The 567,148-nt window shown below is 49.2% G+C and overlaps 11 protein-coding genes, 1 long non-coding RNA gene, 1 other non-coding gene and 2 pseudogenes across 42 annotated transcripts; 9 read left to right on the top strand and 6 right to left on the bottom strand.

The window, feature by feature from the left end:
• Positions 1–13,559: 13,559 nt before the first annotated feature.
• LOC103246830 (speedy protein E16-like) lies at positions 13,560–31,523 on the bottom strand. The gene is made up of 9 exons (XM_073012622.1): positions 30,842–31,523; positions 30,635–30,683; positions 21,571–21,740; positions 20,345–20,563; positions 18,512–18,730; positions 17,390–17,448; positions 16,067–16,152; positions 13,763–14,006; positions 13,560–13,643 (listed from the first exon to the last, which is right to left on the bottom strand). Exons 1-9 carry the CDS (start codon positions 31,521–31,523, stop codon positions 13,560–13,562), a joined length of 1,812 nt encoding a protein of 603 aa, XP_072868723.1.
• On the top strand, positions 30,488–55,320 carry LOC103246829 (protein PMS2CL-like). 16 transcript variants are annotated; one of them, XM_073012820.1, is made up of 10 exons: positions 31,374–31,469; positions 33,054–33,112; positions 34,576–34,702; positions 36,296–36,393; positions 36,519–36,642; positions 38,325–38,424; positions 41,201–41,285; positions 43,282–44,777; positions 48,349–48,518; positions 52,183–55,320. In XM_073012820.1, exons 4-8 carry the CDS (start codon positions 36,372–36,374, stop codon positions 44,082–44,084), a joined length of 1,134 nt encoding a protein of 377 aa, XP_072868921.1. In that variant the 5' UTR covers positions 31,374–31,469; positions 33,054–33,112; positions 34,576–34,702; positions 36,296–36,371; the 3' UTR covers positions 44,085–44,777; positions 48,349–48,518; positions 52,183–55,320. The 16 variants fall into 16 exon arrangements, with proteins under 16 accessions (XP_072868930.1, XP_072868934.1, XP_072868923.1 ...); XM_073012821.1 differs by having other exon boundaries at positions 36,323–36,393; XM_073012826.1 differs by lacking the exons at positions 36,296–36,393; positions 36,519–36,642 and adding an exon at positions 36,053–36,121 and having other exon boundaries at positions 37,742–38,424.
• A 4,129-nt stretch (positions 55,321–59,449) lies between these two features.
• On the top strand, positions 59,450–62,750 carry LOC140710622 (radial spoke head 10 homolog B-like). 2 transcript variants are annotated; one of them, XR_012091726.1, is made up of 3 exons: positions 59,450–59,782; positions 60,930–61,159; positions 62,413–62,750. XR_012091726.1 is itself a non-coding variant. In XM_073012835.1 (2 exons), exons 1-2 carry the CDS (start codon positions 59,529–59,531, stop codon positions 61,054–61,056), a joined length of 381 nt encoding a protein of 126 aa, XP_072868936.1. In that variant the 5' UTR covers positions 59,450–59,528; the 3' UTR covers positions 61,057–61,230. The 2 variants fall into 2 exon arrangements, 1 of the variants encoding a protein (XP_072868936.1); XM_073012835.1 differs by lacking the exon at positions 62,413–62,750 and having other exon boundaries at positions 60,930–61,230.
• Positions 62,751–68,610: 5,860 nt separating this feature from the next.
• Positions 68,611–94,703, top strand: LOC119622781 (radial spoke head 10 homolog B2-like). The gene is given in 11 exon segments (XM_073012818.1): positions 68,611–68,747; positions 73,490–73,604; positions 74,828–74,907; positions 75,345–75,493; positions 80,694–80,703; positions 80,706–80,794; positions 81,608–81,751; positions 84,797–84,925; positions 87,031–87,124; positions 92,437–92,635; positions 94,238–94,703. Coding segments are annotated over 11 exon segments (1,218 nt in total). The 5' UTR covers positions 68,611–68,719; the 3' UTR covers positions 94,419–94,703.
• Positions 94,704–94,805: 102 nt separating this feature from the next.
• CCZ1 (CCZ1 homolog, vacuolar protein trafficking and biogenesis associated) lies at positions 94,806–122,979 on the bottom strand. Of its 2 annotated transcripts, XR_012091725.1 has the most exons (16): positions 122,768–122,979; positions 121,438–121,535; positions 121,252–121,345; positions 120,887–120,964; positions 120,132–120,179; positions 119,106–119,189; positions 116,253–116,428; positions 111,339–111,420; positions 109,372–109,433; positions 108,333–108,444; positions 101,810–101,843; positions 100,761–100,878; positions 97,219–97,377; positions 96,787–96,914; positions 95,939–96,170; positions 94,806–95,150 (listed from the first exon to the last, which is right to left on the bottom strand). XR_012091725.1 is itself a non-coding variant. In XM_073012817.1 (15 exons), the coding sequence occupies exons 1-15, from the start codon at positions 122,885–122,887 to the stop codon at positions 95,095–95,097; spliced, it is 1,449 nt and encodes a 482-aa protein (XP_072868918.1). In that variant the 5' UTR covers positions 122,888–122,979; the 3' UTR covers positions 94,806–95,094. The 2 variants fall into 2 exon arrangements, 1 of the variants encoding a protein (XP_072868918.1); XM_073012817.1 differs by lacking the exon at positions 95,939–96,170.
• A 14,503-nt stretch (positions 122,980–137,482) lies between these two features.
• On the bottom strand, positions 137,483–177,099 carry LOC140710623 (putative oncomodulin-2). Of its 3 annotated transcripts, XM_073012836.1 has the most exons (6): positions 176,941–177,099; positions 166,165–166,236; positions 143,267–143,334; positions 141,562–141,694; positions 139,852–139,961; positions 137,483–137,777 (listed from the first exon to the last, which is right to left on the bottom strand). In XM_073012836.1, the coding sequence occupies exons 3-6, from the start codon at positions 143,325–143,327 to the stop codon at positions 137,752–137,754; spliced, it is 330 nt and encodes a 109-aa protein (XP_072868937.1). In that variant the 5' UTR covers positions 143,328–143,334; positions 166,165–166,236; positions 176,941–177,099; the 3' UTR covers positions 137,483–137,751. The 3 variants fall into 3 exon arrangements, with proteins under 3 accessions (XP_072868937.1, XP_072868938.1, XP_072868939.1); XM_073012837.1 differs by lacking the exons at positions 166,165–166,236; positions 176,941–177,099 and adding an exon at positions 143,481–144,402; XM_073012838.1 differs by lacking the exons at positions 166,165–166,236; positions 176,941–177,099 and having other exon boundaries at positions 141,562–141,659; positions 143,267–144,402.
• On the top strand, positions 165,947–171,711 carry LOC140710591 (uncharacterized; annotated as a pseudogene).
• Positions 177,100–182,466: 5,367 nt separating the features above from the next.
• Positions 182,467–248,409, bottom strand: LOC119622700 (uncharacterized). Of its 7 annotated transcripts, XM_073012812.1 has the most exons (7): positions 248,302–248,409; positions 235,401–235,505; positions 201,363–201,468; positions 190,760–190,901; positions 190,305–190,430; positions 189,526–189,621; positions 182,467–183,996 (listed from the first exon to the last, which is right to left on the bottom strand). In XM_073012812.1, exons 4-7 carry the CDS (start codon positions 190,899–190,901, stop codon positions 182,879–182,881), a joined length of 1,482 nt encoding a protein of 493 aa, XP_072868913.1. In that variant the 5' UTR covers positions 201,363–201,468; positions 235,401–235,505; positions 248,302–248,409; the 3' UTR covers positions 182,467–182,878. The 7 variants fall into 7 exon arrangements, with proteins under 7 accessions (XP_072868913.1, XP_072868914.1, XP_072868915.1 ...); XM_073012813.1 differs by lacking the exons at positions 235,401–235,505; positions 248,302–248,409 and adding an exon at positions 228,121–228,257; XM_073012814.1 differs by lacking the exons at positions 235,401–235,505; positions 248,302–248,409 and adding an exon at positions 203,531–203,776.
• Positions 248,410–248,578: 169 nt separating this feature from the next.
• On the top strand, positions 248,579–410,627 carry RNF216 (ring finger protein 216). Of its 4 annotated transcripts, none has more exons than XM_073012807.1 (18): positions 248,579–248,688; positions 264,455–264,594; positions 265,453–265,588; positions 274,236–274,369; positions 286,703–287,545; positions 289,142–289,218; positions 296,562–296,664; positions 297,792–297,956; positions 301,914–302,028; positions 305,856–305,995; positions 310,140–310,190; positions 311,873–312,010; positions 313,914–314,062; positions 314,954–315,032; positions 376,274–376,371; positions 385,967–386,189; positions 406,266–406,335; positions 407,279–410,627. In XM_073012807.1, the coding sequence occupies exons 3-18, from the start codon at positions 265,522–265,524 to the stop codon at positions 407,596–407,598; spliced, it is 2,772 nt and encodes a 923-aa protein (XP_072868908.1). In that variant the 5' UTR covers positions 248,579–248,688; positions 264,455–264,594; positions 265,453–265,521; the 3' UTR covers positions 407,599–410,627. The 4 variants fall into 4 exon arrangements, with proteins under 4 accessions (XP_072868908.1, XP_008016954.1, XP_008016957.1 ...); XM_073012808.1 differs by having other exon boundaries at positions 248,585–248,688; positions 264,477–264,594; XM_008018763.3 differs by lacking the exon at positions 264,455–264,594 and having other exon boundaries at positions 248,580–248,688.
• Positions 354,199–364,688, top strand: LOC140710624 (uncharacterized). The gene is made up of 2 exons (XR_012091727.1): positions 354,199–356,224; positions 356,365–364,688. It is a non-coding gene; the product is annotated as an uncharacterized lncRNA (long non-coding RNA).
• A 15,985-nt stretch (positions 410,628–426,612) lies between the features above and the next one.
• FSCN1 (fascin actin-bundling protein 1) lies at positions 426,613–440,837 on the bottom strand. The gene is made up of 5 exons (XM_008018773.3): positions 439,875–440,837; positions 430,206–430,362; positions 430,001–430,122; positions 429,589–429,756; positions 426,613–427,973 (listed from the first exon to the last, which is right to left on the bottom strand). The coding sequence occupies exons 1-5, from the start codon at positions 440,704–440,706 to the stop codon at positions 427,771–427,773; spliced, it is 1,482 nt and encodes a 493-aa protein (XP_008016964.1). The 5' UTR covers positions 440,707–440,837; the 3' UTR covers positions 426,613–427,770.
• Positions 440,838–510,304: 69,467 nt separating this feature from the next.
• On the top strand, positions 510,305–513,789 carry ACTB (actin beta). Of its 2 annotated transcripts, none has more exons than XM_037995165.2 (6): positions 510,305–510,421; positions 511,279–511,407; positions 511,542–511,781; positions 512,227–512,665; positions 512,761–512,942; positions 513,059–513,789. In XM_037995165.2, exons 2-6 carry the CDS (start codon positions 511,285–511,287, stop codon positions 513,200–513,202), a joined length of 1,128 nt encoding a protein of 375 aa, XP_037851093.1. In that variant the 5' UTR covers positions 510,305–510,421; positions 511,279–511,284; the 3' UTR covers positions 513,203–513,789.
• An 11,945-nt stretch (positions 513,790–525,734) lies between these two features.
• Positions 525,735–559,496, top strand: FBXL18 (F-box and leucine rich repeat protein 18). Its single transcript, XM_008018774.3, has 5 exons — positions 525,735–525,901; positions 537,225–537,443; positions 539,370–540,913; positions 548,932–549,150; positions 558,075–559,496. The coding sequence occupies exons 1-5, from the start codon at positions 525,884–525,886 to the stop codon at positions 558,229–558,231; spliced, it is 2,157 nt and encodes a 718-aa protein (XP_008016965.1). The 5' UTR covers positions 525,735–525,883; the 3' UTR covers positions 558,232–559,496.
• LOC119622716 (small nucleolar RNA U13) lies at positions 554,782–554,888 on the bottom strand. The gene has a single exon (XR_005239296.1). It is a non-coding gene; the product is annotated as a small nucleolar RNA U13 (small nucleolar RNA).
• A 106-nt stretch (positions 559,497–559,602) lies between the features above and the next one.
• LOC103246834 (uncharacterized) lies at positions 559,603–563,971 on the top strand (annotated as a pseudogene).
• Positions 563,972–567,148: the final 3,177 nt, after the last annotated feature.

Genomic DNA, 567,148 nt, shown 5'->3' on the forward strand with positions numbered 1-567,148 from the left:
ATCCCCACTAGAGAAAATCCAGTTTTGACTGCATTTCTCCATTTACATAATCATTTCAATATTCCTGATCTGCAAGTATGTCTGTTTCTCAGATTCTCTCTCTCTCTCTCTCTCTTTTTTTTTTTTTTTTTTAATTTTGAGACAGGGTCTCACTCCGTTGTGCATGCTGGAGTTTAGTGGTGAGATCTTGGCTCAGCGGTTCAAGCAATTCTCCTGCCTCAGCTTCCCAAGTAACTGGGATTACAGGTGCACACCACCACGCCCGACTAATTTTTGAATTTTTGGTATAGATGAGGGTTTCACCATGTTGGCCAGGCTGGTCTCAAACTCCTGACCTCAAGTGATCCACCCGCCTCAGCCTCTCAAAGTGCTGGGATTACAGGCATGAGCCACCATGTCCAGTCCTCAGATTCTCTTTTGAACCAGTTGTAATATCTGCCGGTTTCCTCTTGAATTAAATAAAATCTTTAGCATGTGTTCATTTCTTTTTTTTTTTTTTTTTTTTTTTTTTTTTTGAGACGGAGTCTCGCTCTGTCGCCCAGGCTGGAGTGCAATGGCGCAATCTCGGCTCACTGCAAGCTCCGCCTCCCGGGTTCACGCCATTCTCCTGCCTCAGCCTCCCGAGTAGCTGGGACTACAGGCGCCCGCCACTGCGCCCGGCTAATTTTTTCTATTTTTAGTAGAGACGGGGTTTCACCATGGTCTCGATCTCCTGACCTTGTGATCCGCCCGCCTCGGCCTCCCAAAGTGCTGGGATTACAGGCATGAGCCACCGCGCCCGGCCGCATGTGTTCATTTCTATATATCTGTATGAGAGTCATGATTTTACTTTCATGTTTTAAGGTTTTCCAGGTCTTCAGAGAAGTCGCCGATGGAATCACATGACTGAGCCAGGAAAACCTCAGGATTGGAGTGCCTCATGAACGGTTGAAGCCCAGGTGAATCTTTTCTTGGCTCCCAGGAATGAGTCCAAAGTGCCAATAGAAATTTGCTGGCTTCTCATTTTTCAGTAATTTCCCCAGTTACCAATTCTGTGTTTTACTTTGGTTTGGATTTGTTTACAGTGCTAGTATCACTGATTGGTAAATTGTTTTTGTTGTTTCAAGGCAAAGTCTTGCTCTGCCACCCAGGCTGTAGTGCAGGGGTACAATCTCGGCTCACTGCAACCTCTGCCTCCCAGGTTCAAGTGATTCTCCTGCCTCAACCTCCTGAGTAGCTGGGACTATAGGTGCATGCCACCATGCCCAGCTAATTTTTATATTTTTAGTAGAGACAGGGTGTTTCCATATTGGCCAGACTGGTCTCGAACTCCTGACCTCAGGTGACAGACCCGCCTTAGCCTCCCAAAGTGCTAGGATTACAGGCGTGAACCACGGCGCTGGGCTAGGAATTTGGTTTTATGGTCTGAACACATGGTGATCTCTGTAATGAGATCAATGTTTGCAGAGATTTAGTCTCTATTGGATGAGAGACCACAGAGTTTGATTTGTTATTCTATTTGTCTGTTTACTTTGAGCTGAAATCAATTAAGAATTTCATGCCCACTGGGAGGAGAAGAGCTCTTTGATATCTGGAAGGGTGAGTTTTTTGCATTTTTGTGTTTACTCTTTGAAGGGGTGGCCTGCCCCTCCACACCTGTGGGCGTTTCTCGTTAGGTGGAACGAGAGACTTGAGAAAAGAAATGAGACACAGAGACAAAGTATAGAGAAAGAAAAAGTGGGCCCAGGGGACCGGCACTCAGCACACAGAGGACCCACGCCGGCACCGGTCTCTGAGTTCCCTTAGTATTTATTGATAATTATCTTTACCATCTTAAAGTTGGCCGGGCGCGGTGGCTCATGCCTGTAATCCCAGCACTTAGGGAGGCCGAAACGGGTGGATCACGAGGTCAGGAGATCGAGACCATCCTGGCTAACACGGTGAAACCCTGTCTCTACTAAAAAATACAAAAAATTAGCCGGGTGTGGTGGTGGGCACCTGTAGTCCCAGCTACTCGGGAGGCTGAGGCGGGAGAATGGCGTGAACCCGGGAGGCGGAGCTTGCAGTGAGCCGAGACTGCGCCACTGCACTCCAGCCTAGGTGACAGAGCGAGACTCCATCTCCAAAAAAAAAAAAAAAAAAAAGATAAGGGAGTGGCAGGACAATAGGATCATTGTAGGGAGAAAATCAGCAGTAAGACATATGAATAAAGATCTCTGTGACATGAACAAGTTTAAAGGAAAATGCTGTGCCTGGATATGCATATGCAAATATCTCCATAAACCTTTTAGCAGCATTGCGCCAGCAAGTCCCACCTCTTGACGTAAGACGGTTTTCTCTTATCTCAGTAAACAGAGCATACAATCTGGTTTTACATCGAGATGTTCCATTGCCCAGGGACGGGCAGGAGACAGATGCTTTTCTCTATCCCAACTGCCAACAACCGCCAAAAGGCCTTCTTTCCTCTTGTGCTAGTCCTCCTCAGCACAGACCCTTCACGGGTGTCAGGCTGGGGGACGATCAGGTCTTTCCCTTCCCACAAGGCCATATTTCAGACTATCACATGGGGAGAAACCTTGGACAATACCTAGCTTTCCTAGGCAGAGGTCCCTGCGACCTTTGGCCGTGTACCTGTCTCTGGGTACTTGAGATTAAGAGAATGGTGATGACTTTTAACTAGCAAGCTGCCTTCAGGCACTTGTTTAACAAAGGCACATCCTGCACAGCCCAAAAACCTTGAGTCACCACAGCACATATCTCTTGCAAGGACAAGGTTGGGGGTAGGGTCACAGATTAACAGCATCTCAAATACAGAACAAAATGGAGTCTCTTATGTCTACTTCTTTCTATATAGACACAGTAACAGTCTAATCTTTCTTTCTTTTCCCCACACTCTTGACCCATGTGTGAAATTTTAGAACTGAAGCTCTAAGCTCTATTTCTTTGTATGTCTATGTGTCTGTAATTTCGAAAGGTCTTTACCTCTGATTGCATGACTGTCTAATGTTTTTCCGCCTCTAAATGGTATTAAAGTAGATACAGAGTTAGTTTGTTTGCTTTTAGACAGGGTCTCACTCTGTCACCCAGGCTGAAGTGCAGTGTGTGCGATCACAGACCACTGCAGCCTCAACCTACCTGGGCTCAGGTGTTCCTCCCACCTCAGCCTCCCAATTAGCTGGGACTACAGGTGTGCACCACCATACCCAACTAATTTTTGTATTCTTTATAGAGATGGGGTTTTGCCATGTTGCCCAGGATGGTCTCGAACTCCTGGGCTCAAGCAATCCTTTCACCTCAGCCTCCCAAAGTGCTGGGATTACAGGCATGAGTCACGATATGGAGTTTTTAAAAGTTCGCTGTTCTGATTGGCTTGTAGAGGTGTGTATGTATTTATATAAATTGAATTTACCCAAATTCTTTTTTTTTTTTTTTTTTTTTGAGACGGAGTCTCGCTCTGTCGCCCAGGCTGGAGTGCAGTGGCCGGATCTCAGCTCACTGCAAGCTCCGCCTCCCGGGTTCCCGCCATTCTCCTGCCTCAGCCTCCCGAGTAGCTGGGACTACAGGCGCCCACCATCTCGCCCGGCTAGTTTTTGTATTTTTTAGTAGAGACGGGGTTTCACCGTGTTAGCCAGGATGGTCTCGATCTCTTGACCTCGTGATCCGCCCACCTCGGCCTCCCAAAGTGCTGGGATTACAGGCTTGAGCCACCGCGCCCGGCCGAATTTACCCAAATTCTTAGAAAAAAGAGAAATGGAACTTCTATTGCTTTAATGTGCTAGAAAAGTATTTTTTACTGAAACCAAATCAAATGTTTTGGAAATTCAAGTTCACACATAGTTCACATATATGTTACTGAGCAGTCAATGCACTCGCTGCCCAGTGTGTACAGAGGCCAATACCATGGCTCCAGTTTTTGAGAAATAAAGCTTTTTTGTAAGTCAACCAGCAAGGACACAGGAGGAAATGCTCAAATCTCCCTTTCCCAGCTGGGGGCTGTGTCAGGTTTTATAGGCACAGGGTAAAGAGGTGTGATTTGATTGGATCTTACAATGAAGTAATGCTGGGAGCTGTGATCTGACTGGATCCTGCCACGGGCATGACACCACAACTCAATCTGATTGGTTCCTGGCTTCTGCCACAGGGTGTCTGGTTCTTAAATGGGTCCCAGCTCCTCAGTCTGAGCACTTAGGTTCCACTTCGTGGTTGCATGCTTGGTTAATCTGGGCATGCTCAGAGTATATGACTTTCAACCTGTGGATCCATGGCAATTGAAAAACAACTGCCAACTACGTTACATAAAAGTTGAAATGAGGGTGGGGCTCACGCCTGTAATCCCAGCACTTTGGGAGGGTGAGGCGGGCAGATCAAGAGGTCAGGAGTTCCAGCCCAGCCTGGCCAATATGGTGAAACCCCGTCTCTACTAAAAATACAAAAAATATCCAAGGGTAGTGGTGTGCTGAAGCAGGAGAATCCCTTGAACCCAGGAGGCAGAGGTTCCAGTGAGCCGAGATTGCGCCATTGCACTCCAGCCTGGGTGACAAGAGCAAAACTCCGTCAAAAAAAAAAAAAAAAAAAAAAAAGTTGAACTAGATTTAGTCTGATACAGTTACAGATTTACAGACCGCACCCCCACCCGCCTGCTGACACCTTCCACCCCTCGTTCTTGAGGGATTAGGGATGGAGGTCATGCTTCTGTATCTCCTTCATGCTGACCAGGGGCACTGAGTCCCCTAAAGTTAGAGGAATTGAAACTCATGGGCTGCTGAGTTCAAATGAGTTTTGGGGTTACCCAGAGTTGCTTGAAAGGCTCGTATTGTTGTCGTAACACAAGTTGAAGGTGGAGGACAGACAACTTACCATCAATTTAAATATATGGGACTGAAAAGTACCAGGAGAACAGTGACTGCGAGGGGCCCTGACAAAGGAAGAAACCAGGTGAGGTGCGGTATAGTGGACTCGACTGCTTTCTTTTTTTTTTTTTTTTTTTTGAGATGAAGTCTCGCTCTGTCGCCCAGGCTGGAGTGCAGGGGCGCGATCTTGGCTCACTGCAAGCTCCGCCTCCTGGGTTCATGCCATTCTCCTGCCTCAGCCTCCTGAGTAGCTGGGACTACAGGCACCTGCAACCACACCCAGCTAACTTTTTGTATTTTTAGTAGAGACGGGGTTTCACTGTGTTAGCCAGGATGGTCTCGATTTCGTGACCTTGTGATCCGCCTGCCTTGGCCTCCCAAAGTGCTGGGATTACAGGCGTGAGCCACCGTGCCCAGCCTGGACTCGAATGCTTTCTAAATCTCAGTGGTTGGTCAGGCACCATGGCTCACACCTGTAATCTTAGCAAAAGTGAGGCCGAGGCAGGCAGATCACCTGAGCTCAGGAGTTGGAGACCAGCCTAGCCGACATGGTGAAGTCCCATCTCTACTAAAAATACAAAAATTAGCCAGGCATGGTGGCGTGTGCTGTAGTACCAGCTAATTGGGAGGCTGAGGCAAGAGAATCACTTGAACCCAGGAGGCGGAGGTTGCAGTGAGCCGAGATTGTGCCACTGCACTCCAGCCTGGGAAACAGGGCAAGACTCCATCTCTAAATAAATAAACAATAAATCTCAGTGGTTGAACTACCCTTGATATAGTTTGGCTCTGTGTTCCCACCCAAATCTCATGTCAAATTGTAATTCCCAGTGTTGAGGGAGGGACCTGATGGGAGGTGATTGGCTCATGGGTGCCGACTCCCCCTTGCTGTTCTCGTGATAGTGAATGAGCCCTAGTGGGATCTGGTTGTTGAAAAGCATGTAGCTCCTCCCCCTTCACTCTCTCTGTCTCTCCTGCTCTACCATAGCCAGACGTGCCTGCTTCCCCTTTGCCTTCTGCCATGATTGTCAGTTTCCTGAGGCCTCCCCAGCTATGCTTCCTGTACAGCCTGCAGAACTATGAGTCAATTAAACCTCTTTTCTTCATAAATTACCTAGTTTCCGGTAGTTTTTTATAGCAGTATGAAAACACACGAATGGACCCTTCTGGTTGAAGGAATGCAGCCATTCTGCTTGTTTGACTGTTTCCTTTCTCTTAACTTCTATTTCCTGGGAGGTGTTTATCCAAGTGCAATAGGAGGTATTGGTGACCGCACAGTCCCCTCCATGTTCTGCTAGTAAATAGCTGAAAGTTGATCAGTGATCTCCTGCATTTTCAGTCTGGCATGGAAAAGCCCCCGTGTAACTGGTAAAGGTATTAATGAGCACCAGGAGGTATCTAAATCCTCCAGGAGCCATAGGCATCACGTTGACGTCCATTTGCCAGTCTTCCCTGGCAAGATTCTTCTGAATTGTACTGCCTTGGCCAAAACAGGTATGGGAGGGGCTGGGCGCAGTGGCTCACACCTGTAATCCCAGCGTTTTGGGAGACCAGTTCGGGTGGATCATTAGAGGTCAGGGGTTTGAGACCATCCTGACCAACATGATGACATCCCATTTCTACTAAAAATACCAAAAGTTAGCTGGGTTTGGCAGTGGGTGCCTGTAATCCCAGCTACTCAGGAGTCTGAGGCAGGATAATAACTTGAACCTGGGAGGAGGAGGTGGAAGTGAGCCGAGATTGTGTCATTGCACTCCAGCCTGGGCAACAAGAGCGAAATTTCATCCCAAAAACATGAAAAAATAAGTCCGGGCGCAGTGGCTCACACCAGCATTTTTGGGACGCCAAGGTGGGTGGATCTCAAGGTCAGGAGTTCAAGACCAGCCTGGCCTAGATGGTGAAACCCTGTCTCTAATGAAAATACAAATATTAGCCAGGCATGGTGGCACGCACGTGTAATCTCAGCTACTCAGAAGTCTGATGCAGGAGAATTGCTAAAACTCGGGAGGGAGAGGTTGCAGTGAGCCGAGATCGCGCCACTGCGCTCTAGTCTGGGTGACAGAGCAAGACTCTGTCTCAAAAAAAAAAAAAAAAAAAAAAAAATTAAAAGAGAAGAAAAGAGGAAATTTCCCAGGGAAGTGCCTCGGCTTATTTCATAAAGAGGTACTGAAGGAAGCAGAGGCATGTGGAGGACTTCCCCACCCCGTGCAGCTATTTGGGGCATGGCGTCTGAAATTTATTATTTCAGAGTCATCCCTTTGATGACCTTGGAAATGGACTGATTACAGTCATATGCTTAGGCCTCTCCATGGCCCACATCAATGTCAGTATTTCTGTTTGTTGCATATTTGATTTCCTTGTTGTTGGCAGTTAGAAGGCCCCGTTTTCCAGATCGCACCATGGGCATGGACCACAGAGATTGCGTCTTGCGAGTCTGTAGAAACAGTCAAGGCCTTGTCCTCTCTTAGGCCCAGGGCTCAGGTTAATGCAGATTTTCCCGGCTGCCTGTGCTGAAGTCCCTGTGGGAGGCTCCTGGCTGGTTTCCTAGGAGTAGGTAGACAGCTACACGTCCTGCCCTTCATTGGCCTCTTTTCATGAAGTTCCTATCATCTACAAACCATGTCTTCCTTTTCTTCTTGAACCACATCTGTGTTATTGAAACTCTAGAATTCAGCCGGGTGTGGTGGCTATGCCTGTAATCCCAGCACTTTGGGAGGCCAAGGTGGGCAGATCACCTGAGGTCAGGAATTCAAGACCAGCCTGGCCAACATGGCAAAAATCACGTCTCTACTAAAAATATAAAAATTAGCCAGGCGTGATGGTAGACACCTGTAATCCCAGTTTCTGGGGAGGCTGAGGCAGAAGAATTGCTCGAACCCAGAAGGCAGAGGTTGCAGTGAGCTGAGATTGAGCCACTGAACTCCAGCCTGGGCGACAGCAAACTTCATATCAAAAAAAAAAAAAAAAAAAATCTGGATGTCTGCCTCTATTAACTGGGAGGGGTTAATATCAGAGCCTACAGCCCTTTGTGGAGTTTTCTGGAGCTATCTGGGGATACTCTGAGATATGAAGTCGGTGCTGAGGACCACGTGACACCTTTTGCCTTGGGGTCCCAGGACATCAAGTCCTGGAGAGGTTTTTTTTTTTTTGAGAGGAGTCTCCCTGTGTCGCCCAGGCTGGAGTGCAGTGGCGCAATCTTGGCTCACTGGAAGCTCCGCCTCCCGGGTTCACGCCATTCTCCTGCCTCAGCCTCCCGAGTAGCTGGGACTACAGGCGCCTGCCACCACGCCCGGCTAATTTTTTGTATTTTTTAGTAGAGACGGGGTTTCACCGTGTTAGCCAGGATGGTCTCAATCTCCTGACCTTGTGATCCGCCCATCTCGGCCTCCCAAAGTGCTGGGATTACAGGCATGAGACACCACGCCCGACCAAGTCCTGGAGGCACTTTCTCAGTCATTCTAGAAATGCTGACATGGTCTCATCAGTTGAACCTCCCCCTTAGCGTACTCCCGTTAAAAGGGGGTTTGTTCATTTCTTTCATTTCTCTCAACAACATATCCTAGCAGTGTTCTAAAGATTCCCTTGCTGTTCTGACATTGGGTCGACACTCGAGAAGGATCGCACTGCTTTTCTCTAGACTGGGGATGTCTCTCAACCTCCCAGAGCCGAAGACAGACATTGCTGTTTGCCCAGCCACCTGCAATCCAGGAAGAGAGGCCTCCACAGACACCAATTCTGATGGTGCCTGGGTCTTAGACTTCTAGCCTCCAGAACTGTGAGAAAATGAATTTCTGCTATTTAAGCCGCCTAGTCATGATATTTTGTTATGGTAGCCCAAGACCCCCCTCCCCAGCACCACCACAAGCACATGTGTTTCCTTTATAAATATAAATATAGACAGGAATTTGACCAGGCACATTGGCCCACGCTTGTAATCCCAGCACGTTGGGAGGCCTAGGCAGGTGGATCACATGAGGTCAGCAGTTCAAGACCAGCCTGGCCATAATAGTAAAACCCCATCTCTGCTAAAAATACAACAATTCGCCGGTCGTGGTGGTGGGTGCCTGTATTTCAACCTACTCGGGAGGCTGAGGCAGGAGAATCGCTTGACCCTGGGAGGTGGAGGTTGCAGTGAGCCGAGATCGAGCCACTGGCATCAGAGCAGCCTGGTCATCAGAGCGAGACTCCAACTCAAAACTAAACAAATAAAGAGGGATATTTATATATTTCTACTTATATTTACAATATTTATATATATAAGTTATATATAAATATGTCATATTTATATGTATAAAGCAATCTCTATATTTGATACGTTAATACATTAAATATCTATTTTACATACATTATCTATGTGGACATATAAAAAGGAATTTATATGTCTCTTTGCTGTTCAGACACTTCCCTGCTCTTCTTTTCCCAGTGGTTTCTGGCCTTTGTCTCTGATTCCTGGAGACAGCCTCTAAATCCTTGGAATTTCCTGGCTGATGGGCATGTCTGTTACTCATGGTGACCCCCCCGCAGGGTCACACCTGAGTTCACGCCAACCAGAGGACCTGTGGTTGATTCTGGTCACCCACACCAGAACGACCAATCATGTGATTTGAAGGTGGGGACTTTGAGCCACATGGTATCAGTCCGACGTCCCGAAAGGAACTGGGGAGGCTGGAGGATGACTCCACTGCCTGGCCAATGATTGAGTCAACCAGGCCGTTGTAATCAAACCCCTGGACGTGGAGGCCCAGGCAAACTTCCCTGGTCAGTGATACACATCAATGTGCTGAGAGGGTGATGCATCCTGAGGACGCAGAAATGTCATCTTTGGGATCCTCTCAGAGTTTCCACTATGTGTCTCTGCTTTTGTCCGGTCTTGACTTTTGTCAGTGTTCCTCTTATATGAAACTGTAATGAAAGTATCATGCTTGGTTGAGAACAGTGGCTCACGCCGGTAATCCCAGCACTTTGGGAGAACGAGGTGGGCAGATCACCTGAGGTCAGGAGTTCGAGACCAACCTGGCCAACATGGTGAAACCCCGTCTCTACTAAAAATACAAAATTTAGCCGGATGTGATGGCATACACCTGTAATCCCAGCTACTCGGGAGGCAGAGGCAAGAGAATCGCTTGAATCTGGGAGGCGGAGGGTGCAGTGAGCCAAGATCGCACCACTGCGCTCCAGCCTGGGTGACAGAGCGAGACTCCATCTCAAAAAAAAAAAAAAGAAAAAGAGAAAGTATCATGCTTTTCTGAGTTCTGCGAGTTGTTATAATTATCAAATCTGAGGCCACTGTGGGAATCTCCAAATTTGTAGCCAGTTGGTGAGAAGTACATGTGGTCTGAGGACACCCAAGCTTGCAGCTTGCGTCTAAAGCAAGGGCAGCCTAGTGGGGGCTTATGGCCTTAACCTGTGGCCTTCGATGTGACATCAGGGAGTTGACATCAGAATTGCGTCACACAGGCCAGGTGCAGTGGCTCATGCTTGTCATCCCAGCACTTTGGGAGGCAAGGTAAGAGGATCGCTTGAGCTTGAGTCTGAGGCCGCAGTGAGCTATGACTGCACCACTGCACCCCAGTCTGGATGACAGGACAAGACCCCGACTCCAAAAATAGAAAAGAAACATCACAAAGAATTGCATGGCAGACTGCCTGTCTTTAACAGCTTTAACTGTTGCAGGAACTGCTTTTTGTTTTGTTTTGTTTTGTTTTGTTTTCGTGGGGTGAGACGGAGTCTTGCTCTGTTGCCCAGGCTGGAGTGCAGTGGTGCAATCTCTGCTCACTACAACCTCCACTTCCCGGGTTCAAGTGGTTCTGCCGCCTTAGCCTCCCAAATAGCTGGGATTACAGGTGTGCACCACCACGCCTGGCTAATTTTTGTATTTTTACTAGAGACAGGGTTTCGCCAGTTAGCCAGGCTGGTCTCGAACTCCTGCTGGGATCACAGGCGTGAGCCACCCCATCCTGCCACCTTTAGAGTTTTCTTACCGCCTGGTTTTCCTCTCTCAATATCTTTCCCTCATTTCCTGCTTTAAAACTCTAGCTTGGGGTCTGGACGCAGTAGCTCATGCCTGTAATCCCAGCACTTGCCTGAGACGGGCGAATCACTTGAGGTCAGGAGTTGGAGACCAGCCTGGCCAACATGCTGAAACCCCGTCTCTACTATTTTTACAAAAGTTAGTCGGATGTACGGTTGGGTGCCTGTAGTCCCAGCTACTTGGGAGGCTGAGGCAGGAGAATTCGCTTGAATCCAGAGGTGAAAGTTGCAAGGAGCCGAGGTTGTGCCACTGCACTCCAGCCTGGAGTGAGCACGGCACCCAGCCTTGTTTTTTTCTACAAAAAAAAAAAAAAAAAAAAATGCAGGATTATCTTCCAGAGCTAATTAATATGTTCAAATAACCACAATCCCATTAAGGAAAAATGTCACTCGACAGTAAATAATCAATGCAGACCAATATGATCACACTTGCTGTGAAGGTGAGAAAAGTTCATCTTTATTACGTTTCCCCAAGAGACGCACTGCACGGTTCTCTTGAAAACGCACGGCTCATGTCCTCCTTTAGAACACACATCCTCTTTAAAGTAACATACAAACATGCCAATACAAGGTAAAAAATTACATCTGAATTCTCACATTTCAAACGTACACTAAATATCAAATAAAAATTTACTTCTACAAGAATTTAGGGGAACTATCATGTAGCTATAAGTGTAATACATATATTAAGTATCATAGATAAAAAGAATGCTCCATTCAGCAGCACAAGTAATAATAGATACAAAGACTTAAAGATAAAAGATTTAGCATAAAAAGAATTCTCTCTTAAAAAGGAAAACAAAATTGTATTTATGTATATATAGCAGCTATAACACCCATCTCACAACTTTATAGGAACAATGTCTATTCAAAAATACCAGTATTTTCAAAATATTTTAAACAAATATAGTAATAATTCTATGCCCATCTTTATCAAAATAAACCAATAAAATATATAGTCTATATTAGACATGTTAATATATATATCTAAGACATGTTAAAAATCACAACTGAATTCTGACAATTCAGTCACAAGTCTAAACAGCAAATAAAAAATTCTGTTATGAGAACTTAGGGGAACTACCAATAGCTATAAATAGAAGAGATTATTATGTAAGTATCATAGATAAAAAGTGTACTTGCCCCAGAAGTACATGTAATAATACAGAAAACAATTTAAAGATAATAAACGATTTAGGATAAAAAGGATTCTCTCTTAAAATGAAAATAAAGTTATCTTTTTGTATATATAACAGCTATAACTCATCAAAAAATCTACAGGAACTGCATGTTTTCAAAAGTACAACAATTTCCAAACTATTTGAAGTAAACCTATTAATAATTCAATGGCCCACATTTTCCAAACAAACCAATAAAATGCATAGTGTGCATGAAGCTATCTGTTACGGTCTATGGCACTCATATTTCACAAAGAATTCCGTGCCAATCTGAGTGTCTGCCGTGTGCCTTCAAATGCTCCAGGACTGCGGCAGCCAAGTCCGTAGGAAACAGGACCTCCAGGTTCGGCCCCAGGGAGATTGGAATTCAGCAATATCAAAAGGGAGGTGGTGCCGCAGGAAGGGGTGGAACCAGAAACACCCCTGGTTTCTCACTGTTCTCTATGGATTCCTAGAAGTAGCCCCCCCATCCCCCCCGCCCCCCCCCCCAGTCCTAAGAGGACAACGTGATCACTGTATTCAGCTCCTTCTAGAACAGTCCAGGTTCTTCTAGATGATCTGCACAAATGGCTGCTGTCCTCCTTCGTGGTGTCTCCCATTAGCATTGGAATAAAGTTCTTGCTGAAAATCCGCATCTCCCTGGGCCCGGTGTTCTGGAAGTGAGAGAGAGGATGTCACACTTCAGGGAGGCAGCTCTCTAGACAGGAAGGTTATTCATGTCCCACGTCAAGGCTAACTAGAGTTCAGAGCAATTGAGAAATGCAATTTTATCTCCTACCTTTCATTCTATACCCTGCTTCTGAACCATTGTGTTCAACTGTGATACTTACACTTTGGTGACCCTGACTCCAAAACTCACTCAGTACACCCAAGGTCAGCCCCAGTGATCTTCATAGCAAGGACTTTGGGTGGGTCTGCCCAGGGAGTAGGGCATCCTCAGAGAATGTGGCTTTGGACCTCATCACAGCTGGGGCTTTTGTGTCACTTCAGAGCTAAACTTGTAACCATGCTAGATCCGTTTCTAATGTGACAGCATCACGAACCACGAGTCCAGAAGCCTAATCCATCATCCTACCTCCTCATGATGAAGTCTCATGCTCTGCTCAACGTGGTCAGCTGCACAAGATGTAAACCAAAACTCCACTGAACCCTCAACCCAAATCGGTAACTCAAGTGCATCAATCATCATGAAGCTCCCCAAACTCAGTATTTGTGATTATTTTTGAGTCAGGGTCTCACTCTGTCGCCCAGGCTGGAGTGCTGTGGCAGGATCAGGGCTCCCTGCAGCCCCAACCTCCCAGGCTCCAGTGATCCTCCTGCCTCAGCCTCCTGAGTAATTGGGAGTAGAGATGCCTCCCACATCGCGTAGCTAATTTTTGTTATTTTTGTGGAGAGGGGATCTCGCCACGTTGCCCAGGCTTGAAGCTGGATCAAGCAATTGGGTTCCTCAGATTTCTGAAATAGACCCCAGTAGTCTTCCTTTGCCCCAGAGGAAGCAGATGTACCTTCTCTCAGGCCGATGACTTCAGGCCTTCATGGTCCATGGAGCTCCAGGAAAGGTGGCTCGATCTCGCGCCCACACCCAGTGCTCTGGGTCATAAGCCTGGATCTGGAAAAACAAACATCCTTTGAGAAGATGGGGACTCGCCAGGATACCCCTCCCTGCCCTCCTCCAGCCTCCAGCCCACCCGATTCCTCCCCATCTCCACCTCCCCATGCCCCACCCACCTCTTCCAACTCCTCCAGGGAAACCCAGGCCCTGAAGCGCATGGAACGGAAGAACCGGAACCGAAGCTTATGGAACAAGGCTTTCTGAGAGCGGGTCTTCCTGGCCCTCCAGCGTATGGAATGGAAGAACTGGAACCGACGCTTACGGAACCAGGGTATCTGAGAGCGGTTCTTCCTGTACAGGAAGTAGATGATGTTTTGTTTGGGGATCTCGCTGTCCTCCTCCATGTCATTGGCCAGGTAGCTGGGGACAGAAATCAGGTTACTGCTTAGGGGCACCACCAGGAGAGACCTCCGGCTGAGGTCAGCTTCCCAGAGGAGGGCAGGGGACCGTCCTCCGCTCAGGACTGACACCCACCCTGCAGAGAGTCACGCCTTCCTCAGAGGGCTCTGGTGGACAGAGACCTGCTGAAGGGCGTCTCCCACTCCTTCAGGATAGAGACAAAAACCCAACTGGTGACCAAGAGTGATGGCTTATGCTTGGAATCCCAGCACACTGGGAGGCCGAAGCAGGAGGATCACTTGAGGCCAGGAGTTTGAGATGGGGCTGGGCAACATAGCAAGACCCTCGTCTCTATTAAAAATATAAAATATATGCTGGACATGGTGGCTCATGCCTGTAATCCCAGCACTTTGGAAGGCTGAAGCAGGTGGATCACTTGAGACCAGGAGTTCGAGACCAGCCTGGTCAACATGGAGAAACCCCATCTCTACTAAAAATACAAAGATCAGACTGGTGCAATGGCACGCCCATTAGTCCTAGCTACTCAAGAGGCTGAAGCGCAAGAATTGTGTGAACCCAGTAGGCAGAGGTTGCAGTGAGCCGAGATTGGGCCACTCCATTCCAGCCTGAGGGGCACAGCAACACTCTGTCTCAATAAGTAAATAAATAAATAAATAAGCTGTCTAGGTGTGGTGGCACAGCCTTGTAGTCGGAGCTAATCAAGAGGCTAAGGTGGGAGGATCCCTTGAGCCCAGGATATGGAGGCTGCACTGAGCTATGATCTCAACACTGCACTCCAGCTTGTGGGACAGGGCAAGTCTGTCTCAAAAAAATAAAAGAAATTGAATACATTGATATTTTGCCAGGACCCTGCCTTCTACATTCATCTAGTCTAATGAGACTGGGAGTAATCAGGGCGGATGACCTAATCCCAATGTCACATTATCATAGGATGTAACTGGAGAGCTACGGGCATGCCGAAGTTGGAAGATGAGGGAAGGCACAACAGAGGCTGTGGGGTGAACTGACTTCAAGGACTGTCCTTCCCTTCAGAACCACATGTGTGCGGGACACCCAGACAGAAAACACAAACGCAAAGTCAGTGGAGGGCATTTGGAAGGAGCAGTGAAGCCAAGCCAGGAAACACCAAGATGGCGAGCCAGTGTGGTTGTAGAGATTGTAGAGAGGGTGAAACTGGCAGTGTGGACCCTGGCCTCGATTTAGAAAGACGTCTGCTAAGGAAGTTGTTCAGGTGGGCAGTGAGGGCGTTGTGCTTTGGAAAGATGCTCAGGCTGCACTAGGAAGCCCCCTGGCTTGGGGAGAGACTCCAGGAGACCCCGTCAGGGAGCATTTGACAGTGGATTCGAGTGATGCAGGGGGGACCTGAACTGTGATCTCCATCATGGGAACCCGGAGGAGGTCGATGGCGTTTGCGGTTGATGTGGGAAGGAGAGAGAGAAGAACCAGAAAGGCTGCTTGCTGGGGGAAGTGTCGTGTCCGCTCCTCTGCTCCTTTTCCCTTTTCTTCTCCCCTTAGGAGTGGTTTATGGTTCCTTTTGTTTTATTCTTTTATTTGTTCACCAGCGTTGGAGTTTGTTTTTTTGGCTTTATTTATTTATTTTTTTTTGGGAAAAAGTCTCGCTCTGTCACCCAGGCTGGAGTGCAGTGGCTCAACCTTAGCTCACTGCAACCTCCCCCTCCTGGGTTCAAGAGGTTCTCTTGCCTCAGCCTCCCGAGTAGCTGGGATTACAGGTGCACACCACCGTGCCCGGCTAATTTTTCTATTTTTAGTAGAGACAGGGTTTGGCATGTTGGCCAGGCTGGTCTCGAACTCCTGACCTCAGGTGACCCGCCTACCTCGGCCTCCCAAAGTGCTAGGATTACAGGCATGAACCACCGCGCCCAGCCTGAGTTTCTTTTTAGAAACAACAGTCTAAGAACAAGATAGTATAATCCTGTCTTTTTTGTACACAGAGTAAAGAGGACAAACAGGTGAAAGGATAAATGAAAGGCTGGAATCCCACTTCCCCCACTGTCCCAGGGCATTGGATATTGACGGATAGGAGGAAGCAAACCACTCACAGAGCCAGGAAGAAATGAATGCGTTGGTATTGCCAGGAGAAGAGGCCGGCCCGGCTAAAATATGCTATGACCATAGCCAGGAGATACTGATGGAGAGAAAGGAACACAGAGAGGGAGAGGTCACATCTTGGAAGAGGAAGATTGTGGAGAGGGGGAATGAGGGTCTGGGGAAGGGCTGCACCTCAGAGAAGGGACCTCAGTGTTGGGGTAGCTGTACTTATTTGGAAATGGCGGGGTGGAGGGATATTCGAAGGTTGGATGCAAATCTGAGAAGCCGGAGGAAGGGTTTTCGGTGATGCTCCCAGGATGGTGGACTCCAGATGGGATCTTTGGAGGGGGTGTGTCTAGGTGGGCTGGTGTCAGGAGGGTCTTTTGTGTGCCAGGCAGAGAAGTGTCCCAAAGAGCTGAGAGTAGAGGGGCCAGGAGCTCCAGGACTGCGGCCAGACTGTGGCCCAGGGCTCAGATCCCAGAGGACCCGTAGGAGAGATGGGCTATTCATTCACTCGGCAAGAGACCCGCAGAGTCCTGAGAGATGCTGACAAATCATAAAAAGACCAAGAACAGCTGGGAGTGGCGGCTCAAGCCTGTGATGCCGGTACTTTGAGAGGTGGAGACAGGAGGATCATGTGAGCCCAACAGTTCGAGAACAACCTGGGCAACAGAGAGAGACCCTGTTTCTACAAAGATTTCAAAAATTCGTTGAGCATGGTGGCATGTGCTAGTCCCAGCTCCTCAGGAGACTGAGGAAAGAGGATTGCTTGAGCCCAGGAATTAGAGGCTTCAGTGTGCTGTGATCATGTCACTGCATTCCATCCTGGGGAGCAGAGCTAGACTCTCAGAAAAAAAAAATATTTGAGTGCCAAGACTCAAGACTGTGGGAGCTGGTCGGGCACAGTGGCTGACGTCTGTAATCTCAGCACTTTGGGAGGCCAAGGCGGGTGGATCACCTGAGGTCAGGCGTTCAGGACCAACCTGGCCAACATGGCAAAACCCCGTCTCTACTAAAAACACAAAAATTAGCCAGGCGTGGTGGTTCACGTCTGTAATCCCAGCTGCTTGGAGGCTGAGGCAGGACAATCACTTGAACCTGGGAGGCGTCGGCTGCAGTGAGTCAAGATCAAGACACTGCCCTCCAGCCTGGGAAACAGAGCAAGACTCTGTCTCTCTCTCTCTCTCACACACACACACACACACACACACACACACAAAGACTAGGAGTATCTGGTGGGAGGTGGTGGAGGGAGAACTGTGGGTTTGGAAGCGGTGCCCTCCCCCGGGCCGTGCATTAGAACAGGAGCACAGTTACGTGGAGAACAACCTTACCTTGTCCGACACCCTCAGATCTTTGTCCCAGGCCAGGAATCTTTTAATGACAGGATCCTCTGTGATTAGAGAGCAGATGTCAGTGTGAGAAGCAGGGCAGGGTTTCCGTGGGGGCAGCAGGGCAGCGAGGAGAAGTGTGCCTCCCAGGGGGAAGTCTCAGGATTGTGGCCCCGGGTGAGGGGGATGGGAGAGGGGAGAATGACTTTCACTGGGCAAGGGGGAGAGGCTCCTGCTCTGAGACCCCCCTGGGAAGAGGCCGAAGGAGGCCCTGGGTGTGAGAATCTGCAGGATGTAGGGCTGAGAAGAAGCCAGGACACCCTCCCAGCAGACCCGGGGGGACCGCTGCAGAGTCATAAAGGAATTCCCAGCATTTCCTCATGAGACGGTCACATCAGGGTGTGACCATGGCCTTGGTATCCCCCACTATGGATGGAGACACTTAGGTTTAGAAAAGTTAGTAAGAGACATTAAGTTTCAGAGGGCACAGCTGAAACCGCTGTCTTTGTTTATTGATTTTGTTTTTCTTTATTAGATTGTTATTTATTTATTAATTTATTAATAAATAATTTTAATCTCAAATAATAAATAATTTGAGAAAGAGTCTCACTCTGTGGGCCAGGCTGGAGTGCAGTGGCACGATCTCGGCTCACTGCAACCTCTGCCTCCCGGGTTTAAGCGATTCTCCTGTCTCAGCGTCCCGAGTAGCTGGGATTACAGGCATGAGCTACCATGCCCAGCCTTGGTTTTTCTTTTGAGACAGGGTTTTGCTCTGTCACCCAGGCTGGAGTGCAGTGGTGCAGTCATAGCTCATTACATCCTCAAAGTCCTGAGTTCAAGCAGTCCTCTTGCCTCAGCCTCCCAACGTGCTGGGATCTCAGGCATGAGCCGCCGCGCCTGACCCGAAACCAAAGTTTCTTATCCCAAGCGCCGACCTTTATCAAGTCTAGCCTAATCCTCTATCGTCTCCTAAGCGTCCCTCATTAGTGATCACTTCAGAGTCCTCCCGCATGGAGAGCTCACCCACTGGGGGCATATTTTTCCCATTGGAAAAGTGTGGTTATTGGAAGTTTCCTCTTTTTAGAAAGAACAGGATTGGAGGTGCTCTCTGGGGTATCCTCCTACCAAGCAGCCTGTTGAAGGCTTCATGGTGTTCGGGGAGCACGCGCGACACTCGCCGTCGTTTCAGCTTCATCTTGAGGCCACACAGCGTCTCCGCCACCCAGATCTCCTCAGGTTCAGGGGAGAGCTCCTTCTCTGGCTCCTCCTCAGACTGGTCCGACCACTCCCTCTTCCTTTTCCAGCAAAGGGACCTACATGAGGGGCGAGGATCTACCCCAAAGACTGAGTAAAGAAACCAGACCACCGTGTAATGCTTCTGCAACTGATCACCTTAGATCCCGACCCGGAACCCCAAAGCACTCTCCATCCTCCCCAGCCTTGCAGACTGTTGGCTTCTCCATGCCATCTTTCCTTCTGTCAGTCTCCTCTCCTGAGCCCCATGTGCCGCTCCATCTCCTCCCCTTTCTCCCATTTCTCTGTCCTCAGAAGACTTTGTCCTTCCCTGGTCCCTGGCTCTCTGAGTCCCTTCTTTTTTTTTTTTTTTTTTTTTTTTTTTTTTTTTTTTTGAGACACAGTCTTGCTTTGTGGCCTAGGCTGGAGTGTAGTGGTGCGATCTCGGCTCACTGCAACCTCTGTCTCCCCAGTTCCAGTGATTCTCCTGCCTAAGCCTCCCAAGTAGCTGGGATTACAAGTGCCCGCCCAGCTCATTTTTGTACTTCTAGAGGAGACAAGGTTTCAACACGTTGGCCAGGCTAGTCTCAAACTCCTGGCCTCAAGTGATCCACCTGCCTTGGCCTCCCAGAGTGCTGGGATTACAGGTGTGAGCCACTACACCCTGCCTCAGTACCTCCATTCCTCCCACACACCCTCCTCACATGCTCCTTCTGGGCCCTTCCTTCTTCTTCTTCTTTTTTTTTTAAGACAGGTTCTCACTCTATCACCCAGACTGGAGTTCAGGGATGCTATCTTGGCTCAAAGCAACCTCCACCTCCCGGGTTCAAGCGATTCTCCTGTCTCAGCCTCCCGAGTAGCTGGGATTACAGGCGTGCACCACCACGCTTGGCTAAGTTTTGTATTGTTAGTATAAATGAGGTTTCGCTATATTGGTCTGGTTGGTCTCGAACAACTGACCTCAAGTGATCCACCCATCTCGGCCTCCCAAAGTACTGGGATTACAGGCATGAGCTACCATACCCGGGCTTTGTTTTTCTTTTGACACAAGGTTTTGCTCGGTCACCCAGGCTGGAGTGCAGTGGTGCAGTCATAGCTCACTGCAGCCTCAAAGTCCTGAGTTCAAGGAGTCCCCTTGCCTCAGCCTCCCAATGTGCTGGGATCTCAGGCGTGAGCCATCGCGGCTGGCCTGAAACCAAGCTTTCTTTTTTTTTTTTTTTTTTTGAGACGGAGTCTCACTCTGTCGCCCAGGCTGGAGTGCAGTGGTGCGATCTCGGCTCACTGCAACCTCCGCCTCCCATGTTCACGCCATTCTCTTGCCTCAGCCTCCTGAGTAGCTGGGACTACAGGCGCCCGCCACCACGCCTGGCTAAGTTTTTGTATTTTTAGTAGAGACGGGGTTTCACCATGTTAGCCACGATGGTCTCGATCTCCTGACCTCGTGATCCGCCCGTCTCGGCCTCCCAAAGTGCTGGGATTACAGGCATGAGCCACTGTGCCCGGCCGAAACCAAGCTTTCTTATCCCAAGCGCCCACCTTTATCAAGTCTAGCTAATCCTCTATCGTCTCCTAAGCGTCCCTCATGAGTGATCACTTCTGAGTCCTCCCGCATGGAGAGCTCACCCACTAGGGGCATATTTTTCCCATTGGAAAAGCGTGGTTATTGGAAATTTCCTCTTTTTTAGAAGAACAGGATTGGAGGTGCTCTCTGGGGTGTCCTCCTACCAAGCTGGCTACTGAAGGCCTTGTGGTGCTCGGGGAGCACGGGCGACACTCGCCGTTGCTTCAGCTTCATCTTGAGACCACACAGGGTCTCCACCACCCAGGTCTTCTCAGGCTCAGGGGAGAGCTCCTTCTCTGGCGCCTCCTCAGATTGGTCCGACCACTCCCTCTTCCTTTTGCAGCAAAGGGACCTACATGAGGGGCTGGGATCTACCCCAGGGGCTGAGTAAAGAAACCAGACCACCGTGTAATGCTTCTGCAATTGATCACCTTAGACCCTGACCCCAAACCCCAAACCACTCTCCATCCTCCCCTGATCACCTTAGACCCCGACCCCAAATCCCAAAGCACTCTCCATCCTCCCCAGCCTTGTAGACTGCTGGCTTCTCCAAGCCATCTTTCTTTCTCCTCTGTTCAACCCCATGTGCCACTCCTTCTCCTCCCCATTCTTCCATCTCTCTGTCCTCGGAACACGTCCTCATGTTCTTCCCTAGTCCCTGGCTCTCTGAGTCCCTCCTTTTTTTTTTGTTTCGAGACAGAATCTTGCTTTGTTGCCCAGGCTGGAGTGTAGTGGTGCAATCTCAGCTCACTGCAACATCTGTCTCGCAGATTCCAGTTATTCTCCTGCCTCAGCCTCTCTGGTAGCTGGGATTACAGGTGCCTGCCACAATGCCCAGCTCAGTTTTGTATTTTTAGTAGATACAGGGTTTCACCATCTTGGCCAGGCTGATCTCAAACTCCTGGCCTCAAGTGATCCTCCTGCCTTGGCCTCCCAAAGTGCTGGGATTACAGGTGTTAGCCACTGCATCTGGCCTGAGTTTCTCCATTCTTCCCACACACCCTCCTCAGATTCTCCTTCCTGACCTCTGACCTTTTTTTTTTTTTTCTTTGAGACAGTGTCTCACTCTTTCACACAAACTGGAGCGCAGTAGCGCGATCTCGGCTCACTACAACCTCTTCCTCCCAGGCTCAAGCGATTCTCTTGTCTCAACCTTCCAAGTAGCTGGGATTACAGGCACGCACCATTACCGCCTGGCTATTTTTTCTACTTTTAGTAGAGATGGGGTTTCACCATGTTGGCCAGGCTGGTCTTGAACTCCTGACCTCAGGTGATCTGCCCGCTTTGGCCTCCCAAAGTGTTGGGGTTACAGGCGTGAGCCACCGCACCCAGCTCCCTTCCTTCGAGTTAGTCAATCCTATCCCACCTCTTCTTCCTCCAGTCCCCTCACCTGATGGTCCCGACACTTCATCATCCACCACTTCCTGGAGGGAGAACCCCGAGATGTTCGGCTGGGGGCTCTCCTCCTTATCCTCGGGGAGCAGGGTTGTGATCTTCCCCAAAATCTGTTCCATCCCACGGAACCTAGTCTCTGTTCTGTCCAAGGCCTTTTTCTGGACTCTGCTAGGAGCCAGAAGTGTGTTATGAATTCTCGAGGCTGGGAGAAGTCAGGAGTGGCGAACAGCTCTGAGAAGATGCTGTTGTCCACCTCAGTTTCCAGGCGCCCACGGAGTCCGGTCCTCCAATCAGGAAGGTTGGAATCTCTGATGTCATTGGCCATTCCAACCTGGCAACCAGTTTGAAGAAAAACACATGTAACTGTCAGGCTGATCTCTTGTCCTGGAGATGCTGGGTGAATGGTATCTCCTGCCACTGTCCCGACCTCAGACCACTGTCCACAAGCATCTTCAGGGTCTCCGCATCCCTCTGTTCCCTGTCCCAGCAGAGGCTGTGTCCTCTCCACTGAAAGCCTGAGGCATGGTGGGGTCTCCTCTTCTCTGTACATGCCCATTTCAGAGTCCAGTGTGGTGGGAGAGGGAACAGGGTGGGAAAGAACTAGGGTAAGCAGAAACGATGAAACCTGACAAGAGTGAGATGATCATGTACAAGAGATCCCAGGAACCTTGACTTGATGAAAAAGTCACATCAGAACACTCAATTTGGCAGAGCTTTTCTGCCGAATGTCCACTGACATTCACTGTCCGAGATTCTGTACTGGGGGCACACGCGTCCTCTGCCCTAAGAGGAGACATTTTGAGGCCTGAAAATCATAGGAATCTGCCCATGAGCTCACACGTTTCCACTGGTGTCCCCAGTTTCAGGGAGTCCGTGGATTACTTAAAGCCAGCCCCTCCAGTTCGGCTAAGAAACTCTAGTTTATATATCAAGTTTTGTATCATATGTATTGCTCTGAACTCAGAAATTTCCCTGCCGTTTATGGATTCTATGAATAAAAGATCGCATGTACAAAAAGACTAAATCGAAAAATCTCAGCTCTGTGCAGTGGCTCGTGCTTGTAATCCCAGCACTTTGGGTGGCCAAGGGAGGAAGATTGCCTGAGGCCAGCAGTTCAAGACCAGTGTAGGCAATATAGCAAGACCCCATCTCTAAAAAAACAAAACCAAACCAAATTAGCCAGGTGTGGTGGCTGGCACCTGTGTTCCAGCTACTTGGGAGACTCGCGACAGGAAGACGGCTTGAGCCCAGGAGTTGGAAGCTGCAGTAAGCTATGATCTGGCCTCCACACTCCAGTCTGGGCAACACAGCAAGACGTTGTGTCAAAAAAATTTTTTTTGATAAAAAATAAAAGAGTTGCATGACATTCAGAGACCATCCGGAAAACCTGTGGGTTCCTGGCCAGCCTCAGTGGCTCACGCCTGTAATCCCAGCACTTTGGGAAGCCAAAGTGGGTGGATCACTTGAGGTCAGGAGTTTGAGACCAGCCTGGCCAACATGGTGAAACCCCATCTCTACTAAAAATACAAAAACTTAGCCAGGCATGGTGGCGGGTGCCTGTATCCCAGCTACTCGGGAGTGGTGGGCTGGAGAATCACTTGAACTCGGGGTGCAGAGGTTGCAGCGAGTCAAGATCGCACCATTGCACTGCGGCCTGGGCAACAAGAGCAAAACTCCGTCTGAAAAAAAAGAACCTGTGAGTGAGTCCCACACGGCTTCCTAGCGGGCTGCGGCTCTCCTGGGAGTCTCTCGCTCATGGCAAAGGCACAAACGGAACGAGGAAGCAGATCCCAGTGCTGTGGAAGTCCCATTGTTAGGAAGCTCTGCTTTTCTAGAGTTCAAATTTGCATTCATGACCCTTTAAACCGTCAGAGCTGGGTGGGTCTTTCTACAACAAAACAGTTTGCTGTCTCTCTCCTAGTTAAAAGGCTTTCAAAGATTAGAAGATCAATGTTCTGACGCCATTAAAATTTCTCTTTTGTGGAATGAAACGCTCTGATTTAACTCATCTTCAAGCCTGGTTTGCATATTCCTCTCTCTTCTGGCCACCTTGTCTAGACCCACTACACTGAGGCAGTGCCCATCTTACATGATGTTGACACATTGTCAAAAAATGGGCAAACCAGGCACAGTGGCTCATGCCTGTAATCCTACCACTTTAAGAAGCCAAGGCAGACAGATCACCAGAGGTCAGAAGTTCGAGACCAGCCTGGCCAACATGTTGAAATGCATCTCTACTAAAAATACAGAAAATATTGGCTGGGCATGGGGGTGCACATCTGTAATCTCAGCTACTTGTGAGGCTGAGGCAGGAGAATCACTTGAACCTGGAAGGTAGAGGTTGTAGTGAGCCGAGATCGTGCCACTGCACTCCAGCCTGGGTGACAGAGCGAGACACCATCTCAAAAAAAAAAAAGGCTAGCCCAGATTTGGTCTGATACGTTCAGAAGAAAGCAAAACAGCCACCTCTGACCTTTTCTTTTCCTGCAATGATGCAGTTTCATACAACAATGGCTGTAGGTATGCTGCCGAAGTATCATTCAAGTGAAACAGAAGGGCTTTCCTGGCCGGACACAGTGGACACAGTGGTCTCAACACTTTGGTTGGCCAAGGTGGGAGGATTTGTTGCGGCCAGGAGTTCAAGGCTGCAGTGAGCTCTGATCCCACCACTGCATTCCAGGCTGGGCATCAGAGTGAGGCCTGTCTCTAAAAAACCCTTCGCTCCCCAAAAGGATTTGCAAATACCAGCCTTTCGGGATGACACGGAGGGACATTAAGATGCAGATGCTGGGACCCAGCCCTGTTGATTGTAGTTCAGAAACTGAGGTGGGGCCTGATTTAACTCCATCACTGGAATCCATTCAGGTTTGGAACTTTCTGGGTTGGACAGTGCAAGAGAGATCAAAAAGAAAGCAAAGTCACTGTGGACTGAAATGAGCAGACAAGGTTTTCTGAGCGTGGTGAAATATGATTTGGGCCTCACTTGGGAGGGCTGTGGCCAGGCCTTGAGTCCTCGGTTCAGTGGGACCTTCTGAAACAGCCTCCAAACCGCGCCCCCGCTTCCTTTGCTGTTGGATGACCCCCTCCAGCGGCTTTGGTGCCGATGGGAATAAGTCGACCTGCAGCAGAAGTTCAGCCCGAGTCTCAGCCCAGCAGCCTCTGGTCATGCTGCCGTCTCTGCGGTTCTCTGCGGAGTCATGGTTTCTGTACCTTGAAGAGAACTTCCCCTTCTGGGACCCAGAAACCCTGGAAACCCTGAGGAAAAAAGCGAATGAAATTACTGAAGACAACTCCGTGGCGGGGAGATGGAAAAGAGGCTCTTTGTGTTTTTTTGTTTTTTTTGTTTTTTAATTTTTTTGAGACAGAGTCTCACTCTTGTTGTCCAGAGTGGATTGTAATGGCTCAATCTCAGCTCACTGCAACCTCTGCCTCCCACGTTCAAGCGGTTCTCGTGCCTCAGCCTCCAGAGCAGCTGGGACAATAGGCGCAAATCACCATGCCCAGCTAATTTTTGTACTTGTAGTACAGATGGGGTTTCGCCATGTTGCCTGGGCTGGTCTCGAACTCCTGGTCTCAAGCAATCCACCTGCCTTGGCCTCCCAAAGTGCTAGGACTATAGGTATGAGCCACCGTGCCCAGCCCTCACTGTATGGATTTTCTAAAAAAAAAAAAAAAAAAAAAAAAGATTAAATTTATCTTATTTGGCCAAAAGGTAAATTAACCTTTTCTCCTCTCCTTTTTTTTTTTTTCTTTTTTTGAGATGGAGTCTTGCTCAGTCACCCAGGTTGGAGTGCAGTGGTGTGATCTTGGTTCACTGCAACCTCTGCCTCCTGGGTTCACACTGTTCTCCTGCTTCAGCCTCCTGAGTACCTGGGACTACAGGTGCCCGCCACCATGCCCCGCTAATTTTTTTTTTTTTTTTTGGTATTTTTGTTTTGTTTTGTTTTGTTTTGCTTGAGACGGAGTCTCGCTCTGTCGCCCGGGCTGGAGTGCAGTGGCCGGATCTCAGCTCACTGCAAGCTCGACCTCCTGGGTTTACGCCATTCTCCTGCCTCAGCCTCCCGAGTAGCTGGGACTACAGGCGCCCGCCACCTCACCCGGCTAGTTTTTTGTATTTTTTAGTAGAGACGGGGTTCACCGTGTTAGCCAGGATGGTCTCGATCTCCTGACCTCGTGATCCACCCGTTTCGGCCTCCCAAAGTGCTGGGATTACAGGCTTGAGCCACCGCGCCCAGCCTTTTTTTTTGTATTTTTAGTAAAGATGCGGTTTCACTGTGTTAGTCAGGATGGTCTCCATCTCCTGACTTCATGATCCACCCGCCTCGGCCTCCCAAAGTGCTGGAAATACAGGCGTAAGCCACCATGCCTGGCCTCTCCTCTCCTTTTTAAAGAGTATTTCCTTGATAAACCTTGTAATATAAATAACTTTTGTGCCTTTGATATGTATCTAAATCTTTTAAAAAGGTAAATGAACTTCTTGCCAACATTGCAACCCAGTTACAACCCAGGAATTTTTTTTTTTTTTTTTTTTTTGAGTCATAATCTCGCCTGTCACCCAGGCTGGAGTGCAGTTGTAGGATCTTGGCTCACTGCAACCTCCACTTCCGGGGTTCAAGCAATTCTCCCATCTCAACTTCCTGAGTAGCTGAGACTACAGGCACCTGCCACCATGCCTGGCTAATTTTTGTATTTTTATTAGAGACAGGGTTTTACCTTGTTCGTCTGGCTGATCTTGAACTCTTGACCTCAGGTGATCTACCTGCCTTGGCCTCTCAAAGTGCTGGGATTACAGGCCTGAGCCATGGCGCCCGGCCACAACCCAGGAATTTTTTTTCTTAAGAGCCTGTGAGTCGGCCGGGCCCGGTGGCTCAAGCCTGTAATCCCAGCACTTTGGGAGGCCGAGACGGGCGGATCACAAGGTCAGGAGATCAAGACCATCCTGGCTAACACGGCGAAACCCCGTCTCTACTAAAAACACAAAAAATTAGCCAGGCGAGGTGGCGGCGCCTGTGGTCCCAGCTACTCGGGAGGCTGAGGCAGGAGAATGGCGGGAACCCGGGAGGCGGAGCTTGCAGTGAGCTGAGATCCGGCCACTGCACTCCAGCCTGGGCAACAAAGCGAGACTGCATCTCAAAAAAAAAAAAAAAAAAAAAAAAAGAGCCTGAGAGTTTTGTCTTTGAAATGTAAACCTCGAGGAAGATAGTGTCCGTATCCTCCTGTTGCCTAGGGAGTTTAGCCTAGGCACCCTGAGCTGTTACTACCTGCTCGTCAAGGAGATATAAGTTTTATTTTTTCATCAGATACAGGTAATTAACTAGCATGGATGGCCACCTTGATTTCCAGGTGAATTTAGAATGAGCGTTTAAGAATGCATAGCAGGCCAGGCACAGTGGCTCACACCTGTAATCCCAGCACATTGTGAGAGGCTGAGACGGGCGAATCACTTGAAACCACACAGAAATCGAAAGAAGGAGTTTGAGTCCAGCCTAGCCAATATGGTGAAACTCTGTCTCTACTAAAATACCAATATTAGCTGGGCATGATGGCACATGTCTGTAATTCCAGCTACTTGGGAGGCGTAGGCATGAGAATCACCTGAACCCAGGAGATGGAGGTTACAGTGAGCCAAGATCATACCACTACACTCCAGCCTGGATGACAGAATGAGACCCTGTCTCAAAAAGAAAAAAAAAAAAAATGCATAGCAAGTCCTTTTACATGAGGATGAGTTACTGTTTATCTTGAGAGCGTGTATGCAATGGATTGTATCTGCCAGGCTATATAAAATGGAGGCTTTGGCCAGGTGCCATGGCTCACGCCTATAATTCCAGCACTTTGGGAAGCCTATGCGAGCGAATTAGGAGGTCAGGATTTCAAGACCATCCTAGCTAACATGACGAGACCCTGTCTCTACTAAAAATACAAAAAATTAGCCAGGCATTGTGGTACGCGCCTGTAGTCCCAGTTACTTGGGAGGCTGAGGCAGGAGAATCACTTAAACGGGGGAGGCAGAGGTTGCAGTGAGCTGAGATTGTACCACTGCACTCCAGCCTGGGTGACAGAGTGAGACTCTGTCTAAAAAAAAAAAAAAAAGGAGGCTTTATTTCTCTTTGCATCTCATTAATGGATCACCTGTGATGGGCATCACAGTCTGGTTTAATGTTTATTCAACAATAAAATTGTTTTCTTTATTTTCTTAATTTGTGGAGAGAATATTCTAGGTTAACAGAAGAATTGATTGATTGATTGATTGATTGATGGAGTCTAGCTCTGTTGCCAGGCTGGAGTGTAGTGGCGTGATCTCGGCTCACTGCAATCTCTGCCTCTCTGGTTCAGGTGATTCCCCTGCCTCAGCCTCCCAAGTAGCTGGGACTACAGGGGCACACTAACATACCCAGCTAATTTTTTGTGTTTTAGTAGAGACGGGGTTTCACCATGTTGGCCAGGATGGTCTTGATCTCCTGACCTCATGATCCGCCCGCCTTGGCCTCCCAAAGTGCTGGGATTACAGGTGTGAGCCACTGTGCCTGGCCTCAGAAGAATTTATTTTTAGTCTTTTCCTTACCAGTTTTTATGAAACAACTGGGCAAGAACACTTTTAGATTTCACCAAAAAATTGTGATGAATCATTGTCCTTATGATCCCATGTTTGAAAATTGACATTTTAATTGTAAACCAAAAATAAAATTCTAACCCCCACAACTGACTGACTGGACTCCGCTGTTCGCCAACAGGATTCAAAATAAACATGAAAAACTGGCCGGGCGCGGTGGCTCAAGCCTGTAATCCCAGCACTTTGGGAGGCCGAGACGGGCGGATCACGAGGTCAGGAGATCGAGACCATCCTGGCTAACACAGTGAAACCCCGTCTCTACTAAAAAAATACAAAAAACTAGCTGGGCAAGGTGGCGGGCGCCTGTAGTCCCAGCTACTCGGGAGGCTGAGGCAGGAGAATGGCGTAAAATCCGGGAGGCGGAGCTTGCAGTGAGCTGAGATCTGGCCACTGCACTCCAGCCTGGGCCACAGAGCGAGACTCTGCCTCAAAAAAAAAAAATAAATAAACATGAAAAACTAATTCAGGTCATGACGGGAAGGAGGGGATCGGACATACCTTGTCATACTCTCCTCCCGTCAGAGTTTAGACACAGCTGACTGACATTAACATTAGAATACAGATCATAAGACTGACAAAACAGGGTTTTTGTATCAGTAAGATACCCAACTCCAACAGACTCTGATACAGCATCACGTGACAGATAGCAGTCCCTGAAGGGAATCATAGTATTTTACCCCATAATATATTTTCTTTGACACACTTTAAAATAGTCCTGCAAAGTCATCTCTTTGGGGGATATTTGCATTCTGTAGAGAATCTCCTTCCCTTACAGAAAAGACTCCAGGTCTCTTCTGGAGAGTCTGACACCTTTTAAGATCCAATAAGAGATATTTATCATCTATTCTCTCTGAAGCCTGTTCTGAGGCTTCACCTACATAACAAGAACCTTGGTTTCCACAATCCTGATTATCTTAACTCACGCTTTTCTTTTCTCTTTTCTTTTCCTCCTTCTTTTCTCTTCCTTCCTTCCTTCCTTCCTTCCTTCCTCTCTCTCTTTCTTTCTTTTCTTCTCTGTTGCCCAAGCTGGAGTGCAGTGGCACCATCATTGCTCACTGTAGCCTCAACTTCCCAGGCTCAAGCGATCCTCCCATCTCAGCCTCCTGAGTAGCTGGGGCTACAGGCAGGCACCACCACACCTGGATAACTTTCTTTTGGTAGAGGTGGGGGTCTCGCTGTGTTGCCCAGGCTGTTCTTGAACTCCTGGCCTCAAGGGATCCTCCCAGCTCCCCCTCCCAAAATGCTGGGATTACAGGTATGAGCCACCGCAATGGCCCATTTCTTTATGTAGTCTTCCAACTCTTCAGCCAACGCTTAACTCTGAACCAACTGCCAATCTTTGAATCTACTAGTGACCTGAAACCTTTTCCTGGCTGACCCAGTGTATACCTCCCATGTATTGATTGATGTTTTTGCCTGTAACTGCTGTCTCCCTGAGATGTATAAAACCAAGCTGTAACCCAACCACTTTGGGCTCACGTTCTCCGGACCCCCTGAGGCTGTGTCACCAGCCATGGTCACTCAAACAGGCCCAGAATAAAACTCTTTACAGACTTTGACCCTTTTTAGTCAACATAACCTAACCCTAAACATAATCCTCCTGGGGAAGGTAAGATCACAGGTATCTCTTTTCTTCGTTCGATTTGTGTGTGTATTTCCTGATTTCTCTACAGTTTTTAGGCATTCGCTGTGTGATCTAGAAAAGCTACGTTGTCTCGCTCCATCACCAGGCTGGAGTGCAGTGGCGTGATCTCGGCTCACTGCAACCTCTGCCTCCCGGGTTCAAGCGATTCTTCTGCCTCAGCCTCCCCGAGTAGCTGGGATTACAGGCACGCGCCACCATGCCCAGCTAATTTTTGTATTTTTAGTAGAGACGGGGTTTCACCATATTGGCCAGGCTGGTGTCTATCTCTTCACCTCGCGATCCGCCCTCCTTAGCCTCCAAAGTGCTGAGATTACAGGCGTGAGTCATCGCGCCCGTCCACCAATTCTATTTTCTTTTTTTTTTTTTTGGAGACGGAGTCTCTGTCGCCCAGGCTGGAGTGCAGTGGCCAGATCTCAGCTCACTGCAAACTCCGCCTCCCGGGTTTACGCCATTCTCCTGCATCAGCCTCCCGAGTAGCTGGGACTACAGGCGCCCGCCACCTCGCCCGGCTAGTTTTTGTATTTTTTTTTTTTTTTTTAGTAGAGACGGGGTTTCACCGTGTTAGCCAGGATGGTCTGGATCTCCTGACCTCGTGATCCGCCCGTCTCGGCCTCCCAAAGTGCTGGGATTACAGGCTTGAGCCACCGCGCCCGGCCATCTATTTTCTTTTTCTTCCTTGGAAAGCATCGCTGGGCATTTATCCTGTCCTAGTATTTGAGTGAAACTTCTCTTAGCATTTCAGCGCAGTGACCATGATACTCCCTTTCCTTTCCTTCTCGTTATGGGAAACTCGGTTCTAACCCAGAGGCCTTGGGCTCCAGGATCCAGTCAGGCAGCCCTGGACTTGACCCTAAAAGGGAGTAAAGACAAATGCGAAATTCAGTCCAGAGTTCAGGGATTCCAAAGCTCATAGCCTAGAGCTTCTTAACCTTTAGTCGAGGTAGAGACATTTAAAACAGCCCCTAAACTTGAGGAGCGCGTAGGCTCACGGGAAATAGAGTCCGGTACTTGTCCTGCGACCAGCGGCTGGCCCTGGGAGGCGGACTTCCGGTGCACTCCTGTGCGTGTGCACCTTTCTCTGTGTGCAGGTTCGCGCATGCGCGCCGCCGCCACACTGCCCTCGCTTCCTGTGCGTCCTCAGGTCACCGCCTCTGGTTCCCAGGCTTTGGCCTCCAGTGGACGGGAATCGCGGAGCTTGCGGGGCTGAACGCTGACCGCCAGGGCCAGCACCTAGGCGGGCGCGGAGCTGTGCGGGGCAGGGTTCGCGCGGGCCGGAGGGAGGCTCGAGCGGGGATCCCGGAGCGTGAGCCCCGGAGCCGGCGGCGCTGGGGCCACAGAGGCCGGGCGGGAGGTGGCGGAGGTGGCGGAGGCGAAGGGGCGGCAGGACCCGGGCCTGGCCCGTGTGTGTCCTCGGCGGCTTGGACCAGGCCGCTGCTGTACGGTGAGCCCCAGGGAGGCGGATCTGGGCCGCGGGAAGGACACTCCTGGATTTGCCCCTAGGCCCGGCCCGGGCCCGTCGGGAGCAGAACAGCCTTGGTGAGGTGGAGAGGAGGGGACCTCGCGAGCAGACGCGCGACAGCAGGCCCGCCCCGGCCTCTCGGGAGCCGTGGGGCAGAGGCTGCGGAGCCCCAGGCGGGTAGGTCTTGGGTTTTCGGGCCTGGAGCGAGAAGGGCCTGGGTAAAGTCACCATGCGTTGGGGACCTTAGAGTATGGGGCAGGGGGAGGGTCCAGATCGCTTGCAGGAGAGACGCGTGTTTCGGTTTGAAGGCAGGGTCCGGCTGCACCGAACAGGCGCTGCATGGGAAGATCTGGGAGGACGAGGCTTACGGGGACGTGCAGGGTGTCACCAGCCTCAGCTGCGGACGTCGTCTCCACTCCCCACTAACCCCTAACAGCCCTTCCTCCTCCTCTCCGTGCTCCAGATTTCTACCGCCTCTAAACGTCTGTCAGCACCTCTGTTCTCTCATTTAAGTGTCTGCCAATTCCCCCCTTAGATCTGCCCTGGAGAATGGTAGTAATGCAGGAACAGTCTGCAGGGATTCTCTCTTGCTGCCTCAGTTGCTACGGGAAGAGGCTGGGCCTTAGCAGGTGGACGACTTGACCAGGTCACCGGCTTTGTGGGTAGAGGTGCTCATAGTAGAACTCAGGAGTCTTATCTCCCAGGCCAGTGTTCTTTCTCCCGTATCCTAGTTTTCTTAATAGAAGATTGTTAGGTGCAGCAATAACCAAATTCAGTTAGATAATTTAGAAACAAAGCCATATTTTATACACATTCCTTTCTGAGAGCTCACATACTCAATTCGTATGGCTTTTTTGATTTTAAGCAGTTTAAAGAGACAATAAGGAAATGCGGGCGGATACAGTGGCTCACACCTGTAATCCCAGCACTTTGCGGGACTAGGGCAAGAGTATCCCTTGAGACCAGGAGTTAGAGACCAGCCTAGGCAACATAGGGAGACCCTGACTCTCCAAAAAATACAAAAGTAGCCACACGTGCTGGGATGCACCTGTGGTCCCAACTACTCAGGAGGCTGAGGTGGGAGGAGATGGAGCCCAAGAGGTCGAGGCTGCAGTGAGCTGTGAATGCAGCACTGCACTCCAGCCTAGGTGGTAGATTGAGACCCTGTCTCAACAAACCACAAAAAACACTAGCCGTATGATGGGATTTCTTTTTTCTTTTTGCACGTTGTATTTGATGATGGCAGACTGTTTGTAAAAGGAGTCATGTTACTCATGAGAGTCTAACTCATCTAATTACTACCTGATTATCTTAGAGTTACAAAGTTATAAGTGCATGCTTCCCCATCACTCTCTCACCCAGTTTGGAGTGGAGCAGTGTGGTCTCGGCTCACTGCAACCTCTACCTCCCAGGTTCAAAGGATTCTAGTGCCTCTGCCTCCTGAGTAGCTGGGACTACAGGCATGTGATACTACGCCTGGCTAATTATTTTGTTATTTTTAAGTAGAGAGGGGGTTTCACCATGTTGGCCGAGGCATGCGGATCACTTGAGGCCGGAATTCGAGACCAGCCTGGCCAACATGGCGAAACCCTGTATCACTCTTTTAGGCCCTTCTGAGTGTTTGCAGGCTGAGTGTTCACAGGCTGAGTGTTCACAGGGTGTTAGCCTATTGAGCTTTCTTTCGTGGTTCTTACACAGGAGATTCCTGCCTTTGCAAGCCAGAGCACTTATGACTTCAATGACCTGCTTCTCCCCCTCTAGGTCTACCAGCCACAGTCTCTGCACGTTTCCAAGAGCAGCAGAAAATGAACACATTGCAGGTGAGTTTTTCCTGCTTGTGTATATGTTCCACTACTTTATTTTATGATGCATTTTCAGAGGTTTGTAAGAATTCATTCTTTTGTTTTTCTTTTTTTTTGAGATGGGGTCTTGCTGTGTTGCCCAGGCTGCAGTGCAGTGGCATGACCTGGCTTCACTGCAACCTCCACCTCCTGGGGTCAAGTGATTCTCCTGCCTCAGCCTCCCAAGTAGCTGGGATTACAGGCGTGCGCCACCATGCCCAGCTAATTTTTTGTATTTTTAGAAGAAACAGGGTTTCACCATGTTGGCCAGGCTGGTCTCAAACTCCTGACCTCAGGTGACCCCGCCTCAGCCTTCCAAAGTGCTGGGATTACAGGCATGAGCCACCGCGCCCAGCTAGGATTCATACTTTAAAATGGGAATGTGGAACTAGACATTACCCTGTAAAATGTAGTGAGTGTGGCAGATCAGCACCAAAAGTGATTTGTGAAGCTTGTATGTATGGGTAGTATATTTTAAGGCTGTTGAAATTGAGCCGCACCCAGGGCTGATATTCTTTGCAGTCATCACAAAAGGAAAATGCCATTTGTATTAGTCCATTCTCACACTGCTATAGAGAAATAACCGAGACTGGGTAATTTATAAAGAAAAGAGGTTGAATTGGCTCCCACCTGCAGGCTCTGTCATAGGAAGCGGGGCTGGGCAGGCCTCAGGACACTTAGAGTCATGGAGAAGGCGAAGGGAAAGCAGGTACATCTTCCATCACCAGCACAGGAGGAAGAGGGAGGGGGAGGTGCTACACATTTTTAAACAACCACATGTTGTGATAACTCACTCAGTATCAGGAGAACAGCACCAAGAGGGAAATTGCCCCCATGATCCAGTCACCTCCCACCAGGCCCCACCTCCAACATTGGGGAATACGATTGAACGTGAGATTTGGGTGGCGACACAAACCAAAACCCTATCACCATCCGTGACATCGTTTGCATTGTCACCATCCGTGACATTGTTTGCACTGATTATAAGGAGAAACCGATTTTGTTACTTGTGGATTTAAAAGATTTTCTAGGACTTGGAAAAATTTCTTCATTCAAGTTGATATAATTATGGATAGCTTTCCTGATAACAACCATTAAATTACCGTAACTTATGGCTTATTCTTGGTGCTTAGGTAAGCAGAGGGCCTGCTGCCCAAGGAGAACTTGGTGCATATCATTTTTCCAGGGACGGAAATTCTGTGGTCCAAGTAGACAGAATTCTGTTTTTACTCTTGAGTCCTAGATCATGGGGGGAATGAATGACGGGATCATCCTTCAAATATTTGTTCTTCTTTTTGTTTGGGTTGCACAGCAAGCAATATAGTTACTCTCTTGTGAAGATTTCCTCATTTCTGTTTCTCATTTCCGTTCTCAGTGTTTTAGTTTTGTCCTTTTCACGTTGCTGAGTCAGTCAGTAAACATTACCCGTGATTTAATTGCAGTCAAATCCAGCGGGCATTTCCTAGCCCTACCTCACAGGACCCTTTGTCTGCCTTTGACATCTGTTACTTCCAAACTGATATTTCTCCATGGAGGCTCTCTTTTCTTGGCTTTTAAAGAGATTCATCTGTAAGTATTTCTGTTTGTCTTTAAATGATGAAGTCTGTTTTGTTTTGTTTCTTTTTTTCTTTTTTTGAGATAGGGTCTTGCTCTGTCACCCAGGCTGGAGTGTAGATATGTGATCACAACTCACTGCAGCCTCAATCTCCTGGGCTCACACGATCCTCCTGCCTCAGCCTCCCACGTAGCTGGGACTACAGGCACACGCTGCCATACTCGGCTAATTTTTTTTGTATATTAGTAGAGACTGCGTTTCACCGTGTCACCCAGGCTGGTCTTGAACTCCTGAGCTCAGGCAATCTGCCCGCCTTGGCCTCCCAAAGTGCTAGGATTACAGGCGTAAGCCACTGCCCCCGGCCTAGAGATGTATTCTCAGTGTATTGCTTAGGCTAGTCTCAAACTCCTGGCCTCAAGCGATCCCTCTGCCTCAGCTTTCCAGAGTGCTAGGATTACAGGCTCATGCCTGGCCTGGACCCAGTTTTTTTTTTTTTTTTTTTTTTTTTGAGACGGAGTCTTGGTCTGTCACCCAGGCTGGAGTGCCTGGCTCACTGCAAGCTCCACCTCCTGGGTTTACACCATTCTCCTGCCTTAGCCTCTGGAGTAGCTGGGACTACAGGCTCCCGCCACCACTCCTGGCTAATTTTTGTATTTTGTTTAGTAGAGATGGGGTTTCACCGGGTTAGCCAGGATGGTCTCGAGGCCTAGATCCGCTTTTATCCATGTCCAAATGGTGTTTTTCCCTGAGCTGTTTTTGATTTTCTTCCACCTCATGTGAACTGTAGTGTCAGCTTATCTAGTTCCAGGAAAAAGCTTTTTGGTATTTTTATTGAGATTGCATGTTTATAAAGTAATTTAGGGTAACTGATATCTTTGTATTATTAAGTTGACCTTACAACTAATTTTTTTTTTTTTTTTTTAAATAGAGATGGGGTTTCACCATGTTGTCCAGGCTGGTCTCGAACTCCTGACCTCAGGTGATCTGCCCGCCTCGGCCTCCCAAAGTGTTGGGATTACAGGTGTGAGCCACCGTGCCCGAGCACTTTTACTTTTTCTTATATTCCTCTAATTGTTTTCTCTAATTGTAGATAATGAGCATTTTATTAATATCTTGTTCTTGATCTTAGTGGGAGGTATGTAGTTTTTCCATGTTAAGTAAAATCCTGACTTTTGGACCAAGAAGACTGAGGCATAAATGTGTGTGTGTGTGTACACGCAAACTGTATCTATGTGCTTGTGTGTACTTGAAATACATATGTCACACATATATCATGCGTACTATTGCATATTGGGTGTCATATTTGTATTTGTGTATAATTGAAGTTAATGAATGTTAATGAATGTTAATGAATGTTAATGTAGTCCCAGATGCTCACTCGGGAGGCTGGACAGGAGGATGGCTTGAACCCACGAGTGTGACGCTGCAGTGAGGTATGACTGAGCCATTGCATTCCAGCCTGGGCAATAGAGGGAGACCCTGTCTCAAAAACCAAAACAAAAAAAAGATTCTTTTAATTTTTTTGTGCTCGTAATGTGGATAGCTTGACTAGGAAAGAAAACAAGTCTGTCTTTATTAGGAAGTAAATGTGAATTTGTTTGTTTTAGTTGCAAAGCCTCATTCCTTTTGTTCAGCTGCCCCCTAGTGACTCCGTGTGTGAAGAGTATGGTCTGAGCTGTTCGGATGCTCTGCATAATCTTTTTTAGTAAGTATTGCTGGCAAGAGAACTACAATTGAAGATTTTATCCTGAAAGTTTTTTTTTTTTTTTTAAAGATAGTGATTTTAAGGCTAATCGTTTCATGTCTTTTTTTTTTTGGCTTTTTTTTAAGAGACGGAGTCTCACTCTGTTGCCCAGGCTGGAGTGCAATGGCGCTGTCTCCGCTCACTGCAACCTCTGCCTCCTGAGTTGAAGCAGTTCTCCTGCCTCAGCCCCCTGAGTAGCTGGGACTACAGGCATGTACCACCACGCCTGGCTAATTTTGTATTTTTAGTAGAGACGAGGTTTCACCATGTTGACCAGGCTGGTCTCGAACTCCTGACCTGACATGATCCACCCACCTTGGCATCCCAAAGTGCTGGGATTACAGGCATGAGCCACCGCGCCTGGCTAATTTTGTATTTTTAGTAGAGACGAGGTTTCACCATGTTGACCAGGCTGGTCTCGAACTCCTGACCTGACATGATCCACCCACCTTGGCATCCCAAAGTGCTGGGATTACAGGCATGAGCCACCGCGCCTGGCTAGGGATAATAGTCTTTTATGTCCTTTATAAAACTGTGAGCAGTGCTATTGCTAAGAGAGATGATTTATACAAAGGACTCAGTTACTTAATTCAAACCATGTTCCCAGTAACTGGTACATTTCAGGTGGTTTTCCGTTGAGTTAGTCTTCTTTAAGGCTCTGTTTAGTTAGACTAACTTTTAAATTATTGTATCATTTTAAATGGTTTTGACTTTTCTAGCCAGTGATGAAGGCAGTTTAGTGTCATTAGTTTTAGTATAAGAAAATAGACACTTCCATAAATAGGATTGGTCCTGTAAAAAGAGAAATCTCTCTATATATATTTTACATATATATCTCTCTACCTATAGATATATATATAAATATATATCGACATATAGATATATATAAATATATAGAGATGGATATATAGCTATATACAATATCTATATATAAAAATACATATCTGTGTGTGTGTGTACATATATATACATATATATATATTTTTTGAGATGGAGTCTCGCTCTGTTGCCTAGGCTGGAGGTCAGTGCTGTGATCTTGGCTCACTGCAACCTCCACCTGCCAGGTTTAAGCGATACTCCTGCCTCAGCCTCCCAAGAAGCTGCGACTACAGGTGTGCACCACCAGGCCCGGCTGATTTTTTGTATTTTTAGTGGAGATGAGGTTTCACCTTGTTGCGCAGGCTGGTCTTGAACTCCTGACCTCAGGTGATCTGCCCCCCTTGGCCTCCCACGGCTCTGGGATTTCAGGCATGAGCCACCGCACCCAGCCTAATATCTGTATTTCTTTTTGTTTGTTTTTTGCGTTTAGATCTATATTTCTTATTCTTCCTTCACTTGCCTTTGGCCTGTGCCTGAGCTTGTAAACACGGAGCTTCGTGTCTTCGTGTGAAGGTGGTGTTCTTCCGGAAACGCCAGTGTCCCCGGGGTGGGTCTCATGTGAAGCAAGCGCTTTACCAAGACGTGAGATACAAGCTTCCTAACCGGGAGACTGTGAAAGCGGAGGGAATGTGGGCAGAATCCTGAGCACAAGTGGTGACATTGACAAACCAGGGGCGGCAGTACGGAGGTTCTGAGAATGCATGTGAAGTGAGACCCACTCCTCTTACGGAGGATTTATCAGGAAGGATAAGGAGAGCTCCAGCACATCAGTGTTGGACCCACTGCATCGCGTGTGGTGCATTGCTTGACTGTAGGAGCTTCAGAGCATTCCAGGAGGTCTGGTTCTTTGATGACTCATCAAGATTTGGAGCACAGATACCCATGCACTGCAATAGTGACGCTTTCGTCCCCTGGGGTTTTATTTTCATTTCACTTTAAGAATGTACCATGTGATCGTATTTCTAATCCTTTTCACTCTGGAATCCTGTCCTCACCATATTAATGTTGAATAGCATCTCAGGTTTCATTTCACAATGCGCGCATGGAGTTGGAAGGAGTTCAACAGACAGACAGTTTTTCTTTATCAACCGGCGGCCTTGTGACCCAGCAAAGGTATTTACAAGTTTTTTGTATTAGTTTATCCTTTATGCCTTTGACTTTTAATGGATAACTTTTTTTCTGATAATAGGCAGAAAACATGGAACTCGGGACTTTGAGAAACATGGCTTTAATGTTATCTCGTTTTGGGCATTTACAGAAGTCTACTGCAGATGGCCCCCAACTTAAGATGTCTCAACTGAAGATTTTTCTGGCTGGGCACAGTGGCTCCTGCCTGCCATCCCGTCACTTTGGGAGGCCAAGGCGGGTGGATTGCTTAAGACCAGGAGTTCGAGACCAGCCTGGCCAACATAACAAAACCTCCTCTCTACTAAAATACAAAAAATAGCCAGGCGTGGTGGCCCATGCCTGTAATCCCAGCTACGTGGGAGGCTGAGGCAGGAGAATCGCTTGAACCTGGGAAATGGAGGTTGCAGTGAGCCGAGATTGTGCCACTGCACTGCAGCCTGGGTGACAGAGTGAGACTGTGTTTCAAAAAAATCTGTATTTTTCTACTACTTTACCTTGTTGCAAAAGTTATTTTTGCCTTAGATACCATCCTTCAAATACCTATGTAACCATTTTTTTTTTTTTGGTATAGTATTCAATAAATTACAGAAGATATTCAACATTTTATTATAAAATAGGTGTTGTGTTATTTTGCCTATAGAGTAATGTAAGTATTCTGAGGTAAGGTTGAGATAGGTTATCACAAAGGCATTTTTGGCATACAATATTTTCAACTTATGGGTTTATCAGGGCATAACCCTATCATAAGTCAAGGAGCGTATCTATCTGTGTACAGTTTTTTTTTGTTTGTTTGTTTGTTTTGAGACAGAGTCTTGCTCTGTTGCCCAGGGTGGAGTGCAATGGCGGGATCTTGGCCCACTGCAACCTCCACCTCCTGAGTTCAAGTGATTCTCCTGCCTCAGCCTCCCAAGTAGCTGGGATTACAGGTGCACACCACCACACCTGGCTAATTTTTTGTACCTTTAGTAGAGATGGGATTTCACCATGTGGCCAGGATGATCTTGATCTCCTGACGTTGTGATCTGCCTGCCTTGGCCTCCCAAAGTGCTGGGATTACAAGCATGAACCACCGCGCCTGACCTCTGTGTATAGTTTTTTAAATTGCATATACATGAGTGTGTTTGTATGTGAATATATACATTATATATGTTGTATGTATATATACATAAATATATAAACACTTGTTAATTACTAGTATGTTTATTATTGTGAAAACTAAAACTATTTGAAGAAACTAAACATTTTATAACATTCTGTGTCACCTTTCAGTATAGACTGATTACATGGTTTCTATATTTTCTATAGATTTCTATATTTTCTCTTCTTTCTATTTTCCTAGGAAAATAAGGGTTCAGATTGCTTCTGCCTCAAATGTAAACCGATCATCTTGATATGATTACAACACAACATTGTACCTCAGTAATATTTTCTGTTTTTCTTTTTTTTTTTTTTTTTTGAGACGCAGTCTCGCTCTGTTGCCCAGGCTGGAGTGCAGTGACGTGATCTCAGCTCACTGCAACCTCCACCTCCCAGGTTCAAGCAATTCCCCTGGCTCAGCCTCCTGAGTAGCTGGGATTACAGGCGCATGCTGCCATGCCCGGCTAATTTTTTGTATTTGAGTAGAGATGGGGTTTCACTGTTCGAGAACTCCTGAGCTTAGGCAATCCACCTGCCTCGGCCTCCCAAAGTGCTGGGATTACAGGCACGAGCCACCGCTCCCGGTCCCTGTTTTTTAATGATGCTTTAGAGTTCGCGTGTAATCTGCCAGATGTGGTTGATCTTTTAAATTTTTTAACCTATAGTGTGATGGATTCATAATTATTCATTATAACTATTAATAATTAATGTGATATTTTGGTTTATTTCTAATGACATTTTAATGTCATAAATATGTTTCTATGTACATTGATTGTGTTTTATAAATATGTAAGCTGTGCCCGCATTTCACTAGAATTTCTCATAGAGCAACTTTAGGTTGGAAAAAGATTCAGTTTTAGGAATCTATGATTAGCGAAATACCACTTTATGAGTTGTGAGGAAACTTTTGGTGATGGATATATTCATTATCTTGATTGTGGGGATAGTTTCACAGGTGTTTGTGTATATGTCAAAATTTGTGAAATTGCAGACTTTAAATATGTGTAGTTTATTCCATGTTAGTCATATCTCAGTAAAGCTGTTAAAAGATGTATCCTTAGGCCAGGGGTAGTGACTCATGCCTATAATCCTAACACTTTGAGAGGCCAAGGCGGGCCAATCAACTGAGATCAGGAGTTCGAGACCAGCCTGACCAACGTGGTGAAACCCTGTCTGTACTAAAAATACGAGAATTATCTGGTTGTGGTGGCGTGTGCCTGTAATCCCAGCTACTCTGGAGGCTGAGTCAGGATAATCACTTGAGCCCTGGAGGTGAAGGTTGCAGTGAGCCAAGGTCGTGCCATTACACTCCAGTCTGGGTAACAAGAGTGAGACCCCATCTCAAAAAAAAAAAGAAAAAAGAAATCCTGCCTGTAGTCCAAGCTACATGGCAGGCTGAGGCGGGAAGATGACTTGAGCCTGGGAGGTTGAGGCTGCAGTGAGCCATGATTGCTCCACTGCACTCCAGCCTGTGACAAGCCGATACCTTGTCTCATTAAAATAAAAAAAATTCCCTTCTAAGAACATGCTGGTTGCTGGTTGGTTAGAATAGTATGTTCTTAGAATGTGGGGGGGCCGGGAACATTCGTCATTTATTCTTTCCTCCTCCTTGTATTTTGTGAAGGTCTCCAGACTTGTGAACGAGGTCTACCACATGTATAATCGACATCAGTATCCATTTGTTGTTCTTAACATTTCTGTTGATTCAGGTGAGTTCCACTGGCATTTCAGTACAACTAGTGACTAATGCCTCGAAGAATAAAATGAGGCCGGGCGCGGTGGCTCACGCCTGTAATCCCAGCACTTTGGGAGGCCAAGGTGGGCAGATCACAAAGTCAGGAGATCGAGACCATCCTGGCTAACACAGTGAAACCCCGTCTCTACTAAACAAAATACAAAAAATTAGCTGGGCGTGGTGGCAGGTGCCTGTAGTCCCAGCTACTCAGGGAGGCTGAGGCAGGAGAATGGCGTGAACCCAGGAGGCAGAGCTTGCAGTGAGCCAAGATTGCGCCACTGCACTCCAGCCTGGGCAACAGAGCGAGACTCTGTCTCAAAAAAAAAAAAAAAAGAATAAAATGAAATTATACAGCTCTGCTCTGACCGGAATGAGATAACAATTTATGGTCATGTAAGTTTGTTTGTGTTTTTTTTTGAGACAGGGTCTTGCTCAGGGTTTCACCATCCATGTCCTGTAATCCCAGCACTTTGGGAGGCTGAAGTGAACGGATAAGTTAAGGTCAGGAGTTCAAGACCATCCTGGCTAACACGGTGAAACCCCGTCTCTACTAAAAAGACAAAAAATTAGCCGGGCGTGGTGGCGGACGCCTGTAGTCCCAGCTACTTGGGAGGCTGAGGCAGGAGAATGGCGTGAACCCGGGAGGCGGAGCTTGCAGTGAGCCAAGATCACGCAACCGCACTCAAGCCTCGGAGACAGAGCGAGAGTCCGTCTCAAAACAAACAAACAAAAAAACCGTAACAATATAGTTTAATCTGTTTTTAATTTGAAGTTATTCAGTCTGTCCTTTTCTGTGATTTGTTGCTTTCTCTCATTATTTTGTTTGTGAGATTCACCCAAGTCATGTGGCAAAATTCGTTTTTTCGTTCGCTATACTGTGTTCCATTATAGTCAGATACCATAATTTGTGAATATTGGAATTGTTTCCAGTTTGGGGCTATAATGGAGAATGCTGTCATGAACATCCTTATCCATGTCTTTTAACGAGCATGCATAGGTAGTTCTTCTTTTTTTTTTTGCGAGGGAGTCTCACTCTGTCGCCCAGGCTGGAGTGCAGTGGAGTGATCTTGGCTCACTGCAACCCCCGTCTTCCAGGTTCAAGTGATTCTCCTGCCTCATTCTCATCCTCCGTAGTAGCTGGGATAGTGTATTCCACTATGCCCTGCTAATTTTTTTTTGTATTTTTAGTAAAGACGAGGTTTCACCATGTTGGTCAGGTTGGTCTTGAACTCCTGACCTCAAAGGGCTAGGATTATAGGCGTGAGCCACTGTGCCTGGCCGATAGGCACTTCTGATAGTAGTGGCTATGCTGGGTTGCAGGTGTGCATCCATTCAGATTTAGGAGGTATTCCCAGAGAGCTTTTCAAAGCAGCTGTACCAGGTTCATTCCTACCAGAGGTATTCAGTCATTCCCCTCGATCCTGATCTTTGTGAGAATTTGTTGTTTTTTAATTTTGCCCATTCTGGTGAGTATATGGCCACATCGTATTGTGTTGGGTTTTTTTGTTTTGTTTTGTTTTTTGTTTTTTGTTTTTTTTTGAGACAGTCTTAATCTGTCACCGAGTCTGGAGAGCAGTGGCGGCATCTGGCTCGCTGCAACCTCTGCGTCCCGGGCTAAAGGGATTCTCGTGCCTCAGCTTCCCAGGTAGCTGGGATTACAGATGTGCCCCACCTCACTCGGCTAATTTTTGTATTTTTAGTAGAAACAGGGTTTCGCCGTGTTGTCCAGACTGGTCTCGAACTCCTAGCCTCATGTGATCCACCTGCCTTGGCCTCCCAAAGTGCTGGGATAACAGGCGTGAGCCACCACACCTGGCCCATATTATAGTTTTATTTTGAACATTGAACCATGTTTGTCTGTGTAATTAGCATGTGGATCTCCTCTTTTGTGAAGTATCTGTTCACATAAGCACGTCCTCTCACCATTTCAGGATAGTCCCTGACCCTCTTCTCCGTTCACCTTTGCTTAGGTAACTTAGTAAAAATGCATGCAGTGGATTTGGAGAAGCCCCTGGGAGAAAAGCAGGATCATTCCCCTTCATTAAGGACTCGAGCAGAAAAAAGGGATGTGTCCATTTCCAGACTGCGAGAGGCCTTTTCTCTTCATCACACAACAGAGAACAAGCCTCACAGCCCAAAGACTCCAGAAGCAAGAAGGAGCCCTCCAGGACAGAAAAGGGGTATGCCATCTTCTAGCACTTCAGATGCCGTCTCTGACAGAGGCTTCCTGAGACCTCAGAAAGAGGCAACAAGTTCCGGTCAGGGACCCAGGGACCCTACGGACGGAGCGGAGGTGGAGAAGGACTCGGGGCACGGCAGCACTTCCGTGGATTCTGAGGGGTTCAGCATCCCAGACACCGGCAGTCACTGCAGCAGCGAGTGTGCGGCCAGCTCCCCAGAGGACAGGGGCTCACAGGAACACGCGGACTCTCATGGGAAAGCGCCTGAAACTGACGACTCTTTTTCAGATGTGGACTGCCATCCAAACCAGGAAGACACAGGGTGTAAATTTCGAGTTTCGCCTCAGCCAACTAATCTCGCATCCCCAAACACAAAGCGTTTTAAAAAAGAAGAAATTCTTTCCAATTCTGACATTCATCAAAAGTTAGTAAATACTCAGAACGTGTCAGCCTCTCAGGTTGATGTAGCCGTTAAAATTAATAAGAAGGGGCCAGATGCGGTGGCTGACGCCTTTAAATCCCAGTACTTTGGGAGGCCGAGGCGGGTGGATCATGAGGTCAGAAGATCGAGACCTTCCTGGCTAACACGGTGAAACCCCATCTCTACTAAAAATACAAAAAAATTAGCGGGGCGTGGTGGTGGGCGCCTGTAGTCGACTCCAGCTACTCAGGAGGCTAAGGCAGGAGAATGGTGTGAACCCAGGAGGCAGAGCTTGCAGTGAGCTGAGATCGAGTCACTGCACTCAGCCTGGGTGACAGAGCAAGCCTCCATCTCAAAAAAAAAAAAAAATGAATAAGAATGTTGCGGCCCTGGACTTTTCTATGAGTTCTTTAGCTAAACGAATAAAGCAGTTACATCGTGAAACACAGCAAAGTGAAGGTAAACAGAATTATAGGAAGTTTAGGGCAAAGATTTGCCCTGGAGAAAATCAAGCAGCTGGCCGGGCGCGGTGGCTCAAGCCTGTAATCCTAGCACTTTGGGAGGCCGAGTCGGGCGGATCACGAGGTCAGGAGATCGAGACCATCCTGGCTAACCCGGTGAAACCCCGTCTCTACTAAAAAATACAAAAAAAACTAGCCGGGCGAGGTGGCGGGTGCCTGTAGTCCCAGCTACTCGGGAGGCTGAGGCAGGAGAATGGCGTAAACCCGGGAGGCGGAGCTTGCAGTGAGCTGAGATCCGGCCACTGCACTCCAGCCTGGGCGACAGAGCGAGACTCCGTCTCAAAAAAAAAAAAAAAAAAAAAAGAAAATCAAGCAACTGAAGATGAACTAAGAAAAGAGATAAGGTAACGTTTTAATTTTTTACTTTTTTACTTTTGTTTTAAATTTTTATTTATTTTATTTTTTTGAGACAGAGTCTCGCTCTGTCACCCAGGCTGGAATGCAGTGGTGCGATCTTGGCTCACTGCAGCCTCCACCTCACGGATTCAAGCAATTCTCTTGCCTCAGCCTCCTGAGTAGCTGGGATTACAGGTGCGCATCACCATGCCTGGTTAATTTTTTGTATTTTTAGTAGAGATGGAGTTTCACCATGTTGGCCAGGCTGGTCTCGAACTCCTGACTTCAGGTGATCCACCCACTTCGGCCTCTGAAAGTGCTAGGATTACAGACGTGAGCCACTGCCCCCGGCCAGGTGAAGTTTTTTCTTAAGAGTATTTTGAAGCTGGGTGCGGTGGCTCTCGCCTGTAATCCCTGCACTTTGGGAAACCAAGCCGAGAAGGGAGGATCACTTGAGCCCCAGAGTTCAAGACCAGCCTGGGCAACATAGGGAGACCCTGTCTCTACAATAAAATTGGCCGGGCGCGGTAGTGCACAGTTGTAATTCCAGCATCTGCGCCTGGCCAGATACTGTTCTCTGTGGCAGGACATAGACTCCAAGGACATGGAAGACTTGGGTCTTTTAGGCCAGCACCAACTTTTGAGCAGATTATCTGTGTACTGGGAACCAGGGCACATTCAGACAATTCCCGGGAGAGCCTGGGATCGGCACCAGGGGAGGTGGTATTTGTGCTGGTATCTGGGATGCTTCTGGGATGTCCTTTCCCTTCCCTCCTGCGGTGCAGGAGTTCCTGCATCATCACTCACTCTGGCAGCTTCTCTTCATCCAGCAGGCTGCAGCCACTCCTGCTCCAAGGAGATCTGAAACTCAGCCTGAGTGGGGAGGGGCCTTTTACAAGAGTTCCTTTTCTGCCGGGCCTGGTGGCTCATGCCTGTAATCCCAGCACTTTGGGAGGCGGAGGCAGGCGGATCACCTGAGGTCGGGAGTTCGAGACCAGCCTGACCAACATGGAGAAACCTTGTCTCTACTAAAAATGCAAAATTAGCGGGATGTGGTGGTGCACGCCTGTAATCCCACCCTCTAGGGAGGCTGAGGCAGGAGAATCACTTGAACCTGGGAGGCGGAGGTTGTGGCAAGCCGAGATTGTACCACTGCATTCCAGCCTGGGCAACAAGAAGCGAACTCCATCTCAAAAAAAAAAAAGAAAAAGAAAAGAAAAAAAAAAAGAGTTCCTTTTCTGAGGACTCTCCCTCTTCCCTAGAGGTAGTAGCATTTTCCATTCCTGTATTTATTAGCATAGTAGTTAACCACCTTTTACTAGTTTGTGTAATGCTTTATTATACATTTTTCCTCCTCAGGCCTGGCATGGTGGTGCACACCTTGTAATTCCAACACTTTGGGAGGCTGAGGCAGGAGAATCACTTGAGGCTAGGAGTTTGAGACCAGCCTGGGCAATATAATGAGACCCCATCTCTAAAAAAAAAAAAAAAAGCCAAGTACACTGCTGCACGTCTGTAGTCCCAGGTACTCAGGAGGCTGAGCCAGGAGGCTCACTTGAGCCCAGAAGTATGATCATGCCATTGTACTCTAGCCTGGGCGACAGAGCAAGATCCTGTCTTTTTTAAAAAAAGAAAAAGAATCCCTGTTAAAATCGCTGGTGTGGTTTTTGTCTCTTGATTGTACTCTGACTCATCTGGAATTGGTACCAGGAGACAGACCCTCGAAGATAAGATTTGGGGATTGGTTTGGTTATGACTTGGATTTGAGCTCTGTGTGGAGCCCCCCACAATAGGAAACGTGGGCTCAGTAATCCATGCCATGTGGAGGTCTCACAGTTCACCAGACTGTCCCCTGTGGTTGATTGTGATGGTGACAAGCATGGTGGCATGGGACCGGGTCTTCCTGGAGCGCTTACAGAAAGAAACAACAATATCAGCTCCTTTATTTATTTTTTTTTTTTGAGACAGAGTCTCGCTCTTACCCAGGTTGGAGTGCACTGGTACGATCTTAGCTCACTGCAACCTCTGCCTCCTGGGTTCAAGCGATTCTTCTGCCTTAGTTTCCCAAGTAGCTGGGAGTACAGGTGCCCACCACCGTGCCTGGCTAATTTTTTTATTTTTAGTAGAGATGGGGTTTCACCATGTTGGCCAGGCTGGTCTTGAACTCCCAACCTCAAATGATCTGCCCACCTTGGCCTCCCAAAGTGCTGGGATTACAGGCGTGAGCCCCTGTGCCTGGCCTAATCTCAGGTCCTTTCATCCTCAGCTCAGGCCACCAGGTGAGAACCAGAAAACATCCATGGCTGCTTTAACAGAGTCATTTCTTATAGTCACAGCACCGATACTGCGGAAAATCCATTTTCACCGCGTTTACTTGTGTGGGACTGAGAGTGACAGTGTCAGTTTCTCGTGTGAAGGTTGGGGGCGGTGTCTGTCTTTTGTCTGGATTGACTAAGATAGTATCTATGACATTAGATGTTGAAGCCACCCAGCAAAGGACCCAGGGGTCGGCCTGGCAGAGGTTAGAAGGATTGATATCCAGTATTGGCAAAAGGTACCCTTAGACACCATTGGCGGGAGTGTGCATTTTCTCAGATTTCCCATCAAAAAGTACATATGTGATTCTCCCTCTAGCGTCTGTCTCCCGGAAATGCACCCACAGATGAGCAGGTTTATGCACAGAAGTCTTTGCTGCAGCTTTGAGCGCACGATTGAAATTGGAAACAACCGAAATGTGCTTTAGTCGGGAATTTGACAGACAAATTACCGTACATCCGTGCAGTGACTTCCTATGCGGCCATTAAAAAGAATGAAGTAGGCCGGGTGCGGTGGCTCACGCCTGTATTCCCGGCACTTTGGGAGGCTGAGGCAGGTGGATCACTTGAGGTCAGGAGTTCAAGACCAGCCTGGCCAACATGGTGAAACCTCGTCTCTACTAAAAATAAAAAAATTAGCCGGGTTTGACGGTGCATGCCTGTAGTCCTAGCTACTCAGGAGGCTGAGGTAGAAGAATCGCTTGAACCTGGGAGACAGAGGTTGCAGTGAGCTGAGATCGCACCACTGCACTCCAGTCTGGGCAACAGAGCGACACTCCATCTCAAAAAAGAGATTTAATAGTTTATATTAAACTATTAAATAGTGTGTCTATATGTGTATATGATGTATGTATTTTTCCATAAGTATTCATAGAGCAGATTTTTTTTTTTTTTTGAGACGGAGTCGCTCTCTATCACTAGGCTGGAGTGCAGTGTCGCGATCCTGGCTCACTGCAACCTCTGACTCCCTGGTTCAAGTGATGCTCCTGCCTCAGCCTCCCGAGTAGCTAGAATTACCAGCATACGCCACCACGTCCAGCTAATTTTTTTTTTTTTTTGTATTTTAATTGGAGCCAGGGTTTTACCGTGTTAGCCAGGATGGTCTCCATCTCCTGACCTCATGATTCGCCCGCCTCGGCCTCCCAAAGTGCTGGGATTACAGGCGTGAGCCACCGCGCCCGGCCTCAGATGTTCACTCTAAGTAGCTTTCAAGTGAAACGTGTCTCTCAAGTCATGGGTTTTTCTCAAAATTGTATTCTTTTAGCTCCAGTCACTGAAAGGGCTAAATTGATTTCCTTGTCAACTAGTAAAAACTGGACCTTCGGACCCCAGGACATTGATGAACTGATCTTTTTGCTAAGTGACAGCCCTGGGGTCATGTGCCGGCCGTCCCGAGTCAAGCAGATGTTTGCCTCCAGAGCCTGTCGGAAGTCGGTGAGTAAAGAAAGCCCGGCTGTCAGCTCAGCCGCTCCAGCTTGCAGTCTGAGGCGGGTCTCAGCCCAGCTCCTGAGTTGGTCAAGGCTGTTAAACACCCTTGTGATTGCCAGGGGTCGTTTTACACAGAGCTACGTGGAACATCGTGGCCGAGCATCTATGTAGCTGCATTCTTTGGGACCTTGAACTCATAATTATTGCTCTTTTGTTACCTCAGTTAAACAGTATTCCTGGCTGGGCACAGTGGCTCATGCCTCTAATCCCAGCACTTTGGGAGGCCGAGGCAGGAGGATCACAAGTTCAGGAGATCGAGACCATCCTGGCTAATATGTTGAAATGCCATCTCTACCAAAAAATGCAAAAAAATGAGCCGGGCGTGGTGGTGGCCACCTGTAGTCCCAGCTATTTGGGAGGCTGAGGCAGGAGAATGGCAAGAACCCAGGGGGTGGAGCTTGCAGTGAGCCGAGTTCACACCACTGCACTCCAGCCTGGGCAGCAGAGCGAGACTCCATCTCAAAGAAAACAAAAAAACAGTATTTTTTTTTTTTTAAGACGGGATCTCCCTCTGTCGCCCAGGCTGGAGTGTAGTGGCGCAATCACAGCTCACTGTAGCCTTGACCTCCCAGGCTGAAGCGATCCTCCTGCCTCTGTCTTCTGAGTAGCTGTGACTACAGGCATGTACCACCATGCCCAGCTAATGTTTAAATTGTCTGTAGAAACATGGACTCCTTTTGCCCCTTGCCTCAGCCTCCCAAAGTGCTGGAATTACAGGCATGAGCCACCGTGCCCGGCCAGTATTCTATCTCAGAGCTTTCATTGACTCCAACGCAGTTAGTGGTTGAGGCACCTTGTTCGTCTATGGACCTCATGGGTCCTAACAACACTGGTAGATAGAGATTTGCTGCTGCCAGGACTTGGCGACATTAGACAAGGTTCTGCAGAGTCATCGAGGCAGCGGGTGCTTCACGGGGTGCTGTGGTTGTCGTTGCACGTGGCACCACTGCTGCTGCTCTGGTTGGTGTTGGAAGGTGGTAGCAGGGGCTACGCCTGCAGTGGGGATTAGCCTGATGTCCAAGAAAAGTGACTCTGTATCAGCTGGCCATTGGTAAAGGCCAGGATGCCATTCCTTTACTTATTCAGCAGATGCTCCTTGAGCCCCTGCTGTGGGGCCGCCCTGCTCCAGGTGCTGGGGACACAGAGGTAACAAGGCGGCTGCGGCCCCTGCCCCTGTGGAGCGGACAGTGGGGAGAAACAGACATCACCACAAATAAACGACACCCATTAGATGCCAGTGAGCACAGCCAAGAGATTCAAACAGCGCTTTTGTTTGTTTTTGAGACGGAGTCTTGCTCTGCTACCAGGCTGGAGTGCGGTGGCATGATCTCAGCTCACTGCAACCTCCGCTTCCCGGGTTCAAGCGATTCGCCTGCCTCAGCCTCCCGAGTAGCTGGGACTACAGGTGTGCACCACCACACCTGGCTAATTTTTATATTTTTAATAGAGACGGGGTTTCACCATGTTGGTCAGGCTGGTCTCGATCTCCTGACCTCGTGATCCACCCGCCTAGGCCTCCCAAAGTGCTGGGATTACAGGCGTGAGCCACCACGCCTGGCCTAAAACAGCGTCTTGGGACAGGAAATGACTACAAAAAAACATGGTGACCAGGTGAGATGGTGGTCAGGGAACAGCATCTGGGCAGGTGGCATCTCAGCTGCCATCTAAAAGGTGGGGAAATTGAAAGATTAACCAGGCGTGGTGGCAGGTTCCTGCAGTCAGCAGCTACTCAGGAGGCTGAGGTGGGAGGATCACTTGAGCTGGGGAGGTCGAGGTTGCAATAAGCGAAGATCACGCAACTGCACTCCAGCCTGGGTGACAAAGTAAGACCTTGTCTCAAAAAAAAAAAAGTAGGCTGGAGCCCTCTTGGGTAAGAACTTTCCAAGTGGAGGAAGTAGCAAGACTGAAGCCAGAGGCCGATTGTGTCCCTGGAGAGGGGAAGGGAGTGAGCAGAGCGGCGTCCAGAGGCGTCCAGAGTATTGCCGGTCATGCCTAGACCCTGGGGGTCTGTGCTGTGTGTGGCTGGAGCCACTGGAGAGAACAGACTCGGAGTCCCATGATTGCAGCTGCTGGAGAGAGAACAGACTGGAAGGGGTGCCATGACTGGGGCAGCTGGGGAGAGCAGCAGCTGGGGGCCACGTGGGGAGTGGGTGGGAGGGAGGGAGCCTGCTGTGGGAGCATCAGGTGTAACTTACAGCCCTGAGATTAGATGAAATGACCAAAGGCAGAGTTTAATTAGAAGAGGGCCCAGAGTCTGCGTTCTAGCCATAGTGTTCCAGTCTGGGAGACAGAGTCCCACCACCAGCCCCTGCCTCGCAAAAAAAACAACAAGACCTAATATGGACCTTCCAGTCTTGGCATCTGTGAGTGAGAGTGTGGAGCTGAGCTCACAGCTGGTCAGTTTTGACGTCCTGAGTCTTTAGTGTGACTCAGGGGCTCGGGGAACCACAGGCTGCTCCTTCCCTCCCGCCCTGGCCTACTCCTCCGTCTCCGGTGTTATCACTGCCTGCCCACCCTTCCAGCCCCATCTCCTCCCTACCACGCTTCCAGCCCCACCTCCTCCCCACCATGCTTCCAGCCATGTGGCCACCTTCCAGTTCCACACTTGCCCAGTCTCCTCCCCGCCTTACACCCGTTCTCCCTACGCTCCTCTCTACCTGGGTTTGCCACCTTCACCCTTCACCCCCTCCCCACACCTGAGCAGGCCTCCTCTCCTGGGCGCCATCTGTCTTGGTTCTCTGTTGACTTGTTGATTATCTGTCCTCCTCCGACCTGGTGGAACCCTGCCGTCACTGCTGTTGCCGCTTTCCGACTGTGCTTGGCACATGGCGAGCCCTCAGTGCTGCAGGAAGAAGGGAGGTGACAGAGCGCTTCAGGCTTGTCTCCTCTCTTCCTGTCAGAGGACCCATGGCAGGGAGGCAGCAGGGCCAGGGCTGGAGTGCCCTGCCAGGGCAGCAGGGTGGAGCTCAACAGAGGGGGAGTGACGCCTGCACCCACTGGGGGAGAGGGTCCCGGGAGTGCCACAGCCCCGAGGCAGGTGTTTGCTTGATGGAACTGTGCAAGAGGAAGGGAGTAGCAGTGCAGCTGAGGTGAGGAAGGGAGGCATTCGTGCTTGGAGGTGGGGGTGCAGGCACAGCCCAGTGAGGGCCAAGTCAGGGACAGACGGGGGCTTTTGTTCAGGTGAGGGGGAAGCCGTGGAGCGGAACGACATGACCTGACAGCGCTTTAGACGTAATCACTGGCTGCTGAGTGGAGAGCGGCTCGGAGGGCTCGCAGTGGGGCGGGGAGCCCAGCTGGGAGGCTGCTGCACCTGCCAGGGCGAGAGGGCAGGGTGGCCGCTGAGAGTGGCTGCATTCGGGACAGGTGTGGTCGCGTCTGGAGTGGAGGCGGTGCCACCTTGAAGCAGCCACAAGAGGCCTGATGTCACAGAAAGGTGGAGGGCTGAGATCTAGAACCTAGGCTTCTCTGGGGGAAGGTTTTTCAGGGAAGGTGGTTTTTGAGCTGTAATCTTGTCCAGTCTCATTTTAGAGAACAGTACTTCTGAAGAGCTGCCATTCTGATGTCAAAAAAAAACCGATTAAAACGTTGAACCATTGTGTCTCGTCCTCAGGTGATGATTGGGACTGCTCTCAACACAAGCGAGATGAAGAAACTGATCACCCACATGGGGGAGATGGACCACCCCTGGAACTGTCCCCATGGAAGGCCAACCATGAGACACATGGCCAACCTGGGCGTCATTTCGCAGAACTGACAGGAGTCACTGTATGGAATCATCGGTTTTATTGCAGATTTTTATGTTTTGAAAGACAGGGTCTTCACTAACCTTTTTTGTTTTCAAATGAACCTGCTACTTAAAAAAAATACACATCAGACCCATTTAAAAATGATCTTGAGAACCTTTTCAAACCAGATGGAGCTACTTGCAAAATTTTTTTTTCTGTTTGCATGTGCTCGTGTGTGTGTGTGTCCAGGCAGGAACATATTTTATAAAAACAAGAACACGGCCGGGCACGGTGACTCAAGCCTGTAATCCCAGCACTTTGGGAGGCCGAAGCGGGTGGATCACGAGGTCAGGAGATTGAGACCATCCTGGCTAACATGGTGAAACCCCGTCTCTACTAAAAAATACAAAAAACTAGTCGGGCGAGGTGGCGGGCGCCTGTAGTCCCAGCTACTCGGAGGCTGAGGCAGGAGAATGGCGTGAACCCGGAAGGCGGAGCTTACAGTGAGCCGAGATCGCGCCACTGCACTCCAGCCTGGGTGACACAGCGAGACTCCGTCTCAAAAAAAAAAAAAAAAAACAAGAACACTTGGGCCGGGCGTGGTGGCTCATGCCTGTGATCCCAGCACTTTGGGAGGCTGAGGCAGGAGGATCATCTGAGGTCGGGAGTTCGAGACCAGACTGACCAACACGGAGAAACCCCGCCTCTACTAAAAATGCAAAATTAGCCAGGCGTGGTGGCGCATGCCTGTAATCGCAGCTACTCGGGAGGCTGAGGCAGGAGAATCTCTTGAACCAGGGAGATGGAGGTTGTAGTGAGTCGACATCGCGCCATTGTACTCCACCCTGGGGGATAGAACAAGACTCCGTCTCAAAACAAAACAAAACAAACCGCTGTGGAAGTCACTCAGCCCTCTGCTCTGGCTGGACATAGTTTAGTGTATAACTTTCAACCCTTAATAATTAAATTCATCTTTAATTTCATAAATTTAAAATTAGGGTCCTTTTGGGTTAGTGATTCTCAGTCCTGATTGACATTAAATTTTTAAACAAGGGGGACTGTCTGCCCGGCTGGAAGAAAATGACTGGATGGGACAGGGTCACTATTTTTAAACGTTCCTGTGTGCGGCCAAGGTAGCAAAGTACCGTCCTCGCAGGGGAACAAAAAGAGTTTGATTTTCCCATAATTTGATGCTGTGATTTGGTTTCCTCAGGGTGTGAGCTATAGAACATTCCAGTTACTGGCCTTGAGTGGTTCTGGGAATATAAGGATCCTTGTCTGTCTTTTCAAGTAGTTTTCATGGAACCTTGTCCTGTTTGAACTGGGCTGAAAATGGAAGTAAAGATGTCCTCTTGGGGGCCCAGAGAGGACGGATGTGACTCCCCCTGCTGCCCACCCCTTCCCCAGATTGGGCTTCAAGGAAGAGAAGTCTCCCCTTCCTGCTTCAGAATCCCTTGGAGGAGGCAGTACAGTAGTAACTGTGCCATCGTGTCTGGCACTGTGCTGGCATCTGCAGGATCCCACTTACGAACGCTGCAGACTGGCAGCTGTGGCAGGATAACAGCCCCCAAGACAGCTGTGTCCTAATCCCCAGAACCGTGACCACGCTGCCTCACATGGCAGAAGGGACTCGGCAGGTGTGATTGAGTGAAGAATTTTTTTTTTTTTTTAAAGTTTCGCTCCTGTTGCCCAGGCTGGAGTACAATAGCGTGATCTGGGCTCACTGCAGCCTCTGCCTCCCAGGTTGAAGTGATTCTCCCATCTCAGCCTCCAGAGTAGCTGGGATTACAGGTGCCCACAACCACAACTGGCTAATTTTTGTATTTTTAGTAGAGACAGGGTTTCAACATGTTGCATGCTGGCCAGGCTGGTCTCGAACTCCTGACCACCTGCCCCGGCCCCCCAACGTGCTGAGATTACAGGTGTGAGCCATATTGCCTGGCCGAGTTAAGGATCTTGCAGTAGAGAGATTATCCTGGATTGTCTGGGTGGGCCCAGTCCATTGGGTGAGTCCTTCGAAGGTGGAGACCTTTCCCTGCTGGCCAGAGAGCGGCGGCCATGCTGGTTTTGGAGATGGAAGGACGTACCACTAGTCAAGGATTGCAAGCAGCCTCTGGAACAGGGATTCCAGCACTCCAGCCACAGACCAGTAGTGGTCTATGGCCTGTTAGGAACCAGGGTGGGGCGCGGTGGCTCAAGCCTGTAATCCCAGCACTTTGGGAGGCCGAGACGGGCGGATCACGAGGTCAGGAGATCGAGACCATCCTGGCTAACACGGTGAAACCCCGTCTCTACTAAAAAATACAAAAAAAAACTAGCCGGGCGTGGTGGCGGCGCCTGTAGTCCCAGCTACTTGGGAGGCTGAGGCAGGAGAATGGCGTAAACCCGGGAGGCGGAGCTTGCAATGAGCTGAGATCCGGCCACTGCACTCCAGCCTGGGCGACAGAGCCAGATTCCGTCTCAAAAAAAAAAAAAAAAAAAAAAGAAGAAGTCAGTGGAAGGCCCAAGGTCTCTCTGACTGTGGTCTAAAAGGTTATTTATCACTTCCCAGATTCCACAAGGACCAAGGGCCAAAATTGCTTTTAGTGATGTCACTATTGGGAAAATGTGTCCTTTCTTAGGTTAAAAAAAAAAAAAAAAAAAAACAATTTCAAGGAACCAGGGTGCACAGCAGGTTGGGGCGGGCAAGCCAGCGAAACTTCATCTGTATTTAGATCCACTCCCCATGGCTGGTGTTACCACCTGAGCACCGCCTCCTGTCATATCAGCGGTGGGCATTAGATTCTCATAGGAGCACAGACCCTATTGTGAACTGCACACGCGGGGGATGGAGGTTGCACACTCCTTAAGAGAATCCGATGTCTGATGATCTGTCGCTGTCTCCCGTCACCCCCAGATGGGACCGTCTAGTTGCAGGAAAACAAGCTCAGGCTCCTACTGAGTCTATGGTGGTGAGTTGTATAATTATTTAATTATATGTTACAATGTAAAAATAATAGAAATAAAGTGCACAGTAAATGCAACGCGCTTGAATCATCCTGAAACCATCCCCTACCCCCATCCGTGGAAAAATTGTCTTTTGCGAAACCGGTCTCTGGTGCCAGAAAGGTTGGGGACCGCTTCTGGAAAAGCTGGAAAAGGCAAGGAAACGGATGCTTCACCGGAGCCTCTGGAAGGAACCAGCACTGTGGGCCTAATTTACAGACTGTAGGATAATAAATTTGTGTTGCTTCAAGCCACTAAATTCATGGTAATTTGTTTGCAACAGCAGTGGGAAAACTAATGCCTGCGTTATTCCTATTTTATGATGAAGCAGTTAGCAGAGCTGGGAAACCCCTGGCCTGCTGCCTCCAGCGCCCAGCCTTTCCCCCTGGCCTTCAGGACCAGCAAGGGCGGGACACTTGCTTGGCGCTGGCGCGCGGCCCCTTTAAGAGCACAGGGCGGGCCAGGCGGCGTCCGCGGTTGCCTGGAGACCAGAGCGGGATCTGGGACGCGGAGAGCCCTGCAACACCTAGCCCGAGCCCGGCGAGGTCTCTGGGCTCCTGGAGCGAGGTGAGCGCCCCAGGCCGCGGTCATGCGTAGCCAGGACAGCGGTGGCGACCGAGTCCTGCTCCTTCCCGGCCGGCCGGACTGACGCGGCCTCCCAGGACCCGAGCACGTGCGTGATGGGCGAGGAGGGCCTAGGCCGGGCCGACCAGTGCAGGGAGCCCATTCTTCCCGCCTCACCGTAGACACCGGAGAGAGATGGCCTCTCCTTAAGCCCCGGAGAACAGAGAGGAAACATTAGGAAACACGCACTGAGAAACGAAAATTGGCTTGATTTGTAGTTCACTTATTTGTAGGTCACTGACAGGACCGTAAACCTCGTAGTAAAGGTCCCTCTAGATTTAGAGGTGAGAGTAGCTTGGGCTAGGTGACCCAGGGGCGGCTTCGCTGAGACAGTGGTCGGGCGTGTGAAGGAGCAAGGTAGTGTTTGAAGGAAGAGAGAAAGCTTGGCCGGGCGCGGTGGCTCAGGCCTGTAATCCCAGCACTTTTGGGAGGCCGAGGTGGGAGGATCACCTGAGGTTAGGAGTTCGAGATTAGCCTGACCAACATGGTGAAACCCCGTCTCTACTGAAAATACAAAAATTAGCCAGGAGTGCTGGCGGGCGCCTGTAATCCCAGCTACTTGGGAGGCTAATGCAGAAGAATAACTTGAACCTGGGAGGCAGAGGTGGCAGTGAGTGGAGATCGCACCACTGCACTCCAGCCTGGGTGACAGAGCGAGACCCTGTCTCAATAAATAAACAATGGAGGAAGAGAGAAGGCTGGAGGTGGGTTCAGCTGGAGGCTGGGGTGGCCAGAGGATGGCATCCAGGAAGAAGAGGGCAAGAAGGGCTCACTGCACCCCTTGGGCCTATGAAAAGGGACCAGACCTGGCCTTCACCACATGGCTCACCTATGCATCCTGCCTGATGGACCAGGGTGCTTTCGGTGGGGCCAGATTAGGAAAGTCGTGAACTATGGCTTTGAAACCCTGCACCGCAGCTCATATGCCAGACAAGCAAAGATATGAGCTGGAAACGGAGCTCGAGCAACGACGCGCTGGAAATACAGCTCAAGCAATGATGTGCTGGAAACGCCACTCCAGCACACTGTTCCTTGCTTGTCTCGCATATGAGAGGGGCTCAATCGATGGCAGTGCTAGAGGGAGTAGGAAACCAATGATTTCAAGTTTGAAAACAGGAAAGGGACGAGATAATCACTCAATTTATTGCCTTTGCTCTGTACCCTGTACTTAGGGATTTTTCTGTGTGTCATCGATTTAATTCTTATGATACAAGGTACTGTTATTTCTATTTGTGAGGCAGAGGAGATTAAGCAACTTGCTTTAGAACACAGCACTTGACCATGCTCTGTGGCTCATGCCTGCAATCCTAGCACTTTGGGAGAAGGTGGGAAGATTGCTTGAGGCCAGGAGTTCAAAATCAGCCTGGGAAAAACGTAGCAAGACCCACGTCTCAAAAAAAAAAAAAGGAAAACCGGCGGGGTGTGGTGGCTCACACTTGTAACCCCAGCACTTTGGGAGGCCAAGGTGGGCAGATCACAAGGTTGGGAGTTCGAGACCAGCCTGGCCAATGCAGTGAAACCCCATCTCTACTAAAAATACAAAAATTAGCTGAGTGTGGTGGCAGGCGCCTGTAATCCCAGCTACTTGGGAGGTGGAAGCAGGAGAATCGCTTGAATCCGGGAGGCGGAGGTTGCAGTGAACTGAGATCCTGCCACTGCACTCCAGCCTGGATGACAGGGCTAGACTCCATCTCAAAACAACAACAACAACAACAACAAAAAACCCAAAAACACAGAACTGGGCCAGGCACCCACGCCCAGTGGCTCACGCCTATGATCCCAGCACTTTGGGAGGCCGAGGCAGGCGGATCACCAGGTCAGGAGATAGAGGCCATCCTGGCTAACACGGTGAAACCCTGTCTCTACTAAAAATATGAAAGAAATTAGCCGGACTTGGTGGCAGGTGTCTGTAGTCCCAGCTACTCTGGAGGCTGAGGCAGGAGAATGGCGTGAACCCAGGAGGCAGAGGTTGCAGTGAGCTGAGATCGCGCCACTGCACTCCAGCCTGGATGACAGGGCTAGACTCCATCTCAAAACAACAACAACAACACAAAACCCACAGAACTGGTAATGGACAGTGCAGGACCCTGAATCCAGCTCTTGCACACTTTACAATGCTGACCTATAAGGAGAGGGTTTTTTTTTAAGACAGAGTCTCGCTCTGTTGCCCAGGCTGGAGTGCAGTGGTGCAATCCCAGCTCACTGTAACCTCTGCCTCCTGGGTTCAAGTGATTCTCCTGCCTCAGCCTCCTGAGTAGCTGGGATTACAGGCATGTGCCACCATGCCTGGGTAATTTTTTGTATTTTTAGTAGAGATGGGGTTTCACCGTGTTAGCCAGGGTGGTCTTGATCTCCTGACCTCATGATCTGCCCGCTTCCTAGAGGTTAAGTAGCCTTTTTCATGTGTAGGGATACCTTTCAAGAAACCATGCTAGACAATGGTTCCAACTTAAATAATTTTTAGGGCCAGGTGCAGTGGCTCACACCTATAATCCCAGCACTTTGGGAGGCTGAGACAGGCGGATTGCTTGAGCTGAGTTCCAGACCAGCCGGGGCAACATAGCAAGACCCTGTCTCTACAAAAAATTAGCCAGGTGTGGTGATGCATGCCTGTGGTCCCAGCTACTTGGGAGGCTGAGGTGGAAGGATCGCCTGAGCCTGGGAGGTGGAGGCTGCAGTGAGCCGTGATTGTGCCACTGCACTCCAACCTGGGTGACTGAGTGAGACTCTGTCTCAAAAATAAAAAAATTTTGGGAACAACCAATGCAGTGTTGAGGTTGTATATTTATAAACTGATGGTGCTTGAAACTTGTAATTATTATTATTTTTGAGACAGAGTCCTGCTCTGTTAGACTGGAGTGCAGTGGTGTGATCTCCCGACCTCCCAGGCTCAAGCAGTCCTCCCACCTGAGCCTCCCTCGTAGCTGGGACTACAGGCATGTGCCACCACGCCTGGCTAATTTATTTGTATTTTTTTAGAGAGGGGGGTCTCACTACGTTGCCTGGGCTGATCTCGACCTCCTGGACTCACATGATCTCCCGCCTCGGCCTCCCCAAAGTGCTGAGATGGCAGGTGTGAGCCACCACACCCCCCCGGTAACTAATTTTTCAGACTTTGGCAGGAGAATGATAATGACATTGTGTTGTAAAACTGAAATTTTAACTACAAATGAAAACCCCGGCCGGGTGCGGTGGCTCAAGCCTGTAATCCCAGCACTTTGGGAGGCCGAGGCGGGCGGATCACAAGGTCAGGAGATCGAGACCATCCTGGCTAACACCGTGAAACCCCGTCTCTACTAAAAAAATACAAAAAAAAAAACTAGCCGGGCGTGGTGGTGGGTGCCTGTAGTCCCAGCTACTTGGGAGGCTGAGGCAGGAGAATGGCGTGAACCCGGGGGGCGGAGCTTGCAGTGAGCCGAGATCGCGCCACTGCACTCCAGCCTGGGGCACAGAGCAAGACTCCGTCTCAAAAAAAAAAAAAAAAAAAAAAAAAAAAGAAAACCCCAAGTGTTTGGAGACGTAATTTTTATTTTTCAGATAAAACTCATCAGTGCTTTGAAACAACCAGCTCTGAACCAAAGGAATCATTTGATTCAAGTAACCATTGGATCTTCCCAAGGCAATGGTGAAAGAAAAGAAAAAAGCAGACAAAAGAGGGGACAAGTCGGCCCGCTCTCCCTCATCTCTCTCTGATAATCTAGACTTTTCCAAACAAGATGGCAACACCACTAGGCAAGAGATGTCCCCAGCTGCCGTCCCATTGCTGGGAATGCAGCTTAACGAAGCGAAACCCAAAAAAGACCCCCGAAACGTTCAGCAGAATGAAGACGCCACCCAATACGAAGAGTCCATTCTGACCAAACTCATCGTGGAAAGGTGATTTTAATGGGGGTGCCATAGGGTATCACACTGCCAGTCAGGCGGTGTATTTTATTTGAGATGGAGTTTCACTCTGTCGTTCAGGCTGGAGTGCAGTGGTGCGATCTTGGGTCACCGCAACCTCCGCCTCCCGTGTTCAAACAATTCTCCTGCCTCAGCCTCCTGAGTAGCTGAGATTACAGGCGCCCGCCACCACACCCAGCTAATTTTTGTACTTTTAGTAGAGACGGGGTTTTACCATGTTGGCCAGGCTGGTCTCGAACTCCTGACCTCAGGTAAGCCACCTGCCTCAGCCTCCCAAAGTGCTGGGATTACAGACATAATGTGTGCCTGACCTGAAGGTAATTTTATGTATTTTAAAAAATTATTGTATTTTAGATTTAGGGGGTTACATGTGCAGGTTACAAGGGCATGTTGTGTGATGCTAAGATTTGCGCTTCTAGTAAGCCCATCACTCAAGTGGCAAACGTAGAGCCCCATGGTGTATATATAGAGAGAGAGTTTATTGTGGTAAAACATATAACAAAATGTACTATCTTAATTATTTTAAGTGTGCAATTCAATGGCATTAAGTACATTCACAGTGTTGTACAACCATCTATTAAATAGTAACTCCAGGCCAGGTCCAGTGGTTCAAGCCTGTAATCCAAGCACTTTGGGAGGCTGAGGCAGGTCAGGAGGTTGAGACCAGCCTGGCCAACATGGTGAAACCCCCTCTCTACTGAAAACACAATAATTAGCTGGGCATGGTGAGATGCGCCTGTCATCCCAGCTACTCAGGAGACCGAGGCAGGAGAATCACTTGAACCCGGGAGGCGGAGGTTGCAGTGAGCCAAGATCACGCCACTGCACTCCAGCCTGAATGACAGAGTGAAACTCCATCTCGAAATAAAACCCAAAAAAACAAAACAAAAAACCCCAAACTCCTTCATTCCTCATCCCACCTTCAAACCCCTGGTGACCTATTCCACTTTCTAGCTATGTGTGTGTGGTGTGTGTGTGTGTGTGTGTGTGTGTATATATATATATATATTTTTTTTTTCCGACTTCATTCTTCCCATTACGTAGTTATATATTTTAACCCACTGTCACCTGGTTGTATTCACATTGTTCATTACCTTGAATTCCCTTTATTTCTCTGTAGCTATGAAGGGGAGAAAGTTCGTGGACTGTATGAGGGAAAAGGCTTCACAGTCTTTCGAGGCGGTTGTACCTATCGTGTGAGTTGCGCATTTGAGAACCTGCAGGAGGGGGAGGAAGGTGTGGGGTGATGGTCGGAGATTTGCGAATCTTCAGTAAAATCCACTGATGCTTCAAAAGAAATTGGAAGCTCTTCATGCTGATTTTATTCTGAACCCTGATTACCTATTTAAGGTAAAAATAATGCTCAGTATAATACAAGTTATTTTAGATTTGTTTCTTTTCCTGATTATTTTATTTTATTATTTCTTGAGACACGGTCTCACTGTCACCCAAGCTGGAGTGCAGTGGCACAGTCATAGCTCACTGTGGCCTTGACCTCCTGGAGTCAAACGATCCTCCCTCCTCAGCCTCTTGAATAGCTGGGACTACAGGTGTGTGCTACCACGCCTGGCTAATTTTTTTTTTTTTTTTGGTAGAGACAAGGACTTGCTGTGTTGCCAGGGCTGGTCTTGAACTCCTGGGCACAAGTGATCCTCCTGCCTCAGACTCCTAAAGTGCTGGGATTGCAGGTGTGAGCCCCCACACCCAGTTGAGAACACATTTTTGTAGCTGAGGTCATCCTTAGGTCATGAAGATGAGGACCTCTTAGATCCTTTTTCCAGAAGGATGGATCCCAGCGTGGAGCCAGCTCAAAGTAGGACTCAGTAGGACGCAGCTGCTGCTGAGTGCGCAGACAACCATCTTCACACACGGGAAACTGGGATAAGGCAGCTGTGGGAGACCGTCAGCAGCGGCCGGCCAGGCGCCGTGGCTCCTGCCTATAATCCCAGCGCTTTGGGAGGCCAAGGTGGGCGTGTTGCTTGAGCTCAGGATTTCAAGACCAGCCTGGCCAACACGGTGAAATCCCGTCTCTACAAAAAATACAAAAACTAGCTGGGCATGGTGGTGGATGCCTGTAGTCCCAGCTACTCGGGAGGCTGAAATGGGAGGATTGCTGGAGCCTGGGAGGTCGAGGCTGCAGTGAGCTATGATCACACCACTGCACTCCAGCCTGGTGACGAACCAGACCCTATCTCAAATATATATATATGTATATGTGTGTGTGTGTGTGTGTGTGTGTATATATGTATATGTGTGTGTGTGTATATATATATGTATATGTGTGTGTGTGTGTATATATATGTATATGTGTGTGTGTGTATATATATATATGTATATGTGTGTGTGTGTATATATGTGTGTGTGTGTGTATATATATGTGTGTGTGTGTATATATATGTGTGTGGGTGTGTGTGTGTATATATATGTGTGTGGGTGTGTGTGTGTATATATGTGTGTGTGTATATATATGTGTGTGGGTGTGTGTATATATATGTATATATGTGTGTGGGTGTGTGTGTGTATATATATGTGTGTGGGTGTGTGTGTGTATATATATGTGTGTCAGCTGCATTCTAAGCATTTGTCATTGCTTTGTTTTGAAGGGTATGTTTTCAGAAGGACTCATGCATGGACAAGGGACGTATATTTGGGCCGATGGATTAAAATACGAGGTGAGGCCTGTGACCAGCTATAGTTCTAAACTGAGACTGTTGGATGGAACAATCAGTTTCCCACAATTGAACAGCCTGTTTTCATGGATGTAATTCAGCAGATGGGTTAAGAGAAATTCACAAAACCAGAGGATCTAGTAACTCATGACTGCACCGGACCCAGGAGAAATTGTTACTGGTTTCATTGTGTGTTCTAGAGGTATTCCACGCCTTCTCAGCACAGAGAGCACACAAACATGTATGCAGCTTGTCCTACTTTTTTTTTTTTTTTTTTTGGAGACAGGGTCTTGCTCTGTTGCCCAGGCTGGAATACAGTGGTGCAATCATGACTCACGGCAGCCTGGACCTTCTGTAGCCTGTCTTGCTTTTCACAAACACACAGTTTATTACACACTCTCTTTGGCACATTTACTTAGTTCGTTAGTCTGACATGGGGTCTTGCTCTGTCACCCAGGCTGAAGTACAGTGGTGAGATCATGACTCACAGCAGCCTCAAACTCCCAGGCTCAAGCGATCCTCTCGGCTCAGCCTGCTGAGTAGCTGAGACTACAGGTGTGCTCCACGGCGCCCGGGTAATTTATTTTTACTTTTTTTTTTTTTTTTTTTTTAGAGACAGGGTCTTGCTGTGTTGCCCAGGCTGGTCTCGAACTCCTGGGCTTAAGCAATCCTCCCACCTCAGCCTCCCAAACTGTTGGGGATTATAGGCGTGAGCCACCGCACCTGGCCTGTACCTTTAATTTTGAGATGAAACCATATCCATGGATGCAGATCTGTTTTTCCTGGCTGCGTGTATTCCATTATGTGGCTTTCATTTCACCTGTCTTGCGGGGTTGAGGAGAATGTGTATTTTTAAATTGATTGCAAGGACCAAATTGTTCTCCACGGGATTGTACCAGGCTCAATTCCCACCCACAAAGTGAGTGAGCGCCTGAAATGCTATTCTAAAATTCCCAAATGCAGAGCTTCTAACAGATGGTGTTTATAAATGGTAATGATGACATTTAAAACACATGCGCATAATGCACTTATTCAAATAACACCCAGGCAGTGATGGAAACGGAGTCAAGTTTGGGCCGGGAAGCCAACTGCAGCTGGGCGGTGAGAGGAGACGGAGGGACTGACCCTCACTGGCCGGGCGAGGAGGATCTCCAAGTTTCAGGTGAGCCTGAGGATTGGGCCCCCTCCTTGGATTCATGCCAGCTCCCTTCCCATGCGACAGCGACTGACATGCAAGGTTTCTGGTCCTTATTTTATTCTATTTATTTTATTTCATTTTTGAGACAGAGTCTTGCTCTGTCGCTCAGGCTGGAGTGCAGTGGTGGGATCTCGGCTCACTGCAACCTCCACCTCCTGGGTTCAAGCAATTCTCCTGCCAGAGTAGCTGGGATTACAGGCGCCCACTACCACGCCCGGCGTGGCGGGCGCCTGTAATCCCAGCTACTTAAGAGGCTGAGGCAGGAGAATTGCTTGAACCTGGGAGGCAGAGGATGCAGTGAGCCAAGATGGCGCCCTTGCACTCCAGCCTGGGCAACAGAGTGAGACTCTGTCTCAAAAACAAAAACAAATTAAATAAATATTTTTCTAGAGACAGGGTCTCCCTAGGTTGCCCAGGCTGGCCTCAAATTCCTGGCCTCAAGCAATCCTCCCACCTCGGTCTCCCAAAGTGCTGTGATTACAGGCGTGACCACTGCGCCCTGAATCTGAAGTTCTAAGAATCTGAAGTTCCCCGGGTCAGGATTGGAAGCCAGCACTTTCCAACGTCACCTGCTCGCTCCTTCGAGCTCGGTCGACCTGCAGCCTCCCAGATATTTCCTCCTGCCTGAGCTTCCGCCCAGTGGTCGGGTGGGATGAGAGGATGGGAAATGCAGACAAGGAAGAGAGAGAATGTGAGGGGGATGTTCAGTGCGTGACCACAGCTCGAGAGGCAAGAACAGAGTCAGAGGTCAGGCAGCTCCTGGAACCGTCCACAGGACCAGGGATTCCCGACACCACCCCCAGCGCTTCCTTCTGTCACCCCATGGCCGTTCTGCTTCAGGGCGACTTTGTGAAGAATGTCCCGATGAACCACGGCGTGTACACGTGGCCGGACGGCAGCATGTACGAAGGCGAAGTGGTCAACGGCATGAGGAACGGGTTCGGGATGTTCAAGTGCAGCACCCAGCCCGTGTCCTACATCGGCCACTGGTGCAATGGCAGGCGGCACGGGAAGGTGGGCGGGGCGGCCCCGTGGAGGGCGGGGGAGATGGGCGGGGGAGATGGGCGGGGGAGATGGGCGGGGGAGATGGGCGGGGGAGATGGGCGGGGGAGATGGGCGGGGGAGATGGGCGGGGGAGATGGGCGGGGGAGATGGGCGGGCGGTGGGGGGCCGGCCGTGTGGAGGGCAGTGGAGGGTCTGGGGGGCCACATGGAGAGAGAAGCGGGTAGGGGCTAGCGGCGCTGTCCAGGGCATATTCACTTTTTGTTTATTGAGGTGAAATTCACATCGTGTACATTAAGCATTTTATTATTATTATTTTTTTTTTTTTTTTTTGAGACGGAGTCTGTGGCCCAGGCTGGAGTGAAGTGGCGCCATCTCGGCTCACTGCAACCTCCGTCTCCTGGGTTCAAGCAATTCTGCTGCCTCAGCCTCCCGAGTTGCGGGGACTGCAGGTGTGCACCACCACACCCAGCTAGTTTTTGTATTTTTAGTAGAGACGGGGTTTTGCCATGTTGGCCAGGATGGTCTCCAACTCCTGACCTCAAGTGATCCACCCGCCTCGGCCTCCCAAAGTGCTGGGATTACAGGTGTGCGCCACGGTGCCTGGACATATGCAGGCTTTAACAGGCTGTTTATTGAGTTGTTGTTGTTGTTGTTGTGTGTGTGTGTGTGTGTGTGTGTGTGTGTGTGTGTTTTAGCTTACACAGATTGCTTGAGACATATTGGAGGGACTGGGCACTGCTTCCAGACAGCAGCATCTGAATGGCTGCAGGAAGGAATGAGTTTGCCTGATCATGAGAGAGAAGATAGAAACATTCGCTCTCTCTTTCTGTCTCTCACACACACAGATAAACCTGTGAAAAAGCCTTTTGAGGCTTTTCAGTGTAGATCAAAGGGCACACTATGCTCACTTATACTCAGAGGCAGTAAAATGCGTAGGATGTCCAAATGGGTAAAACAATAATGGTTCTGGTGCCTAAGAGAGAGTGACCTTCCGTTACATGGAAGGCTCAACTGTTCACTCCAAGTGGCAACAGACAGGATTTCTTTAGGTACTTAATTGACTAATAGTTACTAGATATAATGAATAGACTTGAATGTGATGAGTGCAGTCATTCTGTGCCTTAATATGACACTTTTTATTTTATTTTATTTTATTTTATTTTATTTTATTTTATTGTGAGGTGGAGTCTCGCTATATTGCCCAGGCTAGAGTGCAGTGGCACGATCTGGGCTCACTGCAACCTCTGTCTCCCAGGTTCAAGCGATTCTCTTGCCTCAGCCTCCCAAGTAGCTGGATTACAGGCGCATGCCACCACATCCGGCTAATTTTTGTATTTTTAGTAGAGACGGGGTTTTACCCTGTTGGCCAGGCAGATCTTGAACTCCTTACCTTGTGATCTGCCCACCTTGGCCTCCCAAAGTGCTGGGATTACAGACGTGAGCCACTGTGCCTGGCCAATAAGGCGCTTTATTAAGGAGAAATTGATTTGTGACATTATCTCATTTCCCCTTGTGCAGCAGTTTTACCATTTTCTTAACAGCAAAATGGAAAAATAACAGGTTATATGTCTTGCTTACATATGGCATTGACCTCTGTGTAGGTTCTAGTTTTTAAGTTGATATCCTTCCATTTGACAAAGCGTTTGTGTCGTGAGGTTTGATGGTTATAAAGATGCTATTATTTGTTTCAGGGCTGCATTTATTACAATCAAGAGGGTACGTGTTGGTACGAGGGAGACTGGGTGCAAAATATCAAAAAGGGCTGGGGAATAAGATGGTAGGTATGACCACGGCTGCGCTTGGGGTGTGGGCAAAGAAGTGTCTGTGGGCCCAAATAATGTTCACTTCGGATATTTAAAAGTAAGGTGCAAAAGTGGCACAGAACATTTTCTCTCTAAGCAGAGTGAATTTTTTTTTTTTTTTTTTTTGAGATGCAGTCTCACTCTGTCACCCAGGCTGGAGTGCAGTGGTGCCATCTCAGCTCACTGCAACCTCCACCTTGTGGGTTTAAGCAATTCTCCTGCCATGATCGCACCACCGCACTCCAGCCTGAGTGACACAGTGAGATCCCATCTCAAAAACTGGCCAAATACTAACTAATCATGATACGATAGGGAATTATTAAAAGATTTTAAAAACCTGGCTCTTACCCACTTTGTCACCTTATTAAATAGTCAGAAGGTTTAATAAAGTGACTCATTCTGCTCCCTTAGGACCTCATGCCTGCCTATCAATCGATCGATCGATCGATCTATCTGCCTACCTACCTATCTATTTATTTGACAGTCTCACTCTGTTTCCCAGGCTCGAGTGCAGTGGCATGATCTTGGCTCATTGCAACCTCCACCTTCTGAGTTTAAGCAATTCTCCTGCCTCAGCCTCCCGAGTAGCTGGGATTACAGGTGCCCACCACCAAGCCTGGCTAATTTTTGGTTTTTGTTTTTGTTTTCGAGATGGAGTTTCACTCTTTTTGCCCAGGCTGGAGTGCAAGGGTGCAATCTCAGCTCACCACAACCTCCACCTCCTGGGTTCAAGTGATTCTCCTGCCTTAGCCTCCCGAGTAGCTGGGATTACAAGCATGCGCCACCACGCCTGGCTAATTTTGTATTTTTAGTAGAGAGGGGCTTTCTCCTTATTGGTCAGGCTGGTCTCGAACTCCTGACCTCAGGTGATCCTCCAGCCTCACCCTCCCAAAGTGCTGGGATTCCAGGCGTGAGCCACCGCTCCCGGCCTCAATTTAAATACAGAGAAGATTGCATAGGTACAAGGGGTGGATTTCTTCAAAGGAGCTCAAGGGGAGTGTTTAAAAGAATGTCTTAAAGGTAAACGTTGTGTAGGAGGTAACTGATAGCTTTTCTTCAGTTTCTTTCATCCTAGTTATAAATCTGGAAATATATACGAAGGCCAGTGGGAAGACAACATGTGCCACGGGGAGGGGAGGATGAGGTGGCTGACCGCCAACGAAGAGTACACCGGACGGTGGGAGAGGGGCCTCCAGGTACGCCCGGGCGAGGGAGCAGTTTATACCCAGCGGCGGACGCTCCACTGATTCTCAACACATGCATTATGTCTTTTTGGGTTTTTTTTTTTTTGAGACGGAGTCTCTCTCTCTGTCGCCCAGGCTGGAGTGCAGTGATGCAATCTCGGCTCACTGCAGCTTCCACCTCCCAGGTTCAAGCAGTTCTCCTGCCTCAGCCTCTGGAGTAGCTGAGATTACTGGCACCCGCCACCATGACCTGGCTAATTGTTGTTTTTGTATTTTTAGTAGGGACGGGGTTTCACCATGTTGACCAGGTTGGATTCGAACTCCTGACCTCAAGTGATCTGCATGCCTCAGCCTCCTAAGGTGCTAGGATTACATGAGCCACCACACCCAGCCTGTTTGTTTGTTTTTAGAGACAGAGTCTTGCTCTGTTGCCCAGGCTGGAGTACAGTGGCGTGATCTCAGCTCACTGCAGCCTCCACTTCCTGTGTTCAAGCAATTCTCCTGCCTCAGCCTCTGGAGTAGCTGAGATTACAGGCACCCACCACCAAGGCCCGGCTAATTTGTTTGTTTGGTTTTTTTTTTTTTTTTTTTTGTATTTTTAGTAGAGACGGGGTTTCACCATGTTGGCCAGACTGGTCTCGAACTCCTTTGTATCTAAGCTGAGGGGCAGGTGTTATTTCTGTTTTACGGATGAGGAACTTACAGGGCTTAAATCATCTGCCTTAGTTCAAAAGACTTGTTAATAAGCAGCTGAGCTGAAATTGAACCCAAGTCTGTGCAGCTCCAGAGTCCAAGTTCTTTGCCCTTTCCAGTTTTCATTGCATTTATCCTAATTTTGAGGGGATTCGGGTAAAGAGAGAAACTGCTTTGCTCATTTCTGACGGCCGTCTGCTTTCTTTCCAGAATGGCTTTGGAACACACACGTGGTTTCTAAAGAGAATCCCCAGTTCCCATTATCCTTTGAGAAACGAATACATAGGGGAGTTTGTAAATGGACATCGTCACGGGCGTGGCAAGTTTTATTACGCCAGTGGAGCCGTGTATGACGGAGAATGGGTTTCCAACAAGAAACATGGCACGGTGAGTACAGACCTGGAAAGATCACATTTCAAACAATGATGTAAAGCCGTTGAAATGATGTAAAGCCATTGACATGTCCCAGTATAATTCCAGATTTGTCTATTTCTGCTTTCAGTTCTGTCAGTTTCGCTTCATATATTTGAAGTTTGTTGTTCGGGGCGCACACGTGGAGGGTCATTATGCATTGGTGCTCTGGCTTTTTTGATCATCAAGTAATTTCCTATTAACCCTGCTAATTTTCTTTCTTTCTGAGACGCAGTCTTGCTCTGTTGCCCAGGCTGGAGTACAGTGGTGCGATCTCAGCTCACTACAACCTCCGCTTCCCGTATTCAAGTGATTCTCCTTCCTCAGCCTTATGAGTAGCTGAGATTACAGGTGTGGGCCACCATGCCTGGCTAATTTTTGTATTTTTAGTAGAGACCAGGTTTCGTCATGTTGTCCAGGCTGGTCTCGAACTCCTGGCCTCAAGTGATCTGCCCACCTCAGCCTCCCAGAGTGCTGGGATTACAGGTGTGAGCCACCACACCTGGCCAACCCTGGTGATTTTTATTTCTATTTTTATTTCTATTTTGTCTGTGGTAAATATAGGCACTCTAGATACCTTTTAAATTTTAATTGTAGTAAAGTACACATAAGATTTACCATCTTAATCATTTCTAAGTGCTCAGTCCAGTGGCATGAGGTACATTCGCATTGTTGTGCAGCCATCACCATCCGTCTACAGAACTCTTTTAGACAAAAGGCATGTCATTCTCTATTAAATTGCATTATCTATTTTGTATAGGATAACTTACTGTTTTGCTAAGGTGATTACATGACTTTTTTTCTTTTTCTTTTTTTTTTTTTTGAGACAGAGTTTCACTCTGTCACCCAGGCTGGAGTGCAGTGGCGCGATCTCGGCTCACTGCAACCTCTGCCTCCCGGTTCAAGTGATTCTTGTGCCTCAGCCACTAGAGTGGCTGGGATTACACGTGTGCGCCACCACGCCCGGCTCTTTTTTTTTTTTTAAAGTAGTTTCAGGGGTTTTGCCACGTTTGCCAAGCTGGTCTCCTGGTCTCAAGTGATCCTCCCGCCTTTGCCTCCCAAAGTGCTGGGATTACAGGCATGAGCCACTGTGCCCAGCAAATATTTTCAGTGGTCACTGATTTCCTGTATATTTAGTGGTTATTTAATCAGTTTTCGGTGTGTGTGTGTGTGAGCGCACGTAAGAGGGTGGTTTTAGTTTGCCAGTAACAGACAATCTACTGTTGTCTGCCATGTGTAATACAGAATACTGGAGGCTTCAAGGTTGGTTTAATTCAGTGTCTCAGAGCTGTTGGGATTTGTCTTTCATCTATCCACGATACCTCCCACCATGTCACTTTCACCCTCGTGTTTTTCTTCCCTCGTGATTGCAAGTCGGCTGCTGTGGTTCCAGCCTTCACATCCGCATACCATACTAACTAGAAGAAAAGGAGGAACTTTTGATAGAAGCTCTCTAAAAAGGTCTTTCATTTCACAGAGCCAAATAGGGTCATTTGCCCACTTCTGAATCAGTAACTGACTATTGGCCTGGGTTTGACAAATCTCAGGGAGTCTTGGCCAGGCATGGTGGCTCAGGCCTGTAATCCCAGCCCTTTGGGAGGCTGAGGTGGACGGATCACTTGAGGTCAGGAGTTTGAGACCAGCCTGGCCAACATGATGAAACCCCGTCTCTACTAAAACGACAAAAATTAGCTGGGCGTGGTGGTGCACGCACGTAATCCCAGCCACTCAGGAGGCTGAGGAAGGAAAATTGCTTGAACCCAGGAAGCGGAGGTTGCAGTGAGTCAAGATTGTGCTACTCACTCCAGCCTGAGTGACACCAAGGCTCCGTCTCAAAAAAAAAAAAAAAAAAAAAAAAAGGAGTCTCTATTGTGTGATGCGTGTTCTGCTGGTCACTAGCCTAGTTTAATAAGACACATTCTGTGGCCTAAAGGTGCTTAAAGTTGGGGAAAGATTGTGGGGGAGATAGAGGGGAGGAGGAGAAATAGGAGAAGGAGGAAGAGAGAGAGAACTTACACAGTGCGTGAGACCCAGGAGTCTGACTGTATGTGGAGTAAGTGCGTATTTTCACAACAAAAAGCTCCAAACCCTTGAAAAAACTATCAATGTACATATACCCATGTTTTTCTTTCTTTTTTTTTTTTTTTGAGACAGAGTCTCACACTGTTACCCATGCTGGAGTGCAGTGGCGCAATCTCGGCTCACTGCAACTTCTGCCTCCCAGGTTCAAGCAATTCTCCTGCCTCAGCCTCCCGAGTAGCTAGGATGACAGGTGCCTGCCACCATGCCCGGCTAATTTTTGTATTTTTAATAGCGATGGGGTTTCACCATGTTGGCCAGTCTGATCTTGAACTCCTGACCTTGTGATCCGCCCGCCTCAGCCTCCCGAAGTGCTGGGATTACAGGTGTGAGCCACTGCACCCGGCCTACCTTCATCTGATTTTACAGCCATTCCCCATCGCTGGCGTTACTGCCTGTAGATCAGCAGGGCATTAGATTCTCACAGGAGCGCAAATCCTCCTGTGAACTGGCACGCGAGGGATGGAGGTTCACGCTCCTTAGGAGAATCTAATGCCTGATGATCTGTCACTATCTCCTGTCACCCCCAGATGGGACCGTCTAGTTGTAGGAAAACAAGCTCAGGCTCCCACTGAGTGTATATGATGGTGAGTTGTAGAATTGTTTCATTATGTATTACAGCGTCATCGTAATCGAAATAAAATGTGCAGTAATTCGAATGTGCTTGAATCATCCTGAAACCAACAGTCCCCTCACCCCTTCCCACCATTCATGGAAACATTGTCTTCCATGAAATCGGTCCCTGGTGCCAAAAAGGTTGGGGACCGCTGGTTTAAAGGACAGTATCACAGTGTCACCTGGAAAGCAGTTAGGAAATGCGGAGGGAGTGGTGAAGGCCCAGGTTGGGAGAAGAGTGTTCCAGAAATCAGCACGTGGTCTTGTTCCCCCCGTGATTACGATGTACTTGAAGAGACAGTCTCGTGACGTAACAGCAACAGTACGAGGTCACCTACAAAAACAGGGCCAGCCATGCATGGTCCCAGGGTGAAATCCAGTCCGCCCTGGTTCCCCTACATCATGCTTTACTGGAACACAGACATGCCCATTTGCTCACATGTTTGTGGCTGCTTTACCCCAAAGCACCACCGCGGAGGGGTTGTGGTGTAGACTGTCTGGTCCCCCAAGCCTAAAATACTTACTCTCTGGCCCTTTACAGAAAGTTTGCCTCCCTCTCTCCCCCCGACCACCGATCTACAGTGAAAAAGCACTGACTTGTCAGGTCAGAGATGGGGAGGCGGCCAGGCCTCGCGGCGCACACCTGTAATCCCAGCTCTTTGGAAGGCCGAGGTGGATCACTTGAGTCCAGGAGTTTGAGACCAGCCTGGCCAATGTGGTGAAACTCCGTCTCTACTAAAAACACAAAAATTAGCCAGGCGTTGTGGTTCATGCCTGTATTCCCAGCTACTTAGTGGGAGGCTGAGGCAGGAGTAGAATCGCTTGAGCCTAGGAGGTGGAGGTTGCAGTGAGCCAAGATTTCCATCCTGGGTGACAGAGTGAGACTGTCTCAACAACCAAAAAAAAAAAAAAAAAAAAAAAAAAAAGGCTGGATGCAATGGTTCACACCTGTAATCAGCCCTTTGGGAGGCTGAAGTGGGCAGATCATGAGGTCAGGAGTTCGAGACCATCCTGGCTAACACGGTGAAACCCCGTCTCTACTAAAAATACAAAAAATTAGCTGGGTGCGGTGGTACATGCCTGTAGTCCCAGCTACTCGGGAGGCTGAGGCAGAAGAATCGCTTGAACTCGCAAGGTGGAGGTTGCAGTGAGCCGAGATCACGCCACTGCACTCAGGCCTGGGCAACAGAGTGAGACACTGTTCTCAAAAAAAAAAAAAAAAGAAATGGGGAGAATCAGCACTGGCTTGGAAGAGTCTAGAAAAGGCCCTAAGTAGTCTTAGGATTGGTCTTGATTTCAAATTAGGAAGTTGAAGTGATAAATTTTAACAACTTTGGAAGTTTGACTTCTTTCAGCCAAATTCTGGGAGGCAGAGCTGCAAGCTTCAAATTATCCACTTGAAAAATAAAGTATTAGAAAAAATGCCCATTTACGTCAAAGTTTAGTGTTTGAAACATACTTAAAATCCATTCAGAATTAGCAGCATTCATCAGATTGTGTCTCAGACTACTCTGGAAAACACTGGGACAAGATACCTCGTCTTGTAAAGGAACAAGGTTGACTTTTTTTTTTTTTTTTTTTTAGACGAAGTCTCGCTCTGTTGCTCAGGCTGGAGTGCAGTGACTCAATCTTGGCTCACTGCAAGTCCTGCCTCCTGGGTTCTGGCAATTCTCCTGCCTCAGTCTCCCGAGTAGCTGGGATTACAGGTGCGCACCACCACACCTGGCTAACTTTTTGTATTTTTGGTAGAGACAGGGTTTCACCATGTTGCCCAGGCTGGTCTCCAACTCCTGACCTCAGGCAATTTGCCTGCTTCAGCTTCCCAAAGTGCTGGGATTACAGGCGTGAGCCACTGTGCCTGGCTTTCACGGAGTTTTAAAATTTTAGTTGGATGCTTATACATGTTCAGAGCATTTTGAAATAAGTACGCTCTCATATTCAGTTCCTCAAATTGTATACCAGGAACAAATAAAATGGAAGGTTCTAGCAAATATCAGACATCCTCTCCAATTTTCTTATTTTAGCCAATAATGACATACCAGTTGAAGAAATTCATTCTCCATTTTCAACACTACTTCTGAGAACATTTTTGAATTACCTCCTGCGTTTGGCGTACCACATTTATCACGAAGAATTCCAGTAAGTACTATTTCTGGACCCTCACTGGGGGACGGAGCACGGCTAAGTTGTACTATTGTCATAATGCCTTCTTTTCTTCAGCAGTCATTTTTATTTTTTTGGAGACAGAGTCTTGCTTTGTTGCCCAGGCTGGAGTGCAATGGCACAATCATGGCTCACTGCAACCTCTGCCTCCCAGGTTCAAGCAATTCTTCTGCCTTAGGCTCCTGGGTAGCTGGGATGACAGGCGTATGCCACCATGCCTGGCTAATGTTTTTGTTGTTGTATTTTTAGTAGAGATGGGGTTTTACCATGTCGGCCAGGCTGGTTTCGAACTTCTGACCTCAGGCAATCCACCTGCCTCAGCCTCTCAAAGTGCTGGGATTACAGACGTGAGCCACTGTGCCCAGCCTCAGCAGTCTCTTTTTTTTTTAACATACCCTTGAAATGAAGGACTCAGAACACAACCTTTCCACAAATATTAACCACAAAGCCATGAGACACTTGATCAAAACTTTGAAAACCCTCATATTTGAATCTGTTCAATACTGCAAATGTCTCTTGGGGTTTTTAATGCAGAAACAAATAGTCACAACCAACTCTTCTTTCTTATGTCAGAATTTCTTGTCTTTCTTACAGCAAAAAGGGTTTTATATCTTTTTTCAAAAAACTTTTATTTATGTATTTATTTTTTTGAGATGGAGTCTTGCTCTGTCACCCAGGCTGGAGTGCAGTGGCACAATCTCGGCTCACTGCAACCTCCACCTCCCGGGTTCCAGTGATTCTCCTGCCTCAGCCTCCCAAATAGCTGGGATTACAGGTGTCCACCACCAAGCCCAGCTAATTTTTTGTATTTTTAGTAGAGATGGGGTTTCACCATGTTGTCCAGGCTGGTCTTGAACTCCTGACCTCAAGTGATTCTCCTGCCTCAGCCTCAGCCTCAGCCTCTCAAATAGCTGGGATTACAGGTGTCCACCACCAAGCCCAGCTAATTTTTTGTATTTTTAGTAGAGATGGGGTTTCACCATGTTGTCCAGGCTGGTCTTGAACTCCTGACCTCAAGTGATTCGCCTGCCTTGGCCTCCCAAAATGCTGGGATTATAGGTGTGAGCCACTGACTCCAGCCTTCCCTTTCTATACTCTATACATTAGAAGCAAATTATTAAGTCTAGCCTGTGCTCAAGGAGAAGGGAATTTCCCTCTTTTGGAGAAGTAATTATTGTATCTTTTGATCATTATCACAGAAGGAGAAGCCCATTGCTTTTCTTGTGTTTTACAAAACTGATGATCGAGAACATTCATCCAAATGCCTGCCAGATAAAAGGTAAATACAAAACCAACAGGATTCTATTTACCGCCCCATTTTTTTTCCTCAAAATATAAATCTGGGCTGGGCGCAGTGGCTCACTCCTGCAATCCCAGCAGTTTGGGAGGCCGAGGCGGGCGGACCACCTGAGGTCAAGGAGCTCAAGACCAGCCTGGCCAACATGGCAAAACCCTGTCTCTACTAAAAACACAAAAAATTAGCCGGGCGTGGTGGTGCATGCCTGTCATCCCAGCTACTCGGGAGGCTGAGGCAGGAGAATCGCTTGAGCCTGGCGGGCGGAGGTTGCAGTGAGCCAAGATCGTGCCATAGCACTGCAGCCTGAGCAACAGCAAGACTGTCTCGGAAAAAAACAAAAAAAATAGGAGTGTATTTACCACTATTCTTTTTTCTCAAAATATAAATCTGTAATCATTTTCCGAACATTGTATTTTTAGGCAATTTATTCCGTGAGCAACAGCGGACGCTCTACTCTATGAATTACATGAATAAATGCTGGGAGATTTATCTAGCTTACTGCAGACCCCACGCAGCGCCTCCCCACGAGCCTACGATGAAGATGAGGCACTTCCTCTGGATGCTGAAAGTAACCACCTAAGTTCAATACTGGCTTTCTATTTACAGGCACTTTGATTTTAAGTAAAGAGAGGCAAGATATTCCAGCTATGATATGCAAATAATCAGGTGAAGATCTGGGCTGGATTTTCAGAACCACTGAATGTTTACGGAGTCTCTTGGCAGCACAGTGGTCTGTGGTCGTGGAAGGAACAGAAACAGCCGTCACCTGCCCAAGGTGCTCACAGGTTAGGGCACGACAATGGCCTATGGCCTATAACAATGGCCCATGGCGCATACACACACACACACACACACACACACACAGACACACACACACACAGACACAGACACACACACACAGACACACACACACACACAGACACACACACACACACACACACACACATACATACATATATTTATGCTGCAATCCCAGCCTTTGAGAGGCCGAGGCAGGTGGATCACCTGCAGTCAAGGAGTTCAAGACCAGCTTGGCCATATATATATATATATATATATATTTTTTTTTTTTTTTTTTTTTTGAGACGGAGTCTCGCTCTGTCGCCCAGGCTGGAGTGCAGTGGCGCGATCTCGGCTCACTGCAAGCTCTGCCTCCTGGGTTCACGCCATTCTCCTGCCTCAGCCTCCTGAGTAGCTGGGACTACAGGCGCCCGCCACTGTGCCCGGCTAATTTTTTGTATTTTTAGTAGAGACGGGGTGTCACCGTGGTCTCGATCTCCTGACCTTGTGATCCACCCATGTCGGCCTCCCAAAGTGCTGGGATTACAGGCGTGAGCCACCGCGCCCGGCCGGCCATATATATTTATATATACCATTGACCATTGTCTTAAAATAAATATATATATTTTTATATATATACACTGGCCATTGTCTTAAAATAAATATGTATATATTTTATATATATACACTAATATATTTTATATATATATATAATTTTATTTTTTTTGAGACGGAGTTTTGCTCTTGTCGCCCAGGCTGGAGTGCAATGAGGCGATCTTGGATCACTGCAACCTCCACTTCCTGGGTTCAAGCAATTCTCCTGCCTCAGCCTCCTAAGAAGCTGGGATTACAGGTGCCTACCATCATGGCCGGCTAATTTTTGTATTTTTTATAGAGTTAGGGGCTTGCCAGGTTGCCCAGGCTGGTCTCAAACTCCTGACCTCAGGTGATGCACCTGCCTCGGCCTCCCTACGTGCCAGGATTGCAGGCGTGAGCCACCGCGCCTGACTGGCCTACGGTATGTTTATTCACGCAGATCCGGTCATTTAAAGGAAGATGGGGCCGAGCGCGGTGCTGCATGCCTGTAATTCCAGCACTTCGGGAGACCGAGGCAGGAGGGTGACCTGAGCTTAGGAATTCAAGACCAGCCTGGGCAACACAGTGAGATCCCCCTCTCTACAAAAAATAAAAAAAACATAGCCGGGCGTGGTAGTGCACACTTCTAGTCCCAGCTACTTGGGAGGCTGTAGTAAGCTGTGATCATGCCACTGTATTCCAGCCTGGTTGACAGAGGGAGGCCCTGTCCCCAGAAAATCCCCCAAAAAACAAAAAAGGAAAACGGAGGAACACCTTACTCTGTTTGATGGACCAACGTGTTGCCTGATCCTAGAATAGCAATAAAGCCAACTGAAATCTTTTTACAAAGGAAGGACTTTGGAAGGCTGAGGCGGGTGGATCACCTGAGGTCAGCAGTTTGAGACCAGCCTGGCCAACACTGTGAAACCCCGTTTGTACTAAAAATACAAAAAAAATTAGCCAGGTGTGGTGGTGGGAGCCTGTAGTCCCAGCTACTTGGGAGGCTGAGGCAGGAGAACTGCTTGAACCCGGGAGGCAGAGGTTGCAATGAGCTGAAATCGTGCCACTGCACTCCAGTCTAGGCAACAAGAGCAAAACTCTGTCTCAAAAAAAAAAAAAAAAAAAAAAAAAGGAAGTGGGGAGGATGAATGTCATTTAAAACAATTACAGTTTATTGAAAATGGAATTTTCAAAAGTTATTACTTGGGAAAATAGTGACAACATCTTATTTATACAATGTTCTCATACTATTGGTTGTTTTTGTTCCATGATATATATATATTTTTTAAGACAGAGTCTCACTCTTTCGCCGGGCTGGAGTGCAGTGGTGCGATCTCGGCTCACTACAACGTCTGCCTCCTGGGTTCAAGCAATTCTCCTGCCTTAGCCTCCCGAGTAGCTGGGACTACAGGCATGTATGACCATATTAAGCTGATTTTTGTATTTTTAGTAGAGACGGGGTTTCACTGTGTTAGCAAGGATGGTCTCGATCTCTTGACCTCGTGATCCGCCCGCGTTGATCTCCCAAAGTGCTGGGATTACAGGTGTGAGCCACTGTGCCTGGCCTGTTCCATGATACTTTTAATTTGTACTTGTGGGAATACAAATGATTAAACAGAATCAAATACTAATGCTAAGGAGTTTTTACAAATTTCGTAACGTCGTATACATAAGAAAAATGGATGGTAATCTAGTGTGTAACTGTGGAAAAATAGTTTGTTGTTTTGAGCGAGGGTCTCGCTCTGTCACCCAGGCTGGAGTGCAGTGGTGCGATCTTGGCTCCCGGCAGCCTCGACCTCCTGGGTTCAAGTGATCCTCCCACCTCAGCCTCCTCAGTAGCTGGGACTACATGTGTGCCAACATACCCAGCTAATTTTTCTATTTTTTGTACAGACGTGTTATTGCCATGTTGCCCAGGCTGATCTTGAACTCTTGGGCTCAAGCAGTCCTGTTGCCTCGGCCTCCTGAAGTGCTGGGATTACGGGAGTGACACCTGGCCCTTTTCAGTTTTTCGTTTGTTTCAAGCATGTTTGCAATTGCCCATTGAAGTTTTTATTTTATTTTTATTTTTGACAGAGTCTTGCTCTGTCGCTCAGGCTGGAGTGCAGTGACATGATCTTGGCTCACTGCAACCTCCGCCTCCTGGGTTGAAGTGATTCTTCTGCGTCAGCCTCCCGAGTACCTAGGATTACAGGTGCACGCCACCACGCCCGGCTAATAGAGACAGAATTTCACCATGTTGCCCAGGCTGGTCTCAAACTCCTGAGCTCAGGTGATCCACCCATCTCGGCCTCCCACAGTGCTAGGATTAGAGGCATGAGCCGCCACACCCAGCCTCATTGAAGCGTTTTTGTGATGACTGTCTTATGGTCTCTGTCCGTCAATTGTAACATCTCTGTTGTCTTAGTGATGGCATCTGTGGACTCTCTTTTTTCATTCAGTTTCAGATCTTCCTGGTTCTTAGTATGAGTGTGTTTTTGTGTTTTTTGTTTTTTTGCTTTTTTTTTTTTTGGAGGCGGAGTCTTGCTCTGTCTCCCAGACTGGACTGCAGTGGCATGATCTCGGCTCACTGCAACCTCTTCCTCCTGGTTCAAGGGATTTTCCTGCCTCAGCCTCCCAGGTAGCTGGGATTACAGGCGCCTGCCACCATGCCAGGCTACTTTTTATATTTTTAGTAGAGATGGGGTTTCACCATGTTGCCCAGGCTGGTCAGTATGAGTGATTTTTAAAAAAATATTGAAACTTGAACATTTGAGTACAGCAAGTCCTCACTTAACGTTTTTGTTTTTTACTTTTTTTTTTTTTTTTTTTTTTTTGAGACAGAGTCTTACTCTGTCGCCAGGCTGGAGTGCAGTGGTGCAATCTCAACTCACCGCAACCTCTCCCTCCCGGGCTCATGTGCTTCTCCTGCGTTAGCCTCCCAACTAGCTGGGATTATAGGTGCCTGCCACTACGCCCGGCTAATTTTTGTATTTTTAGTAGAGACGGGGTTTCGCCGTGTTACCAAGGCTGATCGATATGAGTGATTTTTTAAAAATAATATTGAACTGAACATTTGGGTACAGTAACTCCTCACTTAACATTATTATTATCGAGATGGAGTCTTGCTCTATCACCCAGGCTGGAGTACAGTGGCGCGATCTGAGCTCACTGCAACCTCTGCCTCCTGGGCTCAAGTGATTCCCCTGCCTCAGCCTCCCGAGTAGCTGGGATTACAGGCACCCACCATGCCCAGCTAATTATTTTGTATTTTTAGTAGAGCTGGGGTTTCCGCATGTTGGCCAGGATGGTCTCGATCTCTTGACCTCATGATCCGCCTGCCTCGGCCTCCCAAAGTGCTGGGATTACAGGTGTGAGCCCGGTCCCACTTAACATTATTGATAGGTTCTTGGAAACTGTGACTTTAACCAATGCGAAGAGCGTAACTCTTCATGTCAATTACTCTGTGGTAAAACCGGTTTCGTTGTGCAGTACGTTGTTTCCCCAGGTGCTTTTCAGCCTACAGCGTTGTGTTCATATTTCACACCTGGACCGTGTTCTGTTCTCCCATGTTCTATGTCCTGTTCTGATGCCAAAAAATACTTTACTGTTATTTTGGAGGTGCTAGAGAAGGGATAGAGAGGTAAACTGTGTGTGTGTGTGTGTGTGTGTGTGAGAGAGACAGTTTGCTCTGTCACCCTGGCTGGAGTGCAGTGTTGTGATCACAGTTCACTGTGGCCTCAAAGTCCTGGATTTCAGTGATCCTCCCACCTCAGCCTCCTGAGTGGCTGGGACTGCAGACATGCACCGCCATGCTTGGCCTACATTTTTAATTTTTGTAGAGACAGGGTCTTGCTCTGTTGCCCAGGCTGATCCCCAACGCCTGGGCTCAAGTGATCCTCCCACCTCAGCCTCACGAGGTTCTGGGATTACAGGTGTGAGCCACCAGGCCTGGCCGTACATACCAATGTTAATCCAGAATGCTTTTCAAAATTATCAGTCTTTAAGATATTAATTTATGGCTGGGCGCAATGTCTCACGCCTGTAATCCCAGCCCTTTGGGAGGCCGAGGGAGGTGGATCACTTGAGGTCAGGAGTTTGAGACCAGCCTGGCCAACATATAGTGAAATCCCATCTCTACTAAAAAATAAAAAAATTAGCTGGATGTGGTGGTGTGCACCTGTAGTCCCAGCTACTTGGGAGGCTGAGGCAGGAGAATCACTTGAACCCAGGAGGTGGAGGTTGCAGTGAGCTGAGATTGCACCACTGCACAGCAGCCTGGGCGACAGAGCGAGATTCCATCTTTCAAAAAAAAGAAAAAAGATATTAATTTCTGGTACACTTTCTTAATTATTGTATTGATATAAATTGACATTAAAGTATGTAGCTGTTTACAATTATAGGCAGTTATGGTTTGATTTTCTTTTTTATAGGACTTTAAAATGATAAAGAATTAGCAGCTATATTTATGGAGGTCATAGCAGAGGATAATCCTTTCATATATGATGGAACTGACAGCAGCTTTGAACCTGAGGTTTGTAAAGAGCCGTCGTCACAAACGGTACAGATCCAATTCAGGCTGTTGGTTTTGCCATGGATACCAAGAACAAAGAACCAAGATTTTTTTTCTTTTTTTCATTAGCCTTTTCGTTGACACTTTTTTTTTTTTTTTTTTTTTGAGACGGAGTCTTGCTCTGTCGCCCAGGCTGGAGTGCAGTGGCACAATCTCGGCTCACTGCAAGCTCTGCCTCCCGGGTTCACGCCATTCTCCTGCCTCAGCCTCCCGAGTAGCTGGGACTACAGGTGCCACCACCACTCCTGGCTAATTTTTTCTTTTTTTTGGTATTTTTTTTAGTAGAGATGGAGTTTTACCATGTTAGCCAGGGTGGTCTCGATTTCCCGACCTCGTGATCTGCCTGCCTTGGCCTCCCAAAGTGCTGGGATTACAGGTGTAAGCCACCACACCGGGCCTTCAGCTGATTTTTTAAAAACAATTTTTTGTACAGAACGGGTCTCACTGTGTTGCCCAGGCTGGTCTCAAACTACTGGGCTCAAACGATCCTCCTGCCTCAGCCTCCTAAAGTGCTGCGATTACAGATGTGAGCCACTGTGACCAGTCTAAGAACCAAGATTTGATTGAAAGCAGTCTGAACACAAGTACAGAATATATGTGTGTGTGTGTCTGTGTGCGTGTCTGTGCATGTGTGTGTCTGTGTGCACGTGTCTGCATGTCTGTGTGCAAACGTGTGCATATTCAGATGTCAGGAAATAATGAACGCCAATCCATCAATGCTCTGTCTCCAGGTGTGTCCGAATGATGGAAACTCTGTGTTTTCTTTTATTTCAGCTGGTTTTCCTGGAATTCTTTGAAGCTCTCTTAAGCTTTGCATTCATCTGTGTTACTGACCAAATGACTAAATCCTATGCGAATGTTCCAACTGATGATGTGTCTGGAAATAAACAGGAAACTATTTATACAATACTAAATCAGGTAACACAATGTCTTAGAATTAGGTAATCTTAGAAGTACAGAGCAAGGAGGGCCGGGTGCGGTGGCTCACGCCTGTAATCCCAGCACTTTGGGAGGCCGAGGCGGGCAGATCACGAGGTCAGGAGATCGAGACCATCCTGGCTAACATGGTGAAACCCCATCTCTACTAAAAATACAAAAAAATTAGCCAGGCGTGGTGGTGGGCACCTGTAGTCCTAGCTACTCGGGAGGCTGAGGCAGAAGAATGGCGTGAACCTGGGAGGCGGAGCTTGCAGTGAGCTGAGATCGCACCACTGTACTCCAGCCTGGGCGACAGAGCGAAACTCCATCTCAAAAAAAAGAGCAAGGAATGACTTTATTCTGGAATGGTTAAACCATCATCAAAACTATCTTGGTTTTACTAACCCTTCCAGAAAGTAATTTAAGAAGTCTTTCCTTTTTCCTTTTGAAATTTTGTTTTATGTATTTTGAGACAGGGATTCACTCTGTCATCCAGGCTTGAGTGCAGTGGTGCAGTCACGGCTCACCGCAGCCTTGACCCCCTGAGCTCACGCGCTCCTCCCACCTTAGCCTTCTGAGTAGCCAGGACTACAGGCTTGTGCCACCACACCCAGCTAATTTTTTTTTTTTTTTTTTTTTTTGAGATAGAGTCTCACTCTGTTGCCCAGGCTGGAGTGCAATGGCACAATCTCAGGTCACTGCCACCTCTGCCTCCTGGATTCAAATGATTCTCATGTCTCAGCCTCCCAAGTAGCTGGGATTACAGGCATGTGCCACCACACCTGGCTAATTTTTTGCATTTTAGTAGAGACGGGGTTTCACCATGTTGACCAGGCTGGTCTTGAACTCCTGACCTCAGTTGATCCACCCGCCTCGGCCTCCCAAAGTGCTAGGATTACAGGCCTGAGCCACTGTGCCCGGCCTTTTTGTATTTTTTTGTAGAGATGGGGTTTTGCCATGCTGCCCAGGCTGGTCTCAAACTCCTGAGCTCAAGTGATCCTCCTGCCTCAGCGTCCCAAAGTGCTGGGATTATAGGTATGAGCCACCGTGCCCGGCCAACATGTCCTTTTCACATTTTGGAAGTGTGTACAGATTTTTTTTAAGTTTGGGAAAATGAGTTTCCTGGCCGTGACCCAGAAAGTGGACTCCTAGCCACAGCAGATTTCATAATGAAGGTCACAGTGCTACCGACATGCTGGGGGGGCCACTAGACCACACATGAGAAAATCAGAGGTATTGGCTGGGCGTGGTGGCTCACGCCTGTAATCCCAGCACTTTGGGACGCTGAGGCCAGCAGATCATGAGGTCAGGAGATCGAGACCATCCTGGCTAACATGGTGAAACCCGGTCTCTAATTAAAAAAAAAAAAAAAATATATATATATATATATACACACACACACACACACACACATACACACACACACACACACACACAAAATTAGCCGGGCATTGTGGCAGGTGACTGTAGTCCCAGCTACTTGGGAGGCCGAGGCAGAATGGCATGAACCTGAGAGGTGGAGCTTGCAGTGAGCCAAGACGGCGCCACTGCACTCCAGCCTGGGCGACAGAGCGAGACTCCGTCTCAGAAGGAAATCAGAGGTATCTTACTAGGAGATGTTGTGTTACATGGATCCAGTGTTTCTAACAGTGGACGGCCTGCTCAAGAGCAGATCCGTCGGGGAACAGTTCCTGAGTGTGCGTGGGATGCTAAACAGGTCCCCAGGGCTTGCTCACAAGGATGGACACCCCGGCCAGGCACAGTGGCTCACGCCTGTAATCTCAGCACTTTGGGAGGCCAAGGTGGGCGGATCACTTGAGGTCAGGAATTCGAGACCAGCCTGGCCAACCGTGGTGAAACCCCGTCTCTACTCCAAGTACACTGGAACCTGAATGTTCATGTCATGCTCCAAGGCAATCACTGCTCCCTTTTGACCAACAGTTCGGGAGTGTGATTTAGAGATCACAGAGGCTCAGCTTCAAACTTACTAAAGCTGATCCTTCTTGTTCAGCTCACGGTAGCTTCGCACACTCCGGTCATGTGGGGAGGCAAAGGTAGAATTTTGTTCCACGGAGGAAAGTGTGCTGTGAAGAGGGACAGCAAGCTCCAGAGACGGGCAGAAGGCTGTCCTTGAGCCCTCAGCTGAGTGCGCCCGCGTGTGAGGGAACAGCTGGGACCTAAAGGAAGGGCTGCTTCGAAGAAGGGGAGGAAGCTCAAGGACTCACTCAGGGCTGGGAGTAGTTTGCATTCCCGGTCGCCAGCGTGGAGGAGCCTTCATATCCATGACGGGCGTCGGGCTGGGTTCCTAAAAGTTCACTGTGTGGGTGTGTGTGGGTGTGAGTAGGGGTGTGTGTGAGTGTGAGGTGTGTGGGGTGTGCGTTTGTGGGTGTGGATGTGTGTGTGGGTGTGTGGGGGTGTGTGGGGGTGTGTGTGGTTTTGAGACAAAAAATCTTGCTCTGTTGCCCAGGCTCGAGTGCAGTGGCACTATCTTGACTCACTGAAGGCTCTGCCTCCTGGGTTCAAGTGATTCTCCTGCCTCAGCCTCCCAAGCAGCTGGGATTATAGGTACGCACTGCCAAACCCGGCCAATCTTTGTATTTGTAGTAGAGACAGGGTTTCACCGTGTTGGCCAGCCTGGTCTCGCACTCCTGGCCTCAAGTGATCCACCCGCCTCATTCTCTGAAACTTCTGGGATTACAGACATGAGCCAACGCGCCTGGCCTGTTATTTATTTTTTTAGAGATGGGGTCTCACTGTGTTGCCCAGGCTGGTCTCAAACTCCTGGGCTCAGGTGATCCGCCCACCTTGGCCTCCCAAAGAGCTGAGATTACAGGTGTGAGCCACTGTGCCTGATTCTGTTCACTGTCTTGACTGAGGCGATGGTTTCACAGGTATAGACATGTGAAAACACATTACACTTCGTGTGTAGTTCATTGTAAATCAGTTACACCCCATTAACATAATGTGTGTGCGCGCGTGTGTGTGGCTGTGTGGATCTCTGTGGAAACCAGAAGCCCTCTGACTCGTGTGTTTGTTCTTGCTTAGGACGCCCAGAGCAAGAGTCCCAGCGCGGTCCTGAGCCACGAATCGGATGCTGCTCACTCTGACAGTGCCAGGTCATCTTCCAGCAAGTTAGAGCTCTGGCCTGATGTTAACAAAATAAGGAAATCGGAGGTTTGTCTTGGCAACTAACCGTGTAGAGACCTGGTACCGAGTGCCCGCTCTGTGAAGAGCTCTTTACCATGCGCTGGGGGCCTGGCACCGAACAGAAACCCACGCCCTCATGGACACTACGTTCCAGTGCGGAGGGGACACGGCAGGGAGGAGGGGACACGGCAGGGGGAGGGGACACGGCAGTGAGGAGGGGCACGGCAGGGGGGAGGGGACACGGCGGGGGGAGGGGACACGGCGGGGGGAGGGGACACGGCGGGGGGAGGGGACACGGCGGGGGGAGGGACACAGCAGGGGGGAGGGGACACGGCGGGGGAGGGGACACGGCGGGGGGAGGGGGCACGGCGGGGGGAGGGGACACAGCGGGGGGGAGGGGACACGGCAGCAGGTGAACAGCACTAATAGCGTTTTTGGGTGTTTACCTGGCGCCCAGCCGTCCCCAGGGACCAGCTCAGCGTCCCGATGACCTTCAGGTACTGCGATTCTCTCTAGGAGGGAAGCCAGGCCCAGGAAGGTGAAATAACTTGGCCACGGCTGCATTAGCAGTAAGTCGTGGAGCGGGGGTTTGTGCCCGGGCAGTTTGACTCCAGAATCAGCACCGGTTGCCGCAAGCGCTGCTTCTTCTCACACACGAGGTCTCAGTGACAGGAAGGGCGTCTGGCCGGGGTGGGGCCCTGGCGTTTATTCTGGGTGAGGTGGGATGGGATGGGACAGTGTCTGAGCAGAGGCGTCAGGAGGCTCTGTGGCTTCACTGTTGAGAAACCAGCGAGGAAGCTCTTGGAACCATGCCGGGGGGAGGTGATGGTGACTGGGACTAAGGTGGGCTGAGGTCTGAGGTGTTTTGAAGGCTGTGGGGGTTGAGAGGGGAAGAGAAGGCAAAGATGAGTCCAGGATGTTTTGGCTGAGCCTTGGAAGAACAGAGTGGCCATTTAAGATGATGTGGAAGAGGGAGGCAGGGGGCTGAGTTTGGGGAGCAAAATTAAGTGGTTGATTTTGGACAAGTTAAGCTTAAGGTGCCTGAATTGAGGCCCAAGTAGCACGGCCAGAGGCAAGACTGGAGTTCAAGGACTGCTGGAGGTGGAAATGTGGGCGTTAGGGCATACACATAATTAGAGCCATTAGGTCGGGCGCGGTGGCTCATGCCTGTAATCCCAGCACCTTGGGAGAGGTGGGTGGGTCACTTGAGGTCAGGAGTTCGAGACCAGCCCGGCCAACATGGTGAAACCCTGTCTCTACTAAAAATTACAAAAAATTTTAAAAAACACAAAAAATTAAAAAATAAAAAATAAAAATAGCCAGGCCTGGTGGCAGGTGCTGTAATCCCAGCTATTCAGGAGGGTGAGGCAGGAGAATTGCTTGAACCCGGGAGGCAGAGGTGGCAGTGAGCTGAGATCCTGCCAGTGCACTCCAGCCTGGGCAACGGAGCGAGATTCTGTCTCAAGAAATGTAATAATTAAAGCCATTAATACATGAATCTATGGTTAACTTCATACAATAAGTACTGTGCCAACAGACCCGGGAACATTTTCAAGTCTTTGGGTTTTTTATTTTATTTTATTTTGTTTTTTTTGAGAGCCTTTCAGTAAATACAATAATTCTGTTATTCATTTCCTTAATAGTATAAATGTTAATATTTTATTCAGGTTAAAAATAGTCAAATTGGCTGGGTGCGTGGCTCACACCTGTAATCCCAGCACTTTGGGAGGCCGAGTTGGGCAGATCACCTGAGGTCAGGGGTTTAAGACCATCCTGGCCAACGTGGTAGAACCCCGTCTCTCCTAAAAATACAAAAATTAGCCAGGTGTGGTGGCACATGCCTGTAGTCCCAGCTACCCGAGGAAGTTGAAGCAGGAGAATCGCTGGAACCCGAGAGGTGGAGGCTGCAGTGAGCCAAGATCGCTCCATTGCGCTCCAGCCTGGGCAACAGAGTGGGACACTGTCTCCAAAAAAAAAAAAAAAAAAAAAAAAATCAAATGAAAGGCAAATTAGCTCAAGGAGAACAGCCTCATTAATAATTTTCTAATTAATTAGAGTGTAAACAAGTAGTTATAAGCCCACAATGATGTAAAAGTAACATTTTGCTTCATGATTTTTTTTAAATGTAAAAGCCCAAGATCAAGAAGTCTCTAAGTGATGAAAGAGTCTCCAAAATGAATTTTCAATCTACTGGAAAAGGGGTCACCTTTTTTTCATCTGAGAGTGGTGAGTGTTTTAATGATAGAACCTTAATATTTACAAACTGTTGCTTATGAATGACATAATGTCTAGACAGTTTTACAACCATCTTTTTAAAATTTTTATTTTCTTAGAGGCAGAGTCTCGCTATGTTGTCCAGGCTGGTCTTGAACTCCTGGGCTCAAGCGATCCTCCCACCTCGGCCTCCCGAGTTGCTGGGATTACAAGTAGGCGTCACCACACCCAGCACAACTGTCTTTTTAAACAATGAGGCTGGTCTAGCTGCTTCCATTTCTCCTCCCTGGTTTGGAGTTCAAGTTCAAGGCGTGACCTTGCTGCGCTGACTCAAGTCTGTGAGGGCAGAGGCGGGGATGGGACAGCTGGGCCTCCCCTGGGCCCCGCACGGCCATCTCAGAGTCTGCTGCTGTTGACTGTATTGTTTTCCTCCAGGCGACTTTTCTCTCTCCAGGGTCTCATTCTCTCTGAGTTTTAAAGGTGCTCCAATTAAAACCAACAAACAATCCTTATTCACTTCCTCATCCTCCTCTTTCATTATGTTTTCCTTTATCCTGGGAAGATGGCTCTTGAGGCCTCTCTGCTGACTGCACTTCCTCCCTTCTGGTTTCATTCCTCAGCCCTGTCCGCATGAACTTCCAACCTCACGCCTCTCCTTTCCTCAGGGTCATCCAATGATGATCAGTGTCATGGGAATTTTCCGCTGTCACTTTGCTGGCCTTGCCAGTTGCATGTGGCCTTGTTTCCATGATTAAACAAGCCCTGGTGTTTCCCCTTTTCTTTTTCTTTCTTTCTTTTGGAGACAAGGTCTTACTTTGTCAACAGGATGGGAGTGCAGTGGTGCCATCACAGCTCTGCAACCTCCGCCTCCTCAGTTCAAGCAATTCTCCTGCCTCAGCCTCGATAGTAGCTGGGATGACAGGCACCCGTCACTGCGCCTTGTATTTTTAGTAGAGAAGGGGTTTCGTCATGCTGGCCAGGGTGGTCTCCAACTCCTAACCTCAGGTGATCTGCCCACCTCGGCCTCAAAGTGCTGAGATTACAGGTGTGAGACCAACCACGCCTGGCTTTTTTTTTTTTTTTTTTAAAGAAGTGAGGTCTTGCTATGTTGCCCAGGCTGGTCTTGAACTCCTGGATCCAAGAACTCCTGGGTCTGAACGCCTCGGCCTCCCAAAGTGCTGAGGTTACAGGTAGGAACCCAACCACGCCTGGCTTTTTTTTTTTTTTTTTTAAAGACAGAGTCTCGCTCTGTCGCCCAGGCTGGAGTGCAGTGGTACAATCTCGGCTCACTGCAAGCTCCGCTTCCCAGGTTCCCGCCATTCTCCTGCCTCAGCCTCCCGAGTAGCTGGGACTACAGGCGCCCGCCACCGCGCCCGGCTAGTTTTTTGTATTTTTTAGTAGAGACGGGGTTTCACCGTGTTAGCCAGGATGGTCTCGATCTCCTGACCTCGTGATCCGCCCGCCTCGGCCTCCCAAAGTGCTGGGATTACAGGCGTGAGCCACCGCGCCCGGCCTTTTTTTTTTTTTTTTTTTTTAAAGAGGTGGGGTCTTGCTGTGTTGCCCAGGCTGGTCTTGAACTCCTGGGCCCAAGTGATCCTCCCGCCTTGGTGTCCCAAAGCCCTGGGCTTACAGGTGTGAGCCACCGTGCCTGGCCTTCCCCCTTTTCTGACGGTGTCTCTCTCTGGCCGGCCACCCACTCAGTGGTGAACTTTTTTTTTTTTTTTTTTTGAGACAGTCTTGCTCTGTCTCCCAGGCTGGAGTGCAGTGGCGCGATCTCGGCTCACTGCAAGCTCCGCCTCCCGGGTTCATGCCATTCTCCTGCCTCAGCCTCCCGAGTAGCTGGGACTACAGGCGCCCACCGCCTCGCCCGGCTAATTTTTTTGCATTTTTAGTAGAGACGGGGTTCCACCGTGTTAGCCACGATGGTCTCGATCTCCTGACCTCTATGATCCGCCCGCCTCGGCCTCCCAAAGTGCTGGGATTACAGGCGTGAGCCACCGCGCCCGGCCTCAGTGGTGAACTTTTAAAGGCTCCATCCCAGGCCCTTGTCCTCTCTGAGGCCTCCCCCGTGTATCAGTTCTACAGTGCCTGTCATTTCCCATCACTCCTCCTCTAATGGATCGTTCCCGTCGGCACACATGTGCTCCATATGCCCAGTGAGGAAAATCTCTTCTCTCGGCCGGGCGCCTTCTCATGCCGCTGCCCTCCAGCCTGGGCGACAGACTGAGCTGAGACCACGCCACTGCACTGCAGCCTGGGCGACAGCGTGAGCTGAGACCACGCCACTCCCCTCCAGCCTGGGTGACAGAGTGAGCTGAGACCATGCCACTCCCCTCCAGCCTGGGTGACAGAGTGACCTGAGACCATGCCACTCCCCTCCAGCCTGGGTGACAGAGTGAGCTGAGACCATGCCACTGCACTGCAGCCTGGGCGACGGAGTGAGCTGAGACCACGCCACTGCACTCCAGCCTGGGCGACAGACTGAGCTGAGACCACGCCACTGCACTGCAGTCTGGGCGACAGACTGAGCTGAGACCACGCCACTCCCCTCCAGCCTGGGTGACAGAGTGAGCTGAGACCATGCCACTGCACTGCAGCCTGGGCGACAGACTGAGCTGAGACCACGCCACTGCACTGCAGCCTGGGCGACGGAGTGAGCTGAGACCACACCACTCCCCTCCAGCCTGGGCCACTCCCCTCCAGCCTGGGCGACGGAGTGAGCTGAGACCACGCCACTCCCCTCCAGCCTGGGCGACGGAGTGAACTGAGACCACGCCACTCCCCTCCAGCCTGGGCGACGGAGTGAACTGAGACCACGCCACTGCCCTCCAGCCTGGGCGACAGAGTGAGCTGAGACCACGCCACTGCCCTCCAGCCTGGGCGACAGACTGAGCCGAGACCACGCCACTCCCCTCCAGCCTGGGCGACAGAGTGAGCTGAGACCATGCCACTGCACTCCAGCCTGGGTGACAGAGTGAGACTCCATCTCAAAAAAAAAAAAAAGAAAGAAAAGGAAAATCTCTTCCCTCACCTTCCCCTCTAGATCCCACTTTCCTTCCCTGCTCCCTTTGCTGATGCATCTTAGGGAGCTGTATACATGCAACGCCTTCTCCAGGTCCTCTCCTGTGTCTTCTTAGCTTGCTCCACGTGGCACTGCCCTCCCCAGGCCACTGAAGGCCCCTCTTCATCAGCAGTGCCTCCATGTTGCCACCCCCAGGAATCCTGCCGTCTCTTGAACCGATCTCTCCATAGTTAGGAAAACCGTCAGCTTCTTGAAACACTCTTCGCGTTCGGCCTCTGCGACCCCTTGACGTCCTTGGTTTCTTCTCCCTCTGGTGCGAGTCTGGGTTGTGTCATTTTCTCCCGCAGAGCTCGGCATCCCAGCAGAGACAGGGCGTTCCTGCAGTGCTGTAACAAGATGCACAGTTCCTGGAACAGAAATAGAACTGGAAGTGGAACCCCAGCTAATGTGCTTTCCTGTTGATCTGATTATCTCTAGTCCCAGCTCCAGCTGGATTTTGCCCTGGATCTCTCTGGTCATTCCTTAAGTCCGGTGTGCCATTCACCAGACCTGTGGCTCCTGCCCTGTCTCCTGTCAAGGGCCCCTTTGACCCACGTGGCATCTCTTCCAGTACCATTTCATCTGATTGTTGCATGTGGCAGCCGTGACCGACTGTCCTCCAGCTTGTAGGTGTCTAGTTGAGAGTTCATGAATGAACATAAGACAATGTTGCCGCCAGGTGCAGTGGCTCACAGCTGTAAGCCCAGAACTCTGGGAGGCCACGGCAGGAGGATCACTTGTGCCCAAGAGTCTGAGACCAGCCTGGGCAACAGAGCAAGCCCCTGTCTCTACAAAAAAAATATCAATTCACCGGGCATGGTGGCACGCTCCGGTACTCCCAGCACCTTGGGAGGCCGAGGCAGGATATTCTGTCTCATTCCGACCTTAGAGTCCTGGATTGCGTATAATGTGATTTCTGAATTTTAAAACCTTCCAAGTGACTGGATAACCAAAATTGCTTAAAAAGATGGAAAAAATTGTGGTAGTTTAAGATTTAGAGATTCTTTAGCCTAGACAAGAAAGAGAGAGAGAGGGATAACTCTAACTACTAGGAAATTCCTTTTGTGAGAGTGACCGGTTGTCTAGTTCTCCGGGAGAGAGGATCCACTCAGGTACATAGCTATCCTTGTCTTAAAGGGGTTTCAAACTCTGAATAAATACAAGATGTAGAATATTTTGTCCCCAAGACCTAGGCCAGGTGCAGTGTGGCTCACGCCAGTAATCCCAGCACTTTGGGAGGCCCAGATGGGAGGATCACTAGAGTTCAGGAGTTTGAGGTCATGGGCAACATAGCAAAACCTTGTCTCTACAACAAAAACAATGATTAGCTGGGCGTGGTGGCATCCGCCTGTGGTCCCAGCTACTTGGGAGGCTGAGGTGGGAGGATCATCTGAGCCCAGGAGATGGAGGCTGCAGTGAGCCATGATGGTGCCACTGCACTGCAGCCTGGATGACAGAGCGAGATCTTGTCTCAAAACTAAAAAATTAGCCTTGTGTGGTGGTGCATTGCTCTATTCTCAGCTATCAGGGAGGATAAGATGGGAGGATCACTTGAGCCCAGGAGTTCCTCCAGGCTTCGGTGAGCCATGGTCATGCCACTGTACTCCAGCCTGGGCAAGAGAGTGAGACCTTTTCTCAAAAAAAAAAAAAAGCAAGAAACAAGGATTTATTATTCTTGAAAACATGGAAAATTAAAATATCAGAAAACCCACATTCTTAAGATATTTAGAAACAAAAAGAGGTGGCCAGGCGCAGTGGCTCATGCCTGTAATCCCAGCACTTTGGGAGGCTGAGGTGGGTGGATCACCTGAGGTTAAGAGTTCCAGACCAGCCAGGCCAACATGGTGAAACCCCATCTCTGCTAAAAATACAAATATTAGCCGAGTGTGATGGCGCATGCCTGAAGCTACTGGGGAGCTCGGGAGGCTGAGGCATGAGAATCACTTGAACCCAAGAGGTGGAGGTTGCAGTGAGCTGAAATCATGCCACTGCACTCCAGCCTGGGCGACAGAGTGAGACTCTGTCTCCAAAAAAAACCAAGGCAGCAGGAAACTCAAAGGGAAGGTTGATAATCCCAGCCAGGGTCTGCTGAGCCCCTGCCTTGTTCCAGGCAGTCATGGGAGCAGCGTCCTTTCTCCTCTCCCCTCTCCTGGCCGAGGAGCAGGGGGCCCACCGCAGGGAGGCCAGAACGAGAAAAAGCACGCAGACTCCCAGTTTACAGCAGGATTGTATTCATGTTCAGCTTCATGAAACTCTATTCCAGAGAAATACGAGAGACCCAAGGATGATCAAAAGGAAGAGTTCATCACGTGGGTGAATAGTATGTACGTCTTCCTTGTGAACACGCTCTTTTACGCGTATAAACGTGAAGAAGTTATCAAGGAGAAAATAAGGGAAGAGAGGTTACGCAGCACAGCACGGGCCCAGCAGCGGAAGATGGAAGATGACGAACTGGAAGCAAGGTAACTTACGAGGTCCCTCCGCTCCTTCCCGAGCTGCTCTCTCTCCATCCTGTGTTCTGTAGCTGCCACAGTGCATCAGGACCCAGGCTTTCCGGACAGGCCTATCATTTCCTAAGGGCATCTTTGACATAAAAAGGAATGAGTATTTGGTCTCTGTTCCTGGCAGAGCACCTGAAGCCTTTGTAACTTCCTGAGTAATGGGGTAATGGGAGCATCTTTGGTTCTAATATTTGGTCTTAGTTTCTAGTTTTTTATTTTTTTTAGACAGGGTCTCACTGTCGCCCAGGCTGGAGTGGAGTGGTATGATCTCAGCGCACTACAACCTCTGCCTCCTGGATTCAAGTGATTCTCTTGCCTCAGCCTCCCGAGTAGCTGGGATTACAAGCGTGCACCACCACGCCTGGCTAATTTTTGTATTTTTAGTAGAGACAGGGTTTCACCAGGTTGTCCAGGCTGGTCTCGAACTCCTGACCTCAAGTGATCCGCCCGCCTTGGCCCCCCAAAGTGCTGGGATCACAGGGGTGAGTCACTGCACACAGCCATTTTCTAGTTCTTGCCCCAAGAGCTTCAAAAGCTGTGGACTCTCGGGGTAATGACTGGCTTTTGTATGATGAGATGACTGGGGGCCAGGGAAGGGGCCCTCGATAGCTTCTTGCTGGAGCTGTTTGCCAGGGAATCAACCAGGAGATTAGAGGATTGGGACTTTCAGCTCCAGCCCAACCTCCCAGGAAGGAAGAGGGGCTGGAGCTTGAGTTCAATAACTGATAGCCAGTGACTTAATCGGGTCTACATATTGGACCCTCCATAAAATCCCCAAACGAGCTGGGCATCATGGCGCATGCCTGTAACCCCAGCACTTTGGGGGACCAAGGCAGGGGAATCACTTGAGTTTGAGACCAGCCTGGGTGATACAGCAAGACCTCAGCTCTACAAAAAATACAGAAATTAGCCAGCTGTGGTGGCAGGCGCCTATAGTCCCAGCTACTCTGGATGCTGAGGCAGGAGGATTGCTTAAGCCTGGGAGTTGAGGCTGCAGTGATGTGTTTGTGCCACTGCACTCCAGCCTGGGCAACACAGCAAGACCCTATCTCAAAATTATGTATATTATATGTATATACACACACGCACACATACGTAACTTCAGGAGGCCGAGGCAGGTGGATCATCTGAGGTCAGGAGTTTGAGACCAGCCTGGCCAACCTGGTGAAACCCATCTCTACTAAAAATACAAGATATTAGCTGGGCGTGGTGGTGGAAGCCTGTAATCCCACTACTCAGGGGGCTGAGGCAGGAGAATCACTTGAACTGGGGAGGTAGAGGTTGCAGTGAGCCAAGATTGCACCACTGCACTCCAGCCTGGGCAACAAGAGTGAAACTCTGTCTCAAAAAAAAATTTTTCTTTTCATAGATACATGAAAAGTTTACTTTGGACTATGTGGACATGGCATCAGTTATTTCAGGCAAAGCGTAGCAGCTTAGTTCTGTTTAACACGCTGCTGAAATGGAGGTCTGAAGGGCCGTATACTACAAATAGCATCAAACTGTTTTTGCCGTTTTGAGGGGGACTGAAAAAAGCTCCCACCTTCTCATGTTTGCTTTCAGGCTGAAGATGTTTATCTTCAGAGAGGAAGAAGCCAAGAGACAAGACTGTGAGGTGGACATCATGGTGATCAAGGAGCCAGTGGACGTGTCATCCTCTCACCTCACACGGGACCCTCCCAAGGAGGACGTGAACGTGTCCCCATCCAGCAAGACCATCACCAGCAAGAAGAAGAAAAAGTAGCGAGCCACGAAGACACACACAGAGGCTTAGGACGGCACATGCTGTAAGATTTCCTGAGCATTACAGTTCTTAGCACTGTACTCGTTGCAGTGTTTTAAAATACCGCCTGGCCCACTGCATCTCAGGTTTCCTACATGGCTAGATTATGGGAGTTTGAGACCAGCCTGGGCAACACAGTGAGACCCCATCTCTGCAACATTAAAAAATTAGCCGAGCGTGGTGGTGTGTACCTGCGGTTCTAGCTTCTTGGGAGGCTGAGGCGGGAGGATTGCAGTGAGCCCAGGAGATTGAGGGTGCCGTGAGCCACTGCATTCCAGCCTGGGTCACGGACCTGGTGGCTGGTGTAATCTACAAATAGGCAGCAGGAGACTCAACATAAAACCAGAATTTTAAAAACTTTAACAATTTATTAATCTTATTTTCTAGTAAAATATTCACATAATGTCAAAAGAATGGAATGATAGAGATAGAGTCAACTACCTTTAATTAATTCCACATAAATATTTAAAATCTAAAAACCTCAGGAGAGCAGGAGACCGAGTAGAAATGTGAGTCTTCCAAGCAGGTATTGCTTTTCCCTTGTCCTGAATGTAGTCCGTCATATGACCAGTAACTTGCATATGACCAAATGTTTGCCGAATGTCTTTTAAATACGCTTTCGGTGAGCCATCATCAGTCAATCCAAGAAGAAGATGTTGTTGAACTGCGTTGCACAGAGTTTCTTGACCTCTTCTGCAAAAAGGACAGACAACAGTGAGGAAGGAAGAGGCGCTCACTTAAAAGGTTATGTGACATATAATTAAATTCTTCTTGGGTAAAATTAGGAATAGATATTTGCATTGATTTTGACCTTACATCCCAGAAGACTAGGCAAGAACCTTTTTTTTTTGAGACAGAGTTTTACTCTGTCACCCAGGCTGGAGTGTAGTGGTGTGATCTGGTGTGATCTTGGCTCCCTGCAGCCTCCACCTCCCAAGTAGCTGGGACGACAGGTGCACACCACCACACCCGGCTAATTTTTGTATTTTTGGGTAGAGAGAGGGTTTCGCCAGGCTGGTCTTGAACTCTTAACCTCAGGTGATCCGCCCACCTTGGCCTCCCAAAGTGCTGGACTGCAGGCATGAACCACTGTGCCCAGCCAAGAAATGTTAACAAGAGGGGAGAAAACCACCTAAGAAACCGACCAGGCCTCAGTAGTTCTGAGCATGTAATACTGCTGCCCGGGGCCTGAGGAACTGCAAGCAAAGTGCCCAGGACACCCGGGGAGGGGGTTAGAAGCACGAGGCTGGCACTGTTGTCATCCTGGGAGAACTGATGGAACAACAGAGAAACTGACAGTGACCCTGAGCTGCAGACCCAGCGCCCCGCAGACGTGTCAGGATTTTGATCTTATCGAATTCAGTTTAGATCAGGCTTGTATTAACTGATGTTTCTATTGCACACAATTACTAATACAAGTGTTAATAATAGAAAAATTTAGTATGCCCGAGAAGATACAAGGGGGAAAAAAAGACGCTTACACTGAATTTCCACACAGTGTACATTTGTATGGGGCATCGCCCAAGGGGGCAGCTCTGCCAAGGCGAGGTCCCCTCTCTCCAGGGCAGCCGAGCTGTCAGCAGAGCAGCTGCCGGGTCACCCTGTACGGTGGGCATGGCTGGCCGCTTGGCGGGAGGGCAGGAGAAAATGCCTTATTCTGCCGGTGTTCAGAGGGATCGTTGTAAACGGCCACATGAACCTGGCAGCTTCTCCCTACAAAAGATACGTTTATATCACAGGATATTAAAAAAGGACATTTGGGGCTGGGCAAGGTGGCTCCTGCCTGTAATCCCAGCTCTTTGGGAGGCCAGAGGATCGCTTGAGGCCTGGAGTTTGAGCCCAGCCTGGGCAACAGAGCAAGACTCTGTTGTTATCCAGGTATGGTGATACATGCCTGTGGGCTCAGCTACTCGAGAGGCTGAGGTGGGAGGACTGCTTGAGCCTAGGAGTTGGAGGCTGTGGTGAGCTATGATTGCACCACTGCACTCTAGCCTGTGTGACAAAGTGAGACCCTGTCTCGAAAAAGGGGACATTTCTTAATACACAGTAAAGTTTTTTTTTTTTTTTTTTAGCATTGTAGAAAATAATTTTCTTTGGGCCATTGTCAAGTTTCCTGTGCTACAGGAAAGTCTTGTCACAGTTTTCCAAGGAAGAGAAAAGGGACCAAATGTTGAAAATGTTGAGTAGAGGCACCTGCTTACAATCTCAGCAGACATGATTTGTTCTATTTCTCATGTTTCTATTTTTTAACCAGGTTTAATACAGTGAAAAAACAACTTTTCCATATCAGCAGCATTAAAATTCTCCTGAAATACCAAATCCTACTTACCGTTTACTTCAATCAGGTTTGCATTTTTTTGATTCAAAATTACATAGAGCTCCCGCCGATCAGACTTCTTTCCAACAACCCAGTAATCACTCATGGCCTTCACGATGATCTCCTCATCCTCATCCACTCTGCAAGAGGAGAGTTCAGAACGCGCCATTCGTTATTCACATGGCTAGACGGGGAAAGCAAGCATTCCAAAACGAGAACAGGAAATGGAACGGGCGCACATGGCATTTAAAAGGCTCAGGAAGTCCTGGGCGAGGGAACCAGTGACTTAGGGGCTCCCAAGTGTGTGTCTGGAAGTAGCGCCCATGAAGGTGGTTCAAGCTTGAACCCCATGGAAAGGGCTCTGGGTCATTTGGCTTTGAAGGGACTTTCCGTGTCTTTTTTCTTAGAAAGGGGACACCTGATTGGAGAAGTGGCTGGAATCACCTGGTGAAGTCACTGTTGATGTCACCAAGAATCTTCATTAAATCCGGGTGCACGGAAGTGAGTGACACACTGGGCGTTTTCCTCATGTGAACTGTGCTCTTCTCGGCCAGATTCATGTGGTTGAAGTAAATAAACTTAAACTGGGGTTCTTTCTCAGACCTGTACAAACATGTCACAAAGACGGTAATACCCTGGATGGATATAACCAAACAATACAACTAGATTCTTTTTTAAAATTTTTTTGAGATGGAATCTCACTGTCACCCAGGCTGGAGTGCAGTGATGCAATCTCGGCTCACTGCAATCTCCACCTCCTGGGTTCAAGCGATTCTCCTGCCTCAGCCTCCTGAGTAGCTGGGATTACAGGTGCCTCCCACCATGCCCGGGTAAGTTTTGTATTTTTAGTAGAGACGGGGTTTCACCATGTTGGCCAGGATGGTCTTGATCTCCTGACCTTGTGATCCACCCGTCCCGGCCTCCCAAAGTGCAGGGATTACAGGCTTGAGTGCCCACGCCCGGCCCAGCCCTCTTTTTCTAAACAAAGTTTCACGGGAGTATCGCCATCGCCACACGTTCATGTGTTGTCTGCTTTCCTGCCAAAATGACAGTTGAGTAGTTGTAACACATATATCTACATACAGCCTGAGACGTCTGAAATGCTTCTTATTTGGTCCTTTACCGAAAAAGGCTGCCGACCCCTGCGTTAGGAGAGTAACATCTCATTCCTCCCCCAGTGCAGGGAAGGAGCGTCCTGTGGAAATGAACCTGCCTCGTGACCGAAGCCCACGACAATATGTATGTAACAAAGCTTTTCCTTCTATCATCCCCAGTGGAAATCACTGTAAAACGCAGTTGACTTTTCCACTGCAGTCTAATGAACATTTTAAATGGGATACACCTTTTTATTTCTTGAACTGACTAGGCAGTGCTGTGACACTGCCTCCCAGGTCAGCGTCTGTGACCTCCTCGGGGACCTAGTGGGAAAAGCTAGCCTCACCCCTCCCAAGGGCCCTCCCTCCCCTCACTGCACTCCCTGGGGCCTGGGATGGAGCCTGAGCACAGCCCCGCCCCTGGGCTCAGAAGCCACCTCTGCTTGCTTCGGGGTTAGCAGCCATGTTCTGGAGGGCTGGGGGTGCCGGAAATCCGACCTCCGGACAAGTGGGGTACTACTGAAATACTCTACATCTAGGCAAAGAAAGAACGTGGAGGATTTAGTTTCCAGGAACGTGAAAAGAAACTTCTTATAAAACCAGAATTTGTTTTCAGTAGCTCCCTAAGGCTAAGGAAAGTATAATGACAAGAAAAACTGGAAAGAGTTACAAATTTAGTCGTCTGCATAGACAAGGAACTTAAATTGGTGTAAGCTTCTATCCTCAAAACCCTCTCTGGGGCCAGGAGCGGTGGCTCACGCCCGTAATCCCAGCACTTTGGGAGGCCAAGGAGGGAGGATTGCTTGAGCCCAGTAGTTCAAGACCAGCCTGGGCAACATGGCGAAACCCTGCCTCTACCAAAAAATACAAAAATTAGCCAGGCGTGGTGGCGCACACCTGTAGTCCTAGCTCTATAGCCGGGAGGCTGAGGTGGGAGGATCACTTAGAGCCTGGGAGGTCAAGGCTGCAGTGAGCCATGATTGCGCCACTGCACTCCAGCCTGGGCAACAGCAGGAGACCCTGTCTCCAAAAACCCACACACAAAAAAACAGGTGATACGTTCTCTATGGTCACTACACTTTGTCACTTTCCATCTGTTAGTTGATAACCTGCATGATCCAAATCGATTTAACTCACTTATGCCTCCTTCACAAAGGAAAACCTGGTATTTTTATGGTCAAAGAATTTAATGATTCAGCAGCACTGTCAACATGTAAGCTACTGGCCAGGCGCGGTGGCTCATGCCTGTAATCCCAGCACTTTGGAAGGTCGAGGTGGGTGGATCACCTGAGGTCAGGAGTTCAAGACCAGCCTGGTCAACATGGCAAAACCCCATCTCTACTAAAAAATACAAAAATGAGCTGGGCATGGTGGCACCTGCCTGTAGTCCCAGCTACTTGGGAGGCTGAGGCAGGAGAATTGCTTGAACTCAGGGGCTGGAGGTTGCGGTGAGCTGAGATCGTGCCACCACACTCTAGCCTGGGTGAAAGAGTGAAAGAAACTCTGTCTCAAAAAACAAAAACAACCAAAAACCAATGAAGATGTAAGCTGTTGACAGCAGTAATCCACACACCAAAATCTACATGTGCTTTCACCTTCGCTCGCTTCTGCACTCTCAGAGGCCCACGCTTATACAAGACCACACAGAAATAACATATGGGCCGGGCGCGGTGGCTCACACCTATAATCTCAGCACTTCGGGAGGCTGAGGCGGGCGGATCACAAGATCAGGAGTTCGAGACCAGCCTGACCAACGGTAAAACCCCATCTCTACAAAAATACAAAAATTAGCCACGCATGATGGCATCCAGCTACTCAGGAGGCTGAGGCAGGAGAATCGCTTGAACCTGGGAGGGCGGAAGTTGCAGTGAGCTGAGATCATGCCATTGCACTCCAGCCTGGGTGACCGAGCGAGACTCCGTCTCAAAGAAAACCCAAAAAAACAACGTATGAACACTAAGAACATGAGCTTATGCCGAAATACACAACATTTTAGTAACTTTTCCAATGTGTAGAGAGCCCATTTAAAAGCAGGACTCAACTTCGCAAAGGGCTTTCCATGACCTCACTTTTTACTTTATAGTAACTATTTTATATTGAGAAAAGATAGGGAAGGCTGGGTGCGGTGGCTCACACCTGTAATCCCAGCACTTTGGGAGGCTGAGGCGGGTGGATCACTTGAGGTCAAGACCAACCTGGCCAACACAGTGAAACCCCGTCTCTACTAAAAATATAAAAATTAGCCCGGCATGGTGGTACACGCCTATAATCCCAGCTACTCGAGGGGCTGAGGCATGAGAATCGCTTGAACCTGGGAGGCGGAGGCTGCAGTGAGCTGAGATCAGGCCACTGCATACTCCAGCCTGGGTGACAGAGTGAGACTTTGTCTCAAAAGCTAGGGAGGAAGAATTCAAGGATGTTTCAGTGTCTAGAGAGTTGGAGGAGCAAATCCTGCCTCTCCCACTCAGTGTAGACCCTTCAGGCCGCCACATTGAGTACCCAGGCCCAATGCCCCACATCCCAGCCGGTTTCCCCTACACATTTTCACACAACGAGAGGCAAATTGCTTTCAGTCTGTGCACACCAAAACCATGCTGAATACTGCACATGTGAACGTAACCATCTGGGCCAGTGAAATGGGATGTTCCAATCAGCGGGGAGCTGAGGGAAGGTATTTAACAGAAGACCCAGCCCCAGCTGCCATTATGGGGCAGAAAAACTCAGGTCGGCTTCCCCAGGACCCTTTCCGACAGGCCTGAATGGCACGTATCACCATTCTCTAGATTCCACAAGAGCACAGGACTGTTACCACCACCCACATCTGTAAGGAAAACTACGCGTGTTTTAAAAGCCGCTCAATGCGTGAACGTGAACAGAAAGCAAAGTACAAACCCAGACATCCTCTTGTTGATGTTAAACTGCTCGCAGATGTCAGAGGCCAGCACCGTGAGCTGGGGCCCGACGACGCTGTCCAGTCTTCGGCAAAAATCCAGTGTTGGCTGGATAGAGGCTGGCAAGTCATGACAAAACAAACCGGTAAGATTCACGTGACTGTCCGATGCTGAACAACTGTATTCAAACGAAAACGTCACTGATCTGGGAAAGCAAACGATGAAACACTCAGGCCCCTCCTGCTCCTCAAATACAAGAGAAACAAGATGGAAAACAGGTTACGTTTCAGATGGAAAAAGGCAAAGACCTCTCACTGTGCAAAGGTGACTGAGGTGCACCCTGTGGGGTGGTAAACGGCTGCCGACCCCAGAAATGCCTCAGAAGGTCGTGTGTTTATTTAACAAACATTACACAGCACTCACGGGCCAGGTGCTGTTTGGTGCTTCACACACATGACCTCATTCAATCCTCAGAGCCCCCCGGGAGAGGTGCCACTGCTGTCTCCAGCTCGCGTGGCGGGGCACAGAAAGATGCCCACATTCTGCTGACAAGTGGGACGACTAGGACTTAAAAAATACGAGCAATGGCTAGTTCAGGAGCCAGGGGGGTCCCAGATGGGGAACAGGCTCCTCTCTGTGCCTCTACATTGCTGACGACAACACATGTATCATTTAATGGGCTGGGTGTGGGGGTTCCCGCCCGAAATCCCAGCACTTTGGGAGGCTAAGGTAGGGGGATCACTTGAGCCCAGGAGTTTGACACTAGCCTGGGCAACACAGCGAGACCCTGTCTAAACAACAACAACATTAGCTGGGTGCAGCCGTGTGGGCTGGCAGGTCCCAGTGACCTGGGGGGCTCAGATGGGAAGATCACTTGAACGCAGGAGGTCGAGGCTACAGTGAGCTACGATCGTGCCATTGCGCTCCAAGAGTGAAACCCCGTCTCAAACAGAAAACCCCCAAACAACTGAAACCCCCAAAACATATAAGAATAGGATGCAGCAAAGTACAAAAAGCTTAGGCTGAAATGAGACGAAGGCGCGTACCCACCGTCGATCATAAAGCACACAGCCGCACTCATGGCCTGGGAAGAGAACAAACCTAAGGTTATGAAACGGTAGAAAAAAGGAGACTTTCATATAATCACAATCTGTTCAAAGTCGACGGGGACAAATCAATGGTAAAAAGATGTTTTTCAGTCAACCAGAGCCATCTGGACACAGGCTGCCCATTCCGTGATGCGAGGGGAGCGCTGTGCACCTTGTCAGGTGTGACAGTGCCTGTGGGGAGGTGACCACAGACGTCCTCCTCAGAGAGCACAGGGAAGTGTCCGTGACTGACGTGAGGACTTAAAATGCTCTTGCAAACCCAACAACACAACACGGAGAGGCAACAAAATCAGAATCTTATTCACTTGTGTGATGGGGACTTAGGGGCTCACGGTTTTCGTCTCTCTGTGTATATTCCAGAGAGAGAATTGGCAGAAAGTGTCAATTATTCTGTGACGATTTCCACTGACACAAGTTTACAAAGACAATAAATGGATATCACCTTGTCTCACTTTATTATAGCAAATAATTGCAGTGATGACATAGACATAGCAACCTACAACAACCAGGACCACAGATAAGCAAAAATGTGTAACATTCATCCAAGCCATTGTGGTTAAAAAAGGCTCAGCAGGCCGGGCGCGGCGGCTCACGCCTGCAATCCCAGCACTTTCGGAGGCCGAGACGGGCGGATCACGAGGTCAGGAGATCGAGACCATCCTGGCTAACACAGTGAAACCCCGTCTCTACTAAAAATACAAAAAACTAGCCGGGCGTGGTGGCGGGTGCCTGTAGTCCCAGCTACTCAGGAGGCTGAGGCAGGAGAATGGCATGAACCCGGGAGGCAGAGCTTGCAGTGAGCCAAGATCCCGCCACTGCACTCCAGCCTGGGGGACAGAGCGAGACTCTGTCTCCAAAAAAAAAAAAAGGCTCAAAAGAACATCAAGCCTATCAAGCCTGACGATGAAAGCCACAGACTTCCTTCTCTGAGCTCTCCTCCCCGGCAACCACTTTAAACTGTTTTTTTTTTTTTTTTTTTTTTTTTTTTTGAGACGGAGTCTCGCTCTGTCGCCCAGGCTGGAGTGCAGTGGCCGGATCTCAGCTCACTGCAAGCTCCGCCTCCCGGGTTTACGCCATTCTCCTGCCTCAGCCTCCCGAGTAGCTGGGACTACAGGCGCCCACCACCTCGCCCGGCTAGTTTTTTTGTAGTTTTAGTAGAGACGGGGTTTCACCGTGTTAGCCAGGATGGTCTCGATCTTCTGACCTCGTGATCCGCCCGTCTCGGCCTCCCAAAGTGCTGGGATTACAGGCTTGAGCCACCGCGCCCGGCCTTAAACTGTTATTAGACAACAGGCTTATCCTAACTCTTTAGGTATCCTCTTTAGACATCGTATTTCCTGCTCATGTCATGACGTGTGTGACCCCTCATCTGCCTTCCCCCCTCCTCCTCTATGGTTTACAGCCATTCTATTTCCTCCGCTGGCCGCCTTCCACCAGCCACAGGCCTCCGCTCCTGAAATCACATTCCCACCTGCCCCAGTACCTCTTCCCACTTCCGAGAGCGAGATCCTGTCTCAGAGATGAAAGATCTCAAATCAGTGACCTGACCTTTCGTCTTAAGATCCTGGACAAAGGAGTCAACTAAACCTAAAGCAAGTGGGGCTGGGTGCGGTGGCTCACACCTGTAATCCCAGCACTTTGGGAGGCGGAGGCTTGTGGATCACCTGAGGTCAGGAGTTTGAGACCAGCCTAACATGGTGAAACCCCGTCTCTACTAAAAGTACAAAAAAATTAGCCGGGCGTGTTGGTGTGCACCTATAATCCCAGCTACTCAGGAGGCTGAGGCAAGAGAATCGTGTGAACCTAGGAGGCAGAGGTTGCAGTGAGCCGAGACTGTGCCAGTGCACTCCAGCCTGGGTGACAGAGTGGGACTGTCTCAAAAAAAAAAAAAAAAAAAAAAAAACCCTAAAGCAAATGGAAGGAAATACTAAAAGGTGAGAGCAGAAACAAACTCGACAGAGAAAAATCATAGAGAAAATAAATGAAACCAAAAGTGAGTTCTGTGAAAAGACCAACATTGAAAACCTTTTCCTTTTTTCTTGTGAAGATTCCAGAAATATGAAGAACCTTCAGCTAGACTGTAGAACAAGAAACAAACAGAGAAGACTCAAATTACTAAAACCAGGAATGAAAGAGGAGACATCACTACTGACTTTACAGGAAAAATGAAGGAATATCTGGCTTTACCTGTAATACCATGAAAACTCACATGCCGACAAATCAAATCAAACTGAAGCAGACAAATTCCTAGAAAGACACAAACTACCAAAGCTGACTCAAGAAGAAACAAAATCAAAATAAACCTCTAACAAGTAAAGAGATTAACCCATTTATGCTGGAGGTTGTAAATCTTTTCTGTGAAAAATGAGACCTTGGCGATGACCTTCAGCAGGATATAAATAACTCCCACAAGCTTAGTGTTCCAATAATGGAACGCTACGCACAATTAATTAACTTTAAAACTTCCCACAAAGAAAAGCCCAGATGCAGAGAGCTTGACTGTGAATTCTATGAAACATGTAAAGAGGAATTAACACCAGTGCTTCACTGTCTTCCAAAAAAATAGGAGGGAACACTTCCCAACACATTCTATTGGGCCAGCATTGCCCAAAGATATCACAAGAAAACAAAACTGCAGGCCAATATCCCTTACAGCCCAAGCCCGTACAGCACCCACTCCACCTCTGGAGGGCTGGAGACTAAGGCCGGCCACACGGGGCCAGCTGTGTCTCTGTGGCCAATCCCCAGTAAAAACTCTGGATCTCGAGGCTCAGGTGAGCTTCCCTGGATGGCAGCACTCCATAGAGACTGCCATACATCCTCGATGGGGAAACAGGCACTGTGCTGTCCGCATGACCCCAGCGGGAGAGGACAGCCGGAAGCTCACACCGGAGCGGGACTCCATCTCAAAACCAAAAACCAAAAACCAAAAACCCAGAAACCCAAAAAACCAAACAAACCTAAAGCAAATGGAAGGACTCCTGGTCCTTCCATTGGTGGCTCCTGGGCCCTGCCCCATGTGCCTCTTCCCCGGGCTGATTTTAACCTGTATTCTTCTTTCACCGTAATAAACCACAGCTGTGCGTACATTCTTCCTTATCCCTGCTTTTGCTTCCCATGGTTTCGGTCACGTGAGGGACAGTGTAATAAAATACTGCGGTAAGGGGGAAGCAAACCACATTCTCATTACTTTTATTGCAGTGTATTGTTATTGTCCAATCATGATTACTATCACTTTTTGTGAGATGGGGTCTCACTCTGTTGTCCAGGCTGAAGTACAATGGCACTATCTTGGCTCACTGCAACCTCCACCTCCCAGGTTCAGGCGATTCTCCTGACTCAGCCTCCTGAGTAACTCGGATTACATGTGCATGCCATCATGCCTGGCTGAGTTTTATATTTGTAGTAGAGGCAGGGTTTCACCATGCTGGCCAGGCTGGTCTCAAGTGATCCACCTGCCTCAGCCTAAGTGCTGGGATTACAGGTGTGAGCACTGTGCCCAGCCTTATTATTGCTATTCATCTCTTACTGTACTGAATGTATAAATTAAACATTATCGCAGGCATGTATGTACAGGAAAAACACAGTATGTACAGGGTTTGGTACTGTCCCTGGTTTCAGGCACCCCCGGGGGTTCTGGAACACATGGCCTTTGGCTCGCGCGTACTGCTGTAGAAAGCCTTTTCTGAGTCCTGAGGTACTTCTAGTGAACTCTTACCCTAAAGGTGGTCATGGGGACTCCCAAACTCGCAGCTGGTGTCAGAAGTGAGGATGGTCTTGGAGACTCATGAACTTTGCAACTAGAAATCACTAAATTGTACATTTTAAATGTACAAGGGTGAGTTGTATGGTACGTGCATTGTATCTCAAAGTCATTAAGAAAAAGATTAAGGACCCTTTAACACAGCCACAATCCCATTATCACACCCCAAATTATGTCTATAGATTGACTTTAAAAACAGAAATGCCATGAACAGCATATTACACACCAGGCTTATGGAGATTTCAGAGTCATTACCTGGGTCATTCAAAGGGGAATGATTTTTTTCTTGAGATGGGGTCTCAAATTTTTGCCTGATCCACAAATGGACATTCTTCCTACTCCAATTCCTGCTCTAAATTACACCTCCAACATTTTGGGTTTGCTTTTTCGACCACATCTTTCTGTAGGCTCTTCCTGGAATCTCCCCTTCCCTGCCTCTGTCACAGCCCAACTTTGACTCTCTCAAGCACACCACGTGATGAACGAAACATCTTTTTATTTTGGCGGCTTGAACCCTGGAGCCCTCCCTCCTCCTGCTTGGTCACGGAGCTGCTGGAGGTGGGGTGTCGCCAGCAGACCTTAAGAGCCTGATCACCCCAAGATTTCCTTGTACCGTCTCATGCGTGAGAACTACTGCTCTGGATTCCCAACTGTTCTTTCCTGGTTTGTTCACTTATTCTGCTGACGCATGACCCTGTGTGACACCCTGAGGAAGGGTGCATGAGGGTAAACTTTTTGAGGCTTTTCATATTTAACGTTTTTTTTTTTGTTTTTTTTTTTTGAGACAGAGTCCTGCTCTGTTGCCCAGACTAGAGTGCAGTGGCGTAATCTCAGCTCACTGCAACCTCCACCTCCCGGGTACAAGTGATTCTCCTGCCTCAGCTCCAGAGTAGCTGGGATTACAGGCATGTGCCACCATGCCCGGCTAATTTTTTGTATTTTTAGTAGAGACAGGGTTTCCCCATGTTGGCCAGGCTGGTCTCGAACTCCAGACCTCAGGTGATCCGCCCACCTCGGCCTCCCAAAGTGTTGGGATTACAGGCGTGAGCCACCGTGCCTGGGATAATGTCTTCCTTTTGTCTCATCTGTGGTTGACAGCTTGGCGTGGCAAAGAACTCTATGCTCAAATTCATCTTCTCCCAGAACTCTGAAAGTCTCTCTTCCACTGTCACATAATGTCTGGTGTTAGATATGAAACTGTTGATGCCAGTTTCATTATTTTTGAGACAGGGTTTCACTCTGTCACCCAGGCTAGAATGCAGTGGTGTGATCATAGCTCACTACAGCCTCCAACTCTTGGGCTCAAGTGGTTCTCCTGCCTCAGCCTCCTGAGCAGCTGGGACTACAGACGAGCACCACCACGCCTGGCTAATTTTTAAACATTTTTCTGTCGACACAGGGTCTACTATGTTGCCCAGGCTGGCCTCCCAACTCCTGGCCTCAAGTGATCCTCCCACCTTGGCCTCCCAAAGTGCTGGCACTGCACCTGGCCCATTTCAATTTTTTATTAATAGATACAACTCTTCTAATTAGTGGATACTAATTTTTTAAAGTTCTTGTCTGTCCTGGGAATCATTTTTGTTTCTTTTGAGACCTCTAGTTTTGGTTTTGCAGCCATATTTAACAATGAGGGAACGAGAAGGCTCACCAGGCTTCACTCTGAGTGGAGGATGAAGGTCTCAGTTCCGTCTGGGAGACAGAAATGCCAGAATGAGCAGGGCCTCATTCTCAGGGGCAGACATCCACGTTAGCCACTCGGGGTCTCTTCAGACTGTTTCCTTTCTTTAAACAGACCCTCACTTGTCACCCAGGGATGGATGCTCAGCCGCGGGACTGTATGTGCAAGGATGGGGGAAGGGGAGGCTGACTGGCCTCTCTGCCATACTTTACTTCACTTCCCCACCTTTCCAGGCCCAGTCCCCACTCTGACAACTCAGGTGACCCCTCCTCCAAGTCAGGAGCTTCTCTGGGCTTCCACAGGGCTGTGGGTCCTTTGCCTTAGCACAGGGTTGCCACTCGTATTCCAGGCCTGTTCCGGCACCGCCCTCCATCAGGCGTGGCTGACAAGTCCCGTCTACCTTCCAGAGAGGGACAGGACTCCCTCATCCTGACACACCCCGCTCCTTCCTATTCCCCAACAGCATCATTTCTGAGCCTTTATGAATGAAAACTTCTCCGCAGCCTCAGGCAGGAAAGAAGAGAAGCACATATGCATGCTCGACTTCTTTCTTGAACCAAAAACTGCCTTTAATTAGAAACACAACCTGAGTATATATCCTTACAAGATGATGTCCTGACAGAAACAAATACGATCCTTATGGAATTAGCAAGCCTATAGCCTTAAAATCAGAGCAAAAGCAACATGCACAGACACGTGGCCACGGCCCCCATCTGGAGCCATTTCGAGAACAGGCAGCACCAACCTCTGACAGCCTTTGGTTTGAGAGCACGTGGGACTTCACACGTTTATGAATCACCATCTTAAACAGTTCCTCTTTCACTAATAACAAAACTGTTTAAAAGGAGCTGAAAATAAACTTATTATTCTAGAAGAACACCCATTTTGACTTTTACCATAATCAGAACTTCCAACATCTTTTCCAAGAAACATTTAAGAGGTTTGCATATGCACTCGTGTACACGTACAAGAAAGATCGACTTCAGTAATAATCAGTAACGCTGGAGGGAAAAAAGTTGTTACCTTATAAACAATTAAATGGAGCTCTTCATAAGCGTCATCTGTATTTACAAAAATTTTGGGGAATCTGCATTTTGCATCTGGATCATTAAGGTTCAAGGGTCCGGTAAGAAATCTTAAAAGCAAGAACAGACATGACTTGATTCAATGAGGTGAATTAGAATCAGGAATCTAGAAACAGAACACATTCCTACTTAATATTCACCAGTTGCTTTTGATGCCAGGTGCTATTTGGATAACACCGTATCAGAATATGCTGGCCGGGCATGGTGGCTCACGCCTATAATCCCAGCACTTTGGGAGGCCGAGGTGGGTGGATCACCTGAAGTCAGGAGTTCAAGAGCAGCCTGGCCAACATGGCAAAACCTCGTCTCTACTAAAAACACAAAAATTAGCTCGGCGTGGTGGTGGGTACCTGCAATCCCAGCCACTCGAGAGGCTGAGGCAGGGGAATTGCTTGAACCCGGGAGGCGGAGTCTACAGTGAGCTGAGGTCGTGCCACTGTACTCCACACTCCAGCCTGGGCGACAGACACTCCATCTCAAAAAAAAAAAAAAAAAAAAAGGAAGGCGGGGTATGCTAAAGTAAGTTTTAACTCATTGGAAACATAAACTTTCCTTGTTGGTTACTGTCAATCAGATGGCACAAAGATATTTCGATGTCCATATTATCTTTACCAAAAAGATAACAGGCCAGGCATGGTAGCTCACACCTGTAATCCCAGCACTTTGGGAGACCAAGGTAGGTAGATCACTTGAAGTCAGGAGTTCAAGACCAGCCAGGCCAACATGATGAAACCATGTCTCTACTAAAAACACAAAATGAATTAGCCAGGCATAGTGGCTTGTGCCTGTAGTTCCAGCTACTGGGGAGGCTGAGGCATGAGAATCGCTTGAGCCTGGGAGGCAGAGGTTGCAGTGAGCCGAGATCTTGCCACTGCACTCCAGGCTGGGTAACACAGCCAGACTCTGAGTCAAGAAAAAAAGAAAGGAAAAGGAAGAAAGAAAAGCCAGTATCATAAATCAAAGAACAGAAGTCCTACCTTCCATAGTGCTGAAGATTTCCTGGCATTTCTGCTCTGATTGGAGAATCCCTTCCTGCTAACTGCAAATAAATTTAAGGTTGAGAATGACTTATCAGACTTTTTATTTATTTTCCAAGCTTTGAAAAACAGCATTCATTATCTACTAGTTGGTTCCATGCCATTTGTCTTTTTCTTTTAGAGACAGGATCTTGTTCTGTTGCCCAGGCTGGAATGCAGTGCGGCATGATAATGACTCACTGTAGCCTTGAACTCCTGAGCTCAAGCAATCCTCCCACCTCAGCCTCAAGATACAGGCATGTGTGATCACACCCGGCTAGGTTTTCAATTTTTGGCCAGGTGAGGTGGCTCACGCCTATAATCCCGGCACTTTGGGAGGCCGAGGCAGGCAGATTACTTGAGCCCAGGAGTTTGAGACCAGACGAGTCAACGCAGTGAGACCTTGTCTCTAAAAAAAAAAAAAAAAAAAAAAAAATAGGAGGAGGACAAGAGGGAGGGAACGAACAAGCAGAGTTCAGCTGAGCCAAATGATTTTGGTGTGTTAAGCTCTGAAAATACTTTCGGGATAACACAGCGGTATCATTTACAAGTTCTCTGGGAAAACCGGGAAATTCAGTACTAGAGTGGAAAGCCAGGTCGGCAGTAAAACATCTACTGAAAATTAGGTCTCATGTTGATAGAGGGGAAGACGACACAGGTCGACTATTTTAAAGATCACTGGCATTTTAACCTGATCTAAACCTGATTTTAGAACCTGATCCAATATCCAATTTTTCAGCCAGGAGCGGCAGCTCACGCCTGTAATCACAGCACTTTGGGAGGCTGAGGAGGGTGAATCACCTGAGATCAGGAATTCAAGACCAGCCTGGCCAACATGGTAAAACGCCGTCTCTACTAAAAATACAAAAATTAGCTGGGCGTGGTGGCAGACGCCTGTAATCTCAGCTACTCGGAAGCCTAAGGCAGGAGAATTGTTTGAATCCAGGAGGTGGAGTTGCAGTGAGCGGAGATTGCACCATTGCACTCCAGCCTGGGCAACAAGAACAAAACTCTGTCTCAATAAATAAATAAAATATATAAATTAAAAGTAAAATAAAATCCAATTTTTCCTCTACTCAATGACTCACTCCTCTTAAAAACATGCTTTCTGGACTGGGGGCGGTGCCTAATGCCTGTAATCCCAGCACTTTGGGAGGCCAAGGTGGGCAGATCAAGAGGTCAGGAGTTCGAGACCAGCCTGGCCAACATAGTGAAACCCGTCTCTACTAAAAATACAAAAAAATTAGCTGGGCGTGGTGGCGGGCACCTGTAAATCCCAGCTACTTGTGAGGCCGACGCAAGGAGAGTTGCTTGAACCTCTCCACCCCCGGCAAAAGTTCGAGACTCCTCTCAAAAAAAACCCAAAAACACGGGCCGGGCGCGGTGGCTCAAGCCTGTAATCCCAGCACTTTGGGAGGCCGAGACGGGCGGATCACGAGGTCAGGAGATCGAGACCATCCTGGCTAACATGGTGAAACCCCGTCTCTACTAAAAAATAAAAAAAAACTAGCCGGGCGAGGTGGCGGGCGCCTGTAGTCCCAGCTACTCGGGAGGCTGAGGCAGGAGAATGGCATGAACCCGGGAGGCGGAGCTTGCAGTGAGCTGAGATCCGGCCACTGCACTCCAGCCTGGGCGACAGAGCGAGACTCTGCCTCAAAAAAAAAAAAAAAAAAAACCCAAAAACACACAAAACCAACACACACACACGAAACGATGCTTTTTGCGTCACATCGGAATGTCACACACTGGAGGAGAGCTGCATGTGGTTTTCTGTGCTAACTGATACACAATGACATAAATATTACACTAAGTCAAAATATACATCAGCAATGATCAGAAACGCTGTCACGCACCACCATCGCACTCCACCCGCCCCCCCCGTGTCCCTGGATGTGAGTAAGTGTGTGCAGCTACGGTCCCCATCGTACCTCAGGCTCCATGTGCCTTGGAAAAAGGGAGGTGGTAAGGTATTTGTATAAAATTCTCATGTCGTCTTGTTCTAATCCACTCCTGGAACATCAGAAAAGCACTGGGTTAAACGTTTTGGAATTGTCTTCCGTCTTTCCACTGCTGTGATAAAGCTCATTTAAAAAAAATTTTTTTTCAAGTCATTTTTAGTGACACAGAATAAATTCTAACTTTTTAAAGTCTAAAGCTACATAAAACTCAAAACAATCTATTTTTCTACCTGAGATCAAAATGAGTTTCCTTTTCCCTAATTCTTAGCACTGAGGTAAATTTGAATTTACGTGGTATACTTTGTCAAACTTCTCCAAAAAATTTTAAGCTCTGGATAAAGCTCATTTTTTATTTAAAAAAAAAAAAAAAATTTTTTTTTTGAGACATCTTTGCTTTGTCACCCAGGCCGGGTGCAGTGGTGCGATCACAGCTCACTGCAGCCTCGGACTCCAGGGCTCCAGTGGTCCTCCCATCTCAGCCTCCAGACTAGCTGGGACTACAGGCGTGCACCACCATGCCCAGCTAATTTTTCTACTTTATGTAGAGATGGGCGTCTTGCTATGTTGCCAGGTTGGTTTTGAACTCCTGGACTCAAGCAGTGCTCCTGCCTCAGCCTCCTAAAGTGCTGGGATTACATATGTCAGCCACTGTGCCTGGCCTCACCTTTTTTCACTTTTCAAGAGATGAGTCTCGTCTGTTGCCCAGGCTGGATTACAGTGGGGTGACCACAGCTCGCTGCAGCCTCAGATTCCTAGGCTCAAGCGAACCTCCCACCTCAGCGTCCTGAGTAGCTGCGACTACCGGTGCTTTTTTCTTTAACATTATATCAAGAGGCTTACCTCCTGACTGCGAAGTTCAGGAAGGCAAAGAGTTAAACTGGAGTCCAGGCACTGGAACTTCATCCTGACCTGCAAAAGGCTACTCCTACGTAGTCTTGTATTTTACAAGCCATTTGAGATAAAAAGTCACAAGGGATCGGACTGCTTGAATTCCATGTAGGATTATGCAGGAAACCTCCAAAGCCACACTGTTTCACTTTAGGAGCAGATGTCTCTTAGCTTCCTGGGTTATACAGTAACCCCACATTCTCTCCCCTAGTCCCCCGGGAAAATATGGGTGTGCTGTAGACAGGGAACGTGATCCTAGGTCTCAGAAATGTACGTGGATTTTAATTCTCTGGATCTCGGTGTAGAAAAAGGAGAGGAGGAGAAAAACAAGCTTTCAGGCAAACCATCTGATCTGAAATGAGGCAGGAAGGAGCAGCACGTGGAGAAAGCAGAGAAACTAGCCGGCATCAGACTCTGGAATCAGTTTTTTAAAAGGAGAGACAGACAGACAGTGAGGCTGGATCTGGGGGTTTTCTATTCAAGATCACTGAAATATCCTGAAGGTGCCCAGGCGCAGTGGCTCACACCTGTAATCCCAGCAGGTTTTGGGAGGCCAAGGTGGGCAGATCACCTGAGGTCAGGAGATCAACACCAGCCTGGCCAACATGGCGAAACACCGGCTCTACTAAAAAATACAAAATTTTGCTAGGACTGATAGCACACGCCTCTAATCCCAGCTATTTGGAAGACTGAGGCATGAGAACCGCTTGAACCTGGGAGGCGGAGGTTGAAGTGAGCTGAGATCACGCCATGACACTGTAGCCTGGGCGACCGAGCAAGTGAGACTCTGTCTCAAAAAAAAAAAAATCAAAACAATATACTAAGTAAATACATAAGGATAATATTTACTCTGCTTGTGACAAATTCTTTTATTTCCCCTTTTGGTGGAGACAGAGCCTCATTATATTGTCCAGGCTGAGACAACATAATGACAATATAATGTCCAGGCTGAGACAACAGAGCCTCATTATATTGTCCAGGCTGGTCTCCAAGTAACTCCTGGCTCAAGCGATCCTTCTGCCTCCTCCTCCCCAGTAGCTGGGACTATAGGTATGCGCCACGGCACCTGGTTTAAAAGTCTTTCTTGGCATTTAAATATAACAGCTTCAGAATGAGCAATTCCGTCAAAACGTGCTGTTTTTTTATTCGACAGGGTCTTGCTCTGTCACCCTGGCTGGAGTACAGTGGTACTATCATAGCTCACTGCAACCTCAAACTTCCGGGCTCAAGTGATTCTCCGGCCTCAACCTCTGTAGTCTCTGTAGCTGGGACTGTCAAGTGCGCACCACAGTGCCCAGCTGATTTTTTTTTGCATTTTTTATAGAGATACAGTCTATGTTGCCCAGGCTGGTCTTGAACTCCTGGTCTCAGGTGATCCTCCTGCCTCAGCCTCCCAGAGTGCTGGGATGACAGGTGGAAGCGATCGCAACTGGAGTAACATGCTGTTTTTCTTGAAGGTTCTTTTTGTTGCTACTTCCTGGGACTGACCTTTCCCCCACGAGCACACTGGAGGTGACAACAGAACAGTTCTGTGCAGCCACCAGAGCTGTGCCCTGCTCTACCCCTCGGATGCTATTCCAAGATGACGATGCCAGCGGGATCCCCAGAGCTGGGCACCAGATTGTCCTGTGACTCCAGGCTTCCACGGGCCAACGCTGCTGGTCACTCTGGCTCCAGGGTCTCCCAGAATGAGCTCCTGGAGGACCTTCTGCTCTTTCATTCTTCCTCAGTCTCAGGAGTTTGCACCCACAGCAGGGCTTGTGTTCCGTCCCAGAGATCAGAATCTCAGCTGCTCTTCTCTTTTCGGTGGAGACAAGGCCATGGGCCACTGCTGCTGGATTCCGGCTTGTCACACTACATCTCCCTATCACCGTGGATGCATGTCACTTGCAAGCACCTCCTGTCATTTTCATCTTGGGAGGAGCCACTCCCTCTACAGACCTGATGCTACAGGAGCACAACTATCCTCCCATCTCCTACATTCCACGGCAGTATTTCACTTTACTAACATCGTGTGCGTATCACAGAAAGCAACTACAGCAGAGTCAGTACAGTGGAAGGTTGCCTCATAAACAATTTGTCAAATTAAAAAATAGGTGGAGGCCGGGCACGGTGGCTCACGCCTGTAATCCCAGCACTTTGGGAGGCTGAGGCAGGCGGATCACTTGAGGTCAGGAGTTCGAGACCAGCCTGGCCAACATGGTGAAACTCCATCTCCACAAAAAAATTAGCTGGGTGTTGTGGTACGCACCTGTAATCCCACCTGCTCAGGAGGCTGAGGCAGAATCGCTTGAACCCAGGAGGCAGGGGTTGCAGCAAGCCAAGATCGATCATGCCACTGCACTCCAGCCTGGGCAACAGAAAGTGACTCCATCTCAAAAAAAAAAAAAAAAAAAAAAAGTAGGTGGGTTTTCACCAGAAATTTGTGTTGTCTTCCTAGGAGATAACAAAGTTCATGTGGAAACCCACCAAGTTGTTTATTAACTGGATTCAAATTTCTTTACAGTAACTTGTTTCTCTCCTTAAAATGGAGCTACAAGATTTTGGCAGGGAAGGTAAATTTCAGGGGAACTAGTTTGGCCTTTTCTATTAGCTGACCTCACGTTATAGTAGTAAAATATGGCCACACCCCTAACTAAGAAACGGGGCTAGGCCAGGTGCGGAGGTTCACACCTGTAATCACAGCACTTTGGGTGGCCAATCCAGGCAAATCACCTGAAGTCAGGAGTTTAAGACCAGCCTGGCCAACATGGTGAAACCCCGTCTCCACTAAAAATACAAAACAGCTGGGCATGGTGGCACGTGCCTGTTATCCCAGCTACTCAGGAGGCTGAGGCAGGAGAATTGCTTGAACCCAGGAGGTGGAGGTTGCAGTGAGCCAAGCAAGATTGTGCCATTGTACTCCGGCCTGGGCAAGAGAGTGAGACTCTGTCTCAAAAAAAGAAAAAAAAAAAGAAAGAAAGAAAGTGGGCTATAGTCAATGGGAACATAAAACCTGAGGGTCCTGGAACAGCTGCGGGAGGGCCGGCCACTCCCTGCTATGCCTCCACCGCTTCTGTCCATCTAACTCTAGGCCAAAAGTGTGCGGCCTCGGTTGCCATCCAGCTCTCAGTGGTCACGTATGCTGGGCAGTCTTGTGACCACCTTGTTCTTACTGCAGGACACAAACAGTTTGACGATAGCAGGTAATTTCCTGGTTTATATAACACTTTGGATTTCTTGGATTAAAAAAAAGAACAGTAGCTTCTTTAAAAGAAGGCAGGTGCAGTGGCTCATGCCTGTAATCCCAGCGCTTTGGGAGGCCGAGGCGGGTGGATCACTGAGGCCAGGAGCTTGAGACCAGCCTGACCAACACAATAAACCCCGTCTCTAAGAAAAAAAAAAAAAGCTATAAAAATTCCGCTTCTCACATTTGTCATTTTGGAAAAAACTCCAAAAGAAAAATAGGATTCCTAAACCTTACTTGATAGGAACTTTTTTTTTTTGGAGACTGAGTCTCTCTCTGTCGCCAGGCTGGAGTAGTGGTGCCATCTTGGCTCACTGCAACCTCCGCCTCCCGGGTTCAAGCGATTCTCCTGCCTCAGCCTCCCGAGTAGCTGGCATTACAGGCATGAGCCACCACGCCCGGCTAATTTTTGTATTTTGAGTAAAGACGGGGTTTCCCCATGTTGGCCAGGCTAGTCTCAAACTCCTGACCTCAAGTGATCTGCCCGACTCAGCCTCCCAAAGTGCTAAGATTACAGGCGTGAGCTACTGCGCCCAGCCTTTCATCTTTCATGCAACCAGTTTTAAACTCCTCTGCTTGGAAATTTTAACCCAAATCACCCTAGTTCTGCTTTAAATAATCACTGCTTTATTTTGACAATATCTATGAAGATGCTTCCTACCCAGCCTCCCCCTACAAGTTCCTGTTTGACAACCTGCCATCAATCCAGTCACTGCTGTTTTTATTATCTCAATTTCTTCTTTTAATACCATGCCTCGGGGTGTACCTACCAGATGAGCTGATCGTTATAGAGAAACGCAGTGTATTTGACTATATTCAGGCTTTCCTCCATTCTATTAATAAAGGACTGGATTTTCAAATAAGTCATTTTATCCAACGGGAAGAAGCTGATTCCACCAAAAATGTCAAGTAGGTCACATGACTGCAAATGTAGCGTTTGCAAATACTGTGGAAAAAAATGCATAAAATTTACTAATAGTACACTGAATATAATGCTCCTTGATAACTGAAAATAATCTTATGTCAGACTCGTATTTATGGTACAATTACACACTAGCAAACAGCACAACAATGAGGCCATGGCGAAAACATGGGTAACCGAGTGTGAACTCAGTACCAATTCCAAGATACAAAGTTCAAACATATCTAGTTAATGTTTATTCAGTATTGTGTTTTACCTCTTTTTAAAGTTAAATTTTTTTTTTTTTTTTTTTTGAGACGGAGTCTCGCTCTGTCGCCCAGGCTGGAGTGCAGTGGCCGGATCTCAGCTCACTGCAAGCTCCGCCTCCCGGGTTCACGCCATTCTCCTGCCTCAGCCTCCCGAGTAGCTGGGACTACAGGCGCCCGCCACCTCGCCCGGCTAGTTTTTTGTATTTCTTAATAGAGACGGGGTTTCACCGTGTTAGCCAGGATGGTCTCGATCTCCTGACCTCGTGATCCGCCCGTCTCAGCCTCCCAAAGTGCTGGGATTACAGGCTTGAGCCACCGCGCCCGGCCAAAGTTAATTTTTTTTTTGAGACGGAGTCTCACTCTGTCACCCAGGCTGGAGCGCAGTGGCGCAATCTCGGCTCACTGTCGGCTCACTGCAAGCTCCGCCTCCCAGGTTCACGACATTCTCCTGCCTCAGCCTCCCGAGTAGCTGGGACTACAGGCAGCTGCCACCATGCCCAGCTTTTTTGTATTTTTTAGTAGAGACAGGGTTTCACCATATTGGCCAGGATGGTCTCGATCTCCTGACTTTGTGATCCACCCACCTCGGCCTCCCAAAGTGCTGGGATTACAGGCATGAGCCACCGCGCCCAGCCCAAAATTTTTGTTTTTTTGGGTATAGATAGGGTCTTGCTATGTTGCCCAGGCTGGTCTTGAACTTCCAGCCTCTGTGATTCTCATGTCTAGGTGTCCCAAAGCGCTAGGAATACAGGCATGAGCCACTGTGCCCAGCTAGCACTTTAAAGTATTTCATTCTTTGCCGGGGGTGGTGGCTCACGCCTGTAATCCCAGCACTTTCAGCACTTTGGGAGGCCAAGGCAGGCAGATCATTCAAGGTCAGGAGTTTGAGAACAGCCTGGCCAACACGGCGAATCCCTGTCTCTACTAAAAATACAAAATTAGCCGGGCGTGGTAGCCTATAATCCCAACTACTTGGCAGGCTGAGACAGGAGACTCACTTGAACTTGGGAGATGAAGGTTGCAGTGAGCCAAGATCACACACTGCACTCCAGCCTGGGTGACAAGAGACAGACTGTCTCAAAAAAACCAAAAAACCAAAAAAAAAACAAAAAAAAGGTATTTAATTTCTTATAGTAGTGCCCTTCAAATTAGATTAACCTAATGAGGGATCTATCCATTAATACTACAGACAGTGCCATCTTTCTTTCCCCCGGAGATGGAGCCTGCTCTGTCGCCCAGGATGGAGTACAGTGGTGCAATCTTGGCTCACTGCAACCTCTGCCTCCTGGGTTCAAGCGATTCTCCTGCCTCAGCCTCCAGAACAGCTAGGATTACAGGCATGCGCCACCACACCCAGCTAGTTTTTTTGTATTTTTAGTAGAGGCGAGGTTTCACCATGTTGGCCAGACTGGTCTTGAACTCATGACCTCATGATCTGCCTGCCTTGGCCACCCAAAGTGCTGGGATTACAGGCGTGAGCCACCACGCCCAGCCGAGAGTGCCATCTTATACTAAAATCAGGTCTAAATGATACGTAGTCAGGACAACAGTTGTATCCATATATTTATGGGTAAGAGAGAAATGAGGACAAGAACAGAAATCAGGAGATAATATGCGAGTGGATAATTGTGGTCATTAAAATGACAAAACAACAAAGAAGTAATTCAGAGAAACAAAAAATTCGAAAATAGTTATGAAAGCTGTTTTAGAGAGAAAAGTTGAACTCAACAATAGACAGAGAAGGTATTTTCAGAAGAAAATAAATTGAGAATTGTTTCAAGGGAAACTGGGCTGGGCGAGTTGGCTCATGCCTTTAACCCCAGCACTTTGGGAGGCCGAGGAGGGAAGATCGCTTGAGACCAGCCTGGGCAAAACAGCCAGGATAAGATCCTCTTTTTTTTGTTTCCTTTTAAAAAAAGATAAACTGAGCTTGACAAGGTCGGGTGAAATACGCACAGTTCCATTACAATGGAAGAACAGCACTTGGGACAAATGTCCCTAATGGCTCACCTGACCGAGTCCCACAGCCAGTAACTCAGTAACTCCTCCTGCATCGACACAGCTTATGCCTGTTCAGTGAACAGAGCCCATCCCTAAGAATGTGCGACTCCAATAATCACGTTTTCCTTATCAACTCATCCATCACACAAAAGACGGCTGTTGAGTAAGCCCAGGACAGATGCAGGTAAAACACAAGGAGGCCAAACGATGACTCCAGGACTCTTTAAGAGCCCCGGGCGAACGCAGGAAGCTCTGCCTTACAGCTGGAGGGAGGGTCCAGAGCGCCCGCCTCACGCGTTTCCTCGCTGCTCCAGTTTTACGAGGGTCCGTCTCAGGCTCTTTGCCACTTTCAAGTTCTGGGTTTTTTGTACATAAGAAACTTGTCTGTCGATATTTCTCTAAAAATCTGCTGAATGCTCACTGAAGTTATAAACGAAATTCAAAGTACTTACCCGATGGAAGAATTTCTCTAATCTTTCTTTCAGAAGCTCGACGCCTCCGTCTTCCATGGCTTTCAGAAATGTTCCATTAAAAAGCTATGAGGTAAAGGACGGCAGAAAAAAAAATCAATTTCCCATGCTCACATTTTCAGTAGAACAAGTTTTTTTTTTCCTTTAGATTATTAATTCAGCTCATTAAATCTCCCAGTTCTTTTCAACAGAAAAAATATTTACATGAGAAAAGTTGAGTTAAAAATAAATATAAGTTACAAAAAAATACTGTTAAGTGATGCTGTCTTATTTATGAAACCACCTAATTGCTCTAGGCATCTTTCAAAAATTTCAACTCACCCTGAAGTTTCAATTTACATAAATAATATCACCCAAATTTTTATTTTTCAGTTTTCTTTCAATGAATGGAATCACCATTTTTATCCTTTTTTTTTTTTTTTGAGACGGAATCTCGTTCTGTCACTCAGGCTGGAGTGCAGTGGTGCAATCACAGTTCACTGCAGCCTCGACCTCCCTGGCTCAAGCAATCCTCCCACCTCAGCCTCCCAAGTAGCTGGGACTACAGGCATGCACCATGACACCTAACTTTTACAGAAATTTTTTGTAGAGATGGGGTCTTGCTATATTGCCCAGACTGGTTCTGAACTCCTGGGCTCAAGCAATCCTCCCGCCTCAGCCTCCCAGAATGCTGAAATTACAGGTGAGATACACTATGCCCTGCCTCACTGAAATGTTTAAATCATAAAATTATCTGCATTCTGTACGTTCCTTGAGGACAGAGACACACTTTTTCATCAGTGGGGACATATTCCCACTATGAGGCTGAGAGAGAAAAGGGAGTTCAATACTTGCTGAATAAATGCGGGCATAAATCTCACTACCTGTTTCCAAGGGCTCATTATTTTCTTCTCTAAGACAAATACACAGTCACTTTAGTCATTTAAAGATTTCTCTTTAAACAACCCTGGAGCCTATAAATAGGGGTAACTGGTCGGACTCTCAGTTCGAAATGAATGCCAGGCTTACCTTGTACATGCTGTAGCACTGCTGTAGCACTGAACTATAAACCTTGTCCTGCAAACACAAAAACACAGCACAGATCTCAATTCAAGGGAAAACAATGTCTATCGGATAGATGGCAAAGCTACACTGACTCTTGGCCAAACGGTATAATGTTTATAAACTTGGTCCCCCCAATAGTTGTGTGCTGAAAAAAAGTGTTTACTTTTTTTTCTTTTGTGAGATGGAGTCTCTGTTGCCTAGGCTGGAGCGCAGTGGTGCAGTCTCAGCTCACTGTAACCTTTGCTTCCCTGGTTCAAGCAATTCTCCTGCCTCAGCCTCCTGAGTAGCCGGGATGACAGGTGTGCGCCACCATTCCTGGCCAATTTTTATAGTTTTAGTAGAGACAGGGTTCCGCCATATTGGCCAGGCTTGTCTTGAACCCCTGACCTCAAGTGATCTGCCCGCCTCGGCTTCCCAAAGTACTAGGATTACAGGGGTGAGCCACTGTTCCCAGCCAGAAGTGTTTAAATTCTAATTTGTGAATCAGTAAGCCTTACTTTAGGAGGGCTTTCAATGTAGATGAAGAGCAGAAGGTATTAGTGAGACAAGGTGCATATACATTTTAAAAAGACTGTGCTCATGTAAACGATAAACATAAACCTTTGCTATATACCCTGAGAAACTTCCACAAAAGCCACCGAGTTTAAATCCGACCAATTGAGGGATTCAACATACTCAGTAATATATCTAAAATAAATAAATAAATAGTGACACATTACCAACAACTCCTCCTCTTGATATTCGATAACTGGTTTTCCATCTTTACTCTGTTTTTCAATTATAGGATTCCGAACAACCTGCCAAGTTTGATAAACTGAAATTATACAATGAATTCATTATACCATGCTTTTAATTTTGCCTTAATTTAAAAACTTTGAACGTGCTATAGCACCAGAAACACAACTTCTTAAAACGGCCCCAAGAACAAATAAAGCAAATACGAAGAACTTGATTTCAAAATTCCAACTAATTTTATTTTAATGTTACTTGGACGCAATAGAGAACTTTCCCAAACTCTGAATAGTAAAGATCACCCATAACTTCACCGTACAATTTCAGAAAGATACACCGTGTATGTAAATACCATGACCATCCAGAAATGTTCTTCTGGTTCATTGAAGAACTGTCTATTCTTCTGGGTATGTAAAGATTTTGCAGGTTTTGATGGGCTAAAGGTCCTACAAAGGTTAAAAAAATACGTTTGGGACAATTCTCCAGCAGAAGTTTTAAGAATTCACTGAATTCTAAAAGGCACACTTAGAGGTATTACCTTGTAAACTGTACAATAGCTTCACACAATCCGACATTTCTAATCTTTTCATTCTTTTCTACCTCATTTGGATGATAAAATAAAATCTTATTTTCCTCCTGAAACATGAAGAAACAGAAGCACATTAATATAAACATTTCATCTTAGCTACTGAAAACGCTAAGTTCAATGTCCACCTCTTGTGTCACACATGCTAATGACAAAACAAAACAAAGACCAGTTTTAGAAACACAGGGATTGTAATCCTAGCACTCTGAGAGGTCAAGGCGGAAGGATCACTTGAGCTCAGGAGTTTCAGACCAGCCTGGGCAACACAGTGAGATCTCGTCTCTATTACTAAAAATAATAAGAAAAACAGGAATTATCTCGTCATGTGCAAATACTGCCCACTAGCCAGAAAGGCAGTTTCGATATTCAATAAGTCACGTTATATCTGAAGCAGCACCAGGTAATTTCTATGAAAACTCAGTCTCTAGATTTCTTTCCTAGTGCTAACTTGTAATACACCAATGCTTGTAAGAAATAAAGGTGTGCACATCTGCAGACACACAGCTCCCTGAAAATTAAATCTAGCCAGGTCCCAGGCATTTGAACTGACAAGTTTTTTTTTTTTCTTTTTCTGGAGATGTGATCTCTGTGGCCCAGGCTGTAGTGCAGTGGCACAATTACAGCTTCCCTGCAGCCTCAACCACTCGGGCTCAAGCGATCCTCTGGCCTCAGCCTCCTGAGTAGCTGGAACTACAGGTGCGTTCCACCACTCCAGGATCATTTTTCGATTTTTTTTTTTTCGGGGGTGAGTAAGAGATGGGGATCTTGCTAAGTTGCCCAGGCTGGTCTGGAACTCCTGGTCTCAAGCAATCGTCCCATCTCGGTCTCCTGAAGTGCTGGGATTACAGTCTGTCTCTCTCTGTCTCTCTGTCTCTGTCTCTCTCTCTCTCTCTCATTTGGCCGAAAACTTTTACAGGGTCCTCCAGGCTTGCATCGCTTGAGGGCTAGCGTCTGCCACTCTGCTTCCACGCTTCTAGCTGGAGACTACCCACTTAACAAAGCCAAGTCCAATGTTTATTTCCCAGAAGTGAGGCAAAGCAAAGCGCAAAGAGCCTCAACCTGGGGTGTGGAGAGACAGACCGGACAGGGCTTTATTCCATAGACAGGCATCGACCCAGGACCTGAAGCGGTCCCTGCCTGCTGTCTGGTCCCCGCCGCAGTCCCTGGCTCAGACTCGCACCTGGCGCAACGCAGGCTAGGTCAGTGCCACTCGAGGTGAGCAGAACCACAGGACCGTCTCCCTGGGGGGGTACCGACCCCGCGCGCCGCCCCCTCCGCATACCTCTCCTTCGCGCGGCCCGAAGCGCGGGTTGTAGATGAAGAAACTCAGCAGCGCGGGCGGGAACTGCTTCTCCTGGGCAGCCCAGGGCCCGCTCCCGGCCCCGGCCGCCGCTGCAGCCATCCCGACCCGGCCCCCACCTCGGGAGCCTCCCACGGTCGGCCCACAGACAACAGCCACCTGCCAGGACACCGCACTTCCGCCTCCCTCGCCGCCGCCCCGGAAGCGCTCGCCGCCGGCCCGGAAGAAGAACCTGCAACGCGGTGTCCTCTTCTGGCACCCCTGGGTGGGCTTGTCCGTTTCCTGGCGGAGTATGTGTTTTGCTGGCCCGCGGCGTTCTCTCCTGGCTACAGGCGAGGGCTGCGCGTTTCTGGAAAAAGTGAGCGGGGCACTTTTTTTTTTTTTTTTTTTTTTCCTAATAGGGTCTCAGTTTGTCATCCAGGCTGGAGTGTAGTGGCGCGATCTCAGCTCACTGCAGCCTCAACCTACGGGACTCAAGCGATGCCCCTGCCTCAGCCTCACAAGTAGCTAGGATTACAGGCGCGCGCCACCAAGGCCAGTTTTATTTTTTGTAGAGGTGGAGTCTCACTATGTTGCCCAGGCTGCCCTCGAACTCCTGACCTCAAATGTTCTCCCACTTCGGTCTCCCAAAGTCCTCCGATTACAGGCGTGAGACAGCACCGCCCAACCTGTTGTTGTTTTGGTGATATTGTTTTTAATTTAATTTAGAGACAGGATCTCGTTTTGGCACCCAGGTTGGAATGCAGCGGTGCCATCATAGCTCACTGCAGCCTCCAACTTCTAGGCTCAAGCGATCTTCCCACCTCAGCCCGAGGAGTAACTGAGACCACAAGCATGCACCACCATGCCCAGATAGTTATAATACACACACACACACACACACACATACATATATATACACACATACAAATAATAGAGACAGGGTCTCACTTTGTTGCCCAGGCTGGCCTCGAACTCTTGGCATCAAGGGATCCTCCTGCCTCTGTTACTGGATGGAAGGTCTTGACCATGGATTGTCTAGGTTCTTGGCGTGTTGAACAAAGAATTGAACGAAATGCACAAATAAAGTAACAAAAAAACAAAGCAACGAAAGACAAAAAACAAACCCGAGTAAGGAGGAGACAGATGTATTAAAGCGAAAGTACAATTTACAGAGCAGGAGCGGGATAGAGCAAACGGCTCAATAGCCCCCATTAGGATTTTTATTAAGCTAGAAGAATTAGGTAACGCCCCTAGGTGCCCGTTAGAGGCCTCCAATTGGTTACACCCTCTGAAGGATTGGCCTGTGACCAATTAGAGGTTGCAGTGGAGACTTGCGGCACACACCCCCCCGCCCCCCTCGTCAATCAGAGTCTGACACCCCACCCGACTCTGATTCCCTGACTGAATCAGCGTCTGATTGACGGAATGAGCACGTGGCCTCTACGCTGCCTAATCCTGCCTAGAACTGGCTGCACCTGCTGCTCTTTTGTTTATGCCTTAACCCTTGGTTAAGGTTAACCTTACCCTCATTCCCTATTCTGCCTCACCTGGCCTCCCAAAGTGCTGGGATTACAGATGTGAGCCACCCACATCTGGCCCATTGAATTTTTAGTTTATTTAAAAAGTATTTTATTCTGAGACAGCACTTTGCTCTGTTGCCCAGGCTGGAGTGCAGTGGCCAGATCGTACCTCACTGCAGCCTGGAACTCCTGGCCTCAAGTGATCCTCCCACCTCAGCTTCCCAAATAGCTGGGACCACAGGTGCGTGCCACCATGGCTGGCTAATTTTTAAATTTTTCATAGAGCTGGGGTCTCACTATGTTAACTCAGGCTGGTCTCCTGGGCTCAAGTGATCCACTGGCCTTGGGCTCTCCAAGTGCTAGGATTATAGGCATAAGCTCCTGTGCCCACATGGCATAGTTTTTTTGTAGAAGGAAATGTTAAAGACACAAAGGAAGTCTCATTTAGAAAGAAACAAGGCTGGGCACGGTGGCTCATGCCTGTAATCCCAGCACTTTGGGAGGCCAAAGTGGGTGAATCACTTGAGGCCAGGAGTTCGAGACCAGCCCTGTCTCTACTAAAATACAGAAAATTAGCCAGGCGTGGTGGCACATGCCTGTGGTTCCAGCTCCTTGGGAGGCTTGAGGCAGGAGAATTACTTGAACCCAGCAGGTGGAGGTTACGGTGAGCCAAGATCGCACCACTACACTCCAGCCTGGGCAACAGAGCAAGACCCTGTCTCAAAAAAAAAAAAAAAAAGAAAAGAAAAGAAAACAAACACATTTAGGAGTAGATGTGCATTCCGTTTGGCCCATTAACATCATCTACAGAGTCCCTGCTTGAGAGGCCTCAAGTGACCATTGGATCACCTACGTTTACAAAGTTTGCCCCTTCCCCCCATTCCTTCAGCACAGGTCTGGAGGCAGATGGGGCACTGTGTGTGCCACGGGAGCAGGATCAGAGGCGGCAGACTCCCCAGAGTGCCTGTTCCTGGACTTTGTCGCCTGGGATTCCCTTGCCTTTGAGTCATGTGGGTTGTGGCATAGTTGGGATGGCCTGTTACGGTTATTTGGATTTGAGCCGTGGCAGCATATGGTTTGGCCAAACTCAAGAAGACTTTGGTTTAGGTTGCCTCATCTGTCACATATTAAGTTTGGAAGCAGAACCACTTCCCTTATCCAGCCTGGCAGAATAGACCACATTTAGGGAAGTGATGAGTTGGAGTTTGGACTTGAGACAGATCTGGGTGCATATCCACTTCTGCCATTCACCGACTGCACCAATCTCCTTGCACCGAAGAAGAGGTAGAGACCCTCTTGTCTCTATCTCTTATTTGGAAAATGGCTCAGAGTAAATTCCTCCCAAGTGGGAATTTCACTTGAAGAATTAAGTGGGACTGTGAGTGTGCATCAGCTGCCACCACCTCATCGTGATTTCATGAACGCTTGCTACTGCTCCTTGCCATTGACGCTCCCAATTAGCTTGCTCTGGTGCTTGAAATTATCCCATTAGATGGCTGGGCGCGGTGGCTCACGCCTGTAATCCCAGCACTTTGGGAGGCCGAGGCGGGCGGATCACAAGGTCAGGAGATCGAGACCATGGTGAAACCCCGTCTCTACTAAAAAATAGAAAAAAATTAGCCGGGCGCAGTGGCGGGCGCCTGTAGTCCCAGCTACTGGGGAGGCTGAGGTAGGAGAATGGCGTGAACCCGGGAGGCGGAGCTTGCAGTGAGCCGAGATTGCGCCACTGCACTCCAGCCTGGGCGACAGAGCGAGACTCCGTCTCAAAAAAAAAAAAAAAAAAAGAAATTATCCCATTAGAAATCCATGTTTTGGCTGGGTGTGGTGGCTCACGCCTATAATCCCAGCACTTTGGGAGGCCGAGGCTGGCAGATCACTTGAGGTCAGGAGTTTGAGGCCCACCATGGTGAAACACTGTCTCTACTAAATAAATAAATAAATAAAATAGCCGTGCGTGGTGGCAGGCACCTGTAGTCCCAGCTGCTCAGGAGGCCGAGACAGGATAATTGCTTGAACCCGGGAGGCAGAGGTCGCAGTGAGCGGAGGTTGCACCACTGCACTCCAGCCTGGGTGACAGAGTGAGACTCTGCCTCAAAATAAATAAATAAAATAAAGTACAAGGTGCTATACAAGTGAGTGAGATTCATATTTTATAGTAAGAGTCACAGTTTCTCCAGGATACCTCTGTGTCCTTGTACACGTTTGCCTCTCCCTTCCTCCTACACACAATTCATTGCACGAGGCATCGAAAGATGGAGCTGACAAAAAAACAAAATGAAACATCCAGAGATCAAAGAAAAGAACACGCTTTTCCGGTTTTCAAGTTAAGGATGCAAGAACGCTTAGACATCAACGCATCCGACTCTCCTGACACAGTCCTCGGGTGTGCACGGGTACGAGGCAGGAGTGGTAGTGATGACAGACACCCACACAGGTTTGGAGGTCTCAGAGGGGAGGGTACGTGTCTTTCTCCCTTGGGAAGCTGGCGGAGGTGGTGAGCTTCGCAGAGTTCCTCTCGGGGTCAAGCATGGTGCAGTCACAGTCGAGTAACCATGGAACAGGAGTATCTGGGTGAGAAATCCTTACTGGTTCAGGAAGAAGCTGAATGATTTACTTGTGCACAGAAGGAATTCAGAGAAAGTCAGTGCTGAGACGCCTCAAGGTCAGGACCAGGAGGAGGTAGCAGTGGCCCCTCAAGACCACGAGAGTAGAGAGGATTGAGGGTGACTCTGTGTTCCGTGTTCGGACTGAGAATACTGCAGTCCCATCTGGGGCCTCGACTCTCTCCCCCAGTCTATGGTAAGAAGGGAGAAGAGGTTGCTTAATTACCTGATGTAATTAGGATTCTGACACCCAGCACAATGGGAATTGAAATCAAGTTCAGTTATAGAAATAGAAGTTAGATGTTTTGCACAAAGAATTTGCGAACGCGAAGTTCCAACGGAATGAGCTGTGAGAGACACATTTTGGTTTTGGAAAGGGAGCTCAGTTTCAAGGAGAAAGTCACAGTTCCGGCCGGGCGCAGTGGCTCATGTCTGTAATCCTAGCACTTTAGGAGGCCGAGCTGGGTAGATCACTTGAGGTCAGGAGATTGAGACCAGCCTGGCCAACATGGTGAAACCCCATCTCTACTAAAAAAAAAACAAAACAAAAATTAGCCGAGTATGGTGGCAAGCGCCTGTAATCCCAGCTTCTTGGGAGGCAGAGGCACGAGAATCACTTGAACCTGGGAGTTGGAATTTGCAGTGAGCCGAGCTTGTGCCACTGCACTCCAGCCTGGGCTACAAAGTGAGACTTTGTCTACAAAAACAAAAAAGAAAGTCACAGTTCCAGGCTAGGTGGTTCTGGACATAGGTTGTCACATATGTCTGTCTCCTCCCTATCAAGAGTGTGTGTGTGTGTGTGTATATATACACACACACACATATATACGCACATATACATATACATTATATACACACACACATATATACACACATACATATACATTGCATATACACACACATATATACACACATATATACACACATATACATATACATTATATACACACACATATATACACACACACATATATACACATATATATACACACACATATATACGCACATATACATATACATTGTATATACACACACACATATACACACACACACATATCTATACACATATATATATAGGTTTGAGACAGGGTCTTGCTTCGTTGCCCAGGTTGTAGTGCAGTGGTATGATCATAGCTCACTGCAGCCTCTAACTCTTGGGCTCAAGCGATCCTCCTGCCTCTGCCTCCTATATAGCTGGGACTACAGGTGCGGGCCGCCATGCCCTCTTTGCTATCAAGGAAAGTGAACTTCTTGAGGCCAGGACTCTGTTGGAGTCATCTTCTGGTTCCCGTTGTCTAACACAGTGCCTGTGTTACAGGACACAGTAAATGTGTGTTGAATGAATGAATGGAGGAGGCAGGGGATGGGGAGGAGGGGGCAACAGACGTCAGAGATGGGCTTTCATCCTTCAGAGCTCAGCTACTGCATATCCTATGAATGGAGCTCAGTCCACAGGCTGATCTGACATTCAAGTGAGTTCTCTACTCCGCTCAGCATTGAGCTCTAAGAAGCAGCTGCGGGGTAAAGGTTTGGGTGCAATGTACAGCTCTGAGACAAAGGGCCTCTTCATCCTATTCTGTTGGCAGAAATACCAGACCAGTGAGTCGAGTGACCAATCTTTTCTCTGTTGATTTAGAGCCCAGAGACACTGTGTCAGTCAGAGGTGACCTCTACTGTGAGGGTACATCTTTCTCCTGCAGTTAAAATTGTCCTTGACTTCCATCTCCTCCTCAGATCACTTGTGAAGGAGCTTCAAAAAACCTGTTTTTTTTTTGTTGTTTTTTTTGAGACAGGTTCTCACTCTATCGCCCAGGCTGGAGTGCAGTGGCGTGATCTTGGCTCACTGCAACCTCTGCCTCCCAGGCTCAAGTGATCCTCCTGCCTCAGCCTCCTAAGAAGCGGAGACCACAGGTGTGCGTCACCATGCCCACATTCTTTGCATTTTTGGTAGAGATAGGGTTTATCCATGTTGGCCAGACTGGTCTCAAACTCCTGGGCTCAAGTGATCCTTCCTGGGCCTCCCAAAATGCTGAGATTACAGGTGCGAGCCACCACGCCCGGCCTTGTGACTTTTTTTTTTTTTTTTTGAGACAGAGTCTCACTCTGTGGCCAGGCTGGAGTGCGCAGTGGCACGATCTTGGTTCACTGCAACCTCCGCCTCCCAGGTTCAAGCGATTCCCCTGCCTCAGCCTCCCAAGTAGCTGGGACTACAGGGGTGCACCACTTCGCCCAGCTAATTTTTGTATTTTTAGTAGAGACAGGGTTTCATCATATTGGCCGGGATGGTCTCAATCTCTTGACTTCATGATCCACCTGCCTTGGCCTCCCAATTGTGACCCTTTTTATTCAAAAATTTCAAATGGGCACAATTTCTATCAGTCATGGTTTAATTGGAGAAGCAGAACCACTAGAAAATATATATTTATATATGTATATTATATATGAGAATGTAATTTTAGATGTTAATGTCAGATATTGTGCAATTATGTAATCCTGTAATACATGTCAAGAATTGCAGGTCTTGGCTGGGCATGGTGGCTCATTCCTGTAATCCCAGCACTTTGGGAGGTCAAGGTGGGTGGATCACCTGAGGTCAGGAGTTCGAGACCAGCCTGGCCAGATGAATGGCCACCCAGCACTGGCCTCCCAAGAGTAAAGTACTATGGCTACTGCTTCGTGCCACCCTTCAAGTCCCAGGCCAACTGGCTCATGGCCCATCCTAACTACATATCTAAAACCTAAGCAAGTTGACATATGAAAAAGCCATCACACAAGTAATACCACGGCTTGATAAAGTGAGGTGGCAGGTGCACAGGTATTAAGTTGCTCAATATTCTCCTTATGTTTGAAATACTTTATGATTTAAAAATAATTTAAGAGCCAATTGCAGTGACTCACACCGCTAATCTTAGCACTTTGGGAGGCTGAGGCAGGCAAATGGCTTGGGCTCAGGAGTTGGAAACCAGCCTGGACGACATAGTGAGACCTCATCTCTACAAAAAAAGAAAGAAAGAAAGGAAGACAGAAATGTAAAAACCTCAGCTGGGCATGGTGGCATGCACCTCTAGTCCAAGCTATTCAGGAGGCTGAGGTGGGAGGATCACCTGAGCCTTGGAAGGTCAAGGCTGCAGTGAGCCGTGATCACTCCCCTGTAGGCCAGCCTGGGCAACAGAGCAAGACCTTGTCTCAAAAACATGATAATTTAAGGTGAATAGATTTACATTCATTGTAGAGCCCCTAGGAAAACAATGTCAAAATCTATCCCCCCACCACCAAAAAAAAAGTTGACTTTGAAACCCGTGAAAACATATGCAAATGAAGAGTCTTTCCTGTGAATAAATTAACAGGCCAGGTGGAAACCATCCTGGTGATTCCAATTTCATCTGTCTTCTTAGTGTTTGCAAAGTAATCCCATACCTTAACATGAGCAGAAGATATAAGATAGGTTTTTGCTTGCAATTGGATTCCTGAGTGCTCATCACATAAAATTAAACTAAAGTCACGGCACAGAATTAACTATGTAGCCTGTAAACCTGTACAAATAGACAAGTATTTCCTGTCTTCACTGTTTTGCTACCCTTTGCTTATGAGCTAGAAAGAATGACTTTGTAAATACCGCTAAGTCTTTACTAATTACTACTACTTAGTAAATAACTACTTACAAAATACTAAAGCATTTAACTGAGTATCAGTACTTAGCAAATGACTACCTGCAAAATACTAAAACATTTACTGAATAGCTGTACTTAGCAAATGACTACTTACAAAATATGGAAGTGTTTACTGTGTAGCAGTACTTAGCAAATGACTACTTACAAAATATGGAAGTGTTTACTGTGTAGCAGTACTTAGCAAATGACTACTTACAAAATAGGAAAGTGTTTACTGTGTAGCAGTACTTAGCAAATGACTACTTATAAAATGCTAACATATTTACTGAGTAGCAGTACTTAGTAAATAACTATTACAAAATACGAATTAATTACAGACTTGTGCAATTATGTAGTAGTGCTAAATATTAAAATACTTAGTATTTATAAAATACTAAAGTATTTACAAATTACTGAAGTATTTACTAATTAGTAGTACTTACAAAATAGTATTTACAAAAAAGTACTTACATAATCCTACTTTATAGGATTATGTAAATACAAAATCTTATAAATACTTCATAATGTACAGATGCTGAAGCAAAATACTAGATAATGTTTGAAGTATTTTAATAATTCTTTTGTTGTTGCTGTTGTTGAGACAGAATCTCCCTCTGTTGCCCAGGCTGGAGTGCAGTGGCCGGATCTCAGCTCACTGCAAGCTCCGCCTCCCGGGTTTACACCATTCTCCTGCCTCAGCCTCCCAAGTAGCTGGGACTACAGGCGCCTGCCACTTCACCCGACTAGTTTTTTGTATTTTTTTAGTAGAGACGGGGTTTCACTGTGTTCGCCAGGATGGTCTCGATCTCCTGACCTCGTGATCCGCCCGTCTCGGCCTCCCAAAGTGCTGGGATTACAGGCTTGAGCCACCGCGCCCGGCCGTATTTTAATAATTCTTATTAGTCTCAACCACTAAACATTCACAAAGCTGGTTTTTAAATTTTTATTTTTTTATGCTAATCTCTGAATTGTTCCAATTTTAGTATACGTGCTGCCAAAACAAACACACAAAGCTGGTTTTAAGATCATGTTCTGGACGGGCGCGGTGGCTCACGCCTGTAATCCCAGCACTTTGGGAGGCCAAGGTGGGTGGATCACCTGAGATCAGGGGTTCAAGACTAGTCTGGCCAACATGGTGAAACCCATCTCTACTAAAAATACAAAGATTACCCGGGTGTGGTGGCAGACACCTGTAATCCCAGCTACTTGGGAGGGTGAGGCAGGAGAATTGCCAACCCGGGAGGCGGAGGTTGCAGTGAGCCAAAATCGTGCCACCACACTCCAGCCTGGTGACAGAGTAAGACTCCATCTCAAAACAAAAACAGAAACAAAAACAAAAAAAATCGTGTTCTACCAAAATATGAACTACTCTCCCAAACTATAAGCCAAAATTATAATTAAGTAAAAATAGTCAAAATAAAAGCCACAGTTCCAGCCCTGTTTTATAAGCAATTAGGGAAAATAACAGGATGCTTGTTTTTTCAGCTCTGTGACCTATGTTGCAATCTAGACCTTCATTTCTTTCTTTTTTCTTTCTTTCTTTTTTTTTTTTTTTTTGAGATAGGGTCTTGGTCTGTCATCCAGACTGGAGTGCAGTGGTGCGATCACAATTCACTGCAGCCTCCACCTCCATGGGCCAAGGCGTCCTCCTGAATGGCTGGGACTACAGCTGTGTCACCACACCCAGCTAACTTTTACATTTTTTGTAGAGACAGGATCTTGTTATGTTGCCCAAGCTAGTCTCAAACTCCTGGGCTTAAGTGATCCTTGAATCTTGGCCTTCCAAAGTGTTGGGATTACAAGTGTGAGGCACCACACCTGGCCATAGACTTTCATTTCAAAGTCAGCATATGCCAGGGCGCGGTGGCTGGCTCCTGTAATCCCAGCGCTTTGGGAGGCCAAGGTGGGCGGATCACCTGAGGTCGGGAGATGGGGACCAGCCTGACCAACATGGAGAAACCCCGTCTCTACTAAAAATACAAAATTAGCCAGGCGTGGTGGCGCATGCCTGTAATCCCAGCTACTCGGGAGGCTGAGGCAGGAGAATCGCTTGAACCCGGGAGGCGGCGGTTGCAGTGAGCAGAGATTGCACCACTGCACTCCAGCCTGGGTGACAAGAGCGAAACTCTGTCTCAGCAACAGCAAAGTCAACATGCGTCGTTTGGGTGCTGAGAACAAGCTCTCTTGAGGTAGACCTGTGGTCATCTGCAAATTAGGTAAAAATAGAGACGGCAAGCACAAAGATAAAGTTGGCTGTATGTTTGTCAATCCCTTTTCTGGACTGTTACAATTTTCTCTAGAGTTTTGATTTCATTTGGGGTATGTTATATTTAACATTTTCCTTCAGTACATAAAAAGACATACAAACGAGTCAAACAATGAATAGAAATCTTGGGAACAGAACGGCGTGCCAAGCTTTCATTAATTTGCGTGTGGGACACACTCTTGGCATGACAGATTTTTTTGAGATCAGAATTTATTACTACTTTGGGCCAGGTGCAGTGGCTGCCTGTAATCCCAGCACTTTGGGAGGCTGAGGCGGGTGCATCACCTGAGATTGGGAGTTTGAGACCAGCCTGGCCAATATGGTGAAACTCCAACTCAAGTAACAATACAAAAATCAGCTGGGCATGGTGGCGGGCGCTTATAATCCCAGCTACTTGGGAAAGTGAGGTGGGAAGATCACTTTAACCTGGGAGGTGGAGGTTGCAGTGAACCGAGATCATGCCACTGCACTCCAGCCTGGGGGCAACAGACCGAGACTCTGTCTCAAAAAAAAAAAAAAAAAGAATTTATTACTACTTTGGTTTAGTGATAATAATTGGGCAAACACTGCATCTCTTTTCATTTTATTTATTTTATTTTATTAATTTATTTTTGAGACAGGGTCTCACTCCGTCACCCAGACTGGAATGTAGTGGAGTGATCATGGCTCACTGTGGCCTCAACTTTCAGGCTCAAGAGATCCTCCCACCTCAGCCTCCCGAGTAGCTGGGACCACAGGTGCATGCTACCACACCCAGCTAATTTTTAAGGTTTTTTTTTGTAGAGACAGGGTCTCCCTATGTTGTCCAGACTGGTCTTTTTAAAATTTTAAATTTAACTTTTTTCCTTCATTTTCTGTAGTTACCATGCTGCCTTTTTTTTTTTTTTTTGAGATGGAGTCTCTCTCTGTCACCCAGGCTGGAGTGGCAGTGGTGTGATCTCAGCTTGCTGCAACCACCACCTCCTGGGTTCAAGCAATTCTCCTGCCTCAGCCTCCCAAGTAGCTGGAATTACAGGTGCTTGCCACCACACCTGGCTAATTTTTGTACTTTTAGTAGAGACGCGGTTTCACCATGTTGGCCAGGCTGGTCTCGAACTCCTGACCTCAGGTGATCCGGCCGCCTCAGCCCCCAGCACTTTGGGAGGCCGAGGCGTGAGCCAATGCACCTGGCCCAGGCTGCACTTTTATAAAGGCTCCAGTCTTCTCTCACTGTTCTGTACTCCTTCCAGCCAGCGATAACTAGTATTACCATTTTACTACATCTCCTTTTATTCTTTTCATTGTGAGATACACGTTGAATAGGAAATTTGTATGAAATTTATGTAATGACTCAACTCGGGTAACTTAAAAAAATTATTTTCAAATTATACTTCCCATCAAAGACTTGGAAATGCTAATTTTTTAAAACAAAATGCAAACTTAGAAAAATAACAACTAAATAAAAAAGTGCTAATTAATGAATATGCTCAGATGTGCAAAGAGGCCGGCCATGGTGGTTCATGCCTGTGAACCCTGCACTTTGGGAGGCTCAGGTGGGAGGATCACTTGAGGCTAGGAGTTCCAGACCACCCCTGGCAACATAGCAAGACCCTGTCTCTACAAAAAATACAAAGATTAGCTAGGTGCAGTGGCGACCACCTGTAGTCCCAGCTACTTGAGAGGCTAAGGCAGGAGAATCACTTGAGCTCAGGAGTTGGAGGCTGCAGTGACCTATGGTTGCATCACCACACTCCAGCCTGGGCAACATAGCAAGACCCCATCTCTAACAAATTTTTTTCTAATCCCCAAAGTTTTACTTGTAGGCACACATGGAGTAAATCCCCCCTCAACCCCAGCAGAGCATACTCAGAATCCAAATAACATAATTAAAATTCAGTACGAGTATAGATGAAATTATCAGGTTTCATGTAAGTGTACCACCTGACACTTCTTGGGTGTTAGAGATAGTGCTTCATTATTGCTACTTATTAGCTGTTGAGAGAGACTCTGAAATGACTCCCTAAGATCAAGTTGGAAGAATGAAAAAGTAGTATAATGTTATTTGAAATGGACAAAAATAATTATCCATTTACATTGTACTTTTGAAACAGTAGAAGGAATAAAATTTATGAGTAACCAACTATAATTCTACCTATTGAAAATCCAGCCAGGTGCAGTGGTTCACGCCTGTAATCCCAGCACTTTGGGAGGCCAAGGCAGGTGGATCACTTGAGGCCAGGAGTTTGAGACCAGCCTGGCCAACATGGCAAAACCCCGTGTCTACAAAAAATACAAAAATTAGCTAGGTGTGGTGGCGCGCGCCTGTAATCCTAGCTCTCGGGAAGCTGAGGCAAGAGAATTGCTTGAACCTGGGAGGTGGAGGTTGCATGAGCTGAGATCGCACCACTGCTCTCCAGTCTGGGCTACAGAGCGAGACTCCGTCTCAAAAAAATAAATAAATAAATAAATAAAAAATAAATAAAGTTTGTCCCTGTCCCCCTAAAGTCATCCTGAGGCCCCCTATTAGTATGTGCCCCATACTTTGAGGAACTACATTTAACATGACCCTCCGGAAAACAGAGTTCAAAAGCCACTAAGCTGGTTAGTGTGCCAGAAGCCATCTGGAAGAGCCCCAGACCTCTTGTGAGGTGGAGGGTTTAGTAAAAAGTGTGAGCTTTTACACAAGCGCTCCAGAAAATGCCTCAATTGCTCCCAGGAGTCCTCCACTTGCAGGGTTAGCCAGCGAGAAGAGCTTTAATGTGCCATCTGGAAACCAGCCTGGTGAGAATTTCCTGGCTTGAGGCTGCCCAGCCCTCATGACAGCCCACGTCACAGAACCCCGGAGGCTATAGCCTCAAATGCGAAGGCGAGTCTAGGTGTGCTGGGCTCAGGTGAATCGCCTTAGAGCCAGGAAACCAGTGGCTGAGAAAGAGAAGGGGGAGCTGTCAGAGGATGGGCGAGAGCAGGTGAGCCTCTCTGAGAGCTTTTTCTCTCTCTCGCTCGCTGTTTTTGTTTTTGTTTTTGTTTTTTGTTTTTTGTTTTTTGAGAGCTTGTTTCTCAAAGAAGAAGAAGATGGCCAGGTATGGTGGTCATGCCTAAGACGCCTTTGGGAGACCTAGGCGGGCGGATCACCTGTGATCAGGAGTTCAAGACCAGCCTGGCCAACATGGTGAAACCCTGTCTTTAAAAATACAAAATTAGCCACACGTGGTGGCAGGCACCTGTAATCCCAGCTACTCGGGAGGATGAGGCAGGAGAATCGCTTGAACCTGGGAGGCAGAGGTTGTAGTGAGCCAAGATCATGTCACCGCACTCCAACCTGGGTGACAGAGTGAGACTGTCTCAAAAAAAAGAAGAAAAAAGACTTGAAAATAGGTCTGTGGTGGCTCACACCTGCAATCCCAGCACTTTGGGAGGCTGAAGTGGGAGGATGGCTTGAGACCAGCAGTTCCAAACCAACCTGAGCAACATAGCGAGACCCTCCCCCACCATCTCTAATAAATAAACAATAAAAAGTAAGGCTGGGTGCGGTGGCTCATGCCTGTTATCCCAACACTTTGGGAAGCTGAGGTGGGAGGATGGCTTGAGCCCAGTAGTTTGAGATCAGCCTGAGCAATATAGCAAGACCCGCCCCCACCATCACTAATAAATAAACAATGAAAAGTAAGGCCAGGTGCGGTGGCTCATGCCCGTTATCCCAACACTTTGGGAGGCTGAGGTGGGAGGATCGCTTTAGCCCAGCAGTTCGAGATCAGCCTCAGCAACATAGCAAGACCTCACCTCTACCAAAAGTATAAAAGTTAGCCGGGTATGGTGGTGCATGCCTGTAGTCCCAGCTACTCAGGAAGCTGAGGTGGGAGGATGGTTTGAGTCCAGGAGGCAGAGGTTGCAGTGAGCTGAGATCATGCCACTGCACTCCATCCTGGGCGACAGAGCCGGACCTTGTCTCAAAATAAATAAATAAATAATAAAGAGGAAATGGGTCCATTTCTACTAACCTGGAAACGCAAGTCTCTCCTGAGCTTTACAGACCGCTACAGACACGTGTTCTGTTTTATCTTAATTAAAAGCAAAGTGGCTTTCTAACTAACACATGGCAGAAAACACACTGGTAAGAGTGATTGGCTGGGCGCAGTGACTCGCCTGTAATCCCAGCACTTTGGGAGGCCAAGGTGGGCGGATCACTTGAGGTCAGGAGTTTGAGACCAGCATGGCCAACATGGTGAAACCCCATCTCTACTAAAAATACAAAAATTAGCCAGGCGTGGTGGTGTGCGCCTGTAATCCCAGCTACTTGGGAGGCTGAGGCAGGACAACAGCTTGAACTCGGAAGGCAGAGGTTGCAGTGAGCCAAGATTGAGCCACTGCACTCCAGCCTGGGTGACAGAGTGAGACTCTGTCTCAAAAAAGAAAAAAAAAAAAAAAAGAGTGATTTTATGCTGGCTAAAATCCCTTTTTTTAAATTTCAGTGTCAGAAGATTTGCTGAGAAAAATCCTAGCATGACAATGGCATTTATTTGTAACTTTGAAGAAACAACCAAAAAAATCCTCCAAAACCTGATTTCCTCGTTTGCTCAAGCGTAACACCAGCGTGGCCCGCTTCAGGCTTGATGGGACCAGAAATCTGACGAAAAGCCCTTGGTCCCAGCTTGCTTGAGTGTCGTGCTGAGAAAAAAACACGCCCACACATCGGCAGATGATGAGAAGCCTGTCTTTATTGGGTGATTTTTAGAGGCATTGCCTGTTGGGGGAAGGGGGCTTACAGCAGTCGTCAGGGCATATCCACCACCGAGAACGTCGTGAGCGACTCTCTCATGACCTGGCTGAAACAATGAGCAAACTGCAGAAGGTTTCCGGGAAATTAACAAATTAGGTAGGGGTAGGATGTGGGGTTCCCCATTCCCAGGGCTTTGGAATCCTTCCAGGTGATCATTCCTTTCTCTCTTTTCTCCAGACACTGGGGCTTTTAAGAGTGCACCATTTCCTGGAATTCTAGAACAGAAGAGGTGAGAACAGGGTCAGTGGAGGTGGCTTGGTTCTTTACAGACATGCCGTGGCCAATGAGAATTCCAAAGAGGGAAGGAAGTGAAGAAAATTGTCAGATGATGGGCATGGCCCCCTTGGAGGAGACAAAAGAAAGAAAAACCGGCCGGGTACAGTGGCTCACGCCTGTAATCCCAGCACTTTGGGAGGCCGAGGCAGGTGGATCATGAGGTCATGAGATTGAAACCATCCTGGCCAAGATGGTGAAACCCTGTCTCTTCTAAAAATACAAAACTTAGCTGGGTGTGGTGGCGCGCGCCTGTAATCCGAGCTGCTCGGGAGGCTGAGACAGGATAATCGCTTGAACCCGGGAGACGGAGGTTGCAGTGAGCTGAGATCATGCCATTGCACTCCAGCCTGGACGACAGAGCCAGACTCCATCTCAAAAAAAGGAGAGGGGAGGGGAGGGAAGGGGAGGAGAGGAGACCTGGGTATCAATGACTATATCTCGAGGGAGTCCACAGGGTTCCATTTCTCCGAATAATGTTATTTAACAAACATCTTCAGCTTTGCAATAGAGGCCTTTGAATTAGAACTTGTCAAGCCCATGACTTCTATTCGTTCATTTTGAATGAATGAATGGATTCAGTGTAATTACCTGTGGCCATCTGTGAACATTTAACTTATTGTCTGGTCAATTTCAGACAGCAAGGGGAGGTTTCCTTTCTCTATTCTGTAGTTGGGTATTGCATTTTTAGGATATATTTGATAGGGTGGGACTTTGAACTGACTCTCCTCCATTGAACCTACCTCCAAAAGTTTCTGTTACTAAAAGAAGGATAATAGTAATAATAACAAGGTATGCATGTTACAGATTGATATAAAAAACTGGGCATTTGCTTTATATTTATTGGTAAGCTTTGTTTATTTGGAAATCTTTCATGGTTATGTTTATCTTTTCTTTTTGAGACAGAGTTTCGCTCTTGTTGCCCAGGCTAGAGTGCAATGGTATGATCTTAGCTCACTGCAACCTCCGTCTCTTGGGTTCAAGCGATTCTCCTGCCTCAGCCTCCCGAGTAGCTAGGATTACAGGTGCCCACCACCATGCACGGCTAATTTTTTATATTTTTAATAGAGACGGAGTTTCACCATGTTGGTCCGTCTGGTCTTGAACTCCTGACTTCAGGGGATCTGCCCGCCTTGGCCTCCCAAAGTGCTGGGATTACAGGCTTGAGCCACCAAGTCCAGCCCGTGGTTATGTTTAAATAAGTCAATCCCCCCTTACCTAATCTGTTTTTATGAGCTATCTATCTGCATTAACTCCCATGTAGTAGGCAATAGTGGTGTAATTTTGAACAGGTTTTTTTTTTTAAATAAGCATCTAATGTAGCAGTTTTAAACTTCAAATTGGCACCACCAGAAGGACCACCATACGTTCTGCTGAGTTGGCAGGCACAAAGTAGCTCAAAAGCACGCTAGCAACATGACAAAAGCAAGTGAAAATAGTCCTACAGCTGTGCTAGTATATACTAAAGCTCAAACCTAGGATTCTGCCTATGGAAGATGCAGTAAATGAGGTTGGCTTATTTGTTCTCAGTTTAATATTATCCACTTGGCGGGCTAATGTCCAATAAAACATATTTGTCTAAACGCTTGAAAATGAAGAGCCCTTCCTACGCACGCCAATGGACTCTGGTCTGAGGATGTAAATCTTCCCCTTATTTTGAGGGGTTCAAACCCACTGGTGGAAATTCCTTATGCTATATGCAGGTGCATTACGGCATCTTGCAAATAACTGGCCAGGTGGCTAGCTAGTCCTCTAGTCAGGTGAAGGATATTTTGCAGCTCCTAGACAATGACCAGTGTGACCAGCTTCTATAGCACCTGCCGAGCATTATGCCAGGGTTTTTATACACATCATTTGCATCCTTACTTTAGCCCCATTTTACAGATGAGAAGACTGAGGCTCGGTAAGGTTAAGAAAGGGAGATTTTAAGCCACATCGGTTGGATCTCACAGCCCAAGCTCTCACAGATGCTTCCTGAGCTAGAGTGTTTTATGCTACGTACAGGCGCAGACGTACCCTCTGCTCCAATTTTTCCATCTCCATCGTTATCCGCAGCAGCCATCAAGGACTTGGTTTCTGACTCGGTCAGTTCTCTGGCACCACTCTCAAACTTCTGGAGGAAAAACCTACAGGAGAATAAAGATCCATGGGGATTTTCTGAAAGATCATGCATCTCTGTGTTTACACTTTTGTTCTTCCTTTAAGCAAATCATCTGTTTCCAGCACTTGCAATAATTAGCCAAGGTCTTAGCAAGCAGAGGTTTCCTTAAGCTGTAGAAACCAATGGTGGGCATTTCATTTTTAAGGGTTTTTTTTTTTTGTTTTGGTTTGGTTTTTGGGTTTTTCTTGAGACAGGGTCTTGCTCTGTCACCCAGGCTGGAAGGCAGTGACACCATCATGGCTCACTGCAGCCTCCACTTCCTGGGCTCAATCAATCCTTCTGCCTCAACCTCCCAAGGAGCTGGGACGACAGGTGCTCCCCAGCATGCCCCCACTAACATTGTTTTTTTTGTTTGTTTCTGAGACGGAGTCTTGCTCTGTCACCCAGGCTGGAGTGCAGTGGCCGGATCTCAGCTCACTGCAAGCTCCGCCTCCCGGGTTTACGCCATTCTCCTGCCTCAGCCTCCCAAGTAGCTGGGACTACAGGTGCCCGCCACCATGCCCGGCTAGTTTTTTGGTTTTTGTTTTTGTTGTATTTTTTAGTAGAGACGGGATTTCACCATGTTAGCCAGGATGGTCTCAATCTCCTGACCTCGTGATCTGCCCATCTCGGCCTCCCAAAGTGCTGGGATTACAGGCTTGAGCCACCACGCCCGGCCAACATTTGTATTTTTTTGTAGAGACAAGGTTTTGTCATGTTGCCCAGACTGGTCTTGAACTCCTGGGCTCACGCAAGCAATCCGCCCACCTCAGCCTCCCAAAGGGCTGGGATTGTAAGTGTGAGCCACAGTGCCTGGCCCATTTTTAAGCTTTTAGTGTTTTAAATTTTTATTTATTTATTTATTTGAGATAGAGTCTCTCTCTGTCACCCAGGCTGGAGTGCAGCTGCACGATCTTGGCTCTGCCTCCTGATTTCAAGCGATTCTCGTGCTTCAGTCTTCTGAGTAGCTGGAATTACAGGCGTGAGCCACCACATTTAGCCAAAGTTTTAGTTTTTTAAAGTCCATTTGCCAAAGGAAATCCCTTACACCAAAGAATCTTTGCGGCGGGGTGTGGTGGCTCACACCTGTAATCCCAGCACTTTGGGAGGCCAAGGCAGGAGGATCACCTGAAGCCAGGAGTTTGAGACCAGCCTGGGCAACATGGTGAAACCCTGTCTCTACTCAGAATACGAAAATTAGCTGGACATGGTGGCATGCACCTGTAATCCCAGCTACTTGGGAGACTGAGGCATGAGAATCACTTGAACTTGGAAGGCGGAGGCTGCAGGGAGCTGAGATCATCCCACTGCACTCCAGCCTGGGTGACAGAGCAAGACTCTGTCTCAAAAAAAAAAAAAAAAAAAAAAAAAAAATCTTTGCACCTGCAGTCTTCACTGCCCATGTTGAGGGCTTTGCCTGGGTAGATGTGTGGTCAACTGACTCATGTCCTTTGCTTTAATGATGCTTGGCTGAATGACCAACACTGAGGCTGGCCATTGAAGAAATACCGAGCATCCTGGCCCCCATTGCACCCCAGGGCCACCCAGCAGTGCCGGGTACCAGACAGACTCAGGACAAAGCTTACTTAAGCTCTTCTTCATCCAGGTACCCGCTCTGGTCGTTGTCTATGAACCGGAAAACGTCCTTCACCTGACTGGCTGACATCTTGGAGAGGCCTGACGTCTGGAAGAATTTTTGGGGTTCAAAAGTGTCTGGGTCTGAAGAACAGAGAATGAGTTATTCTGACACTCATTGGATCACATTCTATATTGGGGCCAAGGTACTGAAAACACAGATGATTAAAAATACTTCAACAATATCCCTGAGCTACGGGGATGCTCAACTGGTCCAAGATTTTGGGACAGCCGAGACTTGATGGCTCTGTGATGGCATCCTATGTCCCCTCTGCCCCAGCCTTCCCTCCTCCACTTGGTTTTGTCCATTTCCCTTTTCCCTTCTCCTCTCCTCTGCGCCTCCCCCTCCCCCTGGCCCACTTCACAGGCTGTGTAGCCGAGCCCACAACATCCCTGGTCTAATTGGTAGGGGGAAATGCAATCACTGGATTTCAACAGGCTAAACGGCCTTTGGCGATTTCTTTCTCTTTTTTTTTCTTTTCTTTCTTTCTTTTTTTTTTTTTTTTTTTTTTTTTTTTTGAGACAGTCTCACTCTGTCACCTAGGCTGGAGTGCAGTGGCATGATCTCGGGTCACTGCAATCTCTGCCTCCCGAGTTCAAGTGATTCTCCTGCCTCAGCCTCCCGAGTTGCTGGGGTTTACAGGTGTACACCCCCATGCCCAGCTCATTTTTGTATTTTTAATAGAGACAGGGTTTTGCCATGCTGGCCAGGTTGGTCTTGAACTCCTGACCTCAAGTGATCCACTGGCCTCAGCCTCCCGAAGTGCTGGGATTACAGGCGTGAGCACCACACCTGGCCCTTCAGTGATTTCTTGCTTTCATGTGTTTTGTAGGTTTCTTTTGTCTTACAGAAGTGTACTTGTGTGCTCAGATCCCAGATCTCTATAATTTTAGTTATCTAATAAATAGTAGTTTTCTTCTCCAATTCCACGAAATTTCCAGCCAAGCTCTTATTTATTTATTTATTTATTTAGAGACAGAGTTTCACTCTGTCGTCCAGGCTAGAGTGCAGTGTAGTGATCATAGCTCACCACAGCCTAAACCTCCTGGGCTTGAGTGATCCTCCTACCTCAGTCTCCCTAGCAGCTGGGACCACGGGCGCATGCCACAATGCCATGCTAGTTTTTGTTTTTATTTTTATTTTGTAGAGATGGAGCCTTGCTATGTTGCCCAGGCTGATCTCAAACTCCTGGGCTCAAACAGTCCTCTCACCTTAGCCTCCAAAAAGTGTTGGGATTACAGATGTGAGCCACCATGCCTGGTCTACATTTGTTTTTTTTTTTTTTTGGCAGGACAGAGTCTCGCTCTGTCTCCCAGGCTGGAGGGCAGTGGTGCGATCTCACCTCACCGCAACCTCCGCCTCCCAGGTTCAAGCAATTCTCTGCCTCAGCCTTCTGAGTAGCTGGGATTACAGGCGCCCGCCACCACGCCCGGCTAATTGTTTTGTATTTTTAGTAGAGATGGGGTTTCACCATCTTGGCCAGGCTGGTCTCAAACTCCTGACTTTGTGATCCACCCGCCTCGGCATCCCAAAGTGCTGGGATTACAGGTGTGAACCACTGCATCTGGCTGCGTGGCCTACATTTTGATTTTGTGTTGCTTCGCTGAAGGTGCAAAGCTGTGAGGAAATCCCATCCCGCCCCACGTCCCCTCTACCTTGGCATTCCTGGAGGGCTGCTGCAATGTCGTCAGCACTGAGCACGTCCGTGATGCTCATTTTCTACCTACTCACACAGAACAAACGAGATGCGATAAGCCACAAGCAGGAATGTGCACATCCAGGAGAAACATATGTTCTCAGGCCCACTGAAACGGCCTGTGTGTCTAGATTTTTTTTTTTTTTTTTTTTTCAATTGAGATGGAGTCTCACTCTGTTACCCAGGCTGGAGTGCAGTGGCACCATCTCGGCTCACTGCAACCTCCGCCTCCTGGGCTCAAGTGATTCTCCTGCCTCAGCCTTCCGAGTAGCTGGGATGACAGGTGCCCACTATCACGCCTGGCTAATTTTTGTGTTTTTAGTAGAGACGGGGTTTCGCCATGTCAGCCAGGCTGGTCTTGAGCTCCTGACCTCAGCTGATCTGCCTACCTTGGCCTCACAAGTTGCTGGGATTACAGGCATAAGCCACCGAGCCAGGCCTGTCTAGAATTTTAAAAATGTGATAAGCATGGTTTTGTATTAAGTGACGGGACAGAATATCCAAATTAAAACCAGATATCAAAAAGACCCCAGCCCTTTTTATCTCAGAACCTTCTTTTGAATATATGCCAGAAATGAAAAAAAAAAAAAAAATACATGACCTAAAGAAGGATTCAGTTGTTTTGTTATAAAAATTATACTGACATAATCAGTCATTTCCACAGGCAGCTACAAACCATGCTACAAATGCACTGGCATTTTCCTACACCAGCCCAAGAGATGCAATGTTGCAATTTCCACGCGGGAAGGGATACAGTTTGGCCGATTCTGCGGAAGAAGGCCTGCTATCTGACCTGAAAAGCGGAAGCAGATGGAGGAAAAGCCCATCTCCCAGAGACTAAAATCCTTCCAGGTGTCAAAGCCATGGGAAAAGAGGAGTCTAAGCACCTAAGCCTAATACGAATGCACGCAGTGAAGAAGAGTCTGGGGTCTGGTGAGTCCACCAGTTACTTACCGCACGCAGTGAAGAAGAGTCTGGGGTCTCGTGGGCCCACCGGTTACTCACCGCATGCAGTGAAGAAGAGTCTGGGGTCTGGTGGGCCCACCAGTTACTCACCGCACGCAGTGAAGAAGAGTCTGGGGTCTCGTGGGCCCACCGGTTACTCACCGTTTTAGGTTCCCCCCAGGAAGAATCAGGAAAAAGAGCTGAAGGAGCAAAACAACAGATGGGCTTTTGCTACCTTGCTGACCTACCTTATATAGGCTAGAAAAAGTGATAGTTACAACCTCTTAGATTTCCTTTTCAAGGATCAAGTGGATGTAGCTCAAATGTCTTACTCATGAAACCTCTTTTTTTTTTTTTCTATTTATATCTCAAGGGAATGTGGGTGGGAACAGCCGATTATAAAAACAAAAAACAAAAAACAAAAAAAAGCCCTCAATGAACCTTAACTAAGGTTTCAATTCTGCAAACGAACTCTGTTGGCAAAGTGTGAAGAAGGTTCTGGATGCCTGGTAAGGTGGAGATGGTGGCCTGAACTAAGACAAACACATACAGGGGTGCTCCGTAAGCTGAAAGGGCTCCCCAGATGTTAGCAGGTACCGTTTGAGGCAGGCCTGTTTTCAGGTTTGGGATCTATGGGTGTGTAACGCTGACCTCAGTCTGGAGTTGACAGACTCAAAGCCATTGTCACCAAGCGCACACACAGGACTCGTCCGGCACAGGAGATGGGGCTAAGTGATGTGATTTTCCTACAAATGTCTTGACTTGGACATTTCCCAGCTATACCATAAATTGCACACACTCAAAAGGCAAAAAGGAGGAAATCAAGCCAGCATTCCCAACCCACAAAACTAACATGTTCGGAAAAGAAAATTCTGAGGCTGAGGCCAGGACTAGACAACTCAAGATTTTGTTTCTGTTGTGACAGGGTCTTTCTCTTTTGCCCAGGCTGGAGTGCAGTGGCACGATCTCAGCTCACTGCAGCCTTGACCTCCCAGGCTCAAGTGATCCTCCCACCTCAGTCTCCCTAGTAGCTGGTACTACAGGCACACACCACCATGCCTGGCTAATTTTTTAAATATACATTTTTTTTGAGAGACAGGGTTTTGCCACGTTGCCCAGGTTGGTCTCAAACTCCTGGGCTCAAGTAATTCTCCCACCTCAGCCTCCCAAAGTGCTGGGATTACAGGGGTGAACCACCATGCCCGGCCTTTTTTTTTTTTAATTTTCAGCAAACATTTATTGAGCCTTTATATGGCCAGCACTGTGCCAGGCTCTTCTTTTTAATTATTGTGGTAAAAAATTCCATAAAATATATAATCTTAACCATTTGTAAGTGTATGTATAGTACAATAGTGTTAACTCTTGGTGCATTATTGAACGAGAGATCACTATAATTTATTCAGCCAGAAAAACGGAAACTCTGTATCCACTGAGCTTCCACCACTCCCCTGTTCCCCCACCTCCCAGCTCCTGGTAAGCATTGTACTTCCTGCTTCTAAGAGTTTGACTACTGGCTCACACCTGTAATCCTAGCACTTTGGGAGGCTGAGGCAGGCAGATCACGAGGTCAGGAGTTCAAGACCAGCCTGACCAACATGGTGAAACCACATCTCTACTAAAAATACAAAAATTAGCTGGGCGTGGTAGCCTGTAAACCCAGCTACTCAGGAGGCTGAGGCAGGAGAATCGCTTGAATCCAGGAGGTGGAGGTTGCGGTGAGCTGGGATTGCGCCATTGCACTCCAGCCTGGGTGACACAGAAGTCTTTGTTGCAGCTTTGAGTGCACTATTGAAATTGGAAACAACTAAAATGGGCTTTAGTCAGGAATCTGTCAGACAAATTATGGTACATCCATGCAATGACTTCCTATGTGGACATTAGAAAGAATGAAGTAGGCTGGGTGCAGTGGTTCACGCCTGTAATCCCAGCACTTTGGGAGGCCAAGACAGACAGATCACCTGAGGTCAGGAGTTGGAGACCAGCCTGGCCAACATGGTGAAACCCTGTCTCTACTAAAAATACAAAATTAGCCAGGCGTGGTGGTGTGCACCTGTAATCCCAGCTACTCTGGAGGTTGAGGCAGGAGGATCGCTTAGAATCCGGGAGGCGGAGGTTGCAGTGAGCTGAGATCGTGCCATTGCCCTCCAGCCTGGATGACAGAGCGAGACTCTGTCTCGAAAAAAAAAAAAAAAAATCAGCTAGGCATGGTGGCGCATGCCTGTGGTGCCGGCTGCTCAGGAGGCTGAGGTGGGAAGATTGATTGAGGCCGGGAAGTAAAGGCTGCTGCAAGTTACAATTGCACCACTGCACGCCAGCCTGGGCGACATAGCAAGAACTTGTCTCAAAAATAAATAAATAAATAAAAAGAAAGTTTCTGAAAATAAGTCTTAAGAGTTTTGAAGGCCGGGCGTGGTGGCTCAAGCCTGTAATCCCAGCACTTTGGGAGGCCGAGACGGGTGGATCACGAGGTCAGGAGATCGAGACCATCCTGGTGAACACGGTGAAACCTCGTCTCTACTAAAAATACAAAAAAAAACTAGCCGGGCGAGGTGGCGGGCGCCTGTAGTCCCAGCTACTCGGGAGGCTGAGGCAGGAGAATGGCGTGAACCCGGGAGGCGGAGCTTGCAGTGAGCTGAGATCCGGCCACTGCACTCCAGCCTGGGCGACAGAGCGAGACTCCGTCTCAAAAAAAAAAAAAAAAAGAGTTTTGAATTAGGTTTCTGACATTAAGTTGCCATAGAAACTAGCTAAGCCGTTTCTTTTTCTTGGGAGTGTTTACAATTGTCCACAGAGATACAACATTTTTTTAAAATCTCCTCGTTTAAATCAAAGTAGCATAGGGGTTAAAACAAGATACTTTTTATGTTCATGCTATTTTTCTGATAGAAAATAAAGATACTAGAGACCAGGCCAGGAGTGGTGGCTCACGCCTGTAATCCCAGCACTCTGGGAGGCTGAGGTGGGCGGATCACCTGAGGTCAGGAGTCCGAGATCAGTCTGGCCAACATGGCGAAACCCTGTCTCTACTAAAAATACAAAAACATTATCTGGGCATGGTGGTGGGCTCCTGTAATCCTAGCTACTTGGGAGGCTGGGGCAGGAGAATCGCTTGAACCTGGGAGGTGGAGGTTGCAGTGAGCCGAGACTGTGCCACTACATTCCAGCCTGAGTGACAGATCAAGACTCTGTCTCAAAAAAAAAAAAACTATATATATATATATATAGAGAGAGAGAGAGAGAGAGAAAGATTCACACAAACAGACAATATTGTATAATTCCACTAATACAAGGCACCTAGAATATTCAAATCGACACAGACAGACAGAATGGTGGTTAGCAGGGCTGGGGGGAGGGGTAATGGGAGTAAGTGTTTAATGGGGACAGAGTCTCAGACTTGGAAGATGAGAAAGTTCTGGAGATGGATGGGGTGACGGTTGCACAATGTGAATATATTTAATGCCACAGAACTTCAAAAGGGTTAAGATGGGTCGGGTGCGGTGGCGCACGTCTGCAATCCCAGCGCTTTGGAAGGCCGAGGCGGGAGAATTGCTTGAAGCCAGGAGTTTGAAACCAGCCTGGGTTACAAAGCAAGACCCCATCTCTACAAAAAAATAATAAAAAAGTTAGCCAGGCACTGTTGTGTGCACCTATGGTCCCAGCTACTTGGGAGGCTGAGGTGGGAGGATTGCTTAAGCCCAGGAGTTTGAGGCTGCAGTGAGCTGTGATCACACCACTGCACTCCAGCCTGGTTAACAGAGTAAGACCCTGTCTCTCCAAAGAGAAAAAAGGAAAATGATTAAGAAGGTAAATTTCATATTATGTATTTTATGTTGCATATCATGTTATACATATGACATACGTTGCATATGCATAATATGTTGTTTATCATATTTGCATATTTATGTAATGTGATGTATATGTATATCGTGTGTGTGTGTGTGTGTGTGTATATATATAAAAACAATTTGTAAACGTTGATTCCGTAGTCTTCATTATTTTGGCCACCAATTCCTAATTGCTCCCAGGAAAGAATAGGAGGAAGATGTGGAAGTAGATCGGTTTGGTTTTTTTTTTTTTTTTTTTTTTTTTTTTTTTTTTTTTTTTTGAGACGGAGTCTTTGCTCTGTCGCCCAGGCTGGAGTGCAGTGGCACGAACTCGGCTCACTACAAGCTCCGCCTCCCGGGTTTACGCCATTCTCCTGCCTCAGCCTCCCGAGTAGCTGGGACTACAGGCGCCCGCCACCTCGCCCGGCTAGTTTTTTTTTTTTGTATTTTTTAGTAGAGACGGGGTTTCACCGTGTTCGCCAGGATGGTCTCGATCTCCTGACCTTGTGATCCGCCCGTCTCGGCCTCCCAAAGTGCTGGGATTACAGGCGTGAGCCACCGCGCCCGGCCGGTTTTTTTTTTTGAGACAAGGTCTCACTCTGTCACCCAGGCTGGAATGCAGTAACATGATCTCAGCTCACTGCAACCTCCACCTCCCAGGTTCAAGCGATTCTCCTGCCTTAGCCTCCTGAGTAGCTGGGATTACAGGTGCCTGCCACCATGCCCAGCTAATTTTTTTTTTTTTTTAGTAGAGACGGGGTTTCGCCATGTTGACCAGGCTGGTCTCCAACTGCTGACCTCAAGTAATCTGCCCCCCTCAGCCTCGCAAAGTGCTGTGATTACAGACGTGAATCACCGTGCCCAGCCTGGCTGCCATTGTGGGGATGAAACTGTTGAATGCATGGGAGACCCTCCTTCCATCATGTATGATGGGCTGGTTGAGAGCACAGTGGACCCACTTCCATGTTCTCCCAACAGATGTCACTTCCTAAATATCTCTCAACTTCATCTTCTCTTCACGGACCACTGTCACTACCTGAGCCCAAGCTGCCAGCATCTCTTTTGGGAAAGGAAACAACAATGGTGGACTCCTAACCTTTATCCACTCGGGGTCACCTCCAACCTAGCCAGGTGGGTTTTCAAAAAACCCAAGCATGGCTGGACTCGGTGGCTCATGCCTGAAATCCCAACATTTTGGGAGGCCGAGGCAGGAGCATTGCTTGAGCCCAGAAGTTTGAGACCAGCCTGGGTCACACAGCAAGAACCCATCTCTACAAAAAATGGAAATAACTAAATAATTATCCAGGCTCCTGGGCTTGAGCGGTCCTCCTGCCTCAATCTCCTGAGTAGCTGGGACTAGAGGCACCTGCCACCACCCCAGGCTAATTTCTAAATTAAATTAAATTAAATTAAATTAAAATTTTCTTTTTTTGAGATGGAGTTTTGCTCTTGTTGCCCAGGCTGGAGTGCAATGGCAAGATCTGGGCTCACTGAGACCTCTACCTCCCAGATTCAAGCAATTCTCCTGCCTCATCCTCCCAAGTAGCTGGGATTACAAGTGTGCACCACCACGCCCAGCAAATTTTTTGTAGTTTTAGTAGAGACAGGGTTTCACCATGTTGGCCAAGCTGGTCTTCAACTCCTGACCTCAAGTGATCCACCTGCCTCGGCCTCCCAAAGTGCTGGGATTACAGATACGAGCCACTGCGTCCAGCCTTCATTTTTTAATTTAATTTTTGTAGATTCAGGGTCTGGCTCTGTCATGCAGGCTACAGTGCAATGATGCGATTGTGGTTCATTGCAGCCTTGACCTCTTGGGCTCAAGCCATCCTCCCTTCTTGGCCTCCCAAAGTGCTGGGATTACAGGTGTGAGCCACCGCGCCCAGTTCCATCGTCCATTTTTATCTTTGGTCTTTCATTGGCACATTTCTTGTCACAGGGTAACTATCCAATGAACACATTTGTGCAATGAATGAACTAGCTCTGAATCTGAATGTCTGCATCCAGCTGTCTCTGCACGGTGACATGGGGGATGGGGTGGGATCTAGAGTTACGGGCGTGTTTATTTATGAATGAGACACTTCTCTAGGACTGGATTTCCTTTCCCACTCACAGACTGAGCAATCATTTGTTAAATAAGTTTACAATGGGGGGTTGGGACAAGCTCCTTTGTGAGTCGAAGTGACTGCTGTTTACAAACGAAGACGGTAAAGTGTCTTAGGGCTGCCTGAAAAGGACAGCTTGTGTGTTTACCAATGGAATGAATGAATAACAAGGATGGGGGATCCCCAGGAGCACACAGCCCCTGTCTACAAGAGCTGACCTCTCCTGGGTTTACAGTTTTGATTACCCATGGGGCAGGGCGAAATGCATCCCTTGTGACCTACTATGGGTGTGGAAATGGCACAAGTCCCCTAATTACTGTTGGCTCTGTAATCTGTGGGCTCCGGTGCACAGGGAAAATGCGAGTCCTGACGGGCGCCGTGGCTGGTGTCTGTAGTTCCAGCTACTCTGGAGGCTGAGGCAGGAGGATTGCTTGAGCTGGGAGTTCTGGGCTGCAGTGCACTCTGCCAACTGGGTGTCTTCACTAAGTTTGACATCAATATGGTGACCTCCTGGGTGCAGGGGACCATCAGGTTGCCTAAGGAGGGGTGAACCAGCCCAGGTTGGAAACGGAGCAAGTCAGAACTCCTGTGCTGATCAGTAGTGGGACTGTGCCTGTGAATTGCCACTGTATTCCAGCCTGGGCAACATAGCAAGACCCCATCTCTAAAAAAAGAAAAGAAAAGAAAAAAGAAATGCAAGTCCTCTTGTTCAAAGAATTTCCATGTGAGTGCCTCAGCAGATTAAATCAAGTGTGCAGGCTAAGTGCAGGACCCTGAAGACTAGAGGTCTCACACCCATGAAGCCTGCCCTGTTCACATCAGGTTTGTACAACACTGCCCAATTCACCAATATGATGTCGTGTCATTTAACCGTGGTAACAACTCTGTGCATTTTTTTTTTTTTTTTGAGACGGAGTCTTGCTCTGTTGCCCAGGCGGGAGTGCAGTGGCTAGATCTCAGCTCACTGCAAGCTCCGCCTCCCGGGTTCACGGCATTCTCCTACCTCAGCCTCCCGAGTAGCTGGGACTACAGGCGCCCGCCACCTCGCCCGGCTAGGTTTTTTTTTTTTTTTTTGTATTTTTTAGTAGAGACGGCGTTTCACCGTGTTAGCCACGTGTTAGTCGATCTCCTGACCTCATGATCCGCCCGTCTCGGCCTCCCAATGTGCTGGGATTACAGGCTTGAGCCACCGCGCCCGGCCCTCTGTGAAATATTATTATCCCCATGACGAAAAAGGGAGAGATATCCCAGGTCAGGCAGGGTGCGGTGGCTCAAGCCTATAATCTCAGCACTTTGGGAGGTTTGCTTGAAGCCAGGAGTTTAAGACCAGCCTAGGCAACAGCGTGAGACCCCTATTGTCAGGTGTCTGAGCCCAAGCCAAGCCATCGCATCCCCTGTGACCTGCACGTACACACCCAGATGGCCTGAAGTAACTGAAGAATCACAAAAGAAGTGCAAATGCCCTGCCTCGCCTTAACCGATGACATTCCACCATAAAAGAAGTGAAAATGACTGGTCCTTGCCTTCAGCGATGATATTATCTTGTGAAATTCCTTTTCCTGGCTCATCCTGGCTCAAAAAGCTCCCCCACTGAGCACCTTGTGACCCCCACTCCTGCCTGCCAGAGAACAACCCCCCTTTGACTGTAATTTTCCTTTACCTACCCAAATCCTATAAAACAGTCCCACCCTTACCTCCCTTCGCTGACTCTCTTTTCAGACTCAGCCCGCCTGCACCCAGGTGAAAGAAACAGCCATGTGGCTCACACAAAGCCTGTTGGCCTCTTCACATGGACGCACAAGACACCTATCTCTTTACTTTTTTTTTTTTTTGAGACAAAAAGAAAAAGCGGGAGGAGGAGGAGACAAAGCCAACACATATAAAGGGCACATTATTATAAAATTGTTTAAAACCAGTGATAAAGAGAAGATGAAGATCATAAAGGCAGCCAGAAAAAAGAGACACAATATGTTCAGAGGAACAAAGATAAGATTGATATCAGACTTCTCTCTCTCTCTCTTTTTTTGAGATGGGGTCTTGCTATGTTGCCCAGGCTTGTCTTAAACTCCTGGGCCCTGAGTAGCTGGGATTACAGGTGCACAGCACTGCGCCCAGTGACATCAGACTTCTGGTCAGAAACAATACAGGCCAGAAGGCAGAGGAGGGATTTTTTTTTAAAAGAACTGCAAGAAAAACAAACTAACTAACTATTGTGGATGGACACAAAGATTTTGTTTCTCTTCACAATTGGAAATCACCTCAACGTCCGATGTGCGGGGATTTGTTAATTGATGGGCCATAAAAAATAAAAGGGTAGTCTAGAAGTCTGTTTAATGATATGGAAAAATATCCACCATATATAGTAAAGTGAAACAGGCACTATGCTCAATGTATTTTGTAAATTGGAAAATATATATTTATAGACACAGGACGGCAGTTAGAGTGACTGGACCTTACACAGTTGTGGGAGCGGGTTACATGGTAACCAGTGCCAACCTCCACCCTCCACAGATATGTCTTCTTACCCACAATAAACTGGAACTAGGCAGGGAGGGGAATTTTAAGAAATGCAGTCCCAGTTTTGCTAAATTGACACAATACAAATTCACCATGTATCAGTAAAAGGCTACAGAGAAATTCACCCAGATGGTTTTAGCAGTAATTACTGGGAGTTGAGTGGGTTTAAATTCTCAGTACACAGGTCAGATGTGAGAAAATCAAACAATACATTTGGTTTTTTAATATGATAAATCTACCTAATTTTCACTCCAACCCCTTCCATCCTGTCAAGGAGGAAGGAAATCCACCTTCCTCCTTCCCTCCCTCTCTCCCTTCCTTCCTTCCTTCTTTCCCTCCTTCCTTCCTTTCTTCCTTCCCTCCCTCCCTCCCTCTCTCCCTTCCTTCCTTCCTTCTTTCCCTCCTTCCTTCCTTTCTTCCTTCCCTCCCTCCCTCCCTCTCTCCCTTCCTTCCTTCCTTCTTTCCCTCCTTCCTTCCTTTCTTCCTTCCCTCCCTCCCTCCCTCTCTCCCTTCCTTCCTTCCTTCTTTCCCTCCCTCCCTCCTTCCCTCCCTCCCTTCTTTCCCTCCCTCCCTCCCTCTCTCCCTTCCTTCCTTCCTTCTTTCCCTCCTTCCTTCCTTTCTTCCTTCCCTCCCTCCCTCCTTCCCTCCCTCCCTTCGTTCCCGCCTTTCGTCTTCCCTCCCTCCCTTCCTCCCTCTCTCCCTCCCTTCCATCCTTCTTTCCTCCCTCCCTTCCTCCTTTCCTCTCTCCCTCCCTCCCTGCTCCTCTTTCCTTCTGTCATTCATCTCATTCTGTTGCCCAGGCTGGAGTGTCGTGGCACAATCATAGCTCACTGTCACCTTGAACTATGATTTGGGCTCAATGTTAGCCCTGGGCTAACATTGGCTCCTTCTCACCTCAGCCTCTCAAGGACCTGGGACTACAGGCGCACACCACAACACACAGCTAATTAAATTTTTTTTTTTTGTAGAGATGGGGGTCTTGCTATGTTGCCCAGGCTGGTGTTCAACTCCTAGCCTCAAGTAATCCTCCTTCTTCAGCCTCCCCAAACAGTAGGATTGCAGGCATGAGCCTCTGCACCTGGCAGAAAAATACTGGATTTTTGTACAAATACCTATATTATTCATGAATAAACTTTAAACTGCCCTGAAATTATGGGACTGAAGTGATTAAAATCTTTATCCAAATGAAGACAACTACACTATTATCAAGAGTGTGGGCCGGGCGCGGTGGCTCAAACCTGTAATCCCAGCACTTTGGGAGGCCGACACGGGCGGATCACGAGGTCAGGAGATCGAGACCATCCTGGCTGACACAGTGAAACCCCGTCTGTACTAAAAAATACAAAAAAAAAAAAACTAGCCGGGCGAGGTGGCGGGCGCCTGTAGTCCCAGCTACTTGGGAGGCTGAGGCAGAAGAATGGCGTGAACCTGGGAGGCGGAGCTTGCAGTGAGCTGAGATCCAGCCACTGCACTCCAGCCTGGGCAACAGAGCGAGACTTTGCCTCAAAAAAAAAAAAAAAAAAAAAAAAAAGAGTGTGGCATATTTGACCTACATCTAGATGTGTATATGCATTTTCTTTTCCAAAAATGAATAAAATAACAAAAGATTTCAGTGTTGTTATTTATCTATTAAATACCCAGTTAAACTCACTGTTTCTAAATGCACAGGGTGTGTGTTGCCCAAGTCCAGAACAGTCCAGAACAGTACAGAATAGTCCAGAACAGCCCAGAACAGTTCTCTGGAACTTCTAGGTCACAGCTGAGCATGTTTTATTTCCTGAATTTAGTGTTCTCCCATCGCTAGAGGTGATTCATGTTTATTAATTAGGTTTGTGCAAAAATTATTGTGGTTTTTGCAATTATTGCAATTATAATATAATTTTGCAATTATAACTTTTGCACCAGCCTAATAAAAAAACACCTTGGCTGACAAGCTATGGGAATGGTATGGCCGCCAGAAATGACCTTCACAGTGTTCTAAAAAGCAGTGGCTTCCAGTTCAGAAGGGGTTTGCTGCTCTCCGTCTAATGAGTTGGGGTTCTCTTTTCTCCTCCACGTTCTGGGTTTTGATGCCTCTTAGCAGCACCAGCTCTCATTTGGGAAGCAATTATGAATCGTTAGTAAAAGCTCAACTTTTTTAAGAAGCAAAACCAGCAAGAAAATTCAGCACGTCCCGGTTTTCTAGACAGCATGCTCGAAGACCACACCCAGGCACTTAATAATTTAGCCTTTTGGGCAAATTTCTCATTAGAGTAGATCGAAAACATGAATAATGCAGGCATTTGTGAATCACACTGCTCGGCGGTGCCCGCACTGGCTAGGAAACACCTGAAGCAGTTGCAGAGGGGCTCAGGGTGACCAGATCCGGTGACTGGGTCATGATGACACCAAATTTGGTTAATGGGAATCCCAGGTCATGTCCGATGGTATCAAACCACAGCTGCTGCCTGCTGCCTTCTGCAGGTCTTTCAAGTCAAATGTCTCATGCCAGTCAAAATGCCTGCCAGGAAATCAGACTCTATTTCCCTAGTTCTTTTTTTTTTTTGAGAGGGAGTTTCACTCTAGTTGCCCAGGCTGGAATGCAACGGCACGATGTAGGCTCACCGCAACCTCCGCCTCCCGGGTTCAAGCGATTCTCCTGCCTCAGCCTCTCGAGTAGCTGGGATCACAGGCATGCACCACCACGCCTGGCTAATTTTGTATTTTTAGTAGAGATGGGGTTTCTCCATGTTGGTCACGCTGGTCTCAAACTCCCGACCTCAGGTGATCCGCCTGGCTCGGCCTCCCAAAGTGCTGGGATTACAGGCGTGAGCCACCGTGTCCAGCCTATTTCCTTAGTTCATTTTTCTTCCTTTTTTCTTTTTTTTTTTCTTTTTTTTCTTTTCTTTTTTGTTGAGACAAGGTCTCCCTCTGTCACCCAGGCTGGAGTGCAGTGGTGCAATCACAGCTTACTGCAGCCTCAGCCTCCTGGGCTCAAGTGATTTCCCCCACCATAGCATCCCCCGTCACCAGTAGTTGGGACCGCAGGCGCGCACCACCATGCCTGGCTAATGCTTTATTTTTTGTAGAGACGGGGGTCTCATCAAGTTGCCCAGGCTGGTCTCGAACTCACCAGCTCAAGCGACCCTCCTGCCTCGGCCTCCCAAAGTGCTGGGATTTCAGGCGTAAGCCACAGCACCTGGCCTCCTCTTTTCCCCCCTTGTTCCCCAGATCATTCTTGCATTCCTAATCTCCTCAAACCCCAACACGTCTTCATCCTCAGCCAATGACCTTGCCTTCTTCTTAAGAAACTAGTAATGACCGGAGGAGAGTGTCCCCAAGTTCCCTAGATGACATCGTCCCTCTCCCAGCCTCTGCATCCACTCACTCTGCCTTCCTGCCTTAGCTATAAAATGAATCAGCAGGTCGGGTGCGGTGGCTTATGCCTGTAATTCCAGCACTTTGGGAGGCCAAGGCGGGCGGATGATGAGGTCAGGAGTTTGAGACCAGCATGGCCAACATGGTGAAACCCCGTCTCACTAAAAATACAAAAAATTAGCTGGGCGTGGTGGTGCATGTCTGTAGTCTCAGCTACTCAGAAGGCTGATGCAGGAGAATAGCTTGAACCCAGGAGGTGGAGTTTGCAGTGAGCTGAGATCATGCCATTGCACTCCAGCCTGGGCGACAGAGTGAGACTCCGTCACGAGGAAAAAAAAAAAAAAGAAGCATCCACAGAACCATCCACAGCCTATCTAAAGCCAGCCCCTCCACCATCTAAACTGGATGCCGTTCCTGCCACCCTCTCAACACATCACTCCACGTACTCTCCCCTCCCTCTCCCGTGCCATCAATTTCTCTCTCCCTAATAGATCTTTCCATTAACATAATATAACCGAAAAAGGGACTGAGGCAGGAGTCCCCATTGACTGAGGCTGATGCAGCAGTTTGAGGACACGCCAGGGAGGAACACCAGCCACGGGAGCATCTGTGACCTGTGCGTTTCCAGAGAGGGTTTGGGAACTTCACTCTTTTTTTTTTTTTTTTTTTTTTTTTTTTGAGACGGAGTCTCGATCTGTCGCCCAGGCTGGAGTGCAGTGGCCGGATCTCAGCTCACTGCAAGCTCTGCCTCCCGGGTTCACGCCATTCTCCTGCCTCAGCCTCCCGAGTAGCTGGCACTACAGGCGCCCGCCACCTCGCTCGGCTAGTTTTTTGTATTTTTTAGTAGAGATGGGGTTTCACCGTGTTAGCCAGGATGGTCTCGATCTCCTGACCTCGTGATCCGCCCGTCTCGGCCTCCCAAAGTGCTGGGATTACAGGCTTGAGCCACCGCGCCCGGCCGGGAACTTCACTCTTTAAAGGGGAAAGAGTAAGCAGGAGGGATAAAGGAAGGGAGGGTAGGCAGAGAGGCAAATGGTCACATTCTCTCAAGGCTCTGATTAGCGATTAATAAATCTACATTTTACATGCCAATGAGGCATTCGTCTCCAGCTCAGGAAATCTACATTTTACATAAGGTAAACATGTGAAAAAAGGAGTAAAAACTAAACGATGCATTCATCCTGAGCTCAGTAAATCTACATTTTACACAAGATAAACATGTGAAAAGAGGGAGTGAGGAGTCCATGGTGCATTCATCTCAAGCCCAGAGAATCTACATTTTATATAAGATTAAACGTGTGAAAAGAGGGAGTAAAGACTCCGTGATGTGTTGATCTGAAGCCCAGTGAATTTACATTTTACATAAGATAAAGGTGAAAAGAAGGAGTAGAGGAAAGACTCCATGACGCATTCATCTCAAGCCCAGTGAATCTACATTTTACATAAGATAAACCTGTGAAAAGAAGGAGTAGAGGAAAGAGTCCATGATACATTCATCCTGAGCTCAGTAAATCTACATTTTACGTAAAAGACAGTAAACTTGAAAAGTAGTAGTAAAGACTCTGTAATGCTTTCATCGTAAGCCCAGTGAATCTACATTTTATATAAGATAAACATGTGAAAAGAAGGAGTAGAGGAGTCCATGGTGTGCTCATCTCAAGCCCAGTGAATCTACATTTTACATAAGATAAACATGTGAAAAGAAGGAGTAAAGGGTTTATTCTGCATTCATCTTGAGCTCAGTAAATCTGCATTTTACGTAAGATAAACATGTGAAAAGAGGGAGTAAAGAGTTTATGCTGCATTCATCTTCAGCTCAGTAAATGTACATTTTACATAAGATAAAGTAAACATGTGCAAAGGGGGAGTAGGGGAAAGGGGCCATGCTGCATTTATCTCAGGGTAGGTGGAAGGATGATTTATGGTCTTGTGCTTGTCCTATCCATGTGAAAATAAGCTGGTAATCGACATTGTCAGTGTGAGATTTAGCAGAACTTGCTTTTAGGGCTAGTTTATAGGGGGAGATGTATCCTGAAAGAATTAGGGGCTCACTTTGTGAGCAACTTGTGAGGGAGACCATCTGGGAAAATATGTAAACTTCTATCATGATGGGCACCTGGCTTATGCATGAGGCTAGAACACAGGGTTATGAAAATATAGATCTCCGTGGCCGGGTGTGGTGGTTCACGCCTATAATCCCAGCACTTTGGGAGGCGAGGGTGGGAGGATCACGAGGTCAGGAGATCAAGACCATCCTGGCTCACATTGCGAAACCCCATCTCTACTAAAAATACAAAAAATTAGCCGGGCATGGTGGCGTGCACCAGTACTCCCAGCTACTCGGGAGGCTGAGGCAGGAGAATGGTGTGAACCTGGGAGGCAGAGCTTGCAGTGAGCCGAGATTGAGCCACTGCACTCCGGCCTGGGTGACAGAACGAGACTCTGTCTCCAGAAAAAAAAAAAAAAAAGAAAGAAAATATAGCTCTCTGCTTGGGAACAAAAGGGAAGGCAGTATTGCATGACTGTTTCCAAGCTTGACTTTCTCTTTGGCAGAGTGAGTTTGGGGTCCTGAGACTTTATCTTCTTTCACAATACAAACATGCTGGCGTATGGATCCTATCTTTTAAACAAATTTTCAATATGGGTGGCAAACACAGGAAAAGATGCTTAACATTATTCATCATTAGAGAACACAGATTCAAGCCACCGTGAGGGCCCAGTGGCACACGCCTGTAGTTCCACCCACTCAGGATACTGAGGCAGGAGGATCACATGAGCTCAGGAGTTTGAGGCTATAGTGTGCAATGTTCGTGCTTGTGAATAGCCACTGTACTCTAGCCTGGGCAACATAGCAAGACCCTGTCTCTAAAATTTTCTTTTAATTAAAAAAATAGGCCGAGTGTGGTGGCTGACGCTTGCAATTTCAATGCTTTGGGAGGCCGAGGCAGGACGATCACTTGAGCCCAGGAGTTTGAGACCAGCCTGGGCAACATAGTGAGACCCCGCCTCTAACAACAACAATAAATTACAAATAAATAAACAAAACCACAATGAGATGCCAATACCCATTAATGAAAATGCCCAGAATGAGGAAGGCTGACCCATGCCAGGCATTGGCGAGGGCATGGGAGGAACTGGAACCCTCCTTCCCCGCTAAACTCACTTTCCTCGGAATAACAAATGCATTGCTCAAGTACTGAGCAACTCTCTTGGCTCTCCTTCCACTCTTCAACGTGTTTTCCTTCCTGAATGTACATTTCCTTTGGAAAACACAGTGGAAGTGTCGATCACATGACCCAGATGGTTCTATGCCAACTTCCTCCCCAAGAACTGGGATTCTTTTTTTTTTTTTTTTTTGAGATAGAGTTTCGTTCTTGTTGCCTAGGCTAGAGGGCAATGGCGCGATCTCGGCTCACCGCAACCTCCACCTCCTGGGTTCAAGCCATTCTCCCACCTCAGCCTCCCGAGTAGCTGGGATTACAGGCATGCAGCACCAAGCCTGGCTAATTTTGTATTTTCAGTAGAGATGGGGTTTCACCATGTTGGTCAGGCTGGTCTCGAACTCCTGACCTCAGGTGATCCACCCGCCTCGGCCTCCCAAAGTGCTGGGATTACAGGCGTGAGCCACCGCCCTCGGCCAGAACTGGGATTCTTAAAGGACACCTCCGTCCCATCCTGCTAAAAACCAGCCACAACTATAACCACCACCACCTGTGGCGCACACATTTGGTGTCAGCATTAGTGAAGCACCTCCAGGCTACTACATTTGAGGACTTCTTGCCAAGAAGTTCTCCAGCAGTTTTCACCCAAAACCTATTCTTGCTGTTTTTGCTATCTGGCCAACCCTGTGGTCACTAAATCAATGTTTCAGTTTTTGAGCAGGGGCAAAAATATATATAGATATATAGATAGATATAGATACAGATATAGATACATATTGGGAGAGCCCCAAACTGCTTAGGCACGTGTGAAATGCTATAGCAGAAAAGAAACAAAACGCTATAGGACGCTGATTTTTTCATGAACAAGAAATGTGAGCGGCTCCGTCTCAACTTACGGATGAGCTGGAGGCAACATTTAATGAAGACTTAAGTGAGTTAATTAAGGAGAAACTGCAACTAAACCGCACATAATAGGAGAACCAGCATCTCTGGCTCCAGAGCCCCGTATTTTTCTCTGTCTGCACTTGTCCATGATGTGGGTTCCCTGGCGGGGCGGGGGTCTCCCTGTATTGGTCAGACGGCCCCATGAGATTCAGATCCCAGGAAAAACCATCCAATAAAAAAAACATTGGCCGGGCGCTGAGGCTCAGACTGTAATCCCAGCACTTTGGGAGGCCGAGGCGGGCGGATCACGAGGTCAGGAGATCGAGACCATCCTGGCTAACATGGTGAAACCCCATCTCTACTAAAAAATACAAAAAATTAGCCGGGTGTGGTGGTGGGCGCCTGTAGTCCCAGCTGCTCGGGAGGGTGAGGCAGGAGAATGGCGTGAATCCGGGAGGCAGAGCTTGCAGTGAGCTAAGATTGCGCCACTGCACTCCAGACTGGATGACAGAGCCAGATTATGTCTCAAAAAAAAAAAAAAAAAAAAAAAAAAAGCTTCAAGACCTGGGACAGATGTCGGAGTTGAATTCAGAGGATTGTTCCAAAGCCTCAAGAACTCTCATGCTGGCCGGGTGCAGTGGCTCACGATTGGAATCCCAGCACTTTGGGAGACCGAGGTAGAAGGATTGCTGCAGGCCAGGAGTTTGAGACCAGCCTGAGCAGCATAGTGAGACCCCATGTCTACAAACATTTAAAAAGTTAGCTAGGCCTGGTAGTGCGTGCCTGTAGTTCCAGCTACTTGGGAGGCTGGGGTGGGAGGATTCCTTGAGCCCAGGAATTCACGACTGCAGTGAGCTACTATTGTGCCACTGCACTCCAGCCTGGGTGACAGAGCGAGAACCTGTCTCAAAAAAATAATAATTTCAAAAAACCCTCATGTTCTTATCTAGATATGACCTTGAATTGACAGAAAGAAGCTCAGGAGACAGGAGATCCCATCCTGCCTTTGGCTTTTCTAGCTGTCTGACCTGGGGAAATTGACTTAATCTCTTAAACATCAGTTTTCTTATTTTTATTTTATTTATTTATTTTTTGAGAGACAGAGAGTCTGGCTCTGTGCCCCAGGCTGGAGTACAGTGGTGTGATCTTGGCTCACCGCAACCGCCACCTCCTGGGTTCAAGCAATTCTCATGCCTCAGCCCCCCGAGTAGGTGGGATTACAGGCCCATACCACCATGCCCAGCTAATTTTTATATTTTTAGTAGTGATGGGGTTACACCATTGCTACATTTCACCTGGCCATCGTTAGCCAGGCTGGTTTTGAACTGCTGACCTCAAGGGATCCACCCACCTTGGCCTTTCCAAGTGCTGGGATTACAGACGTGAGCCACTATGCCCAGCCTGATGTCAGTAAATTCTTTTTACCAACCCTGCAATCGACCACTTCCTGGTGCTGGGGCTCTGAGACCTTGCTCACCTCAAGTGATCCACCTGCCTCGGCCTCATGAAGTGCTGAGATTACAGGTGTGAGCCACCACGCCCAGTGAGTTTTCTTTTTTCTTTCTTTTTTTCTCTTTTGAGACGGAGTTTCACTCTTGTTGCCCAGGCTGGAGTGTAATGAGGCGATACTGGCTCACTGCAACCTCCGCCCTCCAGGTTCAAGCAATTCTCCTGCCTCAGCCTCCTGAGTAGCTGGGATTACAGGCATGTGCCACCATGCCTGGCTAATTTTTGTATTTTAACTAGATACAGGGTTTCATCTTGTTGGACAGGATGGTCTCAAACTCCTGACCTCGTGATTCGCCCGTCTCAGCCTCCCAAAGTGCTGGGATGACAGGTGTGAGCCATCATACTTACCCATAACATGCTCACATTTTCATTTACCTTCTTGAACATATCAAACAGTTACAGTAGCTGTTTTAATCTCTTTATTAATTCTATCTTTGTCATTTCATTTCATTGGTTTTTCTCCTCTTCCTGGGGTATAATCCTTGCTTCTTGGCATACCTGGTGATTATTATTTTTTAGAGACAGGATCTTGCTGCGTGGCCCAGGCTGGAGTACAGTGGTGCCACCATAGCTCCCTGCAGTCTCAACCTCCCGGGCTTCAGCGATCCTCCCACCTCAGCCTCTCAACTGGCTGGGTCTACACGTGTGCACCACCACCCCTGGCTAATTTTTTAGTTTTACTTTTGTAGAGATGATGTTTTCCAGTCTGGTCTTGAACTCCTGGCCTCACTATGTTGCCCAGTCGGGTCTTGAACTCCTGGCCTCCAGCTGTCCTCCTGCCTCAGCCTCCCAAAGTGCTGGGATTATAAGTGTGAGCCAACACTTCCTTCCATCTGGTATTTACTGGATACCAGGTATTGTGAATTTTACCTGGTTGGGCGCTGAATATTCTTCTGTTTAAAAAATATATTCTTGAGCTTTGTTCTGGGACATGGTTAAGTGACTTGGAAATAGCATAATCCTTTTTCTTTCCTTTTTTTTTTTTTGAGAGGAAGTCTCAGTCTGTCACCCAGGCTGGACTGCAGTGGCACAATGTCAACTCACTGCAACCTCTGCCTCCTGGCTTCAAGTGATGCACCCACCTCAGCCTCCCGAGTAGCTGGGACTACAGGTGCGCACAACCACGCCTGGCTAATTTCTGTATTTATAGTAGAGAGGGGGTTTCACCATGTTGGCCAGGCTGGTCTCAAACTCCTGACCTCAGGTGATCCGCCCACCTCGGCCTCCCAAAGTGCTGGGATTCCAGGTGTGAGCCGCCACGCGCAGATGCGTGATCCTTTTGAGACTTGCAAAACTAGAGCAACCCTTAGTCTGGGGCCAATTCCGCCGCCCCACGAAGGCAATGCCCCTCTGAACGCGTGACTCAATGCCCCAGGTATTAAGAGGCTTTTCACTTTGTCTGCTGGGAACATGAACGGTTCTCAGCCTTTTGTGGGCTTTGGAATTATTCTGCCTGTTTCTATTGTGTGATTCTTTCCCCTGACCTTGCTTGGGTAATTTCCTCCTGTGCGTGAGCTGATCCAACTCAGCTCCAGAGTCAAGAGGTATCCTTCGCAAAGCGCCAGAGTTTGTTTTTTTGCACATCTCTCCCGTGGGATTCCATCCTGCAAATTCCAGCTGCTTTGGCCTGCTCAAACTTTTTTTCTTTTTTTTTTGGAGACGGAGTCTCGCTTTGTGGCCCAGGCTGGAGGGCCATGGTGTGATCTTAGCTCACTGCAACCTCCACCTCCCAGGTTCAAGTGATTCTCGTGCTTCAGCCTCCTGAGTATCTGGGATTACAGGCATGCACTACCATGCCCAGCTAAATTTTTTGTATTTTTAGTAGAGACAGGTTTTCAACATGTTGGCCAGGCTGGTCTCGAACTCCTGACCTCAAATGATCCACCCACCTCAGCCTCCCAAAGTGCTGGGATGACAGGTGTGAGCCACCGTACCTGGCCAGGCCTGCTCACACTTTCAGCTCTGTCTCCTGCACTCAGGGAGACCACTGGGCTCTGCCCGGCTGCCCTCCTCCCGTGGCACCTGGAAAATTTGCCTCATTGGTTTCTCCTGTGCCAGAGATCACGGTCTTTAGTGCTGTCTATTGACTGGTGTCTAAAAACTCCTTTTCGTATGTATTGTACAGTTTTGTAGGTATTTAAAGCCAGAGGGTTAATCCATCTTGGCCATAAGTTGGGGAAGTCTCCACAATTTTTAAAACAGTTTGGGAGGCTGTGGTGGGAAGATTGCTTGAGGCAGGAATTCGAGACCAGCTTGAGCAACTCAGCAAGAACCCCCATCTCTACAAGAAAATAAAAATACTAAAATTAGCCGGGCGTGACAATGTACGCCTATAGTCTCAGCTACTCGGGAGGCTGAGGTGGGAGGATTATAGTCTCAGCTTCTCGGGAGGCTGAGGTGGGAGGATCGCTTGAGCCCAGGAGATCAAGGCTGCAGTGAGCCATGTTCACACCACTGCACTCCAGCCTGGGTGACAGAGTGAGACCTTGTCTAAAGAAAAAAATAAAACATTTTAAGTTCCTGGAAGGGTGAGTTAAAGGCTATATAAAGAATTAAAGCTTTTTTAAAATCACATTCCCAAATTATTGGTCAAAAGGGAGCAGTTGGCAAGGTGTGGTGGCTCATGCCTGTAATCCCAGCACTTTGGGAGGCCGAGGCGGGTGGATCACCTGAGGTCAGGAGTCTGAGACCAGTCTGGCCAACATGGCAAAACCCCATCTCTACTGAAAATACAAAAATTAGCCAGGCATGGTGGTGCACACCCGCAATCCCAGCTACTCAGGAGGCTGAAGCAGGAGACTCACTTGAACTGGGGAGGCAGAGGTTGCAGTGAGCTGAGTCAGCGCCTCTGCACTCCAGTCTAGGTGACAGAGCAAGACTCCATCTCAAAAAAAAAAAAAAAAAAAAAAAAAAGAATTAAAGCTTTTGGTGGCTCACGCCTGTAATCTCAGAACTTTGGGAGGCTGAGGTAGGCAGATCGCTCAAGCTCAGGAGTCCAAGACCAGCCTGGGCAATGTGGTAAAACCCCATCTCTACAAAAAAATTAAAAACTTAGCCAGCCTTGGTGGCTCACACCTGTAATCCCAGCTACTCAGGAGGCCGAGGTGGGAGGATCACTTGAGCCTGGAAGGTTGAGGCTGTAATGAGCCCTGATTGTGCCACAGTACTCCAGCCTATACAGCAGAGCAAGACCCTTCCCAAAAACAAAAACAAACTGCTGTTTCACGTGTTTTGTACAGTTGTAGGTATTTAAGGCAAGAAGGGGAGATGTCCACAATTTCTGTAAACGTTTCAAGTTCCTGGAAGGGGAGGTGTGGGTTAGAGGCTATAATAAGTATTAGGGTTTTTGATAATAAGAAAATATGGGCTAAGCATCGTGGCTGTAATCCCAGCACTTTGGGAGGCCGAGGTGGGTGCATCACTTGAGGTCAGAAGTTCGAGACCAGCCTGGCCAACATGGCGAAACCCCATCTCTACTAAAAATACAAAAAAAAATTAGCCAGGTGTGGTGATGGGTGCCTGTAATCCTAGCTACTCAGGAGACTGAGGCAGGAGAATCGCTTGAACCCAGGAGGAGGAGGTTACAGTGAGCCGAGATCATGCCATTGCACTCCAGCCTGGGCAACAAGAGCAAAACTCCATCTCAAAAAAAAAAAAAAAGAAAAGAAAAGAAAAAAAAAGGGCATATATGTGTGCGTGCAACAGAATACAGAATATTTATTTCCAGAGGAACCCTGACTTCTCCAGGCTCCTCGGTTTATCCTTCCTTGTGGGCATGAATTACGCAGCTGCCTATAGATGTCACCAGAGGAAGGCACGTTGGAGGGAATAAAAATCCCAGAACGAGAACCACAGCACCACGGCAGAGGGCCAGAGCATGAGTGGAAAGGCCGGTGTCAAACGCAGAAGCGGGTTTTGTTTTAAATCACGACATCTAATGGCTCACACCCGCAATCCCAGCATTTTGGGAGTCTAAGGTGGGAAGATGGCTTGAGCCCAGGAGTTGGAGACCAGCCTAGGCAACATAGCGAGACCCTGTCTCTACCAAAAATAAAAAAAAAAGTCGGGTGTGTGGCATGCATCCACGGTTCCAGCTACTCGGGAGGCTGAGGCAGGAGGATCGCTTGATCCCAGGAGTTTGAGGCTGCAGTGAGCTCTGATCACACCACTGCACTCCAGCCTGGGTAACAGAGACCCTGTCTCAAGTAAAAAATAAAATAAAATGAAAAATAAAATTAAAATAAATAAATAAAATGAAATAATAAAATAAAATGACATCAACCCACAGAACCCAAATCTTTCCCCAGGGTAGAGTGATGCCGTCACTGAAACAAACATGACCATCAGCAGCCAAATTAAACGTGGGCCAAGGGGAGAGTGCGTGAGGAAAGATTCGGTTATGCTTGGGGATTTGGACCAGTTTAGTTGAGGTCAATTTTTTCAGATTTTTCTTTTCCAAAGCTGGTTCTGGAGCGGAGTTCAGGAGCACGCTCTTCACAAAGAGGCTCTCTGTGGGTCGGCCCTGCTCGGTGGGATTTCATTAACGTCACCAACTTCATTCTCCAAGATGCTGAATGTGCAGCGTCCATCAGTGAACGAGATCCGAGGTCTCATGAAGTCAGCTTTCTGGTGAAGGAGAAAAGAAACACAAATAAACAAGCAAATAAACGCCCGAGGCGGAAACAAGATGGCGTGAGGGTCAGGTTCCTTGAACTCATGTTCTTTTTTTTTCTTTTATTTTCCTTTTATTTTCTGAGACAGAGTGTCATGCTGTCACCCAGACTGGAGTACAATGGCACGATCTCAGCTCACTGCAAGCTCCGCCCCCCAGGTTCAAGCGATTCTCCTGCCTCAGCCTCCTTAGTAGCTGGGATTAGAGGCACCTGCCACCATGCCGGGCTAATTTTTGTATTTTTAGTAGAGATGGGGTTTTACCATGTTGGTCAGGCTGGTTTCGAACTCCTGACCTCAAGTGACCCACCCACCTTGGCCTCTCAAAGTGCTGAGATTAGAGGCGTGAGCCACCGCACTCGGCCAAGCTCATGTTCTTGAGTCACCGTCTGTCCTTTATAGAGAAGCAGTTTGGAGATTTCATCATATGTGTCTGAGGCCGGGTGCTATGGCTCACGCCTGTAATCCCAGTAATCCCAGTACTTTGGGAGGCTGAGACTGGAGCATTGCTTGAGCCCAATAGTTCGAGACCAGCCTGGGCAACATAGTGAGGCTCTATCTTCTCAAAAAATAAAAATTAGCCAGGTGTGGTGGTGCATGCCTGTGGTCCCAGCTACTTGGGAGTCTGAGGCAGGAGGATCACTTGAGCCCAGGAGGTCGAGGCTGCAGTGAGCCATGATTGCATTGCTGCATTCAGCCTGGGTGACAGAGCAAGACCTTGTCTCAAAATAAAATAAAATAAAATAAATTGTCTGAATCTCTTTTTGGCAAAGCAATCTGACAATGTTTCTTGTTTCAGAGAATCAAGAATATTCTCTGAAAGAATCAAGCTTATTTTCAACCTAAAAGCCAACTAACTCTCTCTCACAGGGGAATACTGTGCGTGGTGATTACTGCAGTGTGTGTGTGTGTGTATGTGTGTGTATGTGTGTATGTGTGTGTATGTGTGTGTATGTATGTGCATGTATGTGTGTGTGTATGTGTGTGTGTGTGTGTGTGTGTGTGTTAAAGACTGCTTTGTCATGCAGACTACAGCTCCAGCCTCACCTCACTGTAATTTACTGTGGATATTTTGCATTATGTAGGCAGCACCTTGTACAAAACAGGAGATTTGCGGGGGGCAAAAAAAAATCCAGTCCCAACTCAGGTGTGCTATAAACTGGCTGACCTCAGATGAACCTTGTTATCTTGCTGAGCCCAGGTTTTCTCAACTACAACCATAATAATAAGACTTTGCCTCTAAGTTCAGCATGGGGAATAATGACCGTATGAAAATACAGACTCAGCCTGGGCAACATCGTGCGACACCTGTCTCTGCCACAAATTTAAAAATTAGCCAGGCACAGCGGCTCACGCCTGTAATCCCACTGCTTTGGGAGGCAAGGAGTTTGAGACCAGCCTGGGTAACACAGCGAGACCCCATCTCTGCGAAAAAGTCAAAAAGTTAGTGGGGCATGATAGCGTGCGCCCGTAGTCCCAGCTACTTGGGAGGCTAAGGCAGGAGGATCGCTGGAGCCCAGAAGTTCGAGACTGCAGTGAGCTATAATTGCACCACTGCACTCCAGCCTGGGTGACACAGCAAGACTATGTTGCCTCTGCTGGTCTCGAGACACCCTTGTAGTCTGCTGTCCCCTCCATGTAGGATGCAGTTACATTGATAATCTTCATCGTTTTACAGATGGGGAAATTGAGGCTTGAATGATTTACCCAAAGTTAGCAAATGGTAGAGCTGAGACTTGAAGCAAGCTGACTCTGGCATGTTCATCTTAACTCCCTGGAGACAAGGAGCTCAGAACCCAGTGGCCTGGCTGCCGCCAGGAGTGAGGAAAGGGAAAAAAAAAATTGCAACCTGGCTTACTCTTTTGTCTCCAGTGGAAAGAAAGAGGCAGAAGTGGATATTTCAAGATGTTGTTGTTGTTATTATTATTACTGAGGCAGCGTCTCACTCTGTCTCCCAGGCTGGAGTGCTGTGGTGCAATCTTGGCTCACTGCAACCCCCACTTCCCAGGCTCAAGCAATCCTGGCACCTCAGCCTCCCGAGTAGCTGGGACTGCAGGCACGTGCCACCATGTCCGGCTAATTTGTTTTGTAGAGACGGGGTTTCACCATGTTGCCCAGGCTGGTCTCGAACTCCTGAGGTCAAGTGATCTGCCTGTCTCGGCCTCCCAAAGTGCTGGGATTATAGGCATGAACCACCATGCCCAGCCAAGACATTATTCTTTTGTAAACATAGTTGCTCTTAGCATATGGTTCTCAACTGATGGGCGTGTGTGTGTGTGTGTGTGTGAAGTTCTCTCTGGAAAACTTTTCTCTGGGAGAAAATTCTAGATTTCACTGTTTTACATTTCAAAGTTGCCAGTTTGTTAAAAAATCAGGCTGAGAAGGAACACATTAGGACAAAAATGTGACAGACTGTCATTAAAGCAAGCAAGACTAAGGATGGAATTTTACAGACTTTGCAGAGAATTCTCGGATCAACCTATGGACGCGGCGGCTGATTTTAACAGGAGCTGCAAGAAGAGTCTAATCCCTTTTGTCACAAATGTATCTGGGGCCAGAGCCCGATTTCCTGCTGCCCTTGGGGGACTTTTTAATCATTTTTTTCCTCCAAGCTTAGAGTATACATCAAATCCCAGGTCCACACTGACCCCCACTCTGGGCTGGAAGGGCCTGAACTCTCCCAAGAGAGTGGGGGTGGAAGAGAAGCTGGGAAATGCAAAGTCATTTGATGGGTGTGACACCGGGCACAGGTTGACCATCAAGCCAGGGAGGAGGCCTTTATGCCCGAAAGTCCCTGAGCCTGTTCCAGGGATGGGGTGAACCACTCCTGTACCCACCCAGGCTAGCCTAGGTGTGCTGTGTGCCGAGGAAGCTTCAGGGAAGAGAGAGGGAGGACAGAGGGAGCTTGGATGCCCAGGAGTTGTTCAGTAAAGCGAACGGAAAGCGAATATTCCAGTCTGGGACAGTCAAATCACATGAGAGAGGAAAGCCGATTGTCACGGAAGGTTGAGGGCCAGGGCTAGGGAACGGAAAACCACACGCTCAAAATCCTGGTCAGTGCGTGTCCACCTTAATGGGTGCGTGTCCACCTTCCTCCACTGTGGGGCCAGCGCGGGGCCAGAGCCCCGGCTGGGAGGGGATCCTACACTTATTTTTTTTTTTTTAATTGTGGTAAAATATGCGTAACATGAAATTTGCCATTTTAGGCCGGGCGCGGTGGCTCAAGCCTGTAATCCCAGCACTTTGGGAGGCCGAGACGGGCGGATCACGAGGTCAGGAGATCGAGACCATCCTGGCAACATGGTGAAACCCCGTCTCTACTAAAAAAAAATACAAAAAACTAGCTGGGCGAGGTGGCGGGCGCCTGTAGTCCCAGCTACTCGGGAGGCTGAGGCAGGAGAATGGCGTAAACCCGGGAGGCGGAGCTTGCAGTGAGTTGAGATCCGGCCACTGCACTCCAACCCGGGCGACAGAGCGAGACTCTGTCTCAAAAAAAAAAAAAAAAAAAAAAAAAAAAAAAGAAATTTGCCATTTTAGCTATTTTTGAGGGTACAATTCAGTGGCATTTGCTACATCAAAAATATTGTGCAACCGGGCTGGGCATGGTGGCTCACGCCTGTAACACCAGCACTTTGGGAGGCCGAGGCAGGCAGGAGGTCAGGAGTTCAAGACCAACCTGGCCAACGTGGCAAATGTCTGTCTCTACTGAAAATACAAAAATTATCTGGGCATGGTGACGGGCACCTATAATCTCAGCTACTCAGGAGGCTGAGGCAGGAGAATTGCTTGAACCTGGGAAGCAGAGGTTGCGGTGAGCCGAGATCATACCACTACACTCCAGTTTGGGTGACAGAGCGAGACTCTCAAAAAAGAAAAAGAGAGAGAGAGAGAGAAAAAAAATATTGTGTAACCGTCACCACCACCCATCTCCAGAACTCTTCCATCTTCCCAAACTGAAACTGTCCCCATTAAACCCTCACGCTCCATCCCCCTGACCCCCAGGCTCTGATAACCAATATTTCACTTTTTTACTGTCTCTATCAGTTTGACTATTCTAGGTACCTTATATAAGTGGAATCATGCTGTATTTGCCTTTGTTTTTTATTTTTTTATTATTTTTTTTTAACGGAGTTTTGCTCTTGTTGTCCAAGCTGGAGTGCAGTGGCGTGATCTCAGCTCACTGGAACCTCCACCTCCCATGTTCAAGCGATTCTCCTGCCTCAGCCTCCTGAGTAGCTGGGATCACAGGCACACACCACCACGCCCGGCTAATTTTTTTGTATTTTTAGTAGAAACGGGGTTTTGCCATGTTAGCCAGGCTGGTCTCGAACTCCTGACCTCAGGTGATCTGCCCGCCTTGGCCTTCCAAAGCGCATGAGCCACTGTGCCCGGCCTTTTTGTTGTTTTTCTGAGACAGAGTCTCACTCTGTCACCCAGGCTGGAGTGCAGTGGCACAACGTTGGGTCACTGCAACCTCTGCCTCCTGCGTTCAAGCAGTTCTCACGATTCAGCCTCCCAAGTAGCTGGGATTACAGGCGTGTGCCACCACACCCAGCTAATTTTTTGTATTTTATCAGAGATGGGGTTTCACCATGTTGGCCAGGCTGGTCTCAAACTTCTGACCTCAAGTGATCCACTTACCTTGGCCTCCAAAGTTCTGGGATTACGGTGTGAGCCACCACACCCGGCCATATTTGCCTCTTTGTGACTGACTTATTTCCTCCCCTCCCCCTACTCCCTTCCTTCCCTTACTTTCTTTTCTTCTTTTTCTTTTTTTTTTTTTTTTTTGAGACAGGGTTTGCTTTGTCCCCCAGGCTGAAGTGCAGTGGCATGATCTCTGCTCACTGCAACCTCTGCCTCCCTGGCTCAAGCAGTCCTCCCACCTCTGCCTCTCTAGTAGCTGGGACTACAGGAACACACCACCACACTTGGCTTTTAAATTTTTTGGTAGAGACGAGGTCTCACTTTATTGCTCAGGCTGGTCTTGAATTCTTGGGCTCAAATGATCCTCCTACCTCAGCCTCCCAAAGTGCTGGGATTATAGGTGTGAGTCACTGCGCCCAGCTGTGACTGTCTGATTTCACTGAGCATGATGTCCTCAAGGTTCATCCACACAGCAGCAGGTGTCAGCATTTATTTCCTTTTTAGGGCTGCATAATATTTCATTGTGTGGATAGACCACATTTTGTTTATCTATTCATTGGTAGGTGGACTCCCGGGTTACTTCTACCTCTTGGCTATTGTGAATAATGCTGCTATGAACATGGGTGTACAAATATCTGTTAAGGACGGGTACAGTGGCTCATGCCTGTAATCCCAGCACTTTAGGAGGCTGAGGTAGGAGGATTGCTGGAAGCCAGGAGTTTGAGACCAGCCTGGCCAACATAGCAAGACCCTATCTCTACAAAAAAACAAAAAACTTAGCTGCACATGGTGCGGAATGCCTGTAGTTCCAGCTACTTGAGAGGCTGAGGCAAGAGAATTGCTTTAGCCTGGGAGGTTGAGGCTGTAGTGAGCTATGATCTAGCCACTGCACTCCAGCCTAGGGGACAGAGTGAGACCCCATCTCAAAAAAAAAAGGTTAAAAAAATCTCACAAATATCAGCTGGAATTCCTGCTTTCAATTCTTTGGAGCATCTACCCAGAAGTGGAATTGCTGGATCTACTTTTTTTTTTTTTTTTTTGAGACAGAGTCTTGCTCTGTCACCCAGGTTAGAGTGCAATGCCAGGATCTCAGCTCACTGCAACCTCTGTCTCCCAGGTTCAAGAAGCAATTCTTACGCCTCAACCTCCCGAGTAGCTGGGGCTACAGGCGCCCACCACCACGCTTGGCTCATTTTTGTATTTTTAGTAGAGACAGGGTTTCACCATGTTGGCCAGGCTGGTCTCGAACTCCTCACCTCAAGTGATCCACCCGGTTCGGCCTCCCACAGTGCTGGGATTACAGGCATGAGCCACTGTGCCCGGCCTACTTTTGTTTTTGAAGTGGGTTGGGCTGGGCCTGGGTTGCTCAAATCCCAGTATAGCACTGGCATAGGATGTATCACTGTCCTCAGTTCCCAGCACTTGGGTCTCCTCAGCTGTGAAAAGGGATAGTGATAATAGTGGCAATCACAGGGTTGTTGTGAGAGATACTTAAGATTTTGTAGAAACACCCACACAGGCTGGGCGTGGCGGCTCACATCTGTAATCCCAGCACTTTGGGAGGCCAAGGTGGGAGGATCACTTGAGTGCAGGAGTTCAAAACCAGCCAGGGCAACACAGTGAGATCTCGTCACTACAAAAAAGTATAAATTGGGCGGGCGTGGTGGTGTGCACCTGTAGTCCAAGCTACTTGGGAGGCTGAGGTGGGAGGATTGCTTGAGCCTGGGAGGCAGGAGGCCGAGGCTGCAGTGAGCTGTGATTGCGCCACTGCCTTCTATCCTGGGCAACAGAATGAGACCCTGTCTCAGAAAACCAGAAAAAAAAAAAAAAAAGAAAGAAATTATGATTTCAAGACCCAAGGAAATTGCTTGTTAATTTTTTAAAATAATCTTTTAAATAAATAATTTAAAAACGAAACACCCACATATTGTGCACATTGAACGGTGCCTGGCACCCGCTCAGCTTTGAATCATTTCTGCCATGATGGTGCCATCAAATCCCCAGGGAAGGGGAAGCAGGCGCCCTCACGGCCACCAGGGGGCGCCGCTGCACAGCTCTGAGTCCTGGCTGGGCCAGGCTGGCATCTCCACTGCCCATCACCTCCCACCATTGTCCCCCTCCGTCTTCAGGCCGGGCCTCCACTTTCTCCTCTCACCCATTCTGCTATTACTTCACACTCTCATCCCTCCTACGTCCTTACTTTCACCCAGGATCAGAAAGTGCCCCACAGTGTCCAGGCCACATCATCTTGTCCCATGCCCTATGTCCCTTCCCTCCCAAGGGAAGCTTTAGCCCATACCTTGCACCATTTATCCGGCCAAGGGCTCTCCCTCCGCAGGTAATGACCTTGTCCCTTCTATCTCTGGATGGTTTCTCTGAGGGTCAGGTGAAGTCATGTGTGGGGAAGTCGCTCATAGAGACACACCAGGGTCTGGTGCAACGGCTCACACCTGTAATCCCAACACTTTAGGAGGCCAAGGCAGGAGGATCGTTGGAGGCCAGGAGTTCCCACCCTGGGAACAATGGCAAGATCCCATCTCTACAAATAACTTAAAAATGAGCCAGGTGTTGAGGCATGAACTTGTAATCCCAGCTACTCAGGAGGCTGAAGTGAGAGGGTCGTTCGAGGCCAGGAGTTTGAGGCTGCAGTGAACTATGATCACGCCACTGCACTCCAGCCCAGGTGACAGAATGAGACCCTGTCTCAAAAATAAATAAATAAATAGGTAAATAAAAATTAGCCAGGTGGGGTGACACAAGCCTATAATTCCAGCACTTTGGGAGGCTGAGGCAGGAGGATTGCTCGGGGTCAGGGGATCGAGACCAGCCTGGGCAATATCTCTATAAAAAAATTTAAAACTGAACCAGATGTGGTGGTGGGCATCTATAGTCCCAGCTACTCAGGAGGCTGAAGCGGGAGGATCACTTGAGGCCAGGAGTTCAAGGCTGCAGTGAGCTATGATTGCACCACTGCATTCCAGCCTGGGTCACAGAGTGTAACTGTGTCTCTAAAACAAAACAAAACCAAACCAAACCACAGCCCGGAGGTGGTGGCAGCATTGGGGCAGCTGCAGTGAGCCTCAGGCCAGAGGCCCATGCCTTCCTCAGGAGCTCTGAGGAGTCCTTCCCGGTCAGAACGCACTCCAGGAATTGCACTTTTCCAGCAGGGCTGGTGAGGTGTCCACAGACCTGAGCAGACCTGGCCCCTGGGAGAGAGGCCTGTGGGCATCGAGGCCAACTCTAAAGGGGTAGCTGCATTTGTAGCCCAGCTCCTGGGCACTTACTAGGCCCGAATGTGGGCTCCGCGTGGCCAGAGAACAGGAAAATGCAGATTGTTTTTTCACAGGAAATCTCCAAATGTTTGAGTATTGGCAGTTAGTTACAATTATTTTCAAACTCTTCATGGGCCAATCAAGGCAATCTACAGCCAGGCTTGGCCTGTGGGTACCATTTTGCAGCCTCTGATGGAAGCTTTTTTGTTTTGTTTTTGAGACAGAGTCTCGCTCTGTCGCCCAGGCTGGAGTGCAGTGGTGCAATCTCGGCTCACTGTAAACTCCGCCTCCCAGGTTCATGCCATTCTCCTGCCTCAGCCTCCTGAGTAGCTGGGACTTCACGCACCCATCACCATGCCCGGCTCATTTTTTGCGTTTTTGGTAGAGACGGGGTTACACCGTGTTAGCCAGGATGGTCTTATCTCCTGACCTCGTGATCCGCCTGCCTAGGCCTCTCAAAGTGCTGGGATAACAGGCGTGAGCCACTGCGCCCGGTTGACGGAAGCTTCTTGAAGACACTGGTCAGTGCTAATGGTCAATGCCTTGTAGCACTGACTACAGGGATAACCTGAGTTTTAAGCTGCCTGGGTGATCTTTATTTTATTTTTATTGTTAATGTTTTAATTTTTTTTTAGGGGCAGGGTCTTGCTGTGTTGCCCAGGCTGCAGTGCAGTGATGTTATCATAGCTCACTGCAGCCTTGACCTCCTGGGCTCATGCAATCCTCCCGACTCAGCCTCCTGAGTAGCTGGGACCACAGGAACTTGCAAACATGCTAGGCTAATTTTTTAATTTTTGGGGGGTGTGTGGGAGGGGTTGGTTCTCACTGTGTTGCCCAGGCTAGCCTCAAACTCCTGGCCTCAAGCAATCCTCCCTCCTCTGCCTCCCAAAGTGCTGGGATTATAGAGCTGAGCCACTGTGCCCGGCTGAGCCTCACTCCTTCTCATGGAAGACTTTTTGCCCGAGCACTGATAGACACTTGGTAACCCCACTATAGCGTGGGCACTGGGCTCTTATAAACAGGGGGCATCACATTCTCCCCTTGGTCACCAGGATGACATTTCTGGGTGCACACAAGAAATGTCAACTGTGCTGGGTGTGGTGGCTCATGCCTGTAGTCCCAGCTCCTTGGGAGGTTGAGGTGAGGGGACCGCTCGATCCCAGGAGTTTGGCATTCATTGGTGACCTCCCAGGAGCAGGGGACCACCAGGTTGCCTAAGGAGAGGTGAACCGGCCCAGGCCAGACACGGAGCAGGTCAAAGCTCTCGAGCTGATCAGCAGTGGGATGACACCTGTGAAGAGCCTCCGCCCTCCAGCCTGAGCCACACAGTCTCTACTGAAATTCAATTAATACAATTATGCTTTAATATAATCTAATAATGTCAACTCGCACACAGATTCTTCAACCACCCAGGAAAGGCTGACCTCACACTGCACATGGATGGCGTGACATCTCCTGAATGCGGGGAGAGCGAGCTTGTCCTCGCAGCCACATCAACAGAAGCCAGAGACTGGGGCCAAGAAGAAAGACCCTGCGGGGCTGGGCTGGAAAGCCCTGGACGCCCAGCTCTTCACACCCACTCAGTGCGTGTGATCACAGCTGTAGGATCTCGAACAGATGCGCTTGGCAGATGGCCTCTGAAGGTGGTGAAATGGGGCTTCACGTGGCCAGCTGGTATCTGCATGCAATAAGAAGCCGGGTGCTGCCACCGCCCTCCCCCTGTTTGTATCCAGGGGACGGGACTTCTTGTGGAGGTCCCGGTTAGTCTTTTCTTCTGACCCCAAGCAGGCAGCTGGATCAAGTTGTCCTGAGAAGGTGATCCATTTCCCTAGTTGGGGGTGTGCAGTGCTGAATGCAGCTCTCCCAGACACATTTATTCCATATACACCCCCTTCCCAAATTCCATGGAATGAACGAAGTCAGATTTCAACAAGGATGACTACAGCCCAGGGCGAAATAACTCTGGTCTTCCCTCTCTGTAGCACCCCAAACTGTTTATGTTTTATTTTTTATTTCTTCCTTTTTGAGACGGAGTCTTGCTCTGTTGCCCAGGCTGGAGTGCAGTGGTGTGATCTCGGCTCACTGCAACCTCCGCCTCCCAGGTTCAAGCGATTCTCCTGTCTCAGCCTCCCGGGTAGCTGGGATTACAGGCGTGCACCACCACGCCTGGCTGATTTTTGTATTGTTAGTATAAATGAGGTTTCGCTATATTGGTCTGGTTGGTCTCGAACAACTGACCTCAAGTGATCCACCCGTCTCAGCCTCCCAAAGTACTGGGATTACAGGCATGAGCTACCACACCCAGGCTTCGTTTTTCTTTTGAGACAGGGTTTTGCTCGGTCACCCAGGCTGGAGTGCAGTGGTGCAGTCATAGCTCACTGCAGCCTCAAAGTCCTGAGTTTAAGCAGTTCCCTTGCCTCAGCCTCCCAATGTGCTGGGAGCTCAGGCATGAGCCACCACACTTGGCCCAAAACCAAGCTTTCATATCCCAAGCGCTGACCTTTATTAAGTCTAGCCTAATCCTCTATCGTCTCCTAAGCGTCCCTCATGAGTGATCACTTCTGAGTCCTCCCACATGGAGAGCTCACCCACTAGGGGCATATTTTTCTCATTGGAAAAGCATGGTTATTGGAAATTTCCTCTTTTTTAGAAGAACAGGATTGGAGGTGCTCTCTGGGGTGTCCTCCTACCAAGCTGGCTATTGAAGGCCTCGTGGTGCTCGGGGAGCACGGACGACACTCACCGTTGCTTCAGCTTCATCTTGAGCCCAAACAGCGTCTCCACCACCCAGGTCTCCTCAGGCTCAGGGGCGAGCTCCTTCTCTGGCTCCTCCTCAGATTGGTCCGACCACTCCCTCTTCCTTTTCCAGCAAAGGGACCTACATGAGGGGCTGGGATCTACCCCAGGGGCTGAGTAAAGAAACCAGACCACCGTGTAATGCTTCTGCAACTGATCACCTTAGACCCCGACCCCAAACCTCAAAGCACTCTCTATCCTCCCCAGCCTTGCAGACTGCTGGCTTCTCCAAGCCATCTTTCTGACTTTCTCCTCTGTCAACCCCACGTGCTTCTCCTTCTCCTTCCCATTCTTCCATTTCTCTGTCCTCAGAACATTTCCTCATGTCCTTCCCTGGTCCCTGGCTCTCTGAGTCCCTCTTTTTGTTTGTTTGTTTGTTTCGAGACAGAATCTTGCTTTGTCTCCCAGGATGGAGTGTAGTGGTGCAATCTCAGCTCACTGCAACATCTGTCTCGCGGATTCCAGTTATTCTCCTGCCACTCTGGTAGCTGGGATTACAGGTGCCTGCCACAATGCCCAGCTCAATTTTGTACTTTTAGTAGAGACAGGGTTTTACCTTGTTGGCTAGGCTGGTCTCAAACTCCTGGCCTCAAGTGATCCTCCTGCCTTGGCCTCCCAAAGTGCTGGGATTACAGGTGTGAGCCACAGAACCCAGCCTGAATTACTCCAGACTGGAGTGCAGTAGCGCAATCTGGGCTCACTGCAACCTCTTCCTCCCAGATTCAAGCGATTCTCCTGTCTTAGCCTCCCGAGTAGCTGGGATTACAGGCACGCACCATTACCGCCCAGCTAATTTTTGTACTTTTAGTAGAGATGGGGTTTCACCATGTTGGCCAGGCTGGTCTTGAACTCCTGACCTCAGGTGATCTGCCTACCTCGGCCTCCCAAAGTGTTGGGGTTACAAGCGTGAGCCACCGTGCCTGGCCCCCTTCCTTCGTCTTAGTCAATCCTATCCCACCTCTTCTTCCTCCAGTCACCTCACCTGATGGTCCCAACACTTCATCATCCACCACCTCCCGGAGGGGGTACCCTGAGGTGCTCACCTGGGGGCTCTCCTCCTCATCCTCGGTGAGCAGGATGGTCATGATTTTTCCCAAAATCTGTCCCATCCCATGGACTGAGTCTCTGTTCTGTCCAAGGCCTTTTTCTGGACTCTGTTAGGAGCCAGAAGAGTGTGTTATGAATTCTCGAGGCTGGGAGAAGTCAGGAGTGGAGAACAGCTCTGAGAAGATGCTGTTGTCCACCTCAGCTCCCAGGCACCCACGGAGTCCGGTCCTTCCAGTTAGGAAGGTTGGAATCTCTGATGTCATTGGCCATTCCAACCTGGCAACCAGTTTGAAGAAAAACACATGTAACTGCCAGGCTGATCTCTTGTCCCGGAGATGCTGGGTGAATGGTAGCTCCTGCCACTGTCCGGACCTCAGACCACTGTCCACAAGCATCTTCAGGGTCTCCGCATCCCTCTGTTCCCTGTCCCAGCAGAGGCTGTGTCCTCTCCACTCAAAGCCTGAAGCATGGTGGGGTCTCCTCTTCTCTGTACATGCCCATTTCAGAGTCCAATCTGGTGGGAGAGGGAACAGGGTGGGAGAGAAAACTAGGGTAAGCAGAAACGATGAAACCTGACAAGAGTGAGATGATCATGTACAAGAGATCCCAGGAACTTTGACTTGATGAAAAAGTCACATCAGAACACTCAATTTGGCAGAGCTTTTCTGCCGAATGTCCACTGACATTCACTGTCCGAGATTCTGTACTGGGGGCACACGCGTCCTCTGCCCTAAGAGGAGACATTTTGAGGCCTGAAAATCATAGGAAACTGCCCATGAGCTCACACATATTTCTACTGGTGTCCCCAATTTCAGGGAGTCCGTGGATTACCTAAAGCCAGCCCCTCTAGTATGGCTAAGAAACTCTAGTCTATATATCACGTTTTATATCACATGTATTGCTCTGCACTCAGAAATTTCCCTACCATTTATGGATTCTATGAATAAAATATCACATGTACAAAAAGACTAAGTCGAAAAATCTCAGCTGTGTGCAGTGGCTCATGCTTGTAATCCCAGCACTTTGGGTGGCCAAGGGAGGAAGATTGCCTGAGGCCAGCAGTTCAAGACCAGTGTAGGCAACATAGCAAGACCCCATCTCTAAAAAAACAAAACCAAACTAAATTAGCCAGGTGTGGTGGCTGGCACCTGTGTTCCAACAACTTGGGAGACTGAGGTGGCAGGAGGATTGCTTGAGCCCCGGAGTTAGAAGCTGCAGTGAGCTATGATCTTATCACCGCACTGCAGTCTGGGCAACACAGCATGACTTTGTGTCAAAAAAATTTTTTAATAAAATATATGAGTTGTATGACATTCAGAGACCACCCAAAGAACCTGTGGGGTCTTGCTCTGTCGCCCAGGCTGGAGTGTAGGGGTGCAATCTCAGCTCACTGCAACCTCTACCTCTCAGGTTTGAGCCATTCTCCTGCCTCCGCCTCCCAAGTGGCTGGGACTACAGGCATGCGCCACCACATCTGGCTAATTTTTAGATTTTTAGTAGAGATGGGTTTCACCATGTTGGCCAGGCTGTTCTCGAACTCCTAACCTCAAGTGATCTGACCACTTCAGCCTCCCAGAGTGCTGGAATTACAGATGTGAGCCATCACACCTGGCCAAGGTCTTATTAAAACAATTTTTGCCAAGACCAGTGTCCTGAAGTGTTTTCCCTGTGTTTTCTTCTAGTAATGTCATAGCTTTGGGTCTTACATTTAAGACTTAAATTCATTTCGAGTTTATTTTTGTACATGATGAGAAATAGGGATCAAGTTTCATCCTTCTGTTTATGGATACCCAGTTTTCCTACCATTTATTGAAGAGACTGTCCTTTCCCCAATGAATGTTCTTGGTACCTTTGTCAAAAATGCATCCACCATCCTGGCTAACACGGTGAAACCCCGTCTCTACTAAAAAAAATACAAAAAACTAGCCGGGCGAGGTGGCGAGCGCCTGTAGTCCCAGCTACTCAGGAGGCTGAGGCAGAAGAATGGCATGAACCTGGGAGGCGGAGCTTGCAGTAAGCTGAGATCCGGCCACTGCACTCCAGCCCGGGTGACAGAGTGAGACTCCGTCTCAAAAAAAAAAAAAAAGGCATCTACTGGCCAGGCACAGTGGCTCACGCCTATAATCTTATCACTTTGGGATGGTGAAGTAGGTGGACTGCTGGAGCCAGGAGTTTGAGACCAGGCTGGGCTCCGAGGTGAAACTGTGTTTCTACAAAAAAATACAGACACACACGTGTGCGCGCACACACACACACACACAAACATAGCTTGGTGTGATGGTACACGCCCGTGGTCCTGGCTACTTGGGAGGCTGAGGTGGGAGAATCACCTGAGCCTGAGGAGGTCAAGGCTACAGAGAGCTGAGATTGTACCACCGCACTCCAGCCTGGATAACAGAGTGAGATCCCATCTCAAAAAAAAAAAAGACTTCACTGTAGATGTATGGATTTACTTCTGGGTTCTCTGTTCTGTTCCATTGGTCTTTGTATCTGTTTTTATGACAGTGCCATGAGGCTTTAATTCCTGTAGCTTTGTAGTATATTTTGAAGTCATTTAGTGTGACGCCTTCAGCTTCGTTCTTGCTCAGGACTGCTTTGGCTATTTGGGGTTTTTTGTGGTTCTATACGAATTGTAGGATTGTTTTTGCTATTTCTGTGAAGAATTGGTATTTTGATAGGGATTGCATTGAATCTGTAGATTGCTTTTGGTAGTCTGATCATTTTCACAGTATGAATTCTTGCAATCCATCAGCATAAGGTATCTTTCCGTTTTTCTGTGTGTCCTCTTCAATTTATTTCACCAGTGTTTTATAGTTTCCCTTACAGAGACCTTCTCCTCCTTGGTTAAATTTACTCCTAGGTATTTTTTTATAGCTACTGTAAATGTGATTGCTTTCTCAATTTATTTTTCAGCTAGTTCACAGTCAATATACAGAAGTAGTGTTGATTTTTGTCTGTTGATTTTTATATCCTGCAACTGTACTAAATGTATCAGTTCTAAAAGTTTTTTTAGATCCAGGCCTGATGGCTCACACCTGCAATCCCAGCACTTTGGGAGGCCGAGGTGGACAGATCACAAGGTCAGGAGTTCGAGACCATCCTTGCCAACATGGTAAAACCTCATCTCTACTAAAAATACAATAATTAGCTGGGCATGGTGGCACGTGCTTGTAATCCCAGCTACTCAGGAGGCTGAGGCAGGAGAATCGCTTGAACCCAGGAGTCACAGGTTGCAGTGAACTGAGACTGCGCCATTGCACTCCAGCCTGGGTGACAGAGGGAGACTCCATCTCAAAAAAAAAAAATTTTTAGTAGAGTTTTTAGGATTTTCTATATATAAGACCATGTTGTCTTAAAACAGGGATGATTTGACGGCTCTTCTCTAGTTTGAATTCCCTTTCTTTCTTTCTCTTGACTAACTGCTCCGTCTAGGACTACAGACCTCCGTCTAGTACTATTGAATAAGAGTGGTGAGGGTGGGCATTTATACCTTGTCCCAGTTCCAAGAGAAGAAACTTTAAGCTTTTCCCGATTCAGTGTGATGTTAGCTGTGGATTTGTTACATGTGGCCTTTATTGAGTTGACATACATTCCTTCTCTGCCTACTTTTTTCAGAGTTTTGTCATAAAGCAATGTTGAATTTCATCAAATGCTTTCTCCTCATCTCTTGAGATGATTACATGGTTTTTGTCCTTTGTTCAGTTGATGGGATGCATCACATTTATTGATTTGCAAATGTTGAACCATCCTTGTATCTCTGGGATAAATCCCACTTGATCATGGTGAAGGATCTTTTTAATGTGCTGCTGGATTTGGTTTGCTAGCATTTTGTTAAGGATCTTTGCATCTATGTTCATCAGGGATACTGGTCTGTAGTTTTCTTTCTGTGTTGTGTTCTTGTCTGGTTTTCATATTAGGGTAATGCTGGCCTTGTAGAAAGACTTTGGAGGAATCCCTTCCCCTTTAATTTTCTGGAAGAGTCTGAGAAGAATTTGCATTGGTGCTTCTTTAAATATCTGGTAGAATTCAGCGGTGAATCTGTGGTTTTTCTTTGACAGACTTTTTTTTTTTTAGTTTCTCTCTTTCTGCACAGGCTGGAGTGCATTTGCATGATCTTGGCTCACTGCAAGCTCCACCTCCCAGGTTCAAGTGATTCTCCTACCTCAGCCTCCCGAATAGCTGGGATTATAGGTGCGTGCCACCACGTCTAATTTTGTCTTTTGTTGTTTTTTGTTTGTTTGTTTGTTTTTTGAGACAGAGTCTTGCTCTGTCGCCCGGACTGGAGTGCAGTGGTGCTACTTCAGTGGTGATTTCCGAGATTTTGGTGCACCTGTCAACCAAGCAGCCTACACTGTACCCAATGTGTAGTCTTTTATCCACTCTCATCCCAACCTTGCCTCTGAGTCCCCAAAGTCCATTTTTTTTTTTTTTTTTTTTTTTTTTTGAGACAGAGTCTCGCTCTGTCGCCAGGCTGGAGTGCAGTGGCGCGAACTCAGCTCACTGTAACCTCCACCTCCAGGGTTCAAGTGATTCTCCTGCCTCAGCCTCCAGAGTAGCTGGGATTACAGGCGCCTGCCACACTGCCCGGCTAATTTTTTGTACTTTTAGTACAGCTGAGCTTTCACCATCTTGGCCAGGCTGGTCTTGAACTCCTGACCTCAGGTGATCCACCCGCCTCAGTGTCCCAAAGTGGTGGGATTACAGGCATGAGCCACCACGCCAGGTTGACTATGCTTTTCTTAAGCCACCAAAGTGGTAGAATGTCATCCCGATATGGGACCTCTGCCTAGGGGGGCGTCGGGTTTCGATTGAGGGCTGTCTCCCTGGGGATGTCCTTCCTAGAGGCTCGGCGACCTCGTGCTGTGACTCTGTGATGACCCCGCGGCCTCTTCACCCGTGCAGCTTCTCCCTCGTGTGGATCCGGTGATGGCGGATGAGGTTCGCCTTCTGGGAGAAGGTCTTCCCGCAGTCGGAGCACTGGTACGGTTTCCCCCCAGTGTGGGTCCGCCTGTGCGGCAGGAGGCAGGAGTTCTGGGAGGACGCGTTCCCGCACTCCGCGCGGCCGTGGCGCTTCTCCCCGGTGTGAGTCCTCCGATGCAGGATGAGGTGGAACTTCTGGAAAAAGGCCTCTCCGCAGTCGCCGCAGCCGTACGGCTTCTCCCCCGCGTGGATTCGGAGACACGATTTCCGGGAGAAGGACGGCCCGCATTCCCTGCAGCCGTACGGCTTCTCCCCCGCGTGGGAGCGATGGTGCTCGATGAGGCGCGACTTGTGGGAGGTTTTCTCACACTCGGAACACCTGTAAGGCTTTGCTCCCGCGTGAACTGTCCCGGGGACACAGAGGCCTGTCTTCTGGAAGATCGTTTTACCCCTTCTGCCGTCTCTACCGGGTTTCTCCTTTGTGTGAGTTCCCCGTTTGTCGGGCAAACCTTCTCCCTGGAACCACGCCCCCGTTCACTGCACGCAAAGGATTTCTCCGCGGTGTGGACCCCGTGATGCACCATGAGGGCCGATCTGCAGGAGAAGGCTTTCCCACGCTTGGTGCATGCGTGGGGTTTCTCACTACTGGCTCCTTGATCTGCAGGAAATCCCTCGTCACAGCTTAAAACACTTCTACACTGGTGACATCCGCGTGCATTCGCTCCTGAAGGTGGAGTTTCAAGTTTCGAATAGAGGAACAAGTTTCCACCGCCGTCGCACTCAAATCTCCTCCTTGCCAGGTAGGCGTTAGGAGTGAAGTCCAGGTTACACATCAGACTCTTTCCGCACAAGTCACCTGTGTGGACCTGCTGTTTTGATGGAACGAGGTTTGGGCTCTGATGGAGTTTTTTTCCTAGTTGATTACATTCATGAAGCTCATTTCGGGTCCAGTCTTTCTTGTCTATGAATGTATCACTCAAACGTTGGTCTTGGTGTTGCTGTTGGCTACCTGGCTGGGTAACAACTTGCCAAACTTCTAGAAAAAGATAACACAAACTTTTTGTTTTGTTTTGTTTTAGATGGAGTCTCACTCGGTTGCCCAGGCTGGAGTGTACTGGCGTGATCTTGGCTCACTGCAATTTCTGCCTCCCAGGTTCAAGTGATTCTCCTGCCTCAGCTTCCAGAGTAGCTGGGATTACAGGTGTTGGTCACCATGCCCAGTTAATTTTTGTATTTTTAGTGGAGGCCGGGTTTCACCATGTTGGCCAGGCTGGTCTTGAACTCCTGACCTCAGGTGATCTGCTGGCTTCGGCCTCCCAAAATGCAGGGATTACAGGCATGAGCCACAATGCCTGGCCATAAATTTGTTAATCTTGGAGTATTGTATCACAAAACTACTGCAGAAAAGCTTGAAGGGAGGATTCATTTTGTGGTTTCAAGTCTTAATTGCCTGTAATCCGAGCTGCTCAGGAGGCTGAGGTGGGAAGATCGTTTGAGCCTGGGAGGTTGAAGCTGTAGTAAGCCATGATCACACCACTGCACTCCAGCCTAGGTGATGGAGTGAAACTCTGTCCCAGAAAGTAGCAAAACCAAGTGCCCGGTACCTCCCTTGAGGCCCAGGTTACACGAGGCCTTCGCTCTCCACACTTCCTACGTTCTCCTGACCTATGCTCCCTTTCATTCCGTATACCAAATGGATTTTCTCAAAGCATGAGGCCCTTTTTGTTGTTGTTGAGATGGAGCCTCACTCTGTCGCCAGGCTGGAGTGCAGTGGTGCAATCTCAGCTCACTGCAACCTCAGCCTCCTGGGTTCAAGTGATTCTCCTGCCTCAGCCTCCCGAGTAGCTGGGATTACAGGCACCCACCACCATGCCCAGCTAATTTTTTGTATTTTTAGTAGAGACAGGGTTTCACTGTGTTGGTTAGGCTGGTCTCGAACTCCTGGCCTCAGGTGATCCACCCACCTCGACATTCCAAAGTGCTGGGATCACAGGCGTGAGCCACTGTGCCCGGCCATGAGATCTTTATTATTAAAGGAATTATCTTGGAGCTAGAGGCATTTTCTGCAGTGACTTATCCTCACATGGACCTATGGATCTTTAAGATGTCCAACAGAAGAATACTAGAGTCCACACAAGCCATCCTGTCCTCAGAGTCAGACTCCCTGCTGTCTCCTGATGCCTGTATTACCACTTTGTTTTTGTTTTGGGGACACGGTCTCACTCCGTTATGCAGGCTGGAGAATGGGGGTATAATCATGGCTCACTGCGGCCTCAAACTCCCTTGCTCCAGCGATCCTCCCACCTCAACCTCCCAAGTAGCTGGGACTACAGGTGCATGCCACCACATCCAGCTAGTTTTTAAAATTGTTTTTGTAGATATGGGGGTCTTACTATGTTGCCCAGGCTTGTCTTGAGCTTCTGGCCTAAGGCGATCCTTCTGTCTTGGCCTCCCAATTAGCTGGGATTATAAAAATTAGCCAGGCACAGTGGCTCATGCCTAGTTTCTTTTTTTGTAGAGATGGAGTTTTGCTATGTTACCCAGGCTAGTCTCGAACTCCTGGCCTCAAGCGATTCTTTTGCCTCCGCCTCTCTAAATGCTGAGATTACAGGCATGAGCCACCACACCTGGTGTATCTTCATTTACATTTTAAACCAAAGACGCTACCTGCTGCCTCACCTCTGAGGCTCATGTCCAACTCAAGGGAGTCACTCCTCTGTTTAGAAGTTCCCGGCTGTGTGCAGGGGCTCACGCCTGTAATCCCAACACTTTGGGAAGCCAAGGTGGGCAGATCACCTGGGGTCAGGAGTCTGAGACCAACCTGGTCAACATGGTGAAACCCCATCTCTACCAAAAATACAAAAATTAGCCAGGCATGGTGGTGCATGCCTATAATCCCAGTTACTTGGGAGACTAAGGCAGAACTGCTTGATCCCGGGAGGCGGAAGTTGCAGTGACCCAAGACTGTGCCACTGCACTCCAGCCTGGGTGACAGAGAAAGACTCGCTCTCAAAAAAAAAAAAAGTTCATGGCCAGGTGCAGTGGCTCACGCCTGTAATCCCAGCACTTTGGGAGGCCGAGGCAGGCAGATCATCTGAGGTCAGGAGTTCAAGACCAGCCTGACCAACATGGAGAAACCCCATCTCTACTAAAAATAAAAAAAAATTAGCCAGGCATTGTGGCACATGCCTGTAATGCCAGCTACTATGGAGGCTGAGGCAGGAGAATCACTTGAACCTGGGAGGCGGAGGTTGTGGTGAGCTGAGATTGTACCATTGCACTCCAGCCTGGGCAACAAGAGCAAAATTCCGTCTCAGAGAAAAAAAAAGAAAAAAGTTCCAGAGTCGAACTGCTGAATTTCTGAGGTGAAGACCACCTGTTCATTTCCATCAGATTTCTAGGGTGAGACCCAGCCAGGGCTATTTTTAAAGTTCCCCAAGTAATTTCAGTGTGGATCATCAATTAATTAGCAATGTCCTTAACAAATGCTTGACAAAGAATCCTTGTCCTGATCCAAAGAGGGTTTAAAGGAGTGTCCCCCAGAGCTTCTTGAAGAAACATGGACAAATGAAATAACAGCTCTTCTCCCCGTGGGGTTATACTGAGTACAGCCCATTAGGCAGAATGGAGCCGTATTACACCGTCTTAAAAGAAGAATGTAAAAGTCATATAAAAGGTCATACACCAGGCTGGATAGTAGAGTAACCAGATGCATGAAGTAGACAAAGCTGACACTAACCTCTAAGATCGGCCAGGCACAGTGACTCACACTTGTAATCCCAGCACTTTAAGAGGCCAGGGTGGGACGATCGCTTGAGCCCAGGAGTTCAACACAATCCCGGGCAACATTGTGAGACCCCATCTCTACTAAAAAACCTGGAAGATAAGCCAAGTCTCTTTTTTTTTTTTTTTTTTTTTTTGAGAGATGGGATCTCGCCCAGGCTGGAGTGCAGTGGTGTGATCATAGTTCACTGCAACATCGACCTCCTAGACTCAAGCAATCCTCCAGCCTCAGCTTCCCAAAGTGCTGGGACTACAGGTGACAGCTGCCATGCCTGGAGGGTTTAATTACTTCTGATTCCATTACTGGTGCTAGCTGATCTTTCATTGTTGTTTTTCTGAGATGGGGTCACGCTCTGTTGCCCAGGCTGGAGGATCCACAGCTCACTGTAGCCTCAACCTCCTGGGCTCAAGTGAACCTCCCTCCTCAGCCCCCTGATTAGATGAGACTACAGGCGCATGCCATCATACCTGGCTAATTTTGTGTTTTTAGTAGAAACGGGATTTCACCATGTTGGCCAGGCTGGTCTTGAAGTCCTAACCTCATGTGATCTGCCTGCCTTAGCCTCTCCAAGTGCTGGGATTACAGGCGTGAACCACCATGCCTGGCCCCTGAATGAGCGTTTAATAGAAAAGATGCTGCCAACTCCAAATAACCCAGCCCCTTCATTTTCGACAGCAGAAACTTGGTGATCAGCATGAACCAATGCCACGCGAAGGTGAGCTGGGAGGGAGACAGCAGTGATTTAAAGCTGTCAAGTTGGCCAGGTGCAGGGGCTCACGCCTGTCATCCCAGCACTTTAGGAGGCCAGGGTGGGCGGATCACGAGGTCAGGAGATCGAGACCATCCTGGCCAACATGGTGAAATGGCACCTCTACTAAAATTACAAAACTTAGCCAGGTGTGGTGGCGCGCACCTGTAGTCCCAGCTACTTGGGAGGCGGAGGTTGCAATGAGCTGAGATTGCGCCACTACACTCCAGTCTGGGTAACAGAGTGAGAGTCCATCTCAAAAATAAATAAAGTCATTAAGTACACTAAAGGACAGGAATGGCTTTCACCAGTTTGTGGGTGTGAAGAAGACAATGGGGACTAAATTATACATGTAGCAAATATGTTTTTGAGGCATTTCACAGTGAAAGAAAAAGATGAAAAGAACAACAAATGGTACAAAATAACAGCTGTTTTAACAAAGGGCAGATGAATGAATCTCTGAACAGAGGAGAAAGCCTGTTTTATAACCACAGGGAAAATACTGAAAATTCTACCTGAAGACTTAGCAATCGAGGTCTTAGTGGGGACAGCAGAGCAGAATCAAAGGACAAAGGAAAATAGACGGTCAGGCATATGGCTCATGCCTGTAGTTCCACCTACTTGGGAGGCTAAGGCAGGAGGATCACTTGAGCCCAGGAGTTTGAGACCATCCTGGACAACATAGGAAGACCCCATCTCTACAAAAATGAAAAAAAAAAAAGAGCTCAGTGTGATGGCATGTGTCTGAAGTAGCAGCTACTCAAGAGGCTGAAGTAAGAGGATCACTTGAGCTCGGGAGTTGGAGGCTGCAGTGAGCTACGATCACTCCATTGCATTCCAGTCTGGGTGACAAAGCAAGACCCTCTCTCAAAACAAGAAAAAAGAAGGCCAGGTGCGGTGGCTCATGCCTGTAATCCCAGCACCTTGGGAGACAGAGGTGGGAGGGTCATCTGAGGTCAGAGGTTCAAGACCAGCTTGGCTAACATAGTGAAACCCCATCTACACTTTAAAAAAAAAAAAAATTAGCTGAGCATGATGGTGGCATGTGCTTGTAATCCCAGCTACTCAGGAGGCTGAAGCAGAACAGCTTGAACCTGGGAGGCAGAGGTTGCAGTGAGCCGAGATCGTACCACTGTACTCCAGCCTGGGCAACAGCCAGACTGTCTCAAAAAAAAGAAAAAAAAAAATAGAATATGCCTTTCTCTAAAATCCAGGGACAGAAAAGGAATCGTGTAGTGATGTGTGCAGGTGGCAGGATCACTGAGGCATCTCAGGGTTCAGGGCCAAATGTCCACACCTGCTTGCAAAGATGCCAGGCTTTTTTTTTTTTTTTTTTTTTTGAGATGAGTCTCGCTCTGTCACCAGGCTGGAGCACAGTGGCGCAATCTCGGCTCACTGCAACCTCTGCTGCTTCCCAGGTTCAAGCGATTCTCCTGTCTCAGCCTCCCGAGTAGCTGGGACTACAGATGCGCGCCACCACACCAGGCTAATTTTTAGTAGAGACGGGGTTTCACTGTGTTAGCCAGAATGGTCTCGATCTCCTAACCTCATGATCCGCCCGCCTTGGCCTCCCAAAGTGCTGGGATTACAGGTGCGAGCCACTGCGCCCAGCCAAGATCCCAGGCTTTTAAGCCCAGTTGCCTGAAACAAGAGGACATCCGGCAGGGTGTCATGGCTCACACCAGTAATCCCAGCACTTTGGGAGGCCAAGGCGGGTGGATCACCTGAGGTCAGGAGTTTGAAACCAGCCTGACCAACATGGTGAAACCCCGTCTCTACCAAAAATACAAAATTAATCAGGCATGGTGGCACGCGGCTGTAATCCCTGCTACACAGGAGGCTGAAGCAGGAGAATGGTTTGAACCTGGAAGGCAGAGGTTGCAGTGAGCTGAGATTGCACCACTGCACTCCAGCCTGGGCGACTAAGACTCCATCTCAAAAAAAACCAAAAACAAACCAAGAACATCCATGGGTTCTCCTTTGTAGACTTCCAGGAGCCTCATCCCGCAGCCCCCTGCAGGCCACTCACTCACCTGGGAAGCTCCACGTCCTTATCTCTTCCTCCTCCATCCATGGCTCCTTCCCCTGCTCCAAACTGGAGATCACAGCTGGTTTGCTGACTTGACACCCTGTTCAGGAGAAACAGTTAAAGGATTTGTGCTGAGCCAGCTGGGCCTTCCAAGCAAGCAGACAGTTCAGCCTGCAAAACAAACGGTGGACGTCTCAGCCACAGAAGAGCTGTTTCGCTTGGCCGGTAACTTCACAAGGACCCCAGGTGGGATCGAGACTCTTTGACCACTGAAACCCAAGGCCAAGCACTTTTATTTTTGACACAGGGTCTTGCTCTGTTGCCCAGGCTGGAGTGCAATGGCACAATCACAGTTCACTGCAGCCTCAACCTCCTGCACTCAAATGATCCTCCCGTCTCAGCCTCCCAAGTAGCTGGGATTACAGGCATGCATCACCACCCTCAACTAATTTAATTTTTTTTTTTTGTAGAGATGGGGTTTTACTCTGTTGCCCAGCTAGTCTTGAACTCAGGCCTCAAGTGATCCTTCCATTTGAGACTCACAAGTATCTGGGACTGCAGGCACATGCCACCATGCCTGGCTCATTTTTTAATTTGTATAGATCAGGTCTTGCACCTGTGGCTCAAGCAATCCTCCCACCTCGGCCTCCTGAAATGCTGGGATCACAGGCATGAGCCACCATGCCCAGCCTAGCACTTTTAGTGTGTGAGCAGTTCCCCAGTTTTACACAACTAAGGAAAAGAGCTCATGTAACCCGAGGACCACAGGGAAGTCTTCCTCACCCAGAGAGAGCAGGTGGCTGTAGTTCTCCAGCATCACATCCGGTACAGGGTCCTCTGCTCCAGGTCCAGCTGCTGCCACTCTTTCTGGGTGAAGCCCACAGCCACGTCCCCGAATGACAGTGACCCCTGGAACAGCACGTGGCTGATGAATGTGGAGTGGCTGGCACTGGGTACGACGGCAAAGGCGTAGAGGAGATTGCTCTTACCACCTTCTGAGGTCAGCTCTCCCCCTGTTAGGTTAGGTAGGAAGCTGAGCACACCCCTAACTTTGTACTACACTTTGTGGAAGAGAAAACAAAAAAATCTTTAGAAAAAATATCTCGACCGGGTGCAGTGGCTCACGCCTGTACTCCTAGCACTTTGCGGGGCTGAGACGGGCGGATTGCTTGAGGTTAGGAATTTGAGACCAGCCTGGCCAACATGGTGAAACCCCGTCTCTACAAAAAGCAGATTACCTGGACGTGCTGGTGGGTGCCTGTAATCCCAGCTACTAGGGAAGCTCAGGCAGGAGAATCGCTTCAACCCAGGAGGCGTAGGTTGCAGTGAGCTGAGATCCTGCCCTTGCACTCCAGGCTGTACAACAGAGTAAGACTCCATCTCAAAAACAAACAAACAAACAAACAAAATCTCACTACTGGATCTCTTCATTCCTACTGGATCTCTTCATTCCTTCAACAATCAAGCACCTTTCAAGGACCTGGCACGCTGCTGGTGTTCTACCAGGTGCGTGGGGTCAAGGGCTGAACACAAAATCGTTCCTGTTCTAAAGGTGCTTAGAAGTGTTGCTGCAGATGAACACATGAAGAGAGCTGTACCGTAAGACTACACTGTAGGCGGTGGTAGACATGTGGTTACATACAGAATGGGCACGAGGAAGACAGCAGCCAGATCCAACGTACTGTCAAGTGAAGCTTCCTAGGAGGTCACGGGCGAGCAGAATCACGAAAGATAAACAGAGTGATCTGATGTCTGAAGGATATTCCTAGCAGGAGGCCTGGCATGGGCAAAGGAGGCACGGAAAAGTCTGGTAGGAGCCACAAAGAGAATGAAAATGCAGGGTGTAAGGTGTGTGCGGGAGAGGGAGAGAGTGTGCGTAGAAGTGACTGTTTTTTTTCCCTGTAGGAAATGGGGACTCCCACCTCACGGTATTTAAGGAGGGGAACTACAGATGATCTGATGTGGAAGAAAGGTGGGAGGCGCCAGACGAGAGGATAGCAGGAGCTAAATTAGCGCAGGATTCTAATCCTCAATGTAAGCTATGCTCAACATTAAAACAGCAAGAGAAATGCAGAGAAGGGATTCCACAGATGCAGCACAGGGCTTGGCCTCCTTCACCCCTCCCATCCCCTCTCTCCGTGAATTAAAGACCCCCATTTAAACATTTTTAATTTATGCCTTTTAGAAGAAAATATGAGGGTATATATATATATAAAATACATATATATTATCTATTATATCTATATATTATATATAGACATATAGAGACAGAAAGAGAGTTTTTTTTTTTTTTTTTTTTGGAGTGTGTTTTGCTCTTGTCACCCAGGCTGGAGTGCAGTGGCGCAATCTTGGCTCACCGCAACCTCTGTCTCCCGGGTTCAAGCGATTCTCCTGCCTCAGCCTCCTGAGTAGCTGGGATTACAGGCATGCACCACTACGCCTGGCTAATTTTGTATTTTTAGTAGAGACAGGGTTTCTCCACGTTGGTCAGGCTGGTCTCGAACTCCTGACCTCAGGTGATCCGCCTGCCTCAGCCTCCCAAAGTGCTGGGATTAGAGGTGTGAGCCACTGCCCCTGGCCTTAGATCTTTTTGAGACAGAGTCTCTCTCTGTCCAGGCTGGAGTGCAGTGGCGCAATCTTGGCTCACCGCAACCTCTGTCTCCCGGGTTCAAGCGATTCTCCTGCCTTAGCCTCCTGAGTAGCTGGGATTACAGGCATGCACCACTACGCCTGGCTAATTTTGTATTTTTAGTAGAGACAGGGTTTCTCCACGTTGGTCAGGCTGGTCTCGAACTCCTGACCTCAGGTGATCCGCCTGCCTCAGCCTCCCAAAGTGCTGGGATTAGAGGTGTGAGCCACTGCCCCTGGCCTTAGATCTTTTTGAGACAGAGTCTCTCTCTGTCCAGGCTGGGGTGCAGTGGCGCAATCTTGGCTCACCGCAACCTCTGTCTCCCGGGTTCAAGCGATTCTCCTGCCTTAGCCTCCTGAGTAGCTGGGATTACAGGCATGTGCCACCACACCCAGCTAATTTTATTTAAATTTTTTGTAGAGGTGGGGTCTCACTATGTTGTTTAATGAATTTTAGTTTAGATAATTTGAGGCCGGGCAGGTTGGCTCACGTCTGTAACCCCGGCACTTTGGGAAGCCGAGGCAGGTGGATCACTTGAGGGCAAGAGTTCAAGACCAGCCTGGCCAACATGGTAAAACCCCATCTCTACTAAAAATACAAAAGAATTAGCTGGGCATGGTGCCGGGCACCTGTAATCCCAGCTAGTCAGGAGGCAGGAGAAACACTTGAACCCGGGAGGCGGAGCTTGCAGTGAGCCGAGATCGCGCCACCGCACTCCAGCCTGGACCACAGAGCAAGAGTCTGCCTCAAAAAAAAAAAAAAAGTGAGGGTTGGGGGCGCTTTTGTCACCGCGGTGGAGCTCAAGGGGGGATGCTGGGTAGAAAGGGCTGCAGTGGGCGCCCCGGACACAGGCTGCTGGGGTGGTGAGGGATGCTCACAGGCAAATGGGTGACCCAAAGTGTCCCCAACGGTGGGACAAGCATGTGCAGAGGAGGGGCAGGAAGCAGGGCACAACCCGGGGGCAGCAGCAGGGACCGGGAGCTATGTGGGAGGGGGAGAGGCAATCCACAAAGAAGCCCAGATCTCCAATCACCCTGAGGAGCCTGGGTTCTCTTCCAAACTCCGATCTCTAGAAAACTTATCACCAAGAGCTAAAGGCTGCTGAAGCCAGTGACTTTTTTTTGTGGGGGGGATGGGGTCTCACTGTGTTGCCCAGGCTGGAGTGCAGTGGTGCAGTATCGGCTCACTGCAACCTCTGCCTCCTGGGTTCAAGTGATTCTCCTGCCTCAGTCGCCCAAGTAGCTGGGATTACAGGCACACACCCAGCTAATTTATGCATTTTTAGTAGAGACAGGGTTTCGCCATGAGGCCAGGCTAGTCTTGAACTCCTGACCTCAGGTGGTCTGCCCACCTCAGCCTCCCAAAGTGCTGGGATTACAGGCATGAGCTATCATGCCTGGCATCTATGTAGTATATGTACATGTACATACATATAAATATATAATGTAGTTTACATACACGTCTAGTATATATAGACACAATGTCTAGTTTTATACATATACAATGTCTACATAGTTAATACGTGTCTTTGTAATTTCTATGTAATTTATTCATATATAATTTCTATATAAATATATAATGCCATGTAAATATATAATTTATATAGATATGCCTCTCATGGGTGTATACATGAAATAACATATGAAAAGCACAGAGACTACAAAAGTGCTGGACAGACAGCGCTGAAACGGGTCATTGTCATCTTCAGTGCACAGATTGTCCTAACAGGGAGTCATTCCCAGTGGCACTTGGCTTCCTACAAAACAGTGGCTTCTGTCCGGGCGTGGTGGCTCCCTCCTGTAATCCCAGCACTTTGGGAGGCCGAGGCGGGCAGATCACAAGGTCAGGAGATCGAGACCAGCCTGGCTAACATGGTGAAATTCCGTCTCTACTAAAAATACAAAAAAATTAGCTGGGCGTGGTGGCGGGTACCTGTAGTCCCACCTACTCAGGAGGCTGAAGTAGGAGAATGGCGTGAACCCAGGAGGTGGAGGTTGCAGTGAGCTGAGATTGTGCCACTGCACTCCAGCCTGAGTGACAGAGTGAGACTCCACCTAGAAAAAAAAAAAAAAAAAATAGTGCTTCCAAGGAACACAGCAAGTGAAATGTCCAGCTTCACAGACAGGGCAGGTGTGGCTCGCCACCTTGTTCTAGCCTCTTCCACTGCTCTGAGATATTTCTGGTGTGAAACACCCAGACATCCCTGGCTTCACAAAGCACAAAGAAACCCAGGTTCTGTGAGCGTTTTCCTTCCTGGAGTGGACAGTGGTAAAGTTCACGAGGCCTCGTCTTCCTCTGGGACCAACCCCTTCCTGCCCTGTACACAGCTGCCCGGACAGAGGGCCTAATACACCTGAGCCAGGCTGGACCAATGGAATCCTCCCCAGAGAGCTTTCAAACTGGATCAGCGAAAGGAGGTTCAGTCCCTCACCACGGCAGAACTTGCAGCTGTCAGGAGACGAGCTGTGGCTACACTATTTCTGGCCACATAGACAAAGTCAGCCTGAGAAGAAAGTTACAGAAGCAGAGAACAGGGAACAAGAAAGATTCCTGGCGATACCTGGGTTGCCAGATGCCTCTGGAGCCCGACTGCACACCTGCTCTTCCCAAGGCTTGCGTGCTGCCTTATAGAATTTTTTTTTTTTTTTGAGACAGGCTCTCCATCTGTCGCCCAGGCTGGAGTCCAAAGGCATGATCACAGCTCATTGCAGCCTCGACCTCCTAAGCTCAAGTGATCCTCCCACCTTAGCCTCCCGTGCAGCTGCGAATACAGGCATGTGCCACCACGCCTGGCTAATTTTTGTATTTTTTGTAGAGACGGGGTCTTGCCACATTACCCAGGCTGGTCTTAAACTCCTGGCCTCAAGCAATCCTCCTGCCTCCGCTTCCCAAAGTTCTAGAATTACTTTTTGTTTTTTAAATCCTAACCTACTTCTAGTTGGATTTCTGGCTCTTACAACTTCAAGATTAGAACTTGAATTAGAACTTCTGACCAGTGCACTCCACACTCACACATTCCTAGAACCCAGGGTGAAGAGCGGAAGAAGGAGAAAGCTTCCAGACTGATGGAAAACACTGATGTCACCCACATGCAAAGAGAGCTAGCAGCCAAGGGGGGCGGATCACCTGAGGTCAGGAGTTTGAGACCAGCCTGGCTAATACGATGAAACTCCATCTCTAAAAATACAAAAATTAGCCGGGCGTGGTGGTCCATGCCTATATTCCCAGCTACTCGGGAGGCTGAGGCAGGAGAATCACTTGAACCCAGGAAGTGGAGGTTGCAGTGAGCCAAGATCGTGCCACTGCACTCCAGCCTGGGCGACAGAGCAAGACTCCGAATCTCAAAAAAACATTTTTTTAATTTAAAAAATAAAAACCATCATGGCAAGCAATTTCAGACAAGATCAGGCACGTTCCGGGGGGTGTGGCGGTAGACAGGGCAGGCCATTTCAAGAACACGCAGTTCATTCATTCGTTCCTCTAGGTAATGCAGTGTTACATCCAGGTCACTTGGCGCCACACAAGGCTGTCTCTGTAGGCCTGAGTGTTCTGCATCCTCAAACCAAACAAGCAGAACCACAGACGGCAGCTTTGGCATAATACCTGCTGTTTACACAGAGGGGAAGAAAACTCGCAGGAGATTTGCTGTGGTGTTTCTTTCAAGGTGGTTGTTATTGCGGATGGGTCTGCTACATCTCGCATACAAGGATCAAATATATCTTTAAATGCCTGAAAGAGCTGTATTTCCTCTGAGAAGTAGACACAGTTGTCCAAAACAGACAAGACAACACAAGTCGTATATTAGATGTAATCTGTCTGCTTTTTTTTTTTTTTTTTTTTGAGACAGAGTCTCGCTGTCGCCCAGGCTGGAGTGCAGTGGCGCAATCTCGACTCACTGCAACCTCTGCCTCCCAGGTTCACGCCATTCTCCTGCCTCAGCCTCCTGAGTAGCTGGGACTACAGGTGCCTGCGACGCCCGGCTAATTTTTTGTATTTTTAGTAGAGATGGGGTTTTGCAGTGTTAACCAGGATGGTCTTGATCTCCTGACCTCGTGATCTGCCTGCCTTGGCCCCCCAAAGTGCTGGGATTACAGGCGTGAGCCACTGCACCCGGCCCTCTGCCTGCCTTTTTAAAGTGACAGGAATGTCAGATATAAATTTACAAGCATCAGGCTGGGCGCGATTGCGCAATGGTGCAATCTCAGCTCACTGCAACCTCTACCTCCTGGGTTCAAGTGATTCCCCTGCCTCAGCCTCCCCAGTAGCTGGGATTACAGGCACCTGCCACCACACCTGTCTAATTGTGTGTTTTTATTTTATTTGTTTTTATTTATTTATTTTTTTTGAGACAGAGTCTCACTCTGTTGCCCAGGCTGGAGTGCAGTGGCGTGACCTTGGCTCACTGCAAGCTCTGCCTCCTGGGTTCATGCCATTCTCCTGCCTCAGCCTCCCAAGTAGCTGGGACTACAGGCGCCCGCCACCACGCCCAGCTAGCTTTTTGTATTTTTAGTAGAAACGGGGTTTCACCATAGCCAGGATGGTCTCCATCTCCTGACCTCATCATCCGCCCGCCTCGGCCTCCCAAAGTGCTGGGATTACAGGTGTGAGTCACCGCACCGGGCCATAGTTTTGTGTATTTAGTAGAGACAGGGTTTCACCACGTTGGCCAGGCTAGTCTCGAACTCCTGACCTCAGGTGATCTGCTCACTTTGGCCTCTCACAGTGCTGGGATTGCCAGTGTGAGCCACCACGCCCAGCCTTTATTAGTCACGTTCTTATGAGCATCCGAAATCCCTGCTGAAAAAGCGCAGTAGAAAGAAATGCCACACTCACCTGGGCCATGGTTATTCTTTGCTGTTGTGGGAAAGCAGACACCTGTGAAGGCAGACGTCGGGGTGGGGAGAGAGGATGTGAGAGGCCACGCTTGTCCAGGAGCTCCTGATCAACTTCTGGGACCACCCCACACCCCACCCCTCATGGGCACAGGTGGGAGAAAACCTTCTCTGAAGGGTCCCCATTATCAGAGCAAAGCCCTTACCTTGGAAATGTCATAGGGACTCACTCTTGTGAGGCCTGACTTGGATTTTTGTTTTGTTTTTTGAGACGGGGTTTTACTCTGTTGCCCAGGCTGGAATGCAGCGATACAATCATGACTCAATGCAGCCTTAGACTCCCAGGCTCCAGCGATCCTCCCACCTCAGCCTCCTGAGACACTAGGACTATAGGTGTGTCACATGCCCAGCTAATATATATATATATATATATATATATTTTTTTTTTTTTTTTGAGACAGAGTCTCGCTCTGTCGCCCAGGCTGGAGTACAGTGGTGTGATCTCTGCTCACTGCAAGCTCTGCCTCTTGGGTTCACGCCATTCTCCTGCCTCAGCCTCCCAAGTAGCTGGGACTACAGGTGCACGCACCACACCCGACTAATTTTCTGTATTTTTAGTAGAGAAGGGGTTTCACTGTGTTAGCCAGGATGGTCTCGATCTCCTGACCTCGTGATCCACCCACCTCGCCCTCCCAAAGTACTGGGATTACAGGCGTGAGCCACTGCGCCCAGCCATGCCCAGCTGATTTTTAAATTTTTTGGTAGGGACAGGGTCTCACTGTATTACCCAGGCTGGTCTCAAACTCCTGGGTTCAAGCAATCTGCCTGCCTCAGCCTCCCAAAACCTTGGGATTACAGGGGTGAACCACCACGACTGACTGTTTTTCTTAATGAGTATGTGTATCTGTGTCTCAGTAATCAATGTGCAATTTTCTACAACCCCCATCCATTACCCAAAAATGTAATTATTAGAAATTTATTCTGAAGAAACAGGCTGGACACAGACGCTCACGCCTGTAATCACCACACTTTGGGAGGCTGAGGCAGGTGCATCACCTGAGGTCAGGAGTTCAAGATCAGCTTGGCCAATATGGTAAAACCCCGTCTCTATTAAAAATACAAAACTCAGCCAGATGTGGTGGCACGTGCCTGTAATCCCAGCTACTCAAGAGACTGAGGCAGGAGAATCTCTTGAACTTGGGAGGCAGAGGTCACAGGGAGCCGAGATTGCGCCGTACCACTGCACTCCAGCCTGGGCAACAGAGTGAGACTCCATCCCCCCAAAAAAATTGTAAGAAAACTTTTTCAAGGGGATGGGGTCTTGCTCTGTCGCCCGGGCTGGAGTGCCGTGGTATGGCGCAATCTTGGCTTCCTGCAACCTGTTCCTCCTGGGTTCAAGTGATTCTCACATGCCTCAGCCTCCCATGTAGCTGGGATTACAGGCACACGCTAGCACGCCTAGCTAAATTTTTGTATTTTTACTAGAGATAGGGTTTCGCCATGTTGGCCAGGCTGGTCTCCAACTCCTGACCTCAGATGATCCACCCATCTTGGCCTCCCAAAGTGCTGGGATTACAGGCATGAGCCACCATGCCTGGCCTGTTTTTATTTTTTGTAGAGGCCAGGCACGGTGGTTCACCCCTGCAGTCCCAGCTACTTGGGAGGCTGAGACAGGAGAATCACTTGAGCCTCGGAGGTGGAGGTGACAGTGAGCTGTGATTGCACCACTATACTCCAGCCTGAGCAACACAGTGAGATTCCATCTAAAAAACTTTACATATATATACACACACAAATACACACACACACACACACATATACATATATGTTTTCTGTAGAGTCAGGGTCCCACTATGTTGCCCAGGCTGGTCTCGAACTCCTGGCCTCAAGTGATCCTCCCGCCTTGGCCTCCCAAAGTGCTAGGAAGACAAGCATGCACCACTGTGCCCGGTCTGTTTCTTGTTTGTATACATCCACTACAAACTACAGCACATGTAATAAGTTTGTAAACATACATCTATAAAGAAAAAATTCTGGGCCAGGCACAGTGGCTCAAGCTTGTAATCCCAGCACTTTGGGGGGCCAAGGTGGGTGGATCACTTGAGGTCAGGAGTTTGAGACCAGCCTGACCAACATGGTGAAACCCCATCTCTACTGAAAATACAAAATTATCCGGGCATGGTGGCTCACGCCTGCAATCCCAGCTGCTTGGGAGGCTGAGGCAGGAGAATCACTTGAACCAGGGAGGCGAAAGTTGCGGTGAGCCGAGATCGCGCCATTGTACTCCAGCCTGGGCAACAAAGCAAAACTCCGTCTCAAAAAATAAAATAAAAAAATTTCTGAAGAAAACACAGGGAATATTAACAATGATTATCTTTGCATGGTAGGATTTTGGTTTGGTTGGTTTTGTTTCTTCAGATAGGGTCTCACTCTGTCACCCAGGCTGGAGTGCAGTGGCACGTTCACAGCTTGCTGCAACCTCTGCCTCCTGGGCTCAAGTGATTCTCCAGCCTCAGCCTCCCAAGTAGCTGGGACTACAGACACATACTACCATGCCCAGCTAATTTTTGTATTTTTTCTGGAGACAGGGTTTCACCATGTTGCCCAGGCTGGTCTCAAACTCCTAGGGGCTCAAGTGATCCTCCTGCCTCAGCCTCCCAAAGTGCTGGGATTACAGGCATGAGCCACCTCACTGGGAGGATTTTTTTCTTAACATATTTTTTCTAATTTCTTCAACGATAAACTGGTGCTGTTTCATATGCAAATATTTCATAAGAATATACATGCATTTTACTGGGTTTTCTCCTCATGGGCTCCTATCAATGTCCTTCCCCTGGCGACAGGAAAGCCATGGGGAGGGCTAAAGGTGGAGAAGGTGGGACAGGGCAAGTCTTAGCCATGATTGTGGAACAGTGCAAGAAGCCCCTGACTGGTGCTCCGGAGCCCTGGGCATGAGTGCCGGCTCGCCCTCTACTGAGCCTGGCGGTTCTGAATGTCTCTCTCACACCCATTTTGTTTAGTCTTTGACATGAGAAGGAGAAGCAAAAAACTCAGGTTAAGAAAGCAAATTCTGGCCAGGTGTGGTGGCTCACGCCTGTAATCCCAACACTTTGGGAGGCCAAGGCAGGTGGATTACCTGAGGTCAGGAGTTTGAGGCCAGCCTGGCAAACAGGGCGAAACCCCATCTTTACCAAAAATACAAAAATTAGCCAGGTGTGATAGTGGGCGCCTGTAACCCAGCTACTCGGGAGGCAGAGGCAGGAGAATTGCTTGAACCCAGGAGGCGGAGGTTGCAGAAAGCCGAAATCGGTCGCTAAAAAAAAAAGGAAGCAAATTCTATGGCTTATCATAGTGTAAGAGTTTATTTACTCAAGCTTGTTCAACCCACCTTATTTTGTTGTTGTTTTGGTTTTGTTTAGCAGCCTGAGGCCATGGCTTTTAGTTTCTGTCTCTACTGCTAAGTAGAAAAGAGGGATGAGGAAGGGGCTTTACTGGCCCAATCAGAAACACAAACTAAGAAGCTATGACTGTGTTCTCTCCCTTGCACACCCCTGGTTCCATCGTGGTATAAGCCAGGTCCGGAGGTGCCAGTGGGATGGGCAGAGCGGACGCTTGGGCTGCGCAGGCAGGAGAGGATGATGGGAATTGCAAATGATCCAGAGACAGTGTGGGCCGGGCTTGTCCTCTGAGCACCAGGGACATGCTCTGGCCCTGAGTCCGCAAACTTGCGCTCCCTAAAGCAAGATCCTCTTTCTCTTCCTAGCAAGGCTTCCACTCAATTGAAACCTAGATGATCCCTTGACGTGACCACCCAGGTTTACTCTGTCCCCAAGCAGGCTGGGGCCATTTCAGGTACATGGACCTTGGGTTTTTTATGGAGTTTCGCTCTTGTTGCCTAGGCTGGAGTGCAGTGGTGTCATCTTGGCTCACTGCAACCTCCGCTTCCCGGGTTCAAGCGATTCTCCTGCCTCAGCCTCCCGAGTAACTGAGACTACAGGCAGCCGCTACCACACTCAGCTAATTTTAGTATTTTTAGTAGAGACAGGGTTTTGCCATGTCAGGCTGATCTCGAACTCCTGACCTCAGGTGATCCGCCCACCTCGGCCTCCCAGATTGCTGGGATTACAGGCATGAGCCACCGTGCCTGGCCCCAGGTACACGGACGTTGGGAGCTGCCACCCTCCACGTGGCCCTCTGGCTTCAGCCCTAAGCTATGTGAAGAGGTCTCAGAACTGGGGTCTCGCTTTCCAAAGCAGATTCCTGCTCCCCGCTGCCAAGTTCTTCTTCACAGGAATGTTTTACTCCCGGCATGCCTGGGCCTCGAACACTTGGGCAAATGCACTTGGCTGCCAAGGCTCCGCTCCCCTACTGAGAACTTACCTTCAGGTGGGGACTCCAGCTCCAGCCTCTGCAGACCGGGGTAGAAACAAGCTTGAGGTGCTGAGAGGAGGGACCCACCTTCCTGACAAAGTTCAGTCCTGAGCTTCTGCAAAGACACGAGGAAAACCCGAAATTACAATGACGCAGTGAGGCTCACAAGAAAACATTAGCACACCTGTCACCTCAGCACTTTGGGAGCCTGAGGCAGGAGAATCGCTTGAGGCCAAGGAGTTTGAGACCAGCCTGGTCAACAAACACCCCGCCTCTACAGGGGGAAGAGAAGACATTAGCAGGGTACCTTTACCCCGATAGAGAGAAACCAATCGGTGGCAGAAGGGAAAGTCAGAAAGCCTGGAACATAAGACGGAGTCCATGCGGTTTCCGACTTTGAAAATGGAGGGACCAGCTGGGCACGGTGGTTCATGCCTCTAATTCCAGCACTTTGGAAGATTGAGACGGGTGGATCGCCTGAGGTCAGGAGTTTGAGACCAGCCTGGCCAACATGGTGAAACTCCGTCTCTACTGAAAATACAAAAATTAGCCAGGTGTGGGGGCGCCCACCTATAATCCCAGTTACCAGGGAGGCTGAGGCAGGAGAATCACTGCAACCCGGTAGGCAGAGGTTACAGTGAGCCGAGCTCACACCACTGCACTCCAGCCTGAGTGACAGAGCGAGACTCTGTCTCAAAAAAAAAAACAAAACAAACAAACAACAAAAAAAACCATGGGGGACCCCGTTGGAAAGCAAGCTGGTGGGCTTAGGGAGCTGAGTGTGGCCCCCAGCTGACAGCCAGCAAGGAATCAGGGACCTGAGTCTTAAAACAGAATTCTGCAAACCACCTTAAATGCACTTGGAAGCAGATTCTTCCCAGAGCCTTCAGCTAAAAGCCCAGCCCCAGCCTACACGTTCCTTTGATCCGGAGGCTACCTGGAGCGTGGAACCCATAGGCGAGGCCTCCAGGATTTCTGACCTCCCAAACTCTGTGTTATTAAGTGGGTGTGGTTTTAGTCACCAAATGAGTGGCAATCTATCATACAACAATAGAAAATTACTACAGGCCAGGTGTAGTGGCTCACGCCTATAATCCTAGCACCCGAGGCAAGTGGATCACTTGAGGTCAGGAGTTTGAGTCCAGCCTGGTTAACATGGCGAAACCCTGTCTCTACTAAAAATACAAAAATTAGCCAGGCATGGTGGTGCATGCCTGTAATCCCAGCTACTTGGGAGGCTGAGGCATGAGAATCGCTTGAACCCAGGAGGCAGAGGTTGCAGTGAGCCAGGACTGCACTGCTGCACTCCAGCCTGGGTGACAGAGTAAAACTCCATCTCAAAAAAAAAAAAAAAAAAGCAAGCATAAAAGCAAACCTGAATACCAAAACAAAAATATATACATTGCATAGATCCCACTAACTCAAAAAACAATAATATTAGAAAATAAAAAGAATGCAAAAAAATATTTAAACCCCTAAATATGAAATGAATCCATACTTGAAAATATTCCCAAAGAAATACCAGGCCTATATGTTTTTTAGGAATTTTATCAAACTCTCTTCAAGACTTTTGTAATGTGTAGAAGTGGTTTATTCTGGTTTTCTATGTCAGTCAATTTTAGCAATTTACAATTTTCTGCAAATGTGTCTTACTTAATTTCAGATTTATGCCATTAAATGATTTATAGTAACATCTCATTTTTAAAAAATCTACTGGCCAGGCGTGGTGGCTCACGCCTGTAATCCCAGCACTTTGGGAGCCCGAGGCGGGTGGATCACCTCAGGTCAAGAGTTCAAGACCAGCCTGGTCAACATGGTAAAACCTTTTCTCTACTAAAACTGCAAAGAAAAAAAATTAGCTGGACATGGTGGCACATGCCTGTAGTCCCATCTACTCGGGGAGGCTGAGGCAGGAGAACTGCTTCAACCCAGGAGGTGGAGGTTGCAGTGAGCCAAGATCATGCCACTGCACTCCAGCCTGGGCAACAGAGCGAGACTCCATCTCAAAAAAAAAAAAAGCCCAGGCACGGTGGCTCACGCCTGTAATCCCAGCACTTTGGGAGGCTGAGGCGGACAGATTGCCTGAGGTCAGGAGTTCGAGACCAGTCTGGCCAACACAGTGAAACCTCATCTCTACTAAAAATACAAAAAAATTAGCCGGGCGTGGTGGCGTGTACCTGTAATCCCAGCTACTCCAGAGGCTGAGGCAGGGGAGTTGCTTGAACCAGGGAGATGGAGGTTGCGGTGGAGCCAAGATCGTGCCACTGCACTCCAGCCTGGGCAACAGAGCAAGACTCTGTCTCAAAAAAGAAAAGAAAAGAAAAGAAAATCTACTGTATCTGAAATCATCTTGTCTTCCATTCTAAAAATAGCTTATTTCTATTCTCCCTTGATCAGTGCAGACTGAAGTTTGTCTAATTTATTAGTTTTAAATACAAACCAAATGTTTTTGGGGAGGTAGTTTAAACAAATCCTTTCCAATAAGTGATTTTAGCTTTTTAACTTTTTACTTGAGTGACTTGAGACTCAAAGGAAAGTCTCAAGAATAGTACAAAGAATTTCCAAATACCCTTCTCATCTAGATCTTCCAAATACTAACATTTTACCACATTTGTGCAGGCGGCTGGAGGGACTTCAGGGCTGATGAAAAACGTCCCACCACAAGGTGGCAGAGCACACACGAGCGGCACCTGGGCGAGGCTTTGTGCGGGCAGGAAGCCCCTCGTGCTAGAGTCCATCCCAGGGCTGTGGCATGGCTGGCGTTCATGACCCAGAAGGAGAGGGGGCAGGGCCAGCTCCTGGGTATCTCTGAGAGCTTTAGGGTCTTTTTTTTTTTTTTTTTTTTTTTTTGATATGGAATCTCACTCTGTCACCCAGTGTAGAGTGCAGTGGCACGATCTCCAACCTCTGTCTCCTGGGTTCAAGCGATTCTGCCTCAGCCTCCTAAGTAGCTGGGATTACAGGCCCCTGCCATCATGCCTGGCTGATTTTTGTATTTTTGTAGAGACAGGGTTTCCCCATGTTGACCAGGCTGGTCTTGAACTCCTGACCTCAGGTGATCTGCCTGCCTCAGCCTCCCAATGTGCTGGGGTTAAAGGCATGAGCCATCACGCCCAGCTAGCCTTGGGGTCTTGATAGTCACATGGTTTGTCTCATACATGGCCGGCAGATGTTAGGTGCATTTTCCCAGGTATGCACAGCAAGAGATCTCTAAATAACTACAAATCTGCATGTACTTGGGCTACGATTAAAACCACTGGGGCCAGGCATGGTGGCTCACACCTATAATCCCAGCACTCAGGAAGGCCAAGGCGAGAGGATGCCTTGAGCCCAGGAGTTCAAGGCCAGCCTGGGCAACATAGCAAGACCCCTGTCTCTATTAAAAAATAAAACAGGCCAGGCGTGGTGGCTCATGCCTGTAATCCCAGCACTTTGGGAGGCCAAGGCAGGTGGATCACCTGAGATTAGGAGATCAAGATGAGCCTGGCCAACATTGTGAAACCCTGTCTCCACTGAAACTACAAAAATTAGCCGGGTGTGGTGGTGGGCGCCTGTAATCCCAGCTACTAGGGAGGCTGAGGCAGAAGAAACACTTGAACCCGGGAGGCAGAGGTTGCAGTGAGCCGAGACAGTGCCACTGCATTCCAGCCTGGGCAACAGAGTAAGATTGTCTCAAAAAAAAAAAAAAAAAAAAAAGAACATTACTCAATTTAGGTTTAATATCTCATGATTAGATTCAGGTGATACATTTGTGGCAGAAATTTCTTTTTTAACCTGTTCTTTTTTTTAAGTGGAAAAACACTTTATTCCATAAAACAGAGTAAGTATTCCTCTCTTCTTTTTAATTTCTCCTCATATGCTTTTATCTTTGGGGGTTTGTGCTTTTTTTTCCTTTTTAAATGTCTTTTTCTGGGAGACACAGACTGGACAAATGGGGGTGGATGCTCCCTATTCTTTTTTCCATGCTAGTCACCTCAGCTGAATGTTATTACGCTTCACTTTTTATTTAATACATATATCAGGACTACAATAATAAGTTAAAAAGAAAAAACTTAATTCTTGGAAAGGTTTTATTAAAACTAATAAAATAATTGGCTTGTATTTAAGATTAATAAAACCGACCAGAATCCAGGCACAATTGAGCAAGAGAAGATATGAAAAAGACAATTTCAGATACAGTCGAGGTTTGAATTTTTTTTTTTTTTTTTTTGAGATAGGGTCTCACTCTGTCACCCAGATGAGACTGCAGCGGCATACGCTTGACTCACTGCAACCTCTACCTCCCAGGCTCAAGCGATTCTCTTGCCTCAGCCTCCTGATAGCTGGGTTTACAGGCGTGCGCCGCTACTGTCCAGCTAATTTTTTTTTTTTTTGGTAGTTTTAGTAGACACGGGGTTTCACCATGTTGGCCAGGCCAGTATCCAACTCCTGACCTCAAATGATCCACCCGCCTTGGCCTCCCAAAGTGCTGGGATTACAGGCGTGAGCCACAGCGCCTGGCCATGGTCGAGTTTTATAATTGTAAGATTACTATAAATAATTGCCACAAATTCAAAATTAAATGGGACACTTTCCTAGAAAATATAAATTACTAAAATTGGCAAACACAAAACCAGAATAAACCACTCAACATTAAGTTGATCCATCCTAAAAAATACAGCCATTGGAGAAACACCAGGAATTTATCACATTCTACTCAAGATTTCTGCAATGTCCACAACTCAAAGTGAATTTATATCTAAAATATATGAAAAAAATGCTAAAAATAAGAAAAAGACAACCCTGAAAGAAATACAGGCAAAGGTGATGAACATACAAAGCAATCTTACACTGATTATGGCTACACTCCTGTCTAGTAAATAAACCAAAACATAGATGTACAGCAATGTTGGCCGGGGGGGTGGCTCACACCTGTGATCCACTTGAGGTCAGGAGTTTAACACCAGCCTGCCCAACATGGGGAAACCCCGTCTCTACCAAAAATATAGAAATTAGCCACGTGTGGTGGTGGGCGCCTGTGATCCCAGTTACTCAGGAGGCGGAGGTTGCAGTGAGCCCAGATTGGGCCACTGCACTCCAGCCTGGGTGACAAGAGACTCAACCCCCGCAAATAAAAGATATATAGCAATTTTAAGTTTCAGTTTAATCTCAGTGAGGGAGAGTACAAAGGGTCAACGGTATTTTTTTTTTTTTTTTTGCCGCCACCTCGCCCGGCTAGTTTTTTGTATTTTTTTAGTAGAGACGGGGTTTCACCGTGTTAGCCAGGATGGTCTCGATCTCCTGACCTCGTGATCCGCCCGTCTCGGCCTCCCAAAGTGCTGGGATTACAGGCTTGAGCCACCGCGCCCGGCCCGGGTCAACAGTATTTATGAGGTTTTAGTTCTGTAGAAAATCTGAACCCAGCATACTTTTTTTTCCCCCACATCCATTCGGCTCAGAATGAAGTAAACTTTTGACATCTGCTCAATCTGGATCATGAGTACAAAGGTTTCTTTTTCTTTTACTTTGCTATGTATTTAGATCTCTTCTAATATTACTAATCAAAAATAGCAAAAAAGAATTACGGACATGTCATAGGAAAAACCTCCTTCAGGCCGGGCAAGGTGGCTCACGCCTGTAATCCCAGCACTTTGGGAGGCCAAGGTGGGTGGATCACGAGGTCAGGAGTATGAGACCAGCCTGACCAACATGGTGAAACCCTGTCTCTACTAAAAATACAATAATCAGCCGGGTGTGGTGGCGCCTGCCAGTAATACCAGCTACTCAGGAGGCTGAGGCAGGAGAATTGCTTGAACCCGGGAGGTGGAGGTTGCAGTGAGCTGAGATCGTGCCACTGCACTCCAGCCTTGGTGACAGAGTGAGACTTGGTCTCAAAAGAAAAGAAAAGAAAAACCTCTTCCAATAAGACCCAAGGGAAACTCGTGATAGAAAAACCACCACCACAAAAACATTTGGTCTTATCAAGATTTAAAACTACAGTACCAGTTTCATTCTTTCCCCAACTCAAGTCAGTTTCATCTTAAAAAAAAGCATCAAAGACAGACATCCTCCACTAACTCCATCACCTCCCACCACCCCGAGTGTTGCTCACTTTTCTTCACTAAGGGCTGGAAAAGAACAGTCTACATGGAACTGGCGCAGCTGCCGCCGCCTCCTCCAGTCTGCAATAGAGGTGCTGGCACTGTCCTGCCTTCATCAGGCGTCTCACATCTCCCTACTCAATTTTCTCACACCCTCGGTCCAACCCTCATAACTCTACTTCCTGCAGGGATGCTTTGACCAACACCCAAATATGATCGTACCTCTGCCTTCAAGTACTGCATTTGCAGCTGGAGCAAGAGGGAGACCCCAGCCTTGGACCCTGCCAGTCAGCCCCCCACCCCGCCCCAGCCTCACGGCCCCGGGCGCCTCCCGTGCCAAGTCCTCAGTGTCACCCATCATTACTTCTCAGGGATGCTCCTCACTGGTCCTGAAAGACCCTATTGCCCTTTCATCTGCAACATCTTATTTTTCTTTAAGTCTGACCTGAAGTCACTCCTTTCCCAGTTTAAACTGACCCTCCCTCCTCTGGGTGTCCATGCATCCTGATAGTTGGGGTAACTGAGAGGGCGCCTACCCCTGGATCGCCCCCACGTTAACGTGACCAACACCTCCGTAGGACTGCATCCAACGAGGGACCCCAGCTCTTTGCTCCGCCAGATTGGACCCAGGCACTCAGTATGTTTTGAATGAGCCCAGACGCCTGAAATAACCCCTCCACACCCTGCCTTCGTTTCCCTCCTAGCTCAGTGCCCACCAATGGCTGCGATCGGAGGGAGGTCTGTATGAGCCAGGTTAGAGAGAAAGAAGGGGGTTACCCTCTGCAAGAGACGGGGACTTTCCCCAACAGCCCCCCTCTTCCCCCTAGACACCCAGGCACCGGAGTGCAGTGGAGTTCAGGGAACTGGATGGGCAGAGAAGCTCCAGGGGAAGGGACGGCAACAAACCCACTCTTGGGGAAGAGCGGGGTCCCCTGTGCAGAGAACGAGCCCCCAGGTCACCTGCATCCAGGTGGTCACAGCGGCAGGTGCCCTGCGCGAGCTTCCAAGGGACGGTGGGGTCCGAGGAGGCAGAGCTGCGGGGGGGGGGGGGTGGGGGGGGCAGTGAGATAAGGGGCCAGCCGCTGCTCGGCACCCACTACCTGTAGCGTCCCCCAGCCCAACTCAGCAGCACCCGACAACCCGCGGACACGTCGGGAGGAGCCGCCCCAGGACCCCAGTGCAGTGCCGGCTCTGTAGCAGGTGGGTGCCGACCACGCTCGCGCGCACTCAGCACAGCCCCATAGCCAGCGCGCCGCCCCTCCCACGCGTGTCTGAGGTGTCAGTCGCCGTGGGAACAGCCTGGGGTCCAGAAGAGCGCGCATTGCAGTCCTGCACCCCAAAACACTGCATAAAAGAACTCCCCGGGACTACAACTCCCAGAATCCCCCACGACGCCATGCTTCCGGTTAGGCCACGCTGCACTTCCAGCCACAGCCGCGGCTGCAGTCACGTGGGATGTGGCCACGGGCTGGCAGGGTGTGGCCCCGTGGCTCTGATGACACAGAGCTGGGGGTGAATGCGCCCTCTTACACGTCCCCCATGGCCAAGGGTGGCCCTCATGGGTCCCACGTTTCTGATCTGATCTGCCCCAAGCCCTGTTCCATCGTGTGGGGCGGGCTATGGCTGGCCCGAACTTGGAAGCCCCACCTGGGTCTGGCACTGCGCCTCCTTCCTAGAGAGTCTGTTGCCTGGGGAGCTTATCGTAAGAATTTTTATTTAGAGATGGAGTTTCGCTCCTTGCCCAGGCTGGGGTGCAGTGGCACGATCTTGTCCCACTGCAACCTCTGCCTCCCGGGTTCAAGCGGTTCTCCTGCCTCAGCCTCCCTATTAGCTGGGATTACAGGCACCCGCCACCATGCCCAGCTACTTTTTGTATTTTTAGTGGAGATGGGGTTTCACCATTGTGGCCAGACTGGTCTCGAACTGCTGACCTCAGGTGAACCGCCCACCTTGCCCTCCCAAAGTGCTGGGATTACAGGCGTGAGCCACCACGCCTAGCCGAGAATTTTTAAGACTATGCTCTGGCTCTGTCGCCCAACTGGAGTGCAGCTGCACGATCATAGCTCACTGTAGCCTCCAACTCCTGGGCTCAAGCCATCCTCCCCCATCAGCCTCCCCAGTAGCTGAAACTGCAGGCCTGCACCACCATGCGGGCTAAGTTTTTTATTTTCTATTTTGTAAAGATGGGGTCTCCCTATGTTGCCCAGGCTAGACTTGAACGCCTGGGCTCAATGAATCCTCCTGCTAGGATTACAGGTGTGAGCCACAGTGCCTGGCTAAAAATTTTATTTTTATATTAAGGCCTATGCTTCAGTCCTCATGATAGTCCCCAAAACAGATATCATGACTTCCATTTCATAGGCAAGGAGTGAGAGGTACCCCATCTCAATATTTACCTTGGAGGAACCCCTGCATAAAAATGATGTCTGGGACCCAGGCATGGTAGCTTGCTCCTGTCATCCCAGATACTCGGGAGGCTGAGGCGGGAGGATCACTTGAGGTCCGAAGTTGAGGCTGCAGTGAGCCAGGATTGCTCCACTGCACTCTAGCCTGGGAAACAGTGAGACTCCCATCTCTTTTTTAAAAAAAAATTTACCTGTAGGCCGGGCGTGGTGGCTGACGCCTGTAATCCCAGCACTTTGGGAGGTCAAGGCAAGTGGATCACTTAAGGTCAGGAGTTTGAGACCAGCCTGGCCAACATGGCTAAGTCTCATCTCTACTAAAAATACAAAGCTTGGCATGGTGACGGGCACCTGTAATCCCATCTACTCAGGAGGCTGAGACAGGAGAATCACTTGAACCTGGGAGTGGACGTTGCAGTGAGCTGAGATCCTATCATTGCACTCCAGCCTGGGTGACAGAACAAGAATCCGTCTCAAAACAAACAAACAAAAGCCCAGGCACGATGGCTCACGTCTGTAATCCCAGTACTTTGGGAGGCTGAGGCGGGCGGATCACGAGGTCTGGAGTTTGAGACCAACCTGGCTGACATGGTGAAACCCTGTCTCTACTAAAAATACAAAAATTAGCCGGCCGCGGTGGCGAGTGTCTGTAATCCCAGTTACTCAGGAGGCTGAGGCAGAAGAATCACTTAAACTCAGGAGGCGAAGGTTGCAGTGAGCCAAGATCATGCCATTACACTCCAGCCTGAGCGACAGTGAGACTCCATCATAAAATAAAATAATTTAAAAAATAAATGTATTCAAAAGTTACAAAGTGAGAGTAAAAGAAATTTAATAAAGTTTAAAATGGGCCGAGCGCGGTGGCTCAAGCCTGTAATCCCAGCACTTTGGGAGGCCGAGGCGGGTGGATCACGAGGTCAGGAGATCGAGACCATCCTGGCTAACATGGTGAAACCCCGTCTCTACTAAAAATACAAAAAACTAGCCGGGCGTGGTGGCGGGCGCCTGTAGTCCCAGCTACTCGGAGGCTGAGGCAGGAGAATGGCGTAAACCCGGGAGGCGGAGCTTGCAGTGAGCCGAGATCGTGCCACTGCACTCCAGCCTGGGTGACACAGCGAGACTCCGTCTCAAAAAAAAAAAAAAAAAAAAAAGTTTAAAATGATGCTTTGTGTATGCTTGACCATTTCTACCTTTGAAGTTATTGTTTAAAACTTTGGGATATCCTAGTTTATATAACTTAGTAAATTAGAATTCCTATTTTACAAGGTTAATGGAATTGCCTGTAGAGTTCAAACAAAGTATGATATTTGTCTAAAATTGATATTCCTTATGGTTTAATGTATAATGGAGGGGGACACTGAATGTTTCTATGTGATTTTATTTGAAAATTACCAATGATCATTTTAGTTATTAACATGTTTAAACAGTAAGCTTCGTATCAATCTATTTTGAATTATTGGACACAGCCACTGAGACTTTTAAAAATTTACTCTTAGATCCAGCTTATGGTATTTTATTGTTTTGAGCCAGGGTTTCACTCTGTTGCCCAGGCTGGAGGGCAGTGGCATGATCACGGCTCACTGCAGCCTCGACCTCCCCAGGCTCAGGTGATCCTCCCACCTCAGCCTCCTGAGTAGCTGGAACTACAGGCATATGCCACCATGCCCAGTTAATCACGCTCTTTGAGTGGGAGGAAAAACAATCCTTTTCTTTTATAACATGGGATTGCTTTTTTTTTTTTTTGAGACAGGTTGGAATGCAGTAGTGTGATCTGTAGCCTCGATCTCCAAAGCTCAAGAAATCCTCTCACCTCAGCCTCCTGAGGAGCTTGGGTCACAGGCACATGCTACCATGCCCGGCTAATTTTGTTCATTTTTGTAGAGATGTGGTCTGTGTTCCCCAAGCTTGTCTTGAATTCCTGAGCTCAAGGGATCCTCCCATCTTAGCCTCCCAAAGTGCTGGGATTAAAGGCATGAGACACCATGCCCAGCCGCCCAGCTGACTTTTCCTTTTGTTTCTACAAAAAGATTTTGTGTCTTTGTAAAAGGTTCTGTATCTGGTTTCCTTCATGAGGTTTGGACATCAGGAATTGGAGTCCTTTGCACATTCAAATACATAGATTTCTACCTTGTGGTAGATTTCTACCTGCGGTTTCTACCATGTGGTTCTAGAGAGAATTACAAACAGTAGGCCAGGCGCAGTGGCTCACGCCTGTAATCCCAACACTCTGGGAGGCCGAGGCGGGCAGATCACAAAGTGAGGAGTTCGAAACCATCCTGGCTAACACGGTGAAACCCTGGCTCTACTAAAAATACAAAAAATTAGCCGGGTGTGGTGGTGTACACCTGGTAATCCCAGTTACTGAGGAGGCTGAGGCAGGAGAATTGCGTGAACCCGGCAGGCGAAGTTTGCAGTGAGACGAGATTGTGCCACTGCACTCCAGCCTGAGTGATAGTGCATGATTCCATCTCCAAAAAAAAAACAGTAGAAATAATCTCCATAAAAATGACTCATTTACAAATCTTATGGGTGTAGACTCTTTTTAGAATAATCCTTTTGGGACCGGGCACGGTGGCTCATGCCTGTAAACCCAACACTTTGGAAGGCCAAGGTGGATGGATCACCTGAGGTCAGGAGTTTGAGACCAGCTTGGCCAACATGGTGAAACCCCGTCTCTACTAAAAATACAAAAATTGGCCGGGTGCAGTGGTTTATACCTGTAATTCTAGCACTTTGGGAGGCCAAGATGGGCGGATCACCTGAGGTCAGGAGTTCCAGACCAGCCTGACCAACATGGCGAAACCCCATCTCTACTAAAAATACAAAAAAAATTAGCCAGGTGTGGTGGTGCGTGCCTGTAATCCCAGCTACTCGGGAGGCTGAAGCAGGAGAATCGCTTGAACCCAGGAGGTGGAGGTTGCAGTGAGCCTAGAGTGCACCATTGCATTCCATCCTGGGCAACAGGAACGAAACTTTATCTCAAAAATAAAAATAAAAACATAAAAAACATTAGCTGGGCATGGTGGTGGGTAACTGTAATCCCAGCTACTCAGGAGGCTGAGGCAGGAGAATTGTTTGAAAAATAATCACTTGAACCAGGGAGACAGAGGTTGCAGTAAGCCAAGATCGCATGATGGCACTCCAGCCTGGGCGACAGAGCAAGACTCTTGTCTCAAAAAAAAAAAAAAAAAAAAAAAAAAAAAAAAAAATATATATATATATATATATATATATATATATATATATATATATATATAAGAATAATCCTTTTGGGGTTTTATGTCATTTGTTCCCTTCTTCCTATTTAGGTCATTTTGGTTATACATATTTTCCTCCAAATTGTCCTTTAATCATGACACGTTTTTAACTCAGATATTTGTTATGCCTATTACTTTTTCAATATTTCTCTATAAATTTCCATTTTAGATCAGTGGGGGAAAATACACTACATAGACCCTCAAACACCCTGGGTTTGAACTTCGAAGGTCCACTTATATGCAGGTTTTTGTTTTTTTTCAACTGAACTCAGAAAACACAGTATTTGAGGGGTGTGAAACTCAAATATATAAAACCCTAACTTTTCGTACACACAGTTCTGCAAGGCCAACTGTGGGACTTGAGTATGGCAGATTTGGGTATGAGGGTGATATGGTTTGGGTCTGTGTCCCCGCCCAAATCTCACGTTAAATTATAATCCCCAGCTGGCCGCGGTGGCTCACGCCTGTAATCCCAGCACTTTGGGAAGCCGAGGCGGGCGGACCACCTGAGGTCAGGAGTTCGAGACCACCCTGGCCAACATGATGAAACCCCGTCTCTACTAAAAATACAAAAATTAGCTGGGTGTGGTGGTGCATGCCTGTAATCTGAGCTACTTGGGAGGCTAAGGCAGGAGAACTGCTTGAACCCAGGAGGCAGAGGTTGCAGTCAGCTGAGATTGCACCACTGCACTCCAGCCTGGGCAACAAAGCAAGACTCTGTCTCAGGAAAAAAAAAAATATATATATATAATCCCCAGTGTTGGAGGTGGGTCTGGTGGGAGGTGACTGGATCATGGGGGTAGGTTTCCCCTGTCGTGCTGTACTCATGACAGTGAGTGACTTATCACGAGAGCTGGTTGTTTAAAAGTGTGTAGCACCTCCCGTCTTTCTCCCTCTTCCTCCTGCTCTGGCCATGTAAGACATTCCTGCTTCCCCCTCACCTTCCGCCATGATTATCAGTTTCCTGAGGCCTCCCCAGCCATGCTTCCTGTATAGCCTGCAGAACTGTGAGTCAACTAAACCTCTTTTCTTCATAAATTACCCACTCTCGGGTAGTTCTTCATAGCAGTATGAGAATGAACTAATACAAAGGGGTTGTGTCCTGGAACCAATCCCTTCCAAATATGAAGGGCTGGCTTTATTTTATAGTGGTACAAAGGCTAGCACAGTGGCTCCCACCTGTAACCCCAGCACTTTGGGAGGCCAAGGTAGAAAGATCGCCTGAACCTGGGAGGTTGAGGCTGCAGTGAGCTCTGATCACGCCACCGCACTCCAACCTGACCAACAGAGCAAGCCCCTGTCTCAAGAAAAAGTAATAATAGGCTGGGGGAAGGGGCTCATACCTGTAATCTCAGCACTTTGGGAGGCCAAGGCGGGTGGATCACAAGGTCAGGAGTTCAAGATCAGCCTGGCCAACATGGTGAAACCCTGTCTCTACTAAAATACAAAAATCAGCTGGGTGTGGTGGCAGGCATCTGTAATCCCAGCTACTAGGGAAGCTGAGGCAGGAGAAGTGCTTGAACCCAGGAGGCAGAGATTGCAGTCAGCGGAGATGGCGCCACTGCCCTCTAGTTTGGGCAACAAATTGAGACTCCTACTCCAAAAAAAAAGAAAAAAAGAAAAAGTTTTCCTTCCCAGTAAATTCATGGTTGCTATGAAACAGTAACAACAATAACAAATTAAATTCCTAGATCTATTTTTAGAGAGTTTTCCAACAATTTGTTTCTCTTTAATATTGATTAGTGTCACCAGAGATTTGTCTATCACTAGTTTATTTTTCCAAAGATAAAATCTTTGTTTATTAATTTTATTTTTTCCTCTCTTCCCTAGTAAGAGACAATAAAACTCTCACAGCTATCATCTTCTAATATCAAGATAACATGAAAACTCCTATAAAATGAATGGGAAGGGGAACATTCCAATTTGAATTACAGAACGAGAGCTGGAAACGTACGCAGCTCTATTATCTAGGACATGGATAAACCTGCTGTCAAGAGTCCCCAGAAAAAAAGGGCCCTAAAAATTACTGATAAAGCCGAACATGGTGGCTCATATCTGTAATCCCAGCATTTTGGAAGGCTGAGGTGGGTGGATCACTTGAGACCAGGAGTTTGAGACCAGCCTGGGCAACATGGTGAAACCCTGTCTCTACGAAAACATACAAAAATTGGCCGGGAGTGGTGGCTCACACCTGTAATCCCAGCACTTTGGGAGGCCGAGGCAGGCAGACCATGAGGTCAAGAGATCAAGACCATCCTGGCCAACATGATGAAACCCCGACTCTACTAAAAATGCAAAAATTAGCTGGGTGTGGTGGTGTACACCTGTAGTCCCAGCTACTCGGGAGGCTGAGGCAGGAGGATTGCTTGAACCTGGGAGGCAGAGGTTGTAGTGAGCCAAGGTCGCACCATTGCACTCCAGCCTGACCACAGAGTGAGACTCATCTCAAAGAAACAAAAGCAAACCAGAAAAAATTGCCAGGTGCGGTGGTGCACACCTGTAGTCCTAGCTATTTGGGAGGTTGAGGCAGGAGGATTGCTGGAACCCAGAAGGTGGAAGTTGTAGTGAGCCAAGATCATGCCACTAATTCCCAGCCTGGGCAACAGAGTGAGACTATCTCAAAAAAAAAGAAAAATCGCCAATGATTATTTCTCATAAAAAAAACCCACGTGGCTCCAAAGGAGTCAGAAAACTAGACTCCTAAATTAGTGCTCTAGCTGGGCTTGGTGGTTCACACCTGTAATCCCAGCACTTTGGGAGGCTACGGTGGGAGGATCAATTGAGCCCAGCTGAAGACCAGCCTGGGAAACATGGTAAGACATCATCTCTAAAAAACATTTTTTTTCCTCACGCCTGTAATCCCAGCACTTTGGGAAGCCGAGGCGGGCGGATCATGAGGTCAGGAGATCAAGACCATCCTGGCTAACACGGTGAAACCCCGTCTCTAATAAAAATACAAAAAATTAGCCAGACGTGCTGGCAGGCGCCTGTAATCCCAGCTACTCGGGAGGCTGAGGCAGAAGAAAGGCGTGAATCCGGGAGGCAGCGCTTGCAGTGAGCCGAGATCATGCCACTGCACTCAAGCCTGGGCGACAGAGCGAGATACATGCACACGTATGTTTATTGCAGCACTATTCACAATAGCAAAGACTTGGAATCAACCCAAATGTCCATCAGTGACAGATTGGATTAAGAAAATGTGGCACATATACACCATGGAATACTATGCAGCCATAAAAAAGGACGAGTTTGTGTCCTTTGTAGGGACATGGATGCAGCTGGAAACCATCATTCTTAGCAAACTATCACAAGAACAGAAAACCAAACACCGCATGTTCTCACTCGTAGGTGGGAACTGAACAATGAGATCACTTGGACTCAGGAAGGGGAACATCACACACCGGGGCCTATCATGGGGAGGGGGGAGGGGGGAGGGATTGCATTGGGAGTTATACCTGATGTAAATGACGAGTTGATGGGTGCAGCACACCAACATGGCACAAGTATACATATGTAACAAACCTGCACGTTGTGCACATGTACCCTACAACTTAAAGTATAATAATAATAAATAAATTTAAAAAAAAAAAAAATTTTTTTTTTTTTTAAGTTAGCCAGCCATGGGGACATGCACCTGTACTCCCAGCTACTCGGGAGGCTGAGATGGGAGGATTTCTTGAGCCTAGGAGGTCAAAGCACTACAATGAGCCATGATCATGTCACTGCACTCCAGTCTGGGCAACAGAGCAAGACACTGTCTCAAAAAAACAAATGAACAAACAAACTGCTCTACCATCCCTAGAGCAGGTATGGTTCAAGACGGCCACATCTGTATTTCAGCCAGCAGTAAGAGGGGAAAAGGAAGGGGATAGGATGCCCCCTACCCCAACTTTTTTTAGTTTGTTTTTTGAGATGAACTCTCGCTTTGTCGCCCAGGCTGGAGTGCAGTGGTGGGATCTCAACTCACTGCAACCTCCTCCTCCTGAGGTCAAGCGATTCTCCTGCCTCAGCCTCCCAAGTAGCTGGGATTACAAGTGCCCGCCACCACGCCTGGCTGATTTTTGTATTTTTAGCAGAAACACGGTTTCACCATGTTGGCCAGGCTGGACTCGAACTCCTGACCTCAAGTGATCTGCCCACCTTAGCTTCACAAAGTGCTGGGATTACAGGCATGAGCCACCATGCCCAGCCCGAATGCCCTTTCTTTTAAGAGCTTGATTCAGAAAAGGCACAAGTCACTTCTGCTCATATCCCATTGAACAGATCTCAGTCACATGGCCACCTCCATCTACAAAGAAGGCTGGAAAATGGAGTCTTCATTCTGGGAAGGCAACGTTCCCAAGCTAAAAATTGAAGGCTCTGTTGCATTAGAAGGAGAGAACAGATATTGAGAAATAACCAGAGGTCTCCGCCACAGGGAAAAGATAGGGTGCAGGGGATGCCAGCCAAAGAAGTGAAACAGACGAGTGATACTAACCAGGAGTTCCCTCCCACCTGCGTTAAACTATGCATAGTGTTGAAGTTAATGTATTCATTTTCTCCATTTCACCAGAGGATAAACCTTTGCTGTTCTAGGGATGGGAAAATAAATAATAAGCAGTAAGAGCTCCCTGGATATGCTGCATAGGGCTGGAGACGAGGGACTCTAATTGCCCTGCTTATTGGCTGGGCACGGTGGCTCACGCCGGTAAACCCAACACTTTGGGAGGCTCAGGCAGACCTCACCTGAGGTCAAGAGTTCAAAACCAGCCTGGCCAACAGGTGAAACCCTGTTTCTACCAAAAAAATAGAAAAATAAGCCAGGTCTGGTGGTGGACGCCTCTAGCCCTACCTATTCAGGAGGCCGAGACAGGCGAACTGCTTGAACCTGGGTGGCAGAGGTTGCACAGTGAGTCAAGACTGTGCCACTGCACTGCAGCCTGGGTGACAGAGCAAGACTCCATCTCAAAGAAAATAATAAATAATAAAAACACAAAAGTTAGCTGGACATGGTGGTGCATGCCTGTTGTCCCAGCTACTCAGGAGGCTGAGGCAGGAGAATTGCTTTAACCAGGAGGCGGAGGTTGGAGTGAGTCAAGATCGCACCACTGCATTCCACAGAGTGAGACTCTGCCTGAAAAAAAAAAAAAAAATATATATATGTATATATATTGCTGCGCTTATAGATGTTCATTTTTTCCATTTCCTTGAAAAGCAGAATAAACCTATGTTGTAATAAATCGATGTAAACATAAAGTATCATCCTGATACTATGCAATCATATAAAATCATACTAAGACATTCACATGTAATATGATTATTAATATTGTTGGTCCCACCTACTGGGGAGGCCGAGGCAGGAGAATCACTTGAACCTGGGAGGCGGAGGCTGCAGTGAGCAGAGATTGTGCCACTGCACTCCAGCCTGGGAGACAGAGCAAGACTCCATCTCAAAAACAAACAGACAAAAACACCCTTAGGTAATGATCACCAATGACTGCTGACATTTTTTTTTTTTAAAAAAAAAGAAAACCAGACATCTTGTCCATCTATATGGCTGTACACGATATCACCTATGAGTAATCCTGGAAAAAAAAAGAACTTGAATCTACGCCTCTTGATCTAATTAACAAATTACAGGACACACAAGGGCAGCAGAAAAATATGTCAAATGATTCCACAACGAGACAATCTGCAAAATCCAGGCTGTAAGAAATTCTGTACTTTTTTCTACAAATCAAATACAGAGAGAGGGAGGGAGGAAAGGAAGAGAGGGAGAAGGAATCCATGGATCACAAGAGAATGAAGGAACAGATCACTGGTGATATATGGATCCTATTATCTAAACAAGAGCTCACTGAACTTTCCAATTCATGTGCTTCCCCTTGTTAACTGCACTGGCTCATCCCAGGTCTTCTGTGCCACCCTGTTTCCAAGTCTCCGCTGCGACAAAAATAGCGATAGGAAAAATGGCATTTTATCAGGGGCCATGTACTGGGAAAATGCTTAACATTGTCTCCATGGTTTGATATTTTATATAGATATAATGAATACATATATTTGTGTAATATAAAAATATATTTGTATGTAAAATATAAAAATATGGATACATAAAATATGAATATAAAATAGGCCAAGCATGGTGGCTCACGCCTGTAATCTCAGCACTTTGGGAGACCAAGGTGGGTGGATCACCTGAGGTCAGGAGTTCAAGACCAGCCCGGCCAACATGGTGAAACCCTGTCTCTACTAAAAATACAAAAATTAGCTGGGTGTGGTGGCGGCTGCCTGTAATCCCAGCTACTCAGGAGGCTGAGGCAGGAGAATTGATTCACCCAGGAGGTGGAGGCTGCAGCGAGCTGAGATCGCGCCATTGTACTCTAGCCTGGGTGACAGAGTAAGACTCTGTCTCAAAAATATATACATATATATAATATATTATATATATGCATATGTAACATGAAATGTTATTTATATGTAATATATTGCATATATTTATATGTAATATAAAAATATATAAATATAAAACTATATAAATTACAATATATTTTATATAATATGGTTTGTATATTATATATTATATAAAATATAAATATATAATATAAAATGTTTTTATATATAAAGATTTTTATATCATATAGTTTATAAATGTATATTTTATATCATATATAATATGTAACAGACAAATCTTTTTTTTTTTTTTTTGAGACAGTCTTACTCTGTCGCCCAGGCTGGAGTGCAGTGGCATGATCTCAGCTCAGTGCAAGCTCTGCCTCCCGGGTTCACACCATTTTCCTGCCTCAGCCTCCCGAGTAGTTGAGACTACAGGCACCTGCCACCACACCTGGCTAATTTTTTGTATTTTTAGTAGAAACGTGGTTTCACTGTGTTAGCCAGGATGGTCTTGATCTGACCTCATGATCTGCCCGCCTCAGCCTCCCAAAGTGCTGGGATTACAGGTGTGAGCCACTGTGCTCGGCCACTTTTTTTTTGAGACAGCCTCACTCTGCCACCCAGGCTAGAGTGCAGTGTGGCAGTCTGGGCTCAGGGCAGCCTCTGCCTCCCAAGTTCAAGTGATCTCCCCACTTCAGTCTCCCAAGCAACTAGAATTATAGACATGTGTCACCATACCTGGCTAATTTTTTTTGTTTTTTTGAGACAGTCTTGCTCTGTCGCTCAGGCTGGAGTGCAGTGGCGTGATCTTGGCTCATTTCAACCTCTGTCTCCCAGGTTCTAGCGATTCTCCTGCCTCAGACTCCCGAGTAGCTGGGACTACAGGGGCCCGCCACCACACCCAGCTAATTTTTGTATTTTTAGTAGAGATGAGGTTTCACCATGTTGGCCGGGACCGTCTCAATCTCTTGACCTGGTGATCTGCCCGCCTCGGACTCCCAAAGTACTGGGATTACAGGTGTAAGCCACTGTGCCTGGCCATTTTTTTGTATTTTTAGTAGAGAAGGGGTTTCACCATGTTGGCCAGGCTGGTCTTGAACTCCTGACCTCAAGTGATCTGTGTACCTCAGCCTCCCAGAGTGCTGGGATTACTGGCGTGAGCCATCGCACTGGGCCTATAATACATATTATATATTACATATAAATAAAACATTTTTACCTTACAATGTTTTCCTTTTCACTTTTTAGAGGCAGGGTCTCACTCTGCTGCTCACGCTGGAGTACAGTGGCATGGTCAAAGCTCACTGCAGCCTCGACTTTCTGGACTCAAGAGATCCTCCCACCTCAGCCTACCAAGTAGCTGGGACTACAGGCACCCGCCACCACGCCTGGCTAATTTTTCTATCTTTTGTAGAGACAGGGTTTTACTCTGTTGCCCAGGCTGGTCTTGCACTCCGGGCTTCAAGCAATCCTCCTGCCTCAGACTCCCGAAGTGCTAGGACTGCAGGTGTGAGCCACCAAGATGAATTTCTTCATTCCCCAAAAATAGAAGCCATGGAGGCTTCTGCCTGCCTGGTGGCTGCCAATATTTTTTCACCAACAATCACCCCCCTTAGCCTTTTTTTTAAAAATATCATAAGGCAGCCTCCTGTCTCCTCTGCAGAGCACCTATTTCACATTTGTATACAGGACACCTCCAGTGAGCTTTGTCCCCTCATGGTAGCCCTGACAGCAACTAACCCTGTTCTGCTCCTGGGGAAACTGTAGCCCAGATTGTTTAGTCAATGTTCAGTAAGTTAGTGACCAGGTAGTGTATTAGTCCGTTCTCGCGCTGCTATAAAGACATACCCGAAGGCCGGGCGTGGTGGCTCACACCTGTAATCTCAGCACTTTGGGAGGCCAAGACAGGTGGATCACGAGGTCAGGAGATCGAGACCATTCTGGCTAACACAGTGAATCCCCATCTCTACTAAAAATACAAAAAATTAGCCAGGCATAGTGGCGGGTACCTGTAATCCCAGCTACTCCAGAGGCTGAGGCAGGAGAATCACTTGAACCCAGGAGGCAGAGGTTGCAGTGAGTTGAGATCACACCACTGCATCCCAGCCTGGGCAACAGAGTGAGACTCGGACTCAAAAACAAACAAATAAAATTTAAAAAAAAGAAAAGAAATAAACCAGAGACTGGGCAATTTATGAAAGAAAGAGGTTTAATTGACTCACAGTTCCACATTGCTGGGAAGGCCTCAGGAAAATCACTATCATGGCGAAAGGCAAAGGAGAAGCAGGCACCTTCCTCTCAGGAGGCTGGATGGAGTGAGTGCAAGCAGGGGAAATGCCAGTGCTTATAAAACCATCAGATACCTCAAAACTCACAATCACGGGAGCAGAATGGGGGAAACTGCCCCCATGATCGGACCTCCACCTGGTCCAATTACCCCACCTTGACATGTGGGGATTATGGGATTACAATTCAAGATGAGATTCTGGGTGAGGACCCAAACCCTAACCGGATCAGGTAGGGACGAGAAATCTGCTTCCCAAACTCCTACTCTAATGCTGTGCTCTCTGGACACTGTGTCCCAGTCCTGGAAGGAAGGAGGACAAGAAACTCAGACGGCCTGGACTGAGGGCAAAGGAGGGTGAGGCTGGCACTGACATCCTCAGAGGCCCCTGCAGGGTTGTGTATATGAAACCCAAGCCCAAGCTTCATGCCCTGCCCCCAACAAGCAGGAAACGCACACTGTAGCAAATGCTAAGCCAGCTCTCTAGCATGTGAAACAGGCTCCTTCAGAGACAGGAGAGGGCTGCTCTCTCCCTGCCTAGTCTGAAGCATTGCTTTCTCTTTTCTCCAGTTAGTATTTTTGGACTGCGGTTGACCTCGGGTAACTGAAACTGTTAATAAGAGGGGAGACAACCGTAATTTAAAACTCTGCTCTTTGTGGGGCGCTGTGGCTCAGGCATGCAATCCCAGCACTTTGGGAGGCTGAGGTGAGAGGATCACTTGAGGCCAGGAGTTCCAGACCAGCCTGTGCAACATAGCGACATCCCATCTCTACAAAAAATTTAAAAATTAGCCAGGCATGGTGATGTGTGCCTGTTGTCCCAGCTACTTGGGAGGCTGAGTGGGGAGGATTGCTTGAGCAAACCTCCTCCAAACCATGAGTTCAAGACTGCAGTGAGCTATGATTACACCACTGCACTCCAGCCTGTGCAACAGAGTGAGACTGTCTTAAAATAATCAGTAAATAGGCCGGGCATGGTGGCTCACGTCTGTAATCCTAACACACTGGGAAGCTGAGGCAGGAGGATCATCACATTCCCACTTCTGTCCTCATCGCCCATCCCTCACCTCCTTTCTCATCCTAAAAGAGCTGAAGGATTGCTTTTATGGATGAAATTACATTGTCTGCGAACACATGGAGCCTAAGTGTGCAGTTTAATGGGTTTAGACACCCATGTAACTGAAATCCAATCAGGATACAGAAGTGTCCATGCTCCCAGAAAGTTCCTTCAGGTCTCTTTTTACTCAATCCCCTTCCCCCTTGATCTGGAAATGTGAAAGGTTCTGATACTTCCCGGAGCACCCACATTTTCCGGGTCTCTCTGCCAGCCAGTGGCTCTGGGCAAGCCATCCGTCCATCAGACCGTCAGGTCCCTGTGAAACAACAGTCACTGGCCACTTCCCTGAAGACACAAGTCATCATGCTGTCCACTTTGCTGGCTGTCACCGTGCGGTCACCCAGGTCAAGCAGCAACAGCAAGTATACTTTTTTTCTTTTTTAAAGACTTCCTCTGGCCGGTGCAATGGTTCACACCCGTAATCCCACCACTTTGGGAGGCTGAGGCAGGTGGATCACCTGAGGTCAGGAGTTCGAGCACTGGCCAAGATGATGAAAAAAAAAAAAAATTAGCTGGTTGTGGTGGCACATGCCTGTAATCCCAGCTACTTGGAAGACTGAGGCAGGAAAATTACTTGAACCCAGGAGCCAGAGGTTACAGTGAGCTGAGATCACATCATTGTACTCCAGTCTGAACAACAGAGTGAGACTCCATCTCAAAAAAAAAAAAAAAAGAAACGAAAAAGAAAAGAAACGGCAAACTTCCTCTAAAACTTTCCACACAAAGCTTATTTTTCCTTCTCTGTCTGTACCCGAGACCTCATGCTCAGTTCATCCATGGCAAAGCCAGCCCTGATGGAAAGGGTGAGGGTGCCTGTAATTACCTTAGCAACAGAACATGTGGTGCATTTGAATCATATCATCTCATCCCTATAGCAACAGAGAATCTCAGAATTACGGTGCTCTGGAGCCAAGTGGCAACAGCACTGAGTCCAACCTCTTAGATTAAAACGAAACCCAACAGAAACAAACAAACAAAAAAAGTCTTTTACCATTCAGATAGCTTTCATAGCCTTGTACGTATTTTTTGTTGTTGCTTGGAAATACAATGGAACTTTGATACCAACAAGATAGCAGGGAACATCCACTTGGGCTGCTGGGCTTTTGGCTGATTTAATCAGAGGCTCTGTCCTATGTCATTAGGAATAAAAAATAATTTTTTGATTGATGGAGAAAGAGAGAGTTGGCCAGGGATGAACGCAGAGATGTTGATATCAGAGACCACAGAGCTGTGGCAAGAATTCCTCATTTATTTAACGTGTCTTCCTGAGATTGCATCATTCTCTGCCTCTGAGGTCGGCGTGCAAAAATGACTTCCTCTTTTATCAGCTGGGGACTGTAAAGGGGAAATATCTGCCGGGTGCGGTGACTCATGCCTGTAATCCCAGCACTTTGGGAGGCTGAGACAGGAGGATCACGAGGTCAGGAGACCAAGACAATCTGGCCTAATGCAGTGAAACCCCGTCTCTACTAAAAATACAGAAAAGCCGGGCGTGGTGGCGGGCGCCTGTAGTCCCAGCTACTCTGGAGGCTGAGGCAGGAGAATCGCTAGAACCCGGGAGGCAGAGCTTGCAGTGAGCTGAGATTGCAGCACTGCACTCCAGCCTGGGCGACAGAGCGAGACTCCGTCTCAAAAAAAAAAAAAAAAAAAAAAGGGAAAGATGTTGTCTGCAGTCTCCTGACACCAACTCCTGGCCTCAAGGAAGTTCTCCAGGGCAGAGGGTAACAATATGAAATGTAAACATGGGATGTGGGGAGGTTCGGTACCTCATCCTGATACCGGCTCTACCTTTTGGATGCGTCGTGGTCTAATTCAAAACCATGAACTCGGGAACAGGGGATATCTCAGTAGCCTCCTTGGGAACATGCTTCAAGCTGAGATCAACAGAGCAGGGGGCATTGGACGCTGCGCTTCAAAGATGAATGGGGGCCAGGAGCGGAGGCTGATGTGTGTAATCCCAGCACTTTGGGAGACTGAGGCAGGAGGATCACTTGAGCCCAGAAGTTTGAGACCCACCTGGGGCAACATGGTGAAACCCTGTCTCTACAAAAAATTAGCCAGGCATGGTGGCACATGCCTGTACTCCCAGATACCCAGGAGGCTGAGATGGGAGGATAATCTGCCCCTGGGAGGTCAAAGCTATAGTGAGTCTTAACTGAGCCACTGCACTCCAGCCTGGGCAAGTGAGACCTTGTCTCAAAAACAAAACAAAACAAAACAAAATCTTAAAAAAATAGATGGGGGGCCAGGTGTGCTAGCTCATGCCTATAATCTCAGTACTTTGGGAGGTCGGGGCGGGAGGATTACCTGAGGTCAGGAGTTCAAGGCCAGCCTAGCCAACGCGGTGAAACCTTGTCTCTACTAAAAATACAAAAAAATTAGCAGGGCATGGTGGCACTTGCCTGTAGTCCTGGCTACTCAGGAGGTTGAGGCACAAGAATCACTTGAACCCAGGTGGTAGAGGTTGCAGTGAGCTGAGATCCGGCCACTGCACTCCAGCTTGGGTGACAGAGCAAGACTCCATCTCAATAAAAAAAAAAATACACACACACACACATATACACAAAACTTAGCTGGGCATGGTGGTGGACACCTATAATCCCAGGTACTTCAGAGCCTGAGACCGGAGAATAGCTTGAACTCGGGAGGCGGAGGTTGCAGTGAGCCAAAATCACGCCAGTGCACTCCAGCCTGGGCAACAGAGCGAGACTCCAACTCAAAAAAAAAAAAAAAAAAAAGAGAGAGAGAGACTGGATTTGCCATGTTGCCCAGGCTGGTCTCAAGCTCCTGGCCTCAACTGATCCTCCTGCCTCAGCCTTTCGAAGTGCTGGATTACAGGCTGGAGCCACCATACCGGGCCCTGAAAAAACTACATCTTCGTGTTACAGGAGCATATTTGACAGGCTCATTTAAATATCCCCACTTCCATCAAGAACCGACCAAAACTATCCAGGGTCATGGGGGAGAAATCCACCATGCCTTGTCAAATCCCCACAAACCTACATTTTCACATACGGGTGGACCAAGTGCCTACAAACAGCCAGACAGGACTTGCAGTTTGGCACAGAAGGATCTTGGAAGTCACCATGCTGAGTTCACAAGTAAATAGCTGAACAAACTGAAACGTCAACAACTCCTCTGAGATCTGTCCGCGGAGGTTGGTCACAGGGCAAACTCCGAGCCACAAAATTGGAGAGACAGGAGGATACAGAGAATTAAAACTTACCTGAGTAGAAACCCACGGGCAGAAGCCCCACACAGGACCCAGTGAAGAGGGGTGGGAAGAGCCGAGCGGCTGACGAGCTGAATTGCTGTACCGGCTGAAGAAGCCCGAGACATAGAAACTCCCAGCAGGGCCGGGCGCGGTGGCTCACGACTGTAAACCCAGCGCTTGGGGAGGCCAAGGCGGGCGGATCACGAGGTCAGGAGTTCAAGACCATCCTGGCTAACACAGTGAAACCCCATCTCTACTAAAAATACAAAAAATTAACCAGGCATGGTGGCGGGCGCCTGTAGTCCCAGCTACTCGGGAGGCTGAGGCAGGAGAATGGCGTGAACGTGGGAGGCGGAGCTTCCAGAGAGCAGAGATCGTGCCACTGCACTCCAGCCTGGGCGACAAGAGCGAAACTCTGTCTCAAAAAAAATAAAATAAAAACCGAGAGGACTGAGACAGGGCGCCCTGTGCTCTTGTGAGTTTTACCTTCAGGGTCTCAACCAGGTTCTCAGAATGAATATTAGAGAAAAATCCCCTCGTGCCTCCAGCAAGGGGAGGGGAAAAGAGACAAGCCCAGCTTTCTGTTCTTAACAAGGTCAACCCTCAGGAGAAACTACTTAACCACAGCCCAACCTGGGGGGCTTCATCAGCGCCTACCTGACCTGGGGGAAGGAAAATCCCCAACTCCAGCTGGCCCCAGCCGTCCACCTGGAGCAAAGGAAAACCCAACCCCAGCCCCGGGACCCATCCTGTCCTGCCTAAACGGGTGAGTTGGGGGTGTTAATAAGCACTTACGAAGTCCAGTCCAGAGGCACAGGCTCACTGAAAGACTAAGATCTGGCCGGACATGGCCGGGCACAGTGGCTCACGCCTGTAATCCCAGCACTTTGGGAGGCCGAGGCAGGCGGATCACGAGGTCAGGAGATCCAGACCATCCTAGCTAACAAGGTGAAACCCCGTCTCTACTAAAAACACACAAAAATTAGCCGGGCGTGCTGGCAGGCTCCTGTAGTCCCAGTTACTCAGGAGGCTGAGGCAGGAGAACGGCATGAACCCGGGAGGAGGAGCTTGCAGTGAGCTGAGATCGCAACACTGCACACCAGCCTGGGCAACAAAGGGAGACTCCGTCTCAAAAAAAAAAAATCTGGCCAGGCACAAAGGCTCATGCCCAGAATCCCTGTACTTTGGAAGGTTGAGGTGGGAGGATTCCTTAAGCTCAAGAGTTGAAGAGCAGCCTGGGCAATATAGTGAGACCTCATCTTTAAAAAAAATAATAATTTAAAACAAAGATTCAGACCTGCTCAGAGGACTATTACAGAGGCTTCTCCTCCCACCACACCTTCCCACCACTTTCCCCCAGGTCTATTTATAGCAGCGCCTTTTACTGATAAATTATGTCCAGTTATCAGGGAAAAAATTACAAGGCATAATAAAATGCAAAAACTATCCAGAAGCTTTGTAGAAGGTGTTTTTTAAAAAAGTCAGCCAGGCGTGGTGGCTCACGCCTGTAATCTCAGCACTTTGGGAGGCCAAGGCGGGCGGATCACCTGAGGTCGGGAGTTCGAGACCAGCCTGGCCAATATGGTGAAACCCCCGTCTCTACTGAAAAAATACAAAAATTAGTCGGGCATGGCGGTGTGTGCCTGTGGTCCCAGATACTCAGGAGGCTGAGGCAGGAGAATCATTTGAACCCGGGAGGCAGAGGTTGCAGCGAGCCAAGATGGGACCACTACACTCCAGCCTGGGTGACAGAACGGGATGCCGTCTCTAAATAAATAAATACGTGGAGAAAGCTATACCAAGATAATACTAAACAAAAAAGACTTCAAAGCTAAGAAAGTTATCAGAGCTTAAGAGCGGCATTACAGCCAGGTGTTGTCACTCACATCAATAATCCCAGCACTTTAGGAGACCAAGGTAATGGGGGATTGCTTGAGCCCAGGAGTTTGTGATCAACCTGGGCAACATAGCAAGACCCTGACTCTGCAATAAATAAATATATATAAATATATATATATCAGCTGGTCACGGTGGTGAATACCTGTAGTCCCAGCTACTTAGGAGACCAAAACAGGAGGATCACTTGAGCCTGGGAGCTCCAGACTTCAGTGAGTCGTGATCACACCACTGTACTCCAGCCTGGGTGACAGAATGAGACCCTGTGTCAAAAAAAAAAAAAAAGAGGGACATTACAGAATGATAAAGGAGTCAATTCTCCAAAAACACATAATTAATCCTTAATGTATATGCAACTAACAAAAGCATCAAAATACACGAAGTTAAAAGTGGTAGAACTAGTCCAGGCGCGGTGGCTCGTGCCTGGAATCCCAGCACTTTGGGAGGCCGAGGCGGGTGGATCACCAGAGGGCAGGAGTTCAAGACCAACCTGGCTAATGTGGTGAAACCCTGTCTCTACTAAAAATACAAAAATTATCCAGGTGTGGTGGCAGGCACCTGTAATCCCAGCTACTCAGGAGGCAGGAGAATCGCTTCAACCAGGGAGGCGGAAGTTGCAGTGAGCTGAGATCGCGCCATTGCACTCCAGCCTAAGCGACAAGAGCAAAATTCCATCTCAAAAAAACAAAGAAAAAAAACAGTGGTGGAATTGCACAGAGACATTGATAAAGTACTATGGTACTTCAAGACTTACTATAAAGCTACGGTAATCAGGACAGTGTGATATTAGTGAAAAAACAGATAAATAGATCAATGGGCCAGGTGTGGTGTCTCACACCTGTAATCCCAGCACTTTGCGAGGTCAAGTCAGGTGGTTCACTTAAGGTCAGGAGAATGAGACCACCCTGGACAACATGCTGAAACACTGTCTCTTAAAAAAAAAAAAAAAAAAGATCAATTGAATAGAATAGAGATCTCAGAAACAGACCCACATAAATAGAGTCAAGTGATCTTTGACAAAAGAGCAAAGGCAATACAGCGAGCAAAGACAAAGATGGTCTTTTTAACAGATGTTGCTGAACAACTGGACATCCACATGCAAAAAACTGAATCCAGACTCTGACCTTACACACTTCACAGAATTAATTCAGATGGATCAGAGACCTAAATGTAAAGCTCAAACCCATAAAAATTTTAGAAGGTAACATAGGAGAAAATCTAGGTAACTTCAGATTTGGCAATGACTTTTTAGATACAACACCAAAGGTAGGATTCATGCAAGAAAGAATTGGGCCGGGCACGGTGGCTCATGCCTGTAATCCCAGCACTTTGGGATGCTGAGGCGGGCAGATAACCTGAGGTTGGGAGTTCGAGACCAGCCTGACCAACATGAAGAAACCCCATCTCTACTAAAAATACAAAATTAGCCGGGTGTGGTGGCACATGCTTGTAATGCCAACTACTTGGGAGGCTGAGGCAGGAGAATTGCTTGAACGCGGGAGGTGGAGGTTGCGGTGAGCTGAGATCGTGCCATTGCACTCTAGCCTGGGCAACAAGAGTGAAACTCCATCTCAAAAAAAAGAAAAAGAATTGATAAGTTGGACTTCATTGAATTCAAAAATTTCTTCTCTCTGAAAGATGTTGTGAAGAGAATGAAAAGACAAGCCACAGACTGGGAGAAAATATTTGCTAAAGATATAGCTGATAAAGAAGGACTATTAACCAAAATATACAAAGAACTCTTAAAACTCAACAATAGGAAAACAACCTGAGTTTTAAATGGGCCAAAGACCTTAAGAGACATCTTTCCAAAGAAGGCAAATAGGCAGATGAAAAGATGCTTCATATCATATGTCACTGGGAAAACGCAAATTAAAATAATGAGATACCACTACAAACCTATCAGGATGACAAAAATCCAGAACACAGCAGGGCACGGTGGCTCACGCCTGTAATCCCAGCACTTTGGGAGGCCGAGGCAGATGGATCACCTGAGATCAGGAGTTCGAGACCAGCCTGGCCAATATGGTGAAACCCCATCTCTACTAAACACACAAAAATTAGCTGGGCGTGGTGGCAGGCGCCTGGAATCCCATTACTCTCGAGGCTGAGGCAGAAGAATCGCTTGAACCCGGGAGGCGGAGGTTGCAGTGAGCCGAGATCGTGCCATTGCACTCCAGCCTGGGGGACAAGAGTGAGACTTCATCTCAAAAAAAAAAATCCAGAATACTTGGCCAGGCATGGTGACACATACCCATAGTCCCAGCTACTCAGAAGGCTGAGGTGGGGGGATCGATTGAGCCCAGGATGTTAGGTCTGCAGTGAGCTATGACGGTGCCACTGCTCTCCAGCCCGGGTGACAGAGCGAGACCCTGTCTCAAGGAAAAGAAAAAATGAAAAGCCTGTATGCTGTATGATTCCTACTATATTACATTCAGAAAAGGCCAAACTATGGAAACAGTAAAAGGAACCATTGCCAGGGTCTGGAAACAAAAGGTTGCCAGGGACTGAAGGGACGGACGGAAGAGGCAGAGCACGGAGGATGTTTCCGGCAGGCAAACTCCTCTGAGACAGTTGTAACAGTGGATGCATGTTATGACACATCGTTCCAAACCCGTGACATGCACACCACCAAGACGGACCCTAATGCACACTGTGGACTTTGGGTTAAAATGATGTGTCAGTATAGGTTCCCTAATTGTAACAAATGTACCACTTTGGTGGAAGATGATAATGGGAGAGGCTATTAGCAGGGACAGGGAACATAGGAGAACTCTCTGTACCTTCTGCTCAATGTTGCTATGAATCTAAAACTGGCCTAAAAAAGTAAAATCTATTAAAAAAAAAAAAAAAAAGACGCAGTGAGCATTAGGAAGAAAGGGACAGGGCACATGCATTCCTCATGGAAATCCTGCAAACATATCTTCTGAAGAAGACCCCACCCTTTTTTTTTTTTTTTTTTTGAGATGGAGTTTCACTCTTTCACCCGGACTGGAGTGCAGTGGCGTGATCTTGACTCACTGCAACCTCCAACCCCCAGGTTCAAGCTATTCTCCTGCCTCAGCCTCCCGAGTAGATGGGGTTATAGGCGCCCGCCACCACGCCTGGCTAATTTTTGTATTTTTTAGTAGAGACGGGGTTTCGCCATGTTGGCCAGGCTGTTCTTGAACTCCTGACCTCAGGTAATCCACCTGCCTCAGCCTCCCAAAGTGCTGGGATTACAGGCATGAGCCACCATGGCCAGCCAGACCCTACTTTTGAGTGGGGTCTCCTGCAGATGAGCCTGAGAGAGCCAGCAGGATTCGGTGACAAGGAAGGAGAGAGATCTTTGCATCTTCAGACGTAGGGGAGCAACGCTCATGGCAAATCTGAACATGAGCAGCTCCAGGAACCATAAAGCGGGCACAGGAAGATCAAAAGAGACTGAAAAATCTTTTTTTTTTTTTGAGATGGAGTCTAGTTCTGTCACCCAGGCTGGAGTACAGTGGTGTGATCTCAGCTCACTGCAACCTCCACCTTCCAAGTTCAAGCAATTCTCCTGTCTCAGCCTCCCGAATAGCTGGGATTACAGGCATGCATCAACACGCCGGCTAATTTTTGAATTTTTAGTAGAGATGGGGTTTCATAATGTTAGCCAGGCTGGTCTCAAACTCCCAAACTGCCACAGCCTCCCAAAATGCTGGGATTCCAAGTGTAAACCACTGCGCCTGGCCAAATCTTACACAGTGCTGAAGGCTTTTAAGTATCATTTTCCCTCTTCCCCTGTGACTGACACCTGGGGAAGTTGATAAGAAGCCTCAGTGCTCCCTCCTTTGCCGCCAAGGGGAGGTTTAAACCACACAAGCGCCTGAGCGCACACAAACCCTCACCCAGTCACACCCACCAACCACCATAAAAACCCAAAGCCAGTCTCCTTTCCCTGTTCTCGCAAGACATTTTTTTTTTTTTTTGAGACAGAGCCTCACTGTCACCAGGCTAGAGTACAATGGTGTAATCTTGGCTCACTGCAACCTCCACCTCCCAGGTTCAAGGGATTCTTCTGCCTCAGCCTCCAGAGTAGCTGGGATTACAGGTACCCACCACCACGCTCGAGTAATTTTTGTATTTTTAGTAGAGATGGGGGTTTCGCCATGTTGGCCAAGCAGGTCTCGAACTCCTGACGTCAAATGATCTGCCCACGTTGGCCTCTCAAAGTGCTGGGATTACAAGTGTGAGCCACCGCAGTAGGCCAGTTGTATTTATCTATTTATTTATTTATTTATGGTGGTTTTTTTTTTTTTTTTTTTTTTGAGACGGAGTCTCGCTCTGTCTCCCAGGCTGGAGTGCAATGGCCGGATCTCAGCTCACTGCAAGCTCCGCCTCCCGGGTTCATGCCATTCTCCTGCCTCAGCCTCCCGAGTAGCTGGGACTACAGGTGCCCGCCACCTCGCCCGGCTAGTTTTTTGTATTTTTTAGTAGAGACGGGGTTTCACCGGGTTAGCCAGGATGGTCTCGATCTGCTGACCTTGTGATCCGCCCGTCTCGGCCTCCCAAAGTGCTGGGATTACAGGCTTGAGCCACCGCGCCCGGCCGATTATTTATGGTGTTTTTTTAAAAAACATTTTTCTTTTAGACTTCTAGGTCAGCAGTATGTCTTTAAAAAAAATAGAGACAGGGTCTCGCTATATTGGCCAGGCTGGCCTTGAAATCCTGGCCTCAAGCAATCCATCAGCCTTGGCCTTCCAAAGTGCAGGGATTAGAGGTGTAAGCCACCATGCCTGGCTCCAGATGGCATTTGATTTTGTTTTTGTTTTTTGAGACAGAGTCTTGCACTGTCACCCAGGCTGGAGTACAGTGGTGTGATCTCGGCTCACTGCAGCCTCTGCCTCCCAGGTTCAAGCGATTCTCCTGCCTCAGCCTCCCGAGTAGCTGGGTGCATACCACCATGCCCAGCTAATTGTTTGCATTTTTAGTAGAGACAGGGGTTTCACCATGTTGGCCAGGCTGGTCTTGAACTCCTGACCTCAGGTGATCCACCCACCTCGGCCTCCCAAAGTGCTGGGATTAGAGGCATGAACCACCGCTCCCAGCCTAGGATGGCAGTTTTTGGTGTTCCCTTGATTGAGAGAGAGCTCTGCAGCAGGTTCTGGTGTGCTCCAGATGGTCCCGCTGCCTAAAGCCATATTATGTGGTATATCCTACGGTGCCACATATACCAACGGAAGATGCCACGGTGCTGGAGATAACAATGGTACGTGGAGTCTCTGGCGAGCACTAATAGAAAAGCTGCAACTCTGGGCATGGTGGCTCAGCCTGTAATCCAGCACATTGGGAGGCTGAGATAAAGGACAGTTTGAGCCCAGGAGTTCAAGACCTGCCCGGGCAACATAGGGAAATCCTTTCTCTACAAAGAATACAAAAAATTAGCTGGGTGTGGTGGCACATGCCTGCAGTCCTAGCTACTCAGGAGGCTGAGGTGGGAGGATCACCTAAGTCCAGGAAGTGGAGGCTGCAGTGAGCCGTGATTTTACCACTGCACTCCAGCCTAGGAGTCGGAGTGAGGCCCTGTCTGGAAAGAAAGAAAGAGAGAAAAGAGGAAGGAGGGGAGGAATGAGGGAAGACGGGAAGACAGCAAGGCAGGAAGGCAGGGAGGGAAGGAAGGACGGAAGGATGGAAGGGAGGGACGGAGGGATGGTGGAAGGGAGCGAGCGGGGGTAGGAGAAGGGAGGAAAGGAGAGGGAAAGAAAGAAAAGAAAGGCTGATGCCACAGTGGAGATGCTGAGGATTATAGAACAAAGCCCCATTTTTTAGCACATTTATGATTCAAAATGCAGCTCTTTGGCTGGGCGCACGGTGGCTCATACCTGTAATCCTAGCACTTTGGGAGGCCGAGGTGGGCGGATCACGAGGTCAGGAAATCGAGACCATCCTGGCTAACACGGTGAAACCCCATCTCTACTGAAAATACAAAAAAATAGCCGGATGTGGTGGTGGGTGCCTGTAGGCCCAGCTACTTGGGAAGCTGAGGCAGGAGAATGGCGTGAACCCAGGAGGCGGAGTTTGCAGTGAGCCAAGATCGTGCCACCACACTCCATCCTGGGCGACAGAGTGAGACTCTGTCTCAAAAAAAAAAAAAAAAAAAAATGCAGCTCTTTGCATGCCACAGGGTCCTGGAAGAGACTAAGCACTTGACCATGGGGCATCAAGAGACAACCAGACTGCAGCTGTGCGTTACCAGAACCATCAAATCATAATGTTGAATGAGCAAAGCAGCAATCCGTTATGCAATGGAGATGGCATATTCTACATAAATCCTCTGTCCAGAGGGCAAAATAAGTTACATAAATAGGGAACCTGGACCTCCATGTCATTTACCTTCAATGGAACAATGCTTCTCCAGGCTGGGCATGGTGGCTCACACCTGTAATCCCAGCACTTTGGGAGGCCGAGGTGGGTGAATCACGAGGTCAGGAGTTCAAGACCAGCCTGGTCAACATGGTGAAACCCCGTCTCTACTAAAAATACAAAAATTAGCTGGGCGTGGCGGCGTGCACCTATAGTCCCAGCTACTCAGGAGGCTGAGGCAGGAGAACTGCTTGAACTCGGGAGGTGGAGGTTGCAGTGAGCCAAGATCATGCCACTGCACTCCAGCCTGGCAACAGAGCAAGATTTCGTCTCAAAAAAATAATAATAATAAAAATAAAAATTAGCCAGGTGTGATGACGGGCGTCTGCAGTTCCAGCTACTCGGGAGGCTGAGGCAGGAGAATCACTTGAACCTGGGAGGCAGAGGCTACAAAGAGCAAAAAAAAAAAAAAAAAAAGAAAAGAAAGAAACAGTGCCTCTGAAACTCTGCAACTCAAATTTATAATCTCTCTCTTTTTTTTTTTTGAGACAGGGTCTTGCTCTGCCTTCCAGCTTGGAGTGCAGTAGAGTGATCTCAGCTCACTGCAACCTCCGCCTCCCAGGTTTAAGCAACTCTCGTGCCTCAGCCTCCCGATTAGCTGGAATTACAGGTGTGAGCCACAGCGCCCGGCCAGCCAGCAGTTGGATTTTTAAAGGTCAAACCTCCCCAGACTCCAAAGAACACTAGGGCCAAACAACACCACAGAGGATCACCTGGAACCAACTAACCAGGCCCAACCCTGCTTAGAAAAACAACATAGAAGCCTGAATACATGGAACTCCTTCCCGCTTTCTCATTCAAACGCAAACTTCAGATTCCAAAGAATATTGGGGCCAAACACTATTACAAAACAGTATCAGTTTCTCTGGCCAGGCAAGATGGCTCATGCCTGTAATCCCAGCACTTTGGGAGGCCGAGGCAGGCAGATCACCAGAGGTCGGGAGTTTAAGATCAGCCTGGCCAACGTGGTGAAACTCTGTCTATACCAAAAATACAAAAAACTAGGCGGGAGTGGTGCCACACACCTGTAATCCCACTTACTCAGGAGGCCAAGGCAGGAGAACCACTGGAACCCAGGAGGCAGAGGTTGCAGTGAGCCAAGATCACGAAACTGCACTCCAGCCTGGGGACAGAGTGAGGCTTCATCTAAAAAAATAATAATAATTAAATAATAAAATCAAAACCAGCTAGGAGTGGTGGCACAAGCATGTAGTCCCAGCTACTTGAGGGGCTGAGGTTAGACCATCACTTGAGCCCAGGAAGTCAAGGCTGCAGTGAGCCAAGATCACCCCAGTGCACTGCAGCCTTGGCGACAGAGTGAGACCCTGCCTCAACCAAACCAAACCAAACCCGAGCCCCGGAAGTAGTTCAGCATCCCTTCTGCTGCATTCCACTGGTAAAGCAAGTCACAAGGCAAGCCCAGATTGAATGGGAGGGAAGATACAGACCCCACCGCTTTTGGGAGGCAAGCCAAAGTAACATTGTAAATTGCATAGATACAGGGAAGGCATGATGGGGGAGGGAGGTTCTTATTGTAACAACCTACTGCCCCTGTCTCCGTTTGCACAGCTGAGTCCACTCTAGGAACCTGGCAGAAGACTCTTTTACCATCCTCATGGTCCAGCCCACTGTGCAGTTCTTTTTTTTTTTTTTTTGAGACGGAGTTTCACTCTTATTGCCGAGGCTGGAGTGCAATGGCACGATCTCGGCTCACCTCAGCCTCCGCCTCCCGGGTCCAAGCGATTCTCCTGCCTCAGCTTCCCAAGTAGCTGGGATTACAGGCATGCGCTACCACACCCAGCTAACTTTTTATTTTTAGTAAAGACGGGGTTTCACCATGTTGGTCAGGCTGGTCTCGAACTCCTGACCTCAGCCTCCCAAAGTGCTGGGATTACAGGCGTGAGCCACCGTGCCCGGCCTTAATTTTTGTATTTTTTACTAGAGACGGGGTTTTGCCATGTTGACCAGGCTAGTCTCGAATTCCCGGCCTCAAGGGATCCACCCGCTTTGGCCTCTCAAAGTGTTGGGATTACAGATGTGAGCCACTGCACCCAGCTTGGCTAATTTTTATTTTTTTAATTTTTATGTATTTATTTTTTTAGATGGAGTCTCACTCTGTCACCCGGGCTGGAGTGCAGTGGTGCAGTCACTGCAACCTCCACCTCCCGGGTTCAAGTGATTCTCCTGCCTCAGCCTTCCAAATAGCTAGGATTACAGGTGCACTCCACCATGCCCAGTTATTTATTTTATTTTTATTTTTATTTATTTATTTATTTTTTGAGACAAAGTCTTATTTTGTTGCCCAGGCTGGAGTGCAGTGGCACAACCTTGGCTCACTGCAACCTCTGCCTCCCAGAGTTAAAGCGATTCTCCTGCCTCAGTTTCCCAAGTGGATGGGACTACAGGCACATTCCGCCACACCCAGCTAATTATTCATATTTTTAGTAGAGACAGGATTTCACCATGTTGGCCAGCATGGCCTCGATCTCCTGACCTTATGATCCGCCTGCCTCAGCCTCCCAAAGTGCTGGGATTACAGGTGTGAGTCATGGCACCTGGCCTATTTTTTTAATTTTATTTTTAGTAGAGACGAGGTTTCACCATGTTGGCCAGGCTGGTCTCCAACTCCTGACCTCAGGTGATCCACCCACCTCTCCCTCCCAAAGTGCTGGGATTATAGTCATGAGCCACTGTGCCTGGCCAATTTCTTGCATTTTTTATTTTAAATTTTATTTATTTATATTAATAGAGATGGGGGTCTCACTATGTTGGCCAGGTTGTTCTTGAACTCCTCGCTTCAAGCAATCCTCCCGCTTTGGCCTCCCAAGGTGCTGAGATTACATGCCTTCTTCTATTTTTTGTAGAGAGAGGGTCTCGCTCTGTCACCCAGGCTAGAGTGCGGTGGCCCCATCATAGCTCACGGCAACATCTGGGTACATGCCCCCCGCCCCCCAGCACCTTGGCACATTCACCAACTCAGGAAGTTCTCTGAATCCCATTCCCCCGATTTTTTTTTTTCTTATGGTGGCTTCATTTCCTGGGCATGATTGGTTAAATCAATGGGGCATTTGTGATTAGCCCAACCTCCAGCCCTCTAATGACATGATTTTTTTGTATTTTTTAGTAGAGACGGGGTTTCACCGAGTTAGCCGAGATGGTCTCGATCTCCTGACCTCGTGATCCGCCCATCTCAGCCTCCCAAAGTGCTGGGATTACAGGCTTGAGCCACCACACCTGGCCTACTTTTTGTATTTTTAGTAGAGACAGGGTTTCGCCATGTTGGCCAGGATAGTCTTGAACTCCTGACCTCAAGTAATTCGCTAGCTTCAGCCTTCCAAAGTGCTGGGATTACCGGCATGAACCACCACACCCAGTCCTCCCTGGAGCCACGGCAAGAGCCTGGGACAAAAACCAAATTTATGATGAAAGATGATCCTATCGCTCTTACCACTTAGGAAATTACACGTGTTTTAGGAGCTCTGGCCTGGAGTAAAGACCAAAATACACATTTCTTATTATATCACAAGATCACAGCAGCTTTTTCAAATGTTGACGCATTTCATCAAATATCAGAAAATCATGTTCATTACTATCACCACCCATCACATCAGAAACATTTTCTAGTAATGGGAGACTGTGAAGCTCCCAGTGGTGGATATAAATTTTCTAAAATTCTAATCTTCTCTTGAAAGCTCAAACGTTATCATTACACAGTCATTTTCCTTGAAGTGATAGTTTCAGTTTGTTCAATTTTGAGAAAGTGTCTGCGAACTCCCAAATCTGAATTATCCCAGTTTGTCAGTCAGTCATTCTCTCAAGATGATGTCCTAGAAAGAAAGTGGCCAGTCCAGCCCCAAACACAAATAATCGCACCGGGCCCATCTCATCATTCAGACTATTTAAAAGACAGGTACTCACAGATCTAGATTGAATAAAATTACAAAACTTTACTGCTGATTGGGGGGACATTCTTTTTTTTTTTTTTTTTTTAAGATGGAGTCTCGCTCTGTCACCCAGGCTGGAGAGCAGTGGTACAATCTCAGCTCACTGCTCCACCTCCCGGGTTCATGCAATTCTCCTGCCTCAGCCTCCCGAGTAGCTGGGATTACAGGCATGCATCACTACATCCTGCTAATTTTTGTATTTTTAGTAGAGACGGGGTTTCACCACGTTGGCGAGGCTGGTCTTGAACTCCTGACCTCAGGTGATCCACCCGCCTCAACCTCCCGAAGCGCTGGCATTACAGGCGTGAGCCACTGCGCCCGGCCCATTTCAGCAATTATCTGTTTTCACAGGAATGCAAATAATACTAGTATCATATAAAGTGCATTATTTTAAAAACACTATTGCTCAGGAGAAGCTATGGCCACTTTGGAATAAACAGTTTGGTCCTCACTATATGATTCAGCAATTCTACTTACTTAACTACTGCTGCTTAAGCAACAGCATTGGGCCTTCCTCTTCCTATATCGGTGGAGTAATAACAACCAGAATTTGGCCGGGCGCGGTGGCTCACGCCTGTAATCCCAGCACTTTGGGAGGCCGAGGTGAGTGGATCATTTGAGGTCAGGAGTTCTAGACCAGCCTGGCCAACATGTCGAAACCCCATCTCTGTTAAAAATACAAAAATTAGCCAGGTGTAGTGGCACACACCTGTAATCCCAGCTACTCAGGAGGCTGAGACAGGAGGATCGCTTGAAAGTGGGAGGTGGAGGTTACAGTGAGCAGAGATCATGCCACTGCACTCCAGCCTGGGTGACAGAGCAAGACTCTGTCTAAACAAAAATAAAAAAATAAAAATGGGCAAAAGATTTGAATACACATTTCTTAAAAGAAGGCATACAAATGATCAACAGGTTTAAGAAAAGGTATGCAGCATCATCGATCATCAGAGAAATGCAAATCAAACCTACAAAGAGATCTCATCTGACCACAGTTAAAATGGTTTCTATCCAAAGACTGGTAATAACAAATGCTGGCGAGGACGTGGATAAAGGGAACCTTCACACAGTGTTGGTAGAAATGTAACTTAGTACAACCAGCACGGACAACAGTTTGGAGGTTCCTCAAAAAACTAAATGTAGAACTACTATAAGATCCAGTAATCTCAATGCTGGGTATATACCCAAAAGAAAGGAAATCAGTATATCAAAGAGATGTCTTCATTCCCGTATTTATTGCAGTGCTATTTACGATAGTCAAGATTTAGAAGCAACCTAAGTGTCCATCAATGATCAGTGTGGATAAAGAAAATGTGCTATGTATACACAATGGAGTACTACTCAGCCATGAAAAAGATTGAGATCCTGTCATTTGCAACAACATGGATGGAACTGGAGATTATTATGTCAAGTGAAATAAGCCAGGCACAGCAAGACAAATACTGAATGTTCTCACTTATTTGTGGGACCTAAATATCAAAACAATTGACCTTATGGGCATAGGGAGTAGAAGGACGTAAAGCTACCACAGGCTGGGAAGGGTAGTACGAGGATGGGTAGGGGGTGGGGATGGTTAAAGGGAACAAAAAAATAGAAAGAATGAATAAGACCTAGTATTTGAAAGCATAACAGGGTGACTGTAGTCAATAATAACTTTTTTTTTTGAGGTGTAGTCTGGCTCTGTCACCCAGGCTGGAGTGCAGTGGTGCAATCTCGGCTCCGTGTAGCCTCTGCCTCCCTGGTTCAAGAAATTCTCCTGCCTCGGCCTCCCAAGTAGCTGGGATTACAGGCACACGCCACCACGTGGCTAATTTTTGTATTTTTAGTACAGACAGGGTTTCACCATGTTCGCCATGCTGGTCTCAAACTCCTAACCTTAGGTGATCCACCCACCTCAGCCTCCTAAAATGCTGGGATTACAGACATGAGCCACCACACCCAGCCTCTTTTATTTATTTATTTATTTAGAGACAGAGTGTCACCCTGTGGCCCAGGCTGGAGTGCAATGGTGCGATCTCGGTTCACCGCAACCTCTGCCTCCTGGGTTCAAAGGATTCTCCTGCCTCAGCCTCCCGAGTAGCTGGGATTATAGGCGCCCTCTATCCACCACCACACCTGGCTAATTTTTTGTATCTTTAGTAGAGACGAGGTTTCACCATGTTGGCCAGGCTGGTCTCGAACTCCTGACCTTGTGATCCGCCCGCCTTGGCTTCCCAAAGTGCTGGGATTACAGGCATGAGCCACCGCACCCGGACTCTTTTAGTTATTTTTAAATGTACAATTCGGCCAGGCATGGTGACTCACGCCTGTGATCCCAGTACTCACTATGTTGCTCTCATCAAAATCAAGAGACTCCATCTCTACTAAAAATATAAAAATTAACTGGGTGTGGTGGTGCGTGCCTGTGGTCCCAGCTACTTGAGAGGCCTAGGTGGGAGGATTGCTCGAGCCTCGGAGGTTGAGGCTGTGGTGAGCCAAGATTGCACCAAGCACTCCAGCCTGGGTAACAGAATGAGACCATGTCTCAAAAAAGAAAGGAAAAAGGAAAAAGGAAAAAGGAAAGGAAAGGAAAGGAAAGGAAAGGAAAGGAAAGGAAAGGAAAGGAAAGGAAAGGAAAGGAAAGGAAAGGAAAGGATGGCATAGGACAGCCTTGGAAAATAAAAAATTAAAAACAAAATTAAAAAAATAAATGAAAAGTAAGCCAGAGACGAAGAGGAAATGTATGCAATACTAAAACCTTGTATCCAAACTATAAAAAGAACTCTTACAAGTCAACTATAAGATGACAAAAAAAATTCAATTTTTAAAATGGGATTTTAAAAATTTGAACAGAAATTTTTTTTTTTTTTTTTTTTTTTTTGAGACGGAGTCTCGCTCTGTCGCCCAGGCTGGAGTGCAGTGGCCGGATCTCGGCTCACTACAAGCTCCGCCTCCCGGGTTTACGCCATTCTCCTGCCTCAGCCTCCCGAGTAGCTGGGACTACAGGTGCCCGCCACCTCGCCCGGCTAGTTTTTTGTATTTTTTAGTAGAGACGGGGTTTCACTGTGTTAACCAGGATGGTCTCGATCTCTTGACCTCGTGATCCGCCCGTCTCGGCCTCCCAAAGTGCTGGGATTACAGGCTTGAGCCACCGCGCCCGGCCTGAACAGAAATTTCACAAAAGAAAGTATACAGGCCGGGCGCGGTGGCGAAAGCCTGTAATCCCAGCACTTTGGGAGGCCGAGACGGGCGGATCACGAGGTCAAGAGATCGAGACCATCCTGGCTAACACAGTGAAACCCCGTCTCTACTAAAAAATACAAAAAACTAGCTGGGCGAGGTGGCGGCGCCTGTAGTCCCAGCTACTCGGGAGGCTGAGGCAGGAGAATGGCGTGAACCCCGGGGGCGGAGCTTGCAGTGAGCCGAGGTCACGCCACTGCACTCCAACCTGGGCGACAGAGCGAGACTCTGTCTCCAAAAAAAAAAAAAAAAGAAAGTATACAAAAGGCCAGGGCTGGGCACAGTGGCTCTTGCTTGTAATCCTAGTGCTTTAGGAGGTCAAGGTGGGAGGATCGCTTGAGGTCAGAAGTTTAGCCTGGGCAACATAGCGAGACCCTATCTCTAAAAAAAAAAAAAAAAAAATCATATAAATTAGCCAGGAGTGGTGGCATGTGCCTGGAGTCCCAGCTACTCAGGAGGCTGAGGTGGGAGGATCGCTTGAGCTCACGAATCCAAGGCTTCAATGAGCTATGATCACGCCACTGCACTCCAGCCTAGACAATGCTGTGTCTAAAAAGGAAGATATTCAAAAGGCCAATAAGCACAAGAAAAGATACTCAACATCATTAGCCACCAGGGAAATGCAAATCAAAACCACAATGATATACCATCACACATCCGTTACAACAGCTGAAATTAAAGACTAGAGATACCAAGAATGGCAACTGGACTCTCATTCAGCACCAGGGGGAAAGTAAACTGATGTACCAGTTTGGGAAACAGTTTGGTTCTTACCATATGATTTAGCAATTCCACACTTAGAGAATTAACATGTACTCACCCAACAACTTGTACATGAGTGTGCATAGCAGTTTTATTCATAACTGCCCCAAAATGAAAGAAACTCAATGTGCATCGACTAGTGAATGGATGAATGGTGTCATATCCTTGTGGTTTAATACTACTCAGCAATAAAAAGGAATGAACTACCGATACACGTAACATAGAGGAATCTCAAAAGCATGCAGAGGGCATGCACGGGGCTCATGCCTGTAATCACAGCACTTTGGGAAGCTGAGCTGGGAGGATCGCTTGAGCTCAGGCGTTCGAGACCAGCTGGGCAACATAGCAAGACCTCATCCTTATTAAAAATAAAAAAAAAATTAGCCAGGCATGGTGATGCGTGCCTGTAGTCCCAGCTCCTCAGGAGGCTGAGGCAGGAAGATGGTTTAGGTCTGGGAGATCAAGCCCGCAGTGAGCTAAGATCATACCACTGCACTCCAGCCTGGGCAACAGAGTGAGACCCTGTCTCAAAAAACAGAAAACATGCTGAGCAAAAGAAACCAGACACAACAGTGCATGCCATATGATCCCATGTATGTGAAACTACAGAAAGAGAAATTCTAGTCTAAAATGAGAAAAAAGGCCAGGCGCGGTGGGTGGCTCATGCCTGTAATCCCAGCACTTTGGGAGGCCAAGGCAGGCGGATCACCTGAGGTCAGGAGTTCGAGACCAGCCTGGCCAACTTTAGTTGGCCATCTTTTTAGTAGAGATGGCAAAACTTCATCTCTACTCAAAATAAAAATATTAGCTGGACACGATGGTGGATGTCTGTAATCCCAGCTACTCGAGAAGATGGCAGAGAATCCCTTGAACCTGGGAGGTGGAGGTTGCAGTGAGCCAAAATCACACCACTGCACTCCAGCCTGGACAACACAGTGAGACTCCATAACAAAAATAGAATAAAATTTAAAAAAAAAATTGGCTGGGTGTGGTGAGGGCTGCCAGCTACTCAGGAGGCTGAGGCAGAAGAATCGCTTGAACCAGGGAACTGTGAGCCCAGATCGCACCACTGCACTCCAGCCTGGGTGACAGAGCGAGACTCCATCTCTAAACAAATAAATAATATAAAGTGACAAAAAGCAGGTGCCCAAAAGCAGGTGGTTGCCTAGCACCAGGGATGGGGGTTATGGATGGACTGGAAGGAACAGGAGGGAACAGTTTGGGGTGATGGAATTGATCTCTATCTTGATTGTGGGGGGTTATGAGGGTATATAAATATGTCAAAACTGATAGAAACGTATACTTAAACGGGGTGCCTAGTACCACATATAAATTACACCTCAATAACATTGATTTTTTTCTTTTTAAACAAATAATGGGCCAAAATGGCAGGAAATTACTGCTTCTGAAAGCAGACTGAGTTCGAGAATAATGTCCTCTATGACAACACCAGCACACCGTCATGTAGATACGGCTGATGACAGTTCTCGGGAACAAAATGATGATGGACAAATTGTGAATAACGGCGGTCCTCCACTACCGTCCATGATTTCACAGGTCAGATGCACATGAAACTAACTGTAACGAGAAAATGCAATGAAGCCATGCTGTGATGACTCATGGGGCGGGGAGTTACAGCCTCGGCTTTCTGGCAGGCTCAAGGGGTGAGCGCATGTTGCACGCCTTTGGCCGTAACTGCATGGAATTACAGCCAGCATGCATGATACGGATTTTCATAGATGGAACTTCCATGCTCTTCCCAGGAAAACAGCAAAACATCACTTGTTGACAGTAGTTTACTCTGCAGGTAGCTATCTTGCCCTTTCTGATTCTTGGTGCTGGTTAACATTAAGATAAAGAAAACAGGCCAGGCACGGTGGCTCTCGCCTGTTATCCCAGCACTTTGGGAGGCTGAGGCGGGTGGATCACCTGAGGTCAGGAGTTCAAGACCAGCCTGACCAACCCTGAGAAACCCTGTCTCTATGAAAAATACAGAATTAGCTGGGTGTGGAGGCGCATGCCTGTAATCCCAGCTACTTGGGAGGCTGAGGCAGGAGAATCACTTGAACCTGGGAGGCAGAGGTTGCAGTGAACCGAGATCATGCCATTGCACTCCAGCCTGGGCAACAAGAGCAAAACTCCGTCTCAAACAAACTAACAAATGAACAAAAATAGGCCAGGTGCGGTGGCTCAAGCCTATAATCTCAGTACTTTGGGAGGCAGAGGCAGTGGAATCACTTGAGACCAGGAGTTTGAGACCAGATTGAGAAACATAGCGAGACCCCATCTATACAAAAAATTTTTTACATTAGCCAGCCATGGTGGCACACACCTGCAGTTCCAGCTACTCAGGAGGCTGGGGTGGGAGAGTCACTTGAGCCTGGGAGGTCAAGGTTGCAATGAACTAATGATTGATTGAGTCCCTGCACTCTAGCCTTGGTGACAGAGACCCCAACCCCACCACTCACCCCCCCCCAAAAAAATAGGGCCAGGCACAGTGGCTCACACCTGTAATGCCAACACTTTGGGAGGCCGAAGCAGGCAGATCACCTGAGGTTAGGAGTCCGAGCCTAGCTTGGCCAACATGGTGAAACCCTGCCTCTACTGAAAATACAAAAATTACGCGGATGTGGTGGCGGGCACCTGTAATCTCAGCTACTTGGGAGGCTGAGACACGAGACTCACTTGAATCCGGGAGGCGGAGGTTGCAGTGAGCCAAGATCATGCCATTGCACTCTAGCATGGGCGACAAGTGAAACTCCATCCCAAAAAAAAAAAAAAAAAAAAAAGGTCAGAGACTTCAAAAATAACCAGAATGATTCCAGACAACCTAGAAGGAGGGAACAGCTTCCTCTCACTCTCACTGGGAAATATGCAGAGATAAGATAATTGTCTTTATGACTCCGAAAATGCTTAAGACACGAACAACATGTAAACAAATAACTCCTACGAGAGCTTCTGAATTCACACATGATCCCATTTCATCCTTGCAAGAACACTGGGCAACAGATAATATCTTAAAATTTCCATTTTATAAATAAAAAATTCCCAGCCAGACGTGACAGTTCACACCTGCCATCCCACCACTTTAGGAGAGCAAGAGGAAAGGATCACTTGGAACCAGGAGTTCGAGACCAGCCTGGGCAACAAAGTGAGACTCTGTTTCTATAAATTTTTTTTTTTTTTTTTTTTTTTTGAGGTGAAGTCTTGCTATGTTACCCAGGCTAGGGTGCAGTGGTGCGATCTTGGCTCACTGCAACCTGTGCCTCCTGGGTTAAAGTGATTTTCCTGCCTCAGCCACCTGTGTAGCTGGGACTACAGGTGTGTGTCACCACACCTAGCTATCTATTAATATTTTTTTTAATTAAACTTCAAAATAAAGGCTTGGCATGGTGGCTCACACCTGTAATCCCAGCACTTTGGGCCGAGGCAGGCGGATCACCTGAGGTGAGGAGTTCGAGACCAGCCTGGCCAACATGGTGAAACCCCGTCTCTACAAAAAATATTTTAAAAATTAGCCGGGTGTGGTGGTGGGTGCCTGTAGTCCCACCTACTCGGGAGGCTGAGCCAGGAGAATTGCTTGAACCTGAGAGGCAGAGGTTGCAGTGAGTCAAGAAGATGCCACTGCACTCCAGCCTGGGCGATGGAAGGAGACCCCGTCTCAAAAATAAATAAATACATACATACATACATAAAGATAAAAATAAAGTATCTCTTCTCATTGCCATCATGTCTGAGTCAGAGTCTCCAAAGAGTCTGAACAAATAAAAAATTTCAGACTCAGGTCAGGTGCGGTGGCTCACGCATGTAATCACAGCACTTTGGGAGGCCAAGGTGGGCGGATCACAAGGTCAGGAGATTGAGACCACCCTGGCTAACTCGGTGAAACCCCCGTCTCTACTAAAAATACAAAAATAAAAATTAGCCTGGTGTGATGGTGGGTGTCTGTAGTCCCAGCTACTCGGGAGGCTGAGGCAGGAGAATGGCATTAACCCAGGAGGCAAAGCTTGCAGTGAGCCAAGATTGCACCACTGCACTCCAGCCTGGGCCGCAGAGCGAGACATCGTTTCAAAAAAAAAATCCAGACTCAGAGAGGTTACTCGAGCTTACCTGCCTTGGATGTGACACCAACCACAGACGGGCTGAGGGGTCTGGAAAGAACCTTGCACTCCTGCTAAGATCACCAAGCTCTGCTTCCAATACTGCCTTCTTCCAACATCTCAAAGGGCTTATGAGGACCGTCCTAAGAAGGAGGCTGTAACTGACATTGATTATTCACCTCCCCCAAGAGGACCAGCATGGAGAATAAGCTCATCAAAGCCAATGCCCTTGTTTTAGATGCCTTCCAGATTATTCCAGGATCTCATCTCAGATAAGTGTCTATCTTAAGCTCTCTCTCCTGTTCACCGTCTAACGTCTCCCATGCACTGCACCCTCTAACTCAGGGCCTGACATCTGTAAGATCCCTAAATCTTCATCCTGTTCTGTAAGCAGCCCTTCAATTTCTACTTCACTGAAACATGACTATTCCCTCAGGACACTGCTTCCCTAAAGCACTGTGAGTAGTGGTCTTTTTCTGTCCCATGCAAGCCCCCATAAACCACGCTCTACTGTCTTAGAGAAGGAACACTAATTGCTGCATCAAGACTATTGTTACTTTCATTTCCGTTTTGCTTTTGTTTGTTTCTTTCGAGACAGGCTGTTGTTCTGTCATCCAGGCTGGACTGCAATAGTGCGATCATAGCTCACTGATCCTCGGACTCCTGGGCTCAAACAATCCTCCTGCCTCAGCCTCCTGAGTAGCTGGGACTACAGGTGCATACCACCATGTCCGGCTAATTTTTATTTTTGTAAAGATGGGGTCTCACTCTATTGCCCAGGATGATCTCAAACTCCTGGCTTCAAGCCATCCTCCCACCTCCACTTCCTAAAGTTTTGGGATTACAGTTATAAGCCACTGTCCCCAGCCCAGACTCATTTATCTAATTACTGACTTGACATCTCTACTTGAAGGTGTACTTAGCAATTGTTTTTTGTTTTTTGATTTTTGTTTTTGAGACACAGTCTCACTCTGTTGCCCAGCCTGGAGTGCAGTGGCATGATCTTGGCTCACTGCAACCTCCCCCTCTTGGGTTCAAGCAATTCTTGTGCCTCAGCCTCCCGAGTAGCTGGGATTACAGGCATGCACCAGCATGCCCAGCTAATTTTTGTATTTTTAGTAGAGACGGGGTTTCACCATGTTGGCCAGACAGGTCTCGAACTCCTGACCTCAAGTGATCTGTCTGCTTCGGCCTCCCAAAGTGCTGGGATTACAGGCGTGAGCCACTGCGGGGATTACAGGCATGAGCCACTGCGCCTGACCAGCAATTATTTTAAGAGTAGGGGTCTTGCTATGTTGCCAAGGCTGGTCTTGAGCTCCTGGCCTCAAGCGATGCTCCTGCCTTGGCCTCCTAAAGCGCTGGGATTATAGACATGAGCCCCTGTGCCCAGCAGGAGCAGTTTTTTAGTCAATTATTCACTTGCCCACTAAAACCTAAACTTCCTGAGGCCAGGAACACATTTTACTTTTTTTTTTTTTTTTTTTTTTGAGATGGAGTGTAGCTCTGTTGCCCAGGCTGGAGTGCAGTGGCGCCATCTTGGCTCACTACAATCTCTGCCTCCCAGGTTCAAGCGATTTTCCTGCCTCAGCCTCCTGCGTAGCTGGGATTACAGGCATCCGCCACCACACCCGGTTAATTTTTATTTTTGGTAGAGACGGGGTTTCACCACGTTGGCCAGGCTAGTCTCCAACGTCTGACCTCAAGTTATCCGCCCGCCTTGGCCTCCCAAAGTGATGGGATTACAGGCGTGAGCCACTGTGCCCAGCCACGGGACCCACTTTACTCTTAATTTCCCCAAATCCTAGAACAGTGCGTGGCCCACAGGAAATCCACAGAATATATCTGCAGAATGAATGAATGGCTTGCCAAAAGAATTAGGGCAAATAAGTAGATAGTGAGTAAACGTCCACAGCCACCAACCCCATACCCTTTTAAGCTCTGGGGAGATGGCGGCTCCTGTGGGGTCCGGGATGGGGGTCTCCGTTCCTTTCATCCTTCCGCCTCGTGGGGGAGTCAAGTATCCGCAGGCGGAGGGCCCGGATGCAGGCGCGGCTAGGCGGCCCTCTCTGTGGTGAGCCCCCGGGTCCCTCCTCCACAGCACCCGGAGTGCCTCTATGGTTCTTCCTGTCCTTAGTCGGGAGGGGGCGCTGTGCGCAGGCGCGAGGTGACGCCGCGGCAGGACCGGAAGGAGTGTAGCGGCTGCCTCAGCGGCAGCGACGGAGCTCGCAGCTGTGGCTTCTGAAGAGTAAGCGGCGCGGTAGCGAAGGCCGCCGAACCCGCCTGGCTAGCCGGCGAGTTGAGTGGCGAGTGAGTGTCGGTCGCGGGGCACGCTTGAGCTCCTGGACGGGTCTGTGAGGCGAGGCGGCCTCTCTGCGGGACGCCTCCGTGGAGCTCCGGGGGTGGGGGCGGGGGCGCCGGCCGTGAGGGCCGCCGAGCTGAGGGGCGCGGGCCGAGGCCCGGGCGGGATCGGGCCAAAGGACTGGGCTGGGCGTCTCGAGCCCCGTGCGGAGGCGAGGCGGGAGCGACAAAGGCGCTGAGCGACTGGGCGACCCCCTCCCGCCTCTTCGCGAAGTTTCGCGGGCCGGCCCTTTGGGTCGGCTGCGCGAGGGCGACAGCCCGGGAGACCGCGCTTCCCTCCCCCGGGCCCGAGGCCGCCACGGAGGCGGGGTCCGTGCACCCGAGCGCGGCCTGGAGGAGCGGCGGGAGGCGGCCGGTCCCTGTGAACCCCAGCCCAGGCGGGCGGCGTTTTCCACCTCTCCCCTCACGTCTGGAGCGGGGGTTGTTCCGCGAAAGTTGGCGACTGTCACCGGGCACTCGCGAGGGCGGCGCAAGTGCGTCAAACCCTTCTGCGGGGCGCTGGGGGCTGGCCCGGCCCGGGTGCCCGGGCGCTGGGCAGGGAGCGAGGCCGCTGTCCCCGCGTCGAGGTGGCCCGGCTCCCGGTGTAACGGGACCAGGGATCCAAGACTTTGGGCCACTTGCAACCAACCCTGGAGCGTGCGCGGCGTGCGGGTTACAGAAATTTCTGACAAATCCGCCAGGGCTCTGTGCGTCCCTGAGGGCCTGGATAGCAGTTGTCCCCGGTACTTCGATCGTGCAAAGAGAACGTTCTTTTTTCTGTTCTTTTTTTTTTTTTTTTTTTTTTTTTTTGAGACGAAGTCTTGTTCTGTTGCCCAGGCTGGAGTGCAGTGACGCGATCTCTGCTCACTGCAACCTCCGCCTCCCTGCGTCAAGGAATTCTGCCTCAGCCTCACAGGGATTGCTTCAGCTGGGATTCCAGGCATGTGCCACCACACCTGGCTAATTTTTGTATTTGTAGTAGAGACAGGGTTTCACCATGTTGGCCAGGCAGGTCTCGAACTTCTGACCTCAGGTGATCCCTTCTTTCCTCGGCCTCCCAAAGTGCTACATAGTCTTTTCAAAAAACGTGTCAGCTGTGTTCTCCCGGGGCCCTTGGGCCCTTCAGTAAGAAGCGCCCTGGCTGAAAACCCCCGTTCACCTACGGAAGCAGCACTGTGATGTAGAGGGTGAGCAGGGCAGAGGGCCTCACAGTGGCCCTCACACACACCTGGTTCCAGCTTGGCCAGGCGATTTTGCCCTCGTGGGCCTGTGCCTCATCTCAAAAATGGGGTTTCTTCCCTTATGAAGACGACCCATGAATTAATAATGGAATTGCCAGGAATGCTAAAAACTATCTAAGTTTGGTGTATTGTTTTCAAGCTGTTACTCCTGGAAGGGGCTGGGTTGGCATTGTTTTAGAGATTAGGAGCCAAATATCAGCTCATCTATTCTCCAGCTGTTGTTTATCCTCCAGCTTCCTGCAATAGTCAGGCACAAGGTCTTAGAAAAATGGGTTTGTGCTGCTGTATGTTTTGGTGGGCAATAGTTAGGCACACTAATATGTATCACCTTTGTTTACTGAATGGGATGCAGGTGGGGGACCAGAGCACATCAGCGTCCCTCGGAAACGGTGGCATTTAAATGTAGTATGTCCCTTCAGTTCCTCTCTGCCCCACCCACCCCAGCCCATTGATTGAGCTTTTTTTTTTTTTTTTTTTTTTTTGGGGAGACGGAGTCTGGCTCTGTTCAGGCTAAAGTGCAGTGGTGTGATATCTGCCCACTGCAACCTCCACCTCCCAGGTTCAAGTGATTCTCCTGCCTCAGCGTCCCGAGTAGCTGGGATTACAGGCGTGTGCCACCACGGCCGTCTTAGTTTTTTTTTTTTTAAGAGACGAAGTCTGGCTCTGCTGCCCAACTCCTGGGTTTAAGTGACCTTCAGCGTCCCAAAGCGCAAGAATTACAGGCTTGAGCCACCGTACTCTTGCAGAACATTCTTTACACGCTGAGAAGGGAGAGAGGAACGGGAAGATTTTATGGAACATCTCAATTTAGTCTGCTTGCTTTGAGGAAGAAGGCTAATAAATGGCCTGGCTTTGCCTTGATTTTGTATTTCACAATTTATTGCACCTGGGGTATGGGGAGTAGTGGTGGGTTTCAGGAAATGCCTGGAGAGTCTAGGCCAGATTTTGCACCCCCTGGCAAACCTCATTGGAGGCTTTAGATTTTTACCCTGATTAGAGAAGCAGCAGCTAATAGAAGGGAACCCCTGAAGCTCTTGTGGAGAAATCTTAAAGAAGGGTTAGTTATGAGTGAGACAGACTAAAAGTTAATGAATAGAGTAGTTGAGAGAGCTGGTGTTTGCTAGCTGTCCCTCTGTCGCTAATTCTACTACGAGCTACTATTTAATGTGTTTACAAAATTCTAGGCATTCCTATATTTTAGATCTTTAGAGACATAATTCATTCTCATACCTGATGTCATCATTATAGCTGCATTATTGTCAAAGATAATAGAACGTAGCCAGGCATGGTGTGGCTCATGCCTGTAATCCCAGCACTTTAGGGGGCTGAGGCGGGCGGATCACCTGAGGTCAGGAGTTCCAGACCAGCCTGATGAAACCCTGTCTCTACTAAAAATACAAAAGTTAGCCAGACGTGGTGGCGCATGCTTGTAATCTCAGCTACTCGGGAGGCTGAGGCAGGAGAATCTCATGAACCCGGGAGGCAGAGATTGCAGTGATCCAACATCGTGCTATTGGGCTCCAGCCTGGCTGACAGAGCGAGACTCCGTCTCAAAAATAGTAATAAACTTTAAAAAAGAAACTGAGGTGCTGAAAAATACCTAGTCTCAAAACTTGTAAGGGTCAGCTTGGAACTTGAACTCAGTTTGGACCCAGAGTTCGTGCCAGTAATTATCCTGCTATAATTAGTGAGTGCTATTTATTCTGAAAGTACATCTACTATTGAAGAGCATCTACTATGTGCCATCCGGTGTGCTACGTCCTGGGGCTTTGGGATCAAGTAACACTTTGGTTCTGCCTTCTTGGAACTTAAGTTTTAGCAGAGGAGACCGAAATTACACAGTTTCCTAAATAAGTATATGAAATTATTGTTGTAAGTACTTTGAAGAAATGAGGTACGTTGTGTGATTGAACTAGGGAGGAACATCTAGGGGATAGTCAGGAACAGTTTTTCTCTGAGGAGAAAGCAAAGAACCAAATGGAGTTAATTTGGTCCAAGAGACAGTGAAGAAGAGTAGTCCAGCTGGGGAAGAGCCTGCAGTGGAAGGAAGAAGCAAATCGTGGAACTGAACCATTGCTACTACCGAGTGGTGAATGCGGGGGGAAAAGGTAAGGCCCGCTGTCAGCAAGGTCAGGTGATGGTAGCGTTTTGTAGGCCATGGTAAGGATTTTGGTTCCACCACGGTGAGATTTGTGGTTGGAGCCTGCAAGGCAGTACTTGGGCTAGAAGCAGAAGCATGTCCTTTGGTCACAGAAGATTCAGTTCTAAAAAGATAATTGAAAACATTGATTTTACCCTCCACCCATGAGGATGAAGAAAATCTTGATGTTTTACGTTAAACTGTGTAGCCCGCCCACTGAAGATACTGAGTTTAATTTTTGATTTAAAACCTTTCCTATTGTAAAAATGCACTGATAATAGGATTCTTAGAATTTTTAAACTCTAGACTAATTGTTTGCATATTTATATCCATAATCATGGATGTTATTTTACTGTAGTTAATTTGTCCACTTATTAAAGTTAACACAATTTTCATTTTCTTTCTCTGAACTCATCATCTGCTTTGTTCTTCCTTAATAGCATCACCATCCTATGGTCACCTGATCTCAGCATCTAGGTCAACTTTGATTCCTTCTTCTTGCCCTGATGGCCAATGACATACACAGATCCCGTCGACTCTAACTCTGCAGTCAGTGTCTTGTATTATTTTCCTCCCTGTAGATACTGTTTTCCTCCCCCTAGGTACTGTTGGCTCTTGTTTCCTGGGTTTCCTGGCACCAGTTGTCTCCTACAGGCCATCTTACGCATTGCAGCCAGGTTGATTTTTCTAAAGCACAGCTGTCATTGCGTTGCTTCCCGTTGGCTAGAAAATAAAATCTGAGCTCTGTTTCAGTTATCTGTTGATGCATAACAAACCACCTGAATACTCACTGGCTTCATAGAGTAATTTTGTTTGTTGACAGTTTTATGAGTCAGGAGAATTGGGAAGTGCTGACCTGGGCCATTTTTCTCTGGTCCACATGCTATCCTTAGAGGTGGCCAGTGCTGGAGCATCCGCTTCCATAATGGCTTCTTCGTTCACATGCCTTGTCGAAGACGGCTGGAAGACTGGTCTCAGCTGGCTCTTTCCCTCCGCATGTAGTGTCAGGGCTTTCTGTGTGATCTCTCAGCAGGGTTTTCAGACTTTTTACCTGATGTCTCTGGGCCCAGGAACCCTAAGTGAAAGCCGCTGTGCCTTTTGTTTTCTTTCTTTCTCTTTTTTCTTTCTTTTTTTTTTTTTTTTTTTTTGAGACAGAGTCTCCTTCTGTCGCACAGACTGGAGTGCAGTGGCACAATATCAGCTCACTGCAACCTCTGCCTTCTGGGTTCAAGCAATTCTTGTGCCTCAGTTTCCAGAGTAATTGGGATTACAGGCATGTGCCACCGCACCCAGCTAATTTTTGTATTTTTTTTTTTGGTAGAGTTGGGGGCTGCTGTGCTTTTAAAGGATAAGCCCAAATCTGACACAGCTCTCACTTTGGCTTGAAATGGCTATTCTTGCTCAACCTTCCCTGGCTACCTGCCCTTCCCCTGTAGTCTCTTTATTGCTCTAGTAACTTTATTCTCTGATTGATGGGGCTCTGAGTTCTTTGAAACAAAAATCCATGTGAGAGTTTCTTTTGATGTATTCCCGATGATGCATAACCAATTCTTGTTATATAAAATGCTGTAGTACAGTCAGCTCTCCGTATCCACAGCTTTCACATCTGGATATGGGGATCTGACAGTAAACTTTTTCTGTATTGATTTAATATTGATTATATTAGTACAGACTTAGGATGGATATCCAAAGAATGGTTAGGATGAGCAAGTGGTATTTGAATGAAAAACAATCGTTTATAGGCATTTTTAAAAACATGCTAGGAAGAGGTATTGTGGAGGCCTGGTATGACATGGGCATGTCATCTTCCTGCCTGTGACTAGCTCTACTTTGCCCACTTTTTCTTTTCTTTCTTTTTTGAGACGGAGTCTCTCTCTGTCACCCAGGCTGGAGTGCAGTGACACAGTCTAGGCTCACTGCAACCTCTGCATCCTGGGTTCAAGCAGTTCTCCTGCCTCAGCCTCCTGAGTAGCTGGGACTACAGGTACCTGCAACCACGCCTGACTGGTTTTTGTATTTTTAGTAAAGACGGGGTTTCACCATGTTGGCCAGGCTGGTCTCGAACTCCTGACCTCAAATAATTCACCCACCTCAGCCTCCCAAAGTTTTGGGATTACAGGTGTGAGCCACCATGCCTGGCCTGCTTTGCCCACTTTTTGCTGGAAAGTCAAATGGATTAACTCATTAAATTTGAAAGTCTTTAATGACCCCCAAATCTGTTGCAGAAGTGGCAGACATATTTACAGAAAGTATTCTGGAGAGCCAGGGGCACTGCAGAGCCCCAGGATCATGCAGTAGTAGTTTAGCAGATTATACATAAGGAAAAATGGAGAAGCAACCTGAATAGAACAAGGAGAAGAAAATGATTTGTAGAAGACAGACTTAAGCATTCTGGTCACGAGGCAGTGAAGGTGAGATTTTGAAAACCAGAAAATTGGGTGAGAGAACCATGAGTGATTCTCTTTTCTTCTTGACTTCCTTGTTTTCCATATTATCTGTAATGGGCAATGCTTGATAACTGAAGAAAATCCTAATTGTTGCCTAGGCCATGTTTCCTGACTCTGGTTCTATAGCCATGATGAATAACAGCTCCAGTCTTTGACAGAGGAAGAAGTTTTTGGAGCCACTCATTCAACAACTGTGCTAGGCATTGAAAATACAACTATAAATAAGAGGCCAGGCACGTGGCTTTTGCCTGTAATCTCACCACTTTGGTGAGTGTCGGGGGGGGGGGGGGGGGTGGATCACCTGAGGTCAGGAGTTCAAGACCAGCATAAGATGGTGAAATGCCATCTCTACTAAAAATACAAAATTAGCCGGGCATGGTGGCAACATGCCTGTAATCCCAGCTACTTGGGAGGCTGAGACAGGAGAATTGCTTGAACCCTAGGGGCGGAAGTTGCAGTGAACTGAGATTGCACCATTGCACTTCAGCCTGGGCAACAAGAGCAAAACTTCGTCTCAAAACAAAAAAAAAGTAACTTGGAATGGGAAAATAAAGATTTTTTTTCCCCTTGAACTGTATTTTATTAATAAACACTGCATTTCCTATGTACTTGTGATTACAGTGCTCCTATTTTGATGGCATTTACCATATACAAAGTGGCTTCTCTTATTTTTCAACATAGCCTTATAATGTAAGAATAGATATTGCCATTTTTCTGTTTCTCAGGTAGCAGTTAAAAAAATAACATAATGTAACACTTAGTATATGTCAGGCACTGTGTTAAAACTTTATGTAATTCAACTGATTTAGTTTTTAAAAAGTTTTTGTTTATTTATTTTTATTTATTTATTTATTGAGACGGAGTCTTGCTCTGTCGCCCAGGCTGGAGTGCAGTGGCGCAATCTTGGCTCACTGCAAGCTCCGTCTCCCGGGTTCACGCCATTCTCCTGCCTCAGCCTCCTGAGTAGCTGAGACTACAGGCGCCCGCCACCACACCCGGCTAATTTTGTGTGTGTGTGTGTGTGTGTGTTTTTAGTAGAGGCGGGGGATTTCACCATGTTAGCCAGGATGGTCTCGATTTCCTGATCTCGTGATCCGCCTGCCTCGGCCTCCCAAAGTGCTGGGATTATAGGTGTGAGCCACCGTGCCGGCCAAAAGTTTTTATTTTTTTTAATTAATGAATTTTTTTGGAGGTAGGTTCTCCCTCTGCCACCTATGCTGGAGTGCAGTGGTGCTCTTATAACTCACTTGCAGCCTTGAACTCCTGGGCTCAAAGGATCCTCTTGCCTCAGCTTCCACAGTCAAGCTGGGACTTGGGTACATGCCTGTCTACCTACCCGCAACTAATTTTAAAACAACTGCATTCTCATTTTACAAATGAGGAAATTGGCCCAGGAGATTGAACAATTTATTTGGAGCCACTAATTGACTAAATGGTGAAACCAAGATTTAAACATAGGCAGTATGATCGGAAGCCTAGATGAAGAGACTGAGTGTCAGAGAGTTACTTGACCTGATACAGAGACTTGCATTTAGTCAAGAGGAGAAATTCCATCATCAGACTTCTTTTCTTCTTACAAGGTGGGGCCACTGGTGTGCCACTCATGAGGACTTTTTTAAACCGTTACTAGTAATCTGCTTAACTACAAGCCTGACATTTCAACTAAATTAGCTGTAAAATGACCCACATCTCCCTTTGATTTCCAGTGTAAAATTGAAGGAAGCCAGTTGTGGCCAAAGGAAAGATAAGAAATTTGGCTTGAGGCCAGGTGTGGTTACTCACGCCTGTTATCCCAGGACTTTGGGAGGCCCAGGCAGGCAGATCACCTGAAGTTAAGAGTTCAAGATCAGCCTAGCCAACATGGCGAAACCGCTTCCCTACTAAAAATACAAAAATTAACCAGCATGGTGGCAAGCATGTGTCGTCCCAGCTACTCAGGGAGGCTGAGGCAGGAGACTTGCTTGAACCTGGGAAATGGAGGTTTCAGTGAGCTGAGATCGTGCCACTGCACTCCAGTTTGGGTGACAAAGCAAGACTCTGTCTCAAAAAAAAAAAAGACATTTGGCTTGAAAATAGTGTTCAAAATACTTTTTAAAAATCTGGCTGGGCACAGTGGCTCACACCTGTAATCCCAGCACTTTGGGAGGCCAAGACTGGCAAATCACGAGGTCAGGAGTTTGAGACCAGCCTGGCCAACATGGTGAAATGCCATCTCTACTAAAAATACAAAAAACTAGCTGGTGTGGTGGTGGGCACCTGTAATCCCAGCTACTCGGGAGGCTGAGGCAGGAGAATCGCTTGAACCCAGGAGGCAGGGGTTGCAGTGAGCTGAGATTGCACCACTGCACTCCAGCCCAGGTGACAGTGGGAGACTCCATCTCAAAAAAAAAATCTTATTTGGGGAAAAAAAGAACTTAAATTAGATGCAGTTCAAATTTGATACCAGAGCTGTTCTTTTAAGTATCATGCTGCTTATAAATAACATCAGCATCATTATTTCAAATGAGAGACCCAAACTTAGGATGGTATATGTCAGTTTTAAAAATGGGAATACCTGGGGCCAGGCATGGTGGCTCATGCCTATAATCCCAGCACTTTGGAAGGCTGAGGCGGGATCACCAGAGGTCAGGAGTTCGAGACTAGCCTGGCCGAAGTGGTGAAACCCTGTGTCTACTAACAAATACAAAATTTAGCCAGGCATGGTGGCATATGCCTGTAATCCCAGCTACTCTGGTGGGTGAGGCAGGAGAATCTCTTGAACCCTGGATGCAGAGGTTGCAGTGAGCCGAGATCATGCCATTGCACTCTAGCCTGGACGACAAGAGCGAAACTGTCTAAAAAAGAAAAAAGGAATACCTTTGTTCAGTTATCAGTGCCAGAAAGTTCTGTTGTAAAACTTTGCTAACCTGGTTTTGGTATCTATCTATTTTGATGGTATCTATAGCTTCACATTTTATAAGTTGAGGAAATACTGATATTATCTATTAATTCTTTGTAGACGTTTAATGAGAAGCCCCAATCTGGGGCTTACTGCCTCTGAGGCACAGTGCTTTCTTCTAGGAAGGCAAAGAAAATTGAGATTTTCTCAGAGAGGAAGAAAAGGATTGAATTGCTTAAACCTGGGAGATGGAAGTTGCAGTGAGCTGAGATCGCACCACTGCACTCCATCCTCGGTGACAGAGCAAGAAGCACATTTAAATTTTGTGTTTACAGTAATTTGGTGTTTGTGGAGATTCTTTCTTGTCTAGTTTTTTTGTAACTGTTGTCCATGGAATTTTTTCTGTTACTATGTGACGATTTGAGGCTATGCAAAGACTATTCTGCTGTTACTACTACTGTCTTCCCAGAATTTCCTTATGGTTTTGTTTTATTTTATTTTATTTTATTTTTTTGAGACAGAGTTTCACTCTTGTTGCCTAGGCTGGAGTGCAATGGCTCCATCTCGGCTCACCGCAACGTCCATCTCCCCAGTTCAAGCGATTCTCCTACCTTAGCCTCCCGAGTAGCTGGGATTACAAGCGTGCGCCACCACGCCCAGCTAATTTTTGTGTTTTTAGTAGAGACGGTTTCACCAGGTTGGCCGAGCTGGTCTGAAACTCCTGAGCTCAGGTGATCCACCTGCCTCAGCCTCCCAAAGTGCTGGGATTACAGGCATGAGCCACTGGGCCTGGCCTTTTGTTTTATTTTTTTTTTTTGCCCTAATAGAGACAAGATCTCACTATATTTCCCAGGTTGGTCTTAAACTCCTGGGCTCAAGTGATCCTCCTGCTTCAGCCTCCCAAAGTGCTAGGATTACAGACATAAGCTACCGCACCTGGTAATTTTTTTTTTTAATCAAAGTCTGGACATTATGAATGAGAAAACTGGAGGTTCCAAATGATACTCCTCCATTGTGGTTTAAGTTTTTTAGGTGTGCAAATTAGAATACCGGCAGATCATCTTGATCCTGTCATGGTTTGGTCTGTATTAAGTCTATTTTCATTTTGCTCTTAACCTTTAAGATTTGCCTTTCCTAGGATCTCAGATGAAAGCTCGGTGTTTACCAGCACTCCTCTACTTTAGTTAGGCTTGACCTTTAATCTCTCTCAACAGGCTGGGAGTGGTGGCTTATGCCTGTAATCCCAGTACTTTGGGAGGCCAAAGCAGGTGCATCACCTGAGGTCAGGAGTTCGAGACCAGCCTGGCCAACATAACAAAATCCCCTCTGTACTGAAAATACAAAAATTAACTGGGCATGGTGGTGCGTGCCTGTAGTCCCTGCTACTTGAGAGGCTGAGGCAGGAAACTGGCTTGAACCCAGGAGGCGGAGGTTGCAGTGAGCCAAGATTGCACCATTACTGCAGCCTGGATGGCAGAGCAAAACTCCATCTCAAAAAAAAAAATTCCTCTCAACAATACATGTTTGCTGAGATCTCTGCTCAGCTCTTTAGCTTTTCTGCTCTTGGATTTTGGGGAGTCTAGTCCTGCATGTATGTAGCATAGGTCAGCATCTTAGTCGGGCGGGTGAGGAGGTTATTATTCTGGTTTTTGGAGATTTCTTTCTCAGTGGATTCTTCCTTGCTAGAATTTTGTCCCTTAAGTCTCAGCTACTTTGGCAGCCCCAAACTCCGACCTTCAACTCCTCAGCCCATTGAAATTGCTGCTTCTGCCTTAGGTCCATTTTTTCACAGTTAAGATTTGGGAAGTGCCTTCAGGAGACAAAAAATGCAGGATAAATGTGTCCTGTCCTAATGTGCTTCTCATTTTTCACGGATCAGAGCCCCTGAAATCCTGCCAGCTGGGTTTTCTCCATTGCCTTCAAAGATGTGTTTTATGTATTTGGTCTTTTTATAGTGGATTTGTAAGAAGAGGCAAAGAGTTGGTCCACTACAGGCTATTAATACTTTGTTATGGCCAGAACCAAAATCTCTGTAAAGTAAGGTGAATAATCATGCCAGGATTATAGGGATGTTGTTAGGATTAGATGTGTTATGCATGTAAAGGGATAAGAAAAATGGCTCATACATAGCAGCATCCTCATTTTGGCTTGTAATTTTATGCTGTCTGTTAGCTTCTGGAACAAGACCCAAGGACATTATCATTGTACAACTATCTGGTGAATATCAGTCTCTAAACATACACACTCTAAACATATGCACCCTCTATAGTTGTATAGCATTTTAATTTCACCTTTTAAACATTTTTAAAAAGTTGTGCCACAGACATTCGTTTCCTGAAATTAAGACCCTGTGTCATTATTTTCTGTGCTATATGTGTTGTTTCTGTAATTCCACCTGTATTAGTCAACTCAAGCCAACTGATACCATAGACTAACAAAATAGCATCAACTGGGTGACATTTAAAACAAATTTATTTTCTCACAGTTCTGGAATTTGGAAGTCTGAGAATAGAGTTTCAGCATTGTTGGATTCTGGTTATTTCTCTTCCTGGATCTCAGACAACTGCCTTCTGCCTATGTTCTCACATGATGGAGAGAAAAAGCAAGCTCTCTGGTATCTCTTCTTCTTAGTGTGCCCAGCCATCATGAGGGCCCCACCTCCACGACTTCATCTAATTCTAATCACCTCCCACAGACTCCGTCTCCAAATACCATTATATTGGAGGTCAGAGCTTCAATATAGGAATTTGGAGGCCAGGCGTGACACAGTTTAGAGCACCACTCATTTCTCTAGACTCAAGGGTTTCTTTGTTTGTTTGTTTTTGTTTTAGTTTTTTGAGACATGTTTCTGTCACCTAGGCTGGAATCCAGTGGCATACTCATGGCTCACTGCAACATCAAACTCCTGGGTTCAGGAGATCCTCCTGCTTCCGACTCCTGAGTAGCTAGAACTATAGGTGCATGCCACCCCGCCCAGCTAATTTTTTTATTTTTATTTTTTGTAGAGATAGGGTCTAGCTATATTGCCTAGGCTGGTCTTGAACCCCTGACGTCAAGTGATTCTCCCACCTTGGTCTCCCAAGGATTGGTTTCCTGGATTATAAGTGTGAGCCATTGTGTCCAGCCAGGATTCGTGTTTCTATTTCTTTCTTTTGTTTTTTTTTTCTTTTTTTTGAGATGGAGTCTTGTTCTGCCACCCAGGCTGGAGTGCAGTGGTGCGATCTTGGCTCACTGCAACCTCTGCCTCCCGGGTTCAAGCAGTTCTCCTGCCTCAGCCTCCCGAGTAGCTGGGGTTATATGCGCATACCGCCACACCTGGCTATTTTTTTTTTTTTTTTTTTGTATTTTAGTAGAGACGGGGTTTCCCTTATGTTGCCCAGACTGGTCGCAAACTCCTGAGCTCAGGCAGTCTGCCCGCCTCGGCCTCCGGAAGTACTGGGATTACAGATTTGAGCCACCATGCCGGCCCCACGTTTCTTTTTCATGCTTTTTGTTTGTTTCAGAGGCACGGTCTTGCTCTCACCCTGGCTGGAGTGTGGTGGCATGATGGTGGCACGCTGCAGTGTCGAACTCCTGGGTTCAAGCCATCTTCTTGCCTCATCTTCCTGAGTAGCTGGTACTATGGGTGTGCACCACCACGCCTAATTTTTTTGTTTGTTTGTTTGAGATGGGGTATCACTCTGTTGCCTAGGCTGGAGTGCAGTGGCACGATCTCAGCTCGCTGCAACCTCCCCTTGCCAAACTCAAGCAGTTCTCCTACCTCAGCCTCCCAAGTAGCTGGGATTACAGGTTCCCACCTGCTACCACACCCAGTTAATTTTTGTATTTTTAGTATAGATAGTCCTCACTATGTTGCCCAGGCCGGTCTCAAACTCCTGACCTTAAGCGATCCACTGGCCTTTACCTTCCAAAGTCCTGGGATTACAGGTATGAGCCTCCATGCCCGGCCTTGAAGTTCATTTTTTTAATAGCTCTTTGAGTATCTGTGGGAGGTAAACTCTCTTAGTCTTTGAATGTGTAAAAATTGTTTTATCCCATCCTTACTTTTTTTTTTTTTTTAAAAGAGAGTCTTGCTCTGTTTCCTAGACTGAAGTGCAGTGGGTTGGTCATAGCTCACTGTAACCTTGGAACTCATGGGCTCAAGCAATCCTCTAGCCTCAGCCTCCCGAGTAAGTGGGATCACAGATACGTGCCACCATGCCCAACTAATTTTTTTCAGTTTTTTGTAGAGATGGGGTCTCACCAGGCTTGCTCAGGCTGGTCTCAAATTTCTGGCCTCCAGCGATTGTCCCGCTTTGGGTTCCCAAAGTGGTGGGATTATAGGCATGAACCACTGTAGCCAGCCCCTGCCCTTACTCTTGAAAAATAAGGGATCATAGAATTTGAAGTTTACAATTATTTTTTCTCTACTACTACTCTATTTTTTCTATTTAATTTTTTTTTTTTTTTTTTTTTTGAGACGGAGTCTTGCTCTGTCGCCCGGGCTGGAGTGCAGTGGCCGGATCTCAGCTCACTGCAAGCTCCGCCTCCCGGGTTTACGCCATTCTCCTGCCTCAGCCTCCCGAGTAGCTGGGACTACAGGCGCCCGCCACTTCGCCCGGCTAGTTTTTTTTTGTGTTTTTAGTAGAGACGGGGTTTCACCGTGTTAGCCAGGATGGTCTCGATCTCCTGACCTCGTGATCCGCCCATCTCGGCCTCCCAAAGTGCTGGGATTACAGGCTTGAGCCACCGCGCCCGGCCTATTTAATTTATTTTTTACTCTAATTTATTTTTTTACTCTTTTTTTACTCTAATTTTTTTACTCTAATTTATTTATTTTTTACTGTAATTTATTTTTTACTCTATAGATTTACTCTAATCTATTTTTTCTGTTTACTCTGTTTTTTCTATTTACTCTAATTTTTTCTATTTTTTCTATTTACTCTATTTTTTCTACTATTCTATTATTTCTACTATTATTTACTCTATTTTTTCTACTACTACTCTATTTTTTCTCTACTAGTAATAAAAGATCGTATTTTATTACTTTGGTGTTAATTGCTTCTTATGAAGAGTCTTTTTTTTTAGGAGACAGTGTCTTGCTCTATTGCCTAGGCTGGAGTACAGTGGCATGATCTTGGCCTACTGCAACCTCCGCCTCCAGGGTTCAGGTGATTCTCTCACCTCAACCTCCTGAATAGCTGAGTTTACAGGTGCATGCCACCACACCAAGCTGATTTTTATATTTTTAGTAGAGACAGCATTTTGCCATGTTGACCAAGCTGGTCTCGAACTCCTGACTTCAAGTGATCCGCCCTCCTCAGCCTCCCAAAGTGCTGGGATTACAGGTGTGAGCTACCACGCCAGCCTGAAGAGTCTATTTTTATCCTTGTTTTACCTGTGGTAGTTTTTGCAGTTTTAATGTTTTACCTTATGACATATTTATGTGTGGTTTTATTTTTACTACTGCTCAGTAGACAGTATAGTTTCACCACACCCTTGCTGGCTTGAATGGATACTTACCTGTTTTGTTTTGTTTTATTTTTTAATTAATTTATTCTTTTGAGACAGAGTTTTTGCTCTTGTCTCCCAACTTGGAGTTCAATGGCACGATCTCAGCTAACTGCAACCTCTGCTTCCCAGGTTGAAGCAATTCTCCTGCCTCAGCCTCCTAAGTAGCTGGGATTACAGGCTCCTGCCAGGACACCTGGCTAATTCTTCGTATTTTTAGTAGAGGCAGGGTTTCACCATGTTGGCCGGGCTGGTCTCCTGACCTCGAGTGGCCCGCCTGCCTTGGCCTCCCAAAGTGCTGAGATTACAGGCATGACACCCAGCCATCTGTTTTATTTGTTAAAATCTTTATTGCTACAGGCTGGGCTTGGTGGTTCACAGCTGTAATCCCAGCACTTTGGGAAGCCAAGGCAGAAAGAATGCTTGAGACCAGGATATCCAGACCAGCCTGGACAACATAGTGCGACCCTGTCCCTACAAAAATTTTTTAAAAATTTAGCTAGGCATGGTGGTGCATGCCTGTAGTCCCAGCTACTCTGAGGCTGAGGCAGAAGGATTGCTTGAGCCCAGGGGTTCAAGGCTGCAGTGAGCCATGATCGTGCAGCTGCTCTCCAGCGGGGATGACAGAGAGAGACTCCGGCTAAAAAAAAAAAAAAAAGACTACAACCTCTGCCTACTGGGTTCAAGCTATTCTCCTGCCTCAGCCTTCCAAGTAGCTGGGATTACAGGTGCCTGCCACCACGCCTGGCAGATTTTTATATTTTTAGTAGAAATGGGGTTTCACCACATTGGCAGGGCTGGTCTCGAACTCCTAACCTCAAGTGATCCGTCTTAGCCTCTCAAAGTGCTGGGATTACAGGTGTGAGTCACCGCTCCTAGCCCTCAAAGAAATCTTTATTGATATACAATTAAAATCTCTCCATTTTAGTATATAGTTCAGTGAGTTTTGACAAATGCATATATCCAGGTGACTACCACCACAGTCAATATATAAAACATGACTTAGCCTGGAAAGGTTCCCTCATGTCACTTAACAGTTAATCTACCCACTCCCTCGTTGGTACCCACCTTTTCTCTTTCAGTAATAGACATAGTTTTTTTTTATTTATTTTTTTGTCCCCATTACTCTCATATGCGTCCATTTCCCAAATATTTCTGTTTCCTATCCCCAGAGTTCAATAGTTCTGCAGCTTTAGCCCCATCACTAACTTCTGTGTTTCTGTTCCATCGCTGGTCCATGGAGATGTAATGTCTTGGCTTTAACACCATGATACCTCTTTTTGAAGGAAGAGAGGGATGAATTTCAAAAATACAAGTCTACTACTCACGTCTGCTACCCAGATTTAACATATGTTCATGTTTTGCCTTGTTTGCTTTAAATATCTTCAAATGAAAGAAAAAAAAAGTTATATGTAACTCAAGTTCAAGTTCCTTTTCATTCTCCCTTACCCAGAAATAGTCACTGTCCTGAAGTTGCTGAGGTCATTCTTATGCATATTGTAATTGTAATTTTTTTTTTTTTTTTTTTTTTTTTTTTGAGACAATCTCTCTCTGTCGCACAGGGTGGAGTGCAGTGGCGTGATCCTGGCTCACTGCAACCTCTGCCTCCCGGGTTCTTGTGATTTTCCTGCCTTAGCTTCCCGACTAGCTGGGATATCAGGCGCCTGTCACCACACCCTGGTAATTTTTGTATTTTTATTATTTATTTATTATTATTTTTTAAATTTTTAGTAGAGACAGGGTTTCACCTTGTTGGCCAGGATGGTCTCAATCTCCAGACCTCGTGATCCCCCCACCTCGGCCTCCCAAAGTGCTGGGATTACAGGTGTGAACCACTGCGCCTGGCCATGTGTGCGTGTGTGTGGGGTGTTTTTTTTTTTTTTTTTTTTTGAGATGGAGTCTCGCTCTGTTGCCCAGGCTGGAGTGCAGTGGCGTAATCTCGGCTCACTGCAAGCTCCGCCTCCTGGGTTCATGCCATTCTCCTGCCTCAGCCTCCCGAGTAGCTGGGACTACAGATGCCTGCCACCACGCCCGGCTAATTTTTATATTTTTTGTAGAGCTGGGGTTTCACCATGTTGGTCAGGCTGGTCTCGAACTCCTGACCTCGTGACCTTCCCGCCTCAGCCTCCCAAAGTTCTGGGATTACAGGCATGAGCCGTTGCGTCTGGCTGAAACATAATTCATTTTCTGATTTGCCTTTCCCTGATTATTAGTGAGGTTGAGCGTCTTCTGTGTTTTCTTTTTTATGAATTGCCTGTTAATACCCTTAACTCATTTCTTTGTTAACATATTTGTATCAAGATATGAATTCTCTGTCTGTACTTTGTCTGTTTAATATGTGTATTTTAAAAATATGTTTTAATGACATATGTTTTGAGTGTTTGTGGGTTTTTGTTTTTTTTTTTTTTTACCTACTTCCTTGGATATGTTTCCTTAAGGAATGTTTTCAGCATAAGCTTCAGATGTTCCCTGGCCAGATACATGGCAAGAGTTTTGATACTCCCTCTTTCTTACTGTTCCTCTTTGCTTCCTTTTCAGACCTTTTGAAACAGATGGTCACCATGTTTAGATATTAGCAGTCCCGTATGTGCAGGTCTGCGTTTGAAAATGGCAGAGGGAAACAGCAATGAAGAGGTGATTCACTTGAACAACTTTCACTGCCATCGGGGACAAGGTAAGTTGTTTGCTCTCACTTTGTCTCTTTCCCTGTGGCTTTTTATTTTAGTACCACAGCTCTGTCTTTTGAAATGATCCTATTTTGTACCATTTAGAATCCAGGGACATTTCATTTTTAGATATAAAAAGACTAGAATTAGATAATGATATTGCTGGCATGAATGAAGTGTAAGACTCATTCATTACAACGAGATTAATAAGCTATTAATTTGCTGGCAAGACACTGTCAATGTGCAGTCATTGAGTCTTAAGAGAGAGTATCAGCATCAGTTTTTGAAGGCGTGGTGATTATAAAGGAGTGCTCCACTAGGCCTTTATGACCTGAAATACTATAGGTGATGCTGAACCAGTCTTGTCCTCCCATGATCCTTAATTTCTTTTTTGCCAGAATATTCTGGCTTAACCTTGAGGGGAATTTTGGAACATGTATTTTTTTTGTTCTACAGTTTTTTTTGTTTTGTTTTCTTTTTTCTTTTCTTTTTTTGAGATGGAATTTCGCTCGTTACCCAGCTGAAGTGCAATGGCGTAATCTTGGCTCATCACAACCTCCGCCTCCTGGGTTCAAGCGATTCTCCTGCCTCAGCCTCCCGAGTAGCTGGAATTATAGTCATGTGCCACTACGCCCTGCTAATTTTGTATTTTTAGTAGAGATGGGGTTTCTCCATATTGGTCAGGCTGGTCTTGATCTCCTGACCTCAGGTGATCCGCCCACCTCAGCCTCCCAAAGTGCTGGGATTACAGACATGAATCACTGCGCCCGGCCTGTTTTACAGTTATTAAAGTTTTGGGGAATTTTACTGATTTTTAAAGGGAATAGTGCTTGCTATTCTATAACATTCTTAAATGTGTATGAAATTTCCTGTTAAGTTCGAATTCACATTTACACTTGGGCTAAAAGGAAAAAATTCATGCTGAGGTGTAGAACCCTGATGTTCATTTTTTGTAATTATAAATTCCATGGGAGAGGTTATACTGGTTTTGTTTTCTCCCGTTGATAATATTTTGTGTTTACAAAGATGATTTTTCTAGTAGAGAGTAAATTACATTTGACTTTAGAAAAATGACTGCCCCAGGCCAGGCGTGGTGGCTCACACCTATAATCCCAGCACTTTGGGAGGCTGAGACTGGTGGATCACAAGGTCAGGAGTTCAAGACCAGCCTGACCAACATGGTGAAACCCTGTCTCTGCTAAAAAATACAAAAATTAGCTGGGCGTGGTGATGCATGCCTGTAGTCCCAGCTACTTGGGAGGCTGAGACAGGAGAATTGCTTGAACCTGGGTGGCAGAGGTTGTAGTGAGCCAAGATTGCGCCACTGCACTCCAGCCTGGGCAACAGAGCAAAGATTCCGTCTCAAAAAAAAAAAAAAGAAGAAGAAAAACGACTCCACCAAAACTTAAGTACAAATAGCCTACTGTTGATTGGAAGCCTTACTGATAACAGTCAACACATGTGTTATATATCGTATGTTTTGTATACTGTATTCTTTTTTTTTTTTTTTTTTTTTGAGACGGAGTCTTGCTCTGTAGCCCGGGCTGGAGTGCAGTGGCCGGATCTCAGCTCACCGCAAGCTCCGCCTCCCGGGTTCACGCCATTCTCCTGCCTCAGCCTCCGGAGTAGCTGGGACTACAGGCGCCCGCCACCTCGCCCGGCTAGTTTTTTGTATTTTTAGTAGAGACGGGATTTCACCGTGTTAGCCAGGATGGTCTCGATCTCCTGACCTTGTGATCCACCCGTCTCGGCCTCCCTAAGTGCTGGGATTACAGGCTTGAGCCACCGCGCCCGGCCTGTATACTGTATTCTTATAATAAAGTGAACTATAGAAAAGAAGTGTTATTAAGAAAATCATAAGGAAGAGGAAGAAAATATAGTTGCTATTCCTTAAGTGGAAGTGGACCGTTCTGAAGGTCTTCATCTTTATCACCCTCACATTGAGTAGGCTGAAGAGGAGGTGGAGGAAGAGGGGTTGGTCCTTGTATTAGTTGGTTCTCCACTGGCTGTAAAGAAATGCCCAAGACTGGGTAATTCATAAAGAAAGAGAAGAGGTTTAATTGGTTCACAATTCTGTAGGCTATATAGGAAACATAGTGGCCTCTGCTTCTGGGGAGATCTTAGGAAACTTATAATCATGACAAAAGGAGAAGGGGAAGCAGGCTTGTCTCACATGGCTGGAGCAGGAATAAGAGGGATTGGGGAAGAGGTGCCACACACTTTTAAACAACCAGATCTCACAAGAACTCACTGTTGCAACCAGAGGGGATGGTGCTAAATCATTTATGAAATACCACCCCCATGATCCTATTACCTCCCACCAGGCCCCATCTCCAACATTGGGGATTACAGTTGAATATGAAATTTGGAGAGGGACACAGATCCAAACCATACTATTCTGCCCCAGCGCCTCCCAAATGTCTTGTCCTTCTCACATTGCTAAATACAATTATGCCTTCCCAACAGTCCCCAAAGTCTTAACTCATTCCAGCATTAACTCAGAAGTTCAGTCTTATCTGAGACAAGTCTAATCCCTTCCACCTATGAGCCTGTAAAGTCAAAAATAAGTTAGTTATTCCCAAGATACAATTGGGGGTACATACATTGGGTATATGCTCCTGTTCCAAAAGGGAGAAATTGGCCAAAAGAAAGACGCGAGAGGTCCCACACAAGTTCAAAACCCAGTAGGGCAGTCATTAAATCTTAAAGGTCCAAAATAATCTCCTTTGACTCCACATCTCACATTCAGGGCACACTGGTGCAAGGGATAGGCTCCTGAAAGCCTTGTGCAGTTCTGCTGTTTTAGGAGTAACACAAGTGGAAGAAAATCTGCAAATAAGTGGACCCACACTGTTCAAATCAGTGTTGCTCAAGAGTCAACTGTGTATTTGGCTTTCAGAGCATTTAAAATTGAGCAAATTTTATTAGGTAAATAAGTCAAGAGTAATAAAATTGCTCAAGCTATGCAACTTATGAGTACAAAAGAAGGACTAATTTTCAGGGTTTTATTAATAGTGTATTCTAACTTGGTAGTGATTGTAACCATAATTTATTGGATTCAGGCAATTTTTAATCTTAGTTGTAACTTGTATTTATGATCATTTCAAAATTTTCTGTACATGTATATCCAATTAATGTTGTAGTTGTTTTTTGTTTTTTAATTGGATCTTAAATATACTTGAACAGTTTCTTTAAGAACAACTAATTCCTTTTGGAAAATTACTGACTTTGGAGATGTGTTTTGTTAGACAAGTATGTTTACTCTGCACCCATCATGAGAACTTTTTTCAGGTGCATAAAGTTTTGTTTTTATTAACGGCATTAATTTTTTTTTTTTCTTTAAACAAGAGAGGGTCTCACAATGTTGCCTGGCAAAGCTAGTCTTGAACTGCTGGGCTCAAGTGATCCAATTGCCTCTGCCTTACGAAGTGCTAGGATTACAGGCGTGAACCACTGCTCCTGGCCAACATTAATAATTTTTATTATGCATCAACCTCTGTAGTTTTTTTTTTTGAAGTGTATAGTTCAGTAAGTTTTGACAAATGAATATACCACCTGAATTACGATATAGAACATTTTCTATCACTCCAAAAAGATTCCCTTGTGCCTCTTTGCAGTCAGTTCTTACCCCACTCCAGGCCTAAGGAAACTACTAATCTGCTTTTTTTCACTCTGTAATTTCATATAAATGGAATTATACATACTGTATATTTTCTTTGTACCTGAATTCTTTTGTGAAAGGTAATGTTTTGAGATTCATCCCTGTTGTCGCATATATCAGTAATTCATTCCTTTTTAATTGCTAAGTAGTGTTTTTGCCTACTTATCTATGATTCTATACCTAGTGGAAATAGGCTTAAAAATGAAGGTAAAATAAAGATTTTAAAAGTTTTTATCAGGAATGAAAAAAGGTACATCATGCAAATGGCCACACACCCCCCCAAAAAAAAAGCTGATATATTTGTGTAATATCTGATAAAATTGATAGAAACTCCAGCCAGAAGCATTGATAGAGTTCATAATGATAAAAGTTTCAGTACACTGGGAAGATAAAATAGTGCTAATCTCTGTATACTTTGTAACATGATAGAAAAATAAACAAAGCAAAAATTGGCAAATCTAAAAACAGAATTGGACAAATACACCATTATAGTGGGGATTTTTAAGACTTGTTTCAGTAACTGAAAGAGCAAGCACACACACACACTTGTATGAATATAGAAGATTGGAAGAACGCAGTCAAAAATGTAATAAACATAGGTGGGATTCTGCACCCAGTGTAAGAAGAAATGACAATGAAAATTAGAAGATTATTTTGAATTACATGATAATGAAAATATAGCCTCTTATATTTATGAGATACGTGTAATGCCACGTTGTGAAGAAAACTTGTGGTCTAAGATACATTAGACAAGAAGTAAAAAGCTCAGCCAGGTGCAGTGGCTCACGCTTGTAATCCCAGCACTTTGGAAGGCCAAAGTGGTAGGATAACTTGAGCCTAGGATTTTGAGACCGGCCTGGACAACGTGGTGAGATTTCTATCTCTACAAAAAATTAAATATAAAACAATTAGCTGGTATGGTGGTGTTGGGTTCACCAGGTCCCAGGTACTTTGGATACCAAGATGGGAGGATCACTTGAACCCAGTAGGTCAAGGCTGCAGAGGACTGGGTTCATGCTATTGTACTCCAGCCTGGGCAACGGAAAGTGACCCTGTCGCAAAATAAAACAAAAAACAAACCCAGCCTAGCCAACATGGGGAAACCCCATCTCTACTAAAAGTACAAAAATTAGCTGGGCATGATATTGCAAGCCTGTAATCCCAGCTAATTGGGAGGCTGAGGCACGAGAGTCGCTTGAACCCAGGGAGGCAGAGGTTGCAGTGAGCCAATATAACTAGGGCTCAGCAAATTTAAAGAGCTAAGTTAATATTTTATCCTTGCAGGCCATGTGGTTTCAGTTGCAACTATTCAACTATACCATTGTAGCATGAAAGCAACTGTGTTGGTCCACTTTCACACTGCTATGAAGAAATGCCTGAGACTGGGTAATTTATAAAGGAAAGGGGTTTAATTGACTCCCAGTTCCACATTGCTGGGAAGGCCTCTGGAAAATTACTGTCATGGCAAAAGACAGAGGAGAAGCAGGCACCTTCTTAGGCAGGATAGAGTGAGTGCAAGCAGGGGAAATGCCAGTGCTTATAAAACCATCAGATACCTCAAGACTCACAATCATGGGAGCAGAATGGGGGAAACTGCCCCCATGATCCGATGACCTCCACCTGGTCCCGCTCTTGACACGTGGGGATTATGGGATTACAATTCAAGATGAGATTCTGGATGGGGACACAGCCAAACCATGTCAGAATCTATAGACAGTACGTAAATGAATGAGCATGGTTGTGTTCCCATAAGGACGTGAAGCAGCATACTATCCTACGCTGCAGTTGGGAGTGTAAATTGGTATAATTTGGAAAATTTGTTTAGTGTTAACTGCCAAAATGGAGCATATGCTTACCCCATGACTCAGCATTTCCACTCCTAGAATGTATGCAACTAAAATGAGTACACCAAAGACTTGCACAAGAGTGTTCATAATAGCATTATCCACGATAGCCTAAACTGCCACGTACTCAAATGTCTATCAACAGAAGAAGGAGTAATTTATGTTGTATTCATATAGTGGATTATATACAACAAAGAATTATAGCAGCATGCAATATGGGTGTATCTCAGACATTATTTGCAAGACAGCCAGACACAGAATATATACTCAAAAACATGCAAAACTTATCTGTGCAATTAGAAATCCTCCCTTTGGGGATGAAGGAGAGCAGAGATTGGGAGAAGCACAGGGAGGCTAGTAATGTGCTATAAATATTTCCTGACCTTGTGGTGGTGATTATACACAGATGTCCCTTTTGTGTTAATTCATAGAGCCGTACACTTGATTTGTAGAGCATGCTGTGTTGTTATACTTTGAAAAGCTAATTGGAACCTTACATGTGGTATGTTGTGTGGTATCTTGTCAAACACTGGACTTCATTATAAGGTGATAGGTTCATTCATTCCCTCTCTCCCTCCTTCCTTCCGTCCTTCCTTCCTTTCTTCTTCCTTTCCTTTCCTCCCTTCCTCCCTTCCTTCCTCCCTTCTTCCTCCCTTCCTCCCTTCTTCCTCCCTTCCCCTCTCTTTCCTTCCCTTCCCTCCCCTTCCTTCCTTTCCTCCTTTCCTCCTCCTCTCCTCTCTCCTTTCCTTCCTTTCCTTCAGTTCCCTCCCTCCTGTCTTTCCTTCCTTTTTTTTTTTTTTTTTTTTTGCCTGAGACAGGGTCTTGCTCTAGCACCCAGGCTGGAGTGCAGTGGCATGATCTTGGCTTACTGCAGCCTCCACCTCCCAGGTTCAAGCGATTCTCCTGCCTCAGTCTCCCAGGTAGCTGGGATTACAGTTGCATGCCACCACACCGGGCTAATTTTTTTATTTATAGTAGAGATGGGGTTTCATCATGTTGGCCAGGCTGGTCTCGAACTCCTGACCTCAAGTGATCTGCCTGTCTAGGCCTCCCAGAGTTCTGGGATTACTGGCATGAGCCACCGTGCCCAACCTAAACCAACTTTTTCATTGGGTACACCGAGATTGTGTGTCTTTTTCTTGGGTCAGGTCTTCAAGAGAGGAATCTACAATTTCCTGTGGATGCAAGGGTCTTATTCACTATGGCCATTTTCAGTGGTGTATCTTTTCTCTCTTGACTCCTGTGCCTCATGTACCAATGTCTAGAGCTTTTCTTTGCTCAGTATCTCTTCAGAATGATCCCCCATAGATGTGTCTTCTGAAATGACTGAATGAGGAGCTTGGCAAATCCTCATCCTTAAAAATCCACAATTAAGTCAGGCATGGTGGCTCATGCCTGTCATCCCAGTGACTTCTTGGGAGGCCGAGGTGGGAGGATCACTTGAGGCCAGGAGTTCAAGGCCAGTATAGGAACATCGTGAGACTCCATCTCAAAAAAAAAAAAAAATTTTTTTTTCTTATAGAGATGGAGTCTCATTCTGTCACCCAGGCTGGAGTGCAGTGGCCGGATCTCAGCTCACTGCAAGCTCCGCTTCCCATGTTCACGCCATTCTCCTGCCTCAGCCTCCTGAGTAGCAGCGACTACAGGTGCCTGCCACCTTGCCCAGCTAGTTTTTTGTATTTTTTTTTAGTAGAGACGGGGTTTCACCGTGTTAGCCAGGATGGTCTCGATCTCCTGACCTCGTGATCCACCTGTCTTGGCCTCCCAAAGTGCTGGGATTACAGGCTTGAGCCACCGCGCCCGGCCAAAAAAAATTTTTTTAAATTAACTGTTCATCATAGTGTGTCCTAGCTACTTGAGAAGCTGAGGTGGGAGGATTGCTTGAGCCTAGGAGGTTGAAGCTGCAGTGAGCTATGATCACAACATTGTACTCCAGCCTGGGTGATAGAGCAAGACCCTGTCCCAGACACACACACACACACACAACACACACACAACACACACACAAAAGAAAAACATTACAGCTTTAATGGAAGAATTTCAGAAATTGCAGTGATGAGATGCCTCTTTCTTTTCTTCTCTCTTCTTTCTTCTTCCATTCTTTTAGGTCACTTAATGACTTTTTTTTTTTTTTTTTTTTAATTTGAAACGAGGTCTCACTGTCACCCAGACTGGAGTGCAGTGATACGATCTCAGCTCACTGCAACCTCTGCCTCCCGAGTTCAAATGATTCTCCTGCCTCAGCCTCCTGAGTAGCTGGGATTACAGGCATGTGCCACCACGGCTGGCTAATTTTTGTATTTTTAGTAGAGATAACATTTCACCATGTTGGTCAGGCTGGTCTCAAACTCCTGACCTCATGAACCAACCACCTTGGCCTCCCAAAGTGCTGGGATTACAGGCGTGAGTCACTGCTCCCGGCCAGTGCTTTTTTAAATTGTCCAATTTAACCTTTGATATTCCTATGGAACTAGACAGGAAAAAATACCAGTTTGTATTACCTGGTAATTCTTATCAAACATGGCCTGTTTTCAAATTGATAAAAAGAAATAAAGACCTTGAATAGAATTACTACATCTAGATGGTTAGATTATATATTTTAAAGGAAACTTGGAAAGTTAAATTGCTGACTGTCATAGGTGCTAAATGGGTGCTTGACTAAAGCATTGAAATAGGTTCGCTTAAATGATTCTTAAAGTTTGTGTTTAAGATGAGCAATTTTCAATATTTTAAATAATTAAACTTTTACATTTTTGAGTGATAATTTTTTCAGACCAAACAATTTAAATAAAATAGCCACATATTCCCAGGAGGAATAGAGATGGATTGGGAGACCATTATTTCACTTTAAAGAAATTGGCAGTCCAGAAAATTTTATGAACAGATTTCTCCAACCTAGTGTGAGAAAAAATTATAATCTTGAGCATAGTAATTGTCAGATGTTCTCTAGCAGTTCCCAAAATGTGTTATTGGCAAAAGTCAGCATAGAAACATGGCTCTTAATGCCTAAGTGCGTGGGCTGCTTAAGGAGGTACGTGACAGTAGTAGCCATGAAGTTGACTTTAGGCTGTACCCTTGTCAGGACAAACTTAAAGGGTTGGATGTGATACCGCCAGCCTCCCAGTAACAGTGTTCTCTGCTTTCCTGTAGAGTGGATCAATCTCAGAGATGGGCCCATCACCATATCTGACTCCTCAGATGAGGAAGGGATTCCAATGCTGGTCACCCCAGCTACTCAGCAGCATGAAGAAGAGGACCTGGATGATGATGTCATCCTGACAGAAGTGAGTTTTCTTTAAACTTACATTGAGACATTATTGCAAGTTGGTGATCTAAGTATTCAGCCACTCTTGTGGGCCTTGTTGTGGAACAGCTGAGAGCACCTCTTGTACTCGTTTTGAGAACCTCTTTTCCATTCTACCTCATGTACCGTTAGATTTAGAAGCTGTATGTTTCAGTCTGCTTCTGGATTGAGTATCTGCACCATTGTTCCATTTGACTATTAATGCACCAGATTGCACTGTTGTCATTGCTACAACATTATGGTGTATCTTACTGTTGGATTGGCCTTATTCTCTCCATATTATCCCACATTTTTCAGAATCATCCTGGATATTCTTGCACTTAAATTTTTATATGGAGTTTACAATCAACTTTTTAAATTCCAAAATATAGATAGATATATATGTAATCAGTTTGCCTAATCCAAAACAAATCTTCCTGTTATATTTATAGAGCAATTTTTATGATCATGCTCTTTCTAACCAAGAACAAATTTTGTCTTTTCATGTAGTCAAGACTTCTTTTATTTTCCTCAGCCAGAAAGCATTTTGAATTTTTCTTAATATAGATCTTAAACATTTTTTGTTTTTCTTGGTTATTTTATATTTTCTGTTGCTTTTGTGAATGACATCTTTTCTTTCATTGTACTTCTATTTTTTTGAGACGGAGTTTCGCTCTTTTGCCCAGACTGGAGTACAGTGGCGTGATCTCGGCTCACTGCAACATCCACCTTCTGATTTCAAGCGATTCTCCTGCCTCAGCCTCCCGAGTAGCTGGGATTACAGGTGCCTGCCACCACACCTGGCTAATTTTTGTATTTTTAGTAGAGACGAGTTTAACCATTTTGGCCAGGCTGATCTCGAACTCCTGACTTCGTGGTCTGCCCCACCTCGGCCTCCCAAAGTGCTGGGATCATAGACATGAGCCACCGCGCCCGGCCCTTTCATTGTACTTTTAGAGTGTGTTTTTTAAACTACAAGTCTGTTGCTTTTTTTTTTTTTTTTTTTTTTTAGTTTAAAGATCCCAGTTGGCTTTATTGTGGTTCTAGAACCAAACAACACTTCCTTCCATAAAATTCAGTAGGTGTTCTGAGCTGAGCAAAAGTGGTTGTCTTTATAGACAGAGAAGGACTAAAAAGAGCAGAAGCAAAGTCCTTTCAAAGTTACTTCTCTTGTCAGGCTGGGACAAGGAGACAGAAGAGAGAAAAATAACTGATTAGTTAACATCAGGCTGCTTCAGGCCACCTTTCCCGTATAAGGATTAAAGCAGAGGGAAATTCATTATGATACCCATTGAAGATTTAAACTGCCCTGTTTAAGAAATTGGTTGTTCACTCTTTCTCTCGATTTCTAGGAAGGTCAAATGAACTTCCCAGGTTTGAGTTTGGTAACATGAAACTTACATGGATGATTCTGTTTTGAGTTTTAGTCTGGTCTTTTGGGGTCTAGTGCAGACACTTAGTCCAAAACAGTGGCCTCCTATAATTTTCATTTAACAATTCCTCATTTTTTGTTAGGCTTTCACCCAGGGCCTGACCAAACCTTAAGGCATCATAGCCACTGTCAGTTACCATCATTTTGGGTTTCTAATCCCAGCATACACTTTATAGGTTCTGGTGTCCTCATTATCACACTCTTTTTTTTTTTATTTTTTGGTTTTTGTTCTAGCTGGAGAAAGACCATTTGGCATTTGACAGGTAGCTGTATGGAAACATTTAAAACTTTTTGATGGGATGCGGCACACCCAAGAGACTACTGTTATGACTGTAAGGAGGATAATACCAAGAGTTTAGGTGGAGTATGCTCCTCGGCTAGGGCCCCAACTAAAACCAAATGGCTAGACAAGGAATCTACCTTGTTTTAACCAAGTAGTCTGCTCTGCAATACCTGATGTGTTTATCTGTGTGCAACAAGAAGTGTCATCAACTGCACAGACTCTTCTCTGTAAAGTTAGTAGGTAATCTTGCATCCCATGACTGGGTTAAATTAAAGCAGGGAGTGCAAGTTACCTGCAGAGGCTACTGATGGCGAAATTTTAACTACAATGTTGTCCTGCCTGCCACATGAGAGTTAGGCGTAAGTAAGGAAAAATTAGGGAGGGTAAGAGTCTTACTATGAGAGGGAATCTTGCTCCGATGTGGTTTGCAGTTGTGAATGTCTCTGGTTGTGGCATTGGCCATCCTAGTGGACTCTGTGTGGCCCATGCATTAGGCGTGAGACTTATTCCTTGCAATTTACATCGATTTGTCCAGCTTTAGTTTATAGGGCTTCAGGAACTGAGCAATTCTCCTTCATTGGATAGTCGTAGTCAGATATTAGAGAAAACTAAAAGAATTCAGAATTCGGTGCAATGTATAGGTAGATAATAAAAACTCAATAAACAGAGCTACAATCTAAATAACAGGCATACTGAAGTTTTCTTTTGAAATGTAATTTTTCTCTCTACAGTCACTCCCATTTCTACCAAAGATAATCACAGTAAGACCAGTTTGCCTGACTAACCACATATTTGAAAGCACATATTTAAATTTCCTTTGCTGGAAATTTTGACGAGGAATCTCAAATTGGTCTATAAAAAATGTCTCTGCTAGGAAGCCAAACCAGGACAGACATCAGTCTTTGCCTGCTGTATCCAACATCTGGAGGTTCCTGAGCCTGCCAGGAAGAGACAGATTTACTCACTGTAAGGCAGGGAATGCTTAAAGCCAGGCATTGTTTGCACATATTGAAATATGGCATTCCATTCAAAGCCTTGGTAACATAACCAGTTTCCAGTTGTGTCCTTTTATTAAAAGGACAGATTCTTATTGAACTTAGGCAAATAATGATATTGCCATAAAAATAAGAATACTCATGAATAGTTTGCAAATTCTGGAGGGAACCTGTTGGGAGGAAAAGCAAATATTTTCATTTTTATTATAAAAGTATACTTTACCAAATTGCGATAAGCTATAAAAACCTTAAAAGAAAAAAGTTTCCTTAAATCTGGCAAACAAAACATTAAAAGAACCAGCAGTGTTTCAAATAAAGAAGCCATAAAAACCCATGATTCTTCTTTAATCAATTCAGTCTCATGTAATTAATTCTTGCTGTTTGATCTTGGTTAGCAGTTACACAAATTCATTAGTTTCTTCATTAGAATTTTGAATATTTAGTCCAATAGTGTGAACTCAAACCTGCATTTGTCAGCATTCATTTCATTTTTCGCATATACATCTTTGAAGACACAGCACTTACGGATTATAATTGCTTACAGAGAGCTTTCAGAAAATGTCAGAACAAAATAACTATGGACAGCAAGACTTAAAATGGCTGCGGTTAAAAACCTGATGAGAGTTCATTATAGTGACACAGTTGACAAGGAAATTTAGTTATTTCTAAACCAAAATTATGACTGATAGCATATATACCAAGACATATCAGATTTCTAAGAGCTTTATATAATCTTGGAATATAAAAAACATCCATATAGACCCAGCGTGGTGGATCACTTGAGGTCAGGAGTTCGAGACCAGCCTGGCCAACATGGTGAAACCTCGTCTCACTAAAAATACAAAAATTAGCGAGGCATGGTAGCACATTGCCTGTAATTCCAGCTACTCAGGAGGCTGAGGCAGTAGAATCACTTGAACCCAGGAGATGGAGGTTGCAGTGAGCCAAAATCGTGCCACTGCACTCCAGCCTGTATGACAGAGGGAGACCCCGTCTCAAAAAAAAAAAAAAAAAAATACGTGGGCATTTTTGCTGATCAGAAGACACACAGCTGTTTTCCAAATGGTCTTTCTTACCAAAAATATCCAAGTCATGTGAACTAAAAGGCATTGGAGTTAGGTCCTGTTTTTCTGATAAAAGATTGAAGTGCTTACTTTTTCCTTAAACCAATTATTAGAGTTCTTTGATATATTTTGGTAGAGAAATACCACACACACATAACACATATATAGACACGGAGAGACAGAGAAGCAGATCTTACAACCTTCATTAAGAATCTTTATTTGCCAGTTTTCAAATACAGTTTACACTTGAACAACATAGTGGTAAGGGGTGCCAACCCCTGTGCAATTTAAAATCTGCATATAACTTTTGACTCCCCAAAAACTTAAGTACTAATAGCATACTGTTGACCAAAGCCTTAACTGCTTAATACTACTTAATAACTACTTAACTACTAATAGCATACTATTGACCAATAACATGGTTCATTAACATGCTTAATCATGATATACTAACTAGTATATTATGTGTGTGTGTATATATGTGTGTGTGTATATATAGATATAAAATATACTGCATTCTTAAAGTAAGCTGAGGAAAGGTTAAGAAAATCATAAACTGGGCAGGGTGGCTCACGCCTGTAATCCCAGCACTTTGGGAGGCCGAGGCCAAGAGTTCAAGACTCATAAGGTCAGGAGTTCAAGACCGGCCTGGACAAGATGATGAAACCCTGTCTCTACTAAAAATACAAAAATTAGCCAGCATGGTGGTGGGCACCTGTAATCCTAGCTACTTGGGAGGCTGAGGCAGCGAATTGCTTGAACCCAAGAGGCAGAGGTTGCAGTGAGCCAAGATCAGGCCACTGCACTCCAGCTTGGGTGGCAACAGAGCGAGACTCTGTTTCAAAAAAAAAAACAAAAACAAAAAAACAAGAAGAAAATCCTAAGGAAAATATAGTTACTGTTCATTAAGTGGCAGTGGATCATTATAAAGGTCTTTATCTGTGTGGTCTTCACACTGAGTTGGCTAGGGAAGATACTGCGTGTTGCAAGTGAAGAAAATCCACGTATAAGTGGACCCTGTTAGTTCAAACCATGTCTTAAATTTAAGAGTCAACATAGTTTCTATCCCCTCTTTAGACCATCAGTCCTTCAATCACCTGTTATAGTGCCCCCAAGCAATTGCTAACCTGGCACCTCTCAGTTGGCACTTCCACAGAGGTGACTCCCAGATGAAAAAAGGTAGACAATTTACAAATCTTAGATCTAAACACTATACTAATTTGTCCAAACAAAAAAAGGCAAAGGTAAAGGCCCAGTTAAGACTAGATGGTAGCTGAGTGTGGTGGCTCATGCCGGTAATCCCAGCACTTTGGAAGGCAAAGGCAGGCGAATCACTTGAGGTCAGAAGTTCAAAGCCAGCCTGGCCAACATGGTGAAACCCCGTCTCTACTAAAAATACAAAAATTAGCTGGGCATGGTGGTGAGCTCCTATAATCCCAGCTACTTGGAATTTAGCTTTCCTGATTAGTTTCTTAATCAGTTACTGACTTCAGGGCTGCCAAAGACTAACCAGAGCTTCCCTGGGGTGGAGTTTCAGCATTAAAATGAGATGGAATTTGGCTTTTTCCTTCAGAAGGTGAACTGTAGGGCACAAAGACAGTTTGTGTGCAGCCTCTATAAGCTGGCAGAAACTGGTTTAAGATCTATATGTAGTCATTTATCAGAAAACGATGTTTGTAAGGCCAGTCTTCTGTCCCAATAAGAGTTGTAGTGGGTTTCTGGGTTGTAAATCGGAGTTAGGGAGGGGTCTGATATTTGCCTGATACACCATGTTGATAGGGAGCTTAGCAACAGTTTGATTTTTCATGGAGCATAGGAATTTAGGGAGTTGCCATACCAGTCACCGTGAACCCTGACCTCATAGGTAACTTTTGTTTCCTTAACCTTAAAGGTCAGTCCATACATAGTGGCTCAAAACCTGTAATCCCAGTGCTTTGAGAGGCCTAGCAGGAAGATCACTTGAGCCCAGGAATTCAAGGCTGTAGTGAGCTATGATTGTGCCACTGTACCTCAGCCTGGGACCCTGTATCTAATTTTTTTGTTTGTTTGTTTTTGTTTTTGAGATGGAGTCTCCCTCTGTTGCCCAGGCTGGGGTACAGTATTGCAATCTTGACTCACTGCAACATCCACTTACTAGGTTCAGTGATTCTCGTGCCTCAGCCTCCAGAGTAGCTAGGATTACAGGTGTGTGCCACCACGCATGGCCTGTGTCTGCCTTTGTCTCTAATTTTTAAAAAACAGACAAAATTTAGGATCTGTCTTAATTTATAAAGGGGCATCTATTTTGCTTTCAGATAACACCATAGAGCTGAAATATTTTGGGAATGGCTTTCTAAAGGTCACTTCTGATATTTCAGGCTTTACATGGCCCATAAGTAGACTGGATGGTACTTGTCAGGTCCTGAATATCATCCTCAGGAAAATAACATTCTGCTTCTGCTGCTTTTATCCGTTTTTACTCCCTCTCCTTCCCCTGGTCCCACCAATGTATGTTAGCTGGTAAAAGTCAGGTATCCTAGGGTCATAAGTTATAATTAAGACACTGATTTCTTTAAAAAATGTTTGAAAATCTTCCCCAGGTTTAGGACATTTTTAAACTATGGCCTGTTTTTATCCATAGCATGCAAGTCAGGAATTACGTGCTATATTTTCAGTTTGTTCTGTTTTATAAGGAAACAGTTGAACTGTTTTTTTCAGAGAAGAAGGGCAACTCAAAGTTAGTAGACTGTGAATATTCAAGAGTAGATGCAGTATTCAGGTAAAATGAGAGCGGTGGGAGTTACATTAGTTTATCTGTCTTTGGTATGGGAGGTAATTTTGCATTTCTAGTTTTTCATTAGCTTTTTGCAGTGAATCTTTCAAAAAAGCTATTTTAGAATCCTGTTGTCTCTTTGAGGCCTCTGAATGTCAATAAGAATCTCGTTCTTTCTGTGTAATTTGGAGGCCTAGGATTCAAGTGAATTTCTTGGATGAACACTCTTTTTCATCTGGAACATTCCACATCATGGTCATCATAATTCTGAATTATTTTTGGTAAAGTTTTGCCACTTTTGTAACTATTTGTAGCTTCTAGGGCCAGAAGTTTTATACATGAAAAGGCAGGACTACCAGAAGGTAGAGTACTCCAATTTTTAGAAATTAGGGATGCTGTTTTTATTTTGGACCTTGTATATCTCAGGACTGGGATGGCTTTGGCTCCAAGATGTCCAACATAGCCAATAACTTTCCAGTTTCTGTCTGACAGAGTCAGACACCTGAGGCATCCCTCACCTAAGCCTGCAAGAAAAGGAATCCACATACCCACAGATTCCAAAAGCCTGAGTTTATACCCTCCCTGCACTCAACACAGCTGGGATTGGTTAGCTTTAAACTGCACCCCTGTATGCTAGCAGCAAATGGAGTTGGCACCCACATTTCTGTCTGGCCATAATCTTGGGGGCTTGACTCAAGCCATAAAGACCTCTGCCAAGAGGGAGCAAAAAATACAGTTCTTGCCAGTGTTTTGTGAGCCCTCACATTCCCGAAAGTCATGTGCCCCGCCATAGCCCAGATTAACCCTAGGTACTGCAAAGTCAAATGCTCTCTCACAGTGCAGCCTAACCTTGAAACCCTCAAAGTCAAAGAGATCAGGTGCTAAAAAGACAGCAGAGCTCAGGCCTGAGAAGGACTTCCAACCCTTGCAGCTCCGTGAGGAAAACATTACTCTCCAGAAAAGGGAGTTAGCCGTTTTCCTGTGTTCCTTGAGTTACCTCAAGATCATCAACAGTCTCTGTCCCTTTGGGTTGCTAGACCTGCCAAAGGATAAAATTACAACAAATATAGTGTAAGGATCTCAGTTGTCTTTATTGTGACTCTAGCATCAGGCCATGCTTCATTCCAAAGTGGAGAGTAAAAGTGTTCTTGTTACTTTTTTTTTAAGACAGTCTGGCTTTATCACCCGGGCTAGAGTGCAGTGGCCCAATCTTGGCTCACTGCAACCTCCCGAGTTTAAGCGATTCTCCTATCTTAGCCTCCCGAGTAGCTGGGATTACAGGTGTGTGCCACCATGCCCGACTGATTTTTGTGTTTTTAGTAGAGATGGGGTTTCACCATATTCGTCAGGCTGGTCTCTTAACTCCTGACCTCAAGTTATCCGCCTGCCTCAGCCTCCCAAAGTGCTGAGCTCACAGGCGTGAGCCACCATGCCCAACCCTTGTTGTTTTTTTTTTTTTTTTTTTTTTTTTTGGAGACGGAGTCTCGCTCTGTGCCCCAGGCTGGAGTGCAGTGGCGTGATCTCGGCTCACTGCAAGCTCCGCCCCCCCGGGTTCACGCCATTCTCCTGCCTCAGCCTCCCGAGTAGCTGGGACTACAGGCGCCCGCCACCTCGCCCGGCTAATTTTCTTGTATTTTTAGTAGAGACGGGGTTTCACCGTGTTAGCCAGGATGGTCTCGATCTCCTGACCTCGTGATCCGCCCGTCTCGGCCTCCCAAAGTGCTGGGATTACAGGCTTGAGCCACCGCGCCCGGCCCTTGTTGTTTTTTATATTAATTTTATAGTCAATCACCTTACCATTATTGTCTACAGTGATTTTTCAGTTGACTCTTAATTTCTTGAAAACTTGCATCTGATCTTTCCAATTTTCATACTTCTTTCACTTGTCTAATTATATTATGGTACTTCCTCAAAAATTTTAATAGTTTTGATAGAGAAGAACAAGAATGGCCACAGACATACATGGGAATACTTTTAATGTTTTTTCATTAATGGTGCCTTTTGCTTGAGATACCATTTTTTAGTTATGTTAAGGAACTAGTTATTTACTTTGGCTTAAAAAAATTTTTTTAGAAGTGAATGTAGGATTCTGTTACATTTGATTTCAACATCTTACAGAGATTGTCATGTGGTTTTTCTTCCTTGACCTCTTAGTTGGTAAGTTATTGTCTTTGAAAAGACTCCCCTTGGTTGTGGCGTTGTAATGTAGTCGTAATGTGCTGCTGGGGATTCCTTTTGCTAATATTAGTGTTTTCTGTGTAGATCTCATAAGTGGAAATTGGCCTATAGGTTTGTGTGTACATATATCCTTGACAGATTTTTTTAATATATATAAACATGATTCTGACTTCATAAAAAGTTTAGAAGTTTTCTTTTCTTTTTTCTCTTTTTGGAGATGGGAGTTTTGCTCCGTCGCCCAGGCTGGAGTGCAGTGGTGTGATCTTGGCTCACAGCAACTTCTGCCTCCCAGGTTCAAGCAATTCTGCTGCCTCAGCCTCCTAAGTAACTGGGATTACAGGCATGCACAACCACTCCCAGCTAATTTTGTATTTTTAGTAAAAATAGGGTTTCACCATATTGGTCAGGCTGGTCTCAAACTTCTGACCTCAGGTTATCCACCTGCCTCACCTCCCAAAGTGCTGGGGTTATAGGCATGAGCCAGCTGTGCCTGGCCCAAAGTTTTCTTTTTTCTTTTTTTTGAGACAGAGTCTCACACTATTTCCTGGGCTGGAGTACAGTGGCATAATCTCAGCTCACTGCAACCTCCGCCTCCCGGGTTCAGGTGATTCTCCTGCCTCAGCCTCCTGAGTAGCTGAGATTACAGGCGCCCATCACCACAGCTGGCTTATTTTTTGTCTTTTTTAGTAGAGACGGGGTTCCACTATGTTGGCCCGGCTGGTCTTGAACTCCTGACCCTGTGATCCGCCCACGTCGGCCTCCCAAAGTGCTGGGATTATAGGCGTGAGCCACTGCACCTGGCCCAGAAGTTTTGTTTATTTCTTTGAGGGTTGTTTTTTGTTTGTTTGTTTGTTAGAGTCTTCAGAACCAGTGTATTCTTTGAGGTTTTGAATATATTCTATAGAATTAAACAAAATAGACGGCTGTCCTACTTCCTCTTCATCTGTGACTCCTTACGTTTTATTCCTTTTTTAGTTCAAATGGTTATTTGAACTAACCATTATGTGTCCCCCTCCTTCCCTTCCCTCCCTTGTTTTCCTTCCTCTTCCTCTACCAAAGAAACAGCTTCTTCTCGTCTACAACTCCAGTTACATGTTTTGAAGACCTTTTTGTTCTTGACGTGGTCTCTTATGTAATTGTCCATTTTGTCTATGCCTTTCTATGGCTATTCTGACCTGGCTTTTAATGCACTAATTTCTCTCTTCAGCTATATTTACTTAAAATACTATATATCCATCCAACCTTAGTTATTGTATTTTTCCATTCTGGAATTTGCGTTTGATTCTTCTACTTCTTGACTACAGTTCTCAATCTAGTCCTTTATTTCCCTAAACATGCTGTTATTTTAGAATTCATGTTGATAACTTCACTGTGTGAAATCCCTGTATATTTGTTTCTGTTGTCTGTTACTTCTCTTGTTTTGATTTTCTATTGCACATTAAGTTCTTGTATGCCTAGTTATTTTTGATTGAGTGTAAAGTCATTGCATACGAAAATTTTGGGATTCTATATGATGTTATTATGTTTCTCTAAAGAGGACCTTAATTGGTTTCTTGAAGAAGAGTAAGAGCACCAGCACCTCACATTGAGGGAGTTAAACTCTCCATACTGGGATTCAGTCCCTGGGAGGTCCAGAGTATTTCCAACTTGCCCCTTTACTTCAGTGGCATAGTCTTCAGGGACGCACCCTAAAGCCTGAGATGAACCATCTCCTTTCTTCTAGGGACTTCCCAGAGGAACTGTTGTTACCAGTTTACATGTATCCTTCCAGGTCTTTTCTTTGAATTTGTATGTATCGATGTGTATATACATGTGTGTGTACATATACATACTTTTAGAAATGATTTTGTTTGTGTCTTATTGACGTATTTTAAGTGAATGGAATCATTCTGTGTATGATTTTGCAGCTTGCTTTTCTTCACTTAATGGCATTTCTTAGCGAAGCTTTCCATTTCAGTACAGATTGAGCTACCTCTTTTTTGGTAGGGGTCAGTTGTAGAGTATTTTGTAGCACAAATAAGTAATAGTTTGTTTAACTGTTCACTCAGGGACAAACTTCAGAATGTCTCTAGGCTTTTTTCTGTTTATGCTGAATATTCTTGTATATGCCCTTTTTAGATAGATAAGGGTTTATAGAACATTATGAAAAAATGGTGACAGATACACATTTTTTATTTATATTTATATATTTGTGTATTTATTTATTTGAGACGGAGTCTTGCTCTGTTTCCAGGCTGGAGTGCTGTGGCACCATCTCGGTTCACTGCAACCTCTGACTCCCTGGTTCAAGCAGTTCTGCTACGTCAGCCTCCCGAGTAGCTGGGATTACAGGCATGCACCACCGCACCCAGCTGATGTTTGTATTTTTAGTAGAGATGGGATTTTACCACATTGGCCAGAATGGTCTCGATCTCCTGACCTTGTGATCTACACACCTCGGCCTCCCTAAATGCTGGGATTACAGGTGTGAGCCACCGCACCTGGGCTACGTTTTTTATTTTAATAAGTAGTGCCAAATTTCTCTCCTAAATTCACCAGCAGTAAATGATAGTATAAAAATTTTCACACATGGCCAAGCATGGTGCCCCACGCCTGTAATCCCAGCACTTTGGGAGGCTAAGGTGGGCCAATCATCCGAGGTCAGGAGTTCAAGACCAGCCTGGCAATGGCAAAACCCTGTCTCTACCAAAAATACAAAGATTAGCTGGGTTTGGAGGTGTGCGCCTATAATCCCAGCTACTTAGGAGATTGAGGCAGGAGAATCGCTTGAACCTGGGAGGCGGAAGTTGGAGTGAGCTGAGATCATGCCATTGCACTCCAACCTGGGTGACAGAGCGAGATTGTCTCAAAAAAAAAAAAAAAAGAATTTTCACCATCCTCACCAATGCTTGGTATTATCTAATTTAAAAGTTTGCCAGTTTTACAGGGAAAAAAATACTGTCTTGTTTTAATTTTTCATTTTGCTGGTTGCTAATGAGATTTAGATTGTTTTTATATGTTTTTTGAACATTTCTTATTCTTCTGATGTGTTAGCATTCTTTCATTGTTTTCTCTGCTGTGGAGTTATTTTTGTTTTAGTGGTCTCAGATTAAATTATAATTCAGGGCCGGGTTCAGTGGCTCATGCCTGTAATCCTAGCACTTTGGGAGGCTGAGGGAGGTAGATCACTTGAGGCCAGGAGTTTGAGACCAGCGTGGCCAACATGGCGAAACCCCATCTCTACTAAAAATACAAAAATTTGCTGGACATGGTGGCACATGCTTGTAATCCCAGCTACTCGGGAGGTTAAGGCACAAGAGTTGCTTGAGCCTGGGAGGCAGAGGTTGCGGTGAGCTGAGATCGCACCGTTGCACTCCAGCCTGGGTAACAGAGGAAAACTCTGTCTCAAAAGTAAAAATAAGTTATAGTTCAAACTCTATCTCAAGCTTTAATCTATGAATGACTACTTCGATTCTTACAGATACTAAGTAGTGTAATCAAATTTCAATGTTAAGATAAATATAAAAATAGGTATTGTTAAGGGGGAGGGTGTTTTTCTTTCCTATCCTATCTCGGAAGCTCAATATAAGTACATAAGGAGGGATAGGCATAGGAAAGAAATTGAATTATTAAAATTTCATTTTTTCTTAGACAAATAAACCTCAGAGATCACGACCCAATCTCATCAAACCAGCTGCCCAGTGGCAAGATCTGAAAAGGTTGGGAGAAGAAAGCCCTAAAAAGTCTAGAGCAGCATTTGAATCAGATAAGAGCAGCTATTTTTCAGTGTGTAACAACCCATTGTTTGATTCTGGGGCACAGGATGATTCTGAGGATGACTACGGTGAATTTCTGGATCTTGGGCCTCCTGGAATCTCTGAATTCACTAAGCCAAGTGGCCAAATAGAAAAAGAACCCAAGCCTGGACCGAGTCGTAACGAAGCAGCAAATGACATTGTCAACCCCAGATCAGAGCAGAAAGTCATCATCTTGGAAGAAAGTAGCCTTCTTTACACAGAAAGCGATCCTTTGGAAACTCAGAACCAGTCATCCGAAGACTCAGAGACAGAGCTGTTATCAAATCCAGGAGAGTCAGCTGCTCTAGCAGATGATCAGGCCATCGAAGAAGACTGCTGGTTAGATCATCCTTACTTCCAGTCTCTGAACCAACAGCCCCGTGAAATAACAAACCAAGTTGTTCCTCAGGAACGGCAGCCTGAAGCAGAACTGGGCCGCTTGTTGTTTCAGCATGAATTCCCGGGCCCAGCTTTTCCAAGGCCAGAACCCCAGCAAGGTGGAATTTCAGGCCCCTCTTCTCCTCAGCCTGCCCATCCTCTAGGAGAGTTTGAAGACCAACAGTTAGCAATTGATGATGAAGAGCCAGGTCCAGCCTTTCCAATGCAAGAATCTGAAGAGCCCAATTTGGAAAACATTTGGGGGCAAGAAGCTGCAGAGGTAGATCAAGAACTTGTTGAACTATTAGTGAAAGAAACGGTAAGTTTTATCAAGTAAATGCAGACACTGCGTATACTCAGTTTCTTTCTTTCTTTTTTTTTTTATTGCAAAAAGTTGTATGCGTGGACTTTATTTTTCTAAGAAGTATATATCTAGATATACAGAAAAGAGACACTCTGAAGACGTGAAAATGGAATCGGGGTTCCTTTACTATACTTAACCCTTCAGGAAGCTCTCTGGGATTCTAACTGCATATCATGGTGGCCTGGTGCTGTCATACCTGCAGTTCCTCGTTTTTTTTCAAATTCCTTGAGTTCACTCCAAATGGAAACCCTTAAAGCAGGTTTATTGAATTACCTAGACCTATGCTGTCCAGTATGGCACTTACTAGCTCCTTGTGGCAGTTGACATTTAAATGTCTTACAGTTAAATAAAATTTTCCCGTGGCGCCGGGCGCGGTGGCTCACGCCTGTAATCCCAGCACTTTGGGAGGCCGAGGCGGGTGGATCACAAGGTCAGGAGATCGAGACCATGGTGAAACCCCGTCTCTACTAAAAAATAGAAAAAAATTAGCCGGGCGCAGTGGCGGGCGCCTGTAGTCCCAGCTACTCGGGAGGCTGAGGCAGGAGAATGGCGTGAACCCGGGAGGCGGAGCTTGCAGTGAGCCGAGATTGCGCCACTGCACTCCAGCCTGGGCGACAGAGCGAGACTCCGTCTCAAAAAAAAAAAAAAAAAAAAAATTTCCCGTGGCACCAGTCACATCTTAGCCTTAGTAATCACATGAGGCTAACAGCTTACCTCATCATCAAGCATAGAGCACAATGTTTCTGTCATCCTACAAAGCTCTATTAGTGGTGATATTAAGAGTAATATAAGGGCCAGGCACGGTGACTCACGCCTGTAATCCCAGCACTTCGGGAGGCCAAGGCGGGTGGATCACAAGGTCAGGAGATCAAGACTGTCCTGACTAACACAGTGAAACCCTGTCTCAACTGAAAAAACAAAAAATTAGCCTGGTGTGGTGGTATGCGCCTATAGTCCCAGCAACCTCCGCCTCCTGGGTTCAAGCAATTCTCCTGCCTCAGCCTTCTGAGTAGCTGGGATTACAGGTGCATACCACCACGCCTGGCTAATTTTTGTGTTTTTTTTAAGTAGAGACGGGGTTTCACCATGTTGGCCAGGCTGGTTTCGAACTCCTGACCTCAGGTGATCCGCCTGCCTCGACCTCCCAAAGTGCTTCGATTATAGGCATGAGCCACCGTGCCCAGCCACCCAGGTGTTTTTATCTAGCCACGAGGTTGTGAGCTGCTTGAGGGCTGGCATGAGATTGTAACTTATTTGTGTATCGATTCCCTTTGTCTAGACAGAGATGCTCAGTATTTGTTGAAACAATGAAGAATGGATCTGTAAAATGGGGACAGAGAACGAGATCTCTCAAGACCCTTCTAGACCTAATCTTCTATGTAGACAGATGAATCTGAAAACTAGTGTTGACTTTGAAGACACACACAGACCTGCTTCAAAGCCCTTTTCTAGTCTTTAGTCATTTTATTACACTTTTGCCATCCGTCTTGTATTGGCATTTGAAACCATTCTAGTGAATGAAATATAAATTATGTTCTTATTTGTTTCTAGGAAGCAAGATTTCCAGATGTAGCAAATGGGTTTATTGAGGAAATAATTCATTTGAAGAATTATTATGATCTGAATGTGTAAGTATAATACCATGCTTTTTTTGTGGTAGTGGTTGTGGTAAAATATATATAATATAAAATTTACCATTTTAATCATTTTTAAATATACAGTTTGGTGGTGTTAAGTAAATTAACGTTATTATGCAACTATCACTATCATCCATCTCCAGAACTCTTTCTTCTCAAAATGAAACACTGTCCCCATTAAACACTCACTCCCCATCCCCCTCCCAAGCCAGTGGCACCCACCATCCTACTTTCTTTCTGTATGGATTTGACTGCTATCAGGGCCTCATGTATTTATTCTTTTCTGACTGGTTTATTTCACTTGGCATGTCTTTTTTAATGACCTTGTTCATTCTGACATTAGTGATATACAGACTGTTTCCTGGATTTTATGGAGTACTGCATGGTTACAGAATTATGATGCTGAGTTGTTTCTGAGATTGATACTACCTGTGTTTTAGTCAAGATGTTAAGACATTTTCTTCCCTACAATTGTAACAAAGTGTTCTGCAACCACTCTGGAGAAATACGTAGAAGCATTTCTTAATTTTCATTATAAAAAGGATGAATATAGACCAGACACATAGCTCACACCTTTAATCCTGGCACTTTGGGAGGCTGAGGCAAGAGGATTACCTGAGTCCAGGAATTCAAGGCTTCAGGGAGCTATGTTATGCTCCTACACTCCAGCCTGGGAGGCAGAGTGAGATCTTGTCTCTGTTTAAAAAAAATTTTTTTATAAGTCTTAAATATGCTTTTTAAAAATATAAGTTTTCCTGAAGAATATAAAATGAAAAATATACTCTTTCCCCTCCTTCTGATCTGCAGAAGTGAAATAGTCGTAATTTTTTGTTGTTGTTGTTGTTTTTGTTGTTGTTGTTGTTGTTGACGGAATCTTGTTCTGTTGCCCAGGCTGGAGTGCAGTAGTGTGATTTTGGCTCACTGCGATCTCCACTTCCCAGGTTCAAGCAATTCTCCTGCCTCAGTCTCCTGAGTAGCTGGCATTACAGGCATGCTCCACCGCACCCGGCTAATTTTTGTATTTTTAGTAGAGACGGGGTTTCACCTTGTTGGTCAGGCTAGTCTTGAACCCCTGACCTCGTGATCCGCTTACCTTGGCCTCCCAAAGTGCTGGGATTACAGCCGTGAGCCACTGTACCCAGCCTGGTGGTAAACTTAAACAAAATAGACAGTTCACTAAACACCTTTCCTCAAAGTTCCTGTCTTATAGTGTAGTTCTCAGTCAGGGGTGCAGGTGGGTTTCTTCCCTGCTGAGGCTGAGAAGGAAGGACCCCTTTCCAGGTACTTAACCCAATGTAGGTACTTTTTTCTAATTTGTACAATGACACTGTTGGAGCCAGTAGTGGCCTTGTCTGATCCCACCTCTGTACAGAGGCAACCACTGTCATCAGATTTTTATTTGTTTGTTTATTTTTTTATTTATTTTTGAGATAGAGTCTCACTCTGTCGCCTACACTAGAGTGCAATGGTACAATCTCAGCTCACTGCAGCCTCCGCCTCCCAGGTTTAAGTGACTCTCCTGCCTCAGCCTCCCAAGTAGGTGGGATTACAGGCATGTGCCATCACACCTGGCTAATTTTTGTATTTTTAGTAGAGCCAGAGTTTCCCCATGTTGGCCAGGCTGATCTTGAACTCCTGACCTCAGGTGATCGGCCTACCGCAGCCTCCCAAAGTGCTGGGATTACAGGTGTGAGCCACTTCACCTGGCCTTCCCTTAATCTTTATCAATTTTACTTAACATGCTTCTCAGTAAAGCAAAACCGTTAAGAGTATATACTACCAGGCCATAGATTGGTGATGTTGTCAGTTCTGGAAATTTTGTAGCTGTTTCCTGTCTTCTGTAACTCTTCTCCCACAATCTCCATGTCTCTAAGTTCACCTCTTTGTCTCTGAGATGCATTCTGGACGATTTCTTCACAGGTGTCTTCTAGCCCACAAATTTCTCTTCAGCAGAGTGTAATCTTTTAACTCATCCACTGTTACTGTTTTTCAGTTATGATATTTTAGCTTTTAATTCTCTTGGTTATTTTCCTAGAATTTTGCTCTTTGCCTACATTTTTAATCTTTTTTTATTTCTTTAAACAATAAACATCGCTTCTTTGTGAGTTTGATTGTTCTGATGTGTTAAGTTCTTGGGAATCTTACTGGGAATCTTACTCTGTTCTTCCTGCTGGCTCCCATCGTGCCTCATTTTCTTGTGTATTTTCTAAGTTTGACTCTAAGCTCATGTCTTGAGTTCTTGATAGAGTTGATTTCTTTAGAGAGGATTGTTTTTGCTTCTTTCAGGTCCCCAAGGGCAGTGTCAGTTTGAAACGACTTTAGATTCCTGTCTTGAAGTTTTTGGATTATACAAACTTTTTTTATTTTATTTATTTATTTATTTTTTGAGATGAAGTCTCACTCTCTTGCCCAGGCTGGAGTGCAGTGGTGTGATCCTGGCTCACTGCAACCTCCGTCTCCTGGGTTCAAGCGATTCTTCTGCCTTAGCCCCCCGAGTAGCTGGGATTACAGGCGCACAACACCATGCCCAGCTAATTTTTGTATTTTAGTAGAGATGAGGTTTCACCATGTTGGCCAGGCTGGTCTCGATCTCCTGACCTCAAGTTAGTCCCCTGCCTCAGCCTCCCAAAGTGCTGGGAAACGTGAGCCACAGTGCCCGGCAAACTTTTTTTTTCTTTCTTTCTTTTTTCTTTTTTTTTTTTTTTTTTTTGAGAGACAGAATTTTTCCCTTGTCGCCCAAGCTAGAGTGCAATGACATGATCTCAGCTCACTGCAACCTTTGCCTCCCATGTTCACGTGATTCTGCTGCCTCAGCCTCCCGAATAGCTGGGATTATAGGTATGTGTTACCTCACCCAGCTTGGATTACCCAAACTCTTAAAGCATTTTTTATTTTTCAAGAAGAGACTCTACCTGAGTGTTTAACCTTCCATACAGTGAGGAAAAAAAGCCATTTTGTTATTTACGTGCCAGGTACTCATCTCAAGCCTTTCCACATATTTATTGTGTATAGTTTTTAAACTTGGTTATTGTAGAATATGATATACACAAAGAAAAATGAAGAAAATAAAGATGCACAGTTCAGTAATTTATCACAAACCAAACACTTATGTAACCACGGCCCAGAAATCTTCAAGAAATAGAACGTTGCTATCCTCTTTGAACACTACATAAAGATTTTATGTAGTCTATAGTCTTTTGCGTCTGACTTCTTTTCACTCAGCATTATGTTTGTGAGGCTTATTCTTGTTGGGTAGAACCACAGTTTACATATTTTTCATATACCACTTAGCAATGAAATTTTCCATCTACTTTTGATAGGGATTTGAGTTCTGACTGTCACAAATAATGTAGCTGTGAACATTCTCCTGCTTGTCTCCTGAACTCTACTTGCCCCACGCCCTGGCATCCACCTTCCTGTTGGCTATGTTTGCTGTTTTCCAGGAGAATTGTTTGTGGGGGAGTTTTTTCCCCTCCTAGCTTTTGAAATACTTTCTTTTTGGATTTCTAAGTGGCATAATAATAACTACATTTTTTAAATTACTAAGCTTTATTTTTTAGAGCAGTTCTAGGTTTACAGGAAAATTGAGCAGCAATGACTACATTTTTACAATGAAAACTTTCTCGTAGACTTCCACTCATCTAAAAAGCAACTTGTATGTGTGAATTGCTTTAACAACTCTTCGATAAAAGTGAGTTATGTTATTTTTTGTAGTTAACTAGGGTAGGCATAAAGTAGCATAAGTGACATTTCTTTGATAATTGGCTGTTTTTTTCATATATTTGTTTACTAATTGTATTTCCCTTGCATGTGAATTGTTTACTTCTCTCTTCTCTTTGAATTCCTTTTTTTCTTTTTTTGGTTAATGTTTTCCTGGTTATGAAATGTAATACTGGTTTGTTCATTACAGAAAATGTAAATGGTAGAGAAAAGTATAAATTTAGCTCATTTAAAGAACAGTGATTTGAATACCAGATAACATGTTTTAGTTTTGTTTTTTGTTTTTTGGTTTTTTTTTGAGACGGAGTCTCGCTCTGTCCTCCTGGCTGGAGTGCAGTGGCGCGATCTCAGCTCACTGCAAGCTCCGCCTCCCGGGTTCACGCCATTCTCCTGCCTCAGCTTCCTGAGTAACTGGGACTACAGGCGCCCGCCACCACACCCGGCTAATTTTTTGTATTTTTAGTAGAGACGGGGTTTCACTGTGGTCTCGATCTACTGACCTTGTGATCCGCCCACCTCGGCCTCCCAAAGTGCTGGGATTACAGGCGTGAGCCACCGCGCCCGGCCTGTTTTAGTATTTTTTTTAACAATTTAGCCTCATAGAAATTGAAGAATACTTCAATGTTTTTCTCCCCTTCTGCAAATGAACATCATGTTTAAATATATCTTCAAGATTGTCTATAAAAATCACTAAACTGTAATCAAATTGACACCTTCTGTTACAGTTCTGTTCTACTTCCTGAGTCTCACGCGTGTACTTATTTTTAGGGACTTGCTGACCCTCTGTGCTTTTTGTGTCACTCAGAAACAAACATTGATCCTTAAACACATAAAAATTCTTGTGAGGCCGGGTGTGGTGGCTCAAGCCTGTAATCCCAGCACTTTGGGAGGCTGAGACGGGCAGATCACGAAGTCAGGAGATCAAGACCATCCTGGCTAACACGGTGAAACCCCGTCTCTACTAAAAAATAAGAAAAACTAGCCGGGCGAGGTGGCGGGCGCCTGTAGTCCCAGCTACTCGGGAGGCTGAGGCAGGAGAATGGCGTAAACCCGGGAGGTGGAGCTTGCAGTGAGCCGAGATCGTGCCACTGCACTCCAGCCTGGGCGACAGAGCAAGACTCCATCTCAAAAAAAAAAAAAAAAAAAAAAATTCCCGTGATATCCGAAAAGCAAGGGAATGTACCGTCATTGTATTGCATCTTTTCAAGCCAATCTTGTTTTCCTGACACTGCTTTCCTTTCCGTTAGTCTCTGGGCTCCTAGGACAATGTTAATTCCACAACTAAAGTAAAATGTTAATGGAAACTGGAAATAAGGCCCAAAGCTGAGTTGAGCAGGCTGGGATTTTGTTGTAGCTCAATCTCAGTTGCTTTATGTGCGTCTTTCAATGACCTTCAGATGGAACCATCTGGGCATTTTAAGCAGGAAGGGGCCTATTCATTAGAGAACCACATGGCAGGTAATCTACTCTGGCTGGTTAACTTAGACCTTTCACTCACGCGGGGTCAACTTCAGTTGGATGAAGGCAGCAACAACTATCTAAGGGTTGAAAGGTCGGAGTACTAGCCTGGCTTACTTTGCAGGAGTGCCTTCTCTAGATCCGCTAGCATGTCAGATCACCTCAAGCATGACATCATATGAAGAGGTAGGCAGATTGAAGTCCAACAGGCTTCCCCTCTGCTTTTGCCCCAGGGTGCAGATATTAGAGAATACCACTTGTTTCTGTAGAAGAAAAACTTTATCCTTCATTTTCTGGGCCTCTAAATGTCCCTTAACCTCCAGAAGAGCTCTGTTGGTAAGCATAATGAAAGGATTAAACTAGAAATGAATTTTGACAGTTTATAGTGAGAGCTTCTGATATCTACCGTGTGGTAGCATTTCAGTATTTGAAGTTCATATCTGTAGCATTTCAGTATTTGAAGTTCTTAATATTGTTGAAAATATAAAATGGGGAGAGATGAACCTCTCAAACATGTTTTTTTTTAAGAAATCTTATCTACTGTTCCACCTGTATTTCATGTAGAGGTGTACTTATGTATCATGTACTTGAGAAAACGTGAAAACAGACCATTTTAAAGCTAGTTCATGTCTAGTTTGTCGCCACGTCAAATATGCACGTGTAATGAGTTGTCTGTAACTCAGGCCTTTCCCTACAGACAGGATTTTTGCTGGTGGCTAATTCTCAGGTCAGCCTTCAAAGGTTTGCATAACCTCAGTGCACACCAGTGAATTCTAGGACAGAGAATTACCACTGATGACAATGGCTTTAAAGGAAAATGTACTCTGAATTCTTGTCTCCCTCTGTAATAGGAGTTTCCTGCTTTTTTTCCTCTCTTTGGGCCTCTGGCATTGTGTTCCATAGACTGGGCAGGCTGTGGTGGTAGGGAAGCGGGGGGCTTAGAGATAAAAAGTATATGGGACTCCCAGAAGTAATGGCAAAGGGAAATGCATTGAGATGTCAGGATGAGCGAGAGCGCTTTGACATGGGTCCCCGGCAGGGGTTGCAGAATAAACGAACGTGTCCAAACCAGTCCCCAAACACTGGCACCTGGGTGAGAAAAAGAGGCAGAGCTGGGCACTTCTTCTCTGCCCTCTTTCTGCCAGACCTCCTGTCCTACTATTATAGGCCTTACTATTGACATCTGGCAAAAGAGAATCAGTAGAAAGGAGGTGTGTGAGAACTGCAGGTATAGCACCTAGGGGTTCATCCTAGGAATCTACTGGAGCAAGAGAAAGAACAGAGGAAAGGGGAAGTCCCCATTAACCTCTGAGCAAAGGAACTTCCTTGCGACTGAATGTGGCTAGAGCTGTACCCCACTCACTCTGTCTTTACTACTGTGCAGTCATTCCAAGGTGGTTGTCTGATTTGGCTGTGAAGAGCCTGAATAGTTAATATTTGTTGTGTCTGGGTGGTGATACGTCAATGTGTGTTATCTCACTCTGTATATCCTTACTTTGGAAGTATTTCATGATGATAATACACAAAGCTAATGGGTTTGGTGTGAAGAGTGTCTGTTCATAGGAAAACATGATCTATTCATCAGTCTAGCTTAACAGCTAGCTAAATAAACCAAATATAACTCAGTGGCTCATAGAGCTTTATATTACCTTAGAGATTCATGTTACCAGAGGGGTATGAAAAATATTAATGAATTAACAGAAGATCGTTTATATTTCATTTATTTATTACATCTCTTAGCAGACTATTTTTTATTGTAAATGTGAATACACAGTTTTCCACTTCTTTTTTGTTCATAGTTTTCTTGACAGAAGAATAGCTACTTTTCTTATAAATTGTCCAATTTCGTAGTTTAACCAATAATAGTTTCAGTGACTTCATTACATTAACACACAACTGATACCTAAACTTCAGAGGAGTTTGCCTTAATCAGTATGTTCATTGCTTTTTAAATTTTTTATCTTCCACAAAGATAGGAATTCAATGCACTTGTTTATTTATCTGTTTAGTTTTTCTGGGCTGCACACATCTTAATTTCTTGTTAGGCCAGTTGTAATGTGTGACTAAGGACTATATTCTTCAAATATTGCATTTGAGGCAATGGGCAGGTGTGGGGTTTGGAAGCAGTATGAAAGTAACATCATTTGTTTTTGCAGACTTTGTAATTTTCTTCTGGAAAACCCAGATTATCCAAAGAGAGAAGATAGAATCATCATAAATCCCAGTAGCAGTCTGCTGGCCAGCCAGGATGAGACAAAGGCAAGTGTCGTGTTCTTGTTTTGCAGTCGCTACCTGGAAATGCCCTGCTTTGTTGTTGTTGTTGTTGTTATCTGTATGGGAAGAAAGTGCTTTGTTGGGACAAGTTTTTAAAGACTAGCAGAGGGACATAGGATTTCAGAATATGTCTGTACTTCAGTGCGATCTCCCATTCTGAGCCACTTTGAATTCTGTCTTTAACTTCTATCTTTCCTTGTAATTCTTATCTTCCTTTTCCCACAAAGAATTAAATGAATCCTCCATATCTTTAATCCTACAAAGCAAATTCCTAAAACAAAACAAGAATTGGCCAGGACTCTTAACATTTTATTATGAAAATTTTCAAACCTACAGAAAAGTTGAAATATTTTACGTCGATCACCTATATCCCTACCACTGGTGCTACTAAAAAGTTAACAGTTTACTGTATCCTCTTTATCATACATATGTCCTCTGTCTGTCCATCAGCACATCTTTGTTATGTTTCATTTCATTATGATGCATTTCAAAGTAAATTGCAAAAACATCAGTACACTTCCCTGTAAATACATCAGCATGCAGATCATTACCTAGAGTTGAATATCTTTTTTCTTTTGATGTGAGATTTGTATACAGTGTATACTATACATCTGTTTAACCAGGTCTCATATCAAGATGTAAACAGCTTGGTTTTTAAAAACTTTAATCATTGTCATTATTTGTGATCCAAACTGGCATTTAGTGTGTTACATGGTAAAGTATGGTTGAGAACTAACTTTATTAAGATCTGTTGCTTGATCTTCCAACTCCCCATAGATTCTTTGACTGTCTCTCTTACGTATTCTATAATAGAAAAAAAAATAGTTGTGTGTAAATATGTTGTGGAAAGAATGGCTGAAAGATTGGTTTAAATCCCCAACTATACTTCTTTACTAGTTGTAACTAGTAAAACTAGTCTGTCGGCTCCAGACAGGTTCGTTTAACCTCTCTGAGCCACCATTTTCTCATCTCTCTTATAGGGCTGGTAACTTCCTTATAGAGTAATTAGAACAAACGTTATTCTTTTCTACACCTGTAATTCTTAAAATGATTTCCCTTACATGGGAAATGTACTGCCTGGCCTCTGATTTTATGCTTCTCTCTCGTTTCAGTTGCCTAAAATAGACTTTTTTGACTATTCTAAATTGACTCCTCTTGACCAGCGCTGCTTCATCCAAGCTGCTGACCTCCTCATGGCCGACTTCAAAATGCTCAGTAGTCAGGACATCAAGTGGGCGCTGCACGAGCTCAAAGGACACTATGCAATCACCCGAAAGGTGCTCTACTTGGTCTTCCTCTTGGGGTCACACCTCTTGGCTACATCTTCCCATGATAACAGAATGAACAGTCCAGCTTGTGGAAATTGGGATGGTTTATGATTACTAAGGAATTAGGGTGAAGATAAATAGATAGGTATTTGCTGATCATGAAGGGTTAAATGAAAAGAAATAATAGATAGATGAGAAGCAGAGAAGTCCTGGTTTGACCATAAAATCCTGGAAGGTAATACATTCTAGTGTGGAATGCAGGAGTATGAAAGATGTGTTCTAATCCTGCTCCTTCCTGATTTGCTTTCTGACTTGGGACAGGTCACATGACCATCCATCCCCCAGATGGCTCAGTTATCCTATCAGTGATCGGACGTAAAGTCTGTAAAGAGTCCGGGAACACAGCGTTGCCCTCTCAGAAGAGAATGGACAGCTACTGACAGCTCCCACCGTTCTCCCCCCAGGATCCTAAAATAGATAGCACTTAAAGGCCTTTGTTAAGGGTGAGAAGGGTGCTGGTTCGTGGTGGTAACACAGACATCTTCCATGAAGGACAGCACACGGTGCCCGCTTTGTAGCTGTGGCCAGAACAGAAGTGCATGCACCAGCAGAGACCTTGGCTTACTCCTCATTCGCCCTTACTGCCATTAAATTCTATTCTACTGAAATTCTTGTGATGCTCAGCGAACACTGTGATGTTTCTTTTGTCCAAAGGACAAACATGGAGTTATCGTAGTGGTTAAAATACTCATTGGCCTTACCTGGAGGAAGGGAAGAACCAAGCCAAGGACTGTGGCTCATGCTGAGGTCTAGGCCAACCCCCTTCCACCTCTTTTTTTTTTTTTTTTTTTTTTGAGATGGAGTCTCGCTCTGTCGCCCAGGCTGGAGTGGAGTGGTGCGATCTTGGCTCACTGCAGCCTCTGCCTCCCCAGTTCAAGCGATTCTCCTGCCCCAGCTTCCTGAGCAGCTGGGACTGCAGATTCTCACCACCACGCCTGGCTGGTATTTTTAGTAAAGATGGGGTTTTACCATGTTGGCCAGGCTGGTCAGCAACTCCTGACCTCAGATGATCCGCCTGCCTCAGCCTCCCATAGTGCTGAGATTACCAACATGAGCCACTGCGCCTGGCCAAAAAAAAGACTGAAAGAAAAATAGAGGGGCTTTGAAAGGGTAAAACAGGAGGCAACCTAAGGTAGACCAAGGGTCTCCAGAAGGGCCTCCCTGAGCAAGGAACATTTAATCACAGACCCAGGCAGGAGTTTGGTGAAAGGGGTTGTGGAAGATGTTGGTATCATTTATTGGGGGTGAGAACTAGTATAAACATCTGCTTTGGAGGGAAATAATCATGAATTCAATCTGGGAAACTTTGGTTGCCAATGTGCTGAGAAGGGCCTGTGAGACATCTAAGTAAAAATAACTCATTGGGAGGTTCAATGGACTAAAACGTTTGGAAAATACAGACTGTAGATAGGATTTTTTTTTTTTTTTTTTTTTTTTTGTATCTCCTTGGGTTTTATGGTGATAAGACTTTGAGAGTCATCAGCATATGGAAAATCTCACCAGCCAGGATGAGGTACCCAGAGATACCAGGTGTGAAGAGCAAGCGGAGGAGGCAGGCAGACAGGAAGGAGGAAGTTGAAAGACTGGAGCAGTCTGTATTATCATCATCATCATTGTTATTGTTATTTAGAGACAGGGTCTCTGTTACCCAGGCTGGAGTACAGTGGCACAATCATGGCTTATTGCAACCTTGACCTTCTGGGCTCAAGCCATCCTCGTGCCTCAGCTTCCCATGTAGCTAGGACTACAGGTGTGCACCACCGCACCTGGATGATCTTTTCATTTTTTGTAGAAATGGGGTCTTGCTAGATTGTGCAGGTTGGTCTTGAACTCCTGGCCTTAGGCTGTCCTCCCACCTCAGCCTCCTAAAGCACTGGGATGCCACCATGCCCAGCCTGTTATTAAATACTGCTAAGAGTTTGTGCAAGATGAGGACTAAAATGTAAATGGTAGACTTGTAGACTTGGCCACTCAGTAATAAGCATAGATTAGTAAGTGCAAAGGCAGGGTAGATGCCAGATTAGAGACAGCTGGAAAGCATGTGGTCATAAGGGTGAGGTGATGAAACAGCAGATAAACAGCTCCTCTGATAAATTTCTCTACAAAGAGGAGAGGACAAAAGAGGGGCTGGCATTGAAAGAGAGATGAGATCACCTTCTCAACACTGCCACACTGGGGATTAAGTTTCAGCAGGAGTTTCAGACAAACACTGCCATCATAGCCACCCCCCTTCTCATGCCGCCCAGGCTTGGACCCCAGCCTGCCCTGCACCCTAACAACGTAGCCACAGGACATGAGCCCCAAGGCCACCTACCCCCTGCCACACTCAGGAGTCCCACCCAGTCTTCCTGAAAGGCTCCCACTCTTCCTTCTTCTCTTCCAGGCAGGATGACCTTACCTCACACACTCCTCCTTCCTGTTCAAATCAGGTACCCCTTCTCCTTCCTTTTTTTTAGGATGGCAGACTTGAGCACTTTTTTTTTTTAGACAGAGTTACACTCTGTCGCCTAGGCTGGAGTGCAATGGCGCAATCTCAGCTCACTGCAACCTCTGCTTACCAGGTTCATCAATTTTCCTGCCTCAGCCTCCCAATTAGCTGGGATTACAGGTGCATGCCATCACGTCCAGCTAATTTTTTGTATTTTTAGTAGAGACAGGGTTTTGCCATGTTGTCCAGGCTGGTCTCAAACTCCTGACCTCAGGTGATCCACCTGCCTTGGCCTCCCAAAGTGATGGGATTATAGGAATGAGCCACTGCGCCCGCCCTGGCTTCAACACATTTAAATCCTGATAAGGAAAATCTAAGAAGGAGAAGCTGAAGGTAGGAAAGAAAAGGGATCCTCACCAGTGGAAGGATTTTGAACTCCAGCATGCTTTCGAAGGGTGGGGTGCGTATAGGTGCAGGCAGAGAAGAGCATGGGGGAAGCAGGTTAGGGGAGAATAAAGAGGAGCATTGACCAGGGAAACAACATGGAAGATTTGCCTACAGAATGGAACTCACCAGCCCAATGTCATGTGATTTAACCTGTACTTATTCAAAGACAGCTTGGACAGTTTTTTTTTATTTGAGATTGGGTCTCTTGTGTTACCCAGGATAGAGTGCAGTGGTGCAATCATGGTTCACTGCAGCCCTGCCTCTCAGGCTCAAGTGATTGTCCTACCTTAGCCTCTGAGTACCTGGAACCACAGCTGTGGACCACTACTCCCAGCTGTCTTTTTGTATTTTAGTAGAGATGGGGTGTCCCCATGTTGCCCAGGCTAGCTTTGAACTCCTAAGCTCAAGCGATCCGCCCCACTCAGCCTCCCACCATGCTAGGATTACAGGTGTGAGCCATAGCACCCAGCCAACAGTTTTTCTTTACTCTTTAATCTGTCAGTAAGTGTTTTGCTTCCACCATTGTACCAGTTTATGAAAGTCAGAAGAAATGAAAATAAAGAAATGCCTATTTACCACCGACTAATTCTTTTTTTTTTTTTTTTTTTTCTTTTTTTGAGACATAGTCTCACTCTTTCGCCCAGGCTGGAGTGCAGCAGTGCAGTCTCGGCTCACTGCAACCTCCGCCTCCCAGGTTCAAGTGATTCTTCTACCACAGCCTCCCCTGAGTAGCTGGGATTACAGGTGTGCACCACCATGCCCGGCTAATTTTTGTATTTTTAGTACAGACAGAGTTTCACCATGTTGGCCAGGCTGGTCTCGAACTCCTGACCTCAAGGGATCCGCCTGCCTTGACCTCCCAAAGTGTTGGGATTAAGGGCATGAGCCACTGCACCCGGCCGCCACTACCTATTGTTAGCCGTGCTGGGAAGAAAGCTGAAACCGTGTTAAAATGACATTTAGGGATTGCCTGTCTCGGGTATTCTTATTTTCCATTTACAGAAGTAACCTCTCGCTTTCTCAATTTTTAGGCCTTTTCTGATGCCATTAAAAAATGGCAGGAGCTATCACCAGAAACCAGTGGAAAAAGGAAGAAGAGAAAAGAAATGAACCAGTATTCTTACATCGATTTCAAGTTTGAACAAGGTAATGCAAACTGTGTTGCTGGCAGTGTGTAGCTGCAACACGGTACCTTTTCTTCTTCACAGTCAGCGAAGGAAGCCGTGCTACAGGTGTCTGCCGAGCATCTGGCCAGGCCAGTCCAAGGAGTGACTGACAGGAACTATTTTTTCAGCACATCAAAATTTTTAGAAAGTGGCTGCACTTGTTGGCCTCCTCCTCCTCCCTTCTTAAGATAAACCATGGCAGGAAAATTTTGTGTGGTAGAAAATTCATGTGTGAGAAAGTATTTGAGTATGCTGTGAAGCTTGGGGAAAAAACTGGTCTTGAAGGTTTGGTGAGAATTGGCTGTGTTGTTAGGTAAAAACTGCCCAGACTTATGAATGAGGGCCTTACTGCAGAGGGTCACTTATGCAACTGAGAGAATGGCCAATAGCCACATGTTTCTCCAAAATTCTGTCATTCTTACTGATGAAATAACTGCTGAAAACCCTTTCGAAGAGGTTACTTCAGGTCTCATCCCCAGAAATGTAAACTTGAGTTTTATAACAACTCAGATTTTATCTGAGTTGCTTCTACCCAGTAAAGGAGTTACTACAACTTTTCTAGAGATCATCCCTATGTGTGCACTTAATTACCACACTTGATTTCAGGTATGACTAAGTGGGAACTCAGGTAACTATAAAGCTGGAAAGTATTTGTATTTGCTATGAACTTTTCAGGATCTAAAAGCAAATCCCTTAGGTTATGACTCCTGAGGTTCCTAAGCCAGTCTGTGGAGCAGTGCCCTGCTGACATGACATTCTCCTGGCCTGTGGCAGAATGTAGAACTAGGGGCACTGTGCAGGTGGTTTTTCATTCAGCCAAATTTACCCACAGTTCAGAGCAGGCATCCTTGTACATAGCCATACAGTGTTTGTTTCTGACTTCAGTGGTGGAGAAAGTGCTGCTTTACAAGATGGTTGACTCCCTTGTTGGTCAGCTCCGTCTTTTAGACAGTTCTTCCTTTGTATTAAGTCAGCATGTACTTCCTGAAGTTTCCAGCCGTGGTTGTAGTTCTTGCCTGTGGAGAGAGAGATTCTGGCTGTTGCCCCTTTGTCAGCCTGACTGCCCTTCTCCCTGTCCCTACGTGCCCTTCTCTAGCTTGTCAGGGTCTCTTTGAAAGTTGGGGTGTAGAAGACTGGACATCATACTCCACATGAGGTCTGCTCACATTCAACCTTGGTCTTTTCACCCACATTGCTGTCAGGTCATATACCTCTCTCAGTTTCGCTGCATCTCACATTTTTCCCTGTTAACTTCATTTTATTTGATTCAGTCCCTTGTTCTAGTATAGCGCTTTAATTTAGATGTGATTCTTAAATTTTACTTATCAGATAATCTTTAAGGACCCTGGAAGCATGAGATAAAATATATACTTGATTTATGTTAATAGTTTAACATTTATGATTCACACTTAGCCTTTTTTAACAGCTTTTTATAAGGACACAGGCTAAAAATCTCTCATCTGTTCCAGGCATCCCATTTTTCTCCTTTTCAGTTTGTTTTCCATCTAAGCACTGCTCTTTGGGCTATAATTGCTTGACTCAAAGAGTGAGACAGGGTCTCCCTCCTCTGTCCTTTTTATGGTCATATAGGAAAATACATTAGAGGAAAGTTTGTAGACTTAATTGCATTTATTTTTAAAAATAAAGGACTGAAAATAAATCTGATTAGTTTAACATGAGTACAAAAAGAACTGAGTAAAGATGAAAGAAAAATAGAGGGTGAAAAAATTTTTTAATTTCTAGCATTGATAATTATAGTAATTAACATTTATCGAGAACTTAACATGTACCAGTCACCTTTCTGAGTGCTTTAATGGATTAATTCATTTATATTTCAAATAGCCTATGAGATGTATGTGCCATTATTATCATTTTATAGAAAAAAACTGAAGCACAGAAAGGTTAAGTAACATGGCACATGTTACACAGCTAGCGAGTAGCTGAGCTGGGAATCTGGCTTCAAAGCTTACTCTCTAAACATGTGCTTTTCCATTCTCATAATACCAAAAACTTTTTTTGTTGTTTGTTTTGTTTTTAATTTTGAGACGAAGTCTGCTTCCCAAGCTCAAACGATTCTCCTGCCTCAGCCTCTCAAGTAGCTGGGATTAGTCACAGGTGTGTGCCATCACGCCTGGCTAATTTTTGTATTTTTAGTGGAGATGGGATTTCACCATCTTGGACAGGTTGGTCTTGAACTCCTCACCTCAGATGATGTGCCCTCCTTGGCCTACCAAAGTGCTGGGATTACAGGCGTGAGCCACTGCGCCTGACCCCAAAAACTGGTTTACTGAAGAAAAGGTTTGAATTTTAAAAAACATGAAAAGGGGCCGGGCGCGGTGGCTCAAGCCTGTAATCCCAGCACTTTGGGAGGCCGAGATGGGCGGATCACGAGGTCAGGAGATCGAGACCATCCTGGCTAACACGGTGAAACCCCGTCTCTACTAAAAACACAAAAAACTAGCCGGGCGAAGTGGCGGGCGCCTGTAGTCCCAGCTACTCGGGAGGCTGAGGCAGGAGAATGGCGTAAACCCGGGAGGCGGAGCTTGCAGTGAGCTGAGATCCGGCCACTGCACTCCAGCCCGGGCGACAGAGCAAGACTCCGTCTCAAAAAAAAAAAAAAAAAAAAAAAAAAAACAAAAAAAAAAACATGAAAAGGAGCAAGAGAAAAGGAGAATCAAAATAAAATGTATTAGGAACCAGATAGTAAATGTTAAAATCAAGAGATTACCAAGAACAGACAAGAGTACATTGAAAATCTGGATGAGATAAAGTTTTGTAGAAAAACATAAATTGGTCAGGCATTGTGCCTCACACCTGTTATCCCAGCACTTTGGGAGGCCAAGGCTGGTGGATTTTTTGAGCCCAGGACTTCAAGACCCACCTGGACAACATGATAAATACAAAAAAATTAGCTGGGCGTAGTGGCATCTGCCTGTATAGTCCCAGCTCCTCAGGAGGCTGAGGTGGAAGGATCGCCACAGCCCAGGAGTTGAGGCTGTAGTTATCTGTGAATGCGCCACTGCGCTCCAGCCTGAGCAACAGAGCGAGACTCTGTCTCCAAAAAGAATATCATAAATTGCCAAATCAACAAAAGAAATACAAAACCTAAACAGATCAATTACATGTCTGATATTTGTCATTCTGCTGTCTTTCATTCTCATAATACATTGTGGTGAATATAGGTACTATTCCTTCAGCCCCTTGTGTATTTGAATGCTTTCAAAATAAAAATGGTTGAAAAACATATAGCACATTTGCACCCACCAGAATGGCTAAAATTAAAAACCGATGATAGGTGTTGGTAAGGACATGGAGAGACTGGAACTCACATGCGTTGCTGATAGAGGAAGGGTGTAAACTGGTCCAACCACTTTGGAACACTGGCATTATTTTCTAAAGCTGGAATGATCTAGCAGTTCCCAGCTAAATTGCGGACATACATTCACCAACACATGACTGTAAGCAGCACTATTTGGATTAACCCAAAACAGTAAACCCAAATGTCCTCAGTAGTGAAATAGATAATAAATTGTGGTATAATCACATAGTACACTAGTGACAGAGTAGGAGATGCCTTCCAATTGGAGCATAAAGAGAGGGAAAGAACCAGAAAGGTCAAAAAATGGTTGGTAGGTTGGCAAATGGTAAGAAACCCAGTCTTCCCAAATGATAGAGTGTGATAGAGAAGTCATGAAACGTACCGCCAGAGAGAAGAGGGAGGATGAGGCCGGGAAGAATGGACATGGCTGGCCCAGATTCCTAACACACAGTTGTCTGCATGCTTTTGCATTGTCGTATATCTTCTAGGTGACATAAAAATAGAAAAGAGGATGTTCTTTCTTGAAAATAAGCGACGACATTGTAGGTCCTATGACCGGCGTGCTCTCCTTCCAGCTGTGCAACAAGAGCAGGAGTTCTATGAGCAGAAAATCAAAGAGATGGCGGAGGTAGGAAGATGTGCTCTGGTCTTCGGGTGTGTTTCTGGGATTCTGGTTTGCTCTTAGGGTTTAGTTAGTACAAAACTGTCTTTTAAGATTTCACTTTTCTTCAGAGTGGTGAATTTGGATATATGCAAAGTTTTTAAAAAGAAAAAACCTGGGTTTTGTCATAATACTTATGTTTGTGGTTTCATAAATCAGATTTATGTTAGAAAATTTTAATTGGAGCTTAGTGTATCTATTTTACCTCCTCCACCAGCCTCAGTTCCATTTCGCTTTTTAATTTTTCTAAATACAGTATCAAATGTGCAAGTCAGCTGGAATGTATATATTGATTGTTTAATAAGTATCTTCTAAACCAGTGGCTCTCCAAGTGTGACCCAGAGATCCCTGGGTTTCCCAAGACTCTCTCGGGGGTCTACGAAGTCAAACCTCTTATAACTATACTAAGACATTACAGTGACCCTTGAACAACATGAGAGTTAGGAGTGCTTCCCCCTGTGCAGTTGAAAGTCTGCATATAATGTTTGATTGCCCCAAAACTTCACTGTGAACAGCCTGCTGTTGACAGGAAGCCTTACCCATAACAGTCAATGAACACGTTTGGTATGTTTTGTGTATTACATGCTGTATTCTTACAATAAGGTAAGCTAGAGAAAAGAAATTGTTATTAAGAAAATGATAAGGAAAATATATTTAGTATTCATTAAATGGTAGTGTGGGTCAGCATGAGAAGGTCTTTATCTTCATGGTCTTCACGTTGAGTAGGCTGAGGAGGAGGGGTGTGCTGGTTTTGCTGTCTCAGGGTGGCAACAGCAGAAGAAAATGAGCACATAGGTGGGTCCCCACAGTTCACACCTCTGTTGATCAAGGTCAGCTGTATTTGCTTTTTCACCATATTGAATTTGTACCAGCAGAAGCAAAGCAGTGGTGCCTTGGCATGAATCAGACCAGTGGTATAGAGCCATCCTCATAATCTTTGTTTTCTTCACCACCATGAACTTATATTTTTAAGACACCAGTTTCACCTATAAATGTCTTTGATAAAGCAGTAAAAATTATTTTACCAAATTTTGACCCTTGAAAACATCTTTTCAATATTCTGTGTAATAAAATGAAGTCTTCATAAAGTGCTTCCGCCACATCCCAGGATATGAAGCTTGTCTTATATCCAGGTATGAGGAAAGCACTTGTGCAATTGAGACATTGGCCACTTTTTACTTGGAAAAAAGTGACAGAAAAACTGTGATTGTTCAAAATTAGGTATTTGGCAGGCATTTTCTCAAAAATGAATGAAGTGATTATTTTTGACCAAAATTCTAGATTTTAAGCAGAAATTAGAATGTATTATCTTAATCCATGTGTTATAGAATGACATTCATTAATTTCACCAATCTTATCAGATAAGTATTTAAAGTATTAGCAAATTGATGAATGCCGTTCATTGTCATTTATTCTTGGTGATATTCACATTGTCCCGTCTCTGACTAATGGCTGCCCCTTCAAGTTAGTCTCTCTTACCCGACTCCTGTAGTCTCTGACAGTGTCTTTGCTTCTGGGCACAGCAAGATGACCCCGTTCCAACTTCTGCTTTCTCTCACCTGGACTCAACAATTTCTCCAAAGTGCCTTCTTTGCTTTTTTTTCTTTTCTTTTTTGACAGAGGAGCTCCATATGTTACCGAAGCTGGAGTGCAATGGCACATTCATGGCTTACTGCCTTAATCTCCCGGGCTCAAGCAGTCCTTCCACCTCAGCCTCCTGAGTATCTGGGACTGCAGGTGTACACCACCACACCTGGCTAACTTTTTTTCTATTTGTAGAGCCTGGGTTTCCCCATGTTGTCCAGGCTGGTCTTGAACTTCTGGCCTCAAGCCTTCCTCCCAACTTAGCCAACCAAATTGTTGGGGTTACAGGATTACACCACTATGCCTTGCCAACTTTATTTTCTTTTCTCTGATGCTAAAAGTCTTGGTTCTTAATGACATTAATAACATTATTCTTGTCAGATTATATCTGAGAATATAAAATTAAAATATCTTAAAGTCGCTTGAAATATGTCTTGGTGCTTATGCCATTAAGTTGATAAACAAGTTTATAGGCACGGTGGCTTATGCATGTAATCCCAGCACTTTGGGAGGCGAAGGCAGGCGATCAGTTGAGGCCAGGAGTTCAAGACCAGCCTGGCCAACATGGCAAAACTCTGTCTCTACTAAAAATACAAAAAATAGCTGGGCATGTAATCCCTCCAAGTAGCTGCCTGTAATCCCAGCTACTTGGGAGGCTGAGGCACGAGAATTGCTTGAACCTGGAAGGTCGGGGTTGATTGCAGTGAGCCAAAATCGTGCCACTGCACTCCAGCCTGGGCAACAAAGCAAGACTCTATTTCGGGGGGGGGAAAAAAAAGTTTATTTCTTTCTGTTTATTTTGAACTTTTAGAGAATTGGTTTTGTTTTTTTATCTAATTTTGTAAAAAAAAAATTTAGCTCTGAAATCAAAACTATAAAACAAGGAATATTCAGAAAAATCTAGCTTTTGTCCTGTCCCTTTCTCCCACTTTCCTTTGTTTGTTTGTTTTTTGAGACAGAGTCTTGCTCTGTCACCCAGGCTGGAGTGCAGTGTCAGGGTCTCGGCTCACTGCAACCTCTGACTCCCGGGTTCAAGGGATTCTCCTGCCTCAGCCTCCTGAGTAGCTGGGATTATAGGCGCAAGCACCATGCCTGGCTAATTTTTGTATTTTTAGTAGAGACGGAGTTTCACCATGTTGACCAGGCTGGTCTCAAACTCCTGTCCTTAAGGGATCCATCCACCTTGGTCTCTCAAAGTGCTGGGATTATAGGCGTGAGCCACTGTACCTGGCCTCCTACTTTGTTTATATATAACCATTGTTGTTAGTCTTTGGTTTATTTTTCCTTATTTATGGAAAAACAAATATGTATACTATTTTTATTTACCCGTCTGTCTTATCCAGATAGTAGCAGAGTTTTCCAGGCATAGTAGCTCACACCTGTAGTCCCAGCTACTCAGGAAGCTGAAGCGGGAGGATCTCTTGAGTCTGGGAGGTTGAGGCTGCAGTGAGCCAGGATCACACCACTGCACTCCAGCCTGGGCGACAGAGTGAGATGCTGTCTCACAAATAATTTAATGTAATCCCAAATGGTGAAGAACTCTTCTGTGACTGCATTTTTCGTTTAACCATGCATCCTGGCAATCACTCTATGGCAATTCTTAGGGATTTTTCTCTTTCCTTTTTGAAACTGGCTGGTATACCATTTTATGTAATACCACAGTTTATTCAGTCATTCCCCTGTTGATGGACGTTTAGGGTTGTTTCCAGGTTTTCGTGATTATAAATAGCGCCATGATAAGTTTATGCATACATCATTCCCTGTTTCTGCCCAGGTGCATCTTTGGGCTAGACTCTTGGAAGTGGCATTGATGACTCTGTGCCAGTGTCCCGCCAGTGTGGTTGTCCTGCTTTGCATTTTCACCAGTAACGTGTGAGGGTGCCCACTGCCACACAGCCTCACCAACGAAGTCTGTTGTCAAACAGTTTTTGTTTGTTTTTTGAGACAGAGTTTCACTCTTGTTGCCCAGACTAGGGTGCAATGGTGCTATCTCAGGTCACTGCAACCTCTGCTTCCCGAGTTTAAGTGATCTTCCTGCCTCAGCCTCCCAAATAGCTGGGATTACATTCGCATGCCGCCACACCCAGCTAATTTTGTATTTTTGGTAGAGACAGGTTTTCTCCATGTTGGTCAGGCTGGTCTCGAACTCCTGATCTCAGGTGATCTGCCTGCCTCAGCCTCCCAAAGTGCTGCGATTACAGGCATGAGCCATCCCACCCAGCCAAACTTAGTTTTCATTTGTTCAGTTTGTTTTTGTTGATACTATTCTTTGCTATTCAAAGTGTTTTGTGTGTCAGCCTTTTCCCTTATTTATTCTACATTTTGAGTCATACTTAAGAAAAATTGTCCTGTATTTTCTAGCTCTCTGATCCACTTACAATTTATTCACAGGTAACTTTTTGAACTGCTAAACTGTGTAATTGAAGAGATCACAATACTGGAGTTATGTTTATGGAAATGAATACTAAATGGTTAGTGTCATTTTTACTGAATTTGTGTCTGAGTGTGTGCTTTTTTTGTTCTTCAGCATGAAGACTTTTTGCTTGCCCTGCAGATGAATGAAGAACAGTATCAAAAGGTAGTTTGAAATCTCACCTTATTTGTTCTGGGCATTTTCATGGGCTGTTTTCTCTTACCATGTTTTGTCAGCATTTTTGATGGCAAATTTGTTTTTGGATAACCTCCTGTTGATTTGCTGAGTTTGCAGTTCAGCCAAGTTATAGTCAGATACATGATCTAGTATAGTCACTCTTATACCACACTGAATCAGAATTGAAGGGGAGATAATAGATGTTCCCATTAAAAATCATTACCTGACGTTCATTAGATAGACTCATAAAGGAAAGTTTACAACTTAGATATCACTTTAAAGTTAAAAGAAAGAGATATGTCTAACCTCAGGATAAGATGGGTTTCTGTATGGTGTCTGCCGCCCTCATACAGTGAGCTTTTCTTTCTTTATTTATTTATTTTTTTTTTCAAACGGAGTCTTGCTCTGCCACCAAGGCTGAAGTGCACTGCAACCTCTGCCTCCTGCGTTCAAGCGATTCTCCTGTCTCAGCCTCCCGAGTACCTGGAACTACAGGCATGTGCCACCATGTCCAGCTAATTTTTGTATTTTTGGTAGAGACGGGGTTTCACCATGTTGGCCAGGCTGTCTCAAACTCCTAACCTTAGGTGATCCATCCATGTCAGCCTCCCAGAGTGCTGGGAACAGGTGTGAACCACTACGCCCGGCTAGTGACCTTTTCTAATGTGGTATTAAGAATGGGCTGGTGGCCAGGCATCATGGCTCATGCATGTAATCTCAGCACTTTGAGAGGCTGAGATGGGAGGATTGCTTGAGCCCGGGAGTTTGAGACCAACCTGGTCAACATAGCAACACCCCATTTCTAACAAAAATTAAAAATAAATAAATAAAAGAATGGCACTGGATGCGGTGGCTCACACCTGTAATCCCAGCACTTTGGGAGGCCAGGGTGAGCAAATCACAAGGTCAGGAGTTCGAGACCAGCCTGGCCAACATGGTGAAACCCCGTCTCTACCAAAAATACAAAAAATTAGCTGGGCATAGTGGTGGGCGCTTGTAATTCCCTGCTACTCAGGAGGCTGAAGCAAGAGAATCGCTTGAACCTGGGAGGTGGAGGTTGCAGTGAGCCGAGATTGCGCCTCCAGCCTGAGCGATAGAGTGAGACTCTGTCTCAAAAAAAAAAAAAAAAAAGAATGAGTTGGTGATTGGATCAGTTGCTATAGTTAATAAAAGGAGTCAGTAGCTTGGTACATTACTTGAGATTGCTGCTTTAATTAGCTTCAATAGTCCCTTAAAATAAAGCTCAGACTTGGATACGACCAGTCCTTATGACAAGAACAAAATTCAACTTTTGAAAGCATTTTGGTTAATATCTCTTGTGTTCCTTATCCTTGCTTTTTATAATCACGTTAGCATCTGAGTACAGATGTTCTAGTCCCTTTGCACCATGGGATTGAATATGATAACTTTATACAAAGAATTACTCTAAAGAATACCAGACAAAACCCATGAAAACGTCGCTGGTTTAGGTATGGATTACTATTGTGCTAGTATCTTGAGCTGAATTTATATAGCACGAAACAGCATATCATTGTCTTATGGCCTCTAAAATGGGTTGCTTTTTACCTCAGAATTTGTTTGGGGGATGGGAGAGAGATGAGGATGGGAGACAAGGCTCTCCCTCTGCTTAAGTGCGGGACATTTCATGTGTGTTTCTTGACTGCCTGCAGGATGGCCAACTGATTGAGTGTCGCTGCTGCTATGGGGAATTTCCATTCGAGGAGCTGACGCAGTGCGCAGATGCTCACTTGTTCTGCAAAGAGTGTCTCATCAGATATGCCCAAGAGGCAGTCTTTGGATCTGGAAAGGTAAGAACTGTGTAATATGTCCCATGTATATAGGACACATTCCTGGAGTCTAAGGAGACCATGTTGATAGACAAGTGTAAGTGCCTCTTTCAGGGTGAGGTGGAATTCTGCTGGTGTGCTTATGGGCATTACCTGTTGTGTGTGATTATGTGGGTTCTCTAAGCACAGCAGATTTCTTTTCAGGGAGCAGTAGAATTCTTCCACGCCCCCATGCCTAGCTACAGAGGAGTACCGGCTTCACTCATCTTCTTATTCATAATCAGAGGGAAGGTTACCTCCGAAAGAGAGAACCTTGCAGCCTATTGGATTAAATATATGTTAAAATAACATAACTTACTTTACACAAGATCATATTTCTCTCTCCAAAGTCAGTTTCTCTGGACATCACCATAACAAACACAGTATGGGAATTTTACATTGTTTTACACCGCTAAGTTTGTGGTATTTTGTTCCAGCAGCAATATAAAGTTAACACAGTGATTAAGAAGATGACTTTTTGCCTGGGCACAGTGGCTCATGCCTGTAATCCTAGCACTTTAGGAGGCCAAGACAGGTGGATTACCTGAGGTCAGGAGTTTGAGACCAGCCTGGCCAACATGGTGAAAACCCATCTCTGCTAAAAATACAAAAATTAGCCAGGTGTGGTGGTGGGTGCCTGTAATCCAGCTACTCAGGAGGCTGAGTGAGCCAAGATCGCACCACTGCACTCCAGCCTTGGTGATGGTGAGACTCTGTCTCAGAAAAATAAATAAATAAATAAAGTTTCTGTTTTTTCAAAGAGCTTGACATTTGGAGTCAAGCAGAATGCATTGGGCCATGCCCCCCGTCAGCCATACCAGTTACCAGTTCTGTGATCTTGAGCAAATTAAATGCCTTAAACCTCAGTTTCTTCTTCTGTAAAATGGAAATAATCATAGTATTGTTTTGAAAGCTAAATGAGGTCATGAATTTAATAAACTTACTCTTTGACACATGGTAAATGCCTCATAAATTTTGGCTATTTTTAAGATGTTGTCTTTTTCCATTTGTTTTCTTTGGTGTCTGTCTTTCATTCATGTGGGACGCATTCCTCCTGTCTGACACTTTTTGTTCATGTTAAAGAGCTGTTGGAAAGCTGTGTGACTAGTGGGGCTTATAGAGCAGTGGGTTTGACTCTACATGCCTAGGAGCCAGTTAACTTTTATATTATGAACCTGAATGGCCCTTAAGTCTCTTCCCTGGGGTGATTCAGTCTGCCTCCTACCTCGTGTGTGTGAGTCCATTTTCCAAAATTCTGAAACTGAGTGGGAGGAAGGGGCTGGAGAATTCTCTGTTCATTATGCAGACTTCATTTCAGACTCTGACTTCGGGCCCCCTCAGCTCTGCTCTTCTCTGTGACTGGTTCCCAGGCCAGAGCCTTGTGGTCCAGCTGTTCAGATCTTCCTCATTTCTCTCGGAGTCAGCCAGTTCCTTCTGAAGGGGGTAGGAACTACAGGCTCCACCCATCTCCCTGTTTTCAGTTTATTACTTTGAGTCCCCACCCCTCCCCACCACTCAGCTCTGCTTTCCAGAGGGTCTCCAGCTTTCTAATATCTGTAGAGGGGACCAACTTCTCCCCAACATCTCCTTTTCAGACCCTAAGTTATGGGCTTCTCTCTCTGGTCTGCTAAGCCATTTACCCTTGCTCCACTTTCAATCTCTGTAGATTGTGATTTGGGCTGATAGAGGTCCTCTAGTGATATCAAAAATGTACTGAATTTTTGTTTCATGGTTTCCGTGATTTAATTGTGATTTCTCAGAGACAAACAGGCAGAGAGATCTTTGCTCTACTGTCTCAGGATCTATGTTTTTAACCACTGACACTTTTTATTTTTCTATAAATGGTGTTGGTTTTTTTCTTTTTTGCCGGTTCGCCTTTTTCTAGTCGGAGCTCAGCTGCATGGAAGGCAGCTGCACGTGTTCGTTCCCAACCAGTGAGCTGGAGAAGGTGCTCCCCCAGACCATCCTATATAAGTACTATGAACGAAAAGCCGAGGAGGAGGTTGCAGCAGCCTACGCTGACGAGCTTGTCAGGTTTGTTCTCAGGCAGAGCGTGCCATCTGCCAACCTTTCCCCATTGTGAAAACTACCTGGGCACTTGCATCAGATGATGAAAATTGAGTATATCTTCCAGGTTTTTTGGCATTTCTTGCTAAGAAATAAGATTATCATTAATTTTACTTATTTATTTTTATTTTTTACACCTCAAAACCATTGAGTAACCAGTAATTCTATTAATGGAAAAATCTGCAGTTCAAACTACTTCTTTTTATTTTTTGAGATGGAATCTCACTCTGTCACCCAGTTATGGAGTGCTGGAATGCAGTGGCACAATCTCAGCTCACTACAACCTCCGCCTCCCGAGTTCAATCTATTCTCATGCCTCAGCCTCCCGAGTAGCCTGGATTACAGGTGTGCGCCTCCACGTCCAGCTTTTTTTTGTCTTTTTAGTAGAGACGGGGTTTTGCCTTGTTGGCCAGGCTGGTCTCCAACTCCTGACCTCAAGTGATCCACCCACCTCGGCCTCCCAAAGTGCTGGGACTACAGGTGTGAGCCACCCCGCCCGGCCTGCAGCTCAGACTTCTGTCTACATATCTTGGCACCCCCGATCTTCTGGCCCGTAGACACAATCATGGTGCCCTGGGCTGGAGGGAAATCGGTATATGCAAGGAGTTCTCATTGAGATTGAGATGTGTTTATTGAGTGGTTTATATTGAGTCAGGACCGCAAGTGGTGATTATGTTTCCTGATAAGAGCCAGCACAAAGAAGAGGCTCAATCTGTGTTTTCAGGAAAACTAACAAGTATAAAGGGGATGTGAATGTCCAGCTCAAAACTCCATCTTCATATGAACAGTCACATGGAGCTGGAACCAAGTCAGTCTTTAATGTTGGAAGTAATGTCACTTCTGCTGTTCTGACTGTAGGTGCCCCTCCTGTAGCTTTCCTGCTCTGTTGGACAGTGATGTGAAGAGGTTCAGCTGTCCTAATCCTCGTTGCCGAAAGGTAGGGAGGCAAATTTTTTTCTAGATGTATATTATGGTATTATAGGCTACCCTCATGGCCCAGATACCTGCTGTTTACCTGACTGCTGATGTATAAGAAGGATCTGAGTGCTTTCCTTTTCATAAGCAAATGAGGATGAGTACTTTGTGAGTAACGGTTGACATGGTTACTGAGATGGCAGCCACTCGTGTCACTCCAGTTACAAAGCTCTGGATTGCTGTTTTATATCATCATCTTTAGGACAGACACTGTAATGTAAAGTGGGAAGTGTTTAGTTTTTCTTCCACTGTGTCAACATTTTTCTTGCTTGCTCTTTTCACCACCTGTGCTCAAATAACCCCTGCTACCCCTCCCTGCACAAACACACACACCTTTTGCCATTTTCAAAGTCCAGATGATGCTTTTTTGATTAAAGAACTGGGCATCATAGTGGCATCTCCATCACATCTGGTAGGTTATTCATTTGACTGTTTCTCCTCATAAGAACTGACTGTATTAGGTGGGAACAGAGCTGTCTAGGCGCATTACTGTTGCAGATCTTTCTTCCCTTTAGCTTGGCGCCTACTCTGAACTAAGAGTGTCTTAAAATTTGTCAACTATTTAGAAGCCACTTAGAGTTTTTAGTGAATATTAGCATCCACCTAGACAAATACGTTCTAAGCCATTTTTCTAAAATTGGGTGATTAGAGTTGAACACTGCAACATCTTTGCCTTGGGGAAAGTAAAGAAATTAAGGTAGAGATTAGAAAAGGAAGAAGAAACTAAACTAATGGATCAAAACTTTATTTATTTTGTTTTCAGCATTAATATTTCTGGCCATTTTATATGTTCGCACCCCAGGCTGTTGCTATAACAATTGTCCCAACAGTCACTGGCATCTTGCAACTCTAAGAAAGCAGAGTGCTAGGCCGGGCGCGGTGGCTCAAGCCTGTAATCCCAGCACTTTGGGAGGCTGAGACGGGCGGATCACAAGGTCAGGAGATCGAGACCATCCTGGCTAACACGGTGAAACCCCGTCTCTACTAAAAAATACAAAAAAACTAGCCGGGCGAGCTGGCGGGCTCCTGTAGTCCCAGCTACTCGGGAGGCTGAGGCAGGAGAATGGCGTAAACCCGGGAGGCAGAGCTTGCAGTGAGCTGAGATCCGGCCACTGCACTCCAGCCTGGGCAACAGAGCGAGACTCCGTCTCAAAAAAAATTAAAAATAAGAAAGCAGAGTGCTGGCCTCTCCCTGTGTGCTTCCAGTGGGTCAGGTGCTGGACTGCCTGGGGAGATGATGCCTGCGCTAAGACACAGCAGATAGGGAGGAAGTAGCCAAAGGATGGAAAGGGTGGGGGTGGAGTGGAGATGGAGAAATGCCCAGGAGTGGCAGCAGTGTGGACACTTACTGGTGCTAGGAGTGTGAAGGAGGCTCATAAGCTGAGCAGGGGCAGGCCCATGCAGCACACTGTCCTGAGGTGGGGAGAGGTAAAATATCAGGGAAGTCTACTTGCCTATTGAGTAGTCCAGGTGAGAAATGTACAGCACTATACCGCCTCTTAGGTCTTCATGAGTTGCTTAGAAGGAGCTGGGAACTACATTTCCTAGTAAGGTTTCAAATAAGGTCTCCCAGTGAAAGTCCTTATGTACAACTGGGAAGGTCAAAGAAGAGGAGAGACCATTATTCTCTCAGGACATTTTTTTTTTTTTAATTTTGAGACAGGGTCTCACACTCTGTCGTCCATGCTGGAGTGCAGTGGCATGATCTCAGCTCGCTGCAACCTCCGCCTCCTGGCTTCAAGCAGTTCTCCTGCCTCAGCCTCCCAAGTAGCTGGGATCACAGGCATGTGCCACCATGCCCAACTCATTTTTATATTTTTAGTAGAGATGAAGTTTTACCATGTTGGCCAAGCTGGTCCTGAACTCCCCCGGCCTCCAGTGATCTACCCGCCTCAGCCTCCCAAAGTGCTGGTATTACAGGCGTGAGCCACCACCCCCATCCTGAAGACATTTAAAAGCAGCTGCATTTGTTGCCCAGTGGCTCATGCCTGTAATCCCAGCACTTCGAGAGGCTGAGGCGGGCAGATCACTGAGGAGACCAGGAGTTCGAGACCAGCCTGAGCGACATAGTGAGACCCTGTCTCTACAAAACAAATTTTAAAACTCAGCTGGAAGCGGTGGTGTGTGCCCATAGTCCTAGCTACTTAAGAGACTGAAGCAGGAGAATCACTTGAGCCCAGGAGGTTGAGGCTGCAGTGAGCCATGATTGTGCCACTGCACTCCAGCCTGGACAACCGAGTAAGACCCTGTCTTTAAAAGAAAAGAGTCTAAAAAATAAAAGCCTGAGGGCACACATGAGTCTGGAATAGCATCTAGTGAGCGTCAACTTGGAATGTTGATGAGAGCTTCCCAGGGGCTCTTAACATCCCAAATAGGAACACCACATATATTTTAGTTTCTATCTGTGGGAGGAATATACATGGCCTGCTGAACTTAGAGGTAGCCATGTATCTTCTTGTGGCCAGTGAAACATGTGAGTAGTTAGATCACTTGCAGAAAAAACCATAAAGGCATGTCATATGGGATAATGTCAAGATGACAGAAGAGAAAGCCCCAGACCCTCTTTTTCCCATAGAGATACCAGTTCAACAACAATAGAAGGACCATTTCTCTCTGTGAGAAATCCAAAAACCAGTTGCATCAAAGACTGGGGAATTTGTGGTGCTGGCTCTCCAGAGCTCCTCCCCCTGGCACAGCACCGTGTGATTGGGAGGGAACTCCCAACTCCTGGCATCTTTATGGGGAGGAAAAAGAAGACTGGAACATATATCTGATATTCAGACCTCTAAGGAGGCTGCTCAAGGTACAGGTTGGGGACCACTGAGGACAAATGGGATGGTGGAACTAGCACATACTGACTCCTCATTGCCCTCTCCCTGCTTCTCTTTGGAGGGAAGGAGTTGGAGCGTGAGTCCAGCATTCTAGGTTTTCTGGAGCCCACCCAAGACTCTGGTTTCTTTCTCACTCAATGGAGCACTGATGGGACCTGGCATGGTCTAGGTCCCTGGGGGCTGCGGAGAAGAAGAGAAAGCTGGGTGCTGGGTGGCTTGTACTGCCCCAGAGGACCCACAGTACAGTAGGCAGAGTCCAGTGTACCTAGAAGGCTGCTTTTTGGGTCCAGGGGAAGAGTAGAGCATGTGTCCAGCATTTGGAGTTCTCAAGGGGCTGCCTGAGGGACTGGCTTCTGTCTCACCCAACTCAGTGCTGGCAGAACCCAACGTACTCTAGATGCTTTGGAGCTGCTGAGGCCAAAAAAGAGCTGGGAAGCTTACAGTAGCTCCAGAGGGCCTGTGGTACCTCAGACAGGCACCAGAAGAAGCAAGAGCTTGCAAGCTCCTGAAAAAAGGAAAACAAAAGCCTGAGCACTTAGATTAGCCTACGATTTAGGAAAATCGTCTCACAGGAAGCCTATTTTAGAATAAAATTATGAGTATCTCATGTAATTTATTAAATACTGTACTGAAAGTGAAAAAGAGAATGATTGTATGGGTACTTGAATTACAGTTTCTACTGAATGTGTATCACATTCACACCACAGTAAAGTCAAAAAGTGTAAATTAAACCATTGTTAGAGAGCATCCATATGCACCCAGCATCGGCGCACCCAAATATGTGAAGCAAATATTGACAACCGAAGGGAAAAATAACACAAAAATAGTAGGAGATTGCAGTACCTCACTTCCAATCATTGTTAGCACCACCAGGCAGAACATTAGTAAGGAAACAGCTGACTTGAATAAAATTATAGACCTAACAGACACATACAAAACATTCTAGCCAACAGGAACAGAAAACACATTTTCTCCTCTATTGCACATGGAACATTTTCTAGAATAGAAAATATTAGATCATAATACAGGTTTTAACAAATTTAAAATCAAAATCATACCAAGTATCTTTTCCAGCTACAAGGTGATAAACTTAGAAATCACAAACAGCAAGAAAATTCACAAAATATGAGAACTAAAGAACACACTGTCCAGGCATGGTGGCTCCCACCTGTCATCCTGGCACTGTGGGACACCGAGGCAGGCGGATCACGTGAATTCAGAAGTTCAAGACCAGCCTGGCCAACATGGTGAAGCTCTGTCTCTACTAAAAATACAAAAATTTAGCTGGGTATGGTTACGCGCCTGTAATCCCAGCTACTTGGGAGACTGAGACAGGAGAATCACTTGAACCAGGGAGGTGGAGGTTGCGGTTGCGATGAGCGGAGATTGTGCCACTGCACTCCAGCCTGGGTGACAGAGTGAGACTCTATCTCAAAAAAAAAAAAAAACATACACACTGAAAAGCTTTTTTTTTTTTTACTAAGATCGGAAACAAAGCAAGGACATCACTCTCATTACTTCCATGCTACATAACACTGGAAGCCCTAGCTAGAGCAGTTTGGCAGGAAAAAGCAAAAGCGTCCATCTCCATGTAAGTTCACAGATAACATGATCTTATACATAGAAAAATCTGCAGTTTCCACAAAAACCTTGTTAGAATTAATAAATTCAGCAAAGGTGCAGGATACAAAATCAGCACATAAAAATCAGTTGCATTTCTGTACACTAACAAACACTCCAAAAAGAGAAATTAAGAAAATCTAATTTATAATACATCAGGAAAGTTAGAATATTTAGGAACAACTTAACCAAGGAGTAGGGAAAAACTTATACACTGAAAACTATGAAAAATCGCTGAAATAATTAAAGAAGACATAAATAAATGGAAAGACATGCCTAAAATGCATATAGAACCACAAAGGATCCCAGATATCCTAGACAGTCTTAAGAAAGAAGAACAAAACTAGAGGCCTCACACTTCATGACTTCAAAACATATTACAAATTTACAGTAATTTAAACAGGCAGACATGTAGACCAATGGAACGTAATACACTGCTCACATAATACAGTGCACACATTTATGATGAGCTGATCCTCAACAAGGGTGCAAAGAACACACACTGGGGGAAAAGGTAGTCTTTGATAAATGGTGCGCTGTAAGCCAAATATCCACATGCAAAGGAATGAAATTAGACCCTGATACCATATCTCATACCGTAACACAAAAATCAACTTTTTAAATGGATTAAAGATTTAAGTGTAAGACCTGAAACTGTAAAAACTAGAAGCAAACATAGGTGGAAAGCTTCATGACATCAGTCTTGGCAATGATTTCCTGAGTATAGCACCAAAAACAAGGTAACAAGAGCAAAAAATAGGCAAGTGAGACTACTAAGATGCTTTCAGTAAAGGAAACCATCAACAGAGTGAAAAGGCAGCCTATGGAAAGGAATTGAAATCCTTTGAGAAGGGATCTCAGCATGTTCCTATGTTCATTGCAGCATTGTGCACAGTAGCCACGAGATGAAAGCAACTTACTGACATGTTCAACAGATGAATGATTAAAATGTGGTATATTATGCAGCCTTTGAAAAGAAGAAACTCCTGACACATACTACAACACAGATAAACCTTGAGGACATTGTGCTCAGTGTGATTAGCCAGTCACAGAAGGACAAATACTGCACAATTCCACTTAAATGCAGGATCTAAAGTAGTCAGACTTATAGAAGCACAAAGTAGAACCCTGGGTGCCAGAGGCTGGGAGAAGGCAAAGTGGAGAGTCGCTGTGCATTGGAGAGTTTCAGTCATGCAAGATGAAGTTGTTTAGAGATCAACTGTAGAAAATTTTGCTAATAGATCCTATACACTTAAAAATGTGTTAATTGGGTAGATTTTGTATCGTGTTTTTACCACACTTTTTGTTTTGTTTTGTTTTGTTTTTTTGAGATGGAGTATCGCTCTGTCGCCCGGGCTGGAGTACAATGGTGCAATCCTGGCTCACTGCAACCTCCACCTCCCGGGTTCAAGCGACTCTCCTGCCTCAGCCTCCTGAATAGCTGGGACTACAGGCACCTGCTGCCATGCCCGGCTAATTTTTTGTATTTTTAGTAGAGACGGGGTTTCACCGTGTTAGCCAGGATGGTCTCGATCTCCTGACCTGATGATCCTCTGCCTGCTTCGGCCTCTCAAAGTGGTGTTGGGTTGGGTTGAGTTGTGTTGTGTTGTGTTTTTGTTTTTGTTGAGATGGAGTTTCACTCTTGTTGCCCAGGCTGGAGTGCAGTGGCGTGATCTCAGCTCACCGCAACCTCTGCCTCCCAGGTTCAAGCAATTCTCTTGCCCCAGCCTCCTGAGTAGCTGGGATTACAGGCATGCACCACCACGTCTGGCTAATTTTGTACTTTTAGTAGAGACGGGGTTTCTCCGTGTTGGTCAGGCTGGTCTCGAACTCCTGACCTCAGGTGATCTGCCTGCCTCGGCCTCCCAAAGTGCTGGGATTACAGGGTGAGCCACCGCACCCAGCCTACTGCGGTTTTTTTTAAAAGGGCATATGGTTCATTTTATTTTCCCTCTGCCAAGAGGGATATGCAACATGAGTGAGAAGAAAGTCTCTGTTTTGAGCTACTGAGGTTTGAGTTTGTTCCAGCAGCATAACCTAGCACATCCTAACGGATAAAGATCCTAATGACCATAACTGCCCTTGGAGGTGGAGAACAGGGGCGGATTTGAGAAGTAGAGGATTAAAAGGTGATGTGCTGCATGTAAAGGTGGGGAGAGGGCCAGAGGCCTCACAGGTTTGTCTGGTGTAGGCCACTATGTAGTTGATGATGGTGTTTACAAAACCGGAAATGGAATCCAAAAGATTCAGGAGGGAAGGTTACTCTTGTTTCAGACATGTTAAGATTTTAGGGGAGACATCCAATGTGTACGTGTTTTTACAATTCCTGGCACATAATAGGTGCTCCATAGATCGGTGACCCTAGATCAGTGACTAGATCTAGGCTGGAAGAAGAATTTGGAGTCTGAAATGAGCAGCAAAAGGAGGAAAGAGGTGGAGGGCAAGGTGCCTATGAGGGAAATTATTAGCTTCGAAATGCTGGGCCATGCTAAGTTTAAAGTATGTCTTTTCATTTATTCACATCTTTTTATACCCCTCAGCAACGTTTTGCAGTGGAGAGAATGTGTATTATGATTACATGATCGATTACAATATGCTTCAGAACTTGACTTTCACCTACAGATAATAGCATTCACATTTTAGTTTCTAATGTTAGGGTAAGGGTTATGTGTTTGGCCCATTATGGAAAATAAAGTGAAAAATGTGATCACATGGGGACCTGAGGCAGTGACAGCCTGGTGGAGCTGGCTCAGTGACTACCAGCGGAATGAGAGAAGTCCCACCTTGTCCTTTGGATGAGAAGGAGTTTATGCCTAAATCTTGTGTCCTTATTTGTGGGCTGTGGAACGAGTTGCCACTAGGTGGCACTGATGCTCCGTGAGGAAAGGGTTTTCTTCCTCATGGGTGTTTGAAAAGTGTGTCAGCAAAACACTGTTTTGTAAGCAGAATTGACACAGTTCTTTTAGGCTCAGGTACTAAAGCAAACCACTATATGCATTTAGACTTCATCTAAGATGTCCATGTTATTAGCGCATACACTTTTACCTTTCTTAATTGTGCAAATTCTCCTTATGCCATTCTTTCTAGCAAGATGGCTAAAGCATTTGCTAATCTTTGAGGATTCCCGAGCTAACCTCGGGAAGCTAATTTTGATCCGTGTGAGAGTAAGGGCACCTGCTTTCTCATTGCAATGTCTTTGCCAGTAATATAAATTCCAGTTGGCTTTTCAGAAACTTGTTCTGAAATGAGGCGTTTATATTAATGTGCTCTCTGGAGGAGGATTTGAATGGCTGGAATCATTCCTCTGGAATCCCTGAAGAATAAGACACTGTATCTTTGATGAAATGGAGAGAGTCTTTGTTTCAGTGATATGATGGAATGCTTTTGTCAAGGCTCTCAGCTCCCTTGTGTGTTCTCAGATAATTCATTAGTTTGTTTTCGGCGTGCTGCTTTTAGGAATGAATTGGGTATATTTGGTGTGGGACTGAAGAGTGTTACATAAAAGGAGATTTGAAAGTGATGCTTCTGGAGTATGTTTTCTTAGAGTCAGAAGTTTCACTGTTGAGTCTTTTCTGCCTTGCCACAGTCTTAACTTTGCTTTATAAACTCACAGGTATGTAAGTCAAGTTTTCCAGAAACTTAGGGCCACGAGGCGGAGGTTTAGGCCCACTCATGAAGCAAGTGCTAAGGATGAGAGACCATCAGGTGGTGAGAGTTTAATCAGAGTAACTGAAGAACATCTGGTGTAGAGTCTTTTCGTGGAAACTGCAAATGTGTGTGTGGTTGTGTAACAACCCATCTTTTCCCAATGTCACTTGTATTTATCCTTTCTTACCTGCCGACTTCCTTCCCTGCTTATGTTTTTCTGCCCTTTCCAGGCCCCATCCTATTCTTTGTAGCATTTGCTGTTATTAGCTTTACAGCCGTGAAATACAACCAAAATTCACATCTGCAATGAACCAGTTTGTTGGTTAAAAAACAGGCATCTGCAGCCGCCTACAGTAGCCGCATGGCTGCGTGAAGAAAATGTAAATGAGTGTGGACCAGCTATCAGTGCCAGGGCAGCTCCAGCTGTGATGGCGGGTGGTTGGCACTTATTAACAGCACTCTAATTTGGGGCCCAGCCAGTCAGCTGACTCCTGTGCTGAGCACAGGCCTTCACATTTATCTAGAGATGAATGAAGCTTGGGCCACTTGTTCCTACTATCAGGGAAGACCTTTATTCAGGAAGTAGCGTTGACAGGAACCAAATGTCTGGGTAACAAAAAGATTTTTAAGCCCACAAATGAGGACTCATTTACTAGAGTGGAAGTCCATGCTGCATAATGTGAGTCAAATATGAAGGAGGGTGGTGTGAGAATTCCTCATCATGGAATGTGACCTGCCCTTGCTCCTCTGAGGTGAGTCACTTCCTTCAGAGCCCAACATGAGTCCCTCTGAAGAGCTTCAGGTTCGGGCCACAGAAGGACGCTCCCTTACAGGTATATCATGTAGGGTGCCTGGCAGTGCTCTCAGCTCATATTGGTCCCCACAGCAGCCCTACAAAATAGACACTGGTTTAAAATCAGGTAACGGTAAATGGCAGAGCTGAGAACCCAAAGGGAAGCCTCCCGGCCTTAAAACAGCCTCAGAGTGGGTCACAGACACCATCCCTGTGAGCCTCCCTTCCATCAAGTACTGAGCAGGGCTGGCGTCATAGCAAGGAGGCTTCAGGAATTTTTTTTTTTTTTTTTAGACGGAGTCTCGCTGTGTCGCCCAGGCTGGAGTGCAGTGGCGCCATCTCGGCTCACTGCAAGCTCCGCCTCCCGGGTTCACGCCATTCTCCCGCCTCAGCCTCCGAGTAGCTGGGACTACAGGCGCCCGCCACCACGCCCGGCTAGTTTTTTGTATTTTTAGTAGAGACGGGGTTTCACCATGTTAGCCAGGATGGTCTCGATCTCCTGACCTTGTGATCCACCCGCCTCGGCCTCCCAAAGTGCTGGGATTACAGGCTTGAGCCACCGCGCCCGGCGGCTTCAGGATTTTTAACTCTACTTGTGTCTGAGTACTTTTGTCAGTTTTCACTTTCTAAAATTTCACTTTTTAAAATTTGAAAACATAGTGAATCTATTCACAGACTTCTTGATCCTGGGAAGATTTTGGTTAATTACACACGCAAGCACATTCTCTTCCCTTACCTGCTATTGAAGCACAGTAAATACAGTATAGAGTAAATGTGTTTGTGAGATTCTTTTAAAGAAGAAAAATAATAAAAGGCAAATGTTGCTTGCCTCTCTTCCCACCCTGCCTTCCCATTAAGAGTCAAATACCATGCTTGCTGTTTCAGTGATTATTCAGAAGGGAGAGAGCTGACAACCCGAAATAGGGAAAGGTAAGAATACGTATGCATTAAACCAAAACGCCAACATGAACAAAAATTTTATTTTTGTTTCTGCTTGACCCTACAGAAATAGTTTTTTCCCCTGTATTCCAGCTCCTTTATCCTTCATGTCAGACGCTAATGGTAGAAGCACCTGCCTCTCCCCTTGGCCTGCCTTGGAGGAGGCTGGGAGCTGTGAGTGGACATGGCCTATGCTGCCACTCCCACTCCCTCTGCAGGGCTGCTGCAGCCCCTCAGGTTTCTCCCCTCGAAATGCTGACCCCTCGGCAGGTGGTAGAGCCCACACCCACCTGCATTTCAGAGCCAAGGAAGTCTAGAGTCAGCATGGGCTCCGAGGACCCGGCAGCGACCTGAGGCCTCAGATGTTGCCGACCTCCCTGATCCTTAGGAAATGGGCCTGGCTTTTCCTTGTCCCAGACAACATCCTGGGGCTCCCTTCTGGTCCTGAGTTGCCTTTGTGGGTTAGTGTTTCCACCTTCTCAGGAGACCAATCACCAACCTCCTGTTCCATTCATATGAAGAGGCATTGTTTGGGACACGGCTTTAGCTGGGCTTTCATAGTAAGTTTTCTGTTTCAAGAATTCTTTTGAAGTCCTTATGTGAGAAGTGTTCATTGATGTGCAGCTCTGCACAGCACTGGGTGCTGTGAGGCCATGAGTAGCAGGGAAATGCGTGGCTTTTGCTGCATCACACTGAGGGAAACGGTATAGCTCAGTGGCTAAGACAAGGGATTTTGACATTAAACTCACTTATGCTTTAGCTCCTCCGCTCACTAGCTTTGTGACCTGGGGTGAATACTTGATCTCTCTAAGCCACATTTCCTTTCCCTGTACAATAAGAATGGTTGCACCCACTTCGTAGAGCTTGTGTGAAAAACCAATGGAAACAGCATGGGTGAAGCGCCAAGTCCAGTGCCTGGCACTTTGTGTCACGAAGTAGTAGCTGCCCAGTGGGGATGGTGTGTGCAGATGTGCAGCCTCAGGTGATGAACGGAGATCCTAGAAAGAAGGAACTGCCTCCAGTTTTGTGAACCTGCTGCCACAAGAGCATGGAGTTCCCCTAAAGTGGGCCAGTGGAAAATCCCATTGGGGAGCAGAAGATGACTCATCACTCACCACTCAGCTCATTTCTACCAGCTCCCCAGTGTCCTGCCATGTAAAGGGGCTAGATTTTTCCAGCTGATATTTTTGCTAACCAATACATTCTATAAGAAATGACAGCTCTCCTTTAGTCCATGTTGTTCAAGTTCAGAGAAAGGCCCTGTGCAACCTAGGCAGAGCCATGTGCTGGGGGAGGCTGTCGTGGGTTTGCTCCCACTCTCAGGGTCTGCATTCTCGGTCCGCAGCACTGCTGTGCCCCTCCTCTCAGGTTTCATGTTGATTTCTTATTCATACCCAGAAGATTTGGAATCTCAGGGTTGACATTCAAAAGAAATGGGTATAGGAAGGGCCTAGAAACAAAGACGGCGATACACTATGCTGGAGAACTCCGAATTAGTTACAATGGAGAGATGGAAATCCAGGGTTTGTCTTCATGGTGCATTGGGCATGAGTTTTTGTCCTACTGGGAGGGCACTGGTCATCCTGCCCACCCACAGCAGCAAGCAGGCTTGGAGGCCAGGGCTGCTCAGCTTGGACTGTCCTTGAAGTGGACGGACACACCTACTTGTCTCTTTGTTGTTTTTGGTCTCTACTAAAACACATTGTCTGTAGTACTTACAGAAAAAGATTCTCTGTGGATTTTTAACGAGTTTGTATGGGTACTTTATTAAAATAAAGTGGCTCTGGCCGGGCGCGGTGGCTCAAGCCTGTAATCCCAGCACTTTGGGAGGCCGAGACGGGCGGATCACGAGGTCAGGAGATCGAGACCATCCTGGCGAACACGGTGAAACCCCGTCTCTACTAAAAATACAAAAAAAAATTAGCCGGGCGAGGTGGCGGGCGCCTGTAGTCCCAGCTACTCGGGAGGCTGAGGCAGGAGAATGGCGTAAACCCGGGAGGCAGAGCTTGCAGTGAGCTGAGATCCGGCCACTGCACTCCAGCCTGGGAGACAGAGCGAGACTCCGTCTCAAAAAAAAAAAAAAATTAAAAAAAAATAAATAAATAAATAAAATAAAGTGGCTCTGTTTTGTGGTTTTGTGTGCCAGTTAGCTATTGCTTCTCAGGCTTGTCACAGCCTGTGGAGATCGGAAGCTTGGAGCGGCCCTCTTTCTAGAAACCACACACCACCTATTAAGTTCCTTTGTATATTTTACTAAAATAATTTAATGACATTTTTCTGTGACTGTGGCCTCATCAAAGGAGAGATCCGTGTTAGAAATTTCACATTAAAAATCCCTCAAGAATTGATAACCTACAAAATACCTCTTTATAAGAAGTGTTTTGCCTCCTTTTTGTCGTTGCACTGATTTTGTGTTGCTAGGTGTCAGCATCCTGATTTGTTGTCGTGATCTCATTGTGATGTCCTTGAGAAGGGGCTGTGTGTGAATGCACATGTGCGACTTGTGTGTGCTGAGGTGCAGAGTGATAGTGTTCCCTCTTTGCATTCTCAGCACAGAGCACTGCAGGGTTTCCAGCCTTTCAGGTAGAGGAGAAATTGTTGCTATGGTAATACCACAAGCATGAAAACACCCTCTGTCCCCGTGGGTGTCTGTGTCAGGGCGGGGAATGTGGAGAAGGGGAACAGTAGCAAAGAGGAGTGTTCAGCACATCGAGCAAGATGAGAGCAAAGCCTGAGCTGAAGCTGCCGTTGGGTGGAATTTCTTGTGTTTATTCTTGAATTCAAGGTCAGATTCCAATTGCAGTGTAGCCGAGAGTGTAAAAGGCCTTTTCTTCGTCAGCGTCTTCTTGACTTTGAGACAAAGAATACAGAGGGTCTGTGTCACATCTCCAGTCCCCAGAGGCCACATGGCCTTCCCATAGAGCACAGTTAGAAAACGTGTGTCTGTATCTGTGGCCAGTACATCATTGTAAGTGGAATCAACCACCTAGCCCCAGAAAGCCTGCTGCCCTTCATGTCTAGTGTAACAGGCTAAGGGAGCAGTCCCTGCCATCTCTTCTGAAACTAAGTAACAGTTCCTGCTCTGTTTCTGTACAACATGCTAATGTCCCCTGAGAAGATGGACTCCGAATCTCCTTGGTAATGCAGAGCAGTGATGAGAAACAAAATCCAATCTGCTGAGGTTGTGGGTGAGGAACACAACAAAAAGCTAGTGTGCAATTCTGTCAGGTCATCAGGGTCAGTATAGAAAGAATAGCTTGAGCAGGGAGTTTGGCATCATAGTTAAAACAGGCTGAGGTCTAGGTATTTGCTAATAAAACTCTTCCTGGGTTTTAGAGGCTTTTTACTCCGTATCTGCTCAAAGTCACACAGCTAGGAATTGACAGCATCAGGAGTCCAATCTAGGGTTTCTCATTGTTATTTGTGTTTTTAGGTGTGATTTTGATATGCTGCATTAGTTTCAAGAGTCTTTATCTTTTGCAGATACAAACTGAAATACTTACAAATGAAATTATTTGTAATCTGGGATTTGCTTCAAAATTATACAGAGAAGGGGGGATGAGTGAACAGGTGGGTATAGATAAGCTAGAATTGGTTATGAATCGATCATTATTAAACACGATAACAGATGCATAGGGTTCATTATATCTTCTGCTTTTGTATATGTTTAAAATTTTCTACAATAAACAGTTAGTTTAAAAAAAAAAACAAGTCAAAGTTGGGCACAGTGGCTCACGCCTATAATCTTAGGACTTTGGGAGGCCGAGGCGGGTGGATGACCTGAGGTCGAGAGTTCAAGACTAGTCTGACCAACATGAAGAAACCCCGTCTCTACTAAAAATACAAAAATTAGGCGTGGTGGTGCATGTCTCTAATCCCAGCTACTCGGGAGGCTGAGGCAGGAGAATCGCGTGAACCCAGGAGGCAGAGGTTGCGGTGAGCCGAGATCAAGCCATTGCACTCCAGCCTGGGCAACAAGAGCGAAACTCCATCTCAAAAAAAAAAAAAAAAAAAGAGAGGTCAAAACTCCAGCTCTCTCCAGTGTTAGCTTTATCTGTTCTCTCAGTGTTTTGATTTGCTTTGCTGCTTTCCAGTTCACTCTTGGGGACTGGAAAGACACTTATTCAAATGTTCTGTTTTGTGGCTTGTTCACTTTTTTAAGAGATGAGAAAATGTGTAACATAACAGGAAAATGTCAACAGCTTTTTGTGGGAAGGTTAAAGGGTTCTTCATCCTAGAGGAGGAAAGGCTTCCTGTGTCGTTTCTCTGCACAAGATTCTTCTATATAAGTGGTAGGGGGCCGGGCGCGGTGGCTCAAGCCTGTAATCCCAGCACTTTGGGAGGCCAAGACGGGCGGATCACGAGGTCAGGAGATCGAGACCATCCTGGCTAACACGGTGAAACCCCGTCTCTACTAAAAATACAAAAAACTATCCGGGCAAGGTGGCGGGCGCCTGTAGTCCCAGCTACTCCGGAGGCTGAGGCAGGAGAATGGCGTAAACCTGGGAGGCGGAGCTTGCAGTGAGCTGAGATCCAGCCACTGCACTCCACCCTGGGCGACAGAGCAAGACTCCGTCTCAAAAAAAAAAAAAAAATATATATATATATATATATATATATATATATATATATATATAAGTGGTAGGGACCTGGTGTTTTCCAACTTCTCTGGGAAAACAGACTTAAACTACCTATGAAGAATCCAAGAGGCCAGCGCGGTGGCTCATGCCTATAATCCCAGCACTTTGGGAGAATGAGGCGGGAGGATTACTTGAGGCTATGAGTTCAAGACCAGCCTGGGCAACAAAGCACAACCTCGTCTCTACACAAAATAGAAAAAAAAAATTAGTCAGGCATGGTGCTGTGCATCTGTAGTCCCAGCTACTCAGGAGGCTGAGGTGGGAAGATCACCTGAGCCCAGAAGATCCAGGCTACTGTGAACCATGATTGTGCCACTGCACTCCAGCATGCATGCATGTGTATATATGTGTGTGTGTGTATAAAAGAATCTAAGACAGCTCGCTAGACTTCATCCGATGAATTGGGTTCCCAGGAAGCCTGGGGTTCTGTGTTGAGAGTATTGTACAGCCTGTAACAGATCCTCCTTGCTCTAGGACAACTGCTTACATGCAGTCCAACTGCAACCAGAAGAGACCCCAGATGACCTTTTAAGTGTCTCTCTAGCCCAAACTCTGTGACTTCTAGAAAACTGAAGATTTTTAAACAAGGATTGGCATTTGCTTTTCAAAAAGAAACAGGCTAAGAGAATTTCTCAGATGAAATCCCCATAGCCTCATAAAAGTACTTTTTTTTTTTTCAGTTTTATTTCCCATCAGAAGCTTGTATGAAGAGCATTTTAAGTTTCAAAAGCTGCCTGTGTCTGAGAAGCTGATCCAGATTCTAGCCCAAAGAGAGTGAAATAGATCACAATTTCTTCCTCTCATCTTTGACTACAGCTTGTCCTTTTGCCCTTCTCTCCCCTGCTCTATTAGACTTTGCTGCTAAAAACATCTCATGTTCCCACAGCCCTCTTAGCTTCAAGGCCTTCTTGCCTCCCATAAAAACCTACTTTTCACCCTCAAGGCCAGTACCTGCCACTCTGACCTAACCTGTTCTGCTCCTAGCTTCTGTCTTCTCCAGGCAAACACCCTTGCATCCTAAACCCTCAAACTGCTGTGAAGATTCTTTCTTCCTTTCCCCACCTTCTGTCTCTGGACTCCATCAAAATCTTTCCCCACGCTGGGAGTGGTGGTGTGCACTTGTGGTCCCAGCTGCATAGGAGGCTGAGGCCAGCCTGTACAACATAGAAAGACCTCATTTCTTTAAACAAACAAAAGAATAAAAAATCCTTATCCCAGCCATAGTGCAGAAGAGGCCAATGAAGGTTTTGCCCCTCACCCTGCCTGACACTTCATCTTCTCTGAACACTATCATTACCAGCTGCCTATCATCTGCCTATGTGGAGACATGTGGGCTGATTTCTGCTTTGGTTGAAGTCTGGTCATTCATTCAGCAAATATGTATTGAGCATTTCTGTGCCAAAGAGAGTAAGAAAGAGAAAGGGCAGCCATGGCCCTAACTGACCATCAGTGGTATGAGAGAGTGATGGTGACTGCTGTGAGGAACATGTGGCTCTGCATGAGTGACCTGAGTCTGGGCCTAACCAGGCTGTAGTGGGGTCTTATTGGCGGAGATGGGGGGAGCTTTACTCCAGGGCCAGAGAATGACACAAGCAAAGCTGGGTGAAGGGTCAGCCAGTAGACAGGTGTGTCCAGAGCAGAAGGAAGTAGGACTTTGAGGATAAATAGACCCTGTTGAGGACTTTGCAACACAGAACAAAACAAGGAGGGTGTATTTTATCCTGGAGACTTCCCCTGTCCCCCTCCTTGGAGCTGTTGCTGGGGTAATGGAGGGACCCAGTGGGGTCACATGCTGGTTGGGGGAGGGTGAATTTTGTAGATCCTTGAAAGGGAGTGGGAGGGAGGGAGGGAGAGATCAGATATAGAATATCAAGAGAATTGGAACACCTTGGCCATGTAGTTACTATGGCAAGTTATTGCAGGTAACCTGGGGACGCGCGGTCCTTCTACAACCTTCCCGGAGCCCGTTCGTACAGTGTTGCAGGTGATTACTTTTCCCATTTTTCAAATGGCCTAGGTGGGATTCGGCCTGAAGGAACCTGGTTCTAAGGGCAGGTTGGGGGCAAGAGGGGAGACATGGGGCAGTAGTCAAAAGCGAGGATGGCAGTGGCCAAGGAAGAGGCTTTGGGGAACAGCGGCCGACACGAGGCCATTGGACACGATCTTGGGCACGGGTGTCTAAGCAGCTGCCCCAGCCTGCTCCTCCTTCCTTTGGTGTGTGTGACTGCCCTGGAGTAGATCGTTGGGCAGTTGCTGCTTTGCTGCATTCCCACTGGCCAGTGAATTTGTTTTAGTCCTCAGGTGCTTTACATAAGGAGGAAACCATGTAACCTTCACAAGTTTTTTCCCCACTCATTTAAAAAGGCTTGTTTTCCAGCCGAAGGCATGTTGGATAGCTTAATTTCTCTCAGATCAGCTTAATTTATCTGTGATGTGCATACAGAGAATTGCTTAATTCTCCTTTTGCAACATGTTTTCCCAACTGCTGAGAGCCCTGCTTTTTTTCCATGGGCCTCCTGACAGAAATACAAACAATTTAAGGCCATGCGGTACCAACTGCTGTTCGTCACCACAGGGACTTTGGATGTCAGTGTGTTTCCCCTTGGGCTGGATTTGTCTGGAGCTGGTGACTGCTTTCTTGTCTTTCCGTGCCTCCTGGGAGTCAGGGATCAAGGCTTTGCTGGGTTGTGCTGAGAGCCACAGCCACTCCTTCAAGTGGGGTCCCCGCCGTGCCCAGCCCAGTCCTACATCCTTGTTGTGTGAGGAAATGAAGTCTGTTCCTTGGATGCGTTCTGACAGGAAACATGTTTTCTGGGGCACCTCTGCTTAGTCTTTCAGTGCAACACAAACAGCCTTTTGATACCTTATTTTGTAAAAAGTATATTTCCACAATGGGGCTTGACACTGTTCATTAGTAAACACATCCGTTCACAGGCAAAGCAAGGGAAGAACACATCTGGGAACAGTTTGACCAGGGGTTTTGCTTTTCCCTCTGTGAATGCCTGGTGTGCACCATCCATCCAAGGATGACTAGGGGAGAACACTATTCTGTGGCTGCCAAAACCACAACAAATGACAACTTTCCATTCTGTCATCTCTCTCGGCACCACTGTTAGCAAGCAATTCATTTTTCTACCATAAAAGGACAACAGAACTTGTCTATAGCCACGGAGTCTTCTGCTCTGCAGAGAGAGAGAAGGAGACCGGCAGGGAGAGGCGCTCTCAGCAGTAGGTGCAGCCGTGCTCACCCCATGCCTACAGCCTTTCTTAGTCCAGGCTCCGAGGTGGCAGCAGCCATAAGAAAAAACAGGAGAGGAAGGCGATGTGGCGCTTCTGCCGGGCCCTCAGACTGGGGAGTGTGAGGTCAGGACAGGCTGGCGTGTCGTTTTCGTCTCTCTGGCTGCTGGACGTGTGAATGTGTGGTTCAAACCTTTGTACAAGTTGCTGCACTGGGTCTGCGCAGGTGGTTTTGTATGTTGGTATTTGGTACTCTTGACTTGCAATTGTAGGTGTTAGATTTATAAGTGGGACCCAGGAGGTCATATAACTCGGACCTGCTTATCGTACAGATGAAGAAGAACCGTGGATAGGTTAAGTGCTAATTTCGTGTAGCTTGAAGTCATCAAACTTGTCTCTTGGTTATGTATGAACTTTGGGTTCAGGGATAGCTCCCTAACCCATCTGTGTCCCCAGTGGCCCGTTAGTGTACATTCTGGCTCAGTTGAAGTTGAGCCACAGAAGCCTTAACTAATAGAAATACAGTTCTTAGTTGGTGGATTTGCATGTCAGTTAACCAGAGTCTTTGGAAAGTATATTGTCTTTTCTATAAAATGTATGGGTCCTTTAGATGATTATAAATAAATGTTCAAAATCAAAACAGGTAGTTAGTAGGCAAATGCTTAGCTATTTTGACAACACCTCGAACACTTTGAGACAGTGGCTGTAAGATTTCTGCCCCATGCACCCTGGGAGACCAGGAGACCAGCCCAACAAAAGCTACGCAGCTGCAGAGAATGTACTTTCCACAGGCTGAAGGGCATGGCCACCACACAGATCTCTCCTCCAAGGCAAGCAGGTACTCAAATTGAGCCACAAGTGGGCCTCATCCTTTTGCTTGGCTTCCTTGAAGGTTTTCCTATAAACAAGAACTGAGATTTGTTTTGTCGTTTAAACTTACCTCAATTCTGACTGACTGATCTCATAGCAGATGCTGGAACTGAACTAAGCACATTGCCAAGGGAATAAAAATTGTGTCCAAGAATCTTGCTGATCTGGAAGTTTTGGAGGAAAGCAAGGATTTTCAAGGTCAAACGTCGTTACCCAGATAGCGCTGGTGGTCAGAATAGATTTTGAGCTTATTGGCTCGGAACCAAAAGTTAACTCAGAAGTCATTCCTGAAAGAGAATATCATTGAGTAGCAGTGCCTGAAGCAAGCTCAGTGTGAATGATTCAAGTACTGCATACCTAGACCTTGCTTTGAAGCTGAAATACTTGTTTGAAAACCATTCCAGCAAATAAAGAAATTGGGTAAAGCAGTCCTAAAATGGAAAGTTTACAAAATGTCCTTTTTAGTAAGACCTTTCTGGATTCTTCTTTTCTCAATAGTGTAAAACTGACTATCTCAATCTATCAAAGAGCGAAGTGGTATCATTTCCCTGGCACTTTCCAAGACCGTCGCTGCCTTTGGAATAAACGGATGATGCCTGGGAGCATTCGTCTCACTGTGCTGCTCTCATGTTCTTTGCTTGTGGAAACCTTGGAAGCCTTTTTTTTTGGTCAGCAACAGCAAGTGAATTCCATCTTATAGAGCAGTTGATAATTTTCGTTAAGTATCATTTTTAAGGTCGATTTTTTAAGCAAATAGCATCTCCCTGTTGGCCTGAGAGTCTCCACCCGCGTCCATCTCTGTCTTTGCATGGCTGGGCAGCCTGGCCATGGGTGACCAGCTTTAGAGACATCAGCCTTCTTGCTTCCTAATTTGGTCACAGTATGCTTCAGGCAGTCTTGCCTAACTTTAGAACAACACAAGCACAGGGAGTAGCTTTGATATAGCAAAGGGGAATTTCCTCTTATCAAAAGACCTACAGTTCTCTTCTTACTTCCTCTAAAAAGAGGAATTGACACTTGGGGAGGTTGTAGCTTGCTCTGAAGTTCCCTCTTTAAGCTTGGCTTCTTCATGCCGGCTTCTTCCTAGCTAGTTCCTGCTCTTTCCTTCCTCAAATGTCTTGGAGCTGCTCAGCATTAAAGGAGTTTAATTTTATTCTTAAGGATATCCAATGCAATACCCACCAGCAGGGAACAGTTTCAGTACATTTTGGTACATCTGTACAGTGGAGCTCCATACTGGGGGGTCAGCATCCATACTGGGGTTCAGCAGACTTTTTCTGTAAACATCCATACCAGGGGTCAGCAGACTTTTTCTGTAAAAGGCAAGGTTGTAAATATTTCAAGCTTTGTGGACCATATGGTATCTGTCCCAGCTACCTAACTCTGCCTTTGTAGCATGAAAGTAACCACAGACAATATGTAAACAAATGAATGTGGCTGTGTCCCAGTATAATTATATTTACAAAAAAATTGGCAGAGGGCCAGATTGGCCAATGAGCTGTAGTTTTTCAGCCCCTAGCATATACCATAGCATTTAAAAGAATGACGTGGAATCCCATTGTGCAAATATGGAGCTGTCTCCAAGATATTAAGTGAAAAAAGCAAGATGTAGAACAATGGGTGCAATATGCCCACAATTGTGTCTTAAATGGGAGGAGGAAGAGATGCTTGCTAACACAGACATAAAATCTATTTGGAAGGATAGGTAAGAAATGGAAATCAGTGGATCGCTTTTGGGGATGCTCACCAAGGGTCAAGGGAGGAGGAGGATGTGTGTGTCACTTTTTTACAACCATTGTCATTAACTTAGTCATGTCTGAACATGAGCAAAATAATTTTTGTTTTGTTTTTATTAAGATAACTTGAAAAATAGAAATGTAATTATTAAAATGTGCTTGTATATTTTCAAGCTCCAAGCTATTCTGGTTTGTTGGAAGGCTTATTTTACTACCTAAAAAGGAATGCCTTGCCTTGTGCTGGAGGTGAGGGATGGGGTTTTGTGGTGTGTGGAAGGAGCTGGAACTCAGCAGCTCTGCGTTTCTCCTCACTCGCCTTCTGCACGGTCCCTGCTTGCAGCGCAAGCTCAGGCACTGCTGGACAGGGTGCAGCCAGTGAGAAACCTTGGACCAGAAGTCAGAGCCCCACGGGAATTAGTATGGCTTTTAGTAGTTAGAATTCAAGACTGCTTCCAACTGCTGCCTTTTCCCACAGAGTATGTCTGACTAATAAGGATGGGTTCTGATTCACCCAGCGTTGCTATGACCACTTTTTTAAAATGTCTAGTTTGGGTTGCGAAATCAGCAAATAAAGTTGTTACTTTCCTAGTATGTAAAACAGTTAGCTTTTGGTATGTGAGGAACAAGTAAAAGGCTTAGTGGCAAATCCTTGTCTGCTTAGAAGGCAATGTAGATATAAACAACTAAAGAATTCACATTTGGCTGCCAGCCTCGATTCATAGTTCCCTCTTCCATCTCCCAAGCAAATATTTTTCAAATAGCCATACTAAGCCTTTTCTAGGCATAATTTGCAGGCTTATTTGCTGTCATTCAATTTTTTAGCAAAGCTCTAGGTAGGAATGTTGGAAATTGTACCTTTTGAAATCCCTCCTTGAAAACGTGGAGATTTGTAGGGATGCAGAGGCAATTGTAACAATATAAAGTATTCTGTCTCTTCCACTAGAGTAGGAGGGCCTGGCTGTCGGCCCCAGGGTCTGTCCTTCATTACTTGTCTTGACTTTCACTGTAAAAGCATTAAGTGGGAAGGTAGCAATTCTGCTGAGCAAGCAGGCATTGCCTTCTGTAAGAGAAGTTATTTTAAACATCGAAAATATGTTTGAAGGATATTGGTATAGTTTCCTCTGACCTCAATTTCATACACTAGTAACTCTCCAGTATCTAGTATTAGTACTGATGGACTCCCTGCTGGGTGGCCAGAACCATGTGTCCATGCCAGATAGAAGATTGTACTTCACTTGATTGAGGACACTAAGAAGTTGTATTTTGCCATACATGTTACCCCTAAAGAGAAGCTGGGCATTTTAAAGAATAGACTTAAAACTAACACACATACCCTGTTTCTCTCACACACACATTCCCCCTCTCCCCACCTCTTCTACAGACACCAGCACTGTCTTCCCCACCCCCACCATAGCTCTCTCCATTACTACTTTTAACCTTGAAACCTCTCTTGTACACTTACGCATTCATCTGCTCCTGCTGTTGTATTATTAATGGGCCTGGAGCAATCCAGCCAGAACAGGAACACTGACATTACTAATTACTGCTTATAACTAAGAAGTAAGGAGCAGGGAGTAAAGTGGGTCACAAGACAGTGTCCTAGCAGTCAAATGCTGCTGTCGGCCAGAGTGGCGAGGTGTCAGGTGGCTTGTCTCCCCTTCACCACGGGTAGACCTGGCAGAGCACCCTGTTGGCATGAGCAGAAGTGTTCTTCACGTTGATCACCCCAGGCTCACCATCTACACACAAGGTTAGAGAAATGGGTATGCTTCTGTCGGAACTTAAAACATGGCAGAACAACCCTGTGAGAACAGAGTTCTTTGCACGGCCGTGTGAGCTGGGAAGAGACAAGCAAGTGGCAGAAAAGATGCTGCAGAGGGTGTGTGAAGGTGGCGCTTCAGCCTCTCCCGGCTGCATGTTGGATAAGCCACGAACCACGGAGTCCGAGTTGACTCGTGTAAGTTTTCAGCCCCCAAATCGCAATTCCATGACGAATGTGTACATTTTGCACATGTGCATGTTATTAAGTGTCAGGCTGGTGTGGCAGAACTGTCCTGGCAGAATATGCATGTTTACATCCCTGCAGGCTGTCAGGGGGCATGAGCGCTAGTGTGGGCTGTATTGCAGGAGCATTGACAGAGAAGGGTGAGATCTTCACTTTGCCTCTCACTAGCCCTGGGCATTTCCCCTCCTTTTGTGGACTTCTGTTTGCTCTTCTGTAGAATAGGATATACAATGCCAGTCCTGCTGACTATGTAGGATTATGTGATGCTTGCAGATGCACAGGGAAAGCACTGCTGATGGGAGCTGCTGAAGTTTCTAGGGGAGGTGAAGGCGGAGCCTCCTCCCCCGTCTAAGTGGTATATGGTGCAGAGAGAGGAGAATTTCATTCTGCTGCAGCGGCTGATACATTCCAGGTCTTTAATACTACCTGGGAAACCTTAATAAAGTAGTCAATCACCAAAATTGACCTAGCTTCCGAGGATTGCTAACATGGCTTATAGAGGAACAGGAAATAAAAAGGGTCTTTAAAATCTTTTTGAGATAGAGTTTCGCTCTTATTGCCCGGGCTGGAGTGCAATGGCGTGATCTCAGCTTACTGCAACCTCCGCCTCTCAGGTGCAAGCGATTCTCCTGCCTCAGCCTCCCGAGTAGCTGGGATTACAGGTGCACACCACCATGCCCGGCCAATTTTTTGTATTTTTAGTAGAGACAGGGTTTCACCTTGGCCAGGCTGGTCTTGAACTCCTGACCTCAGGTGATCTGCCCACCTCGGCCTCCCAGAGTGCTGGGATTACAGGCATGAGCCACCCACCGCACCCAGCCATAAAATCTTTAAAGATGTAAGTAAAATATAACACAGGTGAACTCAGCAAACAATGGGGGTTACCTGTTCACTCTTTTCTTTCTCTTTTTTTTTTTTTTGAGACGGAGTCACCCAGGCTGTAATGCAGTGGCGCGGTCTTGGCTCACTGCAACCCCCGCTTCCCGAATTCAAGTGATTCTCCTGCCTCAGCCTCCCGAGTAGCTGGGATTACACCTGGCTAATTTTTTTTTCATTTTTGGTAGAGACGGGATTTTGCCATGCGGGCCGGGCTTGTCTTGAATGCCTAACCTCAGGTGATAAACCCAGCTCAGCACCCCCAGAGTGCTGGGATTACAAGTGTGAACCACCACACCTGGCTCTTGTACTATTTCCTAAACTCTGCATATCTAAATTATTTTACTCAAGTCTGTCATGAATTTACAGCCCTAAAACTACATTTTGTGTGCTTTAAAAACTTGTAGGAAGTCCAAGAGAGAAGGAAAACTGCTTGACTACGAGCCTAGGGTTTTTTTTTTGTTTTTTTAAGAAAATGGCCTCCAGAAAGTGGGAAATCATTGATCACTTGACAGCAAAAGGGATGTGGGTTTCTAGGTGCCCTGCCTCCTCAGCTTAGGATGTTTTGCCTTTCACTTTTCTTTTCTTTCTTTTTTTTTTTTTAATACTATAAATATGATCATTGTTGAGAAAGTCTTGGAGTGAGTCATGGTTATAAAAACTGAGTGTAACTTCTGTCACTTTTCCCATACTTCACAAACCAGCCGAAATGCTGCCATATCAGCTTCTGGAGCTAGGCCTGCCCTCTGCCCCCCCTCAAGCATCCATCTGCCCAGACCCTTAGCGCTGCACTCCAGGACCCCCTTCCGCCTCCCTCCTGTGCTTTTGGTTCTCCACATTGGCTCACGAGGCACTGATGGTGGTGCCGTATCATAGGATATCATTTTGTTTCACAGAATCGGCAGCCTGTTCTTTTATGAGACACGAAGCCACAGTAGAACCAAGTAAGATGCCAGGCTTCTCAGATTCACTTGAGGAAAAAGGAATATTTCCTTTACTTAGTTTTGTGAACATTTTTCCCACTTGTCTCATTCAATCAACATTGAGTTCAGACTTAAATTTTGTATTCAAGAACACAGTGCTCTGCACAGTAATGTTAGTAGCTGTTATCATCATTTGGGAGTTCGTATCATACTTATTAAGAGCAACTCTTTCAGTAATAAGAAAGCTAAATAAACTGAGAATTGCCCAATCCTAAGTCACCCACAGTTTTACAAATATCCCAGTCCAAAAAAAATAAAAATAAAACAAGCCTGATAATAAGTATAGATAAGGAAGTCTCCAGGAGATACACTGTCAGATGAGTAAAGCAAGGTAAGATGTGCAGAGTGAGCCTTCTGCTCACTTTGTATACATGTAAAGGATAAAGCTGGTAAATACACGCAGCTTTAATTTTTTTCTTCAAAACTTAACATGAAACACAAACTGCTGCGGGAAGGCCTGACGAGGGGAGTTTTTGCTTTTTGTTTATAAAAACTGTATTTCTTAGCACATGCAGTATGTGTTCTTCTTTTCACTAGTGTCAACAGAGATACGAACATTTAAATTTTTTTTAAAAAGCTTTAGGATAGAAAAGAGGTGTAGCTGGGCACTTTCCCCTGACATGTCGTTTGTCTGAAATGGAGCAGCTCCTTGTTTATGATTTCCAGATATGTGAGTCTGTTGTGTTATGTACAGTTTTTACCTTGGCTCGATTTACCGTCTGGTTATATTTTAACAGCTTTCTACTCTGCTTTTTCTCTCAATATAACAGTAATTGAAAGAAGACTAATCATTTTGGAAATGCTTTCAGTTTTACACAGTTCTGTGCTTTTAACAGCAAAGTGAAAGCCTGTTGTCACCATCAGCCAACTGTGGGAATCCAGGACGTAGAGCAGAAATGTCTACTGTTTATTTACTGCTCTCATTACCTCTTTGGTTCCATTTGTAGTCACTAGTTCTTTCCATCAAACAAAGTGAAAATTGTCAGAACAGCTATTTTTCTCTGCTGGAAAATAGAAAAAAGAGTATAACAAGATATTAACTGTGGCATAACAGTCTGAGATTCTGGACACAACCTACATAATCTAGGCACATCCTTCAGTCTCTTTGTGACTTGATTTCCTCATCTGTAAAATGGTGAGATCATGATCTCTACCTCACCCACTGGGTTGTCTAAAGATTGAAGGAGAGGATGTTTGCAAAACTCTTAGCACCTTTAAACTTTAGGTCCTTGGAAATGCTAGTGGATTCCTTTATCTTCTCCTTCCTTGGATGCTTGGAAATAAAACACTGGCATTTTTGTCATTCTTGATTTCCTGGTCATTTGGGGGCACTTAATTTCTCTGTGTTGGTTGCCTCTTCTTTAATGAGATCTGTTAATCTCAGGATTTCACAAGGGGCAGAGGGGCTTGTCACAGCCTTTATATGAGAGTGTTTCTACAGTATCTTTGTCCAAAAGTGGATGTGAGTGGACTCTTTGATTTCTAAAAATCTCATATCATGTCCCCTTAATTTATTTTCTTTCTTTTCTTTCTTTCTTCCTCTTTTTTTTTTTTTTTTTTTTTTTTTTTTTGAGATGGAGTTTCACTCTTGTTGCCCAGGATGGAGCACAGTGACGCGGTCTCGGCTCACTGCAACCTCCGCCTCCCAGGTTCAAGTGATTCTCCTGCTTCAGCCTCCCAAGTAGCTGAGATTACAGGCGCCCACCCCATGCCCAATTTATTTTAATAGAGACAGGGCTTCACGGTGTTGGCCAGGCTGGCCTCAAACTCCTGACCTCAGGTGATCAGCCCACCTCAACCTCCCAGAGTGCTGGGATTATAGGCATGAGTCACGGTACCCAGTGTTCCCTTAATTTCTAGATTTTGATTTTGAACTTGGTGTTTGTACAATATTCACTTGACTGTGGTGATGAATCTAATTAGAATAATCAGGGCTCTGCTTTTATCTTTTAAGATAGGGGTCCCCAATCCCCATCCCCGGGCCACACAGGAGGTGAGCACTGGGCGGGTGAGTGAGCATTACCACCTGAGCTCTGCCTCCTGTCAGATCAGCAGCAGCATTAGATTCTCAGGAGCATGGACCCTGTTGTGAACTGCTCATGCAAGGAATCTGAGTTGCACACTCCTTATGAGAGTCTAATGCCTGAAGCCATCCCTCCACGCCCTGTCGATGGAAAAATGGTCTTCCACAAAACTGGTTCCTGGTACCAAAATTTTGGGGACCGCTGTTTTAAGATCTTTTTTAGGTAGTATTTCATTGCCACAAATAGCACTACCTTTGAAAACTTCTTTGACAAATCTTCCAAACCCAGCTCACATGTATTTAAAGAAATAGTTGACAAGTGCAGTTCTAAGTAAGCCTCACAATTTAGAACATCAGTTTAGGAACACTGGTGTGCATTGTACAGATTTGGCTTTCCTGCCTCAGCTTTCCTAAAGGCACTGATGGTTAAGAAGCACTTAACCAGAGAACAGATAACATTCAGACTCTAAGCCACTACTGTGTGACTGTCTGCACATCATTTACTCTGACTTTCCTCATCAGAGAAATGAGGATCCTGTTTTCTGTCCCAGCCCCCTTCAGGGTAGTTGTGAGAAGCAAACGAGGCTGCAGTAGGTAAGGGCTCTTTGACAGAGGTGTCAGAAGCCCCCACAGAGACCACGTGGCAGCAGTGGTGTTCTTGAGAGTTTGCAGAAGCATGCTCCATTTTATTTTATTTTATTTTATTTTACTTTATTTTATTTTATTTTATTTTATTTTATTTTATTTTATTTTATTTTATTAACAGAGTCACACTCTGTCAACCCAGGCTGAAGCACAGCAGCGCAATCTCAGCTCACTGCAACCTCTGCCCTCTGGGTTCAAGCGATTCTCCTGCCTCCAGCCTCCCAAGTAGCTGGGATTACAGACGTGCATCACCATGCTTGGCTAATTTTTGCGTTTTTTAGTAGAGACAAGGTTTCAGCATGTTGGCCATGCTGGTCTCAAACTCCTCACCTCAGGTGATCCGTCCGCCTCAGCCTGCCAAAGTGCTGGGATTATAGGCATGAACCACGGCGCCCAGCCCACACTCCATTTTAGAAAGGAGGGTTGGGGAACTTCCGTGCAGCACTCACAGCATATAGGGATGACCCATCTCCTTAATGGTTGGTTACCAAAGAGAGGCTGTCCCTGGAAGATTGATGTGAAGCTGCACTCAGTAACAAGGAAAGAAGTAGAAGGGAGGGCCCAGTGCAGCAGAAACCAAGGATTTTCCCAAGGTGCGTATGAGGGCTGCTGTTCCTCAGAACCCAGAGGAGCAAAGATCAGAAAGAGTTAAAAACAGGAATTAAGCTGGGCATGTTGGTTCATGCCTATAATCTCAGCACTTTGGGAGGCCAAGGCGGGTGGATCATGGGGTCAAGTGATCGAGACCATCCTGGCCAACATGGTGAAACCCCGTCTCTACTAAAAATACAAAAAATTAGCTGGGCTTGGTGGCGGGCGCCTGTAGTCTCAGCTACTCGGGAGGCTGAGGCAGGAGAATCACTTGAACCCGGGAGGCGGAGGTTGCAGTGAGCCGAGATTGCACCATTGTACTTCAGCCTGGTGACAGAGCGAGACTCCGTCTCCAAAAAAAAAAAAACAGAGATTATCATTGGTTAAATTATGTGAAGCCTTAATTCGTGAAGATGTTTATCCAGACATATTTTTCAAAGCTCAGTATAGACTGAGATTGTATCTACATTCTTCCCGCCATGTTTTTATAGTGTGCGCTTCATGGAATTTTTTACATAGTTTTCTACAAGGTCAGTACTTAGAAATGCATTATAGTGCTCCAAATATAAAGAATTCACATTTTGAAAATGTTTTGCTTTTGTCCAGCCTTCTTAACATACATATTTAATTACAAGGCATGAGGATTAATGGAACTTTGGATATTTAAAGCTCTTTTCCCAAGATGAATTTGATTTAATTATTCCTGAGATGGGCATCTGCAGTGCTGGTGACTTGCCATGTGGCTGGGAGTTTGAGAGCAGAGGAGGTGAGACTGGGACTGCTGTTAGGTTGGCTTCTGGCGTTTTACTTCCTTTTCCACTACGCCCCCTCCCCTCTCACTTTTAGCTCACCACTTTGTCTTTTCAGTTTGCTGAGGAAAAAGTAATAGAATTTGCCTTGATGTAGTTCACTTTGTAGCTCGCTATTTTCAAAGTTGTAATGTTTAATGTGTATCCCTTAGCGTCTAAGAAAGTAAGATAACAGAACCATTTCTGTAGCCCTGCTCTCCCAAAGACGCAACAAGCCTCTCTTACACCCTGGCTTCCATCCCGGGGCTTGTGTGGGGAGGAGGAAAGAACACAGGCCAACAGAGCATGGACCCAGAAAGAGGCCTCCTGATGTTAATTGTGAAGATGGAGGAGATCATAGGCTCTGGAGCAAAGAGGAGGAGATGGTTTTGTTCAAGCTCATTATGTTTTTTTCCATCTCCAGCTACCACAGCCAGGGGAGCTACCTCCATGCCCACCCATCCATGGTGGACATTATCCATGTGCAGCCCAATCACTGGAGGCCATGAGCCTCCAGTGAGGCAGAGAGGCAGAATGAAGAGTGAGCAACCAGGACCCAAGATGGCAGCTTGAGGGCAGGCAGAACTGCCTTCATCCAGAGCGTGGCTCACCATCAGCAAAAATCCCAGGCACTCTCTTCACCCCTCCACCCATGCTGTATAAAAACTGCTCAAATCTGACACCCCCCTGTACATCCTGAAGCCTGTGGGATGACAGAACTACAGACCAACACTCTACCCCACCCCCAGCCCCCCCATGCAGGAGCTCCCAAGCACCCTTTCCTTCTTGGGGAAAATTTTACTGACCTCTCTTTTCATCATCTTAAAAACATGAGGCATGTCATTTGGTTTATTAGAGGAAAGAACTCGATAAAAGTGAAGTTTTATTTTTCCTAACTATATGTGAGGTGCCTTGAAGAAGACATTGCTTTAACACCCACTGGAATTGCTGTTCAGGTGTTGTTCAGATATCAGTCAAGTTCCTTTTTCTCACCAGCAAGGGACAACCACCATAGCCTAAGTGGAACTGGGAAAGCTACGTGGCTACATGGGATGGGCTTTGCTGCCCCTGACATCAGCCAAATTTGACTTCCAGCAACCCCAGGGAACATCGAACTGCATGGGCCAGGGCCAGGTCCAGGGGAAGCCAGCAGCTAGCTGGTGCTTCCTGGAATAGGCCAGGGCTGACAGACTTCAAGAGGAACTTAAAGATCAGCATTTGTTTTAATGCAGAGGCTCAGCTTAGAAGGCTCAGCTTGTGGGCCAGGCGCAGTGGCTCACGCCTATAATCCCAGCACTTTGGGAGGCTGAGGCAGGTAGATCACGAGTTCAGGAGATCGAGACCATCCTGGCTAACACGGTGAAACCCCGTCTCTACTGAAAATACAAAAACAAAAATTAGCCTGGGTGGGCCGGGTGCGGTGGCTCAAGCCTGTAATCCCAGCACTTTGGGAGGCTGAGACAGGTGGATCACGAGGTCAGGAGATTGAGACCATCCTGGCTAACACGGTAAAACCCCGTCTCTACTACAATACAAAAAAATTAGCCGGGCGCGATGGCAGGCGCCTGTAGTCCCAGCTACTCGGGAGGCTGAGGCAGGAGAATGGTGTGAACCCGGGAAGTGGAGTTTGCAGTGAGCCAAGATCGCGCCACTGCACTCCAGCCTGGGCGACAGAGCGAGACTCCGTCTCAAAAAAAAAAAATAGGCCCAGCTTGTGGAAGGAAGCACAGGTCCCACCGTCCCACCGTCTCACCATCACAGACCAGCACCTGATACTGGCAGACCAGATCACCTTACTGCCGCCTTGGTCTTCACATATCCTGCCCCGAGACCCCTACTGTATCTTGTCCTTAACTCAGCAGTAGCCAGCCTTCTCACCAGATACAAGGGATGCCCATCCCTATTCTCTCTGCAGGCTGGAGAATTCATGTCTTGTTTATCTCTTTTCTGTAATGATGGCCATAGCAACTAGGCTGTAAATTCTGCTCGACTTATCTTGCACTTTTAACAGGTTTTATCCATAGACACTGATGATAATTGTATGGCTCATTGATTATCTACTGCTGTGCTGAGCACTAACAATTCCTAATCCTCACAATAACCCTGAGAGGGAAGGGTTGACATTGCCCTCATTCTTCTCAATGGGGACACTGAGGCTCCAAGTTAAGTGTGCACTCAAAGAGGTAGAGCCAGGATCGCAGCTGGTGCCTCTCTCCCATCACGAGACTTACAGAACATCTTATCTGTTCATAGAGTTCTGATGAGGTGGTTAAGTCATGATGCTATGTGCTTGTGGCCTTGGTCTCTCCACGTGGAGGATGAGGGTGATACGGGACCCACTTCAGGATGTGGTGAGCAGTCTGACAGCACCACTTAGATATAGACACCTCTGGGCACTGTTGCAGGAAAATAACAGCTGTCCAGTGTTGAGCTCTTAAATTTTCTTATTTAATCTTTACATTAGCCAGGTATGGTAGCGTGCACCTATAGTTCCAACTACTTGGGAGGCTAAGACTGCAGGATTGCTCGAGCCCCCAAGTTGGAAGCTGCAATAAGCCTCCAACTTGTGGATTGTACCACTGCACTCCAGCCTGGGTGACAGAGACCGTCTCTTTAAAAATAAAACAAAATCCAGCAAGGTCTTTTGTTTTCCCTGTTTTTTTAGCGAGTAAACAAAGAGGCCAGGAGCTGCTAAGGGCTACACACATTCTGCTGGTCCCATCTTCATTCTTTCTACCATGTGATGCTGCATTTCTGGCTTGTGGTCTGGTGTCTGGTTTTTTGTTTGTTTTGTTTTTTGGTTTTTGGTTTTTTTTAACCACATAGTTATAATCATTCCTTACATACAATGTTGTGCCCTGCGTTTGTTTTTTTTCTTTTTTTTTTTTTTTTTTTAACTTAGCATGACATAGCACTTTCTGCATTCTTTTTTTTTTTTTTTTTTTTTTTTTTTTTTTTTTTTTTTTTGAGACGGAGTCTTGCTCTGTAGCCCGGACTGGAGTGCAGTGGCCGGATCTCAGCTCACTGCAAGCTCCGCCTCCCGGGTTCCCGCCATTCTCCTGCCTCAGCCTCCCGAGTAGCTGGGACTACAGGCGCCCGCCACCTCGCCCGGCTATTTTTTTTTTTTTTTTTTTTTTTGTATTTTTAGTAGAGACGGGGTTTCACCGTGTTGGCCAGGATGGTCTCGATCTCCTGACCTCGTGATCCGCCCGTCTCGGCCTCCCAAAGTGCTGGGATTACAGGCTTGAGCCACCGCGCCCGGCCACTTTCTGCATTCTTAAGGAGTTTGTGACCCTGTCATGGATGGCTGTCGTTCCATCACACAGACCTGAGTTGGAAATGGGTGTTTTCTGGTTTTGCTGCTACAGTTAATGCAATGCAAAGCTTTATATGTAAAACCTTTTCTTTTTTAGAATTATTCCTTAGAGTAGGACTCTTGATTCCAAGAGAATCCATTTGCTTAAGACTCTTGGAGCACAGTTTCAAATTTCTTTCCAAAAGTGTTGCACATGATTATTCTAACTCTAGTGCATGCTACTTATTTAAAAGTAAAAATGTCAGTGGCTCTCGCCGGTGTCCCAGCACTTTGGGAGGCTGAGGTGGGTGGATCATTTGAGGTCAAGAGTTCAAGATTAGCCTGGCCAAAATGTTGAAACCCTGTCTCTACTAAAAATACAAAAATAGCCGGGCATGGTGGTGGGCACCTGTAGTCCCAGCTACTCAGGAGCCTGAGGCAGGATAGTCACTTGAACTCAGGAGGCGGAGGTTGCAGTAAGCCAAGATGGCGCCATCTCGCCAACAGAGCGAGACTCTTGTCTCAAAAAAAGAAAAAAAGTAAAACTTGCCTCTCCTTTAGGCCAGAGATTGGCTGCTCCAAGCTAAGTAGTGACATGTGCTCCATGGCTGCCCTTTTAGAGGGACGGGTGTGAGGGTAACCTGGTCAAGTAGCCTCTGAGGTGATTTCAAAGGATTTCAAAACAAAATAGGAATTTTTGGAGTCTAGATTTGAGCAAAAGTCAGTGTGGACCAGCACATAGGTACAGAATCTGCCAACTTTGCAATTTAGAAAAGGGGAAAGAAAGCCAACAGTTTTTCCTAGCAGTGTGGGCCTGCATGGTCTCAGGCGCCTGTGTCTGCTGGGTGGACAGGTCTGCAAGCATTTCTCCATCATCCCCACCCTGAGAGGAGGCAGAAGCCAGCCACAGAAGCGGCACACACAGAGCCAGAGTGCCAGTGGGCTGTGACGCTATTGTCCACTAAGGTTGCTGTGGCACGGGGAGTTTGGTCATCTTTGTAGCATTCTTTAGAAGACCCCTGGGGATTTCCACCCTTAGGGGCTACACAGATCCCGTCTTCACTTAATGGGACTCGTCATTGACACTTCCTAAGCAAGAACGATGTTGAAAGGTTTTCAATGTGGTCAGTGGGTAGGGTTAATCAAGGAGGGAAGAAGACACCGTCCTTGGTGCTACAGGTCCTACCTAGCCCTTGAGGTTTGAGAACATCCCTTGGAATAAACTAGAGAGGGAGGCACACTGGGTCAGTGCTACAGATTTCCTCCCAGAAGCTTAGAAGCTGCTGGGGACATGGTAATCCGCAGTTGTTTCTGTGTAGCTATGAAATGTGACGTGTTTGGGGCCAAAGATAACTTTTCTCTTTCAGAATAAAGTTTGCTTTTTTTCCTAAAACAGGTAAATGATGGGAGATGAAACCAGATGATAATTCAGATTCTGGCCCTAGATAAGTGCTTGGATTTCCTGAGGTAGGTTGGTTCCTACATTAGGCATAGTATGAGAAACATTTAGGTGCTGCTAAAGGCCCAGGTGGCTCTTCAGTGTCTCTGAAGAACCACAAACACTTCAGGACTTGTCCAAATTATAAGCAAGAGGCTAGGCATTCAAAGAGCTGGGGACAAGCTGTACAGGTGAGAACACAGGAGCTGAGACCCCAGTGCGGGAAGGGTCTGGGGTATCTGTGGGGTATGGCTGGAGGCAACACCATGAGAGGGAGTGAGGGATGGGATGGACTGAAGTCCAGGCTCCCTGCCATGGTCCAGCCAGAGGGGACCTAGGCTGGGTTCTGGACCCAGATAGGAATGGGTTAGGTGTGAGGTGCATTTTGGAGGCGGAACAGAAAGGACCAGCTGGGGGATCAAGTGAGGATAAAGATAAAGGAGGAATTAGGTTTTGTTGCATGAGCAGCCAGTGGGTGGCTGTGTCCTTCAGGGATACAGGGAAGCCCAGGGGCCAGAAGTGGTGCTTCGGACATCTTTTGTCTGGGGTGCCTTTTAGACATCCAAATAGAAGTGTTGAGTGCTGGACGCAGTAGCTCACGCCTGTAATCCCAGCACTTTGGGAGGCCGAGTCGGGCGGATCACAAGGTCAGGAGATCGAGACCATCCGCGCCAACATGGTGAAACCCCGTCTCTACTAATATACAAAAAAAAATTAGCCAGGCATAGTGATGCGCGCCTGTAGTCCCAGCTACTCAGGAGGCAGAGGCAGGGGAATCGCTTGAACTCGGGAGGTGGAGATTGCAGTGAGCCGAGATCATGCCACTGCTCTCCAGCCTGGCGACAGGGCGAGACTCCGTCTCAGTGGGAAAAAATAAAGAAGTGTTGAGTAACCAGTGAGCTGACAAGCCCACCACGTGGAGGGCTCGGGTAGGATACATGGGCTTGGGGGAGTGGACCGCATTCTATGATGACAGAGCTGGCTGGCGGTGAGGCGAGGGACAAAGGAACCACTTCCCTGTTGGACCTTGAAGGCTGCATTAGAGCATGAAGAATCTTCCAGAAGAGGACACAGAGTGTTAAAGTAGAGGGGAGTGTGTGTTTCCAGGGCGAGTGAGGAGGCTGGAAGCTTCAGGGCCAGGTCGTGGAGGGCACATCCCTTGTGTGAACAATGTGGACTTCTTCCTGATTACAGCAGGAATTCTGTCCATGGTCATTAAACAGGGTAGTGAAGTGATCAGATTTAGCCTCTCACATGATTATTCTGGTAGCAGAGGACTGATGGTGTAAGGATCCCAGCAAGAAACACTCAGGACCCTCAGGGACTCACTCTGCATACAGGGTCCCTATTGTGCCGACTGTGGAGCCGCCTGGCTCACCTGCCCGGGGATTCTGGCCACTTAGCGGAAAGGCCGGTGAGGGACCCGGCAGAGCATGATGGTCTGGGTGCTGGATTCTGTCCTGCTGAGGGTCTGAAGATGCTTATTCACACAGGGCCAGTTGTTAGAAATGTAAGCACTCACACAGATACGCTCTTCTCTCAGTGGTGTCTGCCTTTCTTTTTTTGTTTAATTGCTCCCTGCAGCAGCACATTCCATGGTAGATTCCATGACAGGGCTATTCTCACTCTTGATTTCAGTGGTTTTGATGTTGTGTCTGTTGCCATAACACCTGGAGCTAAGCCTTATCAAATAATTGCACATCTGGTGATCACCTAGGCTTCTAGAAACGTGAGGCAGGGAGGACCCTCAAGGGGCTCTGGTCAGAACTCTTGCTGCTGAGAGGCTTCACTGCATTCCCCCGGACTCACCAACAGCCTCATTACACTTGATACATCTGTGTGTGCACCAGTGCATTCAGCACCTCCATCCTCACTACCCAGCCCCTTGTGAGGCTGGCCAGGCCACAGCTTGCCCTGTTCTGCACCATTCTAGGGCTGAAGGATTTCCCCAAAATATGTCACTAGACAGTGACAAACAGGCCCTTAGTCCAGTGCCTTTGGCGGGGGCCGGCTGGAGCAGCATGGCCATGTTCAGATGCCTGTCCCACCACTTGTTAGCTGTGTGGCCTCCCCTCTTCTCCTCCCCAAGGGTAACAGGATCCTCCTGAAAAGTTATTAGGAGGATTAATTGATTTGATAAGTAAAATGTTTCATCCATAAGCACTCAATATATGGTAGCTGTTGTTATTCATCCCACTGTATCTAATTTCTCTACTCTTAAATTTTACAGCTTTACTCAGTAGCATATAAAATATTCTACTTTTGTGGCTCCCGTAAATTTCCTCGTTGCTCTGCTGAGGCCATTTCTGGTGCCTGTGTGGTCAGTGTTATTGGAGGGCAACTGATAAACCAGCCATGCTCCCCACTTCCTCTCTAGGGGCTTGGCCTCCTCGGCTGTCTGCAGACCTTTGCCTCTTGCGTTATATCCAGTCCAGCTCTCACGTCTTCCCTGGTGAGCTGGTGTCCAGAAATCTGCTCTGTCACCTTCTGTGTGAGGCGCATCCTCTCCAGTTTGTCTCACTGCCTTAGCTCCCACGGTGCAGAGTTTCCTGGAAGCATGCTTGGAGGGTAGCAGGCCCAGGAGGCACAGTTGTGACTAGACATGGCAGAGCAGCAACTGATACTGGTCACTACGAGTGCCAGCCTCCTTATAAGCACTCCTTTTATAGATAGGGAAGCTGATGCTGGGAGAGGTGAGGTCACTCACCCAAGGTCACTTTAGTAAGTAGCCATGGTGGACTGCTCAGATGGGCCCAGAGCCAGTCTCCTGACCACTAGGTCATGTGGGGACACCAGGTGGCATGAATCTCTGAATCTCATTTTTCTCTGTGCTTGGGGAGGTGGTAACGTAGGTCAGTCCTTGGCGATGGTTAGTTCCCTGCCCAGGGCCTGTCAGCCTTAACGTTATTCTGATCCTGTTTATGAAATGCCAGTAATATATTGACATTGCAGAAGCTCAGAGAACATAATTGAAAGTCTTGTAGATGGCAGTAAAATGGGAAGATTTTTCAGGCTGGGTTTCTTGTTGGTCTGGTGAGGAGCTAAAAGTTACAGCAGGCGGTCAGCAGAGGGCCCCAGAGCCTCAGAAGTAAACCTAGATTTGGGCACATGCCTGAGTATTGGCAAATTTCTGTAGGCGGGGCCCGTTGGCTCCACAGTGGGGCGTCAGGCATTGGAGTGCACGTCTCTGAGCTGGGAGGAAACCCCAGTACCACCAAGACGAAGAGAGGTGTGTAGGAGAAGGTAGAATACCAAGAACAGTCCCAAAATCTGGTCACCCCCTGGTAAGATCACCGGTCCTGCTCCAGTTAAGAGTATGGGTGTGTGATAACAGGGCTGGGGCTTTGTATGTAAACCAGGAACCCAGAAGAGAGCAAAGAGCTGTTTTTCTAGCTCCGTTACTTTGAGGTATCCCCCTTGCCCTGATTTCTACTGGATTCTGATTTAGTTACTCTAATGGCCTCTGCATAGGCAATCTTTCCCCTTGGGCAGACTCTGATTCCTGGGATTTCCTGAGCAACACTCCCAGGACTCTGCACAGGAAGTGGAGAATGAGGTCAGGCCAGGACTGGAAGGCGATTCACCTGCTCTCATAGCAATTGAATGGCAATTCCAGACCTGTTCTTAGTCACTGCTTTCCAGTCTGAGGATGCTAACATAAATGTGAAAGACAGACAAATGGTTAAGCACAAAGTGCTTAGGATGGTCCCTTTGTAAGGGTTTGCTGTTATTGATAATCTACCAAAAGCCGTATATGTGGCCTTTCAATACAGCCTGGATCTTTTTTTTTTTTTTTTTTTTTTTTTTTGAGACGGAGTCTTGCTCTGTAGCCCGGGCTGGACTGCAGTGGCCGGATCTCAGCTCACTGCAAGCTCCGCCTCCCGGGTTTACGCCATTCTCCTGCCTCAGCCTCCCGAGTAGCTGGGACTACAGGCGCCCGCCACCTCGCCCGGCTAGTTTTTTGTATTTTTAGTAGAGACGGGGTTTCACCGTGTTAGCCAGGATGGTCTCGATCTCCTGACCTCGTGATCCGCCCGTCTCGGCCTCCCAAAGTGCTGGGATTACAGGCTTGAGCCACCGCGCCCGGCCCCAGCCTGGATCTTTTATTTCATTCTTTTTTTCTTCTAGATTTCCTTTTTTTTTTCCCCCTTTATAGAGGAAAGCCTGAGAAAATGGCAAGAAAACCAAAACAATATGGTTCTGCGATTAGCAGTCCAGTTTTACGATGGAGATAATTTACCTAGTGCTTGCCTTTAGTGAATGCAGGTGGCATTGCCCAGACCCAGACCACCCATACAGTAGAGCACATAAGGTCCAGAAGCAAAGACAGCAGCAGATGGCAACTCCTTGGCTGCTGTCACAGAAGCACGTGCTGAGCAGTCTCTAAGTCACGTGTGTTTGCTCTAAAATTAACACCTGGACAATGTAGAATTAATGCCATTAGAAAATGAAATCACTTTTGTTTTCCACACTATGTAAACCATACATCAGAGTGCCCTAAAAATGTGGTCTGTAGTGGTATTTCTCTTAGGTCAGGCCACTAGTTAGGTCTCTTATGAGGTTCATTTCATGTGGTTAGTGGGTTTTGGTTTAGTTTTTAAGGAGCAATAACCCTTCCCTATGGGAAATAAGGGGCCTTGGATGAGGTTATGTCCAGTGTTCACTGGTCCCATTTTGAAGTGCCCCAGCTGGACGCACACCTGTGACCCAGGGCCAGCCTTGAATCTAGCCTGGAACAATGACCAGAGAGGAAGTGCTTGGAACCTGAGGCCAGTGGCTTTTCTGTGTCAAGGCTCAGGTTGCACTGTGTGTTTGTGAGTCTTCTTTCTGTCCCAGTTGTTAGGCCTGAAATGCCATTATTCCTTAAGAATAGGGACATAGGGGGCCAGCCTTTTCAGCTGGAAGCCATTCCTCCCAATTGTGTGTGTATTCCCCTCTGGTGCCCTCTCTAATGTCCAGGTGTCTTGTGTGTGCCAGGAGCCCCATGAGAGCTGTGGTGGTCACACAGCCAGGCAGACAGGATGGACAGGAGACTGTGAGGAAGCAGAGGCCAGTGGCTTGGCCTGAGCACTCAATGCAGGTGCAACTCAGGGGGGTTCCCCAGCGGCTGTTCTCACAAATGGGGCTTGACTTGGTTCAGAATCATACTTTTTGCACCTGCCGTCAGCACTTTTAAGGTCAGCTTTGTTGTGTGTTAAAAGTTTGCATAAAATTATAAGGTGTATAGCTGGGGAGAAAGAAATTTCTTTGGCATGGAAAGAACTTGAGGCTTTGGTTCACACCTGTAATCTCAACACTTTGGGAGGCCAAGGCGGTCCAATCACTTGAGGCCAGGAGTTCAAGATCAGCCTAACCAACATGGCAAAACCCTCTCTTTCCTACAAATACAAAAAAAATTAGCCAGGCATGGTGGCACACGTGGCCTGTAGTTCCAGCTACTTGGAAGGCTGAGGCATGAGAATCACTTGAACCCAGGAGACAAAGGTTACAGTGAGCTGAAATCACATTGCACTCTAGCCTGGGAAACAGAGCTAGACTCTGTCTCAAAAAAAAGAAAAAAGGTGGCTGGGGGCGGTGGCTCACGCCTGTAATCCCAGCACTTTGGGAGACCGTGGCGGGTGGATCTTGAGGTCAGGAGATCGAGACCATTCTGGCTAACATGGTGAAAATCCATCTCTACTAAAAATACAAAAAATAAGCCAGGTATGGTGGTGGGCACCTGTAGCCCCAGCTACTTGGGAGGCTGAGAGGCAGGAGAATGGCGTGAACCTGGAAGACGGAGCTTGCAGTGAGCCGAGATCACGCCACTGCACTCCAGCCTGGGCAACAGAGTGAGACTCCGTCTCAAAAAAAAAAAAAGAAAAAAGAAGAAGAGGGCCTGGTGCAGTAGCTCAGGCCTGTAATCCCAGCACTTTGGGAGGCCAAGGCGGGCAGATCCCCTGGGGTCAGGAGTTCGAGACCAGCCTGAACAACATGGAGAAACCCCGTCTGTACTAAAAATACACAGTTAGCCAGATGTGGTGGCGCGTGCCTGTAATCCCAGCACTTGGGAGGCTGAGGTAGGAGAATCGCTTGATCCCAGGAGGTGGAAGGTTTCAGTGAGCTGAGATCACGCCATTGCACTATAGCCTGGACAACAAGAGTAAAACTCCATCTCAAAAAAAAAAAAAAAAAAAAAAAGAAGAAGAATTTGAATAGAGTTAGCGCTACAGGCTTCATGACCCTGCTCCTTTGTTTGTTTGTTTGTTTGTTTGTTTGTGTTGAGAGGGTCTTGCTCTGTCACACAGGCTGGAGCGCTGTGATACCATCATAGCTCACTGCAGCCTGATCTCCTGGCCTCAAGCAGTCCCCCTGCCTCAGCCTCCTGAGTAGCTGGGACTCTTAAGTGGGCACACTACACCCAGTTAACTTTTTTAAATTTATTTTTTGTAGAGAGTGTCTTGCTTTGTTGTCCAGGCTTGTCTCAAACTCCTGGCCTCAAGTGATCTTCCTGCCTCAGCCTTCCAAAGTTCTGGGATTACGGGTATGGGCCACTATACCCTGCCAAACTCACACTTCCCCTGTCCCCTGGGATATGGCCCAGGAAAGCTTGCCCCTCTGGGGCCTCTAATTCTTGTGTGTACAGAACCTAGCATGTGTGCAGAGGGATAAGAATTGAATGAGGTGATATCTGTGAAGCGCCTAGCACAGTAAATAGCATACAACAGACTGTTAGTAGTTAGTACCTTATTTGAATGTTCCAGAATCACTACTTTTTTCCCTGCCATTGTTAAAAAATTCACCTTTTAAATTGTGGGAGCTCTGCTGTAGTTACATATGAAGCTGTTTTTTCAGCAGTTTCACCAGTAGCCATTCTGTACCCACATTTACTTTATTTATTTTATTATTTTTATTTATTTTTTATTTGTTTGAAATAGAGTCTCACTCTGTTGCCCAGGCTGGAGTGCAGTGACGTGATCTCAACTCAGCTTTAAAGACCCCTGCTTTCCACAACTATAAATGAGTGAGCATCACCTCTTTTTGAACTAGTCTCCCCAAGAATTCCCAGCTGGCTTTTTTCATTTGTTTTTTTTGTTTTGTTTTGTTTGGAGATAGAGTCTCTGTTGCCCAGGCCAGAGTGCAGAGATGCGATCATAGCTCGCTGCAGCCTCAACCTCCTGGGCTCAAGTGATCCTTCCACCTTGCCCTCCCAAGTAGCTGGGACTACAGGTGTGTGCCACCACATCTGGACTTACTTTCTCTCTCTTTTTTTTTTTTTTTTTAAAGAGATAGCGGGCTAAGTGCAGTGGCTCACTCCTGTAATCCTAGCACTTTGGGAGGCTGAGGCGGGTGGATCACGAGGTCAGGAGTTCGAGACTAGCATGGCCAACATGGTGAAATGCCGTCTCTACTAAAAATTCGAAAATTAGGCACAGTGGCTAATGCCTGTAATCCCAATGCTTTAGGAGGCAGAGATGGGCGGATCATGATGTCAGGAGTTCGAGACCAGCCTGACCAACATGGTGAAGCCCCATCTCTACTAAAAATACAAAAATTAGCTGGGCATGGTGGTGGGCGCCTGTAATCTCAGCTGCTCGGGAGGCTGAGGCAGGAGAATTGTTTGAACCCGGGAGGTGGAGGTTGCAGTGAGCTGAGATCACACCATTGCACTCCAGCCTAGGTGACAAGGCAAGATTCCATCATAAAAAAATAATAATAATTAAAAATTAGCCAGGCATGGTGGCGCATGCCTGTAATCTTGGCTACTCAGAGGCTGAGGCAGGAGAATCACTTGAGCCCAAGAGGCAGATGTTACAGTGAGCGGAGATCGTGCCAGTGCACACCAGCCTGGGCGACAGAGCAAGACTCCATCTCAAAAAGAGAGAGAGAGAGAGAGATGGAGGTCTCCCTGTCTTTCCAAGACTTGTCTCAAACTCCTCAGGTGATCCTCCTGCCTCAGCCTCCCAAAGTGCTGGAATTACAGATGTACACCACTGCACCCAGCTAATTTTTTTATTTTTTGTAGAGACAAGGTCATGCTGTGTTGCTCAGGCTTAATATTTTTCTTATTTGCTGTGATGACATGGGATGTTTTATTCTCCAAATCTAGCCAAATGGAGAAATTCCTTGCAGACCCCCACTCTGGGCTGTGGCCTTGGTCTCCTGCACTTGATCCTGCAACTTGCTGTCTTCCCTGCAGACTGCCCTACGTGACAGGTCAGCTTTGCTGTTCTTCACATCACCCCCAGTTGGAACCTGGAGTGGCTTCTAGAGTCTTTGTCACTCTTGTTAGTCTGGCCCCTTCTTCCCTTCTCACAAACTAAGCCAGTCCCCCACCTGCCTGCCTGTTCTTGCAGATCGTTTTGCCCATCCTCCTACCTGCTCTTCACCTCTTGGCCTGTACTGCTGTCTCCACAAAGCCATCTCCAGCCCACTCCACTGTGTCGAGCCTGTTCTTGAACAGCAGCTGCACTGACAGGAACCACGCTAATTACCGTAAGCAGGCAGGGTAGATAAGTGGGCAGGCAGAGGCCATGCTCTACACCCTGTGGCTTCATAGAAGAATCTCAGTAACCACTGACTTCCCCCGCTTGGGATGGTGCTGGTGACCAGTGCAATACTGCCCACAGGTGAGGTGTTTGGTGTTGTAGAGGACACATTGGTCTCAGGAGGTCCAGAGAGTGGTGGGAATGCCCACACCATGCACCTATGCCCCCGTCTCACCCTGAGTCAGTGGAAAGATGGATACATCCTGCCCCTGCCCCTTGTCTCTTGTTAAGACACAATACACCTATAAACCACAGATCCTGAGCTGTAACCCAGGACATCTCAGCACTTTTTTGTACATTTTCCAATTTCAAGACATCCCCCTTGGTCAAATGATAGAACCCAGTAGGGCTCCTCAGCACTGTCCTGGGAGTGTGCTGCCTGTGTCCCAGAGAGCCCCGGCTCCTTGCCTCCCAGTGCTCTACAGCATCCTGTCTCGAGTCCTCCCTCACATCTATCCTCCACCTTGCACTGCTCACCAGGAAACAATAGCAGCCTCCTCACTGGCCTTCTTTCTTCCAGACTCATGCTCCATACCAGCACCAGTGTGCTTATGTGATCACTTAAATATTTATGTGATGAGTGTTTATCATTGGGTACCAGCAAGAGAATGTATGTAAGTGGATAAAAATGTAATTCAGCATGTGTTTTATGAATTCTGGAAACCTCTTTTTTTCCCCAGAACATCAATTCAGAGTCCAGCTCCTGTTGAAATTCATCAGTGGGTTAAACTGCGAGTTGTCTTGATGCTACAAGCACTACATATGTGTGTGTAGTTTCATTCTAAAGTCTGGTTGCTTCACTTCTTGTTATTAAATTTAACAAACATAACTCTCCAACTTGGCGTTTTTGTAGAATGGGATCCTTTTATATAAACATTAGTAAAGACCAAAGTAACTGATATAACTACAAGATTATCATTCCTCCAAAGTAAACATGTATTTAAGGGCAGCTGCTTCCAGGAAGCCATGTGCTCTTCTGGATGGAAAATAAATTGGTGCCATTCTTGGTTTTCTGGGACTTAGTCCCAGTCTCTACAGCCTGCTTTCCATCTGTCCCCCAGAATCAGGACTTAACGTCTCCAACACGTATGAAGAAGATCAGAGGACACAGCGTGTGTACGAAGGGACAGGAACTTCTCTGATCCACTGCCATCTACTGTTTGATAGTCATCAATGGCCACTGTCTTGATCAGCTCAGCTGCCATAGTAAAATACCAGACTAGGGGCTTATATGCTGTCAGTTTTCCTACAGTTTTGGAGCTACAAGTCTGAAATGAAGTTGTCAGCAGGTTTCATTTCTTGTGAGGCCCCTGTCCTTGGCTTGCAGAGGGCTGTCTTCGTGCTGTGTCTTCACGTGGTCTTTTCTGTGCGCTCCTCTGGTGTCTCTCTGTCCTTCTTATAAGGCTATCAGTTAGATTGGAATAGCACCCACCGTATCGGCCTCATTTAATATAATCACCTCTTTAAAGGCCCTGTCTCCAAATACAGTCATTGTCCAAGGTGTCAGAGTTGAGGGCTTCACATATGCGTTTGAGGAAGACACAGTTCAGTTCATAACAGCCACAGATAAACGGTGTGTCTTTTTAGCACGTGTAATTCAGTTGGGAAAACCATAGAAAGCACGAGCAGTTACCACTGGGGTAGAGTTGAGCCAAAGACAAGTCTATTCAAGCATGAGCAGCTGCGTCCCCACTGTGTTCATCAGGATTTCCAGCCTTCACATGGGCACATGGAGCAGTTGCTGAGCCTGAGTAGAGCGCAGCTTAGTGAGGCTGGCAAAAGGCATGTTGCCTCTGGTGAGGTTTTATCCTGTTGTCCATCTGTGTTATTTAGAGCAGTTTCTGTAGAGAAAAAATAATAAAAACAATATTAGCAAACACCAGAGCAGGCTGCCACTCCAGCAGCTCTCCCAGAACCAAGTAGTTCCCAGAAATCACTCTAGGCCTCCTAGGGAAAGGAGAGGCATGGTGGTTCCTCCTGGGCAGACCTTGAGTCCTGCCTTCCTAGGGTGGACCCTCGCCCCCGAAAAAGGCTACAGACGGCCTCCTTATGTGTCCACCACGACAAGTTCCTCCTGGGTAGGCCACATAACTGGAACTGAGAATTTGGGCTATGGATTAAGGCTGAAAACACCACTCAAAAAAAAATAGAGAGGGAAGTCACATTTCAACATACTGTGTTACAAGACGCAGTTACACCACCTTAGTTGTACTTTTGCTTCCAAAGGTCACCTTAGGTTGTCAGACATGAAGAAACTAATGAACCAGTGGGGGTGGAAATTAAACATGCTTTGGGGTCAGAATTTAATTTCTTGCTCATAAGTATTTCTGTGAAATGATGGAATCTCCTAAAGTTTGTTTCATACATGATTAACTGTACCAAAAATTTAAATCCAAGAATAAGCAAAAAGAGGAAATAAAAGATGGTCTGTATTTTACCCGACCATCAGTTCAGCACTCTCTTCTGGTTCTGGGTATCCCCTTTTGTCAGCCCCTCCATGCACATTGGAGGAGCCCACTTCCACGTGGCTGGGTCCCCTGCCGTCGGGCAGCAGCACTGTGGTCAGGAATGTGTCATCTCAGGGGAGCAGTGCTTGTGCAGGAAATGGATCCTGAAAATCTCACATCCAGGTTGTTTATGAAAGTGATTTCCAGACTGGGCACTGTAGCTCACGCCTGTAGTTCCAGCACTTTGGGAGGTCAAGGCAAGTGGATCACTTGAGGTCAGGAGTTTGAGACCAGCCTGGCCAACATGGTGAAACCCCGTCTCTGTAAAAATAAATACATAAATAGCGGGGCATGGTGGTGCGTGCCTGTAATCCCAGCTTATCGGGAAGCTGAGACAGGAGAATCACTTGAACCTGGGAGGCGGAGGTTTTGGTGAGCCGAGAGATCGTGCCAGTACACTCTTGCATGGATGGCAGAGCGAAGACTCCATCTCAAAAAAAAAAAAAAAAAAGGATTCCCAAACGCACCATCCACAATCTCACTTTCTTTTTTTTTTGAGATGGCGTCTTGCCCAGGCTGGAGTGCAGTGATGCGATCTCAGCTCGCTGTAATCTCCACCTCCCAGGTTCTAGCAATTCTCCTGCCTCCGCCTCCCAAGTAGCTGGGATCACAAGTGCACACCACCATGTCGGGCTAATTTTTGTATTTTTAGTAGATGGGGTTTTGCCATGTTGGCCAGACTGGTCTCCAAACTCCTGACCTCAAGTGGTCCGCCCACCTTCGCCTCCCAAAGTGCTGGGATTACAGGCGTGAGCCACCGCGCCTGGACAACACAGTCTCAGTTTCAACAATGGTATCTGGCAGATTTGATACAAAGTTTAGGTCTTGGTTTACAAGCATGGACAGACCCCTCACCTCACTCTCTAGCATCTTTGGTCTCTTACTGCTAAATCTGTCAATAATCTTCACTTGAGGCAAGATGGAGTGATGATTTCATAAGTGTTGAGTAAACTCTGCCAGTCTTTTCAGCTGCACTGAAAAGAGTGGATAATGAATGTGTCAGCCTCCCTGTGCATGCCAGTGGCAAAGATTGGTCTTCTAAAGATCTCGTCGTTTCTTTTCTACTAAATAGAGGTGTCAAAGGATCGGCAAAACCAAGACCTGGATCAAAAGAGGTCAGAGCTTCTCAATTTTACTATGTGTCGGAATCACTTAGAGATCTTGTCAGATGCAACTGTGGTTAGTAGGTATAGCCGGAGCCCGACCGCCCATATTCCTCTCAGGCTGGCAGGTGGAGACAGTCCTGCCTATCCTGCATAGCAAGGGACTGGGTGTGATAGTTTCCCCCAAGGGGGCCATCTGTAGCCAGCTGCCTGTGTTGAAATACTCTCTAATGCTCTTTATAGTATTAGGTTCACAGAACTAAAAATCACTTATGCTACTGCTTGTATTCCTGGGGGAGAGGACTAGATTTCAGCTGGATAAGAGCCCTGTGGGGATGAGTGAGGGTATGACAGTAGTAGCATCTGGAGGCATCGGATGGATAGTATGCTAACGAGATTGTGTTTTACTATTTCCCATAGTAAAGATATGGGGAAGATATACCATGACTAGAATACCCGAACCTTGTGAACCAGGAGAATGAAGGGCATGAAGCCCTGGAAGGGCAACAGCAGGCCCTGGCTACTTCCTAACAGCGTTCTTTCTCAGAACTGGGATCTCTGGCCCTGCTTCTGAGCCCTCCACCCTGGGTGTCTCCCACCTACATTTTTTATTCTTCTGTGTCGAGTTGACCCTTTTTTCCTCCCTCCTGTGACCCTCATACCCAATTCATATCTCCTGTCCCCAAGAGAGGCTTCCTTCCCTTTTTGTCACATTTCACTAGCAAAGAGGGAAAGATTAAAAGCCCGCTTGGCCGGGCGCGGTGGCTCACGCCTGTAATCACAGCACTTTGGGAGCCAAGGCGGGCAGATCATGAGGTCAGGAGATCGAGACCATCCTGGCTAACAGGGTGAAACCCTGTCTCTACTAAAAATACAAAAAAGAAGCCAGGTATGGTGGTGGGCGCCTGTAGTCCCAGTTACTCAGGAAACTGAGGCAGGAGAATGGCGTGAACCTGGGAGGCAGAGCTTGCAGTGAGCCGAGATCACACCACTGCACTCCAGCCTGGGCCAACAGAGCGAGACTCTGTCTCAAAAAAAAAAAAGAAAGGAAAAAAAAGTCCGCTTTGCTATTTACTCTGAAAAGGAATTTGATTTTTATGAGAATGTGAAAAACTACCAGGGCAGCCGCTTTTCTATGCCTGCTATATAAACAGTACTTTGCAAGATGTCCTGTCTGATGTCCACAAAGGGGTGTTATCAACCCCAAGTTCAGATAGTTTTGTATTCTTCTGTCCCTGGATACATGAATTCCTGCCATCTTTACACGGCACCCTAAAATACCAATGCAAAGTTACCTGCTCAACTGGAAGCTGCGCTGTACCCTGGAACCAGCACTTCTGCTGAATGACTCTGGATGAAGCCTCGACTTCCTCCTTCCCACCACACGCCCAGACCCCAGTGGCTCCTTTCCTGACCTGGTCCAGCCACTTTAAGTCCAGCTGTTGTCAACCTGGGCATGAGGAGGAGTGTCAAGATGGCCTTTGTCCTACCTGGAAGGAAGCTTCCTGGAATCTGCAACCTCTCTTCCAGGGCATGCTGACAGTGGAGTTCCAGCAGGCAAGAGCTGGTTTTGCTGGCTGTTCCTGCCAGGCCAGGATTCCCAGTAAAACCCTGGGAAGCCCGGGGGTAGCCCAAGTAGTGAGCAAAGACAAGGTCAGCCTGGCTTGTTTCTGCCCAAGTGATAGCAGTGTTTCTATTTGACAGTTTGAAATGATGTGTGATTAGATCTTCCTATGCATGGCCCTGCTCCTGCAGGAGGGAGAAGGCTGGGGTTCCCCTGGTTCCCGGGCATTGTTCCTCATCAGCAGAGTCACCTCCAGGGTAACTAGAGATGGGGCCGGTTTTCAGTTCCTGGCAGTGATCCCCGGGACTTCTATTGTGAGAATGAGCCTTTGGATGCCTTTTTAAAGAAACTTTGATTCTGAATGAATTCTAAATTAATGGCTTTTAGACTTTTTGCTTGTAACCTATAGGAAGAAATATAAATTACCATAAGCCTCATCCAAACATAAATAAATGTAGGTGTAACAGAAACAGTAGTTTTATAAAACAAATACTTGACACATGGAGTGTGCCCTAGTATTTTCTGTTTTAGCTTTCTTTAAAAACCACTAGTCATAATCTCCTGAAATGACTTTACAACCCACCAGAGGGCCACAGTTTATAGTTTAAAAGTCATGGCTGGCCAGGCACAGTGCCTTACAGCTGTAATCCCAGGATATGGGAGGCTGAGGTGGGTGCATCCGTTGAGCCCAGGAGTTTGACACCAGGCTGGGCAACATAGCAAGACCTGGTCTCTACAAAACATTAGCCAGATATGGTGGCATGCACCTGTGATCACAGCTACTATGGGCACTGAGGTGGCAGGATCACTTGAGTCTAGGCTTAAGCCCAGTGAGCTATGATGGCACCACTGACTGCACCCCAGCCTGGTGACAGAATAAGACCCTGTCTCAAAAAAAAAAAAAAAAAACAGGAAGTCATTGCTATAGTAACTTCGATTCCACAACCTGTATTGTATGGAGCATCTACAGGGAGCAAATCCTTTGAAAGGAGCTTAGTCACAGCCTCTTCTCCTGCGCTTTCCAGGCTTTGCGAAGCTTGGCAGGAAGGCGGGAGTGGCCCCACCTTCAGAGGGGCAGCTCAGAGGGCTTGAGAGCTCCCCGTGAAAGGGATCCCTGCAGGTGGAGTTCTTTGGGAATCAACCTCATGCAAAGCCATTGCAGAGGCTCTTCTTCAGCATCTGTTTACTCTGGGCACAGGCCAAAGCCCTTATCATCACCTCCCAGGCCCCAGGCAGCCTGTAAACCCAACCCTCCTCTCCTCCTTACAGCTCTGCCCACCCTGCTCCTCCCTGCTCCCTGTGCCTGGAATTCTCGACTTTAAGTCTTCATTTACCTGCACCTTCACAGAGAGGCCTTCCCTGACCATCAGTTTATAGTTGTGAACTATTTTCCCCTCTCCACCCCAGTGAATTCTTCCTTCCTGTATTTTTTTTCTCCTCAGCACTTACAATCATGTCTTACTATATATTTCACTTAACATGGGTCCCCACCACAGAGCAGGACCCATAGTCCTTAGTAGGAGCTCACATATTGGTCTTGGAATTTTTATATGAATGTCCACATCCTGCCATTGCCTGGGTGTTGCTGATGCAGTGTCAGTGATTTTGTTAAACAGCCATTTGAGAGAAACAGTCATCTGTATTTGAATAATATAAGGGAATTGGTAGTTTTGTTTGTAGTTACTATGATAAAGATAAAATTGAACTTTGATTTATTTCAGAAAGACTTTACCCTCCCACTCTGTCCTCGAAGCCCTGGTCCCCATAGTATAGTAAAAAGCCAGCAGCTATGTGTGGTCCCTCCCAGAGCAGTCAAGCTGATGTCTCGGTGCCTTGTAACTTTCCATCCTTAGGGGGCAGCATTAGCACAGAAACCACATATAAAGCTTCGCCTATTCCAATTTGTCACCTAATCCTGGTGGCTCAGGGAAACAACTTTTCTAATCCACAGAAACAAGACTTCAAGATTTCTTTTTTCAAAGCCTGCTTCTGTACATAGAAATGGTAGATGAGGTGTATATGAAAACCAAAAAAAATTTAAGAACAACGTGAAATCTTCCCCAAAGAAGCCCTTTCTTCAGGACTAGGGGGTGAGGTGGGGGAGGCTTTGTAATGTTTCCCAGAGCTCTCACTTGGCCACTCCCAGATTTGAATTAATTCATGTTAGAATTTTGTGTGTCCTGGCCAGGTGCGGTGGCTCACTCCTGTAATCCCAGCACTTTGGGAGGCCAAGGTGGCCAGATCACCTGAGGTCAGGAGTTTAAGACCAGCCTGGCCAACATGGTGAAACCCTGTCTCTACTAAAAAATAGAAAAATTAACCAGGTGTGTTGGCGGGCGCTTGTAATCCCAGCTACTCGGGAGGCTGTGGCAGGAATAATTGTTTGAACCTAGGAGGCAGAGGTTGCAGTGAGCCAAGAACGTGCCATTGCACTCCAGCGTGGGCAACAAGAGCGAAACTTTATCTGAAAAAAAAAAAAAAAAAAAAAGAATTTTGTGTCCTTTAAGAACTGGACCCAGGCCGTTTGGACTGTCTTGTTGCTGAGAGTGCACAGGAGAATGCTGGCCAGTGAGGGAAGCCTGCAGCCTACCCTTGGGCAGCAACTGGCCTTCCACAGCCCCTGGGGGTGTCGGGGAGAGCCAGGCTGGGACACAGACAGACAGACTGCGCATTTTCAGTCCTGACCCCTCTAAACCGGAAGTTCTCTTGGGCACACATTTTCAGGGTTTTCTTTTTGTGAGCTCCTTTTATCCTGATTGAAGAGATACCAGCTTCCACGTCTTGAAACTATAGGAGAAAATCAAGAAAGAACATCCTAATTGAAACATATGCAGTACTTCCTCACACCATCTGCAAGCATTTGGTCATTAGCCGTTTGGTGATAACTGCTCTTTGTAGTTTAACGCATTAAATTGGGGAAAGACATTAGGGAGCAAAGAAAGGAACGACAGTAACTCATATCTTTAGGGCTCAGGCTGTAATGAATTAACCTGAAAGGGTCGTATATATTAATAATTTCATTTTCTCGTAAACTACTTGGAATAATTATAAATAAGACCCAATAGGGAGGAAATAATGTTCTTTCAGGGAGGATGTGGATATGCTTTTCTTGCCCATGTAAAGTACAAAAAAGTCCCAGTAGTTGGGTGGGATACATTTATAACTCTGCATGGAGAAGATGTGCTTTGTCTTGCCAGCCTCCACCTGAGACATTCAGCACCTTGTGTCGCTCAAATCTAGTGCTAGGCCCTAGAAATCCGAAGATACCTGAGACGTACCGTGGTTGATTACGAGCCTCTCCAGGTCAGGAATTCTCCTGCTTCATCTCCATCACATCCCCATGTGGCACAGAATAGGCACTCAAGTGAACTTGTTTTTTGTTTTGGTGTTTTTGTTTTGTTTTGAGGCGGACTCCCACTCTGTTGCCCAGGCTGGAGTACAGTGGCAGGATCTCGACTCACTGCACCCTCTGCCTTCTGGGTTCAAGCGATTCTTCTGCCTCAGCCTCCTGAGTAGCTGGGACTACAGGCGTGAGCCACCACACCCAGCTAATTTTTGTATTTTTAGTAGAGACGGGGTTTCACTCTGTTGGCCAGGCTGGTCTCGATCTTCTGACCTTGTGACCTGCCCTCCTCAGCTTCCCAAAGTGCTGGGATTACAGGCTTGAGCTACTGTGTCCAGCCTCAAGTGAACTTTTTTTTTTTTTTTTTTTTTTTTGAGACAGAGTCTCACTCTGTCACCCAGGCTGGAGTGCAGTGGCGCGATCTCGGCTCACTGCAAGCTCCACCTCCCAGGTTCACGCCATTCTCCTGCCTCAGCCTCCCAAGTAGCTGGGACTACAGGCGCCCACCACCATGCCTGGCTAATTTTTTTTTTGTATTTTTAGTAGAGACGGGGTTTCACCGTATTAGCCAGGATGGTCTCAATCTCCTGACCTCGTGATCCACCCACCTCGGCCTCCCAAAGTGCTGGGATTACAGGCGTGAGCCACCACGCCTGGCCAAGTGAACTTTTTTTTTAATGGATGAATTGAGACCTCCATGCCAAGCCTGTCCATAGTGACCAGCAGGACATTATCTTTGCCACAAGGAGCGCCTGGCTTTTGGAAGAGATGTGACATACAAGATGCCATTAAAAGTGCAGTAACAATGCATAAGCCAAGGGCTCTGGGAGCCCAGTGAGCAAATGCCAGCTTTTCCCGGGTCATTTGGGTTTCCCAGAGCCACTGGTATTTGAAAGGAGAACTGGTGAGTAGGTGTTGCCAGAGGAGAAGGGACATTCTTAGGCAGCATTTTGTGCCGTTGAGGGCTTAGTGAGTGTGGGTGCTGACTCAGGGAGAACTGATTCTCTGAGCTCTCTCTCCTGTCCCAGCTCCGTCTACTGTCCTGCTTGCATTCCCTCTGCCTGGAACGCTTTTCTACCAGATAGACTTCAGGTTCAAGCAAAAGTGCCAGCTCCACACAGGCCTTCCCTGACAAACCAGTGTCAGATGGCACCCTCCCTGTTAACACTACCTGCCCCTTACCTGGCTTTAGTTTCCTCTGAAGTACTCACCATCTTCCTCAGAGTATAGAGTTACCTGTTTGTGAGTAGACTCTAAAAGGACGGGGGCTTCGTTTTATACCGATCCCACTCTGCAGCACTGATGGAAGGCTCTCAGTGGCACTGGTGGAAGGGGCAAAAGTGGGAACGTGAGACTGTCTTTATTCCTTTCAGTGCAGAAGCTGTCTCTGTTACCTGCATTGCTCTAAACAAAACTGACCTAGAGCAGTTTCAGTGATGGTGATAATCTCAAGCAATGCCATTAGCACATCTTAATGCCATGATCCTGGCTACCTTTGAGGAGGTAAGTGGCATGTGTTTATAAGTAAGGGTCCAGGGATTGGTTGAAGGAGTGACTATGGAACACTTTCATGGAGCCTGTCTCTGTTTAGGCAGTAATGGAAATCTAAAAATGGACTTCCTTTTGCTCTGCCGCCAGACGTGCAACTGGCCAAAGGTGGCAGGAACAGCTACTTCCTCACACGTGTCCAGTCTGAGATCACCCTGTGATTAGCAGGTTCTTATCATTACCAGTAAGAAAGGGTATCCTCAGGTCTGATTCCATCCCATCCTGCCTCTTACTTAGCATTCCCAGCTCTCCAGGAAGCCCAGGCAAGCAGGCATCCTGCACAGCTGCAGCTGCCTTTGATGCCCTGACGCTCACACCCAGCTTTGCTGATTGTTCCTCTCTGGTCTCCTCACACAAGATGCCATTGTAACCTCGGTTTGTCTCATGAGCCACATGCCCTTGGGTTCTCTAGTAAATAGTGATCTGCTCTTGCTAGCAAATACCATGTCAGCATGCAGTGGGACTAGAGTAGAAAGAGCAAGTAGATTTGGGATCAGACAGACTCATGTCCAAAGCTCTGTGACCTCAACCAAGTTAATTGGACCCTCTGAGCCTTCTTTTTCTCTTACTTTTTTTGTTTTTGTTTTTGTTTTTGTTTGAGCAGAGTCTCACTGCGTTGTCCAGGCTGGAGTGCAGTGGCACAATTCAGCTCACTGCAACCTCTGCCTCCCAGGTTCGAACGATTCTCATGCCTCAGCCTCCCAAGTAGCTGGGATTATAGACATGCACTGCCACGCCTGGCTAATTTTTGTGTTTTTTGTAGAGACGGGATTTCACCATGTTGGCCAGGCTGGTCTCAAACTCCTGACCTCAAGTGATCTATCTGCCTCGGCCTCCCAAAGTGCTGGGATTACAAGTGTGAGCCACCACACCCGGCCGTATTTACTTTTTTAAAAATGGGAATAATGCTCCAGTACTTCCCTGTAGAGTTGCTGTGAAGATTGAGATGTATATGCAAAGCACCCTGTGTGAAGATGTGTAAGTTTTCAGTCCTAGCAGGTTTCATTTCTTTCTTTAACAAAAAATCTAGGCCTACAAACTGGGTGCACACCTTTAAGTTCAGGCTACTGAGGAGACTGCCACGAGCTATGCTGGCACCACTGACTGGGCAATACAGTGAAACCCCATCCCTTCAATAAACAGCCCACAGGGGCCAGGCACAGTGGTTCATGCCTGTAATCCCAGCACTTTGGGAGGCTGAGGTGGGCAGATCACTTGAGGCCAGGAATTCAAGACCAGTCTAGCCAATGTGGCGAAACCCTGTCTTTACTAAAAATATAAAAATTAGCTGGGCATGGTGGTGCATACCTGTAATTCCAGCTACTTGGGAGACTGAGGCATGAGAATCTTGAACCCTGGAGGCAGAGGTTGCAGTGAGTCGGAATCACACCACTGCACTCCAGCCTAGATGACAAACCGAGATGCTGTCTTCAAAAAAAAAGTACCTAAACCTTCAGGAACATTGGGCTAGTACTGTGAAAAGCAGGAGTTTTAGACCTTTGTTAAAGATGTTCCCCAGGCCAGGCGTGGTGGCTCACATCTGTAATCTCAGCATTTTGGGAGGCTGAGTCTTGCAGATTGCTTGACTCCAGGAGTTTGAGACGAGCCTGGGCAACATGGCAAGACCCCATCTCTACAAAAAATTAGCCAGGCATGGTGGTGCACACCTGTGGTCCCAGCTACTTGGGAGGCTAAGGTGGGAGGATGACTTGAGCCAGGGAGGTTGTGACTGTAGTGAGCCAAGATTGTGCCACTGCACTCCAGCCTGGGTGATACAGTGAGACCCTGTCTCAATCAGTCATTAAAAATAAAACAGTACCTCACGCCTGTAATCCCAGTACTTTGGGAGGCCGAGGTGGGTGGATCACGAGGTCAAGAGATTGAGACCATCCTGGCCAACATTGTGAAACCCCATCTGTACTAAAAATAGAAAAATTAGCTGGGTGTGGTGGCAGGCGCCTGTATTCCCAGCTACTTGGGAAACTGAGGCAGGAGAATCGCTTGAACCCAAAAGGCAGAGGTTGCAGTGAACCGAGATTGCACCACTGCACTCCAGCCTGGCAACAAAGCGAGACTCCATCTCAAAAAAAAAAAAAAAATTAAAACAGGGCGGGCTCTGTGGCTCTGTGGCAACACTTTGGGAGGCCATGGTGGGCAGATCGCTTGAGCCCAGAAATTTGAGACCAGCCTGGGAAACATAGCAATACCTGTCTGTACAAATAAAATAACAAAATTTAGCTGTAGTGCCACGTGATCGTAGTCCCCGCTACTCGGAAGGTAGAGGCAAGAGAATTGCTTGCACCCAGGAGGTCAAGGTTATAGCGAGCTGTAATAGCACCACTGCGCTCCAGCCTGGGCAACAGAGCAAGACCTTGTCTCTAAAAAATAATTAATTAATTAAAATATTAAGAATAATAGTAATAAAGTCCCTTTCTGAAACCGTATCAGGAAATGTGGTTCTCTTATTCTTAACAAAAAAATATAGGTGTGCTGCTGTTGCCCCGTTGCAGGTCAGCCTTACCTGCCCCTGCCAGGCTTGGTGTTGGCACACCTTGGTTCAGGAAGTAAGCTGTGCCCTTATTTATGGAGGACTATTGAGGAAATCTAACCAAGAATCAAATCCAGACTCTGAGCCTGTTCCCCTTGAAGTTATTTACTTGGCCTTAGTTTAGAAAGGAGGTGCTGCAAGGTCCTACAACCCCAGCAAACCATCCCTTTAACGATAGCAGCCGGAAGAATCTTTTGAAATGTCAACCAGATGGTTGCATTTCCCACCTGATCAGCTTGGCTTTCCAAACTCCTCCCTACAGCCTCAGTCCTACTGGGTGACCATGGTCCATTCTCAGCTCTCCCCTACTGGGCTCCAGCCATACTGACTTTCTCAGCATGAGACAGACCCTCTCCTGCCCTGAAGCCTTCACCCTTGCTCTTCTGCGCCCGGCTGATACAGAAAACTTAAAAGAGTATAATGAGGCCGGGCACGGTGGCTCACACCTGTAATCCCAGCACTTTGGGAGACCGAGGCAGGTGGATCACGAGATCAGGAGATCGAGACCATCCCGGCTAACACAGTGAAACCCCGTCTTTATTAAATATACAAAAAATTAGCGGGGCGAGGTGGCGGGCGCCTGTAGTCCCAGCTACTCGGGAGGCTGAGGCAGGAGAATGGTGTGAACCCGGGAGGCGGAGCTTGCAGTGAGCCAAGATGGTGCCACTGCACTCCAGTCTGGGCAACAGAGCAAGACTCTGTCTCAAAAAAAAAACGGGGGGGGTGTAATGAAATGAATCATACTTTAAAATATACTATTTTATTCAAGTGAGTTAAAAAAAATTTTTTTTTTAGGCAGTCTGTGTCACCCAGACTGAACTGCAATAGCGTGATCATAGCTCACTGCAGCCTCTACCTCCCAGGCTCAAGAAATCCTCCCACCTCAGCCTCCCAAGTAGCTGAGACTACAGGCACATACCACCACACCCAGCTATATTTTTGTATTTTTTGTAGAGGTGGGGTCTCACTGTGTTGCCCAGGCTGGTCTCAAATTCCTGGACTTAAGTGATCTGCCCACATCGGCTTCCCAGAGTGCTAAGACTACAAGCGTGAGCCACTGTGCCCGGCCCAAAATAATTTTATTTAATGAGATGAAAACTTTTTGTGCTTATTAAAATAGGAATCTATCGAACTATGTTTCATTGTTGAAATGTTTGGTTTGAACATCTGGTTCTGAGGTTCAGATACTTGGCTTTAATGGCTTTCATTGCTGGAAAAGTGTTTCACTAAGATGTAGATCCCAGTAGGAGAAGCACTTTATTGGTTGCATGGAGGTTCTGATTACTCATGGCATTTACTGTAGTCAATCCCATGAAGATGTCAGCTCCTCAAAGAACCCTTGTCTGACTCACCTCTTTCTCCTCCACATGCATATGCATGTTCCCCTGCCATGTGTGCGTGCACGTTACACTGAACTTCCATTATGCTGTACTTGATTTGCCCCAGTATATAACTCTGTTGGTAGAATGCACTCCTTGAAGGCAAGGACCAAGCCTTATTCGGCTCATATGTGCATTCTTGACTTAGGAAAACTAGAGGTTCTTGGATTCCCTTAGTGAAAGGAAAGAAAGTCCACTGAATCTACCTGAGCTTTGATTTTGTTGAACTTTATTGATTCTCAGGGGTTCCAGCATAAACCCCTGAGATTTAAGGGATTCCGTCTTAAAATCAGTGTCTTTCTGGACCTTCGGTATGTCATTTGGGTCTATGGGTGGGGAGGACCAGAATCTTTGACAACTGGAAGACACAGATGGCCTGGAAGCCCACGGTCCTGTGGTCCCTCGCTGAGCATTTGCGAATAGTCAAGTGTCCGGGCCTTTTACCTCAAGAGTGCTGGGGATTTATAGTCTCACCATTGTTGTTTTGTTTTGTTTTGTTTTTTTGAGACAGAATGTCACTTTTGTTGCCCAGGCTGGAGTGCAATGGCGCGATCTCAGCTCACTGAAATCACTGCCTCCTGGGTTCAAGCTGTTCTGCCTCAGCCTCTTGAGTAACTGGGATTACAGGCATGCACCACCATGCCTGGCTAATTTTGTATTTTTAGTAGAGATGGAGTTTCACCATGTTGGTCAGGCTGGTCTCGAACTCCCAACCTCAGGTGATCCACCCGCCTCGGCCTCCCAAAGTGCTGGGATTACAGGCGTGAGCCACCGCGCCCGGCCCAGTCTCACCATTGTTTGAGGTGACAGAACAGAGGGCTGAAATTTCTGAAGCTACTTCTGGATTGACCACAGCCTAATGCCCTGTGGCATGTCAGTGACTTCTCTCCCCTAGAGAGTTAGTTGACAGGTTTCACTGGAGGAACCATTTTAAAAGTAAGGGAGCAGTTTGTACTGTATTCTGCTTCTGAGACAAGGGTGGATGGAAGTCAGCAACTGAAATCTAGCACGCACAGGGACAGACACCTTCCAGGTGACTTCGCAAGGAAGGCAAGGAAACAAACACAGAACCCGGTGACTGGCTTGTGGGCTCAGATTTTCTTTTGGGTTCTTTACCAACAGACCCAAAGGTCTCAAGATTATCATCACTTGCTGGGCTTGGAGGAGGTGATGGCCAGATACATTTGTCTACTACTTGAGAAAGCTGTGTTTATGTGAAGAAATTTCAGCTCCCTGATAAGGTCATCTGGAATTGAATTTAATCTTCTGCTTTATTCATTAATCATTATCCAGGCAGCAGTAAATGAATAAAGGAAGACTGAAGTGTTTATGTTGTAAAGTGAAGACCTCATGAACAGTCAAAACACCTTAATGTATTTTGAGGACAAAAGGGCATCATAAACTTAAACAGCAACCTCCCTGATGACATGAAGAATGTGGCCTGGTGGCTGTTTGTTAACAAACTACCCAACATGCATGCTCCTTCCCCACTGAGAGGGCGGGAGCTGCCTGCCTGCTTGTTGTATTTGGGATGATGGTAAACTCCGCGGTTTCCCCCAATCGGAAAGGCACAAGGTGATAGAAAGTGTGGTCCCGCTCGATGGCCACGATACACTGTTCTTCTTGTTTTGAGGTTACTTGTCAAAGTATACTTTGCCTTCCAATATGGTCCTTTGGGGCTTTCTTGTAAACCACAGATTGAAGAATGTGGTTATCATGTTAAACATGCAAGAGGCTGGACGCAGTGGCTCACGCCTGTAATCCCAGCACTTTGTTTGTTTGTTTGTGACTGAATCTTGCTCTGTCACCCAGGCTGGAGTGTAGTGGCACGATCTCGGCTCACTGCAACCTCCACCTCCTGAGTTCAAGCAGTTCTCCTGTCTCAGCTTCCGGAGTAGCTGGGATTACAGACACCCACCACCATGCCAAGCTAATTTTCATATTTTTAGTAGAGACGAGATTTCACCATGTTGCCCAGGCTGGTCTTGAACTCCTGACCTCAGGTAATCCGCCCCGCTCGGCCTTCCAAAGTGCTGGAATTACAGGCATGAGCACTGGTAGTCCCAGCTACCCAGGAGGCTGAGGTGGGAGATCGCTTGAGCCCAGGACATGGAGGTTGCAGTGAGCCGAGATCTCACTCCAGCCTGGGTGACAGGGTGCGACCCTGACTCAAAAAAAAATAAAGAAAAGAAAAGAAAAAACGTTCAAGAGCATTTCTTCCTAATATGCATAAGCATTTGTTGAGTTTAGGAGCAAAGCCTATCTGTGCCTGAGAGGAGGGAACTACAATTTAGTAAAATTTATACTTCTTAGAAGAGAGAGTACATTTTAAAGACACTACACAGAGAGAGCTCCAAGTGTTAAACTCCGCAGCCTGCTGTTTGCTTGCCTTATTTTAATTGTAGGTTTCGTATCTAGCTACATAGTCTTGTCTTTTTTTTTTTTTTTTTTTTTTTTGAGACAGAGTCTTGCTCTGTTGCCCAAGCTGGAGTGCAGTGGTGCGATCTCTGCTCACTGCAACCTCTGCCTCCCTGCGTCAAGGAATTCTGCCTCAGCCTCACAGGGATTGCCTCAGCTGGGATTATAGGCATGTGCCACCACGCCCGGCTAATTTTTGTATTTTTAGTAGAGACAGGGTTTCACCCATGTTGGCCAGGCTGGTCTCGAACTTCTGACCTCAGGTGATCCCTCCGCCTCGGCCTCCCAAAGTGCTACATAGTCTTTTCAAAAGACATTTCAGCTGTGTTCTCCAGGGGCCCTTGGGCTCTTCAGTAAGAAGCGCCCTGGCTGAAAACCCACGTTCACCTACAGAAGCAGCACTGTGATGTAGAGGGTGAGCAGGGCAGAGGGCCTCACAGTGGCCCTCACACACACCTGGTTCCAGCTTGGCCAGGCCATTTTGCCCTTGTGGGCCTGTGCCTCACTTCAAAAATGGGGTTTCTTCCCTTGTGAAGAAGACCCATGAATTAATAACGGAATTGCCAGGAATTCTAAAAACTGTCTAAATGCCATGTATTGTTTTCAAGCTGTTACTCCTGGAAGGGGCTGGGTTGGCATTGTTTTAGAGGTTAGGAGCCAAACATCAGCTCATCTATTCTCCAGCTGTTGTTTATCCTCCAGCTTCCTGCGATAGTCAGGCACAAGGTCTTAGAAAAATGGGTTTTTGCTACTGTATGTTTTGGTGGGCAATAGGCACACTAATATGTATCACCTTTGTTTACTGAATGGGATGCAGGTGGGGGACCAGAGCACTTCCGCATCCCTCGGAAATGGTGGCATTTAAATGTAGTATGTCCCTTCAGTTCCTCTCTGTCCCACCCACCCCAGCCCATTGATTGAGCCTTTTTTTTTTTTTTTTTGAGATGGAGTCTGGCTCTGTTGCCCAAGCTAAAGTGCAGTGGTGTGATCTCTGCCCACTGCAACCTCCACCTCCCAGGTTCGAGTGATTCTCCTGCCTCAGCCTCCCAAGTAGCTGGGATTACAGTCACCAGCCACCACGCCTGACTAATTTTTGTATTTTTAGTAGAGATGGGGTTTCGCCATGTTGGCTAGGCTGGTCTCGAACTTCTCACCTCAAATGATTTGCCTGCCTTGGCCTCCCAAAGTGTGGGATTATAGGTGTGAGCCACTGTGCCCAGCCTGATTGAGCCTTTTTACGACATCCCACCAAAAGGATCAGGTTCTCAGCTCCCTCAGCAGTCTGTTCCATTTGTCTCCCTTTTTAAATTCTTTTTATTAGATAGTACACATATAGTATAAAATTCAGAATGTACAAAAGGGCCAGGCACAGCGGCTTGTCTCCACACCAGCCAGTCGTACTTCCTTCCTTGCTCTCAAGTCAGTCCCCTTGTCTTCCTGTCCTTGCCCACCACCCTGGTCTGGGCGTTGGTGGCCTCTTTCCCGAGTGGTTTTACTAGCTCCTGTCTTTTGCACGTTCACTCTTTCCTCCCTCCAGTGTTTTCCACCCAGAATTATTTTTTTTAAAAGATATACCTGATTCTGTTACTTCCATACTTGGCACCTTTTGGTGGCTTCCTAGTGCTCATAGGATAAAGAACAAACTGCTCCTCATGCCCTTCAAGGCCTTGCCTGGTCAGGTGCTTACAGGCCTCCAGGGCCGTTCTCACTGTCTGCAGTCCAGCCATAGGAACTGAACATGTCTGGCTTTGCCTGCCAGAGTCTTCTCTTGCTGTCCATTGTCTGGAGTGTTGATCTCTTTTCGCTGCCCCATCTAATTGTTGTTAACTCGTCTTTTGGATCTCAGGCTTCACTTCCTCAAGCCTTCACTGTCTCCCCAGACTAGGTCAGTTCCCCACTTAAAACTGACAGCACTGTCAGGATAACTTATTAGTTATATAACTTATTAGTGGGATAGTTTCTGGACATATGAAAGCATTTTATAATCTATAAAGGATCCTAGAATAAAGGTGGTGATTATTTAGCATGCATGTTTATATATGAAGTGAAACTTTTTTTTTTTTTTTGAGACGGAGTCTCACTCTTTTGCCCAGGCTGGAGTGCAGTGGCACTATCTCGGCTCACTGCAAGCTCCGTCTCCCGGGTTCACACCATTCTCCTGCCTCAGCCTCCCAAGTATCTGGGACTACAGGTGCCCGCCACCAAGCCCGGCTAATTTATTTATTTATTTATTTATTATTTTTAGCAGAAATGGGGTTTCAGTTAGCCAGGATGGTCTCAATCTCCTGACTTCGTGATCTGCCCACTTCGTACTCCTAAAGTGCTGGGATTACAGGCATGAGCCACCATGCCCAGTCTGAAGTGAAACTTTTAAGTGTGACATCCATGCTGATGAGCGATGGGCAGCGGAGGAAAGTCTCCCTTAGGAAGACGGAGTCTCGCTCTGTCGCCCAGGCTGGAGTACAGTGGCCGGATCTCAGCTCACTGCAAGCTCCGCCTCCCGGGTTCACGCCATTCTCCTGCCTCAGCCTCCGGAGTAGCTGGGACTACAGGCGCCCGCCACCTCCCCCGGCTAGTTTTTTGTATTTTTTAGTAGAGACGGGGTTTCACCGTGTTAGCCAGGATGGTCTTGATCTCCTGACCTCGTGATCCACCCGTCTCGGCCTCCCAAAGTGCTGGGATTACAGGCTTGAGCCACTGCGCCCAGCCTGAAGTAGGCCATTCTTCAATCCAGTAGAAGCGCATTTTGGATGCCAACATGTGGGCACAAGGATTTTGCAGAGATTAACAAGATCCAGACAGGCCGTTCCAAGCAGCTCGTGCTACTGTGTTTTAAAAACCCACGATTGCCCAAGATCCGTCTCCTTTGGTTTTTTCACATGGCCCAGAGCATTTTAGAAAAAGCCTTATGCAAATTAGGTGATGGGAGCAACACTTCCTTTTGATCTAGGGAGAGAAATTTTTCCTTGTGCATCCTTCTAATGATTCTTACCACTCCCCTCACCTTCCCCAACTCTTTCTCTTTTTTTAAGGGACAGGGTCTCACTGTGTTGCCCAGGCTGGTCTCAAACTCCTGACCTGCCACAGCCTCCCAAAGTGCTGGTACTACAGACATGAGTCACCTGGCCCTGCCACCTCTTACCTCTTCTATTAAAAGATGTCTTTAGAAGTATCCCCCCTGAAAAGGAGAGGCATCCTGAGATAATTCAAGCCAAGTAAAGCTCATTTCATATCCCTTTTGTTGAACAGGAACTTCTGTGGTGTCCACTCACCAGGAGTTGTCTTTGTGTCTGTCCTTTATCCCCAGGAAACCTGTAGGAAGTGTCAGGGACTCTGGAAAGAACATAATGGCCTCACCTGTGAAGAGCTGGCTGAAAAAGATGACATCAAGTACCGTACCTCTATGTGAGTAACAGAATTCAGAGGGGCTATGGGCTGATTCTCAACTTCCCCATTAACCTGCTTTTTGGCAGAGAGGGCACACTATTGTGGGAAGAACACGCTTGAGCCAGCCGAGTCTGGAGTGATCTTGGGGAAGTGACCTAACCCCTGAGCCTCTGCTTCCTCATCTCTGCAGCCTCATGGAGTTATTTCAGTAGACAAATTAACATATAAATGCCTGGCACATGTGAATTCAATAAACGATGGTCCCCCTTTTCCTTATTTTCTAAATAAGCGAGTAGCATGTTTTAATTAGCTTAGACTGCACTGATGTTGCTTGTGTCTGTGTTACAGGATACTATTGGTCTGAGACCTAAGTAGAATTGCCCACCTCCAGAATACAAAATGATACACCTGTGATAATAATAACCATTACTTGTATAGTCCTCTCTACGTGGCTGAGCACGTTACAGATACTCACTTATTAAAATGCAGGCCGGGTGCTGTGGCTCACGCCTGTAATCCCAGCACTTTGGGAGGCCGAGGCTGGTGGATCACAAGGTCAGGAGATCGAGACCATCCTGGCCAACATGGCGAAGCCCCATCTCTACTAAAAGTACAAAAATTAGCTGGGTGGTGGCACTTGCCTGTAATCCCAGCTACTCGGAAGGCTGAGGCAGGAGAATTACTTGAACCCAGGAGGCGGAGGTTGCAGTGAGCCAAGATCGTGCTACTGCACTCCAGCCTGGCAACAGAGTGAGACTCTGTCTCAAAAAAATAAATAAATAAATAAATGCAATGACTAAAGTACTACTGAAATCTCTTTCTCTCGTAACAATCTAGACTTGCCACGCAGCTGAGAGTGCATGTCTGTCTCCTGATGTTATTCAGAGATTGTCTCACAGCCAGGCGTGGTAGCTCAGGCCTGTAATCCTGGCATTTTGGGAGGCCAAGGCAGGCGGATCGCTTGAGCTCACAAATTTGAGACCAGCCTGGGCAACATGGCAAAACCTCATCTCTACAAAAAATAAAAAAGTAAAATTATCCAGAAGTCGTAGGCACGCACTTGTAGTCCCAGCTACTCAGGAGACTGAGGCAAGAGAATTGCTTGAACCAGGGAGGCAGAGGTTGCAGTGAGCCAAGATCGCACCTCTGCACTCCAGCCTGGGCGACAGAGGGAAACTCTATCTCAAAAAAGAAAAAAAGAGATTGTCTAACTGCTTTACCCTTCCCTGAGGGTGGTGGTCTCATCTGCATGATTATAACTAGATTGTGGCCACATTTACACTCAAACCTAAAGAAAGTGGGAAATAGGTAAGTTGCCAAGTAGGCAGCTTTTCTTGATGTTGTGAGTGATACAGTAATTATATATGTATATCTCACTTCGGCTCGTACCACATTGGTCTAGATTATCACATGGGCAAGGCAAGCACCATATGTAGCCTGTAGTTGGGTGACTTTATGTCCAGTTTAAATATAATGGATATGGAAGGAGTTTGGTACTCAGAAAATGAAGTGGGCAGTGGCAATTTGGGCAGTTTCCCAAGTATGCAGCACAGGTGGATACCATTATCCTCTTAAAGATGAGGCAACTGAGCCCACGTGATTTGCCCTTGGTTGTACCGTTAAGGACCTTGAGATGGAGAGGTTACCTGGATTATCCGAGTAGACCCAGTCTAATTACAAATCCTTAAAAGCAGAGAGCCCTTAGTATGGGATGAAGAGTCAGACAAGCGTAAGAAGGACTTGACCGCCCCCCGTTACTGGCTTTGAAGATAGATGAAGGTGGCCATGAGCCAAGGATTGAGGCAGCCTGTAGAAGTTAGGAACAACCCTCAGCGGACAGCCACAACCCAGCTCACAGGCGTGAGCCACCAACCCTGTAGGACCCTGGTCCTACCACCTCAACTGAATTCTACAAACGACTGAATTCTGCGAACAACCCAAATGAGCAGCAAAGATACTCTCTCCTCAGGCCTCCAGGAAGGAATGCAGCCCTGTGGTCAGGCATCTGAACTACTCCCAGGACTCAGTAGTAGGCTGTGAGATGTTTCTTGGAAGGAGAATCACTTACAACGCACAGCCTTCTTTCTGAGTGTCCTGTCCATTCCTGTCACTGGGTTCCACTCAGCATATTGGTCTGCCACACATAGCCCATCACTGGGTCCTATTTAAACCTGGCAGCCTTTTAGATCAGCAGTAAGTGGATAAGAGCAGAACATCCAAATGTGATATATGTTGATTCCAAAAATCAAAAACAGCCTCCCAAATGTTGGGCTTCTTCCTTAGTGATAGAGGATGCTTCTATCATGAGTCTAGCTTTGGAAGGGATATCATGATACACATGCCTGACCTCCAGACCACCAGAACTTCATAGGGATTGCACATTCCTACATTCAAGGGATATCTCTCTCACCTTCTGGCATTCATGTAGCATATTAATACATCCTACCATACTTGCTACTTCCTGTTCACCAGGTTCTATCTGCATGTGTCGTTCAAGTGGTAGAACAGTGTATTATCCTATTGGATGACAGATAATCAAGGTCCTCACTGGCTGCTGGTGTTCTCTGATTATTGAACAGACAGGAAAAGCATTTTCCAAATCAGTCGCGGCATACCAGTTGCCGGGGCTGTTTGTTTGTTCTGGTGAGAAACGACATCTGGAACAGCAGCCACATCTAGTCAGCATCTTTTGAAGCTTAGAGTCACTGTCCTCCAAGAGCGATTCTTCTGTACAAGCCAAATGAGAAGTAAAAAGAGACATGAGAGAATCATCGCCTCTGCATCTTACAAGTCTTTGATGGTGGTGCCAGTCTTGAAGATGCCCAAAGGAATCTGGTGGTATGTTTTCTTTAGAGAGAGGGTGTTCCAGGGGCTTCAACTTGCCTTATCATACAGCCCCACTGGGACCAAAGAGCCACAGAGTCCTGCCAAATGTCAGAACTTTTTTTCCCCTGTTGAGACAGAGTCTTATTCTGTCATCCAGGCTGGAATGCATTGGCACAATCACAGCTCACCTCAGCCTTGACCCCCCAAGCTTGAGCGATCCTCCCTCCCTCTCTTTCTTTCTTTTCTTCTTTTTTTTTCAGACAGAGTCTCCCTCTGTCAACTAGGTTGGAGTGCCTTGGCTCACTGTGACCTCCGCCTCCCGGGTTCAAGCGATTCTCCTGCCTCAGCCTCCCGAGTAGCTGGGATTGCAGGCGCCTGTCACCACACCCAGCTGATCTTTGAATTTTTAGTAGAGACAGGGCTTTACCTTGTTGGCCATGGTTGACCAGGCTGGTCTCGATTCCTGACCTCAAGTGATCCCACCGCCTCAGCCTTCCAAAGTGCTGGGATTACAGGTGTGAGCCACCGCGCCCGCCCGGCCGTCCGTTTCTTATTTTTAAACTGCTATAGTACTTTCAAGCAAATCCAAATCCCTGACAGCATGTCATTTCTCCCATAAAAATTTTTCTTCTGTAGCGCTTACCTTTATGACCACTAACAATACTAAAATTAAAATTTTAAGTCTTTGATATCTCGTACTAATTTCACAGTTCTGCTAATTATCTCAAATTAGCTTTACATGTGTACTGCAGTTAGTTTGTTCAGGTTAGGATCAAACGAGATTCATTGCATTTGATAATTATTTCTCTTAAGTCTCTTTTAATGAGGATACTCTCTCTTCCCGACACACTGTGTTATGCCATTCACTTACTGAAAAAAGTAAGGATAATTGGCCTGTAGAATGTCTTCTAGAGTTGGCTGGTTTCCCATGGTATTATTTAACTTGTTCTTCTGTCCCCTGCATTTTCTTTTTTTTTTTTTTTTTTGAGACGGAGTCTTGCTCTGTCACCCAGGCTGGGGTGCAGTGGCCGGATCTCAGCTCACCTCCCGGGTTTACGCCATTCTGCTGCCTCAGCCTCCCGAGTAGCTCGGACTACAGGCGCCCGCCACCTCGCCCGGCTAGTTTTTTGTGTTTATTAGTAGAGATGGGGTTTCACCGTGTTAGCCAGGATGGTCTCGATCTCCTGACCTCATGATCCACCCATCTCGGCCTCCCAAAGTGCTGGAATTACAGGCTTGAGCCACCATGCCCGGCCTTTTTTTTTTTTTTTTTTCTTTTTGAGATGAAGTCTTGCTCTGTCACCCAGGCTGGAGTGCAGTGGCGTTATCTCGGCTCACTGCAAGCTCCACCTCCCAGGTTCATGCCTCAGCCTCCCGAGTAGCTGGGACTACAGATATGTGCCATGTGTGCCACCATACCCAGCTAATTTTTTGCATTTTTAGTAGAGATGGGGTTTCACCATGGTAGCCAGGATGGTCTCGATCTTCAGACCTCATGATCTACCCTCCTCTGCCTCCCAAAGTGCTGGGATTACAGACATGAGCCGCCACGCTTGGCCCCGCTTTTTATTTTTATTTTTATTTTTTTTCTTTTGAGATGGAGTCTCGCCCTGTCACCCAGGCTGGAGTGCAGTGGCAGTGGTGAGATCTCAGCTCACTGCAACCTCCGCCTCTGGCCTCAAGCAATTCTCATGCCTCAGCCTCCCGAGTAGCTGGGATTATAAGCATGTACCACCATGCTTGGCCAATTTACAAAAATAACTTTTAAAAGTCACTAAACAATCACAAACTTTACAAAAAGCAACCTGATGTCTAGGCTCTTCTCATAGTATAATATTCAGAATATCCAGTTTTCAATAATAATGTATAAAGCAAACAGGAAAGTATGGCCCATTCACAGGGAAAAAAGTAGTTGATAGAAACCATCTCTGAGGACACATTGGGTGTACTAGACAAATGCTTTGAATCAGCTGTCTTAAATATGCTCAGAAAGCCAGGTGAAACCATGAGCAAAGAACTAAAGGAAACCAGGAACACAGTGTATGAACAAGTAGAGAGTATAGATAGAAATTAAGAAACCAGCCAGGCGCAGTGGCTCACGCCTGTAATCCCAGCACTTTGGGAGGCCGAGATGGGCGGATCACTTGAGGTCAGGAGTTCAAGACCAGCCTGGCCAACATGGTGAAACCCGTCTCTACTGAAAACACAAAAATTAGCTGGGTGTGGTGGTGGATGCCTGTAGTCCCAGCTACTTGGGAGGCTGAGGCAGGAGAATCGTTTGAACCTGGGAGGTGGAGGTTGCAGTGAGCTGAGATTACGCCACTGCACACAAGCCTGGCGACAGAGCAAGACTCCATCTCAAAAAAAAAAAAAAAAAGAAATTAAGAAACCAACAAATATTGTACCCCAAAATTACAATAGCTGAGCTGAATTCCATTAGAGGAATTCAGAAGCAGATTTGAGCAGGCCGAAGAATCAGAGATCTTGAAGATACAGCTGTTGAAATTATACAATTGGAGGAGGAGCAGAAAGAAAAATGAATGAAGAGAAGTGAATAGAGCCTAAGGGACCTATAGAACATCATCAGATGTACCAATATTCACATTAAGGGGAAGCCCAAAGGAGAACAGAGAGCAAAATGAACAGAAAGAATATTGAAGAAATAATGACTGAAAACTTCCCAAATCTGATGAAGAACAAGAATCTATACATCCAAGAAGCTGAATGAATTCCAAGTAGGATGAACTCAAAAGAAGTCCACACTACGATACATCAGAGTCAAATTGTTCAAAGCCAAGAAAGCAGTAAGGGAACAACCCAGTCAGAAAATAGGCAAACAGGCCAGGCGGGGTGGCTCATGCCTGTAATCCCAGTACTTTAGGAGGCTGAGGCGGGTGGATCATGAGATCAGGAGTTCGAGATCAGCCTGGCCAATATGGTGAAACCCCATCTCTAGTAAAAATGCAAAAATTAGCCAGGCGTGCTGGCGCATGCCTGTAGTTCCAGCTACTCGGGAGGCTGAGGCTGGAGAATCGCTTAAACCTGGGAAATGGAGGTTGCAGTGAGCTGAGATCACGCCACTGCACTCTAGCCTGGGCAACAGAGCAAGACTCCGTCTCAAAAAAAAAAAAGAAAAGGAAATAGGCAAACAGCTAGGCACAGTGGCTCACGCATGTAATCCCAACACTTTGAGAAGCCAAGGTCAAGCAGATAGCTTAAACCCAGGAGTTTAAGACCAGCCTAGACAACATGGTGAAACCCAGTCTGTAAAAAAAATTTAAAAATAACAGCATAGTGGCGTTAACCTATATTCCCAGCTACTCAGGAGGCTGAGGTGGGAAATAACTGGAGCCCAGGAGACGGAAGTTGCAGTGAGCTGAGACTATACTACTGCACTCCAGCCTGGATGACAAAGTAAGACTCTGTCTCAAAAAAAAAACATGGGCAAACAATGCAAACAATGTGAATTGGTATTTATCCAAAAAGATGTACGAATGACCAACAAACACATGAAAGCATGCTGAATGTCATTAGTCATTACGAAAATACAAATCGAACTATGGTAAGATATCACTTCACACCTATTAGGATGACTAATGAAAACAGTGGAAGAAAACAAATTTGACAGGGATATAGAAGAAGTGACACCAGTGTACATTGAGGTGGGAGTAGAAAATAGTACGGCCACCATAGTTAATAGTTGGCTTTCCCCAATAAGTTAAACATAGAATTACCACATGACCCAGCAGTTCCACTCTCAAGTACTCACCCAACATGAGTGAAAACAAGTGTCCATACAAAATTTGTGCAAGAATGTTTATTTAACCACAATTCACAATAGCCAAAAAGCAAAAATAATCCATCAACTGATGAATAAACAAATGTGATATATTCATACACGCTAAGTGAAAGAAGACAGGCACAAAAGCACATGTATGATTTCCATTCCTATGAAATATCAGAGGTATATGGGCATTCGCCTGGCCTCAGAATGGCAATCTATAGAGCCCAAAAGCAAGTTGTGGGCTGCAGGGCGGGGAGGAATGGGGAATGCCTGCTTAATGGGTACAGGGTTTCCTTTTGGGGTTTTAAAAGTCTCTTGGAGCTAGGTGGTGATATTGATTGTATAACATCATGAATACTCAAAATATCCCTGAATTGCATATGTTAGAATGGTTTAAAAAGTCAATTTTATGTGCATTTTACCACAACAAAACAATAAATACACACATGCATCCTCACACTCACAAAGGGGATGGGCTAAGATCTGAAGGGCATGGCTCCCAGAGAGGAGTTACCCACACACTGGCTGGTGGTGAGCGCAGATAACTACAGGAGTGTGGGCTGTCGCTGACTGCGTAGAGGAGGCCCTGAGCCTTCCTGTGTGAGCGCAAGGTCAGCAACCACAGTCACAGCTCCGGCTTCTCTTCCTGTCCTGCCCCAGGAGCACATCCTGCGAGGCTGTTTCCTGCCTGATTGAGAATCTAGTTGCCAAACCACCTTTTATCTGAAGGAATGAACCATGATTTTTCTCCCGTTTCACTGTTCACTTTTATATTACTGGCTAGGTAGTCACCACATCCCATAACAACACTCCATTCTGGCCCTATCCAGTAGTACACTTACAAATGCAGAAGCGAAGGACTTGAGTAGATGTGCAGTGTTGAATAGCTGTTTGAACATTTCAGCAATGTTGAGTTGCAGGCATGCTTTATGTATTCCTCTGTCCATTTTAGGGGAGCCTTTTCTTCTCCCTCCATAACCATTATTGTTTCATGTCAGTGCCAGGATGAGCAAGCAAGTAGACCGTCTTTCCAAGCCTTCATGAAAAGACTGTAACCTTAATTTTTTACAGCCTCTTCTCTCCCTGAGCAGCTTCCCAGGGAAAGTCAGCCAGCCCCAGGCAGCTAGAGTGCCGCAACTTAAAGCCACACCTCAGTCTCAGGGTGCTCTTACAAAGGAGGTTTGTGCTGTAGAAAATTGCAGTTGTGTTTGGGCATATAGCTTTTCAAATTGAAAAGTTTTTCATTAGAACTTTGAGTCGGCCGGGCGCGGTGGCTCACACTTGTAATCTCAGCAGTTTGGGAGGCCGAAGCAGGCGGATCACGAGGTCAGGAGATCGAGACCATCCTGGCTAACATGGTGAAACCCCGTCTCTACTAAAAAATACAAAAAACTAGCCGGGCGCGGTGGCGGGCGCCTGTAGTCCCAGCTACTCGGGAGGCTGAGGCAGGAGAATGGCATGAACCCGGGAGGCGGAGCTTGCAGTGAGCTGAGATCGGCCACTGCACTCCAGCCTGGGCGACAGAGCGAGACTCCGTCTCAAAAAAAAAAAAAAAAAAAAAAAAAAACTTTGAGTCTAGCCGGGCGCAGTGGCTCACACTTGTAATCTCAGCAGTTTGGGAGGCCGAAGCAGGCGGATCACTTGAGGTCAGGAGTTTGAGACCAGCATGGCCAACATGGCGAAACCTCATCTCTACCAAAAATACAAAAATTAGCCGGGCATTAAATTAGCCAGGTGTGGTGGTATGGTGGCACGCACCTGTGATCCCAGCTACTTGGGAAGTTGAGGCATGAGAATTGCTTGAACCCAGGAGATGGAGGTTGCAGTGAGTCTCAAAAAAAAATTTTTTAAATCGACCAGGCACAGTGGCTCACGCCTGTAATCCCAGCACTTTGGGAGGCCAAGGCAGGTGGATCACCTGACGTCGGGAGTTCCAGACCAGCCTGGCCAACATGGTGAAACTCCATTTCTACTAAAATTAAAAAAAAATTAGCCGGGCATGGTGGTGGGTGCGTGTAATCCCAGCTACTCGGGACACCGAGGTGGGAGAATCTCTTGAACCCGGGGAGGCAGAGGTTGCAGTGAGCTGAGATGGAGCCACTGCACCCCAGGCCAGGCAACAGAGCAAGACTCCATCCCCAAAAAAAAAAAAAGGTAGAACCTTGAGTCGTAGAACATTGAGTAGTGTCTTCACAGTTGCTGAGTAACTAAAATCATAAACAGATGTACTACTAAGGTGACTCATTAAGGTAATAGTACTAAATGCACTTTATCTAAATTTTGTCTCCTTGACAGTGTGTGTGTGTGTGTGTGTGTGGTTTTTTGTTTGTTTGTTTTTGAGATGGAGTCTCGCTCTGTTACACAAGCTGGGATGCAGTGGTGACCCGGTCTCACTTCACTGTGGCCTTCACCTCCCAGGTTTAAGCAATTCTCCTGCCTCAACCTCCCAAGTAGCTGGGATTACAGGTGTGCACCACCACACCTGGCTAATTTTTGTATTTTTAGTAGAGACAGGGTTTCACCATGTTGGTCAGGCTGGTGTCAAACTCGTGAGCTCAAACGATCTTCCTGCTTTGGCCTCTCAAAGTTCTGGGATTACACTGGAACGGAGCGTGCACCACCATGCTCAGCCTTTTCTCTCCATTTTAAGCCTACAGGGATTCCTATAACAAATAGGGCAGTCCTTTTCTAAATGCCAATTACTAGGCACTGTGCCAGGGTGCTTTATATTTCGTCTGTAATCCTCAAAACACCATGAGAAAGTTGTGTTTTCACAGTTTAAAAATGAGGAAACTGAGTCTCCATGCAGGTGAATAATTTACCAAAGATCATAGAATTAAAACTTTGAAGCAGTTCTCAGACTCCAAAACCTAGGCTCTTTTCACTGCTTAATGTCACAAAAAACCATAAGTGATCATTTTATGTGTAAATAAATGTTTAATGGCCATATTTTGTTCCTCCTCGTCATCCCTCCCAGCTCCAAATTATGTTTTCTTATTTCAGTGAAGAAAAAATGACTGCTGCCCGCATTAGAAAATGCCACAAGTGTGGGACTGGCCTCATCAAATCTGAAGGCTGCAACCGCATGTCTTGCCGCTGTGGTGCCCAGATGTGCTACCTCTGTCGAGTTTCTATCAATGGATATGACCATTTCTGCCAACATCCCCGCTCCCCAGGAGCCCCTTGCCAAGAGTGTTCAAGGTGCTCTCTCTGGACCGATCCCACTGTAAGTAGACACATGGCTGGCTATTGCTTTATAAGGATAAAATAGAAATATATTTTTATGACAAGTATTTTGAATATACATAACAAAATTTGACTTAGGAGAAGAATATAGGAAATTACATAGACTGATAACCAAAGAAAAAATTTGAGAAAGTAATTATTAGCTGCTACTCATGCTGCTCAAAGCAGCAGGCCCTAACAGTTTTGTAGGCAAATTCTTTTAATTCTTCAGGAAATAAAATTATTCTATGCCCTCTGAAATATTCCAGAGCAAAGTAAGGAAACTTATACATGTATCTGTTCAAAGCCAGCATAACACTGATTCCAAAGCCTGATGGAGATAGCCCTAACAAATAAAACTATAGATGTTCTTATGAGACTTACATATAATCTAGATTTTAAATTATCTAAATAAAATATTAGCAAATAGAAAGCATGACCAAGTGAGTTTGTTCCAGAAATGCAATGATGGTTTAATATTAACAACCTCTATTAACGTAAATCATTATATGGTATCTGTAGATGGTGAAAAGACATTTAAGAAATCAAATATTTCTTCTTGATTTAAGCTTTAAAAATACAGTATTACAAAGATGATTCCTTAATATTTTTAGACCCCAAATTTCAATACAGATGTTAGCATACATTTAGTAGTAAAATAAAGTCAAGTATAACATTATCAATCAGCAATCCTATGTTCTGAAACTGCTAGTCAGTGCACTTAGCTAAGAGAGTAAAAGGTGTAGTAGATACTGGAGACAGTCATAGCTAATGTTTATTGGGCACCTACCATGTGTCAGACACTGTTCTAAGTACTTTTATTTATAAGTGTTTTATATGTAAAGAAAGGAAAACTTGGCTGGGCGCAGTAGCTCGCGTCCGTAATCTCAGCACTTTGGGGAGGCCGAGGTGGGTGGATCACCTGATGTCGGAGTTCGAGACCAGCCTGGCCAACATGGCAAAGCCCTGTCTCTACTAAAAATACAAAAATTATCCAAGCATGGTGGCACGCCCCTGTAATCTCAGCTACTCACAAGGCTGAGGCACGAGAATCACTTTAACTGGGGAGGTAGAGCTTGCAGTGAGCCAAGATCATGCCACTGCGCTGCAGCCTGGGCAACAGCAAGAATCTGTCTCAAAAAAAAATATATCAATTCTTAAAATTATTTTAAACTAAAAACAAGCACAAGCACTGTTCAAAGCTGATCTGTAAGAATAACGATTTTTGTTGTTGTTGTTGAGACAGAGTCTTGCTCTGTCACCTAGGCTGGAGTGCAATGGTGTGATCTCAGCTCACTGCAACCTCCACCTCCCGGGTTCAAATGCTTCCTGATTCTCCTGCCTCAACCTCCCAAGTAGCTGGGACTACAGGCACATGCCACCACACCTGGCTAATTTTTGTATTTTCAGTAGAGATGGGGTTTCACCGTGTTGGCCAGACTGGTCTCGAACTCCAGAACTCAGATGATCCACCTGCCTCGGCCTCCCAAAGTGCTGGGATTACAGGCATGAGCCACCACACCTGGTCAGAATAATGTCATAATGCAAGAAGACATCTTTACCAAAAGGCGATTGCATGTGACAGTGAGCTCCCTGCTGACCTGGAGCGAGTGGACCAAGGCCACTAGGAGGCAGGCCTGGTGACACATGGCACTTCTCAGCTTTCACTGGGAAGAGTGAAGGGAGCCTCGGTAGTGTTTAGTGGAGAAACATTCCTGTCCTCTAAGAAAACATTCAGTATTACAGAGAGATCACTTCTATCCAAAGTCACCTAGAAATTTAATGCAATTCACATCTAAATTCAGTAGGATTTTTAAAAACGGACTTATTTTTAAAAACTGACTTATTTTGAAAATGAAACTGCTTTTTACTGTAAAGCTATTAATACACGTAGGTAAACATAATAATAGGCAAATAGATCAAAGGGACAAGATAGAGACCAGAAACAGAAATTAATGTGTGATTTTTTTAAATGCCATTTTAAATCACTAGAGAAATTATATAGGTGTATTTATCTGTTAATTCCTTCTTTTTTTTTTTTGAGACCATGTCTTGCTCTGTCGCCCAGGCTATAGTGCAGTGGCACGATCTTGGCTCACTGCAACCTCTACCTCCTGGGTTCAAGCGATTCTCCTGCCTCAGCCTCCTGAGTAGCTGGGATTGCAGGCACACACCACCACGCCCAGATAATTTTTGTATTTTTAGTAAAGACAGGGTTTCACCATGTTGGCCAGGCTGGTCTCAAACTCCTGACCTCGTGATCCACCTGCCTCGGCCTCCCAAAGTGCTAGGATTACTGCACCTAGCCTTTATCTGTTAACTCTTAATTGTGCAGTGTTGCCAGAATTAGTCTGAACAGAAAAGCCCCTGTCCTCATTGGGCTTATGGTCTAATACAATCTACAAGAATCTGTGGAGTATTTAATGCCATGTCAGAAGAACAGGTGATGCAGTAGAGAATGGTCGGGTGGGAGGAGGGAGGCCAGCTTTTAAATAGATGGGGGCTAGAGTGATTTGCAGTGCAACCTAGAGGAGGAGCAAGGCTGGCAAGGAAATCAAACACATAGGGCCTGTTTGGGGATCAGAAAGAAAGCAGGTGAGGTTTGTAGGTGGAGAGCCACAGGGACGTGACAGCCGTTGGCCCAGAGGCCGGCCTCAGGTCTGGAGTGTGATTAGAGCCATTTCAGGGCATTGTAGGGGGCTCTGTTTCCAAGGTCACTCTAGCTGCTACATGGAGGGAGAGAGGGCAGCATGAAGGGAATGGCTTCTGTAATCTTGGAGAAGAGAAGGTTTCTTGCATTACATCAAGAGAAGCATTACATCAAGGCCAGACTAAAAAACCATAAATTCTCACTGGCAAATGACATCATAAACAAAGATTAGGGACACATGAAAAACTGGGGGAAAGGGTCAGGCACAGTGGCTCATGCCTATGATGCCAACACTTTTGGAGGCCAAGGTGGGCAGATCGCGGGAGCCCAGGAATTCAAGACAAGCCTGGTTACCATAGCAAGACCCCATTTCATTTAAAACAAAAAAATTAAAGCTAGGCACAGTGTCTCATGCCTGTAATCCCAGCACTTTGGGAAGCCTAGGCGGGTGGATCACCTGAGGTCAGGAGTTCGAGATCAGCCTGACCAATATGGTAAAACCTGTCTCTACTAAAAATGTAAAAATTAGCCGGGCGTGGTGCTGCATACCTGTAATACCAGCTACTCAGGAGGCTGAGACAGAATTGCTTGAACCCAGGAGGCAGAGATTGCAATGAGCTGAGATTGCGCCACTATACTCCAGCCTGGGTGACAGTGTGAGACTCTCTGTCAAAAAAAAAAAAAAAAAGGTGGGGCCACATGTGGTGGCTCATGCCTGTAATCCCAGCACTTTGGGATCTCAAAAAAAAAGAAAAACAGGAGTGTATTTTTCCTCTGTGTGTAAGTACAGAGGTGAACAGCTCAGGGACGGTCTAGCACCTCTTATCTAGGATCCAGTTGCTTCCAGCATTCTATTCTGCCACCCCTAGATCACATGTGGTCATTGTCTAAAAAGGAGCTCTGGCTGATAAATCCACATTCCAAGCAGCAAAGGGGTGGAGTAAGGCTAAAGAGACTGCTTACCTATCTCTTAAGTAATGTTAGGCTTCCAGAAGCTGCAACAGGTCACTTCTTCTTCAGTCCTATCAGCCAGAACTTAATGACATGCTTCCCCAGCTGCAAGCAAGACAGGAAGTAGTAGCCATTACAGACCCAGCCAGAATGTGTGTGGAGGAAGATGTTATACTGAGGAGTCTCCCTATGGTCTATTCACCTCAACTCAAAAATGGACAGAGGAAGTTTAAAAAAAGAATTATAAGTAGGGAAAAAAGCTGCTTGCTGGCCAGGTGCAATGGCTCATGTCTGTAATCCCAGTGCTTTGGGAGGCCGAGGCAGGAGTATCACTTGCATCCTGGAGTTTAAGAATAGCCTGGGCAACATAGTGAGACCCCCGTCTTTACAAAATATCAAAAATTAGCCAGATTTGGTGGTGCTCGCCTGTCGTCATAGCTACTTGGGAGACCGAGGCAGGAGGATCATTTGAGCCTGGGAGGTCAAGGCTGCAGTGAGCCATGTTCGTGCCACTGCACTGCAGCCTGGGTGACAGAGCAAGACCCTGTCTCAAAAAAAAAAAAAAAAAAAGCTGCTTGCCTTTGTACCTGGCCACAATCTGGTGGAATTGACTAACAGCCACCCCAATAATCAAGTAAATGGAAATGAAAATAGCACCTGGCTGCTAGTAGGTAATTTTCAGATTTGTTGGCATCTCCTACACTGTAATTGGGCATAGTGGGCAGTTACGGTGTACAAATCAGAAGATGTAGTGTGTGTCCTTGATCTGGGAGTTCCACTTAATTAGAAAAGGTTATCCTCAGGAGACAGTTGGACAAGTTCACAAAGTTCTGTCTGCAACTGTTCACTGAGTTATTTAAAGTTGTATAAATTTAGCAACACCATTTAAATATCCCAAAAAATAGGAAATATGTCAATTTTTATATATGCTTACATTAGAATAGTACAAAAAGTAATTTTATATATATATGCACTTTAAAACATGGAGGAAAAGAACCATGGGAAAATTTTCACATAGAAAACAAACAGTGTGGATTGCTGGGGTCACAGACCCAAGTTACCACAGGGGCAGGTGGTAGCAGAAATGATGTCTGGATGGAGCACACTAGGCCTAGCAGGCAGGAAGGCATGGTGGGGACTGTGGCAAAGGAGAGGGTGTGGGGCCCAGCCAAGGGGCTGCTGCTCAGCCACTATAGGTTGTTGCTGGGAGGACCTCCCAGCCACTCGGGAGGCTGAAGCACAAGAATCACTTGAACCCAGGAGGCAGAGATTGTAGTGAGCCGAGATCACGCCACTGCACTCCAGCTGGGGCAACAGAGCAAGACTTGATCTCAAAGAAAGAAAAAGAAATGCGTAATTGGGCTGGGCGCAGTGGCTCATGCCTGTAATCCCAGCACTTCGGGAGCCCACGGCGGGCAGATCTCTTGAGTCTCAGGAGTTCAAGACCAGCCTTGGAAACATGGCAAAACTCCATTTCTACAAAAAATACAAAAGTTATCCAGGGGTAGTGGTGCACACCTGTTTTCCCAGCTCCTCCCCCAGCTGAAGTAAGAGGATTGCTTGCGCCGGGGAGGTTAGGGATGCAGTGAGCCCTGACTGTGCACTACACTCCTGCCTGGGTGACAGAGTGAGACCACGTCTTAAAAAAAAAAAAAAAAAAGGGAAAGACATGTATAATCCTGAGAGCTACTCATGGTTTTGAAAAGATGTGAGTCCTCTGTGGTAACCGGGTGTTCTCCATTTCAGGAACGTTTTATCATGGAACAAGCTCCTCACTGGGTGGGAAGCTGGAATAAGGGACTCCTAAAAGTCACTCAGATTACAAAGCTTGTGACCCAATGAAGCCTTTAGCTAGCCTGCCCTCCTCTCACTGAGGAGATGTGTAGAAGAAAGGGAGGCTTTTTGTACATAGAAAGCCAAGCCAGAGTCATCCTTCTTTTGCTGGGTGATCTGGAGGTGCAGCCACAGTGGGAAGCGCTCACCAGGCAGGCTGTGCCCCTTTGTGACAGACATTCCCAGGCACAGCCCTTCTGCTGACTCACCTCCTCAGTGCCTCCCCCACCCCCCACAGCTAGCACAGTGGGAGGCAACCATCTCTAGGAACTTCATGAATCCTGCAAAAAATAATTTTTTTTTTTCAGCTGGAACTCTGAAGAGCTCCACAGGCAGTATTTTATCTCTAGAGACAAAGGGCAGAGTGGGAGTTAGCGTGAGGGCGGGTGTTAACAGTCTGGCCTATTCTCAGCGCCGTTTTTCTTTCTTCTCCTCCTTGTTCTGTGTCTTCTGCTGCCTCCTCCCATGCCTGGGATTGATGGTGTGGGTTTCTCATGTGCTGTTTCCTTGTTTGGGTGCCATCGCATGCACTGACTTGTTTTCTCGTTGGATCGTCATTTTCTAACCTGAGAAAGGTTCTAGATTTGCTTAAAATAAAGTTTGAAAGGAAGGTCAGGCAAATACAAATCCCTCCAATTTCCTCTGGTAGCCACAGCTGGAGATTCTGTTCCATTTGTCCCGTTCCCATCAAAACAGCAATCAGCCCCGTTTCCTTGATTCTCACCAGGAGACCGATCCAATTCCAACCCAGCATCTGTTGGGGCTTCTGAGAACACAAAGCCATTCAGAAGTTCAGTGAAACAAAGCATGCACTGTCACACAAGCCTGTTCTCCGGCTTAATTAACCAGCAGGGCCAGGAAGAATCTCTTATTTGTCAGTAAGGGAGTTGTCCCCTCATGGTTTTGGAGGGAAGTTGAGTTTTCATCGTTAATGACTAGGGATTGCTTGGGAACCTGAACTACCACTCCACATTAAGAGCTCAAGTGGTGAACAGTAACTTTCTTTCCCTGTTAGTTATCAAAATGAAGCCAAAAGCATTCAACTAAGAGTCTTATAAAGAAGATGTCTTTTTTAGGAAGCAAAAAAACCAGAAGCAAACAGTCACAGCAAACCACAGTTTTCTGGATTAGGGAGCAGAGTGGAAAGCCAGCTCTTGACAAATAAGTGAACAGATGTTATTTTGCAGTAGGGGAAGAGTGATCCTGGGACTTTACTGAACATGAATGTACTGACTGGTCCTTGCTTGGCCACAGGAGTGGTAGCGCGAATTGTGAGAGGAGCAGGCACCTGGCAGTCTGGATTCGAGACTATGGCAAAACTCAAAACAGCATGTTCTCTTTCAATACAAAACAAAGTCCATGTTTGTCTTGGGTTTTGGCTACGAGAAACTACAGAGAATTGTTTTCTACAATGTCTTTGTCTTTTGAATATAAGAGTTTGAAACCTGCCCAGTTCAAATAAAACCCTAGGACTCTTACAGCCAGTTTAGTTTGGTACAATTATTGCCTAACCATTTGGTTAAGACATACTAATTTTTCCAAACCAACAGTGGACTGAGCCTAACATTTCTGGATGTTAATACATTCAGTTCTGTAGCAGTGCTCGAAGGCAGATGTATCATCCTAGTTTTACAGATGAAGGAACTTGCTTAAGACTGTGGCCAGTAAATGGTAGCCTAGGTTTTCACCCAGGTCATTTGTCCTCAGCTTGTTTCTAGACCTGCCTTCTCCCCTCAGGCCAGCGCAGCATCTCCCTGGTGGGTCAGGCGTGTAGAAAGTCCTGGGGACCTTTGGGGCCCTGGCTTAAGTGGCGGGGGAAGGATGTGAATGTTGTCAGAATTAGGGAGGAAGGCTATGAAAGGGAGGATTGATGAGGACATGCAGAAACCTGGTAAGGAAAGGTATTTTAGACTTTTAGGTTGGAAACTGATTTTTGGCTTCAGAATTTTTCCCTTAACCTTCAAAATTTACTTCTACAAAAGAATAAAGTGAGCCCCCAGGTTGTCCCATCACCCAGCTTCCGCAGCTGGCCTTGGCTTGTTATTTCTCGTCACTGTCACAAATACCATTGTGTGTTTAAAAAAAAAAAAAAAGTGAGTGGGTGGGTGTGATCATTAATCTGTCATCAAAACTGACCTCAGTTTCTTCATCTTCCTCTTAGTAGCCACACAGCCAACACCATGTGAGCGTGCTATGCAGTGTGATTTTTACTGCATGGGGCCAGGAGGCACTGCTTTCCTACTTTGCAGATGACAGAGATGATGTGTAGGTCACTAGCCGAGGATCCCCCAGCTTGGTAAAACCAGGATATGAGCCCAGGTCTTCTGACCAATGTCTGGCTCTTTCAACAAATACATGGTCGTTAGGTGCCCATAGGGTCCCTGAGCCCCATGAACCAGGTAGGCCTTGCAGAGGGGTGGGGACCTTGCTGGACTCCTTCCCCATGGATGAACGAAGCTGCAAATAGTAGAAAGGGGCCCTGGCAGTTTTGCCACCCCAACAGTGTCCCAGATAGGGTTTCGATGTCACTGAGGGCTTTCCCAAGCAGGGCAGCACAGTCCAGTACACACAGCCTGTTGGTGCTTGTTACTACATGTCGTCTTCAGCAGACCCAACAGGCCCCTGGGTGAGCACTTGACCCTGACAGGACTTAAAACATGGCCACAGTCTGCCCCCACCTCCATGTTCTTGTTGGGGAGGTGCTCCAGATAGTGGTATTTGGGTGTCGGGCCTCTCTGACCTGAGGAGGTGGCTGCAGAAGCCAGGGCCAGCCCTGAGCCCATGAAGTCTCTACTCCTCCCAAGCACACTGTCCTGCCTCCCCGCCCTTCCCAGCCACAGCTGCACAGCATGTGCTGCTCCAAGCTCCGCTGCTCCCTCCCCCAACTTCCTGTTGCTGGGGACAGCAAGGGGTGGGGGCTAAGGGTCTGCTGTTGCTCAGGCGATCTGTGGCTGATTTGGGAATAATTTGAAACTAAATCTTCAGCTCTTTGGAAGCCTTTCATGAAATCATTGCAAGTTTATTAACAACAGCTGTGGCCACACATGACCTGGATCCCCGCCCCAACCCACCCCCAGAATCTCAGAGGGGAAGTAGCAGTCGAGACTTGCAATTCCCAGTCACCTTTCTAAGGGGAGGAAAAGTACAATGAAGAAGAAAAGCCACCTATTCTTCCCCCATGGTCACAAGAGGCTGACCAGCAGGCACATGGACAGCCAGCCCTGGTAACCAGAAGTGTTGAAAAAACAGGCTCAAAAGGATCGTAAAGGCTTTGGCAAGAACAGTTTTGTGCCAAGCGCTCAAACAGCTATTTTGGGAACTGTCAGCCTGTAGCTGGTGATTACGGTTCATATCTGATTTGTGAAAATAAATCGAATCTTTTCCCCTTTTTAATCACTCATAGTTTCTCTTTCTTCGTTTTCTCCTGTCTATACCATTGTGCGTGGACAGAACTGTGGGGCTTAGTTGTTGAGGGACAAGCTAAGGGAGGATTTTTGTGTGTGTTTTGTTTCTCTCTTCTTAATTAAAACCTCTCTGGTAAATTCTACCTCACTTCCCATCTTCAACTGCAGCAAGTTTCTGGAGAGGCTGGGTCCTCGCCATCCCCCCAGACTCTTGCTGTGTCTTCCTCCCCTCCCCACCCACCCTACCTGCATGCAGCAGGCAGCAAGCCAGAGTCTTCTGTGTTGGGCTTAGTGCTTTCTGCACCCTGCTGAGCTCAAAGGAATTCAAGGAAAGGAAACAAACCTTCTCCCTCCCTATTAAGCAATCTGCTTATGTCTTGTCTTGTCTTTTTTTTTTTTTTTTTTGAGAGGGAGTCTCGCTCTGTCGCCCAGGCTGGCCCAGCTAATTTTCGTATTTTGGTGGAGACAGGGTTTCACCATGTTGATCAGACTGATCTCGCGCTCCTGACCTCAAATGATCCACCTGCTTAGGCCTCCCAAATTGCTGGGATTACAGGCATGAGCCACCACGCCTGGCCTTATTTCTTTTTTTTAAGTGCTCTTCCAGCCGGGCCTGGTGGCTCATGCCTGTAAACCCAGCACTTTGGGAGGCCGAGGCGGATGGAGGCCAATATGGTGAAACCCCTTCTACTTAAAACTACAAAAATGCCGGGCGCGGTGGCTCAAGTCTGTAATCTCAGCACTTTGGGAGGCCGAGACGGGCGGATCACAAGGTCAGGAGATCGAGACCATCCTGGCTAAAACGGTGAAACCCCGTCTCTACTAAAAAATACAAAAAAAAACTAGCCGGGCGACGTGGCGGGCGCCTGTAGTCCCAGCTACTCGGGAGGCTGAGGCAGGAGAATGGCGTGAACCCAGGAGGCGGAGCTTGCAGTGAGCCGAGATCCGGCCACTGCACTGCAGCCTGGACGACAGAGCGAGACTCCGTCTCAAAAAAAAAAAAAAAAAAAAAACCTACAAAAATTAGCCAGGCATGGGGCGGGCACCTATACTCCCAGCTACTTGGGAGGCTGAGGCAGGAGAATCACTTGAACCCGGGAGGCAGAAGTTGCAGTGAGCAGAGATAGTGCCACTGCACTCCAATCTCGGGGATAGAGCAAGACTGTGTCTCAAAAAAAAAAAAAAAAAATTGCTCTTCCAGTTCCGCTGGGTAGGTGAGACTCCATTTCACTCTCTGCTTTGACGTTTGTCCTCGACACTGCATTTGGGGTGTGCTGCCCACTATGGTGCCATTCGTGTGCTTCCTCATGGTACTTATTGGATTCTCCTGTGGTCCATAGGTATACCTTCTGGAGTAGCCATGGGCAGCGATGGGATGCTGGGGTGTTTTTTTTGAGACTAAGTTTTGCTCATGTCACCCAGGCTGGAATGCGGTGGTGTGATCTTGGCTCACTGCAACCTGTGCCTCCCGGGTTCAAGTGATTCTGCTGCCTCAGCCTCACAAGTAGCTGGAACTACAGGCGCCTACCACCACACCTGGCTAATTTTTGTATTTTTAGTAGAGATGGGGTTTCGCCACGTTGGCCAAGCTGGTCTCGAACTCTTGACCTCAGGTGATTAGAGGGCTCACTTCTACCCTGGCCTGACGCATCATTACGCTTATTCTTTTGAGGCCCTGCTGATTCAGGGACAGCTTGGTCGCTGATCACCATCCACTCCCTCTCGCCTCAGGCTGGCCTTGCTCATCAGAAAGGAGCTGTGCTGAGGATTCGTTTGAAAGTTTTCACTGGGATTAGGAGGGGCTAGAAGGAGGGCAGAGAGAGAACTCATCCAGGCCAGCGGGGTCCTTCTTAAGGCCTGTGCCAGAAGCCAAGGATGAGGTAGAGAGGCTACAGCACTTGGGGGAATGTACCATGGTCAGTCATGGGGTCCGTGGCAGCGAGTACAGACACAGCCAGCAGCCCCTGCTGCCCCCAGTGGCCAGGGCAAACAGCATGAACAGGAACTCAAACAGAGGTTCAGGTGAACCTCTATAGACGCTTGTCCAGGGTGAGCCCACCAACCCAGCCTGAGTCACACAGAGTTGGGAACTGCCGGCCAGCCTGGGAACCTACAAGTCCAGACCTCCTGCCCTGGCCTCAGCACACTGCCCACGTTGGTGGTCCAGCCACTCTCTGCATCTTCTGAGCCTCGGGGTCCTCTTGTGAAATCCTTTTTTTTTTTTTTTGAGACGGAGTCTTGCTCTGTCACCCGGGCTGGAGTGCAGTGGCCGAATGTCAGCTCACTGCAAGCTCCGCCTCCCGGGTTTACGCCATTCTCTTGCCTCAGCCTCCCGAGTAGCTGGGACTACAGGCGCCCGCCACCTCGCCCGGCTAATTTTTTGTATTTTTAGTAGAGACGGGGTTTCACCGTGTTAGCCAGGATGGTCTCGATCTCCTGACCTTGTGATCCGCCCATCTCGGCCTCCCAAAGTGCTGGGATTACAGGCTTGAGCCACCGCGCCCGGCCAAAATCCTTACCAGCCTCTTGTGGAGAGGGGGTGTGAAGTAAGCAATCTGTACGAGGCAGCAGGACCTCATGGGGACAGAGCGCGACCTTCTACAATGGAATCTCAGTGGGCTTGACAGTGAGGTGTGGATATAAAAGCAGCCAAGGGGAAGGATATCAGAATGTTCCCAGGATTGATCTCTGGTGAGGAATTTTGGGTGATTTTAGCTGTGGTGTTTTGTTCAACGTTTCCCAGGATTGTTTTAATCAGTATGTATAAGGAAAGGAAATAATGGCATTTTTTTTTTATGTTGATGAGAACCAAATCCCTGAGTTTTTTTGTGACAAGAAGAGGACAGAAAATTTCATGGGACCCTCATGGGATTCAAGTAATTTGGTAGCATCAGGAGAAAACATGTCAGGCAAGGAAATCTTGAAGCATTTGTTTCCGCCTTTGAGATGGACCAAAACCAGTGAGCTGAGAACAGCACCTGGTCAGAGGCCACTGGAGACCAGTGACCCAGGGAGGCATTACAGCTGCTTGCCTCAGTGCTGGGCCCCCATGTGCCGCTTAGATTTCTGGCTCAAGAAATGAGGTTTATGGGCTTTCCCAAGCTACCCACTCCCGCTCTGGGCAAGAGGAATCTACTGGCTTTTATCCCAAAGGCCAAGTGCCAGGGACCAGAGGCCGACAAGTGGGCCGTTTCAGGGGATGGCACATGCACTTCTGGGTAAGCTGAGCATGAGAAAAGGAGGATTGTTCCCTAAAAATTTCCAAAACACATAGCCCCTTGCTCTGCTTTTTGGCTGTTTGTTTCCTTGAGTAGAAGTGTTTTATTTTGTTTTGCCCTATTATGTCTTGTAAGGGGAGAAAGGAGGTTTTAGAATCCTGCCCTTCTCAGAAGGAGCCCTCTTATGTTTCTGTGCTCTTTCTGGAATAAAGCACACCTTAGAACAGTTGCCTCTGACACATGCACCCAGCCTAACAGCAGTGTTCTCAGGACCCCAGTCAGGTTTGCCAGAAGTTCCGATTCAGAAACCCGGGGGTTTATGTGGTTAACAGCTCAGGCTTTGAGACTAGACTGCCTGGATCACAACCTGGTTGTGCCAGGGTTTCCTCATCTGCAATGTGGCAATCAGTTCGTAGCACCTGACTCAGGGAGCTGTGGTGAAATTGGGGTCCATGTGAGGTGTGTAGACAGGGACTGGTGCATAGTAAGCTCTCAGTGCATGTTAATTACTGTTGTTGTTACTGTGCTTGGCACTTTGTAAGAGTGATCGGATCAGGTGCCGTGGTTCACACCTATAATCCCTGCACTTTGGGAGGCGGAGGTGGAAGGATTGCTTGAGGCCAGGAGTTTGAGACCTGCCTGGGCAACACAGAACTCCCCCTCCCCCACCGTCTCTATAAGAAAAATTAAAAATTAGCTGGGCATGATGATACATACTTGTAGTCCCACCTACTCAGGAGCCTGAGGTGAGAAGATCACTTGAGCCCAGGAGTTCAAGGTTGCAGTGAGCTATAATCACGCTACTACACTCCAGCCTGGGCTGAGCAAGACCCTGTCTCAAGAAAAAAAAAAAAGTAAGAAATGATTTGCTTCTCACCCTAACCTGTTTTAGAAAGGAGTGGGTTCCGGGTTAGGTAGTGGGGATAGAGCTGCATATACACTCAAGCCAGATCTTGAGCCCCAGAGTTGTAGTTCTTCCTGTGATGCCAGCAGCCTCTCTTGAAGAAGCCAGCAGTGCTTGTTTTTTTTTGTTTGTTTGTTTGTTTTGAGACGGAGTCTTGCTCTGTCGCCCAGGCTGGAGTGCAGTGGTGCGATCTCGGCTCACTGCAAGCTCCGCCTCCCGGGTTCACGCCATTCTCCTGCCTCAGCCTCCCGAGAAGCTGGGACTACAGGTGCCCGCCACTATGCCCGGCTAATTTTTTTGTATATTTAGTAGAGACAGTGTTTCACCGCATTCACCAAGATGGTCTCGATCTCCTGACCTCGTGATCCGCCCGCCTCGGCCTCCCAAAGTGCTGGGATTACAGGCGTGAGCCACCGCGCCTGGCCGCCAGCAGTGCTTTAAAATGAATTCATCCTGCCATCCAGGCAGCTCTACCACCAGGGTTTCCTGTTTGTGACAGCCCCAGAGAGGGCAGGGCAGTTGTACTGTGATCCAGCTCAGCCCCCGGCGCCTCATCATCGTCTTTCCCCTCTCCCAGCAGCCTAAGTGTGTCCTAGATTTGCAGCGTGGCCTTTTTCCAAGTGTCCTCTTCACAGGCTGGTGATGCTCGGATGCCTGGAATGTTTCCTGAGGGACTGACTCCAGAAAGGACTCAATATCCCATCTGTCACTTAGCCCAAGCCCAAGAAGTATCTGATGAGGGACTAGGCCTCATGGTTAACCTCAAAATGAATCCTAAACCTGCCCTCCCTCTTTTCTTTTTTTTTTTTTTTTTTTTTTTTTTTTGAGATGGAGTCTCGCTCTGTCGCCCAGGCTGGAGTGCAGTGGGACTATCTCGGGTCACTGCAAGCTCCGCCTCCCGGCGGAGTGTTCAAGTGTTTCTCCTGCCTCAGCCTCCCAAATAATTGGGATTACAGATGCGTGCCACTGCGCCTAGGTAATTTTTGTATTTTTGATAGAGACAGGTTTTTACCATGTTGGCCAGGCTGGTCTCAAACTCCTGACCTCATGATCCACCCGCCTCGGCCTCCCAAAGTGCTGGGATGACAGGCGTGAGCCACTGCTTCTGGACCCTCCGTCTTTTTAATTGTGGTGAAACATAAGATAAAACTTGCCATTTTTTAAGTTTACAATTCAGTTGTCTTCACTTTTTTTTTCCTGAGGTAGGATCTTCCCCTGTTGCCCAGGCTGGAGTAAAATAGTGCAGTCATAGCTCACTGCAGCCTCAACCTCTTGGGCTCAAGTGATCCTCTCACCTCAGCCCCCCAGATAGCTGGGATTATAAGCATATGCTACATCTAGCTAATTTTTAAAATTTTGTAGAGCTGGGTTCTCATTCTGTTGCTCTTGCTGGTCTGAAAATCCTGGCCTCAAGCAATGCTGCTGCCTCAGCCTCCCAAAGCACTAGGATTGTCTTCACTTTTTTTTTTTTTTTGAAACAGAGTCTTGCTCTGTTGCCCACACTGGAGTGCGGTGGCGCCATCTCTGCTCGCTGCAACCTCCACCTGCGGCTTCAAGCAATTCTGCCTCAGCTTCTCGAGTAGCTGGGATTACAGGCACGTGCCACCACACCTAGTTAATTTTTTGTATTTTTAGTAGAGATGAAGTTTTGCCGTGTTAGCTACACTGGTCTCTCAACTCCTGGCCTCAAGTGATACCCCCACCTCGACCTCCCAAAATGCTGGGATTACAGGCATGAGCCAACTGCATCTGGCCTGTCTTTACTCTTGAGGAATTTCAGATGCGTCAGAGAAACTGATTGTGGAAGGAGCTTCCACCCCAAATTAAGAAAGAAATCTTCCAGCTGGGTGTGGTGGCTCATGCCTGTAATCCCAGCATTTTGGGGAGACCAAGGTTGGGTGCATCACTTGAGTCCAGGAGTTTAAGACTAGCCTGAGCAACATGGTGAAACCCCATTTCTACCAAAAAAAAAACAGTTACGCCGGGCACGCTGGCTCACGCCTGTAATCCCAGCACTTTGAGCGGCTGAGGCAGGCAGATCATGAGGCCAGGAAATCGAGACCATCCTGGCTAACACAGTGAAACCCCATCTCTACTAAAAATACAAAAAAAATTAGCCGAGCATGGTGGCGGGCGCCTGTAGTCCCAGCTACTCAGGAGGCTGAGGCAGGAGAATAGTGTGAACCTGGGAGGCAGAGGTAGCAGTGAGCCGAGATCGCACTGCAGCACTCCAGCCTGGGCGACAGAGCGAGACTCTGTCTCAAAAAAAAAAAAAAAAAGTCGGATGTAGTGGTGGGTGCCTGTAGGCTGAGCTACTGAGAGGCTGAGGCTGGAAGATCTCTTGAGCCCAGGAGGTGGAGGCTGCACTGAGCTATAATGGTGCCACTGCACTCCAGCCTGGACAGTAGAGGAAGACACTGTCTCAAAAAAAGGAAAGAAATCTTCCCCTTAGAGTCTAACATATTAGCTAAAAGTGTAACTTTTTTCTTTTTTTTTAAAAAAAAAAAACTTTGTTTTATTAAAGTTACTAAGCACAGTGTCCTGTGGCTCTAGCCAATTGGAGACAGTTGAAATCTGAAACAAGCCATATCTAGGTATAACTGACAGTTGGCTCATGATTTATGGTAAAATTGCAGATCATCGTAGCTGAGTGCCACCATTTTGGGTGAAATACAAACCCCAGACTGTCTTTAGACTCTTAAGGGCTTGACTCCCAAGACGGGACTCAAGGACAAAGGGTCTTGATTCCACTTGTCAATCAGGAGAGTGATCAGAACAGAGGGAGGGATCGGAAGAAAAGCTCCGGGGTGGCTGTCTTAGGAGGGTGAGGATGCAGCGTTTATTTCCTTGGGACTCTAAGGCTCCCTCTTCCTCTCCAAGAAGAATTCTGAATGGCAGGCTGGGAAGATTCTATCTGCACTGTCCTCCAGACCCAGCCGATCTGTATCAGAAACCTGGGCTTGTGCTCCTATGCAGGTGCCTCAGGAGGGAGTTCTGAAATAGGATTTATTCAGGAGCACTGGGATTTTTTTTTTTTTTTTTTTTGAGACAGAGTCTCGCTGTGTCGCCCAGGCTGGAGTGCAGTGGCCGGATCTCAGCTCACTGCAAGCTCCGCCTCCCGGGTTCAGGCCATTCTCCTGCCTCAGCCTCCCGAGTAGCTGGGACTACAGGCGCCCGCCACCTCACCCGGCTAGTTTTTTTTGTACTTTTTAGTAGAGACGGGGTTTCACCGTGTTAGCCAGGATGGTCTCGATCTCCTGACCTCGTGATCCGCCCGTCTCGGCCTCCCAAAGTGCTGAGATTACAGGCTTGAGCCACCGCGCCCGGCCAGGAGCACTGGGATTTATCACAGAAGCTTAGTGATAAAAATCAGGCAGTGGCCTACATGCTCTCAGCCTCAGCAGTGCCACAGGGGGCCAGAGCTCTTCTACCCAAAAGAGAGCCTCGCTTGTCCATCCTGTTTTATCAGGGGAGAGTCTGAGGAAAAAAAGAGGGTTAGTGCTTAGTCTTTTTTTTTTTTTTTTTTTTTTTTTAAGGCGGACTCTCCCTCTGTCACCCAGGCTGGAGTGCAGTGGCGTGGTTTCGGCTCACTGCAACCTCTGCCTCCCAGGTTCAAGCGATTCTCCTGCCACAGCCTCCCAAGTAGCTGGGACTACAGGCGCGTGCCACCACTCTCCCCTGATTTTTTGTATTTTTAGTAGAGATGGGGTTTCACTGTGTTAGCCAGGATAATCTCGATCTCCTGACTTCGTGATCCGCCTGCCTTAGCCTCCCAAAGTGCTGGGATTACAGGCGTGAGCCACCAAGTGTCTAGTCTTTAATGCTGTGAAATTGCCACTTCTATCCATGTGGAATTCCGGAGAGGGGTGCTGGCTAGAACAGTGCTCATAGCAGAGACGTGAGGCCCTGACAAGGAGGGCCAGGGCTGCCACACTCCTCACTGTGTCTGCAGCGTGCAGCACGGTCCTGACTGGTGTGGGTGCCCTGTATGGGGCAGGGACACCTTCAGGATGTCTTTTCTGTGGATTTCCTCCAGAAGGACCATTGAATGGCCCGATGTGTGCATTTGTCCCAGTTCACCGCCAACTAGCCATAACATTGAACAAGGTACTTTCTCAGGGACCTCAGTTTCTGTGCTACAGAGGTTGGAATGGATGATTCCTAAGGTACCTCCTTGTGCCATGGAAGGCCGTAAGTGTCCCTGGGGGACTGATGGTGTAACTGCATCGAGGAGATGCAGCAGAGGCTGGGGTGAGGCTGAGTGGTGGTTGTGCAGTCCTGTTGGTTGTGATTAATAACGGACCAGAGTCAGGACCCCTGAAAGAAACAGTGTGGGTGTCTCCCAGTGTGCACCACTTCTTTATGAAACTTCTCAACTTTTAGAACTCTCTACCTGTCATTTTTCAGTTTTCCTGTGTCCTAATCATGACCGTTTACTTTGGGCTACATCCTTTACATACTTGAACTCATTCAGTCCTTGACAAAGCAGCCCATTTACAGATGAGCTGCCTAGACGCAGGGATACTCAGGAACCTGCCGACCTCACTTAGCTAAGAGGTGTAGGCCCACGGCTCTCCTGCTGCGCAATTTTCTTTCTTTTTTCTTTCTTTCTTTTTTTTTGACACGGGTTTTACTCTGTCACCCAGAGTGGAGTATGGAGTGCAGTGGCACGATCACTCCCGAGTAGCTGGGACTACAGGCTCGCACCACCATGCCTGGCTAATTTTTGTATGTTTTGTAGAGATGGGATCTCGCTTTATTGCCCGGGCTAGTCTCAAATTCCTGGGCTCAAGTGATCCTGCCACCAGTTTTCTGGATCACTTCCCTTAATTTGTTGGGGGGTCTTTGTTCGTTTGTTTTTTAATCTTTTTTCCTAGGCCTGCCGCTGGCTCCAAAATGAAGAGGCTTGCCAGCTCCCAGTCTAGAGAGTTGATAGAATCTATCTTGATATTCACATGGAGGCCTTCAAACTGCCCACCCAACCCTCTTGAGTTACGGAAGCCCTTCATGTTGACTCGCTTAGTGATTATGTTGAGGGTAGTAAGTTCCCCCTTGTGAAGTGTTCACAAAGAGACTAGATGACCTCGTCTTGGGGTTTTGATAGAGAATTCTTACATGTTAACCCCGGAGAGAGACAGCTTCCTCAGGATTCCTTCTAGACGATTCTATGGTGTGCTTGGACACTTCGCAACTGTTGATATGCATGATGGGAACTTGACCTTTGTTACCTCTCCTCTCTTCACACCTTGCTCAGAACACCTGGCCAGGCAGCAGCAAGGAGGCTGCTTCTGCTGAAAACATACTTGAGTATCTTAATGTCCAAGTGTCAGAGTTGGAAAGAAGCTTGTGAGACCTTTTAGTCCAACCCATCACTTGGCATCTGAGGCCTAGAGAATGTAGGAGAATTGAATAGTGTCATCCACATTGCAGACAGAGCCAGTCTCCGGGGACTCTAAGAATCTTTCATCCACCAAACCAAGGGAATGTGTTATCTAATTACTTACTCATTCTATCTGCCTTTGTTTCATTGTTGATCTGAAGTTTAACCAGTAAACTTAGATCAGTGTCTAGCACAGAGTAGGCATTCAGTACACCTTTAGTGAAGGAAATTGCTAACTTCAGAACCCTTGAGGTTCACAAACAATTGTGTGTGGGGAGATCACTGATTTCTGTCTCGGCTGTGACATTAATAACCTAGTAAGTAAACCTGCAAACTGTCCGTTGCTTAGCCCTCATGGAACTGCCATCTTCCTGCAGGCCACGGATTGTGTTCCTTCCAGTTGCTGCTCTGGGTGTCATCAGATCGGCATGAAAAAATCCAGAGTGGTCATTATTAATATTTCATCCCAAAGCAAAGAAATTGGCCATATGGTTAGGCTCTGAAGCCGTGTCTAGGAAAATAAATGTGCTTTCATTAGACTGCTTGCGTTTTGGGGACTTGCTAATCCCCTCACAATATCAGGGACCACCATCCCTCTCCTTCCTTCTCCTTCCTTCTGCCCAGCTCGGCTGCTGTCAACTCCTGGAGGACCCCAGGGAACAGAGCCCCTCCTATAGTCAGCCCTCTCTTTCCTGCGTGCTGAGCTGGCAGTTGGTGTTTGGGGTTTGCCACGGTGTTCCCACTCTGCTTCTTGTGAGCCTCAGCCCTCTCGGGGCCACACCTTAGACCCTCAGCCCTGCAGCCAGCCAGGAAAGATGGGCACCCACTTGGTGGGTTTTTTCAATCCACTTAGTCTTTTTTCAGTCCCACAAACTGAAAGGCTGCTTTGTGGGTCACTGAGGAGAGGGGTTAAGGTCAGCAGCACTCATGAAGCAGGCATCACGGGTGGTCTGTCCTGGGGCAACAGCCCGGTCCTCCCACCATGGTGTCTGCTGGCAGGTGGGGGTGTGGGATCTGCATATGGCAAAAACCCAACCTCCGGGGCTTGCCCAGGGTGGCCCCTCAGTTTCCCAGCACAGCTTCCATGTCTGCCTGCACTCACAGTGCCTCTCAGTTCCTGTCTTGTATAACCCAAGTGTGAATTGTGTTTGTCATTTCGGGCCTACCAAGCATGGAATTTGGGAGAAGAGACAGCAAGATCAGAGGGGGACCATCCTCCCCAAGGCCTGGCCCAGGAACCCAGGCCAGCCTTGGGGCTAGGCAGGGCCCGACTGGACATTTGTCCATCTCAATTGAGGACATCTGCAAGACTTCTCCAGGCTCTGCAGACAGGCTGCCATGCCCAGCGCTTGTGGACTTGGGATCTGAAACTTCTCAGGCTCTGCCCACTCAGACCCAGCCATCTCCAAACCCTTCTCATATCCACCACGTGCACGCAGTTGTTCAGTGCATGGAGGCCCTCCACCCTCCCCCACCTCACCAGGCAGCTGCCTGCCATGCTCAGACCCCTCTGCCCAGCCTTGTGGATGGCCTCCTCGTTAACGCCATCAGGCTGATGAAGGAAAGAGGCGCTCAGAGAAATGGGAAGGAACGGTGTGCAGCCCAGGCCTCAGTGGCCAGCAGCAGGCTTCGAGCTTGTTCCATGGCCACCAGGAACAGGCGGCCTCCCCTCTGTCGCATGGGGTCTCAGCACTGCATGAAGCTGCAGGCTCATCCTTGTCATTGCTTGCATTTTAGGAAGATGATGAGAAGCTTATTGAGGAAATTCAGAAGGAGGCTGAAGAGGAACAGAAAAGAAAGAATGGAGGCAAGTGCCCCTCCCCAGGCCCCCAGGACAGAGCAGCAGCCCCGCCCTGCAGCACAGCACTGCCGAGGGAGCAGAGGACCACAGGCCATGTGGGCTCCTGCTGGCCTCCCTGGGTGTCCTAGCACTCAACCCAGCACGGGAGAGGAGGGGGTGCTGTCCCTCAGGTGGCAATAGACCTGACTCCACCCACGCAGCCACATCTCAGGCCTATGGAAAGGCCCTCAAAGCCTTCAGTATAGTTTTGGCATCTCCTTGATGGTGAGGAAGTCCCAGGGGATGGGTTTGCTCTCTGGAATCAAACAAGCCACACCTGGCTAAAGAAAAAGTAGGCCCAGCTGACGCTTCCGAGGCTAAAAAGCAGTGAAGCCAGACGTGTTGGCACACGTCTGTGATCCCAGCTCCTCAGGAGGCAGAGATGGGAGGATCACTTGAGCCTAGGTGTTTGGGGCTAGCCTGGGCAAAATAGCAAGACCCCATCTGTTTTTCCTTTACAAAAAAAAAAAAAGGGCTAAGTGCAGTGGCTCACAACTGCAATCCCAGCACTCCGGGAAGGTGAGGCAGGTGGATCACTTGAGCCCAGGAGTTTGCGACCAGCCTGGGCAACATGGCAAAACCCCATCTATTTAGAAAAAAAAGAAAAAAAATGAAAATGTAACTTGAGTCACTGAGGTGGCCCATCAAGGCCCTGTCTCTGAAGGATGCCTTGCTGACCTGGGTGGATGGACATGCCACCTTCCAAGGTGCCACTATAGAGCAAGACACCAGGGGAAGTGCAGATTTGTCCTTGGTTTCTTGTAGTGGCATTTGAGGGGTGTCCACGTTTTGTGCTTTGATCAACATGTGGAGCCACTCCTGTGTCCAGAGGTTGCTGCCCTGGTCCCAGGCTAGATTCCATTGAGGTTGGTTTAATGTTTCTCTCCACTAATCCCCATATCCCTTTCAGAGAACACCTTCAAACGCATTGGACCCCCGCTGGAGAAGCCCGTGGAGAAGGTGCAGAGGGTGGAGGCCCTCCCGAGGCCTGTTCCGCAGAACCTGCCACAGCCACAGATGCCGCCCTACGCCTTTGTGCACCCACCCTTCCCCCTGCCTCCCGTGCGACCTGTGTTCAACAACTTCCCTCTCAACATGGGGCCTATCCCAGCCCCGTACGTGCCCCCTCTGCCCAACGTGCGGGTCAACTATGACTTCGGTCCCGTCCACATGCCCCTAGAACACAACCTGCCCATGCACTTTGGCCCCCAGCCGCGGCATCGCTTCTGATGGCCCCGAACCCCCATTGAGCAGCACAGAGCCCTTTTGGGGTGGGAGTGTGTATGGAGAACCCTCCCCCACCCCTCCCCCAAGGCTGGTGGCTGTGCCATTGCATCTTAGATCAGGTTGAAGGGTAGGCTGGTTTTCTTCCCACCCCTTTCCCAGAAGGGCCACTGCTCCCAGAAGAGTGGTCACAGCTGGTGGGCCTCTGGGGGCCTGCATGGGATTGGTCTGGCTCCCACTGGGCAGAGTTAAAAGGGCCTTGAGGCCCTTCCGGAAGAGTTCTGCCATCCTAGCAGGCAGCATGGTGGCCCTGGCTGCTGTGTCACTCCAGTCCCTACAGAAAGAGACCAAGAGGAAATATTTTGCCTGCATTCATTTTTACCCCTAGCAAACACCAGGGAAAAACCTCTCAGAATTAAAACCACATGAGCCTTCCTTACATAGCACAGACAGATCCATAATAAAAATGAAGTCCCAAATGGTGGAGTTCAGAGACAGCTGCGATGTGAACTGCTCCTCCCCTCCCATCCCCCCAGGCCACCATTGGCAGCCCTTCTGCCTTGTCCATGGCATAGGCCCTTGCTACTCACACCTGGGCCTCCTCGGAGTGGACCCCTGGGGAGCAAGGCTGCCGGGAGCATTTCCCTGGAGGGGCCCACAGTTGGGCAGAGGGGGCTGCACCTGCAGGCCCGGGAAGCATTGCTCAGGGTGGGGGGCCGGGACCATGGCCCACAGAGGCACTGCCACCACCGTGAGGGCCAAGATGCTGTCCCCCTATCTAGAACCCGTGCACCACTGCAGTGAGTGTTGAGGGAACCTGTTCTCTCCGCTCTTAGACCTACTCAGATGAGGAAGCAGCAGACCCTTCTCGCGGCAGGGGTTTTGCTCTGTTGCCGTCTGTCTCACCCTCAGTCTCTGGAAAGTCAGACTGAGAAATCCTTTCCCAGGCCAGGCCGCTGCAGTGCACTGGATGGTTCTGAAGCTGGCCCATCGAAAGAGCCTCGAGATAGCTAAGATAGAGGCCTGGTGGCCCTGCCAGGCAGCCCAACTGCTAAGGGAGACATTTGTGCTACCCTGGGTGATAAGCAGCTTTTCCTCTCTGGCTTTTTGGGGGAGGAGTGGGCCTCCTGAGGGAGACAGGTGACCCTGGGTGCTGCCCCTGCCCTGTGTGTTCCCCTGGGTGTTCTTGGTGGTTGGTGAAGGCAGGTAGAGGGTGCTGTCTTTCACCTCCCATGTGAGGGCCACCTCCCTTCTCATGGGGTCAGCTGAGCATCAGCTCGGCCCTGCCACGTCCCCACTTGCCCTCCTCGCCTCCTGTCCGGCCCCAGGTTTCTAGCCATGCCCGAGGCATCACTGTGGCCCATTGGCAGATGAGAGGCCTGAAACCTTCCTGGCTACAGGCATCACTTTCTCCTCCCCATGGCCTGCGTTGTCATGTTACCATGAGGTTCCGAGAGGTTTGGAGTTCACAGACCTCAGACACAGCTGAGCCTGACAACCATTGGGGTGGGGCTGTGTCAGCCTCCGGAGTGGCCTGCCACCTCCTGTATCAGGGCCTGGCCCACCCGAGGTGGCTAGGGCAGGCAGGCACTGTCATTTGCTGCCATTGGCTTCTCAGATGTATTTCAGGGACTAAAGTGGGTTTAAAAAGATCTAAGATGGCCCAGTGCGGTGGCTCCTGCCTGTAATCCCAGCACTTGGGGAGGCCAAGGTGGGCGGATCACCAGAGGTCGGGAGTTCGAGACCCCGTCTCTACTAAAAATACAAAATTAGCTGGATGAGGTGGTGCATGCCTGTAATCCCAGCTACTCAGGAGGCTGAGGCAGGAGAATCAAACCTAGGAGGCAGAGGTTGCAGTGAGCCAAGATTGCACCATTGCACTCCAGCCTGAGCAACAAGAGCAAAACTGTTTCTCAAAAAAAAAAAAATCTAAGATACCCATTCTTTCTGCCTTTGCCCAGGATGGAGGCTTTGAAGACAGGTGGTCACCTGGGCATGGGGTAAGGGTGCGTGGGGGGGCCGGGCTTGGGGGCAGCCTGCTGCTATGTCCTTGCGCCCCTACCTGTTGGGCTGCCTGAATTTTGTTACCAGCCTGAACGACAGTGCCTTGGAAAGGTGGGCTCCACGCGGCAGCAGCAGGATTGTCTTCAGTACCTTAAATATGCTCCCTGTGCTTTCCCAGGGAGGATCTCTGGGAGCAGAGGGCAGTTGTAGACATGCCAGCTGAAGAGGAGGTGACCTCAGGCCCAGGGAGCCTCAGCTCCCTCTGCCCTGCACCCTAGGCACGTGGCTCCAGCAAGGGGCCCACGCAGGACAAAGGGAGCAGGCAGCAGCTGCGGAAACAGCCCTAGACAGGTGCTGGCCTCAACCCTGGCAGGGGAGGGGGAGCCCAGAGTGATGTTTCTCCTAAGGCCAAACCCCAAGGGTGGGTCATTTGAGAGGAGTTCCAGCTGTTTCTGGCCACACTGGGGTGGTGAGGAAGGAGCTGCTGCCTTTTTCCTTGGAGGGTCCCTGATTCCTGAGGATCCTCCCTGAGCCAGGCACAGGGGACCGCAGGGCTGCTGTGAGCACCCACCTTGGCTCTCCAGGCCCGTCTGTCCAGAGGCAGGGCCTGGACCTTGGGCTCCTGCCTGGACCAGGGACGGGAGAAAAGCACTGGCTGTCTTCTGAGCAGCCAGCAGGAGGTTGTGCCGGTGCCCAGAGAGCAGGTCAGACCACAGGCAACCCTGAGGCAACTGGCACCTCCTCTCTTCCCCTGCAGGGCTTGCCCCAGGGCACAAGGCTCCCCAGCCACAGCCCCCTCTTACTTGCCTTAAAACTGGAGAGAGGAATCTAGTATTTGCACTTAGCAAAATATTTAAAAACTGAAAAAAATGCATGATCTGTCACTTTGTATAAAAATAGAAAAAACAAACTTTTTCTTTACCTTCTGGTAGTAAAAATAGATAAAATAATTCCGTTTCAACTACTGTGTGTAAAAAGCCTGTATCATATGTAACTGGGACTTTTTGTAAATAAATGTTTGTGCGCTCTGCTCCCTCTGGTTTCATCTCTCCACACTGCCATCCGGCAAGTTACAGGGGCAGCTGACAGATTTGTCCAAGTGATTCGATCTAAACCAGCATCCGCACCTTCATGACTGGGTCCTGGCAGGATCAGGCCCGAAAGGCCCAGTAGTAGAATCCCCCACCACTTGCTGCGAGGGAGGAAGATCAGGTGGTCTTCCTGCTAGGCAAATCCCGCTAGGGCGGCTACCAAGGCCCAGATTGGGCACAAAGGGTCTATTTGTTTTTGGCACAGAATCCCCTTCAAGAAAAGGGCAGTCAGTTTCTTTTGCAGGCCCCTTTCCCAGTCTCTGCCCACCTAAAGGTCAGGTAAACCAGGAGAAGCCTCACCCAGCTGAGGAAGGGACAAGGTTCCAAGAACAGGAGGTGCCTGGGCTGAGAGGCCATGGTGACATGCTGCAGTGCCAGGGCCCTGCTACCCTTGCTGTTGGCACAGCCTCTTCCCCTCCAGAGTCCTTCCTGCCATGTACCAGGCCAGGCAGGAATCTGGACCCTAGATCTGAAGGGGGCCCTGGGCACAGGGGAAGCTGTGACCTCCAAATGCAAATGGACCACAGCTCGCTTTAATAAAACATGGGGTCTCCTGCCATATGCAACTTTCTATAGAACAATCACCTGTTTTTCGCATGTCTGAGAAAAAGTATACTAAAAGCTTCAAGAGAAAAGTTACATCCCCCAAAAGTTACCCATATTTCCAGCTTCTAAACAATGCGTTTTTCGTTTTTTCTGAAACGGTGTGATCTCGGCTCACTGCAACCTCTGCCTACCAGGTGATTCTCCTGCCTCAGCCTCCTGAGTAGCTGGGATTACAGGCATCTGCCACCACCCCGGGCTAATTTTTTTGTTTTTTTTTTGTTTTGTTTTGTTTTTTGAGACGGAGTCTGGCTCTGTCGGCCAGGCTGGAGTGCAGTGGCCGGATCTCAGCTCACTGCAAGCTCCGCCTCCCGGGTTTACGCCATTCTCCTGCCTCAGCCTCCCGAGTAGCTGGGACTACAGGCGCCGCCACCACGCCCGGCTAGTTTTTTGTATTTTTTTAGTAGAGACGGGGTTTCACCGTGTTAGCCAGGATGGTCTCGATCTCCTGACCTCGTGATCCGCCCGTCTCGGCCTCCCAAAGTGCTGGGATTACAGGCTTGAGCCACCGCGCCCGGCCATTTTTTTGTATTTTTAATAGACACGGGGTTTCACCATGTTGGCAAGGCTGGTCTCGAACTCCTGACCTCAGGTGATCTGAGCACCTTGGCCTCCCAAAGTGCTAGGATTACAGGCGTGAGCCACCACACCGGACCCAATTCATGTTTATTTTTAATTTGTTCATGGCATGCAGTCATTGTTCCTGTTCCTCCTCTATATTTGCAACAACAACATAAAATTTTCTGCAATTTCAGTAAATAAATAAAAGCTATGTATCTGTTCTGCTGCTATCCTTTTTCCATCCAAAGTGACCAGGGTGGTGGTATTCGTCCCACCTTCCCCAGGCGCTGGCCAACACGTTGCAACACGCCTGATCAGGACTTGGGGGCCTTTGGTTTTAAAGAAGTTAGTACCTTGCTTTTCTTGCTTTTCTCCCTTAACGGTCATGGACTGGCCTCCAGGTCTATAGCTCTGTCTGCATCCAATTTGTTCTTTTTATGTCTTCCTTTTTTTTTTTTTTTTTTTTTTTTTTTTTTGAGACAGAGTCTTGCTCTGTTGGCCAGGGTGGAGTGCAGGGGCACAATCTTGGTTCACTGCAACCTCCACCTCCCAGGTTCAAGCGATCCTCCTGCCTCAGTCTCCCGAGTAGCTGGGTTTACAGGCATGTACCACCACACCTGGCTAATTTTTTGTATCTTTAGTAGAGACGGGGTTTCACCATGTTGGCCAAGCTGGTCTCAAATTTCTGACCTTGTGATCTGCCCGCCTTGGCCTCCCAAAGTGCTGGGATTACAGGCGTGAGCCACTGCACCCGGCCAGTTTTCATATTTTTAGTAGAGACGGGATTTCACCTCGTTGGCCAGGCTGGTCTTGAACCCCTGACTTGAAGTGATCCACCCCCGCCTTGACCTCTCAAAGTGCTGGGATTATAGGCGTAAGCCACCGCACCTGGCCTACTTTTTTCTGTCTTTCTGAGACGAGATCTCACTGTCTTAGAAAAAGATCTAAGACTGCATTCCCAGGCTATAGTGCAGAGTGCAGTCATGGCTCACTGCAGCCTCAACCTCCCAGGCTCAAGCAATCACACCTCAGCCTCCCAAGTAGCTGGGACTACAGGCATGGGCCACCATGCCCAGCTAATTTTTGTATTTTTTGTAAAGGGGTCTCAATGGCCGGGCAAGGTGGCTCACTCCTGTAATCCTAGCACTTTGGGAGGCCGAGGTAGGTGGATCACCTGAGGTCAGGATTTCAAGACCAGCCTGGCCAACATGGTGAAACCCCATCTCTACTAAAATACAAAAATTATCTGAGCATGATGGCGGGTACCTGTAATCCCAGCTACTCAGGAGGTTGAGGCAGGAGAATCACTTGAACCCAGGAGACGGTTGTTTCAGTGAGGTGAGATCGCACCACTGCACTCTAGCCCGGGCAGCTAAGCAAGACTCCGTCTCAAAAAATAAAAAACAAATAAAGGGGGTTCTCACCATTTACCCAGGCTGGTCTTGAACTCTTGGGCTCAAGCAATTGGTCCACCCCAACCTCCCAAAAGTGCTTGGATTACAGGTGTGAGCCACCGGACCCAGCCTCCTTTATTTCTCCATCCTTAAAAAGTATCTTTTTTGGCTGGGCATGGTGGCTCACGCCTGCAAACCCAGTACTTTGGAGGTCAAGGCGGGTAGATAACGAGGTCGGGAGTTCAAGACCATCCTGGCCAAGATGGTGAAACCCTGTCTCTACTAAAAATACAAAATTTAGCTGGGCATGGTGGCAGGTGCCTGTAATCCCAGCTACTCAGGAGGCTGAGGCAGGGAACTGCTTGAACCCAGAAGGTGGAGGTTGCAGTGAGCCAAGATCATGCCACTGCATTCCAACCTGGGTGACAGAGTGAGACTCTGTCTCGAAAAGAAAAAAAAAAAGTAAAAGTGTCTTTAAAAATACGTTTGCCAGCCGGTCGCAGTGGCTCATGCCTATAATCCCAGCAGTTTGGGAGGCCGAGGCGGGCAGATCGCCTGAGGCCAGGAGTTTGAGACCAGCCTGACCAACATGGTATAAACCCCGTCTTTAAAAAAATATAAAAATTACCCGGGCATGGTAGCGGATGCCTGTAATCCCAGCTACTTGGGAGGCTGAGGCGGGAGAATCACTTGAACCCAAGAGGCAGAGGTTGCAGTGAGCTGAGATCACGCCATTGTACTCCAGCCTGGGCGACAGAGCGAGACTCCCTCTAAAAACAAAATATGTTTGCCAATCAAAAGTGTACAAAAAATAGAAAATGTATGTGCAAAGTAGGAAAATCTTGAAAACAAAAATATAAAGCAAAAATAGACATGCTCTGTAACCCAAAGATAACTGCTGATCACATCTCAATGTATTTCTGCATGGTGTGACCTTTTTCTGTGATATATACAGTATTTATGAAACCAGTGAACCAGACACGAAGGTTTCCTTTTTTTTTTTTTTTTTTAATTGAGATGGAGTCTCACTGTGCCACCCAGGCTGGAGTGCAGTGGTGCGATCTCGGCTCACTGCAAACTCCGCCTCCTGGGTTCAGGTTCACACTGTTCTCCTGCCTCAGCCTCCCGAGTAGCTGGGACTACAGGTGCCCGCCACCACGCCCAGCTAATATTTTGTATTTTTAGTAGAGACGGGGTTTCACCGTGTTAGCTAGGATGGTCTCGATCTCCTGACCTCATGATCCACCCACCTCAGCCGCCCAAAGTGCTGGGATTACAGGCGTGAGCCACCGCGCCCAGACGACATGAAGGTTTTCATTCTGTTTTTCTTTTCCTTTCTGGAGCATTTACAAGACAGGAGCAAGTGCTTCTGAAAGAGGCTGTTTAATTAGCTCTTTGCCTTTGAGAACCTCTCACAGCAGGTTCCATCTGCCTTCTCTTTGAATTTCTTGCAGTCATCTAGGCTGGTGTGAAGCTGACGCAGGCCAGGCCTCCAGTCCTGTTCTCAGGACCCCTGGGGGGGACGTGGTCACTTCTACAGTCCCCGGCTGTGTGTGCCTCTTGGTCAGGATGAAGTCTGATCATCAGTTCCACTCGTCGCCTCCTGTCCCTTCATCCACACATATGTCTGGCGGAGATGGCCCAGGACTGACTTCTGGTTTTCTTCTCCTCAGGAGTTAAACCCGCAGGAGAGGGACTTGGGTGAGCACCGGCTTCTGGGTCAGACCCCATGCTCCCCATCTTGCTGGGTGTCACCCGAGGGGGGGTGGCGAGAGCTCTGGCAGCGGCATGGCACGCCTGGGCCTGGCGTTGGCCGTGAAGTGGGAATCGCCGCAGCATCTTCTTCCTCGGGCTGTGAGAATTGGCGGGGGGAGACAGGAAAAGTGCTTGGCCAAGGATGGCAGGGAGGGCACAGCGGCCGTGATGGTGGTGGTTGTGCCATCCCACAGAGCTGTGCTGTCTCTTCCCACGTTTTCAGTGACTCCTTGGGGATAAAAGCCTAATCCTTTAACCAGACCAACCTCTCAGGGTCATCTGAGACTGTCAACTCCACCTGGGACCCCGGGGAGCACCTAGTCCACACCTGCACCTGGCAGGTGCCTGTGTGCCGGGCTGCTCACCTGTGCACGTGCCCTGAGCACACCTGGGTGCGGACCTGGATGGCACTGCTTAGCTGGGCAGTCCCAGGGCACTCGGCCCCTAGTAGGTGCCACAGAGAAACCAGCACCAGGTGGCAGGGAACAGGCTGAGTCAGTGGAGGGGACCCACTGGGGTGGCCCAGGAGGCTGGGAAGGCTTCCAGGAGAATCCCCGCCTGCCTCTTATCCTCACTGCCTGACCCTTGTCCAAGTACAGACCCCAGGGCCAGGGGTGCTGACTGGCCAGTTCCAGGTGTTCCTGAGAACCAGATCTTCAGTCAGCTCCTGGGGACGCAGTCACGCTTTGACCTTGGCGGAGACTTCCGCAAGGGCAGGAGTCCTGGAGGACGCTGCCAAGTGGCCTCTGGGTGAGAGGGGACAGTTGGGGGTACATCTAAGAGAGGCTGAGAAGACAGTCCAAGGAGACTGGGCGCCAATGGGTGTCCACGAAGAGGGGGAGTCCACAGGGATGGCCAGGCCCTGTCCTGGGAGCTGAAGGAAGCGGTCCCAGGGGCACCTCGGGGCAGGGGTGGGGAGGCCGTGGCATCACAGGGTGGGGCTCAGCACAGCCACCCCAGGCAGTGAAGCCCGAAGGCCTAGGAATGGCAGCAGGGAGCATCAGGGAACCGGTCGGACACAGGGCCGAGCAGGCCAGGCCCCAAGGAGCACCTGCTTTTCTGGACAGGCAGAAGGTGGCCTGTGTTCCAGGACACGAAGATGCATGAGGAGGAGGCGGCCAGCTGGCAGCAAGGAGGAGAGCCAGGGCACTGAGCACCGGGAGGCAGCCCTTCCTCCCACAAGTTCTCAGACCGCCGATGCCCTCTGACCTGGCAGTAGTGCCCACACCCCGCCAGGCCCCATCTCCTCCCCTCCTCACAGCCCCGCTTCTCCAGGGCCCAGCCCTGATATCTCTTTCCCAGGCCTTCTAGGAGCTGAGCTGTCTGCCCTCCTATCCCCCCATCAGATCTGCCCTGTATGTTCCCCTAGGTCCCGATTCTCAGCCATCTCAGTCATCTATGGCTGCATAAAACCACACCCCAAGGCCAGCACAGTGGCTCACGCCTGTATTCCCAGCACTTTGGGAGACCAAAGCAGGAGGAACGCTTGAGCCCAGGAGTTACAGATCAGCCTGGGCAACCTAGCAAGGTCCTGTCTCTACCAAAACAAAAAAACAAGCGGGGCATGGTGGTATGCACCTGTAGTCCTTGCAGCTACTCGGGAGGCTGAGACGCAAGGATCTCCTGAGCCTGGGAGGTCAAGGCTGCAGTGAGTTATGATTGCACCAGTAGACTCTAGCCTGGGTGACAGAGCAAGACCCTGTCTCAAAAAAATAAACCACAGCTCAGCCCACTACTCACAACATCCCTGAGTTGCTATTTTTCACAAGGCTTCCCTTTGCTGAGGCTCAGCCAGGCAGCTGTGCCATATCTGAGGACCCCGGCGTGGCTGCGGTCAGCTGCCAACTGGGGTTTGACCGAGACCACAATCCCTGCCCATGGGCTCTCAGCCCTCAGCGGTCTGGCCCCAGCTTCTCTCCATCACGGCAGTGGCCTTCCAAGAGGCCAGGCATGGACACAGCCCGGGCTGCCAAGGGTCAGCCCCGAGCGCCTCTCCCTCCACATGGTAGCAGCCAAAGCAAACCACAGGCCCGCACAGCGCCAGGCGAGAGATGAAGACAAGCTACCAACCCAGCCTGCTCCAAACACCAAGCTCTACTGCGACCCACGTGTGCAGCCACAGCCCCGTAGGGGTGAGGGGATACTCGAGCCCAGGACGTCTCAGCAGGCAGACAGCTGAGGTGAGACATTCTCAGCTCTGAGCTGAGTTCTCTTCTTGCTGAGAACTCTCCTGTCTCTGAATGTGGCTCGCTCTCTCTCTCTCTCCCTCTCTCACCCTCTCTCCCTCTCTCTCTCTCTCTCTCTCACCCTCTCTCCCTCTCTCCCTCACTCTCTCTCTCTCTCTCCCCATCCTCACTTTATTTCTGGAAAGCTGTGGTAAGAAAATGAGCAGGGCCAGGCGCGGTGGCTCATGCCTGTAATCCCAGCACTTTGGGAGGCCAAGGCGGGCAGAGCACAAGATCAGGAGTTTGAGACCAGCCTGGCCAACATGGTGAAACCTCATCTCTACTAAAACTACAAAAATCAGCCGGGCGTGGTGGTGGGCGCCTGTAATGCCAGCTACTCAGGAGGCTGAGGCAGGAGAATTGCTTAAACTCGGGAGGAGGTGGTTGCAGTGAGCCGAGATCACGCCACTGCACTCCAGCCTGGGCAACAGAGCAAGACTCTGTCTTGAAAAAAAAAAAAAAAAAAAAAAAAAAGGTGGCAGGGGAGAAAAAAGAAGCGAGCAGAGCCTAGGATGAGCCTCTGAGGCGTGCTCCCGGCGGGGTTCCCTGGCCACCATAGGCACAGTTCTTTTTTTTTTTTTTTTTTTTGAGACGGAGTCTCACTCTGTCGCCCAGGCTGGGGTGCAGTGGCCGGATCTCAGCTCACCTCCCGGGTTTACGCCATTCTCCTGCCTCAGGCTCCCGAGTAGCTGGGTCTACAGGCGCCGCCACCTCACCCGGCTAGTTTTTTGTATTTTTTAGTAGAGACGGGGTTTCACCATGTTAGCCAGGATGGTCTCGATCTCCTGACCTCGTGATCCGCCCGTCTCGGCCTCCCAAAGTGCTGGGATTACAGGCTTGAGCCACCGCGCCCGGCCAATAGGCACAGTTCTTAGTGTAACTTTCACCTTCCCAGAGCCCCAGTGAGGACGCACAGGGGTGTAAGGTCAGAAAGGGCCGGTGCTTCGGAAACCTGCTCACCCGAAGGACGGGCACTGGGGGGCCTGAGCTGAAGCCCCCCAGCCCAGGCACCCTAAGACTGGTGCCTAAGGGATATCTCAGTCTACCCTCAGTCACTGCCCTGGGATGGCCTTAGGCCCAAGCAGGGCTTTGAAGCCGCGCCCTCAGAGGATCGGGTAGAGCCTGGAACTAAGTCCAGGAGGCTCCGTAGTGGGTAGCAAGTCATGTCTGGGACTCCGCAGCCCGCCCAGCCTCAGAACAGGGGACACTGGCACATCCCACAGACAACTGACTCTTCCTTTCCGATGGGGAGGACAAGGATGAGGACTGCCAGAGCTGGAGGGGGCAGCAGGAAGCACCAGGCGCTCAGTGCCCCCGCAACCCACCGGTTCTGTCACATCTGGCTCTGAGGCGTGCGCAGTCCCTCGGCCTCTTTTCCTCATTGGAGGGACTGACCGTCTTGGGTTAATTCCCTGCTTGTGGCATATTTCCCAGAGTGCCTGACTCCGGGAAAGACGGGAAGCCCATTTGACTCTGTGCTGCAGTCTCCAGCCACAGTTCAGAGTCTGGGATGCTCTGGAAATGTTTGTTCCAGAAGAAATGTGAGAAATAAACATGAAGGTATCCGTCAGGGTCGGGCATGGTGACTCACACCTGTAATCCCAGCGTTTTGGGAGGCTGAGGTAGGAAGATCTCTGAGCCCAGAAGGTGGTAGAGAACAGCCTGGGCAACGTATCGAGACCCTGTCTACACAAAAAAATTAAAAATTAGCCAGGTGTTGTGACATGCACCTGTAGTCCCCGTTACTCCAGGGACTGAGGCAGGAGGATCACTTGAGCCGAGGAGTTTGAGGTTTCAGTGAGCCAAGATTGAGACTGTCCCATTGTACTGCAGCCTGGGGGACAGAGCAAGACCCCATGTCCAAAAACAAACAAAGCTTTTGTTTTGAGACACAGTTTCAGTCTGTTACCCACACTGGAGTGCAGTGGCTCGATCTTGGCTCACTGAAACCTCTGCCTCCCCGGTTCAAGGGATTTTCCTGCTTCAGCCTCCCAAGTAGCTGGGATTACAGGCGCCTGCCACCGTGCCTGGCTAATTTTTTGTATTTTTAGTAGAGACAGGGTTTCACCATGTTAGCCAGGCTGATCTCAAACTCCTGGCCTCAAGTGATCCGCCTCAGCCTCCCAAAGTGTTGGGATTACAGGCGTGAGCCAGCGTGCCCAGCCAAATAATTTATTAAAAATATATTTTCTTAGCGTTGCTTTCCTTAGAAGTCTGAAAAAAAAAAAAGGGCCAGGTGCGGTGGCTCATGCCTGTAATCCCAGCACTTTGGGAGGCTGAGGCGGGAGGATCAAGAGGTCAGGAGATCAAGACTATCCTGGATAACACAGTGAAACCCCGTCTCTAGTAAAAATATATATATATATATATATATATATATTGGCCGGGCGTGGTGGCAGGCGCCTATAGTCCCAGCTACTCGGGAGGCTGAGGAAGGAGAATGGTGTGAACCTGGGAGGCAGAGCTTGCAGTGAGCCAAGATCGCGCCACTGCACTCCAGCCTGGGCAACACAGCAAGACTCCATCTCAAAAAAAAAATAAAATAAAATAAAATAATTCTGGAAGGGCTAGGCACAGTGGCTCACATCTGTAATCCCACCACCCACTTTGGGAGGCCAAGGCAGGAGGAGGATCACTTGAGCCCAGAAGTTCAAGACCAGCCTGGGCAACATAACAAGACCCTGTCTCTCTCTATATATATTTTGTTTGTTTGTTTGTTTAGACAGTTTACTTCTTGTTGCCCAGGCTGGAGTGCAATGGTGCAATCTTGGCTCACTGCAGCTTCTGCCTCCTGGGTGCAAGCGATTCTCCTGCCTCAGCCTTCCACGTAGCTGGGATTACAGGTATGCACCACCACGCCTGCCTAATTTTATTATTTTTAGTAGAGATGGGATTTCACCGTGTTTGCCAGGCTGGTCTCGAACTCCTGATGAGGGGATCTGCCCACCTCGGCCTTCCAAAGTGCTGGGGTTAGAGGTGTGAGCCACCATGCCCAGCCTGACCCCATCTCTATTTAAAAACAATTTTGGCCGGGCTCAGTGGTTCACACCTGTAATCCCATCACTCTGGGAGGCTGAGGTGGGCGGATCATGAGGTCATGAGGTCAAGACCATCCTGGCTAACACGGTGAAACCCCGTCTCTACTAAAAAAAGAAAAATACAAAAAATTAGCCGGGCGTGGTGGTGGGCGCCTGTGGTTCCAGCTACTCAGGATGCTGAGGCAGGCAAATGGCATGAACCCGGGAGGCGGAGCTTGCAGTGAGCCGAGATCACACCACTGCACTCCAGCAGCCTGGGCGACAGAGGGAGACTCCACCTCAAAAATAAAATAAAATAAAATAAAATTTTGGCCGGGCGCGGTGGCTCATGCCTGTAATCCCAGCACTTTGGGAGGCCGAGGTAGGGGGATCACGAGGTCAGGAGGTTGAGACCATCCTGGATAACGTGATGATAACATGGATAACATCTCTACTAAAGATACAAAAAATTAGCCAGGCATGGTGGTGCGCTCCTGTAGTCCCAGCTACTGAGGAGGTTGAGGCAGGAGAATCATTTGAACCAGGGAGGCAGAAGTTGCAGTGAGCCGAGATCGCACCACTGCACTGCCTGGGCGACAAAGCGAGACTCCGTCCCAAAAAACAAAAATTGTCCAGAGGGGTATAAAAAACCATTAACACAGTTACCTCCAAAGGAAAGAGGGCTGGGGCCGGGGCAGCTGTGGATTTTTGTTTATATCTGTGGGTACCCTTTGATTTTTTTTTTTTTTTTTTTTTTTGAGACAGAGTCTCGCTCTGTCGCCCAGGCTGGAGTGCAGTGGCGCAATCTCGGCCCACTGCAAGCTCCGCCTCCCGGGTTCACGCCATTCTCCTGCCTCAGCCTCCCAAGTAACTGGGACTACAGGCGCCCGCCACCTCGCCCGGCTAGTTTTTTGTATTTTTTAGTAGAGACGGGGTTTCACCGTGTTAGCCAGGATGGTCTTGATCTCCTGACCTCGTGATCCGCCCGTCTCGGCCTCCCAAAGTGCTGGGATTACAGGCTTGAGCCACCGCGCCCGGCCGGGTACCCTTGGATTTTATACCCTATTTATTAGCTTAGTTTCTTCAAATAACAATAATATTAATAAAGCCTTTTAGAACACTTGCCTGGTGCCTGGCACTAGCTGGGGGTGCCTGGCACTAGCTGGGGGTCCCTGGAAGGTGGGTTTCCCCCCTTGCTCACCTCCTCCCCTCCTGAGGGTCAGACCTGGGTCCCGGGATGAGGAGGGGAGCACGGTGAAGGCTTTTGTGTTAATTATTTGCGCATCACAGAGGCCCCTCCCCCCAGTTTAAGCTACGGCCCCCTTAAGGCGCTTGGGTTTTATGCCAAATGCTGGGCCCCGCCCCACCCCTCCAGGCCTCTCTGTCTGACTCCATCTGTTCCCTTCTCCCTCTGCTGCCCTCAAGGGTCTCAGAGCTCCTCCCCCATCCAGACAACCTTGAGTGCCCACAGCCCGCTCAGGGAGGTCAGGCAACCAACCGCTCATTGCTCAAGGGTCTCCAGGGAAGCCGGGGTCCCCAAGGAGCCCAGATGGGCACTGCCGGGCCCCCTTTCCACCTTCACGCACCTGATGAGCCCCAAAAACCATCGTTTGAAAGAAAAGTGTTAGACTTTTAATTTTATTTTATTTTATTTATTTATTTTTCAGAGAGCATCTCGCTCTGTGGCCCAGGCTGGAGTGCGGCGGTGGAATCACAGCTCACTGCAGCCTCAACCTTCCAGGCTCAAGCCATCCCCCCACCTCAGCCTCCTGGGCAGCTGGGACTACAGACACGCACCACCATGCCTGACTAATTTTTGTAGTTTTTACAGAGACAGGAGTCTCACCATGTTGCCCAGACTGGTCTCAAACTCCTGAGCTCAAGCAATTCTCCTGCCTCAGCCTCCCAAAGTGCTGGGATTCCAAGCACCAAGTATTTGACTTTTTAAAAAAGGTGAGGTCAGGGCCGGGCATGGTGGCTCACGCCTGTAATCCCAGCACTTTGGGAGGCCAATATGGTGACGCCCCATCTCTACTAAAAAACACAAAAATTAGCCGGGCATGGTGGCGGGCGCCTGTAGTCCCAGCTACTCAGGAGGCTGAGGCAGGAGAATCGCTTGAACCTGGGAGGTGGAGGTTGCAGTGAGCTGAGATCGCGCCACAGCACTCCAGCCTGGGCAACAGAGTGAGACTCCCTCCCAGGAAAAAAAAAAAAAAAAAAAAGCAACATAGTGAAACTCCATCTCAAAAAAAAAAAAAAAAAAAAAAAAAAGAGGCCAGGCGCGGTAGTTCACGCCTGTCATCCCAGCACTTTGGGAGGCCAAGGCGGGCAGATCACCAGGTCAGGAGATTGAGACCATCCTGGCTAACATGGTGAAACTCCATCTCTACTAAAAAAATATTTAAAAAAAAAAAAAATTAGCCGGGCGTGGTGGCAGGCGCCTGTGGTCCCAGCTACTCAGGAGGCTGAGGCAGGAAAATGGCCTGAACCCGGGAGGCAGAACTTGCAGTGAGCCGAGATCGCGCCACTGCACTCCAGCCTGGGCGACAGAGCGAGACTCTGTCTCAACAACAACAACAACAAAAAAAAAAGTGGCCGGGCGCGGTGGCTCAAGCCTGTAATCCCAGCACTTTGGGAGGCCGAGGCGGGTGGATCACGAGGTCAGGAGATCGAGACCATCCTGGCTAACATGGTGAAACCCCGTCTCTACTAAAAAAAAAAAATACAAAAAACTAGCCGGCATGGTGGCGGGCGCCTGTAGTCCCAGCTACTCCGGAGGCTGAGGCAGGAGAATGGCGTAAACCCGGGAGGCGGAGCTTGCAGTGAGCTGAGATCTGGCCACTGCACTCCAGCCTGGGTGACACAGCGAGACTCCGTCTCCAAAAAAAAAAAACAAAAAAAAAAACAAAAAAACAAAAAAAACAAAAAAAAAGTGAGGTCAGTCCCCATCCCTGTGACTCTGGGAGAGGCCACTGTGGCCCTGGAGGAAATGGGCCCAGCTGAGTCTGGGGCTTCCTGTCCCCTCCCCCACCCTCGATAATGAATTGGAAGGGGCTGAGCTGGGGCAGGAGGTCTGCAGGGGGTGTCCCATGGAGACACACTGGGAAGCTCAGAGGCCTCGCCCACCAGAGGGACCTGCCCGAGTCCTCCTGGGGCTGGTGACAGCTCCACAGACCCCAGCAGGACTCAGGGTCCCTCCCAATGAGACCTCCTAAGTGAGGAGGCCACAGCAGACAGCAGTGGGGGCACCCAGGGCTGGGGCCCTAAGACACAGAGCACGCCCCACTGTCCCCCAGACCCAGACTACCCACATGCCTGGACTGGGCAATGTAGCTCAGTCTCTTCTTTCTTTTTTTTTTTTTTTTTTTTTTTGAGGCGGAGTCTTGCTCTGTCGCCCAGGCTGGAGTGCAGTGGCGGGATCTCAGCTCACTGCAAGCTCCGCCTCCCAGGTTTACGCCATTCTCCTGCCTCAGCCTCCCGAGTAGCTGGGACTACAGGCCCCTGCCACCTCGCCCGGCTAGTTTTTTGTATTTTTTAGTAGAGACGGGGTTTCACTGTGTTAGCCAGGATGGTCTCGATCTCCTGACTTCGTGATCCGCCCGTCTCGGCCTCCCAAAGTGCTGGGATTACAGGCTTGAGCCACCGCACCCGGCCTCAGTCTCTTCTTTCTTTCTTTTTTCTTTTCTTTTCTTTTGGAGACAGAGTCTCACTCTGTGGCCCAGGCTAGAGTGCAGTGGTGTAATCTCGGCTCATGCAACCTCCGCCTCCTGGGTTCAAGCGATTCTCCTGCCCCAGCCTCCCAAGTAGCTGAGATTACAGGCACCTGCCACCACGCCTGGCTAATTTTTGTATTTTTAATAGATTACAGGTGTGAGCCACTGTACCCGGCCTCTTTTCCCTTTTTTTTTTTTTCTTTAACCGGGTCTTGCTTTGTCACCCAGGCTGGAGTGCAGAGAATGGTGCCATCATAGCTCACTGCAGCCTCAGCCTCCTGGGCTCAAGCAATCCTCCCGCCTGGGCTTCCTAAGTAGCTGGAATTACAGGCCTTAGCCACTGCACCCAGCCCAGTCTCTCCTTTCTTTGCGCTAACAAGTTTAATTGAATGTTTTCCCTTAAGTTGTGGTCTTTGGGGATCACAGTGAACCCCAACAAGGATCTCAGAGCCCTAGCTGCACTTGCCTTGACTCACTGGGAACTCTCAAGTCTGTGTCCCCTTCTGAGCAATGGGAGGTGGGACTCCCAACCCCATGGCAGGCTTAGTGGAGGAGCCACCTCAGGGTGTGGGGTCCCTGGTGGCCCCCGACCCAGCTAGGAGAACTGCCAGGAATGGGGGCTCATGGGACAGAGGCTGGTAGCCTGAGTGCTGAATCCCTGTAGGCTGGAGACAGATTCCTGGGTGCTGGTCGGCCTGCATCTGAGAGTGTGTGCACGCCTACATGCACGTGTACCTGCCTGTGCATGGGGTTTTTTGCACAGGTTCACATGTGTGTGCACACGCCTGCGTGCATGCAAGTTCACAAGTGTGTGTGTGAGTGTGTGTGATGGGCCGCGCCCTTGTGAATGAACAGTCGCTGACAGCGAAGGTGACTCAGGCAGGAGCGGAAACTGCACCTACTGCCCTGGCTCCCTGCCCCGGGGAGCTCCAGAACCTGTCCTGACAGGAGGGACCTGAAGGTGTGAAAAGGTCAGGAGATGGGGAGCCCCGGTGCCCCAGAGTCTGCCGGTCCCCGCTCCTCCGGAAGATGCTTGTGGCCTCCACGCGGGTCTGGAGAACCATGACCCGGCTCCCTCGACCCACATCTCACCTGGGACCCCAGAGATGCCCCCGGCCCCTGGCCTGGCTTCCCCCCAAAGGGCAGGGCTTGGGCAGGTCCCTCACCCCGTTATTCCCCTGTCCCTTTCAGCTGGGCAGCTCCTACCACCTCCTCCCTAGAGATCTCGTGAATGGCCCTTCCAGCCTCCCCCATCGGACTATGGTGTTCATTGGCTGCAGCCTCAGAAATCTCGGCCACGTGGTAGGCGCCAAATTTTGCAGAATGAATGGAATTCGGAATCAGCCGGAGCCGAGGCTCCGGGGACCTTAGGGTCATTCTAGGTCAGTTCCGTGGGCAGAAATGAGTCGGACTCCTCCCCTCCCCCTCCAATGCCCCCCACCCTCCTCCCCAGGTCTCAAAGAGTTTGGTTCCGGAGGATTAATCTGTCCCTTCCACGTCATTGAGATTTTTCTGGCTCCCAGCCTGGCTTTCATGGGAGAGGGGAGGGGGTAGCACCCGGAACCTCGCTGAGAGGACCCCGACTTCCCTCTGCGACTTCCCTCTGCGGCAGCCACCTGCCCTTGCCAATCTCAAGACTGCCGCCCCCCACCACCACCAGGGACCACCTATCATAGCGCAGCCCTCCCAGTTGCGTCATCAGCAGCCAATCAGCGCTTCCTCTGCTGCCGGTGGTCGGGGGGCAGGGGAATGGGGGGGTCCGGCCTGCAGCACCCTGGCTGCCCCCGGAACGCCCCACGTGTCCCAAATTCCGTCGCCATCACTGCCTTCCCAGCGCAAGACTGGGCACCCCGTCCCGCCGCTCCAGGCTGCGCCTTGCTGCTGCTCCCCTGTCTTTGCGCAGCTGCTACCCCTAGGGGCACCTGAGAGTGAATGAGGCTGCACGTGGTCCACAAGCCCCTGCCCAGCCCCTGAAGCCTAGGATGCAAAGGGAGGCTCAGAACCTAGGTCGCCCCGACTGTGGCCTTGGGAAAGTCTGGAAACAGTCCTCAGCCTCTGATCTGCCAGATATCCCCAGGGCTGCTGGTTCCAACGTAGGCACTGGCTCAGACCCAGGGTCGGCCCGGTCCATCTTTCCACGGTCATCCCCCAAGGGGCTCGGGCAGCATCTCCCAGCCCCAGGGGCACCCCAGCCTGCTGTGTCTGGGGACGTGGAAGGCCCAGATCCTTGCAGTGTGGGGCGGAGCTGCCCCTACCACCACGTCCCCTAGTCGAGGGGCACATGTCAACTAGAGAAGAACGTGGGGTCTCCTGGTTTGAGTATTCCCTGGGCTGCACCTTCTAAACATTCAGTGTGCAGCCCCCAGACACCCCGAGGCCCCCTGCATGGTGGACATGGCCTACGAGGAGCCACAGCCACTTCTCAGCACAGAACTGCTCCTAGTGGCTCTGGGGGTCCCACGGGCCACCCCTCCCAGCGCCCCATCCCCCGCTTAAGGAGGTGTGCTGGGCCCACAACCTCCGGAGCAACCACTGTGGCCACGGCCTCCCTCCAACCGCACCCTCCCAGCACTGAGCTGGTGAGCCAGGGCGCCCACCTGTCCCGCCAGCCCTCCCACCCACCTCAGCCCCAAGACACACACAGGCCGGCCTGGGGCTGAAGACTGAGTTATTTTATTTCGCTATTTCCAGTTTGAAGCTACTATCATGGGCGTTTAGAGTTATACAAATGACACTTACAAAAAATAAAAGACCAAGACACCCAGAGTGAGATGCATGTCGGGAGGGGGGAGGCTGGCAGCAGGGGGGCCCCAGCGGCTCACCCCAGGGCTCCCCGAGGGGGGCGACACCTGGCTTCATCCCCCCAGGAGGCCCAGGGAGCACCTATCACAGCGGGGGCTCTGGCCCAGGCATCCACAGCCCATGCCCGGGGCTGGACAGGAAGGATGGAAAGAGGGGGCTGAGATGCACCCCCTGGGGAGGGTGCTGAGACCCCCCCCAGATCACTCACTACTACAACCAGGCTTGCCTGGGACACCTCCAGCAATAATATTTCATTAAAAAAAATACTGATTTGGTCATTTTCTGCTTCCAGTCAGGCTAGGGTGAAAGGAAAGAGACAGGAGGAAGACGGCCCCCACACCCCTCCCCTCCCCCTCCACCCCCCTGGCAGAACGTGCAGCGGGCAGACCCTGTGGCTGTCACGCCCTGCCACTCTGGGGCAGGGAGCCAGGCTGAGCCTCTGCCACGTGGGAGAGGGGCTGTTTCCAGCCACCACCCAGAAAAACAGCAAGGGTCAGTCCTAGCCCACCCGACGGCTTCCCTTCCCAAGCAGGGGTTTCACGACAGTGCATCAGGGAGAACCACTGACAGGCTTGGGACATGTGCCCAGCTCCTAGGGGGCTGGGAGGAGGTGGCCGGGAGGGGAAGGAGATTCCAGTTAAACTATACGCCCAGGGCTCCCAGCTCCCAACCACCCTTTAGCCGCTTCCAGAGAAATAAGGCTCAGAGCCGTCTGAGGTCAGAAGAAAGAGGTGCCAGACGCCCTGTGGCAGACAAGAGGGCAGGGGCATCTGAAATGCCTCCCAGGGCCAGGCCGCAGCCGCTGACCCGAGGGGAGTAGGGAACCCGGGCGGAGGGGAGAGTGGGGAGTCCATAGGGGCGACAGGTGGGGGCACCGTTTTCTCTGGGGTTTCCAGTTTGAAAGGCAAGGGGGTTTGCCTCCCGCCCCGGAGCCCACCTGGAGGAGAAGGGGTTAGCAGGGAGGGTTGGGAGGAGCCGCCTTGTGGGCAGGGGTGGGGAAGGGCGGGCAGGCCCTAGTACTCCCAGAGCGAGGCGGGGTCCACGGTCTCTGCCGAGGCCTTCAGAACCCCTGCATGGTCACCCTTCAGGTAGCGCCCGCCCACCTTGATGGCCACCTTGTTGTAGTCGCAGAACTCGAAGAAGAAGTCCACAGGAGCGTCGCCGCTGCTGGTGACCGCGGAGTCACTGCCCACCGTCCAGTATTTGCCTGTGGAGTCTGGGGAGGGGTCTCTATCAAGCGGTGCCCAAAGCTAGGCTCCCCACCCCCACCCTGGACAGCGGATGGTGGGCACGGGTGTTCCCAAGGGTGATGCCCCACCCTCCAGTCCCGGCTCTGGAATGAGAGCCAGGGTCCCTATGGCCCCCACGTCCTCCTGCCCGTGATGGACACATGAACGAGGGTCCTAGAACGTGTTCTGCCCGGCCACGGTGGCTCACGACTGTCATCCCAGCACTTTGGGAGGCTGAGGTGGGCGGATCACTCGAGGTCAGTAGTTTGAGACCAGCCTGGCCAACATGGTGAAACTCCATCTCTACTAAAAATACAAAAATTAGCCGGGTGAGGCCAGGCGCGGTGGCTCAAGCCTGTAATCCCAGCACTTTGGGAGGCCGAGACGGGCGGATCACGAGGTCAGGAAATCGAGACCATCCTGGCGAATACGGTGAAACCCCGTCTCTACTAAAAAATACAAAAAAACTAGCTGGGTGAGGTGGCGGGCGCCTGTAGTCCCAGCTACTCAGGAGGCTGAGGCAGGAGAATGGCGTGAACCCGGGAGGCGGAGCTTGCAGTGAGCTGAGATCCAGTCACTGCACTCCAGCCTGGGCGACAGAGCCAGACTCCATCTCAAAAAAAAAAAAAAATTAGCCGGGTGTGGTGGTGCACACCTGTAATCCCAGTACTGTGGGAGGCTGAGGTGGGCGGATCACTTGAGGCCATGAATTTAAGACCAGCCTGGCCAACACGGTAAAACCTGTCTCTACTAAAAATACAAAAATTAGCTGGGCATGGTGGCTCCCATGCATAGTCCCAGCTACTCAGGAGGCTAAGGCAGGAGAATCACTTGAACCCAGGAGGCCTCGGAGGTTTCAGAGAGCCAACATCACACCACTGCACTCCATCCTGGGTGACAGAGCAACACTCTGTCTCAAAACAAATAAATAAATAATAAATTTTAAAAATATAAAAATTAGCCGGGTGTGGTGGCGCGCACCTGTAATCCCAGCTACTCGGGAGGCTGAGGCAGGAGAATCACTTGAACCCAGGAGGCAGAGGTTGCAGTGAGCCGAGATCGCACGACTGCACTCCAGCCTGGGTGAGGGAGTGAGTCTCAAAAAAACAAACAAACAAAAAAACCATGTTCTGAATCCTAACAGGCACCTCTGGGTTATTGGGGGTCCTCCCGGGAAGGGGCTCCAGTCCCATAACCGAGGCGCATCCTCCCCTGCACATCCTTTCCAGAACCTCCCTGATCCCTGCTCTCCTCCCCCTCCCTGCTCTCCCCACCCCACACCTGCTGTCCTCCCCCTCCCTGCTCTCCTCCCCCTCCCCCTCCCTGCCCTGCCCCCCCCCTTGCTCTCCCCACCACCACCTCTCTGTTAGATGGGCAAGCTAAGTCCCCCCAACCATACAGACAAGAGGGAAAGGGGCTGCTTGCATCGCCGAGCCCCTGGTGGCCATTGGACACCTGTCCCCTTAGGGCCCAGAATGGCCCTGACCCAAGCCAGGGTCAAGTGTGGGTGCAGAGGGCGCTCCCCGCAGCCCTGACCCCAGCCCAGACCCCAGCCCCCACCGAGGGGTTCCCTGCCCAGCAGCTGCCTGTAGGAGAACCTGCCTTTGATGTTGTAAGCGCCATCGTTGAACTCCAGCTGGAAGACGTCATAGCTGGAGCGGTTGGCGTCCAGGGTGCCCGTGACCTTGCGGCAGCCGATGAAGCCGTGCTCCCCTCGGAACACGATGATGGGGCGGTTGATGAGCTTCATGAGGAAGAGCTCTGAGTCCCCTGTCCCAGAAAGAGGGGAGTCAGTGTGCCTCCTGGCAGGAGGTGGGGGCTGGGGTGACCAGAGAGGGAGGGCCAGGAGCTGGGGTCACACAGCAGTCAGCCCCAGGGTAGGACAGTTGCAGAGCCAGTCCAGGGGGATGCCCAGCGCAGAGCAGGCCTTGACTGGGGCTACCAAGTGACCATGGCACGGCCAGACCCTCCAGGACTCCAGGACGGCTCCGGGGAACTGGGGCTTTGGCGGTACCTGCTGTCTCCACCGAGGCGGCCAGCTGCCCATTCTTCTTGGAGGTCACAAACTTGCCATTGGACGCCCGCAGTGTGATGCGCCGGTCACGCCACTCAATGTCGAAGTAGCAGCTGGCATTCCTGGGGGATGGCAGGACAGGGTCAGGCGGGATAGCCCAGGCAAGGTGGTGGGGCGTGGTGACAGGTGGGAGTGGGGCACTCACTTGGTGGAGGCGGTGGACTGCACGCCCCCAGTGGCCGTCAGCGTCCAGTACTTGCCCGTGTGGGTACGGAAGGCACACTTTTTGGTGTCGCGGTCAATCTCCAGCTGGAAGGTCTCCTGGTCGGTCTCCTCGTCCTGATTGGCAGACAGGTCCATACCTGTGGAGAAGAGGCCTCGGGCTGGTACAGGGGCCCCGCACCCCCTAGTTCTGGCTGACCACAGCCCTGAACTCACAGAACTACACATGCAAGGGAACACCACGGGGCGGGGTGGGGCAGGTGGCCAAGACCCTACAGTGGCACACATCAGAGGCATCAGAGAGCACCCAGGAATGGAGGCAGGGCCGGTGAGAGGCCAAGGCCAGCTACATCTGTTCCCACGTGACTTCCTCCAGTTAGAGAAATAATGGGGCCAGGGACAGAGGCTCATGCCTGTGATCTCAACACTTTGGGAGGCCAAGACAGGAGGATTGCTTGAGTCTAGGAGTTCGAGACCAGCCTGGGCAACAGAGCAAGACCCCCGTCTCTACAAATTATTATTATTTTTTATTTTTTATTTTTTTGAGACGGAGTGTCGCTCTGTCGCCCAGGCTGGAGTGCAGTGGCCGGATCTCAGCTCACTGCAAGCTCCGCCTCCCGGGTTCATGCCATTCTCCTGCCTTAGCCTCCCGAGTAGCTGGGACTACAGGCACCCGCCACCTCGCCTGGCTAGTTTTTTGTATTTTCTAGTAGACACGGGGTTTCACCGTGTTAGCCAGGATGGTCTCGATCTGCTGACCTCGTGATCCGCCCGTCTCGGCCTCCCAAAGTGCTGGGATTACAGGCTTGAGCCACCGCGCCCGGCCCAAATTATTTTTTTTAATTAGCTGGGAGTGGTGGTGCACACCTGTGGTGCCAGCTACTTGGGAGGCTGAAGCAGGAGGATCGCTGAGGCAGGAGGTTGAGGCTGCAGTGAGCCGTGATTGCACCACTGCACTCCAGCCTGGGCGACAGAATGAGACCCTGTCTCGAAAAAACCAAAAAGGATCAAGAATCACTGCAGGAAAGACATTCTTGAGCCAACCAGGAGGGTCTTAATGCAGCCCAGAATTAGACGTGAAGGATTGATTACTGTTGATCACGTTGTGGTTACATAAGAAAATGGCCTCATTTTTTTAGAAACACAGATGGAAGTATTTTGGGATGAAATGCCCTGATGTCAGGGATTTGCTTTAAATACAACCAAAAATGGTATAGAAAAGGACAAATGGGCTGCAGCCCAGCAGAACAGCACATGTGGGGGGGCCGTGTCTGGGGGTTCATGCTATTGTTCCTGCTTTTATGTAAAAGTTAAAAGAAGAAGACATAATGGTACGTGTTCCTTTCCTTTAGAAAACTCATAAAAGGGCCAGGTACAGTGGCTCACGCCTGCAATCCCAGCACTTTGGGAGGCCAAGTCAGGAGGATCATTTGAGACCAGGAGTTCAAGACCAGCCTGGGCAACTTAGCAAGACCCTACTTCTAAAAACAAACAAACAAACAATTGTTAAAACCCTGTCTCTAAAACAAACAGGAAAAAGGAAACTATGAAGTCCTACATATCCCCTTCCCACTGCACTGCAGAACACCCCTGTGCTGGCAAATACACCTTTGTTTCTTTTCGAGACAGGGTCTTGCTCTGTTGCCCAGGTTGGAGTGCAGTGGCACAATCGTAGCTCACTGCAGCCTTGACTACCTGGGCTTAATGATCATCCCACCTCGGCCTCCCAAATAGCTGAGACTACAGGCACACACCACCACATCAAGCTAATTTTTTTTCTATTTGGTAGAGACAGGATCTGGCTATGTTGCCCAGGGTGGTCTTGAACTCCTGGCCTCCCATGATCCTCCTAACTCAGCCTCCCAAAGTGCTGAGATTACAGGCACGAGCCACCATGTGCCCGGCCAGTGAATACACAACTTTCTAGCTGTTTTTTTCTTACACATACGGAACATGCAGGCTGCCGTGGTAGCTCACGCCTGTAATCCCAGCACTTTGGGAAGCTGAGGCAGGCGGATCACCTGAGGTCAGGAGTTCTAGACCAGCCTGGCCAACACGGTGCAACCCCCATCTCTACTACAAATACAAAAATTGGCTGGGCGTGGTGGAGCACGTGCCGGTAATGCCAGCGGCTTGGAAGGCTGAGGCAGGAGAATCACTTGGACCTGGGAGGCGGAGGTTGCAGTGAGCTGAGATTGTGCCACTGTACTCCATCCTGGGCGACAGAACGAGACTCCATCTCAAAAAAAGAAAAAAGAAACATGCACAGATGTCCTCTGTCTCTGGATTTGCATACCGTTTTCTATATGGCATATTTACATGTTTCTGTGTCCCTAAAAAGTCGAATGGGACTGGCCGAGCGCGGTGGCTCACCCTTGTAATCCCAGCACTTGGGGAGGCCAAGGCGGATGGATCACGAGGTCAGGTGTTTGAGACCAGCCTGGCCAACAGGGTGAAACTTCGTCTCTACTAAAAATACAAAAAAAATTAGCCGGGTGTGGTGCCGGGCGCCTGTAATCCCAGCTGCTCAGGAGGCTAAGGTAGAATTGCTTGAACCCAGGAGGCAGAGGCTGCAGTGAGCTGAGATCCACCACTGCACTCCAGCCTGGGTGACAGAGCAAGACTCCGTCTCAGAATAGGACCCCAGGGATCTCTATCATCGGGACACTTAAGGTCCTTTCAGGTTTTGCTCCCCTAAACTATGGTGCAGTTGCTATTCTTTTTTTTGAGAAAGAGTCTCGCTCTGTCGCCCAGGCTGGAGTGCAATGGCACAATCTTGGCTCACTGAAACCTCTGCCTCCTGGGTTCAAGCAATTCTCCTGCCTCAGCTCTCCTGAGTAGCTGGGATTACAGGTGCCAGCCACTATGCCCAGATAATTTTTTTGTATTTTGAGTAGAGATGGAATTTCACTATGTTGACCAGCCTGGTCTCAAACTCCTGATCTCAGGTAATCTGCCCACCTCGGCCTCCCAAAGCACTGGGATTACAGGTGTGAGCCACCGCACCTAGCCACACAATTGCTATTCTTTTTTTTTTTGATCTGGGGTCTCATTCTGTCCCCAAGGCTGGAGTGCAGTGGCGTGATCTCGGCTCACTGCCCTCCGCCTCTCGAGTTCACGCCATTCTCCTGCCTCAGCTTCCGGAGTAGCTGGGACTACAGGTGCCCGCCACCACACCTGGCTAATTTTTTTGTCTTTTTAGTAGAGACGGGGTTTCACTGTGTTAGCCGGGGTGGTCTTGATCTCCTGACCTCATGATCTGCCCGCCTCAGCCTCCCAAAGTGCTGGGATTACAGGCGTGAGCCACCGCACTCAGCCCACAATTGCTATGCATTATAACTCCATTGCTTTTGCATATCCACGTGGATTCCTCCAGCTAAAACCTGGAGGTGGGATGTTTGGCTCCAGCAGCATAAATTCACATTCCCCACGCACTCTGGATTCTAAGAACTGCAGCAGCAGGGGCGTCTGCTGGGCTCTGTATGGCTGCCTGGCTCAGAGCTGGAGAATGTCTTCGTTTGGGCGCCTTTATGCCACAGGGACCCCAGCAGTGGGTGGCAGGCATCACCCACAGGAGAGGGAGGCTGGGGGTGGTGGAACCCACACCAGAGGACACATCCTCAGTTCCTTTTTTTTCTTTTTTTTCCAGACAGGGTCTTGCTCTGTTGCCCAGGCTGGAGTGCAAGTGGCCCAAGCACGGCTCTCTACAGCCTCCAACTCCTGGTCAAGGAATCCTATTGCCTCAGCCTCCCCGGTAGGTGGGACCACAGGCACTCGCCACCATGCCTGGCTAACTTTAAAATTATTCTGTAGAGATGGGGGTGGTCTCGCTATGTTGCTCAAACTCCTGGATTCAAGCAATTCCCCTCCCGGTTTGCCTCCCAGCATGCTGGGATTACAGGGGTAAGCCACCGTGTCCGGCCTCCCCATCCTGCTGTATCCTCACGCACCCACGCATCCCCACATCCGCACCACAGGCAGGGATCTGCATCCCACTTCACAAAGAGGGAGACTGAGGCTGGTGGTGGCGTGTCCTTGCCTAAGGTCACAGAGCAAGAGGAAGTAAGGGTCCGGCTGGCTTTCTGGATAGGTGGTGTGTGGGCCTCTTGCCACGCCCTCTCCCTGCCCCACCCTCCTGTCTATGGGTCCCTGGCCTCACACCCTGGCTCGCCCCTTCTTAGAACCCCTTGGGCCCCACCTTCCAGGTTCCCTGGGCCCCCTCAAGGCCATAGCCCGTCTCCTCCACAGCATCCACTGCCTGGGACTCCATTGGGTCGACTGGCTCAGCCACCGCACCCCAGCCAAGCACGGGAGGAGGATGAGGTGAGCAGGTGCTGGGTCCCCAGGGTGCCAGGACCACCCTAAGGCCACACCCCAGGGAACACAACGAGGGCTGCGGCCTCTGCTCGCTCAGCCCTCCACCAGCTAAGAGGCCCTGCAAAGGTCTGGCACGCCCCACCCCCACTGCACAGAAGCCGCAGGGCTGCAGGGAGCTGTCAGGCCAGCCACACCCGCACAGCTGCCCTCACCGCCCCCTCATTCTGCTCAGAAGGGCCTGCATGTCTACAGGCAAGGGCTGCACCCTGCTCTGTTCAAAGCCAATGCGTGGGCCCTGGCCTGTGCGGGCTACACAGCACCACCTGTCCAACACGTGGGGGGGTCCGCTGATCGGAGGGAAGTTAGGGACCAGGTAAGAGGCCAGCCTCCTGCAGGCCAACCCCAGCAGCAGAAAGGATGGAGGGACAGGTGCTAGGTCCACCCCAGCGGCAGAAAAAAACAGAAGGCATCGGGGGCTCCAGGTTCCCCAGAAAGAGGGGCAAAAGGAGAAGGGGGGTCGGACAGTGGAACAGAAACCACATTGGCACAGCCTTGTCCTAGGGTTTACAGGGCTCGTCCTCACACAGCCTTGCAAATAAGCAGGGCGCTTACCAGCCCACCTGGAACAAACGCAGGAAGCCGGGAGGCTCCTTCTCAATGAGACTTCCGATGGCTGCACTGGGCTTAACTGGGGGCAGCCACGGGGCCACGTGTGAATGCACACAGGCCTTAATCCTCCTGGCAACTCCATGAAATTTACACTAACCTCATGCCCCAGGCCAGAGAAGAAAGGGAGCTTCCCAGCCTGGCCCAGGGCCACACAATTGCCGCCATTTGTACCACGACTCAGTCCCCTTCAGCCTGTTGCGTTCAATCCTGGAACTGGTTTGATGCAAAGGCCTAGGCCAGCCAGTGAGGCACCCACCACGCGGGGGCCAGGCACCCTTGGGCGAGTGTCTTCCCTGCCCCTTTCCTCAGTTTCCCCACCTGTCAAAAGGGCCCAGCCTCTTCACTCTGCCAGGATGTTGAAAGGATTTAGGGGCCTGGTGCCAAGTAGACATCAGGTCCCTCCCCAGCAGGGAGGGATGGGGGAAAGGGGAGTCATCCCCCCAGTCCAGCAGGGCCCCTCCTGGCTCCAAGGCCCTTACTTGGCCTTGGAGTCTCTAATTAGAGCTGTGTTACTATGGGAACAGGGTTTTCTTCAGGATTTTTCTTTTCATCAACAGAGGCACAGAAATCCCGAGTCACAGGCCCACAGAAGCCCCCAGGAGCCAGGAGATTAAGAGTCTCCTGTGCTGGGCCCACGGGTACCTCTCCCGCCTCCTTCCAGAGAGGTCTAGGCCCCTGCCTGTCCTCCCCTCACGGTGGCCTTCCCTGTTTCCAGCCTTTGAGTCATCCTCTCTGGTGTTTTTTTTGTTTTTTTTTTTTTTGACTTTTGTTAAAAATTATTTTATTTTAAAGTTTCTTTTTTTGTTGTGGTTTTTTTTTTTTTTGAGATGGAGTTTCACTCTTCTTGCCCAGGCTGGAGTGCAATGGTGCAATCTCAGCTCACCAAAACTTCCGCCTCCCGGGTTCAAGCGATTCTCCTGCCTCAGCCTCCAGAGTAGCTGGGATTACAGGCATGTGCCAACCACACCCGGCTAATTTTTGTATTTTTAGTAGAGATGGGGTTTCTCCATGTTGGTCAGGCTGGTCTCAAACTCCCGACCTCCAGGTGATCCGCCCGCCTCGGACTCCCAAAGTGCTGGGACTACAGACATAAGCCACTGCACAGGGCCAAAACAATTTTTTTGAGACAGGGTCTTGCTCTGTTGCCCAGGCTGGAGTGCAGTGGCATGATCTCGGCTCACTGCAGCCTCGAACTCCTGGGCTCAAGCAATCCTCCCATCTCGGCCTCCTGAGTAGCTGGGATGACAGGCGTGCATCACCATGCCTGGCTAATTTTTTGTATTTTTTGTAGACAGGGGTTTTGCCAAGTTGCCCAGGCTGGCCTTGAACTCCTGGGCTGAAGCCATCCTCCCTCCTTGGCTTCCCAAAGTGCTTGGATTACAGGTGAGAGCCAGTGTGCCCGGCCTTCTGAACCATTCTCTCTATGGTGGCTGAGAGGGGCACCCCCGATTGCCTCACACCCTCTAGTCCCCATCACCACCCCCAGGCCTTAGTCCCCAGAGGCCCCTGGTTTGTTCAAAACAGACACTCCCTCCATCTCATTTAGAAGAGGGGTTCTGGAATGTTCTGTGGCTTCACCTCACCACTCCGCTTTCCAGTCGACTCCTGCAACCACCTGGCCATTTCAAATGCCTCTGCATCCTTATACAAGCCATTCACTGGGTTCGGAATGCCCTGCCTCATGGGGAGAACTCTTACACATCCTGCAACGCCCAGCTTGACCAGCCCTTCCTCAGTCAGCCACCCTCGGAGTGGCTGGGAGAGGGCATGTCCCAAGCCAGCAGGGAGGACAGGTCCTATCCCTGGCATGGAGCCCCAGATGCAAGGAGGTCAGTGGGAGAGGACACGAACAGATGTGAGAGAAGGCAGGAAGTGCGGTGAGGCCAGGATAGGTGTGGATCAGGTGTGGATCCTGGGGAGCAGGGAGGAGCCCGGGGCGTGGTGGGAAAACAAAGGAGCACTCACTCAGCCGACCCAGCCTCTGGTGTGATGGGCTGAAAGGCCCTACCCAGGGCAGCTCTGGGCCAGCCCGAGGAGACCCGGAATGCACACTTTACAGATGGGGAAACTGAGGCTGAAAAGCAGGTCACAGCGTTTTTCAAAGGGGAGCATCCTGCCCCCACCGGGCCCGCCCGTGCAGGCCTGCAGAGATGATTCACATCCCCCTGCCAGCTAAGCCCGGATCCTCCCCTTCCTGGCTGGCGTTTCCCAGCATGTGTGTCGGAAGCAGACACCTCCCCCTTGCCACGCAGGCCCGTCCAAAATGGCCTCTGCAGACACGCCCCCCACGCCCACCCCTGCAGACTCCAGTTCCCCAAAAGCCCCCCAGGAGTTGGCTGACATATAGAAACGAGATAAGGACACCAAGATCTGAGGCCAGAGGAGCCCCAGCCTCGGCCCCCAAGTCCCCCCACCCCCCGGTTCCACATGCCTTTAAACTCCAGGCTGAGCTATCACCACCACCTCTCCTGGCTGCAATGTCTGGTTCCTCCCACCCTATCAGCCTGAATCACACCCCAGACACCCCCAGCAAGCTTCTCAGGAGAGGCGAGTATCTGCCCAGGCTCGCCAAAAACACCCTCAGGTTCTCCGCTCCTTCCTGCCCCCCAGGGCCAAGGCCACCTACTTCTGCAACTTCTTCCCCACAGGAGGCTGTGGCTGCAACCCCAAGGCAAGGACCATAGCCCTGCACCAAGCACCCATCGAGGGTCCCCCGACCTCACAAGCTTCCTCCCAGCCACATTGGGCTTTCTGTGTACCTTCCTGCCATAGCACCTTTGCACAGGCGAAACCCACTGCCTACAACGCCGGTCCACACACACCCCTGATACCTGCCACCTTCTATTCATCCTTCAGGCCAGCTCAAATGTCCTGCTCAGAAAGGACTCACCCATCTAATACCCTGTACCCGCTGCCTTTTCCTTGACACTTTGTAATGTCCCCAAGAGAATGGGAACCCCACTCGGTCACCATGGCTCAGCAGTTCCCCTCAGTAGGGCTCAATGCCTGCTGAACAAGTGAGGAGCTCTGCCCGCCCTAAGCTGTGGGCAATAGGAAAAGGGGTTTCTGGAGCCAAATGCACCCACTTCTGCATGCTGCTTACTTGTGCGTCACTTGCTGTGTGACCGGAGACAAGCAGCTTCACCTCTCTGGGGCTTAAGGTAGCAAACCTCAGGCACAAAATGGACATTACCCCACACAGGCCTCCGCCCTCACCCCTACAGCCATGGGGGTCTTTCTCTCTTCTGCAGAGCCCACAGCCAAGAGGGGGGCCGTCAGGAGGGCTCCTTCCAAGAGGAGGGATGAGGATCCAAACTGGGCTCCCGTCCAGCCATCTCCAAGGCCTGGGGTCCGACTTCCTATCCAGGGAAAAAGATCCCCCCAGGCCCCTCCCTCCCGCAGGGCCTCTGCAAGCAAGGAACAGCTTCTCCGCCAAGAGTGGAAGAGGACGCCAAAAGGAAGAGAAACCCCCTGGGGGAGAATCTGAGAAAGAAGGGAAAGAGGGGGCGCCCATTTCTGGCGCACAGTCGCAAATAGCCGTGCCTGCAGGAGGCCCCGGAGGGGACGGATCGAGTTGCAGTCAATTGTTCCCGGCGAGGGCCCTAGGGATGGGTTCACCCGAGGGTAGGGGCTTCCCAAGCTAGCTGGCCTGGGGTCTCCTGGCTCGCGCTGAAGCCGCCCTCGGTCGCCAGCAGAGCGGAGCTCAGCGCACAGGCCCGGAGACGCGCGCGGCGGGCGAAGGGCGGGGTGCCTGGAGGGCCGCCATCCGCGCCACGCCGTTCCCGGACCGCGGCGCGAGAAGGGAGACCGCCTCCTGGGGAAACTGTGGACCCGAGCTCTGGGCCCGGGGACGGCGCGGGGGGCTTCTCTGCAGGGGTGACCCGCAAAAGCCTATCCCCTCCCCCGCCCCGCCGCATCTGGTTTTCCCATCCGCAGAGATGGAGCAGGACAAAGGGGGCGAGGGAGGACCCAGTCGAGGCGACCCGCCCCCCTGCTCACAAAGGCCGCGGCCTCGAGCGCGGGGCAGACGCGGGAGGAGGGGCTGGGGGGAAGGGCAGACACCCCGCGCGCCCCCCCACTAGCGGAGGCCGACCCCGCCCGGCAGCGGGAGGAGGTGGAGGAAGGCCGGGCAGACGGGGAGGTGGAGGCGCGCCCCGCTGGGATCAAAGGCCTGGCTAACCTCCCCCATCTCGCCCGCGAAAGGCTGCCGGTGGGGGTGGAGGCGCGCCCCTGCGAGTGGTGACCCTTGCCTCGGACCCCCGGGCCTCAGGCCTGCCGGCTGGGGGAGGGGCACGAGGAAATGGGCGAGGGGCGCCCGCTCCCCAAGAACTGGGGCCGCCTATCCGAGGGATCAGCGCGCGTGGGGAGAGCCGAGATTGGGCCGGGGCGTTAGGAGGGTGCACGTACGGTTGCGACTCCGCGGAGTCTAGGGGAGCCCACGACCCCAGCCCGGGGTGGGAGGTGGGCAGCGGTGCCCGAGGATGAGCAAAGCCCCACCCCTCGCCCCTTCCGGGCGGGGTAGCCCGCGTGCCTAGCGGGGGCGCACTGGGCAGTGCTCCGGACCGTAGCGGCGCCGCGGGCGAGAAAGGGCGGGAGGTTGGAGGGGCGCGGGTGGGGTGCGCTTTGTGCACGGACTGGGAGAGGCGGGGGCAGCGTCCCCACTCACCCTGGCGCGTGGACACGTTCCTCTCGTTGGCCGCCTGCAGCACGACCTGGGCGCAGCTCTGCTCCAGGGCAAAGAGCTCGTCCTTGCCCACCTTGGTGGCCTTGCCCGCCTTGAGCGTGCCGCTGGGCCCCGACGGCGCCAGGTAACGGCCCTCGCAGTCGCGGAAGGCCACCTTGCCGGAGCGGAACTCCAGCGTGTAGCCAGTAGCCGGCTCGGGGCGCGCCACCAAGCGCCCGTCGTGGCGCAGGAAGCGGTGGTCGGCGGTCTGCACACTGTAGCGCTGGTCTTGGAAGGCGAGGGTGATGAGCGAGTCGACGCCCCAGGGCACGTCGCGGTCCACGGCGATCTCGTCGGCCGGTCGCGCGCTCAGGTGCGCGTAGCGCTTACGGGTGACGCTGTAGATGTTGACCTGCGGGTGCATGGCGATGTGCACGCTCCACTTCTCGGCGGGGGACACCGTCTGCGCGAAGCACGACAGGCGGTCCTCGGTGCCGCCGAAGTAGCGCCGGTGCGCCTCGGACTGCAGCGACCAGCGGCCGTCGTCGTGCGCCACGATGAGGAAGCGGCAGTCGGGACCGGGCACCTCGCGCTCGCAGGTCACGTTGCCGTCCTTGTCCGCCGCCAGGTAGCGGCCCAGGTGGCTGCGCAGGCACACGGCCGCGCTGCCCGCCTCGTCCGGGGGCTGCTCCAGCGTCCAGATCTGCTTCTTCTTCAGGCTGCTGGCCGACGCGTTCACCTTGAACCCGAACGCCTCGGCCGTCAGGTACTTGTTGCCGCAGTTGATGAGGCCGAACTGGATCTGCACCGCCTCGGCTGTGCCGTTGGCGGTCATGGTGGCGGTGGACGGGAGGCCGCGGAGCGGCCCCGGGAGTTGGGTGGCGGGTCCCCGCGGCGGCGCCCCTGCTCCTTTGTTCGGCACCCGCGGCCGGCGCGCACCCTCCGCAGCGCTCCACAAAGCCGGGCCCGCGGCGCCCGGGCCGCTTTATAGGAGAGGTGACGTCAGCGCCGCCAGGCCCCGCCCCTGCCCCGCCCCCGGCTCCGCGCGGCTGGGGGCCCCCGGCGGAGGGACAGGGCGCTGCGGCCCCCGCTGCTGCCCCGCCGGGGCTCTCACCCCACCGGTGTCCTTGCCCCACCCCGCAGCGCCGCCGCCTGAGGACACAACCCCTCCCAACCCCGGCTTCCCGCGCCAGCCACCTAACCTCTCCGGATGTCCCTCACCTCGGACGCCCCTGACCCCAAGCCTGGCTAGGAGCAAGGACGAGCCAGGTTTGAGGTCACGATGGAGAGCCAGAGACCATGGTGCAGATCGGTACTGAGCGGAGGTGGGGTCCGAGGGCCGCCTGGAGGAGGTGGCCTTGGAGCACAGAGCCTTTCAGGAGCCGAGAGGCAGACGAGGGAAGCAGGCTGGAAGCTGACAGCGCGGTGGGGACCCGGTGAGGCCAGGACCTGGGACCCACAGACCCCAGCACACCCAACTAGGTTGTCTCCGAGGCCCTGCAGCCTGGGTCTCCTGTGCAGAGATGTGGTTCCTTGAGGCTTCAGCCCCACAGCCACTGCCCTGAAGGCCACCGGACCCCTCCCTGTGGCCCAGGCACCCACCCCAGGTGGCCCAAATAGGTCTCCGGGATAGTGGCTGAGTCAGTGGCCCACATTCCCAATGCTGGCGATGCCAGGGTTCAGGTCCCACCTGGCAGTGAGTGGGCAGGACACGAATTGGTGTTCTTGTTTTTTGACCCAGATCACAGAGGTCCAGTAACTGTGAGCCAGGCCAGCCCAGGTCTCTGGTTCCCAAGCCAGTGTCCCTTCCCCTCCCAAGCCCCAATTTCATGGGACTCTGAGTTGGTCACACAGGAGGAACATGGTGCTGGCTACAGCTCCCCCATCCTCAGAATCCCAACTGTCAGTTCTCCTCCCCAAAGGGGACATTCCCTACAGACACCACCTCCCACGCCCTCACCCGCCCCCTCTAGGGACACTTCCCTTTTCTGAGCCTCACTGAAGGCTGAAGAGTTTTCCTGGACATTCCCCACATGCCAAAAAGCCCCTGGAATGCCGGCATGACCACAGGCTGCCCACAAGGTCTCAGGCCGGGCACTGAGCTAACTCCGGGCCCTCAGCCCGGCTTGCTGATAAACTGGGATTGCTGGGGCCGGTCTGAGCCTGTGTCTGCCTCAGGCAATCCTCGCCAGGGGCTTTCAATGAACAGGGGGAAGATGGTATCACCTTCTTGCCATCCTGCTTCAAATGGGTTTACCGGCAGGGCCTTGAGCCCCAGAACCCGCATGCCCCTGGCAACCCCTCCCACAGACACTGATGTTGTTGCTGTTAATTTTGGGCTTTGGCCAGAAACCTCTCCCATCAGCCCTCGACTGCAAGCCAACGTATTTTTGTCCTTCTTCGCTCCACCCTGAGCCACACACCATGGAAAAAATCAAGGTTTAGCTGGGTGTGGTGGCACGTGCCTGTGGTCCCAGCTACTCAGGAGGCTGAGGAAGGAGGATCCCTTGAGCCCAGGAGGTGGAGGCTGCAGTCAGCTATGAGAGTGCCACTGCACTCCAGCCAGGTATAGTGGCTCAAGCCTGAAAACCGAACACTTTGGGAGGCTGAAGCAGGATTGCTTAAGGCCAAGGCCAGGAGTTCAGCCTGGGCAACATAGCAAGATCCTAGATAGATAGATAGATAGATAGATAGATAGATAGATAGATAGAAAACGCCTTGGCTTGAATGCCTCTGGTGATGGAGCTGCCACTGTTCTCTGTCCATTGCCAATGCAGGTGACAGGTATTTGTCCTGCTCTAGATTGGGTAAAGATGTGAGTGAGTAAGCCCTGGTCCACGGCTGCTGCCAGGAAATGTGTCCTTGTGGACAGGACGAGCTCCAGATGGCTTTCATGGCCATAGATCCCTGGACCGGGGAAAAGAGCATCTCATGGTTTTGTTTGTTTGTTTGTTTTTGAGACAGTCTTGCCCTGTCGCCCAGGCTGGAATGCAGTGGCACAATCTCAGCTCATTGTAACCTTCACCTCCAGGATTCAAGCGATTCTCCTGCCTCAGCCTCCTGAGTAGCTGGGATTACAGGCACCCGCCACCACGCCTGAGTAGTTCTTTGTATTTTCAGTGGAGAAGGGGTTTCACCATGTTGGCCAGGCTGGTCTCGAACTCCTGGCCTCAGGTGATCCACCCGCCTCAGCCTCCCAAAACGCTGGGATTACAGGCGTGAGCCACCGCGCCCGGCCAAGTATCTCGGTTTTTATTATTTTCTTTTTTTTGGTTATTTTTGTTGTTGTTGTTTTTGAGACTGGGGTCTTGATCTATTGGCCAGGGTGGAGTACAGTGGTGTGATCACGGCTCACTGCAGCTTTGAACTCCTGAGCTCAAGCTATCCTCCCACCTCAGCCTCCTGAGTAGCTGGGACAACAGGTGCACAACCCTCGGCTAACAATTATTTTATTGTTATTTTTATTTTTATTTTGGAGTCTTGTTCTTTCGCCCAGGCTGGAGTGGAGTGGCATGATCTCGGCTCACTGCAATCTCCACCTCCCAGGTTCAAGCGATTCTCCTGCCTCAGCCTACTGAATAGCTGGGAATAGCTGGGATTATAGGTGCCTGCCACCACACCTGGCTAATTTTTGCATTTTTAGTAAAGATGGGGTTTTGCCATCTTGGCCAGGCTGCTCTCAAAATCCTGAACTCAGGTGATCCACCCGCCTGGGCCTCCCAAAGTACTAGGATTACAGGCGTGAGCAGCCTTTTTTTTTTTTTTTTTTTTTTGAGACGGAATCTTTCTCTGTCTGTCACCCAGGCTGGAGTGCAGTGGCGCGATCTCGGCTCCCTGCAAGCTCCACCTCCCGGGTTCGCGCCATTTTCCTGCCTCAGCCTCCCGAGTAGCTGGGACTACAGGCGCCCACCACTACACCCAGCTAATTTTTTACATTTTTCGTAGAGACAGGGTTTCACTGTGTTAGCCACGATGATCTCGATCTCCTGACCTCATGATCCACCCGCCTCGGCCTCCCAAAGTGCTGGGATTACAGGCGTGAGCCACCATGCCCGGCCTTTTTTTTTTTTTTTTTTTCTTTTTTTGAGATGGCGTCTTGCTCTGTCGCCCAGGTTGGAGTACAGTGGTGTGATCTCAGCTCACCGCAAGCTCCACCTCTCAGGTTCAAGCGATTCTCCTGCCTCAGCCTCCCAGTAGCCAGGACTACAGATGTGCGCCACCACACCTGGATAATTTTTGTATTTTTAGTAGAGATGAGATTTCACTATATTAGCCAGGCTGGTCTTGAACTCCTGACCTCATGATCTGCCCACCTCAGCCTCCCAAAGTGCTGGGATTACAAGATTGAGCTACCACCGTCCCCAGCCACGAAGTAGCATTTTCGAAAATCATTCCTGCTCAGCACCGTTCCCTGTCCTCACCTTGCCTGCATCTCGCTTACGCTGGGCACCTCTGTGTCTGGGGCAGGACAAGCTGCCCATGAGCAAGTCACATGATCCTTTCTGCAGGCCCCACCCCAGGTCCCTCCGGGGAAGGATGGGGACATGGGCGCTGTGTTCCTGGGCCCTTCAGGAACCCAGGTGCCATCCAAGCCACTTTGGTAAGAGGGCGTGGCACGAAGTGAGGCCGGTCCTGAGCTGCTCCCGGGCTGGCCACTGGATGCCATGCAGCAGGCTCTGCAGGGGAAAGTGAGGCCACCAGGAAGGGCTGCTCGGCTCACCCTGTGCTCAGTTCCCTGAGTGAGGACTCAGACCTTGTCCTACCCAGCCAGACCACCACTCACAAACAGGAGCAAACACCCAAAGGCCACGGGCTGCTCCTTCCGGCTGCAGAATCTCCCTCTTCCAAGCACTTCCCTGGGGCTTCCTGCTGCAGCCTCCCTGGGGCCCCCCTTCTCTCCGCAACTTTGCAGCCTCACACCCTCCTTGACAGCTTTTTTAGGCCGGAGCGCTGTACTAGGTCTTGACTGTAGTCTGAAGACTAGGATTTGTGGCCTGGGGGCAAAATATACCCCTTCTAGAAGCTTCGATTCTTCATCTGTGCAAGGACAGGGGTGGGATACCCTGAGGTTTTTTGTTTTTTTTTTTTATGTGGGGAGTGGGGAGTGACAGGGTCTCACTCTGTCACCCAGGCTGGAGTGCAGTGGTATAATCACAGCTCGCTCCAGCCTCAAACTCCTGGGCTCAAGCAATCCTCCCACCTCAGCCTCCCAAATTGCTGGGGCTACAGACATGCACCACCATGCCCAGCCAAAAAAATAATTTTTTTTTTTTGAGACAGAGTCTCACTCTATCACCCAGGCTGGAGTGCAGCGGCGAAATCTCGGCTCACTGCAAGCTCCGCCTCCCGGGTTCACGCCATTCTCCTGCCTCAGCTTCCCGAGTAGCTGGGACTACAGGCTTCCGCCACCATGCCCGGCTAATTTTTTGTACTTTTTTAGTACAGACAGGGTCTCAATCTCCTGACCTCGTGATCTGCCCACCTCAGCCTCCCAAAGTGCTGAGATTATAGGCGTGAGCCGCCATGCCAGGCCAATTTTTTATTTTTATTATTTTTTAGAGATGGGTTCTCACGATATTCCCCAGGCTGGCCTTGAGCTCCTGGGCTGCAGTGATCCTTGTACCTCTGCTTCCCAAAGGGCTGGGATGACAGGTGTGAGCCACCGGTCAGGGCCCAGCCCGCCCTGAGTTTCTGTTGCCATCCTGGGAGCTTCCTGCCCAGGGTCATCATTAGAGTTGTATGACTCCAAGCCATCCCTCATTCCCTCCCTAGCCTCATTTACCTTCTCAGAGGGAGATAAATGTGGCTGGCCCAGGCGTGTATATGGGACCAGAAATGCTGTCCATGTTACAAATGCACAGATGTCACTGGCTCAGCCCTCTTTAAATGACCAGCCTCGTGGCCGAGAGCCTGTGAATGGCGTCTTTGTTGCTGTGCAGCCGCTGGCTCTGCGGCACCCGAGAGGCGGCCTGGTACGGCCAGCGCCCTGCATGGTACCCTGGGGAGTGGGAGGAGCTGATTCTAGGGCAGGAGTCCTGCCAGGCCTGGCTTCCTGGCTGACCACAGAGCCACAGGACAGCTGTGCCCTCCAGGGCCCTGAGCCACACTCCAGCATGGTCAGTCAGAGCCCAAGAGGGCGGGACCAGGCTGTCACTCCCACTGTCCTGCCTCCACCAACATCACTATCAATTATTATTATTATATTATTTTATTATTTTTTTTTTTTTGAGACAGAGTTTCACTCTTTTTGTCCAGGCTGGAGTGCAATGGCGCGATCTCGGCTCACCACAACCTCTGCCTCCCAGATCCAAGCAATTCTCCTGCCTCAGCCTCCCAAGTAGGTGGGATTACAGGTGTGCACCACCACGCCCTGCTAATTTTGAATATTTAGTAGAGACGGGGTTTCTCCATGTTGGTCAGGCTGGTCTCAAACTCCCGACCTCAGGTGATCCGCCCTCCTCGGCCTCCCAAAGTGCTGGGGCTACAGGCATGAGCCACCACACCCAACCTAATTAATTTTTTTAAAACAGGGTCTCGGCCAGCCACTTTGGCTCACGCCTATAATCCCAGCACTTTAGGAGGTCAAGGGGGTGCGGATCACCTGAAGTCACGAGTTCAAGACCAGCCTGGCAAACATGGTGAAACCCCGTCTCTGCTAAAAATACAAAAAATTAGCCGGGCATGGTGGCACACACCTGTAATCCCAGCTACTTGGGAGACTGAGGTAGGAGAATCTCTTGAAGCCGGGAGGCAGAGGTTGCAGTGAACCGAGATCTCGCCACTGCACTCCAGCCCGGGTGACAGAGCGAGACTCCATCTCAAAAAATAAAATAAAATAAAATAAAATAAAATAAAACAGAGTCTCATTCTCTTACCCAGGCTGGGGTGCAGTGGTGCAATCAGAGCTCACTCCAGCCTCAAACTCCTGGGCTCAAGTAATCCTCCCACCTCAGCCTCCTTTGAATAGCTGGGACTACAGGTGTATGCCTCCAGGCCTGGCTGTTTTTAATTTTTTTGTAGAGGCAGGGATCTCACTGTGTTGCCCAGGCTGGGGTCTCAAACTCCTGGTCACAAGTGTACCTCCTGCCTCAGCCTCTGAAAGTGCTGGAATTACAGCCGTGAGCCACCGTGCCCAGCTCCCTGCCAATTCCTGGCTGCATGGACTTCTGGTTACAAGCAGGGAAACTGATGCCTGGATACAGCAAATAGGATCTGGCCCAGCTTTAAGTGGGGAACATACAGTTTGGGGAACCCAGGCTCATAGCTCCCATGGGATTTTCAAAGAGGGGTGTGGGTGGGGGTGTGACCGCCCCACCACTGCCTCAGGACCGAAACTGTAACCCTTCAAAGACAGGAACTCACCTGTGGATCCGTACACGAGTTGCCCTGTGCAAGGGAGACCCCAGAGTTAACTGTGCAGTCCAGGAGGGCCTTCAGGAGGAGGTGATGCCCGCACTGGGTGAATAAGAGTTCAAGGGGGCAGGGCTAGGCAAGGCAGGAGCAAAGGAAAATAGGTGGGGGAACCTGGAATCTGGCCCTGAAAATGTGTTCCTTGATATCGTTTCTCTTTCTGTCACTCTTCTGCTGATGATGACCGGAGGTGGGGGCCTGGACTGACTTCAGTGGGGACTCAGAGGTCACACCTTCTCACTACGGTGCTCACCTGGTCATCCCCCCTACTCACCCAGTGGCTGATGCTGGTCCTGCTCCAAGCCCAAGTGTGTTCTGCAAAGTGAGGCCACAGTGGCAAGTGCTTGGCAAGTGCCTGGCTAATTAAGAGGACATTAGCGCCCTGGGCAGAGCCCGGCTCCTGCCAAGATGTCCCTGCCAGGAGAGGGGCTGTTGGCTGGTGCCAGGCCTTGGCCTCCCCGCCTGGCCACCACCCCATCCTGCTTTCACTGAGGCCCGGGGCCCAGCATGCCAGGGCTCTCCCTGGCCCCGGCACCAGTGCCCAAGACACCTCAGTCTTGAATTGTCCTCCTGCCTCTGGCCTCAAGCCTCACCTGCCACTCACTCCTCCCAGAGCCTGCACAGAACCACCTCTGCTATAAACACTCACAGGGCCGGGCATGGTGGCTCATGGTGACGTCACCATCAGCTGAGAGGACCCAGGCACCTGCTCTTCTCCAATTCAGCAAGGTCTGAGCATTGTTTTTGGTTTGTTTTTGTTTTTGTTTTGAGACAGAGTCTCACTCTGTTGCCCAGGCTGGAGGGCAGTGGTGCAATCTTGGTTCACTGTACTCCGCCTCCTGGGGAGGCTTCAGCCTCTGGAGTTGCTGGATTACAGGCATGCGCCACTATGCCCAGCTAATTTTTGTGTTTTTAGTAAGAGACGGGGTTTTGCCACGTTGGCCAGGCTGGTCTCAAACTCCTGACCTCAGGTGATCCGCCCGCCTCAGCCTCCCAAAGTGCTGGGATTATAGGCGTGAGCCACTGTCCCCAGTCTGAGCACTGTTCTGACCGATTTCCGAGGCTCATGGGGACAAAAATCAGAACAAGCATCGCTCTCAGTGACATGCTACGACCTCCATCCTCATCACCTCCAAACCACCCACCCGGGCAACCAACGTGGGTTCCTGAAGGTGGGCAAATCCAGGGCAGCCCTCTCCACCTCACGCTTCTCCTGTGGCTCCCCATTGCCCCAAGAGGGCCCAAAGCCCTGAAGGCTCAGGGCTCCTGGGGTCCTGGCTTTTGCCCATCTCTCCTGCCATCCTCCCTTCTCTTCTCCCCGCCAGTCCACCTCTCCAACCTCGATACCATGGCACCTGCTGTGCCCGTTGCCCGCCCAACAAAGCTGTCTGCCAAAACCCTGTTCATCCCAAAGACTCTGGCTCAGACATCACCCACCTGTCTGGGGTGGCGCCTGCCTCCACGCTTGTAATCCCAGCTTCTGGCCCCTTCTGTGAGCACCCCCAGATGGGAGCTTGGCACTTTAACCAGGTTTGGGTGTCCCAGGGCTTGGGGTAGGCATCTGGCCCAGCGCCGTCCAATAGAACATTCTGCAATAATGGAAATGTTCGTTTTTCTTTATTTAATTTTTCTGAGACAGAGTCTCCCTCTGTTGCCCAGGCTGAAATGCAGTGATGCAATCATAGCTCACTGCAACCTCCGCCTCCCAAGCTCAAGCAATTCTCCCACTTCAGCCTCCCAAGTAGCTGTGACCACTAGTGTGCAACACTGAGCCCAGCCAATTTTTTAAAAAATATATATATATATATATATATTTTTTTTTTTTTTGGAGACGGAGTCTTGCTCTGTCGCCCAGGCTGGAGTGCAGTGGCCGGATCTCAGCTCACTGCAAGCTCCGCCTCCCGGGTTTACGCCATTCTCCTGCCTCAGCCTCCCGAGTAGTTGGGACTACAGGCGCCCGCCACCTCGCCCGGCTAGTTTTTTGTATTTTTTAGTAGAGATGGGGTTTCACCGTGTTAGCCAGGATGGTCTCGATCTTCTGACCTCGTGATCCGCCCGTCTCGGCCTCCCAAAGTGCTGGGATTACAGGCTTGAGCCACCGCGCTCGGCCCACTTTTTCTAATTCATACAAGGGCACTGTCCGGGCAGTGGAGTCTCACCTCACCCCTATTTCCCTGGGCCATTCCCAGACCCCTTCGGGAGTTCCCTCTTGCAGTCATGATAGCTTCAAATGCAAGAAAGAGAAAACTCTGACTCAACTGGATAACCAGCAAGACCTTTCATTATAGTAAGAAACAAGAAGGCCCAAAGAGGGGAGTTTCCAGGGTTGACTCACTGTAGCAGAGCTGGAAAGGACCCTGGAACTTCCCCCACTTCTTACTCTGCCATCCCTGTCAGGTGAGCTTTGCCTTCAGGCTCAGGTCCTCAGAGTCTCAAGATGGCTGCCAGGGCTCCAGACATCACATCTCCCCAACACTATCTAAAACAGGCTTTTGAGAAATTATGAACCTCCTCACAGTATCAAGTTTTTAAATGCACAAGATGAGATGTATATGATTATAAAGAAAGCCAGTCATGACTAGGTGCGGTCGTGGTCGCTCCCAGTGCTTTGGGAGGCCAAAATGGACAGATTGAGTGAGTCTAGGAATTCAAGACAAGGCTGTGCAACAGAGCAAGACCCTGTCTGTGCAAAAAGTAATCGCCTTGGCCGGGCACAGTGGCTCACACCTGTAATCCCAGCACTTTGGGAGGCCGAGGCCGGCAGATCAGCTGAGGTCAGGAGTTCGAGACCAACCTGAGCAACATAGTGAAACCCCGTCTCTACTAAAAAAATATAAAAATTAGCTGGGCGTGGTGGTGCACACCTGTAATCCCAGCTACTTGGGCAGCTGAGGCAGAAGAATCGCCTGAACCCGGGAGGCAGAGGTTTCAGTGAGCCGAGATTTTGCAACTGCACTCCAACCTGGGTGACAGAGCAAGACTCCATCTCAAAAAAAAAAAGTGTTATTATTATTGTTAAAACGGAGTTTCAGTCTTGTCGCCCTAGGCTGGAGTGCAATGGTGCGATTTGGCTCACTACAGCCTCCACCTCCCAGGAGTAAGTGATTCTCCTACCTCAGCCTCCCAAGTAGCTGGGATTACAGGCATGTACCACCACACTTGGCTAATTTTTGTATTATTAGTAGAGACCGGATTTCATCATGTTGCCCAGTCTGGTCTCAATCTCCTGACCTCAGGTGATCCGCCTGCCTAGGCCTTTCCCAAAGTGCTGGGATTACAGGAGTGAGCCACCACGCCCGGCCTAGAGTATTAATTTTTTTGTTGTTTTTTTGAGACGGAGTTTTGTTCTTGTTGCCCAGGCTGGAGTGCAATGGCGCGATCTCGGCTCACCACAAGCTCCACCTCCTGGGTTCAAGCAATTCTCCTGTCTCAGTCTCTCGAGTAGCTGGGATTACAGGCATGTGCCACCATCCCAGCTAATTTTGTATTTTTAGTAGAGACGGGGTTTCTCCATGTTGGTCAGGCTGATCTTGAACTCGCGACCTCAGGTGATCTGCCTGCCTCGGCCTCCCAAAGTGCTAGGATTACAGGTGTGAGCCACCATGGCCTTTAGTATTAATTTTTTTTTAAATTGCCTCAACTTCCCAGGTTCAAGTGATTGTCCCAGGCATGCACCATCACGCTGGGCTAAATTTTGTATTTTTGGTAGAGACGGGGTCTCACCATGTTCCCCAGGCTGGTCTCGAACTCCTGGCCTCAACTGATCCTCCCGCCTTAGCCTCCCAAAGTGCTGGGATTACAGGAGTGAGCTACCATGCCAGGCCATGCTATGTATATTTTACAACAATTAATTTTTTATTTTAAAGCCATGCCTTGTCCTAAAACCATGACCCTCCCTACAAGGAGCCGGGGACCTGGTGCCTGCATTAGATCAATTAATGTCTACACTGGCGGCCCTGGTGAGACATCTCCACTAAAACCCCAAACCAGGTTTCTGTTGGAAGGAGGAGGAGGAAGTTAGGGGTGTCTGCTGCTTTTCCCTAACTCCCTCTCCAGGCCACTCCTTGCATCCCTGGCGCCTCCAGGAAATCTTTGGCTTCCTCTCCAGGGCGCTTCCTCTCCGCTTCCCCGCGGCTGCACTCCGAAGACCTGGGCAGCCCATTAAATTGAAAATCCAGAGCACTGGGTCCCTTCCTCCCTGCAAGGAGGGCTTAATTTCCAAACTTTCCTGGCAGGCGAAGAGAAACATCTGCCTCCGTCCCGGTCCCGCTGGAGTAGCCAGGAAAACAACAGAATTTTGTTTCCATGGTGAAACAGCTGGGCCACCGCTATCCTGCCCTGTTCGGATTTTCCAAGGCTTCATCTCCATTTCCAGTTTCCAAACTGAAAACCACCTGGGCCCAGGTGCGGGAGGCCTGGGTGCTGACCTTGCTTGTGCCCTCGACTTGCTGTGTGCCCTTGGGTAAGTCTCTTGCCCTCTCTGAGCTGTGAGTCACCGAAGGGGTTGGATGGGATGACCTCTGAGGTGCCTCCCAGCACCAGTGCCTCATTGATGTGGTCACTACAGTCTATAAATCCACCAGCCCCCTAACAATGAACAATTGACTCCTTTTTTTTTTTTTAGACGGAGTCTCGCTCCGTCGCCCAGGCTGGAGGGCAGTGGCGTGATCTCGGCTCACTGCAACCTCCGCCTCCCAGGTTCAAGCAATTCTCCTGCCTCAGCCTCCCGAGTAGCTTGACGACAAGTGCACCGACCGTCACACCCAGCTTATTTGTTGTATTTTAGTAGAGACAGGGTTTCACCATGTTGCCCAGGCTGGTCTCGAACTCCTGAGCTCAGGCAATTTGCCCGCCTCGGCCTCCTCCCAAAGTGCTGGGATTACAGGCATCAGCCACCACGTCTGGCTGACTCCTTTTTTTTTTTTTTTTTTTTTTTTGAGACAGAGTCTTGCTCAGTCACCCAGGCTAGAGTGCAGTGGTACAATTTCAGCTCACTGCAACCTCCACCTCCTGGATTCAAGAGATTCTCCTGCCTCAGTCTCCCCAGTAGGTGGGATTACAGACATGCACCACCATGCCCAGCTAATATTTGTGCTTTTAGTAGAGACAGGATTTCAACGTGTTGCCCAGGCTGGTCTCGAACTCCTGACCTCAGGTGATCTGGCCTCCTAAAGTGCTGGGACTACAGGCGTGAGCCACTGCGTCAGCCTGAAGCTTGACTTCTTTTAATCCAGTATCAACCCCTCATGGGCTGGACCAGCCATCAAGGAACCTCCTGTCCCCCTGCCAGGGCAGAAAGTGTATCGTGGGTGACAGGAGGGAGACTTTGAATGCAGATAACCTCATCTTCATCCCCCAGAGGCAGGGCCTGAGGTGCCATTCCACACAAGAGGTTCGGGTAGAGGACAGGGACATGGGGGACAGGGAAGGGACAGGTCCCAGAGAATGCATTATCAAGTCAGTTACCTTGAGGAATCCCACCGAACGTTCATCCTGCCAGGGATATGTGGGAGGCTACAGTGCCGTGCCTATTTGTCAGCCCACGCTAGGGCCAAAGGGTCTGGAAGATTCCTGCCTAAACCCAAGAGCCATTTGTTGACAGCTGCTCCTGGCCACATGTGTGGGCGCAGGGATGCAGACGGGGACACTGGAGGTCAGCTGGATCTCACCAAGAGCTGGAGGATGTGACCCGGGTACAGATAGTAGCGGCTGCACGTCTAGACGCTCCCGGCGGGAACTTGAGGTTCCTCGGCTGGAAAATGGGTACATAAAGTTTCATTTCGGGCCGGGCACAGTGGCTCATGCCTGTAATCCCAGCACTATGGCAGGCCAAGGCAGACAGATCACTTGAGGCCAGGAGTTCAAGACCAGCCTGGCCAACATGGCAAAATCCCATCTCTACTAAAAATACAAAAAAATAGCCGAGTGTGGTGGCAGGCATCTGAAGTCCCAGCTACTCGGGAGGCTGAGGCAGGAGAATCGTTTGAACTCAGGAGGTGGAGGTTGCGGTGAGCTGAGATGACACCACTGCACTCCAGCCTGGTGACAGAGTGAGACTCCGTCTCAAAAAAATAAAAAAGAAAGAAACAAAGAAACAAAGGCGTTTCCTTACTTCCACTGGAGATCAAATGAAACATGGATCCTGTGTACAGAATTTACTGGAGGCCATCCAGTGACCAGGCCTTGACTTTTATCAAAATTCCCAGACGTTCAAGGTTAGATGCTATGGAGGCTAGAGGAAACAACCTTGCTGATAATACTGCTACGAAGGCTGCCGTTAATCAAATCCATTTAATCAAATCTCTCTTGGGGCCCCACTCAAAGAACCTTCAAAAGATGAACCACAAATAATTACCAAAGATGGGGCACCAGAGGCTGAAAAACAAAACTGGAAAGCTCGCGGCTGCTCTTGTGATGATAAAAGGGAACTGTGGTTTGGACCTGATAACAAACCAGTTCTTCCAAATTCAATGAAATATTCAGTTAACTGTGGAACACAATTTGACTCATCGGGTAACTAACAAATTGATTTCTTTTATAAAACAATATTGGTTGGCAACATTTAAAAGCTGCCAAAAAAAAGAAGAAGAAGAAGAAGAAAGAAAAAAGCCTCAAAAAATGCTTATTTGACCAGTGGCACCTGTCCTAAGTTTATTTCAGAAAAACCCGCAAGTACTGATTCTGATGTGTGTGTGTGTGTGTGTGTGTGTGTGTGAGAGAGAGAGACTGGGTTTCACTCTGTTACCCAGGCCGGAGTGCAGTGGCACGATCTTGGCTCACTGCAACTGATTTTGGCCAATTTCACATTGTTTCCATTTTACTTACCATTCTCAATCTTCTGACCTAATAGAGCAAACAGGGCCGGGCGCGGTGGCTCACGCCTGTAATACCAGCACTTTGGGAGGCCGAGGCGGGCAGATCATGAGGTCAGGAGATCGAGACCATCCTGGCTAACACGGTGAAACCCCGTCTCTACTAAAAATACAAAAAAAATGCCGGGCATGGTAGCGGGTGCCTGTAGTCCCAGCTACTCAGGAGGCTGAGGCGGGAGAATGGCGTGAACCCGGGAGGCGGAGCTTGCAGTGAGCCGAGATCGCGCCACTGCACTCCAGCCAGAGTGACAGAGCCAGACTCTGCCTCGAAAAAAAAAAAAAAATAGCAAACAGATGGAACTGTAAAAACCCCCTTGGCGGCTGGGCGCGGTGGCTCACGCCTGTAATCCCAGCACTTTGAGAAGCTAAGGCGGGAGAATCACCTGAGGTCAGGAGTTTGAGATCAGCCTGAGCAACACGGTGAAACCTCATGTCTACTAAAAATACAAAATTAGCTGGGTGTGGTGGCACATGCCTGTAATCCCAGCTACTCAGGAGGCTGAGGCAGGAGCATCGCTTGAACCTGGGAGGCAGAGGATGCGGTGAACCGAGATTGCGCCATTGCACTCCAGCCTGGGCAAAAAAAAATAAATCTCCATCTCACCAAAAAAAAAAAAAAATCACTTGGCTTTTGGAGGCCGAGGTGGGCGGATCACAAGATCAGGAGTTTGACACCAGCCTGGTCAAAATGGTGAAACTTCATCTTTACTAAAAATACAAAAACTAGCCAGGCATGATGGCGCATGCCTGTAGTCCCAGCTACCCGGGAGGCTGGGCAGAAGAATCACTTGAATCTGAGAGGCGGAGGTTGCAGTGAGCCAAAATCAAGCCATTCCACTTCAGCCTGGTGACAAAGAGACTCCATCTCAAAAAACAAAACAAAACAAAACAAAAACCCACTTGAGGCCAGGCACAGTGGCTTATGTGGGTTTCCCACTTGGGAGGCCAAGGTGAGTGGATCACTTGAGGTCAGAAGTTCGAGACCAGCCTGGCCAACATGGCAAAACCGCATCTCTACTAAAAATACAAAAATTAGCTGGGCAGGGTGGCACATGCCTATAATCTCAACTACTTGAGAGGCTGAGGCACAAGAATTGCTTGAACTCAGGAGGCAGAGGCTTCAGTGAGCCAAGATCATGCCACTGCACTCTAGGCTGGGTAACAGAGCAAGAATTCATCTTTAAAAAAGAACAAGAGCTGGGCACGGTGGCTCACTCCTGTAACCCCAGCACTTCGGGAGGCCAAGGCAGGTGGAGGTCAGGAGTTCAAGACCAGCCTGACCAACACAGAGAACTCCCGTCTGTACTAAAAATACAAAATTATCCGGGCATGGTGGCGCACGGCTGTAGTCCCAGCTAGTCAGGAGGCTGAGGCAGGAGAATCGCTTGAACCTGGGAGGCAGAGTTGCAGTGATCCAAGATCACGCCATTGCACTCCAGCCTGGGCAACAAGAGCAAAACTCTGACTCAAAATTTAAAAAAAAACGTACTTGGGGCCTGGTGTGGTAGCTCACACCTGTAATCTCAGCACTTTGGGAGATCAAAGCGGGAGGATCCCTTGAGCCCAGGAATTTGAGACCCACCTGGGCAACATGGCGAGACCTCATCCCTACAAAAAGAAAAAACGTAAAATATTAGCTAGGCATGATGGTAGGCACCTGTAGTCCCAGCTGTTCAGGAGGCTGAGGTGGGAGGATCACTTGAGACCAGGAGTTTGAAGCTGCAGTGAGCTATGATTCAGCCGCTGCACCCCAGCCTGGGTGACAGAGCAAGACTTCAACTCTAAAAATAACAATAATGATAATAAATAAGTAAATAAATTAAAATAAAATGTGAGCCGGGCGCGGTGGCTCAAGCCTGTAATCCCAGCACTTTGGGAGGCCGAGACGGGCGGATCACGAGGTCAGGAGATCGAGACCATCCTGGCTAACACAGTGAAACCCCGTCTCTACTAAAAACACAAAAAACTAGCCGGGCGAGGTGGCGGGTGCCTGTAGTCCCCGCTACTCGGGAGGCTGAGGCAGGAGAATGGCGCGAACCCGGGAGGCGGAGCTTGCAGTGAGCTGAGATCCGGCCACTGCACTCCAGCCCGGGCGACAGAGCAAGACTCCGTCTCAAAATAAATAAATAAATAAATAAATAAATAAATAAATAAATAAATAAAATAAAAATAAAATGTGAAAGGCTGCTACTTCTAACTGAACCAGTACCCCAACAGGGGATTTAAAACTGAAACTCATCCTGGCTAACACAGTGAAACCCCGTCTCTACTAAAAAATACAAAAAACTAGCCGGGCGAGGTGGCGGGCGCCTGTAGTCCCAGCTACTTGGGAGGCTGAGGCAGGAGAATGGCGTGAACCCGGGAGGCGGAGCTTGCAGTGAGCTGAGATCCGGCCACTGCACTCCAGCCTGGGCGACAGAGCAAGACTCCGTCTCAAAAAAAATAATAATAAAATAAAATAAAACTAAAACTCATCCAGAGAGGACATCTGTAGTAGCCTGCCCTCCCGAGATGCCTGGACCAGTATGCCCTGACCTATTTATTTTTGGTCTGTTCTTCTTTTTTTCTTTCTTTTTTTTTTTTGAGACAGAGTCTCACTCTGTTGCTCAGGCTGGAGTGCGGTGGTGTAATCTCATCTGACTGCAACCTCTGCCTCCTGGGTTCAAGCAATTCTCGTGCCTCAACCTCCCCAGTAGCTTGGATTACAGGCGCATGCCACCATGCGTGGCTAATTTTTGTATTTTTAGTAGACACGGGGTTTCTCCATGTTGGCCAAGCTGGTCTCGAACTCCTGACCTCAGGTGATCCACCCTCCTCGGCCTCCCAAAGTGCTGAGATTACAGGTGTGAGCCACCGTGCCCAGCCCAAGGCTTTTCTCCCTTGGATTGGAGTTAGTCGTTCAGAAGCAATGGTTAGAAACCTGTTCTTAACCACTGAATCTAGGCCAGGCTTGGTGGCTCATGGCCTGTAATCCCGGCACTTTGGGAGGCCAAAGCAGGAGGATCCCTTGGGCCCAGGAGTTGGAGACCAACCTGGGCAACATAGCAAGACCCCATCCCTATAAAACATATGTGTATATATATATGTGTGTGTGTGTGTGTGTATAGATATATTTAAAAATTGGATCTATTATTAACTCCACAGGTAAGGCTATTGCAGCTCAACCAACTTCTCTAGATTCTCTTGCTAAAGTCGTATTAGGCCAGGCACAGTGGCTCGTACTTTGGGAGGCCAAGGTGGGTGGATCACTTGAGGTCAGGAGTTCCAGACCAGACTGGCCAATACGGTGAAATCCTGTCTCCACTAAAAATATGAAAATTAGCTGGGTGTGGTGGCCTGTGCCGGTAATCCCAGCTACTCAGGAGGTTGAGGCAGGAGATTCACTAGAACCTGGGAGGCAGAGGTTGCAGTGAGCTGAAATAGTGCCATTGCACTCCAGCTTTGGGTGACAGAGTAAGACTCTCAAAAAAAAAAAAAAAGTTGTATTAGGTAACAAATATTAGGTAACAAAATTGCTCTCGATTACTTGCTAGCTAAACAAAGTGATGTTTATAGAACAGCTAACGCTGCTTACTGCATGTGGATAAATTGCTCTGGGGAAGTAGAAACATAATTATAAAAGGTTAAAAAAACAAGCTACCTGGAATCAACAAGTCTCCCCAGATATGTTTAGAGACCTTTCAAAATAGGTGCATGGTTTAGAGCTATTACACTGGATTTATTATACTCTTGCTGATTTTTTTTTTTTTTTTTTTTTTTTTTTGGAGACGGAGTCTCACTCTGCTGCCCAGGATGGAGTGCAATGGTGGGATCTTGGCTCACTGCAACCTCTGCCTCCCAGGTTCAAGCAATTCTCCTGCCTCAGACTCCTGAGTAGCTGGGATGATAGACACGCAACACTATGCCTGCTAATTTTTTGTATTTTTAATAGGGACGGGGTTTCACCATGTTGGCCAAGCTGGTTTCAAACTCCTGACCTTGTGATCCACCCACCTCAGCCTCCCAAAGTGCTGGGTTTACAGGTGTGAGCCACCATGCACGGTGCTGATTTTTTGTTTTTGTTTTTGTTTTTTGGTTTTGTTTTGGTTTGGAGTTTTTGTTTTTGGTTTTTTTTCCAAGATGGAGTCTTGCTCTGTTGCCCAGGCTGGAGTGCAGTGGTACAATCTTGGCTCAGAGCAACGTCCACCTCCCAGTTTCATGCGATTCTTCTGCTTCAGTCTCCCTAGTAGCTGGGATTACAAGCGCCTGACACCGTGCCCAGCTAACTTTTTTTCTTTAATTTTATTTTTAGTAGAAACGGGGTTTCACCATATTGGCTGGGCTGGTTTCGAACCTCTGACCTCAGGTGATCCACCCATCTCTGGGATTAAAGGCGTGAGCCACCGCACCTGGCCTTGTTTTTGTTTTTTGAGACAGAGTCTCTCTCTGTCGCCCAGGCTGGAGTGCAATAGCATGATCTCAGCTCACTGCAACCTCCACCTCCCAGGTTTAAGGGATTGTTTTGCCTCAGCCTCCCAAGTAACTGGGATTACAGGCACCTGAAACCACGCCTGGCTGATTTTTGTATTTTCAATAGAGACAGGGTTTCACCATTTGGTCAGGCTGGTCTTGAACTCCTAACCTCAAGTGATCCACCCACCTCGGCCTTCCAAAGTGTTGGGATTATAGGTGTGAGCCGCCGCGCCTGGCCTGTTTTTGTTTTTTTGGGGGTTTGTTTGTTTGGTTTGGTTTTTGACACGGAGTCTTGCTGTGTCACCCAGGCTGGAGTGCAGTGGCACAATCTCGGTTCACTACAACCTCTGCCTCCTGGGTTCAAGCAATTGTCCTGCCTCAGCCTCCCGAATAGCTGAGATTACAAGTATATGCCACCATGCCTGGCTCATTTTTTGTATTTTTGGTAGAGATGGGGTTTCACCATGTTGGCCAGGCTGGTCTCAAACTCCTGACCTCAGGTGCTCCGCCCCCCATCATCCTCCAAAAGTGCTGGGTTTACAGGCGTGAGCCACCGCACCTAGCCTGATTATTTTTTTGTATCGTGATTTATTTTTATTTTTATTTTGCCGGAGAAGAGACAGGGGCTCGCTCTGTCCAAGCCCAAGTGTAGTGACACCATCATGGCTCACTGAAGCCTCAAACCCCTAGCCTGAAGCAATCCTCCCACCTCGGCCTTTCAAAGCGCTGAGATTACAGACACGAGCCGCCTCACCCAGCTGTACCGTGTTCTTTTTTTTTTTTTTTGGTGGTGGGGACAGAGTCTTGCACTGTCGCCCAGGCTGGAGTGCAGTGGTATGATCTTGGCTCACTGCAACCTCTGCCTCCCTGGTTCAAGCGATTCTCCTGCTTCAGCCTCCCAGTAGCTGGGATTACAGGTGCGCAGCACCATGCCCGGCTAATTTTATGCTTTTAATAAAGACGGTGCTTCACCATGTTGGCCAGGCTGGTCTCGAACTCCTGACCTCAAGTGATCCACCCCCATCAGCCTCCCAAAATGCTGGGATTACAGGCCTGAGCCACCGTGTCTGGCCTATATCAGGTTCTTTAAGGTTCATTTTTACTATATGGAATTTTTGTTAAAGCCCTCTTCCACCAGGATAATATAACCTCAACCCCTTGAGCTGTTGACGGATGCCTGTGGAATGCTAAGATGGAGTTTCAATGCTAGACTTCGCACAGATATGCCTGGAGGACACTTTTCCTTCTGGTCTCTTTATAACTCAAAGGTGGTCCAGGTTCCTAACGTAGACCCCTTAGCTTTTCTCCTCCTCCATCCATGCGAGACAGAGACAACTGGGACAGGTCCCTCCAGGTGCAGAGGTACAATTAAGCTTAACTGCAAATGGTCGATCAGAGATGCTTTCACAGAAAGATGTTAATTGAAACTGAGAAAATAGGAAAGCTGATGATCTGAACTGAATCGTTGTCATACCCGACTGAATAAAAGTGGAGGGATCAGGGGAAAATGAACTTAAAATGTATTTAACAGCCAGGTGCGGTGGCTCACGCCTGTAATCCACGCACTTTAGGAAGCTGAGGTGGAAGGATCACCTGAGCTCAGGAAATGGAGACTAGCCTGGCCAACATAGTGAAACCCCATCTCTACCAAAAATACAAAAATTAGCTGAGAGTGGTGGCAGGCGCCTATAATCCCACCTACTTGGGAGGCTGAGGCAGGGGAATTGCTTGAACCCGGGAGGCAGAGGTTGCAGTGAGCCAAGATCGTGCCATTGCACTCCAGCCTGAACAGAGAGAGACTCCATTTCAAAAAAAAAACAACAAAAAAAATGTATTTAGCATTGCTCATGGCTGGACACGGTAGCTCATGCCTGTAATCCCAACACTTTGGGAGGCCAAGGTGGTAGGATCATCTGAGAGGAGTTCGAGACCAGCCTGCCCAACATGATGAAACCCCATCCGGCTAATTTTTGTATTTTTAATAGAGACAGGGTTTCACCATGTTGGCCAGCATGGTCTCGAACTCCCGGCCTTAAGTGATCCACCCGCGTTGGCCTCCCAAAGTAGTGGGATTACAGGCGCAAGCCACCAAGCCCAGCCTAAAAGTTAAATTAAAAATAAAGATAAACAAGTGACATCAAAGTTCTCAATGTATGTTATTTAACTCCTATGTCTAAATACTATCATTTCAATATGTAATGAACATGAAACTTACTCATGAGAAATTTTAGGTCCTTTTCGTCCCCTGATACTACAACACCAGGTTCATCCCCACTTGGCAGGGCCACACTCTCTAACCACAGGGGCTGGCGCTGTCCCCCTGGGCTTCACAGGCCGAAATTTGGACCTGGACATACATAACCATGCCAGGAGACGTACTGCAGGTTTATGTACTTTGAGTATGGTAAGTTTTTTTATTTTTATTTTTGAGACAGGGCCTTGCTCTGCCACCCAGGCTGGAGTGCATTGGGTGCACTCCAACCTCTGCCTCCCAGGTTCAAGCGATTCTCCTGCCTCAGCCTCTCAAGTAGCTGGGATTACAAGCGTGCCCCAGTAATTTTTATTTTGTTGTTGTTGTTGTTCTGAGACGGAGTCTCGCTTTGTCACCCAGGCTGGAGTGCAGTGGCACGATCTCAGCTCACTGCAACCTCTGCCTCCCGGGTTCAAGTGATTCTCCTGCCTCAGGCTCCTGAGTAGCTGGGACTACAGATGCCCGCCACACACACCCGGCTAACTTTTTGTGTTTTTACTAGAGACAGGGTTTCTTTTTTCTTCTTCTTCTTTTTTTTTTTTTTTTTTTTTGAGACGGAGTCTCGCTCTGTTGCCCAGGCTGGAGTACAGTGGCGCAATCTCGGCTCACTGCAAGCTCCGCCTCCCAGGTTCATACCATTCTCCTGCCTCAGCCTCCCGAGTAGCTGGGACTACAGGTGCCTGCCACTGCGCCCGGCTAATTTTTTCTATTTTTAGTAGAGATGGGGTTTCACCGTGGTCTCGATCTCCTGACCTTGTGATCCGCCCGCCTCGGCCTCCCAAAGTGCTGGGATTACAGGCGTGAGCCACCGCGCCCGGCCTAGAGACAGGGTTTCACCATGTCAGCCAGAATGGTCTCGATCTCTTGACCTCATGATTCACCTGCCTCGGCCTCCCAAAGTGCTGGGATTACAGATGTGAGCCACCACGCCCGGCCAAATTTTTGTGTTTTTAGTACAGATGGGATTTTGCCATGTTGGCTGGGCTGGAAAGTAACATAACTTACTGAACATAAGTTTAGTCTTAGGCCGAGCACAGTGGCTCACACCTGTAATCCCAGTGCTTTCAGAGGCCCAGGAGGGAGGATTACTTGAGTCCAGGAGTTCTAGACCAGCCTGGGCAATGTAGTGAGACTCCATCTCTCAAAAAAAAATTTAAAAATTAGCCAGGCATGGTGGTGCACATCCATACTCCCAGTTACTCAGGAGGCCGAGGCACAAGGATCCCTTGAGCTCGGGAAGTCGAGGCTGCAGTGAGTCATGATCACACCACTGCACTCCAGCCAGGGTGACAGAGTGAGACCCTGTCTCAAAAGAAAAAATGGCCAGGCACGGTGGCTCAAGCCTGTAATCCCAGCACTTTGGGAGGCTGAGACGGGCGGATCACGAGGTCAGGAGATCGAGACCATCCTGGCTAACACGGTGAAATCCCGTCTCTACTAAAAAACACAAAAAACTAGCCGGGCGAGGTGGCGGGCGACTATAGTCCCAGCTACTCGGGAGGCTGAGGCAGGAGAATGGCGTAAACCCGGGAGGTGGAGCTTGCAGTGAGCTGAGATCCAGCCACTGTACTCCAGCCTGGTCGGGGCGACAGAGCAAGACTCGGTCTCAAAAAACAAAAAAAAAAAAAAGAAAAGAAAAAATACTAAAAAAGAATAAAGAAACACAAAGACAACAATTATCTTTGTGTGACTGTGTCCTGGAGCCAGGGGAGATGTCTGGGCCTGGGAAAGGGACTCCCCAGACACCAGGCTCACAGCTAGCCTCCCAGTGACCCTGGGCACGGCTCCGAGGACCTCCCTTTCAGGAAGGCACAATGAGAGGAGACCTCACTCGAGGCTACGGGGCTCGGTGGGGGTAGTTTAGCCAGGTCTGCGAGGAAGGGGCCTTCCCCAGCAGGCAGTCGGCCAGATGCTGTGATTCCAGCCCTGACAAGACCCCTTATCTCAGCGGCAGCCGGCAGCCCATTGTCCAGGGAAGGAAGAGGAGAGGAGGCCGGCCAGCCCCGTCCACCCTTCCCCACCCGTCTTCCCCCTCCCCGACCCCTCCCTGTCCTTTCCAGCCTGCCAGGCCCCCTCTCTGACCAGACGCAGCCCCTGGATAATCAGGCAGCAATTTTATCAGAAGTTGTATAGTGGAAACGCTGTATCACGTTAAAACAAAAGGAAGTGTGTTCTAGACTAAAGTGCACACGGGGCATGAATTTTTAAGCTAAAGCAAGAACCGGAGAAAGCCTCCTTCCTTCTCTTCCTTTAGTCCCTTCCCCTTTCCGTTTCCTTCCAGAATAATCAGTCCTGAAGCCATTTGCTGGAGCAGAGCCAGGTGGGTGTCCCAGTGAGGTAGGGGAGGGTGGGGGCTCTGAGCAGGGGTCGAGGCTGAGTGGGGTGGAGAGGGCTTGGGGATGGGGGATATGAGAGAGGTGGCTGCTTGGTGGACAGTCAGATGGGGGAGGATGAGATCAGTGAGGGTAGGGAGCTCAATTAGGTGGGGTCGGTGACCTGGGAGCGGTGTCCGTCCTGGGGCTAGAAGATATCCCTGCCAAAGGACAGCAAGGCTGGAGGACAGGTCTACATGGTGAAAGGTGACAGTGTTCAGGAGACACGTGCTACACCTGGAGGGTTGATAAAAGAAGCAGATGTGGGCCGGGCGCGGTGGCTCATGCCTGTAATCCCAGCACTTTGGGAGGCCGAAGCGGGTGGATCACCTGAGGTCAGGAGTTCCAGACCAGCCTGGCCAACATGGTGAAACCCCATCTCTACTAAAGATACAAAAAATTAGCTGAAACCCCATCTCTACTAAAGATACAAAAAATTAGCTGCGTGTGGTGGCCCATGCCTGTAATCCCAGCCACTCAGGAGGCTGGGGCACGAGAATCGCTTGAACCCTGGAGGCCGAGATTGCAGTGAGCTGAGATCACACCACTGTACTCCAGGCTGGGCGACAGAGTGAGACTCCAACTCAAAAAAAAAGAAGCAGATATGGTCAGGCATGGTGGCTCCCGCCTGTAATCCCAGCACTTTGGGAGGCTGAGGTGGGCAGATCACCCCAGGTCAGGAGTTTGAGACCGGCCTGAAAGACATGGCAAAACCCTATCACTACTAAAAATACAAAAATTAGCCAGGCATGGTGGCAGGCACCTGTAATCCCAGCTACTTGAGAGGCTGAGGCAGGAGAATCGCTTGAACCCAGGAGGTGGAGATTGCAGTGGGCCAAGATCATGCCACTGCACTCCAGCCTGGGTGACAGAGTGAGACTCCATCAAAAAAAAAAAAAAAGAAGCAGATGTATCACAATAACAGTAGCCAGGTTCTCACAGGCGGAGAAGGGAGTTATAAAACGGAGTGCACCCCAGGATCTATCAATGTAAACTCTTGGCTTTCAATATATATAAGAGGTATAGGATTTAGTAGAGATGCACATAAATACATTTTCTTAACTCTGTCCTCTGAGAGAGGGCTTGGAACAGCAATACCCCCGAAGCACCTCCCACCAACACCCCCATTCCCCACTAAAGGGATCAGAAATAACTGATTTCAGTCTGGGCATGATGGCTCAAGCCTGTAATCCCAGCACTTTGGGAGGCCAAGGCAGGAGGATCCCTTGAGCCCAGGAGTTCAAGATCAGCCTGGAAAGCAGAGTGAAACCTCATCTCTACAAAAAATACAAAATTCAGCAGGGTGTGTTGGTGAACACCAGTAGTCCCAAATACACCAAAGGCTAAAAGTGGGAGGATCGCTTAGGCTGTGGGAGGTTGAGGCTGTGATGAGTCATCATCACACCACTGCACTCCAGCCTGGGTGACAGAGACCCGGTCTCAAATAAACAAATGAATAAATAAAACGGTTAATTTTATGTTATGTGAATGTCACTTCCATTTTATTTATTTATTATTATTATTTTATTTTATTTTTTTTTTTGTGACGGAGTCTCGCTCTGTCACCCAGGCTGGAGTGCAGTAGTGCGATCTCAGCTCACTGCAAGCTCCGCCTCCAGGGTTCATGCCATTCTCCTGCCTCAGCCTCCCTAGTAGCGGGGACTACAGGCACCTGCCACAACGCCCACTAATTTTTTGTATTTTTTGTAGAGATGGGGTTTCACCGTGTTAGCCAGGATGGTCTCGATCTCCGCCCACCTCGGCCTCGCAAAGTGCTAGGATTACAGGCGTGAGCCACCGCGCCTGGCCTCACTTCAATTTTAAAAAAAGGATTGCCAAGAGTATTGTTTAAAAAAAAAAAAAAAAAGAAAGGCTAGGCGTGGTAGCTCATGCCTGTAATCCCAGCACTTTGGGAGGCCGAGGCGGATGGATCACCCTAAGTCAGGAGTTCAAGACCAGCCTGACCAACATGGAGACCGTCTCTATTAAATACAAAAATTAGCCAGGCGGGCGCTTGTAATCCCAGCTGCTCGGGAGGCTGAGGCAAAATCGCTTGAACCGGGAGGCAGAGGTTGCAGTGAGCCGAGATCGCGCCACTGCACTCCAGCCTGTGTGACAGAGGGGACTCCGTCTCAAAAAACAAATAAAATCCATCAGCTTGCAGGCTTGATGTGTTTTCAGGGAGCCCTCCCTGGCTTAGCTCATAACTGTGTATCAGGGGTGGGGAGAAGTGGGAGGTAGAGGATTACACCAGCCACCGCTTCTCCCTTTCCTTCCCATCCCTCAGTATTATTTCTAGGCTACCCCCTACTGCTGTGTGACTCGGGGCAGTTTACCCTCTCTGAGCCACAGTTTTTTTAACTGTAAGAGTTCCGTAACCAAATGAGTCCACCATCCCCCTCCCCTGGGCAGGGAGACAAAATAGGGAAGGTCTGGGAACTAGGGGAAGGGGGTCAGTCCCTGGGAGGGATTAGAACCCCGGGGCTAGGGGCTGGGTAGAAGGGCTCCGAAATATCCCCTCCCAGGCGGGATCCGAGGCTGTGGCAGCCGGACAGGCCCTAAGCCAGCGCCTTCCTCGAGTGCTTGAGTTCGGTGCTGACGGACACCATGGCCGCAGTCACTACTACGACCCCCACGTGGGGGCCGCGGCCGAGCCGTGCCGCCGGGGACTGGGAGCACCAGGAGTTGGGGCTGGCTGGGCGGGCCCGGCTCTTTGTGCCGACCAGGAGGCGTGGCCTTGCGGAGATGGACCACTCAAAGGAGGTCTTAGCTCTGGGAAGCCAATGGCGGGGTGGCGGGCGGGGAGTAGGTGGTGCTGGCAAGAGACGGGCAGCTGGGCTCCAGTGGGCTGCGGTGGCTGAGGGTCGTTCGCGGCCCCAGTAGTGCCGTGGGACACGCGAGAGAGGCGTACCGGGGCAGCAAGGCCTGGGGTCCTGCAGTGGGGGTCAGCCCCCAATGTGGGCGCGGCTGGAGAGGGGGCGCCCTGGGGTTCACGGGGCCTTGCAGAGCGCACACCCTTGGCCACGCCCTGCCTGCCGACCCCTCCCGGTTGTTTCCCTCTCCGGTGAATCTGGATCACAGCCCTCACCGCCCCTCCACTGGTTTCCTGCTGGCAGAGGCAGACGGGCGCTCAGCAGGAGGTCTGGGGTGGGGGATGGGGGAAGCCGAGGTTTCTGGACTCCATCCCGACGGCTTCCTGCAGAGTCTGCGAAATCCCTGGCTGCAGGCTCCCTTCCCCAAGGTCCCCTGCCACACCCACATCCCATGCTCCTTCCACCCTCCCTACCTCTCCCGCTGCGCTGCTCTCTCTCCTGCCCCTCCAACCCCCGCCCGAGCCACATCCTCCACCGGCCCTCTGTGACTGCCTAAGGGATTACCTTGTAAATCTGTCCTTCCCCCACCCTCTGCACTCCCACACATTGTAGGACAGCTCAGATCTTCATTCTGGTGCCTAGGGGGCCACCCTCTTCCCACGCAGTCATCGCCCTGGGGATGGGCATGTGAACCTGAATTGTGCCATCAGCAGCAAACTCAGGCTTGCTGCTGGGAATTGCTGCCGCAGAATCCTGCTCTCTAGGAAACACCTGGAGTCACTAGGACCCCAAGCAGACATGTGGCCACCTATGAATATAGACAAAGCTGACCCATGGGAAAGACACCACTAAGGAGGTCGCAGGGATATGCCTCTGGAGCCTTGATCATAGCATACCTGAAGTCCTGTCACCTCTACACAGTTACAGAAGCCCTTACGACTGTTCTAGCCAGGATGCATTGGTATTTTCCACTTCTTTTCCTTTTTTTTTTTTTTTTTTTTTTTTTGAGACCAAGTCTCTCTCTGTCGCCCAGGCTGGAGTGCAGTGGTGCGATCTCAGCTCATTGCAAGCTCCAACCCCCAGGTTCACACCATTCTCCTGCCTCAGCCTCCCAAGTAGCTGGGACTACAGGCGCCCGCCACCGCGCCTGGCTAATTTTTTTTGTGTGTTTTTAGTAGAGACGGGGTTTCACCGTGTTAGCCAGGATGGTCTCAATCTCCTGACCTCGTGATCCACCCGTCTCGGCCTCCCAAAGTGCTGGGATTACAGGCGTGAGCCACCACGCCCGGCCTCCTTTTTTTTTTTGAAACAGGGTCTTGCTCTCTCGCCCATGCTGGAGTAGTGCAGTGGTGCAATTATGGCTCACTGCAGCCTCCACTGCCTGGGCTCAACCGATCCTCCCATCTCAGCCTCCCGTGCCACTGCTTTCAGCTAATTTTTTTTTTTTTCGAGACACAGTCTCGCTCTGCTGCCCAGGCTAGAGTGCAGTGGCGAGATCTTGGCTCACTGCAACCTCCGCCTCTCGGGTTCAAGCCATTCTCCTGACTCAGCCTCCCGAGTAGCTGGGACTACAGGTGGGCGCCACCACGCCCAGCTAATTTTTGTATTTTTAGTAGAGACAGGGTTTCACTATGTTGGCTAGGATAGTCTCGATCTCCTGACCTTGTGATCCGCCTGCCTCGGCCTCCCAAAGTGCTGGGATTACAGGCATGAGCCACCGCGCCCAGCCACTCTCAGCTGGTTTTTAACTTATTTTTGTTTGTGGGTTTTTTTTGAGAATCTCACTCTGTCACCCAGGCTGGAGTTCAGTAGCTCCAGCGTGGCTCACTGCAACTTCCGCCTCCTGGGTTCAGGCGATTCTTGTGCCTCAGCCTCCCGAGTAGCTGGGATTACAGGCACGTACCACCACACCCAGCTAACTTTTATATTTTTAGTAGAGACAGGGTTTCGCCATGTTAGCCAGGTGGGTCTCGAACTCCTGACCTCAGGTGATCTGCCTGCCTCAGCCCCCCAAAGTGCTAGGATTACAGGCGTGAGCCACTGCACCTGGCCTGCTAATTTTTAATTTTTAAATTTTTGGTGGAGACGAGGTCTCAGTATGTTGCCCAGCCTGGTCTCAAACTCCTGGGCTCAAGTGATCCTCCTGCCTTGACCTATCAAAGTCCTTGGATTACAGGCATGAGGCACAGCACCTATCGTATTTTCTATTTCTTGCAACATGAAGATCCTAACTGACAATATGTTCATTGCATCTTCAAATCAACCCTGGGAAGATATTATGTCTTACTTTACAGTTTAGGAAACCAAGGCTCCAAGGAGCTAATTTATTCAGGATCCCTCAGTAAGGCAGTGGTAAATTGCGACCAGAGTCTGGGTTTTCCTGACTCTCTACTAGATGCTGTATTTACTAGACCAAGGTGAGAACAACACACACAGCTGAGTCTCACGTTTGCACCATGGCAGACATTACCAATCAACTGCCAAATGATTTCCCCAGTAACCCACAAAAGGTGTCTGACTTCCTGTCCTCTTAGGAGATCAGACCTGTTTCCAAGCCAGTAGGAGTTCATCATGGCTCCCCTTCCCACAACCTCATTCTATCTGGATTGAATGCAATCCAGTAGAATCAAGGGAAAAGAGGATTCCCAGACTCCCAAATCCAAGGGCCTCTGCCCAGCTGCAAGCTGTATGGGGGCAGCCACAATCTCCCCTCCTCCCCGCCGGTCTCCAGCTGGAGACAAGACATAGAGACTCAGAGGGGCCAAAATTTCCTGGAATCACACAGAACCTGGGGGCAGAGCTCGGAAGTGTGGCTGCTCCAATTCCTTCTTTAAAAAAAACTAGAGGGGGCCAGGCATGGTGGCTCATGCCTGTAATCCCAGCACTTTGGGAGGCCGAGGTGGGCAGATTGCTTGAACTCAGGAGTTGAAGACCAGCCTGGGCAACACAGCAAAACCCCATCTCTACTAAAACTACAAAAACTAACTGGGCGTGGTGGCACACCTGTAGTCCCAGCTACTGGGGAGGCTGAGGTAGGAGAATCACTTGAACCTAGGAGGTTGAGGCTGCAGCGAGCTGTGATCATGCTACTGAACTCCAGCTTCGGTGACAGAACAAGACCCTGTCTCAAAAAATAAAAATATTAAAATAAGTTATCTGGGGCCAGACACAGTGGCTCACATCTGTAATCCCAGCACTTTGGGGGGCCAAGGCCAGGGTGGGTATCACCTGAGGTCAGGAGTTTGAGACCAGCCTGGCCAACATGGTGAAACCTTGTCTCTAGTAAAAATACAAAAATTAGGCCGGGAGCAGTTGCTCACGCCTGTAATCTTAGCACTTTGGGAGGTCGAGGTGGGTGGATCATGGGGTCAGGAGTTCAAGTCCAGCCTGACCAACATGATGAAATCTCGTCTCTACTAAAAAAATACAAAAATTAGCCAGGCATGGTGGCGCATGCCTGTAGTCCCAGCTACTCGAGAGGCTGAGGCAGGAGAATCACTTGAACCCAGGAGGCAGAGGTTACAGTAAGCCCAGATCACACCACTGCACTTCAGCCTGAGTGACAGAGCGAGACTCCATCTCAAAAAAAAAGAAGAAAAAAAAATACAAAGATTGGGTGGGTGGTAGTGGCACGTGCCTATAATCCCAGCTACTCAGGAGGCTGAGGCAGGAGACTTGCTCGAGCCTGGGAGGCTAAGGCTGTAGTGAGGCGAGATCGTGCCACTGTACTCCAGCCTGGGCAACAGGAGTGAGACTCCGTCTCAAAAAAATAAATTAATAGGCCAAGACGGGCGGATCACGAGGTCAGGAGATCAAGACCATCCTGGCTAACACGGTGAAACCCCATCTCTGTTAAAAAATACAAAAAATTAGCCGGGCACAGTGGCGGGCGCCTGTAGTCCCAGCTACTCGGGAGGCTGAGGCAGGAGAATGGCGTAAACCCGGGAGGCGGAGCTCGCAGTAAGCTGAGATCTGGCCACTGCACTCCAGCCCGGGCGACAGAGCGAGACTCCGTCTCAAAAAAAAAAAAAATTAATTAATTAATTAATTAGTTTTTAAAAAGGCCAGGCACGGTGGCTCACGCCTGTAATCCCAGGACTTTGGGAGGCCAAGGCAGGTGGATCACGAAGTCAGGATTTTGAGACCAGTCTGACCAACATGGTGAAACCCCGTCTCTACTAAAAAAATACAAAAATTAGCCAGGCGTGGTGGTGCGTGCCTGTAATCCCAGCTACTGAGGAGGCTGAGGCAGGAGAATTGCTTGAACCCAGGAGGCAGAGGTTGCAGTGAGCGGGGATCGCGTCGCTGCGCTCCAGCCTGGTAACAGAGTGAGACTCCATCTCAAAAATAAAATAAAATAAAATTAGCCGGGCGTGGTGGTGTGTGCTTATAGTCCCAGCTACACAGGAGGCTGAGGTGGGAGGATCGCTTGAGCCTGGGAGGTGGAGGTTGCAGTGAGCCGAGATCATACCACTGCACTCCAGCTTGGGTGACAGAGCGAGGCCTGTCATAAATAAATACATAAAGTAAATAAATAAAAGAAAAAACCTTTCGAATATTGGACAGGAGGCCAACAGGGACGGCTGCTTTGCATAAAGAGCCCGCCTAAGGATTCTTTAATTCTTTCCAGTAAACTTTGGTTTGACTTTACTATCTGCTTTTGATTAAGGGCTGAGGCTCTGTGAAGTTACAGGTTAACTTGTGGATTTGTATCTGAGACAAAAGATAACACAAAAAGTTACTCTTGATTGCCAGAAAGGACATTAGTCAGGTTGCTGGGTTTTGTGTTTCTGAATTGAATTTAGGAATCTTCCTTCCTTCATTCCCTTCCTCCCTCCCTCCCTCCTTTCCTTTTGTCTTTCTTCTTTTCTTTCTACCTTCCTTCCTTCCTTTCGCTCTTTCTTTCTTTCTAAGATGGGTGTCTCAATATATTGCACAGGCTGGAGTGCAGTGATGTGATCAGAGCTCACTGCAGCCTCGAATTCCTGGGCTCAAGTGATCCCTCTAGCCTCAGCCTCCCCAGTGGCTGGGACTACAGGCATGTGCCACCACGCTTAGCTACGCTCAGCTAATTTTTTTTTCTTTTGAGATGGAGTTTCACTCTTGTTGTCCAGGCTGGAGTGCAATGGTGAGATCTCGGCTCACCACAACTTCTGCCTCCCAGGTTCAAGCTATTCTCCAGCCTCAGCCTCCCAAGTAGCTGGGATTACAGGCATGCGCCACCACACCCTGGCTAATTGTTTTTTTAGTAGAGACAGGGTTTCTCCATGTTGGTTGGGCTGGTCTCAAACTCCCGACCTCAGGTGATCCACTCGCCTAGGCCTCTCAAAGTGCTGGGATTACAGGTGTAAGCCACTGCACCTGGCCTAGACAAAGTCTTACTCTGTCGCCCAGGCTGGAGTGCAGTGGTGTCATCTTGGCTCACTGCAACCTCTGCCTCCCAGGTTCAAGCGATTCTCCTGCTTCAGCCCCTCAAGTAGCTGGGATTATAGGCACGCACCACCATGCCCAACAAATTTTTATATTTTTAGTAGAGATGGTGTTTCACCATGTTGGTCAGGCTGTTCTTAAATTCCTGACCTCAAGTGATCTACCCGCCTTGGCCTCCCAACGTGCCAGGATTACAGGCATGAGCCACCACACCTGGCTAATTTTTAAATTTTTTGTAGAGCTGGGGTGGTCTCACTATATTGCCCCGGCTGGTCTCGAACCCCTGGCCTCAAGAGATCCTCCCACTTCGGCCTCCCAAAGCTCTAGGAATTACAGCATGAGCCACCGCACCCAGCCTTGACTCTTATTTTGCATTTTTGAACCCAGTACTTTTTGTCCACTTCAAAGGGTTTTGTTTTTTTTGTTTTTTGTTTTTGAGACGGAGTCTCACTCTGTGGCCCAGGCTGGAGTGCAGTGGCACCATCTCGGCTCACTGCAAGCTCCACCTCCGGGGTTCACGACATTCTCCTACCTCAGCCCCCCCCCCCCCCCCGTAGCTGGTAGCTGGGACTACAGGCGCCTGCCACCACGCCCGGCTAATTTCTTTTTGTATTTTTAGTAGAGACGGGATTTCACTGTGTTAGCTAGGATGGTCTCGATTTCCTGACCCGGCCCAACGGGCTTTTAAATGTGTCTGACTGCCAGGCGCGATGGCTCACGCCTGTAATCCTAGCACTTTGGGAGGGCGACGAAGGCGGATCACGAGGTCAGGAGATCGAGACCATCCTGGCTAACACGGTGAAACCCCGTCTCTACTAAAAAATACAAAAAACTAGCCAGGCGAGGTGGCGGGCGCCTGTAGTCCCAGCTACTCGGGAGGCTGAGGCAGGAGAATGACGTAAACCCGGGAGGCGGAGCTTGCAGTGAGCTGAGATCCGGCCACTGCACTCCAGCCTGGGCGACAGAGGGAGACTCCGTCTCAAAAAAAACAAAACAAAAAAACAAAAAAAACAAAATTAGCTGGGCGTGGTGGCGCATGCCTGTAATCCCAGGTACTCGAGAGGCTGAGTCAGGAGAATCGCTTGAATCCGGGAGGCGGAGATTGCGGTGAGCCGAGATCGCACTCCAGCCTAGGCAACAAGAGTGAAACTCTGTCTGGAAAAAACAAAACAAAACAAAACAAAACGAAAAAAAACAGGGCCTGGCTGCCCAAAGGGCCCCATCACCGGACGAGTCCAGCCCCACCCAGCTTGGCGCGGCAGGCGCGTCTATGGCGCCACCTGGCGGTCGCCTGGAGCCCTACAACCCAACCAACCAGGTAGGGAAGATGGTGCGAGGGCGGGCGCGCGGGCTGCTGGGGTCTAGGATGCGGCTGTCCCTGCTCCAGCTCTTAGGAGGGAACAGACCCAGGGCCATCCCGCCGCATCGTTTGTTCCGGCTTCTCTAAGGAAGGCAATTTGGGGATGGACCCTGAAGGACGCTGTTACTTCGCTTTCGGTCCAGCACCCCACCTCTCCCAGGTGCAGGGGCCAGAGCGCGGTTCTTGCCCTGAATTAGCTTGGACAGCGCGCAGCCTGCCAGTAACTCCAGCAAGCCTCATTCTTGGGACCGTTATGCCCATTGTATGCGTGGGAAAACTGAGGCTGAGCTTTTAGATTGGGGCTGAGGCCGCTGCTCGGGTCCAGCGCCTGGACCTTCACTCCAGTCTGCCCCAGCCTGGGGTGGAGAGCTGCCCGCTCCCTCTCTCCCAACACACACATGTTCCATCAGCCACCAGGGGAGGGGTCACTCTGGAGGGCCTGTTTTATCTCCGCGGACCCACTGCCGTCTGTTGGGTGAAAAATTCCCTTTATTTAGAGGAAGGGAGTCAGTCCCGGAGAGGGCCAGGACTGGGCTGAGTCACTCCGGGACCCGGACAGGGCCAACCCTGCTTGCTCCAAGCCAAAAGCCTTGAGCCCCGTTTTGAGGGCAGAGTCAGCCCCCACCCCACCCTCAAATCAGTCTCAGGGACCGGGGTTCCGAGAGGATGGGGCCGTCCCACCCTAAGTCTTCCAGCATCCCCGTTTCGTCGCCGCTGATGTCTGCAGATGTCTGGGCGGAGGGGAGGACGCGAGAGTGGGCGAGCTCCGCGGTCCGCAAGAGCTGGGAGGAGGGGCTTGAGCGCGGGCAATGCCCCCTCCCCCAGCCCATCTGGAGCAAGCCTCGCCCCCACCCCAACTCCCAGGAATTCTGCTGAGTCACTTCCGAGGCCGCAGCTGCAGCCTTGGGAACAATACGAGTCATTCAATTCACTAGGCAGCGGCCCAGCGCTCACCTGGGGGACCTGGCCACGGTCTCTTGTTAGAAGACTTTTCATGGCCAACGCGGCCAGCCCCACCTCACCCCTGTCCTCTCCCCCAGCCACACCCTGGGCCAAGCAGGCTCCCGCCTCAGGGCCTTTGCAGTAAGCTGTGTTGGCTGCCTGGTACCTCCTTCCCGCCGGGGCACCTGTAGCCTGGACATCCTCCCACCCTTACTGCCAAGGCCCCTGCTTCAGCTGGGGCTGCGTCAGGGAAGAGCGAGCGAGCATCTGCAAGCCTGATCCGCAGGAGGCTCGGATGGGCACTTAGATTGGCAACGATGTCTAGATACAAACTGCAGACCTGGAGCGCCCACATGCGTATGGTACTAGGGGACAGGTGTGCGCCCAGGTCTGTGTGACTGTGCGCGGGACTGCTCGTGGGCAGCGTGGGGATAGGGACACCAATTGTGCCTTTCGCAATTTCCCTGCTGACCTGGATGTCGGCCACAGAACTATTGTGTGCCAGCTCCGAGCCCACCCATCATTGTGGGCCCGTGACTCCGGCATGAGGGCTGCAAACTACATTTCCCAGAATCCATGACTGCCAGCTTCCTGCTAGGCTGGACCAATAGGAAGTATCAGGGCTGTAAGCTTTCAGGGACGTGGATGCGACTAGCATTTGATGACTCTTAGGGACCCCTTCTCAGAATCAAGGTTAAAAAAAAAATTGTAGTAAAAGATACATAACATAAAGTTTACCATTGTAACTTTTTTTTTTTTTGAGATGGAGTCTCGCTCTGTCGCCCAGGCTGGAGTGCAGTGGCATGATCTCGGTTCACCGCAACCTCAGCCTCCCGGGTTCCAGTGATTCTCCTGCCTCAGCCTCCCGAGTAGCTGGGATTACAGGTGCAGGCCACCACACCCAGCTAGTGTTTGTATTTTTAGTAGAGGGGAGTTTCGTCATGTTGGCCATTCTGGTCTCAAACTCCTGACCTCAAGTGATCCACCTGCCTCTTATTTTCTTTCTTTAATGAGGGTCATGTCAGTGTGGCAGAGGGGGCTCAGGTACAGGCTGATCCAGCCACAAACGCCATATTTTGGTGGCACATTTTGGGGGCTTAGTTTACACACATGAGTAAAGCAACCAGAATTTCTTCTTAAACCTTTATGTCAGCATACTCTTGACATTTTATTTATTTGGTTTTTTTTTTTTTTTTGGAGATGAAGTCTTGCTGTGTTGCCCAGGCTGGAGTGCAGTGGTGCGATCTTGGCTCACTGCAGCCTCTGCCTCCCGGGTTCAAGCGATTCTCCTGCCTCAGCCTCCTTAGTAGCGGGGATTACAGGCACCCACTACGCTCAGCTAATTTTTGTATTTTTAATAGAGACAGGGTTTCACCATGTTGGCCAGGCCGGCCTCGAACTCCTAACCTCAGGCAATCCCCCCACCTCGGCCTCCCAAAGTGCTGGGATTATAGGCATGAGCCACTAGGTCTGGCCTGTCTTTAGAAAAAAACAAAAGAGCCGGGCGCGGTGGCTCAAGCCTGTAATCCCAGCACTTTGGGAGGCTGAGACGGGCGGATCACGAGGTCAGGAGATCGAGACCATCCTGGCTAACTCGGTGAAACCCCGTCTCTACCAAAAAATACAAAAAACTAGCCGGGCGAGGTGGCGGGCGCCTGTAGTCCCAGCTACTTGGGAGGCTGAGGCAGGAGAATGGCGTAAACCCGGGAGGCGGAGCTTGCAGTGAGCTGAGATCCGGCCACTGCACTCCACCCTGGGCGACAAAGCAAGACTCCGTCTCAAAAAAAAAAAAAAGAAAAAAGAAAAAAGAAAAAAACAAAAGAAAAACACATTTTTTTCATGTTTTAAAAAAGTGACATTGTTGGGCCGGGTGCAGTGGCTCACGCGTGGTGGCGGGTGCCTGTAGTCCTAGCTACTAGGGAGGCTGAGGCAGGAAAATGGCGTGAACCTGGGAGGCGGAGCTTGCAGTGAGCCGAGATGGTGCCACTGCACTCCAGCCTGGGCGACAGAGCGAGACTCCATCTCAAAAAAAAAAAAAAAAAAAAATGACATTGTTTTATTACTATCCGCAGGTGGGACCTGCATGAAGTGGTTGGTGTGCCGGGCTCAGGGGATGCGTGGGCTGTGGAGATGATGACAGAAAAGTTGGAAGAAAAGGGGATGGGTTTGGCCGGGCGCGGTGGCTCAAGCCTGTAATCCCAGCACTTTGGGAGGCCGAGACGGGCGGATCACGAGGTCAGGAGATCGAGACCATCCTGGCTAACACGGTGAAACCCCGTCTCTACTAAAAATACAAAAAACTAGCCGGGCGAGGTGGCGGGCGCCTGTAGTCCCCGCTACTCGGGAGGCTGAGGCAGGAGAATGGCGTAAACCCGGGAGGCGGAGCTTGCAGTGAGCTGAGATCCGGCCACTGCACTCCAACCCGGGCGACAGAGCGAGACTCTGTCTCAAAAAAAAAAAAAAGAAAAGAAAAGGGGATGGGTTTGAAGGCCAGGCCCAAGGGGTCCTCAGCTCCACTTCTAGGAAAGGACAGCCTTGAGGAAGGAGTCATGGCAAGCCATAGCTAGGCCACCAATCAGATGAAGAAATTCTGAGAAATCTAGCTGCCCATCATTGTTGGTGTCCAGTTTTTTCATCATGCGGTCAAAGACACTGGGGTCCTTCTGGTTCTTTGTGAAGGCAGCCAATTCTGTATTCATGAAGCTTAGGAACTCCGTTTTGGAGAGAGTGCAGTTATAACCACCCTTTCCTGCATACCTCTGGAAAACAGCAATCAGGGACTGGATGCTCAGTCTCTGTAGGGCTGGAGATTTTTGCAGTGTTGGAGCTGAGCCAGGCGCGGGAGCCTTAATCAAAATTTCCTGGCTGGCTGCAGTGCCTCACACCTGTAATCTCAGCACTTTGAGAGGCCGAGGTAAAAGGATTGCTTGAGCCTGGGAATCTGAGACCATCCTGGACAACATGACAAGACCCTGTCTCATGGCCGGGGGTGGTGGCTCACACATGTAATCCCAGCACTTTGGGAGGCCGAGGTGGGTGGATTGCCTGAGCTCGGGAGTTCGAGACCAGCCCAGCCAACATGGTGAAAACCCGTCTCTACTGAAAATACAAAAAATTCGCTGGGCGTGGTGGCAGGCGCCTGTCGCCCCAGCTACTTGGGAGGCTGAGGCAGGAGAATCGCTTGAACTCGGGAGGCAGAGGTTGCGGTGAGCCAATATCGTGCCACTGTATTCCAGCTTGGGTGACAGAGTGAGACTCTGTTTCAAAAGAGAAAAAAAAAAAAAAAAAGAAGACGATTCTGTCTCTTATTTAATGTAATTGTATTAATTTATGTATGTTTTGGGGACACAGTTTCACTCTGTTTCCCAGGCTGGAGTGCAGTGGTACAATCGTAGCTCACTGCAGCCTCAGCCTGCTGGCTTCAAGCGGCCCTCCGTCAACCTCCCGAACTACTGGTATTACCAGCGTGAGCCACTACACCCAGCCTGCAGGCTCCTGTTAATGGAAATTGCTTCCTTTGCCATGCTTTAGCAGTACACTATAAGCTATTTCCTTCTGGGCTAACCTCGGAAATGTGAAATCTGCATTTAGGTAAGGGGTGGAGGTCACAGCAGAGGCGGGACCTGCAGGACAGGGCATTACCATGATCGGGTCTTCCAGCCAGGGAAAGCTGGATTCCTCAGATGCAGGATGAGGTGCCGGCTCTCAGCTTCGTCCGCCTCCACCCAGAGCCGCCCAGATGTGGAGACTCGGGGTGCCCAGTTGCACAGGAATGACGACGCGGCAGGCTGAGGAGTGGCGAGCTGTGCGATTGTGTGCCTGCATGCTGTCTGTGTCTCCTGGGCTGCTTGGGGACAGGCTTGGATCCCATGGAAACTCCCCAGCTTGGCGACTTGTTGGCCACAACCCTGGGCAAGTGCCACCTCCCCCCTAGACCTCAGTTTCCTCATCTGTGTTTTATTGTTGTTGTTGTTTGAGACAGAGTCTCGCTCTGTCACCCAGACTGGAGTGCAATGGCGCAATCTCGGCTCACTGCAACCTCCATCATCACCCGGGTTTGAGCGATTCTCCTGCCTCAGCCTCCTGAGTGGCTGGGATTACAGGCGCCTGCCACCACGCTGGGCTAATTTTTGTAATTTTACTAGAGATGAAGTTTCACCATGTTGGCCAGGCTGGTCTCGAACTCCTGACCTCAGGTGATCCACCCACTTCAGCCTCCCAAAGTGCTGGGATTACAGGCATGAGCCACCGCGCCCAGCCAGTTTCCTCATCTGTGTAAAGGGGAAAGCAATACTTCCCAGGGTCCCTGTACCATTTAGTGGGTGGGCGATGGCTGAGCCCTGGGGCAACTGAGGATGCTTTCCATGGCCACTTGTCCATCAAAGCCCGGGGGGACGCCACCCGAGCCTGGTAGGGGGTGAAGGATGATTGGGATGGGGATGCCCATGGTGGGCGGGGCATCCGGTGGGGATATCACAGGTCCGTCTCTCCGGGGATGATGGCAAAGAAGGTCCCCACTAGGTGGCACCCAAGAGCAGTCTCCGTCTAGCCAGTCCTGGCGGCAGTCCCAACCCTCCAGCTGTCATTGGCTTCTCTGCACCCTGGCCCTTCCCCAGAAATGAGGCCCTTCCCTCCACCCCTCATTCCTGCCCATTCCCGGCAGCTGCTTCCTACCCCCTGGTGAGGGCTTGCAAGTCCCCCCAGTCGTGTGTCTGTCAATCTGTCTCTTTCTATCTCCCTGGGTCCCAACTCCTCCTGACTGCTCTTCTCAGCTGGTCACCTTGGTCAAGTTGCTTGACTTGCTGTATTTGGGAGTCTTTTGTTTTTTTGGAGACGGGATGGGGTCTCACTGTGTTGCCCAGGCTGGAAGCGCAGTGGCACAATCACCACCCCCTGCAACCTCGACCTCCTGGACTCAAGTGATCCTCCTGTCTTAGCCTCCCCAGTAGCTGGGACTACAGATGTGCACCACCATGCCTGGCTAATTTTTAAATCTTTTGTAGAGATGGGGTCTTTTTCTTCTTCTTCTTCTTCTTTTTGAGATGGAGTCTCGCTCTGTCGCCCAGGCTGGAGTGCAGTGGCGTGAATGCGGCTCACTGCAAACTCTGCCTCCCGGCTTCTCACCATTCCCCCGTCTCAGCCTTCCGAGTAGCTGGGACTACAGGCGCCCGCCACCACGCCCGGTTAATTTTTTTGTATTTTTAGTAGAGTAGGGATTTCAACGAGTTAGCCAGGATGGTCTCGATCTCCTGACCTCATGATCCGCCCACCTTGGCCTCCCAAAGTGCTGGGATTACAGGCGTGAGCCACTGTGCCCGGCCAAGATGGGGACTTGCTACATTACCCAGGCTGGTCTCAAACTTTCAGCTTCAAGCAGTCCTCCTGCCTTGGCCTCCCAAACTGCTGAGATTACAGGCACAAGCCACTATGCTTAGCCTTGCGGTCTTAATTCCCCTATCAGGGTCATGGCGGGGGGTCTTCTGAGAGAGCCTGGGTGCAGGGCTCAACACCCACGGGTGTTCAAAAATAACTTCAGGAAAAGTAGCTGCTCTCCTTTTACTTTCTCTTTTCTCTTCCTTCCCCTAACCCCACCCCCTCCTGCCCTCCTCCCAGGCCGGCTCTGGCCGCCCACATACCTCTGGGGCTCTCTGGGCTATGATCCCGAAACAGTGCTCCGGCCAGGGCTCCAGGCCTGACCAGCTGGCACCTGCCACCCCAGTGTCCTCACTGCCCAGACAGGCTGCCTGAAGATCCGGTCGCCTGGAATTGGAGGTCAGGTGACCTGCCTGCCTGTGTCCGGTTGGGTACACTGGCCTTGAGTCTCACCCCAAGTGACCCTGGCCCCGGGGACAAGACAGAACAGGATGGAACAGCACAGGCAGGGCCTGGGGTTGGCTGGCCCCATTTGTCAGAAACACAAGCCTTCCCAACCAGGTCAGGTCGGGTCAGGAAAGAGCTGGGTGCAGAGAGCTGTGGGTGGAGGACCTTCCCATCCAAGACCCCCATCCCAACAAGTCCTCTCTTCCCCTAGGGGAGAAAGGGCAGCCCCTCACCAGACCCCTTTGTTGAGCACCTACTCTATGCCCAAGCCTCATACTTACCACTTTGCATGCATTATCACATATCATTTCAATTACCCCCCAAAAGATTATTGCCGCATGGTATAGAAGAAGAAACTGAGGGTCAAAGTGGTTGACCACCGTGTCCAACTCTGAGCCTTTGTCCTTTTCTTTTCTTCCCTTTTTTGAAAAGTGTGAAATCTTTCTTTCTTTCTTTCTTTTTGAGACAGAGTTTTGTTCTTGTTGCCCAGGCTGGAGTGCAATGGCCCGTTCCCGGCTCACCACAACCTCTGCCTCCCGGGCTCAAGTGATTCTCCTGCCTCAGCCTCCAAGTAGCTGGGATTACAGGCATGCGCCACCAAGCCCGGCTAATTTTGTACTTTTAGTAGAAATGGGGTTTCTCCATGTTGGTCAGGCTGGTCTTGAACCCTCGACCTCAGGTGATCCACCCACCTCGGCCTCCCAAAGTGCTGGGATTACAGGCGTGAGCCACCGCGCCCGGCCGAAATATTTCAAAGATATAGAAAAGTACAGAAGGTACTGTAATACACCTCCGAATTGAGCAATTGCTATTTTGTTATGTTTTATTCAGTTGTTTTCTCAAAGAAATATAGGATCTCAGAATCAGTGGATGCCCCTCGCCACTCCCTAGCTCATGCTCTTCTCTGTGCCCCCTCCCATAAATACCTGCCCCCTCGTCTATAAATAATGCCACCTGCCTGCTGTCACCATAACATGTGAGGCTTCTTCTAGAACTTCACATAAGTGGAGCCACAGTAAGAACCCGTCTGTGTCTGGGGAACACTGAGGTAGACAGACCCCTGTCGTCCACCATAGCGCTAGTCCCTGCCTCGGTGCAGTGACTGATCCCCTGTTCGTCCCACCCACCCTCCGCCCTGCAGGGGTGGTTTCGGCCTGGGCGTTTTTCACATTTTACAGACTGGACGTCACCGCTTGCACTTTTCTCCCAAGGAGGCCTCGCTGAGATTTCTTGGAGCAGGCACTTGGGCCTCCCTCGCCGGCGTCTTCCGGGAGGCCACTCCCTGCTGGACCCAGGGACCCCCGCCCCGCCCCGCCCCACCGACCCCGGCCGGAGCCCAGCCCCTTCCCCCCGGCTGGGAGGCCCGGCAGCTCAAGGGTTAAGGAGCCGCAGGCTCATTCCGGAGGGCGGGGCAGGGCGGGGGCGATCCCCTCCCCCACGCGGCCGATCCCCTGCTTCCCCCCATGGCTCCAAGGGCGGCCCCTCCGCCGCCCCTTCGGAGAAGCAGCCGGGCATTTCGAAAGCCGCGGCCACACCTCGGACCCCCTCCGGGCCCCGCTCCGAAAACGGGAAGCCCGCGGAGGAAGTCACTGCGGCTGCCGGCGGGCCGGATGACTAAGTTTGGCAGAGCGACCCGCGCCGTTTGCCTTTTATGGCGGACTCGTGGGCCGCGGACGTGGCCGGCTCAGGGCCCACCCTGCCGCGGAGCCACAGGGGCCGCGGGCCGGGGGCGGGAGGGGGTGCGCTCCCCCAAGGGTCCCCCAGGTTCCCCTCTGCCCGGCTCCTCGCCGCCCTCCGCCCCCCCAGGGGGTCAGGCCCGGCCCTGGCCTGCAGCAGGCAGAGGGGGAAACTGAGGCCCAGAGAGAGGCGAGACCTGCCCCGGCCCCAGAGCCAGGCGGGTGGAGCCAGATGAGAGCCAAGGCCCGGCTTCACAGCCTCGCCTGGACCGAGCTGACTCACGCTCCCCAGGGGGGTGGGGCGGGAGGGGCGCAGCTGCATTTATTGAGCACCCGGTGTTTGCTTGGTGGTGTGCCTTATGTCTGCGTCTCACTGCAGTCTTGCTGGGGCGGGCTTAGATCCAATCCTTCTCACCCCAAATGCAGGCTCTTCTGAGAGGGGTGTATGCGGCAGGGCGGGGGCTGGGAGTGCGCCGGGCCCCGCCCTTGCCTCATTCCTCCTGTCCACCGGCACTGACCCTCGGTTGGGTGTTGTACTTTGCACAACCCGTTGTGCAAATTCGGCAGATGCAAACCTTCTCCCCCCATTTAACAGACAGGGAAACTGAGGCTGTTCGTAAAAGTGTCGTGTGCCCAGGGTCACGTGCGAGCTAAGTGGCAGCGCTGGCGGGGGTGTCTAGTCTAAGTTCGGGGAAGGGCCCCCCTTCCCTGAGGTCCCCAATCCCTGCAGGTGTAAAAATACACATGCATCCCACTTGCAGAAGGGTTCTTGTGCGTCTGTGAGGAGCTGGCTTGCCACCTGGAAGCACATTGTGGCCGTTCAGTCCCCAACCCCGTGGACCCAGGCGGGCCACGCTGTGGTCCTTAGTTTCTTCAATCGCAAAATGGGGACAGAGAGCGCGGGACTCGCTGGGACCGGGAGGGTGCTGTGGGGCCGATCCGGAGTGGGGACTGGGGTCAGGGTCGTGGTCTGGGGGCCCGGGGTGGGGGTGGCGGCAGGGGGGCTGGTCTGCACCCCCCTGGCCTGGCGAGGACTCGCAGTGGGGGAGGGGAACACGGTGGGCGGGGGCGGCCCGTGGACCCAACGCCCCCTCCCCGGGCGCTCCCAAACCTCGCCTTTTATGGAGAGGAACTCGGGCCAAGTGGGCCGGGCCGATGCGAGGGGCGGGGTGGGGGCTGGCCCTGTCCGCGCTGGACTCTCACCGGGCCTGGCTTATCTCCCGGAGCCCCGCGCGGCCCTGGGACGCGGGAGGCGCCGCGAGCCGCGGCCCACGTGAGCCGCGCGGGCCTGGGAGCGCCCGATAACAACCATCCACTCAGCCCAGGCAGAGGCAGCCCCCGCATCCCGAGCTGAGACTCTAGCCCTGGCTCCGGGTTCGAACCCCGACCATGCCAGAAGGCCCGTCTGGGAAAGGGGACGGATCAGCCTCTTCTCGGGCGTCAGAGAGATCTGAGGGATCACCGACCTGGGGGAGGGGCACATGGACCCAACACACCTCTAATTAGCTCTGAACGAGCACACCCCCCACCAGCGTGCATGTGTGTACACACACACACACACACACACACAGCGCTCTGGGACTTCAGAAGGACCCTTGTCTGGGGCCAGGGACTCCCAGTAGGGAAATCTTGCTCCAAATGCCACCAGCTCCGCCCCACCCGGATTGTCCAGCCAGCCCTAGGAGGCCATTGGCTCCATTATACAGATGGGTACTTTGAGGCCAGACACGGCAGAGCTAACCCTGGGTGAGGCAAAGGTTCTGATCTGCTGCTGCTGGGCCGTAAGGACTGACTAGACAGCTCCAGACACCAGGAATGTTGTTGTAGATATTCCCACGGAGGGCCCCCATGAGTGGCCTGACAGGCTGTGATTTATTGGCTTGCTTTTCTTTTTTTTCTTTTGAGACAGGGTCTCACTCTCTCAGCCAGGCTGGAGCACAGTAGTCTGATCACGGCTCATTGTAGCCTTCACCTCCCAGGCTCAAGTGATCCTCCCACCTCAGCCTCCCTAGTAGCTGGGACCACAGGCGAGTGCCACCATACCCAGCTAATTTTTAGATTTTTAGATTTTCCGTAGAGAGAAAATCTCACTTTGTGGCCCAGGCTGGTTTCAAACTCTTGGGCTCAAGTGATCCTCCTACCTCGACCTCCCAAAGTGCTCAGATTATAGCTGTGAGCCACCACGTGCATCTAATTTTTAATTTTTTGGGTAGAGATGAGGTCTTGCTATGTTGCCTAGGCTGGTCTTAAACTCCTGGGTTCAGGTGATCTTCCTACTGTAGCCTCCTGAGTAGCTGGGACTATAGGCGTCCGACACCACATCTGGCTAATTTTTTTTTTTTTTTTTTTTAGAGATAGGATCTTGTCTGTCACCCAGGCTAGAGTGCAGTGGTGCGATCATGGCTCACTGCAGTCGCAACTTCCCGGGCTCCGGTGTTTCTCCCACCTCAGCCTCCGGAGTAGCTGGGACTACAGGCACATGTCACCACACCCAGCTAATTTTTGTATTTTTTTTTTGTAGAGATGGGGTCTCACCATGTTGCCCAGGCTGGTGTCGAACTCCTGGGCTCAAGTGATCCTCCTGCCTCAGCTTCCCAAAGTGTGGGGATTACAGGCTTAAGCCACCGTGCCCGGCCTCAGGCTGTGACTTCTTACAACCCACCCAGAAATGTCCAGTGTCAGGGTGTCAGGGCTGTGGCTGGGCATGGCCTCTGGTCCGGCTCCCCCAGGAAGGTATGCACTATGGCATTTTGAGGCTTACCTCCCTCTTCTGGGAGCCTCCGGGCCTCCATTTCTGGACAGTAACATACCTGCTCCCTGCCCCCAGGCTGAGGGTGATGGTTCAGTGGGCAGGTGGGGGCAGAGGGGGCCCTGCTTGCAAAAGCTCAGATAGAGGGCCCGCACCCCACCCGGTGCACCCTCAGGGAAGGATGGCTGTCATGATTAAACCTAGATAGGCCGGTCGCAATGGCTCACGCCTGTAATCCCAACACTTTGGGAGGCCAAGGTGGGCGGATAAGGAGGTCAGGAGATCGAGACCATCCTGGCTAACACGGTGAAACCCCATCTCTACTAAAAATACAAAAAATTAGCCGGCCGTGGTGGTGGGTGCCTATAGTCCCAGCTACTCGGGAGGCTGAGGCAGGAAAACGGCGTGAACCCGGGAGGCGGAGCTTGCAGTGAGCCGAGATCGCACCACCGCACTCCAGCCTGGGTGACAGAGTGAGACTCCGTCTCAAAAAAAAAAAAAAAAAAATTAAAAAGCCTAGATAATGCCCGGAGTGGCCCCTGGATGACAGGGAGAGGCCGGACTCCAGATCCTGACTTTTGCCCTTTGTCCTCTTTGCTGGACTCAGGTCCCTGGGTGTGAGCTAAGGCATGGCCAGGAAGCTTAGCCTCCATCCGATCCTTGAATACCCTGCTCCTCCTCTCTGTATCTCCCCTGCCCCCCTTCCCTAGAACCCACAGAGAGGCCAGTGGCTCCTGATTCCTCCCTGGGCAAGTAAGCAGTAATGACAGCTAACGTTTACTAGCACAGGAGCTGCGGGCAGCACTTGTCTGATTCCTGGACATGCTAGCATTGCCCTCCCAGGAACTCCATAAAGCAGGTTTCCACCCTATTTTATTTTATTTTGTTTTATTATTTTATTTTATTTTATTTTATTTTATATTTTATTTTTTGATACAGAGTCTCATTCTGTTGCCCAGGCTGGAGTGCAGTGGTGGGATCTCAGCTCACTGCAACCTCCACCTCCCGGGTTCAAGCGATTCTCCTGTCTCAGCCTCCCAAGTAGCTGGGATTACAGGCGTGTGCCACCATGCCTGGCTAATTTTTTTGTATTTTTAGTAGAGATGGGATTTCGCCATGTTGACCAGGCTGGTCTTGAACTCCTGAACTCAAGTGATCCACCCGCCTCAGCCTCCCAAAGTGCTGGGATTACAGGGATGAGCCACTGCACTCGGCCCACCCCATTTTACAGATGAGAAAACGGGGGCCTGTGCCTCTGTTGGAGATTGACAGGGACAGAGCAGGACAGGGCCTGGCTTCTGATGACCTTTGAAGGACGTCTGTGCCAGAAGGGACAGGGGTCTTAGCTAGGGGCTCACCACCTCCCCTCACCCAGGTGAGCAACGCCCTGATGGAAGGTGTGGGAGCTGCACACACCAGTCGCAGCTACTGGTCCAATGACCCGCAGCTATAAAATGGTGTGATGACTTCAGGAGGCCGAGATGGGAGGATTGCTTGAGGCCAGGAGTTCGAGACCAGCCTGGCCAACACAGTGAGACTCCCCCCCAGCCATCTCTATAAAAATAGAATAAAATGGCCGGGCGCAGTGGCTCAAGCCTGTAATCCCAGCACTTTGGGAGGCCGAGACGGGCGGATCACGAGGTCAGAAGATCGAGACCATCCTGGCTAACACAGTGAAACCCCGCCTCTACTAAAAATACAAAAAAAAAAAAAACTAGCTGGGTGAGGTGGTGGTGCCTGTAGTCCCAGCTACTCAGGAGGCTGAGGCAGGAGAACGGCGTGAACCCGGGAGGCGGAGCTTGCAGTGAGCTGCGATCCGGCCACTGCACTCCAGCCTGGGCGACAGAGCGAGACTCCATCTCAACAACAACAACAACAACAACAACAAAAATAGAATAAAATAAAATATAAAATAAATTGGTGTGGTGATAGCTGCCCTTCCTACATCTTGGACAGGTTGTTACTAGTAGTAGTAGTGTTATTTTTTTGAGATGGAGTTTCGCCCTTGTTGCCCAGGCTGGAGTGCAATGGCACCATTTCGGCTCACCACAACCTCTGCCTCCTGGGTTCAAGCGATTCCCCTGCCTCAGCCTCCCGAGTAGCTGAGATTATAGGCATGTGCCACCATGCCTGGCTAATTTTGTATTTTTAGTAGAGATGGGGTTCTGCCATGTTGGCCAGGCTGGTCTTGAACTTCTGACCTCAAGTGATCTGTCCTCCTCGGCCACCCAAAGTGCTGGGATTACAGGCGTGAGCCACTGCGCCCAACCCATTATTACAACTTCTTTTTTTTTTTTTTTTTTCTTGAGACGGAGTCTCGCTCTATTGGCAGGCTGAAGTATAGTGGCATGATCTCCGTTCACTGCAACCTCCGCCTCCCGGGTTCAAGCAATTCTCCTGCCTCAGCCTCCTGAGTAGCTGAGGCTACAGGTAAGCGCTACCACGTCCGGCTAATTTTTGTATTTTTAGTAGAGACTAGAGACAGGGTTTCACCATATCGGCCAGGATGATCTCGATCTCTTGACCTCATGATCCACCTGCCTCAGCCTCCAAAAGTGCTGGGATTACAGGCGTGAGCCACCACGCCTGGCCCATTATTACAACTTCTTTTTTTTTTTTTTTTTTTGAGGCGGAGTCTCGCTCTGTGGCCCAGGCTGGAGTGCAGTGGCCAGATCTCAGCTCACTGCAAGCTCCGTCTCCCGGATTTACGCCATTCTCCTGCCTCAGCCTCCCGAGTAGCTGGGACTACAGGCGCCCGCCACCTCACCCGGCTAGTTTTTTGTATTTTTTAGTAGAGACGGGGTTTCACTGTGTTAGCCAGGATGGTCTCGATCTCCTGACCTCGTGATCCGCCCGTCTCGGCCTCCCAAAGTGCTGGGATTACAGGCGTGAGCCACCACGCCTGGCCCATTATTACAACTTCTAACACAAACTTCTACTTGGCCAGAGGCGGAGATAAATCTGAAATCCAAGGTCACAGGGTCTGTGTTGGACTCCTCTTCGGTCCTTTACAATATAGAGCCACCTCCTGAAACACCTTTTGCTTCTCTCCTGCTCTCATACCCTCCACGGCTCCCCATTGCCCTTAGGGAACGAAGCTGCAGCTCCTGAGACCACGCCCAGCCCTTCGGTCCTCCTCTGAGGACACTCCTGCCCCAGGCATTCCAGATCGCGGCTAATCTCTAGATTCCAAGGCCCTCCCCCACCTCTTAGCTGAGTTTCAGTGCCACATTCTTACTGTGTGACCTTGCAAGCTCTGTTTTCTTCTCTGGACCAGGGCTGAGGGGGAGGAAAAGCTCACCTTCCCCCAGCTTTGGGGGAAGGAAGCCCAGAGGTCCTGCGGCTGTTAGCTGGGAGGCCTGACCCAGAGTTCTAGTGCCTACTTTCTGCTAAGTTTTTTGGCAGGTCTCCCAGTGCCCCCAGCGCTGGGCCCAGAAGCTGGCCCAGTCAACTTGCCTCTATGTGGAGCCCAACTCCAGGGGAGCCTGTCTTTTGCCTTCATGGGCTCCAGAACCCAAGCTGAGCTCAGGTGTGTGAGCATGGACTCTGTCCCTGCCCACCTCGGTCTTCCCATCTGTACAATGGGTCCAGTCCATTGCTTCAAGCAGCCAGGGTCCCCTCTGACCTCCTGTCGCACGCTGTCTTGGGAGGGATCAGGGCCGACAGAAAGGGGTGGGCAGTGCTAAGAGGGCTCACCCAGCGCCCATGCCCCCACCAGCCTCCTCATCCAACTAGACTTTCTCACTGGAGTTCTCCCCCACACCTTTTTTCTTTTTTTTTTAACTGAGACAGAGTCTTGCTCTGCTGCCCAGGCTGAAGTGCTGGAGTGCAGTAGTGCGAACTTGGCTCATTACAACCTCGGCCTCCTGGGTTGGAGCGATTCTCCTGCCTCAGCCTCCCAAATAGCTGGGATTATAGGCGTGAGCCATCATGCCCAGCTATTTTTTGTTTGTTTGTTTTGTTTTTTTGTTTTATTTTGTTTTTGTTTTTGTTTTTGTTTTGAGACGGAGTCTCGCTCTGTCGCCCAGGCTGGAGTACGGTGGCGCAATCTCCACTCACTGCAAGCTCCGCCTCCCGGGTTCACGCCATTCTCCTGCCTCAGCCTCCCATGTGGCTGGGACTACAGACGCCCGCCACCGCGCCCGGCTAATTTTTGTATTTTTAGTAGAGACGGGGTTTCACCGTGTTAGCCAGGATGGTCTCGATCTCCTGACCTCGTGATCCGCCCATCTCGGCCTCCCAAAGTGCTGGGATTACAGGCGTGAGCCACCGCGCTCGGCCTATTTTTTTTTTTTTTTTTCTGTTTTTAGTAGAGATGGGGTTTCACTGTGTTGGCCAGGCTGGTCTCGAACTTCCAACCTCAGGTAATCCTCCTGCCTCAGCCTCCCAAAGTGCTGGGATTACAGGCATGAGCCACTGTGCCCGGCCTCTCCACTTACTTTACTGGGTGTTGGCCAGGAAAGAAATGGTGTCCAGTCCAGACCTCCCCACCAAAGTCTCTCCAGACGCTTCCCAAAGGGCCCAGGCACATCAGATATTTGCAGTTTCCCCAACATTTTCTCTTGTCAAGCCCTCCCTAAATTGTCTGCTTGGTGAACTCCTATTCAGACTTCAAGGCCCAGCCCAAAAGACCCTTCCTCAGGAAAGCCTTGCCAGTTCCTCAAGCTGGGTTAGCGGCCTCCTCCAGGTCAGCCTCTTACACACATTCAGGATATCAGACAGTCATTGATTCATTCCCCTGGGGGCCTCTGGAGAACAGGCTGCAGTCTGGCCTGTGAGTATTAATATTATCAGAGTCCCGGTGAGTCAGCTGCAGCCCAGAGACCAGGCACTTCCTGTGACGCATCCTCCTCTCTGACATCCTCAGAAGGTGTGAGCCCCAAGCCAGCCCAGCCCTTTCCTCCTTAGCACTATTCCTCAACAGCTCTGGCAGTCCCAGGACACTGCTCCTGCCAAGGGTGTGCCCACACCCTCCTGGGACACACTCCTGGGGCAGGACGCTCACTTGACAGACAACACATCCATTCCGGACGTTCCTTCTGTCCCTTCTGACATAGAACGGGGTCTGCCCTCTCTCCCTCTCTCCTCTCCTTTCCTTTTCTCTCCTTCCCTTTCCTCTCCTTTCCTCTCCCCTTCCCTTCCTCCTTCCTTCTTCCCTTATTTTCCTCTCTCCTTCCTTCCCTCCCTCCCTTCCTTCCCTGTCTCTCTCCTTCCTTCCTTTATTCCTTCCTTCCTCCCTCTTTCTTTCCTTCCTTTATTCCCTCCCTCCTCCATCATTCCCTTCCTTCCTCCCCTTCCTCCTTCCTTCCTTTCTTCCTGTCTGCGAGTAGGAGCTGAGTTTACTGAGTCCTAACTACATGCCATGATCCCAAAGTGATCAAAACAGGTGTCAAGGCCAGACATGGTGGCTTGCACCTGTAATCCCAGATTTTGGGAGGCTGAGGCAGGGGGATCACTTGAGCCCAGGAGTTTGAGACCAGCCTGGGCAACAAGGGAAAACCCCATCTCTACAAAAAGTACAAGAAATTTGGCAGGGCGCAGTGGCTAATGCCTGTAATCCCAGCACTTTGGGAGGCTGAAGCGGGTGGATCACAAGGTCAGGAGTTCGAGTCCAGCCTGGCCAACACTGTGAAACCCTGTCTTATAGTTGAGACAAAAATTAACTGGGCACAGTGGTACATGCCTGTAGTCCCAGCTACTCAGGAGGCTGAGGCAGGAGAATTGCCCGACCTGGGAGGCAGAGGTTGCAGCGAGCTGAAGATTGCGCCACTGCACTCCAGTCTAGGCGACAGGACAAGACTCTATCTCAAAAAAAAAAAAAAGACCGGGCGTGGTGGCTCAAGCCTGTAATCCCAGCACTTTGGGAGGCCGAGATGGGCAGATCACGAGGTCAGGAGATCGAGACCATCCTGGCTAACGCAGTGAAACCCCGTCTCTACTAAAAAAATACAAAAAACTAGCTGGGCAGGGTGGCGGGCACCTGTAGTCCCAGCTACTCGGGAGGCTGAGGCAGGAGAATGGCGTGAACCCGGGAGGTGGAGCTTGCAGTGAGCTGAGATCCGGCCACTGCACTCCAGCCTGGGCGACAGAGCGAGACTCCGTCTCAAAAAAATAAAAATAAAAAAAAAAAAAGACATTAGCCAGGTGTGGTAGTGTGCACTTGTAGTCCTAGCTACTCAGGAGGCTGAGGTGGGAGGATCACTTGAGCCCCGGAGTTTGAGGCTGCAGTGAGCTATGATCGAGACACTACACTCCAGCCTGGGCCAAGAGTGAGACCCTGTCTCAAAAAAGAAACAGATGTCATTCCTGCCTGTGGAGCAGTGAGGCAGAGCATAAACCCATCATCACACAGATACACTTAGTTATCCACTGTGACCAGTGTGACAAAAAATACTACAAGAGCCCTGACCCAGTCTAGGGATCAGGGAAGACTTCCTGTAGGAGGTGATGCCGACACTGAGCCCTGAAGGATAAGTAAGAAAGAGCTAAAACTGCTCTGTGTAGGGGAACTGGTGAGGCTTTCCAGAGAGGGAGGGGTCTTTTGGGCTGGGCCTTGAAGTCTGAATAGGAGTCCACCAAGGAGACAATTTAGGGAGAGCCTGACAGGAGGGTATGGTGGGGGCACAACAAGTGCAAAGGTCCTGTGGCAGGCAGGAGTTTGGTGCTCCAAGGATCAGAGAAGACCAGGCACAGTGGCTCACGCCTTTAATCCCAGCACTTTGGGAGGCCCAGGCTGGAGGATCACTTGAGCACAGGAGTTTGAGACCAACCTGGTGAACACAGCAAGATCCCATCTTTACAAAAAAAATAAACACTTTGCCAGACATAGTGGCATGTACTGTAGTCTCAGCGACTTGGGAGGCTGAGGCCAGGGGATTGCTTGAGCCCAGGAGGTCAAGGCTGAGGTCAAGCCCAGGAGGTGGGTGAGCTGAGATCACACCACTGTGCTTCAGCCTGGGTGACAGAGCCAGAGAGCCACACTTTGTCTCAATGGATGGATGGATGGAGGGATGGATGGATGGATGGATGGATGTAGGCTGGGTGTGGTGACTCATGTCTGTAATCTCAGCACTTTGGGAGGCCAAGGCAGGTGGACTGCTTGAGCCCAGGAGTGCCAGATCAGCCTGGGCAACAGACCCCCCCACCCGTCTCTTCTAAAAATACAAAAAATTAGCTGGGCGTGGTGGCAGGCGCCTGTAATCCCGGCTACTAGGGAGGCTGAGGCAGAAGAATTGCTTGAACCCAGGAGGCGGAGGTTGCAGTGAGCTGAGACCATGCCACTGCACTCCAGCCCGGGCGACAGAGTGAGATTCTGTTCCAAATTAAAAAAAAAAAAAGAGTAGAAGTTGAGCTTTAGTGCAGGCGCAGGGACACCATGATGGCGAAGGACAGCCCAGCCCACCACACAGGAGCTCTGTAGCTGGAAGACCCTTCAGAGGTGCCTGGCATTGGGCAGAGATGGCCAGGGCTCGAAAGCCTGTGGCCAGGAGCTGATGGATGTGGGCACCCTGCCACCACAGTGACCTTGGGCCAGGTGGCTCTGCAGCTCAGGGCCTGGCAGCAAGTCTTACATGTATTAGGCATGCCAGTGGCACATCCCAGCAGCCATCGCACACCCTCAAAACCACTCTGACCCTGCCCGACCACGGGCTCTCCCTTGCTGGGCCCTATGTATGAATATCCAGAGCCCAGGACGCTATCCTGGGGTTCTGTCACCGCATGGGATGGGTCCTCTCCCGGTGGACATTCAGGAGGTTTTCTTCCTCCTTGGCGTGCCCAGGAATGGGCACAGCAGCCTTGGGAGGTGCAGACCTTGGTGATCAACCCTAAATGCCGGTGCCCCAGCGCAGATGCCATCAGTGGACTTCCTAGGTTGCGACACCTGTTTCTTGGAATCACAGAAACCCTGGCTCCAGAGAGAAATCGGGAACAGGAGGGTTTGTCGCTCCTTCACCTCCCCGAAGTGGCCCAGGATGGAGGGCATGAACCACCCAAAAGGTGTCTCCAAGACCCATGAGTATCACCCCTCTGTCCCTTCTTTGAGCCCTCAACAGAGGCTCCTCCTCTCCTCTAGCCCCCAACCCCAGCAACCCTGTGACGGCGATGAGGTGTCACTGCCTTCATGTCACAGAAATACAGTGTGCCCAGCCCAAGATTGCTTCCTGTGGCTGCGCCAGACTTGATCTCTCTCTGTTTTTTTTTTTTTTTTTTTTTTTGACATGGAGTCTTGCTCTGTTGCCCAAGCTGGAGTGCAGTGACTGGATCTTGGCTCACTGCAACCTCCGCCTCCTGAGTTCCAGCAATTCACCTGCCTCAGCTGGGATTACAGGCACTTGCCACCATGCCTGGCTAATTTTTGTATTTTTAGTAGAGACGGGGTTTCACCGTGATGGCCAGGCTCGTCTCGAACTCCTAACCTTGTGATCCACCCGGCTCGGCCTCCCAAAGTGCTGGGATTACAGGTGTGAGCCACTGCACCCGGCCTTGGAACTGATCTCTTTATCCCTCCCTACAGGTCTTCGAGGTGGGCAAGGAACTGGGCCAAGACGTTCAGTCACTGGCCCCAGGCCGCCATGGCATGCTGGCCGCCGGGCTGTGTCCTCAGCAGGGGAGATGACAGGTCTGCTTCTCCTGACTTCCCATGCTCGCCTACCACAGCCGCGGTGCCTGCTGCGTGCTGGAACCACAATAACCAAGCCAGAGCCCAGCCTCAGGGAGCCCCAGTCTGCAGGGTGGGGGCAGCAGGGGCCTTGGGAGCTGGGAGGGGGTCAAGGAGGCCCCCAGCCTCTGAGAGCTCTGTGAGGAAGGAGCTGGGTGGGGCCGGTTCTCCGCTGAGTCCCCTGCACCCAGCCCGGGGCTCTGGAGAGCCCAGTAGCCCACAGGGGGGATTTGCTGGTTGAATACCTGACATCGGGGGCTGAGATGATGAAGGGCTTCTCCAAGGAGACGGTGGCAGTTGTCCAGCATCCATGGTCCATGATGACCCGGGAGCAGCGTGGCAGGGAATGGAACAGAAAGTGCAAATTTGCAGAAGCAAGATGAAGCCTGGCCCTGTGTGGGACCTGCAGGGCCCTCAGACTCAAGGAGGGCGGAGGGATGGGGCTGGGAAGGTTGGCAGGCCAAGGAACGCAGCTCAGGTTGCCTTCATCCATTCATTCTTTCAAACATTGAGTTAGTTAAGGGGTCTCCCTCTGTACCTCCCAGGTTCAACTGATTTCTCCTGCCTCAGCCTCCCGAGTAGCTGGGACTACAGGCGCCTGCCACCGCACCCAGCTAATTTTTGTATTTTTAGTAGAGTCAGGGTTTCACCATTGGCCAGGCTTCACCTAGCCAACATTATACATGTGCAATAATGCATGGTGACACTGCTCCCGGGTCACCGTGGATGCTGGACAACTGCCACCGTCTCCTTGGAGAAGCCCTCCATCATCTCAGCCCCCAATGTCAGGTATTCACCCAGCAAATCCTCCCTGCGGGCTGCTGGGCTCTCCAGAGCCCCGGGCTGGGTGCAGGGGACTCAGCGGAGAACCGGCCCCACCCAGCTCCTTCCTCACAGAGCTCTCAGAGGCTGGGGGCCAACATGGTGAAATCCTAGCCTAGTGCAGTGGCACAATCATAGCTCACTTCAGCCTTGACCTCCTAGGCTCAAGCGATCCTCCCACCTCAGCCTCCGGAGTAGCTGGGACCATAAACGTGCACCACCACACCCGGGTTCAGGGTCCTGCACCCACCCTGGACAGACCAGCCTGGCCCAGCAGAAGACTCAAATTGTGGCCGGGAGTGGTGGCTCATGCCTGTAATCCCAACCCTTTGGGAGGCCGAGGCGGGCAGATCACCTGAGGTCAGGAGTTCAAGAGCAGCCTAGCCAACGTGGTGAAAGGAGGTAGAGGTTGAGGTAGAGGTACCCGGGAGGTAGAGGTTGCAGTGAGCTGAGATGGTGCCACTGCACTCCAGCCTGTAAGACAGAGCAAGACTGTATCAAAAAATAAATAAATAGACCGGGCGCGGTGGCTGGCTCACGCTTGTAATCCCAGCACTTTGGGAGGCCGAGGCGGGCCTCACTATCCCAACGGTATGCAAAGTGCAGCGCTCCCAACCAGGCCCCCCAGGCCTGGGCTCTGGCTCTGGCTATACGTGCTGTGTGATTGTGGCTGAGCCTTCGCTCATCTCTGATCCTGGTTTCCCGCCCCCCCCCCCCCTTTTTTTTTTTTTTGAGACAGAGTCTCACTCTGTCGCCCAGGCTGGAGTGCAGTGGTGTGATCTCGGCCCACTGCAAGCTTCACCTCCCAGGTTCACGCCATTCTCCTGCCTCAGCCTCCCGAGTAGCTGGGACTACAGGTGCCCGCCACCATGCCCGGCTACTTTTTTGTATTTTAGTAGAGATGGGGTTTCATCGTGTTAGCCAGGATGGTCTCACTCTCCTGACCTCGTGATCTGCCCGCCTCAGCCTCCCAAAGTGCTGGGATTACAGGCGTGAGCCACTGCGCCTGGCCCTCCCCTTTTCTTAATTTGAGACACAGTCTCGCTCTGTTGCCCAGGCAGGAGTGCAGTGGCGTGATCTTGGCTCACTGCAACCTCCGCCTCCTGGGTTCAAGCAATTCTCCTGCCTCAGCCTCCCGAGTAGCTGGGATTACAGGTATGAGCCACCGTACCCAGCTAATTTTTGTATTTTCAGTTGAGATGGAGTTTCACCATGTTGGCCAGGCTGATCTTGAACTCCTGACCTTAAGTGATCCACCCGCCTTGGCCCCCCAAAGTGCTGGGGTTACAGGCAAGAGCCACCAAGCCTGGCCTGGTTTCCTCATTTTGTGTCCAGCTTCTAGATGGTCTGTGACGAGCCAGAAAGGACTGGAAGTCCCCCTTCCCCAGTCAGTGTCATACACATAAGGTCATTTTTTTTGGTCTTTTTTTTTTTTTTTTGTAGAGACAGGGGTCTTGCCATGTTTCCCAAGCTAGTCTCAAACTCCTGGCCTCAAGCGATCCTCCTGCCTCAGCCTCCTGAGTAGCTGGGGCTACAGGCACATGTTATCACACACAGCTAATTTTTAAAATTTTTTCTGTGGAGATGGGGTCTCACTATGTTGCCCAGACTGGTCTCAAATTCCTGGCCTAAAGCGAACCTCCCAACTCAGCCTCCCAAAGGATTGGGATTATAGGCATGAGCCACTGCACCTCACCCACACAGGGCCTTGCTGAGGCTTGTGGGCTTGAAGAGGCTGAGTCACTTTCCAAGGACATCCAGTGTGTGAGTGGCACAGCTGAACCCTACTTAATATAAAGTCTGAAAGTGGCTCCGAGAAGGAAAGATTAGGGTCCTCAAAAGACTATTCTGGGCGTCTTGCAGCGTGGGATGGATGCTACGCCCATTTCTGGAGAGCCCCACCGGATCTGGGGCACTCTTCACTCTGGGTTTTTTTCTTTTTTTTTTTGAGACAGAGTTTCGCTCTTGTTGCCCAGGCTGGAGTGCAGTGGCGCAATCTTGGCTCACTGCAACCTCTGCCTCCCAGGTTCAAGCAATTCTCCTGCCTCAGCCTCTGGGGTAGCTGGGATTACAGGCATGTGCCACCAAGCCCAGCTAATTTTTTTGTATTTTTAGTAGACACGAGATTTCTTCATGTTGGTCAGGCTGGTGTCGAACTCCCAACTTCGGGTAATCTGCCTGCCTCGGCCTCCCAAAGTGCTGGGATTATAGATGTGAGCCACCACGCCCGGCTTCACTCTGGCTTTGCTGAGCTAAGAGGGCCCAATGCCTAGTACCCTGGCCTGTGCACAGTCAGCTCCCTGCTAAGTCCCACCTGAGCCTGGACCAGCCCTCCAGCCTTACATGTCCCGGGTCACAGCCTCAGGGACATCTTCGTGCCTTCCCCCACGGTCACCCCCAATGCTACATGTCTGGGCAGCCCAGGTGGCCCCAGGGACAAAGGTATGGAGGTCCCAACATTGGGCCTTGGTCATCCCTGGCCTTGATGGCCCCTGGCTATTGGAGAGCCCAAGTGACTTTATTATTATTAATATTTATTTATTTGTTTGTTTGTTTGTTTTTTGAGACAGAGTCTCGCTCTGTCGCCCAGGCTGGAGTGCAGTGGCGCGATCTCGGCTCACTGCAAGCTCCGCCTCCCGAGTTCACACCATTCTCCTGCCTCAGCCTCCCAAGTAGCTGGGACTACAGGCACCTGCCACCACGCCCGGCTAATGTTTTGTATTTTTAGTAGAGATGGGGTTTCACTGTGTTAGCCAAGATCGTCTCGATCTGATGACCTCATGATCCGCCCGCCTCAGTCTCCCAAAATGCTGGGATTACGGGCGTGCCCCACTGTGCCCGGCTGACTTTATTATTATTACTATTTGAGACAGTGTCTCTACTGTTGCCCAGGCTGGAGTGCAGTGGTGTGATCTCAGCTCACTGCGACCTCGGCCTCCCCAGTTCAAGCAATTCTCATGCCTCAGCCTCCTGAGTAGCAGGGATTATAGGCATGTGCCACGACGCCTGGCTAATTTTTGTATTTTTAGTAGAGATGGGATTTCGCCATGTTGGTCAGGCTGGTCTCGAACTCCTGGCCTCAAGTGAACTGTCCGCCTAGGCCTCCCAAAGTGCTGGGATTACAGGCATAAGCCACCGCGCCACGCAAGGTGACTTAAGCAGCAAGAATTACCCCCCTAGAGACCTGGGAAACGGAGCGGCGGGGCTTCCTCAGGGAGGTCAGGGAGCCCTGCCTGTGCCCTGCCTCCAGCAGAAGCCAAAGTCCCAAGGGAAACCCCTTCTTGCCTGAGCTGCCAAAATCGAAGACTGGGAGGCCTCTGGGACTCTCCCTGTGCTGAGGCTGGGTCTGGGGCTTGCTCCAGGTTTTCCCAGGACCAGTCTCATGGGATCAGGGCTGGCCAGCTCTGTGCCCCTGTCCCCAGTGGACAGTGCATGCCAGGGAGGTCCCCTCCTGTCCCCAGCACTTGGCATGGGGCAGCTCATGGGAGACACTTCAGGAAGCCCAGACAGCTGGGCCTGTCCCCCACGGGCCGGCTCAGGTTCCTGGCGAGCCCAGCAGTGGCAGAGATTTCTGGCTGAGGAGGACCTGGTGATGCTGCACCGCGGCTGTGATCGGGTTTCCCCTTGGGCAGGCGGGCCCGGGACTACAGGAGCCCACACCAGCTCAGGAGCACCAAGTGAGCCATGCAAGCGCCCCACAGCAGGGCAGCGTGGCCCGTTGCAACCACGGAGCCTGGCTCTGCCTCTTCCCACTGGCCACTCAGAACCTCAGTTTACCCATCTGAAACATGGAGCTGAGAACAGCAACCACATAGAGGCGGAAGGGCTTGGTGGGCCCTTGGAAGCTCGCCATGAACAGTGGCCCTGCGCCAGGACCTGGACAATCATGTTCCAGAACATTCTGGTAATAGCCAAACCGTGTTAACTATAGGGTCAAGTCCCTCACTTTCCCTGTCCTCGGTTTACTCACCTGAGAAATGGGAGCGTCCCACTTGGCCAACAGGGGCGTCGGGAGCTTTTGATGAGGTGACATGGGCACCTCCCTGATGCGTGCAGCATGCAGTAGGCCCTTGGGACCTCTGTCTTCCTTTCTCCTCTCTGGACTGGGGGCAGCCAGGAGGATAGGCTGAGCCCCAAGGCAGGTGAGCCAGTGGCCTCCTGAGTCAGCAGCCGCCCCTCTCGCCTGCACCTCCCGTCGCCTCCCTTTTCTCCCCTTCTCCACCCCTCCAAGGGGGCCTCACTCTCCCATTCCACCACTGCCCCACCTCCAAGGGACATTTATTTATTTATTTTTTAAATAAAGGACGGGCGCGGTGGCTCACGCCTGTAATCCCAGCACTTCGGGAGGCCGAGACAGGCAGATCACGAGGTCAGGAGATCGAGACCATCCTGGCTAACACGGTGAAACCCCGTCTCTACTAAAAAAATACAAAAAACCAGCCGGGTGAGGTGGCGGGCGCCTATAGTCCCAGCTACTCGGGAGGCTGAGGCAGGAGAATGGCATAAACCCGGGAGGTGGAGCTTGCAGTGAGCTGAGATCCGGCCACTGCACTCTAGCCTGGGCAACAGAGCGAGACTCCGTCTCAAAAAAAAAAAAAAAATTTTAAACAACAAAAAAAAATTGTGTGTGTGTGTGTGTGTGTGTGTGTGTGTGTGTGTGTGTGGTGGAGTCTTGCTCTGTTGCCTGGGCTGGAGTGCAGTGGCGTGATCTTGGCTCACCGCAACCTCCACCTCCAGGGTTCAAGCGATTCTCCTGCCTCAGCTTCCTGAGTAGCTGGGACTACAGGTGCCTGCCATCACGCCCAGCTAAATTTTGTATTTTTAGTAGAGATGGGGTTTCACCATGTTGGCCAGGCTGGTCTTGAACTCCTGACCTCGGGCGATCCTGCCCGCCTCGGCCTCCCAAAGTGCTGGGATTACACGTGTGGGCCACCATGCCCAGCCTCTCTTTCTCTCTTTCTTTCTTTTTCTTTGAGACTGAATTTTGCTCTTCTCGCCCAGGCTGGAGTGCAATGGCATGAATTCCATCTCAGCTTACTGCAACCTCCACCTCCTGGGTTCAACTGATTCTCCTGCCTCAGCCTCCCAAGTAGCTGAAATTACAGGCGCCTACCACCACACCCAGCTAATTTTTTGTTTTTTTAGTAGAGATGGGGTTTCACGTTTTTGCCCAGGCTGGTCTTGAACTCCTGACCTCAGGTGATCTGCCCACCTCGGCCTTCCAAAGTGCTAGGATTATAGGCGTGAGCCACTATGCCCAGCTCCAAGGGGGCATTTTTGAGGTCCCAGGCCAGGCAGGAGAGTGTCAGGGATAAGCTGACCCAGCCAGGACAGGGGCGAGTCCCTCACACTGACCCTGGGCCTGGACTGCAGACCCCGCCTCACTGGCTCCTCTCAGGGGCCACCTGGCAGTTAGGTAACCCCCTGTCCCTTTTCATAGCTGAGGGCAAGAGGCCCAGGGCAGGGAAGCCACTGCCTGGGACAGTCCTTAGTATGGGAAGGACTCACCCTTGGCCCGTGCAACACACCAAGAGGGTGTCAGAGCCAGGGCCTCAGGAGCCCCACTTGACCTGCACTTGAACTTGCTACTGACCCCCCATCTCACCTGCCCCAACTTGTCACCCTGCTTCTGAGGCCCCTCTTGGGACAACCAGAAGGGTCCTGAGTCCCGAGGGCTACCTTGGCCTCTAGGGGAGTGATTGTGAGCCCCGCGGAGGATGAGGGTGCCCGCAGCCTCCCCCCAACCCCCAACCACCTAGGCCTCCAGGCCCCAAAGGATCCAGTTCCTATCGGCACAGGTGGCCTCTGTTTCTCACGTGGAGAAGGGGGAGAGCTGGCCCTATAGCAGATGGGTCTAGAGAAAGCAAAAAGGGTTGTGTGTGTGTGTGGTGCGTGTGTGTGGTGTGTGTGTGTGGTATGTGTGTGGTGTGTGTGTGTGGTGTGTGTGTGTGGTGTGTGGTGTGCGTGTGGGGTGTGTGGTGCGTGTGTGTGTGGTGTGTGTGTGTGGTGCGTGTGTGTGGTGTGTGGTGTGTGTGTGGTATGTGTGTGGTGTGTGTGTGTGTGGTGTGTGTGTGGGGTGTGTGTGTGGTGTGTGTGTGGTGTGTGTGTGTGGTGTGTGTGTGGTATGTGTGTGGTGCGTGTGTGTGGTGTGTGTGTGTGTGTGGTGCGTGTGTGTGGTGTGTGTGTGGTGTGTGTGTGGTGTGTGTGTGGGGTGTGTGTGGGGTGTGTGTGTGGTATGTGTGTGGTGCGTGTGTGTGTGGTGTGTGTGTGTGGTGCGTGGTGTGTGTGTGGTATGTGTGTGGTGTGTGTGTGGGGTGTGTGTGTGGTATGTGTGTGGTGCGTGTGTGTGTGGTATGTGTGTGGTGTGTGTGTGTGGTGTGTGGTGTGTGTGTGTGGTATGTGTGTGGTGTGTGTGTGTGGGGTGTGTGTGTGGTATGTGTGTGGTGCGTGTGTGTGTGGTGTGAGTGTGTGTGGGGTGTGTGTGTGGTATGTGTGTGGTGCGTGTGTGTGTGGTGTGTGTGTGTGGTGCGTGTGTGTGGTGTGTGGTGTGTGTGTGGTGTGTGTGTGTTGTATGTGTGTGGTGTGTGGGGGGTGTGTGTGGTGTGTGTGGTGGGTGGGTGTGGTGGGTGTGTGTGGTGTGTGTGGTGTGTGTGGTGTGTGTGGTGTGTGTGGCGGGTGTGTGTGGTGTGTGTGGTGTGTGTGTGTGGTGTGTGTGTGTGGTGTGGGGTGTGTGTGGTGTGTGATGTGTGTGATGTGTGTGGTGTGTGTGGTGTGTGTGGTGTGTGTGGGGGGGTGTGGGGTATGTGTGGTGGGTGTGTGTGTGTGGTGTGTGTGTGTGGTGTGTGTGTGGTGTGTGTGTGGGGTATGTGTGGTGGGTGTGTGTGTGTGGTGTGTGTGGGGGGGTGTGGGGTATGTGTGGTGGGTGTGTGTGTGTGGTGTGTGTGGGGGGGTGTGGGGTATGTGTGGTGGGTGTGTGTGTGTGGTGTGTGTGGGGGGGTGTGGGGTATGTGTGGTGGGTGTGTGTGTGTGGTGTGTGTGGGGGGGTGTGGGGTATGTGTGGTGTGTGGTATGTGTGTGGTATGTGTGTGGTGTGTGTGGCGGGTGTGTGTGGTGTGTGTGGTGTGTGTGTGTGGTGTGTGTGTGTGGTGTGTGTGTGTGGTGTGGTATGTGTGTGGTGTGTGTGTGGTGTGTGGTGTGTGTGTGTGGTGTGGGGTGTGTGTGATGTGTGTGATGTGTGTGGTGTGTGTGGTATGTGTGTGGTGGGTGTGGGGGGGTGTGGGGTATGTGTGGTGGGTGTGTGTGATGTGTGTGATGTGTGTGGTGTGTGTGTGTGGTGTGTGTGTGTGGTGTGGTATGTGTGTGGTGTGTGGTGTGTGTGTGTGTGGTGTGGGGTGTGTGTGGTGTGTGATGTGTGTGATGTGTGTGGTGTGTGTGGTATGTGTGTGGTGTATGGGGGGGTGTGGGGTATGTGTGGTGGGTGTGTGTGATGTGTGTGGTGTGTGTGTGTGGTGTGTGGGGGGGGTGTGTGTGTGTGTGAGGGGGAAGCCCAGGGAACCGCATTTTCCTTTTCTGAATAATTCAATCAAATAAGCAAGTCCGGGAACTCCCTAGGAAGGAAGGCTGGAAGGGTTTCTCCGGGTACCCTGGGGGCTGGAGAGAGAGAGGGTAGTTTTTAAGGATTTTTTAAAACTCTCCCAAGAAGTGTTAGAAGTTTCCACTTCCCCTGGGGCAGGGATCCCCCTTAGCCTGTTGCCTCTGCCCAGGATCGGGGGAGGCCCAGGGCAGAGCTACTGAAGGCAGCCAGGTGACCACCCAGGGCTAGGTGTATGAGGCCAGGTGTATGTGGGGACCAAGACTCTGCTGGTCACCTCCTCTGAGAAGCCCTCCCTGACTGTTTTTTGTGTGTTTTTTTTTTTTTATACGGAGTCACCCTGTTGCCCAGGCTGGAGTGCAATAGTGTGAACTCAGCTCACCGTAACCTCCACCTCCTGGATTCAAGCCATTCTCCTGCCCCAGCCTCCCAAGTAGCTGGGATTAGAGGCATGTGCCACCATGCCTGGCTAATGATTGTATTTTTAGTAGAGATGGGGTTTCACCATGTTGGTCAGGCTGGTCTCAAACTCCTGACCTTGTGATCCACCCACCTCAGCCTCCCAAAGTGCTGGGATTATAGGCGTGAGCCACCATGCCCAGCCCCCTGACTGCTTTTTTTTTTTTTTTTTTGAGACGGAGTCTTGCTCTGTCACCCAGGCTGGAGTGCAGTGGCCAGATCTCGGCTCACTGCAAGCTCCGCCTCCCGGGTTCACGCCATTCTCCTGCCTCAGCCTCCCGAGTAGCTGGGACTACAGGCACCCGCCACCTCACCCGGCTAGTTTTTTGTAATTTTTAGTAGAGACAGGGTTTCACCGTGTTAGCCAGGATGGTCTCGATCTCCTGACCTCGTGATCCGCCCGTCTCCGCCTCCCAAAGTGCTGGGATTACAGGCTTGAGCCACCGCACCGGATCCCCCTGACTGCTTTTTAAGAAGCCCTCTCTGCTGCGTGCAGTGGCTCATGCCTGTAATTCCAGCACTTTGTGAGGCCAAGGCAGGTGGATTGCTTGAACCCAGGAGTTGGAGGCCAGTCTAGGCAAATGGCAAAACCTTGTCTCTACAAAACATTAGTTGGGCATGGTGGTGCACACCTGTAGTACCAGTTAGTCAGGAGGCTGAGGTAGGAGGACTGATGGAGGCCAAAAGGTCGAGCCTGGAGTGAGCCAAGATTGCACCACTGCACTCTAGCCTGGTGACAGAGTGAGACCCTGACTCCAAAAAATAAAAAAAGGCATCCTCCTTTTTTTTTTTTTTTTTTTTTGAGTCTTGCTCTGTTGCCCAAGCTGGGGTGCAGTGGCCGGATCTCAGCTCACTGCAAGCTCCGCCTCCTGTGTTTACGCCATTCTCCTGCCTCAGCCTCCCGAGTAGCTGAAACTACAGGCACCCGCCACCTCGCCCGGCTAGTTTTTTGTATTTTTTAGTAGAGACTGGGTTTCACCGTGTTAGCCACGATGGTCTCAATCTCCTGACCTCGTGATCCGCCCATCTCGGCCTCCCAAAGTGCTGGGATTACAGGCTTGAGCCACCGCGCTGGCCTTTTTTTTTTTTTTTTTTTTTTTTTAAATATAGAGACAAGGTCTTGCTATGTTGCCCAGGCTGGTCTTGAACTCCTGGACTCAAGTGATCCTCCTACCTTGGCTTTCCAAAGTGTTGAGATTATGGGCGTGAGCACCACGCTCGGCTCAACACCCTTCTTCTTCTTCTTCTTTTTTTTTTTTTTTGAGACAGAGTTTGACTCTGTACCCCAGGCTGGAGTGCAACGGCACGATCTTGGCTCACTGCAACCTCTGCCTCCCAGATTCAAGCGATTCTTCTGCCTCAGCCTCCCGAGTAGCTGGGACTACAAGTGTGCGCCACCCCACCTGGCTAATTTTTATACTTTTAGTAGAGGCAGGGTTTCATCATGTTGGCCAGGCTGGTCTCAAACTCCTGATCTCGTGATCTACCCGCCTCAGCCTCCCAAAGTGCTGGGATTACAGGTGTGAGTCACCGTGCCAGGCCTAACGCTGTCATTCTTTTTTTTTTTTTTTTTTTTTTTTTTTTTGAGACAGAGTCTTGCTCTGTCGCCCAAGCTGGAGTGTGGTGGCGCGATCTCGGCTCACCGCAAGCTCTGCCTCCCAGGTTCACACCATTCTCCTGCCTCAGCCTCCCGAGAAGCTGGGACTACAGGCGCCCACCACTGCGCCTGGCTAATTTTTTGTATTTTTAGTAGAGACGGGGTTTCACCGTATTAGCCAGGATGGTCTTGATCTCCTGACCTCGTGATCTGCCCGCCTCGGCTTCCCAAAGAATACCCTCATTCTTAAGGAAACCTGTTGCTTTTCCTCCTGACGCCATTAAACTTGTTCTCTTGCTCTCTCTCTCTCATTTGAGATCTGTCTTGGGAATTGTGCTTGCTTTCTTCAAGGTGCTTTTCCCATTTCTCAAAATAGTGCCAGTTAACTCTGGAAGCATGTCTGGCTGGTCAGTGACGGTGTGCTGCATGCAGGAGTGGTGTGATCCAGGAGCTGTTGCAGGTGAAAGGCCCTTCAAGCCCACAGCTCCTGGCTGTGCCCTTACTGGGTGATCCTGGTTGGGTCACTGCCCCTTTCTGAGCAGGAAACCTGCTGTTAGAGTAGAATAGGGAGGGAGTCATGGCAGGCTTCCTGGAGAAGGCAGCCTGAAGCTGGCCCTTAAGGCTGAGAAGGTGGCCAGCAGGCAGAGAGACCCCACTCTGTTTTATTTAAAAACATACAATAACGCCGGGCGCGGTGGCTCAAGCCTGTAATCCCAGCACTTTGGGAGGCCGAGACGGGCGGATCACGAGGTCAGGAGATCGAGACCATCCTGGCTAACACGGTGAAACCCCGTCTCTACTAAAAACACAAAAAACTAGCCGGGCGAAGTGGCGGGCGCCTGTAGTCCCAGCTACTCAGGAGGCTGAGGCAGGAGAATGGCGTAAACCCGGGAGGCGGAGCTTGCAGTGAGCTGAGATCCGGCCACTGCACTCCAGCCCGGGCGACAGAGCAAGACTCCGTCTCAAAAAAAAAAAAAAAAAAAAAAAAAAATAAAAACATACAATAGACTGGGCACGGTGGCTCACGCCTGTAATTCCAGCACTTTGGGAGGCTGAGGCGGGCGGATCACAAGGTCAGGAGATGGAGACCATCCTGGCCAACATGGTGAAACTCCATCTCTACTAAAATTTAAAAAAAAAAAAATTAGCTGGGCATGGTGGCACACGCCTGTAGTCCCAGCTACTCGGGAGGCTGAGGCAGGGGAATCGCTTGAACTCAGGAGGTGGAGGTTGCAGTGAGCTGAGATCACACCATTGCACTCCAGCCTGGCAACTGAGAGCGAGATGTCATCTCAAAATAAATTAATCAATAAAATAAAGGCCAGGTGTTGTGGCTCACACCTGTAATCCCATCACTTTGGGAGGGCAAGGCAGATGGATCACCTGAGGTCAGGAGTTTGAGACCAGCCTGGCCAGCACGGTGAAACCCCGTCTCTACTAAAAATACAAAATTAGCTGGGTAGGGTGGCGAGTGCCTGTAATCCCAGCTACTCAGGAGACTGAAGCAGGAGAATCGTTTGAACCTGGGAAGCGGAGGTTGCAGTGAGCCAAGATCATGCCATCGCACTCCAGCCTGGGTGACAAAGCAAGACTCTGTCTCAAAAAAAGAAAAAATAAATAAAAATAAAATAAAATAAACTGTCCAGGCATGGTGGTTCACGCCTGTAAACCCAGCACTTTGGGAGACTTAGCTGGGCAGATCATGTGAAGTCAGGAGTTTGAGACCAGCCTGGCCAATATGGTGAAACTCCATCTCTACTAAAAATACAAAAAAAAAAAAAAAAAAAAAAATTAGCTGGGCATGGTGGCACGAGCCAGTAGTCCCAGCTACTCAGGAGGCTGAGGCAGTAGAATCACTTGAACCCGGGAGGCAGAGGTTGCAGTGAGCTGAGATTGCACCACTGCAGTCCAGACTGGACGACAGAGCAAGACTCCATCTCAAAACAACAACAGGCCGGGTGTGGTGGCTCATGCCTGTGGTCTCAGCACTTTGGGAGGCTGAGGCGGGTGGATCACGAGGTCAGGAGATCGAGACCACCTTGGCTAACATGGTGAAACCCCGTCTCTACCAAAAATACAAAAAAAAATTAGCCAGGCATAGTGGTAGGCGCCTGTAGTCCCAGCTATTCGGGAGGCTGAGGCAGAAGAATGGCGTGAATCCAAGAGGCGGAGCTTGCAGTGGGTCGAGATCGTGCCACTGTACTCCAGCCTGGGCAACAGAGTGAGACTCCATCTCAAAATAAAATAAAATGAAGCAAAACAACAACTAAAAACGAACAACAACAACAAAAAACTGGGGCCAGGTGTGTTGGCTCACACCTCTTATTCCCAGCACTTTGGGAGGCTGAGGTGAGAGGATCACTTTAGCTCAGCAGTTTGAGCCCAGCCTAGGCAACATAGGGAGACAGACCCTGTTATATTGTAGAGAGACCCCCATCTCCATAAAATATAAAAATAAAAATGTTAGATGTGCTGGCATCCCTGCTGTCCCAGCTAGTTAGGAGGCTGAGACAGGAGGATCGCTTGAGCCCAGGACGTCAAGGCTGCAGTGAGCTGTAATCATGCCACTGCACTCCAGCCTGGGTCACAGAGCTAGACCCTATCTCTAAAAAGAAATTAAGTAAATAAACCTGGAGCACCCAATTTTTAAATTTAATTTTTCTTTTTATTTTACTTTTTTTTTTTTTTTTTTTTTTGAGACAGGGTCTCTGTCATCCAGGCTGGAGTGCAGTGGTATGATCTTGGTTCACTGCAACCTCAACCTCTGGGGCTCAGGCAATTCTCCCACCCTAGCCTCCCCAATAGCTGTGACTACAGGCACATGCCACCATGCCCAGCTAATTTTTGTCTTATTTTTTGGTAGAAACAGGGTTTCACCATGCTGCTCAGATTGGTCTTGAACTCCTGGACTTAAGACATCCTCCTGCCTCAGCCTCCCAAAATGCTGGGATTACAGGTGTGAGCCACTGTGCCCAGCTATTTTATTTTTAAATGAATAAAAGCTGGAGCACCCAACTTCTTTATTTTATTTTATTTTTTTGAGATGGAGTTTTGCTCTGGTTGCCCAGGCTGGAGTGCAATGGTGCAATCTTGGCTCACTGCAACCTCTGCCTCCTGGGTTCAAGTGATTCTCCTGCCTCACCCTCCTGAATAGCTGGGATTACAGGCATGCGCCACTACACCCAGCTAATATTTTGTATTTTTAGTAGAGACAAGGTTTCATCATGTTGGCCAGGCTGGTCTTGAATTCCTGACCTCAGGTGATCCACCCGCCTCGGCCTCCTAAAGTGCAGGGATTACAGGCGTGAGCCACCACGCCTGGCCTAGAGCACCCAATTTTTAAATTTAAATTTCCTTTTTTTTTTTTTTTTGAGACAGAGTCTTCCTCTGTCACCCAAGCTGGAATGCAGTGACTTGATCATAGTTCACTATAGCCTTGACCTTCCAAGCTCAAGCAATCCTCCTGCCCCAGCCTCCCAATTAGCTGGGAGTACAGGCATGGGCCACAACACCCAGCTAATTTTGTAGAGGTAGGATCTCCCATGTTGCCCAAGCTGGTCTCCAACTCCTGGGCTCAAGCGATCCTCCCTCCTTGGCCTCCCAAAATGCTGGGATTACAGGTATAAACCATCACACCCCAGCCGGAGGGCCCCCAGTTGTTGCTGTGTGACCACAGGCTGATGGTGTCCTCTCTGGGCCTCAGGTGATAAATGCTGAGGAGGGAGGTGGGGCCCAGGAATTCAGACTTTCAAACAGCCTTTGGACTTGGGCCTTGGGGACATTCCAGGGGACACTTTACTAGGGAGGGGCAGTGTGAGACAGGAGGCGGGGCTGCCGCCTCTGGGTCCCTGAGCCCAGAGTCCTTCCCAACGCATCTGGGGACTTGAGCACTTCACCAGTCCTGACTCAGTTTCCTAGTCTGTGAATGGGGGTGTGTCTCCTGGAATGTTGCACCCCCTCAATCATTCACTCATTCATTATCCTCTCATAAGCACCTACTGTGCTCAGGGTGCTGAACTGTGCCCATCCTCCTGGAGCTAACTCAAGTCTAGGAGGGAAGCTTTGTCTCAGTTCCTTCCTCTAAAAAATGGAGCTTGAGGACGGGCATGGTGGCTCACGCCTGTAATCCCAGGACTTTGGGAGGCTGAGGTGGGAGGATCACTTGAGTCCCCAGGAGCTGGAGACCAGCCCGGGCAACACGGTGAGAAGCCCGACCTCTACAGATAATTTAAAAATTAGCCAGGCACGGAAGTGTGTGCCTACAGTCCCAGCTACTTGTGAGGGCTTTGAGCCCAAGAGGTCGAGGCTGCAGTGAGCTGTGACCGCACTCCAGCCTGGGCATCAGAGCAAGACCTGGTATCAAAAAAAAAAAAAAAAAAAAATAGTAATAAAAAGGAGGCTGGATTCCCTCTTGGCAGGGTAGGGAGGGGGCTTCAGTGCCCAGGGCAAGGTGGCTGGGCAGTGGTTTTGCGGGAGGGCCAAGGAGGGGTCCCTGGGTCTGGGCTGTAGGAGTCGGTTGCCTGGAGGCCTTGCAGGGTGGGGGCGTCAACAAAGCAAAGGCTTGGAGGGGAAAAAACAAAAGCCCCAGCCAGGCAGGTGGAGTCCCCTTGGCTGAGTTCAACCGAGAGTTCTCTGGGGAATGCGTGCATACCCAAGTGACAGCTCCGAAAACTCCCTTCCAGGGCAAAGTTCCCAAGCGCAGAAGAGAACCTGTTCACTTCTCCCCTGCTCAGCCCGCCCCCTGGCCAGCCAGTTCTACTTCCTCTTTTCCTGCTCCGCTGCTTGCTTTCTCTCTTCAGCTCCTCCCTGCCCCTCACCCCAGGCTGCTTGGCCACCTCCAACCTGCCATCTGAGGACATCCAGGCAGTCACTCATTCAACAGCGAGGAGCCCTGGGGTGGGTGTGGTGGGAAGGAGTGGGGGTGACAGAGACCCTGGGAGGGCTCGCAGCCTGGTGGGTGAGGCCCAGTTCTAAATGCCAGCTGCAAGCCTTGGTCTGAGGTAGGGAGGAAGGCGTGGTTGCAGAGGCTAAAAGGTTTCCCTAAAGACGGACTTTCTGGGATGGGACTTGAAGGGTGCATAGGAGAGCACCAAGAGGTGGCCGCTGCAGACAGAGGGAACCACAAGCCAGGAGGACAGGCCAGGAATGCTGCAGCCTGGGGTGGGGTGGGGCTGGAGCTCCTGTCTCTTGGCCCGCTGAGTAGAGGCCCAGTGGCAGCACAGGTCCTGCCTGGGGATCAGGTCTGCTCTGCACCCTACCTTGTTGCCTGGAGCCGCCCACCCAACAGCCTCCCATCCTTGCTCTGCAGATCCGGTCCCATCCCCACCTCCCACAGCACTCCACCCAGTTCAACGTTCGAGGAACCCCCAGCACCAGCCCTCATCAACAGGCAGCAAGAAGGTCCCCCCGCCCATCGCCCCACAACGCCGGCCCGGTGAACTGTAGGGTTGGCAGGTCCTGAGGCAGCTGGCAAGACGCCTGCAGCTGAAAGATACAAGGCCAGGCACAGGACAGTCCCATCCCCAGGAGGCAGGGAGTATACAGGCTGGGAAAGTTTGCCCTTGCGTGGGGTGGTGATGGAGGAGGCCTAGCAAGCCTTCTGGACTGTGAACCTGTGTCTGCCACTGGGGGCTGGGTGGTGGTCATCTTTCCCACCAGGCTGTGGCCTCTGCAACCTTCAAGGGAGGAGTGGGTCCCACTGACTGAGCACAGCCTTGTACCGTGAACTGGAACAAGGCCACAGGTTCCACGTCCTTATATGGACTTATCTTTGCCTGTTGCAACAGACACTCAATGAACACCTACTACGTGCTGTAAAGACCCCCCGAAGGCCTGACGTGCCCCCACCCCACCACCCTTCCTATTTTTGTGTAAAAATCCAGCTTCTTGTCACCACCTCCAAGGAGGGGGAGGAGGAGGAGGGCATGTTCCTCTAGGTTGAGCTGAATGCCCCTCTGTGGTCCCACGCCACTGATCACTGCATGTCCACCAGCTGGGTACATACAGTCTCTGATTCCCAGAGCAGAACGACCCTAGCCACCCGGGTCTTGTGTGCTACTCAGTGGACAGACCCGAGGCAAGAAAGGGTGACAAGGAGAGGGTCTTCCCAGGCTGGCTTTGACCTCCTACCCCGCCCCGCCCCCAATCCTCTCTGGCACATGGAATCTTGGTCCCCAGAGTCCCCCCGCGGCCTCCAGATGGTCTGGGAGGGCAGTTCAGCTGTGGCTGCGCATAGCAGACATACAACGAACGGTGGGCGCAGACCCAGGCTGTGTAGACCCAGCCCCCACACCCCGCAGTGCCTGGAGCTGCCTGGGTCACCCACTAACGCCCCAGGCCTGGTCTTGGCTGGGCGTGACCGCGTTACCCTTAGAAGCAGCAGCTCCTGGGGAAACTTTCCCTGCCCTGTAGAGCCCACCTTCCCAGGGCCGTGGCTGGGTGGGTTTGCAGCTTTCATCACAGGCCACCTCCAGCCACTGGACCGCTGGCGCCTGCCCTGTCCTGGGCAGTGTGGTCCTGCGACTTCTAAGTGGCCGCGAGCCCCTTGACTCCCCCAACACCACACTCTACCGCTCAAGCCCAGGTCTTTCCCTAGTGACCCACCCAGCCCATTTAGCTAGCTGAGCCCCACAGCCAGCGGTCCCGAGACCCTGCTTTCAGGGCAGTTGCTCTGAAGTCGGCAAGGGGGAGTGACTGCCTGGCCACTCCATGCCCTCCAAGGGCTCCTTCTGCAGGAGCGCACAGCACCCAGGACGCTGGCACCCGTGCAGACCCTGGCCCACCCCACCTGGGCGCTCAGTGCCCAAGAGACGTCCACACCTAGAACGTCCCGCGGTGGGTGGGGGGCCCGAGAGACGGGCAGGCCGGGGACAGGCCTGGCCATGCGGGGCCGAATCCGGCACTGCCCAGCGTGGGGTGCGGGGGCCACCGCGCGCGCCCCCAGCCCCCGGGCCCAGCACCCCAAGGCGGCCAACGCCAAAACTCTCCCTCCTCCTCTTCCTCAATCTCGCTCTCGCTCTTTTTTTTTTTTTTTCGCAAAAGGAGGGGAGAGGGGGTAAAAAAAATGCTGCACTGTGCGGCGAGGCCGGTGAGTGAGCGGCGCGGGGCCAATCAGCGCGCGCCGTTCCGAAAGTTGCCTTTTATGGCTCGAGCGGCCGCGGCGGCGCCCTATAAAACCCGGCGGCGCGACGCGCCTCCACCGCCGAGACCGCGTCCGCCCCGCGAGCACAGAGCCTCGCCTTTGCCGCTCCGCCGCCCGTTCACACCCGCCGCCAGGTAAGCCCGGCCAGCCGACCCTGATAGGCGGCTCCCGGCTCGGCCGCCTAAGGCCGCGGCCCCTTCGCCCGTGCAGAGCCGCCTGCGCCGCAGCGGGAGTCGCATGTGGGGACTGGACTGCAGTGGGGGACGCGGGAGAAGCCCCTGGGCCTCCAGAGATGTGGGGACACCCCGCTCCAGTTTGGAGGCGCGGGGCCCTGCTCGGGAGGCGCGCTCTGGGGATGACGCTCTCGGGATGGGGGCAGCCGGCGGGTCTTTGTCCGAGCCGGCTTCTTGCCAGTGGGGACTGCAGGGTGGGCGCGGCGGAGCCCCCGCCAGGCTCGGTGGGGGGCTGGGGCGCCATTGCGCGTGCGTCCTGGGGCTTGGGGCGCTAACTGTGCGTGCGCGCTGGGAATCGGCGCTAATTGCGCGTGCGCGCTGGGACTCAAGGCGCTAAGTGCGCGTGCGTTCCGGGGCCCGGGTGCCGCGGCCTGGGCTGGGGCAAGGGCTGGCCCCGCCGGAAGGGGTGGGGTCGCGGAGGCTCCGGGGCGCTTGCGCGCACTTCCTGCCCGCGCCGCCGGCCGCCTGAGGGTGTGGCCGGCGCGCGCGCGCGCGCGTCGACCCGGCGCTATTTGAACGGAGCGGAGGCGGGGCCGGCTCCCGGTTGGGAGGGGGTGAGGGCCTGGCTTCCTGCCGCGCGCGGTGGGGACGCCTCCGACCAGTGTTTGCCTTTTATGGTAATAACGCGGCCGGCCCGGCTTCCTTTGTCCCCAATCTGGGCGCGCGCCTGCGCCCCCTGGCGGCCTAAGGCCTCGGCGCGCCGGAAGTGGGCAGGGCGGGGGCCACCTCGGCTCACAGCGCGCCCGGCTTTCCCGCAGCTCACCATGGATGATGATATCGCCGCGCTCGTTGTCGACAACGGCTCCGGCATGTGCAAGGCCGGCTTCGCGGGCGACGATGCCCCTCGGGCCGTCTTCCCCTCCATCGTGGGGCGCCCCAGGCACCAGGTAGGGGAGCTGGGTGGGTGGGGCGGCCCCGGGAGCGGGCGGGAAGCGAGGGCGCTTTCTCTGCACGGGGGTCTCCCGGTTTCTGGGGTGGTGGCCGCCCCCGTGCTCAGGGCGCGTTGTTTTTTCCTTCCCAGGGCGTGATGGTGGGCATGGGTCAGAAGGATTCATATGTGGGCGATGAGGCCCAGAGCAAGAGAGGCATCCTCACCCTGAAGTACCCCATCGAGCACGGCATCGTCACCAACTGGGACGACATGGAGAAGATCTGGCACCACACCTTCTACAATGAGCTGCGTGTGGCTCCTGAGGAGCACCCCGTGCTGCTGACCGAGGCCCCCCTGAACCCCAAGGCCAACCGCGAGAAGATGACCCAGGTAAGTGACCCGCTAACTCTTGTGGTGGCCACCTTCCTCCTTCCTGGTCTCCCGGAGCTGCGCCCTTTCTCACTGGTTCTCTCTTCTGCCGTTCTCCGTAGGACTCTCTTCTCTGACCTGAGTCTCCTTTGGAACTCTGCAGGTTCTATTTGCTTTTTCCCAGATGAGCTCTTTTTCTGGTGTTTGCCTCTCTGACTAGGTGTCTAAAACAGACAGTGCTGTGGGTGTAGGTACTAACACTGGCTCGTGTGACAAGCCCATGAGGCTGGTGTAAAGCGGCCTTGGAGTGTGTATTCAGTAGGTGCACAGTAGGTCTGAACAGAATCCCCATCCCAAGAACCCAGCACACTTAGCAGTGTTCTTTGCACTTCCTGCATGTCCCCCATCTGGCCTGGCTGTCCCCAGTAGCTTCCTGAGTGTGACATGGTGCATTTCTTCCTTACAGATCATGTTTGAGACCTTCAACACCCCAGCCATGTATGTGGCCATCCAGGCTGTGCTGTCCCTGTACGCCTCTGGCCGTACCACTGGCATCGTGATGGACTCCGGTGACGGGGTCACCCACACTGTGCCCATCTACGAGGGGTATGCCCTCCCCCATGCCATCCTGCGTCTGGACCTGGCTGGCCGGGACCTGACTGACTACCTCATGAAGATCCTCACTGAGCGCGGCTACAGCTTCACCACCACGGCCGAGCGGGAAATCGTGCGTGACATTAAGGAGAAGCTGTGCTATGTCGCCCTGGACTTCGAGCAGGAGATGGCCACGGCGGCTTCTAGCTCCTCCCTGGAGAAGAGCTACGAGCTGCCCGATGGCCAGGTCATCACCATTGGCAATGAGCGGTTCCGCTGCCCTGAGGCTCTCTTCCAACCTTCCTTCCTGGGTGAGTGGAGACCCGCCTCCGGGCCCTGCCTGACCTGAGGGTCACCCCTGGGGCTGTCCTGTGGAAGCTAAGTCCGGCCTTCATTTCCTCCTCAGGCATGGAGTCCTGTGGCATCCATGAAACTACCTTCAACTCCATCATGAAGTGTGACGTGGACATCCGTAAAGACCTGTACGCCAACACAGTGCTGTCTGGTGGCACCACCATGTACCCTGGCATTGCTGACAGGATGCAGAAGGAGATTACTGCCCTGGCGCCCAGCACGATGAAAATCAAGGTGGGTGTCCTTCCACCCTGAGCTGACCTGGGCAGGTGGGCCGTGGTGCCCTGTGGTGTGTGGGGAGCTGTCACATCCGGGGTTCTCACTGCCTGTTTGTTCCCTTCCCTCCTCAGATCATTGCTCCTCCTGAGCGCAAGTACTCTGTGTGGATCGGCGGCTCCATCCTGGCCTCGCTGTCCACCTTCCAGCAGATGTGGATCAGCAAGCAGGAGTATGACGAGTCTGGCCCCTCCATCGTCCACCGCAAATGCTTCTAGGCGGACTGTGACTTAGTTGCGTTACACCCTTTCTTGACAAAACCTAACTTGCGCAGAAAACAAGATGAGATTGGCATGGCTTTATTTGTTTTTTTTTGTTTTGTTTTGGTTTTTTTTTTTTGGCTTGACTCAGGATTTAAAAACTGGAACGGTGAAGGTGACAGCAGTCGGTTGGAGCGAGCATCCCCCAAAGTTTTACAATGTGGCCGAGGACTTTGATTGTACATTGTTCTTTTTTTTAATAGTCATTCCAAATATGAGATGCATTGTTACAGGAAGTCCCTCGCCCTCCTAAAAGCCACCCCACTTCTCTAAGGAGAATGGCCCAGTCCTCTCCCGAGTCCACACAGGGGAGGTGATAGCATTGCTTTCGTGTAAATTATGTAATGCAAAATTTTTTTAATCTTCGCCTTAATACTTTTTTATTTTGTTTTATTTTGAATGATGAGCCTTCATGCCCCCCCTTTTTTGTCCCCCAACTTGAGATGTCTGAAGGCTTTTGGTCTCCCTGGGAGTGGGTGGAGGCAGCCAGGGCTTACCTGTACACTGACTTGAGACCAGTTGAATAAAAGTGCACACCTTACAAATGAGGCCAAGAGTGACTTTGTGGCGTGACTGGGTTGTGGGCAGCGGAGGGTGATCCCTGAAGGGTGGGGCAGTGGGGGCCAACTTGTCCTTACCTAGAGTGGAGGTGGGCCAAGGTCCCTTCCGCCTTGACATTGAGCAGCCTTAGAGGGTGGGGGAGGTTCAGGATTCAGGTCTCTCTTTCTGCTTACTGGGGAGTTCCTGGCCTGGCCCTTCCACCCATTCCCAGGTACCCTAGTTTCTCTGGTACTCAGTGCATATGCTTGAGGTAGAAATGGGCTGTTTTGGGGTGTCTGGTGGCCCAGGTGCCATTCCTCATTGGGGTTGGTTGGCACCTGGATTTCCTGGGAGTGGAACTCCCTGAGGGTCAACTTTTAGCATGGTGTTCCCTTGAGTGGGGAGTGTAGTGGGTGTTTGTAGCTGCCACACCTTTGCCTTCACCATATGGAGCGGTGGCTGTCAGGGTCACCTTTGAGGGTCAGCCTGGCCCAGGCTCCCATAGGCTAAGGAAAGGCTGGGATTCCTGCCTATTCACCCAGACTGGGGAACCTGGAATCACAGTCAGTTGGGGTGGGGGATCCATGGGGCCATATCTGGTCTGCAGACAGCTCTGGTTAGCTGTGGGTTGAGGTCTGGATTCTGCCTTGTGACTGGAGACGGTGCCATCCCGTGGGCTCTCGGCCAGTTTCTTCGTAACCTACAAAGGGAGACATCTAGACTCCTGGACAGCAGGGCCTGCCTGGCACTGCAGGCAGATTGTTTTTTTATTCTTGAGCCGGGGTGTTGTGTTGCCCAGGCTGGAGTGCAATGGCACAACCATGGCTCACTGCAGCCTCAACTTTCTGGGCTCAAGCAATTCTGCCTCAGCCTCCCAAGTAGCTGAAACTACACAGGCACGCCCCAGCATGCCCAGCTAGTTGCAGGTCAGATTCTCATTGTTCTGCAGGGCCCTGAGTTAAATACTCTTGCAAGAAGAAACCAAGCCTGGCCTCCCTTCCCTCTGCTAGAAGCTGTGATTGACACAAGCAGAGAATGAAGAAAAGGGTGAGGATACCTTGCAGGGATGCTGTTTACCCAAAACACCACCTGGTGCATAGCAGTTCTGGAAATGATTCGGTCCTCCCAGGAGGCCTAGGACTGCCTCACCTGTGTGCAGTGGCTGCTGGCAGAGAGGAAGGTGGTCCCCTTCCTCCTGAGTCCCCTGAAGGACTGTCTGGGGCAGTTCCAGCTCTTTTGGTCTGATTTCTGCAGTGGTGAGCCCTGGGCCACCTTGGGCCACTTAAGCACCCATTCATTCAGTGACCACTATATGGTGGGCCCGAGGCTGCTGAGATGACCTGGGCAAGGACCCTGCCCTGGAGGAGCTATCAGTCTGGAAATGAGGACTTCATTCATTCGCTCATTCGTCCATCCATCCAATCACTGTTTGTGCCAGGTACTGCAGGTATAGAGGAGAACCAACCAGATGTGTTCCCTGTTCTCACCAGGCACCCAGTTTAATGGGGAAGACATCACAAGCACGAAGGCAAATGAATGTACGATGACATGCTGTGATCATAGGAAGAAAGAGCAGAGGCTTTGATGAACACGAGCATCAGGTGATGTTCATTATGTCATTGTGGTGGTGGTCTCCCGGGTGTAGACATACTTCAAAACTTACCTAATTGGGCCTGCCGTGATGACGAATGCCTGTAATCCCAGCACTTTGGGAAGCTGAGGTGGGAGGATCGCTTGAGTCCAGCAGCTCAAGGCTGCAGTGAGCTATGATTGCACCACTGCACTGCAGCCTGGGTGACAGAACAAGACCCTGACTCTAAAAACTAAAATACGATGGCTCAAGCCCGTAATCCCAGCACTTTGGGAGGCTGAGACGGGTGGATCACGAGGTCAGGAGATCGAGACCATCCTGGCTAACATGGTGAAACCCCGTCTCTACTAAAAAAACACACACAAAAAAAAACTAGCCGGGCGAGGTGGCGGGCGCCTGTAGTCCCAGCTACTCGGGAGGCTGAGGCAGGAGAATGGCGTAAACCCGGGAGGTGGAGCTTGCAGTGAGCTGAGATCCGGCCACTGCACTCCAGCCTGGGTGACAGAGCGAGACTCCGTCTCAAAAAAAAAAAAAACCAGGCAGGCGTGGTGGCTCGTACCTGTAATCGCAGCACTTTGGGAGACTGAGGCAGGTAGGTCATTTGAGCCCAAATGCAGCCTAGGCAGCATAGTGAGATCCCGTCTCAATTTTTTTCTTTTTCTTTTTTTTTTTTTTTGTGATGAAGTCTCTTTCTGTCACCCAGGCTGGAGTGCAGTGGCGTGATCTTGGCTCATTGCAACCTTTGCCTCCTGGGTTCAAGCAATTCTTCTGCCTCAGTCTCCTGAGTAGCTGGGATTACAGGCATGTGCCACAACCCCTGGTTAGTTTTTGTATTTTTCGCAAAGACAGGGTTTCGCCATGTTGGCCACGCTGGTCTTAAACTCCTGACCTCAGGTGATCCACCTCCTTGGCCTCCCAAAATGCTGGGATTACAGGCGTGAGCCACCACGCCCGGCGGCTGTGCACTCCTTATGAGCATCTAATGCCTGATGACCTGTCACTGTCTGCCATCACCTCGAGATGGGACTATCTAGTTGCAGGGAAAACAGCTCAGGGCTCTCATTGATTCAATATCATGTTGAATTGTAGAATTAGTTGACCATATACTACAACATAATAATAGTAGATAGAGAGTGCGATAAGCATAATGTGCTTGAATCATCCAAAAACCATCCCCCTGCCCCCATTCATGGAAAAATTATCTTCCACGAAACTAGTCCCTGGTGACAAAAAGACTGGAGACTGCTGACATGGGTGACGCACAGCTGGGACAGCTTAACCCATAGGTTGACCAGCGACTTCAGCAGCTCCTGCTTCTTGCCAAGAAAGTCCCAGCCTTAATTTTGGGCATGGCTGCACAAGCGTCTGCTGCTACCACCTACTCCAAAAGAAAGGAAGAGGGCCAGAAATACAGATTTTAAAAAGCAAAGGGAGACCAACCTGACCAACACAGTGAAACCTCATCTCTACTAAAAATACAAAAATTAGCCGGGCAGGGTGGCGTGCACCTGTAATGCCAGCTACTTGGGAGGCTGAGGCAGAAGAATCATTTGAATCTGGGAGGCAGAGGTTACAGCAAGCCAAGATTGTGTCACCGCACTCCAGCCTGGGAGACAGAGTGAGACTCCGTCACACCGTGGAAACAGCAAAGGAGCCAGGTGCAGTGTCTCATGCCTGTCATCCCAGCACTTTGGGAGACCAAGGCAGTTGGATCACGTGAGGTCAGGAGTCGAGACCAGCCTGGCTAACATAGTGAAACCCCATCTCTACTGAAAATACAAAAATTTTCTGGGCATGGTGGCGCGCACCTGTAATCCCAGCTACTCAGGAGGCTGAGGCGGAAGAATCACTTGAACTTAGGAGGTGGAGGTTGCAGTGAGCTGAGATCGCACCACTGCACTCTAGCCTGGGCAACAGAGTGAGACTCCATTTCAAAAAAAAAAAAAAGCAAAAGATCATTGAACATGGGCAGACTTGGGGGTAGGGAGAGACAGGGAGAGAGGAGCTGTCACTCTTTTTCTTTTCTTGTTTTATTTTTTGTAGAGATGGGGTCTTGCTATATTGCCCAGGCTGGTCATGAACTCCTGGCCTCAAGTCATCCACTTGCCTTGGCTCCCTGAAGTGCTGGGTTTGCAGGCATGAGCGATCACGTCCAGCCTATTTCATTTTTTACAATCAGAGTCTCAGTCTGTCACCCAGGCTGGAGTGCAGTGCTGTGATCATAGTTCACTGAAACCTCCAACTCCTGGACTCATGCAGTACTCCCGCCTCGGCCTTCCATGTAGCTGGGACTACAGATGTGTACCACTGTGCCTGGCTAATTGGGCCATCACTCTTGAGTAGGCTTCCCCAGAGGGCTTCCTGGAGGAAGAATGCTTGAGCTGCCTCCGGAGGCCAGAGGAGTCCCCTGGGGGGGTGGTGTGGCGGGTGCGTCTCAGAGGCATGGACTGATTGGTTACAGAGGTCCAAAGAGGAGATACAACCTCCAAGACAGAATGGACCATTGGTTGAATGTCAGACATGTTGTCTATGTGGCTTTGGGAAGTCACATCACTGCCCATGTCCCCATTTGAGAAATGGGCATATCAGTAACAACTGGAGGGGTGACTGTAGCAGGTGCACTGCGTCAGTCCTTTTCTTTTCTTTTATTCTTCTTGTCATTTTTTTGAGACAGAGTCTCGCTCTGTCGCCCAGGCAGGAGTGCGGTGGTGTGATCTCGGCTCACTGCAACCTCTGCCTCTGAGGTTTAAGCAATTCTCCTGTCTCATCCTCCCTCGTAGCTAGGACTATAGGCACCGTCACCACGCCCAGCTAATTTTTTTTTTGTACGTTTAGTAGAGATGGGGTTTCACCATGTTGGCCAGGCTGGTCTTGAACTACTAACCTCAGGTGATCCACCTCGGCCTCCCAAAGTTCTGGGATTACAGGCGTGAGCCACTTTGCCCAGCTATTTTATTTTTATTTTTAGAGATGGGATCTCATTCTGTTGCCCAGGCTTGGTGCATTGGTGTGATCGTCGCTCACTGCAGCCTTGAACTCCTGGCCTCAAGCGATCCTTTCATCTGTTGGCCTCCTTGAGGGGTGGGATTACCAGCATAAGCCAGTGCACCTGGCCAACGCTTTCCTTTTTTTTTTTTTTTTCCTGAGACAGAGTCTTGCTCTGTCACCCAGGCTGGAGTGCAGTGGCACGATGTCGGCTCACTGCAAGCTTCACCTCCTGGGTTCACGCCATTCTCCTGCCTCAGTCTCCTGAACAGCTGGGACTACAGGTGCCTGCCACCACACCTGGATAATTTTTTTGTATTTTTAGTAGAGATGGGGTTTTACCGCGTTAGCCAAGATGGTCTCTATCTCCTGGCCTCATGATAAGCCCGCCTCGGCCTCCTAAAGTGTTGGGATTACAGGCATGAGCCACCGCGCCTGGCCTTACCTGGCTAATTTTTAAAAATTTTTTTGGCCAGGCGCGGTGGCTCAAGCCTATAATCCCAGCACTTTGGGAGGCCAAGACGGGCGGATCACGAGGTCAGGAGATCGAGACCATCCTGGCTAACACGGTGAAACCCTGTCTCTACTAAAAAATACAAAAAACTAGCCGGGCGAGGTGGCGGGCGCCTGTAGTCCCAGCTACTGCGGAGGCTGAGGCAGGAGAATGGCATGAACCCAGGAGGCGGAGCTTGCAGTGAGCTGAGATCGTGCCACTGCACTCCAGCCTGGGCGACAGAGCAAGACTCCGTCTCAAAAAAAAAAAAAAAAAAAAATTTTTGGCCGGGCGCGGTGGCTCAAGCCTGTAATCCCAGCACTTTGGGAGGCCGAGACGGGTGGATCACAAGGTCAGGAAATCGAGACCATCCTGGCTAACACGGTGAAACCCCATCTCTACTAAAAAATAAAAAAACCTAGCCGGGCGAGGTGGCGGGCGTCTGTCGTCCCAGCTACTCGGGAGGCTGAGGCAGGAGAATGGCATAAACCTGGGAGGCAGAGCTTGCAGTGAGCTGAGATCCGGCCACTGCACTCCAGCCTGGGCAACAGAGCGAGACTCCGTCTCAAAAAAAAAAAAATTTTTTTGTAGAGATGGGGGTCTCACTATATTGCCTGGGCTGGTCTGAAACTCCTGGCCTCAAGCAATCCTCCTGCCTCCACCTTCCAAAGTACTGGGATTACAGGTATGAGCCACCTGTAATTAAATGCAAATATTTAATCAAATATGGCTATTTTATTACTTAAATATTTAATTAATTAAAAATGCATATTTAATTACTCACGGTGGTGGTACACTTGATCTTAGCCAAAACGCTGAATGGTGATAACTATCCACAGTGATAAATGCCATCTAGGAATATTCTGAGGGACTATGGCAGAGGATGCGACGGAATGGTGACATGGTCTAGGGAAGGGTAGGGCTTCTGCAGAAGGGATGTGAGGAAGATGAAGAGAAATTAGCCTTGGCTGGGCGCCGTGGCTCACATCTGTAATCCCAGCACTTTGGGAGGCCGAGGTGGGTGGATCATGAGGTCAGGAGATCGAGACCATCCTGGCTAACACAGTGAAACCCCGTGCCTACTAAAAATACAAAAAATTAGCCGGGCGTGGTGGCGGGCGCCTGTAGTCCCAGCTACTCGGGAGGCTGAGGTGGGAGAATGGCGTGAACCTGGGAGGCGGAGCTCGCAGTGAGCTGAGATGGCACCACTGCACTCCAGCCTGGGCGACAGAGCGAGACTCCGTCTCAAAAAAAAAAAAAAGGAAAAAAAGAAATTAGCCGGAGGTGGGGTGAGGGCCACTCAACAAGGCAAGTAGCTCATGCAACGACCCTGAGGCCATTAGGTATGAGTGGGAGGATCCCCATGAGTGAGAAGGCCAGATATGCAGTTCAAGCCTGGCCCGGTGACTCACACCTGTAATCCCAGCACTTTGGGAGGCTGAGACAGGTGGATCACTTGAGGTCAGGAGTTCAAGAGCAGCTTGGCCAAATGGCGAAACCCTGTTCCTACTAAAAATACAAAAATTAGCTGGGCATGGTGACAGTTGCCTATAATCCCAACGAGTCAGGAGGCTGAGGCAGGAGAATCACTTGAACCTGGGAGGTGAAGGTTTTCAGTGAGCCAAAATTGCGCCATTGCACTCCAGCCTGGGTGACAGTTAGACTCTGTCTTGGAAAAACCAAATACAAAAATTAGCTGGGCGTGGTAGCACATGCCTGTAATCCCAGCTACTCAGGAGGCAAGGCTGGAGAATTACTTGAACCTGGGAGGCGGAGGTTGCAGTGAGCTAAGATTGCGCCATAGCACTCCAGCCTGGGCGACATGAGCAAAACTCCGGTTTAAAAACAAAAATGCAGTTCCAAAAAAATTGATAGACTTTATTTTTTAGAGTAGTTTTAGGTTCCCAACAAAACTGAATGGTGAGTGCAGGAAGCGGTCCCCACACACCCACAGCCTCCCCCTCTATCCACACCCCCACCAGAGGGCTACATGTTACAGCTGATGAAACTGTGTTGATACAGTATCACCCGGAGTCCACAGTTTACATTACAATGCTTTTTTTTTTTTTTTTTTTTTTTGAGACAGAGTCTCGCCCTGTCACCCAGGCTGGAGTATACAATGTCACCATCTCGGCTCTCTGCAACCTCTGCCCCTTGGGTTCAAGCAATTTTCCTGCCTCAGCTTGCCGAGTAGCTGGGATTATAGGTGTGTGCCACCATGCCTGGCTAATTTTTGTATTTTTAGTGCAGACGGGGTTTCATCATGTTGACCAGGCTGGTCTTGAACTCTTGACCTCGTGATCCACCTGCCTCGGCCTCCCAAAGTGCTGGAATTACAGGCGTGAGCCACAGCGCCCAGCCTAGAATTCATTCTTGAGTTTAGAGACTAGTCTGGGCAACATAGCGGGACTCTGTCTCTTTTTAAGAAAGAGAGAAAGAGGCAGGGCGTGGTGGCTCACACCTGTAATCCCAGCACTTTGGGAGGCCAAGGCGGGTGGATCACGAGGTCAGCAGATCGAGAGCATCCTGGCTAACACGGTGAAACCCAGTTTCTACGAAAAATACAAACAATTAGCTGAGCATGGTGGCAGGCGCCTGTAGTCCCAGCTACTAGGGAGGCTGAGGCAGGAGAATGGTGTAAACCCAGGAGGCAGAGCTTGCAGTGAGCTGAGATCCGGCCACTGTACTCCAGCCTGGGCGACAGAGTGAGACTCCATCTCAAAAAAAAGAAGAAAGAAAAAGAAAACGAAAGAAAGATAGATGATGTCGGTCAGGCACAGTGGCTTACACCTGTAATCCCAGCACTTTAGGAGGCTGAGGCGGTTGGATCACCTGAGGTCAGGAGTTGGGGACTAGCCTGACCAACATGGCAAAACCCCGTCTCTACTAAAAATACAAAAAAATTAGGTGGGTGTGGTGTCAGGCGCCTGTAATCCCAGCTACTTGGGAGGCTGAGGCAGGAGAATTAGTTGAACCCAGGAGGTGAAGGTTACAGTGAGCTAAGATCATGCCATTGCACTCCAGCTTGGGAGACAAGAATGAAACTCCATCTCAAAAAAAAAAAAAAGAAAAAGAAAAAGAAAGGAAGAAAAGAAAGATAGATGGTGGCATGTGCAACCATCCTGGCTAATTTTTCTCTTGAGGGGGTTTCACCATGTGACCCAGGCTGGTCTTGAACTCCTGGACTCAAGTCATCTTCCCACCTCGGCCTCCCAAAGTGCTGGGATTACAGGCAGGAGCTGCTGTGCCCGGCCTCGGACCCCACTGTGGATGAATTGGAAAGGAGTGGAGAGTGGGGCAGTCACAGACCACTACCATAGCCTGCCTCATTTCCAGGCCCCGTGCCAGGTTCTCAGTGAACTCACAGGGCCTAGTACTCTGCCCTGGCCTCAGAGTCCCACTGCCCACCACAGTCAGCCAGGTGCTCCAGGGGGCTCTCACACCTTGAGCTGTGGGGACTCTGTGAGGAACTGTCACCCAGATCCAGCCTCTCCAATCCCAGAATGGCCTGTGTGAGAGTGACAGCAGCCAGGCTCTGGCACCGACTCTGCCCCTGCGGTCTTTACACCCAACATGCAGTGGTTTCCATCTTTCTTTTTTTCAAGACAGAGTCTCGCTCTGTCGCCCAGGCTGGAGTGCAGTGGTGTAATCTCGGCTCACTGCAACCTCCGCCTCCTGGGTTCAAGCGATTCTTATGCCTCAGCCTCCCGAGTAGCTGGGATGACAGGTGCCCGCCATCACACCCGGCTAATTTTTGTATTTTCAGTGGAGACTAAAGTGCTGAGATTACAGGTGTGAGTCACCGCACCCGGCCTCATTGGTTTTCATGTTGAATGTTCCTGAGACTTGGGGACGCTCATGCAATGTGGGACTCCTTCCTTACTAGAATTCATAATAGTATTAGTGGTTATAGCTTCCGTTGATTGAATCATTCCTCTGCGCTGGACACTTAGATGCATTATCTCATTCAATTCATCATTTATTTGGCAAACACTGATCAAGGGCCTGCTACTGCCAAGCACTGTTCTAGCGGAGGACAGAAAATAAACAGGTCAGGCTGGGCAGAGGGCTCACGCCTGTAATCCCAAACACTTTGGGAGGCCGAGGCGGGCGGATCACGAGGTCAGGAGATCAAGACCATCCTGGCTAACATGGTGAAATCCCGTGTCTACTAAACAAAATACAAAAACTTAGCCGGGCGTGGTGGCAGGTGCCTGTAGTCCCAGCTACTTGGGAGGCTGAGGCAGGAGAATGGCGTGAACCAGGAGGCGGAGCTTGTAGTGAGCTGAGATTGCACCACTGCACTACAGCCTGGGTGACAGAGCGAGACTCCATCTCAAAAAAAAAAAGAAATCATACTGGATTAAGATGAGCCCTTAAATCCAACATGACTGGTGTCCTTAGAAGATGAGGAGAGGACACAGAGAGAGACGGTGGGGAGACGGCCACCTGAAGACGGAGGAGGACGTTGGAGTAATGAGCTGCAGGCTGAGGGACTCCAAAGATTGCAGGGAACCACCCAAGCTACGAAAAAGGTCGGCATGGTGGTTCACACCTGTACTCCCAGCACTTTGGGAGGCTGAGGCAGGAGGATTACTTAAGCCCAGGAGTTCAAGACCACCCTGGGTAACACAGCAAGACCCTGTCTCTATTAAAAAAAATATAGAATTAAAAGGAAAAAGTGAGGGAGGATCCTTTCCTAGAGCCTTTGAAGGCAGCATGATCCACTGCCATCTTTATTTCTAATTTCTGGCCTCTGGAACTGTAAGAGAAGACATTTCTGCTGTTCACCCTACCCCTTTGTGACACTTTCTTAAGCCAGCTCTAGAAAATGAATACACTTGCTTAGGGTCACCCTAGAAGTCAGTTCCGATATTCAAACCCAGTTCTTTTTTCTTTTTTTTTTTTTTTGAGATGGAGTCTCGCTCTGTTGCCCAAGCTGGAGTGCAGTGGCCAGATCTCAGCTCACTGCAAGCTCCGTCTCCCGAGTTCACACCATTCTCCTGCCTCAGCCTCCTCAGTAGCTGGGACTATAGGTGCCCATCACCACGCCCAGCTATTTATTTGTATTTTTAGTGGAGATGGGGTTTCACTGTGTTAGCCAGGATGGTCTCTATCTCCTGACCTCGTGATCCGCCCACCTCGTCCTCCCAAAGTGCTGGGATTACAGGTTTTTTTTTTTTTTTTTAAATGATTTTAATATTTTATTTTTTTGAAATGGAGTCTCGCTCTGTTGCCCAGGCTGGAGTGCAATGGTACCATCTTGGCTCATTGCAACCTCTGCCTCCTGGGTTCAAGCAATTCTCCTGCCTCAGCCTCATAATTAGCTGGGATTACAGGTGTGCACCACCACGTCTGGCTAATTTTTGTATTTTTTTTTTTGTAGAGACGGGGTTTCACCTTCTTGGTCAGGCTGGTCTCGAACTCCTGATCTCAGGTGATTCACCTGCCTCAGCCTCTCAAAGTTCTGGCATTACAGGCGTGAGCCACTGCGCCTGGGCTTTTTTTTTTTTCTTTCTTTCTTAGTCTTTTTTGTAGAAAGAAGTCTTGCTGTGTTGCCCAGGCTGGTCTCAAACCCATGGGACTCAAGTGATCCTCCTGCCTCAGCCTCCCAAGGTGCTAGGATTATAGGTGTGAGCCACTGTGCTTGGCCTCAAACCCAGTTCTTTTGATTTCAGAGAACGAACTTTCCCCAGGGATTTTTATTAGTAAAGTATTTTTATTTATTTATTTGTTGAGGAGACAAGAGTCTTGCTCTGTCATCCAGGCTGGAGCGCGGTGGCACAATCTCAGCTCACTGCAGCCTGGAACTCCTGGGCTCAAGCGATCCTCCCGCCTCAATCTCCAGAAAATGTTTTGTAATTTTTATAGACGGCGTGGGGGTTCTTGCTGTGTTGCCCAGGCTGGTCTGGAACGACTGGCCTCAAGGGATCCTCCCGCTTAGGCCTGTTGAAGTGCTGAAATTACAGGCGTAAGCCATCCTGTCAGCTCTAAGTATGTATGTATGTATGTATCTATGAATGTATGTATGTACGTATGTTACGTATGTATTTTGAGACAGTCTCACTCTGTTCAATCTGGAGTGCAGTGGCAAGATGTCTGTTACTGCAACCTCCATCTCCCGGGTTCAAGCGATTCTCCTGCCTCAGCCTCCCGAATAGCTGGGATTACAGGCGTGCGCCACCACACCCAGCTAATTTTTGTATTTTTAGTAGAGACGGGTTTCGCCATATTGGCTGGGCTGGTCTCAAACTCCTGACCTCAGGCGATCCGTCCGTCTCGGCCTCCCAAAGTGCTGGGGTTACCGGCATAAGCCACCAAGCCCGGCCGGGTCTTATTATTTTAAAACGCAAACTCTTAAGTGTGAAGGCGCATACATTCATATTTACTTAGCAAATATGTATTGTCAGTGTCTATCACATTCCAGGGACAGTTTCAGGTATTGGGAAATCCTGTCCCTGCTTACAGTTTATTAGAGGAGGACCAAAAAAAAAAAAAAAAAGATACAGTCGGTCAGATGGTGCAAAAATCTATGGAGAAACACATAGGATGAGAGGAAGTTTCGGGGTGTATGTGAAGGTAGAGAGGAGGCGACGCTATTCCATGAGGTGTGCTCAGGACCTGTTGCTTTTGCACACGAAAGACAGTGGGAAGGGCAAATGCAAAAGCCTGCCGGGGGGAACGCGCTAGGCCGGCATCGGGAGGCCGGGTGGCTGGAAAAGAGCGTGCAGACGGCAGAGGGGGTCTAAGAACGAGCTCAGAAAAGAGGCAGAGGCCCTTGGAGCCCTTCCTGCCTCCCTTGCGCTCCAGCAGCTCCTCGGGCGGAGCCACATCCAACATGGCGGCCGCCTGCGGCCCGCCTGCGGGCGAACGGAAGTGCGTGTCGGCGGGCGCCGGAAGTGACGAGAGCTCGCTCCCTGCGGGGTCTCGGTTGAGCCGTGGACGCGCCGGCTTCGAGCATCCCTAGCCGGGCAGGTGGGAGGCCCCGGGGTTGCGGCTCCCGCTGCCGCGGCTCGGCCCCGCCAGCGACATGGCCAGCTCCGGAGAGGTACTGTCCACGCCTGTCTCCGCTCTGCTTCTGCTTCGGCGGCCTCGGTCCCCCTGGGTTCTTCCATCCCGACCCGGGTTCCCTTGCATCCTTTCTATCCCGACCCCTACCCCGCCCGTCCTTCCCATCCCGACCCTGGCCTTGCCGCTGCTCTCGTCTTTCCCGCATCCTGTCCCCAGGACTCCTGCCCTGCCTCCGAAGGCACAAACTGTCTCCGCTTTCGCTCGTCCATTCCTGATTGCCAGAGTTGCCCCCGTCTCTCCGTCCCCTGAGGGTGCAGGCTCCTCCGAGGCCCCTTTCTCAGTGCCCCGTTTCCTTGGCTGGGCCCCTGCAGCCCTGGGACATTCCCCCTCCGTGCCCACGTCCCACTCCATCTTCTATCTCTGGATGCTCAGTTTCAGCCCCAACCCACTTGTCTCTGGAGCCTGCTTGCTGAATGACGTGGGGGGCGGGTGATGGAGGAAAAGCCATTTCATCTGGGGGACTTACGACGTACCCTGGAATTCTTTTCCAACACTCCCCAAATCTGGGTCCGATGGAGAAGCCCGCCGCGTCCCTGTAATGTGGTGCAAGGTATTGTCTCTGCAGACAGGGGTGTAGCGGGGACTCTAGACCCTGACTAGTGGCTTCCCGGTGGTGCTTCCTGCCTATCTGTATGGACACCTAGGTTGGTATCTGCCACCTTTCAGGACTCAGATCGTTGGGTGCACTTCACAGATTTAGGAGCTTGCCTGGGTTCTAGGGAGCAGGAGTGAGAGGCTCAAGTGTCTTCCTCAGAGTGATGGGGCAGGGGTCTGTGGAGATGGCTGGGGTTCGCTGTGCTCACCGCTCCTCTTCATTTGAAGTGAATTTGGCCTAGAAATGACCCCAGTGGCTTCTTCATTGACACGGAACGGTATGTGGCCCAACTGCAGATTGCTAAGATTGAAATGAAGATTCCAGTTAGCTGTGTGTGCTTGGGGTTAGGGAAGGAGGGTCCTGGTACCTTGGTCTTACAGAATTCCAGCTCGAAGGACCCTCGGTTCCTTTTGTTGTTTGTTTTTTGTTTTTGAGACAGAGTCTCACTCTGTCGCCCAGGCAGGCTGGAGTGCAGAGGTGCGATCTGCAACCTCCGCCTCCCTGGCTCAAGCGATTCTCCTGTCTCAGCCTCCCAAGTAGCTGGGACTACAAGCGTGCATCACAACACCTGGCTAATTTTTGTATTTTTAGTAGAGACAGGGTTTTGCCATGTTGGCCGGGCTGGTCTCAAACTCCTGACCTCAGGTGATCCACCCACCTTGGCCTCCCAAAGTGTTGGGATTACAGGCATGAGTCACTGCACCCAGCTGGGCTCTGCTTTTTTTTGTTTGTTTGTTCCAGTAGCACTTCACATGGTTCAGTGCCTCTTTTTCTTTTTCTTTCTTTCTTTCTTTTTTTTTTTTTTTGAGACGGAGTCTTGCTCTGTTTCCTAGGCTGTCGTGCAGTGGTGCAATCTCGGCTCACTGCAAGCTCTACCTCCCGGGTTCACGCCATTCTCCTGCCTCAGCCTCCCGCGTAGCTGGGACTACAGGCACCCGCCACCACGCCCAGCTAATTTTTTGTATTTTTTTAGTAGAGACGGGGTTTCATCGTGTTAGCCAGGATGGTCTCAATCTCCTGACCTTGTGATTCACCTGCTTCGGCCTCCCAAAGTGCTGGGATTACAGGCGTGAGCCACCACGCCCGGCCTCAGTGCCTCTTTTTCTCGAGTATTAAAAATGATCCTGTCAGGGCATGGGGGCTTATGCCTGTAATTCTAGTACTTTGGGAGGCCAAGGTGGGCAGATTGTTTGAGCCCAGGAGTTGGAGACCAGTCTGGGGAATATAGAAACCCTGTCTTTACAAAAATTAGCTGGGCGCGGCAGCTCATGCCTGTAATCCCATCACTTTGGGAGGCCGAGCAGGCAGATCACGAGGTCAGGAGTTCGAGACCAGCCTGGCCAACATGGTGAAATCCCCATCTCTACCAAAAATACAAAAAAATTAGCCAGGTGTGGTGGCACATGCCTGCAGTCCCAGCTATCCGAGAGGCTGAGGCAGGAGAATCCCCTGAACCTGGGCAACGGAGGTTGCAGTAAGCTGAGATCACGCCACTGCACTCCAGCCTTGGTGACAGAGCGAGACTCTGTATCAAAACAAAACAAAATAAAAAAACGAAAATTAGCTGGGTGGGGTGGTGTGCACCTGTAGTCCTGGCTACTGGGGAGGTTGAGGTGGGAGGATTGCTTGAACCTGGGAGGTGGAGGTTGTACTGAGCTGAGATCATAGCACTGTACTCCAGCCTGGGCAAAAGAGTAAAACTGTATTCTCCCTAAAAATGAAAAAACCAAAAAAACCCTACAAAAACTCTCTGGCTAGGCATGGTGGCTCTTGCCTATAATCCCAGTGCTGTAGGAGGCCAAGATAGGAAGATTGCTTGAAGCCAGGAGTTCGAGACCAGCCTGAGCAACATAACAAGATCCCATTTCTACAAAAATTACAAAATTAGCCTGGTGTGGGGGCATGCGCCCGTAGTCCCATCTACTCAGGAGACTGAGGCGGGAGGATCACTTGAGCCTGGGAGGCCATGGCTGCAATGAGCTATGATTGTGCTACTGTACTCCTGCTTGGGAGACGGAGTGAAACCCTGTCTTAAAAAAAAAAAAAAAAGTAAATAAAAAATGCTCCCTGTTCAAAACGCTTTCCTGCAGTGGTAGGGAAATCATTACAGTTTGTCTGATGAGACTGGAAGGGGAGACCTGGTCAGCTGTGGAAGGCAGTGAGTTAAGTGTGCCTGGAGAGTACTGGGAGGGCTTCCCTGAGGGAGGAGCTTTTGAGCTGAAGTTTGAGAGTGTAGCAGTTTCCCTTGCTTGGTGGCATGTCTGGTCAACGGGACAGCTTGTGCATAGACTGGGTGGCAGCAGTGCTGTGTCTCAAGGGACGGCCTAGAAAATGCCAAATAGATAAGCAAAGCCCTAAGAAGAGGGGCACTGAAGAAAGAGTAAAGACCTTAACATCGTTTATCCCTTTAGATCACGCCTGCGATTGAACACTTTTCTTTTTTTTTTTTTTTTTTTTTTTTTGAGACGGAGTCTCGCTCTGTCGCCCAGGCTGGAGTGCAGTGGCGCAATCTCAGCTCACTGCAAGCTCCGCCTCCCGGGTTCACGCCATTCTCCTGCCTCAGCCTCCCGAGTAGCTGGGACTACAGGCGCCCGCCACTGCGCCCGGCTAATTTTTTTCTATTTTTTTTAGTAGAGACGGGGTTTCACCATGGTCTCGATCTCCTGACCTTGTGATCCACCCGCCTCGGCCTCCCAAAGTGCTGGGATTACAGGCGTGAGCCACCGCGCCCGGCCCTGAACACTTTTCAGATTTCTTGCTGTATTGCTTAGGCTGATCTCCAACTCCTGGGCTCAAGCTATCCTCCCACCTTGTCCTTCCAAAGTTCTGGGGTTATAGGTGTGAGCCACCGTACCTGGTCAGTTAGTGTTTGTTGTTGTTGAGACAGGGTCTTGCTGTGTCACCCAGGCTGGAGGGCAATGGCACAATCTTGGCTCATTGCAGCCTCTACCTCCCGGTTTCAAGAGATTCTCCTGCCTCAGCCTCCCAAGTACCTGGGACGACAGGTGCTTGCTACCACGCTGGGCTAATTTGTGTATTTTTGTAGAGACGGGGTTTCACCACGCTGGCCAGGATGGTCTTGATCTCTTGATCTTGTAATCTGCCCGCCTTGGCCTCCCAAAGTGCTGGGATACAGGCGTGAGCCACCGCGCCTGGCCAGTGAACTCGTTTCTATACACTTGTCTAGTTTCAGTAGTTGTCAACACATGACCCATCTGGGTTCATCTCTGTCTCCCCGGCTCTTTCCCACCTCTCCTGTCCCCCGTGGATTAGTTAAAGCACATCCCAGACATCTTACCAGCTGATTTGTGAATTCTGTGATTTCACTGGGTGCCTGAGTCATAAATAGGTTAGGGCCCATTCTTTATTTTTTTATTTTTATTTATTTATTTCTTTTAAGATGTAGTTTCACTCTTGTTGCCCAGGCTGGAGTGCAGTGGCACAATCTTGGCTCACCACAACCTTTGCCTCCCGGGTTCAAGCGATTCTCCTGCGTCAGCCTCCCAAGTAGCTGGGATTACAGACACGTGCCACCATGCCTGGCTAATTTTTGTATTTTTAGTAGAGACGAGGATTCACTATCTTGGCCAGGCTGGTCTCAAACTCCTGACCTCGTGATCCACCTGTCTTGGCCTCCCAAAGTGCTGGGATTACAGGCGTGAGCCACCATTCCTGGCCCATTCTTTCTTTTTCTTTTTAAAATTTTTCGTAGAGATGGGGTGTCACTATGTTGCTCAGGCTGGTCTCAAACCCCTGACCTCAAGTGATCCTCCCACCGTGGCCTCCCAGATTGCTGGGATTATAGATGTGAGCCCCTGCACCCAGCCCAGGCTAGGGTTCTTTCTGGGAGGAGATGTTTTTTGGCAGGTAATAAGATTTAAATCTTTCTTTTTTTTTTTGAGATGGAGTCTCGCTCTGTCGCCCAGGCTGGAGTGCAGTGGCATGATCTTTGCTCACTGCAAGCTCCGCCTCTTGGGTTCACGCCATTTTCCTGCCTCAGTCTCCCAAGTAGCTGGGACTACAGGTGCCCGCCACCACATCTGGCTAAGTTTTTTTTTTTTTTTTTTTTTTTTTTGAGACGGAGTTTCACTCTTGTTGCCCGGGCTGGAGTGCCGTGGCACTATTTCAGCTCACTGCAACCTCCTCCTCCCAGGTTCAAACGATTCTCCTGCCTCAGCCTCCTAAGTAGCTGGGATTACAGGCGCGCGCCACCACGTCCGCATTTGTATTTTTGTAAAAAAAATACAAAATTTTTTTGTATTTTTAGTAGAGATGGGGTTTGTCCACGTTGGTCAGGCCGGTCTCGAACTATTGACCTCAGGTGATCCGCCCGCCTTGGCCTCCCAAAGTGCTGACATTACAGGCATGAGCCACTGCACCCGGCCCCTGGCCAATTTTTTTGTATTTTTAGTAGAGACGGGGTTTCACTGTGTTATCCAGGATGGTCTTGATCTCCTGACCTCGTGATCCACCTGCCTTGGCCTCCCAAAGTGCTGGGATTACAGGCGTGAGCCACCGCACCCAGTCAAGATTTCAGATCTTAATTTTGCTTAACTTTTGAAAAAAACTAGGCTGGGCACAGATCACTTGAGCTCAGGAGTTTGAGACCAGCCTGGGCAACATGGCAAAACTCTGTCTCTACAAAAAAAGAGTTTTGAAAAAACTGAAATGTTACATATTCTCAAAAGTACATAAAACAAAGAGTTAGCTATTCGCTAAACTCTTTAAACCACTTTCAAGTTGTCATTATAGCCGATGGTTCCTAGTGTGCCTGGTAAGCACATTCCAGGGCCTGCCACTCACACCAGAATTGGAATTTTAGGAGACCCCAGAAATGAAGTGCCTGGTCCGGACCTGTCTGGAAACCCCAGCTGCCCTTTCCTGGTGGTGGAGGGAAGGGAGGTTCTGGGCTTACCCCAGGCCCTGTGGCAGGCATTACTCGTCCTTTGACCTCTGGTCAGTTACCTAGATTTTATTTTTGGAGACAGGATATTGCTCTGTCGCCTAGGCTGGAGTGCAGTGGCGTGATCATGGCTCACTGCAGCCACCACTTCCCGGGTTCAGGTGATCCTCCCACCTCTGCCTCCTGAGTAGCTGGGACTGACTCTAGACACGTGCCGCCACGCCCAGCTAATTTTTTTTGGGGGGATGGAGTCTCCCTCTGTTGCCCAGGCTGGAGTGCAGTGGCGTGATCTCAGCTCACTGCAACCTCGACCTCCCAGGGTCAAGTGATTCTCCTGCCTCAGCCTCCTGAGTAGCTGGGACTATAGGTGCACGCCACCAAGCCTGGCTAATTTTTGTATTTTTAGTAGAAACGGGGTTTCACCATTTTGGTCAGGCTGGTCTCGAACTCCTGACCTCGTGATCTGCCTGCTTTGGCCTCCCAAAGTGCTGGGATTACAGGCGTGAGCCACAGTGCCCGGCTCAACTAATTTTTTGTATTTTTTTGTAGAGACGAGGTTTTGCCACATTGCCCAGGCTGCAACTTGGGTTTTTTTTTTGTTTTGTTTTGTTTTTTTTTTTTTTGAGACAGAATCTTACTCTTTCGCCCAGGCTGGAATGCAGTGGTGTGATCTTGGCTCACTGCAACCTCCATCTCCTGGGTTCAAGCAATTCTCCTTGCCTCAGCCTCCCTAGTAGATGGGATTACAGGCGCCTGCCACCACGCCCAGCTAATTTTTGTATTTTTAGACGAGATGGGGTTTCACCATGTTGGCCAGGCTGATCTCGAACTCCTGACCTCAAGTGATCCGCCTGCCTCAACCTCCCAAAGTGCTGGAATTACAGGCATGAGCCACTGCGCCCGTTCTGCACCCTGGTTTTTGTTTCCTCTCTAGAGCTTGCCACCTTTTTTGGTGCAAGGTGTCTTAACAGAGTTGCGTCCAGAAGCCTAAGTTCCAGGGAAATGACTCAACTCACCCGCCCAGCAGCCGCCTCCTAGGGTCCTCTGGCCAGAGATGGAGAGTGGGCGTGGGGGCCCATTCGAGCTACTCCCTGGGCCAGCTTCTCTTGTCTGGGCATCACCCCCGAATGCCTGCCCCAGCAGGTTGGGTGCTGGCCCCACAATTGCATTAGAGGTCTGGCCTGAGATGAAACTTCTTTGTTTTTTTTTTTTTTAGATGTAGTCTCGCTCTGTCACCCAGGCTGGAGCGCAGTGGCGCGATCTTGGCTCACTGCAAACTCCGACTCCCGGGTTCAAGCGATTCTTCTGCCTCAGCCCCCCGAGTTGCTGGGATAGTTGCTGCAGACAGTAGCCCGCCACCACGCCTGGCTAACTTTTGTATTTTTAGTAGAGATGGGGTTTCACCATATTGAGCAGGCTGGTCTTGAACTCCTGACCTTGTAATCTGCCCACTTCGGCCTCCCAAAGTTCTGGGGATTACAGGCGTGAGCCACCGCGCCCAGCTGAAGCTTCTCTTTTATTTGGGGCACAGCATGTGGAAAAAATGAAGCTGTGGCATTTGCTGGGGCTGGGTGGAGAGAGCTGGAACTGAATTCCTGACATGCTGTTTCTCCCTCTCTTTTTTAAAAAAATTATTGTGATTTCTATGTGGTTTTAAGAAAAATTCAGTATGGTAGTGTAACTGTGGAATCCATATGATGCTGGAGTTTTTTTTTTTTTTTTTTTGAGACAGAGTCTCGCTCTGTCACCCAGGCTGGAGTGCAGTGGCACGATCTCGGCTCAGTGCAACCTCTGCCTCCTGGGTTCAAGCAATTCTCATGTCTCAGCCTTCCAAGTAGCCGGGATGACAGGTGCCTGCCACCGCGCCTGGCTAATTTTTGTATTTTTAGTAGAGACTGGGTTTCACCATGTTGCCCAGGCCTGTCTCAAACTCCTAACCTCAGGTGATCCACCCATCTCAGCCTCCGAAAGTGCTGGGATGACAGGTGTGAGCACAGCATTACAGCGCCTGGTCCAATGCTGGAGTTTTTAAGAGTATTTTGCCAGCCGGGCGCGGTGGCTCAAGCCTGTAATCCCAGCACTTTGGGAGGCCGAGACGGGTGGATCACGAGGTCAGGAGATCGAGACCATCCTGGCTAACACGGTGAAACCCTGTCTCTACTAAAAATACAAAAAAAAACTAGCCGGGCGAGGTGGCGGGCGCCTGTAGTCCCAGCTACTCGGGAGGCTGAGGCAGGAGAATGGCGTGAACCCGGGAGGCGGAGCTTGCAGTGAGCTGAGATCCGGCCACTGCACTCCAGCCTGGGTGACAGAGCAAGACTCCGTCTCAAAAAAAAAAAAAAAAAAAAAAGAGTATTTTGCCCTAAGTTCTCACTCTTACCACGTGAGCTCTGTGATGGCATTCTTTCATAAATCTGCAAATCGGGAATTGGGAGGAGTACAGTTCATTCCTTGATAAGGATTGTTCCTGGTTCTGATAAGGATTGTCCCTGGTTCTGATAAAGATTGTCTCCTATTCTGATATTGTCTCTGATTCTGATAAAGATTGTCTCTGGTTCTGGTAAAGGTTGTCCCTGATTTGGGAGTCTGTCTTTTGGGGATGGGCCCCACAGGTCTGGGGTGGGTTCCAGGAATCTGATTTTTATTTATTTATCTTTTTTTTGTTTTTTTTTGAGACAAGGTCTCTCTCTGTCATCCAGGCTGGAGTACAGTGGCAAGATCCTAGCTCACTGCAGCCTCAACTTCCTGAGCTGAAGTGATCCTCCCACCTCAGCCTCTTGAGTAGCTGGGACAACAGACGCATGCTACTGTGTCCCACTAATTTTTTTTTTTTTTTAGACTAAGTCTCGCTCTGTTGCCCAGGTTGAATGCAATGGCGTGATCTCGGCTCACGGCAACCTCTACCTCCTGGGTTCAAGTAATTCTCCTGCTTCAGCCTCCTGAGTAGCTGGGATTATAGGCGCCTACTACCAGGCCCAGAGAATTTTTGTATTTTTTTCTTTCTGTTTTTTTTTTTTTTTTTTTTTTTTTGAGCCAGAGACTCGCTCTGTCGCCCAGGGCTGGAGTGCAGTGGCCGGATCTCAGCTCACTGCAAGCTCCGCCTTCCGGGTTTACGCTGCCTCAGCCTCCGGAGTAGCTGGAACTACCGGCGCCCGCCTAATTTGTTGTATTTTTTTTAGTAGAAACGGGGTTTCACCGTGTTAGCTAGGACGGTCTCGATCTCCTGACCTCGCGATCTGCCCGTCTCGGCCTCCCAAAGTGCTGGGATTACAGGCTTGAGCCACTGCGCCTGGCCCTCTTTCTTTTTTTTTGAGACGGAGTCTCGCTCTATCACCAGGCTGGAGTGCAGTGGCCGGATCTCAGCTCACTGCAACCTCCACCTCCCGGGTTCAAGTGATTCTTCTGCCTTGGCCTCCCGAGTAGCTTAAACTACAGGCACGCGCCACCACACCTGGATAATTTTTGTATTTTTAGTAGAGACGGGGTTTCACCATGTTGGCCAGGCTGGTCTCGAGAACTGACCTCGGGATCCGCCCACCTCAGCCTCCCAAAATGCTGGGATTATAGGCGTGAGCCACCACGCCCAGCCTGTCCTAATTTTTTTTTGAGACAGAGTGTTGCTGTGTCACCTGGGCTGGAGTACAGTGGTGCAATCTTGGCTCCCTGCAACCTCTGCCTCCCAGGTTCAAGTGATTCTCTTGCCTTAGCCTCCTGAGTAGCTGGGACTATAGGCGCCTGCCACCATGCCCAGGTAATTTTTGTATTTTTAGTACAGACGGGGTTTCACCATGTTGGCCAGGCTGGTCTCGATCTTGACCTTGTGATTTCCCCACCTTGGCCTCCCAAAGTGCTGGGATTGCAGGTGTGAGTCACTGCGCCCGGCCTTGTCCTGCTAATTATTAAAATATTAGGAGGCAAGGCAGAAGTGAGTTTTGAACCTCTGACCCTCATGACCCTCATGGGTCCTTGCGGGCCATGTCCTTTGGTGTCCGTGTGGCTTTCTCTTTTGGAGGATGGAGGGTACTTCTTTGTTCCCAGGGAGGAACAGGTGGGACACATTTCAGGACACCCATCTAGGGCCTGGCAAGGGCTTAGCGGGATGGGAAGCCTGTCTGGAGAGGGTGAGAGGATGGTCGCGGTCAGAGTTCCCAGGAAACCTCTGACACCTGCGTGGGGTGTGCAGCCAGGCTCTTCCTCCACAGCCTTCATGGTTGCCATGGCAGCAGCCAGGCTTTGCAAAACTCAGAGCTTCCATCCAGGCAAATATGTACAGGAAGCAGGAGCAGGCTGGAGCCAGAGGGTCGTGTAGACACATTCCCTGGAAAAATGATGCAGTCAAGATGATCCCAGGCACTCTCCTCAGTGTGGTCTTTACAGAGAGCAGCTGCTCTGAGAAGTTCCCCTTGGTAAAGCCTTCTGCCTTCCTTTGTCCCTGATTTGGGGACTTCATGTCTCATTAGGTCCAGCTCTTCTCCCTCTTCATTGTATAAACCAAAAAGGCATCAGGCATTTTGACTCAGGCCCACATGAGGGAAGAACACCTTGTAATTTGCCAGATTTTAACTACAGCAATGCAAAAGGAAGTGTGCATGGCCAGGGGCGGGGCTCATGCCTGAAAGGCCAGCGTTTTGGAAGGCAGATCACTTGAGGCCAGGAGTTCAAGACCAGCCTGACCAACATGGCGAAACCCTGTCTTTACTAAAAACACAAAAATTAGCTGGGCATGGTGGCACATGCCTTCAATCCCAGCTACTCAGGAGGCTGAGGCACGGAAATGTCTTGAACCTGCGAGGTGGAGTTTGTAGTGAACCAAGATCACACCACTGCACTCCAGCCTGGGCCACAGAGTGAGACTCTTTCTCCAAAAAAAAAAAAAAAAAAGGCCGGGCATGGTGGCTCACACCTGTAATCCCAACACTTTGGGAGACTGAGGTGGACGAATCACTTGAGATCAGAAGTTCGTGACCTGGTTGGCCAACATGGTGAAACCCTGTCTCTACTAAAAAGACAAAAATTAGCTGTGTGTGGTGGCAGTTGCCTGTAATCCCACTTGGGATGCTGAGGCAGGAGAATTGCTTCAACCTGGGAGGTGGAGGTTGCAGTGAACCAAGATTGCGTCACTGCACTCCACCCTGGGCGACACAGCAAGACCTTGTCTCAAAAAAAAAAAAAAAGAAAAAAGAAGAGGCCGGGCATGGTGGCTCACACCTGCGATCCCAGCACTTTGGGAGGCCCAGGAGTTCAAGACCAGCCTGGGCAGCATAGCAAGACCCTGTCTTTATTATAACAAAACACCCTTTGGGAGGCCAAGGAGGCGGATCACTTGCCCAGGAGTTTGAGATCAGCCTGAGCAACATAGGGAAACCCCGTCTCTACAATAAAACAAAAAAATTAGCTGGACAAAGTGGCATGTGCCTGTGGTTTCAGCTACTCAGGAGGCTGAGGCAGGAGAATCACTGAAGCCTGGGAGGTGGAGGTTGCAGTGAGCTGAGATCATGCCATTGCACTCCAGCCTGGGCAATAAGAGTGAAACTTCCATCTCACAAAAGAAATAAGTAAATAAATAAAGACATAATGATCTTTTTTCTAATCTTTCATTTTTGAAGTGAGACCCTGGCTTACAGCTCTATAATTGGGATTTTGAAGGATTTTGAATTCTTTGTTATGCAGTTGAGATTTTTAGTAAAAGCACTTTCTTTCCCATGGATAAGAGCTTCTCTTTGCTCCTCTCCCTAGCTGCAGGCTGGGCTGACAGCCATCCTTGGGGATCCTGTGGGAATTTGGTGTTCCCCTTATTTTCAGGACATATCCAATGATGATGATGACATGCACCCTGCAGCAGCCGGGATGGCGGACGGGGTCCACCTCCTGGGGTTCTCTGATGAGATTCTCCTTCACATCCTGAGTCACGTCCCCAGCACAGACCTGATTCTGAACGTCCGGCGTACCTGTCGGAAGCTCGCAGCCTTGTGCCTTGATAAGAGCCTCATCCACACCGTGTTGCTGCAAAAGGACTATCAGGTGAGTAGGCATGGGGGCAGGAGATAAGAAACAAGCTAGATCTCAGTCTTTGAGGACTGGGCACAGCCCTGCAGTGGAACCCTGTGTGCTGATGGAAAGGTGGCAGTCACTCCAAGTCCTGACTGGCACTGTCTGCAGGATGCATTGAGGGACAGAAGCAAGGGGCAGAAAAGTGTGGGTGGTATGCCACCTGGGGAGAAGGGTGCAGATGTATGTGTACCTCGTTCTGGGAGGGAACCTAGGGCCTTGGGAGTCGGGGAGAGGGGTTGGAGACTTGCTTTCTGGTGGATCCCTAGGAGTGGAATTGCTGTGTCACAGGAGAGGTGTTGGATGTTTCTTGTAAAGTTAAATATGCAGCTCTCCAGTGGTGCAGTGGGAGGTCACCATTTTACACCCCCCACCAGGATGCGGGAGTTCCAGTTGCTCTGCAGCCTTGTCAACACTTGGTACTGTCAGTTTTTTAAGTTTTAGCCATTCTTTTTTTTTTTTTTTTTTTTTCTTGAGACGGAGTCTCCTTCTGTCACCCAGGCTGGAGTGCAGTGGCATGACCTCGGCTCACTGCAAACTCTGCCTCCCGGGTTCATGCCATTCTCCTGCCTCAGCCTCCTGAGTAGCTGGGACTACAGGCTCCCGCCACCATGCCTGGCTAATTTTTCTTTCTTTTTTTTTTTTTTTTTTGAGACAGAGTCTTGGTCTGTCGCCCAGGCTGGAGTGCAGTGGCCGGATCTCGGCTCACTGCAAGCTCTGCCTCCTGGGTTTACACCATTCTCCTGCCTCAGCCTCCCGAGTAGCTGGGACTACAGGCGCCTGCCACCTCACCTGGCTAGTTTTTTTGTATTTTTTAGTAGAGATGGGGTTTTACCATGTTAGCCAGTATGGTCTCTATCTCCTGACCTTGTGATCCACCTACCTTAGCCTCCCAAAGTGCTGGGATTACAGGCTTGAGCCACTGTGCCCGGTCCGGGCTAATTTTTTGTATTTTTAGTAGATACAGTGTTTCACTGTGGTCTCAGTCACCTGACCTTGTGATCCGCCTGCCTCAGCCTCCCAAAGTGCTGGGATTACAGGCGTGAGCCACTGTGCCTGGCCTGTTTTTTTCTTTTTTCTTTTTTTTTCTTTTTTTTGAGACGGAGTCTTGCACTGTTGCCCAGGCTGGAGTGCAGTGGCGCGATCTCGGCTCACTGCAAACTCCGCCTCTTGGGTTCACGCCATTTTCCTGCCTCAGCCTCCCAAGTAGCTGGGACTACAGGCGCCTGCCACCACGCCCAGGTAAGTTTTTTTTTTGAGACAGAGTCTCACTCTGTCGCGGAGGCTGGAGTGCAGTGGCACTGTGTCGGTTCACTGCAACCTCTGTTTCCTGGGTTCAAGCAATTCTCCTGCCTCAGCCTCCTGAGTAGCTGGGATTACAGGTGTCCACCACCACACCCGGCTAGGTTTTGTATTTTTAGTAGAAACAGGGTTTCACCATGTTGGCCAGACTGGTCTTGTACTCCTGACCTCAGGTGATCTGCCTGCCTCCGCCTCTCAAAGTGCTGGGATTACCGGTGTGAGCCACCGTGCCCGGCCTCTCTCTGCTAATTTTTTGTACTTTTAGTAGCGTTAGCCAGGATGGTCTCGATCTCCTGACCTGGTGATCTCTCCGCCTCCACCTCCCAAAGTGCTGTGATTACAGGCGTGAGCCACCGTGCCCGCCTACCAAACCATTTTCTACCATGGCTGCACCCCTCTACCAGTCCCACTTAGCTGGGTACTCTCGACTCTTGGCTCCAGGTCAGTGTGCGGGCAGGTAGACAGGGAGAGGTGGGGAGCTTCCCTCCCGGTGGAGCCGCTGCCGTAGGGGGAGTGTGCGCACTGAGGGTTGGAGACCCCTGGGTGCCTTCAGCCCTTTCCTTCCTCTCCCTGCCCTGCCCTGCCCCTGTCCCGCAGGCGAGCGAGGACAAGGTGAGGCAGCTGGTAAAGGAGATCGGCCGGGAGATCCAGCAGCTGAGCATGGCTGGCTGCTACTGGCTGCCTGGCTCCACCGTGGAACACGTGGCCCGCTGCCGCAGCCTGGTGAAGGTGAACCTCTCGGGCTGCCACCTCACCTCCCTGCGCCTCTCCAAGATGCTCTCGGCCCTGCAGCACCTGCGCTCGCTGGCCATCGACGTGAGCCCCGGCTTCGACGCCAGCCAGCTGAGCAGTGAGTGCAAGGCCACGCTGAGCCGCGTGCGGGAGCTCAAGCAGACGCTGTTCACGCCCTCGTACGGCGTGGTGCCCTGCTGCACCAGCCTGGAGAAGCTGCTGCTCTACTTCGAGATTCTGGACCGCACACGCGAGGGCGCCATCCTCTCGGGCCAGCTCATGGTGGGCCAGAGCAACGTGCCGCACTACCAGAACCTACGGGTCTTCTATGCGCGCCTGGCCCCCGGCTACATCAACCAGGAGGTGGTGCGGCTCTACCTGGCTGTGCTTAGTGACCGCACGCCTCAGAACCTCCACGCCTTCCTCATCTCCGTCCCCGGCAGCTTCGCGGAGAGCGGAGCCACCAAGAACCTCCTGGACTCCATGGCGCGCAACGTCGCGCTGGATGCCCTGCAGCTGCCCAAGTCCTGGCTGAATGGCTCTTCTCTCCTGCAGCATATGAAATTCAACAACCCGTTCTACTTCAGCTTCAGCCGCTGCACCCTGTCGGGCGGCCATCTGATCCAGCAGGTCATCAACGGCGGGAAGGACCTGCGGAGCCTGGCCAGCCTGAACCTCAGCGGCTGCGTCCACTGCCTGTCCCCAGACTCGCTGCTCCGCAAGGCGGAGGACGACATCGACAGCAGCATCCTGGAGACGCTGGTGGCGTCCTGCTGCAACCTGCGCCACCTGAACCTCTCGGCCGCCCACCACCACAGCTCGGAGGGCCTGGGCCGCCACCTCTGCCAGCTCCTGGCCCGGCTGCGTCACCTGCGCTCCCTCTCCCTGCCTGTCTGCTCCGTCGCCGACTCCGCGCCGCGCGCCGACCGTGCGCCCGCCCAGCCGGCCATGCACGCAGTGCCGCGCGGCTTTGGCAAGAAAGTGCGCGTGGGCGTGCAGTCCTGTCCCAGCCCCTTCTCCGGCCAGGCGGGCCCCCAGCCTTCCTCGGTGTTCTGGTCTCTGCTGAAGAACCTGCCCTTCCTGGAACACCTCGAGCTGATCGGGTCCAATTTCTCCTCAGCCATGCCGCGCAACGAGCCCGCCATCCGCAACTCGCTCCCGCCCTGCAGCCGCGCGCAGAGCGTCGGGGACTCGGAGGTGGCCGCCATTGGCCAACTGGCCTTCCTGCGGCACCTGACGCTCGCACAGCTGCCCAGCGTCCTTACGGGCTCCGGGCTGGTCAGTATCGGCCTGCAGTGCCAGCAGTTGCGGTCCCTGTCGCTGGCCAACCTGGGCATGATGGGGAAGGTGGTGTACATGCCCGCGCTCTCAGACATGTTGAAGCACTGCAAGCGGCTGAGGGACCTCAGGTGAGGTGGCCGCGGGGACCTCCCGGGCCTCTGCTGGAGGCTGGCGGAGGGAAGTGGGGCGTTTGTGTGGAGCTTGCAGGCAGCGCTGCCGCAGGCCTGCCCTCCAGGAGCCCAGAGGCTGGGGCGGGGCCTCGCCGCGTGCCACGTCGGTCTCAGGGGGCTCGGGGGAGAGCGGCATCTGGAGGAGCCGGGGGTACAGGAGGCGGATGTCTGAGCTTAGCATCCTTACTCCTGATCGTGTTTGAGTGATTGCCCGGCCCTACTGTGAGTCATCCTGTGTAGTCTTCTCACGAGCCTGCCAGGTGTGTTATTGTTGCCACTCGGCAGAGCTAGTAGGTGGGAGAGTCAGGATTCGAACCCAGGTCTTTCTGACCTGACTTCGCAATGCAATTCCTTTTTTTTTTTTTTTTAATTTAAATTTTATTTATTTATTTATTTTTGAGACAGGGTCTCGCTCTGTTATCCAAGCTGGAGTGCAGTGGCGCCATCATAGCTCACTGCAGCCTCAACCTCCTGGGCTCAATTAATCCTGCTGTCTCAGCCTCCCGAGTAGCTGGGACTACAGGCATATGCCATCATGCCTGGCTATATATATATTTTTAAAATTTTGTAGAGACAAGGTCTCACTATGTTGCCCAGACTTTTCTCGGACTCCTGAGCTCAAGCAATCCTCACCTCAGCCTCCCAAAGTGCTGGTGCTGGGATTGCAGGTGTGAGCCACTGCACTTGGCCTCTATCTTTGCTTTTTTTTTTTTTTTTGAGATAGAGTCTCACTCTACACACCCAGGCTGGAGTGCAGTGGCGTGATCTTGGTTCACTGCAACCCCTGCCCCCGGGTTCAAGCGATTCTCCCACCTCAGCCTCCCGAGCAGCTGGGACTACAGGTGTGCACCACCATACCTGGCTAATTTTTTTGTATTTTTAGTAGAGACAGGGTTTCGCCGGGTTGGCCAGGCTGGTCTCGAACTCCTGACCTCAGGTGATCCGCCTGCCTTGGCCTCCCAAACTTCTGGGATTACAAGGCATAAGTCACCACGTCTGGCAAGGTAGATGCTTTCTGGGTCAGTAAGCACCATGTGAAGAAACCCCGGAGACTTGGAAATTGTGCCTTGGACCCTCTGAACCGACTGCCAGAGAACATCAAGTGGAGGATCTCTTGAGCCCAGGAGTTCGAGGCCAGCCTGGGCAACATTGCCAGACCCCAACTCTACAAAAAATAAAAAGAAGTCGCAGGGTGTGGTGGTGCGTGCCTGTAGTCCCAGCTACTCAGGCAGCTGAGGTGGGAGATCACCTGAGCCTGGGAGGTTGGGTTGAGGCTGCAGTGAGCTGTGATTGTGCCACTGCATTCCAGTCTGGGAAACAGAGCAAGACTCTGTTGGTCAAAAAAAGAAAAGAAAAGAAAATTACCCGAAAGGTAGTGAAGGCCTTGAGCCTCAGTACTACAAGGGACTAGGTGGGGGAGAAAGTGGAGGCAGGACTTAGATGAGTGAGTTGGTGTCTCTGTGATTCCTTAGCTGGTGGGGTGGGTGGTGGGTACATGAAGTCATGCTCCAGCCTAAGGGGCACGTGGGCACGTGTCATTCTCCCCAGAATAGTTAGCATTCACTTTGTGCCTTTGCTGAGAGCCATGCACTGAGCCCATCTTCCCTGCCATAATCTGCTGAGGTTGCAGCCTTGATCATTCCTGTTTCCCAGATGGGGCTGTGGGAGCTCAGGGGCAGTTGAGTCTCTCGCAAACACCAGAGCTTGACCTTGGCCCTGGAGCCATGCAGAGTAGAGATAAGGGGCCTCTTGTAAATCTCCACTGTCCCGCAGAAGGCATGGCAGGAAGTGGCCGGGTCTGCTGGGGAGCAGCAGAGCTGGAGGCTCACACCCTGGAGCCTTCCAGGGCCCTGCAGCCAGCTGGGCGCCGCCCTCCCTCTCGGCCTGCTCCCACTGCAGACCTGTTAGGGTTGGGTTGAGAAGCCCAGGATCAAACCCAGGACTCCAAATGGCAGAGCAGATTGCTAGAAGCCTCTGTATTTCCTGTCTGGTGGAGGCACCAGGCCCTGGATCGGCCCCTTTTCTAGAAGCCTCTGTATTTCCTGTCTGGTGGAGGCACCAGGCCCTGGCTCGACGGCTTTGATTCTGAGCTTGAGCCGGTGCGGGGCTCCGTGCTTGGGGAGCGGGGTGGTTGTTCATGCTCTGACCCAGGCATCCTGGAGACCGTTGCTTTGAGAACCAGACTGGTGACTTTTCAGAATCTCCCTGCTTTAGAAATTTGACTCAAAATGCATGTAAATTTTGGACTTTCCCCACTTTTTTTTTTTTTTTTCTTTAAATGGTCTCATTCTGCCTCCCAGGCTGGTGTGCAGTGGCATGATCACAGCTCACTGCAGCCTCGACCTCCTCTGGCTCAGGTGATCCTCCCACTTCAGCCTCCCGAGTAGCTGGGACTACAGGCACACACGACCATGCCCAGCTATTTTTTTTGTATTTTTTGTAGATATGGGGTCTTGCTATGTTGCCCGGGCTGGTCTTGAATTCCTGGGCTCAAGTGATCCTCCTGCCTGGACTGCCCAGAGGGCTGGGATCACAGGTGTGAGCCACCATGCCCAGTCCAGAGGGTCTGTTAAGGGTCTCCTAGTTGATGGGCCTAAACCAAGCCCTGAGTCCAGGCTGAGGTCTGGCCTGGGAGAGTTGCTTTGGCATCCTCAGCTCATAGGTGGCCTTTAGCTGTGGAAACAGGTGAGCACATGCATTGGGCTGGGGCACACGTGGCAAGGATTGGCCAGGAAGAGGAAAAAGAATGTGGAAGGGAGACCGAGCAGGGGCTGTCAGCAAGGGAGGCACCGGCTGGAGGGAGGGGTGTTCCAGAAGCAAGAGGCAGAGGTGATGGCTGCTGCCGTGGGTGGAGGGGACCTTTGGGCTCATGTGACCTTTGCCAGGTGCTTTTCCCGGGTGTACAGGTCTTGACCCCTTTGATATTCTCAACAACCTATGAGTGTCAACGCAGTTGTACCCGCTTTATGGATGAAGAAAGGAAGGCCCAGAGAGTGCACGAACTTGCCCAGGTCGCACGGCTGCTTTCTCTAGCCTCCTGGGGTGAGGGGGATTTCATGGTCCCCGATGGCCCCCAGGGTCTGGGACGGGATCGCTGGGGCCAAGGGCCTTCCTCAGGAGCAGGGCCATGGAGGCAGCTTGGAGAGGCCTGCGGGCCCCAGGGTCAGTGGGTCGTATGGGCCAGCCTAAGAGCCTGACCCTGCTCATAATGCCATCTCCGTGCACAAACTCCAGCCTGTGCCCAGCAGCCCCTGAGAACCACGTCTGCTCTGAGCTGGGTACTGCCTGTTCAGAACAGACGCTGGTTCCCAGACGCTGCCAGCTGGCCCCGTTCCTCTGGATTCCTGCCTTCTGCGGCAAGGGAGCCCAGGGACGCTGCAGTGAAAGGAGCAGGTGGCACTCGCTTGCCCGTGGGCAGGAGCTGTGCAGAGGAAACGGCGCTGGGACCCCTGGAGGCTGGCACGGTGCTCCGAGGCTGCATCCTGGGGCGGCTGGAGTCTCTTTAGTGGCAGAGCTTGGAATCCCAGGCCAGCCGGCTGCTGCCACTGGCAGCGCCCACACCGTGACCCGCAGCTTTGTGCCTGCCGGGGCTCCTGGCAGAGAGGAGGTGGTGCAGGAAGGAGTCGCTCTGGCTGGGGCTTGGACACACCTCAGTAGTAAGGGGATTACAAATTGGACAGAAAAGGCACCTTCTTTCCCCAGACCAACTCACCCCTGCTTGCGGTGGAGGGTGGGGGAGCATGTTACCCTGAGTCACCCGGGCTGCTGTGATCGGGACCAGGGCAGCATCTGGGCAGAAGCGGACCATCCTTTTCAGAGCCAGGCCCTGGAGCCACCCCAGGGACACCTCAGAGGCCTGGTTGCTGCTCTCACGGCCCGTGTGGTGGGTGGCCAGCTGGGAGCCCCTGTACTGCGAGCTCAGCGCCTTTCATGCCCACAGAGTCACCAGGAGACCCAGGTGCCCCCTTGGGGAGCAGGATGGGGAGGCTGGATCCTCACTCAAAGGTGAGGCCTGGCACAGTGGGAGCCTTTTCCTCATCCCCATCCTCCCTGCAGATGCTGCCGGTCACTCGAGTCCTGGGTGCCATGCCCTAGGTGGCGTGCCATGGGAGCCTGGGAAGCTTTAGGCGTGCCAGGCCCCTTGCCTGACCAGTCACTCCTATGGGCCTGCCACGTCCTGAACACCTGTGACAGGTGACTTCCTCCGGGGCGGAAGAATGTGGATGTGGTTATCTAGTGGAAAAAAGTTTTTTTTCATGCTCTGCTGACTTGGTTTTTAACCCCCGAGGCTCGAGTCGCCCTGGGGCGGGTAGTGCGGATCCACATCGCCACCTAGTGACCACACGACGGCAGCCGTCCTTGCCCAACGCCCTGTTTCCATCTCCTGCTGTCTGGAGCCTCCTGCTTTTGCTTTGGAGAGAAATCCAGAGGTGACTTTACAGCTCAGCAGATGCGGTGCCTGCACCATCTTTTTTACCCCTCCCGGTTTCCCACCTTCAGGTCTGCAAAGGGATGTTTTAGGATTTTTTTAGGGAGAGGTGGTATTTAAAATACATTTTAATGAAAACACTTTATTACTATCTTTAAATAAAAACAGTTTGAATAGCTTAACCAAACAAATTTAGAAAAATAAAGACAATTTGGACGTTTTATTATTTATTTAATTTTATTTATTTATTTTTTGTGTGAGACAGAGTCTCGCTCTGTCACCCAGGCTGAAGTGCAATGGCGCGATCTCAGCTCACTGCAACATCTGCCTCCCGGGTTCAAGCACTTCTCCTGCCTTAGCCTCCCTGGTAGCTGGGATAATGGGCATGCCCCACTACGCCCAGCTAATTTTGTTTTTTTGTGTTTTTTTTGAGATGGAGTTTCACTCTTGTTGCCCAGGCTGGAGTGCAATGGTGCTATCTCGGCTCACTGCAACCTCCGCCTCCCGGGTTCAAGCGATTCTCCTGCCTCACCCTCCCGAGTAGCTGTGATTCCAGGTGTGTGCCACCATGAGCAGCTAATTTTGTGTTTTTAGTAGAGATGGGGTTTTTCCATGTTGGTCAGGCTGGTCTCAAACTCCCGACCTCAGGTGATCCGCCCTCCTCTGCCTCCCAAAGTGCTGGGATTACAGGCATGAGCCACCGCACCTGGCCCACCTGGCTAATTTTATATTTTTAGTAGAGACAGGGTTTTGCCATTTTGGCCAGTCTCGAACTCCTGACCTCAGGTGATGCACCTGCTTCGGCATCCCAAAGTGCTGGGATTATAGGCGTGAGTCACCGAACCTGGCTGAGAATTTCTACTTAAATCAATTTAAAAAATTAACTGCCAGGCATGGTGGCTCACGCCTATAATCCTACACTTTGGGAGGCTGAGGCAGGAGGACTGCTTGAGCTCAGGAGTTTGAGACCAGCCTGGGCAACATAGTGAGACCCCCATATACACACACACACACACACACACACACACACACAAAGTAGATAACCAGTCTCATGAGCCACACTTCCTGTATTCTTTTTTTTTTTTGAGACAGAGTCTCGCTCTGTCACCCAGGCTGGAGTGCAGTGGCCGGATCTCAGCTCACTGCAAGCTCTGCCTCCCAGGTTTATGCCATTCTCCTGCCTCAGCCTCCCAAGTAGCTGGGACTACAGGCGCCCGCCACCTCGCCCGGCTAGCTTTTTTGTATTTTTTAGTAGAGACGGGGTTTCACTGTGTTAGCCAGGATGGTCTCGATCTCCTGACCTCGTGATCCACCCATCTCGGCCTCCCAAAGTGCTGGGATTACAGGCTTGAGCCACCACGCCCGGCCTCCTGTATTCTTTAAAAAAACAGTTTTTTGGCTGGGCGCGGTGGCTCACGCCTGTAATCCTAGCACTTTGGGAAGCCGAGGTGGGCATATCATGAGGTCAGGAGATTGAGACCATCCTGGCTAACACAGTGAAACCCTGTCTCTACTAAAAGTACAAAAAATTAGCCGAGTGTGGTGGTGGGTGCCTGTAGTCCCAGCTGCTTGGGAGGCTGAGGCAGGAGAATGACGTGAACCTGGGAGGTGGAGCTTGCAGTGAGCCGAGATGGCGCCACTGCACTCCAGCCTGGACAACAGAGCGAAACTGTCGCTCTGTCATCCAGCTTGGAGTGCAGTGTTACAATCCTAGCTCTCACTGCAGCCTCGATGTCCTGGGCTCAAGTGATCCTCCCACCTCAGCTTCCCGAGTAGCTGGGAGTAGAGGTGTGCACCACCATGCCTGGATAATTTTTGTACTTTTTGTAGAGCTAGTCTCTCATTATGTTGCCCAGGCTGTTCTCAAACTCCTGGGCTCAAGTGATCCTCCCGCCTTGGCCTCCTGAAGGGCTGGGATTACTGGTGTGAGCCTCCAGGCCCGGCCCTGCCTTGGTCTTTTTGTGTCACCTACCAGGGATGGGTCTCCGTGCCTGTGGCGCCTTCTGCTGTGGCTGTCTGGCTGTCCTCAGCATCTGTGCTAGGGTCCTGGGGCTCCCAGGACAATTGATCACAAACTGAGTAGCTTAATGCAACAGCTATTTACTGTCTCATGATTCTGGAGCCCAGAGGCCCAAAATCAGGCTGTGGGCAGGGGTGGTGCCTTCTGACGATGGTAAGGAGGAACTCAGGTGCCTGCTGGCCACGCCTGGTGCTGCTTGGCTGGTGGACACATGGCCCCAGTCTCTGCCTTTGTAGTGACCTGGCCGCCTTCTGTCTGTGTCTGGGTATCTCTGTGCCTTCACCTGCCCTTATGAGGAACCCAGTCATTGGATTTAGAGCCCCCGTTAGGCAGGATGTTTCCTTATCTTAACTCCCTTGCATCTACAACGAACCTGCATCCACATAAGGCCACACCCTCGGGTCCCATGGTGAGGACTCCTGCATAGTGTGTGTGTGGGGGGGCGTGTTGTAGCTCAACCCACACTAGCCCCTCCCCATTCTCCTCCAGCTGCTCTCCCTCCACCCCCGGAGCTCCTGGCAGCCCCTGAAGTCACGTGAGTTCTCTTCCAGCCTCTCTGCTCCCTCTTGATTCTTATCTCAGAGGCTCAGTGCACCCCACGGCCTGCCACAGTCCAGGTCTTGCCCAGTCCCACAGCCTGGTTCTCCAAGGGCCCCTGGACCTGTCCTCAGCAGTGCCGTATCCCCACATCTGCCACTGCTCCTCGAGCCTGTCCTGCTTTCCGTCTGCATGGATGGACTCCCCAGGAAGGATCTAGAATGTCATCCCCTACTTTCCTTTCCCAAGTCCTCCCCTTCCCCCTGGGTTCTCCCATCTTGGTCTCTGTCACTGTAGCCTTGGTGTGGACTTGTGGGGCCTCCTCCCTGCCCTGTGACCCGGCCCTGCCCTGGCTGCCAACCTCTTAATTTGGCCTCACTCCCCTCGGCCTCCTGCTTTGGCCCTGCAGCCGTCCAGCGCTGTCTTCCCATCTGTCGTAGCTGGAGTGGCCCCCACCTGGCTGAGGTTCCTGCCCACCCCACCCCCGCTCCCAGATCTCCCGCCCTCTCCCCCCCTCCCCACCTCCCGGATTACTGCCCTCTCTCATGGTGTTCAGTCCCCATCTGCCTCCCCGTCCAGTTGAGCTTCCCAAGGGCAGGGGCCACACGCGGGGTCCTCTTTGCATCTGCTACCCAGCACGCCAGTGTTTGAGGAAGACGGGGTGCCTGGGAGTCAGTGGGGTGCACCAGGCCGGCTGCGGACACAGATGCCTATGACCTTGGCTGGTGACTCAAAGCTGGGCTCTGTAGACACCGGCTGGCTGCTTGCATCAGGCCCACCGGGTCACCTCCAAATCAGATCTCCAAGGGGGACCCTGGGGTTCTGCGTCGGCACCCAGTACTCCAGGGGACAGTGGTATGGGGTGGGTGTGGGAACAGCCAGGCTGGGCCCCAGGCCAGGAAGCTTCCACTGGCAGCACCTCCAGGCGCCCAGCTGGCCTGGCCTGCCAGCCCCTCCCTCGGGCCTCACAGCTGCCCTCTCTCCCCGCAGGCTGGAGCAGCCCTACTTCAGTGCCAACGCCCAGTTCTTCCAGGCGCTGAGCCAGTGCCCCTCACTACAGCGCCTGTGCCTGGTCTCCCGCAGCGGCACCCTCCAGCCCGATGCCGTGCTGGCCTTCATGGCTCGCTGCCTACACGTCGTCATGTGCCACCTGTTCACCGGGGAGTCCCTTGCCACCTGCAAGAGCCTGCAGCAGTCGCTTCTCCGCAGGTGAGTGATGTGGGTTGCGTACAGCTTCAGGGGCTGCAGACATCACCAGCATCCCATGACCTGGTCCCCAGCCCTCACCGAGTGCCTACCAGGGATTTCTTGGAATTGACGAGCACCAGGCAGTGACAGGGTGAAAGCAAGGGGTTTGGTCTCCCACGCGTGGCCCAGCCTCTCCTTGAGCACTCCCTAGCCACGTGGTAAATTTTCTAGATAGTTCAAGCTCTCCTCTCCCACAAGTACAAAAGTCTTCTTCTTTCTTCTTCTTCGAGTCTGAGTCTCACTGTGTTGCCCAGGCTGGAGGGCAGTGGCAAAATCTTGGCTCACTGCAACCTTTGCCTCCTGGGTTGAAGCGATTCTCCTGCCTCGGCTTCCCGAGTAACTGGGACTACAGGCGTGTGCCACCAGTGTGTATTTTGTATTTTAGTAAAGACGCAGTTTCACCATGTTGGTCAGGCCGGTCTCGAACTCCCGACCTCAGGTGATCTGCCTGCCTCGGCCTCCCAAAGTGCTGGGATTACAGGCGTGAGCCACCGCACCCGGCCTGCAACCATCTTTTAACTCTGGATTTTTCACATCCCTGCACATTGTTTAGATCTAGAAGCAGTGGTTACTTGGGCAGTTGTGGATAAAAGCGGTAGATGTAACAGAGAACCCTTCCTTCTCCCTCTCCTCGCCACCCTTTCTGGAAGGCCCACGTGCTCTGGCCCCTCTTCCCTGAGCTAGCTAGCATGTCCACTTCCCCTCGTGACAGGGCATCCTGGAGTTTGATGCGCTGCTGCTGAGCAGGAACTCAGGTGAGCACCTAGAATTGAACACAAGTCAGGAGGAGGCGATTCCTGGAGAGAGCTAGAGCTTCGCAGGTGGTCTGGGGAGTGACGCATTTAAAGACCTCTCAGGAGGATGGGCTGAGTGCTGAAGTGAGCAGGACTCCGGAGAGAGGCGTGCGCCCGGCCAAGGGGGCAGCAGGACATGAATGCCCTGAGTGTTCGTGTCCCTGCAGGTGGGGAGAGGTGACAGGAAGGAGGCCCCAGCTGTTCACAGAGTTGCGAGAAGAGCCACCAGCCAGGAGGTCTCGAGCCATTGGGTCCCAACAGCCCTGCTGGCCAGACTCTGGAGCAGTCTGTTGGCCTTGTGGTTTGCCGCTGGCTTTCTCAGGAATAACCCTGGTTGGGGTTTCCCCCTCTCTGGTTGTAAAAACAACTTATGTTTATAGTACTTTTTAAAAATTTAGACTATGCATCAACTTTTTTTTTTTTTTTTTTGAGAGAGTCTCACTCTGTCGTCCAGGCTAGAGTACAGTGGCGGGACCTCAGCTCACTGCAACCTCTGCTTTCTAGGTTCAAGCGATTCTTCTGCCTCAGCCTCCTGAGCAGCTGGGATTATAAGTGTGCACCACTATACCTGGCTAATTTTTGTATTTTTGTATTTATTTATTTTTTTTCTGAGACAGAATCTTGCTCTGTCGCCCAGGCTGGAGTGCAGTGGCGCGATCTTGGCTCACTGCAAGCTCCCCCTCCCGGGTTCACGCCATTCTCCTGCCTCAGCCTCCCAAGTAGCTGGGACTACAGGTGCCACCTGGGACTACAGTGCCACCACGCCTGGCTAATATTTTGTATTTTTTTTTAGTAGAGACGGGGTTTCACTGTGTTGGCCAGGATGGTCTCGATCTCCTGACCTTGTGATCCACCCGCCTCGACCTCCCAAAGTGCTGGGATTACAGGCGTGAGCCACCACACCCGGCCTAATTTTTGTATTTTTGGTAGAGATGGGGTTTCACCATGTTGCCCAGGCTGGTCTCGAACTCCTGACCTTAGGTGATCCACTCACCTCAGCCTCCCAAGGTGCTGGGATTACAGGCATGGCCAACATCAACCTATTTTTAAGTGAAGGTTTCCCAACAGTGAAAGCTGCCAATTTTCCCTGGAGAATCAGCTGGAGATAGGGTTCTCATGTTGTTTTGTAATCTAATTTTTAAAAATGTAACACTACACCGTAGAGTCTTCTTATGTCAGTAAATAAAGCCCGAAGTGATTGTTCTCAGTGCTGGCCTGATGGCCCTCAATTGGGTGTCTGGGTGGTCAGCCCTGGCTCATGGCTCTTATGGAAAACACGGTCAGTGTGTCCTTGACTTTGCTTTGGATCTTGTCTTTGCCTGCAGTGGAACCAGCGGGGCAGCCTGGGTGGTGGCCGGAATGTTCCAGTTTAGCCCCTTGGCTCTGCTTCCTCACACCTTAGCATCGTTGTGCTGTGAGCTGGATGTGACGCCTGCTGATGTGTTCCCCCTTTTAGGAGGGCTGAGTGGGTCACAGGCTCCAAAGGGCTTAGCCGAGTGGGCTTGGGGACAGGCGGTAGCTGTTGGGGGAAGGGGCACACTGTGCTCTGTGAGGCCGTGGTACCCAGAGGCCAAAGCTGGCTTTTCTCAGGTGTGGGGGATGCAGGCAGCTCTGCCCTGTCAGCTGCGGGAAGAGCCTCGGGCCTTCTCCCCCAATACGCTTGCGGCTGGACTCCACTCACAGGCCCTCCAGCCAGTGGGCGGCTGCGACTGCGCACCCAGAGCCGCCACCTCCTGCGTGGGTGTGTTTTGTTGAAGGGACTTGGGAGTGGGTGTTGCCTGTCTTCTGTGGCCTGTGAGTCTGGGGCCCTAAGACCCAGCCCACGTGGGGCCGTCTCAGCTCTGCAGGGGTGTGGCTTTTCCTGCAGCGATGGGGACTGGCTCTGGGAGTTCTCTGTTTGCCTGCTGCAGGGGAGAACTCCACAATCCCCAAGCAGTTCAGGACGGCTGCGCTCATGACGGGGTGGCCCCCGGCCCCACCCTCGAAGGCCTCCTGCTCCGATGAGCCTGCTTTTCCTTCTGGTCCTCAGAATCCTCTCTGCATGGCGCTGCAGGTGGGTTGGTTGGACGTGGCACCGGATGCCAGCCCCTGCTTTGAGCTGCTCTCCTCCATTTACCTACTGCCTGTGGCCGGCTCCGGGAGCTTCTCCTCTGGCCTCCTGGGTTGACCTGCACCTGCGTGTTTCTTAGGCAAGTCTGATGATCTAAGGTGGATGCAGGAAGCTCTTTGCGTTCTCCGGTTGGACGGTCTGTTTTTTGAAGGCTGGTGCTCCATAGCTCTTCTTTGGTGTTTTTGTGTCCTCAGGCACAAGCTGAGCCCGGCGCTGAGCTCGCAGGTGGCCCCAGAGGGCGCTGGTGGCACGCAGGTGCCTGGGAGAGCCCTTGATCACCCATGCTTGCTGCGTGGTGTTTGAGAGCAGCCCCAGGACTTGCTGGGCAGAAGCCGTACCCATCCCTCTGTGCCAGTCCCTCTGTGACCCCCTCCCCGCCCCTGTGTCCCGCACCTGGCGCAGCGCTCGGGCCTGTGGTGGGACCCACGTCGCACTTGCTGCCAACAGAGTGGGATGAGGGTGTTGAGGCTTCCGTGTTCGCAGTGTACCTCCCTTGTGTGCCCCTCCAGGGTGCCTGCCTGGGCCCCCTGGTGCCTCTGTCCTGTGCATTCTGTCTGCTCCAGGCACTGCGTCTTGGCTCTTGCTCAAGCCTCACCTGTGAGGTCAGTGCTATCAGCTCCAGTTTACAGATGGAGAAATGAGCAATGAGGCAGGGAGTGAGTGCTGGAGGGATGGGAGTTCACGCCTAGAAGAGGAGACGGGCCATGTCGGGGGCCGTGCGGGGCTATCCAAGGCCGAGGGGGCCTCCGTGGGAACCTCCAGGCTCCGTGCTGGGCAGGCCCTGTCAGGATCTTCTGCAGATGACAGGGTCACAGCATTGCAGGGACCTCTGTGCTCACATAGGCTGGATTCCCCCAGGACTGCTGAAAGCCTTTCTCTGCCCACCCTGCTGGCAGTCAGATACCACCCCAAAGCCAGGTGGGAGAGGCTGCGTCCACAGACGCCTGTACCACAGCTTCCTCGTAGCTTTGGTGCCTGTGCCTGGCTCCACGCTGGCCCCAATCACAGCAGTGTGGCCCAAGCCGCAGGTCCCAGCTGACCTGCAGACAGGGTCTGACTGGCCTTCCCCAGACTTTCCAGCCCAGGGCACCTATGGACCTAGCAGTCAGTGTCAGCCCTGCAGCTCTGGCCTTTGCAGCTGCGCCCAGGGCCCAGCAGGTGGCGCTGGGGCTCCCGGGAACCGGCCGCAGGCCCCGCCCCCTATTCTGCACCCAGGGCGCGGGAGGAGGAGGAGCACCGATTTGTTGTCGCTTTTCCTGACGCTTTTCTCTTTCTAATCTTTTTTCCTGCCTGGAGGATTATGGAGCCAGAGGGAGGACCTGGCCCTGGGCTGTTGTGCAGCTCACCTGCCCCGTCCGCTGGGTGGACTGGGGTCTCAACCGTCTCTCTGTGTCTCAGCCTGCAGGGCCAGCCAGTGGGCCAGTGGCGTGGCTGCCGACAGACCTGTCGCTGGTAACCTGTCGCTCGTGATGGTGCTGACTCTTTATGGCCAGCACCCTCCTGTCCCTGACAGACTCACCTTCACACACGGCTGTGTATCGGCCACCATCTCTTCTTTTTCTTTCTTTTTCTTTTTTTAGAGACAGGGTCTCTCTCTGTTGCCCAGGCTGGAGTGCAGTGGTGCAATCACAGCTCACTGCAGCGTTGACCTCCCAGGCTCAAGTGATCCTCCTGCTTCAGCCTCCTCAGTACCTGGTACTACAGGTGCATGCCACCACTCCCGGCTAATTTTTAAAATTTTTTTTGTAGAGATGGAGTCTCCCTATGTTGCCCAGGCTGGTCTTCCTTTTTTTTTTTTTTTTTTTTTTTTTTTTTTTTGACACAGAGTTTTGCTCTTGTTTCCCAGGCTGGAGTGCAGTGGCACGATATTGGCTCACTGCAACCTCCGCCTCCTGGGTTCTACTGATTCTCCTACCTCAGCCTCTGGAGTAGCTGGATTATAGGCATGCGCCACCACAACCAGCTAATTTTTTTTTTTTTTTTGAGATGGAGTTTTGCTCTTGTTGCCCAGGCTGGAGTGCAGTGGTGCCATCTTGGTTCACTGTAACCTCTGCCTCCCAGGTTCAAGCGATTCTCCTGTCTCAGCTTCCAGAGTAGCTAGGATTACAGGCATGCGCCACCACGCCCGGCTAAAATTTTTTTTTTTGAGACAGAGTCTTGCTCTGTTGGCCAGGCTGGAGTGCAGTGGCACAATCTTGGCTCTCTGCAACCTCTGCTTCCCGGGCTCAAGCAATTCTCCTGCCTCAGCCTCCTGAATAGCTGGGATTACAGGCGTGTGCCACCATGCCCGGCTAATTTTTTAGTAGAGATGGGGTTTCACTATGTTGGCCAGGCTTGTCTCTAACTCCTGTGACCTCAGATAATCCGCCCGCCTCAGCCTCCCAAAGTGCTGGGATTATAGGCGTGAGCCACTGCGCCTGGCCACGCTCAGCTGATTTGTGTTTTTAGTTGAGATGGGGTTTCTCCATGTTGGTCAGGCTGGTCTCGAACTCCCGACCTCAGGTGATCTGCCCGCCTTGGCCTCCCAAAGTGCTGGGATTATAGGTGTGAGCCACCATGCCCGGCCCCCAGGGTGGTCTTGAACTCCTGGACTCAAGTAAGTGATCCTCCTGCATCAGCCTCCCAGAGTGCTGGGATTACAGGCGTGAACCACTGCACCTGGCCTCCTTTTTTTTTTTTTTTCCTTCACATCTGATGGGTAATGTGTTTATAGCATCTTAACAAGGTTTGAGGGAGGCACATCTCGCCGATGAGTGTGAACACCCAGTCATCACATTGAGGAACTATAGGAGGATCTTAACGTTTCTCAAACTCGGTCTTTTTGAGCCTCGTTGTGTATGTAGCAGACTGTGAAACCGCACGGGAGTGCCCACTGACCAGCAAGAAGGGCTGGCCTTTCTGTCCCGATCCACAGAGACTCCCCCTCTGCCCCAGGTGTCCCCTCCGCACACTACTGTAGGGTGGTACCTCCTCATATCACCCAGGGACCTCCAAAGCAGGCTACTCCTTCCTGGCCACAGAGACAGCTGCAGCCTGTGACCCCCCAGGGTATGTGGAAGAGCAGGTCCCCCTGCTTCATTCCTTGCTTGTGGTGAGAAACGAGTCCTGGCTGGGTGCCATGGCTCACACCTGTCATTGCAGTGCATTGGGAGGCCAAGAAGGGAGGATTGTTTGAGCCCAGGAGGTTGAGACTAGGCTGGGCAACATGGTGAGATCCTGTCTCTACAAAAAATAAAAAATAATGACTGGGCATGGTGGCTCACACATGTAATCCCAGCACTTTGGGAGGCTGAGGTGGGTGGATCACTTGAGGTCAGGAGTTTGAGACCAGCCTGGCTAACATGATGGCACCCTGTCTCTACTAAAAATATGAAAATTATCCAGGCGTGGTGGCGGGCACCTGTAATCCCAGCTACTCGGGAGGCTGAGACAGGAAAATCGCTTCAGCCTGGGAGGTGGAGGTTGCATTGAGCCAAGATCGCGCCATTGCACTCCAGCCTGGGCGACAGAGTGAGACTCCGTCTCAAAAAAAATTAAAAAAAAAAAAAATTAGCTGGGCAGTGTGGTGGGGTGTGACTGTGGTCCCAGCTACTGGCTGCAGTGAGCTGACTGTGCCACTGCACTCCAGTCTGGGAGACAGAGGAAGACCTTGTCTCAAAAAAAAAAAAAAAACAACACAAATCACCTTCCATGTCCCGACAGCAGCTCCATGTCCCGCTCTGTCGCCCAGGCTGGAGTGCAGTGGCGCGATCTCTGCTCACTGCAACCTCCGCCTCCCGGGTTCATGCCGTTCTCCTGCCTCAGCCTCCCGAGTAGCTGGGACTACAGGCGCCCGCCACCAGGCCCGGCTAATTTTTTTTGTATTTTTAATAGAGACGGGGTTTCACTGCGTTAGCCAGGATGGTCTCGATCTCCTGACCTCGTGATCCGCCCGCCTCGGCCTCCCAAAGTGCTGGGATTACAGGTGTGAGCCACTGTGCCCGGCCGACAGCAGCTCCTTAGCAGCCTCGGGAGCTGGAGCCAGAGGGGGTTGAGTTTGATGTAAGTCAAGTACATGGCATGATGGTTTCACAGGCCAGGATGCATCTGCCACATGACCCGTGGGGTTCACGGTCACGGACATCGCTGCCCACAAGATTACTGTGCAGGGCCAGGGCTGTGATGGCGTCTGTATTGCCAAAACCTTGGCTTTTGTGAGTGCCTTTCTGCCATTGACTCTGTGTGTTGTGAGTCCAGCACCGCCTCAGGCAGGGTCACAGCGAGAGGCTGGACCCCGTTGTCCTCTTCCCTTTAAGTGGCAGCTATGGCCGGGGGGGCTTGACTCAGTGTTGGCAAACGGTGAGATTCTTTGTTGTGTGTGCCTCCCTGCCTTGCACCCCCTGAGACCCTCTGGGAAGAAGTGTCTGGATTTTGTTTTTTTTTCTTTTTTGAGACGGAGTCTCGCTCTGTTGTCCAGGCTGGAGTGCAATGGTATGGTCTCGGCTCACTGCTAACTCCACCTCCTGGGTTCGAGGGATTCTCCTGCCGCAGCCTCCTGAGTAGCTGGGACTACAGGCACCCGCCACCACGCCCGGCTAATTTTTGTATTTTTAGTAGAGAGGGGGTTTCACCATGTTGGCCACGCTGGTCTCAAACTCCTGACCTCAGGTGATCCATCTGCCTCTGCCTTCCAAAGTGCTGGGGTTACCGTTGTGAGCCACCACGCCCGGCCTGGATGTTTTTGTCTTGCTCTCTGGGGCACTGCTGTGTTTTTGCCTCTGCCTGGAGCTCCTGGGCTGGCACTTGGGTTGTCTTTGCATTTTCTTTTCTTTCTTTTTTTTTTTTTTTTTTTTTTTTTTTTTTAGAGACAGGGTCTTACTGTGTTGCCCAGGCTGTAGTACGGTGGCGTGATCATAGCTCACTGCCGCCTCTACCTCCGGGGCTCAAGTGATCCTCCTGCCTCAGCCTCCTGAGTAGCTGAGGTGACAGGCATGCGCCACCCTGCCTTACTAATTTTTTAATATTTTTTATAGAGACGGAGTCTCCCTGTGTTGCCCAGGCTGTTCTGGAACTCCTGTCCTCAAACGATTCTCCCACCTCAGCCTCCCAGGTGTTGGGATTACGGGAGCAAGCCACAGTGCCCGGCTTGCATTGCATTTTGGCCAAATAGGGCCAGTAGGACTGTGCTGGTGACCTGCTCTGACTGGGGGGGGATCCTTGCTCTGCTTCATGGCCCGCTGGGGGACCGTGGCTCGTTGTAGGGTGGTGGGGAAGGCAAAATGAGGTCATGTCTGTCGAGCTCAGAGCCGTGCCTGGCACTCGGTGGGCACCCCGTGGCAATTGTGCATGAGTTTTCATGCATGCAGGCTGGTCGCCTGCAGGCGGGGGCTTTGGGAGCGTCGCCCACCTGCCATTTGTCATGCGGTCAAACGTGTAGCCGAGTAGCCCGAGTTTTCCCGAGTAGCCGCTTTGGTATCTGCTCCTCCTAGTGACTGCTGCTGCCTCACTGACTTGGGAGTCGCACCCCCTTGAGGTGGCCCACGTGCGGCTGTGGGGTGTGGACACCTGTCCCTTCTCTCTGTCCTGGCTGGGGGACGTCCATGGGCCAGGTGCCTTGAATTTGCCACTCCTGCAGTGGGGTTCCTCCGCTGCCTCGGGGCACGGCAGCCTGTCCTGGCAGCTAGCTCTCCCGCATCTGCAGAGCAGGGTTGGCCTCTGGGGCCTCTGATACTCGTGGCTGGCATGGAGCGGGTGCCCCCTGAACCTGGAGAGAAGCGTGTTGCCTGTTCCCAGCTGCCCTGCTCCTCCTCAGCTCTGGCTGCCACGTACGGGGCCCTCAAGGCACATAGAGGGTGACTCTTGCAGCAGCCCTGGTCTCTCCGGGAGCCCCAGGTGAGCCCGGGTGGTGGGGGCAGGTGTGAGTGCCTCCTGGGCTTGCCCAGCAGGCTCTGCCCCCTCCGTGGCCACCCACGTAATCCGCTGACCACCTGTCTCTGGTTCAGCTTCCAGGCCGAGCGGCCCGCATTGAACGTCGTCATCTTCCCTCTGCTCCACGAGGGCCTGACGGACGTCATCCGGGACGTCCCTCTGGTGCACCTGGATGAGATCACCTTATTTAAGAGCAGAGTGGCCGAGGAACCGCCGAACCTGTGGTGGTGAGAGGCCAAGCCGCCGCCCATCGGTCTGAGTCACCTCAAGACGCTGTAGGAGCCTGGGACACCAGGGACCCTTGGTTTGTTACAAGAGGAAGAGGGCCTCTCTCCCGGCCGGCCACGCCCCACCTGGCTCCTGGGGCTCCCGGCATCTCTGCGGCTCTCTCATGGGAACTGTTGCTCTGTGAAGTTTGGGTTGAGGGGATGTGCTCTGGTTGACATGAGGGGGGTCAGGGGACCGTCGATGTGGGGGCTGGCTGAACCAGGCTGAGCCTTGGGGCCTGGCTTGGGGGTTTGTACACTGAGCCTCAATCCCTGGGGGCCCTGTCGATGGGCCTGGAGGACCGGAACCCCGTGCCATTCTGACTGGGAAGCGTGTCCCTTGGCTGTCGTGTTTGTGGTCACCTGCCACCGGGGCCCCGCGGATGGGCGGCCACATGCTGTCCCCCTGAAGTCCAGTCGGCCAGGCTGGTCACCGTGTGTCTGAGTGTCCCCTTGCGTGGCCGAGTGTGACATGGGGAAGGGCTTGCCGGTTTAGGCTGCGGACTTAGGACTCTCCGTCCCATTAGAACACACTTGAGCCCACTCATGTGTCTGGGACTTTTCTAGCCCGATGATGCCTGTGGCCCCAGAGAGGTCCCCTGGGGTTGGGACTGCTGGTTGGAGCCTCTCCTATGGCTTTTCAGCCCAATGAACAGGGCCCGCTTCTCATGAGAGAGGTCTCCTTCTGCTCCCACCCACCCCACGGTCTTCAGCTTCCCTGGGAAGGTCCACGTGCATTCCTGGGGAAATACATACACATTCGGCTTTGTTAGAATAACGTGCAACATTAAAACCCAGAAAGGATTCGTAAGACTGGAGTAGCAATCATAGGACCCCATTTCGAATGACTTTATTTAAGACTTTAAAAATATTCAGCTGGGCACGGTGGCTCACGCCTGTAATCTCAGCACTTTGGGAGGTCGAGACGGGTGGATCACAAGGTCAGGAGTTCAAGACCACCCTGGCCAACATGGGGAAACCCCATCTCTACTAAAAATACACAAATTAGCTGGGCGTGGTGGTGGGTGCCTGTAATCCCAGCTACTCGGGAGGCTGAGGCAGGAGAATCATTTGAACCTGAGAGGCGGAGGTTGCGGTGAGCCAAGATCACACCACTGCACTCCAGCCTGGGCGACAGGGCAAGACTCCATCTCAAAAAAAATATATATATATATATATATATTCAGTACATTTTGGGAGGATCACTTGACCCAAGGAGTTTGAGACCAGCCTGGGCAACACAGGGATACCCCATCTCTTAAAGAGAAAAAAATTAAAGCTATTCCAAAAATGAGGACACCTTCCCAGCGTCCGAGGCCCAACCCCATGTGCCACGCGGGTCACCTCTGCCGCCTTCCACCTCCAGGCGCCCCTAGAGCTGTCCCTGGGCTGGTGGCTTCTGAGGGGGGCTGTAGTTGGGTCCTGCTCGCCTGGACCGCCGCCTTGGCCGCTCTTGGTGAAGGGCCCCTTGCCCAGCCCGCCGTCATCCTCCTGGGTTTCCATGTGACAGGTCCACCGTCCTGTGGGGCGGTGTCTCACATTTGCCTTGCTGTTAAAAAATGGGGGACACTGTCCCCGGGCCTCTGATCACCGGCCCTGCCCTTGGGCGGGGATGGTTCTCAGCAGCTCCTTGTCCAAGAGGCCTTTGGAGAACTGGGGTCAGAGCTGTAGGGAGGGACAGCCCTCCTGTGCAGGCTGCCTCCCAGCTCTCCACATGGCAGTCTTGGCACTGCCCTGGCGCCTCTGCTCACTGGCACAGGCGGATCTGGGGTTCGAGGTCTCCTCCCACTTCACCCTGACTTTCTTTCTTGTATGTGTGGGGTCAATGCCTCCTCTCTGAAGCCCACGGGTCCTCTCCCAGCCCTGGGCTGCACCCAGTGCAGAACCTTTGCCTCCTGGCTGGAGAGGCCCATCCGCAGGCTGATTTCAGCAGAGCCTGATGGTGGGACCAGCACCAGACCACACCTTTGCCTCCCAGAGGCCTCCTGGCCCTCCTGTCACGGCCTCTGAGAGCCATACCCCTCGGCCCCGTCTCCTGACCTGCAGGCCGCAGGACCAGCTGCCCACAGCCCCCACACACACTTCCTGGGCGTTTCTTTAGAGCTTTAAAATGGTACCTGGAGACCACCAGGCGCAGTGATCAGATCCAGTGGTGTGGTACCTCCCAGTACTGACCACTTCTTGCTCTCAGACTGAGGTGCGGCAGGCAGGGGATGTGGCCCAGGAGGGAGGCAGGTGGCTTGGGAGTCTCCCGGACCCTCAGTGAGCCTGTGTCTCTGGGCGCTGCAGCTCTGCGCCCCTCTCCTTTCTTCCAGAACATTCCCCACTGGGGCCAGAGAATTGCGTTTGCACCAGGAATGCATCCTAGCGTGTGTATGATCACGCCTGGGTGTCCTGTTCTCATGAGCAAGCGGTTTTAACCAGCAGCATAATTTATACTCCTAGACAGGACTGGGGGAAGGGCCGTTCCCGAGGCTGGGGTGCAGTGCCTTGGAAAGCACCCCCGAAACAGTAGACCTTGTATTTTTAGAGTCCCCTGCAACCATCCTTTGACTTGGAGCAAGAATTTCCGCTGCTGCTACCCCCGAGATGGGCTTCACCAGATGTTAATAACGTGCTTATTTTCGCTAAGTGCTATTTTGGCACCAGTGTTAGTTGCAATTTATATTCTGCAGCATTTGATGCTGGGAAAAGAACCCACCCTAATGGTCCCCAATTGGCAGAGCTCGGCTGTTAAACGGCAGACCATATGCTGCCTGCCGGAGGAGCGTGGTCAGCACTTGTCCCCGTGACTGTGTGCGTGTGCCTGCGTGTGTGTGCCTGCATAGGTGTGCCTGTGTGTACCTGTGCCCTGTGTGTGCACGTGTGCCTGCGTGCATGTGCCTGTGTGCACGTGTGCCTGCGTGTATCTGTGCCCTCTGTGTGCACGTGTGCCTGCATGGGTGTGCCTGCGTGTATCTGTGCCCTGTGTGTGCACATGTGCCTGTGTGTACGTGTGCCTGTATGTGTGTGTCTGTGTAAACCCGTGCCCTGTGTGTGCATGCGTGTGTGAGTCACGTCTTCCCTGTGTGAGTGTGAGGGAGAGACTGAGGGGTTGGAGAGAGGGTGGAGGGGAAAGGGTATGTATCCCTTTGTTCTTTAAAAGGGAGAGCTCCTACTTCTCTGGCTGCCCCGTCCTGCCTGTGCCCCCAGCTCACCCCAGACCTAGCTGCTATTTATTCTCCTGACTTCCTCCTGGCCCTGCGGCCCCATGGCCCTGTGGCCTGTGACCGTGCAGCCCCTTGTCCCGCAGCCTCCGCCCCGCCGCCTGCTCCATGTCACCAGGCAACACTGGGCCCCACCAGGCTTCTGAAGGTGGCCCAGGGCAGGCACTTGAGCCTGAGGACCCAGAGCAAAGGTGCCTTTCTGGGCCTTGGGTGCTCTTCTCTGCTGTATGAGGCTTTTCTCGCTTTCAAGGGCCGGTCCAGCCCAGGGGAGCTGGGTGAGGGCTGCTTCCTTCTGCAGCAGAGGAGGCGGGCTCTATCCCTGCCATCCGCTGCCCCCAGACGCCCTGCCAGGACACAGGCCTGAGACGTTTCTTCTCCAAGAGGCTGTCCCGGGACCTGTGTGTGCACAGGGCGGGAGGACACTCGCTGCTTCGACCCAGGACTGCAGCCAGGATGGGCTGAGCTCCTCTGGCGCTAAAAACACACAAGGCGTGCCTGCCAGCTCAGCAGCGCCCTCCCTCAACCACTCCCTGTGCCCGGACTCAGAGCCACAGGCCTTTGGGTCCAGGGGACTGGGGCTGGGCTCAGGCTTGGACCTGGGGGGCTCATGGAGGGGCCAGGCCTAGAGCAGTAGGGCTGCGACAGCTGAGGGCTGGGCCCCTGCCAGCCAATGAAGCTCCAGATCAGTGTCCTGGCCGTGGAGGTGCCAGCAGTGCTCCTGCAGGGATGGAGGGTGCTGGAGCCCTGGATGCGGAGACCCTGATCTCCCAGCAGGCAGTGCCGTGGCAGCCTTCCACCTCCTCTTCCCGTGTTATCTGCTCCTTTTAGGATCTGAAAATGACAGATTTTTTTTTTTTTTTTTTTTTGAGAGGGAGTCTTGCTTTGTCCCCCAGGCTGGAGTGCAGTGGCACGATTTCGGCTCACTCACTACAACCTCTGCCTCACAGGTTCAAACGACTCTCCCACCTCAGCCTCCCGAGTAGCTGGGATTACAGGCACCCACCATCGTGACCGGCTAATTTTTGTATCTTAGTAGAGACGGGGTTGTACCATGTTGGTCAGGCTGGACTTGAACTCCTGACCTCAAGTGATCCTCTTGCCTCGGCCTCCCAAAGTGCTGGGATAACAGGCGTGAGCCACTGCGCCTGGCCCATTACAGAGCTCTTGTAAGAAAGCTTGCAAAATTCATGAACAAGGTGTGGCGATGAAGTGTGGGGCCGCTAAACCGGAGGCAGAGGAGACGTCGACCGCCTCCTGTGGACGTGGGCAGAGCACTGCTGCCAGTTCCTGGTAGCCTTGACCATGACGCTGGGGGGCTCTTCGTGATGGCCATGGGTCTCATTTGCACTTGGGGGTGTGGGTTCAAGTTAGAAGTTTCTACTGGGCATGATGAACACAAACCTCATAGACACTGAGGAACCCCGTGGTGGCCGTGACTTGGGCCAGCTGTTATCAGGGCTCCTCTACTCTCTCAAGCTCCTTCAAGAAACATGGGAGGGGCCGGGTGCAGTGGCTCAAGCCTGTCATCCCAGCACTTTGGAAGGCTGGGGCAGGAGGATTGCTTGAGCCCAGGAGTTCGAGACCAGCCTGGGCAACATAGTGAGAGTCTATCTCTACATAAAATTTAAAAACAAGTTAGCTGGGCCTTGTACGTGTGCCTGTGGTCCCAGCTACTCAGGAGGCTGAGACAGGAGGTTGCTTAAGGCCAGGAGTTGGAGGTTGCAGTGAGCCAAGATCACACCATTGCCCTCGACCCTGGGCCACAGAGAGATACCCTGTCTCAAAAAAACAAAAAATAAAGCAGAAACACTGAAGGGGTCGGTTTACGGGAAAACCCCAGATCAGAACACCTGGCTACTCTCCCGCCCCAGACCAGTGGACCTGGGAATGAGGGTTGGTCCTGGGAGGCTTTTCTCCAAGCTGTTACCACCAGACCTGCCAGGGGAACTGGCCACAGAAGCCTCCCAGGGAGTGAGCCAGAGCCTGGACCGCTGTGTCGTCGATGTGTCTGGGGCAGAGGGTGGGGAGTGTGCAAGGGTGTGTGTGTGCCGGGGGGTGTTCACGGGCAAGCATGTGCATGCCTGTGTGTGTGCGTGTCCCTCCCCTGCAGCCGCTGGTGGTACCTCCCTCCAGCCCCTTCGCCACCCTCCGAGCATTGCCTATCCGCGTGAGACTGCCCAGAGACAGCAGAGCTCCACGTGTTTTTAAGGCGAGACCTTTCCCTGGCCCCGGGGGTCTTGCTATATCTCATGATCAGGTGCTAAATGACCCTACATGCATTACCTGCCTTTCGATGACCAACCTCCCTGTCCCCGTCCCGCTGACTTGCCCCCATGGCGTCTCACGGTGATGCCTACTGCTGACTTTGGTGTTCCCTGTAGCAAACTACATCCTGGATGGGAATTTTCATGTACATGTGTGGCATGTGGAAAACTTCAAATAAAATGGGCTTGATTTAGAAAGCCAGGCAGCCGTGTGCTCCTTCCAGCAGGGACGCTTTGACCTCTTACCTACAACCCCTTCCTTGGGCCCGAGGCTGGTGGCTTCGTTCACTTCAGATGGTGGGGGGTGGGTTGTCTGAAACAGGTGTATGGATGGAGATACAAGACCCAAAGTGGGGAGCAGAGGGGCACACACTCCCCAGGGGGCATCAGGAGGTGACAGCTGAGACAGACTTGGGCTGGGGAGGCCAAAGGTGAGCGAGGAGGCTGCGTAGGTCGGGATGGGCCTGGCGGGGAGCAGTGCAGGTGCACTGGCATGGTTGTACAGGCTGCACACTGCAAAAGCCTCCCTGTGGTCTGGTGGCAGCTCAGACGGCAAAAGTGGTAACTGGCTGAAGGCAGGCAGGGCCAAGTCAGTTTAGGTGTTCCCCCGAGGCTGTGGAAACAGCCTCAGCCTTGTTCATTCTATTTTATTATCATTTTTTGAGATAGAGTCTTGCTCTGTTGCCCAGGCTGGAGGGCAGTGGTGTGATGGCTCATTGCAACCTCTGCCTCCTGAGTTAAAGCGTTTCTCCTGCCTCAGTCCCCCGAGTAGCTGGGATTACAGACACCCACCACCATGCCTGGCTAATTTTTAAAATATTTTCAGTAGAGACAAGGTTTCGCCGTGTTGACCAGGCTGGTCTCGAACTCCTGACCTCAAGTGATCCACCCGCCTCGGCCTCCCAAAGTGCTGGGATGACAGGCATGAGCCGCCAGGCCTGGCCCATCTTAACCATTTTAAAGTGTGTAATTTGCCAGCAGAGGGTTTTTTTGAAGAAAAAAAAAAAATAAAGCGCATAGTTCAAGCGGGGGGTGGTGGCTCATGCTCATAATCCCAGCACTTTGGGAGATCAAGGCAGAAACATCACTTGTGCCGAGGAGTTTGAGAGCAGCCTGAGCAACATAGTCAGATTTTGTCTCTATAAAAAGTACAAAAATTAGCTGGGCATGGAGGCGCACGACTGTCTGTGGTCCCAGCTATTTGGGGGGAGGCTGAGGCAGAAGCATTGCTTGAGCCTGGGAAGTCAGTGTTGCAGTGAGGCATGATTGCACCACTGCACTCCAGCCTGGGCGATAGAGCGAGACCCTGTCTCAGAAAAAAAATGAACTGGCCGGGCGTGATGGCTCAAGCCTGTAATCCCAGCACTTTGGGAGGCTGAGGTGGGTGGATCACGAGGTCAGGAGATCGAGACCATCCTGGCTAACACGGTGAAACCCCGTCTCTACTAAAAATACAAAAAATTAGCTGGGCGTGGTGGCGGGTGCCTGTAGTCCCAGCTATTTGGGAGGCTGAGGCAGGAGAATGGCGTGAACCCGGGAGGCAGAGCTTGCAGTGAGCCAAGATCATGCCACTGCACTCTAGCCTAAGTGACAGAGCGAGACTCCGTCTCAAAAAAGAAAAAAAATGAACTGCACAGTTCAGTGGCATTAAGCACATCACAGTGTTGTGCAGCCGTTACCACCATCCGCTTCTAGAACTTTCTCATCTTCTGCAACTGAAACTGTGTCCCCATTAAACATTCACTCCCCAGCCCCTCCCTCAGCCCCAGACTTCCCGTCTCTATGAGTTTGACTCCTCTGGGTGCCCGATAGAGTGGAATCTGGGCTGGGCACAGTGGCTCACGCCTGTAATCCCAGCACTTGGAGAGGCCGAGGCTGGTGGATCACCTGAGGTCAGGGGTTTGAGACCAGCCTGACCAACATGGTGAAACCCCGTCTCTACAAAAAGTACAACAATTAGCCGGGCGTGGTGTGGCGTGTGCCTGTAGTCCCAGCTACTTAGGAGGCTGAGGGAGGAGAATTGCTTGAACCTGGGAGGTGGAGACTGCAGTAAGCCAAGACTGCACCACTGCCCTCCAGCAGCCTGGGTAACAGCGAGACTCCACCTAAAAAAAGAGTGGAATCCGCAGTACGTGTGCTTTTTTTTTTTTCTTTTGAGGTGGAGTCCCATTCTGTCGCCCAGGCTGGAGTGCAGTGGCACAGTCTCGGCTCACTGCAACCTCTGCCTCCTGACTTCAAGGGATTCTCCTGCCTCAGCCTTCTGAGTAGCTGGGATAATAGGCATGTGCCACCATGCCCAGCTATTTTTTGGGTTTTTAGTAGAGATAGTGTTTCACTATGTTGGTCAGGCTGGTCTTGAACTCCTGACCTCAGGTGATCCACCCACCTCAGTCTCCCAAAGCGCTGGGATTACAGGCATGAGCCACTGCACCCGGCACGTGTGCTCTTGAGGCTGGTTTATTTGCTGTGTCAGTTTGGAGCAGAGACCTCCTTTGCCTGTCCTGGGCTCTGGGAAGAGGCTCGGTCCTGAGTGTGGCAGGAGGTGGGAGGAGGGACCAGAGTCCAGATGAGGACAGGGCTGCTGCAGAACGTAGTGGCCAGGATGGGGCCCCTCACATGAACTGGGGACTCAGCAGTACCTCCTTCTGGCTTGGTCCTTGAGGTGATGGTGTTTCCCTGGCAGAAATGGCGACATGGGGCCGGGAGCCTCCCATCCTGCCCAGCATTGAGCCATTGCCTGCGGTTGACATGCACCCACTGCCCCCTGGTGATGTCTCGTGTCTGGCTGGGTCGGTGCTGGGGAATTGGGCAGTGGGTGGGGGCGGATCCTCTGTGCCGCTGACGCCAGTGGCTGCAGCAAGGGAGAGAGGATGGGAATGCGTGCAGCGAGGAAGCCCCGGAGCCCTCCCTTCAGAGGCACACTTGAGACTGTCATTACAGCGACAGGCAAGCGGGGAGAGGAGGCGCCAAGGCTGAGCAATAGCCAACAACGTTCCATCTTGTACATAACAAGGCACTCCCAAGTTCAGGGTCGAGAACGGCCACTGTGAGGTGCTCACGGCTTCTCCAGGGCAGGTGTTTGCACAGGGGACGGCACTACGACTTGTCTGTTCTACCATGTCTGGAGCCTCTGCCGCAGTGACTCAGTGGTTGGGGACTGAAGGCTCCTGGAAGCATCTTTACTCACAGGTCTCGTGGTCAATGCTGGTGTTGACCTGGACCTCAGTAGGGCCTGTGGCTGGCTGGAACACTTCCATGTGGCCTCGTGTGGCCTGTCCATGAGACCTCTCCGTGTGGCTTTGTCATGTGGCCTCGTGTGGCCTGTCCATGAGACCTCTCCCATGTGGTCTCTCTATGTGGCCTCTCCATGTGGTCTCTCCGTGTCGTCTCTCTACCTAGGCTAGTTGGGCTT

The sequence above is a fragment of the Chlorocebus sabaeus genome, chromosome 28, assembly GCF_047675955.1.
Source record: "Chlorocebus sabaeus isolate Y175 chromosome 28, mChlSab1.0.hap1, whole genome shotgun sequence".
In the NCBI taxonomy this organism is placed as follows: domain Eukaryota; kingdom Metazoa; phylum Chordata; class Mammalia; order Primates; family Cercopithecidae; genus Chlorocebus; species Chlorocebus sabaeus.

Coding starts and splice junctions, on each gene's coding strand:
- LOC103246830 (XM_073012622.1), bottom strand. CDS start 31,523: ATGGTGACTTTACCCAGGCCCTTCTCGCTCCAGGCCCGAAAACCCAAG. Junction 21,741..30,634: donor CTGGAGCCCAAGGCCTCTGG/GTTAGAACCGAG, acceptor GGCTCCTAGCAG/AGTCCAGAAAAAGGCCTTGG. Junction 20,564..21,570: donor TGAAGTGTCGGGACCATCAG/GTGAGGGGACTG, acceptor TTCTTTACTCAG/CCCCTGGGGTAGATCCCAGC.
- LOC103246829 (XM_073012819.1), top strand. CDS start 33,022: ATGACTTCAATGACCTGCTTCTCCCCCTCTAGGTCTACCAGCCACAGT. Junction 34,703..38,324: donor GCTTTTAAAGAGATTCATCT/GTAAGTATTTCT, acceptor AATGTTGAATAG/CATCTCAGGTTTCATTTCAC. Junction 38,425..41,200: donor GGCCTTGTGACCCAGCAAAG/GTATTTACAAGT, acceptor TATTTTGTGAAG/GTCTCCAGACTTGTGAACGA.
- LOC140710622 (XM_073012835.1), top strand. CDS start 59,529: ATGGTGAAAGAAAAGAAAAAAGCAGACAAAAGAGGGGACAAGTCGGCC. Junction 59,783..60,929: donor ACCAAACTCATCGTGGAAAG/GTGATTTTAATG, acceptor ATTTCTCTGTAG/CTATGAAGGGGAGAAAGTTC.
- CCZ1 (XM_073012817.1), bottom strand. CDS start 122,887: ATGGCTGCAGCGGCGGCCGGGGCCGGGAGCGGGCCCTGGGCTGCCCAG. Junction 119,190..120,131: donor AGTGCTACAGCATGTACAAG/GTAAGCCTGGCA, acceptor TTTACCTCATAG/CTTTTTAATGGAACATTTCT. Junction 111,421..116,252: donor TATAACGATCAGCTCATCTG/GTAGGTACACCC, acceptor CTGATGTTCCAG/GAGTGGATTAGAACAAGACG.
- LOC140710623 (XM_073012836.1), bottom strand. CDS start 143,327: ATGAGCATCACGGACGTGCTCAGTGCTGACGACATTGCAGCAGCCCTC. Junction 141,695..143,266: donor AGCCCTCCAGGAATGCCAAG/GTAGAGGGGACG, acceptor TCTGTTCTTCAG/ACCCAGACACTTTTGAACCC. Junction 137,778..139,851: donor TGGAAAAATTGGAGCAGAGG/GTACGTCTGCGC, acceptor CTTCTGTTCTAG/AATTCCAGGAAATGGTGCAC.
- LOC119622700 (XM_073012809.1), bottom strand. CDS start 245,253: ATGTGTGAATTCAGAAGCTCTCGTAGGAGTTATTTGTTTACATGTTGT. Junction 201,469..244,966: donor CCTCCGCCTCCCGGATTCAA/GTGAGTCTCGTG, acceptor GTGTCTTTGCAG/AAGCTCAGGACTGAACTTTG. Junction 190,902..201,362: donor GCTGGAGTCCCCACCTGAAG/GTAAGTTCTCAG, acceptor TTTGTTTTTGAG/ATGGAGTCTTACTCTGTTGT.
- RNF216 (XM_073012807.1), top strand. CDS start 265,522: ATGGCAGAGGGAAACAGCAATGAAGAGGTGATTCACTTGAACAACTTT. Junction 297,957..301,913: donor ACTATGCAATCACCCGAAAG/GTGCTCTACTTG, acceptor CTCAATTTTTAG/GCCTTTTCTGATGCCATTAA. Junction 302,029..305,855: donor CGATTTCAAGTTTGAACAAG/GTAATGCAAACT, acceptor TATATCTTCTAG/GTGACATAAAAATAGAAAAG.
- FSCN1 (XM_008018773.3), bottom strand. CDS start 440,706: ATGACCGCCAACGGCACAGCCGAGGCGGTGCAGATCCAGTTCGGCCTC. Junction 430,363..439,874: donor GAACGTGTCCACGCGCCAGG/GTGAGTGGGGAC, acceptor TCTTCTCCACAG/GTATGGACCTGTCTGCCAAT. Junction 429,757..430,000: donor CGCCTCGGTGGAGACAGCAG/GTACCGCCAAAG, acceptor TTTCTGGGACAG/GGGACTCAGAGCTCTTCCTC.
- ACTB (XM_037995165.2), top strand. CDS start 511,285: ATGGATGATGATATCGCCGCGCTCGTTGTCGACAACGGCTCCGGCATG. Junction 511,408..511,541: donor TGGGGCGCCCCAGGCACCAG/GTAGGGGAGCTG, acceptor TTTCCTTCCCAG/GGCGTGATGGTGGGCATGGG. Junction 511,782..512,226: donor ACCGCGAGAAGATGACCCAG/GTAAGTGACCCG, acceptor TCTTCCTTACAG/ATCATGTTTGAGACCTTCAA.
- FBXL18 (XM_008018774.3), top strand. Junction 537,444..539,369: donor TGCTGCAAAAGGACTATCAG/GTGAGTAGGCAT, acceptor CCTGTCCCGCAG/GCGAGCGAGGACAAGGTGAG. Junction 540,914..548,931: donor AAGCGGCTGAGGGACCTCAG/GTGAGGTGGCCG, acceptor CTCTCCCCGCAG/GCTGGAGCAGCCCTACTTCA.